We start from the raw sequence: 499,391 nt of genomic DNA, 5'->3' as shown, positions 1-499,391 counted from the left end.
ATGGAACACATATGGTAAGGGCCTTGTTCTTGTTAGTGGTGACTGTACAGTGACGCAAGGTATCACATGGCAGAATGGCTGAGCAACTGGGAGAGAGTTCCTCACATGCTGTCCTTTTAAAACCATCAGAACCATGCCCATTTCTCCATGAGTGGATCAATTTATTCATGAGGGTACTGTCCTTACCTCTTTAAGGCCCCACCTTTCAATTGCCATAGTAGGATTTCTCACCCTCCTAACATTGTCACAGTGGGGATTAAGTTTCTAATTCATGGACCTTTGGAAGACACATTCAACCCATGTCACCGTGATAAACCAGAAATCTGCTCTGACTGAGGTCAGCTGCATTCCTAGTAGCCTTGGATAATGCGGAATGGGGCAACAGCTACATCCACGCATCCTGGAACAGTTAGCACAAAACCATTGTAATCTTACCAGTACCTAGGAATGCTGAAAACTTACCTTGTGACCCTTCCTCATATATCTGTAAGTAAAATGTGACTAAAGACCAGTCACTCGCCTATGGTAATGCTATGCAGCCAATGGAAACACCAATGTGCTGATTAATGGGCTGTGCCCCTCTCTCCTCTTTGTTCCTCACATTTATGTGATTTTAAAAATGCTAAAATTCTGCTCACCCTTTGGAAAGCCTTTCCTAAGGCAACTTGGTGCTTTCCTAGGCTGCAGTCACACATACTCAGCTCAAGTAAATTCTAGTATTTTATCAGTGCCTCAGATTATTTTCACAGATCTGCACTCCCACGAATAAGTGGGTCTACTCTATAGGCTTAAAGTAATGATGACTTCCTAAGGATAGATATATTGGGTTTTTTAATTGTATGAAATTTAATGGCAACATACTGTTCCCAAAATGGAAGGAAAGGCTAGAGAACCAGACTTAGAAAGGTTGAGGAGGCAGGGAAGACGTGAGGGACCTGGAGCAGGAAGAGATGGGTAATGTCCTCAGGGTGAGTCCCCTCCGGCCGTTGTTGGTCTCTAGCTCTGCTCAAGATTTCAGCCCCAGTGCCAGTGGGTATCTGTCCTCCCAGAGCAGCAAATCTCAGCTATGCCTGCACGCTGGAATCACCTGGGGAGTTTAAAAAAAAAACAAGAAAACAAACAAGAAAACCCGTTAATTTCCCAGTCTTACCCCAGAAATTCTGGCGGATAGTAATCGGCCTGGGGTCCCTCCGGGCCTCGGTCTTTTCTGGAGTCTCCTGGTCCTGCCACGTGCAGCAGGGAGAGCGCCCTGCGCGGGGGCTGAGGGTCCCCCACCTGCACGGCCTCTGGAGCAGGCGCTCTGGGGGCTGTTTCTGGCCAGTGCTTGGGAAATAGAATTAAAAGCAAAATCTCCTCCCAACCCAGAAAATCTCTCCACAAAGGCAGAAGAGAGAGAAAGCAGCTTTGTCATTGAACAAGCGTTAAACAGAGCGTGATGTGCAACACAGGCAGTCTGCTAACGGGATTGCAAAGACTGGAAGAAATTTTCCTCTTTTGTACAGCCAGGTGGCTACAACCCACCCCAGTAGGCAGGCTGGCAATCTGGAGTCAGGTGACAAGTTTCAGGCCCTTCTCCTCCCAGGAAATTTGGTGATCGCATTTCAAAGAGAAGTCTCCAGAGTCCTTGAGGAAACATTCCCAGAGTTGTGAGGCCGGCGAGAGGCTCACTCAGCCCTTGCGGACATTTGTCCACCTTGACACTGGCTGCTCTGAACAGCTGAAAAGCCATCTCTGCATTGTTCCCGGGTCGGCTCCGCCGTCGCCGCCGCCGCGCCCCTCCCGCGTCGCCACATTTCCCGGACTCTGGCCGTTTCCTCAGCGCGGTGCGTCGGGTCGCCGGCGTGCCCCACCGTGTCAGCCGCGGCCGCGACACCAGCTCCCAGGTCACCACCAAGGGCTGAGGGAGAAGGAGGAAGATGTGGAGGAGGCGGAGAAGGGAAGAGACGGCCCTGCTGACGAGGACCATGGGGAGCAGGAGGCTGACAGCGAGGGAGACGGGGAAGAGGAGGAAGGGGGCGAGCAAGGCGAGGCCAGGGGGCTGCGGGCACACGGGCAGCTGGAGACCGACGAGGGTGGCTAGTCAAAGCTGAACAGAGGGGGCCGCCGCGACCTGTCCGCCACCCCGCCTGCGGTGGAGCGGCCCGCCCGGCGCCCACCGCGCAGCGCCCACCGCCCGCCGCCCAACGCCCGCCGCCCGGCGCCCACCGCGCAGCGCCCACCGCCCACCGCGCAGCGCCCACCGCCCGCCGCCCACCGCCCGCCGCCCACCGCGCAGCGCCCACCACCGCGCAGCGCCCACCGCCCGCCCCCACCTCCAGGCGCCCACCGCACAGCGCCCACCGCTCGCCGCCCACCACCCGGCGCCCGCCGCCCACCGCCCGCCGCCCACCGCGCAGCGCCCGCCGCCCGCCGCCCGCCGCGCAGCGCCCGCCGCCCGCCGCCCGCCGCGCAGCGCCCGCCGCCCGCCGCCCACCGCGCAGCGCCCACCGCCCGCCGCCCGCCGCCCACCGCCCACCGCGCAGCGCCCACCGCCCGCCGCCCGCCGCCCGCCGCCCGCCGCGCAGCGCCCGCCGCCCGCCGCCCGCCGCGCAGCGCCCGCCGCCCGCCGCCCGCCGCCCACCGCCCGCCGCCCGCCGCCCACCGCGCAGCGCCCACCGCCCGCCGCCCGCCGCCCACCGCCCACCGCGCAGCGCCCACCGCCCACCGCCCGCCGCCCACCGCGCAGCGCCCACCGCCCGCCGCCCACCGCACAGCGCCCACCGCTCGCCGCCCACCACCCGGCGCCCGCCGCCCACCGCCCGCCGCCCACCGCACAGCGCCCACCGCCCGCCGCCCACCATGCAGTGCCCACCGCCCACCTCACGGCGCCCAGCGCCCACCCCCCAGCGCCCACCGCGCAGCGCCCCCCTCCCCGCCGGGGACCAAACCACAGGGAGGAAGACAGAACCCAGACTGCCAAGTCCCTGCTTTTTCTCTTAAAAGTACTTTAAAAAGGAAAATTTGTTTGTACTGTTTATTTACATTTTATGTTTTTGTACCTGCTAGGGGTCAGCCATTTTAATGGCCTCCGATGACCGAACCAGCCTTGGGCGCGTTCTCTGTCCTACTTACGACTTTACTTGTGGTGTGACCATGTTCGTTATAATCTCAAAGGAGAAAAAAAAACTTTGTGAAAAAAGCAAAAACAACAAAAAATCTTATTGCCAGCATTCCAGTAATTTTCTTGTGTGTATGTACTTAGGTGTACTATATGTAGTTGGTTTGTATGAGATGATTAAAAAGACTAAAAATAAAAGGTTTCTTTTTTCCTTTGTCTATGAAGTTGCTGTTTGTTTATTTATTTATTTGTTTTGGCCTGTTTGATGTATGTGCGGAAACAATGTTGTCCAACGATAAAGCCGGAATTTTAATTTGTTGAGTTGTCCTAAAAAAAAAAAAAAAAAAAAAAAAGAATTATACACATTTAAATGGGACAGAGGAAGAAATTCTGAAAGAAAAGGTTGGTGGGGGTCTCTTCCCTTATTTTTCTAAGGGACAATTAAACCTCCTAGTTTTCATTTGCATGTGTTGGAGCCAGAACTCTTCCTGTGCCTGTCACTAGAGCTACTGTGTGGATTTCTGCCCTGTCCTGGACACAGGCCCACTGCCCAGCGTTCACAGAGATATCCTGCACACCAGAGACACCAGCAAAGGGCCACATCTTGAATTCTCCATGCATTCTTGACTGAATCACCTGGTTGATATGCTAGTAGAAAGCAAAGGGCATTCCTGTCCTCAGAGGACAAGCTCAGTCGCTGTCCCAGAGTTCAACACAGCAGCAGCAGGAGCCAAAGCTCTTGCTGTGGTCCAGCATTGGGCTCAAGGCACCAGCATCCTGTTGGTGGCCTTTAGGACTGAGGTGAAGCTTCTGAGTGAAGGATTGTAGAATGCCAGCTGCCTAACCTCAAGCAACAGTTTGTTTTAGGGAGAAAGAGAATTTTTTTAAAAATTTTTTCTCTTTCCAAGTTGAAGTGACTAGGAAGAGTATTTGCAATGGCTTATGGTTGTATTTCATGCTGTTCTTATCTCCCCAGCTGCTTTGAGCACCCTCCTTGCCACGCAAGCCTTGCTAAGTGGCAAAGAAAAGGCACCAGTGAGGGTTTCCACACTAAGCTTTGATAAGGGCTAACATGATTTTCTTTCCTGTAAAAGAAGTTAATTCAAAAGAAACCCTCCAAGAAAACCTCCCCATGAAAGGTCCTGTTACCGACAGGCCAGGCTCGGCTTGCCCTCTGACATTAAACAAATGACCTGAAAGTCCAAAAGTTGATGCAAGGATTGGAAGGTTTATTTGGATTACCGGTGCTCAACTAAATGTCTAACCAAGCAAACAAAGAGAAAAGAGGAGCAGTGGGGTCCAGATTAGCCTAGTCCTAATCGGCGGGGCCAACCTATTCCATTAACAGTAATTGATAAAAGCAGTTCTCCCCAGTGTTTCCAGCATAAAGAAGAAAAGTATCGACTAGATTTAAATCAGAAAAACAAAGCATAGCCAGGAGCCCTCCAGGGTGCACCTATACAAAACAGAAGAGGGCTCAGAAAATCAGAAAAAGGTAAAAATAAATAAATAAATAAAGCATTGCTTTGTCAGAATTTAGGCCAGGGACTCCAGGAGAGATCTACCAGCAGCAGGGACATGGGAGCAAAGTAGTCTCAGTGGCCACTTGCCTCTTGCAGCTAAAGTCCTCTCTGGTGCCCAAAGCTTTCCAATTTTTGCCAGTGATTAAATCAGGCTCTCAGATTCTGAAGTCATAGAAATGAACAATGTACCCAACAGTAAAGCAAGCAACACTTTATTAAAAGTGGAGACAGACTTATGCATAAGGGGGTAACACAGTAAAGCTAGCCCCCTAAGGGGAGCTGTTCAGGGTCTTTTATAGGGAAAGGAGTTAAGGGGTGGCAGGCCAGCGTCACTGGAGATGGTCCGTTCTGTTCTTCCCGGCTGCGTCATGGGCGCATGCTCAGTAGGTCCAAGATGGCAGTAGTGTTCATCACTGTCACTTCAGGAGGGTCATCGTAGCAGGTGGGAATTCCTAAAGGGGTCTTAAGGTTAATCTGTAACTTTTATTAGTATGGAGGAGTTTTGCAACTTAGTAAATATCTGTTTCTTCCCTTATCTCAGTCTGTTTTATCAGAGCAGCCCATGTTGTAATCATTTGCTCTGAGGGGTCTCATGACTGAGGAGTGGAAAAGTAACAAAGTGTCCTCTGCAGGGAAAATGGAGTCAGTTTGGTTCACAGGCCTAGCCTTACTGTTTCAGTCCTCCTATCCTCAAGAAAAATCTCTTCACACAAATGGAGGGCCACCAACTTTCATTTTATAAGCACTTTTTCTTCTCCCACTCACCCATACAGTAAGCACCAGACCTGGTTCTCAGAAGCTCAGAGAAATTTTGAACAACCTACACAGTGGTAAGAGATATAGGGAAAAATAAATTTTTTCTTCCCCATCACTAGGTCTATGTTTCAGGCCCCTGTAACAAAAGACAGATTAACAAGAGAAATTAACAAATTTATTTCATATAAGTTTAATGTCACACAGGAGCCTTCAGAAATGAAGACTCAAAGAAACAGGGAAACGTGTGTATTTTTATGCTAAGTATGATAAAGAAGTGGGTAGTCATGCAGAAGTATGATTAGATAGGTGGGGGGGGGGTATGACCTAATGGTAATAAACTGGATTTATTGTTTAAATTGTTCAGATTCTTCTCTGTGTCCCTGTGTCTTCACAGGTTTGGACATCCCTTCTTCTGGATATAGGGAGGGCACCTCTGGAATGAAGGTTTTATGATAACTTCAGAAGAGAAGGGTACAGGGAAGGTGAGAGAGACCTTTCTGCCTCTGCTGTGTTCTCAAATGCCAAGGTGTCATATTTTAGGGTAGCATGTCCTGAACACCATCAGAGACCTAAAGGAACCTATTCAACCTGTTCCTTTTATAACCTCATCTCTTTGGGTCTGGATAATCAATGACCAGAAAGGTCCTATGTGCTTATGGTGGATTGCAGAGACGGTCACTCTGTCTGCGAGGAGCGGTGTTGACACAGGACTCAGAGTCTTCTCGGTGGGGATGCCTGAGCCAGGTGAGATGACAACGAAACAGAAACTTCTCTGTGAGGTGATGGACACCAAGAGGATGGCTCTGATATACCCCGAGGGGCCACGCAAAAGACAATGCTTCTAAATATGATTTGCAATATTGCTCCCTTTTCTTCTTAAGTTTTTCTCGAAAACACTGATTTCTCCTCTTCTGTTTTATCACGGGAACTGCATGTAGAGGCAGCGCTTCTCGTCAGTGCATGTTTATTTCACCATCCTGTAACTTTCAAATAAATGTAATATTTCTGACACAAATTCATCTTGTCACAATCAGTTCACTAGTTATTTTTATGCTATTTGAATAGTTTATTATAAAGAAGCAATTTCATTAGAACTTTTAGCAGATCAAAGTTATCTTTCTACATCTACAGTGAAATTTTTTTTTAAGGCTTAGAGCAGTTTTAGGTTTACAGCAAAATTGAGCAGAAAGTTTCCTCCATGTTTTTTCTTTGCTTGACAGCTAGTTTCTTTTTGGTGCTGAATAATAGTCCACTTTTTAGAATATCAACTAGTTTTACATCTAAATTTACTACATAAAAGAAAAACAAAACAAAACTGAAAATAAATAAATAAATAAAATTACTATACAAAACATCCCTTTCATTAGACCTTGGGGTAAAATGTGTGAGGAACCAGAGCTGGTAAGCACCACTGGGGAGGAGGACACTGTTTTACTGGGTTTTTTTGTCCTATTTCTTGAGGTGTTCAGAACCCAGGGTAGAGGAGGAATGCAATTTATCATTGCCCTTTAGAGATACATTAAGTGATATTCCTAATATTATTAACCTAATTACAGACTGGCTCACCATCCTTGTAGTTTTTCATTTTTAATAAAATAAATTTCCACTGTGATTTTTTTCAAAGCTCTTTTTTTTTTCTCTCTCTGCACCCTTCCTTGTAGATTATGTTTATGTGATATTTTCTTTTCCCATGGTTTTCTGTCTGGAGCTAAATAAAGCATGTTGCTTCTTTCAGTGAGATTGAAATTTCCCTATCCATATATAATAAATAAAGGAGTATACACACCCAAAAGTTCACGAGGTTTCTTTGAGTACAAATTATTGCTAAATTCTTTTCAGAGCTAAATAATAAGCTGACATTTATAGAGTGCTTACTATGTGCTCGTTAATGTGCTAAGTATTTTACACGTACCAACTCATTTTATTTTTGCAAGTCTTATGAGGTACATATAATTATTATGTCTGTTTTTAATTTTTTTATTTAAAAAAAACCTTTTTTTTTTTTAAGATGACCAGTAAGGGGATCTTAACCCTTGGCTTGGTGTTGTCAGCACCATGCTCACCGAATGAGCTAACCGGCCATCCCTATATGGGATCCGAACCTGTGGCCTTGGTGTTATCAGCACCACACTCTCCCAAATGAGCCACAGGCTGGCCCTATTTTTTAAATTTTAATTAATTAACTTTTATATTAGCATATTCATTATTACAAATTATGATTTTTCTTTATGCCCTTTACCTGACCTGTTATTCTGTCTATTTAATAATGAGTAAACTGAGGCTTAGAGAGATTAAGAAACTTGTCCAAGGCGCAACAGCTGGAAATCATAGAGACGGAACTTTAAACTCTCTCCTATACTTCTGGGATATAAATCCTACAGCATCGTTATTGTCCTTAACCTGGGGCAGTGTATTTGGCCACTGCTGTCAATTGATTGAATTGTTTCCCTCAAAGTTCATATATTAGAAATGTAATTCCCACTGTAACTGTTGAGGGTGAGAAATCCTATTATGGTAAATGAAAGGTGGGGCCTTGAAGAGGTGATTAGATTGTAGGAACATGCTGTAGTGAATGGATTAATAATGGTGGTCAGTGGTGTGGTTCTGAAGGCCTTAAAAGTAGAGCATGTTAGAGTTTCCCTCTATCTGTGCTCTGCCATTTCCTGCCATGTGAGAACTCCAACACAAAAGCCACCACCAAAGAAGACCTTTACCAGATGTATTCCCTGGACTTTGGACTTCCCAGCCTGTGAAACTGTAAGCAATAAATTTAGTTTTCTTACAAATTACCCAGTTCCAAATATTTTGTTATGAGCAACAGAAATGGACTAATACAGCTACCATTCATAATTTGGTATTATTAACAGCTAATAATATTGCTATATTCTGAATGTTTGCATTCTCCCCCAAATTTATACATTGAAATCCTAACCCCCAAGGTAATGGTATCAGGGGGTAGGGCTGTTAGGAGGTGATTATGTCATGATTGCCCTTATAAAAGAGACCCAAGGGACTCATTTTAGTGAGAATCCCTTTACTTTTGATAAGCAAACAAGTTCCTCATCCTTCACCTTTGATGGGGTGATAACTTCTACGTTCTTGACCTGCATTTAGCAAGAATCCTATTAGACCTGTTTAGCAAGAATTCCCCTACTGTTGATATCTCCTCTTAGTAATTTTCCATCCACCACCTCTACCCCCTGCTCCTTGGCTATAAATCCCCACCTGTCTCTGCTATATTTGGTTTTGAGCCTGGTCTCTCTCTCCTATTACAAAAGCTTTGAATAAAGTCTTCCTTATCATTTTAACAAGTGTAAGAATATTTTTTCTTTGATATGGTTGAGAAGGAAATAGAGAAGTAGCCTGGTTGTTGTTTCTTATTCTGGTGGTTGTTTCTTATTCTGTTGGTGGTGGTGGTTGTTGTATTGCAGCTGGCTGGGATAGGGATCCAGACACTTGACCTTGGTTCTTATTCTGTTTTTACAAGTGACTGGATGATGGCCAGTGTGACACTGGGAAGAGAATTGTCAATTTTTTTATTTGGTAAATGACAGAGTAAACAGTGATTTTAAATTCTTGTTGTTTTTTACTCCCTGACCACAGAAGAAGAAAATGCAGGGAAGACTATGCTTAGGAGAACAGATGTGGTCATTTCCAGGGGGATTGGTAAGAAAATACAAAGTCAAGGATGAATGTAAGTGTTTATGAATATACAAGGAACTCAAACAACTCAACAGCAAACAACAATGACAAAACCAAATAATTCGATTTAAAAATAGGCAAATGAGCTGAATAGACATTTCTCAAAAGAAGACATACAAATGGCCAACAGATATATGAAAAAATGCTCAGCATCACTAGTCATCAGGGAAATGCAAATCAAAACCGCAATGAGATATCACTTCACCCCAGCTAGAATGGCTATTATCAAAAAGACAAAAAACAACAAATGCTGGCGAGGGTGCATATAAAAGGGAACTCTTATACACTATTGGTAGGGATGTAAATTAGTAGATCCATTATGGAAAACAGTACAAAGATGCCTCAAAAAACTAAAAATAGAATTACCATATGTTCTAACAACCCCACTACTGGGTATATATCCAAAAGAAAGAAAATCAGTATATCGAAGAGATATTTGTGCTCCCATGTTTACTGCAGCACTAGTCACCTAAAATATAGAATCGACTAAGTGTCCATGAACAAGATATGGAATCAACCTAAGTGTCCATTAACAGATGAATAAATAAAGAAAATGTGGTTTTCTATACACCACGGAATACTATTCAGACATAGAAAAGAATGAAATCCTGTCATTTGAGGCAAACAGGTGTGCTTCAGGGCATTATGTTAAGTGAAATATACCAGGAACAGAAAGAGAAATACCACATGTTCTCACTCATATGTGGAAACTAAGAAAGTTAATGGCACAGCAGTCCAGAGTAGAGTGGTGGTTATCAGAGGCTGGCAAGGGGAGAAGAAAGGGGAGGGTAGTGACAGGTTGGGTAATGGACAAAAATTACAGCTAGATAGCTAGTGTTCTATAGCACTGTAGGGTGACTATAATTAATAATAATTTATCATATACTTTCAATTAGCTGGAAGAGAGGATTTTGTTTTTTTGTTTGTTTGTTTGTTTGTTTGTTAAATTTTATTTTGTCAATATACATTGTGGCTGATTATTGCTCCCCATCACCAAAACCTCCCTCCCTTCTCCCTCCCCCCCTCCCCCCCAACAATGTCCTTTCTGTTTGCTTGTCGTATCGACTTCAAGTTATTGTGGTTGTTATATCTTCTTCCCCCCCCTCCGGTTTTGTGTGTGTGTGTGTGTGTGTGTGTGTGTGTGTGTGTGTGTGTGTGTGTGTGTGTGTGTGTGTGTGAATTTATATATTAATTTTTATCTCCCACCAATAAGTGAGAACATGTGGTATTTCTCTTTCTGTGCCTGACTTGTTTCACTTAATATAATTCTCTCGAGGTGGAAGAGAGGATTTTGAATGTTCCCAACACAAAGAAACAATAAAGTTGTGAGGTGAGGTGATGGAAAAAAAAAGTTTATGGGAAAAATAATCAGAAAAGTAGAGCCTAGTTGGGGGTGTGTGGGTGGGATGGCAGCAGGAAACTGGAAAGGGGTACAAGGAAACTATCTTGGGTGATGGGAATGTTTCACATATTGATAGTGATGTCAGTTACGTGGATGAATGCATTTGTCAGAACTTGAACTAAACTGTTAAGAGCTGAGCATTTTGCTGTGAGTAAATTATATCTCAATACAAAATGTTAGATAATGACATTCTGGAAAGGCAAAACTGTGGAAACAATAAAAAGATCGGTGGTTTCCAGAAGTCAGGGGGGAGGGAGGCATGAATAGGTGGAGCACAGAGGATTCTTATCGAGAAACAGGGCAGTGAACCTGATACTGGAGGAGAGGGTCTGGGGAGGCCCAACAACCAGCCTCAACCCACTGCCATCCTCTTACCAGGTTCTTGACTCCACCACAGGAAAGAAGATAAGAGCAGAGTCACAGTAGAAAGTGAGAACAGGTTTAATGTAACAAATAGGAGATACAGATTTCACAGAGAAAGAGTGACCTAGCTCTGCAGATTGAGCAAGGCCCACACCAAGTTTAAAACAAAAGTAAGAAATACTAACTTAAAGTTTAGTTTGCAGTGCCAGCTGACTCAAGAGAGTGAGCAGTCACCTGCTGAAAGTAAGTTTGATACTAAAAAAAAGAAATATACATTCCATAGACAGAGTGTGGGCTTGCCCCCAGAAAGAGTGAACCACAACCCCACCTCCTACTGGGACTCCACTTTTATAGTTTTGCTATCTAATATATATTCACGCAATTTAATGAATATTCAACTAAGGGGGTGGTTCCCTGTTATGTAACATAGTCTTCCACATGCTCAGTTGGTCTCCTTTTAGGGCATGTTCATTGGTCAAATTCTATCACATGCACTGAACATATTCAAGAATATTCTGTGCTCTTTAGAACTTTTAGTGGAAGTTCATTCAAAGGATAAACTCCCTTCCACTGGGCATGCTCGGTCACTGGGGTCTATAAGCCTGTATAAATTCCTTTTACTGAGCATGCTCGGCTACTGGATTTGCATAAGTCTGCCCCTTGTGGTCTCCCTCTCCCCATGATGGTGCCAAAAATAGCTCCAATAAGCAAAAGTAACTCTCCCTCTAGGGGAGGACCTAGAAGAGGCCCTTGAGATCTTGGGGAGTGGCTTGGAGCCCAGAGGTGTGTTCCGAAACCTGAATCCAGGGAAACTGAGCACCTCCTATCTCAAAACAACTCTGTATGACATATCATTATAAGAGCACATTTTCCAAACCCATAGTGTTGGAGTGAGCAGCACTGAAGCCATGTTGGGACCTAAAACGGCATGGCCCTAAAAAAAAAATTTAATTTTTTAAAAGCTATTTTTCTTGGCATGCGTATCATGCAATCCCTCTTTTCCCATGGTTATTTGATATTCTGAATCTTGGTTATGGGGCAAAATGACATTAATTACATAAACGTAAAGTTTCCTGGCCAGCCTGAAGCTGCAGACTTGCAACAAGACATACCATCCAGCAGGACCCTAGATAAGGATGGGAGCAGAAACCAGATGGAGTCTTGGCAAGACCTTGTACCTGGCTCCTTGCACAGAGCCCCCGTGACTCATGTCACCCTCCCTCCTGCTTTTCATTTCCTACGTTCCATTCTCTTGGCTTCCTCTTTAAAAACCCTTTAGTGAATCTGAGTCTTTGAGGTGGCTTTCATCTGGCCATTCTCCCTCAGGTTTACCAGAGTGATGGGTTAGTCCAACATCTCTCCTCGGGTCATCAGTATTCCTGAATAAAAGCTGACTTCCATTTTCACCAACATTTGACTTTTGAGTAGTTTGTTTTTGAAAAGGAGCAGGCAGCTGGACCTGTGTGCCTGGTAACAATAGAATGTACATCAGCAAGAGTGAACTCTAATGTAAACTATGGATGCTGGATAACGATGTGTCGATGTAGGTTCATCAATTTTAACAAATATACCACTCTGTTGGGGGATGTTGATAGTCGGGGAGGCTGTGTGTGGGGGGGTGGGAGGTGTATGGGAATTCTCTGTACCTTTTGCTCGATTTTGCTGTGAACCTAAAACTGCTCTGAAAAATACGGTCTAATGAAAAAAATCAAATGTTTACTTCCTCATTCTCAGAGTTAAGGGAGAAGTGCCGTGCCTGTCAATCAGTCTCTGGTGTTGGGAAAGAGAGAAGGAAAGCCCCAAAGCAGGGGGAAGGCCTCGGGGTGGGGGCATCTGCACAACATGTCCCTGAGGTTAAGTAGCACACACGTGGATGCTGCAAGATCTTCCCATCTCAGCTAATTTTTACATTTAAAACTGTGTACATTCAGAAGATTTCTCCATCTGCTCACTCTTTAATTATCTTTAAACAACTCTGTGGCAAAGAGAAAGGGAAGGAGGAAATAAGCTAGAATGATTCATGAGCAAACACAAGTCAAGTAAGAACATGTCAATATTACTTCTATAATCCACCATCAAAAATGTCGCTCAGTAATGGAAATAAGTCAATTAAGCAAAGCAAATATGGACACTTAGTTTTCATCCTCCCCAAAGTACAGAGACAAAATGCTTGCCATGAAAGAACATTGATCCTCTGTATAAGCAAATGGAAATGCTACAGGCCCAAGAACATTCTTTTCTAGAAAGTTTCTCAGCACCTGTTTGACTTGCTGTACCTCGTTTACCTGCTATGAATGGTTTAATCATTTTTAAAAAATGAAAGAGCTTTTGATGCACACTGCTGATGTTTTAAAGGGAAGGCACTGACTCAGTTTTTGAGAGTCTATATGGAAACAATATATGATCTCTATAGGTGAAAAAGTTCAGTAGAGTTCAGAGGAAAATATCTTTCTAAATATCAAATACAATCTATAGGGGAAAAATGAATCTAGATGTTCATCTAACATAGTTTGTATTATTGTTTTAAAAAGTTGTATATGAAATCCAGAATAGAAAATGTATAAAATTTGACATTAACATTTTAGTTCATCTTACTTGAATGTGATTTCTTCTTGACCTAGAGGTTGGAGAAAAGGGCCCCACTGTCAAGAAAAAAGGAGAGAAAGGGAGTTTGTGGTAGATGCGGGCGGGGCAGTGGCCTTTAAAACCACAGTCTCTATTAGATAAAGACAGTTAAAACTGTAAATACTAGATCAGCTACAAATAAAACAAAGTAGGCTGTCCAGTTAGCTTGGTTGGTTAGAACATGGTGCCGATAACGCCAAAGTCCAGGGTTTGATCTCTGTACTGGCCAGCTGCTAAAAAAATAAAATAAAATAAACCAAAAAATACAAATAAGACAAATATTCTTGAGCATCGAGATTTTTATTTTTTTTCTGGGTGTTAGTGAAATTGTATAGTTATTTGGGAAAAGTATCAAGGTTGTTCATTTTTCTTCTATATATTAAGAGCTTGCCAGGTATGGGTTTAAATCCCCAAATAGTTGGTAAATTAGTGATATGTATTTAGATTTTTCAGCCCCGTGTTTCTGACCTCAAAAATGAAAGAGGACAGGTAGCTCGAACATTTGTTCTACGCTCTCGTGACCTGTGTAGTTTAACAAGACGAGGATGGCTAAGAATTCTTTTGTCCCCTGTGTCTGTGGAATAGATGATTTTACTGGCTGCCAAGAAGAAAGGGAAACACTTGTCCAGTCTTCATGAAGCGTAGGCTCCATCGCAGGAGGGTACTGTGAGGGGTTAACCCTCTCTCCCCAGAGCTGTAAGGAGCAGGGGGTGATTTGTCACCTGGCCCCTGGCACTGGTGCCCACAGGTCGATTGGCTTCAGGCAGCTTACTTCCCAAGGGGCTGCAACACCTTAGTCGACAGTGGAGGCTTTGTCGTATTGCCTCAAGCGCCGAGCTTCATCCACACAGCGTCCTCCTTAGGCAGGACTGATGCAAGGTCCCTGAGGCTGTTAGTCCTTCGTGCTCCTCCCTGGGGAGGTCTTCTGTTTTCTTTTGTTAGGTCTTCAGAGCAGCAAGGGCTTTCACGGTGCTGTTCTCAGTTTAACATAAGTTATGACAATCCTGAGTCGATTTCAGTCATTCAACACATCTTTTTGAAGAGGCTGCTCTTGCAAGCATTCTGCCGGGTGCCGCAGGGAACACAAAACAGAAAAATGGCACAGCAAGAACGTATCAGTTAGGGGTTGCATTTGGCTGCATATAACAGCAAACCCAGAATAACAGTGGCTCAAACTCTAAAGGGTTCACGAGAAAGCATGCACGGGGATGGTGGATGCTGGTGAGGACGCGCAGCTGGACCACGGGGGAGGCGTCTGTGCCGCCCGGCCACCTTCCCACCGGGCCCACGACAGCTGCTGGGGCTTCAGCTACTGCCTGTTCCACCCCAGACTGGAGGACATGGCAAGCACAGAAGAGACGTCGGAGACACAGGTTCTTGGATTTCCCGAGGGAGGGATCCCGTCGAGAACTCACAGTAATTTCAAGCTCACACGGCAGCGTCACACTCACACACAGTTTACTGCAAAATGAAAGTACGTGCAGGAATGTGTCTGAGCATCCCCACAAGTGAAGGTGCACTGGTTTTTCAGGAAGAAGGCTTATATCTTGATTTCTGTGAGAGGGAGGGTCTCTAACTTAATTAGGGGAGGAATATACAAGTAAAAGGGGGAGAAAAGGGGAGTTGGTGCTTTTTGCAACTGCAAGCTCTTTTTGCTTCCTTGCATGCGTAGTGAGGAGCTCTGTAGGAAAAGCTCATGTGCGGTCAGTTTTCCCCTAAGTTTGCCCTTTTTGGCCAAGCGCCACTTGTGGAAAATCTACTCTTGGTCATTTGCACCTAGGTTCCTTTTTAGTGCGCATATGTTGTGGTCTTTGTGGTTTTGTTTCCTGTGCAGGAAACAGCATGGTTCTGAACAAGGGCAAGCTGATTGGTAGTGTGGTTAAGCTGATGTTAACGGGTGTTAGCTCATTATAGGTTCATTAACTGCAAAATGAGGAGGTGGCTAATGTTTGTTCAGCCTGAATATTCATGGGCAGCCTCCCTGGGCCAGGTCCCTGTTTGTTTGTTTTTTTTTTAGTTTTTGCTTTTTCATTTTTAATGAAAAGAAACAGGTAACTTTGCAAAAGTCATAAAATGCCAATATCCCTTTGATCCAGTATCCCGGATTTTCCTGCTATCAGCTGGACATGCTCTAAACAATAAGGATGCATTTCTGAGCCCTGTTCCAAATATCTGAAAAAGACATGATGGCATATACAATAACAAAAACACAATCTAAAGGGCATTATCACACCACGAACACACAGCTGTTTCCTCCTGACCCAGAACAAATACTGAGAGAAAGTTAGCATATTTACAAACAAGTTTTAATAATGCTCACAGGAACAGCGTTCATCTCCAAGTAGGAAAACCGCACGTTGTTTTGTTTCATAACGTTAGTCTGTTTTTAACTGTCTGCTAGCAAATGAGCAGGCTTCTCTCCAGGAAGCCTTTTCTCATGGGAGGGAGGGAGGGGAAGGTGCTGTTTACATCCCACTGTGCACACCTCAGTGCCGCCGGTTCATCTTCTGGAACTTCTCATAGTGGTAGTCATCAGTGGCCTGCTCGTTAGCAGGACGTTTGCGGTTAGGAGGGGACCGCTCAGGTTCTGGCTTCTCTGTGTCACCCACTCTTAAGGGCCGGGCTTTGGGCTCTTCTTTGTTTCTCCATATGGGGGCATTGAGCTCCTCATGATAAAATCTGTTGTGCTGTACGTAGTTCACAGCCATGTTGGTAGGCACAAATGATGTCTCACTAGCTTTCTTCTTGTTCTGCTGCTCTGCCAGCAGATGGGCCTTGGCATCCTCCGTGGAAATGATATTTTTTATTTTAGCATCAATGCCCAGGTCCACCTCGGGGATGCCGCCCAGCATGTGGTTGGAAAGCATCTCCTCAGTCTTCTTTGCTGAGGAAACACGGATATTTTCTGGAAGGTCATAAAGACAGTCCTCTGCATTCTTCGGCTTGACTTTCTGTTCCTCGTGTCCCACAATCCCTTTTCTCTTCTTTAGCTCTGTCTCAATGTACTTCATCATGTCTGCGTCCTCGTCCCTGCGGTTGGTTTCTGCAGAACCTGATGTCCCCAGGTGGAGGTCTTCTTCTTCGCTGATCTTATCTTTGCCCCTTTCTTTTAGTTTCCTCATGTCCACCATACCGCCTGTCTTCATCTGAAAGGGATCGTCCCCTAGAGTGGTCTCCTCTTGTACCTTCTCTCCCACCAGTAGGGCCACAGCACTGACCCCATTGGGCCTCTTCCTCAGGTTCTGCACCTCTCGGGTTTCTTGCAGTTTTAGTTGAACCTCCTCTGAGTCTGGTTCATCCTCCTCCGACGGAAAGTCTTCCTGGTGACCGCATAGTGGTGCCAGCCCACAGTCCAGCCGTCGTGCCTCAGCCCTGTGGCGGCAGGTCCCTGTTCTATCCCACCTCAGAAGGGTACAGCCCAGTGTGTGCTCCTCTTTTTCTTTTTTAATTGGCAGCTGGCTGGTAAGGTGTTCTGAATCCTTGACTTTGGTGTTGCTCTAACCAACTGAGCTCATATGCTTCCCTTTTAAGAGCTTTCCCAGAAGTAAAACCGAGCACCTGCCCTATGCGTCTCCTTTGTTCTCACCAGTTGCAAAGAGACCAATGCCAAGTTACTAGCCAGAAGTCCTTTCTTTGTTTTTTTATAATATTGTGGGGTTTTTTAAAAAAAAGAATTAAATTGTGGTAAAACAATCATTTCAAACTTACAGTTCAGTGGCATTAAGTACGTTCACATTGTGTGCTACCATCACCACGATCCATCCACACAACTATTTTCATCATGCAAAGCTGTGTAGGGGAGGGAAAGATACTTTTTTCTTTACCCTTCTAGCTTCTCCAGTGGATGCCCTGGAAATTAAACTGACAAAAGACAGATTAACAAGAGAAAAACAGGCAGCAGTTCATTAGCATGTGCATGTGCATTCCCATGGGAGCTCTCAGAGCCCAGTAACTCAAAACGGTGGTGGTTAGAACGTGGGCTTATTTAGCATGTTAACAGAGGACAACAAATTTCTAGAGAAGCCACAAGACAGAAAAACGGATTTGAGCTCTTAGGGGTAGCAAACTGTGGGAAGGTAAACATGTGGGGGGAAACGAATGGAAGATGAGGGTCTTTTAGTAAGCTTCGCTGTGCAGAGCCCTGCAAGGTGCTGTCGCCGGGCTGGCAAGAGTCTCAAGTGATTAAGAGCCTCAGCCTGCGGCTAGGCAAATGACAGGGAGGGCAGAGAGGCTTTTTCAAGGCTGCTGTTTCTCAATTGTCTTCGGTTCAAAATAATAATTATGACAAAGTGGCATATATTGGGGTGGCATATTCTGATCCCCTACAAATGAAATTCTGTACCCGTTAAACACTAATTCCCCGTTTATCCTGGTTTTATTTTATGATGACAAATCTTCTTCCAACTATGTTAGAGATTTTCAGACTTGCCTGTTGCTCCCCAAATCATCACTTTTTCTCTTTTCGTCCCCTCCCCCATATATCTATTTCTCTTTTATGCTGCTGGTTCTTTTGCTGTTGTTCATGGTGATCCTCAGTTGTTTGCACAAGGTGGGCTCAGTAGCCAATGGGATTCTGCACTGTTGTTTTGAATGCAGGTCATGTTCCCCCAGGGATCTTTTCAGAATGGGCCTTGACTAGGATGCCAGGGGGACCACACACTGACCAGCAGACATCACTTTAGCATGTGTCCACAGGGAGCCCCGAAATGAACATGGTATTGCCCTGAGGCAGCAACACCTATGCTTTTAGCCCTGCCTTTGCTTTGCCTTGGACAGCTTACTCAATGTCGTTAGAGAAGTGCTAGTAATCGTCCGTGTATCTATCTGCTGTGGGTCAAATGTCACCCAAAAGTTCATGCATTGGAAACAATCTCTATTGTAACAGTGTTAAGAGAGTGGGAAATGCTATTTAGTATTTGAAAAGTGGGGCCTTTGAAAGGTGATTGAATCTAAGGACCATGCCCTTGTGCATGGATTGATCCACTTGTGAAGTACCTGGTTATCATGGGCTGGTTCTGATGGTTTTAGAAAGAAAGTGAGTGAGAAATCAGTTCTTTCACTCGTGCTCAGGCAGTTCTTGCCATGTGATAACCTGTGCTGCTGTGGAGAGTCACCACCCAGAAGAAGACGCTTTGCAGGTGCTCCCCCTGGTCCGCAGACTTCCCAGCTACCAAAACCATAAGAAACAAATTTCATGTCTTTGTAAGTCATCCAGTTTCAGGGATTCTGTTTTAAGTGATAGAAACAAACTAATATACTATCTATTTCTTGCATTGGGAAAATGCCATTATCTTTTTCTTTGGTCAGGGCAAGTAAGGGACCCAACCTGAGCAGTTAATCCCTCCCCCCACCACATTAGCCCCAATCCTCCTCTTGTGCTCCGTCTTACCAACTCACCTTGAGCTTGTCATGCTTACAATGAATTCATGATGTATTCATGTCTTACGTGAACATGCTCTCCGCTGGTATGTGTGTTCCATAAGTATTCCATAAGCAATTCCCATCTGCTGTCGCCCCCCCTTCCACCCTCCCACCTCAGGCTTGCCTCAATTTTATGCACTTATTCACTCCTGTGATTCTCAATTTTGGGTCATGAGGCTGCAGAGAGGTGGTGGGTATATGTGGTAGGTCTGCAGTCCTGAATGGAATTCCTTATATTCTTTTAAACCACTAAACAGTTTTCCATATTATAAAGGTGCCATAGTTTGTTTAAATTTTCCTCTTAATGGACATTTAGGTTGTTCCAATTTTTTATTGTGATGAACAATACTTCTACAAACACCTGTTTATGTATGTATGTTTCTATAAAATAGCTTTTCAGAAGTGTAATTGCTGTTATAAAGTAAATGCACACTGTGCTTTTTGAGAGATGCTTCCAAATAGTTATTCTAAAGATTCTATCCCAATTTCCTACCAAAATAGTAGTATGAGGGTATGGTTTCCTCTCCCTTCCAGGTATGTACATATGCATTACATGCAAATGCTACACCATTTTATATAAGGGATTTGCGGGATTTTGTATCTGTGGGGGGGGTCCTAGAACCAATTCCAACTGAGGGAGCAGCATATTTAGGCTACTCCCACTTATTTTGCTCCCCCAAACAATGCTGAAAAAACTGGCTATATCTCATGTGTCTCTCTAGACAAGTGCTTTCCAGCTTGTCACATTGTGGCGCGCTCTGGACAGGGCACTGCTTCGTGTGGCACACGGGAATCAGTGCATGGACGTACTGCTCCCAGCAGGAGCTGCCAATCCCTGGCAGTTCTGGCTGCTCCTGACCCTACCCAGACTCCCTGAGGACTGAGATTCCAAACTCAACAAGTCCACGTCCAACTCATGGCACCTGAGGGGCTCCCAGTCTGGAAGCTCTGCACAAGGAAACAGGCCTTAAAGGGAAATTACTGGGCATATGGACAGACAGCTCCTATTGTCAAGGTGTTCTTCAAAGTAGTTGTACCAGTTGATACTCTCAATGCCTCTTTCAATTTGAGGATTGTGTGTTCAGCTCTTTAAAAAAGCTTATTATTTATCTGATAATTTTCTACCCTTCATTTTTTGTTCTAATTCTTTCCTTCTCTGTCTGTTTCCTTCTTTCTGGAATGCTTACTAGGTAGGTATTGTATCTCCTGGATTAATCGTCTCTATCTTTTATTGTTTTTGTCATATTTTCTGTCTCCTCCTTTCCTCTGTGTTCCCTGAGATTTCCTAAACATTATTGTCCATCCATATTTCTTATTTTATATTTTGTGAGACATAACTTTAATTTCCAGAGGCATTTGCTGTGCTTATTCTCACGTGGCTCATTTTTCATTGTGTTGTGTCCTTGTTCCATGAATGCAATATTTTCTAAAATCTCTCTGAGGATACTGATCGAAGAAGTTTTATTCTTTCATGTTCTTTGCTTATGTTCTTATGTTCTCTGAATTCACTCTGTTTTCACTGGGGGTAAATTTCTGGCCTTGTCTTTCTCTTTCTTTTTATTATCCTAGTTGCTTTTTTTCATACCACAAGTTTTCTTTAATCTGTGGTGAGCCTTGGCTGTCCTTTCAAATGAGGGACTGTAAAGGCTAGTTGGAACTCTGGGACATGAACAAGGACTGCTGACTTGAGACTGCCTTTCACAGGAGGGGGCAGAGAAGTGGCTGCTGATATGCTGGGCTCTGCACCCCAACTCCATTCCCACATGAGAAGCCTCTGCTCTGGGCATGCACAGCAGCTGCCTGAGTCCTTCCACACTGTGCACATTATTTCTTGCCTAGGGTCAGTGCCTGGCTGTGTGTCCTTGCCGCTCTGTGTATGGTTGGGGCTGGGGGTAATGACTGTCCTACATACAGATCCGCCACACTTTTCAGCCCTGTTCTTCTCTCCTGCCCCTAACTGTTGAGCCCTGTGCCATTCCAGATTCTGCAGGGCACAGGTGCTTCTTCCATGGCTACACCGCCCATCCCACCCCAACTGCAGCTGGTGTTCTGGCTGTGGTTTCCTTCACTGTTCTCCGTCAGTGCTCCGTCTCCGTATTCAGTGTTCCATACGTGAGCCACCACCTCCCCTCTGTGGATGCTGGCATCAGCGTCATCTCTCAATCTCTCCACATGTTTGTTACACGCATCCTGTCCCTTCATTTCTGCACTCTTGCTGGAACCTATGGGGTACTCCAGCACATAACAAAGCAGACATGAAGATCCAAAGAAGCTATTTAGCTAAGTGTGGTAACAAAGATTCCAGTGCAAGTATTCCAAGGTAAACATTTAACATATTGAATTGTTTTGGGCATGTGATCCTATCTGCAAACAAACCCATGGTTCATTCACTAAGACACAGTCTGATCCCATGCAGGGTCTGTAAGTGCTTTTCCTTCAAGCCTGTGGAATTAAATCTGTGTCTGGTGTTTGACCTCAGGCCTTGGTTTAGTGTGCTGGATCTCTGCTTGTCTTGAAAATCGGTCTTTGTGGCTGAGGTCTTATAATGTGTGCTCCTGTGCCTTTTCTTCCCAGTGCCCTTGGTACTGTCCTGAGGCCCCATGCAGTGTGGGGCTGTGATTACAAGTGATGCACTGTGTGGCATGGGGGTCCAGCCACCCAGGCTTCTGCTTCTACTGCACCCAGGTTACCTGATGCCATCTGTTTCTTGGCTGCTGGGACCCCTGGCTACTTCCAGTCACTTGGTTATTTTGCTGGATGACAAAGCACCCAGAGACTTAGTGGCTTAAGACAACAACCATCATTTTATTTTTGCGAAATCCCATAGGTCAGGAGTTGGGGCAGGGTTTAGCTGGGTAGTTCTGCTCTATGTGATGTCAGCTGGCAGCTGGGTCAGGGGCTGGGACCCCTGAAGCTGGCATGTGCATCAGGGCTCCTCCTGGGATGGCTGAAGAAGCTGAAGGCTAGTGGGCATTTGTTTCTCTCCAGGTGGGTTCTTCACATGGTGCTCAGGGATGTGCGCTACCAGGGAGAGGTCAAGTGAGCCCCAGTGAAGGAAGCAGGGGGTGAAAAAGGAGCTGCAGGCCTCACCAAGTCACCTCTGCCATATGCTCTTGGTTGACACCTGTCTCAGGGCCAGCCCCATGCAAAGGGAGGAATGTCCACTCCACCTCTTGATGGAAGAATGGTGGGGTCACGCTGCAGAGGGAAAGCTGGAGCAGGAGATGCTGCTGCAGCCTTCTTTGGAAACACAATCTACTACTCTGAATCCCACCATTGACTCTTTTCCTGGGGACAGTCCCTACCCTAGTGACCACGCCCAGATGTTGGCCACTAGGGTAACATTTTCAGGCAGTTTAGTCCAGAAGAAGGAATGTGGCTATGTCTCCCTAAGCCCTGAGATGATGGAAAGGCCTTTCAAATCATCAAATAAATGTTTAGACGATGTTGACCTTATCTCACGTTTTTTCCTCATAAAGAGAAATGATTACTGGAAAGGTTTTTTTAAAAAAAAGATGACCGGGAAGGGGATCTTAACCCTTGGCTTGGTGTTGTCAGCACCATGCTCAGCCAGTGAGCACCGGCCGTCCCTGTGTGGGATCCGCACCCGCGGCCTTGGTGCTGCCAGCAGCGCACTCTCCCAAGTGAGCCCTGGGAGTCAGTTACTTTACTGTCACCTTTGCTGTCGCCGCTTTCTTCTCGCTAATAGGAGTATGGCACAATCCCTGTGGAATGTGTGCAAACGTTGTCTGAAGTAAAAATCATGCAATTGGGCATCTATTCTGTCAGACTGGAGGGGGCAGGGGACTTTAAGACACAGAACAGCATACAAGAAATAATGTTGTGTGTTACAACCAGAAATGTGCACCAGGTACCCTCTTCCAAAAATAAAGAAAAAGCTCAGAGAGATGTACAGAAATAAGTCCTTTTGTTTTCTATATAAAATGATGAGAAAGTATGATAGCTTGGTGAACCAGCAGGGTAGTGGGAAGATTACCCGTGGGTGAAGTGGGGGAGGTCCTGGAGGGAGGAACTGTCCCTTTGGATAGAGCGCTAGACAGGAGACACCACGTGCCTACCCCACAGCCTTAGCTATGGGAAGAATTTGGTGTTCTTTCTGTACCAAAGATGTAAAAGATAGCAAAGCCTTCAGTAAATAATTTAGATGGTTTTTCTACAAAGAAAGCAAATCCCTTTGCCATATCAATCTGAGTGAACTATCTAAAAAAATTGTCAGCATCTGGGAACATTTTAGCCCCACAGAAAGGATGTAAAATCTACTGATGACTTATGGCCTGATATATATCTTCTTGTACAAATAAGCTTAAGTGATGACAAACTGAAGATGCTATCAACACCGAATTCTCCATGCAATACCCTGGGACCCCAAGAGGTGTTTCACAGTCTTAGGTCTACACAACACAGCCGGCAGGCTGCGGCCAGAACAGCAGGTCAGTCCAGAGGTCCAGGTACAGACCCAAACCCACCATAATCGGAAGAGTCAGGTGGTAGCCACAGGTGAAGTCTGTTAGATTATTTAGAGTGACGCTAAGGCATGCTGGCTGTTTTTCCTAAGCTGGGAGGGGGTATTGACTGTGTTGTGAGAGATGTCTAAGCCGGGCTTCTGGACTTCAGTGACCTCTCCTCTAGCACACACGTTTTACCCTCCTTAATTCATGTTCCAATGCATTCTTATCAAACAGCAAGCAATCATTAAAAAAAAAAAAATGTGCCACACTGTTGTGTTGAGGGGAAAAGAGAATGGTGAAAGGGGAAACAGTCTTCAGGGTGAATCTTTCTGAGGAAAGCAAATTTGAGGTGAGGCCAAGAGGTTTATGACACTCCCAGAGTCATTCTTCAGAGCCGCCCTCAGCTCCCTCCCATGGGCTGTGCCCAGCGGTGGCAGAAGCAGGCATGGGCCACCCTCCAGGGTGCACAGGTCATGAGGTGACAGGCACACAGACAGACAGAGTCAGTACATGAGGCCACTGTTGTCCATTTTACAGACAGTGTCACCAAGGCCCAGCCTTGTTAACCAGCCTCGCCCAACGTTGCACAGGAAGTGTTGGAGATGGTTTGGGTCCGGGGACCTGGTCTTCTCACCTGGTTCCAGCCATACCCCCTTCTCCACATTTACAGCACATCACTTGCTCATCTCTGAGTAACAGGACTTAGAAAAGTCCCTCTCAGAGACAGCCCGACAGTGTAGGTATTATCCTGCTAGAAGCACTTGGGGAAAAGAAGAATTTTAGATAAAACTCTGAAAAACTTCACTAATACCCCATGCCACCGCCCGCATCCTCCCACTAGGTGATGTCCCTCTGGAGTAGAAGTCCTTCCTCTCCCAGGAAGAAAAAGGCCAGTGGCTTGATTTTCCCTGGCTGGACACAGAACTCAGAGTTAACAATCTTCAATAATAAATAACAGAAGAGGAGGAGGGAGAAGCAAGCAGGAAAAATGAAATGAGAGAAGCAAAGTGATCCCTTACAAGGTGAGGGGTACAATCCTGAGTGAGACTAGCAGAACGCATCAAAACCACAGAACAAACCCCGCAGGAAGTTTAAGGAGAAGGGCACAGAGACCATCCTGGGAGCAGACTTGAACTCCCGGCTGCTCACCCAGATGGCACCAGCCAGACCCAGGCTCTGAAGAGCAGGAGGAGGAAATCTGACCTGACGGTACAGCCCCACCTCTCCGCCCGGAGGAAAAGTCTTCGCCTTCTCTTCAAACGCCCATGGAGGTTTTTAGAAAACTGACTTAGAAAGCAAAAATAAACCCCCAGAGCCATAAAACTTTGTTGCTAACTCTTCCCATCCTTTCCCCAAATTGAATATTTCTATAGGTTCTATTAATTTTCTGTGGCCGCTGTAACAAATTGCTGCAAACTTGGTGGTTTAAATCAACAGAAATGTATTCCCTTACAGTTCTGGAGGCTGGAAGCCAGAAATCAAGGTGCTGGCAGGGCTGAGCTCCCTCTGAAGGCCCCAGGGGAGGATCCTTCCTTGTCTCTTCCAGTTCCTGGTGGCGCAAGGTGCTCTGCCTCCATCTTCACGTGGCCTTCTCCTCTGTGTATGTCTCCCCTCTTCTGTCTCTTATAAGGACGCTCTCCACTGGAGTAGGTCTTACCTGGGTAATCCAGGATGGTCTCAGCTCAAGATCCCTAACTTAATAACATTTGCAAAGACACTTTGGGGTCAGGTTCCTGGGAACAGGACATGGATATATCTTTTTGGTACCACCACTTAGTGTACCACATGGATAAATGAAATATACCCTAAAAATTGGTCAGATTAAATACAATGTGAATGCAGCAAAAATCTTAATATACAGAGAAATATATTTTAAGAGCAATTTCCAAATACTACTAACCTGGTTGAGATTTTCAGCTTAGAATTTTATTTTCTGGTCTGTGTGGTTTAAATAAAGCTTTAAAACTGGAGTCACACCTTTTCTCCACTCAGATCAAGGCACCCCAGGAGCCAGGCTGGTGCTGGTGTCTGAGTCACAAATCACACTTTCCCCTTCCTCTTGTCATGACCTCCCTGTGCAGGGGAGGAGAAAAGCCTTTTTTGCCCTCTATCCATCAGTACGTCCATAGGCAGTCAGATTAGACTGATAAAAGACGGATTAGCAAGAGAAAAAGAAGCAGCAGCTTCTGAACAAGCCTGGAGCTCACACGTGGGAACTCTCAGAGATGACTCAGTCGAAGGGGTGCTTAGAACGTGGGCTTACTTAGCATCTTAACTGAGAACATTGACCTGTAGGAAGTGACAAGACACAGGAGAAAGACTGAGCTTTTAAGGGCAGCAATTGTGGGAAGGCAAATACATGAGGAAGGTAATGGTCGATAATGTCTAGTTAGGAAGGGTAGATATGTAGGTTCCTCTGGTGCCATCTCCAGTTGTGTCCTGTGATTACCTTCTGTCCTCAGGGAAGAGAGAGGAGGGGGTATTCCTCTACAAATTTATGCTCAGCTTTAAGGCAAAGAGAGGGAGGGCAGAGAGCTCTTCCTGTTTCTGCTTCTTCTCAATTGCCTTTGGCTCAAAATAATTCTTATGCCAGAGTGGCATATTTTGGGGTAGCACATTCTGTAACCTTTCACCTGAAAAGTTTGCAAAATCCTGAGGGGCCACCCCTGTCTTGCAAATCAATTCCCTCCTCACCAATTCACCAGATATGCCCAGTCATGAGCGACCTTCTATGGGGGGCCAAATGTTAATCCCTGTTGCATTGTGTATCTCACAAACTTGACCCTCCAGAGGGTCTGACAGTGGCTCAGTGGGGCAGGCTGCTCTCAGGTGCAACGTGACAAGGACGAGCTTTTGGAATATGTTGCCTTCTGCAATTTTAAGAAAATAATCTAAGTGATTCGTTTTTGGAAATAATTCAGGCCCAGCCCAAAAGTTGTCTGACTGGTCCAGCCCATTCCTGGGGGGTCACTGACTAGATAAAGCTGTCCTTGAGATGGTAATGAGTTAATAGCCCTTTATTGTTCTCTTCATTTCCTAACGTTTCTCCTTTCACAGGGTCTTGGGTGGGCCTTTTTCGTGGGCTTGTCCTGAGCCCTCAGACAAAGAAATTTCCTTCAAGGGGGTAGTAAGGTGGGGTACACTTAGATGTCATCTGGGAAGACTGTGCACCCCGTAGTCCTCTCAGCCAGTGTGGAGGCGGGGCAGGGACTTGCGCACTAGGGAGTAAACTGCTGCTCCAGCCCTTTCCCATGTGCCTGCCCATCAGACACCGAACCTTGCAAGGCCGTAATTAAAGTCTCACTTCGCTGCACCTCGTGTCTCCGTGTCCATCCCTTGGCCTTGGATGGGTGAGGGTGTTTCTCACAGCAATCAAGGACAATGTTGCCACAGAGGTGATGCTCCTTTGCTCGAATAACTGTAGCATAAAATGTTGTTTATTGTTTTTCCAGATAATGGTTCTCAGAGCACTTCTTGTCAGTGGCTTGTTAAGGTCATATTTCTTGATTAAGCCAACCCATTAATTCATTTTTCTACTTGTCCTGTGAGCAGTGACCTACATCTCTCTAATCTGCACAGCTCAGGATGTGTAGAGTGCCGAGCAGGAGCAGGAGGCTCTGCACACAGAAATAAACTTCACTGCAATGGATGCCTGGTGTGTTGAGAAGGAAATTTGGTTTAGTTTTGCCTTTTAAAATCTGAGGCTTTCAACAAAAGTAAATGTCACTGGCTCTGAATGCCTGCTGTTTGCAAGAAGGAAAATTTTGGCTTGGCTCTGCCTTTTAAAATAGGATACTGTAAACCACGTCTCTATCCACCACTCTTCACTGAAGACCTGCCTAGTGCTGGTGGTGTGCTAGGTTTATGGCACTTCCTGAGGAATTGTTCCATTTAATTAAGGAGAGGAGACAAAGGACGGAAAATGTGATGACAACATGTGAAAAATAAATGACAGGTCAGTGGAAAAAAGGGCAGTGTAAGGCGAAATCTCCAAATGAGTGGTGAACATCAGCATCGCACTTTCAATTACGTGATATACAGTTGTCATCATGTAAAAGCCAAAGATTTAAGTCTTAGGAGACCTCTGGTGGCAATATTAAAATTGCCTCCATAGCCAGATCAGAGGCCAAGTTCACCACTTCAGTTGGTGATCAAATTAGACTCAGTGCAGCAAAACACTTAGAAACAACTGCAGCAATAAGAGATGATGATTATATAGATGTATTAATCAAGTTTTTCCATTTTTTTCCCTAAGTGCAGAGACCTCAGAAGATCAATCAATTAACTGATGTTTATTGATGATTTGAATGCAGGACAAAGTGATACCTGCCTTAATGTAAGTAAGGGTATTGCTGAGCCAGCAAGTCCAGCTCCCCTGAGAGCTGGAGAATGCCTCTGGAAGTATTTAATCAAGGCTAAATGTATGTCTGAGGCATGCAAGGGGTTGAAAGGGAGAGAGAAAAGTTTGACCTGGGAGAGTTCTGGCAGGTTATAGAGGAACTGACATGCCTGGGATGTCTCCTGGGGCATCGTCATTGTGTGACAGCCACACAATGTCTGTTTCAATGGATGACCAGAGAGACCTAGAACAAAAGGTAGATTATGTTGAATACAAATAATTAGTCCTTGAGTACTCTGTGCCAAACACTGCACAGAGTGTTTTCATTTTTTTATAGTCTCTCTTAGAACATACCAACTTTCAACAAAAGGTTATTAAAATTTCCAAATAAGTATGCTTCATGGATCTGAGTGAAAGAAAGAAAGTGAGCCAAGATGCTGGGTACCGTTCAAGCTTTATTAAAGAAAGAAATCGCCAGGCTGTGCTCAAAATGGAGGACAGCCCGGGGCTGCCCTGAGAATGGGGGATGGCCGCAACAATGGGTTTGCGAGAGTTTATATTAGCTTTTGGGTGCGAAATGTACGGGAGGAGGGACCATTAGGTTGATGTAACTGGGTGGAGAACTGCGCTGATGCAGAAGCTGGAAAGTTGTTTCTAAGTCAGGAGGCTTCTGGTAAAGGGCAGGGGGGAGGGGCTTGGTGCTGGAGGGGAAGACGAGGCTGGCAGCTATTTTGTGCTGGTGCTTATTGTGTGCACAATGGCCCGGCCACATCCAAAATCCATCACTGAGCAATTTAATACTTTTGAGTATCTTTTAATATCCCCCATATTGATGGATATATCAGCTTTATTATAACGTGCCTTAAATGAGATGTCTTATCTCAGTAAATGCCTATCACTGCCTATTAAGTAATCTCTATGAGTCCAATGTAATTAGGCCCCCTCTTGTTTGGAAAAGATTACATACAATAAGAAAAACTGAATTAGACCCTGAATGCTATGAATGTGAATGCGAACATCCTCATTTCTTTGGCTCATCACTATAGTCTTTCAGACTTGATCATGAAATTGGTTCCAAGAGTGGGAAAGTATCGAAACCATGGAAATGAAAGATGCAATGAGAAACACAGGTGTATTGCTTGGAGACTGCCTAACACAGTTTAGTTGCTAACCTAAAGGGCTAAATTTAGGATGCGGGAACAAAGCATAGATGCTAAGGAAAGCTTGTTTCTTCCATTGATCCAAGGGATAAAATAAGCCACCTGGGTATGAAATAACCAGACTCGCAAGTGGAAGTCAGCAGAGACCAGAACAGCCTATTAACGATGTTACCTTGGGCTCGCCCCTAGGTCTGGAAACTCCCCTCACTGGGCCTCAGTTTACTCTTCTATAGATCTGAGAGTGTTCCAAGTTTGTCTAAGTCTAAAAATGCTCATGGGAAAATTTTTCTCCAGAGACAAATAACCAAGACTATGAAAACCACTCCTATTCTTGTTGGTGGGGGTTGGGAGCAGGCATTTTTCCTCCTGTCCTCTGTGTCCTGAGTGCTGGAAGAACTTCTAGCTCCTGAAAAAGCATGATCTGAAAACCCCTGGGTTATATAAGGAGAAATGGCTTTTCTGGATCCTCCAAGCTGCACATTGGTCTGACTTCTATTGCTCTTGGCGGACCACCCCCAACCCAGAGCCTCACTGTGGGCCATTTTCTAATGCCCACAGGTCCTGCAGATCAGGGGTCTGGGAGGGACTAGGCAGGGGGGTTCCTGTGCTTCTCGTGGCCCTCGGTGGTACTTGGTCTGGGGATGCAAAATCTTTTCCCTCATGTGTCTGTGCCTCAGTGGGGATGGCTGGAGGCTGGAATTGGCCAGCACTGTCACCCGCTATGCACATGGCTTCCCAGCATAGCAGTCTCAGGGGTGGAGACTGCCTTCCATGATGGCTGCCTTTCTCAGGGCTAGCATCCCAGGATGTCTCATTTGTACCTGTGGGGTTTTAATTTATGGAGGTACCTGGGTGACAACATGGAAATACCAGTGCCATTGGAAGGAGATTTTTATCGCCTATGGGGAGGGTGCATATCACATGTGGAAGCAGGCAGAAGCAGGCGTGAGGGGAACACCCAGTCCAGAGCCTTTATGGGGACTTCTGTGGGAAAGGCAGGGCAGGAGAGGGAAAACAGCTCAGAACTGGCTCATGTGGGGCCGAGCCGGTGGCGCACTTGGTAGAGTGCTGCGCTGGGAGCGCGGCGACGCTCCCGCCGCGGGTTCGGATCCCATATAGGACTGACCGGTGCACTCACTGGCTGAGTGCCGGTCACGAAAAAACGACAAAAAAAAAAAAAAAAAAAAAGAACTGGCTCATGTGGATAGTGCTGCTGGGCTTTGAGCTTTAGGTGTGGTTTCTAGTTGCCTGGTACCTGGCCCTGGGATGACCTAGGGAAGAGGAAATGTTGGTTAGGTGTGTGAAAGTTAGATAAAGGGGGTAGCTGGGAATTGACATGAGATTTATTGGTTTGCATACAAAAGACAGGCTCCCAACCAGCGCATGGCTCTCTCTAAGAACGAGCTGGCCCCAGGAAGGGCAGTCAGTCTCTCCCAGGCCAGCAAGGTCTTTAAGATGTCAAAATATTATAAGACAGAGAAGATAAAAACCACGACTAATACATAGGAGTACTTGGAGAAAGCCTCAACTTGTTTTATGACCCAGCTTTGGAACTCGCAGCCTCTCTCTCAGCATGCTCTCTTGGTTGAAGTAGCTCTGACCCCACTTAGAGCTGCTGTTGGGTGACAACTCTCCCAGGTTGCCTGAGACTCTGCTGGTTTACAGAACTTTCCTTCCTAAAACTGGGAAAATGGGGACTATTCCAGGGGAGGAGATGTAAACCTTACCTTTCAAGGGGAGAAGTGTCCAGGTCATGTTGTAGGAGGACACGTGGGATGGGAGATATTTCTGAAGCCATCTTTGGAAAATACAGCCTGCCACATAAAGGGACAAGACAACATAGAAGGGACCAGGCCTGGATTCTTGCCCAGTTCTTCCCAGTAAGGGTGCCAGTTAATGAAAGAGACATAAAAAGATGCCAAAGATACATGTAGAAGTGAACGTTTGCCCAGATGAGATCAGACAGCCAGATTAAAAAGTATTCTAAATCAAATTAAAGTTCATACACCCATGAATTTACAAATTTAATTTTTGTAACATATACATTTAGAATTGAAGAGCTTATGACTGTAATACAGGTATTGGGGAGGATTCAAGGATTCCACAACCAAGTTTTACAATTTATTTCAGTGGAGCTGTTAATTACACATCACATCTATCTGTTGTCAAGGGGTGTTTGAGGGGTTATATTTGGAAAAGATTCTCAAGGCAAAAAACATCTGAAGATATACCCCTCAGAAATAGGGACTTTCTTTTTTGGGAGGGGAAATTGCTGGATGGTATGGGGATCTGAACCATTGACCTTGGTGTTATAACACCACGCTCTAACCAACTGTACTAACCAGCCAGCCCAGAATGGGACTTTCTAGCCCCAATTATGGGTTTGCCTTTTAAGCCTGACCCAGTTGGTGAATGCAAAGTAGTTGCTGGAAGGGCTTGTGAGAAGCTGGGCTCAGAACCCATGGCAGCCCCATGTCCTGGAGCATCCAGGAGGGGCCACCCTGATGAATGTGCCAGGGCAGCTGTGTCACCCCCCCCACACACACACACATGGGGATGAGGGTGGCCAGAAGAGGGTCACAGAGGCTGAGCTCGTGGGATTCGAGGGTGAGCAGCAGGCAGACTCTTCACTGGGGGTGGGGGGCCCTCTAGTTGGTTCTTACCAAACTGCTTCACACGTGCATTAAAGCAACACTCCTGGAACATGTGCTGGAGGAGAGGGTCTCATTTATTTACTTTTTTAAATTTTTTATTTTATTTTATTTATTTTATTTTTTCTTAAAAGATGACCGGTAAGCGGATCTTAACCCTTGACCTGGTGTTGTCAGCACCACACTCTCCCAAGTGAGTGAACCGGCCGTCCCTATATAGGGATCTGAACCCGTGGCCCTGGTGTTATCAGCACCACACTCTCCCAAGTGAGCCACGAGCTGGCCCAGAAAGGTCCTCATTTAGCATGGCAACAGAGAGAAGGATGACCTTGGAATACACCTGGAAATGTAAAGAAGTATCCCCTCCCTAGAGGGGGAAATTCCAAAGATTTTAGGAGCTGTTGCCAGGAACTGGGGACAAACACCAAAAAAATTTTTTAAAAATATCCCAGTACCTGTCTGTGCCTTGTTTTCCTTGGCCTGAACTTAAATGCATAGATTGATTTAGAGAGAGGAACATTCTTGTAATACTGAGTCTTACTGTCTCTGGACAGGACAGTAAATGTCTCTCCATCTGCTCAAGGTCCCTGTCTGTCCCTCTGTTTGTTTGAACTTTTTTCAGATACTTCTGTGCCTGGAGAGCACGGGGGAGGTCCACGCTCCTCCCCACACCTGACCTGTGTGTCTCTTCCATCTGGCTGTTTCTGAATTGTATCCTTCATAACAAACCAGAAAATATGCATAATGAATGTTCTGTAAGTCTGGAAAGTTATCAAACTTAAGGGGGGGGTCGTGGGAGCTGACTCCAGGTAGACAGTGTCAGAATTGAATTGAATGCTAGGATACACAGCTGGTGTCAGGGCTGGAGAACTTGTGTGGAAAAGACACCTTGCCTTTAGTGTCAGAAGTATGGTAAAGAAAACCCCTGCTCAGGTCCCCACAGCTTTCTTCAGCCTGTAGGAAGGTGAGTGGACAGGTGGGGCACTCCTAAGAGTACTCTGAGCACAGGTGTGACCTGCACAATTTCCAGATGTTTCTGGGCTGCCAATACTACTGTCACAGCCTCCAGCCTCCCCTTCCTCCTTGGGTCCCGCATTCATTCCATCCTGCCATGTCTGCCATGCAGCCCAGTGCTCATCAAACTAACGTGGACAAATCACCTGGGGATCTTGTTGAAATGAAGGTCTTGATCTGATAGGTTGGGATGGGGATTGAAACTCTGCATTTCTCACAAGTTGCCAGGAGATCCACTTAAGTGATGAGGCCTTGTCCCTTAGTTCCCAATTTATGCAGAGCATTTTTAGCTAATACCCTTCTGTTATCTTCCTGAGGCAAAATTATGCCATGTGTGAAAACCATGCACTAGAACTTTTTATCAGTGAGAACACACAGTACTAGTGCAGGTGAGTGGACTGTGCTGGTGTGCACACACAGTCATGCCGAGCAGCGGACAAGATTTCGGTGGCATTGTTGAGTGGAGATGGAGGCACTGCAAAGGTGGTGGGCTGAGAGCAGGGCCAGGCTGTCTGATGACTTCAGATGTGGCCCCCTAAACTGTGCTAAATCACAGTTGCCCTAGGCTGGGCCAATCATGAGGAGCTCTGCAGGGCCAGGTGCCCATGTGTGGCCTGCACTCTGCCACTCAGGCCTCTGTAGGCCTGGGGTTCTCATTGCTCAAGGGTGGCCACTGATACTGCCCAGCAGGTTCGGGAGGGCACCTGAGTGCAGCCAAGGTTATCATCAAGAACACTGGCAGCATCAATGCCAGGGTGCAAGTCCAGAGGGAGGTGCAAGTCCAGAGGGAGGTGCAAGCCCTGGAGAGGCAGAGAGACCTGGGGAGAAGGTGGTGTCAGCAGTGGCATGAGAACTTCCCAGAGCAGTAAGAGCACTCTGGAGCAGTGGTGACAGAAGACAGAGGGATGGCAAATTGCCTTTGCTGGCCCCCAAATGACTAATGATTGGAGAAGTTTTCCTAGAGATAGTTCCAAGGACTGGGACGTCTTTGAGGAAAACCAAGTTTCAGTCTGGAAGAAGTTGGGAAGAGTTTTTATTCACTAATAAATAAAAGGGGAGAATAAAAATCAAAGGGGAGGAGAGATGGGAGATGAGGGCACTGGGTGGGGCAGGGTAGACCTATTTAGTGGGATTGAGTTGTGTTGGGGGAGATTACTGCTTTGTGCCCATCAAGAATCAAGGAACGTGGAATCCTAAAGGAGGGCCTGAGGGGAAGTGAGCAGTTCACGAGGGAGACTGAGTATGAACGCGTGCACCTGCAGAACCGACGGGCCTTCAGTCCGGCGGGGCATTGGGTCTGGCTGGGGCTGTGGGTCTCAGTTCGGGGCAGAGTGCGGCCTGCACCCCCCTCTGCAGTTCTTACTGCTGTGACCGTAGGATGCAGCATGCATTCCAGGGTTCTACTCGAATGATGAAGAGGAGGTTCCTCCAGAAATAGCGTGGTGAAGACTCCCCGACGGAGGGGAAGAAAGACTGGTCTGTAGAGTGACATGGCGATGGGACGCTCGTGTCTATTCACGCACATTGGAATTCTGGAAACTCACGACAGAATTGAACAGGGCGCTCAGCTTCCAGTATGACAGATGCTGGAGATCCCTCCTCCTTTTATTTTTTACCACTGCTACAAGATTTTGAAAATGGAAGTGTCACATTCTGCCATATTTCAAAGCACGATTCCAAGGAAAATGATGTGTAGCCAACAAAGAAGAACAATGAATCTCCACGTAAGCTTTCTTTGAGAAGCGATTTCACTGGTGGTTGTTGCTGATTTATGTGACATCTGGTATTTAGTGCAGAACAATACGGAAATGCCTTCATGTGGTGGTGCACAGGTGACGCAGCCTGGGTATGAGGTCGTGTTGTACTCGTGCAGGGTGGGGAGGGACAGCGTTCTACCATGACCCCGACAGGGCCATCTGGAGTGTGGGGTGCTGAGTCTCACGCTTGTCTATTGATTCCCTTAATGTCTCCGTGGCAGGGTTTATTTCCTCAGATTGGCCACAACTGCATTTCTGGTCCTACGGGCTCTTCTGGAGCCTTGTCACTCCAACCAAGAAGCTATATCTCTGTTTTCTCCCCTGTGTTGAGCCTTTGTGACTATGGGAGAATGAAGAACCGGTGTGGCTTATGAGGCTGGGTAGAAAAGGGGTGGACTGAAATCAAGGCTTGTTTGAAAGCAGAAATAATTTTATAAAGGTTTATTGAAAGCCAAGCTTGAGGACTGACTCGGGAAACACAGCCAACACAGTTGGAAAGTGCTCCAAAGTCTACTACAAGCAAAGACATTGTATAAGCGAGTTTCAAATTGGAGGGGAAAGTTCCAAGTACGGTTGTCCTTTTCCCGTGAGAATCACAATCATCGGGTGCTGATTACGGCGTGGGAATCAAAGTGTCTATGTGCAACCTGAAGCAGAAGCTCCGTGCTCCAGCTGTCCTCAACAATGTCGAAGTGGCTTAACTCAAAACCAGCAGGTTATACATAAATTAATAGATCAGCAGTTCTAACCACGTGCACTGTTTCATCTTAAGAACAACATGTTAACATCAAGTTCATGAAACTCATCCCAAGGCAGTGAGTTTTGGAAAACCTGCTCCATTTTGATTATTTCCTTCATCAAAGGTGACCCAGCTTCCTCCTGGCTCTGTCTTGGGACCCCTGCTTTGGAACCCTGAGCTGCTTGCTGCCCAAGTGTCTGGCTACTTCGGAACAGCTGTCCCGAGTACCCACATAGAGCCACCACAGAGGAATGTCACACAGAATAGAACTGTGCTGTCCCCACAGAGCCTGGCCCAGTTTGCAGATTTGAGCTAAAGCAATGGTGGTGATTGTTTTAAGCCAGTAAGTTTTGGGGTAGTTTGTATGTAACAACAGATAACTGGAAGCACCTCTGTATTTTCAGACACTATCATTTCAGGATGTCTTAGAGACTGGGCACAAGAGAGCATGGGCAGAAGAGATGGATTCTCACATTGTCACCACCATAGTCCTCTGTGTGTCTGATTTCTGTGACCTTCTAAAATTCACCGGCAAGACCCCAGGCCTTCACGTCAGGTCCTTTTGTTGTTGGATTTTTAAAGCCCTTTATGTGTGTGTATATGTATGTCTGTTTGTTTGTTTGTAATACACGAAAATAAAAATAACATCCAGGAATCCAAGCAGTGGGAGCCAGCAAGTGATATCTGACAGACCGGTCAAGTGACCTCTGTCTGTATCTGTCACAGTCCTGGGAAGACACAATAATTTATCTGAAAACAATTTATCTGAAAATAATTCATCTGAAAAGAGCTGAATGAAGAGATTCCTTATAGAGTCAGGAAAAGAAACCACCGTGGGATGGGGAAGCACCAGGGTCTAGCAAGGGTGGGAGCAATCACCCCCCAGCTCTGAAGGGCACAAAGAACGTGCACTGATTTCAGAAGCTGGCGAGGGCTTGGAGCTGGGGACGAGGGGCCACGTGGAGCACATTCTGTGCCAGACTGCAGCAAGGGAGGAAGGGAGGTGCAGAGCAGGCACCCCAACGTCTCTCTCTTCTCGCCCTCAGTCCCTGCTGCTGCCTCTCCTCGGCTGACCCCTGACAGAAGGTCAAAGGTAGGAGCCCCGGTGATGCTGCACATGGGGGCTCAGCCTCCCTGGCAGCCTGCCCTACCTGCAGCGGTACTGGTCCAGGGCTCAAATCATCAGGAGGTGCCCTCATTTTATCCTTTAGGTTTGTTTAGGCTTTGAAGAAAAGGGAGTTTTTGAGATAAGTACAGCAATGATAGCCATGCAATAACGAAGCTTCTAAATAATTAGTAATGCCTAATTTGAATAAAAAGCTTAACTCAGGTATGTACCAGATAAAGGATTTCTTATAGTCAAATTGTTCAAAGCCCAATTCTCTAGCGAGCTCTATTTTTTACCCATCTGTTCACCCTAAATACCTCAGGGGTAGGAAAGATTCTGAGATGATCTTTGAGATTTCTGGCCTCTAGTGAACATATACCTCCTCTCAGTTTTTCAATCGAACACTTCCCTAAGTCTCGTATAGAGGAATTTTGCAGATGTTATTAGGGTCCCAAATCAGTTGACCTAAATAGGGAGATTATTTGTGGTGGGCCTGACCTAATCAGGCTAGCCCTTAAAAGGGACAGGACTCTTCCTGGAGAATGAGATTCAAAGTGTGAGAGAGATTCAGAGCCAGGGAAGCTCCACTGCTGGTTTTGAAGATGAAGATGTGGCAGGGAACAGCAGGCAGCCCTAGGTGCTGTGCGGAGCCCCCGGCTGACAGCCCATGAGGAAATGGCAACCTCAACTGGACAACCGTAAGATACTGGATTCTACCACAGCCACTGAGAACCCTCCACTCCAGATGAGAGTGCAGCTGGCTGGCACGTGGACATTAGCCTGCTGAGACCCGGAGCAGAGAACCTAGCCCATGCTCTATCCACACTACTGGCCTACAGAACTGAGAGCTAATTCACGGGTTTCATTTTCTAAGCCACTAAATTTGTGGTCATTTATTTCTCAGCAGCACAAATTCCATGAATATGACTCCCTCCATAGGCCTTCTATAGACATTACCCCATTTTCCCAAAGCATTTCCTGTATATCCACCCAAATCTGCCAGATCCACCCATTGGGCATGTTATCCCAGCATCTCATCCAGCTGGGTTCCCAGGCTTGGATGATGGATCACACAGTCACCCAGATAAGAAGTTAACTCCCTCATAGTTTCCAGCTCAGGATTTCCTGGCCACAATTTTGCCCAAGCGAAAAGTGGATTTTAGACATGGAACTGCTGACTACCCTCACACTCTAGTATCTTGGAAGAAATCTGTCAAGAAAAAATATAAAATTATTTGTTGCTTTTATTGACCTCACAACTTTAGCCTCCATGGTCAGGAGCCAGCAGAGGATTAAGCTGCTCGGGCTGAACGGAGACTTTGGGCTGGAATGTCTATGCAAACTCGCATCTGACGCTGTGATGAGTGGCTGGAGGCAGCAGTTGCTATCAGGCACAGAAGGTATGGGCCCCATCAACCCAGCCATGGTTGAATCACCTGCCTTTTTCACTTACCAAGGTATGGTCTGACCTGCCTTTACAGATAGTTTAAACTCACCACGAATTTAATGATTTATATACTTTTGTGTTATTATTATCATGAAGGAGGAATGACTTCAGTTGACACTTAGTTCCATTATTACATGTATCCACTATGAATGGCCAAAGAGGGAAGAGAAATCCGTGACTGTTGTCTTTATAAGAAGAGGGGAAGACAGAGAGGCACACGCAGAGAAGACGGCCACGTGAAGATGGAGGCAGAGACTGGAGCGATGCTTCCATGAATGAGGAGTACGTGGAGCCTCCAGAAGCTGGACAGGCACGAAAGAGACTCCTCTGGAGACTTCCAAGCCGTGCTCTCCTGCTGACACCTTGATACCAGACTTCTAGCTTCCAGAACGGCGACAGAATAAGTTTCTGCTGTTTGAAGCTGTCCAGTTGGTAATCTCTCCCTCTCCGTTTCTCTCTCTCTGTCTCTCTCTTCCTACCTATGTTTATCTCTATCTATATGCAAGGGGTCTTTAAAAAGTTCATGGAAAGGTTTGTATTTTTCCGTGAACTTTTGAAATACCCTTGTATATGAATGCATTTGTGTGTATGTACATACGTATTGATTTTTTTCCAGAATCATTTCAGAGTAAGTTGAAGAAAACATGCTACTTTATTCCTAAATATTTCTATGTTATTAAAGAATGATGGAGACACATCAAAAAGGAACCAAACCAAATCTTTATTGATTGAACCTCAGAGTCATTAAGGACAATAATGAATTATAGCTTATCAATACTGCGGAATGCCTACTAAGAAATATAGAAGGAATGGTGGATTTGGAAATAATCAATAGATGCTGAAACTACTGAGCGAAAGTTTGATGAGTTACTTATAATTAATGAGGGGGAAAAGGTGACTTTACAGAAAAGAAATCTGCCACAAACCAGCTTAATTAAGTAAGTGATCCAAGTTAACACCACCACAATTGGGACGGACTGACATCACATGCACTGAGAAAGACAAAACATCACTTTGATAGTAATCCTTCTAAAATCTAACTATGATAAAACATCAGACAAACCCAAGTTGAGAAACATCCTACGACGTAGTAATAATTAAAAATAATTTTAATTTTAAAATTTCAAGATCATAAAAGTCAAAGGCTGAGGAGCTGTTCCAGATTAATGGAGACTAAAGGGGCATGAAACTAAACTCAGTACTAGATTAGATCAGAGATCAGGAAAAAGCCAAATTATCATAAGGGACATTATGGAGACAACTGACAACTTTTTTTTGAATTAAAAGTTTTAATTCTATAGTTTTGCTAGTTCATTAATTTTGGCTTTTATCTTTATTAGTTTCTTCCTTCTGCTTTTTAAAAATTTATTTTTATTATTTTTTTAATTTTATCATTACACAACGTGCACATTTTTTGTGGCCTTTTACCAATTTCTCCCTAATTCCCCCTTCCCCTCCCCCTTTCCCATCTCTGGTGGCCTCACTTTTATTCTCTTCTTTTGAAAGTTCAAGGAATTATTGTGATTGTTATATTTTTTCTTTCTTTCCTCTTTCTTTCTTTTTCCAGCTCCCATTTATGAGTGAGGAAATGCGGTATTTCTCTTTCTGTACCTGGCTTATTTCACTTACCGTAATATTCTCTAAGTTCATCCATTTTGCTGTGAATGGCAGAATTTCACTCCTTTTTATGGCAGAGTAGTATCCATTGTGTAGATATACCACATTTTCCTTATCAAGTCATCCACTGATGGACATTTAGGTTGGTTCCAACTCCTCGCTATTGTAACTACAGCTGCAATAAGGTGTCCCTTCAACATGATGACTTCCATTTCTTTGGGCATATGCCCAACAGCAGGATTGCTGGATTGTATGGCAGCTCTATCTGTAGTTGTATGAGGAACCTCTGTACTGTTTTCCACAAGGGCTGCACTAATTTACCATCCCACCAACAACGTAAGTGAGTTCCCCTTTCTCCACATCCTCGCGTCAGCATTTGTTATTCTCGATCTTTTTGATACTGGCCAGTCTCATTGGCATGAGATGATATCTCCATGTGGTTTTGATTTGCATTTTTCTGATGCTTAGTGATATTGTGCAGTTTTTCATGTGTCTGTTCGCCTTTTGTACATCTTCCTTTGAGAAATGCCTATTCAGCTCCTTTGCCTATTTTTTAATTGGGTTACTTTTTGTTTTTTACTATTAAGTTGTTTGAGTTCCTTGTATATTCTGGATGTTAATCCCTTGTCAGATGCATGGTTTGGGAATATTTTCTCTCATTCTGCAGTTGACTTTCACTCTGTTAACTGTTTCTTTTGCTGTGCAGAAACTTTCTAATCTGGTATAATCCCATTTGTTTAGTTTTTTCTTTTGTTGCCTGTGCTTTTGGAGTCTTGTTCATAAAGTCTTTGCCCAGTCCTACTTCCTGAAGTGTTTCTCCTATGTTTTCTTTTAGTAGTTTAATAGTTTTGGGTCTTATGTATATGTCTTTAATCCATTTTGAGTTGATTTTGGTACATGGTAAGAGGTAAGGTCTAGTTTCATTCCTCCACATATGGATGTCCAGTTTTCCCAGCACCACATATTAAAGAGGCAGTCTTTTCCCCAATGTAGTCTCCTTTTGCCCTTGTTGAATATCAGTTGGCTATAAGCATGTGGGTTGATTTCTGGGTTCTCTATTCTGTTCCATTGGTCTGAGTGTCTGTTTTATGCCAATGCCATTCTGTTTTGATTACTATGACTTTGTAGTATAATTTGAAGTCAGGTAGTGTAATGCCTCTGATTTTATTTTTTTGCTTAGGACTGCTTTGGCTATTCAGGGTCTTTTGATATTCCATATGAATATTAGGATTGTTTTTTTCTGTTTCTGTGAAGAAGGTCATTGGTATTTTGATGGGGATTGTATTGAATCTGTAGATAGCTTTAGGTAGTATGGATTTTTAAAAAATTTTATTTATTAATATTGTTTTTTTACATTCTAAGATGTTGTGGAGCACTTGGGGGAGGGGGAAATTGGAAGGGGAAGAAAATAGGATGAGAGGAGTAGGAAGGTGGGGGGCTTGGTCAAGGCCAGTGGCACCCGCCTCATTCCAGCAGGGGAGCCTGGGGTGCTTCCTGTGGCAGTTGGGTGGATATCACTGGGCTGGTTGAAGATGTCAGGGGTGTGTGGCTGAGGCCATTGGCCCCCCACCACCCCAGCTCAGGAACCTGGGGTGCTTCTTGCAGCATCTGGGTGGTCATTGCTGGGCTGGTTGTGGATGTTGCAGGAGCATAGCTGAGGCCATCGACCCCACCACCACCCCAGCTCCAGAGCCCAGGGTGCTTTCTGTGGTGGCTTGGTGGTCATTGCTGGGCTGGTTGCAGATGTCTGGGGGGCATGGCTGTGGCCATCATCCCTCCACAGCCCCAGCTCAGAAGCCTGGGGCACTTCCAGTAACAGCCTGGTGGTCATCACTGGGTTAGGTGTGGTTGTTGGTGGGTGTGGCTAAGGCCCACCACCCTACTCCTTCCCTTGCTTGGGAGCCCAGAGAGCTTCCAGTCCTTCTAGATTTTATAGGTGCTCTTTGGTGGTATTAGACCTTTACTAAATAATATCAGACTTTGTCTCTGATCAGTGGGTATTTTGTTTTTACTTTCAGTTCTGTGTTGGAATATTCAGCATTCCCACCACTTAAACTCTGCACTGGAACTAATCTATTGTCCTTTGCTTATTTTTAAAATGGGGGAGCTTCTTGTGGGGACCAGCGTTTGAGCCGTATACTTGAGCTAAATTGCTGCTTTGCTGCTGAATCCCTGGGGAAGTCTTTTTGTGCAGCTCATGTTTTTATTGTTGACCTTGTATGTACTTCCAGGTCTTGTGAGGTCTGGTACACCTGAGTTATGTGGTAACTCTAGTCTGGGCCTGAGTCTTTTCAGCAAACTGCACTCCCTGCAGTTTTATATTCCTGACCAGTCTCCACTGAGTGGTCCTGTACTGTGTCCCAGTGTTCCCATGGTAAGCCCATCTCCCCCACCACCCATACTCCAAACACTTTCCATGGAGAGGGATATGTGCTGATCTCTTGCAATGACTCACTGGCCTCTGAGTGGCTCCTTTTTTCATTGTCTGTGGCCCCTCAGTCCACGTGGGTCCATGGGAACCCTGTTAGTAGTCTTGTTGGCTTGGAGGCCACCAAGGCCCTCTTCTCCCCTGCTGCCTCCAAGCAACTTCATACAAAGGGCACAGCTGTGGCTCTTGCCAGCTCTTCCTCTGTGTGTTCACTAGCTCAAGACTTGAAGTGGCTGGGGCTCAAAATGGTGGGAGTGACCCTTCCTTTCTCTCATCAAGGCTTCTCCTGCCTTCATGAACTCCGTAGTTCTCTCCTCCTCTTCCCCTGAGCTCTAGTGGCTCCAACTTGGCTGTCATTGCTTTTTAATAATTGTAAATTTGTGGGAGAGAGTGATGCTGGGGACCATCTTTTCTGCCATCTTGACCAGAAAGCCAGTATGGACATTTTTGCAATGTTAATTCTTCTAATCCAAGACTATGGAACACCTTTCCATCTTTCCGTGTCCTGTTTAATTTCTTTCAGCAGTGATTTGCAGTTCTCATTGTAGAGATCCTTCACCTCCTTGGTTAAATTGATTCCTAGGTATTTTATTATTTTGTTGACTATTGTAAATGGGCTTGGTTTCTTTATTTCTTTTTCTGCTAGTTTGTTATTGGAGTATAAAAAAGCTACTGATTTTTGCGTGTTGATTTTGTATCCTGCAACTTTACTGCATTTGTCAGCACCAAGAGTTTTTTGGTAGAGTCCTTAGGTTATTCTATATAAAGGATCATGTTATCTGCAAACAGCACATTGTAGTTTAATTCCTGTGTTTCTCTGTTGATTTGTTGCCTTGATGATCTGTCCAGTGCTGAGAAAGAGGTGTTCAGGTCCCCTACTATTATCACATTGGGGTCTATCTCTTTCATTAGGCCTAATAGTGTTTCCTTTACATATCTGGGTGTTCCAGTGTTGGGTGAATATATATTTATGGTTGTTATGTCTTCTTGCTGGATAGATCCCTTTCTCATTACATAGTGGCCCTCTTTGTCTTTTTTTATGGTTTTTGGATTAAAGATTTCTTTATCTGATATACAAATAGTTACTCTTGTTTATTTTTTGTTTCCATATGCAGGGATATCTTTTTGCATCCCTTCACTATTAGTCTGTGTGTGTCTTTACAGGTGAGGTGAGTCTTTTGAAGACAGCACATAGGTGAGTCTATCTTTTTAATCCAGTCAGTCAGTCTGCGCCTTTTAAGTGGCATGTTTAATCCATTTACATTTAGGGTTGTTATTGAAAGTATTGTCCCACTCCTGGCATTTTATCAATATTTGTTTGGATGTTTTGAATATCTCTTGTTCCTTTCTTTCCAGAAATTGAGAGAGATTGAGAGACTACAAAAACAAAGAAACAAACAAACAAAAACCCTAATTATATAAATAAATGAGTAAAAGAAATAAAGAACAAAATTTATGAAAATCATATTTCTTTCTAAATTAAGAAATACTATTCTCTTTCTAATATCTATTTTCCTTCTTTTGTCTATCATCTTGTCTCCAAAATCTGAAAGGCATTTTTCAGATTACCGTTCAGCTTTAGGAAAACCTTTCCTTCTTCCCTGGTGTATTTTGTTTTCTGTATTTATGAGGTTTTGACATCTTCAGCCTTGCTGATGATGAAGGAACTTCCGCTCCCAGGATTAGCCAACTCCTAGAGACAGTAAACAACACACCTGTAAATGAGCTTTTCAGTCACAAAGCCACCAATCCAGATCCCACACCCCATCACCTTCTGTCTGGGGCTCTCACATTCTGGGCCACTATCCCCTGCACTAGTCACCCCAGGGCCAGGTACCAGACACCTAGGGACAGCCCCTGTGCCCAGAATCCATTGAAATTATTCAAACTAGTCAATACTAAGCCTGTGCGCTCTGCCTCACCTGTTCCTTCCTTCAGAAGCCACAATAGAAGCCCTTGCCCACAGTTCTTCCTCTCCCTTTGCCTCCTGACCAACCCTGGTGCTCCCCATGTGTTCCCCCTGGCACGGTGTGCCCCTCCTCTCAGGAACTGTGAGTAACAAACCATCTTTTCAATGGCATTGTCTCCTGATCCATTGGCCTAACTACACCAGAATGATAATAAAGCCTCCAACTTAAAACCGTCTTGGATCGGTTGCACTTACATCATCTCATGGGATAGAAATAAACTTCTATGTTGTTTAAGACCCTGTTATTTTGAGAGTAATTGGTATTTTATTTCTATATACTATTTCTTTTTTTACACCTATGTAGTATTGTTGCTGTTGTATAACTTTTCAGATTTCAAAAATAATGTTTGTTATAAAAATTCAAATGTGCTATATAGCTTTCCATCTTACAATTCTGTGTTCATTTTTTTATTATTCCAATTTTTTCCTAATCCCATCCTCACCTTGAGCAAACAGCTCTTCTGGAACTTGGCTCTGAACTCTGTGCCTTATCCTTGAATGCAGGAAAAAGACCTGATAAAACACACAGTTAACCACAGGTTCCTCCCATCTGGTGCTCTGTAGGAGTTAAATACAGGGAATGTACCATGAGGAAAAATGCAGTCATGTGAGATGGGTAATTTGTCTCACTTGTCACAGGCACCAGGGCTCAGCAAGCCCACACTGATCAGTGGAGTCTAAGATGAACCACTGTCCCATGAGGTGCTCTAATGAGAACAGTGACAAGTCTGCAGAAGGCACAGCCACACTTGGGTCACAAAACTGCTTGCATGTCTGGAAAATGAAACAAATTCTTCATCCCTCCCTGAACATCTCTAACACAAACTGGTCATTAGGCAGTCCCTGGCTGAAAGTTAATCAACTCCTAATATACAATCATTTTAAACCTTTAGCTAGGGTTTTGCATAACCAGCATAGGTGGCCCTTACAAAATAGTAAGAGCTTTACTAAACACACACACACACACACACACGCACACACACATTCTCTCTTTTTAATTATTATTTGTATTTAGCATGTGTGCGGCCATGTGGTTGTGTGAACAGGTGTATGCACTCTGTAGACATGGCCCACTGGACAATCAGATGGGTAAAGTAAGTAAGTTGTAACTGTGGCAAGTCTGGAAATTCTAACAGGCCCATCTCCACCCTAGCTGGCTCTCGGGGTGGAATGCCAAGGACCAGCTCCCATCTTCCCTCCACCTAGCACTGTAGATGGAAAACTTCAGCCTTGGGGGAAGAGGCTGAGTCAGGGGAAGGGGTGGGGTTTTCTGAGAGGTGGCTGGAGAGAAGAAAAAAGTGCTTTTGTGGATGTGACATTGTGAAATACATATTTGGTAATTTGGGTTTTTTTTACAGCTAGCCTGCAAGGGAATCCGAACCCTTGACTTTGGCGTATGGTATTAGCCACCTCACTCTCTGCCCCCACTCATGATTTGGGGTGACTTTAGCTCAACAGTTACCCTGAAGCTGGGAACTAAGGAGCAGCTGTCATGCTGTCCCCTTAGCACCTCAACTTCCATGGGCATTCATGACTGTTGATCTGTGATCACCTCTGTGGGGTGGAGTGCTCTATGGAATAAACTGATATGGACTTTTCCAAGAGTTGTTGGCAGAAATCTAGTCCAGAAGGTTGCTAGGGAATCCTGTGTCCTCATATCAGGGAGACTGAGAAAATGTGAAAGACACATCTTTCCTCCAAGGCTTTCTGCCTAGACCACAGATCTGTGGGCACTGTGCTCTTGGTGAAACACCTTTGACACTTCCCTTACCGGGAACCAAAGCCCAGATTCCTTAACATGCCACCCCTGACACTTAGTGCTGCACCCAGGCAGTCTTTTGGTTGCTTCTTACTGTGATATTCTTGCTTCAGCCTCTCCGGAGCTCCACCAGGCTTAAAACACAAAGTGTTCTCTGTGAACTTGGCTTAGGACATTTTTTTCACTTTACTTGTGAATTTGACAGCCTAACCACAAGGGTTTAGTTGAACAAACAAAAAACAAAACGAAAAAAACACAGTTAATTTTTTCTAAGGGTCTCTTAAATTGATACTCAGGTCATTTTCAATTGTCACACTTATCTTGGCTTATTATCTTCTCTTTCCCTGTCAAATGATCCCTCAGGGTGGAGGTGGGGAGAGGGGGATGGCGGGAATCCTTTCCCAACAGCTTTATCTTAACTTGAGCAGTTTTTCAATGTGATTTTTTACTTCATGGAACTGTGCATCATTTTCAAGATTTCCAGTTTTAACCTAACAATTAATGCCCACATTACAATTACATTGTATCACTGTGGTTTAGTCCATTTGTGTTGCTATAACAGAATTACCTGAGACTGGGTAATTTATAAAGAACAGAGGTTTATTTGGCTTATGATTCTGGGACAGCTGCATCTGGCACGGGCCTCAGGCTGCTTCTACTCATGGCGGAAAGTGGCAGCAGGCAGCCGGCGGGTACAAGCAGATCACATGGTGAGAGGAAGCAAGAGAGAGAGAGGGGAGGTGCCAGGGTCCTTTAAACAACCAGCTCTTGTGGGAATTAATAGAGCAAGAACTCACTCACTACCCCTCCTCCCCCAGGGAGAGAGCATTAATCCACTCATGAGGGATCCGCCCCCATGATTCAATTAGTTTCCAACGCTGCCACACTGGGGATCAGATTTCCACATGAGTTTTGGAGGGGACAACACTCCAAACTCCATCACACTGGATGCCTAAAGCTCTTGAAATCAGTGAGGAACTAAGGTTGAGTGGGTGGGTTAAACAACAGGATTCAGACATGAGGGATATTTGAATGGATTAATTTTGAATGTGATAAATATACAGATGTTTATGATATTAAAATTTACTTTATTTATTACCTGCAGGGTTACCAGGAATTATAAATACTTAGATAAGGCAGACACTCAGTGTTTTTTTCTGGCTGTTTAGATTTTTCTTTTAATTTTAATATATACACCCAGGCATGTATGTATATATTTGTGTGTATAATCTCATATCCTTCCTTTTTTCTTCTAACCCTTACTCTAATAATAACATCTTGTTTCAAAGAAAAATTCTGAAATTGTTTAAGTAGTACAGAGATGAAATTTTGTGCATAAATCTATTTCATCTTTTCTAACTAGTTCTTTAAGGATTGATTCAGAGAAGTAGGATTACTAGGTTAATAGTCATAAAACAATTTTAAGCACCTTTTTACCACAAATTATACCGAATCATTTTTCCATCAGCAGTTTCATTACAGTGCAGCCATTACATGTATATACACATATATACATGACATTTGCTAATTTCATAGGCAGAAAATAGATATTATTGTTTTAATTTGCAATTTTGGTTGCTAGTAAGTTCAAATATACTTTCCCTTTTATTAATCCTCTTATGAATAGTTTGCATATGTTTTCTGTCCTCACTAAACTATGGAGGGGTCATGCTTTTTCTAATCAGTGTGTACAAATCATGAATATTAAGGACACTAACCTCTTATGTTTGCTACACACTCTTTCCCTCTTTGTTGTATTTAATTTTAAGTGCAAAACTTGTTTTTAATTTTACATTTTTACACGTTCAATGCAGTCTATACCACTTTCCATTTTGTAATTTCTTCCATTTATATTAAGCTTAAACATTTCTTCCCATCCAGAAAATGGGTAATTACCTTTATTTTCTTCCACTCTTTGTAAATTTGTATTTAAATATTTTATTTTTAGTTCACATAACCAGACATAATGGTTTACAGAACCCCATTCCAGGACATGTGATTTACTCATTTATTTGGTCATCTGTTATTTCAAAAAATAATCATTGGCTGCATATTGATGTAGGGCTCTGTGCCGGGAACTGGAAAGACAGAGTTTACTCTCCTGGAAGCATGTGGGGCTGACAAGCCAGTGTAGACGACAGCTTCAGGAGGTTCTGTGTGGACAGTTGTCAAGTGACAGGAGATACCTGGGGGAGGACATGAGCCAAGTCAACACTCGGGCAAACAAGATAATTCAGGTTTCCATGCTTGCTTGAAGCTCTCGATGGGATGATCAGGGAGGGCATCTCTGATGAGGGTCATTTAAGCTGAGTTTTAAGCATCTGAGAAGGAGCAGCTAGTGCCACAGCCTCAAGGTAGAATGGGCTAGACATGCTGAGGGGACAGATGGGACCACATACTGGCTGGAGCTTAGACACAGGGAGATAAGGCGGAGGAGGCGGGCAGCCTCCTGAGAGCCAGTCTGGATTCTCTTCCAGCAGCCATGAGCAGTGGTGCAGAGTCCTAAGCAGGAGAGAATGACTAATCTATTTATTTATGTATGATTAGTATTATATCATATAGAGATTATTATATTTTATGTGTAGATTATTATAGTAAATTAGATCTATTATATGACATAGATATAGATGGGATTTATGAGCTATACATCTATTAGATCTATATTATTTAATAGATCTAATCTACATCTTACATACCTTTCCTCTGTCTCCAGGGTTAAACACCACCCAAGGGCAAGACGGAGGCAGGTAAGAGGTGCAGGTGGCCTGGGCCAGGGTGGTGGCTGCTGTATGGAAAAAGGGACAGATTCAAAGCCTACTTGGAAGTATCTCTAAGGTCTTGCTCATGAATTGGATGTGGCACGAGAAGAAGGGAGGAATCAAGGATGGGATGGCTGGATAGCTCATTGGTTAGAGCGTTATGTTATAACACCAAGATCAAGAGTTCAAATCCCCATACTGGCCAGAAGCCAAAAAAAAAAAAAAACCAAAAGAGTGAATTCTCAGGCTTTGCCTTAAACTAGGTAAATGTGCCAGTTTACTGGGATCTGGGAAATGGGCAAATGAAAAATTCTGTTTAAATTTAAACCTTGTGATAACTCAGATATTGAAGTACTAATTGAGTAAAAATTTGGGTCTGGAGTTTAAGGGACAATTATAAACTCCTTGTGAATTTGGGAGCACTGAGGTGTTATTTAAAGCCACAGGACAGGATGAAGTCAGCACAGGAGGGAGTATCACTAGAGATTAGTCAGTGCACTGTTATGGGCTCTGCAAAAGCAGAGGGACCCCCAGCAAGGTTAGGCTTTGATGTCAAGGCTGGTGTGGCCACACGCTCACCAAGAGGACAGGAAACACAATGGTTTATTACTTACACTCGGAGGAGGGCGGGCCTCACAAGCAGCCCCCAAACAGCTTGAGGGAGCCAGGGAAGGAGGCTGGCGGGGCTGTTGTGGTCGGGGGTGGGTTGGGTGATGGGTGATGGTTCTGTGGACGGGCAAGGGCTCGTGTGCTCTGACTCTCGCGCCAGTGCCACAGGAGGGAGCACTGGGACGTTCCATCCGTGCGTGTGGGTGGGAGGGAGACTTTTCCTCTGTCCTCTTAGGTTCAGTAGCTGAGGCCTGCGAGTTAAGCTGATGAAACACAGACTAGCAGGAGAAAAAGGTTTATTTGTGTGCACAAGGGAGCTAACAGAAGACGTAGCTGGCTTGCTGCGTGGTTAAGGTTAGAGGCTTCGATGCCTGACTCAGTAGAGAAGGAGGAGTGGAGAGAAAGGCGTCTATGGGAAGAACTAGTCGGTCTCTTTAGGAAAGATGAGTGGGCTGGTGGGAGGACAGACGGGAGATGAGAAAGCTTTGATGATGTATATGGAGACAGGGGTGAGTGGACTTTCCATCTTCTTCTGGGCCACGAACTCCCGTGAAGAGGGGATTTATGGCAGGTTCACTCTGTCTTTTTCCTGGGAGTAGAAACTGCCCTGAAGGGGATTTATGCAGCCTCATTTCCCAGAACTATCTGCCTTTAGTCAGATCAGGGAAGCTCCAAACAGGCTTCTGTCTGCATCTCCTGAATCTCAAATGTCTTTAGCTTAAAATAATCTTGTTACCAACTCTGGGGTTCCAAGTGGGTCCCCACATTAGCTTGTCCAGCTGTGTGGCAGAGGGGGTCAGATTAAATTTGTAGGCTCACTCCCCAGGAAAACTTGCATACCGTTTTGGGGAATTCACAAAACTGTGGAGGCTCTAGGTCTCCTGATTAAGATCAGGAGATTATGCTGGAGGATGCACGGGTGGGCGGTAGGGTCTTTGCTTGGAACAGCAGCTGGTGCTGTCACATCCATACACAATTCAGCCTGCTCCTGTCCCCCAAGATCAGGTTAACATGGGCAACGTGTTTGTGACTTTGCAACATCCCAGCCTCCCTCCACCCCTTCCCATCCAACAGCAGTGACAACTTTTCATTTTACAGTCTCTTCATACAAACAGTGGCTTCGTTGCCCATGGCTGATTAAACCCATGTTTTCTCTTTGGTGGTTCTTTTTGTGAGCAAGAATTTAATTTCACTTTTCCAAAAGGAGGAAAACTCTTATTCAATTTGCTCAGGGAATATTTTTGGAGAGCTGAGATGCCCAAGGCATGGTCACAGGAGTTGAGGAGACTGAGATAGTCCAGGGAAAAAGGTGCCCGTATTGTGGTGGGGTACAGAAAAGCGACCAGCAAATGCATTTTTAAATGACATTAAATAGATATAACTGTTATAAATAAAATGAACCTAATGAAGGTACGTCCAAAAGATCTCCCTCTCCCCTCAAAAGCAAACCAGGAAAATAGGGCATTTGGGTCTTCCTTTGCTGTGTAGTTTAGGGGAATGCTACGCTCTGGAATCTCATCTTTGGGTTCAATTCCAAGCCCATCTCCTTGACCACATGCTGTTCATTTATAGATGAGAGATTGTTGGGAAGAGCCCTACAGCAGGTGTGAGCTGTGAAATCATCTTTGAGAATGAACTCCAAGGTCACGATGCTGAATTCAGGCTGGCAGAGACCCTGCTGTTTGCAATCATATCAGTGAGACGGGAACATCCCAACCTCCTCTGGAGGACTGAGCCTGGGGGTCCCTTTGGCACAGAGAAGCACCCTGAATGTCCGAGGGTGCAGAGCGTCACATGTGGAGTTTCCAGGTGCAGCACTGCACGTCTTCACTTGGTGGTTTCTGGGAAACACGACCCCGAGTGCTCTCTTCAGCCTAAGCTGCTGACACCATACCCACTCAGCCCTGCGTCTCAGAGCCTGAGACACACCGGCCCGTGGAGATTTTGCACGAATGTCCCCTTCCCCAGTCCCAGACGTCCCTTTGTGGGGCGAGGCACTGGCGCTTCTCTGGAGGGCATGCAGTCTCCTGTGGGGAAATGAGTGAAGAAGCCCAGCCCCCAGTGGGCTTTATCAGTTGGCCTTTTTCACAGGACACTCAAGCAGCAGCGAAGGATTTGTGATGTGCCCAAAAGCCTTTTCTAGCAGTCACAGCAGAAGTGGTCTCCTCTTGCCTTCTCCCGTGGCTGTGTTTTTTGTTGTTATAGGAAAGGAAAGGAGGAAAGTCAACCAAATCCTACACACATATTTGCATGTGTTTATTTATGAAATTAGTTGGCCACCAGTTGGGAAGGTAGAACGTGAGGAATGAGCGTCACTGCTCACCTAAGGAGAGCTTGAAGCTGTGTGTCTGGTAGAGCGCGGGAAGGCGGGCAGGTCTGGTCACTGCCGTCCTTAGCAGATGCGCGCCAGGCGCGGCCTCCGGTCTAAGGTGAAAACCTGAACGATAAGTACAAGTAACGCAGCGGGAAGAGGAGGGAACCTGCACGGAAGAGCGAGGGACAAGGGTCAGGGGAGGAAGCAGGTGTGGCTGAGCCTGAGAGCAAGGAAGAGAGATGCCCAGGAGGGGAGGGGACCGCACCAGGCGAGGCCTGAGGGCTGGGGACAGCTATGCCTGGAGACTCGAGAGAGAAGCACAAGGCAAGGGACGGCGTCCTCCTGCCTCTGGACAAGCAGTGGAAAGAATGTTCTGAAAAACGCTGCAGGACAAAGAGCAAACTGTAACCTCTCACTCCTCAGCTGCACTTTCCTTTTGTAAGGAATTCTCACCTGATTTGTCTCAATTTTCCTCGTGACTCCCTGAGATAGCTACGAAGCAGCCGTTGTACAGATGCTGTGGTGTGAACACAGTTTGTCCCCAACGAAACGCCTGCTGAGGCTTGTCCTCAATGTGGCGGCCTAGGGAGTGGGACCTTTAGGACGTGGGCCTGATGGGAGGCGTGTGTGTCACGACGAGTCTGCCCTTGTGCGAGGCTTGGTCCTGTTCTCGGGAGCGAGTTCTCACTCATGAGTGACCGGGTTGTTTCTCCCCAAAATGCATTCGTCCCTGTGAGAGCAGGTTGTTGTCAAGTGAGGACCCCCTGTCTGTCTGGACCCTTCACACGTGTCCACTTCCCCTCTGACCTTCCAGCATGTTATGATGCAGCATGAAGCCCTCCCCCACCGTGGCTGAGTAGATGTCAGCTCTATGCTTCTTACACTTCCCAGCCTCCGTAAGTGTGGGCCGCATACACCTCTTTTCTTCATAAATTATCTAGTCTCAGGTATTCTGTTGCAGCAACACTAAACAGATGACGACGGTAGGTCAGGCTGTGAGCTGCTGTGACCTATACCGCCCACAGCTGTTAGAGCGCCCTTGCCCAGACCACGGTCATCAGACACCAGGTCCACATCTGCTTAAACACGAGAGGAGAAAATTCGGTCTCACGTACACCAAGAAGTCCAGGTGATTTGTGTGTTCCGCCCCAGCTTGACCCCCACAGCTCTGTGCACCAGGCTCTCTCCAGCCACTTACATCTCTCCCTTCAAAATCATTGAAATAGGGCACAGAGATTTGAAAATTCATTGGTCTTAAGTCTTCAGAATCAAAGTCAAACACATGAACATATTGAAACAGATTTAACATGTAAAAACAAATATGAATTTAAACATTTTAAAGTATATTCCTAGGCTAAGGGAAAAAGTAGAGGCAGGAAACAAATATTAAAAAGAGATAAACTAAATTAAAAATATAATATAATAATATAGAGCAAATGTTCTGGCAAAAGACATATGAAAATTGTGGAGGGAGAGAGAGAAAAAGAGATAGAGAAAGAAGGAAAGAAATTGATTTTCTGATCCAGCCGAGGGCAGGCAGCCTGTGATGGGGACGTCCTCCTAGAGCACAGGCCCTTGCAGCTGCCAGAGACATGAAAGACCCTCTACCCCTCTCCCGACCAGCTAACCTGCGTCCTGTGCCCGTGGATTCCTGCAGCTCCTAGTCTGCTTTTCGTACCTTCCAACAGGGGCCAATTCCATGTTAAGAGAACATCCCTTGCTAGTAAGCATTCCTGCTGCTTTACATCGAATCTCTTTAGTTATGACCAGTTGTTTCTCTTCCTCAGTGGGTATGGAAGCGCCCTGACAATGTGCGGCTGAAGAGTCTCACCAGGAGAACCTCCAAAGACCACCTTTTCATTATTTCCGGGTATTCTGACCATCTCCTCTAGGGGGCGCCACTTCCACAGTGCTGTATTCTCGTGTCATGGGTCTCGGCCCCAGCAGTGCTGTTCCCAAGCCCTAGGCTGCTCGTTGTAACACCGACGGTGGGCTCCGCCTCCAGAGCTCCCACTCCGTGGGTCTGGACTGGGACCAGAGAATTTGCGCGTCTCGCCGACTCCCAGATGTTGCTGGTTGGAGAAGGTTGTTGAGACAACAGTGACAGCACTCGTCCAGTTCCTCAGATAATGTCCCTGCACAGCTGTTTTGAAGATTTAGTCATTCCCATTCTCCTAGGTAAAATGCAAAGCCACATAGTTCAGAAGTACTGTAATCTCTACATAAAAGAAACTAGAAGGTGGAGGAAAGGGACAAGTGATAGAGTAACAACAACAACAACAAAAAGGAAATTCTAGCACGGAATGCTTCTAGAAGCATACAATCCTTGCTGCTTATAAACTGAAGACAACTCAGACAGAAATAGGACAAATCTAGAAACCTTGGTATTTACCAAGGTACTTGATTATTCACTTAAATTTTACTTCATAAATTTTATTTTATTTTTTTACATTTTGACAGATTTATAGAGAATAATCCACATACCAAACAATTCATTCATTTAAAGTGTACATTTCAGTGTTTTTCAGTATATGTAGAGATGTGCAGCCATCATCATAATTTTAGAGTATTCTAATTGCCTGAAAAGGAAAATCTGTACCAATTAGTAGTCACTCCCCATCCCACCCACTCATCAGCTCCTGACACCAATTAATCCACTTTTTGTCTCTATAGATTTGCATGTTCAAGGCATTCTGTATGAATGGAATCGTATAATGTATAATATGTGGTCCTTTTGTTGAAGATTTATGCTCTTCGGTCGCAAAGTCATACAAATGAACAATGCACCCAGCAGTAAAGCAAGCGATGCTTTATTAAAAGAGAAAACAGACTTACGCGTAAGGGAGGTAGCAACAGGGAAACTGGCTTCCCAAGGGGAGCTGTTCAGGGTCCTTTATAGGGCAAGAGGGCCAGGGGGTTCAGGCCAGCATCGTCATTCTGTGCCTCTGGAGAGGTCCACTGTGTTTTTCCTGGTTGCACATGGGTGCACGCTCAGTTGGTCCTCGTGCCTGCTCAGTAGGTTCAAAATGGTGGTGTTGGTCGTTACCGCCACCCCAGGAGCATTGTTGTACTGGTCACCTTGAACCTTTGTGCACGTGTGGGATTTGAGCGAGTTGCCTGGGGAAGTTGGAGACGGGTTATTTTAAAGGTAAGCAGCTCCTCAGTTGGTGTCTGCTTTGATGATTTCTGGTATTTTTAGGGTAGACATGAGGCAGGTCAGTTCAAGGAGCATCTTGCATGTAACTCCTAAAGGGATCTTAAGGTTAATCTGAAACTTAATTTTTACAACTAAGGGACAGGAAAGAATGAGTAGATACAAAATTGAGGTACTAATTTACAGTCCCAGCAACAGTGTAGGAGCATTCCCTCCTCTCCACGTCCTCGCCAGCATGTGATATTCTGTGTTCTTTTTTCTTTTTTTTAGGAGCCAGTCTAACTGGGTGAAGTGATATCTCACTGGGGATTTAATTTGCATTTCTCTGATGAACAGCGATGCTGAGCATTTTTTAAGTGCCTGGTGGCCATTTGCATGTCTTCCTTTGAAAAATGTCTATTCAGCTTCTTTGCCCATTTTAAAAATTGGATTGTTTCTTACTGTATAGTTTCTTGAGTTCCTTGAGTTTCTTGATATTAATCCCTTATTGACTGTATAGTTTGCAAATATTTCCCCCCATTTTGTAGGTTGTTATTTCACTCTGTCGATTTTTTCCTTTGCTGTGCAGAAGGCTTTTAGTTCGATATCATCCCATTTATTTATTCTTTTGTCGTTTGTGCTTTTGGGCTCTTGTTCAAAAAGTCTTTACCCAGTCCTACTTGCTGAAGTGTTTCCCCTATATTTTCCCTTAATAGTTCTACAGTTTCAGATCTTTCTTACACTTAAATCTTTAATCCATTTTGAATTGATTTTGGTATTTGGTGAGAGGTGCAGGTTGAAGGGATACCTGTTCAAAGAAGCTCTGTTTACAATAGCCAAGATATGGAAGCAATCTAAACGTCCATTGATGGATGACTGGATAAGGGAAATGTGGTATATAGACACCATGGAATACTACGCTGCCACAAAAAAAGAAAGAAAGAAATTCTGCCGTTTGCGGCAATGTGGATGGGCTTGGAGAAAATGAAGGGAAATAAGCCAGGCCCAGAGGGAGAAATACCACACGTCCTCACTCATAAGTGGGAGCTAAGAGGGAAAGAAAGAAGGAAAGAAAGACCGCAGTGGGGCGTTGGACTTGCAGAGGGAGAAGGTACCCATAGGGTTCCTGGGCGGGGAGGAGAGGGGGGAGCTTGGGATGAATCAAGTGTGGAGCAGGGGGGATAATCACAATTCGTGGTAATGAACATCCTGAGACTCTTAGGCTGACCGTCACACCCTGGGCACAGGTGGTGAAGTTCAGCTTTGCACCCCATGAATAGGCATGACCAAAAAAAACCCCACCCCACCTGAAGACAAACAAAAAAAAGAGGTGAAATTCACAGAACTTAAAACTAACCAATTTGAAGTGAATAATTTAGTGGAATTCAGTACATTTACAATGTGGGGCAATCACCACCTCTATGTAGTTCCAAAATATATTCATCTTTCCCCCCCAAAACCCTGTCACCATTAGGCAATTTTTTCCCATTGCCTTCTTGCCTCAGGCCCTGGCAACCACTGAGGTGTCTTCTATCTCCATGAATCAGTCTGTTCTAGATATTACATTGAAAAAGAATCATCCACTATGTGACGTTTTGTGTTTCGCTTTTTTCACTTAGCATCATGTTTTTGAGGTTCATCCATGCTGTAGTTTGTACCAGTGTTTTATTCCTTATTAGGTCCAAATAATATTCCAAATATTATTTACATATATTATTGCGTATTGATAGAGTCTGGATGGGTCATCACTGCCAAAACTCATGTGGAAATCTGAACCTCAATGTGGCAGTACTGGAAGCTGTTTGAGTCCTGGGAGCAGATCCTTCTTGAATGGATTAATGCTCTCCCTAGTGGGGGGATTACTGAGTGAGTTCTTGCTCTATTAGTTCCCTTGAGAGCTGGTTGTTTAAAAGACCCTGGCACCTCCTCTCTCTCTCTCTTGCTTCCTCTCACTGTGATCTGCTTCTACCCACCAGTTGCCTGCTGCTTTCTGCCATGAGTAGAAGCAGCCTGAGGCCCATGCCAGACACAGCTGTCCCAGAATCATAAACCAAATAAACCTGTTCTTTATAAATTACCCTGTCCCAGGTGTTTCTGTTATAGCAACACAAAATGAACTAATACAGAAAATTGGTACCGAGGAGTGGGGTGTTGCTATACAGAATTCTGAAAATGTGGATGCAACTTTGGAACGGGGTAATGGGCAAAGGCTGCAGGAGTTTGGAGGATTTAGAAGAAGACAAAAAGATGAGAGAATGTTTGGAATGTTTTAGAGATTGGTTAAATGGTTGTGACCAGATGCTGGTAGAAAAGTGGACAGTAAAGACCATGTAGATGATAAGGTCTCAGATAGAAATGAAGAACTTACTGGGAATTGGACAAAAGATCACCCTTGCTACACCATAGCAAGGAATTTGGCTGCACTGTGTCCATGCCCTTGGACTTTGTGGAAGGCAGGACTTAAGAGTTATGAACCAGAATGTTTGGCAGAAGAAATTTTCAAGCAGCAAAGCATTAAGGAAGCTGCATGGATACTTTTAACAGCCTATGCTGAATTATGGCAGAAAAGGCATGATGTAAAGCCAGAATTTAAAAGGGAAGCAGAGTGTAAAGATTAGGAAAATTTGCAGCCTGGTCATGTGGTAGAGAAGCAGAGAGCAGGAGAAAATCACAAGGTGAAGCAGTTAAACTGGTTGCTAAAGAGATTAGCTTGGTGGTGAGGCAGCCAGATGCTAACAGCCAAGATAATGAGAGAAATCAGAAGTCTGGAAGGGTGCCCCTCCCATCACAAACCCCGAGGCCTAGAAGGTCTGAGTTGTCCCAGAGGACAGACCTGGGGTAGAGCTGCCCTTGGGAACCAGCTCCCAGCATCCCAGCTGCTCTGGCTGGAGCAGCACTGCCTGAAGTAGCCCCAAGTGTGGTTTGTGCAGCAGCTCTGTAGAGCAGAAGCCTGAAACCTTGGTGGCATCCACGTTTGTTTTAAGTCTGCAGGCCGGCAGGACATGAGAGCAGTGGAGATGTGGCAGCCTCCAGCCAGATTCTAGAGGATGTATGGAAAAGTCTGGGGGCCCAGGCAGAGACCTGCCACAGGGGCGGAGCCACCACAGACACCATCTACTAGAGCAATGCTGAGCAGGACAGTGGGATCAGAGCCTCCACCAGGGAAATGTCTAGTACAGCTAAGACAGCAGGGCTGCCAACAGGACCCCAGAACTGCAGGGCCAGTGGTAATGTGCAGTGCAGGCCTGGAAAAGCCGCAGGCACCAGCACAGCCCACTAAACTGTGCCTGGCAGAGCTGTGGGAGCAAGGCTGCCTGATGCTTTGGGGGCGCACATGTCCCATTGTGCCCAGGATGCAGAACTTGGAGTCAAAGAAGATGATTTTGGAGCTTTAAGATTTAATGTCTGCCCTGCTGGGTTTTGGACTTGTCTGGGGCCTGTTTCTCCTTTCTTCTGGTCTATTCCTCCCTTGGCATGGGAATGTGTACCCAATGTCTGTTCCATCATTGTATCTTGGAAGTAGATAATTTGTTTTTTATTTTTACAGGTTCACAGCTAGAAGGACTTTTGCTTTTGGTCTCAGAGGAGACTTTGGACTTTGGACATTTAAGTTGGTGCTGGAACAAGCTAAGACTTTGGGGACTATTGGGATGGAATGATTGTATTTTGTATGTGAGAGTGACATGAGTTTTGGGGGGCCAGAGGTGGAGTGATAGAGTTTGTGTGTGTTGTCCCTTCGAAAACTCATGTGGAAATCTGAACCCTAATGTGACAGTGCTGAAAGCTGTTTGAGTCATGGGGGTGAATCCCTCATGAATGGATTAATGCTCTCCCTGGGGGTAGGGGGATGAATGAGTGAGTTCTTGCTCTATTAGTTTCCATGAGAGCTGGTTGTTTAAAAGACCCTGGTACCTCCTCTCTCTCTTTCTTGCTTTCTCTTGCCATGTGATCTGCTCGTACGTGCTGGCTGCTTGCCACTTTCTGCCATGTGCAGAAGCCAGATGCAGCTGTCCCAGAATCATGTGCCAAAAAAACCTGTTCTTTATAAATTACTCAGTCTTGGGTATTCTGTTATAGCAATACAAAACGGATGAATACACATGTTATTTGAACACAGGTACCACAATTTGTTTATCCATTTATCAGTTGATGAATATTTGGGCTATTTCATTTTTTGTCTATCATGTAGAGTGCTGCTAAGAACATGTGTATACATGTGTTTTTTTGAGTACCTGTTCTCAATTGTTTGGGGAATACACTTATGAGTGGTATTACTATGTTCAATTAATATACCTTTCAACTCCAGAATTTTCATTTGGTTCTTTCTTATCCTTTCTATCTCATTATCAATATTTTTAATTTGATGAGGTGTTGTCATCATACTTACCTCTAATTCTTTAAGCATGGTTTTCTTTAGCTCTCTGAATGTATTTGTATTTGCTGGAGCTGCCACAACAACGTACTACAGTCTAGTGCAACACAAAGTTATTTTGTCAGAGTTCTGGAGTCTAGAAGTTCATCAGGTTGTTAGCAGAGTTGGTGCCTTCTCAGGACTGTGAGGGAAGAATTTGTTCCAACTCTCTCCTTGGCTTGTCAATGGCCATCTTCTCCCCGTGTCTTCCCTGTGTACATGTTTATGTCCAGATTTCTTCTCCTTATAAGGACACCAGTCATATTGGATAAGGGTAAACCAATAACCTCATTTTAACTTAATCATCACTGTAAAGACCCTGTGTTCAAATATAATCACATTCTGAGGTGCTGGGATTAGGACTTTAACATTAATTTCTTTGGTGAAGCGAGATGCAATGTGGCTTACAACAATATTTATGCTAGGTGCGTACAAGTCTGTCTGCTAAGACCAAAATCTGAGCTCTCTCATAGGCAATTACTGTTGCCTGCTTTTTTTGCCTGTGTGTAGGTCACACTTTTCTGTTTCCTTGCGTGTCTCATATTTTATTTGTTTTGAAAGCTGGACATTTTAGATAACATATTCCTGAATACCAAAGCCCAGCCTCAAGCTCGTTGTTTGCTTGTTTGTTTGTTTGGTCACTGGGCTGGACTAGTTCAGTGAAGTCTGTTCCCCTACAGTGAGCATCTCTGATGCTGTGTATAGGAGGGTGCAGCCTTGTGCATGCTCGCAGTTATCCCATCCTCCTTCCTCTCAGGAAAGCAGTGGTTTGGGCTAGGCTCTCTTGGACTATTTCTTTCCCTGATCTCACTTTTAAGCTCTGGTTGGTCTGCCTCTATTAGCATTCACTAATTGCAAGCTGACTGCTCTACTGTTTTCAGCAGTACCCTGAGTTGTAACTTGCTGCACAGTCTGATCCAATTAAAGTTCAGCCTCTTTGCAGGGGTCGTCTTTGAGGCCAGTCTTTGAAGCTTGTTCAGACCCCAGACAGGTTCTTCTTAGCTGTCTATTTCCTTGGTTCTCTTTGTTAAACTTCTAGATGGTGTGTCATTTCCTTGTTATCTTAGAGGAACCAACCTCCTCTTAATTTTTCACCACTACAATCTCCATTTTCTTATAGTGCCTCATGCTTGAACTTCCCCACATGTTTTTTAAGTTAATTTTGTTTTCCCAGGGACAGAGTGCTGCATTCATAGGGCATGCTTCTGCAGGAAGAACTCTGTTCCACTGTCCCAGAACGTGGGGTGGGAGCAGCATCCGGCTTCTCTCAGATTGGTGGCACTGCTCTATGATCAGGTTACTGGGTTTTCTAAGCTCCTGATATCCTTGGCTGGCTCCTCCTGGCATAGAATCTTTGCCCTAGAAGCTTTCTGGGTGAGAGTGATTGGGGCCTGGCAGTCTCATCTTGCCACACCTGGGGCAGAGCATCTACCTTTTGGGGCTGGTGGAGGAAAGGAGCCCCAGACTTCTTGGCTGTGCTTGACTGAAATAAAGTTTGTGCACCACACAGAGCTGAGGTTGGTGGATGCAAATGCTGGTGATCTCCCCCTCCCAGGAAGATACTGTAGCCCTTGATTGGAGCTGGGGAGAGAGGACGTCATAGCATCTTGGCTGTATCCATGAAGAGTAGAGCTTCAGTCACACTGAGCTGAAATGGAAGTGGGGTTGGGAGCATGTCATGGCTCAAAGGTCACAGACCCTTTCTGTTCTTACTAAGACAATGGATTTTATCAAGTCACTATTTCTCCATTTGCTGAATGCCTTTAGAGCAATGTGAAGAGATTTTAAATGGTTGAGTTTTTTTTGATGTAATTGTCACCAGTATGGCTCTTTTGCTGGGGAAGTGGGTTAATGGGATTCCTCACACTCCCGTTTCAGAACTGCTTCTCACTTATTTTCAATTACACCAATGTTGGAACAAAACTTTCTTTTGACCATCACTTTTCTTTGTCAGAAGTAACTCCATTATCTAGTGAGAAAATTTCTAAACCTCTGTTCTGTGCATATGCATAGCTCTATACAGACATGGAAACATGTATGTAGTGTGTTATTATTTATTTTTAAGTGGAGTCACATTGCGTATTGTTCTTCAGATCTAAGCTTGTTAAGGAAGTGCATAGGTTCTAACTCCTTCTTTTCCATCGCTGCATGGTATTCTATTCTGTGTGTTGACACTGCTTCATTGAATTGTTTCTTATTAATGGAGAGTTAAGTTGCCTCTAGTTTTTCAGGAGTCCAAACATGCTGCGGTGGGAATCTCGCCACGTGTTTCCCTGTCCTTCCCAACTGCAAGTGCTCTCTAGTACACTGACCTCTAAGAGGAATTGCTGGGAAAAGGCTCTTGGTGGTGCTCAGTTTTGCTACAGTAGCCGACAAGTCCCAAAAGCCAAGGACGCTCAACATTTTTTTTCATTCACCTTACATGAGGCTGCAAAGCTGCAGTGCGTCTGCTCCAGACTGTGGCCCAGACGTAAGTGCTTCTCATCCCAGACCCCAGACTGTGGGGCACCTCACCCACGATGTGGGCATAGAGAAGAGTGCTGAAAGCCCCTGTGAGGCCCCTTGCTATTGGCTGGGTTGTGCCCTCAATGTTCATATGTTGGAGTCCTAACCCCCAGTTCCTAAGAATGTAACAGCACTTGGAGACAGAGTTTTTACAGAGGTAATTAAATTAAAGTGTGGTCACTATCCAAATTTACTGAAGTCCTTTTAAGAAGAAGAGATTAGGAGACAGACACACACAGAGGAAAGACCCTGTGAAGACAGCCATAAGATGCCCATCTAGAAGCCAAGGAGAAAGGAGAGGCCCCAGAAGAAGCCAAGCCTGCTGACACCTTGACCTTAGACTTCCAGCCTCCAAAACCGTGAGAAATACATGTCAGGTTCAGCCCCCAGGCTGTGGCACTTTGTGATGTCACAGGAAGGGAATGAATTCACCGCTTGGTGCTGCTGCTTAGATGTGATGCTTGTCACATGGCCCAGCCTCATGCTCTGAGCTTGGCTGTGTCCCCACCACTTCTCGGTGACCCTGTTGCTGAAGGAGGGATCCTCCATCCTGAATAGTCTGCGATAGCCAAACGCACCGAGCTGACACTGGGCAGATGAGATCAGCTGCAGTTTACTAGTCACACAGACTTACCATCTCGGGGAGGAGGACACACTACACACCGTGCCATGCAGGGCCACGTGGGGATGTGCCCGGGAGCAGAGTGAACAGGCAGGAGCTGTGGGACAGGCTTTGTAGTAACAAGAGGGTGAGGTGCCCCTGGCTCCAGTAGGAGGATGGGATTGGCTTTTATGAATAACCCCACATGCTGGCAATGAGGTGAAGCCCATTAGGTTGAAGACGAAGGGGAGTGCGGCTGGACTGGCTGGCAAGGGGACTAGCCAGTGGGGGACTTCCCTCCTGGGGGGGAATGTCTGGTGGGAGCAGGGAACTGGCTGTTAGCCCTTTGGGGCTTTCTGAAACTCAAAGATGTCCAGGCAGCCCTTGAAATTTTAGGCCTTACCATACATGATGTACTCTTGGCCTAGGGGGAGGACCCTGAAAGTGTCACAGCCATGCGTATCACAGGAGCCCAAATATGAGAGGGCACTCATGTCGTGTATGCCTATTCCAAACCTCACCTGGTATCACAACAGTTAGAGACATTGGTTTATTAGACGTCTGGGAGTCTCTGATAGATACCAGCCAGCTAGATATCTGCTCCACCATCGAGTACAGACAATGGTTATATAGTGAACAGATCAAAGTAGGGGTGTAAATCATTTTCAGGCTTCCATGCAGACCTTCACCCAGCTCACCCAACAGCACGCAGGAGATCAGGCTGAGTAGATAACTTAATCTCCTCGCTCCTGTCCTGACACCAGAGTGCACTAGCATCAGGGTGCTGATTCATTTACGTACGGTTCCGGCTTCCTCCAGTCTTCTGTTTGTCCAAAGAGGGCATGTGTTTTCTTGGGTAACTACATTGGCCAGGGGTAGTTTCCCAGGGGGAGGGGAACTCTGGTGTGCATGGGGAGGGGGAATAGGGCTATGTCCAGCATTTACCCTACACTCCACCCCTACGTATGACTATTCCACCTTCACAGTCTTTGTGTCACATTCATCTTCCACAGGTCCCCTAGGTGAAATAGTGAATTGCACATTGCATCCAAATACCACAGATGAAGTACAGTCCACAAGTACCAAATAACAGCACTCCCACCACTACCACCACTCCTATTATGACTTTTTTCCAGAATGAATCTAGTGATGAAAACTAGTCTGAGAAAGGGTCACGGGCAATGGCATGAATAGCCTTAGTTTTGGTATGTGCCATTTTCAGAGCAAGGGAGATATTGTAAGAGAAATCGGGAATATACACACGGCCTTCTGCCTTAATAATGGCACAGGTGCTCGTTGGGCAGTGGTAAGCATGTCTACAGCCATCCTGTCTTGCAACACTACTTTTCTAATTTGGGAAACTTCATCATTTAACTAATGGATGGCCTGAGAACTAGCATTCAGGTCATTGGCAGTGTGCTTGGCTAGGGCTTCCTCCACCTTTTCAGTCACAATGTCACCTAGCTGTGAAGACAAAAATTGCAATGGGATAAAACTAACAGGGAGTACATCTAATGCAATGCCTTGCAGAAAAGGCTTTGGGATTGCTAGGAACACAGGAAGGGTTGTGAGCACTCTCTCAGGAATACAGGGCCACCCCCGTGTACATCTTCTAGTCCACTTTTGTGGGACGTATGGCCATCCATTTGTTCCACAAGCCCAGAGGGTACCCCAAGGCGTGGGATGTGCTCCTGCTTGTAAGGAACAATTTTGCCTTCCATATCACTCACTCAGGATTTGTAAGGTGGTAGTATTCACACATAATTCCCTGGGGTCCATCCCACTTCTCACATAGTTTCCTTATCTGTCCCATTCAACCTCTCTATGCAGAACACTGCAGTCAGCCAACCCAACCCATCCCACATTGAATACCCCAGGATAGGACAGGTTTGGTTGAGCTGTTCTTTAACTAACACAAATACTTCCTTCTTAGTATCATGATACCTTATCATGCGCTGGGTGAGATTAGTGGTTTTCTGGTTTTTCCACATTTGCAGCCACATCCATCAGTCTGGTTTGTCAGTTGCACTGTCCATGGCAGACCCAATGTGGCAGACAGTGGGGACTCCAAGCAGACCCAGCAGGCTGATCTATTGTGTACTTGGGCCAGGGTTGCAGCCCGTTGAAGATAAGTGTTCCCCTTGGTCATATTAGGGATGTTAAGAAAGATGTTTAACAGGTACTAAATGCAGTGTCATGTTTATCAGGTAGCACACAGGTGACAGTTTTATCTTGAGACAATAGTTAACACTAAGTGGTCTTCCCCCACCCGGCTTAGCATACCCTATCTGGTCCAGGGGCTATTTTATCTATGACAGGTGGGGGCAGGGGGAATTATTTCCATAGGGAAATAATAATAGTCCCTTTCTGTATAATCTGGTCTGTGGGGTTGTGACATTTCACAGCATTTGCCCATCATCCTATCACGGATGGAAGGATCTCTACCCCCCTTTCTATTCCTTCACCCCAGGGAGACAACAGGAAGCACCAGCACGGTTCAGTTTGAATTTCCCAGGGCCAGTGGAGTGCACTCTCTCCAGGTACTGTGTCTTGAGGCACTAGCAGCAAGTCATTTTTGCTCACCCCCTGAGGTCTTCGTGAAGTCTCTAAAGTCTTAACGTACAGTCTTTTAGCTGCTGTCCAAGGCTGCATCAGTGTGTCCAGATCCGGGCCCCTCATTTGATGTCTGTAAGGCTTCTGCCAACCTCGTTGTCCACCCCTGCAGGGTGTGCTCTTCCACCTTCAAGGCCCCCTTAAGCATTCCTTTGCATCTTTCGATGAAACCTGCTCCAGTTGGATTATGGGGAAGATGAAACTTCTACGTGATGTTATGGGCATCGGCCTGTTGTTGTACCTGTTTTCCGGTGAAATGGGTTCCTTGATCACTTTTAATGACTCCAGGAGTTCCATAGGTGGCCATGAGCTGTGCCAGTCCTCCAATTGTTGTTCTCTTGGTGGCCCATTTGCTGGGGTAAGCTTGCATAATACCTGTGTCTACACAGGTTAATGCATAATGAGACCCTTCTGATAAGGGGAGTGGCTGCATATAGTCTATCTGCCAATGCTTCGGGGGTGCATTTCCCCTACACACCTGTCCCATCTCTTGGGGAAGCTTACATGGATGTCATTCCATGCAGACAGGACAGTTCTGACCGGTGATAAAATGTCAGCTACTGAACCAGTAGCCCCTAAGCTTTGACCACTTCCCACAGTGTCTTTTGTCCAGGGTGTTTCACTTTCTTGTGTAACCAGGCAGCCACATCTTTGGTGAGGGCTTCTTCCAGCCATCTCACACAAGCCAGGGCATCCGCCTCATCATTGCCTGGGCTCCCTGGGTTGTGCCCAGACACATGGTACACAGTCACTGATTTATGTCGGCTGATTGCATGTATATCTTGCCACATGTCCTGGCCCCACAGGGGCTTATTCATGATCAACCACTCCTGTATGTTCCATCGGGGACAGCCACAATGTGAGACCCTTAAGAACTGCTCCACTGTCAGTACAGATGGTTCCCAGACCTTTCTCTTTGACTATCACCACCCATACTGCTAGCAGTTCAGCCCATTGGCTGCTTTGCCTGGTGCTGTCAGCCATCCAGATGGTATCAGTTGATGGTTGGTATGTGAGGGCTTTCCATTGAGGGGGTGCCCTCAGCAGGAGCCATCAGTATATCAAGCCTCTTCTGGCACTAGTGTCACTCCTTCCCTAAGGGGGATGAAGTCAGCACTGTGGGTTCAGTGGGCACATTGGGTCCACAAATGTGACGGGTCCCAATAACTGCTGTAGTTGATGGCTCCAAGGGATTTGTGGATAACGTACTGCATTTTTGTAAGTAGGCACGCCACTTGGTCACTGTAGTTGTCTGGACACTGCGGGGTCACATGGAGATGTCATTAATCCATCCAGCAATTGGCAATGCAGTCCTCATTGTCATAGCTGCCTGTCTGGTGACTGGTTCTGTGGCTAGTAATGCTTGGTAAACAGCATTTACTGGTTCAATGAGGCTATATTGGGCCTCTGCTCCTTTCTGTGTCTAGGACCAAAACCCTATGGGGAGGTGAGCTTTCCCCTGTCATTGCCATAACCCCCAAGCATAGCCCTCCTGGGAAATATTTACATCCAATTCACAGGGTGGCACTGGATTTAGAAAGCCAGTGCTTGCACGCCCCCTACTGCTGCTTTTGCAGAACTGAAAGTGGTTTGGCCCTCAGAAGTCCAACCCCATTGTGCTCCCTTTTTGACTAGCTTGTATAGGGGTCACACTATTTGAGCTAAATGGGGAATAGACGCCCTCCAGTATCCTAACAATTCCAGAAATTCCTGTAGTCGTTTAACAGTAGTTGGCCTAAGGTATGCTGGAATCTTATCTATTACCACAGAGGGCATTACTTTTGTCTTACCTGACCAAGTAACACCCAAGAATTTGATGGATAATCCAGGTCCCTGGATCTTGTTTTGGTTTATAGTCCATCCCCTCCTCCGTAGGGGAGCGATAAGCGATGGTGTAGCCTCCCCCAGATATAAGAGAATCAGAGGTTAACATAATGTCATCAATAGAATGGAATAGTCTCACTGACGGAGACACCTTCCACTTTTCCAAGTCTTCCCTGACCATTCCGTGGCAGATGCAGGCAGCCCACTGACAAAACCATGAATGTCCACTGGTGTCCTTCACATATGAAGGTGAATTGGTCTTGACTATCTGGATGAATATCAATACTAAAGAAAGCATTAGCCAAGTCTGATACAGCATGATATGTTCACAACTGAGTTCCTAATTTATCCATAATATCAGTAACATTAGGTACAGCTGCATGTAAAGGGGGAATTACCTTATTTAGTACCCTATAGTCCACAGTCATTCTGCAGGTGCCATCCAGTTTACAGATGGGTCACACAAGGGAGTTATAAGAGCTACGGGCTGGGTGTATTATTTTCACCTTGGCTAATTCCAGTATAGTTTCCCCAGTTTCCTTGTGACCCCCTAGCAACCAATATTGCTTAGTTGCCACCGTTTGCTGGGGTGGTGGGAGCTGCACTGGAGGGTCCTGGGCTTTTACTTCTCTGTACACCCCTTTCACAACCTACCTCGTCGGCAAAACTCCCCACACTGGTGCAAACACAAAGCTTGCAGTGTATCCATCCTGAGTATGAGATATGCACAGCACGCTCCTTGGTTGGGGGGCACCTAATCCTTAAAGTTAACTTCACCTTTCTCACTTTAATGGATCGCCCGCCATAGCCATCTATATCTCTGTAGCCATAATCAGCCTGTCAAACTTTGATAGATTCCCCGTCTATCATTGAACGTTCAGCTCCTGTATCTACTAAGGCAGTCGCTCTTTGTGTGTTCCACAGAGACCAGTGTACAGCCAGCCCAAAGTGGGGCCTCGTGTCGACAGAGACAACTTGCATTTCGTGCATCCCGTGGCCCCATCCCTAGGCGTGGGATCAAGGGAACATGAAATCTGTCATCTTCCTCTGGAGGAGCACTCGGCTCCACTTGGGGTGAGCTGAAGAGGCCCCGTAGAGGGTGATGTCATGAATTCCTTCAGCGTTGGTTCTGCCCGCACTCCCCCTAAAGGAGTGCACCCCTTATCAGCCGTGCCTCCGGTTGCTTTTCTGGCAGGGGCTGAAACTCTTTCTCTCTGGGCAGTTGCTGCCACAATTTAAGCAGTGCACATTTGGCTGCCTAGCTAGTTTTTTGGAGACCAAACCCTGCCTTAGATGGGTCCCCCCACAGCTGCTTTCTAGTCACTTTCACTGGTGCTTTCTGGTCTCCCTTTCCCCTCTTTTCCTTTTCAGTGTGGCTTCCTTTACCTTGCAAATCCCTTCCTTTTGTCATATAATTTCAGTTTCCCCTAGATCAGCTAATGGCTTCTGCCACTCTTTGAACTGATTGCCCTACTAGGGGTGACAGAACAGACACCAAAGTTCCATAGCAGCTCCTGGGAGCCGACTGTATAATCCCGTCTTTTATCCCTCCAGTAAATCGTGCCACGTCTGGACCACAGAAGGGGTCTCAGTAAATAGCTTGTCTCATGCCCAATTCCCTGAGGAATTACTGCAACTCCTCTGTCGCAGATCACTGAGGGGGCAGCTCCGGGATGCTCCCTTCATCAGGCCACGTGGTGCAGCAGCCTGCCATGATCCAAGTCGATCGGCATTTTCATCATGTAGCCCCGTTCTGTAAATGTACTGCTGGACAAGGGATGACAGGTGACCCACGCCATTTTTGCCAGCTCATCCCCTGACAATATTATGCCATTGGTCCCAGTATCCCACAAACAGAGCTTCCACTGGGCATGCTTGGTACCCAGTTCTACCTGCTCTCCTGAAGAAGGGCAGGCGCATGTATGCTTACATTTCAGCAGAGGAGGTAAATCTTGGGCGTTTTGCCTTTCTGGTTGCTCTTGTCTAGTCTTAAGCTTCTGTTTTATTGCTGGTCTAGCCTGAAGATTTTCTGCTTCATCATCAATTACCTCCACTTGGAAATTCTCAGTTTCCTCATCTGAGGCATCGGTCTCAGAAGTGGGATTCAGTTTTCTAGGATTCCACTCTGGGTTTGAAATTAAAGTGAGGATCTTAGCCCTTGGCATCTGCTTTCCTTTTATTTTCACTGAACAGCATGTGCAATTGTGCACCTGGCCAGTGGCTTGGTCCAGCTGATGTACTGTCATGTCCTTGCTATCGGCTTGAGTTAAACGAGCCTCTGTTTCTAATCTTACTTCTTCCTTTAACTTTTGTCCTTGATTTCACTACTCAATGTCCTTTTCGGTCACTAGCATGAGCCCTCAGAGGAGATGTCACGCTATCCTAGCAGCAGTGGCCTTGTATCCTTTTTCCTTTGAATACCTCCTCTTTCCTCGGCTGCCTGCAACACCTCCAGTAGTCCTGCCTCTGTTTTCGAGGCACCCCCATGCTCACGCAGTGGTCCCCACATATTTACCAAGTTGGTGATATTGGACCACATTGAACCAGTGGCCCATCCAGATATTTCCCACTGCGACATTCCTCCTGTCCCCTTTGTCTCCCCGGTGGCTGCTTCAGTGGGGAGTTTCTCTGGAATAGCTGCCATCTACACCAGTAGTACCATGGGAGCCCCACATCTGAGAGGGCACTCGCAGAGTATTTGTCTATTGCAAAGAGCTCACCCGTATCTCAATAGGTAGAGACATCAGCTTATCAGACTTAGAGGAGTCACTGATGACAGCTGGCCAGCTAGATATCCACACTGCAATGAGGTACATACGACAGTAATATAGTGAACAGATCAAAGTAGGGGTGTAAATAATTTGCAAGCTTACGTGCAGACTCAGCTCAAATACCACAGAGCGTGCAGGGGATCAGACTGAATAGATACGTTAATCTACTTGCTGCTCCCCTGGCATCAGAGTGCTGTAGTACCAGCGCGCTAATGCATGTACTTAAGGTCCCCGCTTCCTCCAGTCTTCTGTTTGTCTTACAGGGGATGTGCCTTTCCTTGGGTAACTACCTTGACCAGGGGTAGTTTCCCAGGGGGGAGGGGGCCTGTGGTATACATGGGGAGGGGAATAGGGCTACGTCCAGCACTTACCCTAAACCATGGATAGGCGTGGGAACCTCTCACGGCAAAGTGGGGTGAGCAGTTGCACACGACACTGCATCCTGCTCCAGGTGTGCGCCTTAAAAAGAGCAGCCGACACTCGCCACAGTGCCCTCCAAACAAATTGTACCTGTTTATTCTCTTTCCTATAGTGTATTGTCATTCAGAAAAGTCCACCTGCAAGAGAGAACATGTTTCATCATAGATGTTTTAACCAATTCCCATGATTATTAGTAAAGGGAAAAACATTTATATACATTTATAGACCTTGTATATGACTGCTCATATCCTTTGTCTAATTTTTATTGTGTTGTTTCTTATTTTAAAAAATGGATTTGCCAGAGTTCAGGTAAATGTAGACTGAATGTAAATCCTTTATAGACATAGCGCATACACTTGTTCTCTCATCTTTTTATTTTGTTTAGAATCTCTTGTCATGTGGAAGTTTTAGATTTTTATGCAGTCAGAAGTACGCAATCATACTGCTCTCATTTCTGTGCTTTGTATCTTGCTTTAAAAGGTCTTTTCTATCACAATTTTATAAAATTTTATTTTCTTGTACCTTTAAAGCATTTTTATGCTGATGCCTTTACTCCATGAGGAATTTATGCTTGCACAATGTGATATAGAGATCTAAGTCTCTGATGTAACCGTTCCCAGAATCTCTACTTCATCCCTTTGTTTTATGTGTCCAACTCTGTGCCAATATTCGAATTCCTAGCATCTATGCAATGTGTCACATGTTGTGTACGGTGATGCATGATTTTATATCTAGCAAGAATATTAACTCTTTCCTTTCTTCCTTTGAAAACACCCTTGGGTACTTCTTTGCATTTTCTTTTCCTAATGAAATTTAGAACTACCTTGTCAAGTTTTATAAAATACTCTTCTGAGATTGTATTAAATTTATAGATGAACTTACAGAAATTTGAAATTGTTCAAGAACAAAATTTTGTATTGTGTTTTTGAAAAATCACCAGGGAGAATTATCTAGACATACTTTTCCTAATTCTTAACATAATTTATAGTCTTTGTGTATTGATAGAGTTATTGTTTGTAAAGTCGAGGAGGTCAGAGTTGGTGGGCAGGTTATGATACCATAGGTGAATGATTGCAATTTTCTATGACAAATACTCTTTCTCTATTTCAGTGAATAAATACAGTTTTCTACAACAAACATTCTAACATTCCAGCATAGGCAGTTTATACATTATCCTTGAGCTTGGAGATTAGCATCCTTTGTAGGTATAAACTTCATATGACAAGGGGCATTCTACCCTTATTAAACATAAACAAGAAATGTAATTATGTATAAGGTTAAAGTTAAGAATATTTTCTCTTTTGGCTAAAATTATTGTTGCTTTTTTGAGGCCACCACATACACACATTCCTTAATCTTCCTGATCTCAGTTACTTGCTACATATTGGCCTGCAGCTTAAAGCACAAGAAAAACAATGATTCTTTCTCTCAAGGTTCCTTAGCAAATACCCCCTTGAACTCATGACTTATGGTCTCAGTTATAATTTTTTTAAAATAAATCAAAATTTGGGGGGTTTATATTTCTCCAAATCTTCATACCTTGAGTCTTACTATGTGGTATCATTTATCCATTTAAATAGGCCTCTGCATTTTCAATAAATTTTGTAATTTTTTACATGGATCTTATACATTTCTTTTAGGTTCCTAGGATTTTATAATTTTGTCGTTATTGTAAATACATCTCTTTTTTATCCACTATATTTTTATATGCATGTAAAATGTACGAGTATTTATACATATCTGACTTCTTTATTTTGATCATCTTGCTGAGTTCTTTTAATACTTCTAACAGTTTTTTCAATGGATTCCCTTGGCTTTTCTGGTTAAATAATCACACATTAGTGAATATGTGTTCCTTTTCTTCTTTATTTCTTTTTTATAAATTTTATTTTATTTTGTCAATATACAATGTGGTTGATTATTGTGGCCCATGACCAAAACCTCCCTCCCTCCTCCCACGCCCCCCTCCCTCCCAACAATGTCCTTTCTGTTCGCTTGTTGTATCAACTTCAAGGAATTGTAATTGTTGTGTCTTCTTCCCCCTCCCACCCAGTTTATTTGTGTATTTATTTATTTACTTTTAGCTCCCACAAATAAGTGAGAACATGTGATATTTCTCTTTCTGTGCCTGACTCATTTCACTTAATATAATTCTCTCTAGGTCCATCCATGTCATTGCAAATGGCAGTACTTCATTCTTTTTTATAGCATAGTAGTATTCCATTGTGTAGATATACCATATTTTCCGTATCTACTCATCCGATGATGGACATTTGGCTGGTTCCAACTCTTGGCTATTGTAAAGAGTGCTGCGATGAACATCGGGGAACAGGTATACCTTCGACTTGATGATTTCCAGTCCTCTGGGTATATTCCCAACAGTGGGATAGCTGGGTCGTATGGTAGATCTATCTTCACTTGTTCGAGGAACCTCCATACCATTTTCCATAGAGGCTGCACCATTTTGCAGTCCCACCAACAATGTATGAGAGTTCCTTTTTTTCCACAACCTCGCCAGCATTTATCATTCACAGTCTTTTGGATTTTAGCCATCCTAACTGGGGTGAGATGGTATCTCAGTGTGGTTTTGATTTGCATTTCCTGAATGCTGAGTGATGTGGAGCATTTTTTCATGTGTCTGTTGGCCATTCGTATGTCTTCCTTTGAGAAATGCCTATTTAGCTCTGTTGCCCATTTTTTAAATTGGGTTACTTGTTTTTTTTGTTGTAAAGTTGTTTCAGTTCCTTGTGTGTTCTGGATATTAATCCTTTGTCAGAGTATATTTTGCAAATATTTTCTCCCACTCTGTTTGGTTGTCTTTTAACTCTGTTAATTGATTCTTTTGCTGTGCAGAAGCTTTTGAGTTTGATATAATCCCATTTATTTATTTTTCCTTTGGCTTCTTGTGCTTTTGGGGTTGTATTAATGAAGCCTGTGCCCCGTCCTACTTCCTGAAGTGTTTCCCCTATGTTTTCTTTAAGAAGCTTTATTGTTTCAGGGTGTATATTTAATTGTTTAATCCATTTTGAGTTGACTTTGGTATATGGTGAGAGGTACAGGTCTAGTTTCATTCTCCTGCATATGCATATCCAGTTTTCCCGGCACCATTTGCTGAAGAGGCAGTCTCTTCCCCAGTGAATAGGCTTGGTGCCTTTGTCAAAGATCAGATGGCTTTAGGTGTGTGGGGTGATTTCTGGATTCTCTATTCTATTCCATTGATCAGTGTGTCTGTTTTGATGCCAGTACCATGCTGTTTTGGTTATTATAGCTTTGTGGTTTAGCTTGAAGTCAGGTAGTGTTATGCTTCCAGCTTTATTTTCTTGCTCAGAATTGCTTTGGCTATGCATGATCTTTTGTTATTACACATAAATGTCTGGATAGTTTTTCTATTTCTGAAAAAAATGTCATTGGAATTTTGATGGGGATTGCACTGAATTTGTATATCACTTTGGGTACTATGGACATTTTCACAACGTTGATTCTTCCAATCCAAGAGCATGGGATATCTTTTCATCTTCTTGTGTCCTCTTTAATTTCTCTCAGCAGTGGCTTGTAGTTCTCATTATAGAGATTTTTCACATCCTTGGTTAACTCAATTCCTAAGTATTTTATTTTTTTGGTGGCAATTGTAAATGGGCAAGCTTTCTTGATTTCTCTTTCTGCATGTTCACTGTTGGAGAATAGAAATGCTAGTGATTTTTGTGTGTCGATTTTGTATACTGCAACTTTGCTGAAATCATTTATCAACTCCAAGAGTTTTTTTGTAGAGGCTTTAGGCTGTTCAATATAGAGGATCATGTCATCTGCAAACAGGGACAGTTTGACTTCATCTTTTCCTATCTGGATGCCATTTATTTCCTTCTCTTCTCTGATTGCTGTGGCTAGTACTTCCAACACTATGTTGAATAGGAGTGGTGAGAGTGGGCATCCTTGTCTAGTTCCTGTTCTTAAAGGAAAAGCTTTCAGCTTTTCCCCATTCAGGATGATATTGGCTCTGGATTTATATCATATGGCTTTAATTATGTTGAAATACCTTCTATCTATACCTAACTTGTAGAGAGTCTTTGTCATGAATGAGTGTTGAATTTTATCAAATGCTTTTTCAGCAACTACAAAGATGATCATATGGTCCTTGTGTTTGATTTTATTGATGTGTGTATGTTTCACATTTATTGATTTGCGTATGTTGAAGAAACCTTGCATCCGTGGGATGATCCCACTTAATCATGATGTATAATTTTGCATATGTGTTGCTGTATTCTGTTAGCTGAGATTATATTGAGGATTTTTGCATCTATATTCATCAAGGATATTAGCCTGTTGTTTTCTTTTTTAGTTGTATCTTTGCCTGGTTTTGGTATCAGGGTGATGTTTGCTTCATAGAATGAGTTTGGGAGAATTGCCTCTGTTTCAATCTTTTGGAATAGTTTGTAGAGAATTGGTATCCTCTTTGAAGGTTTGGTTGAACTCTGCTGTGAATCTATCCGGTCCTGGGCTTTTCTTTGTTGGGAGACTTCTGATAACAGCTTCAATCTCTTTTATTGTTATTGGTCTGTTCAGATTTTCTGTGTCTTCATGGCTCACTTTTGGGAGCTTGTGTGTGTCCAGAAATTTATCCATTTCCTTCAGATTTTCAAATTTGTTGGCATATCCTTGTTCATAGTAGTCTCTAATGATTCCTTGTATTTCAGAGGTATCGGTTGTAATGTGTCCTTTTTCATTTCTAATTTTTGTTATTTAAATCTTCTCTCTTTTTTGTCAGCCATGCTAATGGTTTGTCAATTTTATTTATCTTTTCAAAAAACCACCTTTTTGATTCTTTGATCTTTTGTATCATTTTTGGGGTTTAATTTCATTAAGTTCTGCTCTGATCTTAATGATTTCTTTCCATCTGCTAACTTTGGGATTGGATTGTTCTTGTTTTTCTTGTTCTTTAAGGTGAAGCGTTAGGTTGTTCACTTGCCATCTTTCCATTCTTCTGAAGTAAGCATTTAATGCAATCAATTTCCCCCTTAGTATTGCTTTTGCAGTATCCCACAGGTTTTGGTATAATGTATCATTGTTTTCATTGGTCTCAAGAAATTTTTTGATTCCCTCTTTGATTTCTTGTTGGGCCCATATATCATTAAGTAGAATGCTGTTTAATTTCCATGTGTTTGTATAGTTTCCAGAATTTCATTTGTTATTGATTTCTAATTTTAATCCATTGTGGTCTGAAAAAATACATGGGATAATTCCAATTTTTTTGAACTTGTTGTGACTTGATTTGTGACCTAACATGTGATCTATCCTGGAGAATGGTACATGTGCTGATAAGAAGAATGAATATTCTGAGGTTGTTGGATGGAATGTTCTGTAGATATCAATTGGACCAAGTCCAATTGGTCTAGAGTGTTGTTTAGATCTTGTGTTTCTCTGCTGATTCTTTGTCTAAATGATCTGTCCAATATTGACAGTGGGGTGTTCAGGTCTGGTGCTATTATGGTATTAGGGTCTATTTCCTTCTTTAGGTCTAATAGAGTTTGCTTTATAAATCTGGCTGCTTTGACATTGGGTGCATATATATTTATGATTGTTATGTCTTCTTGATGGATCAATCCTTTTATCATTAAGTAGTGGCCCTCATTATCTCTTTTTATGGTTTTTAGTTTAAAGTTTATTTTATCAGATATAAGAATAGCTACTCCAGCTCATTTTTCATTTCTGTTTGCATGGTAAATCTTTTTCCATCCTTTCACTCTTAGTCTATGTGAGTCTTTATTGGTAAGGTGGGTCTCTTGAAGGCAACATATACTTGGGTCTTCCTTTTTAATCCAGTCAGCCAGTCTGTGTCTTTTGATTGGGGAATTTAATCCTTTTACATTAAGAGCTGTTAATGAAAAGTGTTGATTTACTCCTAGCATTTTATCAATTTTTGTTTGGATGTCTTAAGTGTCTTTTGTTCCTTTCTTTCTGATTTACTGTTTGTCTTCTGTATTTGTTGGTTCCTTGGGTTGTAGATAAACTTTTTTTTTCTCTTCATTGTTGGCATTTTAATTTTACTAGTGTGTTTTGATTTTTCTTGAGTTTTTATGGAAGTGGTAGTTATTTTTCAGGTACCAAACCCAGTACTCCATGAGAATTTCTTGTAAGGGTGGTCGTGTGGTGGTGAACTCCCGCAGTTTTTGTTTGTCTGAGAAATATACTATTTGTCCTTCATTTTGGAAGGATAGCCTTGTAGGGTAGAGTATTCTTGGCTGACAATCTCTGTCTTTTAGTATTTCAAATATATCATCCCATTCCTTTCTGGATTTTAGGGTTTGTGATGAAAAGTCTGATGTTAGTCTGATTGGGGCTCCCTTATAGGTGATTTGATGCTTCTCTCTTGCAGCTTTTAAGATTCTCTCTCTGTCTTTGAGTTTTGCCAATGTGACTATAACATGTCTTGGAGAAGACCTTTTTGGGTTGAATTCAGTTGAATTCAGAAAAGATCTGTGTCTTTTCCTATACCTGGGAAGTTTTCTGCCACTATTTTGTTGAATATGTTTTCAATGCAATCTCCTTTTTCCTTCCCTTCTGAAATACCCATGACTTGGATATTTGAGTGCTTAAGGTTGTCTGATATCCCTCTTAGATTTTCTTCAATGCCTTTAATTCTTTTTTCTTTCTTTCTTTCTTTCTTTTTTTTTTTTTTTTTTTTTTGTCTTCCTGTGTTATTTCAAACAGCCCATTTTCCAGGTCAGAAGTTCTCTCTTCTGCTTGTTCTAGCCTGCTGGTTAAACTCTCTGTTCTGTTTTTTATTTCTTTGAATGAATTCTTCAGCTCAGCAAGCTCTGCTACATTCTTTTTCAGGGCATTGATTTCCTTGTACATTTCTTCTTTCAGGTCCTATATACTTTTCCTCATGTCATCATGTTGTCCAGCTGAGTTTTCTTGTATCTCATTTAGTTTCCTTAGAATTATCACTTGAAATTCCTTGTTAGACATTTCAAGGGGTTCTTGTTCTATAGGATCTAGAGCTTGAGAGTTATTACCCTTTGGTGGAGTATTTTCTTGATTTTTCTTATTTCTGATATCTTTCCTTTGATATTTAGACATTGTGGCAAGGGATTTCATGGTCCACTGGTTCGACACTATTGTCCAGCTAGGACGCTCCTGGGGCTGCCAATTTGGTATGGCTGCCTCAATGTCTGCTTGGTCACCCACTGGTGCCTTGGGACTTGGGTCTCTCTAGGGGGGCGCCTTTCTGGTCGGTGCACACTCGGCAGGGCTGGGAAAGGAGTCTGGTGGCAGTGAGGCCTACCTGCTCAGTCATGTGCTGGCACCACGGGATGCATGGTCTCCATGGATCTTGGGCCTCTCCAGTGGGGCACCTCTTTGTTCCACGCTCACTTGGTCAGGCTGGGGATCTCTTCTTTATTTCTAACTATGATTTTCTGATATGTCTTTCCTCTTCCACTGGCTAGGACCTCAGATACCATGTGGAATGTTGGTAATGACCTTGAGTGTTCCTGTCTTCCAGAACATAACAGGAGTTCTGACATTTCTACTTAAGTTTGAAGTTTGCTGGAGGTTTGTACCAGATACAGTTTTATCAAGATAAGGAAGGTTTTCTCCTATTCAAGTTTATTGTGTCTTTTTTCCCCAAATTTTAGGTATGTGTTGAATTTTATTTTATTATGAATTAATATGGTCATTTCCCCCTCTTTTAATCTGCTTAATACATTAACAGATTTTTAAATATTAAAATATCCTTTCATTCTTGGTCATGAAATGTTATTACTTTAAAACATGTTGAATTTGATTTTTTAATATACAGAGGGCTGCAGAGTTGAGCATTGTCAGTTGAAAGCTTCACAAAAGTCACTTTTTCTCACATTTTACTGGCTAGAAGTAGTCACATAGCCACACATAACTTCAAATGAGCAAGAAGTAGTAGAGGAAAACTGGACATGGTTGAACATTTGAATTTCTATCACTCAGATGACCGTACCATTTATCAACTGAACTGGAACACCTAATAATTATGCTGGAACACGTAATAATAACACTTGGCAGGTGTTTGGGTTTTTTATATGCATCTTTGTTAATTTTATACCGAATGTGTATGTATTGGGTTGGATAGTTTCCCTCAGAGTTCATGTCCACCCTGAACTTGTGAATATGACCTTATTTGGAAATATGGTTTTTGCAGACATAGTCAAGTTCGGAGTGAAGATGAAGTTATACTGGACTAGGTGGGCCCTCACCCAGTGACTGGTATCCTTCTAAGAAGAGGGAAATCTGGACACAGAGGAAGTCTGCCATGTGAAGGAGGAGGCAGAGAATGAAATTCTGCCACTGAAAGCCAAGGGACACCAAGAGCTGCTGGCACCCCCAGAAGCAATAAGAGGCCAGGAGTGTTCTTCCCTAGAGTGCTTTTGGTTCTGGCCCTGCCAGAACCTTGATTTTAGACTTCTGGTCTCCAGAACTTGGAAAGAGTAAATTTCTGTTGTTTTAAGTCATCCAGGTTGTGGTGCCTTGTTACGGCAGCCACAGAGAAATGAGGCAGTGTCAGGAGGTGCTCTGGGTCTGGGACAGAGCTCTTACTGAACCCCTCACAGTAAATCCTAAGTGCACTGGCGCTGCTTGTCCCAGGGCTTCACCCCTGCGGGACGTGATGTCAGCCGATGGGAGGAGGTCGTTTCACAGGTGAGGGATGGAAAAATCACTTTCCTCTGCTCAGGGGTGGAGGCAGCTGTCCCCTCCTCTCCTGTGAAGGTTTCCTTGGAAATATAGTGGGCCCTTTTGTATGTGAATAAAATCTCCTGGAGCCAGCCAGCCCCACCTACTTGCAGTCTGGGCTTCTAAGACAGATGTTTCTCCAAGTTTTGAGGCTTACTTGTCCTTGAAATATAAATGCCCAGAGAGACAGCTGCTCCAGTCTTTGTTATCTTGGGGCTTAGCCTAGAGATCTAGTTTGGGCTGAGCATTTGGTCCTTAGGGAGAGATAAGAGATCTTTCATTATCCTTTTGGATCAAATAAATCAACTACACAAATGTCTATGGACCTGATTCTCATGGCATATGAGGCGTGTCAGGAAGCTGGGACTTTTCCAGGAGCCGTGAGAAACCCAGGGAAGTTTTATGCCTCCACAAAGTGCAACCTAGGAGTGTTCTGAGAATACTGGGACATAGGATCACCCTGTGTGTCACAGTGTACCAGGTAAAAAAGCTGGAGACTAACTGCACACGTGTGCACGTGCGTGCACACAATCTAAAGATCCGGGAATTTACAAAACACTGTCCAGTGGAAGAAACGCATCAAAGAGGAAAGCCGATCAACTTAGAAAACCTTACCAGTGAGAACCCATAAAACAATACTGACTAACAACTTTCAGTTATTTTATTATAAACAATAATAGCAAAAAAGAATGATCTAAGTACATTTTACTTAAACGCTACCACCAAGCAAACCATCCTTAAAAATAAAGGAAATGAAGGGCCGGCCCGTGGCTCACTTGGGAGAGCGTGGTGCTGACAACACCAAGGCCATGGGTCAAGGTCCCCTTACCGGTCATCTTTAAAAAAAGTAAAAAGTAAAAAAAAACAAACAAAAAAAAAAACAAATAGTAATTACGAGAGAAGATATTAGTCCTAAATTGGTAGATAAATTCAAAAGCAGGTCTGGGGATCCTCCTGCTCCCAGACAAACAATAACACCTACAACCTATGACAGATGTCGTGAAGGGGAACCTGAAATAATCAAAACTAGAAATCTAAAGGGGTTTAAAGAACAGATTAAGAAGAGAATACTATATACACTTCCATGTTAATACATTTGAAAAATATTAATAATGAAACATTTCCTGGAAAAAATAAATAAATGACCCAAATTAACTGAAGAAAATAAATATTTAAATACACTAAGAAACATACACTAAGAAAAATGGAAGAAATAAAAATAGTTAATGAAGGCTTCTTTTGAAAACAAAATGTCCCATTCTTAAATGATTTTGCAAGTGTTAATTTGAAAGTTTGAAGTAATTAATAATTTGCATCATGGTAAAAGACTAAAAAATAAATCCCGAATTCATTAATGATCCATAATATATGTACCAAAATTTAAAGACTATAGTTACCCAACTCCAAAAAACCCTAGAGGGATTTTAGTTAAGACTGTCATGTTAGTCATCCGCTGCTGCCTGACAAGTTACCCCGACGCCGAGTGGTTGAAGCACCACGTTTCTTGTGTCCCAGGAGCTGTGGCCACGATCCAACCACGGTGGGGCTGGGTCCCTGCGGGGCTGCAGGACAAGCGCTGGCCGGGCTGCGGCAGTCTCGTGGCTGGACTGGGGAAGGGTCTGCTCTCTCCCATGGCTGTCAGCCTCGGGTCCCAGGTCCTCGCTGGCAGACAGCAGGGACATCTGCTCCTTTCCTCGTGGCCTCCCTGTAGGGCAGCACACAACATGGCACCGCTTTCCGCAGAGCGAGTGAGGGAGAAAGCTGGAGAGAGGGCCCGAGAGGAAGTGAGAGTCCTTTCTGTCACCCAACAGCGGGACTGTCATCCGTCCCTTGTGCCTAGTTGTTCCCTTAGAAGCATTATCCCGGGGTGCAGTCCCCGGTCAAGTGGGGAGAATCACACAGGATGTGAATACCAGGGCTTGGGGATGTCTGGGGACCATCTTGAAGGCTGCCCCCCACAAAGCAGCTCAATCCTGACTACAAGACTAGTAAGTCCAACTTACACTATAGCAAAGGAACAAGCTAACATAGCCAAGCAGGAGTCAGGCCAGGAATGGCAGGAGATTAAAACTCTCACACGGTACATTACTTCATTAGATCCAATCTTATACACGTGATGAGATTCAACATGCGTCATGAAAAGTCTCTCCTGAGAGGATAAGGGGGTCCCTGTAGGACTGACACCTGTCTGACCAGGGGTTGGGGTAAGTCCCACAGTTTCATGGGACTGGGTCCAGGCTCTATGTGAAAAGGAAAATCCAGGAGAGCAATGGCAGGGTCCTGTGTCCCCCATCTCTCAGGGAAGCCTGCAGGGCATCTGCTGGATGTAGAGGCTGTTCCAGAGCTGTGACCTCTTTCTGTGGGCAAATGTGCAACAAGCAAGTCACGAAACACACAGGCTTCAATGCACCAGGGCTCTGGAATTGGGGCAACAGATGTTTGCAGAATTGCTGGGGACATTGGGGTCAATAGAGGCAGAAGAAAAATATAAACTCTGACTCAAGGGGATGTGAAGTGGAGTTCCCTGAAAAAACCTAGAGGCAGTAGATCTTGTGGGACGAGCCTCAGGTTAACTGTCAGAGAAGAACCAACAGACAAGTAGTTTACAGCCCTGAGCAAGAATTCACTAAGACTGTGCATTAGTCCGCTTGGGCTGCCATGACAGAGCACCATAGACTGGGGGCTTAAACAACAGAAATTGACTGTCTCATGGTTCCGGAGGCTGGAAGTCTGACATCAACGTGTCAGTAGGGTTGGTTTCTCCTGAGGCCTCTCTTTGGCTCATAGATGGCTACCTTCTCCCTGTGTCATCACATGGTCTTCTGTGTGTGTATCTGTGTCCTAATCTGCTCTTCTTATAAGGACACCACTCAGATTGGGTTAGGTCCCCCCCATAATTGCCTCATTTTAGCTTAATTACCTCTGTAAAGACACTATCTCCAAATAAGGTCAAATTCTGACTGGGGGTGAGGGCTTTAATATATGAATTGGGGGTGGGGGTGTCACCATTCAGCCTATAACCGTGGGAAGACAGTACCTGGGAAGTCCCTCTCCCAGACCACATGGGATTTAAAGGCAAATGACCAAGTTGCACCAGGAAAAGTGACTGGCCATTAAACAGGTTCTTGACTTGTCAATTTAGGGTAGGTTCGTGTAGTGGGTCATGGAACAGTCTCTGAACCCAAGTCTCTCAAGGTTTTGGGAACTGTGTTGAGTCCAAAGAGTACTGTGGAGTCACAGATTGCAAAGGGCCTCAAGTTCCCGGTCAGGCTGTTTTTCTGCCGTCTCTGGTCAGTTCTCTAAGAAGTGGTTGCTCTGGTTCCCTCTTGCTTTCTTGTTATTGCCCCTGCTTCCTGCTCAAGTCAGGCCCAAGGTCAGGCTCAAGGTTGGGTAGAAGGCAAAGGGAAAGCACATTTCCAGAGCTCAGGAAAACATTCTTTATCAGAGAAGAGAAGCAACCCTTCCTCCTGGGGAACAGACAGGGGTCTCCAGTGTGTGGGAAGCCAAGCCAGGGGAAGAGGGTCCTGCATTGCTAGTGAGCTCCTGGTCCGGGCAGCTTGCTCATCGCAACACACCGTCATCATTCCCAACCACGAAACGTTCAAGGCATGCCTCCCACAATCGAGAACAAAACGGACCTCCAACCACCACCATTTCAATTTAGTATGTTCTGGATGTTCTGGAACAGAAGATGGGAAGATTTATCTAAAACTGAAAAAGGGCCGAGCCCGTGGCGCACTCGGGAGAGTGCAGCGCTGGGAGCACAGCGACGCTCCCGCTGCGGGTTCGGATCCTATATAGGACTGGCCGGTGCACTCACTGGCTGAGTGCCGGTCACGAAAAAGACAACAACAACAACAACAACAACAACAAAAGATTAAAACTGAAAAAAAAAAAAAACCCACCAAAAATCAATGGTGAATTACTTACAATTGAGTAGGGAGTTCAATGGATTATATATATATTTTTAAAATCAATACTTTTCTGATATACTTTCAATAAAGTCAGAAATATGAGCCAAAATAAATGCAATTCATTAAAAAAAGTGTCACATAATACTTAGGTTGAAAGAACAAAAAATTCTCTAAAAATAAACATTAACACTGACCTCCCTCTTTTACCGTTCACCATATTAGCAAGTGAAGGGAAACTTTGTACAGGCACCTTCATAGCTGCTGAAAAACACATGTAGTAAAAGTCATCATTCATATCTGAGTTTTAAAACCAATAAAATCCAAATAGATGATAGATATTTCCTTAACGTGATAAAATGGTTAGTTATAGTGGACGTCAATCAATACCACCTGAATGAGAAAAGGAAAGGCTGCTATTCAGAGGCTGCTACAGCAAGGGAGCTGGCCTCTGTCACTTGCTCTCAGCAGAGCCTCACAGGCAGGCCAAGGAGTGGGAAAGCTTCATTGTGGAAAAAAGAGCAGTCCCAGGTGAGCCCAGGTGGAGGATGTTGGCCTGGGGAAGCTGGAGATGGTGAATTAGAGCAGGTGCTCTTCTTATAAAGCCACCAGAACCATGCTCATGACCACCCACTAAACCATGAAATTATTATTCCATGAATGGATCAATCCATTCATGAGAACACAGTCCTCACAATCCAATCACCTCTTAAAGGCCCCACCTTCCAAATATCAAAATCAGATTTTCACTCTCTTAACACTGTTACAATGAGGGTCAATTTCCACTGTGTTTTGAAGGGACATTCAATCCACAGCAATGGGTTGTCATGGGAGTGGACGGGGGGCTTTATAAGGAGAGGAAGAGGCACATTAGCACACTCTTGCCCCCTTGCCATGTGATACCCAGCACCGTAAAGAAGAAGGCTCTCACCAAATGTGCCACCTTGACCTCGGACTTCCCAGCCTCCAGAACTGTAAGAAATAAATTCTGTTTCTTTATAAATTATTTAATTTCAGGTATTATGTTATAAGCAGCAGAAAACTAAGATGCGTGACTTCTGCAAGTGTGACACAGCAGACTGGCTTCATGGCTGGTTATTGTAGGTACAGCAGTCTCCTCTTATCCGTGGTTTCAGTTACTCATGGTCAACCACTGTCCAATAGTAGGTGAATATAGTACAAGATATTTTGAGTACAGTACAAGCCACATTCACAAAACTTTTATTACAGTATGTTGTTATAATTGTTCTACATTATTATTAGTTACAGTTTTTAATCTCTTACTGTGCCTAATTTATAAATTAAACTGCATCATGGGTTTGCATGTATAGGAAAAAGCACAGTTTATTTAAGGTTCAGGACTACTGGTGGTTCCAGGCATCCCTGGGGGTCTTGGAACATGTGCCTTGTGGATAATAGGGGACTATTGGAATGAGCAGGACTGAAGCCATGTTGAAAACTAAAATCACCTGGGCTGTAGAAGAATTTAAAAGTTTTTTTCTTAGCATGTATTTCTGAGTTTCCTCTTTTCCCATGGTTGTTTGATATTTTGAACCATGGTTACAGGACAAGATGACATTATTTACATAAATGTAAAGCTGTCTTTCAGTCAGCCTGGAGTTGCAAACTTGCTGTGAGGCACGCACTATCCAGACGCTGAGAAACCAAGGAAGACGTCGGTAAAGCTGTGCTCATTCCACCCCACAGCAGGACCCTGAGACAGCACCACGGGTGGGGACAGAAAACACACAGAGCCCTGACGAGCCCTCACACCTGTTCCCTTGCATAGACCCCCCCACAGCTCACCTTCCTCCCTCCACTTGTCATTTCCCACGTTCCATCCCCTCAGCCCCCTCTTAAAAACCCCTCAGTGAATCTGAGTCTCTGAGATGCTTTGGCCTGGCCATTCTTCGGGTTGACCAGAGAGATGGGTCGGCCCAGTCTCTCCTCAGGTCACTGCTGTTCCTGAATAAAAGCTGGATTCTGTTTTCAGCAACACTTGACTTCTGAGTGGTTTCTTTTTGCAAGGGGGCAGGAAGCCAAACAAGTGCCCAGCAACGGGACTGCTGCAGTAGGGTGGCCTCCTGGGCACGTTGTGAAGAGCCCTGTCTCTATGTGTCATCTGGCCGTCCACTGGTATTTTCAGCCTCTCCCTAGTGACACCTCCCGTCAGAAAGCAGCGTCGTGCTTAACACCAAGATCCTGGAAACTAGAAAAGTCAGGAGCAAGACGGCAAACTCCATATGAACTCTTCATTTAATATTGTCCTGGAAGTGGCTCCAGTTCACCAGGGAATGAAGGGGAAGACGTGGCACTTGGTCAGGGAAGGCTCCGTGGCCACGGCTCACAGACGACACATGGCAGCGCTCGTGGAAGGCCAAGGAAAGGAAATGCACACGGAGGCTGTGTGAGAAAGTCAGTAGCCATTCTACAGAAAAATAATGTCTAGGTAGGAAATACACTGGAAGAAAAGGTCTCATTTATAGAAGCCACGCAGACGACATTTAGAAGCAATATTAACAAGAAACGTATAAAAAGAGATACGCGGAAATACACACGAGGAACAAAACGAGATTAGAATCTGAGTAGAGGGGATGATATTTCCTGTTCTGGGTCTGCTAATTCTCCTTAAATTAATCTCAGCTTATAATATAATGCCAATAAAAATGTTGCAATCGAGGGAAAACTCGATTATGAATGTAACCCGCAAACCACTAGGCTTCTCTGGACCTGTGATTCCATCACCAAGAGCAACCACAGAGACGCACACGTCACAGTAGTGGCAGGTCTCAAAGTGTCTCCAAGCGCATCACCACTGGGAAATGGCTGATTAGTGGCACTTAGAGCCACCGCTAGATCCTGCCTTCCTAGTGTGTTAATAAAGAAGCACATACATTGCTATACAACAAATTATGCGTTTGAATTGGATTCAGTATAATAAGTTTCCTTTAAAATTCCGTGTGTTTTAACTGTTCGTTAAACACATTATTCTGAGACTGTGGCAGATAGTATTGTCCAAAGACAGTCATATCTTTTGTCCCCCAGCTCTTCCACGTGTGATCATGTCAAGACCCCGTCAGGCCAGCCTTGGTGACTCTCATATGACCAACAGAATGGGGGCAGTGATGTCACCTGACTCAGAGGCGGGGACAGAAAAGCCCATGCCATTTTCTCCCGGTTCGCTTGGTGCACTCGCTCTTTCTCGGGACCTGGTCACCAGCTGGGAGAAGTCCCAGCCACATGCAGAGTCCACACGTGGGCACCCAAGTCGACAGTCCCACTGAGCTGAGCCTTCCAGCAGCAGGTGTGCAAGTGGAGGAACCTCCAACCCCACCTCTGGCCCTTTGAGTCGTCCCAGCTGAGGGCCCAGATGCCAGGGGCAGGGACGAGCCATCCCCTCTGTGCTCTGTCTGATCTCCTGCCTACGGAGCCTGCGAACATGAGAGAAGTGATGGCTGGTGTGCACCACCGTGTTTGTGGTGCTGGGGCAGGCCCTGGGACGGGAGCGGGGGCGTCACCAGAGCGGGGCGGACCCTGGGACGGGAGCGGGGGCGTCACCAGAGCGGGGCGGACCCTGGGACGGGAGCGGGGGCGTCACCGCAGTGGGGCGGACCCTGGAACGGAGCGGGGGCGTCACCGCAGTGGGGCGGACCCTGGAACGGAGCGGGGGCGTCACCGCAGTGGAGAAAGGCAAAAGCTGTGGGAAACCACGTATTTCGTGGCCGCTGCTGCGCGGTCCTAGCCCTGCCCCAGATGCTGTCGCGAGGCCCGGGTGCAGCTGCAGGTCGGAGCGTTACAGCCTCCTGGGAGTTAGGCTGGAAACAGAGCCTGCGGCCGTGGCAGGAGCCCGAGGGTCGGCGACCTGACGTGCGAGGGCGGCTGCGCTGATGGCGGGGACCGCTGGGAGTCTCACGGTGCTGGGGAGGCGCAGTGTGCTGCGCGGGACACAGACACGCAGAGCCCCTGGGAGGACGAGGACGCCGCCGGAGGCTGGCACCGAAGTCATTGTGGGAGGCCTTGGTGGGGGACCCTTTGGGGACGTGGGCACCCTCGCTGTCCCCACACCGCAGACGAAACATGGGCTTAGAAACCTGCCCGAGCTCACAGGACCCTGTGGTAACGCTCCCTGTGACCCCTAGAATGCTTCGGGAGATGATTTTTTTTAAGAAATGGACAAAGTAATTCCAATTTCATCTGAGAGAGTAAACAAGTGAGTATGCAGCTGAGTCGCACGTTCCAGCGTGTCTAGCGGAGGAAGATGGCCCTGAAGCCCCAGGGCAGCTCCCGCCACCGAGACCAGGCTCCTGCGGCAGCAAAGCCAGAGTAGGGGACGCTCCCCTGCAGCCGTCGTTGCTGTTTTATCCTCGGCCTGTGAGGTCAAGTTTTCATAGAGAGCGCAGAGAGAAAGACCGAGGTCCTCACTCATAAATGGAGCTAAAAGTACAGACACACACAACATCCCAGTAATTCTCTGAACCTTCAAGCGGAGAGAACAGAACTGAGGTCAGCAGAGGCGGGAAAGGGGAGTGGGAGGAGGGGACAGCAAGAAATTGTGCAAGGCTGAACGGCTGACCACCGTGGTTGGAGCAGCACGTGTTGCACACAGGTGTGGGCGCTCAACACTGAACCCCAGACACGTCCAATCGGTCATATTTAGATTAAACAAATTCATAAGTGAAATGTGCACTTGATGCAGTTCCACTGTGGCCAAGACAGTCCGACGAGTTTCAAAAGGTGGCACAGTGACAAGGACCCGACTGTGCAGCCCCGGGGAAGGAGCCCCGGCTTCAGCGGTCTCCCCTAAGAGTGGGGCTTCACCTGTGGGTGGCTCCCCCTCGCCTCCAGCTCGCACCTTCTGTGACTCCGAAAGGCCATTTGCAGGCCTCCCGTGCTTTGTTAAAATTATTGTTTTTAATCGTTTTCACTTGACATGTCATAAATGTACATATTTGTGGGGTACGGCGTGATGTTTTCATACATGAATACATTGTGTCAGACCAAACCATGGCACTCAGCCTGTCCATCACCTCACATATGTAGAACTTCCATGTGGTGAGAACGTCCAGAATCCTGTGCTCTAGTTATTTGGAAACATCCACCATAATACTGTTCACTGTGGTGGCTCTAGGGGGGCAGCTCCAGTTCTCCGTGTACTTTACCATGTAACGGATCTGTCAATCACAGAAGCACTCACGCTAGTTCATGGAAGGATGAACTAAGGGATTTCACATGATTTAAAGAGTGCTTCTGATAGAGACAAAAGGTTTTTAAATATTTCCTTTTGTGGTGAGGAAGAGATAAACAGAGAAAACAAAGAACGGACACAGAACTAGATTAGTCGAATTTCCTCCCAAAATATGGGAAAAATTGCAATTCCTGTTGAAAACAAAGTAGTACAAATTTAAAAATACACAAAGAAAAAAGTACAACTTGACCCGTCTGCACTGTTTCAGTTACTTATTTTCTGTAAAGAATAATATTCTATGTCGATATGTTATAAGGTAAACCTGATACAAGCACGTGTAGCTGTTGTCAGCTTTGCATAACCACTTTGCAAAGCAAGTTGACAATATGTGTCCTTTGTAACACAGCATCTGCATATAACAGTGGCTCATAATAATCGTTAAGCACTTACTCAAAGATAAGCATTTGCATGTATTTTATTTCACTTAATTTTGACAACAATGCTACAGGGTGAGGACCCAAATGTGTTCCATTTTGCAGATGAAGCTCAGAGAGGTTAAGTTATGAGCCTGAGGCCACACAGCTAGGGAAGGTGGAGCTGGGATTTGAACCCACGAAGAATTTGGAGACTCTCGCCCTATAACTCTTCTAACTATATTGATATCTATCTATATTCTGAACCACTAAATAGTAAAAGAAACAAAGAACTGAAGTAGTTTGATCATTCAACTGTGTGAAAGAACCAGCAAATGTTATTGGCGTATGAGAGAAATAAAACAGGAAGTGATGGAAAAGAGAGAGAAGATTTCCTGGGGGTCATTAAAAACAATTTAATCCCACTTGGAACTGTAAATGGGAGGAAGAGAAACAATGGAGAATAAATAAAGGACACATTTCATAAAATGCACTGTTACAAAAATACTGAATGTAGTTGGGAACAGCTCCACATATCCCTGGTCACTGTCACTTTGACTCTCTGGGGAGAATTTAAATCACCACCTGTTATGGGCTGAATTATTTTCCCCCAAATTCCCACGCTGAGCTCCTCATCTTCAGTATTTCAGAACAGGACTGTATTTGGAAAGAGGGTCTCAATAGAGGTGATGAAGTTAAAGTGAGATCATGGAATCTAACTCGGTCTGACTGGTGTCCTTACATAAGGGGAGATTAGGACACAGACACGCTCAGAGGGAAGACCATGTGACAACACAGGGAGACAACAGCCATCTACAAGTCAAGGAGAGGCCTCAGAAGGAACCAGCCCTGCCCACACCTCAGTCTTGAACTTCCAGCCTCCAGAACCGTGAGAAAGCAAATGTCTGTTGCTCAAGGCCCCAGCCTGTGGGACTTTGCTGTGGCAGCTCTGGAGCACGGACACCTTTTGCATCTATGCCCTGCCGAGGCACACTGCCACTGAGGGTGGCTCTTAGTCTCCTCATCCTCTCTGCAGCCCTCTTTGCCCCACCGGTCCTGGCCAACGCTGTGACATGGGACATTCTCCCTCAGTTTCCTGCACTACTGCATGAATTCTAAAGTGCCAGCATTTTGGAGAAAGCAAGGAGAGTGACAGTTATGGCACCAGTGGTTTAGTTACAGCAATAGCACGGGCACCAGACAAATGTGTGCTTCTTGCTGCAGGGACGGCCCAGGTGATGCAAGGGCTCCCACGGCCTGTTGCCTGCAGCCCGCCCGGGAGCTGCTAAACTGCAGCACTTTCTAAACTAACGTCATGCTACCTGGACATGTGCCAGCCTGCCTCATCCTCAATACGACAGTTAAAGACGTTGTCATCAAAAACAGTGGCTGCTTTCTCTTTGCCAGTCAAAATTACTCATTGCCAGTTCACAGGCATCGAGGGGGCTTCGCACTGCAGAGCCCAATGCCTGTGCATGGACTGTGTTTTGATGGAGTTTCAATGAACTTAAGAAAGGAATCAGCAGAGAGCCTGACTTCATCCCTCTTGTGTTTCATCAGGTGTTGTTTGAGAACGCCCTTGAGCATGGAGGTTGTTGGCAACTGTGAAAGCATCATGGAAACAAAAGGTAATACATTCCTTGGTTTTCATGCTCCAGCTTTATGGAATCTGAACAAGACAAGGACCCACTCTTGTGCTGGGCACTTGCCTTAGAAGCTTGTTCGTTAGCAGGGCATTCCTGTGCTGACACCTGCATGGTTCCACAGGGACCGGCCCTTGGAAGGCCCATGCATGGCTTAATACTCTGCAATTAATGTCTCCATCTTTGTAGGTTTGGACAAGGAGCCCCACATTTTTGTTTTCCTCTGGGTCACACAAATCATGTGACTGGTCCTACTGCATAATTTGATAGAACTGTGGTCTCAAAAAAGCAATGCACTTATTCCTAAATAAAAGTGTCCCATCTGAAAAGTCTACACACTGTGTGATTTCAACTACAGGACATTCTGGAAAAGGCAAAACTGTGGAGACAGTGAAAAGACCAGGGGTTGCCAAGGGTTGTGGGAGGGAGGGGTGAATAGGCAGAGCACAGAGGATTTCTAGGGTAGTGAACTTATTCTATGGTCCTGTAAGTGTGGACACATGTCCTAATATGATTGTCCAAACCCATAGAATGTACAACACCAGGAGTGACCCTAATGCAGACTCTGGGCTTTAGGGGCTAATGACGTGTCAGTGCAGTTTCATCAGTTGTAACAAACAGGCCACTCTGGTGGGGATGTTGATAGTTGGGGAAGCTGTGCATGTGGTGGGGGGCTGGAGGGTAAATGGAAATTTCTGTTATTTCTGCTCCATTTTGCTGTGATCCTAAAACTGCTCTAAAAAAGAAAGTCCATTATAAAAAACAATGACAACAATGCACCAACAGGGTCTAGGGATGGCAACATGAGGGTTTTCGAGCCAATGTGTAAATGCTGAAACCAACAGCTGTCAGATGAGAACCGAGGCTTGGAGGGCGGGGGTCACTGTGTGAGAGCACCCTCACCCCAGTTCTTTTTTTCTTTAAATTTATTTATTTATTAATTTTTTTTTTTTACATTCTATGATGTTGTGTGGAGAAGTTGGAGGTGAGGGGGAAAAGGGAAGGAGGAGGAAAATAGGGTGGGGGGAGGAAAATAGGGTGGGGGGAGGAAAATAGGGTGGGGGGAGGAGGAAAGGGGGGCATAGTCGAGGTGCATTCACCTCAGTTCTGTAGGTCATGGGGACCGCAGAGCTGTCATCTGTGACAGGGCCGGACTCTGTAACGCACTGACCGTGCAGATATGGGAAGCGGGTGCCCGCACCTGCCAGCTCTCACGTGCCTTGCTTCCTCTTCCCCGGGAGGTGGACCGGGTCACACCCAGCCAAGACTGTTCTAGGAGCCCAAAGACGAACCTTTGTCATGGAGAAGGCTGAGCAGTGGCAGAGTTTGTGGGGTTGTTTTACTCAATATTGTCAAAGATAAACATGAAGTGTTTTATTTTTAAAATTCTTTTTCCTTTTTGCAAATCCTGTCACTAAGGTTGGGTTCACTTTGTCTTCATGCCGGCATTTTAGGGTGTTCTCATTTAAAAGCAAAAGTTATGCTTTAAGTTTTAGAACAAATGCAGACAAACTGCTCCTGGAGTCTGTAGATGTCAGTGATTTATTTAATGTTGTTGATTAAAACCTGGCTTCCAAAGCGATTTCCTGTGAGACACATGCTAGGTCTTAGTTTCTAGAAGGCTGAGTCTCTGCCCCTCAACCACGTGCAGTGAACTGTCATCTGTGCAGGGAGGGAACCGACTCCACCAACCACAGGGACATGCGGGGGCGTCTGGCTCTCATTTCCTGACTTGCAGGGAATCCGGTCGGCTGATCCTGGGACCGCTCAGAGCCGAGAGCTCAGCTGCAGCAGGAAGAAGCAAAGGTTTCCCGAACCCCAACCAAGGAGCGAATTTCAGGCGCTGGACAGTCATGCTTGGGGACAGCAAGCAGGCCACGCGGCAGCAGGAAAGCTCATTTTCCAATCGGTGTGGTTTGTGTCACCAAAAACAGAGAGAGGACAAGCTGTTCTGGGAACTTAGGAAACATAAGTGACTCAAGACGTGCATTCGCGTGTGCCGAGGGTCTTGGTCTGCATAATCAGCTGCTCCTAGATCATGTTATGCAGACACTCGAGGTAAAAGAATGGAACCTCAACTTCTGAACATCTTGTGTTGTAATCCTATACACACTGAGGGGAGATCACAGGCACACAGAAACTTCTGGAGTTCTAGGGCACCGAAGCTTGGAAAAAAGCCAGCTGTCTTGTCTGATGTTCAGGGAGGTGGGGCCATCACCTCAGACAGCAACAAGGAAGAAAGTGCCACCCTTCTGGGCTCACCTTCCGCACCTGTGCAGTGAGAAGATGGCACCTGACCCTACCTGCCAGCGCCAGCCCTCTAAGACACTAAGGTTAGAGCTGCTCCAGTTCCTGGGGAGCCCCATGACCCCACCATATTGGAGGAGCCCTGGTTGGAAGCGATGCCCCCGGCAGCACCAGAGGCCCCCATGGGCAGCAGAGTTTCCTCTTGTGTTTGTTTTCCCAGCCTTGCAGCCCACGCTGCTCTGAATGAGTGTAAATCTGTCATTTGTCCAGTATTTTAAAGCATAAAGGACATTGCCAGATTGAACGTCATACTCGAGTGGCAATAATTTGAGATTGGCCGAGCTGGCAGCGTCTGACTCAGCAGTGGAGGGGCCGTGGTGCCGTGGAGGGAACTCAGACTTGGGGTCCAGGGAGCTCAGCTCTAATGCACACAGCTGATGGCCTCCCACAGGCATTGTCTCCTGTGTGCCTCATTGTCCTTTCCTGCCTGTAGAAACTCCTTTATAGGGTTGTTGAGAGGCTTGATGGTTGTGGCCTCTGGAGCACCCACAGCAGTGAGTAGGAGCAGTGCCCAGCGATTGTGAGCTCACTGGCAATCACAGCATGGCCAGGGTCAGAAGGGACAGGATAGGAAAAAATGCTCAACGTCACCAGTCATCAGGAAATGCAAACCAAAACCACTTTGAGATGTCATCTCACCCGTTAGATTGGCTACTATCAAAAAGAGAATGACAAATGCTGATGAGAATGCAGAGAAAAGGGGCAAGTTTGCAGCTGCAGGCTGACTGAAAAACAACTTTACATTTATGTAAATGATGTCATCTTGCACCATAACCAAGGTCCAAAATATCAAATAAATATCGGAAAAGAGAGAACTCAGAGACATGTATGTTAAAAAACAACCAACCAAACAAACAAACAAAACCCTGTGTCTTTTAAATTTTCTAACAGCCCAGGTGGTTTTAGGTTCCAACATGGCTTTAGTCCTGCTCCCTCATTTACGATAAAATACATTTACAATGGGGTTACATCATGATGAACCCATCATAAATTGAAAATACTATAAATCAAAAATGCATGTAATACACCTAACCTACAGAACATCATAGCCTAGCTAATTCTACCTTAAACGGGCTGAGAACACTTACGTTAGCCTAGAGCTGGGCAAAATCATCTAACACAAAACCTGTTTTACACTAAGTGTTGAATATCTCATGTAATTTATTGAATACTCTGCTGAAAGTGAAAAACAGAATAGCTTTACAGGTACTGAAAATAAAGTTCATAGTCAATGAGCATCGCTATTGCACCATCATAAAGTTGAAAAATGGTACCTCAACCACTGTGTGTTGGGGACTGTCTGCACATTTCTGTCATTTAAGCCTCCCAGTGAGTGGCACTTTGTTACGGCAGCCGGAGCGACTCAGTCACCTTCCTAGGGTTTTCCAGGCGTTTAGGAATTCTCTGCCCGTCCTCTTTTTGGCTTCTGCCAAGTTCCCACAGTACTTCATTCCTGACTCAATTGTTGAATTTATCAGTTATAGCTTAATTATTCATGTGTGGTTATGACTTCCTCCAGGTCGTATCCATATCTTAGTGTAGAACTGTTTGTGAACAAATGCTTGTTTGGTTGAACCTAAAATATGAAACTAAAGAACAAACATTGTAACCTTCAAGACTGTCTCACAAATTTCTTAAGAACATGTTTCTCTTTCCTGAAGCAGGCTTCCCTTTACATCCAAACTATATTTTATCATGGGTTTTTGCCTCCCATGGCCACTTCATTGGCCAGGTCATTTCCGCAGCAGACCGCCCCCCTCGTGGTAGCTCTCGGGAGAGCACAGACCACCCGTGGCCGCCGAAGGAACCTGCCCCCATTCCCCAATTTACAGTAATGGGAAGAAATGAAGGTTTGTTAAATTCCCATGGGCCAACTGCAGAGAGCAAGAGGCTTCTGGGTCATGTTACTTTTTAGTCATAGCAATAAACGACGGGACCAGTGCCTACCGATGAAGTTGCGAAGTTAACAGGAGCAGCGTGTGTCCTCACACTCGCACCGTCATAATTAATTATTTCAACCCGCTCAGTACAGTGTCTGTGCAAAGCCACCTCCCGCTTTGCTCTCTTCTCTGCAGGTCCCCTCCACTTCTCGCTCCTCTGCAAGCGGCTGTGTCCTCCCTGCCCCCCAGCAGCCCGCATGCAGTCACGGTGCTCTCTGCTCCTCATCGCTGCTTCCAGATCCTTCCCTCTCCCTTCTCTCCAAAGCATCCTGCAGCTGATGCCAACCCTCTCCTTGCACATGTGTCTTCACACCCGGGTGACTCTTTGTCATTCCTGGCACAGGCTCACAGTGTCTGGCACACTCCTCACCTGACTGCAGCGGCCTCCTCTCAGGTGCTGCTATAGGCTAAATGTGTTCCCTAAAAGTTTATGTATGGGAAAGTCGACCCCATTGGAACAGTGTTGAGAGGACATAAAATCCAGTTACGATATCTGAAAGATGGGGACCTTAAGAAGTGGTGAGACTGTGCGGACTGTGCCCTCGTGAATGGATGGACCCATTAAGGGAGTGATGGGTTCATGGTTTAATGGGTGGTCATGGGTGTGGTTCTGATGGCTTTAAAAGGACAGCAAGTGAGAAGATTAGCCTCTTGCTCAGTCTGTTCTCACCATTTGACACCCCGCTTGCCACTGGCTCTGCAGACAGTTCCCATCCAGAAGGCGCCTCACCAGACATGCCCCCTGGACTTTGGGCTTCCCAGCCCCCCAAACTGTAAGAAATAAATTTCAGTCTTTTACAAATTACCCAGTTTCGGGTATTGTGTTCTAAGCAACAAGAACGGACTAACACAGGCCCTGATTTCCCTCCTCCAATGATCTTATCTCCCACACAGACTGGGAACCCAACACAACTCCATGACACCACGTGTCACCCGCCACCCTCACCTCGTGACGCACCAGCCGTCTTCCCACATTCTCATGACCCTTGGCAGCTCATGTCCTCACTTGGGACTTAGCAAGGGCTTCTTACCTGGCTTGGGTCCTTGGGTCACGATTTAGTCACTCCCTGCCTATCTTAGAATGCCACAGACTGGGCGGCTTATAAACAATATAAATGCATTTCTCACAGTTCTGGAGGCTGAGGGTGCAAGACCAAGGCAGACTCGGTGTCTGGGGAGGGCCCCCCTCCTGGTTTACGGTGGTTTTCAGCCGATACCCTCGCTCTCCAATTCACTGAGAACACAGAAGCATCGGAGGAGAGCTCCCTCCCAGCTCTCCATCCCTCCATGTTTTCAGACGCTTAAGTCTGTAATGCAGGATGATGAATAATGTGTATGGCTAAGAATGGTTTTCACAAGGTGAACATTTACAATGGGTTTGATGACAGGACACTAACTGAACCCCAATTAAGGAAAGTGTTATTCTCCCCCAAAATAATTCCATTTTTCTCCTTAGTAAACTTGTATTATGAAAAAAATTTATTCAATTATTATTGTATTTTGAATTTAATCAGTCAATTATTTGTAGAAATTTGTTTTCTCCTTTGTTATATAAGCACCAACATAATATCTTTGATTTTCCTCTTGTCCTGTAAAGCCTAAAATATTTATTATCTGCCCCTTACAGAAAAAGTTTTCCAACCTCTGTTCTAAACCATGGTCTGAAGTCTTTGGTTCCCCCTCCTCGGCCTCTGGCTTCTGAGGTTTGGTGCATTTACTTGTGCACATTTTCTCCATATTCTTGTTTGGAAGTGATGGAGTTTGGCTGTGTTGTCCCCTCCAGAACTCATGTGGAAATCTGATCCCCAACGTGGCAGTGTTGGAAACTGATTGAGTCATGGGGGCGGATTCCTCATGGATGGATTAATGCTCTCCCTGGGGGAGGGGGATTAATGCGTGAGTTCTCACGCTATTAGTTCCCGCGAGAGCTGGTTGTTTAAAGGACCCTGGCACCTCCTCTCTCTCTCTCTCTCTCTCTCTCTCTTGCTTTCTTCTCGCCACGTGATTTTCCTGTACCCACCGGCTGCGTGCCACTTTCTGTCATGAGTAAAAGCTAAAAGCAGCCTGAGGCCCATGCCAGATGCATCTTTCCTAGAATCGTAAGGCAAACCAAACTCTTTTCCTTATAAATTACCCAGTCTCAGGTATTTCTGTTACAGCAACACAAATGGACTAATACAGGAAGTTGCTGGTTTCCTTTTTTTTCCTGGTCAATTTCTCCACCTCTCATTTTGTTACGTGTTGGGGAGGCGAATTCTGTCAAGGGTTTCTATGCACATCTTAACTCACGGCTTCTGTTTTTGGTGGTACGTTTAGTCATCTATTAAATGCACTTGATGAGACCGATTACCTGAAAATGTTTAATAAACTCTAGAATTTTAGATAAATGTTGAACTTTCCATGGTTTCCTCTAAAACATCTTTTTTTTTGTAGAGCAAAGACTCACACTTGCTTTGTAAGTTTTTCCTCCATCCTCACGGTTTGTTTTCACACAACTACTTTCTGCTCCATCCACACTTTCAGATTTAAGAGGACGAACAGGAGCCTTTTAGAGAATTGACTGACTCGTTGAATTTGAGATCGATTGCATGTGAGGAGATCCAAGCTCTCAGAACACTTTAGGATTCCTATCTGTAGCCTATAGTCCTCAGTCCATGTTTTCCAAATTTGAGTAATGTTAGGAGTACTTTAAAGGACTCCATTTATTAACTTAAATTGTGTTTATTATAATATTAAATTTTGTGGCTTTTAAAATATGCTTCTCAAATATATGATATTCGTCTCATCAAGAGGTGGAATCTATGTTTTCTCCCTTGAATCTGTGCAGGCTAGTGACTACTTCAATGGTAGAGCAGAGTGGAAACGGTGCTACCACTTCTGATGCAGGTGTAGCTGCCACTCTAGCCTCCGAGGTGCTTGCTCTGGGGAAGCAGCTGCTGTGGTCCAAGTCTGACCGTCTGAGCCAGCCATGCTGGGAGGAGACCTGTAGGTGCTGCAGTGGTCAGCCCAGTGAGTGAGCTACTGTGCACGTCCTGCTCGGTGGAGTCCTCAGATGGTTCCAGCCCCCAACTGAAAACTGCCCAGCTGAGCCTTTCCTGAACTCCTGACCTGGAGGAAAATAAAGGACAACATCTGTTAAAGATGGAGACACTCTTGTTCTCCTGTATTTTGCCCATCTCAACAGGATGTGAATACACTGTGTCAGCAAGATTTTGCAAGGCTTAACCGCAAACCCCTGACTTCCTATTGAGTTACCTAGGAGATGGAGAGGTGATGGGAGGGGTGAAGCTGGCTGAAACATATATAATACCTGCTTTCTCCCAATAAATTTGCTTAGTGTATGCACTAAGCCCCAGAACTTTGTGTCTGGCCTGTGGCTGACCACCTCCCCAGGAGGCAGCCCCTAGCTCAAGGAGTGCTTTGAGCAACTCACCTTCCTGCACTCTCTTGGCAGGGCTGCATGTGGCCCTGCTCCTTGAGGGACTCCTGGCAGAGGCTACATGTAGTCGTGCCTCCTGAGAACCCCAGGATCAAGAGAACAGTACACTGACCCACAGAATAAAATGGTTGTTCTAAAGCACCAAGTTTTGGGTAATTTGTTATACCACTGTAGTAACTGGGACAAATATAAAACAATTCAGTAGAACACCTTATGGTCCTAGTTCTTATGAAGCCCTACAGAATGTGTAAATTGAGTAAAGACAAAACTAAAAGAGTAAACTTTAAACTACCAATACTAATTTTATTTGCAGGCTGATATGTTTGTTTCCATCCCGTCGTGGCTCCAGAGGTCACTGTGGTCCTTGCGGCTGTGGCTGTGTTCATTTTGAGCCTGTGCACCCGAACTACAATGGGTCATGTGATGACTCCAGTGCTTATTCATTTTTTTCCTACTATAACTTCTCTAATCTTGCTGTGATTTGACTTGTTCTTTTCTGGGCCAGAACGCATCATTTGCACATGAAGTCTGTTCCTGCTCTTGTGATAGTTGAAGGAATGTTGCTTAGTGGCAGATCAATCATAAACACAAATTCAAATGTGGCATTAAATTTCTTGATGGTACCAGGTTACAAGGAGCTGTGTAAATTCTTCCAAACATGTATATGACATCCTTTTTTCAAAGATTATCATTAAAGGGATAACATAAATCTTCAAAGTTCTTATGGAGAACTTGGGAATGACAGAATCTCACCTCTCCAGTTCAAGAAACGCCACGTTGGAGTTTCCTGGAGAAAGGTAAGGTTTTAGGCTAACCAGCACGGAGGGAAGACCTTCAGTTTGGCGTCATTGACCTATTTGGGACCATAAAGTCCTTTGTGGCCTGCTGCAGCCCCCCCACGACATCTGCATTCTCCCAGAAGTGGAACTGGAGATGGAAAATCGAGAACAGGTGGTTTATTCAGGAGGTGCAGGGAGCACCAACTAAGGTGGGAGCGGGACAGGAAGGAAGGCAGCTGGGGCACTGAAGCCTGCTCCCTCGGTGGACAAGGAGTCGGATCCTGGGGAAACGCTGGGAAAGGACTGAAACCCGCCGATGAGGTGCGGGGCTGGTTTACAGCAATCCCCACCAATCCTTGGTCCAGGCTCCTGGGGGTGGGTGCTTTAATTCCCACTCGCTCTGGCCCTCTGTGCTCAGAGGCCGGGTGGCCTTCCAGCTCCACAGGGCGCTCTCCTGCACTCGGGAGGTGACGGGGGATGTGAGGTCCAGGGATGCAGAGGAAACACGGATGGCAGCCTCTGGGGGACCTCTTCTCAGCATGATGCTTAAAACCAAACCTGTACGATCATAAAGAAAATCCATTTTATTGAAAATCATTATTAAAGAATAAAATATACATTTGCAATGTCATAATACGGGTGCTCTTTATTAAAAGTAAATAAGCACTAGCCATGGCTTGGTGACAACTGTAATTCTGAGACAGTCATGAGTATAATCTCTAGTTCAAGGTGAGATTAGAACAACTGAGAGCCCTTCTATTGACAAGGTCACTGCAGAGGCAGTGCTGATACTACTGTGGTTTGTTATCCATGTTCATAGTCAAAGGAAATGCTAAATTATAGTTAGAAGTCAGTGAATATAAAGGTGCAATTTTTTTCCATCTGAGTTCAAAGGGCACAGAATTATGCCCACAGACCTCACGGTAAGAACCTGCTGTGCATGCAGAAGTGACCAGGGCGTACAGATGACACTGTACAAGTGGAAGGCACACAGCACCACTGGTAGCATCCCGCCACCTTCCCTGGCTGGAGGGTCACCCCCGTGCAGGTGCACCCTCTCGGGTTTCCTCCTGGGGTCCTCTTGGCGCTCACACCACCCCCTGGTCCAGACCAGCCATCGCTGCTTTTCTCACATGTCTCCAGCCTTGATTACACAAGCAGACACCAGGGTCTGCATGCATGGGCTGCACGGCCCGTCCAGCAGAGAAGGAACAGCTCACCCAGCTGAAGCCCTGACTGACTGCGAACAGCTGGTCGGGACAGTAGAAAAGTACCGGGCGACTGGCTGGCTTCACACACATGCGTGCGTAATTGAGAATTCCAGACCGGTGGGAAATGTTCCCTCTACACGGAGCAGCAAAGACATGTGACCACTGGGTAAGGGCTGGCCTGCAAAGACAGGCGGGGGAGGTGGCTTCCTCGTCACCAGGGGAACAGTGGTACCAAACCCAAAGGGGTTCATGGCCTGCCGCACGGTCCAGCCAATAGGTCTGCACACCATGACTTGCAGTAAAAAGCCCAGCTTTAATACTGAGGGTGCCTCTCAAGGAGAACAGGGCCACACATGCTCTGATCACACGAACTCCCCAGTGGCTTAAAATCACAGGCATTTGTAGAGCAAAAGGCATGCGTGGGGATCTCAGGAGACTGGCTCACGGTGAGGTCAGCACAATTATTTCCGGCATCCTGAGTAACGTTTTTCTCAGTTCCATCAGATCTGGGGAGTATGTGTGTTTCAGCAGCTCTGTGGTCTCTGGTGGTCTTGTTCCATCTGCAAACAAACTTAGAACTGGCGTCAGAGATGTTATCACAGACTGCTTTCCAAGGAACAAATGTCTTGTGACCCGAAATCATTACTGATTATTTTTATTATTGTTATTTTATGTTTAGCTGGCTACACTTTTCTTTAAGATAAGCAGAACATTCTTTAAGCAACTTTTCATACACTTTTCCCTGTTGTGAGCTCCCACACTTGTTTATTGAGACCTACATGCTTTACTGCCATAGTGGCTCCAGGAAACTAAGCAAAACGCATTTTTCTAATGTTATAATATGAAATGAAGTGAAATCTGTGTCTGTTGGTTTCAGTAACCCCAGCTGTGTACCCGCGGCCTGTTTAGGGACACACTGGTTTCGCACAGACAGCAGCCATGCTTCTGAAGGCCGGCTTTCCTCTGCTCGGGAGGAGGGGCGCCTCATCAGGGCCAGCAGGAGGGGCCTCAGATGCACCCCCCAAACAAGCAGGTTTCCATAGCAACAGGGGATAATTCTGGTAAGTTCAGGAGAAGACATTGCTCATTGGCTGACCTGGACTCACTGTGGTTCTAGCAAACTCTGCACAAGCATGGAAGTGAAATTATAGTACAAAACAGATAAAAGTCCAGCAGAGACAAAGGGGAACACTAGAGGCCAGAGTTCAAGCAGCATTTTTGGAAAGAGAATAAAGAGCTTATTCCTTGGCTCTGGTTTCTACAAGCCTGAGCTATGCAACTGGAGAAATATTTAGGGCTCTCTTCCAGCACCTGCGAGCCGGTCCTGGGAGCCCGGGGGGATGTGGCTGCATATTCAGTTACCCCACCAGGCACCTTAGCTCAGGGAGCGGGAGGGATCTCTGCATTTCCCAAAGGAGTCTGCGGTGGAGCCCAGCCCGGCCACTTCCCTGCATCTGGCCGCTCACATCACACCACCCATCCCACCTCCGTCTCTGTGCCCGGTGACCATGAGGCTCCCCGGTATATGCTCAGAACTGGGGACATCAGGCTCCGGAGAGGAGTCTGGATGCCTGGCGAGGGCCGTGGGATGGGCAGGAGGGTAGAGGGCATGATGGGCTCCCCTTTGCCTATGAGTCTGGAGCCTCAGTCCCAGGCTGCTCACCACCTGAGGGCGTTTTCGTCTCTGGACACTCACCTCCTCCTCTGTGATGTCTGCACCTGTGTAAACCAGGACACATGGGAATTCCACGCCCTGACTCCAGCCAGGTGAGGAGCAGCTCAATGCGACTCATCTAAGACTTTGTTCAAGTAGCTGTGAAATGAGGACCCAAGAAAGCCACCTGCGAGCACTTCCGTCGGCCTGGTCCAGCCACGTTCTTCTGGCTGACCGCTGGGTTGTACAGTATCTTCCTTTCTAAGCACACGATTTCTCACAACCAAACACTTCCGACACCACTCCCTTCCAGGAGATGAATTATGACACTATCCTAGTGCCACACGATAACCTGATTGTTTGTGCTGGTGGTAACAATAGGTAGAGTTTAACTGAAGTTTGGGTGTCTCTAATTTTTCCTGAAAAGTCACATCATGATGCAACATTCAGGGGAAAAATTATTCCAGGCATATAAGTTGCCTTAGGTGTGCCTGGCCCAATAATGAATTAAAGGTAGAGGACACGGCACATGTCTCCTGCCTGACTCTCTGCTGTACTTAGGTGTGGGAATTCCCTCTGTCAGAAACCTCGGATGACCCCCAGCAAGAGGAAATTTAGATAAAGAAATGACAAGACTTTGAACTCAGCTGTATATGAAACATGGATAAAGCCATGGTATTCTTCAAAATTATACTGTCAGTCCTTCTGGTGGCAGGGAGGTCAGGGACTCAAGAAGACTGTGACAAGCATCCCTTACCCCAGGCAGAGCCGCCCATGCCAGAGCAGCCAGGACCTTCGGAGACTGCACTGGAGGAAGCCCTGAGGCAAACTCCCATGGGACGCGCGGCCTGTGAGAGGCAGGGAGTTTTGTCCGTCTTTTCCCCGCTGCTTAATTCCCAGTGCCCGGCACACAGCAGGTACTCACTAAACAGTGCGGTAGGAGCGAAGGTCTGAAGATGAAGAAGAAAATTTACGTGTCTGGAGAAACACATGCTTCTGTCAGTTCAGTGCAAATCTGCGATTTTGGGTTAGTCTCCATCCTTTCCTCCTTTTTCACTTTTTCTGATAACAGCACTTCCCCGTTGCTTCTCGCCCTGCTTTGCCATCCCGCGTAGCTTCGGTGGGGCTGCCCATCGCAGGGGTGGGGACCGGACCACATGTGCCAACCAGACACTGTCTCTGGAGGAAGAGAGGCAGGGGCAGACACACCAGAGGCCATCCTGAGAGCAGCCTCAGTGACACTGCCTGTGCATGGGCCCCAGTGCCAGCAGTGCGGCCTCCTGCCCTGTGACCACCCCCCGTGCTGGGCACTCACGTCTCTCCGCTGTGTCTACGAGATACCCGGTGTGCTTACGACAAGGCCCCATTTTTTGTCATATTTAAGTTAGTCAGAGTTGGTTCCCACTGCCCCAACCAAAAAATCCTAAATGGAAAAGGTTAGATTACAAAAGCGTGCTTGTATTTAATGCAGAGTTCTTCTTTTTCCTAAATAGCTGTTTCTAGTTTGGTGACATGGTCTACATGTTAGAAGCAAGGAAGTGTGTTATTGGTGACACACACGGGGCTCCAGCTCTTCACTGAGTTCTGAGACGTGTTCCACAGCTCCCGCCTCTGCTTTCTGTCCTGTAGACCCGTGCTCCATGCTGCTGCCTGGGCCATGGCCCATTCCAGCTTGAATTCCAGCAGTGGGTCCCTGTGGCCAATTGGGGGGGTCCTTATCCTCATATCCCCCTCACAGTGTCCCTGGAAGGGCTGCAGGTGCTCTGTGGACCCTCTGAACGGTAGACACAATGTATCTGTGTGTGCATCATTGCAAGGGATGTGGCTGCAACTTTGTTCAGATTCTCGGAGAAGCTTGTTACCTGACCCAGTCGAGGCCCACGCCTAGAGGGGAGAGTCCGCGTCCCCTCACATGGATGTAAGCCCAGCCACACTTTTGTATCTTCTGCTGCCTCACTTTCTCCCTTGCATGTGATAAAGAGAGCAATCCAAAGCACTGGTAGTTCTTAGAATACGCTGGGGGATTTTGTGGTTTCATGTGACTGTACACGTTGTACCTTCTGGAATGTGCTCCCCATGGCCAGGTTCTCCCTCGTCTTCCTACACTCTCCCCAGGCATGAGTTCCTTTGCAGAGCTTTGATTTGCCCCCGGGTAGACTTGGCATCTCGTGGGTCTACTGCGCAGATCTGTTCTTGTGCATATCGTGGCACCGAGTGGACAAGTTCATGTGCTCTGGATCCTTCTCCATCTAGATCCTTCCCACGGGGCTGTGTTTTTTCTTTGTGTGCCAGCACAGTGCTGGCCACATAGCAGGTCTAAACAAATGCATGTAAAATAAATAAATCTTCCCAATTAATAATTAATTAAGTAATCAATCATTAATTTTAATAATTTGAAAGGTATTTCTCCCTCTGGAATCCCAAGGTTATTTTATCGTGACTTCCCATCAGGGTTTGCATATTCTGCCTCATGTGACAGCTATTGGTGCCCCATTTCTACCCGTCTCTGCTGGAGGCTGTCTGAGAGAGGCCATAACTATGTCTGCTTTGGCCTCCTACTCCATCAGGACCCAGAGCTGGATCTGGTGCAGCAGGCCTGCTCAGCATGAGGTTTTGGAGTGGTTCCTGGACAGAACACACACCAGAATACATGTTCGGTGTGGTTTTAAAGAGCACAGGCCCCTCTCAAATGCGGCCAGGGACATTTCCTTCCTTTGGTAAGGCCAAATTGCTTTTTTCAGTCTCCTGTGTTATTTGGCCCAAGACATCCCCCTCCACCCCTCCTGGCATGCCTGGCCAGCAAGACAGAAAGCAAAGCTGTGTTTCAGGATACTCGACACAGGCCTTTGCTATGAGCAGTTGCAGCCAAGCAAGTTGAAGTTCTGATCCTGTGGTCAGAATCTTGGTTTTCCAACTCTGCCTGGAATTGTCTAAGAGGCCAGATGTCGTCTCCTAGAGGTGCCCACTCAGAAACAACCACTGGGTGACCAAAGCTACAGGTGGCCTGACTACAGCAGACTCTGGGGAGCCTAAGGAGTTCTTGGGGTGAGGGAATCCAGGTGTATTCTATCATTTCTGTACTGTGGGGGGCATGCTTCTGATAATAGCTGGCAAATTCTCCAGGCTGGGCAGGTAGCAGGCCACCACTGAGAATGTGGGCTGCTGATGAAGGAGTTTCCAGGGTGTATTGTAACTGACATCTGATTTGCAAAAAGGGGGAACTAATTCTGATTTATCTTTTAAAAAAGCTGTTATATACTAGATGTATACTGTACATCTCTCTATTTAGTTTAGCATTTTCATGGTATTTGGGGTAGCCACCTTCTATGATGGCCCCCAATGAACCCCACCTCCTGGCTGTGATACCCTAGTAGAGTCTCCTCCGGCATGGTGCCAGCATGGGTGTAAGTGACCAATAGCATGCAATATAGTTATAGCATGTCACTACGAGATTAGGCAATGAGAGAAACTAGGACTTCTGTCTTGGTGCTGGCTCTCCCTGTCTCTTAAATCACTTGCTTTGGGGGAAGGCAGCTATCATTTTGTGAGCAGCCCACTGGGGAGGCCTTCAAGCAAGAACCGAGGTCTCTTTCCAACAGTCAGTGAGGAGCTGATGCCTGAGGACAACACTTGAGTGAGTTTAGAAGCAGATTCTCCAGTCCCAGTCAAGCCTTCAGATGAGACCACAGCCCCGCTGACTGCCTGACTGCAGCTTCATGAGAGACCTGGAGCCAGAAGACCCAGGTGAGCTGCCCCTGGATTCCTGACCTCAGAGACTAGATGAGTCTTGGGGCAATCTGTTATGCAGCCATATTTAACTAATGCAGTCCTTATAGAAAATTACAGAAGTTTGCATAATTATTTGTACTTATAAAGTATCAAAACTACAGTGATATCATTATCATGCCCCATTTCAGAGAGTGAAATGTAGGTTCTAGGAGACAGACTTAACTAAGTCTGTGATCCATGAGACAGCTGCCGCTAGAAATTGGAGATTCAAAGTTTACGCACCCGAGGAACCTTGTTCATTTTTCTTGAAATGAATGAGAGGAAAAAGTCTTTTAAAGTCTCATGGCAGTCCAGGTGTGTGAGGCTGGCTGCTCCTTCTCATAAAACTATATTCCAGCAAATCCTTAAAAGCCTCGAATGAGGATGAGCAGAAAGCAGATACAGAGCAGGAAACATCTGCTGAAGCCTAGGGAGTGAGACGCCCCTGCGGTGACAGTGGACAGACGGAACGTGTCGCATCAACTCAGGACGCTCCCTCGCCCCGCGCTGTAACGTGCTGGTCTAGACGGACCACAGGGGCTGGGGTTAGTGCTGTCACTTCCCTGCAGTGAAAGGATCTCAGCTAGGACTGCAGGAAGGTCCTGAGCATTTCAGTTACATCCGCTCACACTCACAGACTTACAATGAGATGGGAAAGCCCCATTCCAGCCAAAACCCATAAAAAGCAGTCTTAGCCTGGGAATGGAACTTAAAGCAAAATAAAATAGCTGAAGGCCTTGACCCCTCCCTCACGCAACAGGACTATATATTCTCAGACCGACTTGATCTCTGGCTTGAATTCCGTGAGAGCTCATAATGGGTGATTCGTAGCATACAGAAAATATGGACCATTGTCCACAATGAGTGTGTCTCCTCTACTTTTTATTCAGTATTTCCCACAGTACTGATGTTGGAATGACCCTGGCAGATGACAGGTGGGAGTAGAAAGAGGTGGCTCCGCCATTTGATGTTAAAAAGATGTAATTGAGTGTTTAGCATGGGATATCCACTGTCCTGCATTTTCTGCATGTCAGCTCATGTAATGCTCCCAGCAATCTTGCACGGAACCAACAGGGAGCAGACTCCAAAATACTAGTGAGGAAAGTAAAAAGAGAAAGTATCAAATAAGAAAAGTTAGCATCTATTAAGACTGTGCCAGGCATTATTCTCACCACCCGAGAAACATTCACTGCTTTATGTTTCATAACCATCCTATAGAATGGCTGCTCTTATTATCCATATAAATGTCTATATTTAAGCTGAGGCACAGAGAGGGGTACTGTCTCGTCCAAGGTCATACAGAAAGTTTCTGAGCTGGGATTTGAGCTCAGCCCATCTAGCTCAAAAGTCCATGCTCTTACCTATTATTTGTGTCCACTGAAATGGAAATTAATTTCCTCTTTTTGGATATAGAGCCTATCTATTGTTTTGTAAATTTGAAATTTAATAAAATTCAAATCAAAGGTTTCTTTAAGGATTGCTTGATAAAAAGGTCTAAAGTTTATTCAGAAAAAATAAATATAGACAAATAGTTTGGAAATTCTAAAAAAGAAAAGTAAAAAGGATGACTTTTCCCACCAGGTTTTAATCTCTATATAGTACAATTAAAATTTACAATAATAAAAATAGCATGGTACTTCTCTTTGGCCCAACAAATAATGAAACAATATAAGGAAGTCCAGAAACACATAAGCCTTTAGTAAACAATCATGGAGCATTTCACACCAGTGGGAAGAGACTTGCTCCTCTGTGGTGGTTACAATTAGCCAATTATTGGGGGTCGGGGAAGGTAGATCCCTCTCTCATGTCTTATGTCAAAATAAATTCCAAATGATTTAAATTCTTAAATAGCAACAATAAAACCTTAATATAACGAGAATAGCATATAAGTTAACTTCTACATGATCTTGCAGGACTTCCTGAGCCTGACAGCAAAGGCAAAAGTCATAAACAGAAAGATCACTAATTTGTCCTCATAAGGGCATCTTTTCTGTGGTAAAGTAGTAGAGTTTAAAGACAAAGACACATTTGTAACATATGCAACAGGCAAAGGATTAAAAACACTACTATATGCACAAGTCTTATGCATCAACCAGAAAGAAGGGAAAAAACCAAGGCAGGTGATGGTGTAACCCAGGAATAGCTAAGCCACGAAAGAAAGAAATGCACGGAGCTAATGACCATGTGCAAAAACCGTCAGTCTCACTAGTGCTCAAAGACTTGTGAAACAAAAGGGATTCTCTGTCTCTCTCTGCCTCTTTCTGTCTCTGTCTGAATCTGTCTGTCTCTTTGTCTGGATCACTCTGTCACTCTCTCTGCCTCTGTCTCTCTCTTGACCTATCGGATGAACAAAGCTTAAAAAGAGTAACACTAAGTTTTTGGAGGGCAGGTAAGAAAAGATCGTTCCATGTTTTTGTGTTCATAAATGTGGTATTTGCTCACTATGAAATGCTCAGTAGGAGAAGGAAAGGCTCTCACAACCCCACACCCAGAGCCGGTCTTGTCGCCTGTGCCCACAGTTCTATGCCCTGCTTGGCTCGTCCTATGTGGCATTTTCAGGAAGCCCGGCCTTGTGCACAGTCCTGTGCCTGCTGGTCATCAAGGGTGGGCCTCCCAGGTGGGCATGGCTCCTCAGCAACAGGAGGCCCCCCTCCCTGCCTCGACAGTCCTAGCACCATGCGGTACAACAAGGAGATACCCTGCAAGCGTCTGTTGAGTTAAATCTGCCTTTGAAGCCCCCCGGAAGCCCTGGAGCTCTCTCAGGGCTCAAGTCACGTGCACAGCAGGGCGTGAGGTCTGCCCCAACAGAAGCACCGCCAGCGGTGGCGTGTGGTGACAGCCATCCTCGGGGACCATGGGCCCCTGACCATGATCCTCCCCACCCACTCCCAGCAGCCTGGGCACCCACGGAGAGTGTGATGCACGGAGTGCTCTGCTGAGGTCCTCGGGCGATGGCCTGGTGACCCATAGACGCTGACAGCTGACAGCAGCTTAGGTTCCTGCCTTGCAGGTTTGTCCCCTGTGTTTCAGTGGATGGTGACAAATGTCACCACAGAAAAAGTGAGGATATTACAAGCACTTAATGATAATTTAGAGAACTTGGTCTCTGCATATCAGTTTAACTTTAACCCGGCCAAGTGGTGTGACCTGTACGCATCAGTGTTCCCTTGTTAAAAACAGCGTCTATTCCATGGTGCCGTTGTGGGGAGGACAGGCATTCGTACATGGAAAGTGCCAGAAGGCCACGTGGTTTGTAACAGAGCTGGGGAGGCTGGGGAGGCTGTCGTGGTCTGTCATCATTACGGGGACGGCCTATCCCCTTCTCTGGGTGTTCTGGAGGATGTTGTTGGGAAGGTCACCACGATGGAGTCACACAGGCTCACGCCGTTCCCCAGGGTCACTGGAGGAAGCTGCAGATGTGGGTGGCAGCCACCCAGCCAGAGCAGCCCAAGCTAGAAGACCCGGCCTCACTCTCCTCCTACCCTCTGAGCTCCTGCAAGCTCAGCTCCTGCCTCACTCCATGCAGCTTGGAGCCACGCTGACTGCCAGGTTCTCTGCAGCCCCTAAGCAGCCCTAGGCTCTTACGGTTTGCTCACACTGACTCCAGGTAGGGGCCTGGGATTTGCCTTTTATAATCCAAAAAAGGGCACGATTGCCTGACCTTCATCGGTTTCATTTCCTAACTGCACACAGTGGAAGGGACATGGCTGTAGCAGATCCAGCATCACTTTCTGACTCTGAGATGTGACACTGCAGCATTTCTCTCCAGCACTGGGTTGAAAGTCCCAAAGATGTGAGCCCCAAACTGCTCTGCCTCTGGTCCAGCCACTGTGGCCAGGGCCTCTGTGAATATGGCCTGTGTGACTAAAACAGCAGTGTGGACAGATGTTTAGAACTCATGACTGGCACTTCTCCATAAGCATGCCATCGGCTGGGTGGAGGCAGAGATGTTTCCACTGGGCAGAGAACTGACATGCATTCCTTCAATGTGTTTTCAACCTACAGACCTCAGCTGAAGTCAGCATGTGTTTATCAGCATGTGTTTATCACAGCACCTACAGTCAAGGTGGGGTAGGGGCAGGAGGGGTGCCTCTCACTACCCCCTTGTCCTCTCCACCTCATGCCCTCATTGCCTGAGTCCTTTGACTCATCTGCCTCTAGGTGGCCCTTGCCCTCACTGATGCTAGAGATGCAGGTTCTCAGATTTCCTGGGGGAAGAATCCCATCAGGAACCCACAACATCTCCAGGCTCATGTGGTAGACTCATGCAAACTCAAAGTTTATTGCAAAATGAAAGTACACACAGAAGTGTGCATAGGCATTCTCACACATGAGAGAACCCTGTGAACTCTTAGGGAAGGGTTTATATGTTGTTCTCGGATGGGGGTTTTTCTCTATCTTAAGGAAAGGGAGGAATATTCAAGGAAATGGAAGATAAAAGAGGGTTTTAGGAGTTCTTACAAGTGTAAGCTTTGTTCTAGAAAAAAATGTGAGGGGGTGGGGTCAGTGGTTGGTGGTTGTAGTTTTGTTTCCTGATCACAAAACCGCAGGGCTCTGAAGAAGGGCAAGCTGATTGGTAAGGTGGTTTAGCTGCTGCTAGCAGGTGACAGCTTGAGCAGCCTTCCCAGGGCGAGTCCCTGTCTATCCTGCCTCATCACCAGTGACAGACACTTGCACACTCAGCCCAACAGTCCTCTCTGTGATGCCTCCACTGGGGACTAGTCTCTTCTCTCCTGTCTCTGTCTCTTTGTCCTGCAGCTTCTGTGCAAAGTCTTCTCCCCACCCCCTTTTAAAAAAGATGACCAGTAAGGGGATCTTAACCCTTGACTTGGTGTTGTCAGCACCACACTCTCCCAAGTGAGCCACGGGCCGGCCCTCAATGTCTTCTGATCAGAGCTCCTGTACTTCTTGCTGCTCATTCCACCAGGACCCTGGCACTGTTTTTCTGTCTGATGATTGCGTTCCAACTGGCCAGGAGTAATGTAAACTCATTTAAAACCTTTTAGTACTAAAAAGAGTGATTAAAAAACTGGCAGAATTCAACATTCACTTGTGGAATTGAATTGCTAAGGTGAGTGGGAATCTGCAAAACACTCCCTAAAAAAATCCGCTTTAAAGGTCCAATAAAGCTGCTCATTCAGATATAATCTATTTCAAGGTAGAAATAAATAACCATATTCATCTACAGGCCATCTACTTTGTCTATGAGCAACAAGTATTTTCAGGGAGTTTTTAAGAACTGAAGAAAAGTTTCAATGTAATATAAGGAAAGACAAGCACTGTTAGCTGGGGCTTTGCTAGCTTCATAAATCACTCTCATGAGGAAGGCTGGTCTTCCTATCCAAGGATTACATAGCTCAGGGCCGAGGCCCTAGCCCCACAATCCCAAATGCACTGTCAATAAAGAACGCCTGATCAGAGTGTTGCATTCATTTGCACGGATTGCTGTGCCAAAACCATACACCATATAAACCACCTTTTCCTCTGGGCTGGAAGAAGCCCCCTCTGTGACACACTGATTGCCAAAGAACACCAGGATCCCTTTCTGTCCCATGAGCTGCTCCAATGCTTTCTTTATCCCAGTTTCATTACTATACTGTCCTGTTAAAACTTTTCTTTTTTACCCAAATTCCTCATTTGGCATCAACCTCCAGCTCTTGCCTGAGTTCTGTCTGTGCATTACCTGAGCTGCGTGTGGTTGGTGTGGCTGAGGACAGGCTCTGGCCAAAGGGTGGGGAGTGACGTGGCCCTGCTCTGCCCTTTCCAGTCCCATCCACATGCCTGTCCTCCAGTCTCACCCCTTCCCATGGCTGGGATGAGGTCACTCAGGTCCACTTGTTGGTGGGGGCAGCAGTCCCTTTGCCAACCTGGGCCTCTGACTGCCGCGTTAGAACAGAGGACTGCCACCCCAGTTACACACCTGACTATGTGAGAATGAAACCTCTGAATCTCGGGAGTCTCCTGCTGCTGCAGCCCAGCTTCCCGTAACCACTGCAAGTGCACGCACGTGACCTGGAAAGCCCAGCCAAAGGCAGAGCAGCCACAAGTGAAATGTGACACTTGCCCAGGTCTTGTCACTCTGGGAGCTGCCTGCTCTACAGCTGTACTACTCCGTGGTGACTCCCCAACGGCATGACAGAAGTGCAGACGCTCAGGCCTCACCCCAGATCTCCTGAACCTGCCCACAGGTAACAAGCCCACAGCGCCTGGGAGCCATCACCATGCGGAAAGCACGGGGGGAAAGGGGGCTTCACCTACTGCTTGTCTTGTTGTCCTCATGTTTACTTACCTCCACATCTCAAAATAATGTGCTCATTTCACCCTTTCTTGATTTGTAACACTTACAACATCTAAACGTTGTCCATTGTCTTCAAGCAAGTAAATGTTGGATTCCTTTACAGCCTTTTGGGGCAGCTGCTGCCAATCCTGTAGCAAGTCCTAGAACAGATACTGTAATAGCAGCTTTTGTGTGAGGGACGTGGAGCAGGCCTGCAAGAGTGAGAGGATAATCGCTGGAAGAAAGATCATCCTTCTTCTGGGATTGGGGGAAGAGCAGAGGTCCTGGAGATTTTCAGGTTTGTGGGTCCTAAAGTGGATGAAGTGTGAGGAGATGTTGGGCTGGGGGTTGAGCAGAGGGACCCCTCTGGCTTGGTGTGAACAGATTCTTTAGGTAAAGTCTCAGGTGCTAGTCTTACCAAGGATAAGTGGTACCAAGGGGCCTTTGCTAGTACTTTTACTGCTGTGGGGTGGTGAGAAGTACTGTATAAGGCCCTTCCCAGCATGGTGAGAGGGGCTTTGGAATTCGGGTTTTAATATACACTTGCTGTCCCGGGCTCAGTTTACAGTCTGAGAGGGTGGTGGGCAAAGCATGAGGTAATAGAAGGTTGGCCTGTTCCCTAAGATCCCTAATGAGTGAAAGAGCAGGGAGATACTGGCCTAAAGGCAATGAGCTGGAAGGCAGAGGTGTGAGAGAGAAGGGCCTACCGTACATAAGTTCGAGGGGGCTGAGGCCTGTGGGCTTGCGGGGGGCAGCCTGCAGGTGGGTGAGCGACTGGCAGGGAGGCCAAAATGAGGGATGATTTCTGAGGAGAGAGCATGCATTACTGCTCTAGCATCCTCTGAATTGCAGGGAAAAGCCTCAATCCAACCTGAAAAGGTATCTGCTAATGTTAGAAGACAGCATGTCCTTTTGTGGGGAGAGTAATATAAGGGCTGAGGAAGACATAGTAGGGGTTCATAGCCTATATGAATGGAATTATGGAAATCTAAAAGTACTTGCTCAGCTTGTGCGGTAGGGAGGCCATAGCAACCAGAGAGAGTATACCAGTTGTCCTTTCTCTGTGCCCCCAACTGTTGGAGGTGTTGTATTTCTTGGAGTGTGTATTGGGATAAGGGCGTCGGGGCCATGAGAAGGACCTGAGCAGGAGAGGAAGAGTGGGGGCCTGGTAACTGAGCAGCCTGTTTTGCAGTTAGATCCGCCAGTTTCTTTCCCTGGGCTGTGGGTCATTGGAGGTTTGGTGTCCTCTGCAGTGTGTAACCCCAACCTCCTCTGGGAGTTGTGCAGCCTCAATAGCTTGTGTTAGATTTACTACAGCATAACCCGCACAGGGGGCAGATGTGGAGGTGGCACTCCTGTCTATGAACTGTGCAATGGGATGTGGGGAGATGTGTGGAAAGGGATTGAGAAAGAGGTCTAAAGCCTCCTTGCAATTGTGTTGGGAGGGTCATGAGTGTTTTGGGATGAGAGTGGCTGAATTTAAGGAGAGTGAGGTTTAAAGGAGAACTGAGAGTTTTCAATGAAAGTAACGCGTGAATAAGTTGTAGGCGGGAAAGGGAGAGAATGGACTTGGCCTTATGGCTGAGAAGGTCTTGACTGGTTGTTGTTTAAAGGTTAGTTTTTTTTTTTTTTTTTTGTCGTTTTTTCGTGACCGGCACTCAGCCAGTGAGTGCACCGGTCAGTCCTATATAGGATCCGAACCCGCGGTGGGAGCGTCGCCGCGCTCCCAGCGCAGCACTCTACCAAGTGCGCCACTAAAGGTTAGTTTAGAGCTTTCTTATGTTAAAAGGGCGGCTGCTGCCAAGGACAGTAAACAGGGGCCCATTCTCGAGCTGTGGTGTCTAGTTGTTTAGAGAGGTTTGTAACCGGGGAGAAAATATCTCCTGCCTTTTGTCCCAAAACCCCAACTGCCAATCTTTGGGTTTTGGTGACATATAGGATAAAAGTATGAAATAGATTTGGGAGGGATAGAGCTGGGGCTGCGAGGAGAGCAGCTTTTAATCACTGGAAGGGAGAATGAATGGGCTTTGTGGGATCTAAAGGAATGGCAGGATCCCCTTGGCTACCCCATAAAGTGGTTTCGTGGCATTCCAAAGTTAGGAATCCATAGGTGAAGATGCCCTGCAAGCCCCAAGAAAGAAAGGATTTCACCCTTTGTGGTAGGAGTAGGGAGTTCAGAAATTAGACCCTTGAACTAAAAGAGAAGAAATTTGGGCCATGCTGGGGACACTCGATATCCCCTGGGGGCCAGGAAATTAAGGAGAGCAACCGTGTGGGCCTGTGAATCCCCGTAGGAGGGGCTACAAAGGAGGAGGCCATCCACATACTGTATTAAAGTGCTAGAGGTTGTGGGGGAAGTCCAGATAAGTCTCGAGCTAAGGCCTGGTCGGAAAGTGGGGGCTATCCCAAAACCTCTGAGGTAGTACTGTCCAGGTGAGCTGTTGAGAATGACAGGTGTCAGGATCAGTCCTGTACTAAATGGTATGAGCCATTAGGCTTTATAACCAGAAGGATGGGTGTATTGAAATGCGAGTGGGTAGGCCGTGAGAGATGAAAAGAAAGGAGTTTGTGTATGATGGGTTTTAAGCCTATTAGGTATTTGTTAGCAAGAGGTTACTGTGGGACATTAGGGGACAAAGAGGGGTTCTGCAGTTTAACAAGGATGGGGAATGTTGCATAGCAATGGAGGGAGAAGCGGCATCCCATACAAGGGATTAGCCTTGTCCGAGGGGGAGGGGAAGGTGGAAGCCCCAGGGGCCAGGTCTGGGGAGGCCTGTAACAGGAGTATTGTAGCTGGAGTTAAAGTGTTTAGGGCAAGAGTACCTTTGAATTTGAAAAGAATGTCCCATCCCAGTAAGGGGGTTGGGCATTGAGGCATTATTAAGAATTTGTGTGTGAATGGGGTGTGATGTAGGGTGCAAGAAAGGGCTTGTGTGATCCGTGGGTGTTATTCTGATCCCCTGACCCCTACTCTTGTGATAGAGGATGGGGTTGTTGGTCCTGCATACTCAGGAAGGGTAAAGTAAATGGCCCCTGTATCGATGACAAAAGAGATCAGCTTACCTGCTATGGGGTGAGTTACCCTGGGCTCATTCATGGTGCTCTCTGTGGGGGCCTCAGGCCCTGGGAATCATCAGTCCTCCTCCTGGGTAAAGCTGACAAGCTCCAGTAGGGAAGGCCATAAAGCCAAAGGCTGTAGGTTGGTGACTGGGCCACTCTCTCTCTGGTGAGTGGCACAGTCAATCCCCCAGTGACCTGGTCATTTGCAGTGAGGACAGGTTATGACAGGCCCATGCCAAGTGACCTGGCTGGCTGTACTTGAAGCAGTTCCCGGGTGGCTTGCCCCTTGAGGCAGCCAGCTTTGGAGTATGTGAGCCTTGGATGGCATTAGCCAGGAGCTGGTATTTGGCCTGATCTCTTTTATAGTTTTTTGAATATCAGGGACTGATTGGGTAATGGAATGAGAGTGTAAGAGGGCCATGCCTGCAGGGGAGCTTGGGTCTATACATATGTATTCACGTAAAGCCTCAGAGAGTTGGGTTAGAAACTCACTGGGATTTTCAGTGGATCTCTGTGTGATCTCTCTAAGCATCTCATAATTGACTGACTTGTGAGTAGCCTTTAGGAGGCCGTGAAGTAAGTGTGTGATCAGATTATGCTGGAGATCCCGATCCACATGGCCAGCCTGGTAGTTCTAATTTGGGTTCTGTGCAAGGAACAGCAATGGCTCCCACAGGCCGCCTATTATTGAGCCTACATGAATGTGTACCTGAGCTACCATCCAGACCTGCTCCCTGTACATGGACTCAGACAATTCTTTCCATCCCAGCCACTTCAGAGAAAGGTTATAAAAAGCGGGAGCTGAGGTGGTATTGTTACCTGATGAAGGGGGAGAAGAGGAGGAGTTGGGCTGAGGACGAGCATCTGGAGACCAGGTGTGGGGAAGAAAGAGAAATGTGGAGGGCTGATGGATCAGGAGATTGATCTGAGTCTGGAAGGAGAGATCGAGCACGAGCTAGGAGAATTTGAGCCATAGGACAGTTTTGACAGAGACAAGAACATGTTCAGAGATAGGAAAAGGCTTGAACAAGGAATCTCTACAGCTTTTGACATTTTGGTGAGTGTCTAAATCGAGTGACATCTTGTGGCCACTGGGATCCATTGTAATGAGTCATTTGAGTTTTAATGTCTCCCTGGAGGCTGAGAAATTGGCCAGGAGATGGCCCAGAGGTGTGGAGCGTGTAGTACAGCAGAAAGTGGGATGGGATGGGATGTTTAGATTCACTGTATCCCTGGAGGCCAAGAAATTGGCCAGGAAACAGCCCAAGGGTGTAGAGCATGGAGGTTTGGATCGTGAGGGTCCTGTGTAGAGGGTGAGAAAGGGCAGTCAGTCCTGGTAGAAGAAGCATGCCAGCAATGGGCATCCCCTTTGGTATCCACTGTCTTTTTGAGAGCAAAGCCACTGACCAGCTAAAGGAGTGTCCTCCAATAGCTGAGGGGTACTAGAAGAGCTCCCTCAGCCAGGTGCCTGGGCTTCAAGAACAAGAGAGTGAGAATGAGAGTGAGTCAGGGGAACCTGAGACGAGACAGGACTGATCCACTGACTCACCCTGAATTGAGGCCGGTGTTGGGTGCATTGGTCTGAAGTGGGAAAAAGAGAGAGAGTCCCAAGTTTACCCAGTTTCGGCAGATCCGGGAAAGGTGGCCAAGGGCCAATCACCCCAAGAGAGACGGGATTGTCCACAACGTCAGCCAAAACCCTTCCCGGGTTTTAGCACCATAATGAAAGAAAGTGAGCTGAGATGCCTGGTACTGTTCAAGACTATTAAAGGAAGAAAATCTGCTGGGCTGTGCTCTAAGTATTTCTGGTGTCTTTTTTTTTTTGGTGTTTATTCATTGTGGCCGGGGGTTTCACAGTCCACCGGTTTGAGACTAATGACTAACTAGGATGTTGCTGTGGTTGCCAATTTGGTATGGCTCCCGCCATGACTGCTCAGTTGGCCTCTAGTGTCTTGTGTGTGTGGTTGCCTCGGGTCTTGGGCTTCTCCAGGGATCCACCTTTCTGGTCAGCTTGGACTCTGCTGGGCTGGTGGATCACATACCACAGGGTGTGTGATCTCTGTTGAGCTTTCACTTTCTGTACAGGACTTCTCCCCGTTCCGTGTGCTCTGGCCCAGGCTGTTAGATCGTGCAGTGGCGACCCCACCGGGTGTGTGGTTTCTGTCGAGTCTCCGCCTCCCTGGCTGCACGTCTCCCCCCTCTGTGCACACTGTGCTGGGCTGGGGCGTGTCTTCTGCACCCCTCGTCTATCAGCTGGGCCTTCAAGACCCTGCTCAGCACCGCCTCGCCCAGGAAGTCTACCAGGTTTCTGCTAGGCACAGACGACCGGTCTCTCTGGGTGCCTTTGTAGCACTGTGTAGATCTTTCTCGGGTCTTGTTCACCTTTGTATCCCCCCGGTATAAACCGAGTCTAGTGCCCGCCTGCAGCCTGGTCTCCGGCAGGTTCAAGCGGACCTGGGAACTCTCCTACCACACTATTCCCAACCAGAAATTCGTTAGGCTTTTTTCCAAACTGGTGGTCGCAGAGATGGTATCTGCCTCCCAGTAACAGGAAGTTTACCGGGGCCGGAGTCCAGGGTGTGGTGGAGTGACAGTCAGCCCGCCCGTACTTCCTAGTCTTCCCAACACTGGTCGGGACGCCCCACACCCCCAGTCCCGCCAGAGAACCACGGAGGGAGTGGGAGAGGAGGCCGACCCGCAGGGTCCGGAAAGCCCGGCGCCAGGCCAAGCAAATGGGCTCAGTGATGGCCGAGCAGGGCGGAGCTGCCCGCACCTGGGAAAATGGAGGCAGCACCGGGGCAATGAGTGGCCTGGTGGTGCAGGTGGGAGCCGCGTGGGCATCCACCCCCCGAACAGAGCTGTGCCAGGGATCACTCACAGTGCTGTGCCAGGTCGGGCGCTCGCTCTGTCTCTGGTTTGTTGCCTTCCATGTTCTCCCTGGGCTGTGCTCTAAGTAGCAGGCAGCCCAGGGCTGCCCTGAAAAGGGGACAGCACCAGGTGTGAGGGTGGTAGAGCTTATATAGGTATGTTGGCACTAAGAGCTAGGTGATGTAATTCCAGGGTGGGGATTGAGTTAGGTAATGGGAACAGAGAGTTCTGTGCATGCTGAAACACCGGAAGTTTCATTTTCTCTGAAACCATGAGGCTTCTTGTAAAAGAGAATGGGGGAAGGGAGGGGAGGAGGTGGGAGGGGCCATTTTGTACTTGGGCTTGTCTAAAGTGGTGCTGGTTATGTTGCAGATTTATTAAAGAGAGGTTTATTTGGCTTATGATTCTGGGACAGCTGCATCTGGCACGGGCCTGAGGCTGCTTCTACTCATGGTGGAAAAGTGGCAGGTAGTGGGCAGGTACAAGCAGATCACATGTTGAGAGGAAGCAAGAGAGAGAGAGAAGGTGCCAGGGTATTTTTAAGCAACGAGCTCTCATGGGAACTAATAGAGCGAGAACTCACTCATTAATCCCCCCTCCCCCAGGGAGAGCATTAATCCATTCATGAGGGATCTGCCCCCACGATTCAATCAGTTTCCAAAACTGCCACATTGGAGATCAAACTTCCACGTGAGTTCTGGAGGGGACAACACATCCAAACTCCATCATTCCTCCCCTGGTCCCCAAAACTCATGTCACTCTCACATACAAAATACAATTATTCTATCCCAACAGTCCCCTCTGAGACCAAAAGCAAAAGTCCTTCCAGCTGTGAACCTGTAAAAGTCAAAACCAAATTTATATAATTCCAAGAAACAATGGTGGAACAGACATTGGGTACACATTCCCATTCCAAAAGGGAGGAATAGGCCAGAAGAAAGGAGAAACAGGCCCCAAACAAGTCTGAAACCCAGCAGGATAGACATTAAATCTTAAAGCTCCAAAATAATCTTTGTTGATTCCAAGTCCTGCATCCTGGCCACAATGGGGCATTTGGGCCCCCAAAGCATCAGGTAGCCTTGTTCCCACAGCTCTGCCATGCACAGCCCAGTGGGCCACACTGGTGCCTGTTGCTTTTCCAGGCCTGCGCTGCATGTTACCAGTGGCCTCAAAGTTCTGGGGTCCTGGTAGGAGCCTTGCTGCATTGCCTGTACTAGACATTTCCCCGGTAGCAGCTCTCTGTGGGGGCTCTGACCCCTTTCCTGCTCAGCATTGCTCTAGTAGATGTCCTCTGCAGTGGCTCCGCTCCTGTGGCAGGGCTCTACCTGCCCCCCAGGCTTTTTCATACATCCTGTGGAATCTGGGTGGAGGCTATTACGCCTCTACTGCTCTTGCATCCTGCTGGCCTGCAGACTTAACACAAAGTGGACACCACTGAGGTTTCGGGCCTCTACTCTCCAGGGCCGCTGCATGAACCACACTTGGGGCCACTCCAGCTGGAGCAGCTGGGATGTAGGGAGCAGGATCCTGAGGGCAGCTGTGCCCCAGGTCTCTCCTACAGGATAACTCAGTCCTTCTAGGCCTCATGGTCTGTGATGGGTGGGGTGCCCTTCCAGACTTCTCAAATGCCTTTTGGGCTTTTTTCCCATTGTCTTGGCTATTAGCATCTGGCTGCCTCACCACCAAGATAATGTCTTTAGCAACCAGTTTTTCTGCTTCACCCTTGCATTGTTCGCCTGCTCTCTGCTTCTTTACCACATGACCAGGCTGCAAATTTTCCAAATCTTTACACTCTGATTCCCTTTTAAATTCTGGCTGTATGTCATGATTTTGCCACCATAACTTAGAATAGGCTCTTAAAAGCAACCATGCAGCTTCCTTAATAGTTTGCTGCTTAGAAATTTCTTTGGCCAAATGCTCGGGTTCACAACTTTTAAGTTCCAACTTCCACAAAGTCCAAGGGCATGGACACAATGCAGCTAAGTTCCTTGCTATGGTGCAGCAAGGGTTATCTTTTGTCCAATTCCCAAAAAGTTCCTCATTCCTATCTGAGACCTCATTATGCACATAGCCTTTACTGTCCACATTTCTATCAGCATTCTGCTCACCACCACATAAGTCTCTAAGACATTCCAAACTTTCCCTTGTCTTTTGGTCTTCTTCTAAGTTCTCCAAACTCCTCCAACCTTTGCCCATTACCCAGCTCCAAAGATGCATCCACATTTTCAGGTATCTGTATAGCAACACCCCACTCCTCAGTACCAATTTGCTGTTTTAGTCCATTTTGTGTTGTTATAAGAGAATAACCTGAGACTGGGTAATTTATAAAGAAGAGAGGTTTATTTAGCCTATGACTCTGGGACAGCTGCATCTGGTACAGGCCTCAGGCTGCTTCTACTCATGGCAGAAAAGTGGCAGGTGGCCAGTGTGTACAAGCAGATCACATGGTGAGATGAAGCAAGAGAGAGAGAGAGAGAAGATGCCAGGGTCTTTTTAAGCAACGAGCTCTCACAGGAACTAATCGAGTGAGAACTCACTCATTAATCCCCCCTCCCCGGGGAGAGCATTAATCCATCCATGAGGGATCCGCCCCCATGACTCAATCAGTTTCCAGCACTGCCACATTGGAGATCAAACTTCCACATGAGTTTTGGAGGGCACAACACATCCAGACTCCATCAGCATGGATTGCATATTTGTTTTGCACCAGAATACACTCATACTAACTTGTCATCCCATGTCTGAACAGGATCTAATTTGAGGCACGAAGAAGGGTATGGCATCAAGTTGAACAGATCGCCTATCAGAGCAACATAAATTCTGCTAAAACTGAAGCAAGAACAGACATGAAATTTATGGTGAAGTTTGGGTGGAAGAACAGTGAAATCACTGATGCTTTATGAAAAGTTTATAAGGACAACGCTCCAAGGACATCAGCAGTTTATAAATGGGTAACTCATTTTAAGGAAGGGTAGGAGGATCTTGAAGATGAAACCTCCATCCACATCAATTTGCAAGGAACGAATAATCTTGTTTTTTGCGCTAATTGAAAAGGACCGATGATTAATGGCAGAAACAATAACCAACACCATAGACATCTCAACTGCTTCAGCTCACACAATTTTGACCAAAAAATCACAGTTGAGCAAACTTTCTGCTCAATGGTGCCAAAATTGTTGTGCCCAGATCAGCTGCAGACAAGAGCAGAGCTTTTCATGGAGATTTTAAACAAGTACATTCACGATCCTGAAGGATTTCTTCAAAGAATTATAGCAGGAGGTAAAACGCGGCTTTACCAGTGTGATCCTGAAGACAAAACCAACCAAAGCCGTGGCCACCAGCACGTGGAAGTGGCCCGTGCACAGCGAAAGTGGACCTGTCTAAGCAGAGGTCATAGCCACAGTTTTGGGGGATGCTCAAGACATTCGCATGTTCACTTTCTGGAGGGCCAAAGAACGATGACATATGTTTATTATGAGAGTGTTTTGAGAATTTGGCCAAAGCCTTAGAAGAAAAACGCCCAGCAAAGCTTCACCAGAGAGTCGTTCTCCACCATGACAAAGCTCCTTCTCCTTCCTCTCATCAAACAAGGGCAATTTTGTGAGAGTTTTGATGGAAAATTATCAGGCATTCACCGTACAGTCCTGATTTGGCTCTTTCTGCTTTCTTTTTGTTTTCAAATCTTAAAAAATCTTTAAAGGACACCCATTTTTCTTCAGTTAATAATGTAAAAAAAAGACTACATTGACATGGTTAAATACTCAGGACCCTCCGTTCTTAGGGATGGACTAAATGGCTGGCATTATTGCTGACAAAAGTGTCTTGAACTTGATGGAGCTTATGTTGACAAATATAGTTTATATTTTTATTTTTATCTTTTAATTCCCTTTTTCCACAAACTTTTTGATGTCTTCTTGTACATGCATATATACAAATAATATACACATATAAATAGCAAAAGATACCAAAGAAGTCAAAAGACTAGTGTTAGAGTGGAAAAACATTTGCAATGCGTGTGAAAGATAAACAGTTAATGCTGATGAAGGAAATAATCAAAATGAAGCAGGTTTCCCAAAACTCACCACCTTGGGATAAGTTTCTTGAACTCAGTGTTGACATCTTGTTCTTAAGATAACGATGTATGAGGTTAGAACTGCTCATTTATTAATTAATATATAACCTGCTGGTTTTGAATAAGCCACGTAGATATTGTTAGGAGTAGCAGAAGCATCTAGATGCTATATCAGTAACCAGTGAGAGTGAACCTTGAGTTCCATGAGAAAAGGACAACCGTGTTTGGAACTCTCCCCCTCCCTTTTGAAACCTCTTGTAAAACTCCCTTACAAAATGCCTTTGCTGATAGTAGACTTTGGAGCACTTTCTGTCTGTTGGATTGTGTTTCCTGTGTTGATCCTTAAGCTTGGCTTTCAATAGACCTTTCTAAAAGTATTTCTGCCTCAACAGCGTTGATTTTGGCCCACAATGCAATAATATATAAAAACACTTAAGCAAGAAAAATAAAAATTAAAAGATGGCAAAAGATATGAATAGCTATTAAATCAAAATAAACAATCATCAAGAATATGCAAAAATTAGGATAGGCAAATTTACAAATATCACAAAAAATGGTAATCACTACTGCTGGTAGAAACGTGGAAAGGACGCTCATTCACTGCTGGTGAAATTGAGAATTGCTGTAGCGCTTTGGAAAGTAATCTGGCAATGAGTACTAATATTAAAAACACACGTGCTGTAACACTGCTCGCCACACGTGAGAGTTTAGGCAACGGAAATAGAAACACCAGCATCCACGTGCACACGCAATACTTATTGCAGCATCGTTCTACAAGCACCACATGGGAAATTCCTGAAAACAGAGCAATTGTCCACTGATGGGGTAATGCTTGGGTAATGCTGGGATATACATTCCATGTGATGTTGTGAGCCTTTAGAAGGAATGTGTGAGACCTACACCGTGTGGTGGAGAGAAATTTCCAAACTGTAACTGGGAAAAGCAAGATACAGAAAAATACGTAAAGTATTAATCCTTTTTGGCAAAATATAGGAAACAGAAACTCCTAGAAATCTTTAAATATATCAGCATACCATTACAGGCACATGGAAGAAACATGCTTACTTGTGGGGCGTGGGATTAGACAAGTATAAAGAGGAACCCAGAAAGTGGCCCCCTAAAGAACGGGTTCTGTGATGGGAACAGCGGCTGTGACACGATCCCATTTTTGTAAAATTCAGCGTGTGTGTAAATGCGCACAGATGTACACACAAGGGTGGAAGCCAACACGTTCATGTGCTTATCAGTTTTGTGGATTTCAGGTTTTTTCTTATGCTTTAAAAAATTGTTTGAAATATCTGATGAGTATATATTTGCTATACAGTCAGAAAGATAATTTTTGAATGTAAGGTAAAAATGAGGCGTCTCACTAGTTCCCCAAACCGTGTCTGTGCATGGCCTCCAGGCTCAGGCTGTGCCACACACTTTGAGAAGCTCCTAAGCCCCACACCCGCACCACCGAGGACTCTAAGCAGCTGGCCCCCGACTCCACCCCCACCCCTGTGCACCCCATCCGGTGACATCGCCACCCCGAGGCAGAGCCAGGAAACCACAGGGCAGACTGCGTGGACAGTTCGGCCCTGAGACGTGGAATCCACTCAGTGGCAGGCTATTGAAATATTGCTTTTCCAGTAAAACAAACATCTACACTGTTTCCAAAAATGAATGTCATGAATTGTCAAATGCATTTCTCACTAATGGCTTCTGGTTATGATTCCAGCCTCCTGTCTGCAGGCAGGCTCGCTGTTGGCAGGAGTGTTCTGGCAGAAATGCTGGACAAGTACTGAGCAGATAAACCCGTGTAGTCTTCCCCGTTAGTGCCCTCCCAGCCTTGTGTATTTAAAATACACTCCGTAGGGCTGATCACTGGCAGCTGCAGATGCTTCAGCACTTCTCCCATGGGGACGAATTGTTCCCTGCTCCTTGAATCTGGGCTGGCCTGTGAGTGCTGTGACCAATAAAGTACACGAGAATTAGCACTCTGCCAGTTCATAGGACTGGCACGGCCCACCTTGGGCTCCTGGAGGCCTGAGCTGTCCTGTGAGCGGCCACGGGTGTCTTCCAGGGACACCCGTGCCTGCAGGAGAGGGAGGAAAATGCAGTGAGCCCGGGCGGCCAGCGTGGGCATGATGCAGCAGAGAGCAGGTCACTGGTCACATGTGTCGCTGGGGGGAATAATAGGTGGCGTTAGGTATTAGAGAGAGAGTCCTGTGGTATCTGTCAAAACAGGAGGAGGTGCCCTCTCTGGCTCAGACACCCCAGGTCTTATCTGTCCTGAAGGGAAAACATGGCACATATGAATGTGGAAGGGAACCACGGTGTCCACCATTGAGACTCAGAGCTGAGCTGCATTGGACCGAATCTACCTACCCCCAGTTTTTGGCTCTGCAAGGCAGCAGATTCCCTTCCATACCCAGTGGGCCTTTCTTCCCCACCTTGAGGACAGCCTAGACAGGCTGCAGCCAGCTGAAATGCCACCTCCCATGTGAATCTGGCCTTGCTCCCCCAGCATAATTGGGCAATTCTTTGGTTCTCCTAGAGAAATTCCTTTGCCTCTTCCCAAACTGCCAGTGCACCCCCTGGGAAGGGTTTTCCCCTTTCTCCTTCTGGGTGTGTCCCTGCCACTGGACTGAGCTTGGTTGAAGGGACCTCTTGCTGGTCTTTGCAGCTCTGCTCCAGGCAGTGTAGGTCGCATGGAGTCTCAGGAAATACCTGGTGACCGAATCAAGTCACCAATTCAAAAATGCATTTATAAATACAAAGCATATATTTTCCTCCCCCACCCCCCGCCTGCTCACAGCTTTCCAATGGCAAATCTGGCTTCTCTTCTACCTCAAGGCAAATGCATCCCGACCCCGCAGTTCACCTAAAGGTTGCTGTGACCAATAAAATTCTTTTCTTGGCTTCTAGAAAACACTGAAAAATAAAAAACAAACAGCACCACATCCAAGACGTCATCTCCTCTCGAGTTGCTGCACTTTTAGAGCGGACAAAAGCTGTAAGAGGCAGGGCAGGGTTTGCCTTCTCAAGCTGTGGGACTGTCTGCAGCCTTTGCTAAACACCCTGGATGCATTGTCACCTTTGGAGTTGAGGTTTTGCATTTTTGTGCTTTTTGCTGGTGATGTCACTGTTTCAAATGGCCCCCAGGAATAGTGCTGAAGTGTGTCTGGGGTTCCTAAGCACAAGAAGGCTGTGATGTGCCTTATGGAGAAATTTGTATGTTAGATAAGCTCTGTGCAGGCATGAGTTATATTTAGTGCTGTTGGCAGCAATTTCAATGTTAATGAATCAAAAATATGGTTCATCCAGAAAAAGGAAGAGGAAATTCACCAATGTGCCCAAGAAACTGCTCCAGAAAGTGCTAAAGTAACATCTCTAGTGCATGATGAAACTGTGCAAAGGATGGAAAAGTGGCTGAATTTGTGGATTCATTAGCAGATGACTGAAAAAAAAGAAAAACAAAACAAAAAAACCCCACAAAAAATGTGGTGGACAGCATTGTTGTGAGAATAAAAAACCAAAGAAACTTCCAGTCACATTGCCCAGGGTCACGACGGTGTTAAGCCTTTCTTGGCTGGGACTGGCTGGACTGCATATATGATGTGAAAAATGTTAAACTCTCAAGCAAGGAAGGTTTTGGACACCAGGAGGCTGTGGAAGAATTTTGCAAACACCTGCTAAGTGCTATACAGGAAAAGGGTTATGTGGAAGAGCAGACTTTCAACATTGATGAGGCTAAGTTCTTTTACAAGGATGCTGGCAGACAACCCTATATAATGTAAATGGCATTGTGCCCATGAAAATGTGACCAGAGCCTCGTAGGAACTTAACCCTGTACTTTCCCGAGGGGCAATGGGTCAGCTTTTGCTAATTTGGTGTTTGAAGCAACTTTATAGAACTACCACAAATAATGTGAATAGGCTGTAACTACTCATCTGTTTTCCTTTTCCTGACTTTTGCACTGGTTAGAACTTCCAGCACTAGGCTGAAAGCCTCTGGGACAGTGGGAGTCCTTGCCTTGCTCTTGACCTCAGGGGAAAGCGTTCAGTCTTCCGCCATCATGGAAGAGGTTTGCAGGTGTCTTGATCAAATTGAGGAAGTTCCCCTCTATTCCTGGTTTTCTGAGAATTTTTTTATCATGAATAATTGTTAAATTTTGTCAAATGCTTTATTGCATCGACTGATATGATCTTGTGAAATTTCTTTAACTAATCTGGTGAATTACATTGACTGATATTTTAATATTGAACCAACCTTATATCCTTGGAATAAACCTCATTTAGTCATGCTGTGTGATTATAAATTATAAATTGCTGAATTCTTTGTGCTAATATTTGTTTAAGGATTTTCATGTCTGTGCTCATGAGGGATATTGATCTGTAGTTTCATTTTTTGTACTGTCTTCACCTGGTTTTGCTCGTGGAATAGCAGAATCATAAAATGAGGTGGGGGCTGTTCTCCTCTTGTATTTTCTGGAAGAGACTGTGCATGGTTAGTGCTGATTCTTCCTTAATCGTTTGCTGTTATCCTCCAGTGAAATCATCAGGCCTGCAGCTTTCTCTTTTTTTGGAGAAACACTTAGTTTTAATTTTTGAGATTAAAGTACATATGCAAATACTTTACAAAGACTGTGCAGAATAACTGTTCCCTGCGTCTGCTGCCCCGACTCTCTCAGCTGATCCTCTGATGTCCCCCTGCACATGTCACACAGACAGGTTTATGCTGCTGCTTCCCGATGTTTCAGTTTTAAAAATGTTCTGCGACTTCCCAGTGTGGAAGATGATCTGTCCTTCCCTTCCCTGCCCGTCCAGCAACTTCTGTCTGCCCTTTCTCCCAATTTAGTTAAACAGAACTTTATCTGTTTCTGCTCAGTGGTCCATGTTTCTAGGACAGTTGTGCCTTCGCAGCTCAGCCATGGACTCTGCAGTGATGACGGTGGTGGCAACGGCACCAGCAAGGACCGTGAACACTCACACGGCATTTTCTCTGGGCCTGGAAAATTCCAAGGTCCTTAATTTTCATAACTTCTCATGAGACAATTGTGAAAATTCCGATTTTACACGCGAGGCCCAGGGAAGTGCAGTGACTCGCGCCAGCGATTCAGCCTTTAAGTGGCACGTCAGAGCTGGACCCCAAGGCCTTCTGATCCATCCCGCGTGCTCTTGACCCCACCCTGCACCCCGACAACTGTGTTTTCCCTCGAGTTAATAATAATCTCTTACTGTTTGCTCATTTTTCTGTGTATTTATCTCTGTTTAACTTCAAGTTCTGCGCCAGCTGTGAGAGGCTCCTCCTGCTGAGTCACATGTGACAGCACTGTGTCATCTTCTTGAAGATGTGCTCTAGGGTCCCTGGCTGGCTGCTCTCAGGCCTGCTCCCCGCTGGCACCTGGAGTCTCCCTTCTGTGCCATCCTGGGGACTCCCTTCACCTCTCTTTGGTTTGGAGCCTGCTGCTTCCTAAACGCCCAGTATGGTCTTTCTGGTTTCACTTCCTCATTTTGGTCAACAACGTCCTCTCAGCTTCCTGAGACGACGGGATGAAAAGCCAGTGTCTTGAGCCCTTCCTGCCTAAACACGTCTTCACTGTGTCTTCACACCGAATCCGCGCTCTGGCTGCGTGTAGGAGAGGCAAGCGGCGACCAGCGGGGACACTGCACTGCTGCTGTTGACAGTTCCAGAGCCATTCTGCTTCCTATTCTTTATTTGACCTACTTGTTCTCTAAGGAAACTTATAAAAGCACCTTTCATTTCCCAGGGTGCTGGAATTCAACAACGATGGGTTTCGATGAGGAGCAATTCTGATGTACTGTGCCTCACACTTGGTGTATCTTTTTCTTTGGCAACTCGGATTCTTCTACATCTTATGATATATTTTACTGAATTATTGTTTTGATCCCTCCTGATGCTCGCTTATGTGAAGTTAGTCCTTCTGAAGTTGGTCCCCTAATTTCTGCCTTTTTCCTCCTCTGTCTCTTGTCCGGTCGTGTGCTCTACTTTCTGAGACAGGGCCACATCTTCATCTTCCAGTCTCGCCTGTGTATGAACTAACATTTTATGGAGTATTTTATCCCAACAGAAAGGAGCAGAGACCACAAGTGTACAGCTCTATGGTTTCACAGCAAGAGGACACTCACGTGGCCAGCAGCCAGCTCTGAACAGAGACACAGCAGCCTAGACACCTCCCTTGTCACCGCCCTCCTGAGGGGACAACTGTCCTCATTTTCAACACTATTCATTAGTTGTACCTGGTTTTTTAACTCTACACAGATGGAATGACACGGAATCATACTCTTTTGTATCTGGCTTCTTTCACTCAACATTATGTTTGTAAAATTTATTTATCTTGGGCCGAGCCCGTGGCGCACTTGGTAGAGTGCGGCGCTGGGAGCGCTGCGACGCTCCCGCCGTGGGTTCGGATCCTATATAGGACTGGCCGGTGCACTCACTGGCTGAGTGCCGGTCACGAAAAGGACAAAAAAAAAAAAAAAAAAATTTATTTATCTTATGTTCATTTTCATTTCTTTATTGTGTAGTTTGAATGTGTTGCCCAAAAGTTCATGTGCTGGAAGTTTAGTTACCATTGTGACAGCATTAAGAGGCTGGACCTTTAGGAGGTGACAGGCCATGAGGGGTCCTCCTTCATGAATGGCTAGAGCCTTTATGGGGGAAGTGGGTGAGTTAGCTCAGGAGTGGGCTCCTGACAAAGGACTCAGTCACCCCCTCTTGTCCCTGTGCTGTGCGTTCACTTCCACTTCCTACTTTCCACCATGGGATGACGCCATGAGAAGGCCCCGGCCAGATGGCCAAGCAGATGTCAGCGCTGTGCCAGCCTCAGACTTCCCAGCCTCCAGAACCATGAGCTCAATAATTCTCTTTTCTTTAGAAATTACGCAATCTGTGTGGTATCTGTCGTAGCAGCAGAACACAGACTAAGACACATATGGCGTTTTCTTGGATGAATTATGCCCCAATTTATTGTAGATTAAAATGATTCACTTGTGTTTTATATGCTTATCAAAGGGGAGAATAACCTCTCTCTCAAGAAGAAAACATAATTTTAGTGTAAAACTTTAGTGACCAATGTTTAACATTAAGTTTAAAAAGACACTATAATTGTCAAATTGCAAAAATTTATGATCAAAATAGACATTGGAAACAGAACCACAGATGATCAAAATTTTGGAGTAGGCAAGGCTTTTAAATTTGTTATAATTAATATATTCAACAAAATACAGTATAAGTAAATAGATAAAGATGCAAAATGTTAATGAAAAACTGGAATCTATAAAAAAGATAAAAATAGGACTTTTGATACTGAAAAGCATCAATAACTATGATTAAGAACTTAAGGGATAGGTTATTAAATATCATGAGTTATTAGAAAACTGCAAGATAGATCAATACAAATTTTCATACTGAGTCACTAAGAGGCTAAGATAAAATAATCTAGAACTGAGTGTAACACATACAGGATATAATAAAAAGCTCTCCAAAAAGAGAAGAGAGATTCAATGTGATAGAAGGAATATTTGAAGACTTAATGGCCAAACACTTTCTAAAGTTGATGAAAAACAGATACAAATTCAGGAAGTTCTATGAACTCCAAGCAAGATGACTACAGAAAAAAGTCACACTTAGGTGTATTCATACAAACTATTGAAAACCAAGGAGAAATAGAAAATTGAATAAAATTGATGTTACTCTTTCAACAACAAAAAAAGGAAGCAAAAGACAGTGGAATAACATGTTTAATGTACTAAAAATTTTTAAAAAATCCTCCTGAAAAATATCTTTCCCCCTCCCCCCAAAAATTCAAAAGGAAACACAAAGACCCCCCCAAAAAGATCAAAACATATGGTAAATATAAGATAAACATAATAATTACAGGCAACAATAATAACAATAAAAATTAACAACAGTGTGTGTGTTGTAGGTTGGTAATACGCACAGATGGACAGGACCTGGAGAAACAGGTATTCCCCACTGCAGTGCTCGTGGAAAGTGATTTGATGTCTCTCAAAATTAATATAGCTTACATCCATTCCCCCAGAAATTTCATGGACTCACATATCACACATCTAGTCTAGGACTTGTTAGGACTTTGCCTGAGATTTTATTATATCTATCATATAATTTATGGACAGTTGGCATCTCTATCATATTAGTGACTTCCATACAGAAAGACACATTGTAAAATTTTCCACCAAGTTTTCTTTTGTAATTTTCAGTACAGGCAATGTATGTCATCCACATTTCTTAGGTTTATTTTTAAATATTGCATAATTTCTTGCCATTATAAGTGGGATTATTCTTATACCAAAATTTCTAATTGGTTAATGATGACATTATATGTATTAAATATATTTCTATTCTATCTCTCCTCAACCAGCTGCCATATTGAGATCAAACACGATTTTAGTTCCAGATTATTGTTTGTACATTAATTTAGACAATCAACAATTATTTACCCTTCGACATGTATTTTATTGGTTTTCCTGTTTACTGTTCCTTCTTGTATCGTATCATTTCTTTTGGATTTATTTTTATTTTACTGAAGTACAGCCTCTATTTTTTCTTGGAACTTCATAAGGGTCAAATATTTTGACTCTTTGCAGGTCAGAAAATGTCCCTCACGCTTGAGTGAATGTTGGCCAGGAATAGAAATCTAATATCAACATCCCTTACTTTCCAAACCTCAGAGTTATTGTTCTGTGGGTTTTCTACATAGCTCTTATGTTGTTGTAAGTAATCTGTTATTTTCTCTCAAAGAGCTTGAAGGATGCTTTTCTCTGGAGTCTTGGTATTTTGGGAATCTCACCGCGAAGTAGCCTAGATCTCAATTCTGTTCAGTCTGAAAGCCTGCGTCACTTTTCTTTCTTAATTCATTATTTTGTGCCCAACATTCTCACAATTCTTATAACTTCACCGACACAGATGTGGGAGCTCTGCCACTGTCACCCATCATTTCTGACTGTTACAGTTTCATCTTTTGGTCTTTGGCTGAACATTCGGAGTCCTGCCCTCCGTACTTGATGACAGGTGCAGGAGGTTGGGGTGGGGGTGGATGCAGAAGGAGCCTGGGAAGCCCTTGATGAGGAAGTCTTTAAATCCTGCTCCAACCAGTCTCTCCCAATTTATTATACCATGGGGAAAAATTTAAAATATCTTCTAATATTTTACATATCACTACTGTTGGGCAAAATCATCTAACACAAACCATTTTATAAAACAAAGTGCTGACTAGCTCACACAGTTTATTGAGCTCAGCACTGAAAGTGCCACCAGAGTGGTAGTTCGGGCACTCCGAGGACGGCTTCCGCTCATCTAGTGTTGCTTTCACACTATCAAAGTTGAAAAATGCTAAGTTGAACCATTGTAAGGAGGGGATTGCCTGTGCTGTTTGCCAGATCGTTGACCGTGTCAGATACCCTAATGTCAACATTTTGGTTGGCTTTTCACATTTTCTCACCCTTCTCTGTCATCTGGGGTTTTCTTTCCTGTTCTCCTGTGTTAAAACCCCTGTTTCTGGCCACTTGTCTTTCTCCTAATTCTTAGTTTATTTCTTCATCTTGGTGTAGTATTTCCTTCATTAGCCTCTTTTTTCTTTTGGTTTCATTTACATTTATTTTTATGGGGTACAGCGTGCTGTTTCACACACGCGCATGCTGCACGGTCAGTCACTTAGGCAGAGAGCACGGTTTGTCCCCACTGGTCCATCCCTTCTTTATCAGCCTCTTGAAGAAGGCAGGGGAGAAACTAAACGACCCATATTCCTTCAGAGCTAAAGATGTCTCTGTTCTAGCCTTATGTAAAACTGATGCTTTGGCTAGATACAGAATTCCGAGTTAAGAATTTCCCCTCAGAAATGTGAACTCATTTCTCCCTTTTTTAGCTTTCAATGCTGCTGTGGAGGATGCGATGTCATTCTGATTCTTGGTCTTTCGTATGTGACTCAGAAATGTCACAAAGACACCCATTAGTGTGGATTTGTTTTATTCATTGCGCTACCCTTTCAGTGGGGGTCTTTCAGTCAGTCATATACTCTGACGTTATAGGAGATTTTCTTGAATTTATTTTCTATAATTTCTTCTTGATTTACTCTGTTTTCATTTTCCAAAATTCCTGTGACTTGTATGTTGGACCACCTAGATTGAGCTTTATTTTTTCTTATTTTTCCTGTCCTGTTTCTGGGATATGTCTTGACTTTATTTTCAAATATTTATACAGATTTTAAAATATTTCTTCCACTATATTTTTTTTCTCTGTTGCTTCCTTTAAAAATAGAACATGATCCTTTGTCCAGGGATATAATATTTCCTGTCATGCAAGATGTTTAATCATAGATTTTTCTTCAAAATTTCTTCTGCGTTTGCATTTTCTAATTGCTTCTAATTGTTTGTTTTGGTCTCTGTATTTCTGATGAAAGCTGTTCTCTAGTTTTTCTTGGCTCTGTGCACACAGGTAAGAGTGAGAAACAAAACAAAAAAAGAGTACAGAGGCTTCAGATGAGAGGGGAAGTCAGCATGGAAAGAATGCTCTTAACAAGTTGGAGTTAAAATATCTTTATTTTAGCAAAATTTATAAAAACATATGATCCATTTTGAATTTACAGCTGTAAAATCTTTTATAGTTATTTAGTGAGATCTTGGGTAGCTGAGGGAATAAATATGGTGTTTATTCTGCATGCCACCTCCCGTGCATGATAATTTGGCTGGGTATAGAATTCTTGAGTCAGTTGTTCTATCTCAGCATTACAAACTTCTTACTCCTATATGTTCTAAAATCTATTGTTTCTAGTAAGAAATTTGTTTTCTATTTATTTTTACTTTTTAAAATTTATGTATCACTTTTTTCCCCTCTAGTATCTTTCAAGGTTTTTCTTTATGTTTAAATTCCTGAAATTTTACTGTGATGGTTCTGGTTAAGAGTTTACCATTATTATTATTATTTATTTAACATTAAGTAGAATTTTTCAATGTAAGGACTCATGTCCTTAAATTTTAGAAAATTTCAGCTTTCATCTCTTCAATTACCACCTTTTCAACATTCATTAAGTTTTCTCCCCCTAATTCCCATCTCTTCATCTCTGCTCTGCACTAGGAGATTTCCTGTTTTCTTTTCTAATTATCTAATTCCTTTTCTAGCCAGATATGTCCTCTATTTAGTCCATATTCTGAGATTTTAAACTATCAACATATCTGATTTTTTTCATACTCATCCATTCTTTTGCCATAATGGCATGTTTTTATTTTGAATGGTCTTGTTCTATGTATGCCATTTCCTCCTCTAACAATTTGAGGATTTAATATCTTTATCTGATTGCTCTAGAATTCCTTCCCTAAGGTTTTGCATGAGGTGTGAGTGTGTGTGTAATTGTGATCAGTGTGACTGACGCACCTACAGTTGTGTGGGCTGAATGCAGCAGACCTGGGCTTTCTGTTTTCGTAACACTAGACTTTCTGATATGCTTTTGCAGTTCTTACATATGACTTCATCTTCTGTGAGAATTTTACTCCCTGAGTGCCCTGACTTGTGGTTGTCTCCCTGTGTAAAGTGATTTCACACTGAACCACAACACCTGGCCAGGCCATGAGTCTGTGGCTTGGCTCAGGGCTTCTGTGTGTGAAGTTGATCCAGCCATGCTCCTGTGCATGCTACTTATGTCCAGCTGTGATCCTGTTGCAGAGGCGTTCTAGCTCCTAACAGGCCAGCCTGTGCTCATGTGGGGCCCGAAATACATGGCTCTCCTGGTCTCAACTCCTGTCTCTGTGTGATCTTGGGCCCTACCCCTTCTGCTTGGATCTGCAAAGGAGAAATTTTAAGGTAAAGAAAAAAATGGGGGGGGGGGATGAACCCATAAATGTAAATCTTAGGTTTGCTAAAATATTTTCCTGAAAAAAGTGTATTTAAAAAATATTTATACCTGATTGTATCAAAAAGAAATGTTACTTCTCTAGACATGCTAATTTCCCAGCAAATAAAGCTTTGGCAGATTAGAAAGTTTTGCAAGTGAACAGAAACCTGTCATTATAGAAGATGGCAAGTGCAGGCACTCAGGATATCAGTTTCTTGAAAAAAAGTCTAAATTGAGTAAATTACTAACTTTTTAATATACTTTGTTTAAATTTGCACAATTCACATAAAGACTGCTTCTTCCTATTAAGAAACTTTAAAATCCTTAAAAAGTTTTCTTGTTATAATTTCTGTTTATAAGAGAAAGATAAAACCGAAAAGCCTAGAGCTAAGGGGAGCTGATCAAAGTTGGCAAAGTTTCTGAAATAGAGCTTTTACGACATCCAAATGTGTATTCATAAAATGTGGGGTGTATCAGTTGAGAACAGCAGATTTGTACCGGAAGTCTTGAAAAATCTGGGTTTCGTCAACCGCTTCAATTTAATAAATGTGGACTGAGCCTTACTCTGTGCTTGACGATGGGCCACAGAAATGACCGACACCTCCCTCTGCTTCCACACGTCCGCTCTGTAACTGACCAACCTTGAAAGTACAAAACCTGGGGTCACCAGACATTCTGTGGTGCAGGTGGAGCTGCCAGCAGCACTATGGAATATTCGCGCTAACAAATTCAACCTTGAGTCTAAACAAGCCTCCGAGTCTGTACGTCAGCTGACAGGAAATACAGGGAGTGGAAGATTCGTTCTCACACCAAGAGGATGCAATTCCTCAAGATCCAGACTGTGGAAGCTGAGCAGGCCAAACGTACATGGAGGCCACAAGGAAGGAGGGGAGATACCACAGGTAGAAGGAGCTCAAGAGATTTCTCAGCCAAATGCAGCGTGTAAATTGTGCTTTGAGCCCATTTGAACAAACCAACTGTGTGAAGTTATTTTTGAGAAAATTGGGAAAATTTAAAACAGAATGATATCAAAATGTTATTAATTTGGGGAAGTATGAAAATGTATTATGGTTAGATTTTTTTTAAATGCTCTTTTAGAGAGACAGGTTGAAAGGGACCTTAGCCAGAAAAACAACCATCTTTGGGGTAACTAAGACCAAGCAGAACATTTCAGTCAGCCCTTAACTTGGAAACTGACAATTATCAATTCCTGGAGGTTAGCAGAGGAAGCGAGAGACTGCTGGGAGATGAAACCACCGCCTCTTATGCTGATTTACTTCGGAGGGGGTGCACCGACAATTCAGGACTGAAACTACGTTTCTTGTTTTTCTTACCTCTCTAACTGGCTGCAAACAAGAGGAGAGATAAGAGAGGGGCACGACCACCGAGCTGGCTGTAAGCTCCCCTCTTACTTAGAGGAAAACTGCACCCACGTTAATTAGAAATCCAAGTCAGGTATTTTTATGATGTTTGACCGAGGTCATTATCCTTGAGCTCTCCCTGGAGATAAGGACTCCAAGCTCGAGGTAACATCAAGGACTCGAAGCTGACCACAGACCCTGTGACGCTGAAGTTTCCAGTCCGCCATGGGACCCTGACGCCTGACTCAGACCATCTGCTGCTCCCTGAGCTCCCTCCTCCCTTTTCTCTTTAGAACAAAGCCCCTTACCTCATCTCTCACCTCTTCCTCTTTAAAACGCCAGAAGAGGCATCAGAGGTTGGGATGATTTTAGCCTGGTCATCCCCCAGGTGCCGGTTTTCTGAATAAACCTTCTAATCCTTGCACCAACTTCTGGACTTTCGAGTCATTTGTTTAATGCGAGAGGACAAGCCAAGCCTGGTCTGGTGGTAACAGGGTGACACCTTTAAGAGTGAAATAATGGGATTTCTTTTTAAATGTTCCTGGGAAACATCGGGTGGCAGGAGAGGGAGGGAAGGACAATAGATGTACCAGGATTGGCAAATGCTGATAATGCTCGAAGTAGGTGACAGACACGTGGGGGTTCAGTACGTGCTCCTCTTTACTTTTGTGTATGATTGAAAATCTCCATAACCAAAAGTTTACAGAGATAACACAAAATGGAGTTTGGCTGTCAGCAAATAAGAAAGAGAAAGAGAAAGAAAAGAAAAAGGGGAAAAAATAAAGAAATGAACAAACAAAAAGAAAAATGACAGGAAGAGTGTGGCTGCGTGTGCAGTAGCAGGAATGCTGCGGTGAGCTCGGGAAGGTTCTTGTGAGGCCTGGCTGCCTTGCCCATGTGGGGGCCGTGATGCTGCCGGACGTGAGAGGTGAGCAGGAGGCCAGCAGTCTGTGTGACATGTGACCTTCTTCTCTTCTGCCTCCTTTGTCTGATCTTCTCATCAATAATTTGGAACTGGCTCTCTGCCTTTGGTTGTGTATTGAGGGATGTTTCTCACTGCAGAAATTCAGCCGGATAAACACAATCATTAAATGATTCTTGCCCTTTATTAGTCCCTATTGGTGAGTAACACCCTTTGTGTCATAAGAAACAAAAGCAAGGACTTCTGGTGAGTTCTAGGGCTCTCAGTGGAATTATTAACCTGTTATAAGAAGAAGGAAGCTTCCGAGGAATTGCCTGCTTGTTTGCTGGCTGTCCTTTGGTTTCTTATGTTCATATACATCAGCCACCACCCTAAAACTGCAGGCCAGGAGATGAACTGTAATGGGTTCCAGTGGGCATCATTACCATGAAATCCTTCCTATTCCAGACAGCTTATCCACATAAGGACTGGAAAAAATGACGAAGATGTGAACTTTCCCTTTCCACTCTCTGTTAGGGATGGGGACGCTCTGGCTTCCCACCCCTGGAGATGCAGGATACTTGGGAGAAATGGAAGATGGGGCTGGGAATATACAGATAGGAACACTGGACAGCCTGAGGTGTCTAGAACATTCTTCCTGTAAGATATACTGCGTTTGGCTTCTGTAAACCCTAGAATGTCTGGGGAATCACAGTATTATTTTGAGAAACTTTTATTCCTAGTTGCCCAAATATCACTCTCGCTCTAAATTTTAGTTGAAAAAATATGGTCACTGAAAGCATAGACTAAGCCAAGTAGACTCTCTACTAGTTCGTTTTAACAAACGCTTACTGTATGTCAAGCACTGTTTTGAGGACTTTACCTTTTGAACAGATGTGATGATTTTTAGAGCCATTCTACGGAGGAGAGCACCCCTTCTTTGAGCAATAACAGGAACATTAATCAGACACATTGATACGTTTAATGACACTGGAAATCACCCATCTTTACACTTTCCCCCTTTTCTTTATTTACTGATGAAGCAGGGAGACTTAGAAACAGATCATGTGCTCTTTTCTCACTTCTTTTAAGCTCTTCACGGCACCTGTGATTCTTCTTTAACATATTGATACATCTGACATTTGCTATAATACACCTTTGAAGTGCAGAAATCCAGTACTAATAAAGTTATACTGTCGAACAGCTCTTTGCCAGTCACCGTGTTGGATATTATGTGAAACAGAAGACGCATGAGACATGGACTCTACTTTCAAGGGGTCTAGGCCATGGCTCTAGTCTAGACCTGCAGTTCTAAAAGTGTTCTCCTCGGACCTGTAGCATCAGCATCAAAAGCTCCTGGGGTAGAGCTCAGCGATCTATTTTAACAGGCTCTTTGGGGAATTTTGATGCACACTAAAGTTTAAGAATTGCTGCCTTAGAAGCATAAAAAATGTAAACAAAACACTCTAAACAATATTTAAAACGGGTATAAACAACATACAGTGGAATTTCCAGAAGGAAAGGTTGAGTTGAGGCCTCAGGAAACCTTGGGAAGGCTTCCTGGACTTGAGATTGGGGCTGGCTCTGTAAGGAAGGGCGGGACTGGACCGAGCACATTGGGAGCGGGGAGGGGCTCATCTCAGGAGCACAACAGAAAACAGGGAGGTCGGGGCAGTCAAGTCTGGCCTCCGAGGGGAACTTGGAATCCTCCACTTGCGTGGAGCAGAACGTGTGGCTGGTCAGCGGGAGCCCAGTCAGGGAAATCCTTACATGTTATTACTAGAACTTTAACAATGAAAGAAAAAAGGAACTTAACTAAAAGGAAAAAGTTTATGCCATTTCTACATAGTAGGGAGATAGTGGGAGATAAGTATGCACAGTTCGAATAATGGGAAATATTCCTATATTTGTTAGGTCTTCAAGGAAACCTAGAGAACAAAGATGATACTTTTTTTGGTATGTTCTTGTGCAAATTAAAAAAAATACAAAAGTACTCATTACTTTACTTTCTGAAGACACTAGCATGAAAAATCCAGTCGCTGTATTGATAACCACATTTTGCTTTATAGAGGAGTGTGGTAGTGATACTCTAGTGCTACAGCAAAGCCACAGTCCTCACTCGCGGCCCTCGCTAAACAATTCCCTGATTTAACTTTAAAAATGGCTTCTCTCTGTGTGTCTCTCTCTGTCTCTCTTCCTGTCTCTGTCTCTGTCTCTCTCTGTCTCTCTCTCTCTGTCTCTGTCTCTCTGTCTCTCTGTCTCTGTCTCTCTCTCCCTGTCTCTGTCTCTCTCTCTCTCTCTCTGTGTCTCTCTGTCTCTCTGTCTCTCTCTCTCTGTCTCTCTCTCTGTGTCTCTCTGTCTCTCTCTCTGTCTCTCTGTCTCTGTCTCTCTCTCTCTCTGTCTCTCTCTGTCTCTCTCTCTCTGTCTCCCTCTCTCTGTCTCTGTCTCTCTCTGTGTGTCTCTCTGTCTCTCTCTCTCTGTCTCTCTCTCTCTCTCTGTGTCTCTCTGTCTCTCTGTCTCTGTCTCTGTCTCTGTCTCTCTGTCTCTCTCTCTCTCTCTGTCTCTCACACACACACTATTTTGTCATCACTTTATCTTTATTAAATCTATGTTTTTGGAAGCTCTACAGAGCGAGGCTTTCAGAGAGACAGTGGCGGTGACGATGATGGTGATTTTGCTTCCTCGGGAGAAGCTTTTCCTCCCTACGATTCTCTACCTTCCTCTCTCACGCTACGTTCCTCTTCTTTGCTTTCTCCTCTGTGTAAAGCTGTAGAGCTCGCTGGCTACAGGCCTTGCCGTAGTAACTTCAGTCGTTTGAGTGAGCAACGCCCACCGCAGCGCAACGTTCAGAAAGGGCCCCGTGAAGGCGACGCTGCGTCCCCCGCTGGTCCGCCTCGGTCCCTCGGCAGCGGCGCTGCTGTGACTTTCCGCCGCGTCCTTCCGCACACGGCCAACGCGTGCTCCGCGCTGTGACTGTTTTCTTCACACAAATAGCAGCTTTCCCTAGAAATTCCCTTTCATTTTCTCTTTAAAGTTCTACCACTCAAGGTTAAGTGCAGCGAAGAGAAATGCTGTAGATGTTTTCAACAGGAAGGAAGTTAGAGCAGGAATTTAGATGCTCACAACAGAGGCCTCCAGGAGCAAGTCCCAGAGCGCAGCCTGACTGATTCCTGAGACCACTTCTACCTCCGGCACGACAGGGAGCGCTAGGCAAGTGCCACCTGTCACCACCGTCATTGCTGCTGGATAGACAGACAGATGGTCTCGGGAAAGAATGAAAGAAAAGGAGGAGGGAGGGAGGAGGGGGAAGAAGGAAGGAAAGAGAATAGTGGACGTAACAGGTGATGACTGCAGGGCCAGACAGACAGACAGGGTGTCGCTGCGGGGTCGGCAGCAGGTAACTCCGGCTCCTCTTTCACCGACCACGCGCTGCAGCCTGTTCTGCTCTCGTGAGCACCGCGGTGTCACGTCTTGCGTGTGCGTCTTTGGACCCTGGGAACGGCGCGTCTTGCACAGCTTCTGGGTCTTAGGTCACATCCACGCTAACATTTGGCAGATATTGCCGAGTTGGTCTCCAGAAAAATTGCAGTGACTATTTGAAATTATTTGTTTCTCCACATTTTCTTCAACGGTATGAAACAGTTTCTTAAGCAGTTGGAAGTGAAACAAGTGGGTGAAATGATGGACTCGCTGCGGCGTCCTTCTCGTTTCCCTCGTTAGGACTGAGGCTGATACAGTTCCACGTTGCCATTTCACATCTTTTGACATTTAACTGGGTTTTTGGTCTTTTACATATCGAAATGTGCAGGATATTTACACATTAAGGAAGTAGTCCTTTGTCATATGCATTGAGTACTTTCCCCCATCTTATTTATTTCTTAACATTTATCCGAGCATTTTTTAAATTTTAGGTAAAAAAAAAAAAAAGTCTTATTTTCATGACTTCTGGGTTTTGTATTGTAATCACAAAGTCTTTCTTTCTCTCTGATATTATAAAATCAAAACAAAACCTTTTTTTCTCTAAATTTTAATGTTTCACACCTAGGTGTTTAAGTCATCTGGGGTTTATTTAGATTTTTATAGGAAGACTTTTGATATTGGCATATGAGTTGTACTTCAGACATCTCACTGAACTGTCTTAGTTTCTTTAGGGGTGTTTGGCCAGTTGATTTCGTGCTTCCTTGGCAGGCACCATGTCACTGGAAGAACACTTGCACCATGTTCAATTGACTTCTGAGGAGGTGATGGAGTGTTTTCCCAATTTTATCTATAAATATCAATTTTATTAATAGATTTTCAATATCGAGCCATCCTTTTATGAAAACAATTGATCATGATATACAGTGCTGCTGGATTCTAGTTCCTAATATTTTTACTTTGCATGTCTGCATTGATAATTATACTTCAGATTCCTGGATGTTATTTCTTTGTGCTGTCCACTTCAGATCTTGGTGTTAGCATTATGCTGAGTACATAAAAATTTTACAATGTTTCCCTTTGTGCCCTGTGCTTAGGAAACCATTTAAATTCCTTTGGTTTACCTGTTCCTTTAAGGTCTGTAGACTTCATTTGTGAAACCATCTGTGTCCTTTCTCCCCCTGGGGTAACCCTTTGAAACCGTTTTCTCCTTATTTTTCAGTGCTTGAATTGTTTGTACTTTCTAAATAGTTTCCACTTATATTTTTCCTATGAAATTATTTTATTTACCAGGTATTCAAATATTCTTTTATATATTTTAGCTAATTTTAGATTTATTAGTATTACCATTTTCCTCTTTTCTATATAAAATAGACAAGTAGCAGGATTTTTTTTAAAAACTATTTATTTTTTAATTGACACATATTGATTGTACCTATTTATGGGATATAGAGTTCTATTTCAATACATGGATACAATGTGTGAGGATCAAATCATGGTAATTAGCATCTGTGTCACTGCAAAAATTTATCATTTCTTTGTGATGAGAACATTTGAGCTCCTCTGTTCTAGCTATTTGATAACATGATAAATTTTTGTTGATTATATATGCTCAGCACTGCTGCACAGCACTAGAACTTATTTTTCCTATCTACCTGCAATTTTTCATCCATTAACCAACCTCTCTCTATCTCCTCCCTCCTCCTCCCAACCTCTAGCAACCACAATTTTAATCTCTACTTCCTAAAACGCAGCTTTTTTTTTTTTTTTTTTTTTTTTTTTTTTTTTAGCTCCCACATATGAGTGAGAACACTTGGTATTTCTCTTTCTGGGCCTGACTTATTTCACCTAACATCACTTCTTCTGGGCTCATCCACGTTGCTGCAAATGACAGGATTTCATCCTTTTTCATGGCTGAGTAGTATTCCATTGTACGTATATACCACATGTTCTTTATCCATTTGTCTGTCAGGTTAATTCCATATCTTGATGTAGCAGGATTTTTTCCTAATATTTTTAATTAATTCTAATCTTCTTGGCCTCTGATCAAAGAAAGGCAAGTGCAGCCTTTCTCTTTTACTGAGGTCAACTTTGCAATTCAATGCAAAGAGTGGTGCAAAAGATGAATTCTTGGGAAGTAAAAAGAAAATATTAAAACCTTTTGTATTTACTCTTTAAATTAAAAATTGTCAATAGTGCAATTACTTAACATGAATAGTTACATATCGTGTGTAAAGTTTTTTAAGCTGATGGAGTTCACTACTGAAATTTTTTAACAGTGGACTAGCCAAATACATGGTTGATTTAACTATCTTATGGGAAGAAAAAACATTTATTCTTTGTTATAGTTTATAAATAGGGTTTATAAAATTAAATTGGATCTACCTTATTTTCTATGTCCTTTAGACTTTTCTTAGACTTTATTACTATATTATTATTATTATTTCCTACTTGACTTACCATGAACTAAAAGGAGAACTACAGCCTCCTGATACCAAACTATTTCTGTCAGTATCTCCTTGTATTTCTCGCAGCATCTAGAGACCATTTCCTGACGCTGGGCTATTTGGTACACAGGTTGTAACTTTTGTCATTGCTGGATGGCCGTCCTTCATCACATTTAATGCTCTTTATCCCAAATGCAACCTTCTCTGACACTAACACTGTAAGCCTGCCTCCTCTTCACTTGTGTTTTCCTGCTGGGCCTTTGCCCATCTTTTACTTTCCGTGTTTGGGTTACTTTACTTTAGAACTGTCTCCTACATAACATATACATTAGGTCTTGCTCTGTAATTTCATCTGAGATATTTTTTAAAAATTTGATTGTGGTAAAATACACATAACTTTTACCATCTTAACTATTTGTAAGTGTACAGTTCAGCAGTGTTAGCACATTCACATGGTTGTGGAACCAGCGGCCAGAACTGTTTCCATCCTGCAAACCTGAAACTCTATGTCCGTGAAACACTATCTTTCCCTCCTCCCCCAGCTCCTGCAACCACCCTTCTGCTTTCTCTAAGAATTTGAGTGCTCTAGGCACCTCATAGAAGTGGAATCAGAGAGTATTTATCTTTTTGTGACTGGCTTATTTCACTCAGTCTAAAGTCCTCAGGTTTTATCCACGTTGAAGCACATGTCAGAATTTCCTCCCTTTTCCAGGCTGAATCGTACTCCACTGTATGTGTATAGCTCCTTATGTTTATCCATTCATTCTCTGATGGACACGTATGTGGCTTCCACTTTTGGGCTATTGTGAAAAATGCTGCTTTGAACATGTGTACAATTATTTCTTCAAGACCCTGCTTTTCATGCTTTTGGGTATATATATCCAGAGATGGAATTGCTAGACCAGATGGTAATTCTGTTTAATTTTTGCCTTTTCAACACTTGCTACTTTCTGGTTTTTGGTGTTTTGCTGTCGTTTTATTTGACAGTAGCCATCCTAACGGGTGTGAGGTGGCATCTTACCGTGGTTTTGATCTGTGTTTCCCTGATGACTAGTGACGCTGAGCTCCATTTGCTTGTTGGCCGTTCGAACTGTCTTCTTTAGAGAAATGTCCGTTCAAGTCCTTTGCCCATTTTTTAATCAGTTGTTTATTTTTCTGTTATTGAGGTGTAGGAGTTCTTTTTATATTCTGGATATTAATCCCTTATCAGATATATGATTTACAAATATTTTCCTTCTCCCATTTTGCAGGTCACCTTTGCACTCTGTTGAGTGTCCTTTGATGCACAGAAATTTTCAATTTTGAGGTAATACAATTATCTATTTTCACTTTTGTTGCCTGAGCTTTTAGTGTCATATCTAAGAAATCATTGCCAAATCCAAGGTCATAAAGCTTCTCCCCTTTGTTTTCTTCTAAAAGTTTAGAGTTTTATGTCTTATGTTTAGGTGCTTGATACATTTTAAGTTAATTTTCGTAGATGCTATAAGATAAGGGTCTAACTTCACTCTTTTGCAGTGGATATCCAGTTTTCCTAATACCCATCTGTGATTTTTTTTAATAAGTAAATTTGTTCCATTAGCATTTAATGATATGGCCAATGTCTTAGGTCTTAGCTCTGTCATCTTATTTGATGCTAAGCTCTCTTGTGTGTGGCTTTTTTTTAAAAAGTCTATTCTCCATGGCCTATGTTTTCTTTAGTTTGTCTTGTACCTATTTTATTTTATTTATTATGATTTTGATAACTTTGAAAGTTCCTGGTATCAGCGCTTCCCTCCTGTGAGGCCCGACAGGCCCCAGACTCCGACAGCTGCTCAGACGCTGACTCAGAGGTGGGTCCGGGGATCCCGACTCCGACTGCGGAGAATCTGTTGGCGAAGCTCTGCTCTGCCATTTCACAATGTGATACCAGCTGCCACTGAAGTCACCACCAAGACGCTCACCAGATGTGTTCCCTGCACTTTGGACTTCACAGCCTCAGAAACTGAAGCCACAAAGCAGAGATTAGAATACGCTCCCTTGCGGGGGAGCCAGAAGCTCCACAGAGACCACACCGCTGCTGTGCAATCCAGCAGCCTGGCCCAGTGTATACGGAGCAGAGAGACGTCCAGCAGGGGAGGCAGAAGCTCCGTAGAGACCACACACCCTGTGGGGGGGCCGCCACTGCCACCAAATCCAGCAGCAGGTAGGCTTCACCCTGTCACCCAGCTCGATCCCAAGCCTGGTCCAGCGTGCATGGAGCAGGAAGACATCCAGCAGGGGAAGGGGAAGCTCCGCAGAGACCACACGCTCTGTGGTACTGCCCCGTGACCCAGCAGCCCGGCCGAGTCCAAGCTGACCAGAGAGGAGGCTCCCGGAGAGGCCCAAGACCGGAGGCAACCACACATGCAAGGCACTAGTGGCCATCTGAGCAGTCACTGAGGTAGCCATACCAAATTGGCAACCCCGGCAACATCTTAGTCAGACAATAGTGTCAAACCTGTGGACTGTGAAACCCCCTGCCACAATGAATAAACATCAAAGAAAAGATACCAGAAATATGAAAAATCAAGAAAGTACACCACCGAAGGGTAATAACTCTCAAGCTCTAGGATCTATAGAACAAGAAGCCCTTGAAATGACTGACAAGGAATTTCGAGTGATAATTCTAAGGAAACTGAAGGAGATACAAGAAAACTCAGCTAGACAACATGATGAAGTGAGTAAAAGTATACAGGACCTGAAAGAAGAAATTTATAAAGAAATCAATGCCCCCCCAAAAATGTAGCAGAACTTGCCAAACTGAAGAATTTATTCAGTGAAATAAAAAACACAACGGAGAGTTTAACAAGCAGGCTAGTGGAAGTTGAAGAGAGAACCTCAGAACTTGAAGATGGGCTGTTTGAAATAACACAGGCAGACAAAAAAAAATGAAAGAAAAAAGAATCAAAGGCATTGAAGAAAATCTGAGAGAGATATCAGACAATCTTAACAACTCAACTATCCGCGTCATGGGTTTTCCAGAAGGGGAGGAAAAAGGAGATTGCATTGAAAACATAATCAACAAAATAGTGGCAGAAAACTTTCCAGGTATAGGAAAAATCACAGATCTTCAGATCCAGGAGGCTCAAAGATCTCCAAAGGTATTAAACCCAAAATGGTCTTCTCCAAGACATGTTATAGTCAACTTGGCAAAACTCAGAGACAAAGAGAGACTATTAAAAGCTGCAAGAGAGAAGCATCAAGTCACCTATATGGGAGCCCCAATCAGACTAACATCAGACTTTTCATCACAAACCCTAAAAGCCAGAAAGGAATGGGATGATTTATTCAAAATACTAAAAGACAAAAATTGCCAGCTGAGAATACTTTACCCAGAAAGGCTATCCTTCTGAAATGAAAGGCAAATAGTATATTTCTCAGACAAAAAAAACTGCGGGAGTTCACCAGCACACGACCACCCTTACAAGAAATACTCAAGGGAGTACTGGGTTTGGTTCCTGAAAAATAACTACCACTGCCATAAAAACCCAAGAAAAATCAAAACCCACTAGTATAATAAAAATGGCATTCATGAGAGAAAACAAACAAACAAAAAGGCTGTCTACAACCCAAGGAACCAACAAATAAAGAAAACAAACAGTAAATCAGAAAGCAAGGAACAAAAGACACCTAAGACAACCAAAAATAATCAATAAAAATGCTAAGAATAAATCAACACTTTTCTATAACAACTGTTAATGTAAAAGGCTTAAATTCCCCAATCAAAAGACACAGACTGGCTGACTGGATTAAAAAGGAGGAACCAACTATATGCTGCCTTCAAGAGACCCACCTCACCCATAAAGACTCACATAGACTAAGAGTGCAAGGATGGAAAAAGATTTACCATGCAAACAGAAAAGAAAAATAAGCTGGAGTAGCTATTCTTATATCTGATAAAATAGACTTTAAACTAAAAACCATAAAAAGAGACAATGAGGGACACTACATAATGATAAAAGGATTGATCCATCAAGAAGACATAACTATCATAAATATGTACACACCCAATGTTGGAGCAGCCAGATTTATAAAACAACCTCTATTAGACCTAAAGAAGGAAATAGACACTAATACCGTAATACCAGGGGACACGAACACCCCACAATCAATATTAGACAGATCATCTAGACAAAGAATCAGTAGAGAAACACAAGATCTAAACAAGACTCTAGACCAATCGGACTTGGCAGATATCTACAGAACATTCCATCCAACAACCTCACAATATTCATTCTTCTCATCAGCACATGGATCATTCTCCAGGATAGATCACATATTAGGTCACAAGTCAAGTCTCAACAAATTTTTTAAAAATGGAATTATCTCATGTATTTTCTCAGACCACAATGGATTAAAATTAGAAATCAATAACAAACGAAGTTCTGGAAACTATACAAGCACATGGAAATTAAACAGCATTCTACTTAATGACATATGGGTCCAAGAAGAAATCAGGCAGGAAATCAAAAAATTCTTTGAAACTAATGAAAATACTGATATATCATACCAAAACCTGTGGGATACTGCAAAAGCAGTACTAAGGGGGAAGTTTATTGCATCAAATGCTCACTTCAGAAGAAAGGAAAGATGGCAAGTGAACAACCTAACACTTCACCTTAGAGAACTAGAAAAACAAGAACAATCCAAACCTAAAGTTAGCAGACAGAAAGAAATCATTAAGATCAGAGCAGAACTTAATGAAATTGAAACGCAAAAAATAATACAAAAGATCAATGAATCAAAAAGTTGGTTTTTTGAAAAGATAAATAAAATTGACAAACCATTAGCATGGCTAACAAAAATAGAGGAGAGAAGATTCAAATAACAAAAATTAGAAATGAAAAAGGTGATATTACAAAAGCTTCATCTGAAATACAAAGAATCATTCGAGACTACTATAAACAACTATTACGCCAACAAATTTGAAAATCTGGAGGAAATGGATAAATTTCTGGACACACACAAGCTCCTAAACTGAGCCATGAAGACGTAGAAAATCTGAACAGACCAATGACAATAAAGGAGATTGAAGCTGTTATCAGAAGGCTCCCAACAAAGAAAAGCCCAGGACCAGATGGATTCACAGCAGAATTTAACCAGACATTCAAAGAGGAATTGACACCGATTCTTTACAAACTATTCCAAAAGACTGAAACAGGCGCAAATCTCCCAAACTCATTCTATGAAGCAAACATCATCCTGATACCAAAACCATGTAAAGATATAACCTAAAAAGAAAACTACAGTCCGATATCCTTGATGAATATAGATGCAAAAATCCTCACTAAAATATTAGCAAACAGTATACAGCAACACATACGTGAAATTATTCACCACGATCAAGTGGGATTCATCCCAGGGATGCAAGGTTGGTGCAACATACGCAAATCAATAAATGTGATACACCAAATCAAAAAAATCAAACACAAGGACCGTATGGTCATCTCTATAGATGCTGATGTTGATAAAATTCAACATTCATTCATGACAAAGACCCTCAATAAGTTAGGTATATATGGAAAGTATCTCAACATAATTAAAGCCATATATAATAAACCCACAGCCAATATCATCTTGAATGGGGAAAAGCTGAAAGCTTTTCTTTTTTTTTTTTTTTTTTTTTTGTCATTTTTTCGTGACCGGCACTCAGCCAGTGAGTGCACCAGTCATTCTTATATAGGATCCGAACCCGCGGCGGGAGCGTTGCCGCGCTCCCAGCGCAGCACTCTACCAAGTGCGCCACGGGCTCGGCCCGCTTTTTTTTTTTTTTTTTTTTTGTCGTTTTTGTGACGGGCATGAAAGCTTTTCCTTTAAGAACAGGAACTAGACAAGGAGGCCCACTCTCACCACTCCTATTCAACATAGTGTTGGAAGTACTAGCCAGAGCAATCAGAGAAGAGAAGAAAATAAAGGGCATCCAGATTGGAAGAGATGAAATCAAACTGTCCCTGTTTGCAGATGACATGATCCTATATATTGAACAGCCTAATGTCTCTACAATAAAACTCTTGGAGTTGATAAATGATTTCAGCACAGTAGCAGGATACAAATTCAACACGCAAAAATAAGTAGCAGTTCCATTCTCCAATAGTAAACATGCAAAAAGGAAATCAAGAAAGATTGCCCATTTACAATAGCCACCAAAAAAATAAACTACTTAGGAAAAGAGTTAACCAAGGATGTGAAAAATCTCTATAATGAGAACTACAAACCACTGCTGAGAGAAATTAGAGAGGATACAAGAAGACGGAAAGATATCCCATGCTCTTGGATTGGAAGAATCAATATAGTGAAAATGTCCATAGTACCCAAAGTGATATACAAATTCAATACAATCCTCAACAAAATTCCAATGACATTTTTCTCAGAAATGGAAAGAACTATCCAGACATTTAAATGGAATAACAAAAGACCACGCATAGCCAAAGCAATGCTGAGCAAAAAAAATAAATAAAGCTGGACGTATAACACTCCCTGTCTATAAACTATACTACAAAGCTATAATAACCAAAACAGTATGGTACTGGCATTAAAAACAGACACACTGATCAATGGAATAAAATAGAGAATCCAGACATCAACCCCCACACCTATAGCCATCTGATCTTTGACAAAGGCACCAAGTCTATACACTGGGGAAGAGACTGCCTCTTTAGCAAATGGTGCTGGGAAAACTGGATATCAATATGCAGGAGAATGAAACTAGACCCATACCTTTCACCATACACTAAAGTTAACTCAAAATGGATTAAAGATTTAAATATACACCCTCAAACAATAAAACTTCTTAAAGAAAACATAGGAGAAACACTTTGGGAAGTAGGACTGGACACAGACTTCAGGAATATGACCCCAAAAGCGAGGGCAACCAAAGGAAAAATAAATAAATGGGATTATATCAAACTAAAGAGCTTCTGCACAGCAATGGAAACAATTAACAGAGTCAAAAGACAACCAACAGACTGGGAGAAAATATTTGCAAAATATACATCTGACAAAGGATTAATATCCAGAATATACAAGGAACTCAAACAACTTTACAAGAAAAAAACGAGCAACCCAATTTAGAAAATGGGCAAGAGAGCTAAATAGGCATTTCTCAAAGGAAGATATACAAATGGCCAACAGACATATGAAAAAATGCTCGACATCACTCAGCATTTGGGAAACGCAAATCAAAACCACACTGAGATACCATCTCACCCCAGTTAGGATGGCTAATATCCAAAAGACTGTGAGTGATAAATGCTGGCGAGGTTGCGGAGAAAAAGGAACTCTCATACGTTGTTGGTGGGGCTGCAAAATGGTGCAGCCTCTATGGAAAATGGTATGGAGGTTCCTCAAACAATTGCAGACAGATCTACCATATGACCCAGCTATCCAACTGCTGGGAATATACCCAGAGGAATGGAAATAATCAAGTCGAAGGTATACCTGTTCCCCAATATTCATCGCAGCACTCTTTACAATAGCCAAGAGTTGGAACCAGCCCAAATGTCCATCGGATGAGTGGATATGGAAAATGTGGTATATTGACACAATGGAATACGACTCAGCTATGAAAAAGAATGAAATACTGCCATTTGCAATGACATGGATGGACCTTGAGAGAATTATATTAAGTGAAACAAGTCAGGCACAGAAGAGAAATATCACATGTTCTCACTTATTGGTGGGAGCTAAAAATAAATACATAAATTCATACACACACACACACAAAAAAAAAAACCGGGGTGGGGGAGAAGACACAAAAATTACAATTCCTTGAAGTTGATACGACAAGCGAACAGAAAGGACATTGTTGGGTGGGAGGGGGAGAGGGAGGAGGGAGGGAGGTTTCAGTAATGGGGACAATAATCAACCACATTATATATCGACAAAATTAAATTAAATTAAATTAAATTTTAAAAAAATAAAAAAGAAGGTTCCTGGTATCTTTTTAATTATAGATTTACCTTTATAACAATGACTTTGTATAATAACTTAATTTTTTGCGTAGACAGTGTCTATCAAACATAGACTTTTTTGCATAAGCAATGAGGCAATTAATACGCTCTTTTTGCCTCCCACTTCCTCCTCACGATTCTTCCCCCTTTCCACCACCTATTTTCTTGATTATGTTATGACTCCTCATTTTTCTCTTGTTTATTTTTATCATTTTAGATAAAACTAAACCTCTGTTAGTGCTTGAGTTATCTGTTTGGAAAATCTTTATGCCACTTGCTGTAAAAGATGATGGTATAGCAAATCTAAACAACCTTACACCATCACTATAACTCCACAGCCAAGTTTTTGTTGTTTATGTTGTTATTTCTACATTGTCATTGTTTATAACACTGACATTTGTTGCGAAACTTTTATTTAACATTTAAATAGAATCACAGGTCATGGTCCATGCTTTTGCTACAATTTCTCTGCTAGAGTTTAAATGCTTAAAATTCATCCCCTGGTAGCTTATTTTTAAAAGGCTTGTGGAGCACACATTGCTTCAGTGACTGCGCACTTGAAAACACCTGCTGCCTGTACACTTGGACGGCTCATTGCTGACTATCAGATTCTTGCAACATGCTGTCTTCCCTGGATTCTTCACAAGCACAGCTTCATTCCCTTCTTTTGTTGAGGTAATGCTCACAACAATAAAAATAGACTCCAGAGGATGTTATGGTACAAATATAACAAAAATGCATTTGTTACCACAAAACACTATGAAGGGGATGTTTCTGATTGGCAATAACACACTATTCCATGTCATCATGCAGTAACTTAGGCTGTTTTCAGGAGGTGGACTCACCAGTCCCTAGGGTCTAGTTTTCTCTCTACCAGCTGGCAGAGGGGCAAGAGAGTCTGGGGAAGGCACAGATGCTGCTTTAAGTCCAGTCCCCAAAATGGCACTGATTGCTTCTGCTAAGTCACAAGCAGCCAGATCTAGTCAATGGCCCACTCTCTGCATGGGGGATGGGAAATGTGGAAGAGCCGTGTGCCCAGGAAGAAGAGAAAATGAGGCTCTGTTGACTAGACAGCAGGCTCTGCCACGGTTGGGGAGGAAAAGTCTGAATCAAGTCTTGTTCTATTCCTTTCTCTGAGTTGTTTGATCGTGTTTAGTAGATGCCCAAATTACCCTTCTTTTACTTTTGAAGTCTAATTAGTTTACCAGGGTATGTCTCAGTGATGATTTTTCTATATTATTTCCCCCATAGCATGATGTGCTTTTAATCTGCAGATTTGATTCTTCATTCACTTCAGGAAAAAAACTTGAATCATCATTTTAAATACTTACATGCTATATTGTTTAGTTCTCTTTGTTAAGCACATAAATTCAATCTCCTATAACAAATATACCTGCAAGATTTGTTATGATCACAAGGTCACATTCTTGCAGAATCCAGAAATATGTGTAGCTTTCAGTTGCTAAGTCAGTGCTCAAAGTCATGAATGATCATGAAATCTATTTAGTGGGTTGCAATCTGCTGCATTAGTTTTCCATTGCTGCATAACAAATTACCACAAAAGCAGCACCTTATAACAACACATTTGTTATCTCATGGCCTCTGTGGGGCAGGAGTCTTAGCACAGCTGAGCCTGGTCGTCTGCTCAGGGTCTCCCAGGGCTGCCACCAAGGTGTCAGCTGAGCTGCATTCTCATCTGGAGGCTCAAAAGGGGAAGAATCCACTTCCAAGCTCACCAGGTTGTTAACAGAATTTATTTCCTTGTGGCAGTGTGGAAGAGGCTCCTGCTTTTTGCTGTGTGTGCGTGTGTGTGCGTGTGTGCGTGCGTGTGTGTGTGCGTGTGTGTGCGCATGCGTGTGTGTGCATGTGTGCGTGCGTGTGCGTGTGTGCGTGCGTGTGCACGTGCGTGTGTGCGTGTGTGTGTGCGTGCGTGTGTGTGCGTGTGTGTGTGCGTGTGTGTGTGTGCGTGTGTGTGTGCGTGCGTGTGTGTGTGTGTGCGCGCGTGTGTGTGTGCGTGTGTGTGTGTGCGTGCGTGTGTGCGTGCGTGTGTGTGTGCGTGTGTGTGTGTGCGTGTGTGCGTGTGCGTGTGTGTGCGTGCGTGTGTGTGTGCGTGCGTGTGTGTGCACGTGTGCGTGTGTGCGCACGCGCGCGCGTGTGAGATAAGAAATGTATTTCTTACCGACGGTCTGGAACAAAACAGGCTGAAAGCCGCTGACCTAGGAGATCTTCTCGCAAAGGTGAAGACGAGACGCAGTTTCGCTGTGCTCAAGGCCTGGCCCCACTGCGCTGCTTCTCTCTGGTCCTTGCGCTCCCGTGACAATAAGTTCTCCAACCTGCTCTCCTTCATTTCTGCTGAAAGGTGCAGGAACCATCACCGTTCTTGATCCTCAGAGACTCACATCAGCATCATCATTTCCTCCCGCGTTTTCTCATCAAATATCCTGTGATCGCCAACGAGCTTTGCTGGGTCCACACAGCGCAGGGAGCGCCGGCTCCTGTGAGACGCTTTCCTGCTCCGCAGCTGTGTGCGAGGTGCCGTCCCACGGTTCCTGCATGTCCCCTGCCCCAGCTGCCCTGCCTCAGTACAGGGAGGTTTGGCATTAGAGCTGTTGTCTTATTTTATTAAGTCTGAAATTCCATTTCTATTCTTATTCTGCTTGTCATTTTCTTATGGTCTCCCAGGGAAGAGGGGTCTGAGAAGTTCTTACTCTGTCATCTTAAAATCCTACCCACCCGAGGCAGCTCTGAGCCTTTGAAATGGGCCCTAGAGTCCTGCCGCTGCTTCTGAAGCCCCCTGTGTCCACTCCCTGCGGGCAGGGGCGCTCATGACACGTCCTCTGTGTCCTCCCTGCCCTCCTGGGGCTGTGGCCACTTCAGGACGGGGGAGCTCAGCTGAGGCTGGGCACGACCTGGACTGATCTGCCCAGGCTGCAATTTCTTCTGCACCTTGGCTAAGCCACGTGCCAGAGACACCTCCTGCTGAGGGACTGGCCCTGTGTGTCCTGGACGCGGCCTCCTTTCGCCTGCCCCGGGAGGCTTCGCTGCCATCTGAGGCGGGACCCGTGGCGGCTGTTCATCCCCTTCTGTGTGTCTCCTGCCCCATGTCCCCTTCTTCTGGGGATCGTGGGCTTTTTGTTCTTTTCTCTTCCCTTCTGTTAGCTTTTCAGTTATTCATGAGAATTATTAGGTCTTTCTGATTTTAATAATTTTGCCTTTACTTTCGTCCCAGCTGGAAGGAACAACAGTAGTAAGCTGTGCAGGTCCCCTGCGTGTCCCCAGCCCACCCTGCAGTGCCCCCTCCGGTTTGCTTTCTGGAGAATTCTCGGGATCTTTATCGCCCACTTCCTTTCCCTTATTTGGGGGAGATTTTTTGGTTTGTGGCAGCTGGTTGGTGTGGGGACCCGAACCCTCGACCTTGGTGTTGTCACACTGCGCTCCTACCGACTGAGCTAACTGAGGTTACCAAGTTCCCCAGACCCGTCGGGCTGTGGTTTCTTCCTGTGACGCTGGCCCTTCAGAGACTGTGGGTGGGACCCCCTGTCCTCCTCGCTGGCTCGAACACGACTCCTCGTGCGTGTGTTCTTTGCCCTGCTGTTCATTTTGGCACATGTTGCTCAGAACGCTCCCGCTCGTCTCAGCCACCTTTCCCTGGCAGTTGTAGATACCATTTTCTAGGTGATGTTCTGAGGGGCTGTTCTCTTTCCAGCAGCAGCAGCATGTCCCGCCTTGCCTGGGCAGCATTCCGCGGTGCTGCTCGGTCATGACTCACAGGCCGCCGTGCACCTGGAACATGCTCTTTCCCGCTGACTCAAGAGGTGCCAGCACGTGTGACGTCCTGCTCAGTTCTGCTTCCTCTGTCTCCCCTCATCCTGGCCCAGCTCTCGCCCTTTCCTCACAGGAAAGCTAGAACCCCCATGATGCAAGCAGTGCAGCGGGGACCAGGGCTGTGGCCACACTCAGCCAGCACTGCCTCAGGGAGACAAACCCAGTCCCAGGTAGACACTTCCAGGAAGGGGCCCCTTTACTTAACACACAAGCCAAGAAATCACGGAAGCCACAACAATTCTGTGAGCACTTGTGTCTGCAGCTTGCTGTCCAAATGAGGTCAGATTTTATCTGCTTCTTCAGGTGACCCACATGGTTCACCTTAAACATCCTCCTGTGGTGACCATCAGGGACAGCCACAGCTTCACTGGAGGGACTTCACAAGAAAGGCCCCCAATTCTTACAAACCCCCCACCCCAAGAAAGAAAAAGATAAAACAGACTTAAAATCATGGGTGCAGGAGAGCTACATGTGTGGAGACATGAGGAAGCAGCTTTTCTGGAACTTAGCTACTGCAGTCCTCTGCGGGGTTGGGGAGAGAAAGCCACACAGTGATCAGACGTCTTCCAGTGGCCGCACGTGTGCGGGCTGCAGGTGGGGGATCCGTCAGTTTCACTCACGAGGCTGAGCTTTCATTTCAATTTGTCAAAATTAGTAAGAATTCATAAGCACAGGGTGTCATTCATGAGGCCGGTGTTGAAAGAGGACAGTAAGGTTTGCTCCATGTTCACGCCGTGGCAGACCTTGACTTTGTGAGTTATTAGGTTTCAGGGACAGGAGGTGATATTCTGAGACACTCAGTAATCACTTTCAGAAATGAATGAGTAATTTTACTAGGCCCAGTTCATTATTCACTGCAAATATTTGGGGAGTATAATAAATAAGTCGCTGTTCAAGTGGCAGAAAACTATGCAGATGACAGGGGACCATATGGTGGTGACAAGACAGAACTTAAAATCTTGAAGGACAAAATGCTCATATTCATTTGCAATTAACTAGGGGACCGAGACCATCTGCTGTGAATTGTTAGTCCCTGGTGGACGCTTACACTGTCATAAGTTTCACGTTGGTTTATCCCAGTTCCATATTCCAAGTAGAAAAAATTATATTTCCCAAAGTCTTCTGGTTACTCATTAATGCTGTAGTGATGTTTCTTCCACATTGCTGCTGTATTGTTGTACTTGGCTCAAAGATGGTGTCTTAAGGTTCTTGTGCTTGTTTTCAGGGATTCTTCCTTTCCAGGTTATTTTCTCTGTTCTGGGTCAGAGCCGAGTGTCCTACCCCTTGCATTTTTTAACATGTCTTCGTGTCCCTTGGAGGAGACAGGGCTGGAGGAGGGAGTGCCTTGTTGTGTTAGCACAGCTCTCTCTACAGTATTAGCCACACAAGAGCAGGCATGAGAGATGCTGACATTTGTGTCATTGTGTGACACCTCCTGGGCAATTTGGATTGAGCTAATTTATCTTCTGGGGGCAGGTCTCAAGTCCCTGGGATTTATCACTTCAAGGTTTTAATCTCCCTCACGTCATATTGCTCTTCTCAGAGAGAGACTTTTAACCTAAAAACACGAAGTCAAAGCGTAAAGTGGGTGGGGGATGGGTTAAGCAGTCACCCTAATGCAGCCGGTACCACATAGGAAATTGTCAACATGGATCCTCAGGGAAAGGAAAGTGCTCATTTTAACCAAATAACTATGAATTTCTGCGTCAGTGTAGATACACAGATTAAAAAACAAAGAAACGCACAGGAAAAGCCTCTCTGAAAGACCGCAGTGGTGTGCTGGGCCTGCAGCGGGAGAGAGGGTGGCTGGGGTGCGGGCGGGGAGGGGGCGTGCAGGGAGGTTGGGTGGGGACACGGGGAACAAGTGCGACCTGAGGTGGGGGCATGCTGATGGTGCTGATCTGACCACATCTTGGGCACAGGTGCTGGCGGTCAGCTCTACGCCCCATGAACATGTATAATCAATATAAATAAGTAAATAAAAGAAATGATGAAATGACCCAAAATGAAACACAGAAAGAAAAATTAAAACAGTAAAAAAAGTTCCCAGAAAACCTTTCTTCCTGTTACAGTACAACAAGCTGCAGGGGATAAAACTCCACATCTATCTGAATAAAGAGCCTGTGATCGTGCACACAGCAGCCCAGGGCTCTTGAGAAAGTCTGGGATGTCCCTGGTAAAGGACAATTGCAGAAGTGTGTCCATTTCCCACTGGCCGATGAATGTCAAGCACCGACAGGTGGAGGGTCCAGGACCAGCAGGGACATGGGGACGCCCTGCTGGGATGGCCTCTCGTTGTGCAGGTGCTTGGGAGCGTGGGGTCCCGAGGCAGGGCTTCCTGTAGGAATCAGGGTCTGTCCTTTGCTTGGGTTATAGAATGGGGAAACGATACGACTAGCACACTTCTGGCAGGGCGTGGAAACGTCCTGGAGCTCCAGCGGCGTGTGTCCTGTGAGGGGCATGAGCACTGGGCAAGCCCGAGCAGCGTCTAGTGCTTCTGAGCATTCGTGCCCACCCTCGCGCGTCCGTGAGAGCAGAGTCAGAACTCAGGGATGGGGTCGGCTGCTTAGCTCAGCTGGCGAGAGCACAGGGTCGTAACACCAAGGTCAAGGGTTTGGATCTCCTTCCAGGCCAGCCACCAAAAAAAAAAAAAAACCAATTAAATGATGGAACAGTTTTTATTTTCGAAATGCGTTAAAGAGGAGGTGGGAGAGGGGTCCCGGGTGTGTGATCTGATTCATCGTGTTTCACCTTGTTGCCTACGGCAGAGAAAGAACTGAATTGGGGTAGCTGTGAGCAGCCCAGAGATGTGTCAGGTCTGGAATCTGATTTAGAGAGAGGAAGAGAGAGAGAAATTTTATTTTTTTGAACACATCTGATTTTTTAATTTTCATCTAATAAATTAGCCTGTTACTATTTCATGGATGATGACAAAAGACAGGAGACTCCTGGGTCAGAGACAAAGATCATCATTACTCACAGCACAGCAGCAGCCTGAGCATCAGCTTGTTTGTGTCCCCAAATCCCACAGGGCTGACACGGAGCACCCAGATGACACACGCACTGGACAGGAATGCCAACTTGAGGAATCCATCGCCATAGTGACAAACAGTGAATGAGCCCCCTCTTTGTCCCAGAGGGAGACATTCCACCATCCCTCAAGGTTGGTCGCTGCAAACAGTCCTGAGAAATGGCTCAGGGCAGGCATGGTGAGGGCCTTGTGTGCTTGGCACATGCGCATGGCAGGCAGTCATGTGAGGGACCCGTGAGGACCATCTTTCCTCAGCCGTGATCAAGTGGAGATGGTGGGAAATGCCAATGGAAAAGTGAAAGTGAAGAAGCCTCAGGACAGGGTGGTCGCGCACTGCTGGCGGGACATTGATCATGAGGCGGCATGGCAGTGACCCCACTGGTCCACCAAGCCTTGTCTTTACCAGACAGTGTCTAGTCGCTGAGGGCCCTAGACACAGAAGGGACGAGATACAAGAACAACTGGAAAGAGTAGATAGGAAATAGAGTAAATGTGAGGTGTCTGAGAGGGAGGCAGAATGACGAGGTTATGGGAAGAGGGGCTGGGTCTGCCTCTTGGATGTGAAGCATGAAGTGACAAGTGGCTGCCGGGGCGTGGGAAAGGGTCAGGAGTGAGACACGGGGCTGAGGAGACCAGATGGGGAGTGACGCACCAGGCATGCCCTGTGCTGGGGCAAAGATTTCCATGACACTGTGGACTACAGGACAGAGCACAAGGTGCCTGGGAAGGTGGCCCATGTGCCAGCCCCACAATAGCCACTCAGAGGCAAAGGGGACAGAGGCTGATATGTGGGTCGAGGGCTGGGGCTAGAGCTGGATGCGGGATGGAGCCTGGAGAAGGGAGGAAGCCCCAGAGTCACCAGGAACCTCACAAAAGAGCCAGGGCCGGGGCTGCAAGTCCAGGGGCACAGGCCGAGAGGGGCCACAGCGCGTGCCTCTCACGGGAGCTGCGGGCCTCCCTGCCCGGCCAGGGAGCGATGGGCCCTTTCAAGCCCTGACGGCTGAGAAGTGCAGCCCTGAGAAAGGAAGGGAAGAACTGGAGAGTGGAGGGGGTCCCCGGGGAGACGGTGGGACAGTGACGGCAGAAAGGTTCCGGGAGGGGATGGCATTTTAAAGCTGGAAGTAACTACAGAACCTGAAATGAAGCTGAAGTATAAAACTGATTCCTCTTAGCAGAGAGAGAGACAGAGAGTTTGCTGAACACATCTTGATTTCTTATTTAAAACTTTCCTGGTCATACCTCTTGCACCCAGTGACGAAAGGTGACTCAGGCCACATATCCCAGTCCCCACCCCACAGAGACAGGGGCAGCCCAATGGCAGCTTTCCTCCGGGCAGGACAGGCAGAGGTCTGCCAGGCAGCCTGGAGAGCAAGGGCAAGGAGCGCTCTTCCTGCTGAGCAGGTGTCTCCGACCCCCTCCTCCTGCAAAGGTGGTGACAGCAGCGATCAGATGGAGCCCTGCTGGCAACAGGGGGCCAAGAGCAGGTGACAGAGGTGCTCTCATCCTGTGAGCTGGCATCTCTCCCCACATGTGGCATCCTGGAGAGGTGCATGCCACCTGCTTAGATCAGGAGGAAGCGCCAGTGGCACCAAGTGAAGGGCACAGACAGGAACAGCACTGTAAGGGCTTTGAAGACTCCATCGTCATTGGAACCACAGCCCGTGAAAGCAGGCCAGGACCTGTGCACTAAACTTAAACGGAAGAGAAGATTTAAGTGGGCTCTAGACTCTCCCAACATAACATCCAAATGTCCGTGATACAGTCAAAGCTCACTTGTCATACCAAGAACCAGGGAAATTGACCTTGAACGAGAAAAGGCCATCAACAGGTGCCAAGACCAAGATTACCCAGATGTTGAAATGATCTGACAAAAACTTTAAAGCAGCCATCATAAAAACACTTTAAAAGAACAATTACAAATATACTTTATGGATAAAAAAGTAAAAAGTTTCACCAGAGAAATAGAAGATATAAGAAAAGAACCAAATGAAAGTTATAGTAAAAAGTATGATAACTGGGAAAAAAAATCTACTATATGAGCCCAACAGCAGAATGAATACAACAGAGGGAAAGTTGGTGAACTTGAAGACAAAACATTAAAAATATTCTATTTGAACAACAGAGAGAGAAAAACAAAATAAAACAAAATAAAAATGAGCAGAGCCCCAAGGGCCTGTGGGCCTGTACAGAAGAACCTCACGTTCCCGTCCTTGGAGTAACGCAGCTGGAAAAGCGTGCAAAGAAGTGATGGCTAAAAGCTTTCTCAATTTGGCAAAAGACCTGAGCCCACAGGTTAAGTAAGTTAAGTGAGCCCCAAACAGGATGAGCCCGAGGAAACCTGTGCCCAAATGCATCACGATCAGATGGAAGACAGAGGAAGGAAACTCATCTGGAACCACAGACCCAGAAGGAAGTGGGACGCGCTTCTCACGTGCTGGACAAAGGGAACGGTCATTGTGAGTCTGCGTCTGGGTCTGGCCAAAGTGTCCCTCAGGAATGACGAGGACATACAGACGTGCTCAGATGAGGGTCAGCCAAAAGGGTGTGCTGCTGGCGGACTGACCCTGGCAGAATGGGAAGGGACGTGCTCCAGACAGAAAGGACACGATGACAGGAGCAGACTTGGGAATCCGTAGGGAGAGGAGACAGCAGAATGGGCCAAGCAGCAGTGAACAGACGCTGCTCCTTGGGAGCTCTGAGTCATGTCTGATGGCTGAGCACAAGTGACAGCATCTGATGTGGTGCTTGTCGGATGTAGAGGACGTGCTGAAGACAGGCATGAAAACTGGGGGTGGCGAAAGGAAGTAGGAAGACAGGGGTGCACAGTTCACGTCAAGTGCTGAGACAGTTCCAGCAGACTGTGGTCACTCTATGTTCGCCCAGAGCAGCCAGTGGGTTAGAAAACCGCCCAGAGCAATGTCCCTAAAACAAAACAAAACAAACAACAAGCTATAAACAAATCTCATTAAAATTATTTAAAAAAACCTCCAACAAATCTCCAGCAAGACGAGAAAAGAGAAACAGAAGGACAAGAAGAGGGAAACCGAAAACAAATAATAAAATGGGAGACGTAGGTCCCAACCCTTCAATAGTTACTTGCACCAAGGCTGCCCGGCCTGCGCCCGCTCGCAGCAGACCCGGCCCCGGAGGGCCTCGAGCAGCTGCACCGGCTGCGTTCCTGCCCATGGGGGCGACGGTCCCTGCTGCTCCACGTCCCTACCAGCGTCTTGTATCAGCAGTGCTTGGGGCTTTAGCCACGCTAATGGGTTCAGCGGTGTCTCACTGTGGCTTCAGTTTGCATTTCCTTCACGACATGTCACGTCGAGCATCTTTCCACGTGCTTCTTTTCCCGCTGTAAACCCTCTTTGGTGAGGCGTCTGCTCAGATGATTTCCAGTCTAACTGGGTTGCTTGTTTCCTTGCTGTGGATTTTTAAGAGTTCTTTGCATATTTTGGATACAAATTCTTTATCAGATACTGTTTTGGCAAAGATTTTCTTCAGTCGGTGGCCTGTCTTTTCACTCGATTAACACTATCACAGATAAGATTATTTGAATTTTAATGAAGTCCCACTTACCTTTTTTTCTTTAGTGGGTTACACTTTTGGTGGGATATCTTAAAAATCATCAAATCCAAAGTCACTAGATTTTCTCCTATGTTGTCTTTTATAAGTTTTATCATTTTTGGTTTTATGTTTAGATCTATAATTTATTTTTTGAGTTAAGTTTTGTGAAAAGTGTAATGTTATTGTCTAGATTTTTTTAGATGTTGTCATGGCACCATTTGTTAAAAACACTATCCTTTTTCTTTCTCCATTGAATTGCTTAAGCTCCTTTGTTCAAGATCAGTTGACTGTATTCGTGTGGATCTCTTTGTGGGCTCTCTGTTCTGTTCCTTTGACCTATTTGTCTATTCTTTCTCTAAACCACACTATTTTGATTATTGTAGCTTTATAATAAAACTTGAAGTCAGGTGGAGCCAGTCCTTTGACTTTGTTCAATATTGTTTTGGCTATTCTGGGTCTTTTTGCCTTTCCATATAAACCTCAGAAACAGTTTGTAGATATTTACCAAGTAGCTTGCTGGGATTGCTTTGAATCTGGACATCAGGTTGGGAAGACCTGACATCTTGACAATATTGAGTCTTTTTTTTTTTTTAAAGATGACTGGTAAGGGGATCTTAACCCCTGATTTTGGTGTTGTCAGCACCACGCTCTCACTCAGTGAGTAAACCGGCCATCCTTATATGGGATCCGAACCCATGGCCTTGGTGTTATCAGCACCACACTCTCCCGAGTGAGCCACGGGCCAGCCCCAATATTGAGTCTTCTTATCCATGAACATGGATTATCTTGAATTTATGTAGATCTTCTTTGATTTCTTTCGACAGAGAGTTTTGGTTTTTCTCACATAGATCTGGTACGTATTTTGTTAGATTTATACCTAAGTTTCTCTCTCTCTTTGTCTTTGGTGGTAATGTTAATGATGCTGTGCTTTTAATTTCAAATTCCAATTTTTCATTGTTAATGTGTAGAAAAGCAATAGACTTTTATGTATTAACTGTGGATCCTGCAAGCCTGCTATAATAGCTTACTAGTTCTAGGAAATTTGTTTTGTTTTGTTTTCATCGGTTCTTTGGAATTTTCTACATAGACAAGCATGTCATCTGGGAGCAAAGACAGTTTTATTTCCTACTTCCCAATCTGTGTAACTTTTATTTCCTTTTCTTGTCTTATTGTCTAGAGTGTATTTTCAGAGCAATATTTAACTACAAATATGATTACAGATAACAATGTGCATTCTTTAAAGTCTGCTCTATTTTGAATATATGTTCTAAATTCATTTTCTATACATGGTTAAAATTCCTAAAAATGGGGAATTTCTTTGAATTTATGTATCTCTACAGCCTACTGCAGAGTCTGTATATGGTAGGCACTTGATGAGTATTTAGTGGGAATGAATGCAAGATGTAATTTTAAAAATTAATCTCTATGTCGAGGATCTAAGTGGAAAGCAGAATTCACATCATATGCTTCAAAGGCAGAGACTTTAACATAGTGGCTCCCAGCCATGCTGCCCATGAGAGTCACTTGGGAGCTCTCAAAATTCCTGTGTCTGAGGGTGGAACCTGGGCTTCCCAGGTGATTCTCATGGCCAGCGAGGTGGAAAATCATGAATGAAAGGACAACTTCTAGAAATGTAGGTGAGGCTGAGAAAACCAAGAAGAAATGTTGAGGCACTTATTCTATAAGTGAAGAAACTGAAGCTTAGTGAGGAAAAGCAACCAGCTCAAGGCTATGGAGGCGGCAAGTGGCTGAGATAAGATCCCAGCCCAGGGCAGCCTCATCTCTGCTCCAACCTGCCTCTTAGATGAGTTTTTGTCTGGAACAAAATGTTGCATCTGACCAAGTCTGAGGTTAACAGCACCTTCAAAGTAAGCACAAGGTGCTTCTCTTTTTAAGACCAGACCATGTGGATTAAGGTCAAAGTTCTCTGTGTGTTCTCAAATGAATGGTGGCCTGAAATAAAACCTGTCTAGTGTCTGTGAATAATCTAAGACATATGACGCTTTCGTCTCTCCTCCCCGTTTTGCAGATAAAATCATGTCTGGACTTTTCTGGAAATAAATGGAAGCCAGGATGACAGACAGATATTATATCTGCTAATGTGTGCTATGGGAGAACAGACCCAATGTGGCCGGGGACAGTGGGTTAGGAGGGTAGGAGAAGATATTGACCTTACAGCAGCACCCCAGACCTGGGTTTGAAAAGCTCTGTCCCTTCCAGTGTCACTGGAGATGATCATTACATGCTGGCTTTACCTCTGAGCCAAGAACTCAATGCAGATACATGTTCAATTCATCTGCCACTTATTATCAACTAGGTTATAGAACACTGAAAGTTTCTGGGACTACCAGGAACTTCCTAAGTGAAGTGGTGTTCTGACTTTATGTGATGTAATGGCATTTGTCCTTAAACTGCTTTATAGTTTTTGTACTTCTCTCCCATGTATTACCTAACTCACGAATTCATTCAATTTTATCCATCTTGCACATCCCTCTACAATTCATCCTGAAGCTTCTTCCCACTCCAAAAAGAAACATAAATTAGTAAGACTCAGGTCGTCTGTCTGTCTGGATGCCAAAAGCATTTAGTGGGTAACTCCTGCGGCCTTGGCCAATTCCCGGGTGTAGACAATGAAAGTCAGCAAATGTGTGTGTCTTGTTTGGGGTTTGCTGTTGTTCTTTGGTTTGGTTTTGGCATGCAGAGTATTTTTTATTTTTATTTTTTTGTCTTTTTGTGTGTGTGTGTGTGTGACCGGAAGGGGATCGCAACCCTTGGTCAGCCAGTGAGCGCACCGGCCGTCCCTGTACAGGATCCGAACTCGCGGCGGGGGCACCGCTGCGCTCCCAAGCGCTGCACTCTCCCGAGTGCGCCACGGGGCGGCCCAGAGTATTTTCTAAAGTGAGTTTGAATCTTTGTACTTCTGTGACAATAGGTTCATCTTTGCTTTCTCTTACAGCCCACTCTTTGCCCTCACTTGTTCCTCTAGATTACGATACATGATATCAATATCCATCAATAAAACTCACGTGTGGCATGTGAGCCCTGAAAGAGCCACTCCTGGATCCTCAGTGGCCAACTGGGCCTAAATTCCGATTGAGCCAAGCAGCGCTTGGCTGGTTGAAGGTCACGCACACACCCTGTGTCCTCGGGAAAAGCCCGGGCTGAGCAGTGTCTGAAGTTTGGGGCTTTCCTGGCTGCCCGTTTCTGTTTACATCACGATTAAGCTGCTGCTGAGCAGTCGCCCTGAGCTTAACGAACGGACTGTCGCCTGTCGAGCGCCCAGTGGCCGCCACTCGGCGAGCAGAGTGTCTCCTCCTGACGGGCTGGACCACCAGGACTGAGCGAGCCTGGGTGTTTCATGTGCATAAAGGACCGGGTGGGAACGTGGCTGAGAACTGGCCACACGACCCTGTCGCTCTCTTTGTCCTGGTGGAGAACACGTCCATTTGGTGCCCGGTGGTGTCTCCCGGGTTTCCAAACTGCTTGACACATAAACTGTCCTTGACCTCTGAGTTTCTTCGTCAGCGAATTTGACAGACATTTTACATGGAAAGTTCTAAGCTGTTCCTAAACTGGATGGATTGAGACGACTTAATACGTGGAAAATATCATGAAATTATGTAGGATTAAAAACTACATCAGAGATATCAAAAATGTTTATTTTTGATCGATAAATGAGTCAAAGTCAAATCTTTTGTAATTATTTAGAAAAGTGGATTTCACATTAAAATAGCCTCCGTGCTGAGGAGAAGGAAAACTCGTTCTCCGCCACCTGTTTTCTCAGGGCCACTTACTGGTGAAGGGACCGAGTGAAACGTCTGCCTTTTCTGCCTCGGGTGACTCACGGGGAGCAGCTCTCCAGCTGCTGCTCTGCTTTCTGCTATGATTCGTGTAAACTGGGCAGGATTCAGGGCAACTTAGTAGAGGAAAGACTGTGACACAGAAAGACTAAAGAGATGTGTGGGGACAAAAGGAGACAGAGAAGGCAGGGAGGCAGGGAGGGAGGGAGGGACAGCGGGAGGAGAGGGCACCCGCAGACGACCTGTCCTTGGTTAGGCGCTGGCTGTGCCCTGCCCACCTCGCGTCCTCTCACCCACGTTTTCCTGCAGCAGCGAGCTCCATGCAGCTGGGACTGGCAGCGCCTTCCCGCACTTCAAGGAGCTGCAGCCTTTGGCCCAGGGCTGCCAGGGCCCTGTGGGAACCTCCCTGGAAGCCATGGTGTGAGGGTGTCATCACCTTCCGGGTCACTGATAATCCCTGGTTGTTGGGGAACGGGACACACTTACCAGGGCTATTTCTCATGACTCCACAGAGGGTCCTGGCAGAACCTGGCCCCAGCTGCCTGCGGTGGTGAACGGCTTGAGGACTCACCTCGTGCTGTCTTCCCTTCCTTTCCTGCTGCAGTCTCCCAGTCCTCCGCTTTTCTCTCAAATCATTTCCCAAAGCAGATGACCTGCACACCTTTGGCTCAGGCTTTGCTTTCGGGGGATCGAGCCCAATAGGCTCAGTGCCAGCACGTGTCGTTTTCAGCTCCTGAAGATGAGTTGTTTAATGTTTGCTTTGAGATAAATTAACTCACCTTTCGCTCCAGAGGGAAAGCTTGTTTTAATAAAATGCTTACTAGCTTTATATAGCCTCATCATTTTGAGGGATCTCATGGTATTTTATATTCAATATATATATTTTTTGAGGAATTAAAAATTATAGGGAGATACAGAGAATGTCATAAACGCTTTTGTACTCGTTACACTGAAAAAACACATCTTGACATTTTATTTCAGGTATACGTAAAAGAACATGACAGCATTGGAGATAAAGTTAAAATCTCCAACTTTAGTTTTTGGTGTCCCATTTCCCTATGTAAATCCCCAGAAAGCAGCTGCTATCCTGGATTTGGTATGTTTCTTCTGGCCTTATTTTGTTTGCAAAATATTATTTTGCATGGTTTAACATTTACACAGATTACTTCAGTTAAAAGTTTACTTTAAAATGTATATAAATGGTATCATACCTTATGTTTCATTTTGAAGCTACATTTTTATCCATTTTATTATTGTGAAATGTATGCATGTTATGCATCTGGCTCTAAATCATTTCTCTTATCTGCTGTAATATTCCATTGTATGAATATAATTTATTCGTGTATTTCTCATTCTAAACATTTTTGGATGATCCTAGATTTTTCCCTCTTATGAATAATGCTGCTGCTATGAACTTACTTTCGCACCTGTCTCTTGGTGCCCATGTGCAAAAGGTTTTTTTCAGATATTTTCTTGGTCATAAGGAAATGACATTTCTAACTATTCTATAATTGCCAAACTACTCTTCTGAGTGGCTCTGCCGATTTATTCTTCCACTGGCAAGATAAGAGCTCCTGCTTCTTCAGGTCCTAGTCATCACTGGCATTTTTCATTTCTTTAAAATATTTTGCCAATATTATAGGTTTGAATGAATCTCATTTTGTTTAATTTTTTTTATTTCCCTGATGATTAGTGAGGTTGAGTGTCTATTCAATTATTGAGCCATGAGTTCTCCTCTTTGGAGACCAAGATGTCTATTTCCCTACTGGACTGCCTTTGATTCATGTGCGTGAGAATTTCTCAGATCTTCTGATACTAAGCTCGTGTTTATTGTAGATGTCACATATCTACTTCCCATCCTGTCTCTTATATCAAGTGTGTCGGGCTGGCTGGTGAGCTCGCTTGGGTAGAGCACGGGGCTGATAACACCAAGGTCAAGGGTTTGGATCCTCATACCAGCCAGCTGCCAAAATTTTTTTAAAATACTAATTAATTTTTAAAATTAAGTGTGTATGTCACATCTTCTGTAGTACTGAGTTTTAAAATTCTGATCAAATTTGTCAATTTTGAATTCATGAACTTATTAATTTTCATGTCATCAAACTTCGTTTGCATGAGCTAATCAATTCCTTTAAAGAATCGTCTTAGTCTGGTCTGTCTGCTTGGGGTGTCGTTTTAAGTTTCTCTGATTTCTGTTCTTATCTTTACTAATCTTTCTTCTCCTTATTTCAGCACCCTCTATTTTTATTCCCTAGTTTTGACCACCTCATTGATTTTAGTCTTTGAACAGATGTTTTTTAATTCACTTTATCTGCATCCCCCACACTTTGTACAGCATTTTTAGTGACATTTGGTTCTAGAGATTTTCCTTCTTAAACCATGGTACATTTTGAAACTTTAAGCTTAAACAAAATAATTCACGTACATAATAAAAGAGAGACACAGAGGCTCTCTCCTATCCCCCCGGACCCTCTGTTTTCTCCACAGAGGAGGATGATTAAATTTTTAGAGAACCAACCTGGGTTATTTTAACATAAAATTATTAAAAAATGGTGCTTATTTGCAATTATATATTATTCACTTTTCTGTTATGTAAATGCTATTATTTAAACAAAACAAAAAATGAGAACTTTTATTATTTAAACAAAAAAAATAGGACTAGTTAACAGTGGCAGTTAATAGTAGGACCAATTAAAAAAATCGTGCGTGAGAAAAACGTAGCAATATTTAAGTAGTGTTTTTCCTGTCCTCTGATACAGCAATTTATCTTAACTCTTTAAGTTCTTAATAAATTTAATAAATATTGTACGCCATACATAAAATAAAGTTCTTAAGATACATACATGTAAGTTCTTTAAAAAGGGGAATGTACAATGGAACTAACTAAGTCGATGCTTTCTATGTTTAGTAGAAAACGATGGCATGAGTTTTATGTGGGACGATAATATGGGGCATCTCTACTCTTCTGTTTCCTTTTCCTTAGCACGTCTCTGAACCGCTTGCAGCCGGTCTGAGTCCATTTGTGCTGCTAGGACAGGTCACCTGAGACTGGGTAACTTACCACAAACAGAAATGCGTTGCTCGCAGCTGTGCGGGCTGGGAAGTCTCCTTTCAGGCTCTGCACGTGTCTGTGGAGGCCACAATTTTCTCCCAAGATGGTGCACAGCACGGTGTGTCCTGCAGAGGGGAGGAAGGCTGGATGCTCACATGGCAGAAGGCAGAAGGGCAGAGAGCGGGGAAGGACAGCCAGCTAGAGAGCCCTTTTATTAAGGCACTGATCCCACCCCTGAGGCTGGAGCCCTCTTGGCGTAATCACTTGAAGGCCCCACCTCCCAACACCATTACAGTGGCAGTTAAATGTCAACATGAGTTTTGGAGGGGACAAACATTCAAACCATCCCACAGCCTTTAAGATACTCTTCTTTTCTTTTATGTAGTAGTAAAGCCAAGTCCTGTCCAATGTAAAATCCACTCTGATTTGCAGCTTTGCTCTCATCAGTCCCATTATACACTGATTCCTGCTGTCAGTCTAAATACCCTCTCAACAAAAGCATTTGAGAGTGATTTACTGTTTTACTCGGGTCTTTAGACTTTTAGGAATTAATTTCCAGCTCTTCAAAAACATCCACCCACTTTCTATTTACAGGCTTGTTTTGGTAGATGAGCTGTTTGTCAGTCACGTTGTTTGCATCTAGAAAGTCAGCGTATTGGTTGTACTTGCCTAAAATGTCCATCATTTTTAAACCCTCTAGAGCACAACAGATGTCATCATAAGTTACACGTCTTTTCTTCATGGAAATAGTTTTAAAGCACAGTGGGAACTTGAACTTGTGAAATCAAAGTTGGATTCCCAAATAACTTACAGTTTTAGTAAAGAAATTGAGAAAGTCCTGTTTACCTTGGCATGCCTTTTCTAGTGGCATTTTTTTCTTTTTAAGTTCTAACACAGTCATACTCAAAAAAAAAGGATGTCTTTTCCTGTGTCTGTTTCCCAACCTGCACATAGCACTGACAGCGCAGGGCTAGTTCTTTCCTTCCTTCCTCAGTTTTTTATAGTCACTTCAAGGAAGGGCAAATGGTTTTAGAAAAACAGCACATAAATTTCCAATTTATTGTACTAGTTTTAAATCCTCATCCTCAGTGCACTTCCAGGTTAAAGAAGAGTAGTTTCCTTGTTCTACACTTTGAAAATATGACTTCATGACAGACCAGCTTTTCAACATATTTTCTACAGCCAGCATCGAGAGCCACCTCATTAAAGGAGGCTACCTCCTCCCGTCTCTGTAAGTCAAAAATCTCACTGGGTGCTTCTGCACATTCTGGACACACAAAAAAGGAACTAAAATCTTTTATTATGAAAGATTCAATATGACGGGTAAGCGAATCACGTCTCTTTCAGCAGTGCCGTGTATTGTCAACCCTCATTATCTCCAGGTTCCCTGTCCTCAGATTCAACCAACAGTGGAATGAAAATATTAGGGGGAAAAAGTAAAAAATAACAATATGACAATAAAAATAATACAAAGCATACAAAATCACAACTATTTATGGAGCATTTGCATTGTATTAGGTGTTGTAGGTAAACTAGAGATGATTTGAAGTATACGGGAGGATGTGGGTAGTTAAGCTCACATGCAAATACCACACCATTTGATATAAGGGACTTGAGCACTGGGGGCTTTTGGGTATTCTGGAACCAGTCCCCCATGCAGATACCGAAGGACTGACTGCAGGACATTAAGCAGATAATATCTGTTCATTTCTTTTTGATCAAAATCTTAATAGACTGGATTGAATTTGCAAAAGTTTACATTCGTACTGTCTGCTGTGCGTGCAGACAATTGAGCAAAGCCCAGCTTGTATTCGCACAAGACATTGTCAGTCTTTTGTCTCGTGTTTTCTGAAGTTTTATTAGAATCTTTACAGAAATGAAGACAATATGAAACTCCATTTTTCAAGCTAGCTTAGAATTAAGGGAAACAATTTGTTGTTGCTGTGATTCTCTGCATGATGGTTCTTAGGCTCTACACTATCAGCGGCTGACATATTCCTTAAAATTCTCCATTTTTTCACCACAGGACATTGTAGCTGCAGCCTCCATCAGGAAATGGAACTTTACTCTGATCCGGGGGCAATCCAGAAAATGATGCGATTGTGCATATTCATTTATGTGATATGCCCAAGATGATTCAACAGCCACTATTTTTGACTGAGCATCGGTGTCTTTTGGGGACTTTAAAACTTTACTTTTGTGGAATCCATACTGGGAACTCCCTCATTCACTAAAATTTATTCAAATCCCCAAAACCAATATTGACAGTGCTTTCGTGGCTGTTCACAGACACCCACAGGGCAGCAATGATTTGCGTCACCACGTGTGCACGTTCCCAGCTGAGGCTGAGCAGGACCGTGCTCTGCCTCCTTGTTTCAGCTCATGCTGTGAATGTGTCCTTTTCATGGTCTATTTAGTGCCATGGTTTTTGCACTTTTGTGCTTTTTGTTGGTGCTTTCGCTGCTTACAATGGCCCCCAAGCACAGTGTGGAGTGCTGTCTTGCGTTCCTAAGCCCAGGAAGGCTGTGATGTGCCTTACACACAAATGCATGTGTTACACAAGCTTCCTTCAGGCCTGAGCTACGGTGCTCTTGGCCGTGCATGCAATGTTAATATGTCAACAGTATATATTAAACAAGGTGTCATTAGACAGAAACACATAAAACAAGGCTATGTATTGACAAACATGTCATGACCAGAGGCTCACAGGAACCGAACCCTGAGTCTCGTCTGGGACCGATGGTTCAGTATCCCTACTGCAGTGTTCATGGGGACTGTGGAAAACCAGCTACCGTAGGTCATAAACATTGACTCTACTCACCTGTCTCATCCCAGACGTGTGGGATTCGCTCTGCCGTTGCCCTCACGTCACCTCCCCGCCATGCCCAGCCCCCAGTTACCTTCTGCAGATGGTGCAGTGTGCTCCGTCCTGGTTATTTCTCCCCCAGTTCAGTTCTACGTGTCCTTCCATCTGCCATTAAAATAATCGTTTTCTAGCCTTCTTTTTCAGTGATGTTGGGTCATTCTGGAATAGGTATTATAATCATCCTTATTTTCCTTGTCTGAACTCTTAGAAAGCAGGTCAGGCTAGTCACAGTGTTAACAATTAAGTTAGTGCTATCTCGATACGAAGCAACAGTTAATGCACAGATGAAGTCAAAGTTGCGCACTTGAAGCATGTCACACACCGACTTCTCACTCGGTGACCCGTGACAGTGAACCACAAGCCATGTTGCCAGCATGAGGGGAGAGTCACAGCGGAGGACAGATGATCTATGCTGTATTCACGTGACACTGAAAACACTTTCCTTTCAGCCCCTGTGTCTGGAATGTCACTCGGGCTTTGTGTTTTTCCCTCGACCATCCGCACCCATCAGGACAAACCGAGACCTCGCGTGTCCTAGGACTGAGGAATGTCCCAGGATGTGGGACTCACAGCCCCGGGCAAACTTGGACCCAAGGTCACCGTGGCAGAGGTAGGTGACCTCAGCTCTCTTCGCTGGTGCTTTTGGTATTTGTCTACAAAGGGCGCAGGGTGGAGAGAGAAGGAGCCAGAGGAAAGAGAGAGCAGGTGGCCCCGCTGTGCCGAGGTGAAGAAGGGAGCTGGGGAGGCAGGAGCCGGCAGCAGCAGGTGGCAGGGTCTCCAGCCCTGCGAGGCACAGGCGGCCTCCTAGAAAACGCCCTGACAACGTCAAAGAGAAGCCAAGCTGGAGACTTGTTGAAAGGTGGTTGGACAGATTCCACTCAGGCTACTGCAGTCGGGGACAGAGACTTCAGTGTGAACTGATCTCGACTCTGCAGAAGCAAGAGTGGGAAGCCGTGCACGTGCTGGGCTGTGCAAAGGGAACGCGTGAAGGCTGTCGCGGGGAGGGGGATCCTTGGGCATGGGCCGTCCGTGTCTGCTGAGTGGTGCTCAGTGCAGTCGGGCGCCTACGCTCCCACATGGACTGGGGACAGCCCTGTCCTTTCTGAAGGACATTCCTGGGTGGTAGAAGATTTACATCTTTAGGGAAAAGAAAAGGATTTATTATTGCAAGTTTCATGAGGTAAATGCTCTACGAAAAGGGAGGGTGGGGCCTCTGGTCATGTTTTGGTTGGAACAAACAGTAAATTTTTTGGCAGTGTTAAGCTTTCTCAGGCGGGGTCTTAAGGGGACTGGGGTCATCTTAGGGATGTGGCCCTGAGCTGCTAGAGACTATGCTAGCATTTGCCCAAATCTCATCATGTGGGGGGTGGACAAAATTGTTTGTGCTGAGTCCGCTGTTCTCACAGGCCAAGGTTGAGGCCTGGTTGAGAAAGGGCTCGGAGGAGCCTGGCTACAGCGTGGCCAAGGAGGGGGACTTTACCACCGATGGGTGTCCTGCTGTGTCAGTGAGAGGAGGCGTGGAGCTGATTCCGAAGGAAAATTAGATCCCAGGATGAAGAGTGACCCCTCCCTGCCTCACCCCTTCTCCCTCACTATTGCACCCCTGCCTTGCTCCCCCATGAGGTTCTAGCACACAAGTTGTGACTAGGGCTGAGACATTGGGATCCCTGTCCCTGTCAGAGCTCGGGGTTCCCCAGCAAGGTCAGTTCAGCACCCCGGGTATCAGCCTGGATTGTTCCGCCATCACCTCACTCTTATGCCACCTCTTTTCCTGGATTGGTGGGTGCCCTGAGACATTCAGGAAGGGGGCACCGCGTGGGATGATCAGGTGGAACGGAGGGTCGTGAGGCTCTGGGTCACGTGGTGGGGCCGTCCACGCCTCTCCCCTCCGTGTCCTCTGACCTCTTTCTCAGTTTGGGTGGATGTCTTCATTCCCTCTTGCCATGTCCTTCACAGGGACTTCCTCTGCTCCGCATCCGGAAATTCTCTCTCTCCCTGCTTGGAAAAGAGTTACTTGTGACCTGTGAAATCCAGTTCCTTCTCCCTTGTCAATCATACAGGATTAGTTTTCTTATCCTTCCAGGAGGCAAAAGAAAATATTTGCATGTCATTTTTCTGAGGCAGCAAAATCATCACGTTTCCAAGTTAGGAAAGTCTGAATGTCACATTCAGCCACACACTGGAGACTCAAAACTGGGAGGCAGGGCCAGCATCCTGAGCCAAGCCTCAGGTCAGAGTGCTAAGTCAGGGGATGCACTTTGGGACACGTCTGAGTCCCGCGGCAACAGTTCTGAAAGTCCTGGAAGAATATTCGGGGAGGGGGGATTCAAATGTGCTGAGACCCATGGAGCGTTCACTCACTCATGGACCTGTTGCTACAAGTGACCCGAAGTAACATCCACGTGGGGTGCAGCTCACCTATACGTGAAGAAGAGAGAAAGGAAGGAGCTCAGCCTTGACAGTCACCCCAATGGATGGGAAGCGCTGCTGAAATGATGGCACAGACTGTGGAGGCAGCACCAAGAATGTTTTAGCCTGGGAATGCCTCATAATTTCTGGATAGAGATTTTAGAAGACTCTTTCTTTTGCTTCTGTCTTGATTTGAATATGCTCCCCAAAACTTAGTCCCCACTGTGACCGCCTAAAGAGGGTGGGAAGTCCTATTATGGTCATTGAAAGATGGGGCCTGGAGAAGGTGATTAGATGCTAGGACCACGCCCTAGTTAATGGATTAAAAATGGTGGTCAGGGGCGTGGTTCTGAGGGCTTTAAATGAAGAGTACATGACAGGTTAGTCTCTCTCTGCTCCACCATTTTCTGCCATGTGAGACCCCTGGGTCACTGTCACCCCCACCAGCACCCTCACCAGATGTGTTCCTTGAGCTATGGACTTCCCAGCCTCCAAAACTGTAAGCAATAAATTCCATTTTCCTACAAATTATGCAGTTCCATGTATTTTGTTATAAGCCTCAGAGATGGACGGATATAGCTTCTCTGCGCCCCTTTCTTCTCTTTCCAGGAGGAGGTTACCAAATGACCCATAGGTGATGACTGCTCTCTGCCCTCAGACATGTGACCATGTGATACTGACCCCACTCCCAACCTGAGGACCGGGCCCTGGCTACAGTAAGCCCACCGATGTGTGCTGTACCCCGGCCACAGGGAAAGGTCTAGGAGGGACATGGTAGCCTTGCAGGACAAACAGAGCTCCCTGTCTGTCTCTGGCAGAGCCCTGAGAAGATGGTTTTGTCTTCCTGGAGCTTAAGGGGAATTGCATTCTGACACCAAAAGCAAAGACTAGTTCCCAGGAAGACAGTGCTAGGAGGCAGAGAGACTAGATCTCCGTGGTGTCACCTGGTTGCTGAATCAGTGACTTCTCAGTTGCTTGGGCCAATGCCTTCCCTTTATCTTTCTTTCTTACCAAATGCTTTTTCTGTGTCTATTGAGATGATCATGAAACTTTCTTCTTTGTTCTGTTAATGTAGTGCATTACATTGATTGATTTTTGAATATTGAACCAACGCTGTATTCCAGGAATAAATTCCACTTGTTCATGGTGTGTAATCCTTTAAATGTGCTGTTGAATTCTGTTTGTTAGTATTTTGTTGATGATTTTTGCATCAAAACTCATCATAGATATTGGTCTGTAGTTTTCTCTTCTTGTGTCTTTGTCTGGCTTTGGGATCAGGGTAATGCCAGCCTCCTAAAATGAGTTTGGAAGTGTTGACTCCTCTCCAATATTTTGAAAGTATTTGAGAAGAATTGGTGTTAATTCTTCTTTAAATGTTTGGTAGAATTCTGCAGTAAAGCAATCTAATCCTGGGCTTTACTTTGTTGGGAAGTTTTTGATTATTATTATTTTTTTTTAATCAATATACAATATAAGTGATTTTTGTGTCCCTTTACCGATTCCTCCCACCCCCCATCAACATCATATCTGTTCACTTGTCTTAACAAGATCAAGGAATTCTGATTTTTGTGTCTTCTTCCCCGTCCCCCCATTTGTTTGTGTATTTATATATTTATTTTTTAGCTCCCACAAATAAATGAGAACACATGCTATTTCTCTCTCTGTGCCTGTCTTATTTCACTTAATATGATTGTTTCTAATTCATCCATATTGCTGCAAATGGTAGTATTTCATTCTTTCTTATACCAGAGTAGTATTCCATTGTGTAGATAGACCACATTTTCCGTATCCACTCATCTGATGATGGACACTTGGGCTGGTTCTGACTATTGGCTATTGTAGATAGTGCTGCAATAAACATTGGACATGATGATTTCCATTCCTCTGGGTATATTCCCAGCAGTGGGATAGCTGGGTCATCTGGGAGATCTATCTGTAACTGTTTGAGGAAACTTCATACCATTTTCCATAAAGGCTGCACCATTTTGCAGTCCCACCAACAGTATAGGAGGCTTCCTTTTTCTCTACAACCTCACCAGCATCTATCATTCTCAGTCTTGGATATTAACCATCCTAACTGCAGTGAGATGGTATCTCAGTGTGGTTTTGATTTGCATTTCCCAAATGCTGAGTGATTTTGAGCATTTTTCATGTGTCTGTTGGCCATTTGTATATCTTGCTTTGAGAAATGCCTATTCAGATCCTTTGCCCATTTCTTAATTGGTTTCCTTGTTTTTTTGTGCTAAAGTTGTTTGAGTTCCTTGTATTTTCTGGATATTAATCCTTAATCAGATGGATATTTTGCAAATATTTTCTCCCACTCTGTTGGTAGTCTTTTCACTCAAGTGTTTCTTTTGCTGTGCATAAGCTTTTTAGCTTGATGTAGTCCCATTTGTTTATTTTTCCTTTGGTTGCCTGTGCTTTTGGGGTCATATTCATGAAGTCTGTGCCCAATCCTACTTCCTGAAGTATTTCCCCTATGTTTTCTTTAAGGAGTTTTATTGTTTCAGGGTGTATATTTAATTCTTTAATCTATTTTGAGTGGGTTTTGGCATATGGTGAGAGATATGGGTCTAGTTTCATTCTCCTGCATATGCATATCCAGTTTTCCCAGCACCATTTGCTGAAGAAGCAGTCTCTTCCCCATTGTGTAGACTTGGTGCCTTTGTCAAAGATCAGATGGCTGTAGGTGTGTGGGTTGATCTCAGGATTCTCTATTCTATGCCATTGATCTCTGTGTCTGTTTTTATGCCAGTACCATGCTGTTTTGGTTATTTTAAGTTTGTAGTATAGTTTAAAGTCAGGTAGTATTATGCCTCCAGCTTTATTGTTTGCTCAGAATTGCTTTGGCTATTCATGGTCTTTTGTTATTCCATAAAAATGCCTGGATAGTTTTTTCCATTTCTGAGAAAAATGTCTTTGGAATTTTGATGCGGATTGCATTAAATTTGTAGAGCACATTGGGTAGTATGGACATTTTCACAATGTTGATTCTTCCAATCCAAGAGCATGGGGTATCTTTCCATCTTCTTGTGTCATTTTTAATTTCTCTCAATAGTGTTTTGTAGTTCGCATTGTAGAGATTTTTCACATACTTGGTTAACTTAATGGTTAAGTTTTTTTTTTTTTTTTTTTTGGTGGCTATTGTAAATGGTCAGGCTTTCTTGATTTCATTTTTCTGCATGTTCCCTGTTGGAGAATAGAAATGCTACTGGTTTTTGCGTGTTGATTTTGTATCCTGCTACTGTGCTGAAATCATTTATCACCTCCAAGAGTTTTTTTGTAGAGGCTTTAGGCTGTTCGATATATAGGATCATGTCATCTGCAAACAGGGACAGTTTGACTTCATCTTTTCCCATCTGGATGCCCTTTATTTCTTTCTCTTCTCTGATTGCTCTGGCTAGTACTTCCAACACTATGTTGAATAGGAGTGGTGAAAGTGGGCATCGTTGTCTAGGTCCTGTTCTTAAAGGAAGAGCTTTCAGCTTTTCCCCATTCAGGAAGATATTGGCAGTGGGTTTATCTTATATGGCTTTAATTATGTTGAGATACTTTCTGTCTATACCTAAATTGTAGAGCGTCTTTATCATGAAAGAATGTTGAATTTTGTCAAATGCTTTTTCAGAATCTGTAGAGATGATCATATGGTCTTTGCCTTTGCTTTTATTGATGTGGTGTGTCACATTTATTGATTTGCATATGTTGAACCAACCTTGAATCTCTGGGATGAATCCCACTTGATCATGGTGTATAATTTTGTGTATGTGTTGCTGTAATCAGTTAGCTAGTATTTTGTTGAGGATTTTTGCACCTATATTCATCAAGGATATTGGCCTGTAGTTTTCTTTTTCAGTTGTATCTTTACCTGGTTTTGATATCAGGATGATGTTTACTTCATAGAATGAGTTTGGAAGAGTGACCTCTGTTTCAATCTTTTGGAATAGTTTGTAGAGAATTGGTATCAATTCCTCTTTGAAGGTTTGGTTGAACTCTGTAGTGAAACGGTCTGGTCCTGGGCTTTTCTTTGTTGGGAGCCTTTGATAACAGCTTCAATCTCTTTTATTGTTATTGGTCTGTTTGGTTTTTCTGCATCTTCTTGGCTCAGTTTTGGTAGTTTGTGTGTGTCCATAAATTTATCTATTTCCTTCAGATTTTCAAATTTGTTGGCATATAGTTGTTTACCACAGTCTCTAATGATTTCTTGTATATCTGAGGTATCAGTTGTAATATCACCTTTTTCATTTCTAATTTTTGTTATTTTGGTCTTCTCTTTTTTTCTTTAGTTAGCCTTGCTAATGGTTTGTCAATTTTATTTATCTTTTCAAAAAACCAACTTTTCGATTCATTGATCTCTGTACCATTTTTTGGGTTTCTATTTCATTAAGTTCTGCTCTGATCTTAATTCTTTCTGTCTGATTTGGATTGTTTCTGTTTTTCTAGATCTTTAAGGTGAAGTTTTACATTGGTTACTTGCCATCTTCCCATCCTTCTGAAGTAAGGATTTAATGTGATAAATTTTCCCCTTAGTACTGCTTTTGCAGTATTCCACAGGTTTTGGTATGATGTGTCATTATTTTCATTAATTTCAAGAAATTTTTTGATTTCCTGTTTTATTTCTTCTTGGACCCATATATCATTAAGTAGAATGCTGTTTAAGTTCCATTTGTTTATACGGCTTCCAGAGTTTTGTTTGTTATTGATTTCTAATTTTAATCTATTGTAATCTGAAAGAATACATGGAATAATTCCAATTTTTTTGAATTTGTTGAGACTTGATTTGTGACCTAACATGTGGTCTATCCTGGAGAATGTTCCATGTGCTGATGAGAAGAATGAATATTCTGAGGTTGCTGGATGGAATGTTCTGTAGATGTCTGCCAAGTCCAATTGGTCTAAAGTGCTGTTTAGATCTTGTGTTTCTCTGCTGATTCTTTGTCTAGATGATCTGTCCAATATTGAGAGTGGGGTGTTCAGCTCTCCTACTATTAAGGTATTAGTGTCTATCACATTCTTTAGGTCTAATAGCATTCGCTTTATAAATCTGGCTGCTCTGATGGTGGGTGCATATATATTTATGATTGTTATGTCTTCTTGATGGATAAATCCTTTTATCATTATACAATGGCCTTCTTTATCTCTTTTTATGGTTTTCTGTTTAATGTGTATTTTATCTGATATAAGAATAGCTACCCCTGGGCTGACCCTGTGGCGCACTCAGGAGAGTGCGGCGCTGGGGGTGCAGTGGCACTCCCACCGCGGGTTTGGATCCTATATAGGGATGGCCGGTGCACTCACTGGCTGAGTGCGGTGCGGGTGTCACCAAGGGTTGCAATCCCCTTACCGGTCATGAAAAAAGGCAAAAAAAAAAAAAAAAAAGAATAGCTACTCCTGCTCATTTTTCATTTCTATTTGCATGGTATATCTTTTTCCATCCTTTCATTCTTAGTCTGTGTGTGTCTTTATAGGTGAGGTGGGTCTCTTGAAGGCAGCATATAGTTGGGTCCACCTTTTTAATCCAGTCAGTCAGTCTGTGTCTTTTGAGTGAGGAATTTAATCCTTTTACAGTAAGAGTTGTTATTGAAAGTATTGATTTACTCCTAGTAATTTATTGATTTTTGTTTGGATGTCTTGAGCATCTTTTGTTCCTTTGTTTCTGATTTACTGTTTGTCTTCTGTATTCATTGGTTTCTTAGGGTGGTAGATAAACATTTTTTTCTCTTTAATGTTAGCATTTTTATTTTACTAGTGGGTTTTGTTCTTTCTTGAGCATTTATGGCAGTGGTGGTTGTTTTTCAGATACCAAACCCAGTACTCCCTTGAGAATTTCTTGTAAGCCTGATCGTGTGGTCGTGAACTCCCACAGTTTTTGTTTGTCTGAAAAATACACTATTTGTCCTTCATTTTAGAAGGATAGCCTTGCTTGGTAAAGTATTCTTGGCTGGCAATTTTTGTCTTTTAGTATTTTGAATATATCATCCCATTTTCTTCTGGCTTTTAGCGTTTGTGATGAAAAGTCTGATGTTAGTCTGATTGGGGCTCCCTTACAGGTGACTTGACACTTCTCTCTTGCAGCTTTTAAGAGTCTCTCCTTGTCTTTGAGTTTTGCCAATTTGACTATAACATGTCTTACAGAGGATCTTTTTGGGCTGAATATGTTTGGGGACCTTTAAGCCTCCTGAATCCGAAGATCTGTGTCTTTCCCTATACCTGGGAAGTTTTCTGCCATTATTTCATTGAATATGTTGTCAATGCCATTTCCTTTTTCCTCCCCTTCTGGAATACTCATGATTCAGATATTTGAGTGCTTAAGTTTGTCTGTTATCTCTCTTAGATTTTCTTCAATGTTTTAAATTCTTTTTTCTGTTTTCTGTTTTGTTTTGTTTTTTTGTCCGCCTGTGTTTTTTCAAACAGTCCATCTTCAATGTCAGAAATTCTCTCTTCTGCTTGTTCTAGCCTGCTGGTTAAACTCTCTGTTGTGTTTTTTATTTCATTGAATGAACTCTTCAGCTGCACAAGCTCTGCTGCATTCTTTTTCAGGGCACTGATTTCTTTGTACATTTCTTCTTTCAGGTCCTGTATACTTTTTACCATTTCATTGTGTTGTCTAACTGAGTTTTCTTGTATCTCATTTAGTTTCTTTAGAATTGTTGCTCAAAATTCCTTGTCAGCCATTTCAAGGACTTCCTGTTCTACAGAATCTAGAGCTTGAGAGTTATTATTACCCTTTGGTGGTGTTGTACTTTCTTGATTTTCCATATTTCTCTTATCTTTCCTTTGGTGTTTAATCATTGTGGCAGAGGATTTCATGGTCCACTCATTCAACCCTAGTGTCTGGCTAGGATCTTGCAGGGACTGCCAACTTGGCACAGCTGCCTCAGTGCCTGTGGGAGGAGGCTCAGGCCTCTCTGGGCTGTGGGGACTGGTCTTGACTGGGAGTCCTGCAGTGGTGCCTACCTGCTCCAGCATGGGTGCCTTGGAGCATGCAATCCAAGCAGCTCTTGGGCCACTCTGGGGCCTCTCTGGGTGGCATGCACTGGTCCGGACTTGGAGTCCTGTGGTCGTACCTACCTGCTCTGGCACGGGTGCTTTGGGATGCATGGACCCGGCAGTTCTTGGGCCTCTCTGGGTGGTGTGCACTGGTTTGGGTTGGGAGTCCTGTGGCAGTGCCTACCTGCTCCAGCCAAGTTTTTGAATACTGATTCAATCTCCTTACTAGTTATATTTCTTTCAGATTTTCTATTTCTTCATAATTCAGTCTAGATAGGTTGTATGCTTCTAGGATCTATCTATTTCTTTTAGGTTATCCAATTTTTTAGCTTATAATTATTTATAGAAGTCTCTTATAATCCTTTTTATTTCTGTGTCATTAGTTGTAAGGTATCCTCCTTCATTTCTAATATTAATTATTTGATCCTTCTCTCTTTTTTTTCTTAGTCTAAATAAGGATTGGTCAATTTCATTGATGTCTCTGAAAAAACAACTTTTAGTGTAATCGATTTTTTCTAGTCTCTCTTTCATTTTTTTCAGCTCTAAACTTCATTATTTTCTTCCTTGTGCTAACCTTGAGTCTATTTTGGTCTTCTTCTAGTTCCTTGAGGTATAGTTAGGTTGTTGACTAGAGAGCTGTTTCTTTTTTTAATGCCAATTTTACTGCTATAAACTCCCCTCTTAGTACTGCTTTTGCTGCATCCCATAAGTTTTGGTATGTTGGGTTTTCATTTTTATTTGTCTCAGGTGTATCTTTATTTATTTTTAGATTTCTTCTTTGGCCCATTGGTTATTCAAGAGTGTCTTCTTTAATTTCTACATATTTGTGAATTTTCTGGGTTTTTTTTTACTGCTACTGATTTCTAGTTTTGCCCTTTGTTGTCAGAAAAGATACTTGATATGATTTCAATCTCTTAAATTTGTTAAGACTTGTTTCATGTCTTAACACATGATCTATCCTGAAAAATGTTGTGTGTGTGCTTGAGAAGAATGTGTGTTCTGCTACTGTTGGATGGAATGTTCAAGTCCATTGTTCAAGTCCAATGTTTTCTTATTGATTTTCTGTCTGATTGTCCTGTCCACTTTTGAAAGTGGGGCATGAAATATCCTACTATTATGGTACTACTGTTTGATTCATGTGTTTGGGCACTCCACTGTTAGATGCATATATTTTTATATATTTATGTATGGATGAATGTATTTTGATCTGTTGAAACATAATTGATTGTACATATCCGGAGGGTACAGTGTTGAATGTCAATACCCATGTGCAATATGTGATGCTCAAATCAGGATAATTAGTATATTCAACATTATACAATGTAATCATTATTTGTAGTCCTTTGCCAGTTAGGATAATTAGTATATTCAACATTATACAATGTAATCATTATTTGTAGTCCTTTGCCAGTTAGGTGTATATATATCAATACTTATTATATTTTCTTGGTGAATTGACCCTTTTATCATTATATAACATTCCCCTTTGTTTAGTGTTACAATTTTGACTAAGTCTTTTTTTTTTCTGATATAAGTATGACTCTTTTTTTTTTCTGATATAAGTATGACCACCCCTGCTCTCTTTTGGTTGCCATTTGCATGGAATATTTTTTTCCATCTCTTTGCTTTCAGCCTATGTGTGTCTTGCCATCTAAGGTGAGTCTCTAGTAGACAGCAGGTAGTTAGATCTTATTTTTTATCCATTCAGAAACTCTCTAGCTTTTGATTACAGAGATTAATACATTTATAATTAAATTAATTACTGATAGGAAAGGACTTTTATTTCCATTTTGGTTATTTTTTCTGCCTTGTAGCTATTTTTATCTCTCTTTTTCTTCTTGCTGCTCTTTTTTGTGTTTCATTTATTTATTTATTTTTTAAGCTAGTTGGAGTTGAGGTTTCTGTCACTATGACCAGAAGATTTCTGACTGTTATACAATATATATTTCTTTGTTTTAATAAAAATAGCAGTTTAATTAAGATATAGAACATGAGGGTTAGTTTCATATTTGTTAATAAATTACTAAATATAACTTCTAAAATCAGCAAATTAACACCGTTGATTATATGAGACAAAACTTAATATTAGCCTTATTCCATGAGTATTTTCTCCATCAAGTATCTTATGACAAGATTCTGTCCTGACAAATTAAAATATACTCTGTGGTATGTTCTGGTCACTTAGGGTGAACTTTATATGCTAGTTATAAGTGATATTACTTATGAAGTGTCACAATTTATGTAAAATGGCAGCAGCAGGATCCTGCGGAGAAAAAAAAGAAAAAAAAACCAAATCTTGAGTCTACTGATGGAGAACATTTTCAATGATGTTTTCTACTAGTCAAAAGAGACACATAAATAAATAAAATACAAAGCTAAATTTGCATTTTCCTATATTCTTTCTTTCTGAAATGCTTAAATTTAAACATTTTTTGTTAATTGTGGGAAAAAATAATCAAGTAAACAAATGAATGTCCTCAAGTTCTTGACCTGTTGATCTGTCATTTCGATTTCTGCAGTAAGAAAGTTATCTCTGTGTCTCTCCTAGGACCTCCAAAATTTTGTTGCCCTTACACATGTAAAAACCTTGTGGTCTAGAAAAAAGCAACAGAGTTCTACTTAAAACTCACAAAGAAATATAAGATTTAAAAATCCACACAGTTTTGAAACATTCTTTTTCGTAAGCTTTTTCTACCATCTTAAAATCCAGTTTCTTTCTGGATCATGTAAAAACAGAGTTTTGCTGTGAAAAGTTACACATTTTAGTGCTTCCATATGTGCCCCAGCATACAATGGTCCAAGTCCCCTCTCAGACCTCCTTCCATTAGGTATCTCTAAGCCTGACTTCAGCTGTCCCCATCTGGACACATGGGCACCAAGGTAAGGACAGCAATCCATACTGATTCATAGAATAGTTGGGTTAATTTAGTCATAATAAGACAACCAATGTCTAAGATCACCAGCTGAGTGTTAAAATTTTATTTGCTGAATTGACTGATTCTTTATATAAATTTTAGAATTCTATTTTGGTAACAGCTTCATCTCTTCTGAAGTAAATAATGTGTTTTTGTCATTGGAAAGAGGAATTTTGTGGCTTGTAATGTTTCTGGTTTGAATTTTTATCAGGAGGAGCCAAGTCAAACTTTAAGCTCCCAGCGATTATTTTGCCTTTTACTGTTCACATGTTTGCTTTGCTTTTGATTTGATTTTTTTCAAATTTACTATCCTACACAGCATATGTTTCTTTTTTTTTTTTTTTTTTTTTTTTTTGTCTCTTTTGTGACCGGTACTCAGCCAGTGAGTGCACCGGCCATTCCCATATAGGATCCGAACCCACGGCGGGAGCGTCGCTGTGCTCCCAGCGCCGCACTCTCCCGAGTGCGCCACGGGCTCAGCCCAGCAGATGTTTTAATATAAACCATCTGTATATTTTTAAAAGCCTATGTGGGAAAAGTTTAATATTTCTTGAGAGAAATTAACCAAATAAATTAGATCAATAAACTGTACATCTTGAGATTCTGAAAGAAAAACATCTACTCTTCTGCATAGACTATCCCTCAGGTTACTGATCACTACAAAAGTAACTGCAGATCTCTCTGGCTGTGCATCAGTACAAAGAAACACTGAAAAAGGGCATCTTTCTTGTCAGCTTCCGTTGGGAACCCTGTGGTTTTTGAATGTGTGTGTGTATTTCTACAACGTTCCTTGGCATCAGCATTTTCCACACTGTGTACTAAAAAACACCAATGTCAGGAAACAATTCAAATATCTACCAAGAAGGAGACAGATAAACAAACTGTGGTGTATCTGTGCAACGAAATACCATTCAGTAATAGAAAATGATCAACCACTGATACACACGACAGCACTGATAAATCTCAAAAACATGGTGTAGTACGAAAAAAGCCAGACACAAAAGAACGCATGCTGCTGACTTCATTTCAGATGAGTGGTTTTCCAGGACCAGGGAGGTTTTGTGGAGAGAAACTGCAAGGGGCAAAGGAAAGTTTTGGGGGGACGGCAACGTTATCAAACTTCATAGGGATGGCGGTTTTGCAAATATGTGCATTTTCCAAAACACATCAAATTACCCTTCAAGGGAATATATTTTATTTATGTAAATTCTAACTTATAATGTTTATTAATTTTTTAAATGACTGTCTTATGAGATATTGATATGTGTTTCAAAAAAGGGGGGGTAAGATTGTGAACTAACTGGGAAATAACAGGATGAAAATGGTAAAACTGGTTTATTTATGCAGGACTTCCCAGAACCCATGCTAATGTGAATTAAAGTAAAGATGCTTCCAATGCTCATTAAAAAGAAAAAAGAAAATGCTCCACTAGGTAAACACCTGCTCTGAATAGCTTAATGTACAAATCTGTTTAGGGCTTCTGCACAAGTGGTGTAGATACAGACTATCACAGACCCTGCTCAGAAAAATTCTCTCCTTCTCATGCCATAAAAAAACACAACACACAACAACAATGACCAATTAAAACTAAATTGAAAATTGAAGTCTAAAGCTAAACCTCTGATATTGTTATGTGTTTGGAATGATCTTCATAAAATTTTAGTCTCTTAATGACACTTTAAACTTCAGATCCTTCAGTGCACATTTCTGCATGTGTGGGTTTCTCTACTATCTTATATTTACAATCAGGAAAAACATTCTCGAACTTTCACCACAATATTCCTCAGTCAGAGACAACAGCTTTCCTCTTCATTGTAAAGTGAAGGCTGAGGATGTACCCTTGTTCATAAAAATGGAAGTCTCTCTCTATTTCATTATTTAGTATTATTTTAACATGAACGTTTCCTTTGGGAGAAATCAATTGCATTTTCATGAGGTACCTTCTTGGAATTCCATAAAATAAAATGGGAATGGCCCTTGGGTGATGCTCAGGAGACAGTTTGCAGCCAAGAGTTACTGAAGACGAAGCCGAGGCTGGAGTGTAGCTGAGGCTGCACGTGCACTTGCTCCTCCAGGCAGGATGCGGTGATGGCCAGAGCCCCAGGAGCGCCCACTGTCACATCCCCTCAAAACTGAGACAAACTGGAAACGAAGCTTCTGGAAATCCACACCCCTCCAAATGAATACTGATTTTCATAATGGTTCTGGTTTTGTTTTGTTTTTTAAAAATAAGCAACCACTGTGCTGAATACTGAATTTAAGTTTACGTGTTCTGCAGTTCATAGATAGAAAGTTGATGTAGGCTTTATCCACATGTGCCTTTGGGGAGGTTAAAAGTCAGTTCCAATGATTTTAGTAAGAAAAAACCAATAGATTTAAATGAAAGTCTGCAGAATAAATTGTTTAAGTATTTTTATCAAAAGAAGCCAAATTAAGTAAGAAATTACTGTAATAGGAAATTCCCTTCTAAAGGATGTATTTTGCAAAACCTATGGAACCAGAAGAAAACAGGCTGTCATCTTTTGACTGTTTCTTGAAATTGTCTGCCTTATTACATCTATTGGTTCTTCTTTGATTCTATTAAATGGCATCTGAATATTCAAATAAAAGTGTAAAATTTACAGTTTCCTTTACAGGTGTGTATGAGATAGAAACAAACAGTTTTTTCTAATCTCACACTCAACACAGCACAGAACACTTCTGTGACCAGGTGTGAGGTGGGTTTTCCTCACACACCAAGCAATTTTCTGGTGGACACCAACAGGGTGTTCTGTAATTCAATTCAACTCTGACCCTTTCTACCCGGAATTAGAGCCAGATCCCACAGGTTAAAGTCCCACAAGACCTCCCTCACTTCAGGTGTCCATCACAAGTCACAGATTGTGACCTGTACCACTGACCCACTGACTATAAATTGAGGTTTTCATGATCCATCATTCAAGTTCAATAATTTGCTAGAATGGCTCACAGAACTCAGGTAAATGCTTTACTTATATTTACCATTTATTATAAAAGATATTAGGAAGGATACAAACAGCAGATGGAAGAGGTGCAAAGGGCAAGGCATGTGGGAAGGGGTGCAGCTTCCACGCCCCCTCTGGGGCATCCACCCTCAAGGAAGCTCCACGTGTTCGTCATCCTGGAGGCTCTCCAAACCCTAACCCTGTCCTGAGTTTTTATTGATTAAGTCAGCCACCAGAGGCGATCACTTATTCTTCAGCCTCCCTTCCCTCCCCGAGGTGGGGGCGGGTAGGACTGAAAGTTCAAATCCTCTAATCACAAGGTTGGTTGCCCTGGCAACCAGCCCCACCCTAAGGCTCTCCAGGAGACCCAGCGTCATTCATCTCATTAGCACACAAAAAGATACATCATGTTGGAGATCCCAAGAGATTTAGGATCTATGCGCCAGGAAACAAGAAGACTACATAAACCACAATACCACAAGGAGTATGAGAAACAGAAACTATTGCCCTGTAAGCCTGTCTCTGAGAGTCACCTGGATCATTTATACACGGATTTGTTCTTTGTAACCCCATTAAGAGTATTTATTAAAACACTCCAGTAAAACCCACATGTCTAGTGTGTGGAAATCTCCCAGCATGGGTAACGCCCGTGTCAGTTTACTGTGCACAGCAATGTCCTTGTAAGCCTTAGTGATCTTTAGTAGTAGCACATGCAAGTACCTTAAAGAGATCAGGAAAATAAGTATTATAATTATTCTTAATGTCTCTGCCATTTAAATTTACATGGCCATTAAGATAACTAGGAGATCTCCCTAATGAGACTCAGAATTTCATCTGCTACAAGTTTGCTTGGTGATGTTGTTACAGAACAAAGAGGGGTTCATCTGCCACCCAAATGACTACAAAGTCTCTCACATCAAAGTCTGCAGTGTGAAAGATTAGCAACTATTTGAATTGCCATTCGAAGGAGCACGATGGCAGCCAAAGGGGCTTAAAGACCTCATGTTCCTCAACTGCTTAAAATCACAAGCATTTAGAGTAAAATCACGAGTGGGAGTCCCAGGAGCTGTGTGGGAATCTGACTGGTCAGCGGTGAGGTCAGCATAATTATCTCTGGCATCATGACTGACGTCCTCCTTGGCTCCTTTGAGTCTAAGGTGTACAGACTTCAAAGCAGCGTTGTAGCTGTTTGTCATATGCAACGATAACTTGAGGAGAAATGTTACAGATGTTATCTTAAGCCATAAGCCATTCATTTAAGGAACAACCATTCTGACCTGCAGATCCAGGCTTAGGCTAAGGAAGTATATGTTTAATCGACTCTACTCTTACCTCATTATTAACTGAATTTGTTGCTCTTAGGTCAAGAAGATTTTCTGCCAGGTGTTTAATGCTGGGCCAGTGTGTCTGAAGGTTGGCATCTCACCAGGGGCTTTTTAACCTCTGTTCTTCCACATCTTGACCTGTGGCCATGCTGCACAGCTCTTATGAGGTGGACGGTCTCTTCTCATGAGGACAGAAGTCTCAGCTTACATCTCACAGTGCTGAGTTTCTAGCTGCTGACAGGAAGATGGTGGGCAAACTAGCCTTGACGCAGGTGTGGTGAGAACAGGCTGGACGAGGACTCTATGTCCACAGACCACTAACCGGGGGTGGTCACACATCTGGAGGGAAGGGCCAGGTCCATGAGCCCAGGATGAAAATCTTACAGAGGGAAGACGTAGCCTCGGTGCAGTGCTTGGTGTCTCCAGAGCCGCCACAGCTGACAGCTAACCTTGTGGAGGGGCTTTGGCAGAGGAAGCCAAGGCCACAGACCAGCAGCCAAACCTTTCCTTCTCCCCACGACAACTGTAAGGATGGGAGAGACTGAGTCGCACCTGCAGCCTGTCTTCTGGGTGTCAAATTCTAAAACAAATAAAGATGTCCTTCACAATTGCAAATCGAAAAGAAAACATTTATTATTATGTGAAGACTCCATTCTCTTTGAAGAAAGCTAAGTCACACATTTTATTGAAAATTATAAGTTTTAGTTTAATTCATTTCAAGATGCTACTCGCAACATCAAAAAATATTCTGCATGAATGAATATTCATAATGAATTCAGTCATCTCATAAATCTTTATCAAGATAAGCTGTAGTATCAGGAATAAAGCAGGGAATGAAGAGCTTATTTCGAAGAATAATCATAGCTCCTGGAGGTTTCCCAGCCCTTTATTTGTCTAAAAAGGTTTTTGGTTTTTTTTATTGACTTTCAAAAAATTTATGGAAAAACAGATTTAAAAGATAATACAAATCTTTCCATGGACTTTTGGCCATAACCTTTGTGTATTAGTCCATTTCTGTTCCTTATAACAAAATACCTGGAACAGAGGCTGGGAAGACCAAGGTCCAGGGAACACGTCTGGGGAGGGTCTCCTTCGGCGGGGGCTTTACAGCATGCAGGGGGCTCACGTGGCAGAGATGGTGGAGCAGAGAGAGGACCCCGCCTGCGTTCTCCTTCTAAAGCGCTCTGAGCCACGCCCGTGACCACCACATAACCATCAAAGTTAAATGGTTGCTTGATGGTCCCCTCTTCAAGGCCCCACCTTTCAGTTATCATAATAGGATTTCCCACCCTCTTGACACAGCCATAGTGAGGACCAAGCCTCCAGCACATTCAACTTGGGGGAGCGGGGACGCAATTCAATCCGTAATACTTTGTGTTTCTCATACATCATCAATGTGCCTGGAAATGTCTCAGCTAATCCTTCCAGAACCGTCTCCATTTTACAGATGAAAAAACTGAGGCACAAGAGGATTAAGAACTCACATTCTATTGGGTATAAATTAGTTATGTGGACACATAATGGCAAGGTGTATCCTCAAAGAAGAAGAAATCAGGGAGGGGTTTTAAATCAGGAAGAGTCCTGGTCAGACGTGTCCTTTGGAGCTGAATGAGAGACAGGCAGAGATCACAGAGCACCAGCAGCCAGCACCAGGCCATGGTGCACGTAGGAGTCGAAGAAGGCCTGAGCCCAGCCAGGGGCAATCAGCCTGCTGAGAAACATGGGCTCCAGAGGGGGCTGGGAGAGGGGTCTGTACAGTGGCTGACGTAGTGATCAGAGAGCAAGACAGAGGGACACTCAGCAAGGCAAGGAGCACAGCAGAGAAGGAGGGGTGCTCTGATCCCCAGGGGTGTTCATGCTGAGATGCCCCGGGCTGCTCGTCAAGTGGAGATAAAACAAAGTGAGTCACAGACAGCGTCCCTGGCACAGCAGAGGACAGATTTCCAAATGAATTTCTGTTTCCTTTTGTCTGGCTTTACTGAGAGGAAATTTCCTGAGAGTTGAGGCCCATCCCCTAAGTCATTTAGCCACACGGGCACCCAGTAACTGTTAACAACCACACAGAAACTATTCACAATAATTATTGGTCACAGTCGCTGACCCTTTAGAGCAGGAGGCAGCAAGTTAGAGCCTCTTTCTGCACAGTCTGCGAGCTAAGAATAGTTTTTACTTTTTCAAGTGGGGGAGAGGAAGAATATTTGCCGACGTGAGAATTATACGTCATCCAAACTTCAGTGGTCACAGTAAACGTCCGGGATACAGTCTCACTGGGACACAGCCGTGCTGCTCCATCTAAGTGAGTTGTGGCTGCTGTCATTCTGCATCAAGTGAGCAGAGTAGTCATGAAAGAGGCTTGAAAAGCCCAAAATATTTCCTGTCTTCACAGAAAAAGTTTGCTGACCTGTGATTGAGAGAATAAAGTATGTTTCTTTTTAATTCATCCCTTGCCAATTATGAGAATATTTGATACAGCTGGCTATAAAAATATGCTAACATTTATCAGACACAATTTAAAAGGAGAGAAATCAGAACCAAAAGAAGCGGCTCTTTCCAGAGAAGGTAAGTAAATGACAGCAGGAACAAATTCCCAAAGCTGGTCAGCGCTTCACACCGCACAGGTGCAGAGTGTCAGGTGCGTGCTGAGACCAGAGCACGGGCTCGCGCTCGTCACGTGCTTCAAATAAAAGACTGAACAGCAGAAACAAAGTGGCGATTAACATCGAAAGCTTTCAGTCTATACCATGTTAATGGAGTTGCGGTTGTCCCCCTGGCTGAGAACTAAACAATGTCTACATGGGGGTGGGTGACGTTCAGGTGACAACACTGGTGGCCACTGTGAGAATGGCCGCAGGCATCTCCATAATGTGGAAACCGGATGGTCCTCCCGCTGCCGGCACGTGTCCCCGCAGAACGGTGGCTTCGGATTAGTGACTCATCTTTGTACAAGGGTACTTCAAAAAGGTCATGGAAAAATAGAATTAAAAGATAATACGAATCCTTCTATGAACTTTTTGAAGCGCCTCATTTCACACTGCTCATGTATTTCTTGGGTTTCTTCAAAGGGTTGAGTTTTTGTTTTTTAAAATATTTAACTTCCCTCAACACAGGAATCGACATGGAGAGGCCAAAATGGAAAAACAGAGCCTAAGTCAGTGCTGACTGACGTCTGAGGGTTCCTCCTGGCAGGAGGATGCCCTGAGCACGACTGGGATGGGGCTGATGGTGTTAACCGCAGGCCAGGAGGAAATCAGCGGGTTTTCAGGACAGGATTCTGAAGTCCAGGGGACGCTGCCTGGCCTGTCCCCACCGCAGGGCAGGAGTGCTGGCTGGCCGGAAGCAGAGGCCTCTCAGGATCCCTGCTTTCCATGGACTTAACCTTTTCTACTCACGCAGAAGCCTAATCATTCCCAGGGAGCCCGTCACCCCGGTTCTCTCCCTGCACACTCGCCTTTCCTCACCTGGTTTCAGTCACTTACAGTGTGTCTCCTCCGTGGCGTTGGCTCCTAGAGGGCAGGAGAGAGGTGGCCGCTGCTGGGCGTGGAAGAAGCTTTAAGCTTCTAAATTGGAACTCTGCTATTTTTGTCACAGTCACTTTCAAATCTTGTCCGCAGGAGCATTTTGACCCCAGCGTAGGAGAGTAGAGATGCCAACTTAACCAGGCACAGCCAACCGATAAAGAGTTGAGGGAGCCTCTCCTCTGTCTCTGCTAGTGGGTTCATACCCACGGTGGGAGGTGAGGGCTCGGACCGAGCCCTGCGGGGCTGAAGGAGGCGGGGTGGCCATGAGACCAGCTCGCAGTGCCATCCGGCAGACACAGCGCATGCCGGCTAGATCTTTCTAGCTGCCACATTATAGAATGGAAGAAAGTGAACTTAAGTTTAATACTATATTTTGTTTCACATGATATGTCCAAAATGCTAGTATTTCAACATGTAATTGACAGAAAAAAGTTAATGAGACATTTTACTTTTTTTAATTCAAAACCTTCAAACTTTTTTACACTGACAGCTGACAGCACGTCTCAGAATCAACCGGCCAAAGTGCTGGGGCTCAGAAACCTCACGTGGCCAGCAGCTTCCAGATGGGACAGTGGAGACCAAGGGCTCCCCAGCTGGCCACCCATGGTGGCTGCCACCTCCAGGTTGGGCCAGTTCTACTGGCTATAGCCCAGAAGCTCAGGACAAGGGGCTCTGATGGAGCCCTGGAGTCTGGGTGTGCCTCTGTTGTCAGAGCTGCTGTGACAGTATGCACACTGTGTGTCATTTGAGTGGCGTGGACTACAGAGGGGAAATTCACCGTCCCCTCACCCAGAACCAAGACTGTTCAGGGCTTCATTCCTTCCCCTTGAGCCATGAGGGCAGACACCTGCACAGGAGGACCTTCATTCTCGACGATGGAAGACTTTATGGGCAGGTCGTCCTTTGACACAGGGTCCCTGTCTCAGCCTGGCATACACAGATCTTTGAACAAAGTCCACCCCTGTGGCTTGTTTATGGCAAAAACCAACCACAGCAGAGCACGAATAGGAGTGAAGTGGGTGTCACTGGCGCGTTGGGTGGTTTGGATTTCAAGAGACCATTCACCTTTCTTTTGAGAATCTATTCCTGAGGCACGAGGCAGAAGGACTTTTGATTAGGATATGTGGAAATAGCTCAGACAAATTATCCTAGAAGTGCTTTCTAGAGAGCCTGCAATGTCTAGCATTGACAAACCTGCTATATTCCTGCCCCAAAGAATGCTGTGTTTATAAAATGTGCATAAGCTGGGAAGGAAGAAGGAAGCAGAAAGCTAGACCCTGTGAGATAAATCAGACATGTCCCATTAAAGAGGGCACGCTCATGCCTCCCCTGTGAATGTTCATGAACCTTCTGACACACACACACTTTTAACAGGGAGGCTGCTGGACATGGTGGTGATGGCCATTGACCTCAGGACACACGGGGCCATAGCACGTGTTCTAGGTGGTTCTGAGAGACACCTTCGGGGCCTGGTAGCCCATCTCCTGAAGAACCTACCTTGTGACAGGAGGAGCGTGCACAGAAACCACAGAAGGTGCAGCTTCCCAAATGCAGGAGGTAGGATGGCCCGGGGCGCTTGCTGACAGTACAGATGTGGGGCCCGAACCAGGGAGCTCTCTCCTATGCACCCACCGGGACTGAAGTGAAAGTTCCAGCATGAAGGAGGAAGACAAGGGACTTGGGGTCCTACGTGCCCTGCGGTCTCCCTCTGCCTCATGCGGCTCCCAGGGGTCTCCCTGCCCATTGACAACAAGGACAACATGGTGTTTTCTGTTTCTTTGCTCTGACAGATCGTGACCCTGGATTTCCGAGTCCATCTGCTGATGGCAGACAGGCACATGAAAAGACGCTCAGCACCATTAGCAGTGAAGGAAATGCACAGGTATCTCACAATGAGACGCCACTACACACCTAACGGAAGGACTGACATGAAACGGTGATCACCCAAGTGCTGGGGAAGGTGCAGAGGGACCGGATCTGTCACGCACTGCTGGTGGGAACGTAGAACAGCGCACCACTCTCGAAAGCAGCTTGGCAGATTCTTACAACACTGAGCCTGCCACTAACCTATGACCAGGGAAGTAAACTGCTGGGTATTTAGCCCAGAGACAGGGAGACTTGTGGTGACAAGAAACCTACACGCAAATGTTCAGAGAAGCTTTATTTTTAACAGCCAAAGACTAGAAACACACTGTATGTTCTTCAGCGGGTGAAGGGTTAATACTCTCTGCTGTAGTCACACCATGGAACACGGCTCAGCAAGTGAAGAAACAAACTATTGATGCAACAACACGGCTGAGTTACCAGGGGGCTGCACTGAGTGAAAAAAGTCAGTTCCAGAAGGTGACAGACACACCATGTCACTCCATGTGTACGTCATTCTTGAAGTTTCCACATGACAAGATGGGAACACGCTGGTGAAGATGAGCAATGGCCCAGGGTGATGGATGGGCAGGAGGGGCTCAAAGAGACCAGCAGGAGGGGTGCTCGGGGTGTGGGGATGGTGTCACCAGAGTTTGCTGTTGTCACTGTTTTTATGTTGGCTGTGTCAACATCAATATCCTGACTGGGATTCTGTGCCTACAGTTTTGCAACATGTGACCATGGGGGAAACCATGTGAAAGGTACTCAGGATCTCTCTGCATTATTTCTTACAACCCCATGTAAATGCACAGTTTTTCCCAAATACAAGGTTAATTTTCAAAAGTACAGTGTAACTGTGGGTGTGTCACCCTCATTCCTACTGTTGCACCCGCCCCAGCCCCAAACTCGGTCATGTTATTTGCTTGTCCCATAGACACTGGAATTTCTGAACTCTTCTAAATGACTAAATGCTTAAAAGATGCTAGCTACTTGTAGTTTGTCAAAAAGATTCGTCTTTGGGTTTGGATCCCTGTATACCAGCTGCCAGGAGAAAAAAAGAAAAAAGAAAAGGAAAAAAACAGGTTTGCCTTTTTTCTCTATTCACATGACTGAATCGCTCTGCTGTGTACATATCAGCAAAGACACAGCGAGAAGTACCATAGAACTTTCTTTAAAGTGACGATCCAAACGCTTGACCTTGGTCTTGCAAGGCTGTGCTGCAACCAACTGAGCTAACCCGCCGGCCCCCTCGCCTGTCTCTTAATCTGACGCCCAAACAGCTGTGGGCCCAGCTCTCTCACTCTCCACCCCACCCCGTCCCGAGCTGTCCTCCCCCGCCTGGACCACCCTGACATCCTTCCCACTGTTGTCCCTGCACATGCTCTTACACGCTGCTCAGCCACGCTCTATTCTCTACCCTGCAACCAGGGCAACTGCACAAATCCTGATCTGCTTGTCAGCAGCCTCCAGCCTTCAGAGGTACGATACAGAGTCCTTAGCCTGGCCTAGAAGGGCCTGCGTGGTTTAGCCCCTGCTGACCTACCTTGTTCCCCAGCCCTGGGCTTCACCGTCTTCCTGGATGCAGCCCACTCTCTAGTGCCTCGGGGCCGTTGCATGTTCTGGCCCCTCTGCTGTGGAAGCTCTTTCTTGCAGGCCCATCGCCTTCACCCAGAAACCTCCTCCTCACACCACTTTCACACAGGAGCCTTCTGCATGCCCCAGAGTAAGTAAGAGCTCTCTGTGACATGACCTTGCAGATCACCACGGAGTCTATGCATGACAGGTGGCTGGATGATCTGCTTTGGCCAATGGGTCAATAACAGACATAACACAAGAAGAGGTTTGGACAGTGCTTGTGCATCAGGCCAGCTCTCTTGCTGTGACTGGAAAACCAAGCCCACCAAGTCCAAACCAGCCAGCTGTACACTGGGAGGTCATGTGCAGCAGAGCTGGTCCCCCTGGTGGAAGGCCTGCCAAGCAGCAGCCACGTGCGCCCACCCTCAGCAGGCTTGGAGTGAGAAGGCAGGCGCCCCTGCCCATGCCCTTGACCAGCCAGGGGAGTGGCTCTCAGCACGTGCTTCCCTAAAGTGGCTTCCTCTCCACTCCTCCACCTGCTCCTCCTCCTCTGTCTCACCCTGGCACTGCCATACCTCCATCTTCTGTAACTTCGGTATTTTCGTCTGGCAACTAACTTGGGAAAGCAGATCCTTGGAAACCTGGGGCTGGGTGGACGCATCAATGTCCACATCGTGTTATGAATGGCAACTGTGCTCGTGGCCACCAAGGCTTTTTATTCTGTCATTGTTGCTGGTTTTACTTGTTTTATACCCTCCAGCATCCACTGACTGTTCCTGTGACAACAGCACCCTAATTTTTCTTCAGCGATGGATATTTTCCCAACCCATTCCAAGTGGGTCTAATAAGGATGATCCCACAGAGGAATTCAGAGAGCAACACAGGAGATAGTCCAAGGGGTGAAGAGCTGGCCCTGCAGATATCCACGGGGGCAGAGGGACTGCTATGGACTGAACTGTGTCTCCCAAAATTCATATATTGAAGCTCTAACCCCCAGTGTGACTGTATTTGGAGACAGAATCTATAAGGAGGCATGAAAGGTTAAGTGAGATCACAAGGGTGGGATCCTGATTAGAGAGGACCGTGTCCTTAGAGGAAGACAAAGAGACAACAAAGTTTCTCTCCGTCTCCACCATGTGGGGACACAGCCAGAAGGCAGCCGTCTGCAAGCCAGAGAGAGGCCTCACAAGTCACAGAATCTACCAGCACCTTGATCTTGGACTTGCAGCCTCCAGAACCGTGAGAAATGCATTTCTGTTGTATACTATTAGGGCAGCCCAAGCTGACTAAGACAGGGACCGGCCGATGCAAAGGTCCTGAGGTGGAGCCCCAGCAGGTTTGAGGCTGGGCGGTGAGGGTGGCCAGCCAGCGATGAGCACCAGGTGGAAGGGGACAATAGGGGGAGACAGGTCAGAGGGGTCGGGGCGGTGGGGGCCTTGCAGGGGGTCCCTTATTCCTAGAGGGAAGCCCTGGGCAGGTTTGGAAGACAGCAACTTGCACCCACCCATGTTTACAAGGGTCCCTGGCCCTGCAGAGAAGCAGGAGAGCCACAAGGACGCTGGGACGCACATAGGGATGACAAGGGGTGGGGTCTGGATGTACCTTGAGAAGAGACCCTGCTGGCACATGGGTGTGAGGCCGGGGAAAGAGGTAAGTGCGGGTCTCCTGAGCTGCCGCAGGGATGGGGCGCTGGGAGGGGACCAGGCCCGAGAGTCCAGACAGAGGCGGCGCCGGCGCCGAGCGTACCAAGTACCAAGTGGAGACCTTCGGGGACTTGGCAAGAGCAGGTTCGGCGGCCGGGGGCGCCTGGGCCCTGCCCGCACGGAGGAGAGTCTGCAGGCGACAGTGGCAGATGGGGGAGGGGACAAGGAGGCGGAGCTGGGCCGGGGCGCGGGTCCCGAAGCTCCGGGCCAGGAGCAGCGACGAGGTGGCGGCGGCGGCGGCGGCGGCCGGGGGCGGGCGCGGGGCTCCCTCCACGCAGCCTGCGGGGACCGCGGAAGGGGGCTCGGGCTGAGCACAGGGCCCTGGAAGGGGAGCTCGCTTGTCGGGGGCAATGACGGCAGGACGGTCCGAGAGAGGCTGCAAGGGGCTGGAGGACACCGAGGGGGGACGCCCCGGGCTGGCTGTGACACCCTAAGGCAGCTGAGGGGCTGAGCGGGGGACTGTGACGGGGAAGCCAGGAGGCCCCTCTGGTGGCTCAGGAGCGGAGCGAAGGGCCGAGGGCTTGCAGATGCGCTGCCGCCCGCGGCCGGTCACCGGTTCCTGCGGTGCCCTCCGCTCCGGGGCGCACGGGCTCACCGCAGGGTGGCGGGGCAGGAGCCGGGGCTGCCGCAGAGCTGCTCCCCGGGACGGCTGCACGCTCGGGCTGGAGGCCCGGCCGCTTCTCGGGACCGAGGGCCGAGCACCGAGGTGCCGCCGGGAGGCCGCGTGCTGCTGTCGCCAGCCCGGAGGTGCGGGAGCAGCGCCACTCGCCGGTGCACCCGCGCAGGCGCCGAGCACACGTCCGCTGCGAGGTCACGCGACCCGGGGTTGCAGAGACGCGGGCGGAGTCGGGACGGAGGGACGCAGGGACGGAGGGACGGACGGACGAGCTTCGTTTTCCGTCTCGGACGCGCGTTCTCGCTCCTGCTGCTGCCGCCCCCGCGCGCGTTCTTAGGGGCGTTGAGCCAAACGTTTCTTCGCCGCCCCAGCAACGCGTCCTGGCGGGTGATTATCCGAACCTCCTTCCACTGCCCCCGATGAGGTGTCGTGTCACCGTATTGATCGATACTTAGAGTAGATATCGTCGTTCATTCCAGGACTCTGGTGTTGTGCTGTGTGGAATCAACTTACAGATCAAACCCAGAAAACCCAGACAGGGTCAGAGGACGGGAGTAAACGACACGTACTTTGGCCATGTAGAAGTAAACGCGTGCTGGGCGATGGAAATGTGTCCAAACTGGACGTCAGTCACGGCTACACAGCTCTGCAGATTCACTCAAGTCATCACACTCTGCGCTGCCACTGGGTCCCTTTTTGTCAATGACACGAGCTGTTACCAACGGAAAACGCACACATGCACCCACAGGACCTGTCACTAAAACAGCAAGCACGTGTCTAGGTGGAAGAATATAGGACGAATGTGGGGGAAGACAGAGGGCAGGCAGGGGGACCCAGACCCTCGTCGCCGTCGTGACAAGGCCATGCCCGCAGCCGCAAGTTGGCAAAACAAGAATCACGCTCAGGCTACGGTTCAGCTACAGGAAACTGTCACGATACAGCCAACCAGGAGGGAGAGGACAGCAGCGAGGCAGCTAGACCTTCATCTCTCATAATGGAAAGTCACCGCAAAGAAATCAACGTTGACAAATAAACCCGGTAAGTATATTATTATTTAGAATTTAGAATTTTTGAAGTAACCCCACCCCCAAACTGCAAATAGTAACGGTTAAACTTTTGTCCTTAGGAAATGTCCCATGCGTTCCCAGATGGGCGATTACTATTAAATTGATATTGTCTCGACAGAAGAGACATGGAAGTGGCGTCTCACATCAGCACTGCTCTGCGTGTGCGCACACATGTGCAAGTGTGTGTGCTTGTCTGTGCACGTGTGTCCATGTGCACGTGTGTGTGCTTGTCTGTGCACGTGTGTCCATGTGCACGTGTGTGCTTCTCTGTGCACGTGTGTCCATGTGCACGCGTGTCAGTGTTTGATGTTTTAAGAGACTCCTAGAATGAAAAGGAAAATGGGCCTCGAGGTAAAATTACAAAGAATCCCCACATATATTTATAGTGATCAATGACATATTCCATCTTTCGTTTTAAAAATAAACATTAAAATGTGATCATATAGAACGATCTATATTTATGAAACTAGTTGATCCAGATTATATTACATTTCTATATTTCAATTATCTCTCTATGTCTCTATGACTTTTACTGCTGAATCTGCTGCTAAAGGACTCAATAAATTAAATTCTAAAACTTTTAAATGGGGTTTTAAAAATGGTCACTAGTAAAGTTGCATCCATGTGTATCAAATAAAATTCAAAATGTATAATTGCAGTAATTCTTGCTTTGATGCTGAACTAAGGGACAATCCATTTATATTTCACAGAGCGCACTCGGTCATCGCACTTCTGGTACCTCAAGTCCTTGGCTATTCCTGAAATTGAGACGAGAATCTCATGGAAATTGGAAAAGTCACACCTGACTGGTCAGTGCGTTGCTGCTTCTGGTCTAATTTGACATTGGCCATATGTGTTTTATCGTCATTCATCCCTTTTTTCCTGTTACGTATGGGAGTCCCCATGAGTCCCCATGTAAAAGAAAGCAGTAGTTGCAAGATCTAATAGATGATTTATATTTAGGAAACGTGTGAAAATGTAAATCTTGCCAAAGACAGCCCTCCCCGCCACGAGGGCTATTCCCCACCTGCACTGGAAGATGAGATGCCATTGAGTCCTCTCTTGGAATGAGACAACCCTTCTGTAAGACATTGTCAAAGGATGTATAATTCATTCCTTTCTGGTCACACTTTGATCTCAAACTTGTGAGCCTCCAAGGTCAATTTTGTGTTGAATAGCTGGGGAATTAATATTTCAAGCCTGACCAAGGATAGATAAAATACATTGCAATCTTATACATATGTGTGTTGCAATAAAGATGCCTTGGTTAGAAAGAAAAATTCCACCTGCTCTTGTCCAGCCTCCAAGAGAGGCAAGAAGATGGAGCTTCAGACCCAGAAACCATCCTTTATCTTCCTCTAGGCTGCTGACTCCGACTTCAAATCTCTGTCTATACTTGCTGCGTGGTGTTGGACCTTCCACTTCTCCAGCTGTAGAGAGGAATAAGGTTCCCTCCATGCATCTGGAAAAGCACCTGGTGCCAAAGCAGGCTCACCCTGCACACTCTCTAAACAGAAGCAGTTCCTCGGCTCCCAAAACTGTCTGCCTTATTACCTCAGATGTTAAATACCCTCCACACAACACAAAGATGTGATATTGTCTAGAATATTTACTGATGTCCTGGGAAAAGTTGCAACATGTGCTTCCCTCTCTGACTCTTTGTAGAACTTCTCAAATAAGCAAACGTTCGACTTATTTAAACACTCCTTTTGAGAGATTACCCTGTGCCTTTTTCTTCCATGACTTTTTTATTAAAAAATGTGACATTTAATTTTATTGTAATTTAGTGTGATGGTTAATTTTATTTATCAACTTGACAAGGCCATGGGGTATCCAGATGTGGTTAAACAATATTCCGTGTGTCTCTGAGGGTGTTTCCAGATGAGATAACATTTGGGTTTGTGGAATCAGTAAAGCAGATGGCCCTCCCCAATGTGGGATCACCAATCCCTTGAGGGCCTCCATGAAACAAAATGTGGAGGAAGGGTGAATTTGCTATCCCTGCCAGAATGTCTCAGCTGGGCATATGTCTTCTCCTGCCTTTAGACTCGGACTCAAACTGGAACTTTCATCATCAGATCTCCTGGGTCTCCAGCTTGCCAATGGCAAATCTTGGCACTTCTCAGCCTCCGCAATGGCATGAGCCAGTTCCTTATACCACACGTCTTTCTATACATGCATGCATCCTATTGGTTCTACCTCTCTGGACAACCCTAACACGAAGGACTAGTATATATTAATTTTAAAAACAGAATATAAAAAAATATTTAAAAATCACCTGTAATCTCTATAATTTCTTAGAAATAACTAGAGACATTAAATATATTTATTCCCAATCTTTTTTCTATACATCATTACATAATATCATAATATGCACTTTTGTTATCTACTTTTGCATTTTTTAATTTTTGAGAATATGCTTTTAAAACATTACATTTTTTTCAAAGATAGATGAGATGATTCTTATTTTGTAAAAGTGCAGGTGATACAGAAAAAAAACACAAAGAATGTGAACTACCATTCTGACTCCCATCAGTCAAAAACAGTACTAGGTAGCATGCAGTGGACAATGTTCTGTGCATCCCTAATCCTAGATAGAATAGAAAAAAATTTACAAAAATTGAATTATATTATGCATGCGATCTTTTTTTCTTTTTTTAAGTGTTCTTTTATTTTTTGTGGCTGGCCAGTACGGGGATCAAACACTTGACTTTCATGTTAACACCACACTCTACCGAGTGAGCAACCAGCCACCCCAGCAAATACTTTTCTTTTCTCATTTCATTTTATTTATATATTTACTTATTTTTAACTTCTCAATATACACTGTCTTCAATTACATGACTCTTTACCCATTCCTCTGCCCCCCTCCCTTTCTCCCCTCCCCCCATCATATCTGTTCACTTGTCTTAAAAGGTTCAAGGAATTGTTGTGACAGTTGTGTCTTCTTCCCCCCATGTTTGTTTGTGTGTTTGTTTATATATTTATTTTTAGCTCCCAGAAATAAGTGAGAACATGTAGTATTTCTCTTTCTGTGCCTGACTTGTTTCACTTAAATATAATTTTCTCTAAGGCCATCCATGTTGTTGCAAATGGTAGTATTTCATTCTTCTTTATAGCAGAGTAGAATTCCATTGTGTAGATATACCACAGTTTCCTTATCCACTCATCTGATGATGGACATGTGGGCTGGTTCCAACTCTTGGCTATTGTAAATAGTGCTGCAATAAACATTGGAGTGCAGGTATCCCTTCAGCATGATGATTTCCATTCCTCTGGGTATATTCCCAGCTGTGGAATAGATGGGTCATGTGATAGATCTATCTGTAATTGTTTGAGGAACCTCCATACAATTTTCCATAAAGGCTGCAACATTTTGCAGTCCCACCAACAGTGTATGAGGGTTCCTTTTTCTCTGCAATCTCACCAGCACTTATCATTCTCAGGCTTTTGAATATTAGCCATCCTAACTGGAATGAGATGGTATCTCAGTGTGGTTTTGATTTGCATTTCCTGGATACTGAGTGATGTTGAGCATTTTTTCATTTGTCTGTTGACCATTCATATATCTTTCTTTGAGAAATGCCTATTCAGCTCCTTTGCCCATTTATAACTGGTTTACTTGTTTTTTGCTGTAAAGTTGTTGAGTTCCTTATATATTCTGGGTATTAATCCTTTGCCTGATGTATATTTTGGAAATATTTTCTCCCACTCTGTTGGTTGTCTTTTCACTCTGTTGATTGTTTCTTTTGCTGTACAGAAGCTTTTTAGTTTGATAAAATCCCATTTGTTTATTTTGCATATAGTTGCCTATGCTTTGGGGGTCATATTCATGAAGTCTGTGCCCACTCCTACTTCCTGGAGTTTCCCCTATGTTTCTTTAAGGAGTTTTATTGTTTCAGGATGTATACTTAATCTTTAATCCATTTTGAGTTGATTTTAGCATATGGTGAGAGGTGTGGATCTAGTTTCATTCTCCTGCATATGGATATCCAGTTATCCGAGCACCATTTGTTGAAGAGGCAGTCCCTTTCCCAGTGTGTGGACTTGCTGCCTTTGTCAAAGATCAGATGGTTGTAGGTTGTAGGTGTAGGGTTGATCTCTGGGTTCTCTATTCTATTCCATTGATCTGTGTGTCTGTTTTTATGCCAGTACCATGCTGCTTTGATTATTATAGCTTTGTAATATAGTTTAAAGTCAGGTAGTGTTATGCCTCCAGCTTAATTATTATTATTATTATTATTTTGGCTCAGGATTGCTTTATCTATGTGTGGTCTTTTGTTATTCCATAAAAATGCCTGGATAGTTTTTCCATTTCTGAGAAAAATGTCATTGGAATTTTGATGGGGACTGCATTAAATCTGTAGATCACTTTGGGTAATATGGACAGTTTCACAATGTTGATTCTTCCAATCCAAGAGCATGGGATATCTTTCCATCTTCTTGTGTCCTCTTTAATTTCTCTCAGCAGTGGTTTGTAGTTCTCATTGTAGAGATTTTTCACATCCTTAGTTAACTTTATTCCTAAGCATTTTTTTTTTTTTTTGGTGGCAATTGTAAATAGGCTAGCTTCCTTGATTTCTTTTTCTGCATGTTCACTGTGGGAGTATACTAATGCTACTGATTTTTGTGTCTTGATTTTGTATCCTGCAACTTTGCTGAAATCATTTGTCAACTGTAGGAGTTTTTTTGTAGAGGCTTTAGGCTGTTCAATGTACAGTATCGTATCATCTGAAAACAGGGACAGTTTGACTTCATCTTTCCAATCTGAATGTCCTTTATTTCCTTCGCTTCTCTGAGTGCTCTGGCAAGTACTTCCAACACTATGTTGAATAGGAGTGGTGAGAGTGGGCATCCTTGTCTAGTTCCTGTTCCTCTCCCCATTCAGAATGATATTAGCGGTGGGCTTATCATACATGGCTTTAATTGTGTTGAGATACTTTCCATCTATACTTTCCATCTATGATGTGGTGTATCACATCAGTAAATATTGATTTGTGTATGTTGAACCAACCTTGCATCCCTGGGCTGAATCCCACGTGATCATGGTCTATAATTTTGTGTATGTGTTGCTGTATTCTGTTATCTAGTATTTTGTTTAGGATTTTTACATCTATATTCATCAAGAATATTGGCCTGTAGTTTTCTATTTTTGATGTATCTTTGTCTGTTTTGGGTATCAGGGTGATGTTTGCCTCATAGAATGAGTTTGGGGAAATGACCTCTGTTTCAATCTTTTGGAACAGTTTGTATAGAATTGGTATCATTTCTTCTTTGAAGGTTTGGTTGAACTCTGCAGTGAACCGGTCCGGTCCTGGGCTTTTCTTTCTTGGGAGCCTTTTGATAACAGATTCAATCTCTTTTACTGTTATTGGTCTGTTCAGATTTTCTATATCTTCTTGCCTCAGTTTTGGCAGTTTGTATGTTTCTAGAGATTTATCCATTTCCTCCAGATTTCCAAATTTGTTGGCATATAGTTGTTTATCATAGTCTCTAATGATTTTTTGTATTTCTGAGGTGTCTGCTGTAATATCACCTTTTTCATTTGTAACTTTTGTTATTTGGGTCTTCTCTCTTTTTTTCTTAGTTAGCCTTGCTAAAGGTTTGTTCGTTTTATTTATCTTTTCAAAAACCAACTTTTTGTTTCATTGATCTTTTGTACTGTTTTTCAGGTTTCTATTTCATTTAGTCGTGCTCTGAACTTAATTATTTCTTTCCATCTGCTAACTTTGGATTTCGATTGTTCTTGTTTTTCTAGATCTTTAAGGTGAAGTATTAGATTGTTTATTTGCCATCATTCCATTCTTCTGAAGTAAGCATTTAATGTGATAAATTTCCCCCTTAGTACTGCTTTTGCTGTATCCCACCAGTTTTGGTATGATGTGTCATTATTTTCATTAGTTTCAAGAAATTTTTTGATTTCCTGTTTAATTTCTTCTTGGACCCATATGCCACTAAGTTGAATGTTGTTTAATTTCCATGTGTTAGTATAGTTTCCATAGTTTGGTTTGTTATTGATTTCTAATTTTAATCCATTGTGATCTGAAGAAATACATGGAGTAACTCCAGTTGTCTTGAATTTGTTGAGACTTGATTTGTGACCTAACATGTGGTCTATCCCAGACAATGTTCCATGTGCTGAAGAGAAGAATGAATATTTTAAGGTTGTTGGGTGGAATGTTCTGTAGGTATCTGCCAAGTGCAATTGGTCTAAAGTGTTGTCTACATCTTGTGTTTCTCTATTGATTTTTCACCTAAATGATCTGTCCAATGTTGAGAGTGGGGTGTTCAGGTCCCCTGCTCTTATAGTGTTAGTGTCTATCTCATTCCTTAGATCTAATAGTGTTTGCTTTATAAATTTGGCTGTTCTGACATTGGATACATACATATTTATGATGGTTATGTCTTCTTGAGGGATAGATCCTTTTATCATTATATAGTGGCCTTCTTTATCTCTTTTTATGGTTTTTGCTTTAAAGTCTATTTTATCTGATATATGAATAGCTACTCCAGCTCGTTTTTCATTTCTATTTGCATGATATATCTTTTTCCATCATTTCACTCTTAGTCTATGTGTGTCTTTACAGGTCATGTGAGTCTTGAAGGCAGCATATTGCTGGGTCCATCTTTTTAATACAGTCAGTCTGTGTCTTTTGCGTGGAGAATTTAATCCATTTACATTTAGAGTTATTATTGAAAGGTGTTGATTTACTCCTAGCATTTTATTGATCTTTGTTTAGATGTCTTAAGTACCTTTTGTTCCTTTCTTCCTAATTTTCTGTTTATCTTCTGTATTTGCTGGTTTCCTGGGGTGGTAGATAAACTATATTTTTTCCTTATTGTTAGCATTTTTGTTTTGCTGGTAGGTTTTGTTCTTTCTTGATTATTCATAGCAGTGATGGTTGTTTTTGAGGTATCAAACTCATTACTTCCTTGAGAATTTCTTGTAAGGCTGGTTGTGTGGTAGTGAACTCCTGCAGTTTTTGTTTGTCTGAGAAATATACTATTTGACCTTCATTTCAGAAGGGTAGCCTTGCTGGGTAAAGTATTCTTGGCTGGCAATTTTTGTCCTTTAGTATTTTGAATATATCATCCCATTCTTTTCTGGCTTTTAGGGTTTCTGATGAAAAGTCTGATGTTATTCTGATTGGGGCTCCCTTATAGGTGACTTGCTGTTTCTCTCTTGCAGCTTTTAAGATTCTCTCTTTGTCTCTGAACTTTGCCAGTTTGACTATCATGTGCCTTGGAGAGGACCTTTTTGAGTTGAATATGTTAGGGGATCTTTCGGCCTCCTGAATCTGGAGATCTGTGACTCTCCCTACACCTGGGAAGTTTTCTGCTATTATTTCACTGAATATGCTTTCAATGCCATTTCTTTTTTCCTCCCCTTCTGGAATACTCATGATTCAGATATTTGAGTGCTTATGGTTGTCTGTTATCTCTCTTAGATTTTCTTCAATTTTTAAAATTTTTTTCTTTTTTCTTGTCTGCCTGCATTAATTCAAACAGCCTATCTTCATGGTCTGAAATTCTCTCTTCTTCTTCTTCTAGCCTGCTGATTAGACTCTCTGTCGTGCTTTTTATTTCATTGAATGAATCCTTCAGCTCCACAAGCTCTCCTATACTCTTTTTCAAGGCATTGATTTCTTTGTACATTTCTTCTTTCAGATCCTGTATATTTTTTTCTCCTTTCATTGTGTTGTCTAACTGAGTTTTCTTGTATCTGATTTAGTTTCCTTAGAATTGTTACTCTAAATTCCTTGTCAGTCTTTTCAAAGAGTTCCTGTTCTATAGGATCTAGAGCTTCAGAGTTATTATGTTCCTTTGGTGGTGATGTACTTTCTTGATTTTTCATATTTCTGTTATCTTTCCTTTGGTGTTTTGTCATTGTGGCAGGGGATATCACAGTCCACTCATATCTCCTTGATGTCTGGCTTGGATCCTGAAGGGACTGCCAATTCTGGGCAGCAGGAACTAGCCTGGGTTAGGGGTCCTGCGACACCTGTCTTTTCCAGCATGGCTGTCTCAGGGTGTGTGGACCCAGAGGCTCTTAAGTCTCTCTAAGTGGGGAGGACCAATCTGAGCTGGAGGTCCCACAGTGCCTGCCTTTTCCAGCATGGCTGACTATGGGCGTGTGAGCCCAGAGGCTCTTGAGTCTCTCTAAGTAGCAGGGACTAACCTGGGCTAGAGGTCTCGTGGTGCCTGCCTTTTCTGGATTGGCTGTCTCAGGGTGTGTGGCCCCCATGGCTCTCAGGCCTCTCTGGGTGGCAAACACTGGCCTGGGATGGGGTCCTGTGGCATGCCGCTCCCGCCTATTTTGGCACTGATCTCATGTCTCCTGTTGTTGCTTTTTAATAGTTGCAAGTTGGTCGCTTTGTGGGAGAGAGCAACACTAGGAACTGTCTACTCCACCATCTTGACCGGAACTCTCTATGCATGCAATCTTAAATAGTGTTGTTGAATTCAATTTTTCTGAAATTTAATAGAAGAAAATGAAACATGTCAAACTTAAGGAATTTCTATAAGTCAAATAAATTTTCTTCATAAGAGAAATTCACCTCTAACCAATCACTCTGAAGGTAGAAAAACACATATTATTAGGTTGGAAGATGTGTTAGGCAGGGTTCTTTTCTGCAACCATCAGAAAACAACAGGCTGGCTTGAGCAGAAAGAGATATTTTACAAAGAGACATGGTAGCTCCCAGAATGTGGAGAATATAGACTACCAGGTTTTAAGAGTAGCAGAGAGGGGCTGGGCAGTCCCGGTTACACCACAGGGGTCAGTGGGCTACAACTGGGCACTCAGGCCTTGGAACCTTGGCTGGCTGCAGCCACCACAAATGAACTCCCCATCTTTCCATCACTCCCTCAAGATTCAAGCCCCAGGATGGCATGTCCAAGGCCTAGGTGTGGGGAGGGTGGACAGGAAGCCCTGGCCCATGGGCTGCTATCCTGAAAGGAAGGGGCCAGTTCTCAGAAAACCAGGGCATTGCCCAACACAGAATGGATATTTCTACAAGGTAGCCACCAAAAATGTACCCATGGTAACCACTCCCTGCCCTGCATCCACGTGTGTTATTCTAGTATTATCTTCATGCCTATCCCCCCAAAAGGAAATAACGTAAATAAAACAAAACAGAATCAAATCAACTCTTCTACTTTCAGGTGAAGACCCGCTCCCTCCCTCCCACCAGGATGAGGGGCCAGTGAGTCCACGATTACCGTGCCCACCTCCAGACTGCTGTTTGAAGTCCATCTTTCCCTTTCATTTTGTCATGATGTTTTGTCCACCAGGCTCCTGACAGCTCCATCCACAGCACAAATGTCCCTGCAGGGATGAATGAGAGAGAGGGTGGTAGGACTGGCCCACCCTGGGTGAAGGTGGTAAGAGGGTACATTTCCTGTGGAGAACATTAAAATAATCATAAAGCTAACTAAAAGTCTGATTTTTATTACCACCACAGTGTGGCTGTTCTACGCAATGTCTGTGATCACTCTTCCTCACCCGCCCTGTGGTGTGCTACGTCCCCCTTGACACCATCCTTCCCAGCCCCTGGCATGAGCCACTGCCCCTCAGTCTGCATGGATGTCCACCACAGGCCTCTCTCATTCCAGGCAAAGGGGACCTCGGGCTCTACCACCTCCTCATGCTTTGTGCCCCTACAAACCTGGTGGCCTTTCAGGACACTCAGAGCAGCACACTGGAATCAACTGTAGGTCACCTCCAAACCCACAGGCCCACCACACATCACGTGCCATCCCAGGCAGTAGAAAATGCAGAGCACGGCAGTGCCTCCTTCACATTAGATGCACGTACCCCAATGTCTCAGAGCACTGGGAACCAGAATCCCCGCCAAGGGATAGACCTCAGTATTCTAGGACAGAATGTGTTCACCTCCCATCCTTTCACGTGCATGTGTCCTACCAAAATACACAGGGTGCCACACCATCCACCCAGGTCTTGTCGGTGTGATGTCACCATGTGGTGACTCAGATGGTCCAGTAGCGGGGGAAGATAATCCAAGTGCAGGAAGGAGCCTGAGTACTGAAGACCCTCAAGGCAGGACATGGAAGAGTCACTTCACAGTCAAAGAAAACTCTCAGTTACAGGTGATGTGACTGTTTACATGTAAATCTCAACAGAACAACATGCAAACTTAGAGTTTATAAAGGTTTCCAGAAATAATGTTAACTCACAAAATCACTAGTGTTTCTTCTTCCCAAATATACAGCAGTATAAAATTATAAAGCATGTAGGAATTAACCTGTCCAAAACAGCACGATATTTATGGATTCAATTTTTAGAGTCTAGAAAGGTCATAAAAAGAGTTAGTAAATGGAGAGATAAACCATGTACATGAATGGGACAACTTAACATTGTAAAGATGTCAGTTCACCCCAAAATAATGTAGTAATGTAATAAGTTTTATAGAATATCAATAAAATTATAAGGTATTCTGTTTTTTTTTAATTTTCAATAAACAAGTTCTAAAATGTACATGGTAAAATAATGGTCACATATGGCTAAGAAAAACAAATATCCCACCAGATATTATGCTTGCTACACCATAGTAATAACAACAGCGTAGCAATGGCAGAGGTCACTGGAATAGAATACAGAGCTCAGATCAAGGTGCTGTCACAAAGCATTGGTGAACCGTGTGTGTGCACATGTGCGTGTGCACGTGTGTGCATGTGCATGTGTGCACATGCACATATGTGTGTATCACATTAGAGTGGGTGCCCACCTACTAGGGAGCAGCAATCATGGATGAAGGGAACAGATAAAACGGACAGGGTTTTGGTGGCCCATGGTGGTGTGATCTTTAACTGAGGATTACACTTCATGCTTCTGTCAGATGTAAATAAAACAAAACACACACAGGAACTGTGTGCTGAAAACTATAAAACACTGATGCGAGAAATCAAAGACACCCTAAATATGATACAACCCAGCAATCACAGTTCTGGGCATTTATCCTAGGAAAATAACAAAATTGCATTCACACAGAAACCTGGACAGATTGTTCATAGCAGCTTTGTCTGTAATAGGCCCAAAAAGGAAACAACTGAAATATTCCTCAGTAGGTGATGTCCAAATGAACTGCTACCGGTGACGCACCGCGGAATAAAAAGGAATGAACAGCTGATACATGCAGCGCCTCAGATGCATCTCAAGAGCATTATCACTGAGCAAGAAAAGGCAATCTCAAAAGGTCACATGCCATCTTATTCCATTTATATAATATTCTTGAAATGACAACATCATAAAGATGGAGAAAAAACATAGTTTTCAGGGGTTCAGAATTGGGGGAGGGCGGTGAGAGGCTGGGGGGGACTATGAATGGGCCGCACGAGGAGTCCATGTGTGGAGCAGGGACTTGATTCTGACCGCGTTGGTGGTTACGTGGATCTGCACACACCTTACCAGTGTCATGCTCCTGGTCTGAAGCGGTGCTGTAGTTACATAAGGTATGACCGCTGGGGGAAGCTGGGAGAAGGGTTCACGAGGACTCCATGCACCGTATCTGCAACTCCTGAGAATCTGTAATTATTTTAAAATAAAAAGTAAAAAAAAAAAAGTAAGAAAGAAAAAAGAAAAATCAAAGCTTTAAAAAACAAAAAAAAGCCCTCAACAAGCGAAAAGTTCTTTGAGGACTCTCTGCAGGCCCTTGATATTTGACCTGCCTAGACAAATGCTTCTCTCCTCATAGATCACAAATGTTTTCCTGGATCATACTGTGACTTTTTCCAAATATATTCATCTGTTGCCCTTACAGGTATTTCATAACTGTACGGCCACTGTCCCTGCCCTGTCCTAATTGTCAGTACCTCGGAATGTGACCGTTTGGAGATAGGGTCTGCAAAAAGATAAATATGTAAAATGAGATCATTGGGGGGGCCCTAATCCAATAGGGCTGGCATCCTATAAGAAGAGGAGATCAGGAAGGACACAGATATGCACAGAGGGATGACCATGTGATGACACAGGGAGAAGACGGCCATCTGAAAGCCAAAAAGAGAGGCCTCAGGAGGAACCAACCCTGTCCACACCTTGACCTTCGACTTCTAGCTTCCAGAGCTGTGAAATAAATACCTGCTGCCTAAGCCGCCCAGTCTGCAGCACTTTGCTATGGCAGCCTGAGCTGACTAATACACTGGGCAAACTGGGAGATGAGTGGGGAACCTGGGGAGGTGACACCTAGAGTGCAGAAAGCCAGCCAGGGAACTGCAACTTTGCTCAACAGAAGCCCCAGGACAAGGTCCTCCCTTGGCCAGGAACTTCCCAGCTACGTCCTGCTACATCATGGGGCAGGGGCCCTCCCCGCAGCAGTCACACACCTCCTGGTGTGGCCACACTTTCCTGTCGGATGGAGGAATTCCAGGACCTCATGCCCTCTGCAGCTTCTCTGCACACAGCATTTCCCCACAAACCTCATTTGTTTGCACGTGGCGCTCAGCTCTGGGACATGCTGCCCAGCCCCTGCATGTCCTCCTTCCCACACCTGTCCCTTCCAGCATGCCTGGTGCCAGGATTGTGTGACTTCCTGCCACCACAGAATGCCCCCTCCTGCCCATGATTGTGTACACACAGACAGCCACCATAATGAACAGGACAGATGACCTTTTCTGGGGCTCCCCAAATCACACTATGCCAAGCTCAGCATAAAACCAGAGTGGTGCCACTTCAACTGGGAGGGAACTAAGGCTCCCAGGGACAGGGTGACCTCTCAAAGGCACAGCACTGAGACCCTCCGTGTACACCCTGTGTGTGTAACAGAAGAAGTGTTGAGCTTCACGCATGGGCTTCATCCGTATCACCTGGCACCCAGGACCTGGGATCTGTCATTACAGGGCATCATGGTCACAGCCTTTAACATGCAGTTGTTGAACTCAGTTCAAACCAAAAGAGGACGAGATCTGTCCCAGTGAGGCATCTTCCTCTGCAGGCTGGATGCTCCCGAGTGGCTTTTCATCAGCTTGTCAGCACTTGGCAGTGGCCCAAGTGTAGTGATCCAGCTATACAGGATGTGGCCCTGTCACCTGGGGCACGGGAAGGGCTCAGCCTTGCCAAGTCCAAGTCTGTGTCTGTGTCCAGGACCAGGGAGCACATTCTGGTGATTCTTGACTGGCCAACGCCTTAAGCTCAGCCAGTGCCTGCAAACAAGTGTGGCAATTTGGTCCCTTTCCTGGTTATAGGGAAGCAACAGGTGGGAGAAGGAGTTTGGGTCAGTGGTAACAAGCCCATCAGCCCAAAGCACCCTTCCTTCTGCTCCTCCCAGCACCGGTGCTCTGCCACATGTGGAGTGGAGACTCACCTCAGCCAATGCTTCAAGTCACCCAGCAGAGGGGAAAGAAGGCTGCTGTCCATGGATGTTCACCATGGATCCACCCCTGCCCCTAAAATAGTGTGGAAATAGGTGAAGACCACCCAAATGAGAAAAGCAAAGGCTGCTACTCAGAGCCTGCTACAGCAATGGAGATGGCTGCTGTCACCTGCACTCAGCAGAGCTGGGCAGGCAGGTCAAGGAGCAGGCAAGCTTCATCGCGGAAAAAGAGACGGTCCAGGGGAGCCCCAGTGGAGGCCATGGGCCTGCAGAAGCCGGGGTGCTGACCAGAAGTGAGGCTTCCTGTGTGGTTGGCTAGGGGAGCACGTGGCTGCCCATGGCTGCTCCTGAGTTGGGAGAGGAACAAAGATTAGGGAAGCTTGAGTTACTAATCAAGTCTTGGCTGTTTGGGGCCAATCATTACAGGGACTATTGTTTGGCTTCCTGGACTACTAGAGACAGCAGTCTGACTTCCTGCAGGTCTGACTCAGAGCAGGTGGCCTCTCGGGCTGGTGACTGAGATGGGTTGGCTTCCTGGGTAGGTGGTTGCAGGCTGTGGGTCAGGGCTATTGTCCATGCATGGTCTGGCCACTGTCTGCTTCCACATTCAGTCTCTCAGTAACAAAACCAGAGACACAGGCAAATAGCCAGGCTGCCACTCTCTCCTGTCCCCCAGCTCCTGGTGCTGAAGAGCTGAGCCTGTGTACTCAGAGGACCCATGTGCAGCGGGGAAATGGCACGAGGCACGCAGACCTGTGACATCCCACCTACTCATGGCAGTCATGGCTCGTGGTTACCTATCAGTAAGAGCCGTTTGGTTCAAAGTCAGCCTTCCTTTTATGGCTGGAGCCTAAAATACCTAGTGTGCTCTGCATGCCAGTGGGCCTCTCTGCACTGTGGCCAGTTATCAGCCCCAAAACTGTTTTCTCTCCTGGACAAAATGAGTGGGAGCCTCCCCCACCTCCTGGTGACCGTGCCCCACACTGAGCATTGGGTGTTTTTCCCCATCTCTGGCTCAGGACCTCGAGCTCAGGGACTTCATGGCAGGCCACCCACTGCAGGCACAGTGGTCGGACTGGTTTCCTTCAGAGGACTCTGAGGAGGGAAGAGAGGATGGGAGGGCCCAGTGGGGAGGGACAAAGGTCCTCTGTGCAGCCGAGCTCTAGTCAGCTCCTCAGCCTTCTCCTAGGCCCATCCGTGCGCTTGCTTGCAAGGGCCAGTTTTAGCAAGAACCCTGCTAAGTCAGTGTAGCAAGAGCCTTCCACTCGCCACGTCTGGCCAGGTTCCTCCTCCTCCCCCATCCCCAGGTGATGTCTGGCCACCCTGGCCTGCCTTCAGCAAGAAACCTGTTGGGTCAGTTTAGCCAGAATCCCCCTTACCCCGAATGTCACCTCTAGTCATTCCATCCATTGACCCCATGCCCTGCTCTTTGGCAGTAAAATCCCGCTTATGTGTGCTATGTCTGGAGTTGGGCCCAGTGTCCTACCCCCACTGCAAGACCCCATGGCTGTGGTCCCTACACCTATCCTGGATAAAGTCTGCCTTATCTGCTTTAATAAGCATCATGAGTAACTTTTTCCAGGCAAAGAGTGCTCTGGCGGCCGAGTGCCTTGGTGGGGGACACTGCCACAGCAGCTGGCAGTGGGGCTGGCACCACTGGGCACTGACCAAGCTGGCCTTAATGTGCCCTCGGTTGACAAGCTTTTTCCTGCCTCCAGCCCCTGATCTCCCTTTTCTTAGAGCGTTTTCTTTAGAAAACTTATTGTAAATTCTCTGTCCTTTTGAGATGTATGTAAATCTTTTTTTTTTTTTTTTTTTTTTTAGCAGCTTCTTGCCTGCTTTACAGCCCAGGAATGCCTTTCTCAAGGACCTGGGAACCCTCTCTCTGAAATGCAGTCATCAAAGGAGACAGTGTCATTATCTCTGGCTTCTGGCCTCTCTCTCCCACTGCAATAGCCTGGAATGAAGTCTTCTTGCCTGTTTGATGGGTGCAGTTTTAGCTTTGACAGCTCCATGGCCTTGGCTCCATGTGGGCTATGCAGGCCTCTGACTGGCCTCACCTGCCTTCCAACACTGAGGTCCTGCCTGCAGAGACAGACCAGGACACAGGCAAACCCTGACATCTGGGCACAGCCAGGGTAGCTCAGACAGATGGTGCCCACCCCCCGGCCCCAGGATCTGCCCTTCCCTGCCTCACATCCCTGCCTCGCCTGCTCCACAAAAGCACATTTCTACAGAAAGTACATCTGCAGGACATGACAGCATTTGCTTATTACCATTAGGCCCACAGTAAGATTAGTTTAGGTGAAGATGTAGGCTCATTCCTCTGACTTTTATTTTAGTTCAATTATCTTTTTTTCTTTGCCCTGAAAAAAAGAAAATTCTGACACGTACCTCAATTTTCCACCTACACAGTTAGCTTCTGCTAGACAATGCCTGTTCATGGAGGAAAAACTCCTGAATTTTAAGAAAAGCCCTAAGTACTTGGAGGCCACAGGTGTAAATGGGGCCTGATTCTAGACCCTGCTCTGGGACCGAGTTATCCTTTTCTCAGACATGCCCATTTGGAGGACTCAGAAGACTCGCCACAACCTCCAGGGAAGGCATGACATCCAGGACCCATGGTGGGAGCCGGCTCTGTGGGGGAGCAGAATGGAGGGGCAAAAGGAGGACATGCCATCCAACCGCCTGGCGACAGCAGGCTGGGTCCCTGCTTGGGTTTTGTTTGTTTGAGGTTGGGTGTCGGTGCTGGAGTTGAACAGCAATCTCGTACCCAGAGGAGAAGAGCAGGACAGAGCCAGACATTTCCGAGCAGATGGTTTCAGGCGGTGTCTGGTGCTCTGGGCACAGACCAGCCAGGCCTGCAGCCACCTTGCACTCCCCGCGGGGCGGCCACCCTGCCAGGCCACTTAAGCACCTTTGCAGAGCGTGCAGGGCCTCATCCACTCGCTGAAGTGCTTGCCTTTGTTTTCTCCAGGACTTCCCTGCTCACGGAGCTGGCTGAGGGTGACGCAGGTGGTAACAGGAGCTAGAAGCAGAGATCTCAGAAAACCCACTGGATTCCAGATAAAGAAAAGAGGCTCCGTCTGAAAGCTCCTCCCAGGAAGGGCTGCAGGCCCCGCACCCAGCACAGGTGGCCCCGTTCTCACATTCAGCCCCCTTACATGGTCACTTTACGGTCCTTTAAGGGGACTTCTGCTAAATATTTAAGCTTTGGCCTCCCATTCCTAAGCCATGTGCCTTCTGTGATAGCCAAGAGTCGACGATCCCACACTCTGCCTTGAGGTGCTGCATGGTGGCTGCTTCAAAGTCGGTAGCAGCTGTATGAAGTTTGTGGAGAAAACATGGGAAAAGTTCCTAGAAATTGTTACAGTAATTGTTATTATGAAAGAGAAACTGATTCTTTTTTAAAAGCTTCAGTTGTGATCTAGCTAAAACTTTGTGTTTATTATAGCTTTAGAACTGTTGGGAGGCTGTAATGCAGTACAAAACCATTTAAAATACAATAGAAAAACACGTATAGTATAAAATGTTTAAAAGTGGTAGCTGGGGTATCAGTGATGGTTGTAGCTTCCTTTAGGAGTAAAAGTACAAGGAAAAGGCTACTCTGCGTTTAACATTGTGCTGCCGGCAGAGCTGGAATCCGCACTCGCTCCTCAGTGAGGCAAACAGTCCTCCCCGGCGCACCCATCCCACGCCAGCCACGTGGAACTGGCAGAGCTTTACAGAAGGAGCCCGATGCCCGATATACACATAGTTTCTCTTCCTGCAGCAGTTGTCTTCCTGCTGCTCTTAGGGTAAACTTGAAACTCCCCACCTTGTCCTCAGGCCCTGCAGGGTGTGACTTTCCTGGCTTCCCTGGCCTCTCTCCCCACATCCCTGGGTGAGCACAGCCCCCTGCCCCGGCCTTTTCTCTTCCAGGCCAGGACAGGCGTCCTCCTTCCTGGAATGTTTTTCATTATTTTTACTGGGTCATTGTGATGATTAATTTTATGTGTCAACTTGACTGAGCCACAGTACCCAGGTATTAGGTCAAACATTACTACAGATGTTGCTGTGAAGGTATTTTAAAAATAAGGTTAATGTTTAAATTGGGAGACTTTGGCAAACAGATGACCCTCCACAAGGCAGGTGGGCCTGAAAGGGTCAGAGTGTGCACCCCAGACACACTGTGCTGGCGTGAGGATTATTTGGAACTGCAGGCAACTGAGAAACAGCAGACACAGGACGAGCTCTCTGCCCTCTTCCTTTCTGCCGAAAAACAGAATGTAAACTTCCCCTTGTGAAGGTGTCCCCCACCTCCCTGTATCAGGGAGGCAAGAAGGGAAAACGACTTTGTCACCAGCAATGACATGGCACCAAGAAAGCGTGTCCTCAAACAGACCCTCACCTTACGCTTGTTTCCCCACTGTCACCTCCCCAGTTTGTGCCCCTAAAAGCCTGAGCACTATTTCCTTTGAATTGTCACTTCTCTAAAATGTGCTGTTCTCTGTTGAGATGCTGTGTAAGCCCAAGTCCTCACCACCCATTGAATTACTCATCTCTCAGTGCCGCGTGTAAGCTCAGTGGCGCTCACATTAGTAACTTCTGTTTGTTTTTCTTGTTAGTCTGACTTCTGTCAGCCTAACTTGCAGGGCCCCATCCAATGAGCCTCAGATGTGTACAGGAAAAAGAATGTCTTTTCTTCTCCTGCAGGCCTCATTCAATCAGTCGAAGGATGTGGGAAGAGGACTGACCCCCGAGGAAGAGGGATTCTGCCTCCAGACTGCCTTTGGGTCCAACTGCAGCAGCAGCTCTTCCCGGGTCTCCTGCTGGCCCCTCCTGAGCCCAGACTTGCCAACCCCACATTGCTTGAACCAAGGCCTCCATATAAACCTCTCAATGGATAGACAGACAGATAGGCAGATAGACAGACAGATTGATAGACACACATCTCATTGGTTCTTTTTCTCTGGAGAACCCTGGCCAATGTAGTCAGACAGCTGTCCTCAGCTAGCTCATTTAAAGGTGGTGGCCAAGACGGTGGCCTCTCTCCATGCCCGGGGTGTTTCTGCAACCTGGGGTTGCCCCGTGTATCTGCTCCCTGATTCCCTGATGCCTGAGGGGACTTGGTGGGCTCTCACAGCACAGCCCCCGAGCCACGTGCAGAATATCTGCTGTGTGGACGGGTGGATGGGGCATATCTACTTATTTTAACAACACACCTTCTTTGATGTAACTGTGGGGTTTGACTAATGCAACCTTAAAGCATAATAGTATTTGGAAGCTAATGCCAAGTTTATTTTTAGAAACTTGAACCGGGGCCTACAAGAGCTAGATTTAGACAGCATCTCATTAATAACTTAAAACTCTTCTAATAACTCACTATTCCATTAATATAACATGAAAACCTCATTACTTATTGGTAACACACTTATTAACTCATTAGTCACCTGAAACTCTCTTCAGGGTGTCCCTGGAAGTGAGGAAAGCAGGAGGTGATGCCCCGGCTCCTCCCGCTCTCCCGGAGCTTAGGTCCTCGTCCCACCAGGGCCCGCCCCACGCCCCCCGGCACTGCTCTCCAGCGCAGCTCACCAGATCACACTGGCTAGGGGGTCTTCCCCCTTTTCCTCCTCATTAGCATAATTCACAGGTATGGAAGGAAATCGAGTTGCACAGACAGAAAACTTTACAAGGCAAACCTCTGCCCCACTCAGCCCTCCTGGAAGTCAGCTTCCCAGTGAAAGGACCAGAATGGCATAAAGATCACTTTAGACTAAAGGAAGACATCAGAGATACAGCAGATGCACATAGAAGTCTTCTCGGAGCTCCCCTGATCTGATTAAGGGCTGGGCTCCCTTGTTAAGTCCCTTCTCTGGGGGAGCTTCCGGCCAGGAAGGAGACTTGCCTATTAGCCCCAGGATGAAAAACTGTGTAAACAAGCCCTACGGAAACCTTTAATACTTTCCCACCCAGGTCCAACCCCCACCCCGTTCATTACACTGACATGTCACCCTCACCCCTGGCTGTTTGGGGAACCTCCTCTTTTGGATTGCTCCTGAAGACACTGGAAGTAAACTTCTCCACAGTGAATCTATTGTCAATTAATCTGCAGCCCCCACCGCCACCGCGAGACCTAAGCCGGCAGAGGAAAAGTTTTCCTCCCAACACCAGGGAGCTTCACGTTAATGCTTTCTGGTGGTGAACTCTTCTTTAAAATCTTACAATTGTCTCTTTGTTACTATTCTACAACCTCTCAGTTTATTTTGATTCTTTCACTGCTCATCTTCACACCTTTTAATAATTACCCCAAAACTCCACTCCTTGTTTTGTCAACTTAATTTGCCACCACGTTCTGTGAAAACATTAGTACCTGATGCTCTGGTGCCAGCACAGTGGCCCCTCCTGGCTTTGGCCAGCAGCACTTCGATTTTGATACTGCTGAGGCTGGACACATTCTACCTGTGACCATACTGGGGTGTCAGTGTTTTTGTCTAAGTTCTGCTTCTACAGGATGAAGATCAGTGCACAGCAATGCATACATTGACTACTCTGTGAAATGAGGTCATTATAAACCCAAGTGAAGTAGTTTCCTCATGCAGATTGTTTTGAGTGTTGTTATCACTACAGTGAGTTAGTTTCCCCTATTTTCCCAACTGTGACAAATTCTTGGTTGTCTGGATCTTGGAATGATCTTTTATAAGTACAATCTTGATCAATATTAAGGCTGTCCAGGAAACCATCACCCTGGAGTCAGTCTCCAGACCAAACGTAATATTCTCAACTCCAACCTGCCAAACATAAATGTGTTAAAAACCTGTGTCTTCATGTGCTGCATTTTCTTAAGTGTAAAATGCACTTTTTCCTCTTTATATTGAATCTTTGATCAGATTCTGCCCAAGAAAAATAAAATTTAATTTTAAAAAGCTTTCATCAAACATTAGGGGTTAAGGTTTTCTCTCTGTAACTGGATGTGTCATTAACAAGAATAGAACCGATGGGACAGGTCACTTAGCTCACTTGGGAGAAAATGGTGCTGATAACACCCCGGTCAAGGGTTTGTAACTGCGGTACCATCCCACCCCCCCCAAAAAGAGTAGTGCATACTTGGTCTCCATTTCTTATGTGACACATTGATGAAATATTATATGACCCTTGGGCTGGCCAATTAGCTCAGTTGGTTAGAGCATGGTGTTGTAACACCAAGGTCACTGGTTCAGATCCCTACACAGGCCAGCCACCAGAAAAAAAAAAAAAAAGAAAGAAAGAAATATTATATGAATAGCTTGAATCAATAACTCAACCAGCCTTGTGTGGCTATTACTTGTCATAAACAATACAAGACACCATTTCCTCTGCCCCCCATACTTAAGGTTCTTTAACCATTGACAGTTCCGTAGAGCTCAGTGTCTAACCCAGAATCAGTGCAAGAGCATGTTCTTCAACAATTTTTAAGCATGGAGTTTTCCTTTCCTTTCAATTTAATGGTTCTCGATAACCAGACCTATTTACTATGTGCACATGCAGGCAAAGAACCAGACGCAGAGCCAGGGCTGAGGCACTTCTGAGGTCTTCTGCATGAACGTAGGAGCTGGTGAGCGGGTGTGCTGCTCAGCATGCACAGTCCAACCTTTTTCTGAGTTAGCCACAACTGATAAGCAAATAAATAGTAGACCCATGCAATTTTTATTTGGGGGCATTTTTTAAAAATCACAGACAGAACTAAGAAGCCATGAATGTGAAAAGGCAGAGAAAATGTAAGTGAGGGCTCGGACAGGGAGAATCAGACAAGAAGGGACAAGAAAGACAGTAGCAGGGAAACAAATGTCAGGATCACAGACACTTTCTTCAGCTGCCCCGAACTGTTGCTGACCTTGGAAACAACACTCTCATGGTCAGTAACTGTACTGTTTCTGACTTTCAGAGTGCCACAAACAGGCACTGCAGTCCTCCTTCTCGGACATTCTAAGCCCAGCTTTTATGCAGGGCCCGGTCAGCTCACCCTCTTGCATTCATCTGATGCCCAAGGCTCAGGACAGCACACCACCTTCTGAGACCCTCATGCTTCCAAAATGACAAGTGCCACTTTGAAAGTAAAAGAAATGAGAGTACGTGCTGGGCTGTAATTCTGTCACTGCAGAAATGTGCTCTCATGGATTGTCTAGTGCATTTTGACAACAGTCACACAGGTTGATCTGGGAGATGACTGTCACCAACTTTCCTGTTTTTTGGAGAATACTTGGGGGACAGAGAGTGTGCAGTGATGCCCTCAAGTCTCCCTTGCTGGGAACAAATAGTAACACTTTCAGATACCAGCACAAATATCAGAACAAATCTTAACCCAAAGTGCCTCTGAGGTGTGTGCATAGGGACAGAGATGAAGAGAAAGTGAGAGCAACTCAGCTTGCAAGTGCTGATGGGACAATAGCCCTCACCAGTCATGGCTGTATTCCTGATCCCTTTGGTGTATACAAGATGAAAACACTCACACAGGCACATTGGAAGTGTTTGGCTTGGATAAGCTCGTGCTCAGATTCAGGGAAAGAAGTCTGTAGAGCATAGAGTCACTAGTTAGAAAATGGAAGAGAGAGTCAAAAGGGGGAATCTAAGGAAATAAGACAACTGGAGTTCAACACGGACATGGCTGGAACACGGCATTTAACCTAGGCAAAGCCTCTGTGCCAGTGGTTCCTGCACTTGACATGAATCAGAATCCTCTGCAGGCAGACAAAATGTAGAACCCCCACTACATGTGAATTTCAGTTAAGCAATGAATCATTTGTTAGTGCTAACCATGTCCCATGCAATATTTGGGACATACCTATACTAAAAACGGGTGTGTTGCTTACCTACAATTCGCATTTAACTGTGTCCTGTATTTTTATTTGCTCTACTTGGCAGCCCCCCAGACAGTGCCTGTCCAAACACTGATTATTGGGCCCCACACTCTGAGTTCCTGAGTCAGTGAATATGGGGTTGGGCCTGAGAATCTGCATTTCTGACCAGTTCCTGGATGGTGATGATGCTTCTCATCCAGGGATACACTTTGAGAATTGCTGTGACGAAGTCTTTCCCACTGTAATGACATTGCTGTTACTTGGGTGACCCTGCTCTGGGATCTCCCACCTTAGGGATGCTCTGTGAATGCTGGCTGTGTGCCCTCTGCCACTACATCTCCCAGCTTCCCCGGGAGGCACAGGCCTCTCCATTTTAAGGCAGAAGCACCGAGTGCTCCTGTGAATTAACGTGCTCATTTAGTGCTCATTACATTTAAATGTGCATTTACATTTAATTTAAAGGGCTCATTTTTCCACACTGGACCGTGGCCCCATCCATGCCAGATCTCTTTAGAGTACTCAGTCCAGAAGCACGAGGCAGGTGAAGGGGGTGGCTGGCTGGCTGGTGGTAGTAGCGGCTCTGTCCACGGTGACAGACACACAAGAATAGGTCACCACTGCACTGCTCAACACTTGCTTCAGATGAGCTCTTTCATACTGCAGGAAACACAGCTATCAGTCTTTAATGAAAGACATTAGTGCTGTATCAACATATGCAATTTCACTGCTCACCACTTTACCGTTTATCAACGTCCTGTTCGTTGGAAGCAGAAAACCTGCTCCCGCTACTCTAACCAGCCAAAGGCACTCCATGCAACTGGTTAATAACTGGCTGGACTTTGTCCTCTTCAGAGGGGTTGCACAGGGACAGTTGCCAAGTCATGGACTCACTTTCTGACAAAGCCTTCTCCACGTTACTCCTGGCTGGAAGCCATGTCAGTTAGTTTGCTAGGGCTGCCATAGCACTCCAGCCTCTGAACCCCCAAAATTCATGTGTTGAAGTCCCAACTCCCAGAACCTCAGAATGTGACTATATTTGGAGACACATTCTTTAAAGAAGTAATTAAGGTTAAATGAGGTCGTTAGGGTGGGCCCTAATTTAATCTGACTAGTGTCCTTATAAGAAGAGGAGATAAGGACACAGACACTTACGGAGGGGTGCCCATGTGAGGACACAGGGAGAAGACGGCCACCTACAAGCCAAGGAGAGGCCTCAGTAGAAATCAACCCTGCTGTCACCCTGATCTTGGACTTCCAGCCTCCAGAACTGTGAGAAAACAAGCTTCTGCTGTCTCAGGTGCCCAGTTTGCGGTAGTTTGTTACAGGAGACCAAGCAGACTGAGACATCATGGGAGTGCAGACTTTCCCTTACAACGACGAGGCTAAATAGCACACCCCCTAGATGTGACCACGACAATTTGGATTCCATTTGAAAGAGCAGGAAATCTCCACCTCAAATTCACCTGTCATTGAGGATCTCAGGTTGCCTCTCTCAACAGACTTTACTGTTTCATACTTCAGCTCCTCTCTGAGCCAAACCAGAGACCACAGACAAGCACTGTGAGGGGTGAGCCCTGGCAGTGGACAGGAACTGCCCCCCCAGCTCCTGCCCCCTCCAGAGCTGCCACCTGCTTCTGCCAAGAATCACCCTGCATGCGGCTCCACACTCACTCCTCCCCCTTCCTCTTCCTTGCAACATGCACAACTCATTTCTCCTCATCTTGGCATCGACAAAAGGCAATATTTTTTTGCTAATTTAAAGTGTGATGAAACATAGAGAGAAAAAGATTTCTGATAAGCATTCTTTGCTAATTAAGTGTTTAGAAATCTGCTTGTATCGATATACTTAGACATTTCTCCCTGTGCCTTTTATTTCCTCTAGAATTTTTTTTTTCCTCCACAAAGGTGCACTCTTGATAACTGCTTTCCCCACATCACTTAGAAAACTGCTAGAAATCATAAATAAAATTTATAATGTAATTATATAGCTTGTACTGAACATTTAAGATTCTTGGAAAAAAACTCACAGGGTATACTCGTATCCAAACTTTTGAAAACTTCAATCCTGCGGTCCCCATCCAGTTAATAAACATTGTTTTTATTCATGACTCCTGCTTTTAATCATCATCCTAACCTATACCACTCAAAATCACAATTTATTAGCTTTCTCTTATATAATCAGTGACATATTTAATTAGCTTCCCTCCTTGCAAAATAGCAACCATCTTCTCTGATTGACCTAGCCGAGTCATGCAAAACCTTATGATGACCTCATTGTCAGTTTCAAGCATATTTTAGTTTTACGTAGAAATGGCTCACATTGCATTGTGCAAAAAATGAGGTGGTAGGATGAAGGATGATGGATGATGAGGAAATTAATTTCACAAGCAAATGGATCCTCTGTTGATTTTGACAGACAAAATGTAAGAACAAGAAAGCAAAAGCAAGACCTTTCACATTCCTCAGCTCTATTTTGCATGTGTTGATGGCTTTGGTACCAAAAGGTCCCTTATGAGATAAAGACTTATAGTTCATCACTGCTTTATTCATTACGAGTTTATTTCATTTAATATTTTATTACCTTTGAAGTGTGAATGCCACAGCCGAGGATAGGTCATAACAGTTTAAGGTGAGAGTACTCCTACCTAAACAAGGACGTTAATGGGAGGTGGAAGAGGGTCTCTGGCACAGAGGTGCCCACGTAGGAGAGTGAGCTGCAATTGGACAGCGTGGAACACCCTGTAGGACCTGGTGATAGCTCAGTCCCGGCGCTCCCCCTGTGCCCCTTAGTGGACAGCCTCTGGACCAGCAGCATCCACATCACCTGACACCTTGTCAAAAATGCAAATTCTCAGGCCCAACCTGGGCCTGCAAGGCCAGAAACTGGGGGAGGAGCTCAATGATCTGTGTTTTAATGAGCCCTTGGGGATACACCCATTGCATGTTCAACCACTGTGCTATTCTAAACATGGACCAGGAATTCAGCTCTAAGTGCAGAGTATGGCCACAACCAATATATGAGGATAATTACAAAATTCAAACTATCCATAATAGATTGTACACCAGTCTTTTTAAAGAAAAACATTCTGGATACAAGTTTAAAAGCAATACTCTGGGAGTGTGGGTTCTCACAGAGTGGACACTGAGCAATGTAAAGACTGATACACTGTCATGGGCTGAACTGTGTCCTCCAAATTTCACCTGTGGAGTCCTAACCCCCAGAAGCTCAGAATGTGACTGTGTTTGGAGACAGGGTCTTTAAAGAGATAATCAAGGTAAAATGACATCGCATGGGTGGGCCTTAATCCAGTCTGACTGGTGTCCTTATAAGAAGAAATTAGGACACAGACACACTCAGAGGGCTGAGCATGTGAAGACACAGGTAGAAAATGGCTGTCTACAAGCTAAGGAAAGAGGCTCAGAGGAAGCCAACTATGACACCTTGATCTTGGACTTCCAGCCTCCAGACTGTGAGACAACACACCTCTGCTGTTTCAGCCCCCTAATCCATGGTACTTTGTTTTAGCAGCCCTAGCAAACTCATAACACACTCAACAACATTCTTCAACAAACACAAAAGTGGCTTCAAATGGGACTTCCTTTCCCCACCCTCAAAGCATGAAAAGGTCAAATATCTATGTATCAATGGAGGAACACACTTTTCCCAAGGAGGCATCACTTTCACACAAGTGGAAACTGCAGGTTCCTCTACCCATTCCATGCTTCTCATCCAGAGATGAGTACAGGTGGGATTAGACTTAGGGCAAGAGAAACAGGTCCCCTTCCTCGTGGCACACACCAACAATCCCACGGATGATGACAAGAAAAAAGTACTGGCCACGGGAAGCTCATAATGCAGACTCTGTGTAACGTACTGTGATCCCACAAAACCAGTCTGTTCCTGTTATATCACACCAGTGAATCATCCACTTACCTTGGCACATTCTTCCAGAGCAAAGTAGCTTATGGAGAAACAGTCCTCCCATGAGGTGTTAACTTCTACTGGGCACCTAATTAGTCCTATTGTTGAAGTTTTATGTTTGGAGAGTAAACAGATAAATTAGGAAACTGAGATTGTAAACATGACCATGGAAGATCAAGACTAAACACAACAGCAGCTTTGTGAGAGAGCTGGGGCATTTGTGGGGTGTCAAAAGGGCTGGCCACCCACAAGCACTTGAGCAGCTCCCCTCCAGGACCCAGACTCTGGAGTGCTGCCTGTTGATTCTCAGAGCAGAACTGCCCTCTGCCAAGTGCTGCCCCTTTCCTGGGGGAAGCCTGGAGCCAATGACTGTTGGATGTAGGGTACAAAGTCAGGCAACTCAGAGGAGCCCACCTCCTTCAGAGACTATTTCTTGACAGCAAGCTATGGAGAGGGTGGCACCAGGTTGGGGACACCCAATGTCCTTCAACGGTGCTGCATGAAAAGTGCCAAGGGGTGTGAAACAGGACTTTGGATTTGGGGGCAGTGGGCAGTGCCTCAAGAGAGCCTGTGACATCAGGGCACCTGCTGCTCTGGCTTTCATAGAGACACTTGCATTCTTCTCTGGAAATGGGGCAAGAGACACACACTAACTCTCTAGCTGACAAGTGTGTGTTTCTGCCACGAACTAACAGGCGCTGCTGGACTGAAATGCAGGAGAGCTTGCAGCAGATCTCTGCAGTTCACTTCCTCTTTACAACGTGAATAGACTCAAATTGGACCTTCAAGTGGAAGCCTCTTAATTAGATGATTTCCTCTTTCCCATTGATGTCTTTTTTTCCCGTGCTGGGTATTCAGTCCTGAACGAGTGGCTTTGAGAACAGGCTTCAAAGGGAAGTAAAATATAAGCAAACAAGCAGGCCACAAATTAGCTACTGACTGACTGAGTGCCACAACATTCAACAGATAAAGAGATATTGCCAAAGTATTTCTGCACTTGCAGCCTATCAAGCAGGCAACGTGGGAAAAAGACATAAAATCTGCACCAATTTTCAAGTAGCCTTCAGTGATATCCACAATGTGACATAAGCAGCCCATTTCTTATCCCCAGAACATACCTAATCTCCTCCTCTCCTTTACAGACTTTGCATGAATAAGTCCCTCCCATTACCCCAACCCTAATAAATTTCCTCAGCCCTTTCTCATCACTGCAAGTCAATACAATTTTGACACTGGTGACCTCTGCTATATGGTGCCTGGGCCATCAGTGGAGTTAGAGATTCACCGACTGCCACATACATCCCTACTGAGATTATTTCTGTGGTTCAGGAATATGATATATTTCCTCTTTGGCACTTAGAAAGGTGTATTTCATGGAAGAGCTGTGTACTAAAGGCTGATTGGTGAACTGAAAAGATTTTTTTATCAAACAGTCTGGCTTATTATCTGTGAATGTATTACTTGAGTCTTTCTTCAGACAAAATTCCTACTGGGACACACACACACACACACACACACACACACACACACACACACACCCTCCATCACCACCACCACCAACACCAACAGCTTCTCCCCCTGACAAACACACACACACACACACACACGCACACCCTCCACCACCACCACCAACAACAACACCAACAGCTTCTCCCCCTGACAAACACACACACACACACACACACACACACACACACACACGCACACCCTCCACCACCACCACCAACAACAACACCACCAACAGCTTCTCCCCTTCCCGGCACACACAATGCTCAGCACTATTCTGCTCATATGCTCTTTGGCTTCATTCCCTCATATGCAAATTTAGCTCAGAACCAGCAGCTTATTAAAGGATTTCAAGATGTTTAGCACACGCATGAGGAAGAAACACCAGGGTCTGGAAGCAGATCAGATTCCTGTTTTCTGCTCAGCTGTTTATTGAGTAAGGGTTGTAACTGTCTCTGCCTTCAGGCTGTAAGTAGGAAGGCTACTGACCCTTCTACAAAAATAACCCTTTTTTTTGGCAGCTGGCTGGTTTGGGGATCTGAACCCTTGACCTTGGCATTAGAACACCATGCTCTAACCAACTGAGTACAAAAATGTACGTTTAGGGCTGGCCAGTAAGTTCCGTTGGTTAGAGCAAGGCCTCATAACAACCAGGTCAAGGGTTCAGATCCCCCACCCAGCCAGCTGCCAAAAAAAAAAAAAGATTGAAAGACAAAAATGTATGTTTAAATGTATGTTTATTGCCTCTAGCTCTCTTAAATTAATGTGTCTATAAGTCGAGCTTAGAACCAAATACTTTCCTCTTATGAGTTTGCCACTTCCTCCATATATTATACTCACAAAATGTCATTAAAGAAAGTGAGACTTCTGTACACAAGGTAGAACTTTTTTTTTAAGTGAAATGAAAAAACAATTGGGCTAAGTCCCAACTGTCCAAATACAATATTTATTTTTTTCTCATATCTGTTTTATAATCAAAGATGTGGAAACTCATTCCTCTGGTGAAGGAATAGCATGGCTTTTATTCTGTTCAACCTGTCAGGCGTTTAGCTGAAGTCTGTTGACTGCAACGCTGGTCCCGAAGAAACAAGGGGGCGGTGTATTGTGGAGCAGACAGGAGCAAGCAGTCAGCACAGGTGTCTTCAGGAGCACAGTGACCTGGAGAACGTGAAAAGTCATTGTTCCATAGTTCCCCCAGATGGCCAACTAAAGGAAAATGAGCTGGATTCATAACAAACTAGTTGGTTCAAACATAAGTGCATATTCCTTGCCCAAGGGATTTTCAAAGCAAAAGGAGAGACTTGCTCTTTCCAGAGATCTTTAAAAAGGAGATCCAGGAATATGGCAATGGCAGGGGCAGCCTAATTTGGAGATCTTATGAAATCTCATAAATAGGAGAAGCTAGAAAGCAAAACCCAAAACCCATGAACATCATTTACAACAAAACCAGATGATGAGCTATCTTCACAAACACCGAAATAAAAACCGGGAAGAGCAAACTGCCAACAACCCAAGACCTTCCCAGCACAGGTGAAAGCAGGGTGAAAAACACACACAGGGTGGCGAGGGCCTGACAACAGAGTGGCCCTGGAGAGCAGGCAGGTGTCCTCTGGGCCGCGGCGTCCTGGTCCTGGGGGAGCCGGTGCTGGCCCAGGAGGTGCTGCCCGGCCGCAGTGGGGAGGTGGTGCCCGGTGGGGCTGAAGGGCAGCCGCAGAACTGAAGGGCTGGGGCTTCCTGCCAGGACAGGGTGTGTGCTCTGGGCATAGGGACAGTAGAGATGAAGGACAGAAGGATGCAGAGGAGTCAGGGTGGGGGACCAGAGCCAGGCTGTCTCCAAAGAAAAGCTACCCTGCCCGACAGCACAGGCAGGGGGCTCGGGACACTACTGTCGCCGTCAGAACCAAGACTGCACCTAAAAGCTCAGGAGAAGCCATTTCTCATTATATTACAAAGTACATGTGAAATTTTTGAGGATAATTCTCACACAATACTACTAAAGGGAAAAGAGAACAGAGGCAGCCTTCTGCCTTGCAGAGCCTGTGCTAGGACAGCTTCGTTTGTACTTGAAACATGAACTTCCCTTGATCTTCCCGTGGCTGGCTTCTAATCACCAGACGTCACCTAAATATCAGCTCATCAAAAAGTCCTTCCCACAACTCCCAACCTAAATTACATCTTATCACATCACATTATTCTTTTACTTCTCTGAATACCTTTCATTGGTGTCTATTTTTAAGTAAATGTGTTATTGAAGTGCATGAAACCTAAGTATACATATTGAATTTGGCCACCAATTTCCTTAAAACAACCTACAAAAACCCAAAAACATGAGATCTGGTAAACGAAGGACCAACTTTAGTCACGATATACGAGAACCACCGTGCTTCACCCAATTTTGAGGCATCGAGCTGCTTACAGCCTCACCAAACCTTGAATGCAGAGTTTGCCAGAAAGAAGAGGAACAGACAAAACCCTGCCGGTCGAGCGTGCACCTTCTGGATACTGGGTCAGGAGTCCCTGGAAGCTGCGTCCCTGGAAGCTTCACAGAAGCTGGTCTCACAAACAAGGTCTTGCAACATTTTTAATTGTTGCCATTTCTAATCATTGTCACAGTGTGGCCAATTAAAAACAAAACAAAATTGATGGATCTTGCAAAATTATACTCTATTATTGTAAATCAAACCACACAATAATTCCAAATTTAACTGTTTTTCCCTATTGCAGCAAAGAAATACACTTTCCCTGCTCCTGCCAGCTCCCCGTCTGTAGCTACATCACCAGATTTCCTTCCCACCCCTGACAACTAAGAAACACTGCCTAACCTCCCCTAGAAAGGGCCAAAATTTGATCCAAAAGGCTCTGGTTTCATGGATGTAAGGTAAAGCTAAGGATGGAGATGAAATACAGAAAAAGTAGAATTAGATGAAAATCTACACAACAAATGTGAGATGCCCCCACTCTCTCATCTGTCCCCACCGAGCCCTGGGAGTGGCAGCAGCGAGGATTCCCGCCAGGGACAAAGAGGAGATGCTGTGGATTATTAGAAGCTTAATTCCTACTATAACTGTTGAGGGTGGGAAATCCTATTATGGTAATTGAAAGGAGAGGCCTTGAAGAAGTGATTAGACTGTAGGACCATGCCCATAGTGAATGCATCAATAATGGTGGTCAGAGGTGTGGTTTTCTGGGCTTCAAAATGAGAGTGCACAAGGACCTCTCTCTCTCTGCTCTGCCATTGTCTGCCATGTGAGACTCTTGCATTGTTTTAAAACTACCATCAAAGAAGATCCTCACCAGATGTGTTCCCTGGACTTTGCACTTCCCAGCCTCTGAAACTGTAAGCAATAAATTTCATTTTCTTATAAGTGACCCAGGTTCAGGTATTTTGCTATAAGCACAGAAATGGACTAATACAGGAGATAAGAGGATTCTCTCTAGGAACGTGACCAGCAGAAAAAACAAATACATAGATACTGGCATTGGGGGGACCCCTCCAATGAAATCGTGCACTGGCACCTGAAACAGAGAAGTCCACACACAGTAGTCCCCCACTAAAGTTCCAATCAGATTTGTAGCCCCTGAGATGAACATTTGAGGATCACCAACTGTTTGAGGGAAGGCTCTAACATGAAGGACAGATACCAATACTAATAGGTAAAAAAAAATTAAATGCACAGAGGAAACAACTGGGAACATATAGGAGCAGAAAAAAATGCAAACAAAAAAGAGCACTTTCAAATCTATGAGAAAAAAAATCGATTAAAGGATCAGAATGAAGAGAGAACAAAATTCTAGAAAGTAGAACAAAAAGATGAAAAGCAGAAGAAAACAAAGAAATTAGAAAATTACTATGGGAAGCCAAAAGCAAAATAATAGACTCCTAAAAGAGAGGGCAAAGGAAACAGAAGGAGAATTATCAGCACAGTACAAAAAAAATATCTAGAACTGAAATACATAAACATCCAAATTAAAAACAGCCACTACATGCACAGCAAAATAGATTTAACTTGATGTGCCACAAAGGAACATCAAGGACAAAGACACAACTCTAGCAGACTATTTTTCTTCAGAGAGAAAAATAAATGGTTTACATACAAAGGGTTGGGAATCAAGATGACATTGAGATTCCCAACAGCAAATTGTGAATTAAGTGATTATGAATAAGAACTGCCTTCAAAATTCTGAAGGACTGTGACTGCCAGGACATATCCAGTCAAATGGGATATTTTCAGACATGCAGAGTGTCAGAAAATTAACCCTTCTCTATCTCTTCTCAGGAAGCTACTTGAGGGTGTGCTCCACAAAATGAAAAAGAAAACCAAGAAAAAGAATCATATGGCTTCCAGAAAATGTGAGCTCCATCAGAGGAAAGAGGGGAAAGAAAGTCTCAAGATGGAGGAAAAGGAAAATTCTGCCACTGAGGTAGATCTCAGGGTGTAGACTCCACCTGGCATCTGAGGAGCCAATTAGCAATACATGTGAAGACTTCTACGTGCCACACCTCTATCTACCGCAGAGTAAGGACATTGTGGCAAATCCTTTTTGAAATTCAGTCAAACCCTGTTGTGAAATTGCTCTAGCACCAGCCAATATACAACAGAAAATTCTGTCACTTCTGATGGGCTGCCACAGCAATTTCATTCAGAGCAAGGTGTCAGAAGTGCTGGTGATAAAAAGCAGTTAAAGAATGGTGTTCAGTTCTGCTCTGGTTTTTTTGAAAGTTCAATTATTACTGTGATTCTCTCTCTCTCTCTCTCTCTCTGTCTCTCTCTCAGCTCCCTCTTCTGAGTGAGGACATGTGGTATCTCTGTTTCTGTGCCTGGCTTATTTCATAACAATTTTCTCTAAGTTCACCCATGTTGCTGCAAATGAGGTGGGAAAGGGGCAGGGGTTAGCAAGAAATTAGTGAAAGGTCAAAAAGATTGTTACGTTTTGTGTACATAAGCATACTAATTGTCCTGATTTGACCACCACATGTTACACACATGTACTGATATTCAAATCTGTACCCCACAAATATTTATGTTTCAATAAAAAATATGTCAAAAAATAAAGTTACATGCAAAAATTCAAGAAAACAGAGAATGGTGCTCAGTAATTAATTTTTGAAAGGCAGACGTAGTAATTTAAAATATTCTAGTGCATAAGCACACTGAAATGGAGGTGAGACAGAAAAAAAATCCATTCCTCTAATAATTGAAAACCGACTGAGTCACTTTTCACTCCTTCCCTCGTTTTTGCAAGCACGTGCGGCCTCGTTTCTTCTCGTCCGCTATTCTATGCATCCAGCGCTGCTTGCTCTTTTTCTTTCCCCTTAAGTATTCCTTCATCCTGTTTTCTATTTTTCCTGTGCACTGTCCCTCTTTTCTTCATATATCTTCCTTTCACTTTCACCCTGTGGTTGCCACAGCATTGATATTTGGATTTGAAACATGTATATGTTTGTGGACTGTATCTATGTGAGCATTTAATGTTATACTTGTTTAAAAGAAGGCAATATTATTTCCTAAAATAAAATTTTAAAAACTTTTTCTTCCCTCATCCTTTTAAAAATGAAGCCTTACCTCATTTAATTAACTCAAAACATACACACGATACTTAATTGATTACTTAATATATTCAATGGTTAATACAGAATAACTATTTACCACTCCCGAGGTTGAGTATTTCATAAGACCTTAGAAATAAGACCAGTTCTCTTTGCTACACATATCGTAGAGCATATCGTATTTAACAGATGTAAAAAAATACTTACTGCCCATATTCATCCCAGTCCTACCATTTATAAGATGGGTTGCTATAACTTCATGAAGGGAATTGTTTATGGGCTTTTTTAATAGAAATGAATTTTTTCCCTCTAAATTCTTCATATGAATGCCACAAAAAACCAGAAATGTCACTTCATGAAATAGGACAGGGACTTTGCATTTGCTGTCGCCTCTACTTGGAATGCTGTCTGCACACATGAGTTGCTCTTTAGCATCATTTAGAATTGTCCTCAAATGTCATACCATCAGGGAAGCTTTCCCCATGCACATAAAAGCAGCTGACATCCATTCCCACTTATGGCATTTCATTGGATTGTGCATCCCATCTTCATTACAGGAGACAGTCACTACCTTCTACCACTCTTTACATTTTCCCTCTGGTTTTCTTCCAGCAATTCTTATTGGCTGTTGACCAGTGCTTCTGAAACCTAGAGATTTTGTTACAATACTTATTCTGATTCAATAAGTCTGGAGTGGGACTGAGACATCACATTTTTAATAAGCTCCCAGGTAAAGCCAACACCCCAGTTCATGAGCCACACTTTGAATACAAGTATGTAGAAACTAGAGCAATAGGTATATATGAGCCAGTGTCAGCTTCCTGGGGCTTTAGAGAGTTGTAGTCATGAATTGATTGAAAATGTCTGCAAGTCATCTCAAGGCTTTTCTACAGAGGTCTCGATCTCTAGCTGGAAGATGTAGAGGCCTAGATTCTCTGTCCTGGTGTAAATAAGATGATGCAGAGGAACATGCGCTATAGGGTACAGCCCTGCACCACCGCAAATGCAGCACACTGTGCATATGGTATTGCCCTCTCTGTACCTCCTCTATTTTTAGTACATTTTCTACCTACCCTTTGAATAGCCTCTAATTTTACATTTCAGAAAATTGACACTTAGGAAATTGAAGAGTTGATGTGTAAAGTTAAACAAAAGAATGTGAATACTCAATGACTCTGAAGAACAAAATGATGCCAAATTATTATTTTTGCCTCAGAAATATGGCTATGTCTAAGGTGCGAGTTAAGGACCAGAGACCATTATGAAAGTGTGACGAAATCTGAGAGTAACATGGAACTCTTTATGCAGTTGAGAACTACTATCAAGCACTGTATTTAGTTATTCAAATGTCTAGGATCAAATGAGATTGACGAGGAATCTATCTAAGGGAAACAGAAAAGAACACAACGAGTCAACCATCTCTGCCTTGGGATAAGGACTTATTGCTGTGGCTAGCTCAGCAGTGATGAAAGTTTGGATGTTCTAATTGTCCATTTCCTGAATCACATACTTCCTCTTTGGAGATTTACTCTATATCATCTGCTTTAACAGACTCTCAAGACTCAAATATACCCTTGTGCCTGAACTTTGCCACCCTTTTCGGCATTAAACCACAGATGCTGCCACCTCCTCATTCAGAAAGTCATAACACTACTGCTTATCAAATATAGTCCTAACTCCTCATCCCGAATGCCCCTCAACATCCCTTCTCCAATTCTAGCTGTAACTCACAGCCTTACCATTCAGAACTCCTAGTATGTACTTTACATTTTAACCAACCTAAGATGCTCATGCTTTCCTGACTGTGCTAACGCTTATCTGCTATTTTGTTTTCCCTGATACGGTCTCTGATGCTTCAAATGCTATTCCTCACATCTATTGTCTAAGCTATCCACCATTAAGACTTCCATCCAGACTGTGATGTGCTTTCTCATGTGTCGTGTCAAATTCTGCCATGGGCTTTAATTATTTTTTATGCAGTAAGCTGTGAAGGTTAAAAGAATAGATACTCAGGTAAGACTACCTTGGTTTGAATCCCAGCTTTGCCATTCAAGTGATATGTGACCATAGGCAGTTATCCATGCCTCATTTTCCTCACTTTTAAAATGAAGATAATACTTCTGCCTCCTCCATGAGGTTTTACAAGGATTAGGTAAATTATTGTAAAGCTGGGACGGCCCGTGGCTCACTCGGTAGAGTGCGGTGCTGATAAATTATTGTAAAGCACAGAGAACAATAAATGGCACACAGTAAGTGCTAGATAAAGCTGCTTGCTATCATGATGATAATGATGATGATGAAGTATATAACTTGACTGTAAGGTCAATGAGAGCTGGAGTCATTATCTATGTATCCATAGTCCTTGAAACAAAACCTTACTCTAAGTTAAGAGTTCAAAAAATGTTAGTTGAACCGAATTTAAACAAAATCCTTCTGCTCTTGTATTTCTAGTTTGCACATTAGCTAAATTTTTTAAGAACCCCTGTGACATATGGGCTAATTCTCCCAGAGCAGAACTGCTGGAATCATGCTTTCAGATTCTTGCTGTTCATACAGGAAAGAAATGTCTCAATATTTTTGTCAAAATGAATCCAGCAGCATTTAAAACAAACTTACTTTTCTTACATCAGAAATAACTACTTTTACTACTTCCCTAAATAACACAGGTAAATCAAAAAGATCTTTTTAAAAAAAATCTATTCACAAGAACATTCTTTTTTTCTGAATCACAATAGTTTTTCATCAATTTTTTAATTCTATTTTGTTTTGCTTATTATCACAAATTACTTGTTGGAAAGAACCATAGCATTTATAATACAACAGCAATCTGTAGTTACATTAACCACTTCTCAGTCAAAGGATTCATCACACAGTATCTTAATACTAGTATCTCCTTAGGATTTTTACTTAATGGAAAAGTGCCCTGAGGTTATCATGAAAACCTAGATTAAAAGCCCAGCTCTTCCATACCTTAGCACTATGGACATCAAGTAAAAGTCATCACAACTCATATTTAGGCCCTCTTCAGGTTAAAATAACCACACAAAGTTGTTCCAAGAGTTAATGGATTCATAAGTGTAAAAAGTACCAAGGATAATGGTTGGCACAAATGTCAAGGTTTTTGATTTTTAACTTCCAAAGCACTTTCAAATTCCTTACCCCATTCAAATTTCACTAATAGCTCTTTGTAGTGTCAGTGTAAGGGAAGAGACATGGGCTAGAGAGTGACAAGAGTAAAGCAGTTGTCTCTGGTGTGTATGGGGGATAATGCAAGCTGGCCAGCGACCTCCATGTGGGGGTATCTGGCTTGGTTTACTGAATGATTCACACCTGTGTGTGAATAAAGGGACGCCAAGAAAATTCCAAATGAATTGCTGGAAATTCTCAGCAAAGTGGTTGGAAGTAAAAAGTGGAAAAGAGAAAGTGAACAGGCTATAACCGCAGTGGCTTGGCCCCTTCTCTACAAACCCAGCACGAGCTTGAGAAGGCTGGGGAGGCTTTAGCTTTGCAGTGGGATGTCACAGCTGCCTGCTCCACTAATGCTGACTTACTGTCAAAAAAAAAGACCAACAGCAAGAACACCTTGAGGCAACGGCTTGTAAGGTGGCCAAAATTCAGGACCAAAACCTGCCTCATGCAAAAGTTAGAACAATAATCTCTCAAGAAAATTGGAATCCCAAATGATGAGACCCATGAAACAGTGACTCATTGGACATTATCACTGAGGAAGATGAGTAGTGCCCATTACAGGCATGTCCCCTAATCCAAACAAAGATCCAGGCTACTAGGGAGCCGGGAGACAGTAGAGAAGAAATTTCTGCTAGCCAGAAAAGAGTGTAAGGGAATATGTCTCTGCTGAACTGGTGGAACTTACCAGCAGACGTAAACAGAAGAGTGGTGAGGAGATGGCTGTTTGGGTGCTCCATTTTTGGCACACTGGGGGACATGGTGTTATGCTGAATGGCCAAGAAATGTCTAAGACTGTATTTGTGACTGCTCAGCCTGCACTGTGGCAGAGGCTATACCTTGCCAAGGTGGGGAAAATTGAGCTCAGATAGCCAATCTAATGGAATGCGTAAGGGCTGGCATTCGAATGGCCTGAGCAAATGAGAAGGAAGTGCCGTCTCCACCCCTAGGGTGAATCTCCATGAAGAATTACAAGAAATTATGAGAGAGTAAGGGATAAAACATGTCCAGTATGCCTAAAACCTGAGAGGACCAGATACAGAACTGTTCTCACCTGGAATGAAAGATCACATCCTTCAGTCTGCTCCTGGTGTGTGATATGGGATTTTGCTCTCCATATTAGCACCTATGAGAAATCAACCATACAGACAGTACCACTGGTGGTGGCAGACCAGGGTGAAATGGACAAGTTTATCCATAAAGGGAATAGAAAGGTATACAAAGGAAAAAAGAAGGCCAAAGAAGAATATGTTAAGAAAAAGGAACCAACTAGGGTGTCCTGTAAACAGCTATTTAAAGATAGAGTTTTGGCTGGTACCGCTAAGGACGATAATACTATGAAACCCAATTCTGTTTTGTTGAGTCTGTGGAAGGTCCTTCCCAAAGATTAAAAAAATTCACCCCATTGAAGAACACAGGGAGATATGGAGACAGCACAATGCACGCACACCCCCCGATGATTAACAGGGGTGGATGCACCCGAATTCTGGAAACTAGGGGGTGGACAAGCATTGTCCTCTGTCCAGGAGGAACCGGCTTCCACATCCCCAGATACTAACAAAGAACCATAGCACACAGCTCTAATACAGATAAATACACTTCCCCCACTCCCCTCCATATAAACAGAGAACCCCAACTCTCTAACAGATACACGTACGCTCAACTCCCAGAATATATAGCCATACTGAAACCAGAAACACACACTGCCCAAAAACACTCATCCAAACCACCATGCCCCTTGAATACACACACAAAATCGACACACATGTGGCTCTCCACCCGCCATACCCTCCAGTATACCCACAATTACCTAGCACACAACAAATATGCAAACATGCCACCTTATGCCCTCAAATGCACATACATCCACACACTACCTGCAAATACAAAATCGCGGGTACCAAATACTCACAGTATTTGTAGTATAACTCCTCCATCTTCCGGAATACACAACCAGACAAATCCCACCCTGCACCTGCACATGTTCATCCTACTGTTCCCCACAAATCATTATAGATCTGCCCTCACCCACTGAAATGCTCATACACATTTCCTGAAGATCACAAAAATCAAACACACAGGACCATGCAGCATACCCTGAATACACAAAAATTGAAACACTTAACAAAAACATAATACTCAGACAGTAAATGATGGAATTTCTGGTCTTGGACATGTAGGCGACACAGCTGTCTGTCATGAATTTTCATGGCTTTCCAGCAAAGGGGATCGTACGTACGTAAGGCCAGTCTACGGGAGTCTGCAGAGGTTGCAGCAATGGACAATAGCTGAGCGTACAAGGACTGCTTCCTACAGAATGATGTGCATACAGCAACCCAGCCCGCTGGACGTGCTGAGACAATCCAGACCTATTTCCAGACACTCATTCCCCCTACCTCCCTTACAATCCCTGTATTTATCAGATTCCTTCTTCTGAGCTACCTTCAGAAAGTGCAGCCACTCTACAGCAGGGTTGGCTGAGGGGCACAAAAACTGGTTTGTTGAGAAAGAAATGAAGTGAGTAGAACACCAGGCAGAAGCCTTGTGCTGTGAATCTGAGAAACAACTGGAAACTTGCCTCAGAGGCACACACCCACTGTGCTGCCCCTGTATAATCTGAGGGACCTTCAGAATCCTGCCTACCTGCCAGAACCCTGCACGGTATGTCTCCCCACCCCCACCAGCCCAACTGCACCCACCCCTCCCCCACTGCAGAATTCTGGAGAGCTACATTCTAAGCCTGTTGACATTTAAAATTGGACCCTGAGCATCTGCAGTTGACAGTTTGCTGTCTGGGTCCTGCGCTTGACTTTTCTCACCGTGGAGACTGCCGTGCCACCGTGGTCAGTCCCCAAGCCTACGGGGATGGCTTCAAAGGGAGGTAAGTCTGCAGGGTCTGGGGTGTGTTATCACACCCCTGTCACCCCTCAAATCCATGGGAGTTCAAATGTGACACTTGCCCTGGGACAGCTGGTTGGGTGGAAGTAGAGGAAGAGAGAGCACTGGACTTACCCAAGGACATCTCACCCGGGAGACGGGGGAAGCCACTGGCATCCTGAGGCTGCAGGGGGAAGGGGGCTTCTCACAGGTGGATCCAGATGCCTCCGGAGAAACCTACCGGGTGATGAGAAAGGACACAGCAGTTGTACTGACTCTTTCCAGAAGGGAAACGGGTGACTTATGTTTCTAAGTCAACACAGGTCAACGTGTGTTTGTAGGCAGTGGTGGATTGTGTCGTGCTTGTGCCACCGGGGGGCTCAAGAACAAAGCCTGAGTCCTGCGTCCTTTCTTCAGACACCTGGAGCTTGTGCTATGGTACTGTCCTGAGGGACACCAAGTGGAGTATTCTAGATCTTAGAGGAGTAGCGGGGAGAAACGGTCTCAGCCAGAAAACCGTTCAGTGGAACAGTTCTCTCTGACCAAGATTACCGTGAAATAACCCCTCCGTCAGTGAGGCTGGACGTCGCTCTAACTGCAGCAGTCCAGTCTCGGCTCACTTCTGCCCAGAGATGGCTTCTCATTCGGTCCAGATCGCTGTTGTCTTTCTTCACCAGGGACAGGGCAGCCAGAAACTGCAAACAAGATGGGGCTTGCTCTTCCCTGAGCTGTTCTGAATTGCTGTCCCTTTGGGGGACACTCGGGTCTTCAGACCCATTCATCTTCCACCCTGTCTCATGGCCTGTCCTCTGCCCTACATTTCATGTGGAGATGAAGACTTTGCTCATACTCCATGTCTAGCCCATCGTGAACAGGGGACGGATGAGGCGTGCTGCTGGGTTTACAGTGGAAGGTTCTGAAAGGCTGGTTTCCTTTTCGAGAGAGGAAGCAGAGCAGCACACCATTAGGGAGATCTACTGTTATTATCACTGTTATTATTCAAAGTTAGGACATACGTCCTGGTTAATTAGGACCATGTCCTATGGACCTTGCTCTCCTTGACTAGGGTTGACCTGAAATCCTAGTGAACAGGGATGTATCCAGACAACTTTGTCACACTGGCTCATGCCTGGTTCTTTGTGGGCCATGACTGAGAGCTCAAAGGAGAAGGATCACAGAAGGTCTCCATTACCCACGGCCAACTCTAACCACCAGCAGCTGTTCCAGTCTCTATGAACCTCCACTGGGAGCCACAGGGCTCCGCATTTCCTGGCCTTTCTAGTCCTCTGCAGCCCTCTCTGCCTGTGCAGTGACAGGGTCTCAGGGAATTCATCATCTAACTCACAGACCGCCTCCTGACAACAGAGCTGCCTCAGTGACAGCACGAACCACTGTGCAGGGGGACAAGTGTGCCCCGAACCTGGCCCCTGTTCGATGTTTGCTGTGGGTGGTACCAGGAGAAGCATGTCCTCACTGGGCTACTGCATTTTGGGGTACCATCAGGGCTCCTGGGCGCTCGTTTGGGGACACGTTTTGTTCAAGTTCATTTGTTTGGGTTACGACGGGTTGATGAGGAGCATCAGGGAAAGGAGCACTGAGAAAGAGAAGGGCTCATAACCTTGTGAATCTGCTGGCTTCACATAGGCCATGTGGGCGCCTGCAACTGGCACTGGAGAAGGTGCCCTTCGTGGGGGTGCGCACACTGAGGGGCGTTGTGCCGCCAAGCACAGTCCACCCCAACTCACATCGAGGGGCAACCCCACGAGGCTGGCGGGTCCACGTGCCGGGGACACCCTGGGGAGCTTCTCAGAGGCAGGGGAAGCTTAGGTGTTACTTCTTGACTGACAGGGCTCAGAGGGTCTCAGTGAACGAGAAGCAAGTTCTCTAGTAGAATGATCCTCCACCTGAGGGGGAGCATGAAATTCACTCGGGGACAAACTGCACAATTCCCCGTCCTATGGCCCTCACCTGCTGGGATGCCTCGCTCTGGTTCACGCTGACTCTAAGGGAAGGGAGAGCCTCCGCCCTGGTGGCCGCGTCTCCTGCTCATCCGCCCCTCTCCTCTGTCTCCACAGCATCTGCAGTGCTGGGGCCCAACGTGACCCTGAACCCTCCGTTCACTTCCTTCGGTCCGCTGTTTCCCACGCCTGCTTCCGACCCAGTCCCCGGGCCGCCCTGCGAGCAGCCCCCACCTGCCCTCGTGATGTCAGCGTTCCCTCCTGGTGGCCCCCTGGTGCGGTCTGCTTTCCCCAGGACGCCTCAGGGGGTGGGAGCCGCTGGCCATGGCCCGAGTGGGGCCGGGACTTTCAACATCACTGTCCCAGTCAGGACACAAGGGGCTCCAGCAGAGCCCTCTCACACTCAGACCACTGTCCTGGCTCAGGCCCCCCTCACCTGGAGTGCTCCAGGGGCCCTCTGCGGGGGTGCTCAGTGTCCTGCTCCCCTGCTGTTGGCAGCTCCTGCTGTAGGGACCGTGATGCCTGCTGCATCCATCGGGGGCACACGGGCTGGCGAGGGGTACTGGTTCCCAGGCCACACCCTCCCAGCCCCCATTCCAGCAGCCCAGCCGGCTCAGACCGTGGGCCCAGGGAACGACGGGACACATCCACATGGGGCTGGTGGGGAGGGCGGCAAGGCCCCCTCCCAGGCCAAGGCCGCGCCAGAGGACTCCTGTAACCCCAGGAGTGTTTACGACAACTTCCGACGCTGGCAGCGCTTCAAGTCCCTGGCCCGCGGGCACCTGCCCCAGAGTCCCGATGCTGAAGCTCTGTCCTGCTTCCTCATGTGAGTGCCCTCCTTGGGGGATGGAGCTAATCCCACCGCTCCCACACGAAGGGGAACGAAGGACGGACGAGGAGGGCAGCCTATTTAGGGGAACTTGGATGGAGGTCACGTGGGCGACGGCCCATGCATTCTCAGCAATTTAACTAATGTCCCACTCCGGTTCACGACGTACATTCACGAGCCTTAGGTCAACTGACCCTCAACACCCTGTGAGTCCACCAAACTTGGTTTTTAACAATCACCATCATCTGCACAGAAGACAAAGGCCACAGTGAGTTCCTGGTGTGACATGAGCCACAACTTGGATTTAGGCCTCTGCCTTCACCCGTGATTCCTCCCCGTGTCCTCTCATGCCCAGCACAGGACCTGAGTGCGGATGGCTTCGGGACGTCACATGGAGGGACCCGGGGCAGGGGGGGAGAAGGCACAGGCCACAGGAGGAACCTTACACATGTAGCCCCTCACTCTTCTGGAGAACTCTAGCAAGGAGACTGAGGTAGTCAAGCCACACATTGGGACCTGGCTGGGTCCCCACCACTGGGTTTGGATGCTGCGCAGAGTCGCCTTCTTTATCCCTGAATGCCTCCTAGACAGACAGACAATTCCACTTCATTCGGAGGATGGGAAGATTGTCTGACTCATGTCTGATGCACTCAGCAGAGTCTCTGGCATGTGCTGTCCCTCGTTACTGTTGTTGCCGTTATGATGATGATGATGATTATTAATGTCATCACTAAGAACAGGCAACCTAGAATAGGAAACTGCTCCCAAAGTCACATGTCCCACCACAGGGAGTGAGGGGACTGTGAGCCCAGGAGCCCAGGACCAGGGGCTGAGGTGATGGGAGGCAGCGACGTCCGTAGCCAGGAGCGTTTGTCTTTCCCTCCCCAACACCTGCCTCCTTCCACCTGCAGGCCCTCGTGGTTCTGGGGCCATCACATGGAGCACGTATCCTAGTCCACGGGACACGGGACATGGCTGCATACCTGCCCCGCTCCCACACTGGCTGCCCTCCACGGAAAGCTGCACACAGTGTATAAATTAAAGGGGCCCCCAAATCCTTGTCCCCAATGATTTCAATGTCCCCCACATCCTGAGCAGTCGGAGTTCCCCTTCGACCAAAGTCCCAGGTGCCCTAGGCTGTCCTGAGTCCCTAAATGGAGCCCCCCAGGCCTTGCCCGGTCAGCTCAGGCACCGGTCTCCTTTGGCTCTGGATCCGCGCTCCTGCTCTTCACGCTGAGGGACTCTGAGGCTGTGTCCCCAAGGGCTGCCTCTCTAGAGAGTCACCAGGAGCTGATTAAATGCTCAGTCCTGGGGCCTTGGAACGTGCATTTTAACCTTCCCTTCCCGGTCATTCTAGGCACTTCTCGGTCAGCTCAGGCTGCCATAACAAAACGCCACAGGCCAGGTGCTTTAGACAACAGACTTTCATGTCTCCCAGCTCAGGAAGCGGAAGTCCCAGATGAGGTCCCGGCAGATTCAGTTCCGGGCAAGGACTTTCCGCCTGGCTTTCGATGGCTGTGTCCTCACATCACAGGGAGTTCTGCTGTCTTTTCCTCTTCTCACACTCACAGGGACACAAATCCCATCACGGGGCCTCCTAGTTATCTAATCTAAACCTGATGATCCCCAAAGGCTCCACCTCCAAATACCATCACATTGCAAGTTAGGGCTACAACCTGTGAATTTGGGGGACACACACATTCAGTCCATAACACACAATAATAGTGAGGCCTCAAAGGGAAGTCAGAGAGGCCAAGCAGTCCCTTGGTGCTGAGGTTGACACATGTTGGCTCTCCTGGAGGCTGAAGAGCCCACACTGGGAGGACAGGGACAGGTGACAGGACAGGTGTGATGTGGAGAGACACGGGTGTGGGCCGGTCAGCTGGGATGGAAGGAGGGCACGTGCACTGTGACTGACCCTGAGGACTTACAGCCCAGTGCTTCGGTCCCTGGCCCGGCTGAAGCCCACCATGAGCCTAGAGGACGGAGTGCGGCGGGCCATGCAGGAATGGCAGGGCACGAGCAGTTACGACCGCAGGAACTATTACGACATGGCAGCAAAGTGAGTCAGGGAGGCAGGGCCTGAGGGGCTGTGGGGCGGGCTGAGGGTGGGTGAAAAGGGGGAGGGGGGCTGGTGCGGTGGGCTCATCGGCAGGGATGCCATGAGGAGGGGGATCCGCTAGGTCCGGCCCCTCCCTGGGGACCTGCCTCCCCCGGGGAAGCTCTCCACCCACCTGGGTCCCACCCCGGAATCTCCACCCTCCCCTGGCCTCGGGTCTACCCCTGCCCTGATGCTGAAATGAGGACGGGGAAGAGTAACCAGCACAGCCCAGTAGGGGTCGGCTCCAGCTGTGGGGACCCTGCAGAAGGGAAGCTAGTGACTACTGGCCAAGTTGGGACCACGTCTCCTCACCTCATGAAAAGTGGCCAGAAATGGGTCACCTGCCATCCCAGAATGGGCTGGGGTAGAAGAGCTTGGGCAGGGGAAGCCAGCACCTCACACACCCCCAGACACGTCTCTGGCCTCCCTGCCTTTGCTGCACGGCAATCCACTCCGTGAACACCAATCACCCTCACAGAAAATGCACCCTCTCCTCTCAGCTTAGCTCCCACTTCCTGCAACGTCTCCGGGGCCCTTCTCTCCCAGGCTATTGTCAGGGGCTCACAGTACCAGCCCAGGATTCCTGGATCCGGGCAAGGATTCCTCATGTCATTTGCAGTCAGTCACATCCCTGACCGAGCTTCTGGCTGTCAGCTCTTCTGAGTGGCCCTGGGCAGGGATAGGAGGAGCAGGGTCCCCTGAGGGCCGGGCCTGGGTCACACAGGCCTTGATTCAGGAAGCCCCCCTGGATGTTTTCTGCCCTGCAGGTGTAGGTGAGCCAGCGTACCCCTGCAACTGCTCTGCAGGTGGGGGAGCAGCCCGGCCCACCCAAAGCCCTTCCTCCCCCATCCCTGGCCAGGCCTCCCTCTCAGCATGGCTATGGCTCTCCCCTCTACCCGCCAGGTTCATGGAACTTGAAGCTGAGGAGGAGATGCAGCTCCGGATGCGGCAGTGTGTGAAGGGGCCCCAGGGCCTACCTCCTCCAGCCCCGCCAAAGCTTGCTCCTCCAGGGCCACCAGTCCCCAACGCTGTGCCACGGTCAGGTACGGCAAGCATATTCCCACAGGAGCCAACGCAAAGGCCGAAGGGGGCCTGCGGAGGCCTTGTGCCCTCATCTTGTCCCTTTCCTGCAAGGGGAGGGAGCACCTGCTCTTTCAGTGAGAGCAGCCAGTGAGAACCTGGGGCTCCACTGCCCTGGATCAAGAACTAGGTATTGGCCTGATCCAGTAGTTTCATAGCCGCTATCGGCCTTGGCTGTCCAGGACCCAGTGTACACTCTTCCCGGGAAGCGGTGCTGGGTGCGGAGGAGTCCCAGAATCTTGGTGGCCCCAAAGTCTTTCCAGGTAACTCAGTCTCACATGACCCACCTCGGGTAGTGTATCCTCCCACGGGGCCTGACGTCCAGCCTGGACCCATTTCATGGCCCTCAGTTCCAACCTCCCCCAGTGTGGCTGGAGGTGGCCGCGGCAGCCCAGCCACGCACCTGTCCTCCCTCCTGTCCTAGGGTGCGCTCCCAGGAAGGCTGGCCGCAGGGCACCATCCACTCGCCCGCTGTCACGCAGACCCCAGCAGCTGCCCCAGGCCAAGGCACCCAAGGAGATCCCACCAGAAGCTGTCCAGGAGTATGTGGATATCACGGAGGCACTGCTGGGGCCTCATGCAAATTGGGAGGGTGGAGATATCGAGGAGCAGCAGGAGCAGGACGGGACTGACCCTGACCCAGATCTCCTGAGCTACATTAACAAGCTGTGCTCCCAGGAAGACTTCATCACCAAGGTGGGCTGGCCTGGAGCCCTCGTGTGGGGAGGTTTTCTGGGGAACGGCAGTCCCAGCCCCATGGATTTCAGTTCTACTCATCCCTCAGCTACGGAGCAGTGTGTGTGTGAGGGACAGAGAAAGTCTGTGTATAGCTGCTAGTGGCCATGAGTTAGAACGACCCTGCTGTGTGGACAGGAGAGACAGGCATTACTTTCTGCTTCTCCTCGAGGTCCCCCTGGCTGCAGTTCAATCCCTGCCAAAGACACTCACGCCCCTTTCCCCCTGCTCCAGGTGGAGGCCATCGTCCACCCCCGATTCCTGGCAGCTTTGCTTTCCCCAGACCCAAACTTGGATCCCTTGGCTCTGACTGAGGTGCTGGAGCAGGAAGAAGGACTCACCCTAGCACAGGTAACACAGGGGAGGCAGGGACACCAGGTCACCCAGGCGAGGGAGGGACACCAGGGCACCCAGGGGAGAGAGGGCCACCAGATCACCCAGGGGAGGGAAGGGCACCAGGCAGACCAGGGGGAAGACGTGCCCCTGTGCCCCTGAAGCCCACGTCATTTTGTCTAGTCTTACCCTGCTGGAGGTGCATGGCCTCCTGAGGGGAACTGCCTGGGTCAGAGAGGAGTAGGTGCAAAAGAGCAGGAAGGAGAGGACAGAGCCAGGGAGGGAGGGCAGGGGGCGAAGCTGGAAGGAGGCCCAGCAGGGCACAGCACAGTCACAGTCACAGTCCCTGCCTCTGACACCAAGCCAAGCGTCCTCTCACCTTCGCCACCTCCCGCCCAAATGCAGGGTCTCCACCATCCTGCCAGCCCCTCCCCACACCTGGGGCAGAGCCAGTGAGTGCCACTTTGCTCCCCCCAGCTGGTGGAAAAGCGCCTCGTGGCCCCAAATGAGGCAGAAGGTGTGGGGGCCACCCCAGGTCATGGCACACCCCAGTTGGAGTCACATCCTAAGACTGCAGCTGGCCAAGGAGGAGAGAGAGATGACCACGGCCCCCAAGGAGGGGTCGTCACAGAAACCTGCCCAGCAGAGGCGGCTTCCCATGACCCTCGACAGCGCAGCCGAGACAACACCAACCTGCCCAGGCCCAAGGAGCCTGCCCTCTGGCCAGGTCATCAGGAGTCACGCAAGCTGAGGGCTGCCCATCTCAGCTCCCTTCCCCAGGGCCACAGACCCTCCTCGCCTGGTCTCAGGGGAGCCTGTCCTGTTATGCCTGCGCAGGGCCCGGCAGCCAGGTCCAGTGAGGTCGAGGAGGACCTCCCCAGCCTGGACTTCTTCCTGACCTTGCAGTGCAACCTGCAGCCCTGGGGGCTGTCCCTGAGCCCCGTCCCTGCTCTGCGTCCGGCTCGCCCCTCACGTCCTCAAAAGAGGAGGGGCGACCCACTGGTCTCTGGGAGGAGGAAGCAGCAGCACTGGTGCCAGCCCCTCTGGACTGGATTTGACCCTCACTGCATCCTGCAGCCCGAGGGATCCCAAGCTCCCATCACCCAGTGCTGACCCAGCTGCTCCTCAGCTATGGGCAGGGTCGGGGAGGCAGGACAGGGGAGAGAGGGTGGGGGGGGGTCTGGATGGGGGATCAGGGTGGGGGAGAGGGGAGGCAGCACGTTGGGGGCGTTGTATGTAATAGGGGTTTGTAGATAATTGTGAATAAATGTGGTATTGTTGGGAAATGCCCTGGGACTACTGCCTCTGTTCTCACGTCTGTGCCACTAAGTGGAGACAGGCCTGTGGGCAAGGAAGGATCTGGGAGATGCCAGGCTCCAAGGACCCACCGGTGCCCGACCATCACCTTCTTCTCTAGATTCTGAGACCTGATTCCTCCCCCAGGGCCCATGTGGGATCCTTGACTAAAAGGGTGTCGGCCCCCACATGCAGAGCTGTGGTCATGGGGTGGGGGTGTCCCAGCAACAGTGGCAGGTGGGCAAAGCCGTCCAGCACCACGGTGGCCTGGCTGTCTGCTGGGGGAGAAAGGGGCCATGTCTGGGCGTCTCCCGCCCATCCACCCACGGAGCTCGCTGCTTAGCCCCCAGATGCTCCTCTGCACCTTTCCTCCCCTGTCCCACGTCAGCAGCATCCATGTCCCACCCGCCCCTGTGCCTTTGTGAAGTGGGAAGGAAGTTAACTCTTGGTGGCGGGTCACCTGGCTGCTGCCCCTCCTATTCCCAGGTGGGTCTCCACATTGGAGAAGGCCTCAGAGCTTGGCTAGATTAAGGCGGTGTGGTGTGAAGCTGCACACCACGGCCCTCAAGCCCAGAAACTTCCAGAACATCATGCCATGAAGGTCCTCGTTGGTGGCATCCTCACGGGAAGCCACTATTGTCCCTGCTGTCCAGCTCAGCACGCACATCAGGCGCTGAGGGAAAACGTGGGGATCGAAGGCTGGAGCCCTGGACCCACTCCTCACTAGTTCCCTGACTCTTCCACATTCAGAGCTGTCCTCAGGAGCCCCTCTTAGGTTTCAGGAATGTGGAGCAAGTCATGTTTGGAGGGGACTTGGCCCATGCCCTAGTACGTGAGGGCACTCAGTCGGGCACGGGCATCATCTCGGTCACACCTCGGGGCTTCTGCTGCTACTCCTGTCCTCACCACCTGACCCTTTTGTGGTTGAACAGTTCCCAGGAGGAGGCAGAACCTCTGCTTCCCCAGCACCGTGCCCTGCCTCAACCTTACAATCTGCCCCTGACCCTGCACACTGGGGCCGGCTGGAGGGCTGTTACAGTCTCAATGTTGTGTCCGCCAAATCCGTATGTTGAAGCCCTAAGCCCCATCGTGATGGTATCTGGGGGTGGTGCCTTTGGGAGGTTGTTGGGGTAAGAGGAGATCATAGGGTGGAGCCCTAATGACGGAGATTAGCACCCTTATAAGAAGAGGGGGAGACACCAGAACTCTCTCTTCCCCCTGTGATGACACAGCAGGAAAGGGAAATCAAACCGGAAAACCAACAGTTATAACTCTCACCATGGTCCACAGATTCTCAGTAATGAGTCTCGATATTAATTCCATAGTATCTAACTTTCACCTATACTTTAGAGAAGTGTAAAATTCCCCGAACTTGAGGCCGGCTAGGTGTTGTGAGCGGTCATGTTTTCAAATGCAAGTTCAAGTTCTCCTGACTTTGGATTGGACTGAGGAGGAACATGGACAGACACCAGACAATAGCTAATGCATGCTGCAAGGAGCCAGTTGGCCAAATCTCCATCTCTCTCCAGTAACTGCTTGATAGCCTTTACTTACTATGAAGCCGTCTCGAGTGACTCCGGGGGTTCATAAAGGTAAATGAGAAGTAGTCACCCAACTTGGTGTGAGAATACTGCATGCAAATGACAGTGAGAAATCGAGGCTGTCTGGACCACAGCCCTCTGAAACCTCATTCACTATGGCAACTGCATTATTTTAAATGGAGACAGCAAAGTAACTAGGTCCTACATCCAGAAGCTACAAGACTAGCTCACCAGTGAACTGGCAGTTTGAGAGTGGTGGGAGTTCCAAAGCTCCATAAAGACTTGGTACCTTCCATAGATTTGTAGTATAGTTTGAAGTCAGGTAGTATAATGCCTCTGGTTTTTGTTTTTTTTTTTCATTATTTTATTTTATTTATTTATTTATTTATTTATTCATTCATTTATTTATTTATTTTTCTGCTCAGGACTGCTTTGGCTATTGGGGTCTTTTGCTCTTCCATATGAATTTAGGATTGCTTTTTCTATTTCTGTGACGAATGTCATTGGTATTTTGATGGGGATTGCGCCGAATCTGTAGATCACTTTTGGTATTACGGACATTTTCACAACATTAATTCTTCCAATCCATGAACGAGGAATGTCTTTCCACCTCTTGGTGTCCTCTTTCTTTCGGCAGAGTTTTGTAGTTCTCATTGTAGAGATCTTTCACCTCTTTGGCTAAATTTATTCCTAGGTATTTTATTCTTTTCATAGTTATCGTAAAGGGGCTGGCTTTCTTGATTTTTTTTTTTTTTCCTGCTTATTTGTTGTTGCTGTATGAGAATGTTACCAATTTTGGGGCACTGATTTCGTATCCCGCACGGTACTGAATTTGCTCAGGAGCTCTAGGAGTTTTTTGGTAGAGGTTATGGATTTTTCTATATATAGGATCACGTCCAATCCCGTGACAAGTGACGGTTTGATTTTGTCTTTTCCAATGAGGATGCCCTTTACTTCTTTCTCTTGCCTGATTGCTCTGGCTAGTACTTCCAATACTATGTTAAATGGGAGTGGTGAGAGTGAGCATCCTTCTCTTACTCCTGCTCTTGAAGGAAAAGCTTTCAAACTTTCCCCATTCAGGACGATGTTGGCAGTGTGATCGTCATATATGGCTTTTGTTGGATTGAGATATTTTCCTTCGATAGCTACTTAGTTAAGGGTCTTTATCGAGAAGGGATGATGCTGAATTTTCTCAAATGCTTTTTCTGCATCTCTTGAGATAATCATATAGTTTTTATCCTTGCTTTTGTTGACGTGGTGTATCACATTTATTGATATATGTCTGTTGAACCATCCTTGCATCCCTGGGATGAAACCCACATGATCACAGTGTATAATCTTTGTGATGTGCTGTTGTACTCTGTTTGCTAATATCTTGTTGGAGATTTTTGTGTCTATGTTCATCAAGGTTACTGACGTGTAATTTTTTGTTGTCGTTGTGTCTTTGTCTGATTTGGGGATCAGGATGATGCTGGCTTCATAGAATTAATTTAGGAGAATGGCCTCTGTTTCAATTTCTTGGAATAGTTTGAAAAGGAGTGCTGTTAATTCTTCTTTAAAGCTTTGGTAGAATGCAGCAGTGAAGCCATCTGGTCCTGGGCTTTTCTGTGCTGGGCTACTGTTGATGACTGCCTCAGTCTCATTGCTTCTTATTGGTCTCTCCAGGTTTTGCATTTCTCCTTGGTTCAGTCTCAGTAGTTTGCGTGTGTTCAGAAAGCTATCCATCCCCTCCAGGTTTTCAAATTTGTTGGAGTATAGTTGCTCCTAACAACCTCTAATGATTCTTTGTATTTCTGTGGAATCGGTTGCAATGTCTCCTTTTCCATTTCTGATTTTTGTTATTTGGGCCTTCTCTCTTCTTTTTTAAGTAGGCTGGCCAACAGCTTGTGTAGTTTGTTTTTCCCCTAAAAAGACCAACTTTTTGCTTCATTGATTTTTTGCATCATTCTTTTGGTCTCTACTTCATTTAGTTCGACTCTGATCTTAATTACTGCTTTCCATCTACTAGTTCTGGGATAAGAGTGTTTTTGTTTTTCTACTTATTTGAGATTGAATGTTAGGTTATTTGAAGTGTTTCCATTCTTTTGACGTAAAATAAGCACTTATTACTGGCCACTTATCTTTGACAAAGCCACCGAGAATATACACTGTGGAAAGGACATCTTCAATAAACAGTGCTGGGGAAACTGGATATCCGTGTGTAGAAAAATCAAACTAGGCCCATACCTTTCACCATACACAAAATCAACTCAAAAGGGATTAAAGACTCAACTATAACAACTGAAACTAGAAAACTCCTAGACGAAAACACAGGGGACATACTTCAGGATGTAGGACTGGGCCAAGACTTTATGAATAAAACCCCAAAAGCACAAGCAATAAAAGTAAACAAATTGCATTATATCGAACCATAAAGCCTCTGCACAGCAAAGGAAGCACACAGACAAGGGGCTAATATCCAGAAACATAAGCAACTCAAACAACCCCACAGCACATAAGCAAACCATTCTGTACTAAAATGGGCAGAGACATTTTTCAGAGAAAGACAAACAAATGGCCAACCGGTACACGAAAAATGTTCAATATCACTAATCATTAGGGAAAGGCAAATCAAAACCACCCTGAGACATCCTCGCACCCCGGTTAGACTGGCTATTTTCAAAAGGACAGAGAATAACAAATACCAGGGAGGATGCGGAGAAAGGGGAACCCTTCTACACTGTTGCTGGGACTGTCAATTAATACAACCATTATGGAAAACACTATGGAGGCTTCTCAAACAACACACAGGACTACCACACAATCCAGCAATCCCACTTCTGGGTACATACTCCAAGTGATGGAAATCATCATGTCGAAGGGATGCATGTTTGTTGCAGCTCTGTTTACCATAGCCAGGACATGGAACCAACCGAAATGTCATCTACAGACAACTGGACAAGGAAAATGTGCTATACACACAATGGAATACTACTCAGCCAAACAAAAGAATGAAATTCTTCCATTCGCAGCAACACGGATGAGCTTGGAGAAAATTATGCTAAGCGAAATAAGCCAGGCACAGAAAGAGAAATACTGTATGCCCTCACTTATAAGTGGGAGGGAGGGTGGGAGAGAGGAAGGGAGACCACAGTAAAGTGTTGAAAAGAGAACAGACCTATAGTTACTACAGGTCAGAAAGGAGGAGGGGCAGGGTGCTTAGGGATTGGTTGGGCAAAGGACACAAAGAATAATTACAATTTCTAATGACGAACACACTAATAATATTGATTTCATCGTCACATACTGCACACAAATACCAACAGTCAACTCTGTGCACCATAAATATCTATAATCAAAATTAAAAATTAAACAAACAAACAAACACAAATAAAGAGGAAGACTTGGTACCTTCACACTCAGTTACTGAGAACATCATAAAGGAGCCAGTGGTATCTGAACACAATGTTAGAGTTCCCTGTGAGGCTTGAGAACGCGCTTCATCCCGGTGCCTTCAGGGCACTGGTGGCTTCAGAAAGCTGATTCCTTGCACACCTCCTTTCCCACAAATCCGACACTCTTAAAATTAAAGATATGCTATTTCTACCCACCCCACCACATTCTAAAAGGTCATGAAGTGACTCTAAGGAATGACAAGGGGCATGACACATCCTCTGTAAAAAAAAAAAAAAGAAAGAAAAAAGAAAAAAAAGAAAATTACGTTCATTAGCTTTTAATTTTTTTCTGACTACAAAAGAGAGACCTCATTTGCTTGGTCTTTGGAGACGACGAAGTATGATGTCTAAGAACAAACACTTAGAGAGATTCATCGGATTTGTACATCTCACTACAAAAAAGAACCCATCTCTTACGTTAGACCTACTCAAGATACTGGAGCAGACTTTTTAAATTAAAAAAACAGTAGTCATTTCAAAGGGAGAAATAAGAAAGAAATGGAGAAAAACCCATTCGCAAAGGCCATCATTATGCATCTTCTTAAAGAATATTATGTAATAAAATAGGAAACTAATGATTCGTACAGATGTGCATAAATCCAAAAGAGGAATATGAAAGAGTAACAGCATGATTTTCCCAACTGAAACTTTAAAAAAAGATAAACACTTGAAATCTGTGTTTCACACACCAAAAGTTCAAATGACTCTACTTACCATTAGCTTGCTACTGTCTCAATCTCCACAATGCTGCCAAGATAGCATACAACTTCACCTCTGAATATGCAACTATATTCAGGTTAGAAAGATGAACGATGCTCACTTACGACTGCACACGTTCCATAAAGAAATCAGAAAGAAATTGCAAATGTATCGCCCCATCTGTCCAACAAATGAAATGTTCTGAAACAAATGTAGACAGACATAACAATGGAAAGTGCATCAAAAGGAGGATTATGGAAGTATCGACTGTGAGATCTCGTGAAGACGTAATGTCACTAACTGCCACCACGGGACAAGCATACAAGCCATGCCACTGAGCACAGTGCCTTTCAAATAAATTCACTAGTGGAGCCAACATTGTCTTTGCAGCTGGAGGAGAGCACACATTTCCAAAAAAGGGAAAGAGAGGCCATTCTCCCAAAAATCATCCTATGAGGCCAACATCACCCTGATCCTAAAACCAAAGATGGAACAAAAAAAGAAAACTACAGGCCCCTATCCTTGACAAACACAGATGTACAAATCTTCAATAACATATTAGCAAACAGAATGCAACAACACATCAAAAAGATGACACATCATGATCAAGTGGGTGGGATTCATCCCAGGGATGCAAGGATGGTTCAACATATGCAAATCAGTAAATAAGGGAAAAAAATAAGGTTCAAATAAATAAATTAATTAATTAAATAAATAAATAAATAAATAAGGGAAAGAAATGAGGTTCCAAAAATATAGGGAACTCCTGAAAACAGCAACAAAGAAAAAAAAATTCCAAAATGGACAAAGGACTTGAATAGACATTTCCCCATAGAAGATATACAAATGACCAAAAGACCATGAAAAAATGCTCAGTATCAGTAATCATTAGGGAAATGCAAATCAAAAGCATAATGAGAAACCAACTCATGGTCATTAAAATGGCTACCATTAACAACAACAACAACAAAAAAACTGTTGGTGAACATGTGGAGAAACTGGAAATCCTCTGTACTGTCGGTTTAAATGGAAAATGGCATTGCTGCTGTAGAAAACACTATTACTATCCCTCAAAAATTAAACTCAGAATTACCATATGTTCTGGCAACTCAACCTCTGGGTATATACTCAAAAGAACTGAAAGCAGGGTCTCATGGAGATATTTTCACACCCATGTTCACAGCAGCACATCCACAGTATCCAAGATGAGAGCAGAGAAATGGAGGTTGGCACTCAACTTTCCCACCGGTCTGGGAATCCCCATGGGAAGCCCGTCTCCAGACACTTCCACAGGAACATCTGGAGTGCCCTGAGGGCTGAACATCCAAAGGTGTACTGTTGTGGAACCTCAGCAGGTGTGCTGTGTTCTCATCAGCAGAGCTTCCACACAGTGCTGCGAGGGGCACGATCTGTGGGAAAGACCCAATTCCTCACCAAAGTTCTCACACAGATTATGTGCTCCTGTGGAGTCATTTCTTGACCTAAAAGTGACTAAAAGGTCAGAAATTAATTCCGCTGCTTGCCATAGGTCTTACCCAGACAGGGAAAAACAGCAGAGCAGCAATTTAGTTCCAAAGCAGTGATCGAGTTCCAGAAAACCGGTCATGCCTTTAGTATGAAGACAAAAAGACGAACCTCTTAAAGATAACAACTGCAAAAATGGTATAAAAGCCAGGAAATACAAAAAGATGTAAATACAAACATTAAAAAAGTCAAAATGTGGTGAGAAACGATGTCAACGTGTAGAGTTTGTTTCTCGCTTTTTTAATTCTTTTTCTCTTTGCAATCAAAGTTAAGTTATTATCAGTTTTTAAAGTTTCAAACTACCCGTTATAACCCTAAGACGTTCGTGGTAAGCCTCACGGTAACCATAAAGCAAAAACATGGAATAGATACGCTAAAAATAAATAGCATAACATAAAAATGTACTACTAGACAGAAATCACTTCATCACGAAGACAATAAGATAGGAAAAAGGGATTTGTAAAACAACTAAAAACAAGTACAGGGTTTTTCTGAGCTTTAGCCACCTGTTCTCCATTACTTGGCCTAATAATTAAAACTTCCATTATTTACCCACGGCACATCAGACAAACGGACCTCACTAGGTCTCGATTAAACTCGCAATCCCATGCACATATATATATATATATATATATACATATATATATATAAATGTATATATATACTTTTTTCTTTTTTCTTTTTTTTTTGGCGGCTGACCAGGTACAGGGATCCGAACACTTAACCTTTGCATTACAAGCTGCACTCTAATCAACTGAGATAACTGGCCAGCCATCCCATACACTACGAATAAACATATAATCCATCCACCTGCTCATGGATATACACACAAACCAGCATCCACGCCCAAGACATACAGAGATGGCTACGGCATACCATTTACAAATACACATAAAACCATGCCCAAATCCCAACCTATCTCAGTCCAGTAGGAACCGGCTTCCACATCCCCAGATACTAACAAAGAACCATATCACACAGCTCTAATACAGATAAATACACTTCCCACACTCCCCTCCATATAAACAGAGAACCCCAACTCTCTAACAGATACACGTACGCTCAACTCCCAGAATATATAACCCTACTGAAACCAGAAACACACACTGCCCAAAAACACTCATCCAAACCACAATGCCCCTTGAATACACACACAAAATCGACACACATGTGGCTCTCCACCCGCCATACCCTCCAGTATACCCACAATTACCTAGCACACGACAAATATGCAAACATGCCACCTTATGCCCTCAAATGCACATACATCCACACACTACCTGCAAATACAAAATCGCGGGTACCAAATACTCACAGTATTTGTAGTATAACTCCTCCATCTTCCAGAATACACAACCAGACAAATCCCACCCTGCACCTGCACCTATTCATCCTACTACTCCCCACAAATCATTATAGATCTGCCCTCACCCACTGAAATGCTCATACACATTTCCTGAAGATCACAAAAAACAAACACACAGGACCATGCAGCATACCCTGAATACACAAAAATTAAAACACTTAACAACAACATAATACCCAGACACTAAATGATGGAATTTCTGGTCTTGGACATGTAGGCGACACAGCTGTCTGTCATGAATTTTCATGGCTTTCCAGCAAAGGGGATCGTACGTACGTAAGGCCAGTCCACGGGAGTCTGCAGAGGTCGCAGCAATGGACAGTAGCTGAGCGTACAAGGACTGCTTCCTACGGAATGATGTGCATACAGCAACCCAGCCCGCTGGACGTGCTGAGACAATCCAGACCTATTTCCAGACACTCATTCCCCCTACCTCCCTTACAATCCCTGTATTTATCAGATTCCTTGTTCTGAGCTACCTTCAGAAAGTGCAGCCACTCTACAGCAGGGTTGGCTGAGGGGCACAAAAACTGGTTTGTTGAGAAAGAAATGAAGTGAGTAGAACACCAGGCAGAAGCCTTGTGCTGTGAATCTGAGAAACAACTGGAAACTTGCCTCAGAGGCACACACCCACTGTGCTGCCCCTGTATAATCTGAGGGACCTTCAGAATCCTGCCTACCTGCCAGAACCCTGCACGGTATGTCTCCCCACCCCCACCAGCCCAACTGCCCCCACCCCTCCCCCACTGCAGAATTCTGGAGAGCTACATTCTAAGCCTGTTGACATTTAAAATTGGACCCTGAGCATCTGCAGTTGACAGTTTGCTGTCTGGGTCCTGCGCTTGACTTTTCTCACCGTGGAGACTGCCGTGCCACCGTGGTCAGTCCCCAAGCCTACGGGGATGGCTTCAAAGGGAGGTAAGTCTGCAGGGTCTGGGGTGTGTTATCACACCCCTGTCACCCCTCAAATCCATGGGAGTTCAAATGTGACACTTGCCCTGGGACAGCTGGTTGGGTGGAAGTAGAGGAAGAGAGAGCACTGGACTTACCCAAGGACATCTCACCCGGGAGACGGGGGAAGCCACTGGCATCCTGAGGCTGCAGGGGGAAGGGGGCTTCTCACAGGTGGATCCAGATGCCTCCGGAGAAACCTACCGGGTGATGAGAAAGGACACAGCAGTTGTACTGACTCTTTCCAGAAGGGAAACGGGTGACTTATGTTTCTAAGTCAACACAGGTCAACGTGTGTTTGTAGGCAGTGGTGGATTGTGTCGTGCTTGTGCCACCGGGGGGCTCAAGAACAAAGCCTGAGTCCTGCGTCCTTTCTTCAGACACCTGGAGCTTGTGCTATGGTACTGTCCTGAGGGACACCAAGTGGAGTATTCTAGATCTTACAGGAGTAGCGGGGAGAAACGGTCTCAGCCAGAAAACCGTTCAGTGGAACAGTTCTCTCTGACCAAGATTACCGTGAAATATCCCCTCCGTCAGTGAGGCTGGACGTCGCTCTAAGTGCAGCAGTCCAGTCTCAGCTCACTTCTGCCCAGAGATGGCTTCTCATTCGGTCCAGATCGCTGTTGTCTTTCTTCACCAGGGACAGGGCAGCCAGAAACTGCAAACAAGATGGGGCTTGCTCTTCCCTGAGCTGTTCTGAATTGCTGTCCCTTTGGGGGACACTCGGGTCTTCAGACCCATTCATCTTCCACCCTGTCTCATGGCCTGTCCTCTGCCCTACATTTCATGTGGAGATGAAGACTTTGCTCATACTCCATGTCTAGCCCATCATGAACAGGGGACGGATGAGGCGTGCTGCTGGGTTTACAGTGGAAGGTTCTGAAAGGCTGGTTTCCTTTTCGAGAGAGGAAGCAGAGCAGCACACCATTAGGGAGATCTACTGTTATTATCACTGTTATTATTCAAAGTTAGGACATACGTCCTGGTTAATTAGGACCATGTCCTATGGACCTTGCTCTCCTTGACTAGGGTTGACCTGAAATCCTAGTGAACAGGGATGTATCCAGACAACTTTGTCACACTGGCTCATGCCTGGTTCTTTGTGGGCCATGACTGAGAGCTCAAAGGAGAAGGATCACAGAAGGTCTCCATTACCCACGGCCAACTCTAACCACCAGCAGCTGTTCCAGTCTCTCTGAACCTCCACTGGGAGCCACAGGGCTCCGCATTTCCTGGCCTTTCTAGTCCTCTGCAGCCCTCTCTGGCTGTGCAGTGACAGGGTCTCAGGGAATTCATCATCTAACTCACAGACCGCCTCCTGACAACAGAGCTGCCTCAGTGACAGCACGAACCACTGTGCATGGGGACAAGTGTGCCCCGAACCTGGCCCCTGTTCGATGTTTGCTGTGGGTGGTACCAGGAGAAGCATGTCCTCACTGGGCTACTGCATTTTGGGGTACCATCAGGGCTCCTGGGCGCTCGTTTGGGGACACGTTTTGTTCAAGTTCATTTGTTTGGGTTACGACGGGTTGATGAGGAGCATCAGGGAAAGGAGCACTGAGAAAGAGAAGGGCTCATAACCTTGTGAATCTGCTGGCTTCACATAGGCCATGTGGGCGCCTGCAACTGGCACTGGAGAAGGTGCCCTTCGTGGGGGTGCGCACACTGAGGGGCGTTGTGCCGCCAAGCACAGTCCACCCCAACTCACATCGAGGGGCAACCCCACGAGGCTGGCGGGTCCACGTGCCGGGGACACCCTGGGGAGCTTCTCAGAGGCAGGGGAAGCTTAGGTGTTACTTCTTGACTGACAGGGCTCAGAGGGTCTCAGTGAACGAGAAGCAAGTTCTCTAGTAGAATGATCCTCCACCTGAGGGGGAGCATGAAATTCACTCGGGGACAAACTGCACAATTCCCCGTCCTATGGCCCTCACCTGCTGGGATGCCTCGCTCTGGTTCACGCTGACTCTAAGGGAAGGGAGAGCCTCCGCCCTGGTGGCCGCGTCTCCTGCTCATCCGCCCCTCTCCTCTGTCTCCACAGCATCTGCAGTGCTGGGGCCCAACGTGACCCTGAACCCTCCGTTCACTTCCTTCGGTCCGCTGTTTCCCACGCCTGCTTCCGACCCAGGCCCCGGGCCGCCCTGCGAGCAGCCCCCACCTGCCCTCGTGATGTCAGCGTTCCCTCCTGGTGGCCCCCTGGTGCGGTCTGCTTTCCCCAGGACGCCTCAGGGGGTGGGAGCCGCTGGCCATGGCCCGAGTGGGGCCGGGACTTTCAACATCACTGTCCCAGTCAGGACACAAGGGGCTCCAGCAGAGCCCTCTCACACTCAGACCACTGTCCTGGCTCAGGCCCCCCTCACCTGGAGTGCTCCAGGGGCCCTCTGCGGGGGTGCTCAGTGTCCTGCTCCCCTGCTGTTGGCAGCTCCTGCTGTAGGGACCGTGATGCCTGCTGCATCCATCGGGGGCACGCGGGCTGGCGAGGGGTACTGGTTCCCAGGCCACACCCTCCCAGCCCCCATTCCAGCAGCCCAGCCGGCTCAGACCGTGGGCCCAGGGAACGACGGGACACATCCACATGGGGCTGGTGGGGAGGGCGGCAAGGCCCCCTCCCAGGCCAAGGCCGCGCCAGAGGACTCCTGTAACCCCAGGAGTGTTTACGACAACTTCCGACGCTGGCAGCGCTTCAAGTCCCTGGCCCGCGGGCACCTGCCCCAGAGTCCCGATGCTGAAGCTCTGTCCTGCTTCCTCATGTGAGTGCCCTCCTTGGGGGATGGAGCTAATCCCACCGCTCCCACACGAAGGGGAACGAAGGACGGACGAGGAGGGCAGCCTATTTAGGGGAACTTAGATGGAGGTCACGTGGGCGACGGCCCAGGCATTCTCAGCAATTTAATTAATGTCCCACTCCGGTTCATGACGTACATTCACCAGCCTTAGGTCAACTGACCCTCAACACCCTGTGAGTCCACCAAACTTGGTTTTTAACAATCACCATCATCTGCACAGAAGACAAAGGCCACAGTGAGTTCCTGGTGTGACATGAGCCACAACTTGGATTTAGGCCTCTGCCTTCACCCGTGATTCCCCCCCGTGTCCTCTCATGCCCCGCACAGGACCTGAGTGCGGATGGCTTCGGGACGTCACATGGAGGGACCCGGGGCAGGGGGGGAGAAGGCACAGGCCACAGGAGGAACCTTACACATGTAGCCCCTCACTCTTCTGGAGAACTCTAGCAAGGAGACTGAGGTAGTCAAGCCACACATTGGGACCTGGCTGGGTCCCCACCACTGGGTTTGGATGCTGCGCAGAGTCGCCTTCTTTATCCCTGAATGCCTCCTAGACAGACAGACGATTCCACTTCATTCGGAGGATGGGAAGATTGTCTGACTCATGTCTGATGCACTCAGCAGAGTCTCTGGCATGTGCTGTCCCTCGTTACTGTTGTTGCCGTTATGATGATGATGATGATTATTAATGTCATCACTAAGAACAGGCAACCTAGAATAGGAAACTGCTCCCAAAGTCACATGTCCCACCACAGGGAGTGAGGGGACTGTGAGCCCAGGAGCCCAGGACCAGGGGCTGAGGTGATGGGAGGCAGCGACGTCCGTAGCCAGGAGCGTTTGTCTTTCCCTCCCCAACACCTGCCTCCTTCCACCTGCAGGCCCTCGTGGTTCTGGGGCCATCACATGGAGCACGTATCCTAGTCCACGGGACACGGGACATGGCTGCATACCTGCCCCGCTCCCACACTGGCTGCCCTCCACGGAAAGCTGCACACAGTGTATAAATTAAAGGGGCCCCCAAATCCTTGTCCCCAATGATTTCAATGTCCCCCACATCCTGAGCAGTCGGAGTTCCCCTTCGACCAAAGTCCCAGGTGCCCTAGGCTGTCCTGAGTCCCTAAATGGAGCCCCCCAGGCCTTGCCCGGTCAGCTCAGGCACCGGTCTCCTTTGGCTCTGGATCCGCGCTCCTGCTCTTCACGCTGAGGGACTCTGAGGCTGTGTCCCCAAGGGCTGCCTCTCTAGAGAGTCACCAGGAGCTGATTAAATGCTCAGTCCTGGGGCCTTGGAACGTGCATTTTAACCTTCCCTTCCCGGTCATTCTAGGCACTTCTCGGTCAGCTCAGGCTGCCATAACAAAACGCCACAGGCCAGGTGCTTTAGACAACAGACTTTCATGTCTCCCAGCTCAGGAAGCGGAAGTCCCAGATGAGGTCCCGGCAGATTCAGTTCCGGGCAAGGACTTTCCGCCTGGCTTTCGATGGCTGTGTCCTCACATCACAGGGAGTTCTGCTGTCTTTTCCTCTTCTCACACTCACAGGGACACAAATCCCATCACGGGGCCTCCTAGTTATCTAATCTAAACCTGATGATCCCCAAAGGCTCCACCTCCAAATACCATCACATTGCAAGTTAGGGCTACAACCTGTGAATTTGGGGGACACACACATTCAGTCCATAACACACAATAATAGTGAGGCCTCAAAGGGAAGTCAGAGAGGCCAAGCAGTCCCTTGGTGCTGAGGTTGACACATGTTGGCTCTCCTGGAGGCTGAAGAGCCCACACTGGGAGGACAGGGACAGGTGACAGGACAGGTGTGATGTGGAGAGACACGGGTGTGGGCCGGTCAGCTGGGATGGAAGGAGGGCACGTGCACTGTGACTGACCCTGAGGACTTACAGCCCAGTGCTTCGGTCCCTGGCCCGGCTGAAGCCCACCATGAGCCTAGAGGACGGAGTGCGGCGGGCCATGCAGGAATGGCAGGGCACGAGCAGTTACGACCGCAGGAACTATTACGACATGGCAGCAAAGTGAGTCAGGGAGGCAGGGCCTGAGGGGCTGTGGGGCGGGCTGAGGGTGGGTGAAAAGGGGGAGGGGGGCTGGTGCGGTGGGCTCATCGGCAGGGATGCCATGAGGAGGGGGATCCGCTAGGTCCGGCCCCTCCCTGGGGACCTGCCTCCCCCGGGGAAGCTCTCCACCCACCTGGGTCCCACCCCGGAATCTCCACCCTCCCCTGGCCTCGGGTCTACCCCTGCCCTGATGCTGAAATGAGGACGGGGAAGAGTAACCAGCACAGCCCAGTAGGGGCCGGCTCCAGCTGTGGGGACCCTGCAGAAGGGAAGCTAGTGACTACTGGCCAAGTTGGGACCACGTCTCCTCACCTCATGAAAAGTGGCCAGAAATGGGTCACCTGCCATCCCAGAATGGGCTGGGGTAGAAGAGCTTGGGCAGGGGAAGCCAGCACCTCACACACCCCCAGACACGTCTCTGGCCTCCCTGCCTTTGCTGCACGGCAATCCACTCCGTGAACACCAATCACCCTCACAGAAAATGCACCCTCTCCTCTCAGCTTAGCTCCCACTTCCTGCAACGTCTCCGGGGCCCTTCTCTCCCAGGCTATTGTCAGGGGCTCACAGTACCAGCCCAGGATTCCTGGATCCGGGCAAGGATTCCTCATGTCATTTGCAGTCAGTCACATCCCTGACCGAGCTTCTGGCTGTCAGCTCTTCTGAGTGGCCCTGGGCAGGGATAGGAGGAGCAGGGTCCCCTGAGGGCCGGGCCTGGGTCACACAGGCCTTGATTCAGGAAGCCCCCCTGGATGTTTTCTGCCCTGCAGGTGTAGGTGAGCCAGCGTACCCCTGCAACTGCTCTGCAGGTGGGGGAGCAGCCCGGCCCACCCAAAGCCCTTCCTCCCCCATCCCTGGCCAGGCCTCCCTCTCAGCATGGCTATGGCTCTCCCCTCTACCCGCCAGGTTCATGGAACTTGAAGCTGAGGAGGAGATGCAGCTCCGGATGCGGCAGTGTGTGAAGGGGCCCCAGGGCCTACCTCCTCCAGCCCCGCCAAAGCTTGCTCCTCCAGGGCCACCAGTCCCCAACGCTGTGCCACGGTCAGGTACGGCAAGCATATTCCCACAGGAGCCAACGCAAAGGCCGAAGGGGGCCTGCAGAGGCCTTGTGCCCTCATCTTGTCCCTTTCCTGCAAGGGGAGGGAGCACCTGCTCTTTCAGTGAGAGCAGCCAGTGAGAACCTGGGGCTCCACTGCCCTGGATCAAGAACTAGGTATTGGCCTGATCCAGTAGTTTCATAGCCGCTATCGGCCTTGGCTGTCCAGGACCCAGTGTACACTCTTCCCGGGAAGCGGTGCTGGGTGCGGAGGAGTCCCAGAATCTTGGTGGCCCCAAAGTCTTTCCAGGTAACTCAGTCTCACATGACCCACCTCGGGTAGTGTATCCTCCCACGGGGCCTGACGTCCAGCCTGGACCCATTTCATGGCCCTCAGTTCCAACCTCCCCCAGTGTGGCTGGAGGTGGCCGCGGCAGCCCAGCCACGCACCTGTCCTCCCTCCTGCCCTAGGGTGCGCTCCCAGGAAGGCTGGCCGCAGGGCACCATCCACTCGCCCGCTGTCACGCAGACCCCAGCAGCTGCCCCAGGCCAAGGCACCCAAGGAGATCCCACCAGAAGCTGTCCAGGAGTATGTGGATATCACGGAGGCACTGCTGGGGCCTCATGCAAATTGGGAGGGTGGAGATATCGAGGAGCAGCAGGAGCAGGACGGGACTGACCCTGACCCAGATCTCCTGAGCTACATTAACAAGCTGTGCTCCCAGGAAGACTTCATCACCAAGGTGGGCTGGCCTGGAGCCCTCGTGTGGGGAGGTTTTCTGGGGAACGGCAGTCCCAGCCCCATGGATTTCAGTTCTACTCATCCCTCAGCTACGGAGCAGTGTGTGTGTGAGAGACAGAGAAAGTCTGTGTATAGCTGCTAGTGGCCATGAGTTAGAACGACCCTGCTGTGTGGACAGGAGAGACAGGCATTACTTTCTGCTTCTCCTCGAGGTCCCCCTGGCTGCAGTTCAATCCCTGCCAAAGACACTCACGCCCCTTTCCCCCTGCTCCAGGTGGAGGCCATCGTCCACCCCCGATTCCTGGCAGCTTTGCTTTCCCCAGACCCAAACTTGGATCCCTTGGCTCTGACTGAGGTGCTGGAGCAGGAAGAAGGACTCACCCTAGCACAGGTAACACAGGGGAGGCAGGGACACCAGGTCACCCAGGCGAGGGAGGGACACCAGGGCACCCAGGGGAGAGAGGGCCACCAGATCACCCAGGGGAGGGAAGGGCACCAGGCAGACCAGGGGGAAGACGTGCCCCTGTGCCCCTGAAGCCCACGTCATTTTGTCTAGTCTTACCCTGCTGGAGGTGCATGGCCTCCTGAGGGGAACTGCCTGGGTCAGAGAGGAGTAGGTGCAAAAGAGCAGGAAGGAGAGGACAGAGCCAGGGAGGGAGGGCAGGGGGCGAAGCTGGAAGGAGGCCCAGCAGGGCACAGCACAGTCACAGTCACAGTCCCTGCCTCTGACACCAAGCCAAGCGTCCTCTCACCTTCGCCACCTCCCGCCCAAATGCAGGGTCTCCACCATCCTGCCAGCCCCTCCCCACACCTGGGGCAGAGCCAGTGAGTGCCACTTTGCTCCCCCCAGCTGGTGGAAAAGCGCCTCGTGGCCCCAAATGAGGCAGAAGGTGTGGGGGCCACCCCAGGTCATGGCACACCCCAGTTGGAGTCACATCCTAAGACTGCAGCTGGCCAAGGAGGAGAGAGAGATGACCACGGCCCCCAAGGAGGGGTCGTCACAGAAACCTGCCCAGCAGAGGCGGCTTCCCATGACCCTCGACAGCGCAGCCGAGACAACACCAACCTGCCCAGGCCCAAGGAGCCTGCCCTCTGGCCAGGTCATCAGGAGTCACGCAAGCTGAGGGCTGCCCATCTCAGCTCCCTTCCCCAGGGCCACAGACCCTCCTCGCCTGGTCTCAGGGGAGCCTGTCCTGTTATGCCTGCGCAGGGCCCGGCAGCCAGGTCCAGTGAGGTCGAGGAGGACCTCCCCAGCCTGGACTTCTTCCTGACCTTGCAGTGCAACCTGCAGCCCTGGGGGCTGTCCCTGAGCCCCGTCCCTGCTCTGCGTCCGGCTCGCCCCTCACGTCCTCAAAAGAGGAGGGGCGACCCACTGGTCTCTGGGAGGAGGAAGCAGCAGCACTGGTGCCAGCCCCTCTGGACTGGATTTGACCCTCACTGCATCCTGCAGCCCGAGGGATCCCAAGCTCCCATCACCCAGTGCTGACCCAGCTGCTCCTCAGCTATGGGCAGGGTCGGGGAGGCAGGACAGGGGAGAGAGGGTGGGGGGGGGTCTGGATGGGGGATCAGGGTGGGGGAGAGGGGAGGCAGCACGTTGGGGGCGTTGTATGTAATAGGGGTTTGTAGATAATTGTGAATAAATGTGGTATTGTTGGGAAATGCCCTGGGACTACTGCCTCTGTTCTCACGTCTGTGCCACTAAGTGGAGACAGGCCTGTGGGCAAGGAAGGATCTGGGAGATGCCAGGCTCCAAGGACCCACCGGTGCCCGACCATCACCTTCTTCTCTAGATTCTGAGACCTGATTCCTCCCCCAGGGCCCATGTGGGATCCTTGACTAAAAGGGTGTCGGCCCCCACATGCAGAGCTGTGGTCATGGGGTGGGGGTGTCCCAGCAACAGTGGCAGGTGGGCAAAGCCGTCCAGCACCACGGTGGCCTGGCTGTCTGCTGGGGGAGAAAGGGGCCATGTCTGGGCGTCTCCCGCCCATCCACCCACGGAGCTCGCTGCTTAGCCCCCAGATGCTCCTCTGCACCTTTCCTCCCCTGTCCCACGTCAGCAGCATCCATGTCCCACCCGCCCCTGTGCCTTTGTGAAGTGGGAAGGAAGTTAACTCTTGGTGGCGGGTCACCTGGCTGCTGCCCCTCCTATTCCCAGGTGGGTCTCCACATTGGAGAAGGCCTCAGAGCTTGGCTAGATTAAGGCGGTGTGGTGTGAAGCTGCACACCACGGCCCTCAAGCCCAGAAACTTCCAGAACATCATGCCATGAAGGTCCTCGTTGGTGGCATCCTCACGGGAAGCCACTATTGTCCCTGCTGTCCAGCTCAGCACGCACATCAGGCGCTGAGGGAAAACGTGGGGATCGAAGGCTGGAGCCCTGGACCCACTCCTCACTAGTTCCCTGACTCTTCCACATTCAGAGCTGTCCTCAGGAGCCCCTCTTAGGTTTCAGGAATGTGGAGCAAGTCATGTTTGGAGGGGACTTGGCCCATGCCCTAGTACGTGAGGGCACTCAGTCGGGCACGGGCATCATCTCGGTCACACCTCGGGGCTTCTGCTGCTACTCCTGTCCTCACCACCTGACCCTTTTGTGGTTGAACAGTTCCCAGGAGGAGGCAGAACCTCTGCTTCCCCAGCACCGTGCCCTGCCTCAACCTTACAATCTGCCCCTGACCCTGCACACTGGGGCCGGCTGGAGGGCTGTTACAGTCTCAATGTTGTGTCCGCCAAATCCGTATGTTGAAGCCCTAAGCCCCATCGTGATGGTATCTGGGGGTGGTGCCTTTGGGAGGTTGTTGGGGTAAGAGGAGATCATAGGGTGGAGCCCTAATGACGGAGATTAGCACCCTTATAAGAAGAGGGGGAGACACCAGAACTCTCTCTTCCCCCTGTGATGACACAGCAGGAAAGGGAAATCAAACCGGAAAACCAACAGTTATAACTCTCACCATGGTCCACAGATTCTCAGTAATGAGTCTCGATATTAATTCCATAGTATCTAACTTTCACCTATACTTTAGAGAAGTGTAAAATTCCCCGAACTTGAGGCCGGCTAGGTGTTGTGAGCGGTCATGTTTTCAAATGCAAGTTCAAGTTCTCCTGACTTTGGATTGGACTGAGGAGGAACATGGACAGACACCAGACAATAGCTAATGCATGCTGCAAGGAGCCAGTTGGCCAAATCTCCATCTCTCTCCAGTAACTGCTTGATAGCCTTTACTTACTATGAAGCCGTCTCGAGTGACTCCGGGGGTTCATAAAGGTAAATGAGAAGTAGTCACCCAACTTGGTGTGAGAATACTGCATGCAAATGACAGTGAGAAATCGAGGCTGTCTGGACCACAGCCCTCTGAAACCTCATTCACTATGGCAACTGCATTATTTTAAATGGAGACAGCAAAGTAACTAGGTCCTACATCCAGAAGCTACAAGACTAGCTCACCAGTGAACTGGCAGTTTGAGAGTGGTGGGAGTTCCAAAGCTCCATAAAGACTTGGTACCTTCCATAGATTTGTAGTATAGTTTGAAGTCAGGTAGTATAATGCCTCTGGTTTTTGGTTTTTTTTTCATTATTTTATTTTATTTATTTATTTATTCATTCATTCATTTATTTATTTATTTTTCTGCTCAGGACTGCTTTGGCTATTGGGGTCTTTTGCTCTTCCATATGAATTTAGGATTGCTTTTTCTATTTCTGTGACGAATGTCATTGGTATTTTGATGGGGATTGCGCCGAATCTGTAGATCACTTTTGGTATTACGGACATTTTCACAACATTAATTCTTCCAATCCATGAACGAGGAATGTCTTTCCACCTCTTGGTGTCCTCTTTCTTTCGGCAGAGTTTTGTAGTTCTCATTGTAGAGATCTTTCACCTCTTTGGCTAAATTTATTCCTAGGTATTTTATTCTTTTCATAGTTATCGTAAAGGGGCTGGCTTTCTTGATTTTTTTTTTTTTCCTGCTTATTTGTTGTTGCTGTATGAGAATGTTACCAATTTTGGGGCACTGATTTCGTATCCCGCACGGTACTGAATTTGCTCAGGAGCTCTAGGAGTTTTTTGGTAGAGGTTATGGATTTTTCTATATATAGGATCACGTCCAATCCCGTGACAAGTGACGGTTTGATTTTGTCTTTTCCAATGAGGATGCCCTTTACTTCTTTCTCTTGCCTGATTGCTCTGGCTAGTACTTCCAATACTATGTTAAATGGGAGTGGTGAGAGTGAGCATCCTTCTCTTACTCCTGCTCTTGAAGGAAAAGCTTTCAAACTTTCCCCATTCAGGACGATGTTGGCAGTGTGATCGTCATATATGGCTTTTGTTGGATTGAGATATTTTCCTTCGATAGCTACTTAGTTAAGGGTCTTTATCGAGAAGGGATGATGCTGAATTTTCTCAAATGCTTTTTCTGCATCTCTTGAGATAATCATATAGTTTTTATCCTTGCTTTTGTTGACGTGGTGTATCACATTTATTGATATATGTCTGTTGAACCATCCTTGCATCCCTGGGATGAAACCCACATGATCACAGTGTATAATCTTTGTGATGTGCTGTTGTACTCTGTTTGCTAATATCTTGTTGGAGATTTTTGTGTCTATGTTCATCAAGGTTACTGACGTGTAATTTTTTGTTGTCGTTGTGTCTTTGTCTGATTTGGGGATCAGGATGATGCTGGCTTCATAGAATTAATTTAGGAGAATGGCCTCTGTTTCAATTTCTTGGAATAGTTTGAAAAGGAGTGCTGTTAATTCTTCTTTAAAGCTTTGGTAGAATGCAGCAGTGAAGCCATCTGGTCCTGGGCTTTTCTGTGCTGGGCTACTGTTGATGACTGCCTCAGTCTCATTGCTTCTTATTGGTCTCTCCAGGTTTTGCATTTCTCCTTGGTTCAGTCTCAGTAGTTTGCGTGTGTTCAGAAAGCTATCCATCCCCTCCAGGTTTTCAAATTTGTTGGAGTATAGTTGCTCCTAACAACCTCTAATGATTCTTTGTATTTCTGTGGAATCGGTTGCAATGTCTCCTTTTCCATTTCTGATTTTTGTTATTTGGGCCTTCTCTCTTCTTTTTTAAGTAGGCTGGCCAACAGCTTGTGTAGTTTGTTTTTCCCCTAAAAAGACCAACTTTTTGCTTCATTGATTTTTTGCATCATTCTTTTGGTCTCTACTTCATTTAGTTCGACTCTGATCTTAATTACTGCTTTCCATCTACTAGTTCTGGGATAAGAGTGTTTTTGTTTTTCTACTTATTTGAGATTGAATGTTAGGTTATTTGAAGTGTTTCCATTCTTTTGACGTAAAATAAGCACTTATTACTGGCCACTTATCTTTGACAAAGCCACCGAGAATATACACTGTGGAAAGGACATCTTCAATAAACAGTGCTGGGGAAACTGGATATCCGTGTGTAGAAAAATCAAACTAGGCCCATACCTTTCACCGTACACAAAATCAACTCAAAAGGGATTAAAGACTCAACTATAACAACTGAAACTAGAAAACTCCTAGACAAAAACACAGGGGACATACTTCAGGATGTAGGACTGGGCCAAGACTTTATGAATAAAACCCCAAAAGCACAAGCAATAAAAGTAAACAAATTGCATTATATCGAACCATAAAGCCTCTGCACAGCAAAGGAAGCACACAGACAAGGGGCTAATATCCAGAAACATAAGCAACTCAAACAACCCCACAGCACATAAGCAAACCATTCTGTACTAAAATGGGCAGAGACATTTTTCAGAGAAAGACAAACAAATGGCCAACCGGTACACGAAAAATGTTCAATATCACTAATCATTAGGGAAAGGCAAATCAAAACCACCCTGAGACATCCTCGCACCCCGGTTAGACTGGCTATTTTCAAAAGGACAGAGAATAACAAATACCAGGGAGGATGCGGAGAAAGGGGAACCCTTCTACACTGTTGCTGGGACTGTCAATTAATACAACCATTATGGAAAACACTATGGAGGCTTCTCAAACAACACACAGGACTACCACACAATCCAGCAATCCCACTTCTGGGTACATACTCCAAGTGATGGAAATCATCATGTCGAAGGGATGCATGTTTGTTGCAGCTCTGTTTACCATAGCCAGGACATGGAACCAACCGAAATGTCATCTACAGACAACTGGACAAGGAAAATGTGCTATACACACAATGGAATACTACTCAGCCAAACAAAAGAATGAAATTCTTCCATTCGCAGCAACACGGATGAGCTTGGAGAAAATTATGCTAAGCGAAATAAGCCAGGCACAGAAAGAGAAATACTGTATGCCCTCACTTATAAGTGGGAGGGAGGGTGGGAGAGAGGAAGGGAGACCACAGTAAAGTGTTGAAAAGAGAACAGACCTATAGTTACTACAGGTCAGAAAGGAGGAGGGGCAGGGTGCTTAGGGATTGGTTGGGCAAAGGACACAAAGAATAATTACAATTTCTAATGACGAACACACTAATAATATTGATTTCATCGTCACATACTGCACACAAATACCAACAGTCAACTCTGTGCACCATAAATATCTATAATCAAAATTAAAAATTAAACAAACAAACAAACACAAATAAAGAGGAAGACTTGGTACCTTCACACTCAGTTACTGAGAACATCATAAAGGAGCCAGTGGTATCTGAACACAATGTTAGAGTTCCCTGTGAGGCTTGAGAACGCGCTTCATCCCGGTGCCTTCAGGGCACTGGTGGCTTCAGAAAGCTGATTCCTTGCACACCTCCTTTCCCACAAATCCGACACTCTTAAAATTAAAGATATGCTATTTCTACCCACCCCACCACATTCTAAAAGGTCATGAAGTGACTCTAAGGAATGACAAGGGGCATGACACATCCTCTGTAAAAAAAAAAAAAAGAAAGAAAAAAGAAAAAAAAGAAAATTACGTTCATTAGCTTTTAATTTTTTTCTGACTACAAAAGAGAGACCTCATTTGCTTGGTCTTTGGAGACGACGAAGTATGATGTCTAAGAACAAACACTTAGAGAGATTCATCGGATTTGTACATCTCACTACAAAAAAGAACCCATCTCTTACGTTAGACCTACTCAAGATACTGGAGCAGACTTTTTAAATTAAAAAAACAGTAGTCATTTCAAAGGGAGAAATAAGAAAGAAATGGAGAAAAACCCATTCGCAAAGGCCATCATTATGCATCTTCTTAAAGAATATTATGTAATAAAATAGGAAACTAATGATTCGTACAGATGTGCATAAATCCAAAAGAGGAATATGAAAGAGTAACAGCATGATTTTCCCAACTGAAACTTTAAAAAAAGATAAACACTTGAAATCTGTGTTTCACACACCAAAAGTTCAAATGACTCTACTTACCATTAGCTTGCTACTGTCTCAATCTCCACAATGCTGCCAAGATAGCATACAACTTCACCTCTGAATATGCAACTATATTCAGGTTAGAAAGATGAACGATGCTCACTTACGACTGCACACGTTCCATAAAGAAATCAGAAAGAAATTGCAAATGTATCGCCCCATCTGTCCAACAAATGAAATGTTCTGAAACAAATGTAGACAGACATAACAATGGAAAGTGCATCAAAAGGAGGATTATGGAAGTATCGACTGTGAGATCTCGTGAAGACGTAATGTCACTAACTGCCACCACGGGACAAGCATACAAGCCATGCCACTGAGCACAGTGCCTTTCAAATAAATTCACTAGTGGAGCCAACATTGTCTTTGCAGCTGGAGGAGAGCACACATTTCCAAAAAAGGGAAAGAGAGGCCATTCTCCCAAAAATCATCCTATGAGGCCAACATCACCCTGATCCTAAAACCAAAGATGGAACAAAAAAAGAAAACTACAGGCCCCTATCCTTGACAAACACAGATGTACAAATCTTCAATAACATATTAGCAAACAGAATGCAACAACACATCAAAAAGATGACACATCATGATCAAGTGGGTGGGATTCATCCCAGGGATGCAAGGATGGTTCAACATATGCAAATCAGTAAATAAGGGAAAAAAATAAGGTTCAAATAAATAAATTAATTAATTAAATAAATAAATAAATAAATAAGGGAAAGAAATGAGGTTCCAAAAATATAGGGAACTCCTGAAAACAGCAACAAAGAAAAAAAAATTCCAAAATGGACAAAGGACTTGAATAGACATTTCCCCATAGAAGATATACAAATGACCAAAAGACCATGAAAAAATGCTCAGTATCAGTAATCATTAGGGAAATGCAAATCAAAAGCATAATGAGAAACCAACTCATGGTCATTAAAATGGCTACCATTAACAACAACAACAACAAAAAAACTGTTGGTGAACATGTGGAGAAACTGGAAATCCTCTGTACTGTCGGTTTAAATGGAAAATGGCATTGCTGCTGTAGAAAACACTATTACTATCCCTCAAAAATTAAACTCAGAATTACCATATGTTCTGGCAACTCAACCTCTGGGTATATACTCAAAAGAACTGAAAGCAGGGTCTCATGGAGATATTTTCACACCCATGTTCACAGCAGCACATCCACAGTATCCAAGATGAGAGCAGAGAAATGGAGGTTGGCACTCAACTTTCCCACCGGTCTGGGAATCCCCATGGGAAGCCCGTCTCCAGACACTTCCACAGGAACATCTGGAGTGCCCTGAGGGCTGAACATCCAAAGGTGTACTGTTGTGGAACCTCAGCAGGTGTGCTGTGTTCTCATCAGCAGAGCTTCCACACAGTGCTGCGAGGGGCACGATCTGTGGGAAAGACCCAATTCCTCACCAAAGTTCTCACACAGATTATGTGCTCCTGTGGAGTCATTTCTTGACCTAAAAGTGACTAAAAGGTCAGAAATTAATTCCGCTGCTTGCCATAGGTCTTACCCAGACAGGGAAAAACAGCAGAGCAGCAATTTAGTTCCAAAGCAGTGATCGAGTTCCAGAAAACCGGTCATGCCTTTAGTATGAAGACAAAAAGACGAACCTCTTAAAGATAACAACTGCAAAAATGGTATAAAAGCCAGGAAATACAAAAAGATGTAAATACAAACATTAAAAAAGTCAAAATGTGGTGAGAAACGATGTCAACGTGTAGAGTTTGTTTCTCGCTTTTTTAATTCTTTTTCTCTTTGCAATCAAAGTTAAGTTATTATCAGTTTTTAAAGTTTCAAACTACCCGTTATAACCCTAAGACGTTCGTGGTAAGCCTCACGGTAACCATAAAGCAAAAACATGGAATAGATACGCTAAAAATAAATAGCATAACATAAAAATGTACTACTAGACAGAAATCACTTCATCACGAAGACAATAAGATAGGAAAAAGGGATTTGTAAAACAACTAAAAACAAGTACAGGGTTTTTCTGAGCTTTAGCCACCTGTTCTCCATTACTTGGCCTAATAATTAAAACTTCCATTATTTACCCACGGCACATCAGACAAACGGACCTCACTAGGTCTCGATTAAACTCGCAATCCCATGCACATATATATATATATATATATATACATATATATATATAAATGTATATATATACTTTTTTCTTTTTTCTTTTTTTTTTGGCGGCTGACCAGGTACAGGGATCCGAACACTTAACCTTTGCATTACAAGCTGCACTCTAATCAACTGAGATAACTGGCCAGCCATCCCATACACTACGAATAAACATATAATCCATCCACCTGCTCATGGATATACACACAAACCAGCATCCACGCCCAAGACATACAGAGATGGCTACGGCATACCATTTACAAATACACATAAAACCATGCCCAAATCCCAACCTATCTCAGTCCAGTAGGAACCGGCTTCCACATCCCCAGATACTAACAAAGAACCATATCACACAGCTCTAATACAGATAAATACACTTCCCACACTCCCCTCCATATAAACAGAGAACCCCAACTCTCTAACAGATACACGTACGCTCAACTCCCAGAATATATAACCCTACTGAAACCAGAAACACACACTGCCCAAAAACACTCATCCAAACCACAATGCCCCTTGAATACACACACAAAATCGACACACATGTGGCTCTCCACCCGCCATACCCTCCAGTATACCCACAATTACCTAGCACACGACAAATATGCAAACATGCCACCTTATGCCCTCAAATGCACATACATCCACACACTACCTGCAAATACAAAATCGCGGGTACCAAATACTCACAGTATTTGTAGTATAACTCCTCCATCTTCCAGAATACACAACCAGACAAATCCCACCCTGCACCTGCACCTATTCATCCTACTACTCCCCACAAATCATTATAGATCTGCCCTCACCCACTGAAATGCTCATACACATTTCCTGAAGATCACAAAAAACAAACACACAGGACCATGCAGCATACCCTGAATACACAAAAATTAAAACACTTAACAACAACATAATACCCAGACACTAAATGATGGAATTTCTGGTCTTGGACATGTAGGCGACACAGCTGTCTGTCATGAATTTTCATGGCTTTCCAGCAAAGGGGATCGTACGTACGTAAGGCCAGTCCACGGGAGTCTGCAGAGGTCGCAGCAATGGACAGTAGCTGAGCGTACAAGGACTGCTTCCTACGGAATGATGTGCATACAGCAACCCAGCCCGCTGGACGTGCTGAGACAATCCAGACCTATTTCCAGACACTCATTCCCCCTACCTCCCTTACAATCCCTGTATTTATCAGATTCCTTGTTCTGAGCTACCTTCAGAAAGTGCAGCCACTCTACAGCAGGGTTGGCTGAGGGGCACAAAAACTGGTTTGTTGAGAAAGAAATGAAGTGAGTAGAACACCAGGCAGAAGCCTTGTGCTGTGAATCTGAGAAACAACTGGAAACTTGCCTCAGAGGCACACACCCACTGTGCTGCCCCTGTATAATCTGAGGGACCTTCAGAATCCTGCCTACCTGCCAGAACCCTGCACGGTATGTCTCCCCACCCCCACCAGCCCAACTGCCCCCACCCCTCCCCCACTGCAGAATTCTGGAGAGCTACATTCTAAGCCTGTTGACATTTAAAATTGGACCCTGAGCATCTGCAGTTGACAGTTTGCTGTCTGGGTCCTGCGCTTGACTTTTCTCACCGTGGAGACTGCCGTGCCACCGTGGTCAGTCCCCAAGCCTACGGGGATGGCTTCAAAGGGAGGTAAGTCTGCAGGGTCTGGGGTGTGTTATCACACCCCTGTCACCCCTCAAATCCATGGGAGTTCAAATGTGACACTTGCCCTGGGACAGCTGGTTGGGTGGAAGTAGAGGAAGAGAGAGCACTGGACTTACCCAAGGACATCTCACCCGGGAGACGGGGGAAGCCACTGGCATCCTGAGGCTGCAGGGGGAAGGGGGCTTCTCACAGGTGGATCCAGATGCCTCCGGAGAAACCTACCGGGTGATGAGAAAGGACACAGCAGTTGTACTGACTCTTTCCAGAAGGGAAACGGGTGACTTATGTTTCTAAGTCAACACAGGTCAACGTGTGTTTGTAGGCAGTGGTGGATTGTGTCGTGCTTGTGCCACCGGGGGGCTCAAGAACAAAGCCTGAGTCCTGCGTCCTTTCTTCAGACACCTGGAGCTTGTGCTATGGTACTGTCCTGAGGGACACCAAGTGGAGTATTCTAGATCTTACAGGAGTAGCGGGGAGAAACGGTCTCAGCCAGAAAACCGTTCAGTGGAACAGTTCTCTCTGACCAAGATTACCGTGAAATATCCCCTCCGTCAGTGAGGCTGGACGTCGCTCTAAGTGCAGCAGTCCAGTCTCAGCTCACTTCTGCCCAGAGATGGCTTCTCATTCGGTCCAGATCGCTGTTGTCTTTCTTCACCAGGGACAGGGCAGCCAGAAACTGCAAACAAGATGGGGCTTGCTCTTCCCTGAGCTGTTCTGAATTGCTGTCCCTTTGGGGGACACTCGGGTCTTCAGACCCATTCATCTTCCACCCTGTCTCATGGCCTGTCCTCTGCCCTACATTTCATGTGGAGATGAAGACTTTGCTCATACTCCATGTCTAGCCCATCATGAACAGGGGACGGATGAGGCGTGCTGCTGGGTTTACAGTGGAAGGTTCTGAAAGGCTGGTTTCCTTTTCGAGAGAGGAAGCAGAGCAGCACACCATTAGGGAGATCTACTGTTATTATCACTGTTATTATTCAAAGTTAGGACATACGTCCTGGTTAATTAGGACCATGTCCTATGGACCTTGCTCTCCTTGACTAGGGTTGACCTGAAATCCTAGTGAACAGGGATGTATCCAGACAACTTTGTCACACTGGCTCATGCCTGGTTCTTTGTGGGCCATGACTGAGAGCTCAAAGGAGAAGGATCACAGAAGGTCTCCATTACCCACGGCCAACTCTAACCACCAGCAGCTGTTCCAGTCTCTCTGAACCTCCACTGGGAGCCACAGGGCTCCGCATTTCCTGGCCTTTCTAGTCCTCTGCAGCCCTCTCTGGCTGTGCAGTGACAGGGTCTCAGGGAATTCATCATCTAACTCACAGACCGCCTCCTGACAACAGAGCTGCCTCAGTGACAGCACGAACCACTGTGCATGGGGACAAGTGTGCCCCGAACCTGGCCCCTGTTCGATGTTTGCTGTGGGTGGTACCAGGAGAAGCATGTCCTCACTGGGCTACTGCATTTTGGGGTACCATCAGGGCTCCTGGGCGCTCGTTTGGGGACACGTTTTGTTCAAGTTCATTTGTTTGGGTTACGACGGGTTGATGAGGAGCATCAGGGAAAGGAGCACTGAGAAAGAGAAGGGCTCATAACCTTGTGAATCTGCTGGCTTCACATAGGCCATGTGGGCGCCTGCAACTGGCACTGGAGAAGGTGCCCTTCGTGGGGGTGCGCACACTGAGGGGCGTTGTGCCGCCAAGCACAGTCCACCCCAACTCACATCGAGGGGCAACCCCACGAGGCTGGCGGGTCCACGTGCCGGGGACACCCTGGGGAGCTTCTCAGAGGCAGGGGAAGCTTAGGTGTTACTTCTTGACTGACAGGGCTCAGAGGGTCTCAGTGAACGAGAAGCAAGTTCTCTAGTAGAATGATCCTCCACCTGAGGGGGAGCATGAAATTCACTCGGGGACAAACTGCACAATTCCCCGTCCTATGGCCCTCACCTGCTGGGATGCCTCGCTCTGGTTCACGCTGACTCTAAGGGAAGGGAGAGCCTCCGCCCTGGTGGCCGCGTCTCCTGCTCATCCGCCCCTCTCCTCTGTCTCCACAGCATCTGCAGTGCTGGGGCCCAACGTGACCCTGAACCCTCCGTTCACTTCCTTCGGTCCGCTGTTTCCCACGCCTGCTTCCGACCCAGGCCCCGGGCCGCCCTGCGAGCAGCCCCCACCTGCCCTCGTGATGTCAGCGTTCCCTCCTGGTGGCCCCCTGGTGCGGTCTGCTTTCCCCAGGACGCCTCAGGGGGTGGGAGCCGCTGGCCATGGCCCGAGTGGGGCCGGGACTTTCAACATCACTGTCCCAGTCAGGACACAAGGGGCTCCAGCAGAGCCCTCTCACACTCAGACCACTGTCCTGGCTCAGGCCCCCCTCACCTGGAGTGCTCCAGGGGCCCTCTGCGGGGGTGCTCAGTGTCCTGCTCCCCTGCTGTTGGCAGCTCCTGCTGTAGGGACCGTGATGCCTGCTGCATCCATCGGGGGCACGCGGGCTGGCGAGGGGTACTGGTTCCCAGGCCACACCCTCCCAGCCCCCATTCCAGCAGCCCAGCCGGCTCAGACCGTGGGCCCAGGGAACGACGGGACACATCCACATGGGGCTGGTGGGGAGGGCGGCAAGGCCCCCTCCCAGGCCAAGGCCGCGCCAGAGGACTCCTGTAACCCCAGGAGTGTTTACGACAACTTCCGACGCTGGCAGCGCTTCAAGTCCCTGGCCCGCGGGCACCTGCCCCAGAGTCCCGATGCTGAAGCTCTGTCCTGCTTCCTCATGTGAGTGCCCTCCTTGGGGGATGGAGCTAATCCCACCGCTCCCACACGAAGGGGAACGAAGGACGGACGAGGAGGGCAGCCTATTTAGGGGAACTTAGATGGAGGTCACGTGGGCGACGGCCCAGGCATTCTCAGCAATTTAATTAATGTCCCACTCCGGTTCATGACGTACATTCACCAGCCTTAGGTCAACTGACCCTCAACACCCTGTGAGTCCACCAAACTTGGTTTTTAACAATCACCATCATCTGCACAGAAGACAAAGGCCACAGTGAGTTCCTGGTGTGACATGAGCCACAACTTGGATTTAGGCCTCTGCCTTCACCCGTGATTCCCCCCCGTGTCCTCTCATGCCCCGCACAGGACCTGAGTGCGGATGGCTTCGGGACGTCACATGGAGGGACCCGGGGCAGGGGGGGAGAAGGCACAGGCCACAGGAGGAACCTTACACATGTAGCCCCTCACTCTTCTGGAGAACTCTAGCAAGGAGACTGAGGTAGTCAAGCCACACATTGGGACCTGGCTGGGTCCCCACCACTGGGTTTGGATGCTGCGCAGAGTCGCCTTCTTTATCCCTGAATGCCTCCTAGACAGACAGACGATTCCACTTCATTCGGAGGATGGGAAGATTGTCTGACTCATGTCTGATGCACTCAGCAGAGTCTCTGGCATGTGCTGTCCCTCGTTACTGTTGTTGCCGTTATGATGATGATGATGATTATTAATGTCATCACTAAGAACAGGCAACCTAGAATAGGAAACTGCTCCCAAAGTCACATGTCCCACCACAGGGAGTGAGGGGACTGTGAGCCCAGGAGCCCAGGACCAGGGGCTGAGGTGATGGGAGGCAGCGACGTCCGTAGCCAGGAGCGTTTGTCTTTCCCTCCCCAACACCTGCCTCCTTCCACCTGCAGGCCCTCGTGGTTCTGGGGCCATCACATGGAGCACGTATCCTAGTCCACGGGACACGGGACATGGCTGCATACCTGCCCCGCTCCCACACTGGCTGCCCTCCACGGAAAGCTGCACACAGTGTATAAATTAAAGGGGCCCCCAAATCCTTGTCCCCAATGATTTCAATGTCCCCCACATCCTGAGCAGTCGGAGTTCCCCTTCGACCAAAGTCCCAGGTGCCCTAGGCTGTCCTGAGTCCCTAAATGGAGCCCCCCAGGCCTTGCCCGGTCAGCTCAGGCACCGGTCTCCTTTGGCTCTGGATCCGCGCTCCTGCTCTTCACGCTGAGGGACTCTGAGGCTGTGTCCCCAAGGGCTGCCTCTCTAGAGAGTCACCAGGAGCTGATTAAATGCTCAGTCCTGGGGCCTTGGAACGTGCATTTTAACCTTCCCTTCCCGGTCATTCTAGGCACTTCTCGGTCAGCTCAGGCTGCCATAACAAAACGCCACAGGCCAGGTGCTTTAGACAACAGACTTTCATGTCTCCCAGCTCAGGAAGCGGAAGTCCCAGATGAGGTCCCGGCAGATTCAGTTCCGGGCAAGGACTTTCCGCCTGGCTTTCGATGGCTGTGTCCTCACATCACAGGGAGTTCTGCTGTCTTTTCCTCTTCTCACACTCACAGGGACACAAATCCCATCACGGGGCCTCCTAGTTATCTAATCTAAACCTGATGATCCCCAAAGGCTCCACCTCCAAATACCATCACATTGCAAGTTAGGGCTACAACCTGTGAATTTGGGGGACACACACATTCAGTCCATAACACACAATAATAGTGAGGCCTCAAAGGGAAGTCAGAGAGGCCAAGCAGTCCCTTGGTGCTGAGGTTGACACATGTTGGCTCTCCTGGAGGCTGAAGAGCCCACACTGGGAGGACAGGGACAGGTGACAGGACAGGTGTGATGTGGAGAGACACGGGTGTGGGCCGGTCAGCTGGGATGGAAGGAGGGCACGTGCACTGTGACTGACCCTGAGGACTTACAGCCCAGTGCTTCGGTCCCTGGCCCGGCTGAAGCCCACCATGAGCCTAGAGGACGGAGTGCGGCGGGCCATGCAGGAATGGCAGGGCACGAGCAGTTACGACCGCAGGAACTATTACGACATGGCAGCAAAGTGAGTCAGGGAGGCAGGGCCTGAGGGGCTGTGGGGCGGGCTGAGGGTGGGTGAAAAGGGGGAGGGGGGCTGGTGCGGTGGGCTCATCGGCAGGGATGCCATGAGGAGGGGGATCCGCTAGGTCCGGCCCCTCCCTGGGGACCTGCCTCCCCCGGGGAAGCTCTCCACCCACCTGGGTCCCACCCCGGAATCTCCACCCTCCCCTGGCCTCGGGTCTACCCCTGCCCTGATGCTGAAATGAGGACGGGGAAGAGTAACCAGCACAGCCCAGTAGGGGCCGGCTCCAGCTGTGGGGACCCTGCAGAAGGGAAGCTAGTGACTACTGGCCAAGTTGGGACCACGTCTCCTCACCTCATGAAAAGTGGCCAGAAATGGGTCACCTGCCATCCCAGAATGGGCTGGGGTAGAAGAGCTTGGGCAGGGGAAGCCAGCACCTCACACACCCCCAGACACGTCTCTGGCCTCCCTGCCTTTGCTGCACGGCAATCCACTCCGTGAACACCAATCACCCTCACAGAAAATGCACCCTCTCCTCTCAGCTTAGCTCCCACTTCCTGCAACGTCTCCGGGGCCCTTCTCTCCCAGGCTATTGTCAGGGGCTCACAGTACCAGCCCAGGATTCCTGGATCCGGGCAAGGATTCCTCATGTCATTTGCAGTCAGTCACATCCCTGACCGAGCTTCTGGCTGTCAGCTCTTCTGAGTGGCCCTGGGCAGGGATAGGAGGAGCAGGGTCCCCTGAGGGCCGGGCCTGGGTCACACAGGCCTTGATTCAGGAAGCCCCCCTGGATGTTTTCTGCCCTGCAGGTGTAGGTGAGCCAGCGTACCCCTGCAACTGCTCTGCAGGTGGGGGAGCAGCCCGGCCCACCCAAAGCCCTTCCTCCCCCATCCCTGGCCAGGCCTCCCTCTCAGCATGGCTATGGCTCTCCCCTCTACCCGCCAGGTTCATGGAACTTGAAGCTGAGGAGGAGATGCAGCTCCGGATGCGGCAGTGTGTGAAGGGGCCCCAGGGCCTACCTCCTCCAGCCCCGCCAAAGCTTGCTCCTCCAGGGCCACCAGTCCCCAACGCTGTGCCACGGTCAGGTACGGCAAGCATATTCCCACAGGAGCCAACGCAAAGGCCGAAGGGGGCCTGCAGAGGCCTTGTGCCCTCATCTTGTCCCTTTCCTGCAAGGGGAGGGAGCACCTGCTCTTTCAGTGAGAGCAGCCAGTGAGAACCTGGGGCTCCACTGCCCTGGATCAAGAACTAGGTATTGGCCTGATCCAGTAGTTTCATAGCCGCTATCGGCCTTGGCTGTCCAGGACCCAGTGTACACTCTTCCCGGGAAGCGGTGCTGGGTGCGGAGGAGTCCCAGAATCTTGGTGGCCCCAAAGTCTTTCCAGGTAACTCAGTCTCACATGACCCACCTCGGGTAGTGTATCCTCCCACGGGGCCTGACGTCCAGCCTGGACCCATTTCATGGCCCTCAGTTCCAACCTCCCCCAGTGTGGCTGGAGGTGGCCGCGGCAGCCCAGCCACGCACCTGTCCTCCCTCCTGCCCTAGGGTGCGCTCCCAGGAAGGCTGGCCGCAGGGCACCATCCACTCGCCCGCTGTCACGCAGACCCCAGCAGCTGCCCCAGGCCAAGGCACCCAAGGAGATCCCACCAGAAGCTGTCCAGGAGTATGTGGATATCACGGAGGCACTGCTGGGGCCTCATGCAAATTGGGAGGGTGGAGATATCGAGGAGCAGCAGGAGCAGGACGGGACTGACCCTGACCCAGATCTCCTGAGCTACATTAACAAGCTGTGCTCCCAGGAAGACTTCATCACCAAGGTGGGCTGGCCTGGAGCCCTCGTGTGGGGAGGTTTTCTGGGGAACGGCAGTCCCAGCCCCATGGATTTCAGTTCTACTCATCCCTCAGCTACGGAGCAGTGTGTGTGTGAGAGACAGAGAAAGTCTGTGTATAGCTGCTAGTGGCCATGAGTTAGAACGACCCTGCTGTGTGGACAGGAGAGACAGGCATTACTTTCTGCTTCTCCTCGAGGTCCCCCTGGCTGCAGTTCAATCCCTGCCAAAGACACTCACGCCCCTTTCCCCCTGCTCCAGGTGGAGGCCATCGTCCACCCCCGATTCCTGGCAGCTTTGCTTTCCCCAGACCCAAACTTGGATCCCTTGGCTCTGACTGAGGTGCTGGAGCAGGAAGAAGGACTCACCCTAGCACAGGTAACACAGGGGAGGCAGGGACACCAGGTCACCCAGGCGAGGGAGGGACACCAGGGCACCCAGGGGAGAGAGGGCCACCAGATCACCCAGGGGAGGGAAGGGCACCAGGCAGACCAGGGGGAAGACGTGCCCCTGTGCCCCTGAAGCCCACGTCATTTTGTCTAGTCTTACCCTGCTGGAGGTGCATGGCCTCCTGAGGGGAACTGCCTGGGTCAGAGAGGAGTAGGTGCAAAAGAGCAGGAAGGAGAGGACAGAGCCAGGGAGGGAGGGCAGGGGGCGAAGCTGGAAGGAGGCCCAGCAGGGCACAGCACAGTCACAGTCACAGTCCCTGCCTCTGACACCAAGCCAAGCGTCCTCTCACCTTCGCCACCTCCCGCCCAAATGCAGGGTCTCCACCATCCTGCCAGCCCCTCCCCACACCTGGGGCAGAGCCAGTGAGTGCCACTTTGCTCCCCCCAGCTGGTGGAAAAGCGCCTCGTGGCCCCAAATGAGGCAGAAGGTGTGGGGGCCACCCCAGGTCATGGCACACCCCAGTTGGAGTCACATCCTAAGACTGCAGCTGGCCAAGGAGGAGAGAGAGATGACCACGGCCCCCAAGGAGGGGTCGTCACAGAAACCTGCCCAGCAGAGGCGGCTTCCCATGACCCTCGACAGCGCAGCCGAGACAACACCAACCTGCCCAGGCCCAAGGAGCCTGCCCTCTGGCCAGGTCATCAGGAGTCACGCAAGCTGAGGGCTGCCCATCTCAGCTCCCTTCCCCAGGGCCACAGACCCTCCTCGCCTGGTCTCAGGGGAGCCTGTCCTGTTATGCCTGCGCAGGGCCCGGCAGCCAGGTCCAGTGAGGTCGAGGAGGACCTCCCCAGCCTGGACTTCTTCCTGACCTTGCAGTGCAACCTGCAGCCCTGGGGGCTGTCCCTGAGCCCCGTCCCTGCTCTGCGTCCGGCTCGCCCCTCATGTCCTCAAAAGAGGAGGGGCGACCCACTGGTCTCTGGGAGGAGGAAGCAGCAGCACTGGTGCCAGCCCCTCTGGACTGGATTTGACCCTCACTGCATCCTGCAGCCCGAGGGATCCCAAGCTCCCATCACCCAGTGCTGACCCAGCTGCTCCTCAGCTATGGGCAGGGTCGGGGAGGCAGGACAGGGGAGAGAGGGTGGGGGGGGGTCTGGATGGGGGATCAGGGTGGGGGAGAGGGGAGGCAGCACGTTGGGGGCGTTGTATGTAATAGGGGTTTGTAGATAATTGTGAATAAATGTGGTATTGTTGGGAAATGCCCTGGGACTACTGCCTCTGTTCTCACGTCTGTGCCACTAAGTGGAGACAGGCCTGTGGGCAAGGAAGGATCTGGGAGATGCCAGGCTCCAAGGACCCACCGGTGCCCGACCATCACCTTCTTCTCTAGATTCTGAGACCTGATTCCTCCCCCAGGGCCCATGTGGGATCCTTGACTAAAAGGGTGTCGGCCCCCACATGCAGAGCTGTGGTCATGGGGTGGGGGTGTCCCAGCAACAGTGGCAGGTGGGCAAAGCCGTCCAGCACCACGGTGGCCTGGCTGTCTGCTGGGGGAGAAAGGGGCCATGTCTGGGCGTCTCCCGCCCATCCACCCACGGAGCTCGCTGCTTAGCCCCCAGATGCTCCTCTGCACCTTTCCTCCCCTGTCCCACGTCAGCAGCATCCATGTCCCACCCGCCCCTGTGCCTTTGTGAAGTGGGAAGGAAGTTAACTCTTGGTGGCGGGTCACCTGGCTGCTGCCCCTCCTATTCCCAGGTGGGTCTCCACATTGGAGAAGGCCTCAGAGCTTGGCTAGATTAAGGCGGTGTGGTGTGAAGCTGCACACCACGGCCCTCAAGCCCAGAAACTTCCAGAACATCATGCCATGAAGGTCCTCGTTGGTGGCATCCTCACGGGAAGCCACTATTGTCCCTGCTGTCCAGCTCAGCACGCACATCAGGCGCTGAGGGAAAACGTGGGGATCGAAGGCTGGAGCCCTGGACCCACTCCTCACTAGTTCCCTGACTCTTCCACATTCAGAGCTGTCCTCAGGAGCCCCTCTTAGGTTTCAGGAATGTGGAGCAAGTCATGTTTGGAGGGGACTTGGCCCATGCCCTAGTACGTGAGGGCACTCAGTCGGGCACGGGCATCATCTCGGTCACACCTCGGGGCTTCTGCTGCTACTCCTGTCCTCACCACCTGACCCTTTTGTGGTTGAACAGTTCCCAGGAGGAGGCAGAACCTCTGCTTCCCCAGCACCGTGCCCTGCCTCAACCTTACAATCTGCCCCTGACCCTGCACACTGGGGCCGGCTGGAGGGCTGTTACAGTCTCAATGTTGTGTCCGCCAAATCCGTATGTTGAAGCCCTAAGCCCCATCGTGATGGTATCTGGGGGTGGTGCCTTTGGGAGGTTGTTGGGGTAAGAGGAGATCATAGGGTGGAGCCCTAATGACGGAGATTAGCACCCTTATAAGAAGAGGGGGAGACACCAGAACTCTCTCTTCCCCCTGTGATGACACAGCAGGAAAGGGAAATCAAACCGGAAAACCAACAGTTATAACTCTCACCATGGTCCACAGATTCTCAGTAATGAGTCTCGATATTAATTCCATAGTATCTAACTTTCACCTATACTTTAGAGAAGTGTAAAATTCCCCGAACTTGAGGCCGGCTAGGTGTTGTGAGCGGTCATGTTTTCAAATGCAAGTTCAAGTTCTCCTGACTTTGGATTGGACTGAGGAGGAACATGGACAGACACCAGACAATAGCTAATGCATGCTGCAAGGAGCCAGTTGGCCAAATCTCCATCTCTCTCCAGTAACTGCTTGATAGCCTTTACTTACTATGAAGCCGTCTCGAGTGACTCCGGGGGTTCATAAAGGTAAATGAGAAGTAGTCACCCAACTTGGTGTGAGAATACTGCATGCAAATGACAGTGAGAAATCGAGGCTGTCTGGACCACAGCCCTCTGAAACCTCATTCACTATGGCAACTGCATTATTTTAAATGGAGACAGCAAAGTAACTAGGTCCTACATCCAGAAGCTACAAGACTAGCTCACCAGTGAACTGGCAGTTTGAGAGTGGTGGGAGTTCCAAAGCTCCATAAAGACTTGGTACCTTCCATAGATTTGTAGTATAGTTTGAAGTCAGGTAGTATAATGCCTCTGGTTTTTGGTTTTTTTTTCATTATTTTATTTTATTTATTTATTTATTCATTCATTCATTTATTTATTTATTTTTCTGCTCAGGACTGCTTTGGCTATTGGGGTCTTTTGCTCTTCCATATGAATTTAGGATTGCTTTTTCTATTTCTGTGACGAATGTCATTGGTATTTTGATGGGGATTGCGCCGAATCTGTAGATCACTTTTGGTATTACGGACATTTTCACAACATTAATTCTTCCAATCCATGAACGAGGAATGTCTTTCCACCTCTTGGTGTCCTCTTTCTTTCGGCAGAGTTTTGTAGTTCTCATTGTAGAGATCTTTCACCTCTTTGGCTAAATTTATTCCTAGGTATTTTATTCTTTTCATAGTTATCGTAAAGGGGCTGGCTTTCTTGATTTTTTTTTTTTTCCTGCTTATTTGTTGTTGCTGTATGAGAATGTTACCAATTTTGGGGCACTGATTTCGTATCCCGCACGGTACTGAATTTGCTCAGGAGCTCTAGGAGTTTTTTGGTAGAGGTTATGGATTTTTCTATATATAGGATCACGTCCAATCCCGTGACAAGTGACGGTTTGATTTTGTCTTTTCCAATGAGGATGCCCTTTACTTCTTTCTCTTGCCTGATTGCTCTGGCTAGTACTTCCAATACTATGTTAAATGGGAGTGGTGAGAGTGAGCATCCTTCTCTTACTCCTGCTCTTGAAGGAAAAGCTTTCAAACTTTCCCCATTCAGGACGATGTTGGCAGTGTGATCGTCATATATGGCTTTTGTTGGATTGAGATATTTTCCTTCGATAGCTACTTAGTTAAGGGTCTTTATCGAGAAGGGATGATGCTGAATTTTCTCAAATGCTTTTTCTGCATCTCTTGAGATAATCATATAGTTTTTATCCTTGCTTTTGTTGACGTGGTGTATCACATTTATTGATATATGTCTGTTGAACCATCCTTGCATCCCTGGGATGAAACCCACATGATCACAGTGTATAATCTTTGTGATGTGCTGTTGTACTCTGTTTGCTAATATCTTGTTGGAGATTTTTGTGTCTATGTTCATCAAGGTTACTGACGTGTAATTTTTTGTTGTCGTTGTGTCTTTGTCTGATTTGGGGATCAGGATGATGCTGGCTTCATAGAATTAATTTAGGAGAATGGCCTCTGTTTCAATTTCTTGGAATAGTTTGAAAAGGAGTGCTGTTAATTCTTCTTTAAAGCTTTGGTAGAATGCAGCAGTGAAGCCATCTGGTCCTGGGCTTTTCTGTGCTGGGCTACTGTTGATGACTGCCTCAGTCTCATTGCTTCTTATTGGTCTCTCCAGGTTTTGCATTTCTCCTTGGTTCAGTCTCAGTAGTTTGCGTGTGTTCAGAAAGCTATCCATCCCCTCCAGGTTTTCAAATTTGTTGGAGTATAGTTGCTCCTAACAACCTCTAATGATTCTTTGTATTTCTGTGGAATCGGTTGCAATGTCTCCTTTTCCATTTCTGATTTTTGTTATTTGGGCCTTCTCTCTTCTTTTTTAAGTAGGCTGGCCAACAGCTTGTGTAGTTTGTTTTTCCCCTAAAAAGACCAACTTTTTGCTTCATTGATTTTTTGCATCATTCTTTTGGTCTCTACTTCATTTAGTTCGACTCTGATCTTAATTACTGCTTTCCATCTACTAGTTCTGGGATAAGAGTGTTTTTGTTTTTCTACTTATTTGAGATTGAATGTTAGGTTATTTGAAGTGTTTCCATTCTTTTGACGTAAAATAAGCACTTATTACTGGCCACTTATCTTTGACAAAGCCACCGAGAATATACACTGTGGAAAGGACATCTTCAATAAACAGTGCTGGGGAAACTGGATATCCGTGTGTAGAAAAATCAAACTAGGCCCATACCTTTCACCGTACACAAAATCAACTCAAAAGGGATTAAAGACTCAACTATAACAACTGAAACTAGAAAACTCCTAGACGAAAACACAGGGGACATACTTCAGGATGTAGGACTGGGCCAAGACTTTATGAATAAAACCCCAAAAGCACAAGCAATAAAAGTAAACAAATTGCATTATATCGAACCATAAAGCCTCTGCACAGCAAAGGAAGCACACAGACAAGGGGCTAATATCCAGAAACATAAGCAACTCAAACAACCCCACAGCACATAAGCAAACCATTCTGTACTAAAATGGGCAGAGACATTTTTCAGAGAAAGACAAACAAATGGCCAACCGGTACACGAAAAATGTTCAATATCACTAATCATTAGGGAAAGGCAAATCAAAACCACCCTGAGACATCCTCGCACCCCGGTTAGACTGGCTATTTTCAAAAGGACAGAGAATAACAAATACCAGGGAGGATGCGGAGAAAGGGGAACCCTTCTACACTGTTGCTGGGACTGTCAATTAATACAACCATTATGGAAAACACTATGGAGGCTTCTCAAACAACACACAGGACTACCACACAATCCAGCAATCCCACTTCTGGGTACATACTCCAAGTGATGGAAATCATCATGTCGAAGGGATGCATGTTTGTTGCAGCTCTGTTTACCATAGCCAGGACATGGAACCAACCGAAATGTCATCTACAGACAACTGGACAAGGAAAATGTGCTATACACACAATGGAATACTACTCAGCCAAACAAAAGAATGAAATTCTTCCATTCGCAGCAACACGGATGAGCTTGGAGAAAATTATGCTAAGCGAAATAAGCCAGGCACAGAAAGAGAAATACTGTATGCCCTCACTTATAAGTGGGAGGGAGGGTGGGAGAGAGGAAGGGAGACCACAGTAAAGTGTTGAAAAGAGAACAGACCTATAGTTACTACAGGTCAGAAAGGAGGAGGGGCAGGGTGCTTAGGGATTGGTTGGGCAAAGGACACAAAGAATAATTACAATTTCTAATGACGAACACACTAATAATATTGATTTCATCGTCACATACTGCACACAAATACCAACAGTCAACTCTGTGCACCATAAATATCTATAATCAAAATTAAAAATTAAACAAACAAACAAACACAAATAAAGAGGAAGACTTGGTACCTTCACACTCAGTTACTGAGAACATCATAAAGGAGCCAGTGGTATCTGAACACAATGTTAGAGTTCCCTGTGAGGCTTGAGAACGCGCTTCATCCCGGTGCCTTCAGGGCACTGGTGGCTTCAGAAAGCTGATTCCTTGCACACCTCCTTTCCCACAAACCCGACACTCTTAAAATTAAAGATATGCTATTTCTACCCACCCCACCACATTCTAAAAGGTCATGAAGTGACTCTAAGGAATGACAAGGGGCATGACACATCCTCTGTAAAAAAAAAAAAGAAAGAAAAAAGAAAAAAAAGAAAATTACGTTCATTAGCTTTTAATTTTTTTCTGACTACAAAAGAGAGACCTCATTTGCTTGGTCTTTGGAGACGACGAAGTATGATGTCTAAGAACAAACACTTAGAGAGATTCATCGGATTTGTACATCTCACTACAAAAAAGAACCCATCGCTTACATTAGACCTACTCAAGATACTGGAGCAGACTTTTTAAATTAAAAAAACAGTAGTCATTTCAAAGGGAGAAATAAGAAAGAAATGGAGAAAAACCCATTCGCAAAGGCCATCATTATGCATCTTCTTAAAGAATATTATGTAATAAAATAGGAAACTAATGATTCGTACAGATGTGCATAAATCCAAAAGAGGAATATGAAAGAGTAACAGCATGATTTTCCCAACTGAAACTTTAAAAAAAGATAAACACTTGAAATCTGTGTTTCACACACCAAAAGTTCAAATGACTCTACTTACCATTAGCTTGCTACTGTCTCAATCTCCACAATGCTGCCAAGATAGCATACAACTTCACCTCTGAATATGCAACTATATTCAGGTTAGAAAGATGAACGATGCTCACTTACGACTGCACACGTTCCATAAAGAAATCAGAAAGAAATTGCAAATGTATCGCCCCATCTGTCCAACAAATGAAATGTTCTGAAACAAATGTAGACAGACATAACAATGGAAAGTGCATCAAAAGGAGGATTATGGAAGTATCGACTGTGAGATCTCGTGAAGACGTAATGTCACTAACTGCCACCACGGGACAAGCATACAAGCCATGCCACTGAGCACAGTGCCTTTCAAATAAATTCACTAGTGGAGCCAACATTGTCTTTGCAGCTGGAGGAGAGCACACATTTCCAAAAAAGGGAAAGAGAGGCCATTCTCCCAAAAATCATCCTATGAGGCCAACATCACCCTGATCCTAAAACCAAAGATGGAACAAAAAAAGAAAACTACAGGCCCCTATCCTTGACAAACACAGATGTACAAATCTTCAATAACATATTAGCAAACAGAATGCAACAACACATCAAAAAGATGACACATCATGATCAAGTGGGTGGGATTCATCCCAGGGATGCAAGGATGGTTCAACATATGCAAATCAGTAAATAAGGGAAAAATATAAGGTTCAAATAAATAAATTAATTAATTAATTAATTAATTAAATAAATAAAGGAAAGAAATGAGGTTCCAAAAATATAGGGAACTCCTGAAAACAGCAACAAAGAAAAAAAAATTCCAAAATGGACAAAGGACTTGAATAGACATTTCCCCATAGAAGATATACAAATGACCAAAAGACCATGAAAAAATGCTCAGTATCAGTAATCATTAGGGAAATACAAATCAAAAGCATAATGAGAAACCAACTCATGGTCATTAAAATGGCTACCATTAACAACAACAACAAAAAAAAAACTGTTGGTGAACATGTGGAGAAACTGGAAATCCTCTGTACTGTCGGTTTAAATGGAAAATGGCATTGCTGCTGTAGAAAACACTATTACTATCCCTCAAAAATTAAACTCAGAATTACCATATGTTCTGGCAACTCAACCTCTGGGTATATACTCAAAAGAACTGAAAGCAGGGTCTCATGGAGATATTTTCACACCCATGTTCACAGCAGCACATCCGCAGTATCCAAGATGAGAGCAGAGAAATGGAGGTTGGCACTCAACTTTCCCACCGGTCTGGGAATCCCCATGGGAAGCCCGTCTCCAGACACTTCCACAGGAACATCTGGAGTGCCCTGAGGGCTGAACATCCAAAGGTGTACTGTTGTGGAACCTCAGCAGGTGTGCTGTGTTCTCATCGGCAGAGCTTCCACACAGTGCTGCGAGGGGCACGATCTGTGGGAAAGACTCAATTCCTCACCAAAGTTCTCACACAGATTATGTGCTCCCGTGGAGTCATTTCTTGACCTAAAAGTGACTAAAAGGTCAGAAATTAATTCCGCTGCTTGCCATAGGTCTTACCCAGACAGGGAAAAACAGCAGAGCAGCAATTTAGTTCCAAAGCAGTGATCGAGTTCCAGAAAACCGGTCATGCCTTTAGTATGAAGACAAAAAGACGAACCTCTTAAAGATAACAACTGCAAAAATGGTATAAAAGCCAGGAAATACAAAAAGATGTAAATACAAACATTAAAAAAGTCAAAATGTGGTGAGAAACGATGTCAACGTGTAGAGTTTGTTTCTCGCTTTTTTAATTCTTTTTCTCTTTGCAATCAAAGTTAAGTTATTATCAGTTTTTAAAGTTTCAAACTACCCGTTATAACCCTAAGACGTTCGTGGTAAGCCTCACGGTAACCATAAAGCAAAAACATGGAATAGATACGCTAAAAATAAATAGCATAACATAAAAATGTACTACTAGACAGAAATCGCTTCATCACGAAGACAATAAGAGAGGAAAAAGGGATTTGTAAAACAACTAAAAACACGTACAGGGTTTTTCTGAGCTTTAGCCACCTGTTCTCCATTACTTGGCCTAATAATTAAAACTTCCATTATTTACCCACGGCACATCAGACAAACGGACCTCACTAGGTCTCGATTAAACTCGCAATGCCATGCACATATATATATATATACATATATATATATAAATGTATATATATACTTTTTTCTTTTTTCTTTTTTTTTTTTTTTTTTTTTGGCGGCTGACCAGGTACAGGGATCCGAACACTTAACCTTTGCATTACAAGCTGCACTCTAATCAACTGAGCTAACTGGCCAGCCATCCCATACACTACGAATAAACATATAATCCATCCACCTGCTCATGGATATACACACAAACCAGCATCCACGCCCAAGACATACAGAGATGGCTACGGCATACCATTTACAAATACACATAAAACCATGCCCAAATCCCAACCTATCTCAGTCCAGTAGGAACCGGCTTCCACATCCCCAGATACTAACAAAGAACCATAGCACACAGCTCCAATACAGATAAATACACTTCCCCCACTCCCCTCCATATAAACAGAGAACCCCAACTCTCTAACAGATACACGTACGCTCAACTCCCAGAATATATAACCCTACTGAAACCAGAAACACACACTGCCCAAAAACACTCATCCAAACCACCATGCCCCTTGAATACACACACAAAATCGACACACATGTGGCTCTCCACCCGCCATATCCTCCAGTATACCCACAATTACCTAGCACACGACAAATATGCAAACATGCCACCTTATGCCCTCAAATGCACATACATCCACACACTACCTGCAAATACAAAATCGCGGGTACCAAATACTCACAGTATTTGTAGTATAACTCCTCCATCTTCCGGAATACACAACCAGACAAATCCCACCCTGCACCTGCACCTATTCATCCTACTACTCCCCACAAATCATTATAGATCTGCCCTCACCCACTGAAATGCTCATACACATTTCCTGAAGATCACAAAAAACAAACACACAGGACCATGCAGCATACCCTGAATACACAAAAATTAAAACACTTAACAACAACATAATACCCAGACACTAAATGATGGAATTTCTGGTCTTGGACATGTAGGCGACACAGCTGTCTGTCATGAATTTTCATGGCTTTCCAGCAAAGGGGATCGTACGTACGTAAGGCCAGTCCACGGGAGTCTGCAGAGGTCGCAGCAATGGACAGTAGCTGAGCGTACAAGGACTGCTTCCTACAGAATGATGTGCATACAGCAACCCAGCCCGCTGGACGTGCTGAGACAATCCAGACCTATTTCCAGACACTCATTCCCCCTACCTCCCTTACAATCCCTGTATTTATCAGATTCCTTGTTCTGAGCTACCTTCAGAAAGTGCAGCCACTCTACAGCAGGGTTGGCTGAGGGGCACAAAAACTGGTTTGTTGAGAAAGAAATGAAGTGAGTAGAACACCAGGCAGAAGCCTTGCGCTGTGAATCTGAGAAACAACTGGAAACTTGCCTCAGAGGCACACACCCACTGTGCTGCCCCTGTATAATCTGAGGGACCTTCAGAATCCTGCCTACCTGCCAGAACCCTGCACGGTATGTCTCCCCACCCCCACCAGCCCAACTACCCCCACCCCTCCCCCACTGCAGAATTCTGGAGAGCTACATTCTAAGCCTGTTGACATTTAAAATTGGACCCTGAGCATCTGCAGTTGACAGTTTGCTGTCTGGGTCCTGCACTTGACTTTTCTCACCGTGGAGACTGCCGTGCCACCGTGGTCAGTCCCCAAGCCTACGGGGATGGCTTCAAAGGGAGGTAAGTCTGCAGGGTCTGGGGTGTGTTATCACACCCCTGTCACCCCTCAAATCCATGGGAGTTCAAATGTGACACTTGCCCTGGGACAGCTGGTTGGGTGGAAGTAGAGGAAGATAGAGCACTGGACTTACCCAAGGACATCTCACCCGGGAGACGGGGGAAGCCACTGGCATCCTGAGGCTGCAGGGGGAAGGAGGCTTCTCACAGGTGGATCCAGATGCCTCCGGAGAAACCTACCGGGTGATGAGAAAGGACACAGCAGTTGTACTGACTCTTTCCAGAAGGGAAACGGGTGACTTATGTTTCTAAGTCAACACAGGTCAACGTGTGTTTGTAGGCAGTGGTGGATTGTGTCGTGCTTGTGCCACCGGGGGGCTCAAGAACAAAGCCTGAGTCCTGCGTCCTTTCTTCAGACACCTGGAGCTTGTGCTATGGTACTGTCCTGAGGGACACCAAGTGGAGTATTCTAGATCTTAGAGGAGTAGCGGGGAGAAACGGTCTCAGCCAGAAAACCGTTCAGTGGAACAGTTCTCTCTGACCAAGATTACCGTGAAATAACCCCTCCGTCAGTGAGGCTGGACGTCGCTCTAACTGCAGCAGTCCAGTCTCGGCTCACTTCTGCCCAGAGATGGCTTCTCATTCGGTCCAGATCGCTGTTGTCTTTCTTCACCAGGGACAGGGCAGCCAGAAACTGCAAACAAGATGGGGCTTGCTCTTCCCTGAGCTGTTCTGAATTGCTGTCCCTTTGGGGGACACTCGGGTCTTCAGACCCATTCATCTTCCACCCTGTCTCATGGCCTGTCCTCTGCCCTACATTTCATGTGGAGATGAAGACTTTGCTCATACTCCATGTCTAGCCCATCGTGAACAGGGGACGGATGAGGCGTGCTGCTGGGTTTACAGTGGAAGGTTCTGAAAGGCTGGTTTCCTTTTCGAGAGAGGAAGCAGAGCAGCACACCATTAGGGAGATCTACTGTTATTATCACTGTTATTATTCAAAGTTAGGACATACGTCCTGGTTAATTAGGACCATGTCCTATGGACCTTGCTCTCCTTGACTAGGGTTGACCTGAAATCCTAGTGAACAGGGATGTATCCAGACAACTTTGTCACACTGGCTCATGCCTGGTTCTTTGTGGGCCATGACTGAGAGCTCAAAGGAGAAGGATCACAGAAGGTCTCCATTACCCACGGCCAACTCTAACCACCAGCAGCTGTTCCAGTCTCTATGAACCTCCACTGGGAGCCACAGGGCTCCGCATTTCCTGGCCTTTCTAGTCCTCTGCAGCCCTCTCTGGCTGTGCAGTGACAGGGTCTCAGGGAATTCATCATCTAACTCACAGACCGCCTCCTGACAACAGAGCTGCCTCAGTGACAGCACGAACCACTGTGCAGGGGGACAAGTGTGCCCCGAACCTGGCCCCTGTTCGATGTTTGCTGTGGGTGGTACCAGGAGAAGCATGTCCTCACTGGGCTACTGCATTTTGGGGTACCATCAGGGCTCCTGGGCGCTCGTTTGGGGACACGTTTTGTTCAAGTTCATTTGTTTGGGTTACGACGGGTTGATGAGGAGCATCAGGGAAAGGAGCACTGAGAAAGAGAAGGGCTCATAACCTTGTGAATCTGCTGGCTTCACATAGGCCATGTGGGCGCCTGCAACTGGCACTGGAGAAGGTGCCCTTCGTGGGGGTGCGCACACTGAGGGGCGTTGTGCCGCCAAGCACAGTCCACCCCAACTCACATCGAGGGGCAACCCCACGAGGCTGGCGGGTCCACGTGCCGGGGACACCCTGGGGAGCTTCTCAGAGGCAGGGGAAGCTTAGGTGTTACTTCTTGACTGACAGGGCTCAGAGGGTCTCAGTGAACGAGAAGCAAGTTCTCTAGTAGAATGATCCTCCACCTGAGGGGGAGCATGAAATTCACTCGGGGACAAACTGCACAATTCCCCGTCCTATGGCCCTCACCTGCTGGGATGCCTCGCTCTGGTTCACGCTGACTCTAAGGGAAGGGAGAGCCTCCGCCCTGGTGGCCGCGTCTCCTGCTCATCCGCCCCTCTCCTCTGTCTCCACAGCATCTGCAGTGCTGGGGCCCAACGTGACCCTGAACCCTCCGTTCACTTCCTTCGGTCCGCTGTTTCCCACGCCTGCTTCCGACCCAGTCCCCGGGCCGCCCTGCGAGCAGCCCCCACCTGCCCTCGTGATGTCAGTGTTCCCTCCTGGTGGCCCCCTGGTGCGGTCTGCTTTCCCCAGGACGCCTCAGGGGGTGGGAGCCGCTGGCCATGGCCCGAGTGGGGCCGGGACTTTCAACATCACTGTCCCAGTCAGGACACAAGGGGCTCCAGCAGAGCCCTCTCACACTCAGACCACTGTCCTGGCTCAGGCCCCCCTCACCTGGAGTGCTCCAGGGGCCCTCTGCGGGGGTGCTCAGTGTCCTGCTCCCCTGCTGTTGGCAGCTCCTGCTGTAGGGACCGTGATGCCTGCTGCATCCATCGGGGGCACGCGGGCTGGCGAGGGGTACTGGTTCCCAGGCCACACCCTCCCAGCCCCCATTCCAGCAGCCCAGCCGGCTCAGACCGTGGGCCCAGGGAACGACGGGACACATCCACATGGGGCTGGTGGGGAGGGCGGCAAGGCCCCCTCCCAGGCCAAGGCCGCGCCAGAGGACTCCTGTAACCCCAGGAGTGTTTACGACAACTTCCGACGCTGGCAGCGCTTCAAGTCCCTGGCCCGCGGGCACCTGCCCCAGAGTCCCGATGCTGAAGCTCTGTCCTGCTTCCTCATGTGAGTGCCCTCCTTGGGGGATGGAGCTAATCCCACCGCTCCCACACGAAGGGGAACGAAGGACGGACGAGGAGGGCAGCCTATTTAGGGGAACTTGGATGGAGGTCACGTGGGCGACGGCCCATGCATTCTCAGCAATTTAACTAATGTCCCACTCCGGTTCACGACGTACATTCACGAGCCTTAGGTCAACTGACCCTCAACACCCTGTGAGTCCACCAAACTTGGTTTTTAACAATCACCATCATCTGCACAGAAGACAAAGGCCACAGTGAGTTCCTGGTGTGACATGAGCCACAACTTGGATTTAGGCCTCTGCCTTCACCCGTGATTCCCCCCCGTGTCCTCTCATGCCCAGCACAGGACCTGAGTGCGGATGGCTTCGGGACGTCACATGGAGGGACCCGGGGCAGGGCGGGAGAAGGCACAGGCCACAGGAGGAACCTTACACATGTAGCCCCTCACTCTTCTGGAGAACTCTAGCAAGGAGACTGAGGTAGTCAAGCCACACATTGGGACCTGGCTGGGTCCCCACCACTGGGTTTGGATGCTGCGCAGAGTCGCCTTCTTTATCCCTGAATGCCTCCTAGACAGACAGACAATTCCACTTCATTCGGAGGATGGGAAGATTGTCTGACTCATGTCTGATGCACTCAGCAGAGTCTCTGGCATGTGCTGTCCCTCGTTACTGTTGTTGCCGTTATGATGATGATGATGATGATTAATGTCATCACTAAGAACAGGCAACCTAGAATAGGAAACTGCTCCCAAAGTCACATGTCCCACCACAGGGAGTGAGGGGACTGTGAGCCCAGGAGCCCAGGACCAGGGGCTGAGGTGATGGGAGGCAGCGACGTCCGTAGCCAGGAGCGTTTGTCTTTCCCTCCCCAACACCTGCCTCCTTCCACCTGCAGGCCCTCGTGGTTCTGGGGCCATCACATGGAGCACGTATCCTAGTCCACGGGACACGGGACATGGCTGCATACCTGCCCCGCTCCCACACTGGCTGCCCTCCACGGAAAGCTGCACACAGTGTATAAATTAAAGGGGCCCCCAAATCCTTGTCCCCAATGATTTCAATGTCCCCCACATCCTGAGCAGTCGGAGTTCCCCTTCGACCAAAGTCCCAGGTGCCCTAGGCTGTCCTGAGTCCCTAAATGGAGCCCCCCAGGCCTTCCCCGGTCAGCTCAGGCACCAGTCTCCTTTGGCTCTGGATCCGCGCTCCTGCTCTTCACGCTGAGGGACTCTGAGGCTGTGTCCCCAAGGGCTGCCTCTCTAGAGAGTCACCAGGAGCTGATTAAATGCTCAGTCCTGGGGCCTTGGAACGTGCATTTTAACCTTCCCTTCCCGGTCATTCTAGGCACTTCTCGGTCAGCTCAGGCTGCCATAACAAAACGCCACAGGCCAGGTGCTTTAGACAACAGACTTTCATGTCTCCCAGCTCAGGAAGCGGAAGTCCCAGATGAGGTCCCGGCAGATTCAGTTCCGGGCAAGGACTTTCCGCCTGGCTTTCGATGGCTGTGTCCTCACATCACAGGGAGTTCTGCTGTCTTTTCCTCTTCTCACACTCACAGGGACACAAATCCCATCACGGGGCCTCCTAGTTATCTAATCTAAACCTGATGATCCCCAAAGGCTCCACCTCCAAATACCATCACATTGCAAGTTAGGGCTACAACCTGTGAATTTGGGGGACACACACATTCAGTCCATAACACACAATAATAGTGAGGCCTCAAAGGGAAGTCAGAGAGGCCAAGCAGTCCCTTGGTGCTGAGGTTGACACATGTTGGCTCTCCTGGAGGCTGAAGAGCCCACACTGGGAGGACAGGGACAGGTGACAGGACAGGTGTGATGTGGAGAGACACGGGTGTGGGCCGGTCAGCTGGGATGGAAGGAGGGCACGTGCACTGTGACTGACCCTGAGGACTTACAGCCCAGTGCTTCGGTCCCTGGCCCGGCTGAAGCCCACCATGAGCCTAGAGGACGGAGTGCGGCGGGCCATGCAGGAATGGCAGGGCACGAGCAGTTACGACCGCAGGAACTATTACGACATGGCAGCAAAGTGAGTCAGGGAGGCAGGGCCTGAGGGGCTGTGGGGCGGGCTGAGGGTGGGTGAAAAGGGGGAGGGGGGCTGGTGCGGTGGGCTCATCGGCAGGGATGCCATGAGGAGGGGGATCCGCTAGGTCCGGCCCCTCCCTGGGGACCTGCCTCCCCCGGGGAAGCTCTCCACCCACCTGGGTCCCACCCCGGAATCTCCACCCTCCCCTGGCCTCGGGTCTACCCCTGCCCTGATGCTGAAATGAGGACGGGGAAGAGTAACCAGCACAGCCCAGTAGGGGCCGGCTCCAGCTGTGGGGACCCTGCAGAAGGGAAGCTAGTGACTACTGGCCAAGTTGGGACCACGTCTCCTCACCTCATGAAAAGTGGCCAGAAATGGGTCACCTGCCATCCCAGAATGGGCTGGGGTAGAAGAGCTTGGGCAGGGGAAGCCAGCACCTCACACACCCCCAGACACGTCTCTGGCCTCCCTGCCTTTGCTGCACGGCAATCCACTCCGTGAACACCAATCACCCTCACAGAAAATGCACCCTCTCCTCTCAGCTTAGCTCCCACTTCCTGCAACGTCTCCGGGGCCCTTCTCTCCCAGGCTATTGTCAGGGGCTCACAGTACCAGCCCAGGATTCCTGGATCCGGGCAAGGATTCCTCATGTCATTTGCAGTCAGTCACATCCCTGACCGAGCTTCTGGCTGTCAGCTCTTCTGAGTGGCCCTGGGCAGGGATAGGAGGAGCAGGGTCCCCTGAGGGCCGGGCCTGGGTCACACAGGCCTTGATTCAGGAAGCCCCCCTGGATGTTTTCTGCCCTGCAGGTGTAGGTGAGCCAGCGTACCCCTGCAACTGCTCTGCAGGTGGGGGAGCAGCCCGGCCCACCCAAAGCCCTTCCTCCCCCATCCCTGGCCAGGCCTCCCTCTCAGCATGGCTATGGCTCTCCCCTCTACCCGCCAGGTTCATGGAACTTGAAGCTGAGGAGGAGATGCAGCTCCGGATGCGGCAGTGTGTGAAGGGGCCCCAGGGCCTACCTCCTCCAGCCCCGCCAAAGCTTGCTCCTCCAGGGCCACCAGTCCCCAACGCTGTGCCACGGTCAGGTACGGCAAGCATATTCCCACAGGAGCCAACGCAAAGGCCGAAGGGGGCCTGCGGAGGCCTTGTGCCCTCATCTTGTCCCTTTCCTGCAAGGGGAGGGAGCACCTGCTCTTTCAGTGAGAGCAGCCAGTGAGAACCTGGGGCTCCACTGCCCTGGATCAAGAACTAGGTATTGGCCTGATCCAGTAGTTTCATAGCCGCTATCGGCCTTGGCTGTCCAGGACCCAGTGTACACTCTTCCCGGGAAGCGGTGCTGGGTGCGGAGGAGTCCCAGAATCTTGGTGGCCCCAAAGTCTTTCCAGGTAACTCAGTCTCACATGACCCACCTCGGGTAGTGTATCCTCCCACGGGGCCTGACGTCCAGCCTGGACCCATTTCATGGCCCTCAGTTCCAACCTCCCCCAGTGTGGCTGGAGGTGGCCGCGGCAGCCCAGCCACGCACCTGTCCTCCCTCCTGTCCTAGGGTGCGCTCCCAGGAAGGCTGGCCGCAGGGCACCATCCACTCGCCCGCTGTCACGCAGACCCCAGCAGCTGCCCCAGGCCAAGGCACCCAAGGAGATCCCACCAGAAGCTGTCCAGGAGTATGTGGATATCACGGAGGCACTGCTGGGGCCTCATGCAAATTGGGAGGGTGGAGATATCGAGGAGCAGCAGGAGCAGGACGGGACTGACCCTGACCCAGATCTCCTGAGCTACATTAACAAGCTGTGCTCCCAGGAAGACTTCATCACCAAGGTGGGCTGGCCTGGAGCCCTCGTGTGGGGAGGTTTTCTGGGGAACGGCAGTCCCAGCCCCATGGATTTCAGTTCTACTCATCCCTCAGCTACGGAGCAGTGTGTGTGTGAGGGACAGAGAAAGTCTGTGTATAGCTGCTAGTGGCCATGAGTTAGAACGACCCTGCTGTGTGGACAGGAGAGACAGGCATTACTTTCTGCTTCTCCTCGAGGTCCCCCTGGCTGCAGTTCAATCCCTGCCAAAGACACTCACGCCCCTTTCCCCCTGCTCCAGGTGGAGGCCATCGTCCACCCCCGATTCCTGGCAGCTTTGCTTTCCCCAGACCCAAACTTGGATCCCTTGGCTCTGACTGAGGTGCTGGAGCAGGAAGAAGGACTCACCCTAGCACAGGTAACACAGGGGAGGCAGGGACACCAGGTCACCCAGGCGAGGGAGGGACACCAGGGCACCCAGGGGAGAGAGGGCCACCAGATCACCCAGGGGAGGGAAGGGCACCAGGCAGACCAGGGGGAAGACGTGCCCCTGTGCCCCTGAAGCCCACGTCATTTTGTCTAGTCTTACCCTGCTGGAGGTGCATGGCCTCCTGAGGGGAACTGCCTGGGTCAGAGAGGAGTAGGTGCAAAAGAGCAGGAAGGAGAGGACAGAGCCAGGGAGGGAGGGCAGGGGGCGAAGCTGGAAGGAGGCCCAGCAGGGCACAGCACAGTCACAGTCACAGTCCCTGCCTCTGACACCAAGCCAAGCGTCCTCTCACCTTCGCCACCTCCCGCCCAAATGCAGGGTCTCCACCATCCTGCCAGCCCCTCCCCACACCTGGGGCAGAGCCAGTGAGTGCCACTTTGCTCCCCCCAGCTGGTGGAAAAGCGCCTCGTGGCCCCAAATGAGGCAGAAGGTGTGGGGGCCACCCCAGGTCATGGCACACCCCAGTTGGAGTCACATCCTAAGACTGCAGCTGGCCAAGGAGGAGAGAGAGATGACCACGGCCCCCAAGGAGGGGTCGTCACAGAAACCTGCCCAGCAGAGGCGGCTTCCCATGACCCTCGACAGCGCAGCCGAGACAACACCAACCTGCCCAGGCCCAAGGAGCCTGCCCTCTGGCCAGGTCATCAGGAGTCACGCAAGCTGAGGGCTGCCCATCTCAGCTCCCTTCCCCAGGGCCACAGACCCTCCTCGCCTGGTCTCAGGGGAGCCTGTCCTGTTATGCCTGCGCAGGGCCCGGCAGCCAGGTCCAGTGAGGTCGAGGAGGACCTCCCCAGCCTGGACTTCTTCCTGACCTTGCAGTGCAACCTGCAGCCCTGGGGGCTGTCCCTGAGCCCCGTCCCTGCTCTGCGTCCGGCTCGCCCCTCACGTCCTCAAAAGAGGAGGGGCGACCCACTGGTCTCTGGGAGGAGGAAGCAGCAGCACTGGTGCCAGCCCCTCTGGACTGGATTTGACCCTCACTGCATCCTGCAGCCCGAGGGATCCCAAGCTCCCATCACCCAGTGCTGACCCAGCTGCTCCTCAGCTATGGGCAGGGTCGGGGAGGCAGGACAGGGGAGAGAGGGTGGGGGGGGGTCTGGATGGGGGATCAGGGTGGGGGAGAGGGGAGGCAGCACGTTGGGGGCGTTGTATGTAATAGGGGTTTGTAGATAATTGTGAATAAATGTGGTATTGTTGGGAAATGCCCTGGGACTACTGCCTCTGTTCTCACGTCTGTGCCACTAAGTGGAGACAGGCCTGTGGGCAAGGAAGGATCTGGGAGATGCCAGGCTCCAAGGACCCACCGGTGCCCGACCATCACCTTCTTCTCTAGATTCTGAGACCTGATTCCTCCCCCAGGGCCCATGTGGGATCCTTGACTAAAAGGGTGTCGGCCCCCACATGCAGAGCTGTGGTCATGGGGTGGGGGTGTCCCAGCAACAGTGGCAGGTGGGCAAAGCCGTCCAGCACCACGGTGGCCTGGCTGTCTGCTGGGGGAGAAAGGGGCCATGTCTGGGCGTCTCCCGCCCATCCACCCACGGAGCTCGCTGCTTAGCCCCCAGATGCTCCTCTGCACCTTTCCTCCCCTGTCCCACGTCAGCAGCATCCATGTCCCACCCGCCCCTGTGCCTTTGTGAAGTGGGAAGGAAGTTAACTCTTGGTGGCGGGTCACCTGGCTGCTGCCCCTCCTATTCCCAGGTGGGTCTCCACATTGGAGAAGGCCTCAGAGCTTGGCTAGATTAAGGCGGTGTGGTGTGAAGCTGCACACCACGGCCCTCAAGCCCAGAAACTTCCAGAACATCATGCCATGAAGGTCCTCGTTGGTGGCATCCTCACGGGAAGCCACTATTGTCCCTGCTGTCCAGCTCAGCACGCACATCAGGCGCTGAGGGAAAACGTGGGGATCGAAGGCTGGAGCCCTGGACCCACTCCTCACTAGTTCCCTGACTCTTCCACATTCAGAGCTGTCCTCAGGAGCCCCTCTTAGGTTTCAGGAATGTGGAGCAAGTCATGTTTGGAGGGGACTTGGCCCATGCCCTAGTACGTGAGGGCACTCAGTCGGGCACGGGCATCATCTCGGTCACACCTCGGGGCTTCTGCTGCTACTCCTGTCCTCACCACCTGACCCTTTTGTGGTTGAACAGTTCCCAGGAGGAGGCAGAACCTCTGCTTCCCCAGCACCGTGCCCTGCCTCAACCTTACAATCTGCCCCTGACCCTGCACACTGGGGCCGGCTGGAGGGCTGTTACAGTCTCAATGTTGTGTCCGCCAAATCCGTATGTTGAAGCCCTAAGCCCCATCGTGATGGTATCTGGGGGTGGTGCCTTTGGGAGGTTGTTGGGGTAAGAGGAGATCATAGGGTGGAGCCCTAATGACGGAGATTAGCACCCTTATAAGAAGAGGGGGAGACACCAGAACTCTCTCTTCCCCCTGTGATGACACAGCAGGAAAGGGAAATCAAACCGGAAAACCAACAGTTATAACTCTCACCATGGTCCACAGATTCTCAGTAATGAGTCTCGATATTAATTCCATAGTATCTAACTTTCACCTATACTTTAGAGAAGTGTAAAATTCCCCGAACTTGAGGCCGGCTAGGTGTTGTGAGCGGTCATGTTTTCAAATGCAAGTTCAAGTTCTCCTGACTTTGGATTGGACTGAGGAGGAACATGGACAGACACCAGACAATAGCTAATGCATGCTGCAAGGAGCCAGTTGGCCAAATCTCCATCTCTCTCCAGTAACTGCTTGATAGCCTTTACTTACTATGAAGCCGTCTCGAGTGACTCCGGGGGTTCATAAAGGTAAATGAGAAGTAGTCACCCAACTTGGTGTGAGAATACTGCATGCAAATGACAGTGAGAAATCGAGGCTGTCTGGACCACAGCCCTCTGAAACCTCATTCACTATGGCAACTGCATTATTTTAAATGGAGACAGCAAAGTAACTAGGTCCTACATCCAGAAGCTACAAGATTAGCTCACCAGTGAACTGGCAGTTTGAGAGTGGTGGGAGTTCCAAAGCTCCGTAAAGACTTGGTACCTTCCATAGATTTGTAGTATAGTTTGAAGTCAGGTAGTATAATGCCTCTGGTTTTTGTTTTTTTTTTCATTATTTTATTTTATTTTATTTATTTATTTATTCATTTATTTTTTTATTTATTTTTCTGCTCAGGACTGCTTTGGCTATTGGGGTCTTTTGCTCTTCCATATGAATTTAGGATTGCTTTTTCTATTTCTGTGACGAATGTCATTGGTATTTTGATGGGGATTGCGCCGAATCTGTAGATCACTTTTGGTATTACGGACATTTTCACAACATTAATTCTTCCAATCCATGAACGAGGAATGTCTTTCCACCTCTTGGTGTCCTCTTTCTTTCGGCAGAGTTTTGTAGTTCTCATTGTAGAGATCTTTCACCTCTTTGGCTAAATTTATTCCTAGGTATTTTATTCTTTTCATAGTTATCGTAAAGGGGCTGGCTTTCTTGATTTTTTTTTTTTTCCTGCTTATTTGTTGTTGCTGTATGAGAATGTTACCAATTTTGGGGCACTGATTTCGTATCCCGCACGGTACTGAATTTGCTCAGGAGCTCTAGGAGTTTTTTGGTAGAGGTTATGGATTTTTCTATATATAGGATCACGTCCAATCCCGTGACAAGTGACGGTTTGATTTTGTCTTTTCCAATGAGGATGCCCTTTACTTCTTTCTCTTGCCTGATTGCTCTGGCTAGTACTTCCAATACTATGTTAAATGGGAGTGGTGAGAGTGAGCATCCTTCTCTTACTCCTGCTCTTGAAGGAAAAGCTTTCAAACTTTCCCCATTCAGGACGATGTTGGCAGTGTGATCGTCATATATGGCTTTTGTTGGATTGAGATATTTTCCTTCGATAGCTACTTAGTTAAGGGTCTTTATCGAGAAGGGATGATGCTGAATTTTCTCAAATGCTTTTTCTGCATCTCTTGAGATAATCATATAGTTTTTATCCTTGCTTTTGTTGACGTGGTGTATCACATTTATTGATATATGTCTGTTGAACCATCCTTGCATCCCTGGGATGAAACCCACATGATCACAGTGTATAATCTTTGTGATGTGCTGTTGTACTCTGTTTGCTAATATCTTGTTGGAGATTTTTGTGTCTATGTTCATCAAGGTTACTGACGTGTAATTTTTTGTTGTCGTTGTGTCTTTGTCTGATTTGGGGATCAGGATGATGCTGGCTTCATAGAATTAATTTAGGAGAATGGCCTCTGTTTCAATTTCTTGGAATAGTTTGAAAAGGAGTGCTGTTAATTCTTCTTTAAAGCTTTGGTAGAATGCAGCAGTGAAGCCATCTGGTCCTGGGCTTTTCTGTGCTGGGCTACTGTTGATGACTGCCTCAGTCTCATTGCTTCTTATTGGTCTCTCCAGGTTTTGCATTTCTCCTTGGTTCAGTCTCAGTAGTTTGCGTGTGTTCAGAAAGCTATCCATCCCCTCCAGGTTTTCAAATTTGTTGGAGTATAGTTGCTCCTAACAACCTCTAATGATTCTTTGTATTTCTGTGGAATCGGTTGCAATGTCTCCTTTTCCATTTCTGATTTTTGTTATTTGGGCCTTCTCTCTTCTTTTTTAAGTAGGCTGGCCAACAGCTTGTGTAGTTTGTTTTTCCCCTAAAAAGACCAACTTTTTGCTTCATTGATTTTTTGCATCATTCTTTTGGTCTCTACTTCATTTAGTTCGACTCTGATCTTAATTACTGCTTTCCATCTACTAGTTCTGGGATAAGAGTGTTTTTGTTTTTCTACTTATTTGAGATTGAATGTTAGGTTATTTGAAGTGTTTCCATTCTTTTGACATAAAATAAGCACTTATTACTGGCCACTTATCTTTGACAAAGCCACCGAGAATATACACTGTGGAAAGGACATCTTCAATAAACAGTGCTGGGGAAACTGGATATCCGTGTGTAGAAAAATCAAACTAGGCCCATACCTTTCACCGTACACAAAATCAACTCAAAAGGGATTAAAGACTCAACTATAACAACTGAAACTAGAAAACTCCTAGACGAAAACACAGGGGACATACTTCAGGATGTAGGACTGGGCCAAGACTTTATGAATAAAACCCCAAAAGCACAAGCAATAAAAGTAAACAAATTGCATTATATCGAACCATAAAGCCTCTGCACAGCAAAGGAAGCACACAGACAAGGGGCTAATATCCAGAAACATAAGCAACTCAAACAACCCCACAGCACATAAGCAAACCATTCTGTACTAAAATGGGCAGAGACATTTTTCAGAGAAAGACAAACAAATGGCCAACCGGTACACGAAAAATGTTCAATATCACTAATCATTAGGGAAAGGCAAATCAAAACCACCCTGAGACATCCTCGCACCCCGGTTAGACTGGCTATTTTCAAAAGGACAGAGAATAACAAATACCAGGGAGGATGCGGAGAAAGGGGAACCCTTCTACACTGTTGCTGGGACTGTCAATTAATACAACCATTATGGAAAACACTATGGAGGCTTCTCAAACAACACACAGGACTACCACACAATCCAGCAATCCCACTTCTGGGTACATACTCCAAGTGATGGAAATCATCATGTCGAAGGGATGCATGTTTGTTGCAGCTCTGTTTACCATAGCCAGGACATGGAACCAACCGAAATGTCATCTACAGACAACTGGACAAGGAAAATGTGCTATACACACAATGGAATACTACTCAGCCAAACAAAAGAATGAAATTCTTCCATTCGCAGCAACACGGATGAGCTTGGAGAAAATTATGCTAAGCGAAATAAGCCAGGCACAGAAAGAGAAATACTGTATGCCCTCACTTATAAGTGGGAGGGAGGGTGGGAGAGAGGAAGGGAGACCACAGTAAAGTGCTGAAAAGAGAACAGACCTATAGTTACTACAGGTCAGAAAGGAGGAGGGGCAGGGTGCTTAGGGATTGGTTGGGCAAAGGACACAAAGAATAATTACAATTTCTAATGACGAACACACTAATAATATTGATTTCATCGTCACATACTGCACACAAATACCAACAGTCAACTCTGTGCACCATAAATATCTATAATCAAAATTAAAAATTAAACAAACAAACAAACACAAAAAAAGAGGAAGACTTGGTACCTTCACACTCAGTTACTGAGAACATCATAAAGGAGCCAGTGGTATCTGAACACAATGTTAGATTTCCCTGTGAGGCTTGAGAACGCGCTTCATCCCGGTGCCTTCAGGGCACTGGTGGCTTCAGAAAGCTGATTCCTTGCACACCTCCTTTCCCACAAATCCGACACTCTTAAAATTAAAGATATGCTATTTCTACCCACCCCACCACATTCTAAAAGGTCATGAAGTGACTCTAAGGAATGACAAGGGGCATGACACATCCTCTGTAAAAAAAAAAAAGAAAGAAAAAAGAAAAAAAAGAAAATTACGTTCATTAGCTTTTAATTTTTTTCTGACTACAAAAGAGAGACCTCATTTGCTTGGTCTTTGGAGACGACGAAGTATGATGTCTAAGAACAAACACTTAGAGAGATTCATCGGATTTGTACATCTCACTACAAAAAAGAACCCATCGCTTACGTTAGACCTACTCAAGATACTGGAGCAGACTTTTTAAATTAAAAAAACAGTAGTCATTTCAAAGGGAGAAATAAGAAAGAAATGGAGAAAAACCCATTCGCAAAGGCCATCATTATGCATCTTCTTAAAGAATATTATGTAATAAAATAGGAAACTAATGATTCGTACAGACGTGCATAAATCCAAAAGAGGAATATGAAAGAGTAACAGCATGATTTTCCCAACTGAAACTTTAAAAAAAGATAAACACTTGAAATCTGTGTTTCACACACCAAAAGTTCAAATGACTCTACTTACCATTAGCTTGCTACTGTCTCAATCTCCACAATGCTGCCAAGATAGCATACAACTTCACCTCTGAATATGCAACTATATTCAGGTTAGAAAGATGAACGATGCTCACTTACGACTGCACACGTTCCATAAAGAAATCAGAAAGAAATTGCAAATGTATCGCCCCATCTGTCCAACAAATGAAATGTTCTGAAACAAATGTAGACAGACATAACAATGGAAAGTGCATCAAAAGGAGGATTATGGAAGTATCGACTGTGAGATCTCGTGAAGACGTAATGTCACTAACTGCCACCACGGGACAAGCATACAAGCCATGCCACTGAGCACAGTGCCTTTCAAATAAATTCACTAGTGGAGCCAACATTGTCTTTGCAGCTGGAGGAGAGCACACATTTCCAAAAAAGGGAAAGAGAGGCCATTCTCCCAAAAATCATCCTATGAGGCCAACATCACCCTGATCCTAAAACCAAAGATGGAACAAAAAAAGAAAACTACAGGCCCCTATCCTTGACAAACACAGATGTACAAATCTTCAATAACATATTAGCAAACAGAATGCAACAACACATCAAAAAGATGACACATCATGATCAAGTGGGTGGGATTCATCCCAGGGATGCAAGGATGGTTCAACATATGCAAATCAGTAAATAAGGAAAAAAATAAGGTTCAAATAAATAAATAAATAAATAAATTAATTAATTAAATAAATAAATAAGGGAAAGAAATGAGGTTCCAAAAATATAGGGAACTCCTGAAAACAGCAACAAAGAAAAAAAAATTCCAAAATGGACAAAGGACTTGAATAGACATTTCCCCATAGAAGATATACAAATGACCAAAAGACCATGAAAAAATGCTCAGTATCAGTAATCATTAGGGAAATGCAAATCAAAAGCATAATGAGAAACCAACTCATGGTCATTAAAATGGCTACCATTAACAACAACAACAAAAAAAAAACTGTTGGTGAACATGTGGAGAAACTGGAAATCCTCTGTACTGTCGGTTTAAATGGAAAATGGCATTGCTGCTGTAGAAAACACTATTACTATCCCTCAAAAATTAAACTCAGAATTACCATATGTTCTGGCAACTCAACCTCTGGGTATATACTCAAAAGAACTGAAAGCAGGGTCTCATGGAGATATTTTCACACCCATGTTCACAGCAGCACATCCACAGTATCCAAGATGAGAGCAGAGAAATGGAGGTTGGCACTCAACTTTCCCACCGGTCTGGGAATCCCCATGGGAAGCCCGTCTCCAGACACTTCCACAGGAACATCTGGAGTGCCCTGAGGGCTGAACATCCAAAGGTGTACTGTTGTGGAACCTCAGCAGGTGTGCTGTGTTCTCATCGGCAGAGCTTCCACACAGTGCTGCGAGGGGCACGATCTGTGGGAAAGACCCAATTCCTCACCAAAGTTCTCACACAGATTATGTGCTCCCGTGGAGTCATTTCTTGACCTAAAAGTGACTAAAAGGTCAGAAATTAATTCCGCTGCTTGCCATAGGTCTTACCCAGACAGGGAAAAACAGCAGAGCAGCAATTTAGTTCCAAAGCAGTGATCGAGTTCCAGAAAACCGGTCATGCCTTTAGTATGAAGACGAAAAGACGAACCTCTTAAAGATAACAACTGCAAAAATGGTATAAAAGCCAGGAAATACAAAAAGATGTAAATACAAACATTAAAAAAGTCAAAATGTGGTGAGAAACGATGTCAACGTGTATAGTTTGTTTCTCGCTTTTTTAATTCTTTTTCTCTTTGCAATCAAAGTTAAGTTATTATCAGTTTTTAAAGTTTCAAACTACCCGTTATAACCCTAAGACGTTCGTGGTAAGCCTCACGGTAACCATAAAGCAAAAACATGGAATAGATACGCTAAAAATAAATAGCATAACATAAAAATGTACTACTAGACAGAAATCACTTCATCACGAAGACAATAAGATAGGAAAAAGGGATTTGTAAAACAACTAAAAACAAGTACAGGGTTTTTCTGAGCTTTAGCCACCTGTTCTCCATTACTTGGCCTAATAATTAAAACTTCCATTATTTACTCACGGCACATCGGACAAACGGACCTCACTAGGTCTCGATTAAACTCGCAATCCCATGCACATATATATATATATGTATATGTATACATATATATATATAAATGTATATATATACTTTTTTCTTTTTTCTTTTTTTTTTGGCGGCTGACCAGGTACAGGGATCCGAACACTTAACCTTTGCATTACAAGCTGCACTCTAATCAACTGAGATAACTGGCCAGCCATCCCATACACTACGAATAAACATATAATCCATCCACCTGCTCATGGATATACACACAAACCAGCATCCACGCCCAAGACACACAGAGATGGCTACGGCATACCATTTACAAATACACATAAAACCATGCCCAAATCCCAACCTATCTCAGTCCAGTAGGAACCGGCTTCCACATCCCCAGATACTAACAAAGAACCATATCACACAGCTCTAATACAGATAAATACACTTCCCCCACTCCCCTCCATATAAACAGAGAACCCCAACTCTCTAACAGATACACGTACGCTCAACTCCCAGAATATATAACCCTACTGAAACCAGAAACACACACTGCCCAAAAACACTCATCCAAACCACCATGCCCCTTGAATACACACACAAAATCGACACACATGTGGCTCTCCACCCGCCATACCCTCCAGTATACCCACAATTACCTAGCACACGACAAATATGCAAACATGCCACCTTATGCCCTCAAATGCACATACATCCACACACTACCTGCAAATACAAAATCGCGGGTACCAAATACTCACAGTATTTGTAGTATAACTCCTCCATCTTCCGGAATACACAACCAGACAAATCCCACCCTGCACCTGCACCTATTCATCCTACTACTCCCCACAAATCATTATAGATCTGCCCTCACCCACTGAAATGCTCATACACATTTCCTGAAGATCACAAAAAACAAACACACAGGACCATGCAGCATACCCTGAATACACAAAAATTAAAACACTTAACAACAACATAATACCCAGACACTAAATGATGGAATTTCTGGTCTTGGACATGTAGGCGACACAGCTGTCTGTCATGAATTTTCATGGCTTTCCAGCAAAGGGGATCGTACGTACGTAAGGCCAGTCCACGGGAGTCTGCAGAGGTCGCAGCAATGGACAGTAGCTGAGCGTACAAGGACTGCTTCCTACGGAATGATGTGCATACAGCAACCCAGCCCGCTGGACGTGCTGAGACAATCCAGACCTATTTCCAGACACTCATTCCCCCTACCTCCCTTACAATCCCTGTATTTATCAGATTCCTTGTTCTGAGCTACCTTCAGAAAGTGCAGCCACTCTACAGCAGGGTTGGCTGAGGGGCACAAAAACTGGTTTGTTGAGAAAGAAATGAAGTGAGTAGAACACCAGGCAGAAGCCTTGTGCTGTGAATCTGAGAAACAACTGGAAACTTGCCTCAGAGGCACACACCCACTGTGCTGCCCCTGTATAATCTGAGGGACCTTCAGAATCCTGCCTACCTGCCAGAACCCTGCACGGTATGTCTCCCCACCCCCACCAGCCCAACTGCCCCCACCCCTCCCCCACTGCAGAATTCTGGAGAGCTACATTCTAAGCCTGTTGACATTTAAAATTGGACCCTGAGCATCTGCAGTTGACAGTTTGCTGTCTGGGTCCTGCGCTTGACTTTTCTCACCGTGGAGACTGCCGTGCCACCGTGGTCAGTCCCCAAGCCTACGGGGATGGCTTCAAAGGGAGGTAAGTCTGCAGGGTCTGGGGTGTGTTATCACACCCCTGTCACCCCTCAAATCCATGGGAGTTCAAATGTGACACTTGCCCTGGGACAGCTGGTTGGGTGGAAGTAGAGGAAGAGAGAGCACTGGACTTACCCAAGGACATCTCACCCGGGAGACGGGGGAAGCCACTGGCATCCTGAGGCTGCAGGGGGAAGGGGGCTTCTCACAGGTGGATCCAGATGCCTCCGGAGAAACCTACCGGGTGATGAGAAAGGACACAGCAGTTGTACTGACTCTTTCCAGAAGGGAAACGGGTGACTTATGTTTCTAAGTCAACACAGGTCAACGTGTGTTTGTAGGCAGTGGTGGATTGTGTCGTGCTTGTGCCACCGGGGGGCTCAAGAACAAAGCCTGAGTCCTGCGTCCTTTCTTCAGACACCTGGAGCTTGTGCTATGGTACTGTCCTGAGGGACACCAAGTGGAGTATTCTAGATCTTAGAGGAGTAGCGGGGAGAAACGGTCTCAGCCAGAAAACCGTTCAGTGGAACAGTTCTCTCTGACCAAGATTACCGTGAAATAACCCCTCCGTCAGTGAGGCTGGACGTCGCTCTAACTGCAGCAGTCCAGTCTCGGCTCACTTCTGCCCAGAGATGGCTTCTCATTCGGTCCAGATCGCTGTTGTCTTTCTTCACCAGGGACAGGGCAGCCAGAAACTGCAAACAAGATGGGGCTTGCTCTTCCCTGAGCTGTTCTGAATTGCTGTCCCTTTGGGGGACACTCGGGTCTTCAGACCCATTCATCTTCCACCCTGTCTCATGGCCTGTCCTCTGCCCTACATTTCATGTGGAGATGAAGACTTTGCTCATACTCCATGTCTAGCCCATCGTGAACAGGGGACGGATGAGGCGTGCTGCTGGGTTTACAGTGGAAGGTTCTGAAAGGCTGGTTTCCTTTTCGAGAGAGGAAGCAGAGCAGCACACCATTAGGGAGATCTACTGTTATTATCACTGTTATTATTCAAAGTTAGGACATACGTCCTGGTTAATTAGGACCATGTCCTATGGACCTTGCTCTCCTTGACTAGGGTTGACCTGAAATCCTAGTGAACAGGGATGTATCCAGACAACTTTGTCACACTGGCTCATGCCTGGTTCTTTGTGGGCCATGACTGAGAGCTCAAAGGAGAAGGATCACAGAAGGTCTCCATTACCCACGGCCAACTCTAACCACCAGCAGCTGTTCCAGTCTCTATGAACCTCCACTGGGAGCCACAGGGCTCCGCATTTCCTGGCCTTTCTAGTCCTCTGCAGCCCTCTCTGCCTGTGCAGTGACAGGGTCTCAGGGAATTCATCATCTAACTCACAGACCGCCTCCTGACAACAGAGCTGCCTCAGTGACAGCACGAACCACTGTGCAGGGGGACAAGTGTGCCCCGAACCTGGCCCCTGTTCGATGTTTGCTGTGGGTGGTACCAGGAGAAGCATGTCCTCACTGGGCTACTGCATTTTGGGGTACCATCAGGGCTCCTGGGCGCTCGTTTGGGGACACGTTTTGTTCAAGTTCATTTGTTTGGGTTACGACGGGTTGATGAGGAGCATCAGGGAAAGGAGCACTGAGAAAGAGAAGGGCTCATAACCTTGTGAATCTGCTGGCTTCACATAGGCCATGTGGGCGCCTGCAACTGGCACTGGAGAAGGTGCCCTTCGTGGGGGTGCGCACACTGAGGGGCGTTGTGCCGCCAAGCACAGTCCACCCCAACTCACATCGAGGGGCAACCCCACGAGGCTGGCGGGTCCACGTGCCGGGGACACCCTGGGGAGCTTCTCAGAGGCAGGGGAAGCTTAGGTGTTACTTCTTGACTGACAGGGCTCAGAGGGTCTCAGTGAACGAGAAGCAAGTTCTCTAGTAGAATGATCCTCCACCTGAGGGGGAGCATGAAATTCACTCGGGGACAAACTGCACAATTCCCCGTCCTATGGCCCTCACCTGCTGGGATGCCTCGCTCTGGTTCACGCTGACTCTAAGGGAAGGGAGAGCCTCCGCCCTGGTGGCCGCGTCTCCTGCTCATCCGCCCCTCTCCTCTGTCTCCACAGCATCTGCAGTGCTGGGGCCCAACGTGACCCTGAACCCTCCGTTCACTTCCTTCGGTCCGCTGTTTCCCACGCCTGCTTCCGACCCAGGCCCCGGGCCGCCCTGCGAGCAGCCCCCACCTGCCCTCGTGATGTCAGCGTTCCCTCCTGGTGGCCCCCTGGTGCGGTCTGCTTTCCCCAGGACGCCTCAGGGGGTGGGAGCCGCTGGCCATGGCCCGAGTGGGGCCGGGACTTTCAACATCACTGTCCCAGTCAGGACACAAGGGGCTCCAGCAGAGCCCTCTCACACTCAGACCACTGTCCTGGCTCAGGCCCCCCTCAACTGGAGTGCTCCAGGGGCCCTCTGCGGGGGTGCTCAGTGTCCTGCTCCCCTGCTGTTGGCAGCTCCTGCTGTAGGGACCGTGATGCCTGCTGCATCCATCGGGGGCACGCGGGCTGGCGAGGGGTACTGGTTCCCAGGCCACACCCTCCCAGCCCCCATTCCAGCAGCCCAGCCGGCTCAGACCGTGGGCCCAGGGAACGACGGGACACATCCACATGGGGCTGGTGGGGAGGGCGGCAAGGCCCCCTCCCAGGCCAAGGCCGCGCCAGAGGACTCCTGTAACCCCAGGAGTGTTTACGACAACTTCCGACGCTGGCAGCGCTTCAAGTCCCTGGCCCGCGGGCACCTGCCCCAGAGTCCCGATGCTGAAGCTCTGTCCTGCTTCCTCATGTGAGTGCCCTCCTTGGGGGATGGAGCTAATCCCACCGCTCCCACACGAAGGGGAACGAAGGACGGACGAGGAGGGCAGCCTATTTAGGGGAACTTGGATGGAGGTCACGTGGGCGACGGCCCAGGCATTCTCAGCAATTTAACTAATGTCCCACTCCGGTTCACGACGTACATTCACCAGCCTTAGGTCAACTGACCCTCAACACCCTGTGAGTCCACCAAACTTGGTTTTTAACAATCACCATCATCTGCACAGAAGACAAAGGCCACAGTGAGTTCCTGGTGTGACATGAGCCACAACTTGGATTTAGGCCTCTGCCTTCACCCGTGATTCCTCCCCGTGTCCTCTCATGCCCAGCACAGGACCTGAGTGCGGATGGCTTCGGGACGTCACATGGAGGGACCCGGGGCAGGGGGGGAGAAGGCACAGGCCACAGGAGGAACCTTACACATGTAGCCCCTCACTCTTCTGGAGAACTCTAGCAAGGAGACTGAGGTAGTCAAGCCACACATTGGGACCTGGCTGGGTCCCCACCACTGGGTTTGGATGCTGCGCAGAGTCGCCTTCTTTATCCCTGAATGCCTCCTAGACAGACAGACGATTCCACTTCATTCGGAGGATGGGAAGATTGTCTGACTCATGTCTGATGCACTCAGCAGAGTCTCTGGCATGTGCTGTCCCTCGTTACTGTTGTTGCCGTTATTATGATGATGATGATGATTATTAATGTCATCACTAAGAACAGGCAACCTAGAATAGGAAACTGCTCCCAAAGTCACATGTCCCACCACAGGGAGTGAGGGGACTGTGAGCCCAGGAGCCCAGGACCGGGGGCTGAGGTGATGGGAGGCAGCGACGTCCGTAGCCAGGAGCGTTTGTCTTTCCCTCCCCAACACCTGCCTCCTTCCACCTGCAGGCCCTCGTGGTTCTGGGGCCATCACATGGAGCACGTATCCTAGTCCACGGGACACGGGACATGGCTGCATACCTGCCCCGCTCCCACACTGGCTGCCCTCCACGGAAAGCTGCACACAGTGTATAAATTAAAGGGGCCCCCAAATCCTTGTCCCCAATGATTTCAATGTCCCCCACATCCTGAGCAGTCGGAGTTCCCCTTCGACCAAAGTCCCAGGTGCCCTAGGCTGTCCTGAGTCCCTAAATGGAGCCCCCCAGGCCTTGCCCGGTCAGCTCAGGCACCGGTCTCCTTTGGCTCTGGATCCGCGCTCCTGCTCTTCACGCTGAGGGACTCTGAGGCTGTGTCCCCAAGGGCTGCCTCTCTAGAGAGTCACCAGGAGCTGATTAAATGCTCAGTCCTGGGGCCTTGGAACGTGCATTTTAACCTTCCCTTCCCGGTCATTCTAGGCACTTCTCGGTCAGCTCAGGCTGCCATAACAAAACGCCACAGGCCAGGTGCTTTAGACAACAGACTTTCATGTCTCCCAGCTCAGGAAGCGGAAGTCCCAGATGAGGTCCCGGCAGATTCAGTTCCGGGCAAGGACTTTCCGCCTGGCTTTCGATGGCTGTGTCCTCACATCACAGGGAGTTCTGCTGTCTTTTCCTCTTCTCACACTCACAGGGACACAAATCCCATCACGGGGCCTCCTAGTTATCTAATCTAAACCTGATGATCCCCAAAGGCTCCACCTCCAAATACCATCACATTGCAAGTTAGGGCTACAACCTGTGAATTTGGGGGACACACACATTCAGTCCATAACACACAATAATAGTGAGGCCTCAAAGGGAAGTCAGAGAGGCCAAGCAGTCCCTTGGTGCTGAGGTTGACACATGTTGGCTCTCCTGGAGGCTGAAGAGCCCACACTGGGAGGACAGGGACAGGTGACAGGACAGGTGTGATGTGGAGAGACACGGGTGTGGGCCGGTCAGCTGGGATGGAAGGAGGGCACGTGCACTGTGACTGACCCTGAGGACTTACAGCCCAGTGCTTCGGTCCCTGGCCCGGCTGAAGCCCACCATGAGCCTAGAGGACGGAGTGCGGCGGGCCATGCAGGAATGGCAGGGCACGAGCAGTTACGACCGCAGGAACTATTACGACATGGCAGCAAAGTGAGTCAGGGAGGCAGGGCCTGAGGGGCTGTGGGGCGGGCTGAGGGTGGGTGAAAAGGGGGAGGGGGGCTGGTGCGGTGGGCTCATCGGCAGGGATGCCATGAGGAGGGGGATCCGCTAGGTCCGGCCCCTCCCTGGGGACCTGCCTCCCCCGGGGAAGCTCTCCACCCACCTGGGTCCCACCCCGGAATCTCCACCCTCCCCTGGCCTCGGGTCTACCCCTGCCCTGATGCTGAAATGAGGACGGGGAAGAGTAACCAGCACAGCCCAGTAGGGGTCGGCTCCAGCTGTGGGGACCCTGCAGAAGGGAAGCTAGTGACTACTGGCCAAGTTGGGACCACGTCTCCTCACCTCATGAAAAGTGGCCAGAAATGGGTCACCTGCCATCCCAGAATGGGCTGGGGTAGAAGAGCTTGGGCAGGGGAAGCCAGCACCTCACACACCCCCAGACACGTCTCTGGCCTCCCTGCCTTTGCTGCACGGCAATCCACTCCGTGAACACCAATCACCCTCACAGAAAATGCACCCTCTCCTCTCAGCTTAGCTCCCACTTCCTGCAACGTCTCCGGGGCCCTTCTCTCCCAGGCTATTGTCAGGGGCTCACAGTACCAGCCCAGGATTCCTGGATCCGGGCAAGGATTCCTCATGTCATTTGCAGTCAGTCACATCCCTGACCGAGCTTCTGGCTGTCAGCTCTTCTGAGTGGCCCTGGGCAGGGATAGGAGGAGCAGGGTCCCCTGAGGGCCGGGCCTGGGTCACACAGGCCTTGATTCAGGAAGCCCCCCTGGATGTTTTCTGCCCTGCAGGTGTAGGTGAGCCAGCGTACCCCTGCAACTGCTCTGCAGGTGGGGGAGCAGCCCGGCCCACCCAAAGCCCTTCCTCCCCCATCCCTGGCCAGGCCTCCCTCTCAGCATGGCTATGGCTCTCCCCTCTACCCGCCAGGTTCATGGAACTTGAAGCTGAGGAGGAGATGCAGCTCCGGATGCGGCAGTGTGTGAAGGGGCCCCAGGGCCTACCTCCTCCAGCCCCGCCAAAGCTTGCTCCTCCAGGGCCACCAGTCCCCAACGCTGTGCCACGGTCAGGTACGGCAAGCATATTCCCACAGGAGCCAACGCAAAGGCCGAAGGGGGCCTGCGGAGGCCTTGTGCCCTCATCTTGTCCCTTTCCTGCAAGGGGAGGGAGCACCTGCTCTTTCAGTGAGAGCAGCCAGTGAGAACCTGGGGCTCCACTGCCCTGGATCAAGAACTAGGTATTGGCCTGATCCAGTAGTTTCATAGCCGCTATCGGCCTTGGCTGTCCAGGACCCAGTGTACACTCTTCCCGGGAAGCGGTGCTGGGTGCGGAGGAGTCCCAGAATCTTGGTGGCCCCAAAGTCTTTCCAGGTAACTCAGTCTCACATGACCCACCTCGGGTAGTGTATCCTCCCACGGGGCCTGACGTCCAGCCTGGACCCATTTCATGGCCCTCAGTTCCAACCTCCCCCAGTGTGGCTGGAGGTGGCCGCGGCAGCCCAGCCACGCACCTGTCCTCCCTCCTGTCCTAGGGTGCGCTCCCAGGAAGGCTGGCCGCAGGGCACCATCCACTCGCCCGCTGTCACGCAGACCCCAGCAGCTGCCCCAGGCCAAGGCACCCAAGGAGATCCCACCAGAAGCTGTCCAGGAGTATGTGGATATCACGGAGGCACTGCTGGGGCCTCATGCAAATTGGGAGGGTGGAGATATCGAGGAGCAGCAGGAGCAGGACGGGACTGACCCTGACCCAGATCTCCTGAGCTACATTAACAAGCTGTGCTCCCAGGAAGACTTCATCACCAAGGTGGGCTGGCCTGGAGCCCTCGTGTGGGGAGGTTTTCTGGGGAACGGCAGTCCCAGCCCCATGGATTTCAGTTCTACTCATCCCTCAGCTACGGAGCAGTGTGTGTGTGAGGGACAGAGAAAGTCTGTGTATAGCTGCTAGTGGCCATGAGTTAGAACGACCCTGCTGTGTGGACAGGAGAGACAGGCATTACTTTCTGCTTCTCCTCGAGGTCCCCCTGGCTGCAGTTCAATCCCTGCCAAAGACACTCACGCCCCTTTCCCCCTGCTCCAGGTGGAGGCCATCGTCCACCCCCGATTCCTGGCAGCTTTGCTTTCCCCAGACCCAAACTTGGATCCCTTGGCTCTGACTGAGGTGCTGGAGCAGGAAGAAGGACTCACCCTAGCACAGGTAACACAGGGGAGGCAGGGACACCAGGTCACCCAGGCGAGGGAGGGACACCAGGGCACCCAGGGGAGAGAGGGCCACCAGATCACCCAGGGGAGGGAAGGGCACCAGGCAGACCAGGGGGAAGACGTGCCCCTGTGCCCCTGAAGCCCACGTCATTTTGTCTAGTCTTACCCTGCTGGAGGTGCATGGCCTCCTGAGGGGAACTGCCTGGGTCAGAGAGGAGTAGGTGCAAAAGAGCAGGAAGGAGAGGACAGAGCCAGGGAGGGAGGGCAGGGGGCGAAGCTGGAAGGAGGCCCAGCAGGGCACAGCACAGTCACAGTCACAGTCCCTGCCTCTGACACCAAGCCAAGCGTCCTCTCACCTTCGCCACCTCCCGCCCAAATGCAGGGTCTCCACCATCCTGCCAGCCCCTCCCCACACCTGGGGCAGAGCCAGTGAGTGCCACTTTGCTCCCCCCAGCTGGTGGAAAAGCGCCTCGTGGCCCCAAATGAGGCAGAAGGTGTGGGGGCCACCCCAGGTCATGGCACACCCCAGTTGGAGTCACATCCTAAGACTGCAGCTGGCCAAGGAGGAGAGAGAGATGACCACGGCCCCCAAGGAGGGGTCGTCACAGAAACCTGCCCAGCAGAGGCGGCTTCCCATGACCCTCGACAGCGCAGCCGAGACAACACCAACCTGCCCAGGCCCAAGGAGCCTGCCCTCTGGCCAGGTCATCAGGAGTCACGCAAGCTGAGGGCTGCCCATCTCAGCTCCCTTCCCCAGGGCCACAGACCCTCCTCGCCTGGTCTCAGGGGAGCCTGTCCTGTTATGCCTGCGCAGGGCCCGGCAGCCAGGTCCAGTGAGGTCGAGGAGGACCTCCCCAGCCTGGACTTCTTCCTGACCTTGCAGTGCAACCTGCAGCCCTGGGGGCTGTCCCTGAGCCCCGTCCCTGCTCTGCGTCCGGCTCGCCCCTCACGTCCTCAAAAGAGGAGGGGCGACCCACTGGTCTCTGGGAGGAGGAAGCAGCAGCACTGGTGCCAGCCCCTCTGGACTGGATTTGACCCTCACTGCATCCTGCAGCCCGAGGGATCCCAAGCTCCCATCACCCAGTGCTGACCCAGCTGCTCCTCAGCTATGGGCAGGGTCGGGGAGGCAGGACAGGGGAGAGAGGGTGGGGGGGGGTCTGGATGGGGGATCAGGGTGGGGGAGAGGGGAGGCAGCACGTTGGGGGCGTTGTATGTAATAGGGGTTTGTAGATAATTGTGAATAAATGTGGTATTGTTGGGAAATGCCCTGGGACTACTGCCTCTGTTCTCACGTCTGTGCCACTAAGTGGAGACAGGCCTGTGGGCAAGGAAGGATCTGGGAGATGCCAGGCTCCAAGGACCCACCGGTGCCCGACCATCACCTTCTTCTCTAGATTCTGAGACCTGATTCCTCCCCCAGGGCCCATGTGGGATCCTTGACTAAAAGGGTGTCGGCCCCCACATGCAGAGCTGTGGTCATGGGGTGGGGGTGTCCCAGCAACAGTGGCAGGTGGGCAAAGCCGTCCAGCACCACGGTGGCCTGGCTGTCTGCTGGGGGAGAAAGGGGCCATGTCTGGGCGTCTCCCGCCCATCCACCCACGGAGCTCGCTGCTTAGCCCCCAGATGCTCCTCTGCACCTTTCCTCCCCTGTCCCACGTCAGCAGCATCCATGTCCCACCCGCCCCTGTGCCTTTGTGAAGTGGGAAGGAAGTTAACTCTTGGTGGCGGGTCACCTGGCTGCTGCCCCTCCTATTCCCAGGTGGGTCTCCACATTGGAGAAGGCCTCAGAGCTTGGCTAGATTAAGGCGGTGTGGTGTGAAGCTGCACACCACGGCCCTCAAGCCCAGAAACTTCCAGAACATCATGCCATGAAGGTCCTCGTTGGTGGCATCCTCACGGGAAGCCACTATTGTCCCTGCTGTCCAGCTCAGCACGCACATCAGGCGCTGAGGGAAAACGTGGGGATCGAAGGCTGGAGCCCTGGACCCACTCCTCACTAGTTCCCTGACTCTTCCACATTCAGAGCTGTCCTCAGGAGCCCCTCTTAGGTTTCAGGAATGTGGAGCAAGTCATGTTTGGAGGGGACTTGGCCCATGCCCTAGTACGTGAGGGCACTCAGTCGGGCACGGGCATCATCTCGGTCACACCTCGGGGCTTCTGCTGCTACTCCTGTCCTCACCACCTGACCCTTTTGTGGTTGAACAGTTCCCAGGAGGAGGCAGAACCTCTGCTTCCCCAGCACCGTGCCCTGCCTCAACCTTACAATCTGCCCCTGACCCTGCACACTGGGGCCGGCTGGAGGGCTGTTACAGTCTCAATGTTGTGTCCGCCAAATCCGTATGTTGAAGCCCTAAGCCCCATCGTGATGGTATCTGGGGGTGGTGCCTTTGGGAGGTTGTTGGGGTAAGAGGAGATCATAGGGTGGAGCCCTAATGACGGAGATTAGCACCCTTATAAGAAGAGGGGGAGACACCAGAACTCTCTCTTCCCCCTGTGATGACACAGCAGGAAAGGGAAATCAAACCGGAAAACCAACAGTTATAACTCTCACCATGGTCCACAGATTCTCAGTAATGAGTCTCGATATTAATTCCATAGTATCTAACTTTCACCTATACTTTAGAGAAGTGTAAAATTCCCCGAACTTGAGGCCGGCTAGGTGTTGTGAGCGGTCATGTTTTCAAATGCAAGTTCAAGTTCTCCTGACTTTGGATTGGACTGAGGAGGAACATGGACAGACACCAGACAATAGCTAATGCATGCTGCAAGGAGCCAGTTGGCCAAATCTCCATCTCTCTCCAGTAACTGCTTGATAGCCTTTACTTACTATGAAGCCGTCTCGAGTGACTCCGGGGGTTCATAAAGGTAAATGAGAAGTAGTCACCCAACTTGGTGTGAGAATACTGCATGCAAATGACAGTGAGAAATCGAGGCTGTCTGGACCACAGCCCTCTGAAACCTCATTCACTATGGCAACTGCATTATTTTAAATGGAGACAGCAAAGTAACTAGGTCCTACATCCAGAAGCTACAAGACTAGCTCACCAGTGAACTGGCAGTTTGAGAGTGGTGGGAGTTCCAAAGCTCCATAAAGACTTGGTACCTTCCATAGATTTGTAGTATAGTTTGAAGTCAGGTAGTATAATGCCTCTGGTTTTTGTTTTTTTTTTTCATTATTTTATTTTATTTATTTATTTATTTATTTATTCATTCATTTATTTATTTATTTTTCTGCTCAGGACTGCTTTGGCTATTGGGGTCTTTTGCTCTTCCATATGAATTTAGGATTGCTTTTTCTATTTCTGTGACGAATGTCATTGGTATTTTGATGGGGATTGCGCCGAATCTGTAGATCACTTTTGGTATTACGGACATTTTCACAACATTAATTCTTCCAATCCATGAACGAGGAATGTCTTTCCACCTCTTGGTGTCCTCTTTCTTTCGGCAGAGTTTTGTAGTTCTCATTGTAGAGATCTTTCACCTCTTTGGCTAAATTTATTCCTAGGTATTTTATTCTTTTCATAGTTATCGTAAAGGGGCTGGCTTTCTTGATTTTTTTTTTTTTTCCTGCTTATTTGTTGTTGCTGTATGAGAATGTTACCAATTTTGGGGCACTGATTTCGTATCCCGCACGGTACTGAATTTGCTCAGGAGCTCTAGGAGTTTTTTGGTAGAGGTTATGGATTTTTCTATATATAGGATCACGTCCAATCCCGTGACAAGTGACGGTTTGATTTTGTCTTTTCCAATGAGGATGCCCTTTACTTCTTTCTCTTGCCTGATTGCTCTGGCTAGTACTTCCAATACTATGTTAAATGGGAGTGGTGAGAGTGAGCATCCTTCTCTTACTCCTGCTCTTGAAGGAAAAGCTTTCAAACTTTCCCCATTCAGGACGATGTTGGCAGTGTGATCGTCATATATGGCTTTTGTTGGATTGAGATATTTTCCTTCGATAGCTACTTAGTTAAGGGTCTTTATCGAGAAGGGATGATGCTGAATTTTCTCAAATGCTTTTTCTGCATCTCTTGAGATAATCATATAGTTTTTATCCTTGCTTTTGTTGACGTGGTGTATCACATTTATTGATATATGTCTGTTGAACCATCCTTGCATCCCTGGGATGAAACCCACATGATCACAGTGTATAATCTTTGTGATGTGCTGTTGTACTCTGTTTGCTAATATCTTGTTGGAGATTTTTGTGTCTATGTTCATCAAGGTTACTGACGTGTAATTTTTTGTTGTCGTTGTGTCTTTGTCTGATTTGGGGATCAGGATGATGCTGGCTTCATAGAATTAATTTAGGAGAATGGCCTCTGTTTCAATTTCTTGGAATAGTTTGAAAAGGAGTGCTGTTAATTCTTCTTTAAAGCTTTGGTAGAATGCAGCAGTGAAGCCATCTGGTCCTGGGCTTTTCTGTGCTGGGCTACTGTTGATGACTGCCTCAGTCTCATTGCTTCTTATTGGTCTCTCCAGGTTTTGCATTTCTCCTTGGTTCAGTCTCAGTAGTTTGCGTGTGTTCAGAAAGCTATCCATCCCCTCCAGGTTTTCAAATTTGTTGGAGTATAGTTGCTCCTAACAACCTCTAATGATTCTTTGTATTTCTGTGGAATCGGTTGCAATGTCTCCTTTTCCATTTCTGATTTTTGTTATTTGGGCCTTCTCTCTTCTTTTTTAAGTAGGCTGGCCAACAGCTTGTGTAGTTTGTTTTTCCCCTAAAAAGACCAACTTTTTGCTTCATTGATTTTTTGCATCATTCTTTTGGTCTCTACTTCATTTAGTTCGACTCTGATCTTAATTACTGCTTTCCATCTACTAGTTCTGGGATAAGAGTGTTTTTGTTTTTCTACTTATTTGAGATTGAATGTTAGGTTATTTGAAGTGTTTCCATTCTTTTGACGTAAAATAAGCACTTATTACTGGCCACTTATCTTTGACAAAGCCACCGAGAATATACACTGTGGAAAGGACATCTTCAATAAACAGTGCTGGGGAAACTGGATATCCGTGTGTAGAAAAATCAAACTAGGCCCATACCTTTCACCATACACAAAATCAACTCAAAAGGGATTAAAGACTCAACTATAACAACTGAAACTAGAAAACTCCTAGACGAAAACACAGGGGACATACTTCAGGATGTAGGACTGGGCCAAGACTTTATGAATAAAACCCCAAAAGCACAAGCAATAAAAGTAAACAAATTGCATTATATCGAACCATAAAGCCTCTGCACAGCAAAGGAAGCACACAGACAAGGGGCTAATATCCAGAAACATAAGCAACTCAAACAACCCCACAGCACATAAGCAAACCATTCTGTACTAAAATGGGCAGAGACATTTTTCAGAGAAAGACAAACAAATGGCCAACCGGTACACGAAAAATGTTCAATATCACTAATCATTAGGGAAAGGCAAATCAAAACCACCCTGAGACATCCTCGCACCCCGGTTAGACTGGCTATTTTCAAAAGGACAGAGAATAACAAATACCAGGGAGGATGCGGAGAAAGGGGAACCCTTCTACACTGTTGCTGGGACTGTCAATTAATACAACCATTATGGAAAACACTATGGAGGCTTCTCAAACAACACACAGGACTACCACACAATCCAGCAATCCCACTTCTGGGTACATACTCCAAGTGATGGAAATCATCATGTCGAAGGGATGCATGTTTGTTGCAGCTCTGTTTACCATAGCCAGGACATGGAACCAACCGAAATGTCATCTACAGACAACTGGACAAGGAAAATGTGCTATACACACAATGGAATACTACTCAGCCAAACAAAAGAATGAAATTCTTCCATTCGCAGCAACACGGATGAGCTTGGAGAAAATTATGCTAAGCGAAATAAGCCAGGCACAGAAAGAGAAATACTGTATGCCCTCACTTATAAGTGGGAGGGAGGGTGGGAGAGAGGAAGGGAGACCACAGTAAAGTGTTGAAAAGAGAACAGACCTATAGTTACTACAGGTCAGAAAGGAGGAGGGGCAGGGTGCTTAGGGATTGGTTGGGCAAAGGACACAAAGAATAATTACAATTTCTAATGACGAACACACTAATAATATTGATTTCATCGTCACATACTGCACACAAATACCAACAGTCAACTCTGTGCACCATAAATATCTATAATCAAAATTAAAAATTAAACAAACAAACAAACACAAATAAAGAGGAAGACTTGGTACCTTCACACTCAGTTACTGAGAACATCATAAAGGAGCCAGTGGTATCTGAACACAATGTTAGAGTTCCCTGTGAGGCTTGAGAACGCGCTTCATCCCGGTGCCTTCAGGGCACTGGTGGCTTCAGAAAGCTGATTCCTTGCACACCTCCTTTCCCACAAATCCGACACTCTTAAAATTAAAGATATGCTATTTCTACCCACCCCACCACATTCTAAAAGGTCATGAAGTGACTCTAAGGAATGACAAGGGGCATGACACATCCTCTGTAAAAAAAAAAAAAAGAAAGAAAAAAGAAAAAAAAGAAAATTACGTTCATTAGCTTTTAATTTTTTTCTGACTACAAAAGAGAGACCTCATTTGCTTGGTCTTTGGAGACGACGAAGTATGATGTCTAAGAACAAACACTTAGAGAGATTCATCGGATTTGTACATCTCACTACAAAAAAGAACCCATCTCTTACGTTAGACCTACTCAAGATACTGGAGCAGACTTTTTAAATTAAAAAAACAGTAGTCATTTCAAAGGGAGAAATAAGAAAGAAATGGAGAAAAACCCATTCGCAAAGGCCATCATTATGCATCTTCTTAAAGAATATTATGTAATAAAATAGGAAACTAATGATTCGTACAGATGTGCATAAATCCAAAAGAGGAATATGAAAGAGTAACAGCATGATTTTCCCAACTGAAACTTTAAAAAAAGATAAACACTTGAAATCTGTGTTTCACACACCAAAAGTTCAAATGACTCTACTTACCATTAGCTTGCTACTGTCTCAATCTCCACAATGCTGCCAAGATAGCATACAACTTCACCTCTGAATATGCAACTATATTCAGGTTAGAAAGATGAACGATGCTCACTTACGACTGCACACGTTCCATAAAGAAATCAGAAAGAAATTGCAAATGTATCGCCCCATCTGTCCAACAAATGAAATGTTCTGAAACAAATGTAGACAGACATAACAATGGAAAGTGCATCAAAAGGAGGATTATGGAAGTATCGACTGTGAGATCTCGTGAAGACGTAATGTCACTAACTGCCACCACGGGACAAGCATACAAGCCATGCCACTGAGCACAGTGCCTTTCAAATAAATTCACTAGTGGAGCCAACATTGTCTTTGCAGCTGGAGGAGAGCACACATTTCCAAAAAAGGGAAAGAGAGGCCATTCTCCCAAAAATCATCCTATGAGGCCAACATCACCCTGATCCTAAAACCAAAGATGGAACAAAAAAAGAAAACTACAGGCCCCTATCCTTGACAAACACAGATGTACAAATCTTCAATAACATATTAGCAAACAGAATGCAACAACACATCAAAAAGATGACACATCATGATCAAGTGGGTGGGATTCATCCCAGGGATGCAAGGATGGTTCAACATATGCAAATCAGTAAATAAGGGAAAAAAATAAGGTTCAAATAAATAAATTAATTAATTAAATAAATAAATAAATAAATAAGGGAAAGAAATGAGGTTCCAAAAATATAGGGAACTCCTGAAAACAGCAACAAAGAAAAAAAAATTCCAAAATGGACAAAGGACTTGAATAGACATTTCCCCATAGAAGATATACAAATGACCAAAAGACCATGAAAAAATGCTCAGTATCAGTAATCATTAGGGAAATGCAAATCAAAAGCATAATGAGAAACCAACTCATGGTCATTAAAATGGCTACCATTAACAACAACAACAACAAAAAAACTGTTGGTGAACATGTGGAGAAACTGGAAATCCTCTGTACTGTCGGTTTAAATGGAAAATGGCATTGCTGCTGTAGAAAACACTATTACTATCCCTCAAAAATTAAACTCAGAATTACCATATGTTCTGGCAACTCAACCTCTGGGTATATACTCAAAAGAACTGAAAGCAGGGTCTCATGGAGATATTTTCACACCCATGTTCACAGCAGCACATCCACAGTATCCAAGATGAGAGCAGAGAAATGGAGGTTGGCACTCAACTTTCCCACCGGTCTGGGAATCCCCATGGGAAGCCCGTCTCCAGACACTTCCACAGGAACATCTGGAGTGCCCTGAGGGCTGAACATCCAAAGGTGTACTGTTGTGGAACCTCAGCAGGTGTGCTGTGTTCTCATCAGCAGAGCTTCCACACAGTGCTGCGAGGGGCACGATCTGTGGGAAAGACCCAATTCCTCACCAAAGTTCTCACACAGATTATGTGCTCCTGTGGAGTCATTTCTTGACCTAAAAGTGACTAAAAGGTCAGAAATTAATTCCGCTGCTTGCCATAGGTCTTACCCAGACAGGGAAAAACAGCAGAGCAGCAATTTAGTTCCAAAGCAGTGATCGAGTTCCAGAAAACCGGTCATGCCTTTAGTATGAAGACAAAAAGACGAACCTCTTAAAGATAACAACTGCAAAAATGGTATAAAAGCCAGGAAATACAAAAAGATGTAAATACAAACATTAAAAAAGTCAAAATGTGGTGAGAAACGATGTCAACGTGTAGAGTTTGTTTCTCGCTTTTTTAATTCTTTTTCTCTTTGCAATCAAAGTTAAGTTATTATCAGTTTTTAAAGTTTCAAACTACCCGTTATAACCCTAAGACGTTCGTGGTAAGCCTCACGGTAACCATAAAGCAAAAACATGGAATAGATACGCTAAAAATAAATAGCATAACATAAAAATGTACTACTAGACAGAAATCACTTCATCACGAAGACAATAAGATAGGAAAAAGGGATTTGTAAAACAACTAAAAACAAGTACAGGGTTTTTCTGAGCTTTAGCCACCTGTTCTCCATTACTTGGCCTAATAATTAAAACTTCCATTATTTACCCACGGCACATCAGACAAACGGACCTCACTAGGTCTCGATTAAACTCGCAATCCCATGCACATATATATATATATATATATATACATATATATATATAAATGTATATATATACTTTTTTCTTTTTTCTTTTTTTTTTGGCGGCTGACCAGGTACAGGGATCCGAACACTTAACCTTTGCATTACAAGCTGCACTCTAATCAACTGAGATAACTGGCCAGCCATCCCATACACTACGAATAAACATATAATCCATCCACCTGCTCATGGATATACACACAAACCAGCATCCACGCCCAAGACATACAGAGATGGCTACGGCATACCATTTACAAATACACATAAAACCATGCCCAAATCCCAACCTATCTCAGTCCAGTAGGAACCGGCTTCCACATCCCCAGATACTAACAAAGAACCATATCACACAGCTCTAATACAGATAAATACACTTCCCACACTCCCCTCCATATAAACAGAGAACCCCAACTCTCTAACAGATACACGTACGCTCAACTCCCAGAATATATAACCCTACTGAAACCAGAAACACACACTGCCCAAAAACACTCATCCAAACCACAATGCCCCTTGAATACACACACAAAATCGACACACATGTGGCTCTCCACCCGCCATACCCTCCAGTATACCCACAATTACCTAGCACACGACAAATATGCAAACATGCCACCTTATGCCCTCAAATGCACATACATCCACACACTACCTGCAAATACAAAATCGCGGGTACCAAATACTCACAGTATTTGTAGTATAACTCCTCCATCTTCCAGAATACACAACCAGACAAATCCCACCCTGCACCTGCACCTATTCATCCTACTACTCCCCACAAATCATTATAGATCTGCCCTCACCCACTGAAATGCTCATACACATTTCCTGAAGATCACAAAAAACAAACACACAGGACCATGCAGCATACCCTGAATACACAAAAATTAAAACACTTAACAACAACATAATACCCAGACACTAAATGATGGAATTTCTGGTCTTGGACATGTAGGCGACACAGCTGTCTGTCATGAATTTTCATGGCTTTCCAGCAAAGGGGATCGTACGTACGTAAGGCCAGTCCACGGGAGTCTGCAGAGGTCGCAGCAATGGACAGTAGCTGAGCGTACAAGGACTGCTTCCTACGGAATGATGTGCATACAGCAACCCAGCCCGCTGGACGTGCTGAGACAATCCAGACCTATTTCCAGACACTCATTCCCCCTACCTCCCTTACAATCCCTGTATTTATCAGATTCCTTGTTCTGAGCTACCTTCAGAAAGTGCAGCCACTCTACAGCAGGGTTGGCTGAGGGGCACAAAAACTGGTTTGTTGAGAAAGAAATGAAGTGAGTAGAACACCAGGCAGAAGCCTTGTGCTGTGAATCTGAGAAACAACTGGAAACTTGCCTCAGAGGCACACACCCACTGTGCTGCCCCTGTATAATCTGAGGGACCTTCAGAATCCTGCCTACCTGCCAGAACCCTGCACGGTATGTCTCCCCACCCCCACCAGCCCAACTGCCCCCACCCCTCCCCCACTGCAGAATTCTGGAGAGCTACATTCTAAGCCTGTTGACATTTAAAATTGGACCCTGAGCATCTGCAGTTGACAGTTTGCTGTCTGGGTCCTGCGCTTGACTTTTCTCACCGTGGAGACTGCCGTGCCACCGTGGTCAGTCCCCAAGCCTACGGGGATGGCTTCAAAGGGAGGTAAGTCTGCAGGGTCTGGGGTGTGTTATCACACCCCTGTCACCCCTCAAATCCATGGGAGTTCAAATGTGACACTTGCCCTGGGACAGCTGGTTGGGTGGAAGTAGAGGAAGAGAGAGCACTGGACTTACCCAAGGACATCTCACCCGGGAGACGGGGGAAGCCACTGGCATCCTGAGGCTGCAGGGGGAAGGGGGCTTCTCACAGGTGGATCCAGATGCCTCCGGAGAAACCTACCGGGTGATGAGAAAGGACACAGCAGTTGTACTGACTCTTTCCAGAAGGGAAACGGGTGACTTATGTTTCTAAGTCAACACAGGTCAACGTGTGTTTGTAGGCAGTGGTGGATTGTGTCGTGCTTGTGCCACCGGGGGGCTCAAGAACAAAGCCTGAGTCCTGCGTCCTTTCTTCAGACACCTGGAGCTTGTGCTATGGTACTGTCCTGAGGGACACCAAGTGGAGTATTCTAGATCTTACAGGAGTAGCGGGGAGAAACGGTCTCAGCCAGAAAACCGTTCAGTGGAACAGTTCTCTCTGACCAAGATTACCGTGAAATATCCCCTCCGTCAGTGAGGCTGGACGTCGCTCTAAGTGCAGCAGTCCAGTCTCAGCTCACTTCTGCCCAGAGATGGCTTCTCATTCGGTCCAGATCGCTGTTGTCTTTCTTCACCAGGGACAGGGCAGCCAGAAACTGCAAACAAGATGGGGCTTGCTCTTCCCTGAGCTGTTCTGAATTGCTGTCCCTTTGGGGGACACTCGGGTCTTCAGACCCATTCATCTTCCACCCTGTCTCATGGCCTGTCCTCTGCCCTACATTTCATGTGGAGATGAAGACTTTGCTCATACTCCATGTCTAGCCCATCGTGAACAGGGGACGGATGAGGCGTGCTGCTGGGTTTACAGTGGAAGGTTCTGAAAGGCTGGTTTCCTTTTCGAGAGAGGAAGCAGAGCAGCACACCATTAGGGAGATCTACTGTTATTATCACTGTTATTATTCAAAGTTAGGACATACGTCCTGGTTAATTAGGACCATGTCCTATGGACCTTGCTCTCCTTGACTAGGGTTGACCTGAAATCCTAGTGAACAGGGATGTATCCAGACAACTTTGTCACACTGGCTCATGCCTGGTTCTTTGTGGGCCATGACTGAGAGCTCAAAGGAGAAGGATCACAGAAGGTCTCCATTACCCACGGCCAACTCTAACCACCAGCAGCTGTTCCAGTCTCTCTGAACCTCCACTGGGAGCCACAGGGCTCCGCATTTCCTGGCCTTTCTAGTCCTCTGCAGCCCTCTCTGGCTGTGCAGTGACAGGGTCTCAGGGAATTCATCATCTAACTCACAGACCGCCTCCTGACAACAGAGCTGCCTCAGTGACAGCACGAACCACTGTGCATGGGGACAAGTGTGCCCCGAACCTGGCCCCTGTTCGATGTTTGCTGTGGGTGGTACCAGGAGAAGCATGTCCTCACTGGGCTACTGCATTTTGGGGTACCATCAGGGCTCCTGGGCGCTCGTTTGGGGACACGTTTTGTTCAAGTTCATTTGTTTGGGTTACGACGGGTTGATGAGGAGCATCAGGGAAAGGAGCACTGAGAAAGAGAAGGGCTCATAACCTTGTGAATCTGCTGGCTTCACATAGGCCATGTGGGCGCCTGCAACTGGCACTGGAGAAGGTGCCCTTCGTGGGGGTGCGCACACTGAGGGGCGTTGTGCCGCCAAGCACAGTCCACCCCAACTCACATCGAGGGGCAACCCCACGAGGCTGGCGGGTCCACGTGCCGGGGACACCCTGGGGAGCTTCTCAGAGGCAGGGGAAGCTTAGGTGTTACTTCTTGACTGACAGGGCTCAGAGGGTCTCAGTGAACGAGAAGCAAGTTCTCTAGTAGAATGATCCTCCACCTGAGGGGGAGCATGAAATTCACTCGGGGACAAACTGCACAATTCCCCGTCCTATGGCCCTCACCTGCTGGGATGCCTCGCTCTGGTTCACGCTGACTCTAAGGGAAGGGAGAGCCTCCGCCCTGGTGGCCGCGTCTCCTGCTCATCCGCCCCTCTCCTCTGTCTCCACAGCATCTGCAGTGCTGGGGCCCAACGTGACCCTGAACCCTCCGTTCACTTCCTTCGGTCCGCTGTTTCCCACGCCTGCTTCCGACCCAGGCCCCGGGCCGCCCTGCGAGCAGCCCCCACCTGCCCTCGTGATGTCAGCGTTCCCTCCTGGTGGCCCCCTGGTGCGGTCTGCTTTCCCCAGGACGCCTCAGGGGGTGGGAGCCGCTGGCCATGGCCCGAGTGGGGCCGGGACTTTCAACATCACTGTCCCAGTCAGGACACAAGGGGCTCCAGCAGAGCCCTCTCACACTCAGACCACTGTCCTGGCTCAGGCCCCCCTCACCTGGAGTGCTCCAGGGGCCCTCTGCGGGGGTGCTCAGTGTCCTGCTCCCCTGCTGTTGGCAGCTCCTGCTGTAGGGACCGTGATGCCTGCTGCATCCATCGGGGGCACGCGGGCTGGCGAGGGGTACTGGTTCCCAGGCCACACCCTCCCAGCCCCCATTCCAGCAGCCCAGCCGGCTCAGACCGTGGGCCCAGGGAACGACGGGACACATCCACATGGGGCTGGTGGGGAGGGCGGCAAGGCCCCCTCCCAGGCCAAGGCCGCGCCAGAGGACTCCTGTAACCCCAGGAGTGTTTACGACAACTTCCGACGCTGGCAGCGCTTCAAGTCCCTGGCCCGCGGGCACCTGCCCCAGAGTCCCGATGCTGAAGCTCTGTCCTGCTTCCTCATGTGAGTGCCCTCCTTGGGGGATGGAGCTAATCCCACCGCTCCCACACGAAGGGGAACGAAGGACGGACGAGGAGGGCAGCCTATTTAGGGGAACTTAGATGGAGGTCACGTGGGCGACGGCCCAGGCATTCTCAGCAATTTAATTAATGTCCCACTCCGGTTCATGACGTACATTCACCAGCCTTAGGTCAACTGACCCTCAACACCCTGTGAGTCCACCAAACTTGGTTTTTAACAATCACCATCATCTGCACAGAAGACAAAGGCCACAGTGAGTTCCTGGTGTGACATGAGCCACAACTTGGATTTAGGCCTCTGCCTTCACCCGTGATTCCCCCCCGTGTCCTCTCATGCCCCGCACAGGACCTGAGTGCGGATGGCTTCGGGACGTCACATGGAGGGACCCGGGGCAGGGGGGGAGAAGGCACAGGCCACAGGAGGAACCTTACACATGTAGCCCCTCACTCTTCTGGAGAACTCTAGCAAGGAGACTGAGGTAGTCAAGCCACACATTGGGACCTGGCTGGGTCCCCACCACTGGGTTTGGATGCTGCGCAGAGTCGCCTTCTTTATCCCTGAATGCCTCCTAGACAGACAGACGATTCCACTTCATTCGGAGGATGGGAAGATTGTCTGACTCATGTCTGATGCACTCAGCAGAGTCTCTGGCATGTGCTGTCCCTCGTTACTGTTGTTGCCGTTATGATGATGATGATGATTATTAATGTCATCACTAAGAACAGGCAACCTAGAATAGGAAACTGCTCCCAAAGTCACATGTCCCACCACAGGGAGTGAGGGGACTGTGAGCCCAGGAGCCCAGGACCAGGGGCTGAGGTGATGGGAGGCAGCGACGTCCGTAGCCAGGAGCGTTTGTCTTTCCCTCCCCAACACCTGCCTCCTTCCACCTGCAGGCCCTCGTGGTTCTGGGGCCATCACATGGAGCACGTATCCTAGTCCACGGGACACGGGACATGGCTGCATACCTGCCCCGCTCCCACACTGGCTGCCCTCCACGGAAAGCTGCACACAGTGTATAAATTAAAGGGGCCCCCAAATCCTTGTCCCCAATGATTTCAATGTCCCCCACATCCTGAGCAGTCGGAGTTCCCCTTCGACCAAAGTCCCAGGTGCCCTAGGCTGTCCTGAGTCCCTAAATGGAGCCCCCCAGGCCTTGCCCGGTCAGCTCAGGCACCGGTCTCCTTTGGCTCTGGATCCGCGCTCCTGCTCTTCACGCTGAGGGACTCTGAGGCTGTGTCCCCAAGGGCTGCCTCTCTAGAGAGTCACCAGGAGCTGATTAAATGCTCAGTCCTGGGGCCTTGGAACGTGCATTTTAACCTTCCCTTCCCGGTCATTCTAGGCACTTCTCGGTCAGCTCAGGCTGCCATAACAAAACGCCACAGGCCAGGTGCTTTAGACAACAGACTTTCATGTCTCCCAGCTCAGGAAGCGGAAGTCCCAGATGAGGTCCCGGCAGATTCAGTTCCGGGCAAGGACTTTCCGCCTGGCTTTCGATGGCTGTGTCCTCACATCACAGGGAGTTCTGCTGTCTTTTCCTCTTCTCACACTCACAGGGACACAAATCCCATCACGGGGCCTCCTAGTTATCTAATCTAAACCTGATGATCCCCAAAGGCTCCACCTCCAAATACCATCACATTGCAAGTTAGGGCTACAACCTGTGAATTTGGGGGACACACACATTCAGTCCATAACACACAATAATAGTGAGGCCTCAAAGGGAAGTCAGAGAGGCCAAGCAGTCCCTTGGTGCTGAGGTTGACACATGTTGGCTCTCCTGGAGGCTGAAGAGCCCACACTGGGAGGACAGGGACAGGTGACAGGACAGGTGTGATGTGGAGAGACACGGGTGTGGGCCGGTCAGCTGGGATGGAAGGAGGGCACGTGCACTGTGACTGACCCTGAGGACTTACAGCCCAGTGCTTCGGTCCCTGGCCCGGCTGAAGCCCACCATGAGCCTAGAGGACGGAGTGCGGCGGGCCATGCAGGAATGGCAGGGCACGAGCAGTTACGACCGCAGGAACTATTACGACATGGCAGCAAAGTGAGTCAGGGAGGCAGGGCCTGAGGGGCTGTGGGGCGGGCTGAGGGTGGGTGAAAAGGGGGAGGGGGGCTGGTGCGGTGGGCTCATCGGCAGGGATGCCATGAGGAGGGGGATCCGCTAGGTCCGGCCCCTCCCTGGGGACCTGCCTCCCCCGGGGAAGCTCTCCACCCACCTGGGTCCCACCCCGGAATCTCCACCCTCCCCTGGCCTCGGGTCTACCCCTGCCCTGATGCTGAAATGAGGACGGGGAAGAGTAACCAGCACAGCCCAGTAGGGGCCGGCTCCAGCTGTGGGGACCCTGCAGAAGGGAAGCTAGTGACTACTGGCCAAGTTGGGACCACGTCTCCTCACCTCATGAAAAGTGGCCAGAAATGGGTCACCTGCCATCCCAGAATGGGCTGGGGTAGAAGAGCTTGGGCAGGGGAAGCCAGCACCTCACACACCCCCAGACACGTCTCTGGCCTCCCTGCCTTTGCTGCACGGCAATCCACTCCGTGAACACCAATCACCCTCACAGAAAATGCACCCTCTCCTCTCAGCTTAGCTCCCACTTCCTGCAACGTCTCCGGGGCCCTTCTCTCCCAGGCTATTGTCAGGGGCTCACAGTACCAGCCCAGGATTCCTGGATCCGGGCAAGGATTCCTCATGTCATTTGCAGTCAGTCACATCCCTGACCGAGCTTCTGGCTGTCAGCTCTTCTGAGTGGCCCTGGGCAGGGATAGGAGGAGCAGGGTCCCCTGAGGGCCGGGCCTGGGTCACACAGGCCTTGATTCAGGAAGCCCCCCTGGATGTTTTCTGCCCTGCAGGTGTAGGTGAGCCAGCGTACCCCTGCAACTGCTCTGCAGGTGGGGGAGCAGCCCGGCCCACCCAAAGCCCTTCCTCCCCCATCCCTGGCCAGGCCTCCCTCTCAGCATGGCTATGGCTCTCCCCTCTACCCGCCAGGTTCATGGAACTTGAAGCTGAGGAGGAGATGCAGCTCCGGATGCGGCAGTGTGTGAAGGGGCCCCAGGGCCTACCTCCTCCAGCCCCGCCAAAGCTTGCTCCTCCAGGGCCACCAGTCCCCAACGCTGTGCCACGGTCAGGTACGGCAAGCATATTCCCACAGGAGCCAACGCAAAGGCCGAAGGGGGCCTGCGGAGGCCTTGTGCCCTCATCTTGTCCCTTTCCTGCAAGGGGAGGGAGCACCTGCTCTTTCAGTGAGAGCAGCCAGTGAGAACCTGGGGCTCCACTGCCCTGGATCAAGAACTAGGTATTGGCCTGATCCAGTAGTTTCATAGCCGCTATCGGCCTTGGCTGTCCAGGACCCAGTGTACACTCTTCCCGGGAAGCGGTGCTGGGTGCGGAGGAGTCCCAGAATCTTGGTGGCCCCAAAGTCTTTCCAGGTAACTCAGTCTCACATGACCCACCTCGGGTAGTGTATCCTCCCACGGGGCCTGACGTCCAGCCTGGACCCATTTCATGGCCCTCAGTTCCAACCTCCCCCAGTGTGGCTGGAGGTGGCCGCGGCAGCCCAGCCACGCACCTGTCCTCCCTCCTGCCCTAGGGTGCGCTCCCAGGAAGGCTGGCCGCAGGGCACCATCCACTCGCCCGCTGTCACGCAGACCCCAGCAGCTGCCCCAGGCCAAGGCACCCAAGGAGATCCCACCAGAAGCTGTCCAGGAGTATGTGGATATCACGGAGGCACTGCTGGGGCCTCATGCAAATTGGGAGGGTGGAGATATCGAGGAGCAGCAGGAGCAGGACGGGACTGACCCTGACCCAGATCTCCTGAGCTACATTAACAAGCTGTGCTCCCAGGAAGACTTCATCACCAAGGTGGGCTGGCCTGGAGCCCTCGTGTGGGGAGGTTTTCTGGGGAACGGCAGTCCCAGCCCCATGGATTTCAGTTCTACTCATCCCTCAGCTACGGAGCAGTGTGTGTGTGAGGGACAGAGAAAGTCTGTGTATAGCTGCTAGTGGCCATGAGTTAGAACGACCCTGCTGTGTGGACAGGAGAGACAGGCATTACTTTCTGCTTCTCCTCGAGGTCCCCCTGGCTGCAGTTCAATCCCTGCCAAAGACACTCACGCCCCTTTCCCCCTGCTCCAGGTGGAGGCCATCGTCCACCCCCGATTCCTGGCAGCTTTGCTTTCCCCAGACCCAAACTTGGATCCCTTGGCTCTGACTGAGGTGCTGGAGCAGGAAGAAGGACTCACCCTAGCACAGGTAACACAGGGGAGGCAGGGACACCAGGTCACCCAGGCGAGGGAGGGACACCAGGGCACCCAGGGGAGAGAGGGCCACCAGATCACCCAGGGGAGGGAAGGGCACCAGGCAGACCAGGGGGAAGACGTGCCCCTGTGCCCCTGAAGCCCACGTCATTTTGTCTAGTCTTACCCTGCTGGAGGTGCATGGCCTCCTGAGGGGAACTGCCTGGGTCAGAGAGGAGTAGGTGCAAAAGAGCAGGAAGGAGAGGACAGAGCCAGGGAGGGAGGGCAGGGGGCGAAGCTGGAAGGAGGCCCAGCAGGGCACAGCACAGTCACAGTCACAGTCCCTGCCTCTGACACCAAGCCAAGCGTCCTCTCACCTTCGCCACCTCCCGCCCAAATGCAGGGTCTCCACCATCCTGCCAGCCCCTCCCCACACCTGGGGCAGAGCCAGTGAGTGCCACTTTGCTCCCCCCAGCTGGTGGAAAAGCGCCTCGTGGCCCCAAATGAGGCAGAAGGTGTGGGGGCCACCCCAGGTCATGGCACACCCCAGTTGGAGTCACATCCTAAGACTGCAGCTGGCCAAGGAGGAGAGAGAGATGACCACGGCCCCCAAGGAGGGGTCGTCACAGAAACCTGCCCAGCAGAGGCGGCTTCCCATGACCCTCGACAGCGCAGCCGAGACAACACCAACCTGCCCAGGCCCAAGGAGCCTGCCCTCTGGCCAGGTCATCAGGAGTCACGCAAGCTGAGGGCTGCCCATCTCAGCTCCCTTCCCCAGGGCCACAGACCCTCCTCGCCTGGTCTCAGGGGAGCCTGTCCTGTTATGCCTGCGCAGGGCCCGGCAGCCAGGTCCAGTGAGGTCGAGGAGGACCTCCCCAGCCTGGACTTCTTCCTGACCTTGCAGTGCAACCTGCAGCCCTGGGGGCTGTCCCTGAGCCCCGTCCCTGCTCTGCGTCCGGCTCGCCCCTCACGTCCTCAAAAGAGGAGGGGCGACCCACTGGTCTCTGGGAGGAGGAAGCAGCAGCACTGGTGCCAGCCCCTCTGGACTGGATTTGACCCTCACTGCATCCTGCAGCCCGAGGGATCCCAAGCTCCCATCACCCAGTGCTGACCCAGCTGCTCCTCAGCTATGGGCAGGGTCGGGGAGGCAGGACAGGGGAGAGAGGGTGGGGGGGGGTCTGGATGGGGGATCAGGGTGGGGGAGAGGGGAGGCAGCACGTTGGGGGCGTTGTATGTAATAGGGGTTTGTAGATAATTGTGAATAAATGTGGTATTGTTGGGAAATGCCCTGGGACTACTGCCTCTGTTCTCACGTCTGTGCCACTAAGTGGAGACAGGCCTGTGGGCAAGGAAGGATCTGGGAGATGCCAGGCTCCAAGGACCCACCGGTGCCCGACCATCACCTTCTTCTCTAGATTCTGAGACCTGATTCCTCCCCCAGGGCCCATGTGGGATCCTTGACTAAAAGGGTGTCGGCCCCCACATGCAGAGCTGTGGTCATGGGGTGGGGGTGTCCCAGCAACAGTGGCAGGTGGGCAAAGCCGTCCAGCACCACGGTGGCCTGGCTGTCTGCTGGGGGAGAAAGGGGCCATGTCTGGGCGTCTCCCGCCCATCCACCCACGGAGCTCGCTGCTTAGCCCCCAGATGCTCCTCTGCACCTTTCCTCCCCTGTCCCACGTCAGCAGCATCCATGTCCCACCCGCCCCTGTGCCTTTGTGAAGTGGGAAGGAAGTTAACTCTTGGTGGCGGGTCACCTGGCTGCTGCCCCTCCTATTCCCAGGTGGGTCTCCACATTGGAGAAGGCCTCAGAGCTTGGCTAGATTAAGGCGGTGTGGTGTGAAGCTGCACACCACGGCCCTCAAGCCCAGAAACTTCCAGAACATCATGCCATGAAGGTCCTCGTTGGTGGCATCCTCACGGGAAGCCACTATTGTCCCTGCTGTCCAGCTCAGCACGCACATCAGGCGCTGAGGGAAAACGTGGGGATCGAAGGCTGGAGCCCTGGACCCACTCCTCACTAGTTCCCTGACTCTTCCACATTCAGAGCTGTCCTCAGGAGCCCCTCTTAGGTTTCAGGAATGTGGAGCAAGTCATGTTTGGAGGGGACTTGGCCCATGCCCTAGTACGTGAGGGCACTCAGTCGGGCACGGGCATCATCTCGGTCACACCTCGGGGCTTCTGCTGCTACTCCTGTCCTCACCACCTGACCCTTTTGTGGTTGAACAGTTCCCAGGAGGAGGCAGAACCTCTGCTTCCCCAGCACCGTGCCCTGCCTCAACCTTACAATCTGCCCCTGACCCTGCACACTGGGGCCGGCTGGAGGGCTGTTACAGTCTCAATGTTGTGTCCGCCAAATCCGTATGTTGAAGCCCTAAGCCCCATCGTGATGGTATCTGGGGGTGGTGCCTTTGGGAGGTTGTTGGGGTAAGAGGAGATCATAGGGTGGAGCCCTAATGACGGAGATTAGCACCCTTATAAGAAGAGGGGGAGACACCAGAACTCTCTCTTCCCCCTGTGATGACACAGCAGGAAAGGGAAATCAAACCGGAAAACCAACAGTTATAACTCTCACCATGGTCCACAGATTCTCAGTAATGAGTCTCGATATTAATTCCATAGTATCTAACTTTCACCTATACTTTAGAGAAGTGTAAAATTCCCCGAACTTGAGGCCGGCTAGGTGTTGTGAGCGGTCATGTTTTCAAATGCAAGTTCAAGTTCTCCTGACTTTGGATTGGACTGAGGAGGAACATGGACAGACACCAGACAATAGCTAATGCATGCTGCAAGGAGCCAGTTGGCCAAATCTCCATCTCTCTCCAGTAACTGCTTGATAGCCTTTACTTACTATGAAGCCGTCTCGAGTGACTCCGGGGGTTCATAAAGGTAAATGAGAAGTAGTCACCCAACTTGGTGTGAGAATACTGCATGCAAATGACAGTGAGAAATCGAGGCTGTCTGGACCACAGCCCTCTGAAACCTCATTCACTATGGCAACTGCATTATTTTAAATGGAGACAGCAAAGTAACTAGGTCCTACATCCAGAAGCTACAAGATTAGCTCACCAGTGAACTGGCAGTTTGAGAGTGGTGGGAGTTCCAAAGCTCCGTAAAGACTTGGTACCTTCCATAGATTTGTAGTATAGTTTGAAGTCAGGTAGTATAATGCCTCTGGTTTTTGTTTTTTTTTTCATTATTTTATTTTATTTTATTTATTTATTTATTCATTTATTTTTTTATTTATTTTTCTGCTCAGGACTGCTTTGGCTATTGGGGTCTTTTGCTCTTCCATATGAATTTAGGATTGCTTTTTCTATTTCTGTGACGAATGTCATTGGTATTTTGATGGGGATTGCGCCGAATCTGTAGATCACTTTTGGTATTACGGACATTTTCACAACATTAATTCTTCCAATCCATGAACGAGGAATGTCTTTCCACCTCTTGGTGTCCTCTTTCTTTCGGCAGAGTTTTGTAGTTCTCATTGTAGAGATCTTTCACCTCTTTGGCTAAATTTATTCCTAGGTATTTTATTCTTTTCATAGTTATCGTAAAGGGGCTGGCTTTCTTGATTTTTTTTTTTTTCCTGCTTATTTGTTGTTGCTGTATGAGAATGTTACCAATTTTGGGGCACTGATTTCGTATCCCGCACGGTACTGAATTTGCTCAGGAGCTCTAGGAGTTTTTTGGTAGAGGTTATGGATTTTTCTATATATAGGATCACGTCCAATCCCGTGACAAGTGACGGTTTGATTTTGTCTTTTCCAATGAGGATGCCCTTTACTTCTTTCTCTTGCCTGATTGCTCTGGCTAGTACTTCCAATACTATGTTAAATGGGAGTGGTGAGAGTGAGCATCCTTCTCTTACTCCTGCTCTTGAAGGAAAAGCTTTCAAACTTTCCCCATTCAGGACGATGTTGGCAGTGTGATCGTCATATATGGCTTTTGTTGGATTGAGATATTTTCCTTCGATAGCTACTTAGTTAAGGGTCTTTATCGAGAAGGGATGATGCTGAATTTTCTCAAATGCTTTTTCTGCATCTCTTGAGATAATCATATAGTTTTTATCCTTGCTTTTGTTGACGTGGTGTATCACATTTATTGATATATGTCTGTTGAACCATCCTTGCATCCCTGGGATGAAACCCACATGATCACAGTGTATAATCTTTGTGATGTGCTGTTGTACTCTGTTTGCTAATATCTTGTTGGAGATTTTTGTGTCTATGTTCATCAAGGTTACTGACGTGTAATTTTTTGTTGTCGTTGTGTCTTTGTCTGATTTGGGGATCAGGATGATGCTGGCTTCATAGAATTAATTTAGGAGAATGGCCTCTGTTTCAATTTCTTGGAATAGTTTGAAAAGGAGTGCTGTTAATTCTTCTTTAAAGCTTTGGTAGAATGCAGCAGTGAAGCCATCTGGTCCTGGGCTTTTCTGTGCTGGGCTACTGTTGATGACTGCCTCAGTCTCATTGCTTCTTATTGGTCTCTCCAGGTTTTGCATTTCTCCTTGGTTCAGTCTCAGTAGTTTGCGTGTGTTCAGAAAGCTATCCATCCCCTCCAGGTTTTCAAATTTGTTGGAGTATAGTTGCTCCTAACAACCTCTAATGATTCTTTGTATTTCTGTGGAATCGGTTGCAATGTCTCCTTTTCCATTTCTGATTTTTGTTATTTGGGCCTTCTCTCTTCTTTTTTAAGTAGGCTGGCCAACAGCTTGTGTAGTTTGTTTTTCCCCTAAAAAGACCAACTTTTTGCTTCATTGATTTTTTGCATCATTCTTTTGGTCTCTACTTCATTTAGTTCGACTCTGATCTTAATTACTGCTTTCCATCTACTAGTTCTGGGATAAGAGTGTTTTTGTTTTTCTACTTATTTGAGATTGAATGTTAGGTTATTTGAAGTGTTTCCATTCTTTTGACATAAAATAAGCACTTATTACTGGCCACTTATCTTTGACAAAGCCACCGAGAATATACACTGTGGAAAGGACATCTTCAATAAACAGTGCTGGGGAAACTGGATATCCGTGTGTAGAAAAATCAAACTAGGCCCATACCTTTCACCGTACACAAAATCAACTCAAAAGGGATTAAAGACTCAACTATAACAACTGAAACTAGAAAACTCCTAGACGAAAACACAGGGGACATACTTCAGGATGTAGGACTGGGCCAAGACTTTATGAATAAAACCCCAAAAGCACAAGCAATAAAAGTAAACAAATTGCATTATATCGAACCATAAAGCCTCTGCACAGCAAAGGAAGCACACAGACAAGGGGCTAATATCCAGAAACATAAGCAACTCAAACAACCCCACAGCACATAAGCAAACCATTCTGTACTAAAATGGGCAGAGACATTTTTCAGAGAAAGACAAACAAATGGCCAACCGGTACACGAAAAATGTTCAATATCACTAATCATTAGGGAAAGGCAAATCAAAACCACCCTGAGACATCCTCGCACCCCGGTTAGACTGGCTATTTTCAAAAGGACAGAGAATAACAAATACCAGGGAGGATGCGGAGAAAGGGGAACCCTTCTACACTGTTGCTGGGACTGTCAATTAATACAACCATTATGGAAAACACTATGGAGGCTTCTCAAACAACACACAGGACTACCACACAATCCAGCAATCCCACTTCTGGGTACATACTCCAAGTGATGGAAATCATCATGTCGAAGGGATGCATGTTTGTTGCAGCTCTGTTTACCATAGCCAGGACATGGAACCAACCGAAATGTCATCTACAGACAACTGGACAAGGAAAATGTGCTATACACACAATGGAATACTACTCAGCCAAACAAAAGAATGAAATTCTTCCATTCGCAGCAACACGGATGAGCTTGGAGAAAATTATGCTAAGCGAAATAAGCCAGGCACAGAAAGAGAAATACTGTATGCCCTCACTTATAAGTGGGAGGGAGGGTGGGAGAGAGGAAGGGAGACCACAGTAAAGTGCTGAAAAGAGAACAGACCTATAGTTACTACAGGTCAGAAAGGAGGAGGGGCAGGGTGCTTAGGGATTGGTTGGGCAAAGGACACAAAGAATAATTACAATTTCTAATGACGAACACACTAATAATATTGATTTCATCGTCACATACTGCACACAAATACCAACAGTCAACTCTGTGCACCATAAATATCTATAATCAAAATTAAAAATTAAACAAACAAACAAACACAAAAAAAGAGGAAGACTTGGTACCTTCACACTCAGTTACTGAGAACATCATAAAGGAGCCAGTGGTATCTGAACACAATGTTAGATTTCCCTGTGAGGCTTGAGAACGCGCTTCATCCCGGTGCCTTCAGGGCACTGGTGGCTTCAGAAAGCTGATTCCTTGCACACCTCCTTTCCCACAAATCCGACACTCTTAAAATTAAAGATATGCTATTTCTACCCACCCCACCACATTCTAAAAGGTCATGAAGTGACTCTAAGGAATGACAAGGGGCATGACACATCCTCTGTAAAAAAAAAAAAGAAAGAAAAAAGAAAAAAAAGAAAATTACGTTCATTAGCTTTTAATTTTTTTCTGACTACAAAAGAGAGACCTCATTTGCTTGGTCTTTGGAGACGACGAAGTATGATGTCTAAGAACAAACACTTAGAGAGATTCATCGGATTTGTACATCTCACTACAAAAAAGAACCCATCGCTTACGTTAGACCTACTCAAGATACTGGAGCAGACTTTTTAAATTAAAAAAACAGTAGTCATTTCAAAGGGAGAAATAAGAAAGAAATGGAGAAAAACCCATTCGCAAAGGCCATCATTATGCATCTTCTTAAAGAATATTATGTAATAAAATAGGAAACTAATGATTCGTACAGACGTGCATAAATCCAAAAGAGGAATATGAAAGAGTAACAGCATGATTTTCCCAACTGAAACTTTAAAAAAAGATAAACACTTGAAATCTGTGTTTCACACACCAAAAGTTCAAATGACTCTACTTACCATTAGCTTGCTACTGTCTCAATCTCCACAATGCTGCCAAGATAGCATACAACTTCACCTCTGAATATGCAACTATATTCAGGTTAGAAAGATGAACGATGCTCACTTACGACTGCACACGTTCCATAAAGAAATCAGAAAGAAATTGCAAATGTATCGCCCCATCTGTCCAACAAATGAAATGTTCTGAAACAAATGTAGACAGACATAACAATGGAAAGTGCATCAAAAGGAGGATTATGGAAGTATCGACTGTGAGATCTCGTGAAGACGTAATGTCACTAACTGCCACCACGGGACAAGCATACAAGCCATGCCACTGAGCACAGTGCCTTTCAAATAAATTCACTAGTGGAGCCAACATTGTCTTTGCAGCTGGAGGAGAGCACACATTTCCAAAAAAGGGAAAGAGAGGCCATTCTCCCAAAAATCATCCTATGAGGCCAACATCACCCTGATCCTAAAACCAAAGATGGAACAAAAAAAGAAAACTACAGGCCCCTATCCTTGACAAACACAGATGTACAAATCTTCAATAACATATTAGCAAACAGAATGCAACAACACATCAAAAAGATGACACATCATGATCAAGTGGGTGGGATTCATCCCAGGGATGCAAGGATGGTTCAACATATGCAAATCAGTAAATAAGGAAAAAAATAAGGTTCAAATAAATAAATAAATAAATAAATAAATAAATTAAATAAATAAATAAGGGAAAGAAATGAGGTTCCAAAAATATAGGGAACTCCTGAAAACAGCAACAAAGAAAAAAAAATTCCAAAATGGACAAAGGACTTGAATAGACATTTCCCCATAGAAGATATACAAATGACCAAAAGACCATGAAAAAATGCTCAGTATCAGTAATCATTAGGGAAATGCAAATCAAAAGCATAATGAGAAACCAACTCATGGTCATTAAAATGGCTACCATTAACAACAACAACAACAAAAAAACTGTTGGTGAACATGTGGAGAAACTGGAAATCCTCTGTACTGTCGGTTTAAATGGAAAATGGCATTGCTGCTGTAGAAAACACTATTACTATCCCTCAAAAATTAAACTCAGAATTACCATATGTTCTGGCAACTCAACCTCTGGGTATATACTCAAAAGAACTGAAAGCAGGGTCTCATGGAGATATTTTCACACCCATGTTCACAGCAGCACATCCGCAGTATCCAAGATGAGAGCAGAGAAATGGAGGTTGGCACTCAACTTTCCCACCGGTCTGGGAATCCCCATGGGAAGCCCGTCTCCAGACACTTCCACAGGAACATCTGGAGTGCCCTGAGGGCTGAACATCCAAAGGTGTACTGTTGTGGAACCTCAGCAGGTGTGCTGTGTTCTCATCGGCAGAGCTTCCACACAGTGCTGCGAGGGGCACGATCTGTGGGAAAGACCCAATTCCTCACCAAAGTTCTCACACAGATTATGTGCTCCTGTGGAGTCATTTCTTGACCTAAAAGTGACTAAAAGGTCAGAAATTAATTCCGCTGCTTGCCATAGGTCTTACCCAGACAGGGAAAAACAGCAGAGCAGCAATTTAGTTCCAAAGCAGTGATCGAGTTCCAGAAAACCGGTCATGCCTTTAGTATGAAGACGAAAAGACGAACCTCTTAAAGATAACAACTGCAAAAATGGTATAAAAGCCAGGAAATACAAAAAGATGTAAATACAAACATTAAAAAAGTCAAAATGTGGTGAGAAACGATGTCAACGTGTAGAGTTTGTTTCTCGCTTTTTTAATTCTTTTTCTCTTTGCAATCAAAGTTAAGTTATTATCAGTTTTTAAAGTTTCAAACTACCCGTTATAACCCTAAGACGTTCGTGGTAAGCCTCACGGTAACCATAAAGCAAAAACATGGAATAGATACGCTAAAAATAAATAGCATAACATAAAAATGTACTACTAGACAGAAATCACTTCATCACGAAGACAATAAGATAGGAAAAAGGGATTTGTAAAACAACTAAAAACAAGTACAGGGTTTTTCTGAGCTTTAGCCACCTGTTCTCCATTACTTGGCCTAATAATTAAAACTTCCATTATTTACCCACGGCACATCGGACAAACGGACCTCACTAGGTCTCGATTAAACTCGCAATCCCATGCACATATATATATATATGTATATGTATACATATATATATATAAATGTATATATATACTTTTTTCTTTTTTCTTTTTTTTTTGGCGGCTGACCAGGTACAGGGATCCGAACACTTAACCTTTGCATTACAAGCTGCACTCTAATCAACTGAGATAACTGGCCAGCCATCCCATACACTACGAATAAACATATAATCCATCCACCTGCTCATGGATATACACACAAACCAGCATCCACGCCCAAGACACACAGAGATGGCTACGGCATACCATTTACAAATACACATAAAACCATGCCCAAATCCCAACCTATCTCAGTCCAGTAGGAACCGGCTTCCACATCCCCAGATACTAACAAAGAACCATATCACACAGCTCTAATACAGATAAATACACTTCCCCCACTCCCCTCCATATAAACAGAGAACCCCAACTCTCTAACAGATACACGTACGCTCAACTCCCAGAATATATAACCCTACTGAAACCAGAAACACACACTGCCCAAAAACACTCATCCAAACCACCATGCCCCTTGAATACACACACAAAATCGACACACATGTGGCTCTCCACCCGCCATACCCTCCAGTATACCCACAATTACCTAGCACACGACAAATATGCAAACATGCCACCTTATGCCCTCAAATGCACATACATCCACACACTACCTGCAAATACAAAATCGCGGGTACCAAATACTCACAGTATTTGTAGTATAACTCCTCCATCTTCCGGAATACACAACCAGACAAATCCCACCCTGCACCTGCACCTATTCATCCTACTACTCCCCACAAATCATTATAGATCTGCCCTCACCCACTGAAATGCTCATACACATTTCCTGAAGATCACAAAAAACAAACACACAGGACCATGCAGCATACCCTGAATACACAAAAATTAAAACACTTAACAACAACATAATACCCAGACACTAAATGATGGAATTTCTGGTCTTGGACATGTAGGCGACACAGCTGTCTGTCATGAATTTTCATGGCTTTCCAGCAAAGGGGATCGTACGTACGTAAGGCCAGTCCACGGGAGTCTGCAGAGGTCGCAGCAATGGACAGTAGCTGAGCGTACAAGGACTGCTTCCTACGGAATGATGTGCATACAGCAACCCAGCCCGCTGGACGTGCTGAGACAATCCAGACCTATTTCCAGACACTCATTCCCCCTACCTCCCTTACAATCCCTGTATTTATCAGATTCCTTGTTCTGAGCTACCTTCAGAAAGTGCAGCCACTCTACAGCAGGGTTGGCTGAGGGGCACAAAAACTGGTTTGTTGAGAAAGAAATGAAGTGAGTAGAACACCAGGCAGAAGCCTTGTGCTGTGAATCTGAGAAACAACTGGAAACTTGCCTCAGAGGCACACACCCACTGTGCTGCCCCTGTATAATCTGAGGGACCTTCAGAATCCTGCCTACCTGCCAGAACCCTGCACGGTATGTCTCCCCACCCCCACCAGCCCAACTGCCCCCACCCCTCCCCCACTGCAGAATTCTGGAGAGCTACATTCTAAGCCTGTTGACATTTAAAATTGGACCCTGAGCATCTGCAGTTGACAGTTTGCTGTCTGGGTCCTGCGCTTGACTTTTCTCACCGTGGAGACTGCCGTGCCACCGTGGTCAGTCCCCAAGCCTACGGGGATGGCTTCAAAGGGAGGTAAGTCTGCAGGGTCTGGGGTGTGTTATCACACCCCTGTCACCCCTCAAATCCATGGGAGTTCAAATGTGACACTTGCCCTGGGACAGCTGGTTGGGTGGAAGTAGAGGAAGAGAGAGCACTGGACTTACCCAAGGACATCTCACCCGGGAGACGGGGGAAGCCACTGGCATCCTGAGGCTGCAGGGGGAAGGGGGCTTCTCACAGGTGGATCCAGATGCCTCCGGAGAAACCTACCGGGTGATGAGAAAGGACACAGCAGTTGTACTGACTCTTTCCAGAAGGGAAACGGGTGACTTATGTTTCTAAGTCAACACAGGTCAACGTGTGTTTGTAGGCAGTGGTGGATTGTGTCGTGCTTGTGCCACCGGGGGGCTCAAGAACAAAGCCTGAGTCCTGCGTCCTTTCTTCAGACACCTGGAGCTTGTGCTATGGTACTGTCCTGAGGGACACCAAGTGGAGTATTCTAGATCTTACAGGAGTAGCGGGGAGAAACGGTCTCAGCCAGAAAACCGTTCAGTGGAACAGTTCTCTCTGACCAAGATTACCGTGAAATATCCCCTCCGTCAGTGAGGCTGGACGTCGCTCTAAGTGCAGCAGTCCAGTCTCGGCTCACTTCTGCCCAGAGATGGCTTCTCATTCGGTCCAGATCGCTGTTGTCTTTCTTCACCAGGGACAGGGCAGCCAGAAACTGCAAACAAGATGGGGCTTGCTCTTCCCTGAGCTGTTCTGAATTGCTGTCCCTTTGGGGGACACTCGGGTCTTCAGACCCATTCATCTTCCACCCTGTCTCATGGCCTGTCCTCTGCCCTACATTTCATGTGGAGATGAAGACTTTGCTCATACTCCATGTCTAGCCCATCGTGAACAGGGGACGGATGAGGCGTGCTGCTGGGTTTACAGTGGAAGGTTCTGAAAGGCTGGTTTCCTTTTCGAGAGAGGAAGCAGAGCAGCACACCATTAGGGAGATCTACTGTTATTATCACTGTTATTATTCAAAGTTAGGACATACGTCCTGGTTAATTAGGACCATGTCCTATGGACCTTGCTCTCCTTGACTAGGGTTGACCTGAAATCCTAGTGAACAGGGATGTATCCAGACAACTTTGTCACACTGGCTCATGCCTGGTTCTTTGTGGGCCATGACTGAGAGCTCAAAGGAGAAGGATCACAGAAGGTCTCCATTACCCACGGCCAACTCTAACCACCAGCAGCTGTTCCAGTCTCTCTGAACCTCCACTGGGAGCCACAGGGCTCCGCATTTCCTGGCCTTTCTAGTCCTCTGCAGCCCTCTCTGGCTGTGCAGTGACAGGGTCTCAGGGAATTCATCATCTAACTCACAGACCGCCTCCTGACAACAGAGCTGCCTCAGTGACAGCACGAACCACTGTGCATGGGGACAAGTGTGCCCCGAACCTGGCCCCTGTTCGATGTTTGCTGTGGGTGGTACCAGGAGAAGCATGTCCTCACTGGGCTACTGCATTTTGGGGTACCATCAGGGCTCCTGGGCGCTCGTTTGGGGACACGTTTTGTTCAAGTTCATTTGTTTGGGTTACGACGGGTTGATGAGGAGCATCAGGGAAAGGAGCACTGAGAAAGAGAAGGGCTCATAACCTTGTGAATCTGCTGGCTTCACATAGGCCATGTGGGCGCCTGCAACTGGCACTGGAGAAGGTGCCCTTCGTGGGGGTGCGCACACTGAGGGGCGTTGTGCCGCCAAGCACAGTCCACCCCAACTCACATCGAGGGGCAACCCCACGAGGCTGGCGGGTCCACGTGCCGGGGACACCCTGGGGAGCTTCTCAGAGGCAGGGGAAGCTTAGGTGTTACTTCTTGACTGACAGGGCTCAGAGGGTCTCAGTGAACGAGAAGCAAGTTCTCTAGTAGAATGATCCTCCACCTGAGGGGGAGCATGAAATTCACTCGGGGACAAACTGCACAATTCCCCGTCCTATGGCCCTCACCTGCTGGGATGCCTCGCTCTGGTTCACGCTGACTCTAAGGGAAGGGAGAGCCTCCGCCCTGGTGGCCGCGTCTCCTGCTCATCCGCCCCTCTCCTCTGTCTCCACAGCATCTGCAGTGCTGGGGCCCAACGTGACCCTGAACCCTCCGTTCACTTCCTTCGGTCCGCTGTTTCCCACGCCTGCTTCCGACCCAGGCCCCGGGCCGCCCTGCGAGCAGCCCCCACCTGCCCTCGTGATGTCAGCGTTCCCTCCTGGTGGCCCCCTGGTGCGGTCTGCTTTCCCCAGGACGCCTCAGGGGGTGGGAGCCGCTGGCCATGGCCCGAGTGGGGCCGGGACTTTCAACATCACTGTCCCAGTCAGGACACAAGGGGCTCCAGCAGAGCCCTCTCACACTCAGACCACTGTCCTGGCTCAGGCCCCCCTCACCTGGAGTGCTCCAGGGGCCCTCTGCGGGGGTGCTCAGTGTCCTGCTCCCCTGCTGTTGGCAGCTCCTGCTGTAGGGACCGTGATGCCTGCTGCATCCATCGGGGGCACGCGGGCTGGCGAGGGGTACTGGTTCCCAGGCCACACCCTCCCAGCCCCCATTCCAGCAGCCCAGCCGGCTCAGACCGTGGGCCCAGGGAACGACGGGACACATCCACATGGGGCTGGTGGGGAGGGCGGCAAGGCCCCCTCCCAGGCCAAGGCCGCGCCAGAGGACTCCTGTAACCCCAGGAGTGTTTACGACAACTTCCGACGCTGGCAGCGCTTCAAGTCCCTGGCCCGCGGGCACCTGCCCCAGAGTCCCGATGCTGAAGCTCTGTCCTGCTTCCTCATGTGAGTGCCCTCCTTGGGGGATGGAGCTAATCCCACCGCTCCCACACGAAGGGGAACGAAGGACGGACGAGGAGGGCAGCCTATTTAGGGGAACTTAGATGGAGGTCACGTGGGCGACGGCCCAGGCATTCTCAGCAATTTAATTAATGTCCCACTCCGGTTCATGACGTACATTCACCAGCCTTAGGTCAACTGACCCTCAACACCCTGTGAGTCCACCAAACTTGGTTTTTAACAATCACCATCATCTGCACAGAAGACAAAGGCCACAGTGAGTTCCTGGTGTGACATGAGCCACAACTTGGATTTAGGCCTCTGCCTTCACCCGTGATTCCCCCCCGTGTCCTCTCATGCCCCGCACAGGACCTGAGTGCGGATGGCTTCGGGACGTCACATGGAGGGACCCGGGGCAGGGGGGGAGAAGGCACAGGCCACAGGAGGAACCTTACACATGTAGCCCCTCACTCTTCTGGAGAACTCTAGCAAGGAGACTGAGGTAGTCAAGCCACACATTGGGACCTGGCTGGGTCCCCACCACTGGGTTTGGATGCTGCGCAGAGTCGCCTTCTTTATCCCTGAATGCCTCCTAGACAGACAGACGATTCCACTTCATTCGGAGGATGGGAAGATTGTCTGACTCATGTCTGATGCACTCAGCAGAGTCTCTGGCATGTGCTGTCCCTCGTTACTGTTGTTGCCGTTATGATGATGATGATGATTATTAATGTCATCACTAAGAACAGGCAACCTAGAATAGGAAACTGCTCCCAAAGTCACATGTCCCACCACAGGGAGTGAGGGGACTGTGAGCCCAGGAGCCCAGGACCAGGGGCTGAGGTGATGGGAGGCAGCGACGTCCGTAGCCAGGAGCGTTTGTCTTTCCCTCCCCAACACCTGCCTCCTTCCACCTGCAGGCCCTCGTGGTTCTGGGGCCATCACATGGAGCACGTATCCTAGTCCACGGGACACGGGACATGGCTGCATACCTGCCCCGCTCCCACACTGGCTGCCCTCCACGGAAAGCTGCACACAGTGTATAAATTAAAGGGGCCCCCAAATCCTTGTCCCCAATGATTTCAATGTCCCCCACATCCTGAGCAGTCGGAGTTCCCCTTCGACCAAAGTCCCAGGTGCCCTAGGCTGTCCTGAGTCCCTAAATGGAGCCCCCCAGGCCTTGCCCGGTCAGCTCAGGCACCGGTCTCCTTTGGCTCTGGATCCGCGCTCCTGCTCTTCACGCTGAGGGACTCTGAGGCTGTGTCCCCAAGGGCTGCCTCTCTAGAGAGTCACCAGGAGCTGATTAAATGCTCAGTCCTGGGGCCTTGGAACGTGCATTTTAACCTTCCCTTCCCGGTCATTCTAGGCACTTCTCGGTCAGCTCAGGCTGCCATAACAAAACGCCACAGGCCAGGTGCTTTAGACAACAGACTTTCATGTCTCCCAGCTCAGGAAGCGGAAGTCCCAGATGAGGTCCCGGCAGATTCAGTTCCGGGCAAGGACTTTCCGCCTGGCTTTCGATGGCTGTGTCCTCACATCACAGGGAGTTCTGCTGTCTTTTCCTCTTCTCACACTCACAGGGACACAAATCCCATCACGGGGCCTCCTAGTTATCTAATCTAAACCTGATGATCCCCAAAGGCTCCACCTCCAAATACCATCACATTGCAAGTTAGGGCTACAACCTGTGAATTTGGGGGACACACACATTCAGTCCATAACACACAATAATAGTGAGGCCTCAAAGGGAAGTCAGAGAGGCCAAGCAGTCCCTTGGTGCTGAGGTTGACACATGTTGGCTCTCCTGGAGGCTGAAGAGCCCACACTGGGAGGACAGGGACAGGTGACAGGACAGGTGTGATGTGGAGAGACACGGGTGTGGGCCGGTCAGCTGGGATGGAAGGAGGGCACGTGCACTGTGACTGACCCTGAGGACTTACAGCCCAGTGCTTCGGTCCCTGGCCCGGCTGAAGCCCACCATGAGCCTAGAGGACGGAGTGCGGCGGGCCATGCAGGAATGGCAGGGCACGAGCAGTTACGACCGCAGGAACTATTACGACATGGCAGCAAAGTGAGTCAGGGAGGCAGGGCCTGAGGGGCTGTGGGGCGGGCTGAGGGTGGGTGAAAAGGGGGAGGGGGGCTGGTGCGGTGGGCTCATCGGCAGGGATGCCATGAGGAGGGGGATCCGCTAGGTCCGGCCCCTCCCTGGGGACCTGCCTCCCCCGGGGAAGCTCTCCACCCACCTGGGTCCCACCCCGGAATCTCCACCCTCCCCTGGCCTCGGGTCTACCCCTGCCCTGATGCTGAAATGAGGACGGGGAAGAGTAACCAGCACAGCCCAGTAGGGGCCGGCTCCAGCTGTGGGGACCCTGCAGAAGGGAAGCTAGTGACTACTGGCCAAGTTGGGACCACGTCTCCTCACCTCATGAAAAGTGGCCAGAAATGGGTCACCTGCCATCCCAGAATGGGCTGGGGTAGAAGAGCTTGGGCAGGGGAAGCCAGCACCTCACACACCCCCAGACACGTCTCTGGCCTCCCTGCCTTTGCTGCACGGCAATCCACTCCGTGAACACCAATCACCCTCACAGAAAATGCACCCTCTCCTCTCAGCTTAGCTCCCACTTCCTGCAACGTCTCCGGGGCCCTTCTCTCCCAGGCTATTGTCAGGGGCTCACAGTACCAGCCCAGGATTCCTGGATCCGGGCAAGGATTCCTCATGTCATTTGCAGTCAGTCACATCCCTGACCGAGCTTCTGGCTGTCAGCTCTTCTGAGTGGCCCTGGGCAGGGATAGGAGGAGCAGGGTCCCCTGAGGGCCGGGCCTGGGTCACACAGGCCTTGATTCAGGAAGCCCCCCTGGATGTTTTCTGCCCTGCAGGTGTAGGTGAGCCAGCGTACCCCTGCAACTGCTCTGCAGGTGGGGGAGCAGCCCGGCCCACCCAAAGCCCTTCCTCCCCCATCCCTGGCCAGGCCTCCCTCTCAGCATGGCTATGGCTCTCCCCTCTACCCGCCAGGTTCATGGAACTTGAAGCTGAGGAGGAGATGCAGCTCCGGATGCGGCAGTGTGTGAAGGGGCCCCAGGGCCTACCTCCTCCAGCCCCGCCAAAGCTTGCTCCTCCAGGGCCACCAGTCCCCAACGCTGTGCCACGGTCAGGTACGGCAAGCATATTCCCACAGGAGCCAACGCAAAGGCCGAAGGGGGCCTGCAGAGGCCTTGTGCCCTCATCTTGTCCCTTTCCTGCAAGGGGAGGGAGCACCTGCTCTTTCAGTGAGAGCAGCCAGTGAGAACCTGGGGCTCCACTGCCCTGGATCAAGAACTAGGTATTGGCCTGATCCAGTAGTTTCATAGCCGCTATCGGCCTTGGCTGTCCAGGACCCAGTGTACACTCTTCCCGGGAAGCGGTGCTGGGTGCGGAGGAGTCCCAGAATCTTGGTGGCCCCAAAGTCTTTCCAGGTAACTCAGTCTCACATGACCCACCTCGGGTAGTGTATCCTCCCACGGGGCCTGACGTCCAGCCTGGACCCATTTCATGGCCCTCAGTTCCAACCTCCCCCAGTGTGGCTGGAGGTGGCCGCGGCAGCCCAGCCACGCACCTGTCCTCCCTCCTGCCCTAGGGTGCGCTCCCAGGAAGGCTGGCCGCAGGGCACCATCCACTCGCCCGCTGTCACGCAGACCCCAGCAGCTGCCCCAGGCCAAGGCACCCAAGGAGATCCCACCAGAAGCTGTCCAGGAGTATGTGGATATCACGGAGGCACTGCTGGGGCCTCATGCAAATTGGGAGGGTGGAGATATCGAGGAGCAGCAGGAGCAGGACGGGACTGACCCTGACCCAGATCTCCTGAGCTACATTAACAAGCTGTGCTCCCAGGAAGACTTCATCACCAAGGTGGGCTGGCCTGGAGCCCTCGTGTGGGGAGGTTTTCTGGGGAACGGCAGTCCCAGCCCCATGGATTTCAGTTCTACTCATCCCTCAGCTACGGAGCAGTGTGTGTGTGAGAGACAGAGAAAGTCTGTGTATAGCTGCTAGTGGCCATGAGTTAGAACGACCCTGCTGTGTGGACAGGAGAGACAGGCATTACTTTCTGCTTCTCCTCGAGGTCCCCCTGGCTGCAGTTCAATCCCTGCCAAAGACACTCACGCCCCTTTCCCCCTGCTCCAGGTGGAGGCCATCGTCCACCCCCGATTCCTGGCAGCTTTGCTTTCCCCAGACCCAAACTTGGATCCCTTGGCTCTGACTGAGGTGCTGGAGCAGGAAGAAGGACTCACCCTAGCACAGGTAACACAGGGGAGGCAGGGACACCAGGTCACCCAGGCGAGGGAGGGACACCAGGGCACCCAGGGGAGAGAGGGCCACCAGATCACCCAGGGGAGGGAAGGGCACCAGGCAGACCAGGGGGAAGACGTGCCCCTGTGCCCCTGAAGCCCACGTCATTTTGTCTAGTCTTACCCTGCTGGAGGTGCATGGCCTCCTGAGGGGAACTGCCTGGGTCAGAGAGGAGTAGGTGCAAAAGAGCAGGAAGGAGAGGACAGAGCCAGGGAGGGAGGGCAGGGGGCGAAGCTGGAAGGAGGCCCAGCAGGGCACAGCACAGTCACAGTCACAGTCCCTGCCTCTGACACCAAGCCAAGCGTCCTCTCACCTTCGCCACCTCCCGCCCAAATGCAGGGTCTCCACCATCCTGCCAGCCCCTCCCCACACCTGGGGCAGAGCCAGTGAGTGCCACTTTGCTCCCCCCAGCTGGTGGAAAAGCGCCTCGTGGCCCCAAATGAGGCAGAAGGTGTGGGGGCCACCCCAGGTCATGGCACACCCCAGTTGGAGTCACATCCTAAGACTGCAGCTGGCCAAGGAGGAGAGAGAGATGACCACGGCCCCCAAGGAGGGGTCGTCACAGAAACCTGCCCAGCAGAGGCGGCTTCCCATGACCCTCGACAGCGCAGCCGAGACAACACCAACCTGCCCAGGCCCAAGGAGCCTGCCCTCTGGCCAGGTCATCAGGAGTCACGCAAGCTGAGGGCTGCCCATCTCAGCTCCCTTCCCCAGGGCCACAGACCCTCCTCGCCTGGTCTCAGGGGAGCCTGTCCTGTTATGCCTGCGCAGGGCCCGGCAGCCAGGTCCAGTGAGGTCGAGGAGGACCTCCCCAGCCTGGACTTCTTCCTGACCTTGCAGTGCAACCTGCAGCCCTGGGGGCTGTCCCTGAGCCCCGTCCCTGCTCTGCGTCCGGCTCGCCCCTCATGTCCTCAAAAGAGGAGGGGCGACCCACTGGTCTCTGGGAGGAGGAAGCAGCAGCACTGGTGCCAGCCCCTCTGGACTGGATTTGACCCTCACTGCATCCTGCAGCCCGAGGGATCCCAAGCTCCCATCACCCAGTGCTGACCCAGCTGCTCCTCAGCTATGGGCAGGGTCGGGGAGGCAGGACAGGGGAGAGAGGGTGGGGGGGGGTCTGGATGGGGGATCAGGGTGGGGGAGAGGGGAGGCAGCACGTTGGGGGCGTTGTATGTAATAGGGGTTTGTAGATAATTGTGAATAAATGTGGTATTGTTGGGAAATGCCCTGGGACTACTGCCTCTGTTCTCACGTCTGTGCCACTAAGTGGAGACAGGCCTGTGGGCAAGGAAGGATCTGGGAGATGCCAGGCTCCAAGGACCCACCGGTGCCCGACCATCACCTTCTTCTCTAGATTCTGAGACCTGATTCCTCCCCCAGGGCCCATGTGGGATCCTTGACTAAAAGGGTGTCGGCCCCCACATGCAGAGCTGTGGTCATGGGGTGGGGGTGTCCCAGCAACAGTGGCAGGTGGGCAAAGCCGTCCAGCACCACGGTGGCCTGGCTGTCTGCTGGGGGAGAAAGGGGCCATGTCTGGGCGTCTCCCGCCCATCCACCCACGGAGCTCGCTGCTTAGCCCCCAGATGCTCCTCTGCACCTTTCCTCCCCTGTCCCACGTCAGCAGCATCCATGTCCCACCCGCCCCTGTGCCTTTGTGAAGTGGGAAGGAAGTTAACTCTTGGTGGCGGGTCACCTGGCTGCTGCCCCTCCTATTCCCAGGTGGGTCTCCACATTGGAGAAGGCCTCAGAGCTTGGCTAGATTAAGGCGGTGTGGTGTGAAGCTGCACACCACGGCCCTCAAGCCCAGAAACTTCCAGAACATCATGCCATGAAGGTCCTCGTTGGTGGCATCCTCACGGGAAGCCACTATTGTCCCTGCTGTCCAGCTCAGCACGCACATCAGGCGCTGAGGGAAAACGTGGGGATCGAAGGCTGGAGCCCTGGACCCACTCCTCACTAGTTCCCTGACTCTTCCACATTCAGAGCTGTCCTCAGGAGCCCCTCTTAGGTTTCAGGAATGTGGAGCAAGTCATGTTTGGAGGGGACTTGGCCCATGCCCTAGTACGTGAGGGCACTCAGTCGGGCACGGGCATCATCTCGGTCACACCTCGGGGCTTCTGCTGCTACTCCTGTCCTCACCACCTGACCCTTTTGTGGTTGAACAGTTCCCAGGAGGAGGCAGAACCTCTGCTTCCCCAGCACCGTGCCCTGCCTCAACCTTACAATCTGCCCCTGACCCTGCACACTGGGGCCGGCTGGAGGGCTGTTACAGTCTCAATGTTGTGTCCGCCAAATCCGTATGTTGAAGCCCTAAGCCCCATCGTGATGGTATCTGGGGGTGGTGCCTTTGGGAGGTTGTTGGGGTAAGAGGAGATCATAGGGTGGAGCCCTAATGACGGAGATTAGCACCCTTATAAGAAGAGGGGGAGACACCAGAACTCTCTCTTCCCCCTGTGATGACACAGCAGGAAAGGGAAATCAAACCGGAAAACCAACAGTTATAACTCTCACCATGGTCCACAGATTCTCAGTAATGAGTCTCGATATTAATTCCATAGTATCTAACTTTCACCTATACTTTAGAGAAGTGTAAAATTCCCCGAACTTGAGGCCGGCTAGGTGTTGTGAGCGGTCATGTTTTCAAATGCAAGTTCAAGTTCTCCTGACTTTGGATTGGACTGAGGAGGAACATGGACAGACACCAGACAATAGCTAATGCATGCTGCAAGGAGCCAGTTGGCCAAATCTCCATCTCTCTCCAGTAACTGCTTGATAGCCTTTACTTACTATGAAGCCGTCTCGAGTGACTCCGGGGGTTCATAAAGGTAAATGAGAAGTAGTCACCCAACTTGGTGTGAGAATACTGCATGCAAATGACAGTGAGAAATCGAGGCTGTCTGGACCACAGCCCTCTGAAACCTCATTCACTATGGCAACTGCATTATTTTAAATGGAGACAGCAAAGTAACTAGGTCCTACATCCAGAAGCTACAAGACTAGCTCACCAGTGAACTGGCAGTTTGAGAGTGGTGGGAGTTCCAAAGCTCCATAAAGACTTGGTACCTTCCATAGATTTGTAGTATAGTTTGAAGTCAGGTAGTATAATGCCTCTGGTTTTTGGTTTTTTTTTCATTATTTTATTTTATTTATTTATTTATTCATTCATTCATTTATTTATTTATTTTTCTGCTCAGGACTGCTTTGGCTATTGGGGTCTTTTGCTCTTCCATATGAATTTAGGATTGCTTTTTCTATTTCTGTGACGAATGTCATTGGTATTTTGATGGGGATTGCGCCGAATCTGTAGATCACTTTTGGTATTACGGACATTTTCACAACATTAATTCTTCCAATCCATGAACGAGGAATGTCTTTCCACCTCTTGGTGTCCTCTTTCTTTCGGCAGAGTTTTGTAGTTCTCATTGTAGAGATCTTTCACCTCTTTGGCTAAATTTATTCCTAGGTATTTTATTCTTTTCATAGTTATCGTAAAGGGGCTGGCTTTCTTGATTTTTTTTTTTTTCCTGCTTATTTGTTGTTGCTGTATGAGAATGTTACCAATTTTGGGGCACTGATTTCGTATCCCGCACGGTACTGAATTTGCTCAGGAGCTCTAGGAGTTTTTTGGTAGAGGTTATGGATTTTTCTATATATAGGATCACGTCCAATCCCGTGACAAGTGACGGTTTGATTTTGTCTTTTCCAATGAGGATGCCCTTTACTTCTTTCTCTTGCCTGATTGCTCTGGCTAGTACTTCCAATACTATGTTAAATGGGAGTGGTGAGAGTGAGCATCCTTCTCTTACTCCTGCTCTTGAAGGAAAAGCTTTCAAACTTTCCCCATTCAGGACGATGTTGGCAGTGTGATCGTCATATATGGCTTTTGTTGGATTGAGATATTTTCCTTCGATAGCTACTTAGTTAAGGGTCTTTATCGAGAAGGGATGATGCTGAATTTTCTCAAATGCTTTTTCTGCATCTCTTGAGATAATCATATAGTTTTTATCCTTGCTTTTGTTGACGTGGTGTATCACATTTATTGATATATGTCTGTTGAACCATCCTTGCATCCCTGGGATGAAACCCACATGATCACAGTGTATAATCTTTGTGATGTGCTGTTGTACTCTGTTTGCTAATATCTTGTTGGAGATTTTTGTGTCTATGTTCATCAAGGTTACTGACGTGTAATTTTTTGTTGTCGTTGTGTCTTTGTCTGATTTGGGGATCAGGATGATGCTGGCTTCATAGAATTAATTTAGGAGAATGGCCTCTGTTTCAATTTCTTGGAATAGTTTGAAAAGGAGTGCTGTTAATTCTTCTTTAAAGCTTTGGTAGAATGCAGCAGTGAAGCCATCTGGTCCTGGGCTTTTCTGTGCTGGGCTACTGTTGATGACTGCCTCAGTCTCATTGCTTCTTATTGGTCTCTCCAGGTTTTGCATTTCTCCTTGGTTCAGTCTCAGTAGTTTGCGTGTGTTCAGAAAGCTATCCATCCCCTCCAGGTTTTCAAATTTGTTGGAGTATAGTTGCTCCTAACAACCTCTAATGATTCTTTGTATTTCTGTGGAATCGGTTGCAATGTCTCCTTTTCCATTTCTGATTTTTGTTATTTGGGCCTTCTCTCTTCTTTTTTAAGTAGGCTGGCCAACAGCTTGTGTAGTTTGTTTTTCCCCTAAAAAGACCAACTTTTTGCTTCATTGATTTTTTGCATCATTCTTTTGGTCTCTACTTCATTTAGTTCGACTCTGATCTTAATTACTGCTTTCCATCTACTAGTTCTGGGATAAGAGTGTTTTTGTTTTTCTACTTATTTGAGATTGAATGTTAGGTTATTTGAAGTGTTTCCATTCTTTTGACGTAAAATAAGCACTTATTACTGGCCACTTATCTTTGACAAAGCCACCGAGAATATACACTGTGGAAAGGACATCTTCAATAAACAGTGCTGGGGAAACTGGATATCCGTGTGTAGAAAAATCAAACTAGGCCCATACCTTTCACCGTACACAAAATCAACTCAAAAGGGATTAAAGACTCAACTATAACAACTGAAACTAGAAAACTCCTAGACGAAAACACAGGGGACATACTTCAGGATGTAGGACTGGGCCAAGACTTTATGAATAAAACCCCAAAAGCACAAGCAATAAAAGTAAACAAATTGCATTATATCGAACCATAAAGCCTCTGCACAGCAAAGGAAGCACACAGACAAGGGGCTAATATCCAGAAACATAAGCAACTCAAACAACCCCACAGCACATAAGCAAACCATTCTGTACTAAAATGGGCAGAGACATTTTTCAGAGAAAGACAAACAAATGGCCAACCGGTACACGAAAAATGTTCAATATCACTAATCATTAGGGAAAGGCAAATCAAAACCACCCTGAGACATCCTCGCACCCCGGTTAGACTGGCTATTTTCAAAAGGACAGAGAATAACAAATACCAGGGAGGATGCGGAGAAAGGGGAACCCTTCTACACTGTTGCTGGGACTGTCAATTAATACAACCATTATGGAAAACACTATGGAGGCTTCTCAAACAACACACAGGACTACCACACAATCCAGCAATCCCACTTCTGGGTACATACTCCAAGTGATGGAAATCATCATGTCGAAGGGATGCATGTTTGTTGCAGCTCTGTTTACCATAGCCAGGACATGGAACCAACCGAAATGTCATCTACAGACAACTGGACAAGGAAAATGTGCTATACACACAATGGAATACTACTCAGCCAAACAAAAGAATGAAATTCTTCCATTCGCAGCAACACGGATGAGCTTGGAGAAAATTATGCTAAGCGAAATAAGCCAGGCACAGAAAGAGAAATACTGTATGCCCTCACTTATAAGTGGGAGGGAGGGTGGGAGAGAGGAAGGGAGACCACAGTAAAGTGTTGAAAAGAGAACAGACCTATAGTTACTACAGGTCAGAAAGGAGGAGGGGCAGGGTGCTTAGGGATTGGTTGGGCAAAGGACACAAAGAATAATTACAATTTCTAATGACGAACACACTAATAATATTGATTTCATCGTCACATACTGCACACAAATACCAACAGTCAACTCTGTGCACCATAAATATCTATAATCAAAATTAAAAATTAAACAAACAAACAAACACAAATAAAGAGGAAGACTTGGTACCTTCACACTCAGTTACTGAGAACATCATAAAGGAGCCAGTGGTATCTGAACACAATGTTAGAGTTCCCTGTGAGGCTTGAGAACGCGCTTCATCCCGGTGCCTTCAGGGCACTGGTGGCTTCAGAAAGCTGATTCCTTGCACACCTCCTTTCCCACAAACCCGACACTCTTAAAATTAAAGATATGCTATTTCTACCCACCCCACCACATTCTAAAAGGTCATGAAGTGACTCTAAGGAATGACAAGGGGCATGACACATCCTCTGTAAAAAAAAAAAAGAAAGAAAAAAGAAAAAAAAGAAAATTACGTTCATTAGCTTTTAATTTTTTTCTGACTACAAAAGAGAGACCTCATTTGCTTGGTCTTTGGAGACGACGAAGTATGATGTCTAAGAACAAACACTTAGAGAGATTCATCGGATTTGTACATCTCACTACAAAAAAGAACCCATCGCTTACATTAGACCTACTCAAGATACTGGAGCAGACTTTTTAAATTAAAAAAACAGTAGTCATTTCAAAGGGAGAAATAAGAAAGAAATGGAGAAAAACCCATTCGCAAAGGCCATCATTATGCATCTTCTTAAAGAATATTATGTAATAAAATAGGAAACTAATGATTCGTACAGATGTGCATAAATCCAAAAGAGGAATATGAAAGAGTAACAGCATGATTTTCCCAACTGAAACTTTAAAAAAAGATAAACACTTGAAATCTGTGTTTCACACACCAAAAGTTCAAATGACTCTACTTACCATTAGCTTGCTACTGTCTCAATCTCCACAATGCTGCCAAGATAGCATACAACTTCACCTCTGAATATGCAACTATATTCAGGTTAGAAAGATGAACGATGCTCACTTACGACTGCACACGTTCCATAAAGAAATCAGAAAGAAATTGCAAATGTATCGCCCCATCTGTCCAACAAATGAAATGTTCTGAAACAAATGTAGACAGACATAACAATGGAAAGTGCATCAAAAGGAGGATTATGGAAGTATCGACTGTGAGATCTCGTGAAGACGTAATGTCACTAACTGCCACCACGGGACAAGCATACAAGCCATGCCACTGAGCACAGTGCCTTTCAAATAAATTCACTAGTGGAGCCAACATTGTCTTTGCAGCTGGAGGAGAGCACACATTTCCAAAAAAGGGAAAGAGAGGCCATTCTCCCAAAAATCATCCTATGAGGCCAACATCACCCTGATCCTAAAACCAAAGATGGAACAAAAAAAGAAAACTACAGGCCCCTATCCTTGACAAACACAGATGTACAAATCTTCAATAACATATTAGCAAACAGAATGCAACAACACATCAAAAAGATGACACATCATGATCAAGTGGGTGGGATTCATCCCAGGGATGCAAGGATGGTTCAACATATGCAAATCAGTAAATAAGGGAAAAATATAAGGTTCAAATAAATAAATAAATTAATTAATTAATTAATTAAATAAATAAAGGAAAGAAATGAGGTTCCAAAAATATAGGGAACTCCTGAAAACAGCAACAAAGAAAAAAAAATTCCAAAATGGACAAAGGACTTGAATAGACATTTCCCCATAGAAGATATACAAATGACCAAAAGACCATGAAAAAATGCTCAGTATCAGTAATCATTAGGGAAATACAAATCAAAAGCATAATGAGAAACCAACTCATGGTCATTAAAATGGCTACCATTAACAACAACAACAAAAAAAAAACTGTTGGTGAACATGTGGAGAAACTGGAAATCCTCTGTACTGTCGGTTTAAATGGAAAATGGCATTGCTGCTGTAGAAAACACTATTACTATCCCTCAAAAATTAAACTCAGAATTACCATATGTTCTGGCAACTCAACCTCTGGGTATATACTCAAAAGAACTGAAAGCAGGGTCTCATGGAGATATTTTCACACCCATGTTCACAGCAGCACATCCGCAGTATCCAAGATGAGAGCAGAGAAATGGAGGTTGGCACTCAACTTTCCCACCGGTCTGGGAATCCCCATGGGAAGCCCGTCTCCAGACACTTCCACAGGAACATCTGGAGTGCCCTGAGGGCTGAACATCCAAAGGTGTACTGTTGTGGAACCTCAGCAGGTGTGCTGTGTTCTCATCGGCAGAGCTTCCACACAGTGCTGCGAGGGGCACGATCTGTGGGAAAGACTCAATTCCTCACCAAAGTTCTCACACAGATTATGTGCTCCCGTGGAGTCATTTCTTGACCTAAAAGTGACTAAAAGGTCAGAAATTAATTCCGCTGCTTGCCATAGGTCTTACCCAGACAGGGAAAAACAGCAGAGCAGCAATTTAGTTCCAAAGCAGTGATCGAGTTCCAGAAAACCGGTCATGCCTTTAGTATGAAGACAAAAAGACGAACCTCTTAAAGATAACAACTGCAAAAATGGTATAAAAGCCAGGAAATACAAAAAGATGTAAATACAAACATTAAAAAAGTCAAAATGTGGTGAGAAACGATGTCAACGTGTAGAGTTTGTTTCTCGCTTTTTTAATTCTTTTTCTCTTTGCAATCAAAGTTAAGTTATTATCAGTTTTTAAAGTTTCAAACTACCCGTTATAACCCTAAGACGTTCGTGGTAAGCCTCACGGTAACCATAAAGCAAAAACATGGAATAGATACGCTAAAAATAAATAGCATAACATAAAAATGTACTACTAGACAGAAATCGCTTCATCACGAAGACAATAAGAGAGGAAAAAGGGATTTGTAAAACAACTAAAAACACGTACAGGGTTTTTCTGAGCTTTAGCCACCTGTTCTCCATTACTTGGCCTAATAATTAAAACTTCCATTATTTACCCACGGCACATCAGACAAACGGACCTCACTAGGTCTCGATTAAACTCGCAATGCCATGCACATATATATATATATACATATATATATATAAATGTATATATATACTTTTTTCTTTTTTCTTTTTTTTTTTTTTTTTTTTTGGCGGCTGACCAGGTACAGGGATCCGAACACTTAACCTTTGCATTACAAGCTGCACTCTAATCAACTGAGCTAACTGGCCAGCCATCCCATACACTACGAATAAACATATAATCCATCCACCTGCTCATGGATATACACACAAACCAGCATCCACGCCCAAGACATACAGAGATGGCTACGGCATACCATTTACAAATACACATAAAACCATGCCCAAATCCCAACCTATCTCAGTCCAGTAGGAACCGGCTTCCACATCCCCAGATACTAACAAAGAACCATAGCACACAGCTCCAATACAGATAAATACACTTCCCCCACTCCCCTCCATATAAACAGAGAACCCCAACTCTCTAACAGATACACGTACGCTCAACTCCCAGAATATATAACCCTACTGAAACCAGAAACACACACTGCCCAAAAACACTCATCCAAACCACCATGCCCCTTGAATACACACACAAAATCGACACACATGTGGCTCTCCACCCGCCATATCCTCCAGTATACCCACAATTACCTAGCACACGACAAATATGCAAACATGCCACCTTATGCCCTCAAATGCACATACATCCACACACTACCTGCAAATACAAAATCGCGGGTACCAAATACTCACAGTATTTGTAGTATAACTCCTCCATCTTCCGGAATACACAACCAGACAAATCCCACCCTGCACCTGCACCTATTCATCCTACTACTCCCCACAAATCATTATAGATCTGCCCTCACCCACTGAAATGCTCATACACATTTCCTGAAGATCACAAAAAACAAACACACAGGACCATGCAGCATACCCTGAATACACAAAAATTAAAACACTTAACAACAACATAATACCCAGACACTAAATGATGGAATTTCTGGTCTTGGACATGTAGGCGACACAGCTGTCTGTCATGAATTTTCATGGCTTTCCAGCAAAGGGGATCGTACGTACGTAAGGCCAGTCCACGGGAGTCTGCAGAGGTCGCAGCAATGGACAGTAGCTGAGCGTACAAGGACTGCTTCCTACAGAATGATGTGCATACAGCAACCCAGCCCGCTGGACGTGCTGAGACAATCCAGACCTATTTCCAGACACTCATTCCCCCTACCTCCCTTACAATCCCTGTATTTATCAGATTCCTTGTTCTGAGCTACCTTCAGAAAGTGCAGCCACTCTACAGCAGGGTTGGCTGAGGGGCACAAAAACTGGTTTGTTGAGAAAGAAATGAAGTGAGTAGAACACCAGGCAGAAGCCTTGCGCTGTGAATCTGAGAAACAACTGGAAACTTGCCTCAGAGGCACACACCCACTGTGCTGCCCCTGTATAATCTGAGGGACCTTCAGAATCCTGCCTACCTGCCAGAACCCTGCACGGTATGTCTCCCCACCCCCACCAGCCCAACTACCCCCACCCCTCCCCCACTGCAGAATTCTGGAGAGCTACATTCTAAGCCTGTTGACATTTAAAATTGGACCCTGAGCATCTGCAGTTGACAGTTTGCTGTCTGGGTCCTGCACTTGACTTTTCTCACCGTGGAGACTGCCGTGCCACCGTGGTCAGTCCCCAAGCCTACGGGGATGGCTTCAAAGGGAGGTAAGTCTGCAGGGTCTGGGGTGTGTTATCACACCCCTGTCACCCCTCAAATCCATGGGAGTTCAAATGTGACACTTGCCCTGGGACAGCTGGTTGGGTGGAAGTAGAGGAAGAGAGAGCACTGGACTTACCCAAGGACATCTCACCCGGGAGACGGGGGAAGCCACTGGCATCCTGAGGCTGCAGGGGGAAGGAGGCTTCTCACAGGTGGATCCAGATGCCTCCGGAGAAACCTACCGGGTGATGAGAAAGGACACAGCAGTTGTACTGACTCTTTCCAGAAGGGAAACGGGTGACTTATGTTTCTAAGTCAACACAGGTCAACGTGTGTTTGTAGGCAGTGGTGGATTGTGTCGTGCTTGTGCCACCGGGGGGCTCAAGAACAAAGCCTGAGTCCTGCGTCCTTTCTTCAGACACCTGGAGCTTGTGCTATGGTACTGTCCTGAGGGACACCAAGTGGAGTATTCTAGATCTTAGAGGAGTAGCGGGGAGAAACGGTCTCAGCCAGAAAACCGTTCAGTGGAACAGTTCTCTCTGACCAAGATTACCGTGAAATAACCCCTCCGTCAGTGAGGCTGGACGTCGCTCTAACTGCAGCAGTCCAGTCTCGGCTCACTTCTGCCCAGAGATGGCTTCTCATTCGGTCCAGATCGCTGTTGTCTTTCTTCACCAGGGACAGGGCAGCCAGAAACTGCAAACAAGATGGGGCTTGCTCTTCCCTGAGCTGTTCTGAATTGCTGTCCCTTTGGGGGACACTCGGGTCTTCAGACCCATTCATCTTCCACCCTGTCTCATGGCCTGTCCTCTGCCCTACATTTCATGTGGAGATGAAGACTTTGCTCATACTCCATGTCTAGCCCATCGTGAACAGGGGACGGATGAGGCGTGCTGCTGGGTTTACAGTGGAAGGTTCTGAAAGGCTGGTTTCCTTTTCGAGAGAGGAAGCAGAGCAGCACACCATTAGGGAGATCTACTGTTATTATCACTGTTATTATTCAAAGTTAGGACATACGTCCTGGTTAATTAGGACCATGTCCTATGGACCTTGCTCTCCTTGACTAGGGTTGACCTGAAATCCTAGTGAACAGGGATGTATCCAGACAACTTTGTCACACTGGCTCATGCCTGGTTCTTTGTGGGCCATGACTGAGAGCTCAAAGGAGAAGGATCACAGAAGGTCTCCATTACCCACGGCCAACTCTAACCACCAGCAGCTGTTCCAGTCTCTATGAACCTCCACTGGGAGCCACAGGGCTCCGCATTTCCTGGCCTTTCTAGTCCTCTGCAGCCCTCTCTGGCTGTGCAGTGACAGGGTCTCAGGGAATTCATCATCTAACTCACAGACCGCCTCCTGACAACAGAGCTGCCTCAGTGACAGCACGAACCACTGTGCAGGGGGACAAGTGTGCCCCGAACCTGGCCCCTGTTCGATGTTTGCTGTGGGTGGTACCAGGAGAAGCATGTCCTCACTGGGCTACTGCATTTTGGGGTACCATCAGGGCTCCTGGGCGCTCGTTTGGGGACACGTTTTGTTCAAGTTCATTTGTTTGGGTTACGACGGGTTGATGAGGAGCATCAGGGAAAGGAGCACTGAGAAAGAGAAGGGCTCATAACCTTGTGAATCTGCTGGCTTCACATAGGCCATGTGGGCGCCTGCAACTGGCACTGGAGAAGGTGCCCTTCGTGGGGGTGCGCACACTGAGGGGCGTTGTGCCGCCAAGCACAGTCCACCCCAACTCACATCGAGGGGCAACCCCACGAGGCTGGCGGGTCCACGTGCCGGGGACACCCTGGGGAGCTTCTCAGAGGCAGGGGAAGCTTAGGTGTTACTTCTTGACTGACAGGGCTCAGAGGGTCTCAGTGAACGAGAAGCAAGTTCTCTAGTAGAATGATCCTCCACCTGAGGGGGAGCATGAAATTCACTCGGGGACAAACTGCACAATTCCCCGTCCTATGGCCCTCACCTGCTGGGATGCCTCGCTCTGGTTCACGCTGACTCTAAGGGAAGGGAGAGCCTCCGCCCTGGTGGCCGCGTCTCCTGCTCATCCGCCCCTCTCCTCTGTCTCCACAGCATCTGCAGTGCTGGGGCCCAACGTGACCCTGAACCCTCCGTTCACTTCCTTCGGTCCGCTGTTTCCCACGCCTGCTTCCGACCCAGTCCCCGGGCCGCCCTGCGAGCAGCCCCCACCTGCCCTCGTGATGTCAGTGTTCCCTCCTGGTGGCCCCCTGGTGCGGTCTGCTTTCCCCAGGACGCCTCAGGGGGTGGGAGCCGCTGGCCATGGCCCGAGTGGGGCCGGGACTTTCAACATCACTGTCCCAGTCAGGACACAAGGGGCTCCAGCAGAGCCCTCTCACACTCAGACCACTGTCCTGGCTCAGGCCCCCCTCACCTGGAGTGCTCCAGGGGCCCTCTGCGGGGGTGCTCAGTGTCCTGCTCCCCTGCTGTTGGCAGCTCCTGCTGTAGGGACCGTGATGCCTGCTGCATCCATCGGGGGCACGCGGGCTGGCGAGGGGTACTGGTTCCCAGGCCACACCCTCCCAGCCCCCATTCCAGCAGCCCAGCCGGCTCAGACCGTGGGCCCAGGGAACGACGGGACACATCCACATGGGGCTGGTGGGGAGGGCGGCAAGGCCCCCTCCCAGGCCAAGGCCGCGCCAGAGGACTCCTGTAACCCCAGGAGTGTTTACGACAACTTCCGACGCTGGCAGCGCTTCAAGTCCCTGGCCCGCGGGCACCTGCCCCAGAGTCCCGATGCTGAAGCTCTGTCCTGCTTCCTCATGTGAGTGCCCTCCTTGGGGGATGGAGCTAATCCCACCGCTCCCACACGAAGGGGAACGAAGGACGGACGAGGAGGGCAGCCTATTTAGGGGAACTTGGATGGAGGTCACGTGGGCGACGGCCCATGCATTCTCAGCAATTTAACTAATGTCCCACTCCGGTTCACGACGTACATTCACGAGCCTTAGGTCAACTGACCCTCAACACCCTGTGAGTCCACCAAACTTGGTTTTTAACAATCACCATCATCTGCACAGAAGACAAAGGCCACAGTGAGTTCCTGGTGTGACATGAGCCACAACTTGGATTTAGGCCTCTGCCTTCACCCGTGATTCCCCCCCGTGTCCTCTCATGCCCAGCACAGGACCTGAGTGCGGATGGCTTCGGGACGTCACATGGAGGGACCCGGGGCAGGGCGGGAGAAGGCACAGGCCACAGGAGGAACCTTACACATGTAGCCCCTCACTCTTCTGGAGAACTCTAGCAAGGAGACTGAGGTAGTCAAGCCACACATTGGGACCTGGCTGGGTCCCCACCACTGGGTTTGGATGCTGCGCAGAGTCGCCTTCTTTATCCCTGAATGCCTCCTAGACAGACAGACAATTCCACTTCATTCGGAGGATGGGAAGATTGTCTGACTCATGTCTGATGCACTCAGCAGAGTCTCTGGCATGTGCTGTCCCTCGTTACTGTTGTTGCCGTTATGATGATGATGATGATGATTAATGTCATCACTAAGAACAGGCAACCTAGAATAGGAAACTGCTCCCAAAGTCACATGTCCCACCACAGGGAGTGAGGGGACTGTGAGCCCAGGAGCCCAGGACCAGGGGCTGAGGTGATGGGAGGCAGCGACGTCCGTAGCCAGGAGCGTTTGTCTTTCCCTCCCCAACACCTGCCTCCTTCCACCTGCAGGCCCTCGTGGTTCTGGGGCCATCACATGGAGCACGTATCCTAGTCCACGGGACACGGGACATGGCTGCATACCTGCCCCGCTCCCACACTGGCTGCCCTCCACGGAAAGCTGCACACAGTGTATAAATTAAAGGGGCCCCCAAATCCTTGTCCCCAATGATTTCAATGTCCCCCACATCCTGAGCAGTCGGAGTTCCCCTTCGACCAAAGTCCCAGGTGCCCTAGGCTGTCCTGAGTCCCTAAATGGAGCCCCCCAGGCCTTCCCCGGTCAGCTCAGGCACCAGTCTCCTTTGGCTCTGGATCCGCGCTCCTGCTCTTCACGCTGAGGGACTCTGAGGCTGTGTCCCCAAGGGCTGCCTCTCTAGAGAGTCACCAGGAGCTGATTAAATGCTCAGTCCTGGGGCCTTGGAACGTGCATTTTAACCTTCCCTTCCCGGTCATTCTAGGCACTTCTCGGTCAGCTCAGGCTGCCATAACAAAACGCCACAGGCCAGGTGCTTTAGACAACAGACTTTCATGTCTCCCAGCTCAGGAAGCGGAAGTCCCAGATGAGGTCCCGGCAGATTCAGTTCCGGGCAAGGACTTTCCGCCTGGCTTTCGATGGCTGTGTCCTCACATCACAGGGAGTTCTGCTGTCTTTTCCTCTTCTCACACTCACAGGGACACAAATCCCATCACGGGGCCTCCTAGTTATCTAATCTAAACCTGATGATCCCCAAAGGCTCCACCTCCAAATACCATCACATTGCAAGTTAGGGCTACAACCTGTGAATTTGGGGGACACACACATTCAGTCCATAACACACAATAATAGTGAGGCCTCAAAGGGAAGTCAGAGAGGCCAAGCAGTCCCTTGGTGCTGAGGTTGACACATGTTGGCTCTCCTGGAGGCTGAAGAGCCCACACTGGGAGGACAGGGACAGGTGACAGGACAGGTGTGATGTGGAGAGACACGGGTGTGGGCCGGTCAGCTGGGATGGAAGGAGGGCACGTGCACTGTGACTGACCCTGAGGACTTACAGCCCAGTGCTTCGGTCCCTGGCCCGGCTGAAGCCCACCATGAGCCTAGAGGACGGAGTGCGGCGGGCCATGCAGGAATGGCAGGGCACGAGCAGTTACGACCGCAGGAACTATTACGACATGGCAGCAAAGTGAGTCAGGGAGGCAGGGCCTGAGGGGCTGTGGGGCGGGCTGAGGGTGGGTGAAAAGGGGGAGGGGGGCTGGTGCGGTGGGCTCATCGGCAGGGATGCCATGAGGAGGGGGATCCGCTAGGTCCGGCCCCTCCCTGGGGACCTGCCTCCCCCGGGGAAGCTCTCCACCCACCTGGGTCCCACCCCGGAATCTCCACCCTCCCCTGGCCTCGGGTCTACCCCTGCCCTGATGCTGAAATGAGGACGGGGAAGAGTAACCAGCACAGCCCAGTAGGGGCCGGCTCCAGCTGTGGGGACCCTGCAGAAGGGAAGCTAGTGACTACTGGCCAAGTTGGGACCACGTCTCCTCACCTCATGAAAAGTGGCCAGAAATGGGTCACCTGCCATCCCAGAATGGGCTGGGGTAGAAGAGCTTGGGCAGGGGAAGCCAGCACCTCACACACCCCCAGACACGTCTCTGGCCTCCCTGCCTTTGCTGCACGGCAATCCACTCCGTGAACACCAATCACCCTCACAGAAAATGCACCCTCTCCTCTCAGCTTAGCTCCCACTTCCTGCAACGTCTCCGGGGCCCTTCTCTCCCAGGCTATTGTCAGGGGCTCACAGTACCAGCCCAGGATTCCTGGATCCGGGCAAGGATTCCTCATGTCATTTGCAGTCAGTCACATCCCTGACCGAGCTTCTGGCTGTCAGCTCTTCTGAGTGGCCCTGGGCAGGGATAGGAGGAGCAGGGTCCCCTGAGGGCCGGGCCTGGGTCACACAGGCCTTGATTCAGGAAGCCCCCCTGGATGTTTTCTGCCCTGCAGGTGTAGGTGAGCCAGCGTACCCCTGCAACTGCTCTGCAGGTGGGGGAGCAGCCCGGCCCACCCAAAGCCCTTCCTCCCCCATCCCTGGCCAGGCCTCCCTCTCAGCATGGCTATGGCTCTCCCCTCTACCCGCCAGGTTCATGGAACTTGAAGCTGAGGAGGAGATGCAGCTCCGGATGCGGCAGTGTGTGAAGGGGCCCCAGGGCCTACCTCCTCCAGCCCCGCCAAAGCTTGCTCCTCCAGGGCCACCAGTCCCCAACGCTGTGCCACGGTCAGGTACGGCAAGCATATTCCCACAGGAGCCAACGCAAAGGCCGAAGGGGGCCTGCGGAGGCCTTGTGCCCTCATCTTGTCCCTTTCCTGCAAGGGGAGGGAGCACCTGCTCTTTCAGTGAGAGCAGCCAGTGAGAACCTGGGGCTCCACTGCCCTGGATCAAGAACTAGGTATTGGCCTGATCCAGTAGTTTCATAGCCGCTATCGGCCTTGGCTGTCCAGGACCCAGTGTACACTCTTCCCGGGAAGCGGTGCTGGGTGCGGAGGAGTCCCAGAATCTTGGTGGCCCCAAAGTCTTTCCAGGTAACTCAGTCTCACATGACCCACCTCGGGTAGTGTATCCTCCCACGGGGCCTGACGTCCAGCCTGGACCCATTTCATGGCCCTCAGTTCCAACCTCCCCCAGTGTGGCTGGAGGTGGCCGCGGCAGCCCAGCCACGCACCTGTCCTCCCTCCTGTCCTAGGGTGCGCTCCCAGGAAGGCTGGCCGCAGGGCACCATCCACTCGCCCGCTGTCACGCAGACCCCAGCAGCTGCCCCAGGCCAAGGCACCCAAGGAGATCCCACCAGAAGCTGTCCAGGAGTATGTGGATATCACGGAGGCACTGCTGGGGCCTCATGCAAATTGGGAGGGTGGAGATATCGAGGAGCAGCAGGAGCAGGACGGGACTGACCCTGACCCAGATCTCCTGAGCTACATTAACAAGCTGTGCTCCCAGGAAGACTTCATCACCAAGGTGGGCTGGCCTGGAGCCCTCGTGTGGGGAGGTTTTCTGGGGAACGGCAGTCCCAGCCCCATGGATTTCAGTTCTACTCATCCCTCAGCTACGGAGCAGTGTGTGTGTGAGGGACAGAGAAAGTCTGTGTATAGCTGCTAGTGGCCATGAGTTAGAACGACCCTGCTGTGTGGACAGGAGAGACAGGCATTACTTTCTGCTTCTCCTCGAGGTCCCCCTGGCTGCAGTTCAATCCCTGCCAAAGACACTCACGCCCCTTTCCCCCTGCTCCAGGTGGAGGCCATCGTCCACCCCCGATTCCTGGCAGCTTTGCTTTCCCCAGACCCAAACTTGGATCCCTTGGCTCTGACTGAGGTGCTGGAGCAGGAAGAAGGACTCACCCTAGCACAGGTAACACAGGGGAGGCAGGGACACCAGGTCACCCAGGCGAGGGAGGGACACCAGGGCACCCAGGGGAGAGAGGGCCACCAGATCACCCAGGGGAGGGAAGGGCACCAGGCAGACCAGGGGGAAGACGTGCCCCTGTGCCCCTGAAGCCCACGTCATTTTGTCTAGTCTTACCCTGCTGGAGGTGCATGGCCTCCTGAGGGGAACTGCCTGGGTCAGAGAGGAGTAGGTGCAAAAGAGCAGGAAGGAGAGGACAGAGCCAGGGAGGGAGGGCAGGGGGCGAAGCTGGAAGGAGGCCCAGCAGGGCACAGCACAGTCACAGTCACAGTCCCTGCCTCTGACACCAAGCCAAGCGTCCTCTCACCTTCGCCACCTCCCGCCCAAATGCAGGGTCTCCACCATCCTGCCAGCCCCTCCCCACACCTGGGGCAGAGCCAGTGAGTGCCACTTTGCTCCCCCCAGCTGGTGGAAAAGCGCCTCGTGGCCCCAAATGAGGCAGAAGGTGTGGGGGCCACCCCAGGTCATGGCACACCCCAGTTGGAGTCACATCCTAAGACTGCAGCTGGCCAAGGAGGAGAGAGAGATGACCACGGCCCCCAAGGAGGGGTCGTCACAGAAACCTGCCCAGCAGAGGCGGCTTCCCATGACCCTCGACAGCGCAGCCGAGACAACACCAACCTGCCCAGGCCCAAGGAGCCTGCCCTCTGGCCAGGTCATCAGGAGTCACGCAAGCTGAGGGCTGCCCATCTCAGCTCCCTTCCCCAGGGCCACAGACCCTCCTCGCCTGGTCTCAGGGGAGCCTGTCCTGTTATGCCTGCGCAGGGCCCGGCAGCCAGGTCCAGTGAGGTCGAGGAGGACCTCCCCAGCCTGGACTTCTTCCTGACCTTGCAGTGCAACCTGCAGCCCTGGGGGCTGTCCCTGAGCCCCGTCCCTGCTCTGCGTCCGGCTCGCCCCTCACGTCCTCAAAAGAGGAGGGGCGACCCACTGGTCTCTGGGAGGAGGAAGCAGCAGCACTGGTGCCAGCCCCTCTGGACTGGATTTGACCCTCACTGCATCCTGCAGCCCGAGGGATCCCAAGCTCCCATCACCCAGTGCTGACCCAGCTGCTCCTCAGCTATGGGCAGGGTCGGGGAGGCAGGACAGGGGAGAGAGGGTGGGGGGGGGTCTGGATGGGGGATCAGGGTGGGGGAGAGGGGAGGCAGCACGTTGGGGGCGTTGTATGTAATAGGGGTTTGTAGATAATTGTGAATAAATGTGGTATTGTTGGGAAATGCCCTGGGACTACTGCCTCTGTTCTCACGTCTGTGCCACTAAGTGGAGACAGGCCTGTGGGCAAGGAAGGATCTGGGAGATGCCAGGCTCCAAGGACCCACCGGTGCCCGACCATCACCTTCTTCTCTAGATTCTGAGACCTGATTCCTCCCCCAGGGCCCATGTGGGATCCTTGACTAAAAGGGTGTCGGCCCCCACATGCAGAGCTGTGGTCATGGGGTGGGGGTGTCCCAGCAACAGTGGCAGGTGGGCAAAGCCGTCCAGCACCACGGTGGCCTGGCTGTCTGCTGGGGGAGAAAGGGGCCATGTCTGGGCGTCTCCCGCCCATCCACCCACGGAGCTCGCTGCTTAGCCCCCAGATGCTCCTCTGCACCTTTCCTCCCCTGTCCCACGTCAGCAGCATCCATGTCCCACCCGCCCCTGTGCCTTTGTGAAGTGGGAAGGAAGTTAACTCTTGGTGGCGGGTCACCTGGCTGCTGCCCCTCCTATTCCCAGGTGGGTCTCCACATTGGAGAAGGCCTCAGAGCTTGGCTAGATTAAGGCGGTGTGGTGTGAAGCTGCACACCACGGCCCTCAAGCCCAGAAACTTCCAGAACATCATGCCATGAAGGTCCTCGTTGGTGGCATCCTCACGGGAAGCCACTATTGTCCCTGCTGTCCAGCTCAGCACGCACATCAGGCGCTGAGGGAAAACGTGGGGATCGAAGGCTGGAGCCCTGGACCCACTCCTCACTAGTTCCCTGACTCTTCCACATTCAGAGCTGTCCTCAGGAGCCCCTCTTAGGTTTCAGGAATGTGGAGCAAGTCATGTTTGGAGGGGACTTGGCCCATGCCCTAGTACGTGAGGGCACTCAGTCGGGCACGGGCATCATCTCGGTCACACCTCGGGGCTTCTGCTGCTACTCCTGTCCTCACCACCTGACCCTTTTGTGGTTGAACAGTTCCCAGGAGGAGGCAGAACCTCTGCTTCCCCAGCACCGTGCCCTGCCTCAACCTTACAATCTGCCCCTGACCCTGCACACTGGGGCCGGCTGGAGGGCTGTTACAGTCTCAATGTTGTGTCCGCCAAATCCGTATGTTGAAGCCCTAAGCCCCATCGTGATGGTATCTGGGGGTGGTGCCTTTGGGAGGTTGTTGGGGTAAGAGGAGATCATAGGGTGGAGCCCTAATGACGGAGATTAGCACCCTTATAAGAAGAGGGGGAGACACCAGAACTCTCTCTTCCCCCTGTGATGACACAGCAGGAAAGGGAAATCAAACCGGAAAACCAACAGTTATAACTCTCACCATGGTCCACAGATTCTCAGTAATGAGTCTCGATATTAATTCCATAGTATCTAACTTTCACCTATACTTTAGAGAAGTGTAAAATTCCCCGAACTTGAGGCCGGCTAGGTGTTGTGAGCGGTCATGTTTTCAAATGCAAGTTCAAGTTCTCCTGACTTTGGATTGGACTGAGGAGGAACATGGACAGACACCAGACAATAGCTAATGCATGCTGCAAGGAGCCAGTTGGCCAAATCTCCATCTCTCTCCAGTAACTGCTTGATAGCCTTTACTTACTATGAAGCCGTCTCGAGTGACTCCGGGGGTTCATAAAGGTAAATGAGAAGTAGTCACCCAACTTGGTGTGAGAATACTGCATGCAAATGACAGTGAGAAATCGAGGCTGTCTGGACCACAGCCCTCTGAAACCTCATTCACTATGGCAACTGCATTATTTTAAATGGAGACAGCAAAGTAACTAGGTCCTACATCCAGAAGCTACAAGATTAGCTCACCAGTGAACTGGCAGTTTGAGAGTGGTGGGAGTTCCAAAGCTCCGTAAAGACTTGGTACCTTCCATAGATTTGTAGTATAGTTTGAAGTCAGGTAGTATAATGCCTCTGGTTTTTGTTTTTTTTTTCATTATTTTATTTTATTTTATTTATTTATTTATTCATTTATTTTTTTATTTATTTTTCTGCTCAGGACTGCTTTGGCTATTGGGGTCTTTTGCTCTTCCATATGAATTTAGGATTGCTTTTTCTATTTCTGTGACGAATGTCATTGGTATTTTGATGGGGATTGCGCCGAATCTGTAGATCACTTTTGGTATTACGGACATTTTCACAACATTAATTCTTCCAATCCATGAACGAGGAATGTCTTTCCACCTCTTGGTGTCCTCTTTCTTTCGGCAGAGTTTTGTAGTTCTCATTGTAGAGATCTTTCACCTCTTTGGCTAAATTTATTCCTAGGTATTTTATTCTTTTCATAGTTATCGTAAAGGGGCTGGCTTTCTTGATTTTTTTTTTTTTCCTGCTTATTTGTTGTTGCTGTATGAGAATGTTACCAATTTTGGGGCACTGATTTCGTATCCCGCACGGTACTGAATTTGCTCAGGAGCTCTAGGAGTTTTTTGGTAGAGGTTATGGATTTTTCTATATATAGGATCACGTCCAATCCCGTGACAAGTGACGGTTTGATTTTGTCTTTTCCAATGAGGATGCCCTTTACTTCTTTCTCTTGCCTGATTGCTCTGGCTAGTACTTCCAATACTATGTTAAATGGGAGTGGTGAGAGTGAGCATCCTTCTCTTACTCCTGCTCTTGAAGGAAAAGCTTTCAAACTTTCCCCATTCAGGACGATGTTGGCAGTGTGATCGTCATATATGGCTTTTGTTGGATTGAGATATTTTCCTTCGATAGCTACTTAGTTAAGGGTCTTTATCGAGAAGGGATGATGCTGAATTTTCTCAAATGCTTTTTCTGCATCTCTTGAGATAATCATATAGTTTTTATCCTTGCTTTTGTTGACGTGGTGTATCACATTTATTGATATATGTCTGTTGAACCATCCTTGCATCCCTGGGATGAAACCCACATGATCACAGTGTATAATCTTTGTGATGTGCTGTTGTACTCTGTTTGCTAATATCTTGTTGGAGATTTTTGTGTCTATGTTCATCAAGGTTACTGACGTGTAATTTTTTGTTGTCGTTGTGTCTTTGTCTGATTTGGGGATCAGGATGATGCTGGCTTCATAGAATTAATTTAGGAGAATGGCCTCTGTTTCAATTTCTTGGAATAGTTTGAAAAGGAGTGCTGTTAATTCTTCTTTAAAGCTTTGGTAGAATGCAGCAGTGAAGCCATCTGGTCCTGGGCTTTTCTGTGCTGGGCTACTGTTGATGACTGCCTCAGTCTCATTGCTTCTTATTGGTCTCTCCAGGTTTTGCATTTCTCCTTGGTTCAGTCTCAGTAGTTTGCGTGTGTTCAGAAAGCTATCCATCCCCTCCAGGTTTTCAAATTTGTTGGAGTATAGTTGCTCCTAACAACCTCTAATGATTCTTTGTATTTCTGTGGAATCGGTTGCAATGTCTCCTTTTCCATTTCTGATTTTTGTTATTTGGGCCTTCTCTCTTCTTTTTTAAGTAGGCTGGCCAACAGCTTGTGTAGTTTGTTTTTCCCCTAAAAAGACCAACTTTTTGCTTCATTGATTTTTTGCATCATTCTTTTGGTCTCTACTTCATTTAGTTCGACTCTGATCTTAATTACTGCTTTCCATCTACTAGTTCTGGGATAAGAGTGTTTTTGTTTTTCTACTTATTTGAGATTGAATGTTAGGTTATTTGAAGTGTTTCCATTCTTTTGACATAAAATAAGCACTTATTACTGGCCACTTATCTTTGACAAAGCCACCGAGAATATACACTGTGGAAAGGACATCTTCAATAAACAGTGCTGGGGAAACTGGATATCCGTGTGTAGAAAAATCAAACTAGGCCCATACCTTTCACCGTACACAAAATCAACTCAAAAGGGATTAAAGACTCAACTATAACAACTGAAACTAGAAAACTCCTAGACGAAAACACAGGGGACATACTTCAGGATGTAGGACTGGGCCAAGACTTTATGAATAAAACCCCAAAAGCACAAGCAATAAAAGTAAACAAATTGCATTATATCGAACCATAAAGCCTCTGCACAGCAAAGGAAGCACACAGACAAGGGGCTAATATCCAGAAACATAAGCAACTCAAACAACCCCACAGCACATAAGCAAACCATTCTGTACTAAAATGGGCAGAGACATTTTTCAGAGAAAGACAAACAAATGGCCAACCGGTACACGAAAAATGTTCAATATCACTAATCATTAGGGAAAGGCAAATCAAAACCACCCTGAGACATCCTCGCACCCCGGTTAGACTGGCTATTTTCAAAAGGACAGAGAATAACAAATACCAGGGAGGATGCGGAGAAAGGGGAACCCTTCTACACTGTTGCTGGGACTGTCAATTAATACAACCATTATGGAAAACACTATGGAGGCTTCTCAAACAACACACAGGACTACCACACAATCCAGCAATCCCACTTCTGGGTACATACTCCAAGTGATGGAAATCATCATGTCGAAGGGATGCATGTTTGTTGCAGCTCTGTTTACCATAGCCAGGACATGGAACCAACCGAAATGTCATCTACAGACAACTGGACAAGGAAAATGTGCTATACACACAATGGAATACTACTCAGCCAAACAAAAGAATGAAATTCTTCCATTCGCAGCAACACGGATGAGCTTGGAGAAAATTATGCTAAGCGAAATAAGCCAGGCACAGAAAGAGAAATACTGTATGCCCTCACTTATAAGTGGGAGGGAGGGTGGGAGAGAGGAAGGGAGACCACAGTAAAGTGCTGAAAAGAGAACAGACCTATAGTTACTACAGGTCAGAAAGGAGGAGGGGCAGGGTGCTTAGGGATTGGTTGGGCAAAGGACACAAAGAATAATTACAATTTCTAATGACGAACACACTAATAATATTGATTTCATCGTCACATACTGCACACAAATACCAACAGTCAACTCTGTGCACCATAAATATCTATAATCAAAATTAAAAATTAAACAAACAAACAAACACAAAAAAAGAGGAAGACTTGGTACCTTCACACTCAGTTACTGAGAACATCATAAAGGAGCCAGTGGTATCTGAACACAATGTTAGATTTCCCTGTGAGGCTTGAGAACGCGCTTCATCCCGGTGCCTTCAGGGCACTGGTGGCTTCAGAAAGCTGATTCCTTGCACACCTCCTTTCCCACAAATCCGACACTCTTAAAATTAAAGATATGCTATTTCTACCCACCCCACCACATTCTAAAAGGTCATGAAGTGACTCTAAGGAATGACAAGGGGCATGACACATCCTCTGTAAAAAAAAAAAAGAAAGAAAAAAGAAAAAAAAGAAAATTACGTTCATTAGCTTTTAATTTTTTTCTGACTACAAAAGAGAGACCTCATTTGCTTGGTCTTTGGAGACGACGAAGTATGATGTCTAAGAACAAACACTTAGAGAGATTCATCGGATTTGTACATCTCACTACAAAAAAGAACCCATCGCTTACGTTAGACCTACTCAAGATACTGGAGCAGACTTTTTAAATTAAAAAAACAGTAGTCATTTCAAAGGGAGAAATAAGAAAGAAATGGAGAAAAACCCATTCGCAAAGGCCATCATTATGCATCTTCTTAAAGAATATTATGTAATAAAATAGGAAACTAATGATTCGTACAGACGTGCATAAATCCAAAAGAGGAATATGAAAGAGTAACAGCATGATTTTCCCAACTGAAACTTTAAAAAAAGATAAACACTTGAAATCTGTGTTTCACACACCAAAAGTTCAAATGACTCTACTTACCATTAGCTTGCTACTGTCTCAATCTCCACAATGCTGCCAAGATAGCATACAACTTCACCTCTGAATATGCAACTATATTCAGGTTAGAAAGATGAACGATGCTCACTTACGACTGCACACGTTCCATAAAGAAATCAGAAAGAAATTGCAAATGTATCGCCCCATCTGTCCAACAAATGAAATGTTCTGAAACAAATGTAGACAGACATAACAATGGAAAGTGCATCAAAAGGAGGATTATGGAAGTATCGACTGTGAGATCTCGTGAAGACGTAATGTCACTAACTGCCACCACGGGACAAGCATACAAGCCATGCCACTGAGCACAGTGCCTTTCAAATAAATTCACTAGTGGAGCCAACATTGTCTTTGCAGCTGGAGGAGAGCACACATTTCCAAAAAAGGGAAAGAGAGGCCATTCTCCCAAAAATCATCCTATGAGGCCAACATCACCCTGATCCTAAAACCAAAGATGGAACAAAAAAAGAAAACTACAGGCCCCTATCCTTGACAAACACAGATGTACAAATCTTCAATAACATATTAGCAAACAGAATGCAACAACACATCAAAAAGATGACACATCATGATCAAGTGGGTGGGATTCATCCCAGGGATGCAAGGATGGTTCAACATATGCAAATCAGTAAATAAGGAAAAAAATAAGGTTCAAATAAATAAATAAATAAATAAATAAATAAATTAAATAAATAAATAAGGGAAAGAAATGAGGTTCCAAAAATATAGGGAACTCCTGAAAACAGCAACAAAGAAAAAAAAATTCCAAAATGGACAAAGGACTTGAATAGACATTTCCCCATAGAAGATATACAAATGACCAAAAGACCATGAAAAAATGCTCAGTATCAGTAATCATTAGGGAAATGCAAATCAAAAGCATAATGAGAAACCAACTCATGGTCATTAAAATGGCTACCATTAACAACAACAACAAAAAAAAAACTGTTGGTGAACATGTGGAGAAACTGGAAATCCTCTGTACTGTCGGTTTAAATGGAAAATGGCATTGCTGCTGTAGAAAACACTATTACTATCCCTCAAAAATTAAACTCAGAATTACCATATGTTCTGGCAACTCAACCTCTGGGTATATACTCAAAAGAACTGAAAGCAGGGTCTCATGGAGATATTTTCACACCCATGTTCACAGCAGCACATCCGCAGTATCCAAGATGAGAGCAGAGAAATGGAGGTTGGCACTCAACTTTCCCACCGGTCTGGGAATCCCCATGGGAAGCCCGTCTCCAGACACTTCCACAGGAACATCTGGAGTGCCCTGAGGGCTGAACATCCAAAGGTGTACTGTTGTGGAACCTCAGCAGGTGTGCTGTGTTCTCATCGGCAGAGCTTCCACACAGTGCTGCGAGGGGCACGATCTGTGGGAAAGACCCAATTCCTCACCAAAGTTCTCACACAGATTATGTGCTCCCGTGGAGTCATTTCTTGACCTAAAAGTGACTAAAAGGTCAGAAATTAATTCCGCTGCTTGCCATAGGTCTTACCCAGACAGGGAAAAACAGCAGAGCAGCAATTTAGTTCCAAAGCAGTGATCGAGTTCCAGAAAACCGGTCATGCCTTTAGTATGAAGACGAAAAGACGAACCTCTTAAAGATAACAACTGCAAAAATGGTATAAAAGCCAGGAAATACAAAAAGATGTAAATACAAACATTAAAAAAGTCAAAATGTGGTGAGAAACGATGTCAACGTGTAGAGTTTGTTTCTCGCTTTTTTAATTCTTTTTCTCTTTGCAATCAAAGTTAAGTTATTATCAGTTTTTAAAGTTTCAAACTACCCGTTATAACCCTAAGACGTTCGTGGTAAGCCTCACGGTAACCATAAAGCAAAAACATGGAATAGATACGCTAAAAATAAATAGCATAACATAAAAATGTACTACTAGACAGAAATCACTTCATCACGAAGACAATAAGATAGGAAAAAGGGATTTGTAAAACAACTAAAAACAAGTACAGGGTTTTTCTGAGCTTTAGCCACCTGTTCTCCATTACTTGGCCTAATAATTAAAACTTCCATTATTTACTCACGGCACATCGGACAAACGGACCTCACTAGGTCTCGATTAAACTCGCAATCCCATGCACATATATATATATATGTATATGTATACATATATATATATAAATGTATATATATACTTTTTTCTTTTTTCTTTTTTTTTTGGCGGCTGACCAGGTACAGGGATCCGAACACTTAACCTTTGCATTACAAGCTGCACTCTAATCAACTGAGATAACTGGCCAGCCATCCCATACACTACGAATAAACATATAATCCATCCACCTGCTCATGGATATACACACAAACCAGCATCCACGCCCAAGACACACAGAGATGGCTACGGCATACCATTTACAAATACACATAAAACCATGCCCAAATCCCAACCTATCTCAGTCCAGTAGGAACCGGCTTCCACATCCCCAGATACTAACAAAGAACCATATCACACAGCTCTAATACAGATAAATACACTTCCCCCACTCCCCTCCATATAAACAGAGAACCCCAACTCTCTAACAGATACACGTACGCTCAACTCCCAGAATATATAACCCTACTGAAACCAGAAACACACACTGCCCAAAAACACTCATCCAAACCACCATGCCCCTTGAATACACACACAAAATCGACACACATGTGGCTCTCCACCCGCCATACCCTCCAGTATACCCACAATTACCTAGCACACGACAAATATGCAAACATGCCACCTTATGCCCTCAAATGCACATACATCCACACACTACCTGCAAATACAAAATCGCGGGTACCAAATACTCACAGTATTTGTAGTATAACTCCTCCATCTTCCGGAATACACAACCAGACAAATCCCACCCTGCACCTGCACCTATTCATCCTACTACTCCCCACAAATCATTATAGATCTGCCCTCACCCACTGAAATGCTCATACACATTTCCTGAAGATCACAAAAAACAAACACACAGGACCATGCAGCATACCCTGAATACACAAAAATTAAAACACTTAACAACAACATAATACCCAGACACTAAATGATGGAATTTCTGGTCTTGGACATGTAGGCGACACAGCTGTCTGTCATGAATTTTCATGGCTTTCCAGCAAAGGGGATCGTACGTACGTAAGGCCAGTCCACGGGAGTCTGCAGAGGTCGCAGCAATGGACAGTAGCTGAGCGTACAAGGACTGCTTCCTACGGAATGATGTGCATACAGCAACCCAGCCCGCTGGACGTGCTGAGACAATCCAGACCTATTTCCAGACACTCATTCCCCCTACCTCCCTTACAATCCCTGTATTTATCAGATTCCTTGTTCTGAGCTACCTTCAGAAAGTGCAGCCACTCTACAGCAGGGTTGGCTGAGGGGCACAAAAACTGGTTTGTTGAGAAAGAAATGAAGTGAGTAGAACACCAGGCAGAAGCCTTGTGCTGTGAATCTGAGAAACAACTGGAAACTTGCCTCAGAGGCACACACCCACTGTGCTGCCCCTGTATAATCTGAGGGACCTTCAGAATCCTGCCTACCTGCCAGAACCCTGCACGGTATGTCTCCCCACCCCCACCAGCCCAACTGCCCCCACCCCTCCCCCACTGCAGAATTCTGGAGAGCTACATTCTAAGCCTGTTGACATTTAAAATTGGACCCTGAGCATCTGCAGTTGACAGTTTGCTGTCTGGGTCCTGCGCTTGACTTTTCTCACCGTGGAGACTGCCGTGCCACCGTGGTCAGTCCCCAAGCCTACGGGGATGGCTTCAAAGGGAGGTAAGTCTGCAGGGTCTGGGGTGTGTTATCACACCCCTGTCACCCCTCAAATCCATGGGAGTTCAAATGTGACACTTGCCCTGGGACAGCTGGTTGGGTGGAAGTAGAGGAAGAGAGAGCACTGGACTTACCCAAGGACATCTCACCCGGGAGACGGGGGAAGCCACTGGCATCCTGAGGCTGCAGGGGGAAGGGGGCTTCTCACAGGTGGATCCAGATGCCTCCGGAGAAACCTACCGGGTGATGAGAAAGGACACAGCAGTTGTACTGACTCTTTCCAGAAGGGAAACGGGTGACTTATGTTTCTAAGTCAACACAGGTCAACGTGTGTTTGTAGGCAGTGGTGGATTGTGTCGTGCTTGTGCCACCGGGGGGCTCAAGAACAAAGCCTGAGTCCTGCGTCCTTTCTTCAGACACCTGGAGCTTGTGCTATGGTACTGTCCTGAGGGACACCAAGTGGAGTATTCTAGATCTTACAGGAGTAGCGGGGAGAAACGGTCTCAGCCAGAAAACCGTTCAGTGGAACAGTTCTCTCTGACCAAGATTACCGTGAAATATCCCCTCCGTCAGTGAGGCTGGACGTCGCTCTAAGTGCAGCAGTCCAGTCTCGGCTCACTTCTGCCCAGAGATGGCTTCTCATTCGGTCCAGATCGCTGTTGTCTTTCTTCACCAGGGACAGGGCAGCCAGAAACTGCAAACAAGATGGGGCTTGCTCTTCCCTGAGCTGTTCTGAATTGCTGTCCCTTTGGGGGACACTCGGGTCTTCAGACCCATTCATCTTCCACCCTGTCTCATGGCCTGTCCTCTGCCCTACATTTCATGTGGAGATGAAGACTTTGCTCATACTCCATGTCTAGCCCATCGTGAACAGGGGACGGATGAGGCGTGCTGCTGGGTTTACAGTGGAAGGTTCTGAAAGGCTGGTTTCCTTTTCGAGAGAGGAAGCAGAGCAGCACACCATTAGGGAGATCTACTGTTATTATCACTGTTATTATTCAAAGTTAGGACATACGTCCTGGTTAATTAGGACCATGTCCTATGGACCTTGCTCTCCTTGACTAGGGTTGACCTGAAATCCTAGTGAACAGGGATGTATCCAGACAACTTTGTCACACTGGCTCATGCCTGGTTCTTTGTGGGCCATGACTGAGAGCTCAAAGGAGAAGGATCACAGAAGGTCTCCATTACCCACGGCCAACTCTAACCACCAGCAGCTGTTCCAGTCTCTATGAACCTCCACTGGGAGCCACAGGGCTCCGCATTTCCTGGCCTTTCTAGTCCTCTGCAGCCCTCTCTGGCTGTGCAGTGACAGGGTCTCAGGGAATTCATCATCTAACTCACAGACCGCCTCCTGACAACAGAGCTGCCTCAGTGACAGCACGAACCACTGTGCATGGGGACAAGTGTGCCCCGAACCTGGCCCCTGTTCGATGTTTGCTGTGGGTGGTACCAGGAGAAGCATGTCCTCACTGGGCTACTGCATTTTGGGGTACCATCAGGGCTCCTGGGCGCTCGTTTGGGGACACGTTTTGTTCAAGTTCATTTGTTTGGGTTACGACGGGTTGATGAGGAGCATCAGGGAAAGGAGCACTGAGAAAGAGAAGGGCTCATAACCTTGTGAATCTGCTGGCTTCACATAGGCCATGTGGGCGCCTGCAACTGGCACTGGAGAAGGTGCCCTTCGTGGGGGTGCGCACACTGAGGGGCGTTGTGCCGCCAAGCACAGTCCACCCCAACTCACATCGAGGGGCAACCCCACGAGGCTGGCGGGTCTACGTGCCGGGGACACCCTGGGGAGCTTCTCAGAGGCAGGGGAAGCTTAGGTGTTACTTCTTGACTGACAGGGCTCAGAGGGTCTCAGTGAACGAGAAGCAAGTTCTCTAGTAGAATGATCCTCCACCTGAGGGGGAGCATGAAATTCACTTGGGGACAAACTGCACAATTCCCCGTCCTATGGCCCTCACCTGCTGGGATGCCTCGCTCTGGTTCACGCTGACTCTAAGGGAAGGGAGAGCCTCCGCCCTGGTGGCCGCGTCTCCTGCTCATCCGCCCCTCTCCTCTGTCTCCACAGCATCTGCAGTGCTGGGGCCCAACGTGACCCTGAACCCTCCGTTCACTTCCTTCGGTCCGCTGTTTCCCACGCCTGCTTCCGACCCAGGCCCCGGGCCGCCCTGCGAGCAGCCCCCACCTGCCCTCGTGATGTCAGCGTTCCCTCCTGGTGGCCCCCTGGTGCGGTCTGCTTTCCCCAGGACGCCTCAGGGGGTGGGAGCCGCTGGCCATGGCCCGAGTGGGGCCGGGACTTTCAACATCACTGTCCCAGTCAGGACACAAGGGGCTCCAGCAGAGCCCTCTCACACTCAGACCACTGTCCTGGCTCAGGCCCCCCTCAACTGGAGTGCTCCAGGGGCCCTCTGCGGGGGTGCTCAGTGTCCTGCTCCCCTGCTGTTGGCAGCTCCTGCTGTAGGGACCGTGATGCCTGCTGCATCCATCGGGGGCACGCGGGCTGGCGAGGGGTACTGGTTCCCAGGCCACACCCTCCCAGCCCCCATTCCAGCAGCCCAGCCGGCTCAGACCGTGGGCCCAGGGAACGACGGGACACATCCACATGGGGCTGGTGGGGAGGGCGGCAAGGCCCCCTCCCAGGCCAAGGCCGCGCCAGAGGACTCCTGTAACCCCAGGAGTGTTTACGACAACTTCCGACGCTGGCAGCGCTTCAAGTCCCTGGCCCGCGGGCACCTGCCCCAGAGTCCCGATGCTGAAGCTCTGTCCTGCTTCCTCATGTGAGTGCCCTCCTTGGGGGATGGAGCTAATCCCACCGCTCCCACACGAAGGGGAACGAAGGACGGACGAGGAGGGCAGCCTATTTAGGGGAACTTGGATGGAGGTCACGTGGGCGACGGCCCAGGCATTCTCAGCAATTTAATTAATGTCCCACTCCGGTTCACGACGTACATTCACCAGCCTTAGGTCAACTGACCCTCAACACCCTGTGAGTCCACCAAACTTGGTTTTTAACAATCACCATCATCTGCACAGAAGACAAAGGCCACAGTGAGTTCCTGGTGTGACATGAGCCACAACTTGGATTTAGGCCTCTGCCTTCACCCGTGATTCCTCCCCGTGTCCTCTCATGCCCAGCACAGGACCTGAGTGCGGATGGCTTCGGGACGTCACATGGAGGGACCCGGGGCAGGGGGGGAGAAGGCACAGGCCACAGGAGGAACCTTACACATGTAGCCCCTCACTCTTCTGGAGAACTCTAGCAAGGAGACTGAGGTAGTCAAGCCACACATTGGGACCTGGCTGGGTCCCCACCACTGGGTTTGGATGCTGCGCAGAGTCGCCTTCTTTATCCCTGAATGCCTCCTAGACAGACAGACGATTCCACTTCATTCGGAGGATGGGAAGATTGTCTGACTCATGTCTGATGCACTCAGCAGAGTCTCTGGCATGTGCTGTCCCTCGTTACTGTTGTTGCCGTTATTATGATGATGATGATGATTATTAATGTCATCACTAAGAACAGGCAACCTAGAATAGGAAACTGCTCCCAAAGTCACATGTCCCACCACAGGGAGTGAGGGGACTGTGAGCCCAGGAGCCCAGGACCGGGGGCTGAGGTGATGGGAGGCAGCGACGTCCGTAGCCAGGAGCGTTTGTCTTTCCCTCCCCAACACCTGCCTCCTTCCACCTGCAGGCCCTCGTGGTTCTGGGGCCATCACATGGAGCACGTATCCTAGTCCACGGGACACGGGACATGGCTGCATACCTGCCCCGCTCCCACACTGGCTGCTCTCCACGGAAAGCTGCACACAGTGTATAAATTAAAGGGGCCCCCAAATCCTTGTCCCCAATGATTTCAATGTCCCCCACATCCTGAGCAGTCGGAGTTCCCCTTCGACCAAAGTCCCAGGTGCCCTAGGCTGTCCTGAGTCCCTAAATGGAGCCCCCCAGGCCTTGCCCGGTCAGCTCAGGCACCGGTCTCCTTTGGCTCTGGATCCGCGCTCCTGCTCTTCACGCTGAGGGACTCTGAGGCTGTGTCCCCAAGGGCTGCCTCTCTAGAGAGTCACCAGGAGCTGATTAAATGCTCAGTCCTGGGGCCTTGGAACGTGCATTTTAACCTTCCCTTCCCGGTCATTCTAGGCACTTCTCGGTCAGCTCAGGCTGCCATAACAAAACGCCACAGGCCAGGTGCTTTAGACAACAGACTTTCATGTCTCCCAGCTCAGGAAGCGGAAGTCCCAGATGAGGTCCCGGCAGATTCAGTTCCGGGCAAGGACTTTCCGCCTGGCTTTCGATGGCTGTGTCCTCACATCACAGGGAGTTCTGCTGTCTTTTCCTCTTCTCACACTCACAGGGACACAAATCCCATCACGGGGCCTCCTAGTTATCTAATCTAAACCTGATGATCCCCAAAGGCTCCACCTCCAAATACCATCACATTGCAAGTTAGGGCTACAACCTGTGAATTTGGGGGACACACACATTCAGTCCATAACACACAATAATAGTGAGGCCTCAAAGGGAAGTCAGAGAGGCCAAGCAGTCCCTTGGTGCTGAGGTTGACACATGTTGGCTCTCCTGGAGGCTGAAGAGCCCACACTGGGAGGACAGGGACAGGTGACAGGACAGGTGTGATGTGGAGAGACACGGGTGTGGGCCGGTCAGCTGGGATGGAAGGAGGGCACGTACACTGTGACTGACCCTGAGGACTTACAGCCCAGTGCTTCGGTCCCTGGCCCGGCTGAAGCCCACCATGAGCCTAGAGGACGGAGTGCGGCGGGCCATGCAGGAATGGCAGGGCACGAGCAGTTATGACCGCAGGAACTATTACGACATGGCAGCAAAGTGAGTCAGGGAGGCAGGGCCTGAGGGGCTGTGGGGCGGGCTGAGGGTGGGTGAAAAGGGGGAGGGGGGCTGGTGCGGTGGGCTCATCGGCAGGGATGCCATGAGGAGGGGGATCCGCTAGGTCCGGCCCCTCCCTGGGGACCTGCCTCCCCCGGGGAAGCTCTCCACCCACCTGGGTCCCACCCCGGAATCTCCACCCTCCCCTGGCCTCGGGTCTACCCCTGCCCTGATGCTGAAATGAGGACGGGGAAGAGTAACCAGCACAGCCCAGTAGGGGTCGGCTCCAGCTGTGGGGACCCTGCAGAAGGGAAGCTAGTGACTACTGGCCAAGTTGGGACCACGTCTCCTCATGAAAAGTGGCCAGAAATGGGTCACCTGCCATCCCAGAATGGGCTGGGGTAGAAGAGCTTGGGCAGGGGAAGCCAGCACCTCACACACCCCCAGACACGTCTCTGGCCTCCCTGCCTTTGCTGCACGGCAATCCACTCCGTGAACACCAATCACCCTCACAGAAAATGCACCCTCTCCTCTCAGCTTAGCTCCCACTTCCTGCAACATCTCCGGGGCCCTTGTCTCCCAGGCTATTGTCAGGGGCTCACAGTACCAGCCCAGGATTCCTGGATCCGGGCAAGGATTCCTCATGTCATTTGCAGTCAGTCACATCCCTGACCGAGCTTCTGGCTGTCAGCTCTTCTGAGTGGCCCTGGGCAGGGATAGGAGGAGCAGGGTCCCCTGAGGGCCGGGCCTGGGTCACACAGGCCTTGATTCAGGAAGCCCCCCTGGATGTTTTCTGCCCTGCAGGTGTAGGTGAGCCAGCGTACCCCTGCAACTGCTCTGCAGGTGGGGGAGCAGCCCGGCCCACCCAAAGCCCTTCCTCCCCCATCCCTGGCCAGGCCTCCCTCTCAGCATGGCTATGGCTCTCCCCTCTACCCGCCAGGTTCATGGAACTTGAAGCTGAGGAGGAGATGCAGCTCCGGATGCGGCAGTGTGTGAAGGGGCCCCAGGGCCTACCTCCTCCAGCCCCGCCAAAGCTTGCTCCTCCAGGGCCACCAGTCCCCAACGCTGTGCCACGGTCAGGTACGGCAAGCATATTCCCACAGGAGCCAACGCAAAGGCCGAAGGGGGCCTGCGGAGGCCTTGTGCCCTCATCTTGTCCCTTTCCTGCAAGGGGAGGGAGCACCTGCTCTTTCAGTGAGAGCAGCCAGTGAGAACCTGGGGCTCCACTGCCCTGGATCAAGAACTAGGTATTGGCCTGATCCAGTAGTTTCATAGCCGCTATCGGCCTTGGCTGTCCAGGACCCAGTGTACACTCTTCCCGGGAAGCGGTGCTGGGTGCGGAGGAGTCCCAGAATCTTGGTGGCCCCAAAGTCTTTCCAGGTAACTCAGTCTCACATGACCCACCTCGGGTAGTGTATCCTCCCACGGGGCCTGACGTCCAGCCTGGACCCATTTCATGGCCCTCAGTTCCAACCTCCCCCAGTGTGGCTGGAGGTGGCCGCGGCAGCCCAGCCACGCACCTGTCCTCCCTCCTGTCCTAGGGTGCGCTCCCAGGAAGGCTGGCCGCAGGGCACCATCCACTCGCCCGCTGTCACGCAGACCCCAGCAGCTGCCCCAGGCCAAGGCACCCAAGGAGATCCCACCAGAAGCTGTCCAGGAGTATGTGGATATCACGGAGGCACTGCTGGGGCCTCATGCAAATTGGGAGGGTGGAGATATCGAGGAGCAGCAGGAGCAGGACGGGACTGACCCTGACCCAGATCTCCTGAGCTACATTAACAAGCTGTGCTCCCAGGAAGACTTCATCACCAAGGTGGGCTGGCCTGGAGCCCTCGTGTGGGGAGGTTTTCTGGGGAACGGCAGTCCCAGCCCCATGGATTTCAGTTCTACTCATCCCTCAGCTACGGAGCAGTGTGTGTGTGAGGGACAGAGAAAGTCTGTGTATAGCTGCTAGTGGCCATGAGTTAGAACGACCCTGCTGTGTGGACAGGAGAGACAGGCATTACTTTCTGCTTCTCCTCGAGGTCCCCCTGGCTGCAGTTCAATCCCTGCCAAAGACACTCACGCCCCTTTCCCCCTGCTCCAGGTGGAGGCCATCGTCCACCCCCGATTCCTGGCAGCTTTGCTTTCCCCAGACCCAAACTTGGATCCCTTGGCTCTGACTGAGGTGCTGGAGCAGGAAGAAGGACTCACCCTAGCACAGGTAACACAGGGGAGGCAGGGACACCAGGTCACCCAGGCGAGGGAGGGACACCAGGGCACCCAGGGGAGAGAGGGCCACCAGATCACCCAGGGGAGGGAAGGGCACCAGGCAGACCAGGGGGAAGACGTGCCCCTGTGCCCCTGAAGCCCACGTCATTTTGTCTAGTCTTACCCTGCTGGAGGTGCATGGCCTCCTGAGGGGAACTGCCTGGGTCAGAGAGGAGTAGGTGCAAAAGAGCAGGAAGGAGAGGACAGAGCCAGGGAGGGAGGGCAGGGGGCGAAGCTGGAAGGAGGCCCAGCAGGGCACAGCACAGTCACAGTCCCTGCCTCTGACACCAAGCCAAGCGTCCTCTCACCTTCGCCACCTCCCGCCCAAATGCAGGGTCTCCACCATCCTGCCAGCCCCTCCCCACACCTGGGGCAGAGCCAGTGAGTGCCACTTTGCTCCCCCCAGCTGGTGGAAAAGCGCCTCGTGGCCCCAAATGAGGCAGAAGGTGTGGGGGCCACCCCAGGTCATGGCACACCCCAGTTGGAGTCACATCCTAAGACTGCAGCTGGCCAAGGAGGAGAGAGAGATGACCACGGCCCCCAAGGAGGGGTCGTCACAGAAACCTGCCCAGCAGAGGCGGCTTCCCATGACCCTCGACAGCGCAGCCGAGACAACACCAACCTGCCCAGGCCCAAGGAGCCTGCCCTCTGGCCAGGTCATCAGGAGTCACGCAAGCTGAGGGCTGCCCATCTCAGCTCCCTTCCCCAGGGCCACAGACCCTCCTCGCCTGGTCTCAGGGGAGCCTGTCCTGTTATGCCTGCGCAGGGCCCGGCAGCCAGGTCCAGTGAGGTCGAGGAGGACCTCCCCAGCCTGGACTTCTTCCTGACCTTGCAGTGCAACCTGCAGCCCTGGGGGCTGTCCCTGAGCCCCGTCCCTGCTCTGCGTCCGGCTCGCCCCTCACGTCCTCAAAAGAGGAGGGGCGACCCACTGGTCTCTGGGAGGAGGAAGCAGCAGCACTGGTGCCAGCCCCTCTGGACTGGATTTGACCCTCACTGCATCCTGCAGCCCGAGGGATCCCAAGCTCCCATCACCCAGTGCTGACCCAGCTGCTCCTCAGCTATGGGCAGGGTCGGGGAGGCAGGACAGGGGAGAGAGGGTGGGGGGGGGTCTGGATGGGGGATCAGGGTGGGGGAGAGGGGAGGCAGCACGTTGGGGGCGTTGTATGTAATAGGGGTTTGTAGATAATTGTGAATAAATGTGGTATTGTTGGGAAATGCCCTGGGACTACTGCCTCTGTTCTCACGTCTGTGCCACTAAGTGGAGACAGGCCTGTGGGCAAGGAAGGATCTGGGAGATGCCAGGCTCCAAGGACCCACCGGTGCCCGACCATCACCTTCTTCTCTAGATTCTGAGACCTGATTCCTCCCCCAGGGCCCATGTGGGATCCTTGACTAAAAGGGTGTCGGCCCCCACATGCAGAGCTGTGGTCATGGGGTGGGGGTGTCCCAGCAACAGTGGCAGGTGGGCAAAGCCGTCCAGCACCACGGTGGCCTGGCTGTCTGCTGGGGGAGAAAGGGGCCATGTCTGGGCGTCTCCCGCCCATCCACCCACGGAGCTCGCTGCTTAGCCCCCAGATGCTCCTCTGCACCTTTCCTCCCCTGTCCCACGTCAGCAGCATCCATGTCCCACCCGCCCCTGTGCCTTTGTGAAGTGGGAAGGAAGTTAACTCTTGGTGGCGGGTCACCTGGCTGCTGCCCCTCCTATTCCCAGGTGGGTCTCCACATTGGAGAAGGCCTCAGAGCTTGGCTAGATTAAGGCGGTGTGGTGTGAAGCTGCACACCACGGCCCTCAAGCCCAGAAACTTCCAGAACATCATGCCATGAAGGTCCTCGTTGGTGGCATCCTCACGGGAAGCCACTATTGTCCCTGCTGTCCAGCTCAGCACGCACATCAGGCGCTGAGGGAAAACGTGGGGATCGAAGGCTGGAGCCCTGGACCCACTCCTCACTAGTTCCCTGACTCTTCCACATTCAGAGCTGTCCTCAGGAGCCCCTCTTAGGTTTCAGGAATGTGGAGCAAGTCATGTTTGGAGGGGACTTGGCCCATGCCCTAGTACGTGAGGGCACTCAGTCGGGCACGGGCATCATCTCGGTCACACCTCGGGGCTTCTGCTGCTACTCCTGTCCTCACCACCTGACCCTTTTGTGGTTGAACAGTTCCCAGGAGGAGGCAGAACCTCTGCTTCCCCAGCACCGTGCCCTGCCTCAACCTTACAATCTGCCCCTGACCCTGCACACTGGGGCCGGCTGGAGGGCTGTTACAGTCTCAATGTTGTGTCCGCCAAATCCGTATGTTGAAGCCCTAAGCCCCATCGTGATGGTATCTGGGGGTGGTGCCTTTGGGAGGTTGTTGGGGTAAGAGGAGATCATAGGGTGGAGCCCTAATGACGGAGATTAGCACCCTTATAAGAAGAGGGGGAGACACCAGAACTCTCTCTTCCCCCTGTGATGACACAGCAGGAAAGGGAAATCAAACCGGAAAACCAACAGTTATAACTCTCACCATGGTCCACAGATTCTCAGTAATGAGTCTCGATATTAATTCCATAGTATCTAACTTTCACCTATACTTTAGAGAAGTGTAAAATTCCCCGAACTTGAGGCCGGCTAGGTGTTGTGAGCGGTCATGTTTTCAAATGCAAGTTCAAGTTCTCCTGACTTTGGATTGGACTGAGGAGGAACATGGACAGACACCAGACAATAGCTAATGCATGCTGCAAGGAGCCAGTTGGCCAAATCTCCATCTCTCTCCAGTAACTGCTTGATAGCCTTTACTTACTATGAAGCCGTCTCGAGTGACTCCGGGGGTTCATAAAGGTAAATGAGAAGTAGTCACCCAACTTGGTGTGAGAATACTGCATGCAAATGACAGTGAGAAATCGAGGCTGTCTGGACCACAGCCCTCTGAAACCTCATTCACTATGGCAACTGCATTATTTTAAATGGAGACAGCAAAGTAACTAGGTCCTACATCCAGAAGCTACAAGATTAGCTCACCAGTGAACTGGCAGTTTGAGAGTGGTGGGAGTTCCAAAGCTCCGTAAAGACTTGGTACCTTCCATAGATTTGTAGTATAGTTTGAAGTCAGGTAGTATAATGCCTCTGGTTTTTGTTTTTTTTTTCATTATTTTATTTTATTTTATTTATTTATTTATTCATTTATTTTTTTATTTATTTTTCTGCTCAGGACTGCTTTGGCTATTGGGGTCTTTTGCTCTTCCATATGAATTTAGGATTGCTTTTTCTATTTCTGTGACGAATGTCATTGGTATTTTGATGGGGATTGCGCCGAATCTGTAGATCACTTTTGGTATTACGGACATTTTCACAACATTAATTCTTCCAATCCATGAACGAGGAATGTCTTTCCACCTCTTGGTGTCCTCTTTCTTTCGGCAGAGTTTTGTAGTTCTCATTGTAGAGATCTTTCACCTCTTTGGCTAAATTTATTCCTAGGTATTTTATTCTTTTCATAGTTATCGTAAAGGGGCTGGCTTTCTTGATTTTTTTTTTTTTCCTGCTTATTTGTTGTTGCTGTATGAGAATGTTACCAATTTTGGGGCACTGATTTCGTATCCCGCACGGTACTGAATTTGCTCAGGAGCTCTAGGAGTTTTTTGGTAGAGGTTATGGATTTTTCTATATATAGGATCACGTCCAATCCCGTGACAAGTGACGGTTTGATTTTGTCTTTTCCAATGAGGATGCCCTTTACTTCTTTCTCTTGCCTGATTGCTCTGGCTAGTACTTCCAATACTATGTTAAATGGGAGTGGTGAGAGTGAGCATCCTTCTCTTACTCCTGCTCTTGAAGGAAAAGCTTTCAAACTTTCCCCATTCAGGACGATGTTGGCAGTGTGATCGTCATATATGGCTTTTGTTGGATTGAGATATTTTCCTTCGATAGCTACTTAGTTAAGGGTCTTTATCGAGAAGGGATGATGCTGAATTTTCTCAAATGCTTTTTCTGCATCTCTTGAGATAATCATATAGTTTTTATCCTTGCTTTTGTTGACGTGGTGTATCACATTTATTGATATATGTCTGTTGAACCATCCTTGCATCCCTGGGATGAAACCCACATGATCACAGTGTATAATCTTTGTGATGTGCTGTTGTACTCTGTTTGCTAATATCTTGTTGGAGATTTTTGTGTCTATGTTCATCAAGGTTACTGACGTGTAATTTTTTGTTGTCGTTGTGTCTTTGTCTGATTTGGGGATCAGGATGATGCTGGCTTCATAGAATTAATTTAGGAGAATGGCCTCTGTTTCAATTTCTTGGAATAGTTTGAAAAGGAGTGCTGTTAATTCTTCTTTAAAGCTTTGGTAGAATGCAGCAGTGAAGCCATCTGGTCCTGGGCTTTTCTGTGCTGGGCTACTGTTGATGACTGCCTCAGTCTCATTGCTTCTTATTGGTCTCTCCAGGTTTTGCATTTCTCCTTGGTTCAGTCTCAGTAGTTTGCGTGTGTTCAGAAAGCTATCCATCCCCTCCAGGTTTTCAAATTTGTTGGAGTATAGTTGCTCCTAACAACCTCTAATGATTCTTTGTATTTCTGTGGAATCGGTTGCAATGTCTCCTTTTCCATTTCTGATTTTTGTTATTTGGGCCTTCTCTCTTCTTTTTTAAGTAGGCTGGCCAACAGCTTGTGTAGTTTGTTTTTCCCCTAAAAAGACCAACTTTTTGCTTCATTGATTTTTTGCATCATTCTTTTGGTCTCTACTTCATTTAGTTCGACTCTGATCTTAATTACTGCTTTCCATCTACTAGTTCTGGGATAAGAGTGTTTTTGTTTTTCTACTTATTTGAGATTGAATGTTAGGTTATTTGAAGTGTTTCCATTCTTTTGACATAAAATAAGCACTTATTACTGGCCACTTATCTTTGACAAAGCCACCGAGAATATACACTGTGGAAAGGACATCTTCAATAAACAGTGCTGGGGAAACTGGATATCCGTGTGTAGAAAAATCAAACTAGGCCCATACCTTTCACCGTACACAAAATCAACTCAAAAGGGATTAAAGACTCAACTATAACAACTGAAACTAGAAAACTCCTAGACGAAAACACAGGGGACATACTTCAGGATGTAGGACTGGGCCAAGACTTTATGAATAAAACCCCAAAAGCACAAGCAATAAAAGTAAACAAATTGCATTATATCGAACCATAAAGCCTCTGCACAGCAAAGGAAGCACACAGACAAGGGGCTAATATCCAGAAACATAAGCAACTCAAACAACCCCACAGCACATAAGCAAACCATTCTGTACTAAAATGGGCAGAGACATTTTTCAGAGAAAGACAAACAAATGGCCAACCGGTACACGAAAAATGTTCAATATCACTAATCATTAGGGAAAGGCAAATCAAAACCACCCTGAGACATCCTCGCACCCCGGTTAGACTGGCTATTTTCAAAAGGACAGAGAATAACAAATACCAGGGAGGATGCGGAGAAAGGGGAACCCTTCTACACTGTTGCTGGGACTGTCAATTAATACAACCATTATGGAAAACACTATGGAGGCTTCTCAAACAACACACAGGACTACCACACAATCCAGCAATCCCACTTCTGGGTACATACTCCAAGTGATGGAAATCATCATGTCGAAGGGATGCATGTTTGTTGCAGCTCTGTTTACCATAGCCAGGACATGGAACCAACCGAAATGTCATCTACAGACAACTGGACAAGGAAAATGTGCTATACACACAATGGAATACTACTCAGCCAAACAAAAGAATGAAATTCTTCCATTCGCAGCAACACGGATGAGCTTGGAGAAAATTATGCTAAGCGAAATAAGCCAGGCACAGAAAGAGAAATACTGTATGCCCTCACTTATAAGTGGGAGGGAGGGTGGGAGAGAGGAAGGGAGACCACAGTAAAGTGCTGAAAAGAGAACAGACCTATAGTTACTACAGGTCAGAAAGGAGGAGGGGCAGGGTGCTTAGGGATTGGTTGGGCAAAGGACACAAAGAATAATTACAATTTCTAATGACGAACACACTAATAATATTGATTTCATCGTCACATACTGCACACAAATACCAACAGTCAACTCTGTGCACCATAAATATCTATAATCAAAATTAAAAATTAAACAAACAAACAAACACAAAAAAAGAGGAAGACTTGGTACCTTCACACTCAGTTACTGAGAACATCATAAAGGAGCCAGTGGTATCTGAACACAATGTTAGATTTCCCTGTGAGGCTTGAGAACGCGCTTCATCCCGGTGCCTTCAGGGCACTGGTGGCTTCAGAAAGCTGATTCCTTGCACACCTCCTTTCCCACAAATCCGACACTCTTAAAATTAAAGATATGCTATTTCTACCCACCCCACCACATTCTAAAAGGTCATGAAGTGACTCTAAGGAATGACAAGGGGCATGACACATCCTCTGTAAAAAAAAAAAAGAAAGAAAAAAGAAAAAAAAGAAAATTACGTTCATTAGCTTTTAATTTTTTTCTGACTACAAAAGAGAGACCTCATTTGCTTGGTCTTTGGAGACGACGAAGTATGATGTCTAAGAACAAACACTTAGAGAGATTCATCGGATTTGTACATCTCACTACAAAAAAGAACCCATCGCTTACGTTAGACCTACTCAAGATACTGGAGCAGACTTTTTAAATTAAAAAAACAGTAGTCATTTCAAAGGGAGAAATAAGAAAGAAATGGAGAAAAACCCATTCGCAAAGGCCATCATTATGCATCTTCTTAAAGAATATTATGTAATAAAATAGGAAACTAATGATTCGTACAGACGTGCATAAATCCAAAAGAGGAATATGAAAGAGTAACAGCATGATTTTCCCAACTGAAACTTTAAAAAAAGATAAACACTTGAAATCTGTGTTTCACACACCAAAAGTTCAAATGACTCTACTTACCATTAGCTTGCTACTGTCTCAATCTCCACAATGCTGCCAAGATAGCATACAACTTCACCTCTGAATATGCAACTATATTCAGGTTAGAAAGATGAACGATGCTCACTTACGACTGCACACGTTCCATAAAGAAATCAGAAAGAAATTGCAAATGTATCGCCCCATCTGTCCAACAAATGAAATGTTCTGAAACAAATGTAGACAGACATAACAATGGAAAGTGCATCAAAAGGAGGATTATGGAAGTATCGACTGTGAGATCTCGTGAAGACGTAATGTCACTAACTGCCACCACGGGACAAGCATACAAGCCATGCCACTGAGCACAGTGCCTTTCAAATAAATTCACTAGTGGAGCCAACATTGTCTTTGCAGCTGGAGGAGAGCACACATTTCCAAAAAAGGGAAAGAGAGGCCATTCTCCCAAAAATCATCCTATGAGGCCAACATCACCCTGATCCTAAAACCAAAGATGGAACAAAAAAAGAAAACTACAGGCCCCTATCCTTGACAAACACAGATGTACAAATCTTCAATAACATATTAGCAAACAGAATGCAACAACACATCAAAAAGATGACACATCATGATCAAGTGGGTGGGATTCATCCCAGGGATGCAAGGATGGTTCAACATATGCAAATCAGTAAATAAGGGAAAAAAATAAGGTTCAAATAAATAAATAAATAAATAAATAAATTAAATAAATAAATAAGGGAAAGAAATGAGGTTCCAAAAATATAGGGAACTCCTGAAAACAGCAACAAAGAAAAAAAAATTCCAAAATGGACAAAGGACTTGAATAGACATTTCCCCATAGAAGATATACAAATGACCAAAAGACCATGAAAAAATGCTCAGTATCAGTAATCATTAGGGAAATGCAAATCAAAAGCATAATGAGAAACCAACTCATGGTCATTAAAATGGCTACCATTAACAACAACAACAAAAAAAAAACTGTTGGTGAACATGTGGAGAAACTGGAAATCCTCTGTACTGTCGGTTTAAATGGAAAATGGCATTGCTGCTGTAGAAAACACTATTACTATCCCTCAAAAATTAAACTCAGAATTACCATATGTTCTGGCAACTCAACCTCTGGGTATATACTCAAAAGAACTGAAAGCAGGGTCTCATGGAGATATTTTCACACCCATGTTCACAGCAGCACATCCACAGTATCCAAGATGAGAGCAGAGAAATGGAGGTTGGCACTCAACTTTCCCACCGGTCTGGGAATCCCCATGGGAAGCCCGTCTCCAGACACTTCCACAGGAACATCTGGAGTGCCCTGAGGGCTGAACATCCAAAGGTGTACTGTTGTGGGACCTCAGCAGGTGTGCTGTGTTCTCATCGGCAGAGCTTCCACACAGTGCTGCGAGGGGCACGATCTGTGGGAAAGACCCAATTCCTCACCAAAGTTCTCACACAGATTATGTGCTCCCGTGGAGTCATTTCTTGACCTAAAAGTGACTAAAAGGTCAGAAATTAATTCCGCTGCTTGCCATAGGTCTTACCCAGACAGGGAAAAACAGCAGAGCAGCAATTTAGTTCCAAAGCAGTGATCGAGTTCCAGAAAACCGGTCATGCCTTTAGTATGAAGACGAAAAGACGAACCTCTTAAAGATAACAACTGCAAAAATGGTATAAAAGCCAGGAAATACAAAAAGATGTAAATACAAACATTAAAAAAGTCAAAATGTGGTGAGAAACGATGTCAACGTGTAGAGTTTGTTTCTCGCTTTTTTAATTCTTTTTCTCTTTGCAATCAAAGTTAAGTTATTATCAGTTTTTAAAGTTTCAAACTACCCGTTATAACCCTAAGACGTTCGTGGTAAGCCTCACGGTAACCATAAAGCAAAAACATGGAATAGATACGCTAAAAATAAATAGCATAACATAAAAATGTACTACTAGACAGAAATCACTTCATCACGAAGACAATAAGATAGGAAAAAGGGATTTGTAAAACAACTAAAAACAAGTACAGGGTTTTTCTGAGCTTTAGCCACCTGTTCTCCATTACTTGGCCTAATAATTAAAACTTCCATTATTTACCCACGGCACATCGGACAAACGGACCTCACTAGGTCTCGATTAAACTCGCAATCCCATGCACATATATATATATATGTATATGTATACATATATATATATAAATGTATATATATACTTTTTTCTTTTTTCTTTTTTTTTTGGCGGCTGACCAGGTACAGGGATCCGAACACTTAACCTTTGCATTACAAGCTGCACTCTAATCAACTGAGATAACTGGCCAGCCATCCCATACACTACGAATAAACATATAATCCATCCACCTGCTCATGGATATACACACAAACCAGCATCCACGCCCAAGACACACAGAGATGGCTACGGCATACCATTTACAAATACACATAAAACCATGCCCAAATCCCAACCTATCTCAGTCCAGTAGGAACCGGCTTCCACATCCCCAGATACTAACAAAGAACCATATCACACAGCTCTAATACAGATAAATACACTTCCCCCACTCCCCTCCATATAAACAGAGAACCCCAACTCTCTAACAGATACACGTACGCTCAACTCCCAGAATATATAACCCTACTGAAACCAGAAACACACACTGCCCAAAAACACTCATCCAAACCACCATGCCCCTTGAATACACACACAAAATCGACACACATGTGGCTCTCCACCCGCCATACCCTCCAGTATACCCACAATTACCTAGCACACGACAAATATGCAAACATGCCACCTTATGCCCTCAAATGCACATACATCCACACACTACCTGCAAATACAAAATCGCGGGTACCAAATACTCACAGTATTTGTAGTATAACTCCTCCATCTTCCGGAATACACAACCAGACAAATCCCACCCTGCACCTGCACCTATTCATCCTACTACTCCCCACAAATCATTATAGATCTGCCCTCACCCACTGAAATGCTCATACACATTTCCTGAAGATCACAAAAAACAAACACACAGGACCATGCAGCATACCCTGAATACACAAAAATTAAAACACTTAACAACAACATAATACCCAGACACTAAATGATGGAATTTCTGGTCTTGGACATGTAGGCGACACAGCTGTCTGTCATGAATTTTCATGGCTTTCCAGCAAAGGGGATCGTACGTACGTAAGGCCAGTCCACGGGAGTCTGCAGAGGTCGCAGCAATGGACAGTAGCTGAGCGTACAAGGACTGCTTCCTACGGAATGATGTGCATACAGCAACCCAGCCCGCTGGACGTGCTGAGACAATCCAGACCTATTTCCAGACACTCATTCCCCCTACCTCCCTTACAATCCCTGTATTTATCAGATTCCTTGTTCTGAGCTACCTTCAGAAAGTGCAGCCACTCTACAGCAGGGTTGGCTGAGGGGCACAAAAACTGGTTTGTTGAGAAAGAAATGAAGTGAGTAGAACACCAGGCAGAAGCCTTGTGCTGTGAATCTGAGAAACAACTGGAAACTTGCCTCAGAGGCACACACCCACTGTGCTGCCCCTGTATAATCTGAGGGACCTTCAGAATCCTGCCTACCTGCCAGAACCCTGCACGGTATGTCTCCCCACCCCCACCAGCCCAACTGCCCCCACCCCTCCCCCACTGCAGAATTCTGGAGAGCTACATTCTAAGCCTGTTGACATTTAAAATTGGACCCTGAGCATCTGCAGTTGACAGTTTGCTGTCTGGGTCCTGCGCTTGACTTTTCTCACCGTGGAGACTGCCGTGCCACCGTGGTCAGTCCCCAAGCCTACGGGGATGGCTTCAAAGGGAGGTAAGTCTGCAGGGTCTGGGGTGTGTTATCACACCCCTGTCACCCCTCAAATCCATGGGAGTTCAAATGTGACACTTGCCCTGGGACAGCTGGTTGGGTGGAAGTAGAGGAAGAGAGAGCACTGGACTTACCCAAGGACATCTCACCCGGGAGACGGGGGAAGCCACTGGCATCCTGAGGCTGCAGGGGGAAGGGGGCTTCTCACAGGTGGATCCAGATGCCTCCGGAGAAACCTACCGGGTGATGAGAAAGGACACAGCAGTTGTACTGACTCTTTCCAGAAGGGAAACGGGTGACTTATGTTTCTAAGTCAACACAGGTCAACGTGTGTTTGTAGGCAGTGGTGGATTGTGTCGTGCTTGTGCCACCGGGGGGCTCAAGAACAAAGCCTGAGTCCTGCGTCCTTTCTTCAGACACCTGGAGCTTGTGCTATGGTACTGTCCTGAGGGACACCAAGTGGAGTATTCTAGATCTTACAGGAGTAGCGGGGAGAAACGGTCTCAGCCAGAAAACCGTTCAGTGGAACAGTTCTCTCTGACCAAGATTACCGTGAAATATCCCCTCCGTCAGTGAGGCTGGACGTCGCTCTAAGTGCAGCAGTCCAGTCTCGGCTCACTTCTGCCCAGAGATGGCTTCTCATTCGGTCCAGATCGCTGTTGTCTTTCTTCACCAGGGACAGGGCAGCCAGAAACTGCAAACAAGATGGGGCTTGCTCTTCCCTGAGCTGTTCTGAATTGCTGTCCCTTTGGGGGACACTCGGGTCTTCAGACCCATTCATCTTCCACCCTGTCTCATGGCCTGTCCTCTGCCCTACATTTCATGTGGAGATGAAGACTTTGCTCATACTCCATGTCTAGCCCATCGTGAACAGGGGACGGATGAGGCGTGCTGCTGGGTTTACAGTGGAAGGTTCTGAAAGGCTGGTTTCCTTTTCGAGAGAGGAAGCAGAGCAGCACACCATTAGGGAGATCTACTGTTATTATCACTGTTATTATTCAAAGTTAGGACATACGTCCTGGTTAATTAGGACCATGTCCTATGGACCTTGCTCTCCTTGACTAGGGTTGACCTGAAATCCTAGTGAACAGGGATGTATCCAGACAACTTTGTCACACTGGCTCATGCCTGGTTCTTTGTGGGCCATGACTGAGAGCTCAAAGGAGAAGGATCACAGAAGGTCTCCATTACCCACGGCCAACTCTAACCACCAGCAGCTGTTCCAGTCTCTATGAACCTCCACTGGGAGCCACAGGGCTCCGCATTTCCTGGCCTTTCTAGTCCTCTGCAGCCCTCTCTGCCTGTGCAGTGACAGGGTCTCAGGGAATTCATCATCTAACTCACAGACCGCCTCCTGACAACAGAGCTGCCTCAGTGACAGCACGAACCACTGTGCATGGGGACAAGTGTGCCCCGAACCTGGCCCCTGTTCGATGTTTGCTGTGGGTGGTACCAGGAGAAGCATGTCCTCACTGGGCTACTGCATTCTGGGGTACCATCAGGGCTCCTGGGCGCTCGTTTGGGGACACGTTTTGTTCAAGTTCATTTGTTTGGGTTACGACGGGTTGATGAGGAGCATCAGGGAAAGGAGCACTGAGAAAGAGAAGGGCTCATAACCTTGTGAATCTGCTGGCTTCACATAGGCCATGTGGGCGCCTGCAACTGGCACTGGAGAAGGTGCCCTTCGTGGGGGTGCGCACACTGAGGGGCGTTGTGCCGCCAAGCACAGTCCACCCCAACTCACATCGAGGGGCAACCCCACGAGGCTGGCGGGTCCACGTGCCGGGGACACCCTGGGGAGCTTCTCAGAGGCAGGGGAAGCTTAGGTGTTACTTCTTGACTGACAGGGCTCAGAGGGTCTCAGTGAACGAGAAGCAAGTTCTCTAGTAGAATGATCCTCCACCTGAGGGGGAGCATGAAATTCACTTGGGGACAAACTGCACAATTCCCCGTCCTATGGCCCTCACCTGCTGGGATGCCTCGCTCTGGTTCACGCTGACTCTAAGGGAAGGGAGAGCCTCCGCCCTGGTGGCCGCGTCTCCTGCTCATCCGCCCCTCTCCTCTGTCTCCACAGCATCTGCAGTGCTGGGGCCCAACGTGACCCTGAACCCTCCGTTCACTTCCTTCGGTCCGCTGTTTCCCACGCCTGCTTCCGACCCAGGCCCCGGGCCGCCCTGCGAGCAGCCCCCACCTGCCCTCGTGATGTCAGCGTTCCCTCCTGGTGGCCCCCTGGTGCGGTCTGCTTTCCCCAGGACGCCTCAGGGGGTGGGAGCCGCTGGCCATGGCCCGAGTGGGGCCGGGACTTTCAACATCACTGTCCCAGTCAGGACACAAGGGGCTCCAGCAGAGCCCTCTCACACTCAGACCACTGTCCTGGCTCAGGCCCCCCTCAACTGGAGTGCTCCAGGGGCCCTCTGCGGGGGTGCTCAGTGTCCTGCTCCCCTGCTGTTGGCAGCTCCTGCTGTAGGGACCGTGATGCCTGCTGCATCCATCGGGGGCACGCGGGCTGGCGAGGGGTACTGGTTCCCAGGCCACACCCTCCCAGCCCCCATTCCAGCAGCCCAGCCGGCTCAGACCGTGGGCCCAGGGAACGACGGGACACATCCACATGGGGCTGGTGGGGAGGGCGGCAAGGCCCCCTCCCAGGCCAAGGCCGCGCCAGAGGACTCCTGTAACCCCAGGAGTGTTTACGACAACTTCCGACGCTGGCAGCGCTTCAAGTCCCTGGCCCGCGGGCACCTGCCCCAGAGTCCCGATGCTGAAGCTCTGTCCTGCTTCCTCATGTGAGTGCCCTCCTTGGGGGATGGAGCTAATCCCACCGCTCCCACACGAAGGGGAACGAAGGACGGACGAGGAGGGCAGCCTATTTAGGGGAACTTGGATGGAGGTCACGTGGGCGACGGCCCAGGCATTCTCAGCAATTTAATTAATGTCCCACTCCGGTTCACGACGTACATTCACCAGCCTTAGGTCAACTGACCCTCAACACCCTGTGAGTCCACCAAACTTGGTTTTTAACAATCACCATCATCTGCACAGAAGACAAAGGCCACAGTGAGTTCCTGGTGTGACATGAGCCACAACTTGGATTTAGGCCTCTGCCTTCACCCGTGATTCCTCCCCGTGTCCTCTCATGCCCAGCACAGGACCTGAGTGCGGATGGCTTCGGGACGTCACATGGAGGGACCCGGGGCAGGGGGGGAGAAGGCACAGGCCACAGGAGGAACCTTACACATGTAGCCCCTCACTCTTCTGGAGAACTCTAGCAAGGAGACTGAGGTAGTCAAGCCACACATTGGGACCTGGCTGGGTCCCCACCACTGGGTTTGGATGCTGCGCAGAGTCGCCTTCTTTATCCCTGAATGCCTCCTAGACAGACAGACGATTCCACTTCATTCGGAGGATGGGAAGATTGTCTGACTCATGTCTGATGCACTCAGCAGAGTCTCTGGCATGTGCTGTCCCTCGTTACTGTTGTTGCCGTTATTATGATGATGATGATGATGATTAATGTCATCACTAAGAACAGGCAACCTAGAATAGGAAACTGCTCCCAAAGTCACATGTCCCACCACAGGGAGTGAGGGGACTGTGAGCCCAGGAGCCCAGGACCGGGGGCTGAGGTGATGGGAGGCAGCGACGTCCGTAGCCAGGAGCGTTTGTCTTTCCCTCCCCAACACCTGCCTCCTTCCACCTGCAGGCCCTCGTGGTTCTGGGGCCATCACATGGAGCACGTATCCTAGTCCACAGGACACGGGACATGGCTGCATACCTGCCCCGCTCCCACACTGGCTGCTCTCCACGGAAAGCTGCACACAGTGTATAAATTAAAGGGGCCCCCAAATCCTTGTCCCCAATGATTTCAATGTCCCCCACATCCTGAGCAGTCGGAGTTCCCCTTCGACCAAAGTCCCAGGTGCCCTAGGCTGTCCTGAGTCCCTAAATGGAGCCCCCCAGGCCTTGCCCGGTCAGCTCAGGCACCGGTCTCCTTTGGCTCTGGATCCGCGCTCCTGCTCTTCACGCTGAGGGACTCTGAGGCTGTGTCCCCAAGGGCTGCCTCTCTAGAGAGTCACCAGGAGCTGATTAAATGCTCAGTCCTGGGGCCTTGGAACGTGCATTTTAACCTTCCCTTCCCGGTCATTCTAGGCACTTCTCGGTCAGCTCAGGCTGCCATAACAAAACGCCACAGGCCAGGTGCTTTAGACAACAGACTTTCATGTCTCCCAGCTCAGGAAGCGGAAGTCCCAGATGAGGTCCCGGCAGATTCAGTTCCGGGCAAGGACTTTCCGCCTGGCTTTCGATGGCTGTGTCCTCACATCACAGGGAGTTCTGCTGTCTTTTCCTCTTCTCACACTCACAGGGACACAAATCCCATCACGGGGCCTCCTAGTTATCTAATCTAAACCTGATGATCCCCAAAGGCTCCACCTCCAAATACCATCACATTGCAAGTTAGGGCTACAACCTGTGAATTTGGGGGACACACACATTCAGTCCATAACACACAATAATAGTGAGGCCTCAAAGGGAAGTCAGAGAGGCCAAGCAGTCCCTTGGTGCTGAGGTTGACACATGTTGGCTCTCCTGGAGGCTGAAGAGCCCACACTGGGAGGACAGGGACAGGTGACAGGACAGGTGTGATGTGGAGAGACACGGGTGTGGGCCGGTCAGCTGGGATGGAAGGAGGGCACGTGCACTGTGACTGACCCTGAGGACTTACAGCCCAGTGCTTCGGTCCCTGGCCCGGCTGAAGCCCACCATGAGCCTAGAGGACGGAGTGCGGCGGGCCATGCAGGAATGGCAGGGCACGAGCAGTTACGACCGCAGGAACTATTACGACATGGCAGCAAAGTGAGTCAGGGAGGCAGGGCCTGAGGGGCTGTGGGGCGGGCTGAGGGTGGGTGAAAAGGGGGAGGGGGGCTGGTGCGGTGGGCTCATCGGCAGGGATGCCATGAGGAGGGGGATCCGCTAGGTCCGGCCCCTCCCTGGGGACCTGCCTCCCCCGGGGAAGCTCTCCACCCACCTGGGTCCCACCCCGGAATCTCCACCCTCCCCTGGCCTCGGGTCTACCCCTGCCCTGATGCTGAAATGAGGACGGGGAAGAGTAACCAGCACAGCCCAGTAGGGGCCGGCTCCAGCTGTGGGGACCCTGCAGAAGGGAAGCTAGTGACTACTGGCCAAGTTGGGACCACGTCTCCTCACCTCATGAAAAGTGGCCAGAAATGGGTCACCTGCCATCCCAGAATGGGCTGGGGTAGAAGAGCTTGGGCAGGGGAAGCCAGCACCTCACACACCCCCAGACACGTCTCTGGCCTCCCTGCCTTTGCTGCACGGCAATCCACTCCGTGAACACCAATCACCCTCACAGAAAATGCACCCTCTCCTCTCAGCTTAGCTCCCACTTCCTGCAACGTCTCCGGGGCCCTTCTCTCCCAGGCTATTGTCAGGGGCTCACAGTACCAGCCCAGGATTCCTGGATCCGGGCAAGGATTCCTCATGTCATTTGCAGTCAGTCACATCCCTGACCGAGCTTCTGGCTGTCAGCTCTTCTGAGTGGCCCTGGGCAGGGATAGGAGGAGCAGGGTCCCCTGAGGGCCGGGCCTGGGTCACACAGGCCTTGATTCAGGAAGCCCCCCTGGATGTTTTCTGCCCTGCAGGTGTAGGTGAGCCAGCGTACCCCTGCAACTGCTCTGCAGGTGGGGGAGCAGCCCGGCCCACCCAAAGCCCTTCCTCCCCCATCCCTGGCCAGGCCTCCCTCTCAGCATGGCTATGGCTCTCCCCTCTACCCGCCAGGTTCATGGAACTTGAAGCTGAGGAGGAGATGCAGCTCCGGATGCGGCAGTGTGTGAAGGGGCCCCAGGGCCTACCTCCTCCAGCCCCGCCAAAGCTTGCTCCTCCAGGGCCACCAGTCCCCAACGCTGTGCCACGGTCAGGTACGGCAAGCATATTCCCACAGGAGCCAACGCAAAGGCCGAAGGGGGCCTGCAGAGGCCTTGTGCCCTCATCTTGTCCCTTTCCTGCAAGGGGAGGGAGCACCTGCTCTTTCAGTGAGAGCAGCCAGTGAGAACCTGGGGCTCCACTGCCCTGGATCAAGAACTAGGTATTGGCCTGATCCAGTAGTTTCATAGCCGCTATCGGCCTTGGCTGTCCAGGACCCAGTGTACACTCTTCCCGGGAAGCGGTGCTGGGTGCGGAGGAGTCCCAGAATCTTGGTGGCCCCAAAGTCTTTCCAGGTAACTCAGTCTCACATGACCCACCTCGGGTAGTGTATCCTCCCACGGGGCCTGACGTCCAGCCTGGACCCATTTCATGGCCCTCAGTTCCAACCTCCCCCAGTGTGGCTGGAGGTGGCCGCGGCAGCCCAGCCACGCACCTGTCCTCCCTCCTGCCCTAGGGTGCGCTCCCAGGAAGGCTGGCCGCAGGGCACCATCCACTCGCCCGCTGTCACGCAGACCCCAGCAGCTGCCCCAGGCCAAGGCACCCAAGGAGATCCCACCAGAAGCTGTCCAGGAGTATGTGGATATCACGGAGGCACTGCTGGGGCCTCATGCAAATTGGGAGGGTGGAGATATCGAGGAGCAGCAGGAGCAGGACGGGACTGACCCTGACCCAGATCTCCTGAGCTACATTAACAAGCTGTGCTCCCAGGAAGACTTCATCACCAAGGTGGGCTGGCCTGGAGCCCTCGTGTGGGGAGGTTTTCTGGGGAACGGCAGTCCCAGCCCCATGGATTTCAGTTCTACTCATCCCTCAGCTACGGAGCAGTGTGTGTGTGAGAGACAGAGAAAGTCTGTGTATAGCTGCTAGTGGCCATGAGTTAGAACGACCCTGCTGTGTGGACAGGAGAGACAGGCATTACTTTCTGCTTCTCCTCGAGGTCCCCCTGGCTGCAGTTCAATCCCTGCCAAAGACACTCACGCCCCTTTCCCCCTGCTCCAGGTGGAGGCCATCGTCCACCCCCGATTCCTGGCAGCTTTGCTTTCCCCAGACCCAAACTTGGATCCCTTGGCTCTGACTGAGGTGCTGGAGCAGGAAGAAGGACTCACCCTAGCACAGGTAACACAGGGGAGGCAGGGACACCAGGTCACCCAGGCGAGGGAGGGACACCAGGGCACCCAGGGGAGAGAGGGCCACCAGATCACCCAGGGGAGGGAAGGGCACCAGGCAGACCAGGGGGAAGACGTGCCCCTGTGCCCCTGAAGCCCACGTCATTTTGTCTAGTCTTACCCTGCTGGAGGTGCATGGCCTCCTGAGGGGAACTGCCTGGGTCAGAGAGGAGTAGGTGCAAAAGAGCAGGAAGGAGAGGACAGAGCCAGGGAGGGAGGGCAGGGGGCGAAGCTGGAAGGAGGCCCAGCAGGGCACAGCACAGTCACAGTCACAGTCCCTGCCTCTGACACCAAGCCAAGCGTCCTCTCACCTTCGCCACCTCCCGCCCAAATGCAGGGTCTCCACCATCCTGCCAGCCCCTCCCCACACCTGGGGCAGAGCCAGTGAGTGCCACTTTGCTCCCCCCAGCTGGTGGAAAAGCGCCTCGTGGCCCCAAATGAGGCAGAAGGTGTGGGGGCCACCCCAGGTCATGGCACACCCCAGTTGGAGTCACATCCTAAGACTGCAGCTGGCCAAGGAGGAGAGAGAGATGACCACGGCCCCCAAGGAGGGGTCGTCACAGAAACCTGCCCAGCAGAGGCGGCTTCCCATGACCCTCGACAGCGCAGCCGAGACAACACCAACCTGCCCAGGCCCAAGGAGCCTGCCCTCTGGCCAGGTCATCAGGAGTCACGCAAGCTGAGGGCTGCCCATCTCAGCTCCCTTCCCCAGGGCCACAGACCCTCCTCGCCTGGTCTCAGGGGAGCCTGTCCTGTTATGCCTGCGCAGGGCCCGGCAGCCAGGTCCAGTGAGGTCGAGGAGGACCTCCCCAGCCTGGACTTCTTCCTGACCTTGCAGTGCAACCTGCAGCCCTGGGGGCTGTCCCTGAGCCCCGTCCCTGCTCTGCGTCCGGCTCGCCCCTCACGTCCTCAAAAGAGGAGGGGCGACCCACTGGTCTCTGGGAGGAGGAAGCAGCAGCACTGGTGCCAGCCCCTCTGGACTGGATTTGACCCTCACTGCATCCTGCAGCCCGAGGGATCCCAAGCTCCCATCACCCAGTGCTGACCCAGCTGCTCCTCAGCTATGGGCAGGGTCGGGGAGGCAGGACAGGGGAGAGAGGGTGGGGGGGGTCTGGATGGGGGATCAGGGTGGGGGAGAGGGGAGGCAGCACGTTGGGGGCGTTGTATGTAATAGGGGTTTGTAGATAATTGTGAATAAATGTGGTATTGTTGGGAAATGCCCTGGGACTACTGCCTCTGTTCTCACGTCTGTGCCACTAAGTGGAGACAGGCCTGTGGGCAAGGAAGGATCTGGGAGATGCCAGGCTCCAAGGACCCACCGGTGCCCGACCATCACCTTCTTCTCTAGATTCTGAGACCTGATTCCTCCCCCAGGGCCCATGTGGGATCCTTGACTAAAAGGGTGTCGGCCCCCACATGCAGAGCTGTGGTCATGGGGTGGGGGTGTCCCAGCAACAGTGGCAGGTGGGCAAAGCCGTCCAGCACCACGGTGGCCTGGCTGTCTGCTGGGGGAGAAAGGGGCCATGTCTGGGCGTCTCCCGCCCATCCACCCACGGAGCTCGCTGCTTAGCCCCCAGATGCTCCTCTGCACCTTTCCTCCCCTGTCCCACGTCAGCAGCATCCATGTCCCACCCGCCCCTGTGCCTTTGTGAAGTGGGAAGGAAGTTAACTCTTGGTGGCGGGTCACCTGGCTGCTGCCCCTCCTATTCCCAGGTGGGTCTCCACATTGGAGAAGGCCTCAGAGCTTGGCTAGATTAAGGCGGTGTGGTGTGAAGCTGCACACCACGGCCCTCAAGCCCAGAAACTTCCAGAACATCATGCCATGAAGGTCCTCGTTGGTGGCATCCTCACGGGAAGCCACTATTGTCCCTGCTGTCCAGCTCAGCACGCACATCAGGCGCTGAGGGAAAACGTGGGGATCGAAGGCTGGAGCCCTGGACCCACTCCTCACTAGTTCCCTGACTCTTCCACATTCAGAGCTGTCCTCAGGAGCCCCTCTTAGGTTTCAGGAATGTGGAGCAAGTCATGTTTGGAGGGGACTTGGCCCATGCCCTAGTACGTGAGGGCACTCAGTCGGGCACGGGCATCATCTCGGTCACACCTCGGGGCTTCTGCTGCTACTCCTGTCCTCACCACCTGACCCTTTTGTGGTTGAACAGTTCCCAGGAGGAGGCAGAACCTCTGCTTCCCCAGCACCGTGCCCTGCCTCAACCTTACAATCTGCCCCTGACCCTGCACACTGGGGCCGGCTGGAGGGCTGTTACAGTCTCAATGTTGTGTCCGCCAAATCCGTATGTTGAAGCCCTAAGCCCCATCGTGATGGTATCTGGGGGTGGTGCCTTTGGGAGGTTGTTGGGGTAAGAGGAGATCATAGGGTGGAGCCCTAATGACGGAGATTAGCACCCTTATAAGAAGAGGGGGAGACACCAGAACTCTCTCTTCCCCCTGTGATGACACAGCAGGAAAGGGAAATCAAACCGGAAAACCAACAGTTATAACTCTCACCATGGTCCACAGATTCTCAGTAATGAGTCTCGATATTAATTCCATAGTATCTAACTTTCACCTATACTTTAGAGAAGTGTAAAATTCCCCGAACTTGAGGCCGGCTAGGTGTTGTGAGCGGTCATGTTTTCAAATGCAAGTTCAAGTTCTCCTGACTTTGGATTGGACTGAGGAGGAACATGGACAGACACCAGACAATAGCTAATGCATGCTGCAAGGAGCCAGTTGGCCAAATCTCCATCTCTCTCCAGTAACTGCTTGATAGCCTTTACTTACTATGAAGCCGTCTCGAGTGACTCCGGGGGTTCATAAAGGTAAATGAGAAGTAGTCACCCAACTTGGTGTGAGAATACTGCATGCAAATGACAGTGAGAAATCGAGGCTGTCTGGACCACAGCCCTCTGAAACCTCATTCACTATGGCAACTGCATTATTTTAAATGGAGACAGCAAAGTAACTAGGTCCTACATCCAGAAGCTACAAGACTAGCTCACCAGTGAACTGGCAGTTTGAGAGTGGTGGGAGTTCCAAAGCTCCATAAAGACTTGGTACCTTCCATAGATTTGTAGTATAGTTTGAAGTCAGGTAGTATAATGCCTCTGGTTTTTGGTTTTTTTTTCATTATTTTATTTTATTTATTTATTTATTCATTCATTCATTTATTTATTTATTTTTCTGCTCAGGACTGCTTTGGCTATTGGGGTCTTTTGCTCTTCCATATGAATTTAGGATTGCTTTTTCTATTTCTGTGACGAATGTCATTGGTATTTTGATGGGGATTGCGCCGAATCTGTAGATCACTTTTGGTATTACGGACATTTTCACAACATTAATTCTTCCAATCCATGAACGAGGAATGTCTTTCCACCTCTTGGTGTCCTCTTTCTTTCGGCAGAGTTTTGTAGTTCTCATTGTAGAGATCTTTCACCTCTTTGGCTAAATTTATTCCTAGGTATTTTATTCTTTTCATAGTTATCGTAAAGGGGCTGGCTTTCTTGATTTTTTTTTTTTTCCTGCTTATTTGTTGTTGCTGTATGAGAATGTTACCAATTTTGGGGCACTGATTTCGTATCCCGCACGGTACTGAATTTGCTCAGGAGCTCTAGGAGTTTTTTGGTAGAGGTTATGGATTTTTCTATATATAGGATCACGTCCAATCCCGTGACAAGTGACGGTTTGATTTTGTCTTTTCCAATGAGGATGCCCTTTACTTCTTTCTCTTGCCTGATTGCTCTGGCTAGTACTTCCAATACTATGTTAAATGGGAGTGGTGAGAGTGAGCATCCTTCTCTTACTCCTGCTCTTGAAGGAAAAGCTTTCAAACTTTCCCCATTCAGGACGATGTTGGCAGTGTGATCGTCATATATGGCTTTTGTTGGATTGAGATATTTTCCTTCGATAGCTACTTAGTTAAGGGTCTTTATCGAGAAGGGATGATGCTGAATTTTCTCAAATGCTTTTTCTGCATCTCTTGAGATAATCATATAGTTTTTATCCTTGCTTTTGTTGACGTGGTGTATCACATTTATTGATATATGTCTGTTGAACCATCCTTGCATCCCTGGGATGAAACCCACATGATCACAGTGTATAATCTTTGTGATGTGCTGTTGTACTCTGTTTGCTAATATCTTGTTGGAGATTTTTGTGTCTATGTTCATCAAGGTTACTGACGTGTAATTTTTTGTTGTCGTTGTGTCTTTGTCTGATTTGGGGATCAGGATGATGCTGGCTTCATAGAATTAATTTAGGAGAATGGCCTCTGTTTCAATTTCTTGGAATAGTTTGAAAAGGAGTGCTGTTAATTCTTCTTTAAAGCTTTGGTAGAATGCAGCAGTGAAGCCATCTGGTCCTGGGCTTTTCTGTGCTGGGCTACTGTTGATGACTGCCTCAGTCTCATTGCTTCTTATTGGTCTCTCCAGGTTTTGCATTTCTCCTTGGTTCAGTCTCAGTAGTTTGCGTGTGTTCAGAAAGCTATCCATCCCCTCCAGGTTTTCAAATTTGTTGGAGTATAGTTGCTCCTAACAACCTCTAATGATTCTTTGTATTTCTGTGGAATCGGTTGCAATGTCTCCTTTTCCATTTCTGATTTTTGTTATTTGGGCCTTCTCTCTTCTTTTTTAAGTAGGCTGGCCAACAGCTTGTGTAGTTTGTTTTTCCCCTAAAAAGACCAACTTTTTGCTTCATTGATTTTTTGCATCATTCTTTTGGTCTCTACTTCATTTAGTTCGACTCTGATCTTAATTACTGCTTTCCATCTACTAGTTCTGGGATAAGAGTGTTTTTGTTTTTCTACTTATTTGAGATTGAATGTTAGGTTATTTGAAGTGTTTCCATTCTTTTGACGTAAAATAAGCACTTATTACTGGCCACTTATCTTTGACAAAGCCACCGAGAATATACACTGTGGAAAGGACATCTTCAATAAACAGTGCTGGGGAAACTGGATATCCGTGTGTAGAAAAATCAAACTAGGCCCATACCTTTCACCGTACACAAAATCAACTCAAAAGGGATTAAAGACTCAACTATAACAACTGAAACTAGAAAACTCCTAGACGAAAACACAGGGGACATACTTCAGGATGTAGGACTGGGCCAAGACTTTATGAATAAAACCCCAAAAGCACAAGCAATAAAAGTAAACAAATTGCATTATATCGAACCATAAAGCCTCTGCACAGCAAAGGAAGCACACAGACAAGGGGCTAATATCCAGAAACATAAGCAACTCAAACAACCCCACAGCACATAAGCAAACCATTCTGTACTAAAATGGGCAGAGACATTTTTCAGAGAAAGACAAACAAATGGCCAACCGGTACACGAAAAATGTTCAATATCACTAATCATTAGGGAAAGGCAAATCAAAACCACCCTGAGACATCCTCGCACCCCGGTTAGACTGGCTATTTTCAAAAGGACAGAGAATAACAAATACCAGGGAGGATGCGGAGAAAGGGGAACCCTTCTACACTGTTGCTGGGACTGTCAATTAATACAACCATTATGGAAAACACTATGGAGGCTTCTCAAACAACACACAGGACTACCACACAATCCAGCAATCCCACTTCTGGGTACATACTCCAAGTGATGGAAATCATCATGTCGAAGGGATGCATGTTTGTTGCAGCTCTGTTTACCATAGCCAGGACATGGAACCAACCGAAATGTCATCTACAGACAACTGGACAAGGAAAATGTGCTATACACACAATGGAATACTACTCAGCCAAACAAAAGAATGAAATTCTTCCATTCGCAGCAACACGGATGAGCTTGGAGAAAATTATGCTAAGCGAAATAAGCCAGGCACAGAAAGAGAAATACTGTATGCCCTCACTTATAAGTGGGAGGGAGGGTGGGAGAGAGGAAGGGAGACCACAGTAAAGTGTTGAAAAGAGAACAGACCTATAGTTACTACAGGTCAGAAAGGAGGAGGGGCAGGGTGCTTAGGGATTGGTTGGGCAAAGGACACAAAGAATAATTACAATTTCTAATGACGAACACACTAATAATATTGATTTCATCGTCACATACTGCACACAAATACCAACAGTCAACTCTGTGCACCATAAATATCTATAATCAAAATTAAAAATTAAACAAACAAACAAACACAAATAAAGAGGAAGACTTGGTACCTTCACACTCAGTTACTGAGAACATCATAAAGGAGCCAGTGGTATCTGAACACAATGTTAGAGTTCCCTGTGAGGCTTGAGAACGCGCTTCATCCCGGTGCCTTCAGGGCACTGGTGGCTTCAGAAAGCTGATTCCTTGCACACCTCCTTTCCCACAAACCCGACACTCTTAAAATTAAAGATATGCTATTTCTACCCACCCCACCACATTCTAAAAGGTCATGAAGTGACTCTAAGGAATGACAAGGGGCATGACACATCCTCTGTAAAAAAAAAAAGAAAGAAAAAAGAAAAAAAAGAAAATTACGTTCATTAGCTTTTAATTTTTTTCTGACTACAAAAGAGAGACCTCATTTGCTTGGTCTTTGGAGACGACGAAGTATGATGTCTAAGAACAAACACTTAGAGAGATTCATCGGATTTGTACATCTCACTACAAAAAAGAACCCATCGCTTACATTAGACCTACTCAAGATACTGGAGCAGACTTTTTAAATTAAAAAAACAGTAGTCATTTCAAAGGGAGAAATAAGAAAGAAATGGAGAAAAACCCATTCGCAAAGGCCATCATTATGCATCTTCTTAAAGAATATTATGTAATAAAATAGGAAACTAATGATTCGTACAGATGTGCATAAATCCAAAAGAGGAATATGAAAGAGTAACAGCATGATTTTCCCAACTGAAACTTTAAAAAAAGATAAACACTTGAAATCTGTGTTTCACACACCAAAAGTTCAAATGACTCTACTTACCATTAGCTTGCTACTGTCTCAATCTCCACAATGCTGCCAAGATAGCATACAACTTCACCTCTGAATATGCAACTATATTCAGGTTAGAAAGATGAACGATGCTCACTTACGACTGCACACGTTCCATAAAGAAATCAGAAAGAAATTGCAAATGTATCGCCCCATCTGTCCAACAAATGAAATGTTCTGAAACAAATGTAGACAGACATAACAATGGAAAGTGCATCAAAAGGAGGATTATGGAAGTATCGACTGTGAGATCTCGTGAAGACGTAATGTCACTAACTGCCACCACGGGACAAGCATACAAGCCATGCCACTGAGCACAGTGCCTTTCAAATAAATTCACTAGTGGAGCCAACATTGTCTTTGCAGCTGGAGGAGAGCACACATTTCCAAAAAAGGGAAAGAGAGGCCATTCTCCCAAAAATCATCCTATGAGGCCAACATCACCCTGATCCTAAAACCAAAGATGGAACAAAAAAAGAAAACTACAGGCCCCTATCCTTGACAAACACAGATGTACAAATCTTCAATAACATATTAGCAAACAGAATGCAACAACACATCAAAAAGATGACACATCATGATCAAGTGGGTGGGATTCATCCCAGGGATGCAAGGATGGTTCAACATATGCAAATCAGTAAATAAGGGAAAAAAATAAGGTTCAAATAAATAAATAAATAAATAAATAAATTAATTAAATAAATAAAGGAAAGAAATGAGGTTCCAAAAATATAGGGAACTCCTGAAAACAGCAACAAAGAAAAAAAAATTCCAAAATGGACAAAGGACTTGAATAGACATTTCCCCATAGAAGATATACAAATGACCAAAAGACCATGAAAAAATGCTCAGTATCAGTAATCATTAGGGAAATACAAATCAAAAGCATAATGAGAAACCAACTCATGGTCATTAAAATGGCTACCATTAACAACAACAACAAAAAAAAAACTGTTGGTGAACATGTGGAGAAACTGGAAATCCTCTGTACTGTCGGTTTAAATGGAAAATGGCATTGCTGCTGTAGAAAACACTATTACTATCCCTCAAAAATTAAACTCAGAATTACCATATGTTCTGGCAACTCAACCTCTGGGTATATACTCAAAAGAACTGAAAGCAGGGTCTCATGGAGATATTTTCACACCCATGTTCACAGCAGCACATCCGCAGTATCCAAGATGAGAGCAGAGAAATGGAGGTTGGCACTCAACTTTCCCACCGGTCTGGGAATCCCCATGGGAAGCCCGTCTCCAGACACTTCCACAGGAACATCTGGAGTGCCCTGAGGGCTGAACATCCAAAGGTGTACTGTTGTGGAACCTCAGCAGGTGTGCTGTGTTCTCATCGGCAGAGCTTCCACACAGTGCTGCGAGGGGCACGATCTGTGGGAAAGACTCAATTCCTCACCAAAGTTCTCACACAGATTATGTGCTCCCGTGGAGTCATTTCTTGACCTAAAAGTGACTAAAAGGTCAGAAATTAATTCCGCTGCTTGCCATAGGTCTTACCCAGACAGGGAAAAACAGCAGAGCAGCAATTTAGTTCCAAAGCAGTGATCGAGTTCCAGAAAACCGGTCATGCCTTTAGTATGAAGACAAAAAGACGAACCTCTTAAAGATAACAACTGCAAAAATGGTATAAAAGCCAGGAAATACAAAAAGATGTAAATACAAACATTAAAAAAGTCAAAATGTGGTGAGAAACGATGTCAACGTGTAGAGTTTGTTTCTCGCTTTTTTAATTCTTTTTCTCTTTGCAATCAAAGTTAAGTTATTATCAGTTTTTAAAGTTTCAAACTACCCGTTATAACCCTAAGACGTTCGTGGTAAGCCTCACGGTAACCATAAAGCAAAAACATGGAATAGATACGCTAAAAATAAATAGCATAACATAAAAATGTACTACTAGACAGAAATCGCTTCATCACGAAGACAATAAGAGAGGAAAAAGGGATTTGTAAAACAACTAAAAACAAGTACAGGGTTTTTCTGAGCTTTAGCCACCTGTTCTCCATTACTTGGCCTAATAATTAAAACTTCCATTATTTACCCACGGCACATCAGACAAACGGACCTCACTAGGTCTCGATTAAACTCGCAATGCCATGCACATATATATATATATACATATATATATATAAATGTATATATATACTTTTTTCTTTTTTCTTTTTTTTTTTTTTTTTTTTTGGCGGCTGACCAGGTACAGGGATCCGAACACTTAACCTTTGCATTACAAGCTGCACTCTAATCAACTGAGCTAACTGGCCAGCCATCCCATACACTACGAATAAACATATAATCCATCCACCTGCTCATGGATATACACACAAACCAGCATCCACGCCCAAGACATACAGAGATGGCTACGGCATACCATTTACAAATACACATAAAACCATGCCCAAATCCCAACCTATCTCAGTCCAGTAGGAACCGGCTTCCACATCCCCAGATACTAACAAAGAACCATAGCACACAGCTCCAATACAGATAAATACACTTCCCCCACTCCCCTCCATATAAACAGAGAACCCCAACTCTCTAACAGATACACGTACGCTCAACTCCCAGAATATATAACCCTACTGAAACCAGAAACACACACTGCCCAAAAACACTCATCCAAACCACCATGCCCCTTGAATACACACACAAAATCGACACACATGTGGCTCTCCACCCGCCATATCCTCCAGTATACCCACAATTACCTAGCACACGACAAATATGCAAACATGCCACCTTATGCCCTCAAATGCACATACATCCACACACTACCTGCAAATACAAAATCGCGGGTACCAAATACTCACAGTATTTGTAGTATAACTCCTCCATCTTCCGGAATACACAACCAGACAAATCCCACCCTGCACCTGCACCTATTCATCCTACTACTCCCCACAAATCATTATAGATCTGCCCTCACCCACTGAAATGCTCATACACATTTCCTGAAGATCACAAAAAACAAACACACAGGACCATGCAGCATACCCTGAATACACAAAAATTAAAACACTTAACAACAACATAATACCCAGACACTAAATGATGGAATTTCTGGTCTTGGACATGTAGGCGACACAGCTGTCTGTCATGAATTTTCATGGCTTTCCAGCAAAGGGGATCGTACGTACGTAAGGCCAGTCCACGGGAGTCTGCAGAGGTCGCAGCAATGGACAGTAGCTGAGCGTACAAGGACTGCTTCCTACAGAATGATGTGCATACAGCAACCCAGCCCGCTGGACGTGCTGAGACAATCCAGACCTATTTCCAGACACTCATTCCCCCTACCTCCCTTACAATCCCTGTATTTATCAGATTCCTTGTTCTGAGCTACCTTCAGAAAGTGCAGCCACTCTACAGCAGGGTTGGCTGAGGGGCACAAAAACTGGTTTGTTGAGAAAGAAATGAAGTGAGTAGAACACCAGGCAGAAGCCTTGCGCTGTGAATCTGAGAAACAACTGGAAACTTGCCTCAGAGGCACACACCCACTGTGCTGCCCCTGTATAATCTGAGGGACCTTCAGAATCCTGCCTACCTGCCAGAACCCTGCACGGTATGTCTCCCCACCCCCACCAGCCCAACTACCCCCACCCCTCCCCCACTGCAGAATTCTGGAGAGCTACATTCTAAGCCTGTTGACATTTAAAATTGGACCCTGAGCATCTGCAGTTGACAGTTTGCTGTCTGGGTCCTGCGCTTGACTTTTCTCACCGTGGAGACTGCCGTGCCACCGTGGTCAGTCCCCAAGCCTACGGGGATGGCTTCAAAGGGAGGTAAGTCTGCAGGGTCTGGGGTGTGTTATCACACCCCTGTCACCCCTCAAATCCATGGGAGTTCAAATGTGACACTTGCCCTGGGACAGCTGGTTGGGTGGAAGTAGAGGAAGAGAGAGCACTGGACTTACCCAAGGACATCTCACCCGGGAGACGGGGGAAGCCACTGGCATCCTGAGGCTGCAGGGGGAAGGAGGCTTCTCACAGGTGGATCCAGATGCCTCCGGAGAAACCTACCGGGTGATGAGAAAGGACACAGCAGTTGTACTGACTCTTTCCAGAAGGGAAACGGGTGACTTATGTTTCTAAGTCAACACAGGTCAACGTGTGTTTGTAGGCAGTGGTGGATTGTGTCGTGCTTGTGCCACCGGGGGGCTCAAGAACAAAGCCTGAGTCCTGCGTCCTTTCTTCAGACACCTGGAGCTTGTGCTATGGTACTGTCCTGAGGGACACCAAGTGGAGTATTCTAGATCTTAGAGGAGTAGCGGGGAGAAACGGTCTCAGCCAGAAAACCGTTCAGTGGAACAGTTCTCTCTGACCAAGATTACCGTGAAATAACCCCTCCGTCAGTGAGGCTGGACGTCGCTCTAACTGCAGCAGTCCAGTCTCGGCTCACTTCTGCCCAGAGATGGCTTCTCATTCGGTCCAGATCGCTGTTGTCTTTCTTCACCAGGGACAGGGCAGCCAGAAACTGCAAACAAGATGGGGCTTGCTCTTCCCTGAGCTGTTCTGAATTGCTGTCCCTTTGGGGGACACTCGGGTCTTCAGACCCATTCATCTTCCACCCTGTCTCATGGCCTGTCCTCTGCCCTACATTTCATGTGGAGATGAAGACTTTGCTCATACTCCATGTCTAGCCCATCGTGAACAGGGGACGGATGAGGCGTGCTGCTGGGTTTACAGTGGAAGGTTCTGAAAGGCTGGTTTCCTTTTCGAGAGAGGAAGCAGAGCAGCACACCATTAGGGAGATCTACTGTTATTATCACTGTTATTATTCAAAGTTAGGACATACGTCCTGGTTAATTAGGACCATGTCCTATGGACCTTGCTCTCCTTGACTAGGGTTGACCTGAAATCCTAGTGAACAGGGATGTATCCAGACAACTTTGTCACACTGGCTCATGCCTGGTTCTTTGTGGGCCATGACTGAGAGCTCAAAGGAGAAGGATCACAGAAGGTCTCCATTACCCACGGCCAACTCTAACCACCAGCAGCTGTTCCAGTCTCTATGAACCTCCACTGGGAGCCACAGGGCTCCGCATTTCCTGGCCTTTCTAGTCCTCTGCAGCCCTCTCTGGCTGTGCAGTGACAGGGTCTCAGGGAATTCATCATCTAACTCACAGACCGCCTCCTGACAACAGAGCTGCCTCAGTGACAGCACGAACCACTGTGCAGGGGGACAAGTGTGCCCCGAACCTGGCCCCTGTTCGATGTTTGCTGTGGGTGGTACCAGGAGAAGCATGTCCTCACTGGGCTACTGCATTTTGGGGTACCATCAGGGCTCCTGGGCGCTCGTTTGGGGACACGTTTTGTTCAAGTTCATTTGTTTGGGTTACGACGGGTTGATGAGGAGCATCAGGGAAAGGAGCACTGAGAAAGAGAAGGGCTCATAACCTTGTGAATCTGCTGGCTTCACATAGGCCATGTGGGCGCCTGCAACTGGCACTGGAGAAGGTGCCCTTCGTGGGGGTGCGCACACTGAGGGGCGTTGTGCCGCCAAGCACAGTCCACCCCAACTCACATCGAGGGGCAACCCCACGAGGCTGGCGGGTCCACGTGCCGGGGACACCCTGGGGAGCTTCTCAGAGGCAGGGGAAGCTTAGGTGTTACTTCTTGACTGACAGGGCTCAGAGGGTCTCAGTGAACGAGAAGCAAGTTCTCTAGTAGAATGATCCTCCACCTGAGGGGGAGCATGAAATTCACTCGGGGACAAACTGCACAATTCCCCGTCCTATGGCCCTCACCTGCTGGGATGCCTCGCTCTGGTTCACGCTGACTCTAAGGGAAGGGAGAGCCTCCGCCCTGGTGGCCGCGTCTCCTGCTCATCCGCCCCTCTCCTCTGTCTCTACAGCATCTGCAGTGCTGGGGCCCAACGTGACCCTGAACCCTCCGTTCACTTCCTTCGGTCCGCTGTTTCCCACGCCTGCTTCCGACCCAGTCCCCGGGCCGCCCTGCGAGCAGCCCCCACCTGCCCTCGTGATGTCAGTGTTCCCTCCTGGTGGCCCCCTGGTGCGGTCTGCTTTCCCCAGGACGCCTCAGGGGGTGGGAGCCGCTGGCCATGGCCCGAGTGGGGCCGGGACTTTCAACATCACTGTCCCAGTCAGGACACAAGGGGCTCCAGCAGAGCCCTCTCACACTCAGACCACTGTCCTGGCTCAGGCCCCCCTCACCTGGAGTGCTCCAGGGGCCCTCTGCGGGGGTGCTCAGTGTCCTGCTCCCCTGCTGTTGGCAGCTCCTGCTGTAGGGACCGTGATGCCTGCTGCATCCATCGGGGGCACGCGGGCTGGCGAGGGGTACTGGTTCCCAGGCCACACCCTCCCAGCCCCCATTCCAGCAGCCCAGCCGGCTCAGACCGTGGGCCCAGGGAACGACGGGACACATCCACATGGGGCTGGTGGGGAGGGCGGCAAGGCCCCCTCCCAGGCCAAGGCCGCGCCAGAGGACTCCTGTAACCCCAGGAGTGTTTACGACAACTTCCGACGCTGGCAGCGCTTCAAGTCCCTGGCCCGCGGGCACCTGCCCCAGAGTCCCGATGCTGAAGCTCTGTCCTGCTTCCTCATGTGAGTGCCCTCCTTGGGGGATGGAGCTAATCCCACCGCTCCCACACGAAGGGGAACGAAGGACGGACGAGGAGGGCAGCCTATTTAGGGGAACTTGGATGGAGGTCACGTGGGCGACGGCCCATGCATTCTCAGCAATTTAACTAATGTCCCACTCCGGTTCACGACGTACATTCACGAGCCTTAGGTCAACTGACCCTCAACACCCTGTGAGTCCACCAAACTTGGTTTTTAACAATCACCATCATCTGCACAGAAGACAAAGGCCACAGTGAGTTCCTGGTGTGACATGAGCCACAACTTGGATTTAGGCCTCTGCCTTCACCCGTGATTCCCCCCCGTGTCCTCTCATGCCCAGCACAGGACCTGAGTGCGGATGGCTTCGGGACGTCACATGGAGGGACCCGGGGCAGGGCGGGAGAAGGCACAGGCCACAGGAGGAACCTTACACATGTAGCCCCTCACTCTTCTGGAGAACTCTAGCAAGGAGACTGAGGTAGTCAAGCCACACATTGGGACCTGGCTGGGTCCCCACCACTGGGTTTGGATGCTGCGCAGAGTCGCCTTCTTTATCCCTGAATGCCTCCTAGACAGACAGACAATTCCACTTCATTCGGAGGATGGGAAGATTGTCTGACTCATGTCTGATGCACTCAGCAGAGTCTCTGGCATGTGCTGTCCCTCGTTACTGTTGTTGCCGTTATGATGATGATGATGATGATTAATGTCATCACTAAGAACAGGCAACCTAGAATAGGAAACTGCTCCCAAAGTCACATGTCCCACCACAGGGAGTGAGGGGACTGTGAGCCCAGGAGCCCAGGACCAGGGGCTGAGGTGATGGGAGGCAGCGACGTCCGTAGCCAGGAGCGTTTGTCTTTCCCTCCCCAACACCTGCCTCCTTCCACCTGCAGGCCCTCGTGGTTCTGGGGCCATCACATGGAGCACGTATCCTAGTCCACGGGACACGGGACATGGCTGCATACCTGCCCCGCTCCCACACTGGCTGCCCTCCACGGAAAGCTGCACACAGTGTATAAATTAAAGGGGCCCCCAAATCCTTGTCCCCAATGATTTCAATGTCCCCCACATCCTGAGCAGTCGGAGTTCCCCTTCGACCAAAGTCCCAGGTGCCCTAGGCTGTCCTGAGTCCCTAAATGGAGCCCCCCAGGCCTTCCCCGGTCAGCTCAGGCACCAGTCTCCTTTGGCTCTGGATCCGCGCTCCTGCTCTTCACGCTGAGGGACTCTGAGGCTGTGTCCCCAAGGGCTGCCTCTCTAGAGAGTCACCAGGAGCTGATTAAATGCTCAGTCCTGGGGCCTTGGAACGTGCATTTTAACCTTCCCTTCCCGGTCATTCTAGGCACTTCTCGGTCAGCTCAGGCTGCCATAACAAAACGCCACAGGCCAGGTGCTTTAGACAACAGACTTTCATGTCTCCCAGCTCAGGAAGCGGAAGTCCCAGATGAGGTCCCGGCAGATTCAGTTCCGGGCAAGGACTTTCCGCCTGGCTTTCGATGGCTGTGTCCTCACATCACAGGGAGTTCTGCTGTCTTTTCCTCTTCTCACACTCACAGGGACACAAATCCCATCACGGGGCCTCCTAGTTATCTAATCTAAACCTGATGATCCCCAAAGGCTCCACCTCCAAATACCATCACATTGCAAGTTAGGGCTACAACCTGTGAATTTGGGGGACACACACATTCAGTCCATAACACACAATAATAGTGAGGCCTCAAAGGGAAGTCAGAGAGGCCAAGCAGTCCCTTGGTGCTGAGGTTGACACATGTTGGCTCTCCTGGAGGCTGAAGAGCCCACACTGGGAGGACAGGGACAGGTGACAGGACAGGTGTGATGTGGAGAGACACGGGTGTGGGCCGGTCAGCTGGGATGGAAGGAGGGCACGTGCACTGTGACTGACCCTGAGGACTTACAGCCCAGTGCTTCGGTCCCTGGCCCGGCTGAAGCCCACCATGAGCCTAGAGGACGGAGTGCGGCGGGCCATGCAGGAATGGCAGGGCACGAGCAGTTACGACCGCAGGAACTATTACGACATGGCAGCAAAGTGAGTCAGGGAGGCAGGGCCTGAGGGGCTGTGGGGCGGGCTGAGGGTGGGTGAAAAGGGGGAGGGGGGCTGGTGCGGTGGGCTCATCGGCAGGGATGCCATGAGGAGGGGGATCCGCTAGGTCCGGCCCCTCCCTGGGGACCTGCCTCCCCCGGGGAAGCTCTCCACCCACCTGGGTCCCACCCCGGAATCTCCACCCTCCCCTGGCCTCGGGTCTACCCCTGCCCTGATGCTGAAATGAGGACGGGGAAGAGTAACCAGCACAGCCCAGTAGGGGTCGGCTCCAGCTGTGGGGACCCTGCAGAAGGGAAGCTAGTGACTACTGGCCAAGTTGGGACCACGTCTCCTCACCTCATGAAAAGTGGCCAGAAATGGGTCACCTGCCATCCCAGAATGGGCTGGGGTAGAAGAGCTTGGGCAGGGGAAGCCAGCACCTCACACACCCCCAGACACGTCTCTGGCCTCCCTGCCTTTGCTGCACGGCAATCCACTCCGTGAACACCAATCACCCTCACAGAAAATGCACCCTCTCCTCTCAGCTTAGCTCCCACTTCCTGCAACGTCTCCGGGGCCCTTCTCTCCCAGGCTATTGTCAGGGGCTCACAGTACCAGCCCAGGATTCCTGGATCCGGGCAAGGATTCCTCATGTCATTTGCAGTCAGTCACATCCCTGACCGAGCTTCTGGCTGTCAGCTCTTCTGAGTGGCCCTGGGCAGGGATAGGAGGAGCAGGGTCCCCTGAGGGCCGGGCCTGGGTCACACAGGCCTTGATTCAGGAAGCCCCCCTGGATGTTTTCTGCCCTGCAGGTGTAGGTGAGCCAGCGTACCCCTGCAACTGCTCTGCAGGTGGGGGAGCAGCCCGGCCCACCCAAAGCCCTTCCTCCCCCATCCCTGGCCAGGCCTCCCTCTCAGCATGGCTATGGCTCTCCCCTCTACCCGCCAGGTTCATGGAACTTGAAGCTGAGGAGGAGATGCAGCTCCGGATGCGGCAGTGTGTGAAGGGGCCCCAGGGCCTACCTCCTCCAGCCCCGCCAAAGCTTGCTCCTCCAGGGCCACCAGTCCCCAACGCTGTGCCACGGTCAGGTACGGCAAGCATATTCCCACAGGAGCCAACGCAAAGGCCGAAGGGGGCCTGCGGAGGCCTTGTGCCCTCATCTTGTCCCTTTCCTGCAAGGGGAGGGAGCACCTGCTCTTTCAGTGAGAGCAGCCAGTGAGAACCTGGGGCTCCACTGCCCTGGATCAAGAACTAGGTATTGGCCTGATCCAGTAGTTTCATAGCCGCTATCGGCCTTGGCTGTCCAGGACCCAGTGTACACTCTTCCCGGGAAGCGGTGCTGGGTGCGGAGGAGTCCCAGAATCTTGGTGGCCCCAAAGTCTTTCCAGGTAACTCAGTCTCACATGACCCACCTCGGGTAGTGTATCCTCCCACGGGGCCTGACGTCCAGCCTGGACCCATTTCATGGCCCTCAGTTCCAACCTCCCCCAGTGTGGCTGGAGGTGGCCGCGGCAGCCCAGCCACGCACCTGTCCTCCCTCCTGTCCTAGGGTGCGCTCCCAGGAAGGCTGGCCGCAGGGCACCATCCACTCGCCCGCTGTCACGCAGACCCCAGCAGCTGCCCCAGGCCAAGGCACCCAAGGAGATCCCACCAGAAGCTGTCCAGGAGTATGTGGATATCACGGAGGCACTGCTGGGGCCTCATGCAAATTGGGAGGGTGGAGATATCGAGGAGCAGCAGGAGCAGGACGGGACTGACCCTGACCCAGATCTCCTGAGCTACATTAACAAGCTGTGCTCCCAGGAAGACTTCATCACCAAGGTGGGCTGGCCTGGAGCCCTCGTGTGGGGAGGTTTTCTGGGGAACGGCAGTCCCAGCCCCATGGATTTCAGTTCTACTCATCCCTCAGCTACGGAGCAGTGTGTGTGTGAGGGACAGAGAAAGTCTGTGTATAGCTGCTAGTGGCCATGAGTTAGAACGACCCTGCTGTGTGGACAGGAGAGACAGGCATTACTTTCTGCTTCTCCTCGAGGTCCCCCTGGCTGCAGTTCAATCCCTGCCAAAGACACTCACGCCCCTTTCCCCCTGCTCCAGGTGGAGGCCATCGTCCACCCCCGATTCCTGGCAGCTTTGCTTTCCCCAGACCCAAACTTGGATCCCTTGGCTCTGACTGAGGTGCTGGAGCAGGAAGAAGGACTCACCCTAGCACAGGTAACACAGGGGAGGCAGGGACACCAGGTCACCCAGGCGAGGGAGGGACACCAGGGCACCCAGGGGAGAGAGGGCCACCAGATCACCCAGGGGAGGGAAGGGCACCAGGCAGACCAGGGGGAAGACGTGCCCCTGTGCCCCTGAAGCCCACGTCATTTTGTCTAGTCTTACCCTGCTGGAGGTGCATGGCCTCCTGAGGGGAACTGCCTGGGTCAGAGAGGAGTAGGTGCAAAAGAGCAGGAAGGAGAGGACAGAGCCAGGGAGGGAGGGCAGGGGGCGAAGCTGGAAGGAGGCCCAGCAGGGCACAGCACAGTCACAGTCACAGTCCCTGCCTCTGACACCAAGCCAAGCGTCCTCTCACCTTCGCCACCTCCCGCCCAAATGCAGGGTCTCCACCATCCTGCCAGCCCCTCCCCACACCTGGGGCAGAGCCAGTGAGTGCCACTTTGCTCCCCCCAGCTGGTGGAAAAGCGCCTCGTGGCCCCAAATGAGGCAGAAGGTGTGGGGGCCACCCCAGGTCATGGCACACCCCAGTTGGAGTCACATCCTAAGACTGCAGCTGGCCAAGGAGGAGAGAGAGATGACCACGGCCCCCAAGGAGGGGTCGTCACAGAAACCTGCCCAGCAGAGGCGGCTTCCCATGACCCTCGACAGCGCAGCCGAGACAACACCAACCTGCCCAGGCCCAAGGAGCCTGCCCTCTGGCCAGGTCATCAGGAGTCACGCAAGCTGAGGGCTGCCCATCTCAGCTCCCTTCCCCAGGGCCACAGACCCTCCTCGCCTGGTCTCAGGGGAGCCTGTCCTGTTATGCCTGCGCAGGGCCCGGCAGCCAGGTCCAGTGAGGTCGAGGAGGACCTCCCCAGCCTGGACTTCTTCCTGACCTTGCAGTGCAACCTGCAGCCCTGGGGGCTGTCCCTGAGCCCCGTCCCTGCTCTGCGTCCGGCTCGCCCCTCACGTCCTCAAAAGAGGAGGGGCGACCCACTGGTCTCTGGGAGGAGGAAGCAGCAGCACTGGTGCCAGCCCCTCTGGACTGGATTTGACCCTCACTGCATCCTGCAGCCCGAGGGATCCCAAGCTCCCATCACCCAGTGCTGACCCAGCTGCTCCTCAGCTATGGGCAGGGTCGGGGAGGCAGGACAGGGGAGAGAGGGTGGGGGGGGGTCTGGATGGGGGATCAGGGTGGGGGAGAGGGGAGGCAGCACGTTGGGGGCGTTGTATGTAATAGGGGTTTGTAGATAATTGTGAATAAATGTGGTATTGTTGGGAAATGCCCTGGGACTACTGCCTCTGTTCTCACGTCTGTGCCACTAAGTGGAGACAGGCCTGTGGGCAAGGAAGGATCTGGGAGATGCCAGGCTCCAAGGACCCACCGGTGCCCGACCATCACCTTCTTCTCTAGATTCTGAGACCTGATTCCTCCCCCAGGGCCCATGTGGGATCCTTGACTAAAAGGGTGTCGGCCCCCACATGCAGAGCTGTGGTCATGGGGTGGGGGTGTCCCAGCAACAGTGGCAGGTGGGCAAAGCCGTCCAGCACCACGGTGGCCTGGCTGTCTGCTGGGGGAGAAAGGGGCCATGTCTGGGCGTCTCCCGCCCATCCACCCACGGAGCTCGCTGCTTAGCCCCCAGATGCTCCTCTGCACCTTTCCTCCCCTGTCCCACGTCAGCAGCATCCATGTCCCACCCGCCCCTGTGCCTTTGTGAAGTGGGAAGGAAGTTAACTCTTGGTGGCGGGTCACCTGGCTGCTGCCCCTCCTATTCCCAGGTGGGTCTCCACATTGGAGAAGGCCTCAGAGCTTGGCTAGATTAAGGCGGTGTGGTGTGAAGCTGCACACCACGGCCCTCAAGCCCAGAAACTTCCAGAACATCATGCCATGAAGGTCCTCGTTGGTGGCATCCTCACGGGAAGCCACTATTGTCCCTGCTGTCCAGCTCAGCACGCACATCAGGCGCTGAGGGAAAACGTGGGGATCGAAGGCTGGAGCCCTGGACCCACTCCTCACTAGTTCCCTGACTCTTCCACATTCAGAGCTGTCCTCAGGAGCCCCTCTTAGGTTTCAGGAATGTGGAGCAAGTCATGTTTGGAGGGGACTTGGCCCATGCCCTAGTACGTGAGGGCACTCAGTCGGGCACGGGCATCATCTCGGTCACACCTCGGGGCTTCTGCTGCTACTCCTGTCCTCACCACCTGACCCTTTTGTGGTTGAACAGTTCCCAGGAGGAGGCAGAACCTCTGCTTCCCCAGCACCGTGCCCTGCCTCAACCTTACAATCTGCCCCTGACCCTGCACACTGGGGCCGGCTGGAGGGCTGTTACAGTCTCAATGTTGTGTCCGCCAAATCCGTATGTTGAAGCCCTAAGCCCCATCGTGATGGTATCTGGGGGTGGTGCCTTTGGGAGGTTGTTGGGGTAAGAGGAGATCATAGGGTGGAGCCCTAATGACGGAGATTAGCACCCTTATAAGAAGAGGGGGAGACACCAGAACTCTCTCTTCCCCCTGTGATGACACAGCAGGAAAGGGAAATCAAACCGGAAAACCAACAGTTATAACTCTCACCATGGTCCACAGATTCTCAGTAATGAGTCTCGATATTAATTCCATAGTATCTAACTTTCACCTATACTTTAGAGAAGTGTAAAATTCCCCGAACTTGAGGCCGGCTAGGTGTTGTGAGCGGTCATGTTTTCAAATGCAAGTTCAAGTTCTCCTGACTTTGGATTGGACTGAGGAGGAACATGGACAGACACCAGACAATAGCTAATGCATGCTGCAAGGAGCCAGTTGGCCAAATCTCCATCTCTCTCCAGTAACTGCTTGATAGCCTTTACTTACTATGAAGCCGTCTCGAGTGACTCCGGGGGTTCATAAAGGTAAATGAGAAGTAGTCACCCAACTTGGTGTGAGAATACTGCATGCAAATGACAGTGAGAAATCGAGGCTGTCTGGACCACAGCCCTCTGAAACCTCATTCACTATGGCAACTGCATTATTTTAAATGGAGACAGCAAAGTAACTAGGTCCTACATCCAGAAGCTACAAGATTAGCTCACCAGTGAACTGGCAGTTTGAGAGTGGTGGGAGTTCCAAAGCTCCGTAAAGACTTGGTACCTTCCATAGATTTGTAGTATAGTTTGAAGTCAGGTAGTATAATGCCTCTGGTTTTTGTTTTTTTTTTCATTATTTTATTTTATTTTATTTATTTATTTATTCATTTATTTTTTTATTTATTTTTCTGCTCAGGACTGCTTTGGCTATTGGGGTCTTTTGCTCTTCCATATGAATTTAGGATTGCTTTTTCTATTTCTGTGACGAATGTCATTGGTATTTTGATGGGGATTGCGCCGAATCTGTAGATCACTTTTGGTATTACGGACATTTTCACAACATTAATTCTTCCAATCCATGAACGAGGAATGTCTTTCCACCTCTTGGTGTCCTCTTTCTTTCGGCAGAGTTTTGTAGTTCTCATTGTAGAGATCTTTCACCTCTTTGGCTAAATTTATTCCTAGGTATTTTATTCTTTTCATAGTTATCGTAAAGGGGCTGGCTTTCTTGATTTTTTTTTTTTTCCTGCTTATTTGTTGTTGCTGTATGAGAATGTTACCAATTTTGGGGCACTGATTTCGTATCCCGCACGGTACTGAATTTGCTCAGGAGCTCTAGGAGTTTTTTGGTAGAGGTTATGGATTTTTCTATATATAGGATCACGTCCAATCCCGTGACAAGTGACGGTTTGATTTTGTCTTTTCCAATGAGGATGCCCTTTACTTCTTTCTCTTGCCTGATTGCTCTGGCTAGTACTTCCAATACTATGTTAAATGGGAGTGGTGAGAGTGAGCATCCTTCTCTTACTCCTGCTCTTGAAGGAAAAGCTTTCAAACTTTCCCCATTCAGGACGATGTTGGCAGTGTGATCGTCATATATGGCTTTTGTTGGATTGAGATATTTTCCTTCGATAGCTACTTAGTTAAGGGTCTTTATCGAGAAGGGATGATGCTGAATTTTCTCAAATGCTTTTTCTGCATCTCTTGAGATAATCATATAGTTTTTATCCTTGCTTTTGTTGACGTGGTGTATCACATTTATTGATATATGTCTGTTGAACCATCCTTGCATCCCTGGGATGAAACCCACATGATCACAGTGTATAATCTTTGTGATGTGCTGTTGTACTCTGTTTGCTAATATCTTGTTGGAGATTTTTGTGTCTATGTTCATCAAGGTTACTGACGTGTAATTTTTTGTTGTCGTTGTGTCTTTGTCTGATTTGGGGATCAGGATGATGCTGGCTTCATAGAATTAATTTAGGAGAATGGCCTCTGTTTCAATTTCTTGGAATAGTTTGAAAAGGAGTGCTGTTAATTCTTCTTTAAAGCTTTGGTAGAATGCAGCAGTGAAGCCATCTGGTCCTGGGCTTTTCTGTGCTGGGCTACTGTTGATGACTGCATCAGTCTCATTGCTTCTTATTGGTCTCTCCAGGTTTTGCATTTCTCCTTGGTTCAGTCTCAGTAGTTTGCGTGTGTTCAGAAAGCTATCCATCCCCTCCAGGTTTTCAAATTTGTTGGAGTATAGTTGCTCCTAACAACCTCTAATGATTCTTTGTATTTCTGTGGAATCGGTTGCAATGTCTCCTTTTCCATTTCTGATTTTTGTTATTTGGGCCTTCTCTCTTCTTTTTTAAGTAGGCTGGCCAACAGCTTGTGTAGTTTGTTTTTCCCCTAAAAAGACCAACTTTTTGCTTCATTGATTTTTTGCATCATTCTTTTGGTCTCTACTTCATTTAGTTCGACTCTGATCTTAATTACTGCTTTCCATCTACTAGTTCTGGGATAAGAGTGTTTTTGTTTTTCTACTTATTTGAGATTGAATGTTAGGTTATTTGAAGTGTTTCCATTCTTTTGACATAAAATAAGCACTTATTACTGGCCACTTATCTTTGACAAAGCCACCGAGAATATACACTGTGGAAAGGACATCTTCAATAAACAGTGCTGGGGAAACTGGATATCCGTGTGTAGAAAAATCAAACTAGGCCCATACCTTTCACCGTACACAAAATCAACTCAAAAGGGATTAAAGACTCAACTATAACAACTGAAACTAGAAAACTCCTAGACGAAAACACAGGGGACATACTTCAGGATGTAGGACTGGGCCAAGACTTTATGAATAAAACCCCAAAAGCACAAGCAATAAAAGTAAACAAATTGCATTATATCGAACCATAAAGCCTCTGCACAGCAAAGGAAGCACACAGACAAGGGGCTAATATCCAGAAACATAAGCAACTCAAACAACCCCACAGCACATAAGCAAACCATTCTGTACTAAAATGGGCAGAGACATTTTTCAGAGAAAGACAAACAAATGGCCAACCGGTACACGAAAAATGTTCAATATCACTAATCATTAGGGAAAGGCAAATCAAAACCACCCTGAGACATCCTCGCACCCCGGTTAGACTGGCTATTTTCAAAAGGACAGAGAATAACAAATACCAGGGAGGATGCGGAGAAAGGGGAACCCTTCTACACTGTTGCTGGGACTGTCAATTAATACAACCATTATGGAAAACACTATGGAGGCTTCTCAAACAACACACAGGACTACCACACAATCCAGCAATCCCACTTCTGGGTACATACTCCAAGTGATGGAAATCATCATGTCGAAGGGATGCATGTTTGTTGCAGCTCTGTTTACCATAGCCAGGACATGGAACCAACCGAAATGTCATCTACAGACAACTGGACAAGGAAAATGTGCTATACACACAATGGAATACTACTCAGCCAAACAAAAGAATGAAATTCTTCCATTCGCAGCAACACGGATGAGCTTGGAGAAAATTATGCTAAGCGAAATAAGCCAGGCACAGAAAGAGAAATACTGTATGCCCTCACTTATAAGTGGGAGGGAGGGTGGGAGAGAGGAAGGGAGACCACAGTAAAGTGCTGAAAAGAGAACAGACCTATAGTTACTACAGGTCAGAAAGGAGGAGGGGCAGGGTGCTTAGGGATTGGTTGGGCAAAGGACACAAAGAATAATTACAATTTCTAATGACGAACACACTAATAATATTGATTTCATCGTCACATACTGCACACAAATACCAACAGTCAACTCTGTGCACCATAAATATCTATAATCAAAATTAAAAATTAAACAAACAAACAAACACAAAAAAAGAGGAAGACTTGGTACCTTCACACTCAGTTACTGAGAACATCATAAAGGAGCCAGTGGTATCTGAACACAATGTTAGATTTCCCTGTGAGGCTTGAGAACGCGCTTCATCCCGGTGCCTTCAGGGCACTGGTGGCTTCAGAAAGCTGATTCCTTGCACACCTCCTTTCCCACAAATCCGACACTCTTAAAATTAAAGATATGCTATTTCTACCCACCCCACCACATTCTAAAAGGTCATGAAGTGACTCTAAGGAATGACAAGGGGCATGACACATCCTCTGTAAAAAAAAAAAAGAAAGAAAAAAGAAAAAAAAGAAAATTACGTTCATTAGCTTTTAATTTTTTTCTGACTACAAAAGAGACACCTCATTTGCTTGGTCTTTGGAGACGACGAAGTATGATGTCTAAGAACAAACACTTAGAGAGATTCATCGGATTTGTACATCTCACTACAAAAAAGAACCCATCGCTTACGTTAGACCTACTCAAGATACTGGAGCAGACTTTTTAAATTAAAAAAACAGTAGTCATTTCAAAGGGAGAAATAAGAAAGAAATGGAGAAAAACCCATTCGCAAAGGCCATCATTATGCATCTTCTTAAAGAATATTATGTAATAAAATAGGAAACTAATGATTCGTACAGACGTGCATAAATCCAAAAGAGGAATATGAAAGAGTAACAGCATGATTTTCCCAACTGAAACTTTAAAAAAAGATAAACACTTGAAATCTGTGTTTCACACACCAAAAGTTCAAATGACTCTACTTACCATTAGCTTGCTACTGTCTCAATCTCCACAATGCTGCCAAGATAGCATACAACTTCACCTCTGAATATGCAACTATATTCAGGTTAGAAAGATGAACGATGCTCACTTACGACTGCACACGTTCCATAAAGAAATCAGAAAGAAATTGCAAATGTATCGCCCCATCTGTCCAACAAATGAAATGTTCTGAAACAAATGTAGACAGACATAACAATGGAAAGTGCATCAAAAGGAGGATTATGGAAGTATCGACTGTGAGATCTCGTGAAGACGTAATGTCACTAACTGCCACCACGGGACAAGCATACAAGCCATGCCACTGAGCACAGTGCCTTTCAAATAAATTCACTAGTGGAGCCAACATTGTCTTTGCAGCTGGAGGAGAGCACACATTTCCAAAAAAGGGAAAGAGAGGCCATTCTCCCAAAAATCATCCTATGAGGCCAACATCACCCTGATCCTAAAACCAAAGATGGAACAAAAAAAGAAAACTACAGGCCCCTATCCTTGACAAACACAGATGTACAAATCTTCAATAACATATTAGCAAACAGAATGCAACAACACATCAAAAAGATGACACATCATGATCAAGTGGGTGGGATTCATCCCAGGGATGCAAGGATGGTTCAACATATGCAAATCAGTAAATAAGGAAAAAAATAAGGTTCAAATAAATAAATAAATTAATTAATTAATTAATTAAATAAATAAATAAGGGAAAGAAATGAGGTTCCAAAAATATAGGGAACTCCTGAAAACAGCAACAAAGAAAAAAAAATTCCAAAATGGACAAAGGACTTGAATAGACATTTCCCCATAGAAGATATACAAATGACCAAAAGACCATGAAAAAATGCTCAGTATCAGTAATCATTAGGGAAATGCAAATCAAAAGCATAATGAGAAACCAACTCATGGTCATTAAAATGGCTACCATTAACAACAACAACAAAAAAAAAACTGTTGGTGAACATGTGGAGAAACTGGAAATCCTCTGTACTGTCGGTTTAAATGGAAAATGGCATTGCTGCTGTAGAAAACACTATTACTATCCCTCAAAAATTAAACTCAGAATTACCATATGTTCTGGCAACTCAACCTCTGGGTATATACTCAAAAGAACTGAAAGCAGGGTCTCATGGAGATATTTTCACACCCATGTTCACAGCAGCACATCCACAGTATCCAAGATGAGAGCAGAGAAATGGAGGTTGGCACTCAACTTTCCCACCGGTCTGGGAATCCCCATGGGAAGCCCGTCTCCAGACACTTCCACAGGAACATCTGGAGTGCCCTGAGGGCTGAACATCCAAAGGTGTACTGTTGTGGAACCTCAGCAGGTGTGCTGTGTTCTCATCGGCAGAGCTTCCACACAGTGCTGCGAGGGGCACGATCTGTGGGAAAGACCCAATTCCTCACCAAAGTTCTCACACAGATTATGTGCTCCCGTGGAGTCATTTCTTGACCTAAAAGTGACTAAAAGGTCAGAAATTAATTCCGCTGCTTGCCATAGGTCTTACCCAGACAGGGAAAAACAGCAGAGCAGCAATTTAGTTCCAAAGCAGTGATCGAGTTCCAGAAAACCGGTCATGCCTTTAGTATGAAGACGAAAAGACGAACCTCTTAAAGATAACAACTGCAAAAATGGTATAAAAGCCAGGAAATACAAAAAGATGTAAATACAAACATTAAAAAAGTCAAAATGTGGTGAGAAACGATGTCAACGTGTAGAGTTTGTTTCTCGCTTTTTTAATTCTTTTTCTCTTTGCAATCAAAGTTAAGTTATTATCAGTTTTTAAAGTTTCAAACTACCCGTTATAACCCTAAGACGTTCGTGGTAAGCCTCACGGTAACCATAAAGCAAAAACATGGAATAGATACGCTAAAAATAAATAGCATAACATAAAAATGTACTACTAGACAGAAATCACTTCATCACGAAGACAATAAGATAGGAAAAAGGGATTTGTAAAACAACTAAAAACAAGTACAGGGTTTTTCTGAGCTTTAGCCACCTGTTCTCCATTACTTGGCCTAATAATTAAAACTTCCATTATTTACTCACGGCACATCGGACAAACGGACCTCACTAGGTCTCGATTAAACTCGCAATCCCATGCACATATATATATATATGTATATGTATACATATATATATATAAATGTATATATATACTTTTTTCTTTTTTCTTTTTTTTTTGGCGGCTGACCAGGTACAGGGATCCGAACACTTAACCTTTGCATTACAAGCTGCACTCTAATCAACTGAGATAACTGGCCAGCCATCCCATACACTACGAATAAACATATAATCCATCCACCTGCTCATGGATATACACACAAACCAGCATCCACGCCCAAGACACACAGAGATGGCTACGGCATACCATTTACAAATACACATAAAACCATGCCCAAATCCCAACCTATCTCAGTCCAGTAGGAACCGGCTTCCACATCCCCAGATACTAACAAAGAACCATATCACACAGCTCTAATACAGATAAATACACTTCCCCCACTCCCCTCCATATAAACAGAGAACCCCAACTCTCTAACAGATACACGTACGCTCAACTCCCAGAATATATAACCCTACTGAAACCAGAAACACACACTGCCCAAAAACACTCATCCAAACCACCATGCCCCTTGAATACACACACAAAATCGACACACATGTGGCTCTCCACCCGCCATACCCTCCAGTATACCCACAATTACCTAGCACACGACAAATATGCAAACATGCCACCTTATGCCCTCAAATGCACATACATCCACACACTACCTGCAAATACAAAATCGCGGGTACCAAATACTCACAGTATTTGTAGTATAACTCCTCCATCTTCCGGAATACACAACCAGACAAATCCCACCCTGCACCTGCACCTATTCATCCTACTACTCCCCACAAATCATTATAGATCTGCCCTCACCCACTGAAATGCTCATACACATTTCCTGAAGATCACAAAAAACAAACACACAGGACCATGCAGCATACCCTGAATACACAAAAATTAAAACACTTAACAACAACATAATACCCAGACACTAAATGATGGAATTTCTGGTCTTGGACATGTAGGCGACACAGCTGTCTGTCATGAATTTTCATGGCTTTCCAGCAAAGGGGATCGTACGTACGTAAGGCCAGTCCACGGGAGTCTGCAGAGGTCGCAGCAATGGACAGTAGCTGAGCGTACAAGGACTGCTTCCTACGGAATGATGTGCATACAGCAACCCAGCCCGCTGGACGTGCTGAGACAATCCAGACCTATTTCCAGACACTCATTCCCCCTACCTCCCTTACAATCCCTGTATTTATCAGATTCCTTGTTCTGAGCTACCTTCAGAAAGTGCAGCCACTCTACAGCAGGGTTGGCTGAGGGGCACAAAAACTGGTTTGTTGAGAAAGAAATGAAGTGAGTAGAACACCAGGCAGAAGCCTTGTGCTGTGAATCTGAGAAACAACTGGAAACTTGCCTCAGAGGCACACACCCACTGTGCTGCCCCTGTATAATCTGAGGGACCTTCAGAATCCTGCCTACCTGCCAGAACCCTGCACGGTATGTCTCCCCACCCCCACCAGCCCAACTGCCCCCACCCCTCCCCCACTGCAGAATTCTGGAGAGCTACATTCTAAGCCTGTTGACATTTAAAATTGGACCCTGAGCATCTGCAGTTGACAGTTTGCTGTCTGGGTCCTGCGCTTGACTTTTCTCACCGTGGAGACTGCCGTGCCACCGTGGTCAGTCCCCAAGCCTACGGGGATGGCTTCAAAGGGAGGTAAGTCTGCAGGGTCTGGGGTGTGTTATCACACCCCTGTCACCCCTCAAATCCATGGGAGTTCAAATGTGACACTTGCCCTGGGACAGCTGGTTGGGTGGAAGTAGAGGAAGAGAGAGCACTGGACTTACCCAAGGACATCTCACCCGGGAGACGGGGGAAGCCACTGGCATCCTGAGGCTGCAGGGGGAAGGGGGCTTCTCACAGGTGGATCCAGATGCCTCCGGAGAAACCTACCGGGTGATGAGAAAGGACACAGCAGTTGTACTGACTCTTTCCAGAAGGGAAACGGGTGACTTATGTTTCTAAGTCAACACAGGTCAACGTGTGTTTGTAGGCAGTGGTGGATTGTGTCGTGCTTGTGCCACCGGGGGGCTCAAGAACAAAGCCTGAGTCCTGCGTCCTTTCTTCAGACACCTGGAGCTTGTGCTATGGTACTGTCCTGAGGGACACCAAGTGGAGTATTCTAGATCTTACAGGAGTAGCGGGGAGAAACGGTCTCAGCCAGAAAACCGTTCAGTGGAACAGTTCTCTCTGACCAAGATTACCGTGAAATATCCCCTCCGTCAGTGAGGCTGGACGTCGCTCTAAGTGCAGCAGTCCAGTCTCGGCTCACTTCTGCCCAGAGATGGCTTCTCATTCGGTCCAGATCGCTGTTGTCTTTCTTCACCAGGGACAGGGCAGCCAGAAACTGCAAACAAGATGGGGCTTGCTCTTCCCTGAGCTGTTCTGAATTGCTGTCCCTTTGGGGGACACTCGGGTCTTCAGACCCATTCATCTTCCACCCTGTCTCATGGCCTGTCCTCTGCCCTACATTTCATGTGGAGATGAAGACTTTGCTCATACTCCATGTCTAGCCCATCGTGAACAGGGGACGGATGAGGCGTGCTGCTGGGTTTACAGTGGAAGGTTCTGAAAGGCTGGTTTCCTTTTCGAGAGAGGAAGCAGAGCAGCACACCATTAGGGAGATCTACTGTTATTATCACTGTTATTATTCAAAGTTAGGACATACGTCCTGGTTAATTAGGACCATGTCCTATGGACCTTGCTCTCCTTGACTAGGGTTGACCTGAAATCCTAGTGAACAGGGATGTATCCAGACAACTTTGTCACACTGGCTCATGCCTGGTTCTTTGTGGGCCATGACTGAGAGCTCAAAGGAGAAGGATCACAGAAGGTCTCCATTACCCACGGCCAACTCTAACCACCAGCAGCTGTTCCAGTCTCTATGAACCTCCACTGGGAGCCACAGGGCTCCGCATTTCCTGGCCTTTCTAGTCCTCTGCAGCCCTCTCTGGCTGTGCAGTGACAGGGTCTCAGGGAATTCATCATCTAACTCACAGACCGCCTCCTGACAACAGAGCTGCCTCAGTGACAGCACGAACCACTGTGCATGGGGACAAGTGTGCCCCGAACCTGGCCCCTGTTCGATGTTTGCTGTGGGTGGTACCAGGAGAAGCATGTCCTCACTGGGCTACTGCATTTTGGGGTACCATCAGGGCTCCTGGGCGCTCGTTTGGGGACACGTTTTGTTCAAGTTCATTTGTTTGGGTTACGACGGGTTGATGAGGAGCATCAGGGAAAGGAGCACTGAGAAAGAGAAGGGCTCATAACCTTGTGAATCTGCTGGCTTCACATAGGCCATGTGGGCGCCTGCAACTGGCACTGGAGAAGGTGCCCTTCGTGGGGGTGCGCACACTGAGGGGCGTTGTGCCGCCAAGCACAGTCCACCCCAACTCACATCGAGGGGCAACCCCACGAGGCTGGCGGGTCTACGTGCCGGGGACACCCTGGGGAGCTTCTCAGAGGCAGGGGAAGCTTAGGTGTTACTTCTTGACTGACAGGGCTCAGAGGGTCTCAGTGAACGAGAAGCAAGTTCTCTAGTAGAATGATCCTCCACCTGAGGGGGAGCATGAAATTCACTTGGGGACAAACTGCACAATTCCCCGTCCTATGGCCCTCACCTGCTGGGATGCCTCGCTCTGGTTCACGCTGACTCTAAGGGAAGGGAGAGCCTCCGCCCTGGTGGCCGCGTCTCCTGCTCATCCGCCCCTCTCCTCTGTCTCCACAGCATCTGCAGTGCTGGGGCCCAACGTGACCCTGAACCCTCCGTTCACTTCCTTCGGTCCGCTGTTTCCCACGCCTGCTTCCGACCCAGGCCCCGGGCCGCCCTGCGAGCAGCCCCCACCTGCCCTCGTGATGTCAGCGTTCCCTCCTGGTGGCCCCCTGGTGCGGTCTGCTTTCCCCAGGACGCCTCAGGGGGTGGGAGCCGCTGGCCATGGCCCGAGTGGGGCCGGGACTTTCAACATCACTGTCCCAGTCAGGACACAAGGGGCTCCAGCAGAGCCCTCTCACACTCAGACCACTGTCCTGGCTCAGGCCCCCCTCAACTGGAGTGCTCCAGGGGCCCTCTGCGGGGGTGCTCAGTGTCCTGCTCCCCTGCTGTTGGCAGCTCCTGCTGTAGGGACCGTGATGCCTGCTGCATCCATCGGGGGCACGCGGGCTGGCGAGGGGTACTGGTTCCCAGGCCACACCCTCCCAGCCCCCATTCCAGCAGCCCAGCCGGCTCAGACCGTGGGCCCAGGGAACGACGGGACACATCCACATGGGGCTGGTGGGGAGGGCGGCAAGGCCCCCTCCCAGGCCAAGGCCGCGCCAGAGGACTCCTGTAACCCCAGGAGTGTTTACGACAACTTCCGACGCTGGCAGCGCTTCAAGTCCCTGGCCCGCGGGCACCTGCCCCAGAGTCCCGATGCTGAAGCTCTGTCCTGCTTCCTCATGTGAGTGCCCTCCTTGGGGGATGGAGCTAATCCCACCGCTCCCACACGAAGGGGAACGAAGGACGGACGAGGAGGGCAGCCTATTTAGGGGAACTTGGATGGAGGTCACGTGGGCGACGGCCCAGGCATTCTCAGCAATTTAATTAATGTCCCACTCCGGTTCACGACGTACATTCACCAGCCTTAGGTCAACTGACCCTCAACACCCTGTGAGTCCACCAAACTTGGTTTTTAACAATCACCATCATCTGCACAGAAGACAAAGGCCACAGTGAGTTCCTGGTGTGACATGAGCCACAACTTGGATTTAGGCCTCTGCCTTCACCCGTGATTCCTCCCCGTGTCCTCTCATGCCCAGCACAGGACCTGAGTGCGGATGGCTTCGGGACGTCACATGGAGGGACCCGGGGCAGGGGGGGAGAAGGCACAGGCCACAGGAGGAACCTTACACATGTAGCCCCTCACTCTTCTGGAGAACTCTAGCAAGGAGACTGAGGTAGTCAAGCCACACATTGGGACCTGGCTGGGTCCCCACCACTGGGTTTGGATGCTGCGCAGAGTCGCCTTCTTTATCCCTGAATGCCTCCTAGACAGACAGACGATTCCACTTCATTCGGAGGATGGGAAGATTGTCTGACTCATGTCTGATGCACTCAGCAGAGTCTCTGGCATGTGCTGTCCCTCGTTACTGTTGTTGCCGTTATTATGATGATGATGATGATTATTAATGTCATCACTAAGAACAGGCAACCTAGAATAGGAAACTGCTCCCAAAGTCACATGTCCCACCACAGGGAGTGAGGGGACTGTGAGCCCAGGAGCCCAGGACCGGGGGCTGAGGTGATGGGAGGCAGCGACGTCCGTAGCCAGGAGCGTTTGTCTTTCCCTCCCCAACACCTGCCTCCTTCCACCTGCAGGCCCTCGTGGTTCTGGGGCCATCACATGGAGCACGTATCCTAGTCCACGGGACACGGGACATGGCTGCATACCTGCCCCGCTCCCACACTGGCTGCTCTCCACGGAAAGCTGCACACAGTGTATAAATTAAAGGGGCCCCCAAATCCTTGTCCCCAATGATTTCAATGTCCCCCACATCCTGAGCAGTCGGAGTTCCCCTTCGACCAAAGTCCCAGGTGCCCTAGGCTGTCCTGAGTCCCTAAATGGAGCCCCCCAGGCCTTGCCCGGTCAGCTCAGGCACCGGTCTCCTTTGGCTCTGGATCCGCGCTCCTGCTCTTCACGCTGAGGGACTCTGAGGCTGTGTCCCCAAGGGCTGCCTCTCTAGAGAGTCACCAGGAGCTGATTAAATGCTCAGTCCTGGGGCCTTGGAACGTGCATTTTAACCTTCCCTTCCCGGTCATTCTAGGCACTTCTCGGTCAGCTCAGGCTGCCATAACAAAACGCCACAGGCCAGGTGCTTTAGACAACAGACTTTCATGTCTCCCAGCTCAGGAAGCGGAAGTCCCAGATGAGGTCCCGGCAGATTCAGTTCCGGGCAAGGACTTTCCGCCTGGCTTTCGATGGCTGTGTCCTCACATCACAGGGAGTTCTGCTGTCTTTTCCTCTTCTCACACTCACAGGGACACAAATCCCATCACGGGGCCTCCTAGTTATCTAATCTAAACCTGATGATCCCCAAAGGCTCCACCTCCAAATACCATCACATTGCAAGTTAGGGCTACAACCTGTGAATTTGGGGGACACACACATTCAGTCCATAACACACAATAATAGTGAGGCCTCAAAGGGAAGTCAGAGAGGCCAAGCAGTCCCTTGGTGCTGAGGTTGACACATGTTGGCTCTCCTGGAGGCTGAAGAGCCCACACTGGGAGGACAGGGACAGGTGACAGGACAGGTGTGATGTGGAGAGACACGGGTGTGGGCCGGTCAGCTGGGATGGAAGGAGGGCACGTGCACTGTGACTGACCCTGAGGACTTACAGCCCAGTGCTTCGGTCCCTGGCCCGGCTGAAGCCCACCATGAGCCTAGAGGACGGAGTGCGGCGGGCCATGCAGGAATGGCAGGGCACGAGCAGTTACGACCGCAGGAACTATTACGACATGGCAGCAAAGTGAGTCAGGGAGGCAGGGCCTGAGGGGCTGTGGGGCGGGCTGAGGGTGGGTGAAAAGGGGGAGGGGGGCTGGTGCGGTGGGCTCATCGGCAGGGATGCCATGAGGAGGGGGATCCGCTAGGTCCGGCCCCTCCCTGGGGACCTGCCTCCCCCGGGGAAGCTCTCCACCCACCTGGGTCCCACCCCGGAATCTCCACCCTCCCCTGGCCTCGGGTCTACCCCTGCCCTGATGCTGAAATGAGGACGGGGAAGAGTAACCAGCACAGCCCAGTAGGGGTCGGCTCCAGCTGTGGGGACCCTGCAGAAGGGAAGCTAGTGACTACTGGCCAAGTTGGGACCACGTCTCCTCATGAAAAGTGGCCAGAAATGGGTCACCTGCCATCCCAGAATGGGCTGGGGTAGAAGAGCTTGGGCAGGGGAAGCCAGCACCTCACACACCCCCAGACACGTCTCTGGCCTCCCTGCCTTTGCTGCACGGCAATCCACTCCGTGAACACCAATCACCCTCACAGAAAATGCACCCTCTCCTCTCAGCTTAGCTCCCACTTCCTGCAACATCTCCGGGGCCCTTGTCTCCCAGGCTATTGTCAGGGGCTCACAGTACCAGCCCAGGATTCCTGGATCCGGGCAAGGATTCCTCATGTCATTTGCAGTCAGTCACATCCCTGACCGAGCTTCTGGCTGTCAGCTCTTCTGAGTGGCCCTGGGCAGGGATAGGAGGAGCAGGGTCCCCTGAGGGCCGGGCCTGGGTCACACAGGCCTTGATTCAGGAAGCCCCCCTGGATGTTTTCTGCCCTGCAGGTGTAGGTGAGCCAGCGTACCCCTGCAACTGCTCTGCAGGTGGGGGAGCAGCCCGGCCCACCCAAAGCCCTTCCTCCCCCATCCCTGGCCAGGCCTCCCTCTCAGCATGGCTATGGCTCTCCCCTCTACCCGCCAGGTTCATGGAACTTGAAGCTGAGGAGGAGATGCAGCTCCGGATGCGGCAGTGTGTGAAGGGGCCCCAGGGCCTACCTCCTCCAGCCCCGCCAAAGCTTGCTCCTCCAGGGCCACCAGTCCCCAACGCTGTGCCACGGTCAGGTACGGCAAGCATATTCCCACAGGAGCCAACGCAAAGGCCGAAGGGGGCCTGCGGAGGCCTTGTGCCCTCATCTTGTCCCTTTCCTGCAAGGGGAGGGAGCACCTGCTCTTTCAGTGAGAGCAGCCAGTGAGAACCTGGGGCTCCACTGCCCTGGATCAAGAACTAGGTATTGGCCTGATCCAGTAGTTTCATAGCCGCTATCGGCCTTGGCTGTCCAGGACCCAGTGTACACTCTTCCCGGGAAGCGGTGCTGGGTGCGGAGGAGTCCCAGAATCTTGGTGGCCCCAAAGTCTTTCCAGGTAACTCAGTCTCACATGACCCACCTCGGGTAGTGTATCCTCCCACGGGGCCTGACGTCCAGCCTGGACCCATTTCATGGCCCTCAGTTCCAACCTCCCCCAGTGTGGCTGGAGGTGGCCGCGGCAGCCCAGCCACGCACCTGTCCTCCCTCCTGTCCTAGGGTGCGCTCCCAGGAAGGCTGGCCGCAGGGCACCATCCACTCGCCCGCTGTCACGCAGACCCCAGCAGCTGCCCCAGGCCAAGGCACCCAAGGAGATCCCACCAGAAGCTGTCCAGGAGTATGTGGATATCACGGAGGCACTGCTGGGGCCTCATGCAAATTGGGAGGGTGGAGATATCGAGGAGCAGCAGGAGCAGGACGGGACTGACCCTGACCCAGATCTCCTGAGCTACATTAACAAGCTGTGCTCCCAGGAAGACTTCATCACCAAGGTGGGCTGGCCTGGAGCCCTCGTGTGGGGAGGTTTTCTGGGGAACGGCAGTCCCAGCCCCATGGATTTCAGTTCTACTCATCCCTCAGCTACGGAGCAGTGTGTGTGTGAGGGACAGAGAAAGTCTGTGTATAGCTGCTAGTGGCCATGAGTTAGAACGACCCTGCTGTGTGGACAGGAGAGACAGGCATTACTTTCTGCTTCTCCTCGAGGTCCCCCTGGCTGCAGTTCAATCCCTGCCAAAGACACTCACGCCCCTTTCCCCCTGCTCCAGGTGGAGGCCATCGTCCACCCCCGATTCCTGGCAGCTTTGCTTTCCCCAGACCCAAACTTGGATCCCTTGGCTCTGACTGAGGTGCTGGAGCAGGAAGAAGGACTCACCCTAGCACAGGTAACACAGGGGAGGCAGGGACACCAGGTCACCCAGGCGAGGGAGGGACACCAGGGCACCCAGGGGAGAGAGGGCCACCAGATCACCCAGGGGAGGGAAGGGCACCAGGCAGACCAGGGGGAAGACGTGCCCCTGTGCCCCTGAAGCCCACGTCATTTTGTCTAGTCTTACCCTGCTGGAGGTGCATGGCCTCCTGAGGGGAACTGCCTGGGTCAGAGAGGAGTAGGTGCAAAAGAGCAGGAAGGAGAGGACAGAGCCAGGGAGGGAGGGCAGGGGGCGAAGCTGGAAGGAGGCCCAGCAGGGCACAGCACAGTCACAGTCACAGTCCCTGCCTTTGACACCAAGCCAAGCGTCCTCTCACCTTCGCCACCTCCCGCCCAAATGCAGGGTCTCCACCATCCTGCCAGCCCCTCCCCACACCTGGGGCAGAGCCAGTGAGTGCCACTTTGCTCCCCCCAGCTGGTGGAAAAGCGCCTCGTGGCCCCAAATGAGGCAGAAGGTGTGGGGGCCACCCCAGGTCATGGCACACCCCAGTTGGAGTCACATCCTAAGACTGCAGCTGGCCAAGGAGGAGAGAGAGATGACCACGGCCCCCAAGGAGGGGTCGTCACAGAAACCTGCCCAGCAGAGGCGGCTTCCCATGACCCTCGACAGCGCAGCCGAGACAACACCAACCTGCCCAGGCCCAAGGAGCCTGCCCTCTGGCCAGGTCATCAGGAGTCACGCAAGCTGAGGGCTGCCCATCTCAGCTCCCTTCCCCAGGGCCACAGACCCTCCTCGCCTGGTCTCAGGGGAGCCTGTCCTGTTATGCCTGCGCAGGGCCCGGCAGCCAGGTCCAGTGAGGTCGAGGAGGACCTCCCCAGCCTGGACTTCTTCCTGACCTTGCAGTGCAACCTGCAGCCCTGGGGGCTGTCCCTGAGCCCCGTCCCTGCTCTGCGTCCGGCTCGCCCCTCACGTCCTCAAAAGAGGAGGGGCGACCCACTGGTCTCTGGGAGGAGGAAGCAGCAGCACTGGTGCCAGCCCCTCTGGACTGGATTTGACCCTCACTGCATCCTGCAGCCCGAGGGATCCCAAGCTCCCATCACCCAGTGCTGACCCAGCTGCTCCTCAGCTATGGGCAGGGTCAGGGAGGCAGGACAGGGGAGAGAGGGTGGGGGGGGGTCTGGATGGGGGATCAGGGTGGGGGAGAGGGGAGGCAGCACGTTGGGGGCGTTGTATGTAATAGGGGTTTGTAGATAATTGTGAATAAATGTGGTATTGTTGGGAAATGCCCTGGGACTACTGCCTCTGTTCTCACGTCTGTGCCACTAAGTGGAGACAGGCCTGTGGGCAAGGAAGGATCTGGGAGATGCCAGGCTCCAAGGACCCACCGGTGCCCGACCATCACCTTCTTCTCTAGATTCTGAGACCTGATTCCTCCCCCAGGGCCCATGTGGGATCCTTGACTAAAAGGGTGTCGGCCCCCACATGCAGAGCTGTGGTCATGGGGTGGGGGTGTCCCAGCAACAGTGGCAGGTGGGCAAAGCCGTCCAGCACCACGGTGGCCTGGCTGTCTGCTGGGGGAGAAAGGGGCCATGTCTGGGCGTCTCCCGCCCATCCACCCACGGAGCTCGCTGCTTAGCCCCCAGATGCTCCTCTGCACCTTTCCTCCCCTGTCCCACGTCAGCAGCATCCATGTCCCACCCGCCCCTGTGCCTTTGTGAAGTGGGAAGGAAGTTAACTCTTGGTGGCGGGTCACCTGGCTGCTGCCCCTCCTATTCCCAGGTGGGTCTCCACATTGGAGAAGGCCTCAGAGCTTGGCTAGATTAAGGCGGTGTGGTGTGAAGCTGCACACCACGGCCCTCAAGCCCAGAAACTTCCAGAACATCATGCCATGAAGGTCCTCGTTGGTGGCATCCTCACGGGAAGCCACTATTGTCCCTGCTGTCCAGCTCAGCACGCACATCAGGCGCTGAGGGAAAACGTGGGGATCGAAGGCTGGAGCCCTGGACCCACTCCTCACTAGTTCCCTGACTCTTCCACATTCAGAGCTGTCCTCAGGAGCCCCTCTTAGGTTTCAGGAATGTGGAGCAAGTCATGTTTGGAGGGGACTTGGCCCATGCCCTAGTACGTGAGGGCACTCAGTCGGGCACGGGCATCATCTCGGTCACACCTCGGGGCTTCTGCTGCTACTCCTGTCCTCACCACCTGACCCTTTTGTGGTTGAACAGTTCCCAGGAGGAGGCAGAACCTCTGCTTCCCCAGCACCGTGCCCTGCCTCAACCTTACAATCTGCCCCTGACCCTGCACACTGGGGCCGGCTGGAGGGCTGTTACAGTCTCAATGTTGTGTCCGCCAAATCCGTATGTTGAAGCCCTAAGCCCCATCGTGATGGTATCTGGGGGTGGTGCCTTTGGGAGGTTGTTGGGGTAAGAGGAGATCATAGGGTGGAGCCCTAATGACGGAGATTAGCACCCTTATAAGAAGAGGGGGAGACACCAGAACTCTCTCTTCCCCCTGTGATGACACAGCAGGAAAGGGAAATCAAACCGGAAAACCAACAGTTATAACTCTCACCATGGTCCACAGATTCTCAGTAATGAGTCTCGATATTAATTCCATAGTATCTAACTTTCACCTATACTTTAGAGAAGTGTAAAATTCCCCGAACTTGAGGCCGGCTAGGTGTTGTGAGCGGTCATGTTTTCAAATGCAAGTTCAAGTTCTCCTGACTTTGGATTGGACTGAGGAGGAACATGGACAGACACCAGACAATAGCTAATGCATGCTGCAAGGAGCCAGTTGGCCAAATCTCCATCTCTCTCCAGTAACTGCTTGATAGCCTTTACTTACTATGAAGCCGTCTCGAGTGACTCCGGGGGTTCATAAAGGTAAATGAGAAGTAGTCACCCAACTTGGTGTGAGAATACTGCATGCAAATGACAGTGAGAAATCGAGGCTGTCTGGACCACAGCCCTCTGAAACCTCATTCACTATGGCAACTGCATTATTTTAAATGGAGACAGCAAAGTAACTAGGTCCTACATCCAGAAGCTACAAGATTAGCTCACCAGTGAACTGGCAGTTTGAGAGTGGTGGGAGTTCCAAAGCTCCGTAAAGACTTGGTACCTTCCATAGATTTGTAGTATAGTTTGAAGTCAGGTAGTATAATGCCTCTGGTTTTTGTTTTTTTTTTCATTATTTTATTTTATTTTATTTATTTATTTATTCATTTATTTTTTTATTTATTTTTCTGCTCAGGACTGCTTTGGCTATTGGGGTCTTTTGCTCTTCCATATGAATTTAGGATTGCTTTTTCTATTTCTGTGACGAATGTCATTGGTATTTTGATGGGGATTGCGCCGAATCTGTAGATCACTTTTGGTATTACGGACATTTTCACAACATTAATTCTTCCAATCCATGAACGAGGAATGTCTTTCCACCTCTTGGTGTCCTCTTTCTTTCGGCAGAGTTTTGTAGTTCTCATTGTAGAGATCTTTCACCTCTTTGGCTAAATTTATTCCTAGGTATTTTATTCTTTTCATAGTTATCGTAAAGGGGCTGGCTTTCTTGATTTTTTTTTTTTTCCTGCTTATTTGTTGTTGCTGTATGAGAATGTTACCAATTTTGGGGCACTGATTTCGTATCCCGCACGGTACTGAATTTGCTCAGGAGCTCTAGGAGTTTTTTGGTAGAGGTTATGGATTTTTCTATATATAGGATCACGTCCAATCCCGTGACAAGTGACGGTTTGATTTTGTCTTTTCCAATGAGGATGCCCTTTACTTCTTTCTCTTGCCTGATTGCTCTGGCTAGTACTTCCAATACTATGTTAAATGGGAGTGGTGAGAGTGAGCATCCTTCTCTTACTCCTGCTCTTGAAGGAAAAGCTTTCAAACTTTCCCCATTCAGGACGATGTTGGCAGTGTGATCGTCATATATGGCTTTTGTTGGATTGAGATATTTTCCTTCGATAGCTACTTAGTTAAGGGTCTTTATCGAGAAGGGATGATGCTGAATTTTCTCAAATGCTTTTTCTGCATCTCTTGAGATAATCATATAGTTTTTATCCTTGCTTTTGTTGACGTGGTGTATCACATTTATTGATATATGTCTGTTGAACCATCCTTGCATCCCTGGGATGAAACCCACATGATCACAGTGTATAATCTTTGTGATGTGCTGTTGTACTCTGTTTGCTAATATCTTGTTGGAGATTTTTGTGTCTATGTTCATCAAGGTTACTGACGTGTAATTTTTTGTTGTCGTTGTGTCTTTGTCTGATTTGGGGATCAGGATGATGCTGGCTTCATAGAATTAATTTAGGAGAATGGCCTCTGTTTCAATTTCTTGGAATAGTTTGAAAAGGAGTGCTGTTAATTCTTCTTTAAAGCTTTGGTAGAATGCAGCAGTGAAGCCATCTGGTCCTGGGCTTTTCTGTGCTGGGCTACTGTTGATGACTGCATCAGTCTCATTGCTTCTTATTGGTCTCTCCAGGTTTTGCATTTCTCCTTGGTTCAGTCTCAGTAGTTTGCGTGTGTTCAGAAAGCTATCCATCCCCTCCAGGTTTTCAAATTTGTTGGAGTATAGTTGCTCCTAACAACCTCTAATGATTCTTTGTATTTCTGTGGAATCGGTTGCAATGTCTCCTTTTCCATTTCTGATTTTTGTTATTTGGGCCTTCTCTCTTCTTTTTTAAGTAGGCTGGCCAACAGCTTGTGTAGTTTGTTTTTCCCCTAAAAAGACCAACTTTTTGCTTCATTGATTTTTTGCATCATTCTTTTGGTCTCTACTTCATTTAGTTCGACTCTGATCTTAATTACTGCTTTCCATCTACTAGTTCTGGGATAAGAGTGTTTTTGTTTTTCTACTTATTTGAGATTGAATGTTAGGTTATTTGAAGTGTTTCCATTCTTTTGACATAAAATAAGCACTTATTACTGGCCACTTATCTTTGACAAAGCCACCGAGAATATACACTGTGGAAAGGACATCTTCAATAAACAGTGCTGGGGAAACTGGATATCCGTGTGTAGAAAAATCAAACTAGGCCCATACCTTTCACCGTACACAAAATCAACTCAAAAGGGATTAAAGACTCAACTATAACAACTGAAACTAGAAAACTCCTAGACGAAAACACAGGGGACATACTTCAGGATGTAGGACTGGGCCAAGACTTTATGAATAAAACCCCAAAAGCACAAGCAATAAAAGTAAACAAATTGCATTATATCGAACCATAAAGCCTCTGCACAGCAAAGGAAGCACACAGACAAGGGGCTAATATCCAGAAACATAAGCAACTCAAACAACCCCACAGCACATAAGCAAACCATTCTGTACTAAAATGGGCAGAGACATTTTTCAGAGAAAGACAAACAAATGGCCAACCGGTACACGAAAAATGTTCAATATCACTAATCATTAGGGAAAGGCAAATCAAAACCACCCTGAGACATCCTCGCACCCCGGTTAGACTGGCTATTTTCAAAAGGACAGAGAATAACAAATACCAGGGAGGATGCGGAGAAAGGGGAACCCTTCTACACTGTTGCTGGGACTGTCAATTAATACAACCATTATGGAAAACACTATGGAGGCTTCTCAAACAACACACAGGACTACCACACAATCCAGCAATCCCACTTCTGGGTACATACTCCAAGTGATGGAAATCATCATGTCGAAGGGATGCATGTTTGTTGCAGCTCTGTTTACCATAGCCAGGACATGGAACCAACCGAAATGTCATCTACAGACAACTGGACAAGGAAAATGTGCTATACACACAATGGAATACTACTCAGCCAAACAAAAGAATGAAATTCTTCCATTCGCAGCAACACGGATGAGCTTGGAGAAAATTATGCTAAGCGAAATAAGCCAGGCACAGAAAGAGAAATACTGTATGCCCTCACTTATAAGTGGGAGGGAGGGTGGGAGAGAGGAAGGGAGACCACAGTAAAGTGCTGAAAAGAGAACAGACCTATAGTTACTACAGGTCAGAAAGGAGGAGGGGCAGGGTGCTTAGGGATTGGTTGGGCAAAGGACACAAAGAATAATTACAATTTCTAATGACGAACACACTAATAATATTGATTTCATCGTCACATACTGCACACAAATACCAACAGTCAACTCTGTGCACCATAAATATCTATAATCAAAATTAAAAATTAAACAAACAAACAAACACAAAAAAAGAGGAAGACTTGGTACCTTCACACTCAGTTACTGAGAACATCATAAAGGAGCCAGTGGTATCTGAACACAATGTTAGATTTCCCTGTGAGGCTTGAGAACGCGCTTCATCCCGGTGCCTTCAGGGCACTGGTGGCTTCAGAAAGCTGATTCCTTGCACACCTCCTTTCCCACAAATCCGACACTCTTAAAATTAAAGATATGCTATTTCTACCCACCCCACCACATTCTAAAAGGTCATGAAGTGACTCTAAGGAATGACAAGGGGCATGACACATCCTCTGTAAAAAAAAAAAAGAAAGAAAAAAGAAAAAAAAGAAAATTACGTTCATTAGCTTTTAATTTTTTTCTGACTACAAAAGAGAGACCTCATTTGCTTGGTCTTTGGAGACGACGAAGTATGATGTCTAAGAACAAACACTTAGAGAGATTCATCGGATTTGTACATCTCACTACAAAAAAGAACCCATCGCTTACGTTAGACCTACTCAAGATACTGGAGCAGACTTTTTAAATTAAAAAAACAGTAGTCATTTCAAAGGGAGAAATAAGAAAGAAATGGAGAAAAACCCATTCGCAAAGGCCATCATTATGCATCTTCTTAAAGAATATTATGTAATAAAATAGGAAACTAATGATTCGTACAGACGTGCATAAATCCAAAAGAGGAATATGAAAGAGTAACAGCATGATTTTCCCAACTGAAACTTTAAAAAAAGATAAACACTTGAAATCTGTGTTTCACACACCAAAAGTTCAAATGACTCTACTTACCATTAGCTTGCTACTGTCTCAATCTCCACAATGCTGCCAAGATAGCATACAACTTCACCTCTGAATATGCAACTATATTCAGGTTAGAAAGATGAACGATGCTCACTTACGACTGCACACGTTCCATAAAGAAATCAGAAAGAAATTGCAAATGTATCGCCCCATCTGTCCAACAAATGAAATGTTCTGAAACAAATGTAGACAGACATAACAATGGAAAGTGCATCAAAAGGAGGATTATGGAAGTATCGACTGTGAGATCTCGTGAAGACGTAATGTCACTAACTGCCACCACGGGACAAGCATACAAGCCATGCCACTGAGCACAGTGCCTTTCAAATAAATTCACTAGTGGAGCCAACATTGTCTTTGCAGCTGGAGGAGAGCACACATTTCCAAAAAAGGGAAAGAGAGGCCATTCTCCCAAAAATCATCCTATGAGGCCAACATCACCCTGATCCTAAAACCAAAGATGGAACAAAAAAAGAAAACTACAGGCCCCTATCCTTGACAAACACAGATGTACAAATCTTCAATAACATATTAGCAAACAGAATGCAACAACACATCAAAAAGATGACACATCATGATCAAGTGGGTGGGATTCATCCCAGGGATGCAAGGATGGTTCAACATATGCAAATCAGTAAATAAGGGAAAAAAATAAGGTTCAAATAAATAAATAAATAAATAAATAAATTAAATAAATAAATAAGGGAAAGAAATGAGGTTCCAAAAATATAGGGAACTCCTGAAAACAGCAACAAAGAAAAAAAAATTCCAAAATGGACAAAGGACTTGAATAGACATTTCCCCATAGAAGATATACAAATGACCAAAAGACCATGAAAAAATGCTCAGTATCAGTAATCATTAGGGAAATGCAAATCAAAAGCATAATGAGAAACCAACTCATGGTCATTAAAATGGCTACCATTAACAACAACAACAAAAAAAAAACTGTTGGTGAACATGTGGAGAAACTGGAAATCCTCTGTACTGTCGGTTTAAATGGAAAATGGCATTGCTGCTGTAGAAAACACTATTACTATCCCTCAAAAATTAAACTCAGAATTACCATATGTTCTGGCAACTCAACCTCTGGGTATATACTCAAAAGAACTGAAAGCAGGGTCTCATGGAGATATTTTCACACCCATGTTCACAGCAGCACATCCACAGTATCCAAGATGAGAGCAGAGAAATGGAGGTTGGCACTCAACTTTCCCACCGGTCTGGGAATCCCCATGGGAAGCCCGTCTCCAGACACTTCCACAGGAACATCTGGAGTGCCCTGAGGGCTGAACATCCAAAGGTGTACTGTTGTGGAACCTCAGCAGGTGTGCTGTGTTCTCATCGGCAGAGCTTCCACACAGTGCTGCGAGGGGCACGATCTGTGGGAAAGACCCAATTCCTCACCAAAGTTCTCACACAGATTATGTGCTCCCGTGGAGTCATTTCTTGACCTAAAAGTGACTAAAAGGTCAGAAATTAATTCCGCTGCTTGCCATAGGTCTTACCCAGACAGGGAAAAACAGCAGAGCAGCAATTTAGTTCCAAAGCAGTGATCGAGTTCCAGAAAACCGGTCATGCCTTTAGTATGAAGACGAAAAGACGAACCTCTTAAAGATAACAACTGCAAAAATGGTATAAAAGCCAGGAAATACAAAAAGATGTAAATACAAACATTAAAAAAGTCAAAATGTGGTGAGAAACGATGTCAACGTGTAGAGTTTGTTTCTCGCTTTTTTAATTCTTTTTCTCTTTGCAATCAAAGTTAAGTTATTATCAGTTTTTAAAGTTTCAAACTACCCGTTATAACCCTAAGACGTTCGTGGTAAGCCTCACGGTAACCATAAAGCAAAAACATGGAATAGATACGCTAAAAATAAATAGCATAACATAAAAATGTACTACTAGACAGAAATCACTTCATCACGAAGACAATAAGATAGGAAAAAGGGATTTGTAAAACAACTAAAAACAAGTACAGGGTTTTTCTGAGCTTTAGCCACCTGTTCTCCATTACTTGGCCTAATAATTAAAACTTCCATTATTTACCCACGGCACATCGGACAAACGGACCTCACTAGGTCTCGATTAAACTCGCAATCCCATGCACATATATATATATATGTATATGTATACATATATATATATAAATGTATATATATACTTTTTTCTTTTTTCTTTTTTTTTTGGCGGCTGACCAGGTACAGGGATCCGAACACTTAACCTTTGCATTACAAGCTGCACTCTAATCAACTGAGATAACTGGCCAGCCATCCCATACACTACGAATAAACATATAATCCATCCACCTGCTCATGGATATACACACAAACCAGCATCCACGCCCAAGACACACAGAGATGGCTACGGCATACCATTTACAAATACACATAAAACCATGCCCAAATCCCAACCTATCTCAGTCCAGTAGGAACCGGCTTCCACATCCCCAGATACTAACAAAGAACCATATCACACAGCTCTAATACAGATAAATACACTTCCCCCACTCCCCTCCATATAAACAGAGAACCCCAACTCTCTAACAGATACACGTACGCTCAACTCCCAGAATATATAACCCTACTGAAACCAGAAACACACACTGCCCAAAAACACTCATCCAAACCACCATGCCCCTTGAATACACACACAAAATCGACACACATGTGGCTCTCCACCCGCCATACCCTCCAGTATACCCACAATTACCTAGCACACGACAAATATGCAAACATGCCACCTTATGCCCTCAAATGCACATACATCCACACACTACCTGCAAATACAAAATCGCGGGTACCAAATACTCACAGTATTTGTAGTATAACTCCTCCATCTTCCGGAATACACAACCAGACAAATCCCACCCTGCACCTGCACCTATTCATCCTACTACTCCCCACAAATCATTATAGATCTGCCCTCACCCACTGAAATGCTCATACACATTTCCTGAAGATCACAAAAAACAAACACACAGGACCATGCAGCATACCCTGAATACACAAAAATTAAAACACTTAACAACAACATAATACCCAGACACTAAATGATGGAATTTCTGGTCTTGGACATGTAGGCGACACAGCTGTCTGTCATGAATTTTCATGGCTTTCCAGCAAAGGGGATCGTACGTACGTAAGGCCAGTCCACGGGAGTCTGCAGAGGTCGCAGCAATGGACAGTAGCTGAGCGTACAAGGACTGCTTCCTACGGAATGATGTGCATACAGCAACCCAGCCCGCTGGACGTGCTGAGACAATCCAGACCTATTTCCAGACACTCATTCCCCCTACCTCCCTTACAATCCCTGTATTTATCAGATTCCTTGTTCTGAGCTACCTTCAGAAAGTGCAGCCACTCTACAGCAGGGTTGGCTGAGGGGCACAAAAACTGGTTTGTTGAGAAAGAAATGAAGTGAGTAGAACACCAGGCAGAAGCCTTGTGCTGTGAATCTGAGAAACAACTGGAAACTTGCCTCAGAGGCACACACCCACTGTGCTGCCCCTGTATAATCTGAGGGACCTTCAGAATCCTGCCTACCTGCCAGAACCCTGCACGGTATGTCTCCCCACCCCCACCAGCCCAACTGCCCCCACCCCTCCCCCACTGCAGAATTCTGGAGAGCTACATTCTAAGCCTGTTGACATTTAAAATTGGACCCTGAGCATCTGCAGTTGACAGTTTGCTGTCTGGGTCCTGCGCTTGACTTTTCTCACCGTGGAGACTGCCGTGCCACCGTGGTCAGTCCCCAAGCCTACGGGGATGGCTTCAAAGGGAGGTAAGTCTGCAGGGTCTGGGGTGTGTTATCACACCCCTGTCACCCCTCAAATCCATGGGAGTTCAAATGTGACACTTGCCCTGGGACAGCTGGTTGGGTGGAAGTAGAGGAAGAGAGAGCACTGGACTTACCCAAGGACATCTCACCCGGGAGACGGGGGAAGCCACTGGCATCCTGAGGCTGCAGGGGGAAGGGGGCTTCTCACAGGTGGATCCAGATGCCTCCGGAGAAACCTACCGGGTGATGAGAAAGGACACAGCAGTTGTACTGACTCTTTCCAGAAGGGAAACGGGTGACTTATGTTTCTAAGTCAACACAGGTCAACGTGTGTTTGTAGGCAGTGGTGGATTGTGTCGTGCTTGTGCCACCGGGGGGCTCAAGAACAAAGCCTGAGTCCTGCGTCCTTTCTTCAGACACCTGGAGCTTGTGCTATGGTACTGTCCTGAGGGACACCAAGTGGAGTATTCTAGATCTTACAGGAGTAGCGGGGAGAAACGGTCTCAGCCAGAAAACCGTTCAGTGGAACAGTTCTCTCTGACCAAGATTACCGTGAAATATCCCCTCCGTCAGTGAGGCTGGACGTCGCTCTAAGTGCAGCAGTCCAGTCTCGGCTCACTTCTGCCCAGAGATGGCTTCTCATTCGGTCCAGATCGCTGTTGTCTTTCTTCACCAGGGACAGGGCAGCCAGAAACTGCAAACAAGATGGGGCTTGCTCTTCCCTGAGCTGTTCTGAATTGCTGTCCCTTTGGGGGACACTCGGGTCTTCAGACCCATTCATCTTCCACCCTGTCTCATGGCCTGTCCTCTGCCCTACATTTCATGTGGAGATGAAGACTTTGCTCATACTCCATGTCTAGCCCATCGTGAACAGGGGACGGATGAGGCGTGCTGCTGGGTTTACAGTGGAAGGTTCTGAAAGGCTGGTTTCCTTTTCGAGAGAGGAAGCAGAGCAGCACACCATTAGGGAGATCTACTGTTATTATCACTGTTATTATTCAAAGTTAGGACATACGTCCTGGTTAATTAGGACCATGTCCTATGGACCTTGCTCTCCTTGACTAGGGTTGACCTGAAATCCTAGTGAACAGGGATGTATCCAGACAACTTTGTCACACTGGCTCATGCCTGGTTCTTTGTGGGCCATGACTGAGAGCTCAAAGGAGAAGGATCACAGAAGGTCTCCATTACCCACGGCCAACTCTAACCACCAGCAGCTGTTCCAGTCTCTATGAACCTCCACTGGGAGCCACAGGGCTCCGCATTTCCTGGCCTTTCTAGTCCTCTGCAGCCCTCTCTGCCTGTGCAGTGACAGGGTCTCAGGGAATTCATCATCTAACTCACAGACCGCCTCCTGACAACAGAGCTGCCTCAGTGACAGCACGAACCACTGTGCATGGGGACAAGTGTGCCCCGAACCTGGCCCCTGTTCGATGTTTGCTGTGGGTGGTACCAGGAGAAGCATGTCCTCACTGGGCTACTGCATTCTGGGGTACCATCAGGGCTCCTGGGCGCTCGTTTGGGGACACGTTTTGTTCAAGTTCATTTGTTTGGGTTACGACGGGTTGATGAGGAGCATCAGGGAAAGGAGCACTGAGAAAGAGAAGGGCTCATAACCTTGTGAATCTGCTGGCTTCACATAGGCCATGTGGGCGCCTGCAACTGGCACTGGAGAAGGTGCCCTTCGTGGGGGTGCGCACACTGAGGGGCGTTGTGCCGCCAAGCACAGTCCACCCCAACTCACATCGAGGGGCAACCCCACGAGGCTGGCGGGTCCACGTGCCGGGGACACCCTGGGGAGCTTCTCAGAGGCAGGGGAAGCTTAGGTGTTACTTCTTGACTGACAGGGCTCAGAGGGTCTCAGTGAACGAGAAGCAAGTTCTCTAGTAGAATGATCCTCCACCTGAGGGGGAGCATGAAATTCACTTGGGGACAAACTGCACAATTCCCCGTCCTATGGCCCTCACCTGCTGGGATGCCTCGCTCTGGTTCACGCTGACTCTAAGGGAAGGGAGAGCCTCCGCCCTGGTGGCCGCGTCTCCTGCTCATCCGCCCCTCTCCTCTGTCTCCACAGCATCTGCAGTGCTGGGGCCCAACGTGACCCTGAACCCTCCGTTCACTTCCTTCGGTCCGCTGTTTCCCACGCCTGCTTCCGACCCAGGCCCCGGGCCGCCCTGCGAGCAGCCCCCACCTGCCCTCGTGATGTCAGCGTTCCCTCCTGGTGGCCCCCTGGTGCGGTCTGCTTTCCCCAGGACGCCTCAGGGGGTGGGAGCCGCTGGCCATGGCCCGAGTGGGGCCGGGACTTTCAACATCACTGTCCCAGTCAGGACACAAGGGGCTCCAGCAGAGCCCTCTCACACTCAGACCACTGTCCTGGCTCAGGCCCCCCTCAACTGGAGTGCTCCAGGGGCCCTCTGCGGGGGTGCTCAGTGTCCTGCTCCCCTGCTGTTGGCAGCTCCTGCTGTAGGGACCGTGATGCCTGCTGCATCCATCGGGGGCACGCGGGCTGGCGAGGGGTACTGGTTCCCAGGCCACACCCTCCCAGCCCCCATTCCAGCAGCCCAGCCGGCTCAGACCGTGGGCCCAGGGAACGACGGGACACATCCACATGGGGCTGGTGGGGAGGGCGGCAAGGCCCCCTCCCAGGCCAAGGCCGCGCCAGAGGACTCCTGTAACCCCAGGAGTGTTTACGACAACTTCCGACGCTGGCAGCGCTTCAAGTCCCTGGCCCGCGGGCACCTGCCCCAGAGTCCTGATGCTGAAGCTCTGTCCTGCTTCCTCATGTGAGTGCCCTCCTTGGGGGATGGAGCTAATCCCACCGCTCCCACACGAAGGGGAACGAAGGACGGACGAGGAGGGCAGCCTATTTAGGGGAACTTGGATGGAGGTCACGTGGGCGACGGCCCAGGCATTCTCAGCAATTTAATTAATGTCCCACTCCGGTTCACGACGTACATTCACCAGCCTTAGGTCAACTGACCCTCAACACCCTGTGAGTCCACCAAACTTGGTTTTTAACAATCACCATCATCTGCACAGAAGACAAAGGCCACAGTGAGTTCCTGGTGTGACATGAGCCACAACTTGGATTTAGGCCTCTGCCTTCACCCGTGATTCCTCCCCGTGTCCTCTCATGCCCAGCACAGGACCTGAGTGCGGATGGCTTCGGGACGTCACATGGAGGGACCCGGGGCAGGGGGGGAGAAGGCACAGGCCACAGGAGGAACCTTACACATGTAGCCCCTCACTCTTCTGGAGAACTCTAGCAAGGAGACTGAGGTAGTCAAGCCACACATTGGGACCTGGCTGGGTCCCCACCACTGGGTTTGGATGCTGCGCAGAGTCGCCTTCTTTATCCCTGAATGCCTCCTAGACAGACAGACGATTCCACTTCATTCGGAGGATGGGAAGATTGTCTGACTCATGTCTGATGCACTCAGCAGTCTCTGGCATGTGCTGTCCCTCGTTACTGTTGTTGCCGTTATTATGATGATGATGATGATTATTAATGTCATCACTAAGAACAGGCAACCTAGAATAGGAAACTGCTCCCAAAGTCACATGTCCCACCACAGGGAGTGAGGGGACTGTGAGCCCAGGAGCCCAGGACCGGGGGCTGAGGTGATGGGAGGCAGCGACGTCCGTAGCCAGGAGCGTTTGTCTTTCCCTCCCCAACACCTGCCTCCTTCCACCTGCAGGCCCTCGTGGTTCTGGGGCCATCACATGGAGCACGTATCCTAGTCCACGGGACACGGGACATGGCTGCATACCTGCCCCGCTCCCACACTGGCTGCTCTCCACGGAAAGCTGCACACAGTGTATAAATTAAAGGGGCCCCCAAATCCTTGTCCCCAATGATTTCAATGTCCCCCACATCCTGAGCAGTCGGAGTTCCCCTTCGACCAAAGTCCCAGGTGCCCTAGGCTGTCCTGAGTCCCTAAATGGAGCCCCCCAGGCCTTGCCCGGTCAGCTCAGGCACCGGTCTCCTTTGGCTCTGGATCCGCGCTCCTGCTCTTCACGCTGAGGGACTCTGAGGCTGTGTCCCCAAGGGCTGCCTCTCTAGAGAGTCACCAGGAGCTGATTAAATGCTCAGTCCTGGGGCCTTGGAACGTGCATTTTAACCTTCCCTTCCCGGTCATTCTAGGCACTTCTCGGTCAGCTCAGGCTGCCATAACAAAACGCCACAGGCCAGGTGCTTTAGACAACAGACTTTCATGTCTCCCAGCTCAGGAAGCGGAAGTCCCAGATGAGGTCCCGGCAGATTCAGTTCCGGGCAAGGACTTTCCGCCTGGCTTTCGATGGCTGTGTCCTCACATCACAGGGAGTTCTGCTGTCTTTTCCTCTTCTCCCACTCACAGGGACACAAATCCCATCACGGGGCCTCCTAGTTATCTAATCTAAACCTGATGATCCCCAAAGGCTCCACCTCCAAATACCATCACATTGCAAGTTAGGGCTACAACCTGTGAATTTGGGGGACACACACATTCAGTCCATAACACACAATAATAGTGAGGCCTCAAAGGGAAGTCAGAGAGGCCAAGCAGTCCCTTGGTGCTGAGGTTGACACATGTTGGCTCTCCTGGAGGCTGAAGAGCCCACACTGGGAGGACAGGGACAGGTGACAGGACAGGTGTGATGTGGAGAGACACGGGTGTGGGCCGGTCAGCTGGGATGGAAGGAGGGCACGTGCACTGTGACTGACCCTGAGGACTTACAGCCCAGTGCTTCGATCCCTGGCCCGGCTGAAGCCCACCATGAGCCTAGAGGACGGAGTGCGGCGGGCCATGCAGGAATGGCAGGGCACGAGCAGTTACGACCGCAGGAACTATTACGACATGGCAGCAAAGTGAGTCAGGGAGGCAGGGCCTGAGGGGCTGTGGGGCGGGCTGAGGGTGGGTGAAAAGGGGGAGGGGGGCTGGTGCGGTGGGCTCATCGGCAGGGATGCCATGAGGAGGGGGATCCGCTAGGTCCGGCCCCTCCCTGGGGACCTGCCTCCCCCGGGGAAGCTCTCCACCCACCTGGGTCCCACCCCGGAATCTCCACCCTCCCCTGGCCTCGGGTCTACCCCTGCCCTGATGCTGAAATGAGGACGGGGAAGAGTAACCAGCACAGCCCAGTAGGGGTCGGCTCCAGCTGTGGGGACCCTGCAGAAGGGAAGCTAGTGACTACTGGCCAAGTTGGGACCACGTCTCCTCATGAAAAGTGGCCAGAAATGGGTCACCTGCCATCCCAGAATGGGCTGGGGTAGAAGAGCTTGGGCAGGGGAAGCCAGCACCTCACACACCCCCAGACACGTCTCTGGCCTCCCTGCCTTTGCTGCACGGCAATCCACTCCGTGAACACCAATCACCCTCACAGAAAATGCACCCTCTCCTCTCAGCTTAGCTCCCACTTCCTGCAACATCTCCGGGGCCCTTGTCTCCCAGGCTATTGTCAGGGGCTCACAGTACCAGCCCAGGATTCCTGGATCCGGGCAAGGATTCCTCATGTCATTTGCAGTCAGTCACATCCCTGACCGAGCTTCTGGCTGTCAGCTCTTCTGAGTGGCCCTGGGCAGGGATAGGAGGAGCAGGGTCCCCTGAGGGCCGGGCCTGGGTCACACAGGCCTTGATTCAGGAAGCCCCCCTGGATGTTTTCTGCCCTGCAGGTGTAGGTGAGCCAGCGTACCCCTGCAACTGCTCTGCAGGTGGGGGAGCAGCCCGGCCCACCCAAAGCCCTTCTTCCCCCATCCCTGGCCAGGCCTCCCTCTCAGCATGGCTATGGCTCTCCCCTCTACCCGCCAGGTTCATGGAACTTGAAGCTGAGGAGGAGATGCAGCTCCGGATGCGGCAGTGTGTGAAGGGGCCCCAGGGCCTACCTCCTCCAGCCCCGCCAAAGCTTGCTCCTCCAGGGCCACCAGTCCCCAACGCTGTGCCACGGTCAGGTACGGCAAGCATATTCCCACAGGAGCCAACGCAAAGGCCGAAGGGGGCCTGCGGAGGCCTTGTGCCCTCATCTTGTCCCTTTCCTGCAAGGGGAGGGAGCACCTGCTCTTTCAGTGAGAGCAGCCAGTGAGAACCTGGGGCTCCACTGCCCTGGATCAAGAACTAGGTATTGGCCTGATCCAGTAGTTTCATAGCCGCTATCGGCCTTGGCTGTCCAGGACCCAGTGTACACTCTTCCCGGGAAGCGGTGCTGGGTGCGGAGGAGTCCCAGAATCTTGGTGGCCCCAAAGTCTTTCCAGGTAACTCAGTCTCACATGACCCACCTCGGGTAGTGTATCCTCCCACGGGGCCTGACGTCCAGCCTGGACCCATTTCATGGCCCTCAGTTCCAACCTCCCCCAGTGTGGCTGGAGGTGGCCGCGGCAGCCCAGCCACGCACCTGTCCTCCCTCCTGTCCTAGGGTGCGCTCCCAGGAAGGCTGGCCGCAGGGCACCATCCACTCGCCCGCTGTCACGCAGACCCCAGCAGCTGCCCCAGGCCAAGGCACCCAAGGAGATCCCACCAGAAGCTGTCCAGGAGTATGTGGATATCACGGAGGCACTGCTGGGGCCTCATGCAAATTGGGAGGGTGGAGATATCGAGGAGCAGCAGGAGCAGGACGGGACTGACCCTGACCCAGATCTCCTGAGCTACATTAACAAGCTGTGCTCCCAGGAAGACTTCATCACCAAGGTGGGCTGGCCTGGAGCCCTCGTGTGGGGAGGTTTTCTGGGGAACGGCAGTCCCAGCCCCACGGATTTCAGTTCTACTCATCCCTCAGCTACGGAGCAGTGTGTGTGTGAGAGACAGAGAAAGTCTGTGTATAGCTGCTAGTGGCCATGAGTTAGAACGACCCTGCTGTGTGGACAGGAGAGACAGGCATTACTTTCTGCTTCTCCTCGAGGTCCCCCTGGCTGCAGTTCAATCCCTGCCAAAGACACTCACGCCCCTTTCCCCCTGCTCCAGGTGGAGGCCATCGTCCACCCCCGATTCCTGGCAGCTTTGCTTTCCCCAGACCCAAACTTGGATCCCTTGGCTCTGACTGAGGTGCTGGAGCAGGAAGAAGGACTCACCCTAGCACAGGTAACACAGGGGAGGCAGGGACACCAGGTCACCCAGGCGAGGGAGGGACACCAGGGCACCCAGGGGAGAGAGGGCCACCAGATCACCCAGGGGAGGGAAGGGCACCAGGCAGACCAGGGGGAAGACGTGCCCCTGTGCCCCTGAAGCCCACGTCACTTTGTCTAGTCTTACCCTGCTGGAGGTGCATGGCCTCCTGAGGGGAACTGCCTGGGTCAGAGAGGAGTAGGTGCAAAAGAGCAGGAAGGAGAGGACAGAGCCAGGGAGGGAGGGCAGGGGGCGAAGCTGGAAGGAGGCCCAGCAGGGCACAGCACAGTCACAGTCCCTGCCTCTGACACCAAGCCAAGCGTCCTCTCACCTTCGCCACCTCCCGCCCAAATGCAGGGTCTCCACCATCCTGCCAGCCCCTCCCCACACCTGGGGCAGAGCCAGTGAGTGCCACTTTGCTCCCCCCAGCTGGTGGAAAAGCGCCTCGTGGCCCCAAATGAGGCAGAAGGTGTGGGGGCCACCCCAGGTCATGGCACACCCCAGTTGGAGTCACATCCTAAGACTGCAGCTGGCCAAGGAGGAGAGAGAGATGACCATGGCCCCCAAGGAGGGGTCGTCACAGAAACCTGCCCAGCAGAGGCGGCTTCCCATGACCCTCGACAGCGCAGCCGAGACAACACCGACCTGCCCAGGCCCAAGGAGCCTGCCCTCTGGCCAGGTCATCAGGAGTCACGCAAGCTGAGGGCTGCCCATCTCAGCTCCCCTCCCCAGGGCCACAGACCCTCCTCGCCTGGTCTCAGGGGAGCCTGTCCTGTTATGCCCGCGCAGGGCCCGGCAGCCAGGTCCAGTGAGGTCGAGGAGGACCTCCCCAGCCTGGACTTCTTCCTGACCTTGCAGTGCAACCTGCAGCCCTGGGGGCTGTCCCTGAGCCCCGTCCCTGCTCTGCGTCCGGCTCGGCCCTCACGTCCTCAAAAGAGGAGGGGTGACCCACTGGTCTCTGGGAGGAGGAAGCAGCAGCACTGGTGCCAGCCCCTCTGGACTGGATTTGACCCTCACTGCATCCTGCAGCCCGAGGGATCCCAAGCTCCCATCACCCAGTGCTGACCCAGCTGCTCCTCAGCTATGGGCAGGGTCGGGGAGGCAAGACAGGGGAGAGAGGGTGGGGGGGGGTCTGGATGGGGGATCAGGGTGGGGGAGAGGGGAGGCAGCACGTTGGGGGCGTTGTATGTAATAGGGGTTTGTAGATAATTGTGAATAAATGTGGTATTGTTGGGAAATGCCCTGGGACTACTGCCTCTGTTCTCACGTCTGTGCCACTAAGTGGAGACAGGCCTGTGGGCAAGGAAGGATCTGGGAGATGCCAGGCTCCAAGGACCCACCGGTGCCCGACCATCACCTTCTTCTCTAGATTCTGAGACCTGATTCCTCCCCCAGGGCCCATGTGGGATCCTTGACTAAAAGGGTGTCGGCCCCCACATGCAGAGCTGTGGTCATGGGGTGGGGGTGTCCCAGCAACAGTGGCAGGTGGGCAAAGCCGTCCAGCACCACGGTGGCCTGGCTGTCTGCTGGGGGAGGAAGGGGCCGTGTCTGGGCGTCTCCCGCCCATCCACCCACGGAGCTCGCTGCTTAGCCCCCAGATGCTCCTCTGCACCTTTCCTCCCCTGTCCCACGTCAGCAGCATCCATGTCCCACCCGCCCCTGTGCCTTTGTGAAGTGGGAAGGAAGTTAACTCTTGGTGGCGGGTCACCTGGCTGCTGCCCCTCCTATTCCCAGGTGGGTCTCCACATTGGAGAAGGCCTCAGAGCTTGGCTAGATTAAGGCGGTGTGGTGTGAAGCTGCACACCACGGCCCTCAAGCCCAGAAACTTCCAGAACATCATGCCATGAAGGTCCTCGTTGGTGGCATCCTCACGGGAAGCCACTATTGTCCCTGCTGTCCAGCTCAGCACGCACATCAGGCGCTGAGGGAAAACGTGGGGATCGAAGGCTGGAGCCCTGGACCCACTCCTCACTAGTTCCCTGACTCTTCCACATTCAGAGCTGTCCTCAGGAGCCCCTCTTAGGTTTCAGGAATGTGGAGCAAGTCATGTTTGGAGGGGACTTGGCCCATGCCCTAGTACGTGAGGGCACTCAGTCGGGCACGGGCATCATCTCGGTCACACCTCGGGGCTTCTGCTGCTACTCCTGTCCTCACCACCTGACCCTTTTGTGGTTGAACAGTTCCCAGGAGGAGGCAGAACCTCTGCTTCCCCAGCACCGTGCCCTGCCTCAACCTTACAATCTGCCCCTGACCCTGCACACTGGGGCCGGCTGGAGGGCTGTTACAGTCTCAATGTTGTGTCCGCCAAATCCGTATGTTGAAGCCCTAAGCCCCATCGTGATGGTATCTGGGGGTGGTGCCTTTGGGAGGTTGTTTGGGTAAGAGGAGATCATAGGGTGGAGCCCTAATGATGGAGATTAGCACCCTTATAAGAAGAGGGGGAGACACCAGAACTCTCTCTTCCCCCTGTGATGACACAGCAGGAAAGGGAAATCAAACCGGAAAACCAACAGTTATAACTCTCACCATGGTCCACAGATTCTCAGTAATGAGTCTCGATATTAATTCCATAGTATCTAACTTTCACCTATACTTTAGAGAAGTGTAAAATTCCCCGAACTTGAGGCCGGCTAGGTGTTGTGAGCGGTCATGTTTTCAAATGCAAGTTCAAGTTCTCCTGACTTTGGATTGGACTGAGGAGGAACATGGACAGACACCAGACAATAGCTAATGCATGCTGCAAGGAGCCAGTTGGCCAAATCTCCATCTCTCTCCAGTAACTGCTTGATAGCCTTTACTTACTATGAAGCCGTCTCGAGTGACTCCGGGGGTTCATAAAGGTAAATGAGAAGTAGTCACCCAACTTGGTGTGAGAATACTGCATGCAAATGACAGTGAGAAATCGAGGCTGTCTGGACCACAGCCCTCTGAAACCTCATTCACTATGGCAACTGCATTATTTTAAATGGAGACAGCAAAGTAACTAGGTCCTACATCCAGAAGCTACAAGATTAGCTCACCAGTGAACTGGCAGTTTGAGAGTGGTGGGAGTTCCAAAGCTCCGTAAAGACTTGGTACCTTCTACAGATTTGTAGTATAGTTTGAAGTCAGGTAGTATAATGCCTCTGGTTTTGTTTTGTTTTATTTTATTTTATTTTATTTTATTTTTTTATTTGTTTATTTATTCATTTATTTATTTATTTATTTTTCTGCTCAGGACTGCTTTGGCTATTGGGGTCTTTTGCTCTTCCACATGAATTTAGGATTGCTTTTTCTATTTCTGTGACGAATGTCATTGGTATTTTGATGGGGATTGCGCCGAATCTGTAGATCACTTTTGGTATTACGGACATTTTCACAACATTAATTCTTCCAATCCATGAACGAGGAATGTCTTTCCACCTCTTGGTGTCCTCTTTCTTTCGGCAGAGTTTTGTAGTTCTCATTGTAGAGATCTTTCACCTCTTTGGCTAAATTTATTCCTAGGTATTTTATTCTTTTCATAGTTATCGTAAAGGGGCTGGCTTTCTTGATTTTTTTTTTTTTCCTGCTTATTTGTTGTTGCTGTATGAGAATGTTACCAATTTTGGGGCACTGATTTCGTATCCCGCACGGTACTGAATTTGCTCAGGAGCTCTAGGAGTTTTTTGGTAGAGGTTATGGATTTTTCTATATATAGGATCACGTCCAATCCCGTGACAAGTGACGGTTTGATTTTGTCTTTTCCAATGAGGATGCCCTTTACTTCTTTCTCTTGCCTGATTGCTCTGGCTAGTACTTCCAATACTATGTTAAATGGGAGTGGTGAGAGTGAGCATCCTTCTCTTACTCCTGCTCTTGAAGGAAAAGCTTTCAATCTTTCCCCATTCAGGACGATGTTGGCAGTGTGATCGTCATATATGGCTTTTGTTGGATTGAGATATTTTCCTTCGATAGCTACTTAGTTAAGGGTCTTTATCGAGAAGGGATGATGCTGAATTTTCTCAAATGCTTTTTCTGCATCTCTTGAGATAATCATATAGTTTTTATCCTTTGCTTTTGTTGACGTGGTGTATCACATTTATTGATATATGTCTGTTGAACCATCCTTGCATCCCTGGGATGAAACCCACATGATCACAGTGTATAATCTTTGTGATGTGCTGTTGTACTCTGTTTGCTAATATCTTGTTGGAGATTTTTGTGTCTATGTTCATCAAGGTTACTGACGTGTAATTTTTTGTTGTCGTTGTGTCTTTGTCTGATTTGGGGATCAGGATGATGCTGGCTTCATAGAATTAATTTAGGAGGATGGCCTCTGTTTCAATTTCTTGGAATAGTTTGAAAAGGAGTGCTGTTAATTCTTCTTTAAAGCTTTGGTAGAATGCAGCAGTGAAGCCATCTGGTCCTGGGCTTTTCTGTGTTGGGCTACTGTTGATGACTGCATCAGTCTCATTGCTTCTTATTGGTCTCTCCAGGTTTTGCATTTCTCCTTGGTTCAGTCTCAGTAGTTTGCGTGTGTTCAGAAAGCTATCCATCCCCTCCAGGTTTTCAAATTTGTTGGAGTATAGTTGCTCCTAACAACCTCTAATGATTCTTTGTATTTCTGTGGAATCGGTTGCAATGTCTCCTTTTCCATTTCTGATTTTTGTTATGTGGGCCCTCTCTCTTCTTTTTTAAGTAGGCTGGCCAACAGCTTGTGTAGTTTGTTTTTCCCCTAAAAAGACCAACTTTTTGCTTCATTGATTTTTTGCATCATTCTTTTGGTCTCTACTTCATTTAGTTCGACTCTGACCTTAATTACTGCTTTCCATCTACTAGTTCTGGGATAAGAGTGTTTTTGTTTTTCTACTTATTTGAGATTGAATGTTAGGTTATTTGAAGTGTTTCCATTCTTTTGACATAAAATAAGCACTTATTACTGGCCACTTATCTTTGACAAAGCCACCGAGAATATACACTGTGGAAAGGACATCTTCAATAAACAGTGCTGGGGAAACTGGATATCCGTGTGTAGAAAAATCAAACTAGGCCCATACCTTTCACCGTACACAAAATCAACTCAAAAGGGATTAAAGACTCAACTATAACAACTGAAACTAGAAAACTCCTAGACGAAAACACAGGGGACATACTTCAGGATGTAGGACTGGGCCAAGACTTTATGAATAAAACCCCAAAAGCACAAGCAATAAAAGTAAACAAATTGCATTATATCGAACCATAAAGCCTCTGCACAGCAAAGGAAGCACACAGACAAGGGGCTAATATCCAGAAACATAAGCAACTCAAACAACCCCACAGCACATAAGCAAACCATTCTGTACTAAAATGGGCAGAGACATTTTTCAGAGAAAGACAAACAAATGGCCAACCGGTACACGAAAAATGTTCAATATCACTAATCATTAGGGAAAGGCAAATCAAAACCACCCTGAGACATCCTCGCACCCCGGTTAGACTGGCTATTTTCAAAAGGACAGAGAATAACAAATACCAGGGAGGATGCGGAGAAAGGGGAACCCTTCCACACTGTTGCTGGGACTGTCAATTAATACAACCATTATGGAAAACACTATGGAGGCTTCTCAAACAACACACAGGACTACCACACAATCCAGCAATCCCACTTCTGGGTACATACTCCAAGTGATGGAAATCATCATGTCGAAGGGATGCATGTTTGTTGCAGCTCTGTTTACCATAGCCAGGACATGGAACCAACCGAAATGTCATCTACAGACAACTGGACAAGGAAAATGTGCTATACACACAATGGAATACTACTCAGCCATACAAAAGAATGAAATTCTTCCATTCGCAGCAACACGGATGAGCTTGGAGAAAATTATGCTAAGCGAAATAAGCCAGGCACAGAAAGAGAAATACTGTATGCCCTCACTTATAAGTGGGAGGGAGGGTGGGAGAGAGGAAGGGAGACCACAGTAAAGTGTTGAAAAGAGAACAGACCTATAGTTACTACAGGTCAGAAAGGAGGAGGGGCAGGGTGCTTAGGGATTGGTTGGGCAAAGGACACAAAGAATAATTACAATTTCTAATGACGAACACACTAATAATATTGATTTCATCGTCACATACTGCACACAAATACCAACAGTCAACTCTGTGCACCATAAATATCTATAATCAAAATTAAAAATTAAACAAACAAACAAACACAAATAAAGAGGAAGACTTGGTACCTTCACACTCAGTTACTGAGAACATCATAAAGGAGCCAGTGGTATCTGAACACAATGTTAGATTTCCCTGTGAGGCTTGAGAACGCGCTTCATCCCGGTGCCTTCAGGGCACTGGTGGCTTCAGAAAGCTGATTCCTTGCACACCTCCTTTCCCACAAATCCGACACTCTTAAAATTAAAGATATGCTATTTCTACCCACCCCACCACATTCTAAAAGGTCATGAAGTGACTCTAAGGAATGACAAGGGGCATGACACATCCACTGTAAAAAAAAAAAAAAAAAAGAAAGAAAGAAAGAAAAGAAAATTACGTTCATCAGCTTTTAATTTTTTTCTGACTACAAAAGAGAGACCTCATTTGCTTGGTCTTTGGAGACGACGAAGTATGATGTCTAAGAACAAACACTTAGAGAGATTCATCGGATTTGTACATCTCACTACAAAAAAGAACCCATCACTTACGTTAGACCTACTCAAGATACTGGAGCAGACTTTTTAAATTAAAAAAACAGTAGTCATTTCAAAGGGAGAAATAAGAAAGAAATGGAGAAAAACCCATTCGCAAAGGCCATCATTATGCATCTTCTTAAAGAATATTATGTAATGAAATAGGAAACTAATGATTCGTACAGATGTGCATAAATCCAAAAGAGGAATATGAAAGAGTAACAGCATGATTTTCCCAACTGAAACTTGAAAAAAAGATAAACACTTGAAATCTGTGTTTCACACACCAAAAGTTCAAATGACTCTACTTACCATTAGCTTGTTACTGTCTCAATCTCCACAATGCTGCCAAGATAGCATACAACTTCACCTCTGAATATGCAACTATATTCAGGTTAGAAAGATGAACGATGCTCACTTACGACTGCACACGTTCCATAAAGAAATCAGAAAGAAATTGCAAATGTATCGCCCCATCTGTCCAACAAATGAAATGTTCTGAAACAAATGTAGACAGACATAACAATGGAAAGTGCATCAAAAGGAGGATTATGGAAGTATCGACTGTGAGATCTCGTGAAGACGTAATGTCACTAACTGCCACCACGGGACAAGCATACAAGCCATGCCACTGAGCACAGTGCCTTTCAAATAAATTCACTAGTGGAGCCAACATTGTCATTGCAGCTGGAGGAGAGCACACATTTCCAAAAAAGGGAAAGAGAGGCCATTCTCCCAAAAATCATCCTATGAGGCCAACATCACCCTGATCCTAAAACCAAAGATGGAACAAAAAAAGAAAACTACAGGCCCCTATCCTTGACAAACACAGATGTACAAATCTTCAATAACATATTAGCAAACAGAATGCAACAACACATCAAAAAGATGACACATCATGATCAAGTGGGTGGGATTCATCCCAGGGATGCAAGGATGGTTCAACATATGCAAATCAGTAAATAAGGGAAAAAAATAAGGTTCAAATAAATAAATAAATTAATTAATTAATTAATTAAATAAGGGAAAGAAATGAGGTTCCAAAAATATAGGGAACTCCTGAAAACAGCAACAAAGAAAAAAAAATTCCAAAATGGACAAAGGACTTGAATAGACATTTCCCCACAGAAGATATACAAATGACCAAAAGACCATGAAAAAATGCTCAGTATCAGTAATCATTAGGGAAATGCAAATCAAAAGCATAATGAGAAACCAACTCATGGTCATTAAACTGGCTACCATTAACAACAACAACAAAAAAAAAAAACTGTTGGTGAACATGTGGAGAAACTGGAAATCCTCTGTACTGCTGGTTTAAATGGAAAATGGCATTGCTGCTGTAGAAAACACTATTACTATCCCTCAAAAATTAAACTCAGAATTACCATATGTTCTGGCAACTCAACCTCTGGGTATATACTCAAAAGAACTGAAAGCAGGGTCTCATGGAGATATTTTCACACCCATGTTCACAGCAGCACATCCACAGTATCCAAGATGAGAGCAGAGAAATGGAGGTTGGCACTCAACTTTCCCACCGGTCTGGGAATCCCCATGGGAAGCCCGTCTCCAGACACTTCCACAGGAACATCTGGAGTGCCCTGAGGGCTGAACATCCAAAGGTGTACTGTTGTGGGACCTCAGCAGGTGTGCTGTGTTCTCATCGGCAGAGCTTCCACACAGTGCTGCGAGGGGCACGATCTGTGGGAAAGACTCAATTCCTCACCAAAGTTCTCACACAGATTATGTGCTCCCGTGGAGTCATTTCTTGACCTAAAAGTGACTAAAAGGTCAGAAATTAATTCCGCTGCTTGCCATAGGTCTTACCCAGACAGGGAAAAACAGCAGAGCAGCAATTTAGTTCCAAAGCAGTGATCGAGTTCCAGAAAACCGGTCATGCCTTTAGTATGAAGACGAAAAGACGAACCTCTTAAAGATAACAACTGCAAAAATGGTATAAAAGCCAGGAAATACAAAAAGATGTAAATACAAACATTAAAAAAGTCAAAATGTGGTGAGAAACGATGTCAACGTGTAGAGTTTGTTTCTCGTTTTAATTCTTTTTCTCTTTGCAATCAAAGTTAAGTTATTGTCAGTTTTTAAAGTTTCAAACTACCCGTTATAACCCTAAGACGTTCGTGGTAAGCCTCACGGTAACCATAAAGCAAAAACATGGAATAGATACGCTAAAAATAAATAGCATAACATAAAAATGTACTACTAGACAGAAATCACTTCATCACGAAGACAATAAGATAGGAAAAAGGGATTTGTAAAACAACTAAAAACAAGTACAGGGTTTTTCTGAGCTTTAGCCACCTGTTCTCCATTACTTGGCCTAATAATTAAAACTTCCATTATTTACCCACGGCACATCGGACAAACGGACCTCACTAGGTCTCGATTAAACTCGCAATCCCATGCACATATATATATATATGTATATGTATACATATATATATATATAAATGTATATATATACTTTTTTCTTTTTTCTTTTTTTTTTGGCGGCTGACCAGGTACAGGGATCCGAACACTTAACCTTTGCATTACAAGCTGCACTCTAATCAACTGAGATAACTGGCCAGCCATCCCATACACTACGAATAAACATATAATCCATCCACCTGCTCATGGATATACACACAAACCAGCATCCACGCCCAAGACACACAGAGATGGCTACGGCATACCATTTACAAATACACATAAAACCATGCCCAAATCCCAACCTATCTCAGTCCAGTAGGAACCGGCTTCCACATCCCCAGATACTAACAAAGAACCATATCACACAGCTCTAATACAGATAAATACACTTCCCCCACTCCCCTCCATATAAACAGAGAACCCCAACTCTCTAACAGATACACGTACGCTCAACTCCCAGAATATATAACCCTACTGAAACCAGAAACACACACTGCCCAAAAACACTCATCCAAACCACCATGCCCCTTGAATACACACACAAAATCGACACACATGTGGCTCTCCACCCGCCATACCCTCCAGTATACCCACAATTACCTAGCACACGACAAATATGCAAACATGCCACCTTATGCCCTCAAATGCACATACATCCACACACTACCTGCAAATACAAAATCGCGGGTACCAAATACTCACAGTATTTGTAGTATAACTCCTCCATCTTCCGGAATACACAACCAGACAAATCCCACCCTGCACCTGCACCTATTCATCCTACTACTCCCCACAAATCATTATAGATCTGCCCTCACCCACTGAAATGCTCATACACATTTCCTGAAGATCACAAAAAACAAACACACAGGACCATGCAGCATACCCTGAATACACAAAAATTAAAACACTTAACAACAACATAATACCCAGACACTAAATGATGGAATTTCTGGTCTTGGACATGTAGGCGACACAGCTGTCTGTCATGAATTTTCATGGCTTTCCAGCAAAGGGGATCGTACGTACGTAAGGCCAGTCCACGGGAGTCTGCAGAGGTCGCAGCAATGGACAGTAGCTGAGCGTACAAGGACTGCTTCCTACGGAATGATGTGCATACAGCAACCCAGCCCGCTGGACGTGCTGAGACAATCCAGACCTATTTCCAGACACTCATTCCCCCTACCTCCCTTACAATCCCTGTATTTATCAGATTCCTTGTTCTGAGCTACCTTCAGAAAGTGCAGCCACTCTACAGCAGGGTTGGCTGAGGGGCACAAAAACTGGTTTGTTGAGAAAGAAATGAAGTGAGTAGAACACCAGGCAGAAGCCTTGTGCTGTGAATCTGAGAAACAACTGGAAACTTGCCTCAGAGGCACACACCCACTGTGCTGCCCCTGTATAATCTGAGGGACCTTCAGAATCCTGCCTACCTGCCAGAACCCTGCACGGTATGTCTCCCCACCCCCACCAGCCCAACTGCCCCCACCCCTCCCCCACTGCAGAATTCTGGAGAGCTACATTCTAAGCCTGTTGACATTTAAAATTGGACCCTGAGCATCTGCAGTTGACAGTTTGCTGTCTGGGTCCTGCGCTTGACTTTTCTCACCGTGGAGACTGCCGTGCCACCGTGGTCAGTCCCCAAGCCTACGGGGATGGCTTCAAAGGGAGGTAAGTCTGCAGGGTCTGGGGTGTGTTATCACACCCCTGTCACCCCTCAAATCCATGGGAGTTCAAATGTGACACTTGCCCTGGGACAGCTGGTTGGGTGGAAGTAGAGGAAGAGAGAGCACTGGACTTACCCAAGGACATCTCACCCGGGAGACGGGGGAAGCCACTGGCATCCTGAGGCTGCAGGGGGAAGGGGGCTTCTCACAGGTGGATCCAGATGCCTCCGGAGAAACCTACCGGGTGATGAGAAAGGACACAGCAGTTGTACTGACTCTTTCCAGAAGGGAAACGGGTGACTTATGTTTCTAAGTCAACACAGGTCAACGTGTGTTTGTAGGCAGTGGTGGATTGTGTCGTGCTTGTGCCACCGGGGGGCTCAAGAACAAAGCCTGAGTCCTGCGTCCTTTCTTCAGACACCTGGAGCTTGTGCTATGGTACTGTCCTGAGGGACACCAAGTGGAGTATTCTAGATCTTACAGGAGTAGCGGGGAGAAACGGTCTCAGCCAGAAAACCGTTCAGTGGAACAGTTCTCTCTGACCAAGATTACCGTGAAATATCCCCTCCGTCAGTGAGGCTGGACGTCGCTCTAAGTGCAGCAGTCCAGTCTCGGCTCACTTCTGCCCAGAGATGGCTTCTCATTCGGTCCAGATCGCTGTTGTCTTTCTTCACCAGGGACAGGGCAGCCAGAAACTGCAAACAAGATGGGGCTTGCTCTTCCCTGAGCTGTTCTGAATTGCTGTCCCTTTGGGGGACACTCGGGTCTTCAGACCCATTCATCTTCCACCCTGTCTCATGGCCTGTCCTCTGCCCTACATTTCATGTGGAGATGAAGACTTTGCTCATACTCCATGTCTAGCCCATCATGAACAGGGGACGGATGAGGCGTGCTGCTGGGTTTACAGTGGAAGGTTCTGAAAGGCTGGTTTCCTTTTCGAGAGAGGAAGCAGAGCAGCACACCATTAGGGAGATCTACTGTTATTATCACTGTTATTATTCAAAGTTAGGACATACGTCCTGGTTAATTAGGACCATGTCCTATGGACCTTGCTCTCCTTGACTAGGGTTGACCTGAAATCCTAGTGAACAGGGATGTATCCAGACAACTTTGTCACACTGGCTCATGCCTGGTTCTTTGTGGGCCATGACTGAGAGCTCAAAGGAGAAGGATCACAGAAGGTCTCCATTACCCACGGCCAACTCTAACCACCAGCAGCTGTTCCAGTCTCTATGAACCTCCACTGGGAGCCACAGGGCTCCGCATTTCCTGGCCTTTCTAGTCCTCTGCAGCCCTCTCTGGCTGTGCAGTGACAGGGTCTCAGGGAATTCATCATCTAACTCACAGACCGCCTCCTGACAACAGAGCTGCCTCAGTGACAGCACGAACCACTGTGCATGGGGACAAGTGTGCCCCGAACCTGGCCCCTGTTCGATGTTTGCTGTGGGTGGTACCAGGAGAAGCATGTCCTCACTGGGCTACTGCATTTTGGGGTACCATCAGGGCTCCTGGGCGCTCGTTTGGGGACACGTTTTGTTCAAGTTCATTTGTTTGGGTTACGACGGGTTGATGAGGAGCATCAGGGAAAGGAGCACTGAGAAAGAGAAGGGCTCATAACCTTGTGAATCTGCTGGCTTCACATAGGCCATGTGGGCGCCTGCAACTGGCACTGGAGAAGGTGCCCTTCGTGGGGGTGCGCACACTGAGGGGCGTTGTGCCGCCAAGCACAGTCCACCCCAACTCACATCGAGGGGCAACCCCACGAGGCTGGCGGGTCCACGTGCCGGGGACACCCTGGGGAGCTTCTCAGAGGCAGGGGAAGCTTAGGTGTTACTTCTTGACTGACAGGGCTCAGAGGGTCTCAGTGAACGAGAAGCAAGTTCTCTAGTAGAATGATCCTCCACCTGAGGGGGAGCATGAAATTCACTTGGGGACAAACTGCACAATTCCCCGTCCTATGGCCCTCACCTGCTGGGATGCCTCGCTCTGGTTCATGCTGACTCTAAGGGAAGGGAGAGCCTCCGCCCTGGTGGCCGCGTCTCCTGCTCATCCGCCCCTCTCCTCTGTCTCCACAGCATCTGCAGTGCTGGGGCCCAACGTGACCCTGAACCCTCCGTTCACTTCCTTCGGTCCGCTGTTTCCCACGCCTGCTTCCGACCCAGGCCCCGGGCCGCCCTGCGAGCAGCCCCCACCTGCCCTCGTGATGTCAGCGTTCCCTCCTGGTGGCCCCCTGGTGCGGTCTGCTTTCCCCAGGACGCCTCAGGGGGTGGGAGCCGCTGGCCATGGCCCGAGTGGGGCCGGGACTTTCAACATCACTGTCCCAGTCAGGACACAAGGGGCTCCAGCAGAGCCCTCTCACACTCAGACCACTGTCCTGGCTCAGGCCCCCCTCAACTGGAGTGCTCCAGGGGCCCTCTGCGGGGGTGCTCAGTGTCCTGCTCCCCTGCTGTTGGCAGCTCCTGCTGTAGGGACCGTGATGCCTGCTGCATCCATCGGGGGCACGCGGGCTGGCGAGGGGTACTGGTTCCCAGGCCACACCCTCCCAGCCCCCATTCCAGCAGCCCAGCCGGCTCAGACCGTGGGCCCAGGGAACGACGGGACACATCCACATGGGGCTGGTGGGGAGGGCGGCAAGGCCCCCTCCCAGGCCAAGGCCGCGCCAGAGGACTCCTGTAACCCCAGGAGTGTTTACGACAACTTCCGACGCTGGCAGCGCTTCAAGTCCCTGGCCCGCGGGCACCTGCCCCAGAGTCCTGATGCTGAAGCTCTGTCCTGCTTCCTCATGTGAGTGCCCTCCTTGGGGGATGGAGCTAATCCCACCGCTCCCACACGAAGGGGAACGAAGGACGGACGAGGAGGGCAGCCTATTTAGGGGAACTTGGATGGAGGTCACGTGGGCGACGGCCCAGGCATTCTCAGCAATTTAATTAATGTCCCACTCCGGTTCACGACGTACATTCACCAGCCTTAGGTCAACTGACCCTCAACACCCTGTGAGTCCACCAAACTTGGTTTTTAACAATCACCATCATCTGCACAGAAGACAAAGGCCACAGTGAGTTCCTGGTGTGACATGAGCCACAACTTGGATTTAGGCCTCTGCCTTCACCCGTGATTCCTCCCCGTGTCCTCTCATGCCCAGCACAGGACCTGAGTGCGGATGGCTTCGGGACGTCACATGGAGGGACCCGGGGCAGGGGGGGAGAAGGCACAGGCCACAGGAGGAACCTTACACATGTAGCCCCTCACTCTTCTGGAGAACTCTAGCAAGGAGACTGAGGTAGTCAAGCCACACATTGGGACCTGGCTGGGTCCCCACCACTGGGTTTGGATGCTGCGCAGAGTCGCCTTCTTTATCCCTGAATGCCTCCTAGACAGACAGACGATTCCACTTCATTCGGAGGATGGGAAGATTGTCTGACTCATGTCTGATGCACTCAGCAGAGTCTCTGGCATGTGCTGTCCCTCGTTACTGTTGTTGCCGTTATTATGATGATGATGATGATGATTAATGTCATCACTAAGAACAGGCAACCTAGAATAGGAAACTGCTCCCAAAGTCACATGTCCCACCACAGGGAGTGAGGGGACTGTGAGCCCAGGAGCCCAGGACCGGGGGCTGAGGTGATGGGAGGCAGCGACGTCCGTAGCCAGGAGCGTTTGTCTTTCCCTCCCCAACACCTGCCTCCTTCCACCTGCAGGCCCTCGTGGTTCTGGGGCCATCACATGGAGCACGTATCCTAGTCCACGGGACACGGGACATGGCTGCATACCTGCCCCGCTCCCACACTGGCTGCTCTCCACGGAAAGCTGCACACAGTGTATAAATTAAAGGGGCCCCCAAATCCTTGTCCCCAATGATTTCAATGTCCCCCACATCCTGAGCAGTCGGAGTTCCCCTTCGACCAAAGTCCCAGGTGCCCTAGGCTGTCCTGAGTCCCTAAATGGAGCCCCCCAGGCCTTGCCCGGTCAGCTCAGGCACCGGTCTCCTTTGGCTCTGGATCCGCGCTCCTGCTCTTCACGCTGAGGGACTCTGAGGCTGTGTCCCCAAGGGCTGCCTCTCTAGAGAGTCACCAGGAGCTGATTAAATGCTCAGTCCTGGGGCCTTGGAACGTGCATTTTAACCTTCCCTTCCCGGTCATTCTAGGCACTTCTCGGTCAGCTCAGGCTGCCATAACAAAACGCCACAGGCCAGGTGCTTTAGACAACAGACTTTCATGTCTCCCAGCTCAGGAAGCGGAAGTCCCAGATGAGGTCCCGGCAGATTCAGTTCCGGGCAAGGACTTTCCGCCTGGCTTTCGATGGCTGTGTCCTCACATCACAGGGAGTTCTGCTGTCTTTTCCTCTTCTCACACTCACAGGGACACAAATCCCATCACGGGGCCTCCTAGTTATCTAATCTAAACCTGATGATCCCCAAAGGCTCCACCTCCAAATACCATCACATTGCAAGTTAGGGCTACAACCTGTGAATTTGGGGGACACACACATTCAGTCCATAACACACAATAATAGTGAGGCCTCAAAGGGAAGTCAGAGAGGCCAAGCAGTCCCTTGGTGCTGAGGTTGACACATGTTGGCTCTCCTGGAGGCTGAAGAGCCCACACTGGGAGGACAGGGACAGGTGACAGGACAGGTGTGATGTGGAGAGACACGGGTGTGGGCCGGTCAGCTGGGATGGAAGGAGGGCACGTGCACTGTGACTGACCCTGAGGACTTACAGCCCAGTGCTTCGGTCCCTGGCCCGGCTGAAGCCCACCATGAGCCTAGAGGACGGAGTGCGGCGGGCCATGCAGGAATGGCAGGGCACGAGCAGTTACGACCGCAGGAACTATTACGACATGGCAGCAAAGTGAGTCAGGGAGGCAGGGCCTGAGGGGCTGTGGGGCGGGCTGAGGGTGGGTGAAAAGGGGGAGGGGGGCTGGTGCGGTGGGCTCATCGGCAGGGATGCCATGAGGAGGGGGATCCGCTAGGTCCGGCCCCTCCCTGGGGACCTGCCTCCCCCGGGGAAGCTCTCCACCCACCTGGGTCCCACCCCGGAATCTCCACCCTCCCCTGGCCTCGGGTCTACCCCTGCCCTGATGCTGAAATGAGGACGGGGAAGAGTAACCAGCACAGCCCAGTAGGGGTCGGCTCCAGCTGTGGGGACCCTGCAGAAGGGAAGCTAGTGACTACTGGCCAAGTTGGGACCACGTCTCCTCATGAAAAGTGGCCAGAAATGGGTCACCTGCCATCCCAGAATGGGCTGGGGTAGAAGAGCTTGGGCAGGGGAAGCCAGCACCTCACACACCCCCAGACACGTCTCTGGCCTCCCTGCCTTTGCTGCACGGCAATCCACTCTGTGAACACCAATCACCCTCACAGAAAATGCACCCTCTCCTCTCAGCTTAGCTCCCACTTCCTGCAACATCTCCGGGGCCCTTGTCTCCCAGGCTATTGTCAGGGGCTCACAGTACCAGCCCAGGATTCCTGGATCCGGGCAAGGATTCCTCATGTCATTTGCAGTCAGTCACATCCCTGACCGAGCTTCTGGCTGTCAGCTCTTCTGAGTGGCCCTGGGCAGGGATAGGAGGAGCAGGGTCCCCTGAGGGCCGGGCCTGGGTCACACAGGCCTTGATTCAGGAAGCCCCCCTGGATGTTTTCTGCCCTGCAGGTGTAGGTGAGCCAGCGTACCCCTGCAACTGCTCTGCAGGTGGGGGAGCAGCCCGGCCCACCCAAAGCCCTTCCTCCCCCATCCCTGGCCAGGCCTCCCTCTCAGCATGGCTATGGCTCTCCCCTCTACCCGCCAGGTTCATGGAACTTGAAGCTGAGGAGGAGATGCAGCTCCGGATGCGGCAGTGTGTGAAGGGGCCCCAGGGCCTACCTCCTCCAGCCCCGCCAAAGCTTGCTCCTCCAGGGCCACCAGTCCCCAACGCTGTGCCACGGTCAGGTACGGCAAGCATATTCCCACAGGAGCCAACGCAAAGGCCGAAGGGGGCCTGCGGAGGCCTTGTGCCCTCATCTTGTCCCTTTCCTGCAAGGGGAGGGAGCACCTGCTCTTTCAGTGAGAGCAGCCAGTGAGAACCTGGGGCTCCACTGCCCTGGATCAAGAACTAGGTATTGGCCTGATCCAGTAGTTTCATAGCAGCTATCGGCCTTGGCTGTCCAGGACCCAGTGTACACTCTTCCCGGGAAGCGGTGCTGGGTGCGGAGGAGTCCCAGAATCTTGGTGGCCCCAAAGTCTTTCCAGGTAACTCAGTCTCACATGACCCACCTCGGGTAGTGTATCCTCCCACGGGGCCTGACGTCCAGCCTGGACCCATTTCATGGCCCTCAGTTCCAACCTCCCCCAGTGTGGCTGGAGGTGGCCACGGCAGCCCAGCCACGCACCTGTCCTCCCTCCTGTCCTAGGGTGCGCTCCCAGGAAGGCTGGCCGCAGGGCACCATCCACTCGCCCGCTGTCACGCAGACCCCAGCAGCTGCCCCAGGCCAAGGCACCCAAGGAGATCCCACCAGAAGCTGTCCAGGAGTATGTGGATATCACGGAGGCACTGCTGGGGCCTCATGCAAATTGGGAGGGTGGAGATATCGAGGAGCAGCAGGAGCAGGACGGGACTGACCCTGACCCAGATCTCCTGAGCTACATTAACAAGCTGTGCTCCCAGGAAGACTTCATCACCAAGGTGGGCTGGCCTGGAGCCCTCGTGTGGGGAGGTTTTCTGGGGAACGGCAGTCCCAGCCCCACGGATTTCAGTTCTACTCATCCCTCAGCTACGGAGCAGTGTGTGTGTGAGAGACAGAGAAAGTCTGTGTATAGCTGCTAGTGGCCATGAGTTAGAACGACCCTGCTGTGTGGACAGGAGAGACAGGCATTACTTTCTGCTTCTCCTCGAGGTCCCCCTGGCTGCAGTTCAATCCCTGCCAAAGACACTCACGCCCCTTTCCCCCTGCTCCAGGTGGAGGCCATCGTCCACCCCCGATTCCTGGCAGCTTTGCTTTCCCCAGACCCAAACTTGGATCCCTTGGCTCTGACTGAGGTGCTGGAGCAGGAAGAAGGACTCACCCTAGCACAGGTAACACAGGGGAGGCAGGGACACCAGGTCACCCAGGCGAGGGAGGGACACCAGGGCACCCAGGGGAGAGAGGGCCACCAGATCACCCAGGGGAGGGAAGGGCACCAGGCAGACCAGGGGGAAGACGTGCCCCTGTGCCCCTGAAGCCCACGTCACTTTGTCTAGTCTTACCCTGCTGGAGGTGCATGGCCTCCTGAGGGGAACTGCCTGGGTCAGAGAGGAGTAGGTGCAAAAGAGCAGGAAGGAGAGGACAGAGCCAGGGAGGGAGGGCAGGGGGCGAAGCTGGAAGGAGGCCCAGCAGGGCACAGCACAGTCACAGTCCCTGCCTCTGACACCAAGCCAAGCGTCCTCTCACCTTCGCCACCTCCCGCCCAAATGCAGGGTCTCCACCATCCTGCCAGCCCCTCCCCACACCTGGGGCAGAGCCAGTGAGTGCCACTTTGCTCCCCCCAGCTGGTGGAAAAGCGCCTCGTGGCCCCAAATGAGGCAGAAGGTGTGGGGGCCACCCCAGGTCATGGCACACCCCAGTTGGAGTCACATCCTAAGACTGCAGCTGGCCAAGGAGGAGAGAGAGATGACCATGGCCCCCAAGGAGGGGTCGTCACAGAAACCTGCCCAGCAGAGGCGGCTTCCCATGACCCTCGACAGCGCAGCCGAGACAACACCGACCTGCCCAGGCCCAAGGAGCCTGCCCTCTGGCCAGGTCATCAGGAGTCACGCAAGCTGAGGGCTGCCCATCTCAGCTCCCCTCCCCAGGGCCACAGACCCTCCTCGCCTGGTCTCAGGGGAGCCTGTCCTGTTATGCCTGCGCAGGGCCCGGCAGCCAGGTCCAGTGAGGTCGAGGAGGACCTCCCCAGCCTGGACTTCTTCCTGACCTTGCAGTGCAACCTGCAGCCCTGGGGGCTGTCCCTGAGCCCCGTCCCTGCTCTGCGTCCGGCTCGCCCCTCACGTCCTCAAAAGAGGAGGGGCGACCCACTGGTCTCTGGGAGGAGGAAGCAGCAGCACTGGTGCCAGCCCCTCTGGACTGGATTTGACCCTCACTGCATCCTGCAGCCCGAGGGATCCCAAGCTCCCATCACCCAGTGCTGACCCAGCTGCTCCTCAGCTATGGGCAGGGTCGGGGAGGCAGGACAGGGGAGAGAGGGTGGGGGGGGGTCTGGATGGGGGATCAGGGTGGGGGAGAGGGGAGGCAGCACGTTGGGGGCGTTGTATGTAATAGGGGTTTGTAGATAATTGTGAATAAATGTGGTATTGTTGGGAAATGCCCTGGGACTACTGCCTCTGTTCTCACGTCTGTGCCACTAAGTGGAGACAGGCCTGTGGGCAAGGAAGGATCTGGGAGATGCCAGGCTCCAAGGACCCACCGGTGCCCGACCATCACCTTCTTCTCTAGATTCTGAGACCTGATTCCTCCCCCAGGGCCCATGTGGGATCCTTGACTAAAAGGGTGTCGGCCCCCACATGCAGAGCTGTGGTCATGGGGTGGGGGTGTCCCAGCAACAGTGGCAGGTGGGCAAAGCCGTCCAGCACCACGGTGGCCTGGCTGTCTGCTGGGGGAGAAAGGGGCCATGTCTGGGCGTCTCCCGCCCATCCACCCACGGAGCTCGCTGCTTAGCCCCCAGATGCTCCTCTGCACCTTTCCTCCCCTGTCCCACGTCAGCAGCATCCATGTCCCACCCGCCCCTGTGCCTTTGTGAAGTGGGAAGGAAGTTAACTCTTGGTGGCGGGTCACCTGGCTGCTGCCCCTCCTATTCCCAGGTGGGTCTCCACATTGGAGAAGGCCTCAGAGCTTGGCTAGATTAAGGCGGTGTGGTGTGAAGCTGCACACCACGGCCCTCAAGCCCAGAAACTTCCAGAACATCATGCCATGAAGGTCCTCGTTGGTGGCATCCTCACGGGAAGCCACTATTGTCCCTGCTGTCCAGCTCAGCACGCACATCAGGCGCTGAGGGAAAACGTGGGGATCGAAGGCTGGAGCCCTGGACCCACTCCTCACTAGTTCCCTGACTCTTCCACATTCAGAGCTGTCCTCAGGAGCCCCTCTTAGGTTTCAGGAATGTGGAGCAAGTCATGTTTGGAGGGGACTTGGCCCATGCCCTAGTACGTGAGGGCACTCAGTCGGGCACGGGCATCATCTCGGTCACACCTCGGGGCTTCTGCTGCTACTCCTGTCCTCACCACCTGACCCTTTTGTGGTTGAACAGTTCCCAGGAGGAGGCAGAACCTCTGCTTCCCCAGCACCGTGCCCTGCCTCAACCTTACAATCTGCCCCTGACCCTGCACACTGGGGCCGGCTGGAGGGCTGTTACAGTCTCAATGTTGTGTCCGCCAAATCCGTATGTTGAAGCCCTAAGCCCCATCGTGATGGTATCTGGGGGTGGTGCCTTTGGGAGGTTGTTGGGGTAAGAGGAGATCATAGGGTGGAGCCCTAATGACGGAGATTAGCACCCTTATAAGAAGAGGGGGAGACACCAGAACTCTCTCTTCCCCCTGTGATGACACAGCAGGAAAGGGAAATCAAACCGGAAAACCAACAGTTATAACTCTCACCATGGTCCACAGATTCTCAGTAATGAGTCTCGATATTAATTCCATAGTATCTAACTTTCACCTATACTTTAGAGAAGTGTAAAATTCCCCGAACTTGAGGCCGGCTAGGTGTTGTGAGCGGTCATGTTTTCAAATGCAAGTTCAAGTTCTCCTGACTTTGGATTGGACTGAGGAGGAACATGGACAGACACCAGACAATAGCTAATGCATGCTGCAAGGAGCCAGTTGGCCAAATCTCCATCTCTCTCCAGTAACTGCTTGATAGCCTTTACTTACTATGAAGCCGTCTCGAGTGACTCCGGGGGTTCATAAAGGTAAATGAGAAGTAGTCACCCAACTTGGTGTGAGAATACTGCATGCAAATGACAGTGAGAAATCGAGGCTGTCTGGACCACAGCCCTCTGAAACCTCATTCACTATGGCAACTGCATTATTTTAAATGGAGACAGCAAAGTAACTAGGTCCTACATCCAGAAGCTACAAGATTAGCTCACCAGTGAACTGGCAGTTTGAGAGTGGTGGGAGTTCCAAAGCTCCGTAAAGACTTGGTACCTTCCATAGATTTGTAGTATAGTTTGAAGTCAGGTAGTATAATGCCTCTGGTTTTTGTTTTTTTTTTCATTATTTTATTTTATTTTATTTATTTATTTATTCATTTATTTTTTTATTTATTTTTCTGCTCAGGACTGCTTTGGCTATTGGGGTCTTTTGCTCTTCCATATGAATTTAGGATTGCTTTTTCTATTTCTGTGACGAATGTCATTGGTATTTTGATGGGGATTGCGCCGAATCTGTAGATCACTTTTGGTATTACGGACATTTTCACAACATTAATTCTTCCAATCCATGAACGAGGAATGTCTTTCCACCTCTTGGTGTCCTCTTTCTTTCGGCAGAGTTTTGTAGTTCTCATTGTAGAGATCTTTCACCTCTTTGGCTAAATTTATTCCTAGGTATTTTATTCTTTTCATAGTTATCGTAAAGGGGCTGGCTTTCTTGATTTTTTTTTTTTTCCTGCTTATTTGTTGTTGCTGTATGAGAATGTTACCAATTTTGGGGCACTGATTTCGTATCCCGCACGGTACTGAATTTGCTCAGGAGCTCTAGGAGTTTTTTGGTAGAGGTTATGGATTTTTCTATATATAGGATCACGTCCAATCCCGTGACAAGTGACGGTTTGATTTTGTCTTTTCCAATGAGGATGCCCTTTACTTCTTTCTCTTGCCTGATTGCTCTGGCTAGTACTTCCAATACTATGTTAAATGGGAGTGGTGAGAGTGAGCATCCTTCTCTTACTCCTGCTCTTGAAGGAAAAGCTTTCAATCTTTCCCCATTCAGGACGATGTTGGCAGTGTGATCGTCATATATGGCTTTTGTTGGATTGAGATATTTTCCTTCGATAGCTACTTAGTTAAGGGTCTTTATCGAGAAGGGATGATGCTGAATTTTCTCAAATGCTTTTTCTGCATCTCTTGAGATAATCATATAGTTTTTATCCTTTGCTTTTGTTGACGTGGTGTATCACATTTATTGATATATGTCTGTTGAACCATCCTTGCATCCCTGGGATGAAACCCACATGATCACAGTGTATAATCTTTGTGATGTGCTGTTGTACTCTGTTTGCTAATATCTTGTTGGAGATTTTTGTGTCTATGTTCATCAAGGTTACTGACGTGTAATTTTTTGTTGTCGTTGTGTCTTTGTCTGATTTGGGGATCAGGATGATGCTGGCTTCATAGAATTAATTTAGGAGGATGGCCTCTGTTTCAATTTCTTGGAATAGTTTGAAAAGGAGTGCTGTTAATTCTTCTTTAAAGCTTTGGTAGAATGCAGCAGTGAAGCCATCTGGTCCTGGGCTTTTCTGTGTTGGGCTACTGTTGATGACTGCATCAGTCTCATTGCTTCTTATTGGTCTCTCCAGGTTTTGCATTTCTCCTTGGTTCAGTCTCAGTAGTTTGCGTGTGTTCAGAAAGCTATCCATCCCCTCCAGGTTTTCAAATTTGTTGGAGTATAGTTGCTCCTAACAACCTCTAATGATTCTTTGTATTTCTGTGGAATCGGTTGCAATGTCTCCTTTTCCATTTCTGATTTTTGTTATGTGGGCCCTCTCTCTTCTTTTTTAAGTAGGCTGGCCAACAGCTTGTGTAGTTTGTTTTTCCCCTAAAAAGACCAACTTTTTGCTTCATTGATTTTTTGCATCATTCTTTTGGTCTCTACTTCATTTAGTTCGACTCTGACCTTAATTACTGCTTTCCATCTACTAGTTCTGGGATAAGAGTGTTTTTGTTTTTCTACTTATTTGAGATTGAATGTTAGGTTATTTGAAGTGTTTCCATTCTTTTGACATAAAATAAGCACTTATTACTGGCCACTTATCTTTGACAAAGCCACCGAGAATATACACTGTGGAAAGGACATCTTCAATAAACAGTGCTGGGGAAACTGGATATCCGTGTGTAGAAAAATCAAACTAGGCCCATACCTTTCACCGTACACAAAATCAACTCAAAAGGGATTAAAGACTCAACTATAACAACTGAAACTAGAAAACTCCTAGACGAAAACACAGGGGACATACTTCAGGATGTAGGACTGGGCCAAGACTTTATGAATAAAACCCCAAAAGCACAAGCAATAAAAGTAAACAAATTGCATTATATCGAACCATAAAGCCTCTGCACAGCAAAGGAAGCACACAGACAAGGGGCTAATATCCAGAAACATAAGCAACTCAAACAACCCCACAGCACATAAGCAAACCATTCTGTACTAAAATGGGCAGAGACATTTTTCAGAGAAAGACAAACAAATGGCCAACCGGTACACGAAAAATGTTCAATATCACTAATCATTACGGAAAGGCAAATCAAAACCACCCTGAGATATCCTCGCACCCCGGTTAGACTGGCTATTTTCAAAAGGACAGAGAATAACAAATACCAGGGAGGATGCGGAGAAAGGGGAACCCTTCCACACTGTTGCTGGGACTGTCAATTAATACAACCATTATGGAAAACACTATGGAGGCTTCTCAAACAACACACAGGACTACCACACAATCCAGCAATCCCACTTCTGGGTACATACTCCAAGTGATGGAAATCATCATGTCGAAGGGATGCATGTTTGTTGCAGCTCTGTTTACCATAGCCAGGACATGGAACCAACCGAAATGTCATCTACAGACAACTGGACAAGGAAAATGTGCTATACACACAATGGAATACTACTCAGCCAAACAAAAGAATGAAATTCTTCCATTCGCAGCAACACGGATGAGCTTGGAGAAAATTATGCTAAGCGAAATAAGCCAGGCACAGAAAGAGAAATACTGTATGCCCTCACTTATAAGTGGGAGGGAGGGTGGGAGAGAGGAAGGGAGACCACAGTAAAGTGCTGAAAAGAGAACAGACCTATAGTTACTACAGGTCAGAAAGGAGGAGGGGCAGGGTGCTTAGGGATTGGTTGGGCAAAGGACACAAAGAATAATTACAATTTCTAATGACGAACACACTAATAATATTGATTTCATCGTCACATACTGCACACAAATACCAACAGTCAACTCTGTGCACCATAAATATCTATAATCAAAATTAAAAATTAAACAAACAAACAAACACAAAAAAAGAGGAAGACTTGGTACCTTCACACTCAGTTACTGAGAACATCATAAAGGAGCCAGTGGTATCTGAACACAATGTTAGATTTCCCTGTGAGGCTTGAGAACGCGCTTCATCCCGGTGCCTTCAGGGCACTGGTGGCTTCAGAAAGCTGATTCCTTGCACACCTCCTTTCCCACAAATCCGACACTCTTAAAATTAAAGATATGCTATTTCTACCCACCCCACCACATTCTAAAAGGTCATGAAGTGACTCTAAGGAATGACAAGGGGCATGACACATCCTCTGTAAAAAAAAAAAAGAAAGAAAAAAGAAAAAAAAGAAAATTACGTTCATTAGCTTTTAATTTTTTTCTGACTACAAAAGAGAGACCTCATTTGCTTGGTCTTTGGAGACGACGAAGTATGATGTCTAAGAACAAACACTTAGAGAGATTCATCGGATTTGTACATCTCACTACAAAAAAGAACCCATCGCTTACGTTAGACCTACTCAAGATACTGGAGCAGACTTTTTAAATTAAAAAAACAGTAGTCATTTCAAAGGGAGAAATAAGAAAGAAATGGAGAAAAACCCATTCGCAAAGGCCATCATTATGCATCTTCTTAAAGAATATTATGTAATAAAATAGGAAACTAATGATTCGTACAGACGTGCATAAATCCAAAAGAGGAATATGAAAGAGTAACAGCATGATTTTCCCAACTGAAACTTTAAAAAAAGATAAACACTTGAAATCTGTGTTTCACACACCAAAAGTTCAAATGACTCTACTTACCATTAGCTTGCTACTGTCTCAATCTCCACAATGCTGCCAAGATAGCATACAACTTCACCTCTGAATATGCAACTATATTCAGGTTAGAAAGATGAACGATGCTCACTTACGACTGCACACGTTCCATAAAGAAATCAGAAAGAAATTGCAAATGTATCGCCCCATCTGTCCAACAAATGAAATGTTCTGAAACAAATGTAGACAGACATAACAATGGAAAGTGCATCAAAAGGAGGATTATGGAAGTATCGACTGTGAGATCTCGTGAAGACGTAATGTCACTAACTGCCACCACGGGACAAGCATACAAGCCATGCCACTGAGCACAGTGCCTTTCAAATAAATTCACTAGTGGAGCCAACATTGTCTTTGCAGCTGGAGGAGAGCACACATTTCCAAAAAAGGGAAAGAGAGGCCATTCTCCCAAAAATCATCCTATGAGGCCAACATCACCCTGATCCTAAAACCAAAGATGGAACAAAAAAAGAAAACTACAGGCCCCTATCCTTGACAAACACAGATGTACAAATCTTCAATAACATATTAGCAAACAGAATGCAACAACACATCAAAAAGATGACACATCATGATCAAGTGGGTGGGATTCATCCCAGGGATGCAAGGATGGTTCAACATATGCAAATCAGTAAATAAGGGAAAAAAATAAGGTTCAAATAAATAAATAAATTAATTAATTAAATAAATAAATAAATAAGGGAAAGAAATGAGGTTCCAAAAATATAGGGAACTCCTGAAAACAGCAACAAAGAAAAAAAAATTCCAAAATGGACAAAGGACTTGAATAGACATTTCCCCATAGAAGATATACAAATGACCAAAAGACCATGAAAAAATGCTCAGTATCAGTAATCATTAGGGAAATGCAAATCAAAAGCATAATGAGAAACCAACTCATGGTCATTAAACTGGCTACCATTAACAACAACAACAACAAAAAAAAACTGTTGGTGAACATGTGGAGAAACTGGAAATCCTCTGTACTGCTGGTTTAAATGGAAAATGGCATTGCTGCTGTAGAAAACACTATTACTATCCCTCAAAAATTAAACTCAGAATTACCATATGTTCTGGCAACTCAACCTCTGGGTATATACTCAAAAGAACTGAAAGCAGGGTCTCATGGAGATATTTTCACACCCATGTTCACAGCAGCACATCCACAGTATCCAAGATGAGAGCAGAGAAATGGAGGTTGGCACTCAACTTTCCCACCGGTCTGGGAATCCCCATGGGAAGCCCGTCTCCAGACACTTCCACAGGAACATCTGGAGTGCCCTGAGGGCTGAACATCCAAAGGTGTACTGTTGTGGGACCTCAGCAGGTGTGCTGTGTTCTCATCGGCAGAGCTTCCACACAGTGCTGCGAGGGGCACGATCTGTGGGAAAGACCCAATTCCTCACCAAAGTTCTCACACAGATTATGTGCTCCCGTGGAGTCATTTCTTGACCTAAAAGTGACTAAAAGGTCAGAAATTAATTCCGCTGCTTGCCATAGGTCTTACCCAGACAGGGAAAAACAGCAGAGCAGCAATTTAGTTCCAAAGCAGTGATCGAGTTCCAGAAAACCGGTCATGCCTTTAGTATGAAGACGAAAAGACGAACCTCTTAAAGATAACAACTGCAAAAATGGTATAAAAGCCAGGAAATACAAAAAGATGTAAATACAAACATTAAAAAAGTCAAAATGTGGTGAGAAACGATGTCAACGTGTAGAGTTTGTTTCTCGCTTTTTTAATTCTTTTTCTCTTTGCAATCAAAGTTAAGTTATTATCAGTTTTTAAAGTTTCAAACTACCCGTTATAACCCTAAGACGTTCGTGGTAAGCCTCACGGTAACCATAAAGCAAAAACATGGAATAGATACGCTAAAAATAAATAGCATAACATAAAAATGTACTACTAGACAGAAATCACTTCATCACGAAGACAATAAGATAGGAAAAAGGGATTTGTAAAACAACTAAAAACAAGTACAGGGTTTTTCTGAGCTTTAGCCACCTGTTCTCCATTACTTGGCCTAATAATTAAAACTTCCATTATTTACCCACGGCACATCGGACAAACGGACCTCACTAGGTCTCGATTAAACTCGCAATCCCATGCACATATATATATATATATGTATATGTATACATATATATATATAAATGTATATATATACTTTTTTCTTTTTTCTTTTTTTTTTGGCGGCTGACCAGGTACAGGGATCCGAACACTTAACCTTTGCATTACAAGCTGCACTCTAATCAACTGAGATAACTGGCCAGCCATCCCATACACTACGAATAAACATATAATCCATCCACCTGCTCATGGATATACACACAAACCAGCATCCACGCCCAAGACACACAGAGATGGCTACGGCATACCATTTACAAATACACATAAAACCATGCCCAAATCCCAACCTATCTCAGTCCAGTAGGAACCGGCTTCCACATCCCCAGATACTAACAAAGAACCATATCACACAGCTCTAATACAGATAAATACACTTCCCCCACTCCCCTCCATATAAACAGAGAACCCCAACTCTCTAACAGATACACGTACGCTCAACTCCCAGAATATATAACCCTACTGAAACCAGAAACACACACTGCCCAAAAACACTCATCCAAACCACCATGCCCCTTGAATACACACACAAAATCGACACACATGTGGCTCTCCACCCGCCATACCCTCCAGTATACCCACAATTACCTAGCACACGACAAATATGCAAACATGCCACCTTATGCCCTCAAATGCACATACATCCACACACTACCTGCAAATACAAAATCGCGGGTACCAAATACTCACAGTATTTGTAGTATAACTCCTCCATCTTCCGGAATACACAACCAGACAAATCCCACCCTGCACCTGCACCTATTCATCCTACTACTCCCCACAAATCATTATAGATCTGCCCTCACCCACTGAAATGCTCATACACATTTCCTGAAGATCACAAAAAACAAACACACAGGACCATGCAGCATACCCTGAATACACAAAAATTAAAACACTTAACAACAACATAATACCCAGACACTAAATGATGGAATTTCTGGTCTTGGACATGTAGGCGACACAGCTGTCTGTCATGAATTTTCATGGCTTTCCAGCAAAGGGGATCGTACGTACGTAAGGCCAGTCCACGGGAGTCTGCAGAGGTCGCAGCAATGGACAGTAGCTGAGCGTACAAGGACTGCTTCCTACGGAATGATGTGCATACAGCAACCCAGCCCGCTGGACGTGCTGAGACAATCCAGACCTATTTCCAGACACTCATTCCCCCTACCTCCCTTACAATCCCTGTATTTATCAGATTCCTTGTTCTGAGCTACCTTCAGAAAGTGCAGCCACTCTACAGCAGGGTTGGCTGAGGGGCACAAAAACTGGTTTGTTGAGAAAGAAATGAAGTGAGTAGAACACCAGGCAGAAGCCTTGTGCTGTGAATCTGAGAAACAACTGGAAACTTGCCTCAGAGGCACACACCCACTGTGCTGCCCCTGTATAATCTGAGGGACCTTCAGAATCCTGCCTACCTGCCAGAACCCTGCACGGTATGTCTCCCCACCCCCACCAGCCCAACTGCCCCCACCCCTCCCCCACTGCAGAATTCTGGAGAGCTACATTCTAAGCCTGTTGACATTTAAAATTGGACCCTGAGCATCTGCAGTTGACAGTTTGCTGTCTGGGTCCTGCGCTTACTTTTCTCACCGTGGAGACTGCCGTGCCACCGTGGTCAGTCCCCAAGCCTACGGGGATGGCTTCAAAGGGAGGTAAGTCTGCAGGGTCTGGGGTGTGTTATCACACCCCTGTCACCCCTCAAATCCATGGGAGTTCAAATGTGACACTTGCCCTGGGACAGCTGGTTGGGTGGAAGTAGAGGAAGAGAGAGCACTGGACTTACCCAAGGACATCTCACCCGGGAGACGGGGGAAGCCACTGGCATCCTGAGGCTGCAGGGGGAAGGGGGCTTCTCACAGGTGGATCCAGATGCCTCCGGAGAAACCTACCGGGTGATGAGAAAGGACACAGCAGTTGTACTGACTCTTTCCAGAAGGGAAACGGGTGACTTATGTTTCTAAGTCAACACAGGTCAACGTGTGTTTGTAGGCAGTGGTGGATTGTGTCGTGCTTGTGCCACCGGGGGGCTCAAGAACAAAGCCTGAGTCCTGCGTCCTTTCTTCAGACACCTGGAGCTTGTGCTATGGTACTGTCCTGAGGGACACCAAGTGGAGTATTCTAGATCTTACAGGAGTAGCGGGGAGAAACGGTCTCAGCCAGAAAACCGTTCAGTGGAACAGTTCTCTCTGACCAAGATTACCGTGAAATATCCCCTCCGTCAGTGAGGCTGGACGTCGCTCTAAGTGCAGCAGTCCAGTCTCGGCTCACTTCTGCCCAGAGATGGCTTCTCATTCGGTCCAGATCGCTGTTGTCTTTCTTCACCAGGGACAGGGCAGCCAGAAACTGCAAACAAGATGGGGCTTGCTCTTCCCTGAGCTGTTCTGAATTGCTGTCCCTTTGGGGGACACTCGGGTCTTCAGACCCATTCATCTTCCACCCTGTCTCATGGCCTGTCCTCTGCCCTACATTTCATGTGGAGATGAAGACTTTGCTCATACTCCATGTCTAGCCCATCGTGAACAGGGGACGGATGAGGCGTGCTGCTGGGTTTACAGTGGAAGGTTCTGAAAGGCTGGTTTCCTTTTCGAGAGAGGAAGCAGAGCAGCACACCATTAGGGAGATCTACTGTTATTATCACTGTTATTATTCAAAGTTAGGACATACGTCCTGGTTAATTAGGACCATGTCCTATGGACCTTGCTCTCCTTGACTAGGGTTGACCTGAAATCCTAGTGAACAGGGATGTATCCAGACAACTTTGTCACACTGGCTCATGCCTGGTTCTTTGTGGGCCATGACTGAGAGCTCAAAGGAGAAGGATCACAGAAGGTCTCCATTACCCACGGCCAACTCTAACCACCAGCAGCTGTTCCAGTCTCTATGAACCTCCACTGGGAGCCACAGGGCTCCGCATTTCCTGGCCTTTCTAGTCCTCTGCAGCCCTCTCTGGCTGTGCAGTGACAGGGTCTCAGGGAATTCATCATCTAACTCACAGACCGCCTCCTGACAACAGAGCTGCCTCAGTGACAGCACGAACCACTGTGCATGGGGACAAGTGTGCCCCGAACCTGGCCCCTGTTCGATGTTTGCTGTGGGTGGTACCAGGAGAAGCATGTCCTCACTGGGCTACTGCATTTTGGGGTACCATCAGGGCTCCTGGGCGCTCGTTTGGGGACACGTTTTGTTCAAGTTCATTTGTTTGGGTTACGACGGGTTGATGAGGAGCATCAGGGAAAGGAGCACTGAGAAAGAGAAGGGCTCATAACCTTGTGAATCTGCTGGCTTCACATAGGCCATGTGGGCGCCTGCAACTGGCACTGGAGAAGGTGCCCTTCGTGGGGGTGCGCACACTGAGGGGCGTTGTGCCGCCAAGCACAGTCCACCCCAACTCACATCGAGGGGCAACCCCACGAGGCTGGCGGGTCCACGTGCCGGGGACACCCTGGGGAGCTTCTCAGAGGCAGGGGAAGCTTAGGTGTTACTTCTTGACTGACAGGGCTCAGAGGGTCTCAGTGAACGAGAAGCAAGTTCTCTAGTAGAATGATCCTCCACCTGAGGGGGAGCATGAAATTCACTTGGGGACAAACTGCACAATTCCCCGTCCTATGGCCCTCACCTGCTGGGATGCCTCGCTCTGGTTCATGCTGACTCTAAGGGAAGGGAGAGCCTCCGCCCTGGTGGCCGCGTCTCCTGCTCATCCGCCCCTCTCCTCTGTCTCCACAGCATCTGCAGTGCTGGGGCCCAACGTGACCCTGAACCCTCCGTTCACTTCCTTCGGTCCGCTGTTTCCCACGCCTGCTTCCGACCCAGGCCCCGGGCCGCCCTGCGAGCAGCCCCCACCTGCCCTCGTGATGTCAGCGTTCCCTCCTGGTGGCCCCCTGGTGCGGTCTGCTTTCCCCAGGACGCCTCAGGGGGTGGGAGCCGCTGGCCATGGCCCGAGTGGGGCCGGGACTTTCAACATCACTGTCCCAGTCAGGACACAAGGGGCTCCAGCAGAGCCCTCTCACACTCAGACCACTGTCCTGGCTCAGGCCCCCCTCAACTGGAGTGCTCCAGGGGCCCTCTGCGGGGGTGCTCAGTGTCCTGCTCCCCTGCTGTTGGCAGCTCCTGCTGTAGGGACCGTGATGCCTGCTGCATCCATCGGGGGCACGCGGGCTGGCGAGGGGTACTGGTTCCCAGGCCACACCCTCCCAGCCCCCATTCCAGCAGCCCAGCCGGCTCAGACCGTGGGCCCAGGGAACGACGGGACACATCCACATGGGGCTGGTGGGGAGGGCGGCAAGGCCCCCTCCCAGGCCAAGGCCGCGCCAGAGGACTCCTGTAACCCCAGGAGTGTTTACGACAACTTCCGACGCTGGCAGCGCTTCAAGTCCCTGGCCCGCGGGCACCTGCCCCAGAGTCCTGATGCTGAAGCTCTGTCCTGCTTCCTCATGTGAGTGCCCTCCTTGGGGGATGGAGCTAATCCCACCGCTCCCACACGAAGGGGAACGAAGGACGGACGAGGAGGGCAGCCTATTTAGGGGAACTTGGATGGAGGTCACGTGGGCGACGGCCCAGGCATTCTCAGCAATTTAATTAATGTCCCACTCCGGTTCACGACGTACATTCACCAGCCTTAGGTCAACTGACCCTCAACACCCTGTGAGTCCACCAAACTTGGTTTTTAACAATCACCATCATCTGCACAGAAGACAAAGGCCACAGTGAGTTCCTGGTGTGACATGAGCCACAACTTGGATTTAGGCCTCTGCCTTCACCCGTGATTCCTCCCCGTGTCCTCTCATGCCCAGCACAGGACCTGAGTGCGGATGGCTTCGGGACGTCACATGGAGGGACCCGGGGCAGGGGGGGAGAAGGCACAGGCCACAGGAGGAACCTTACACATGTAGCCCCTCACTCTTCTGGAGAACTCTAGCAAGGAGACTGAGGTAGTCAAGCCACACATTGGGACCTGGCTGGGTCCCCACCACTGGGTTTGGATGCTGCGCAGAGTCGCCTTCTTTATCCCTGAATGCCTCCTAGACAGACAGACGATTCCACTTCATTCGGAGGATGGGAAGATTGTCTGACTCATGTCTGATGCACTCAGCAGAGTCTCTGGCATGTGCTGTCCCTCGTTACTGTTGTTGCCGTTATTATGATGATGATGATGATGATTAATGTCATCACTAAGAACAGGCAACCTAGAATAGGAAACTGCTCCCAAAGTCACATGTCCCACCACAGGGAGTGAGGGGACTGTGAGCCCAGGAGCCCAGGACCGGGGGCTGAGGTGATGGGAGGCAGCGACGTCCGTAGCCAGGAGCGTTTGTCTTTCCCTCCCCAACACCTGCCTCCTTCCACCTGCAGGCCCTCGTGGTTCTGGGGCCATCACATGGAGCACGTATCCTAGTCCACGGGACACGGGACATGGCTGCATACCTGCCCCGCTCCCACACTGGCTGCTCTCCACGGAAAGCTGCACACAGTGTATAAATTAAAGGGGCCCCCAAATCCTTGTCCCCAATGATTTCAATGTCCCCCACATCCTGAGCAGTCGGAGTTCCCCTTCGACCAAAGTCCCAGGTGCCCTAGGCTGTCCTGAGTCCCTAAATGGAGCCCCCCAGGCCTTGCCCGGTCAGCTCAGGCACCGGTCTCCTTTGGCTCTGGATCCGCGCTCCTGCTCTTCACGCTGAGGGACTCTGAGGCTGTGTCCCCAAGGGCTGCCTCTCTAGAGAGTCACCAGGAGCTGATTAAATGCTCAGTCCTGGGGCCTTGGAACGTGCATTTTAACCTTCCCTTCCCGGTCATTCTAGGCACTTCTCGGTCAGCTCAGGCTGCCATAACAAAACGCCACAGGCCAGGTGCTTTAGACAACAGACTTTCATGTCTCCCAGCTCAGGAAGCGGAAGTCCCAGATGAGGTCCCGGCAGATTCACTTCCGGGCAAGGACTTTCCGCCTGGCTTTCGATGGCTGTGTCCTCACATCACAGGGAGTTCTGCTGTCTTTTCCTCTTCTCACACTCACAGGGACACAAATCCCATCACGGGGCCTCCTAGTTATCTAATCTAAACCTGATGATCCCCAAAGGCTCCACCTCCAAATACCATCACATTGCAAGTTAGGGCTACAACCTGTGAATTTGGGGGACACACACATTCAGTCCATAACACACAATAATAGTGAGGCCTCAAAGGGAAGTCAGAGAGGCCAAGCAGTCCCTTGGTGCTGAGGTTGACACATGTTGGCTCTCCTGGAGGCTGAAGAGCCCACACTGGGAGGACAGGGACAGGTGACAGGACAGGTGTGATGTGGAGAGACACGGGTGTGGGCCGGTCAGCTGGGATGGAAGGAGGGCACGTGCACTGTGACTGACCCTGAGGACTTACAGCCCAGTGCTTCGGTCCCTGGCCCGGCTGAAGCCCACCATGAGCCTAGAGGACGGAGTGCGGCGGGCCATGCAGGAATGGCAGGGCACGAGCAGTTACGACCGCAGGAACTATTACGACATGGCAGCAAAGTGAGTCAGGGAGGCAGGGCCTGAGGGGCTGTGGGGCGGGCTGAGGGTGGGTGAAAAGGGGGAGGGGGGCTGGTGCGGTGGGCTCATCGGCAGGGATGCCATGAGGAGGGGGATCCGCTAGGTCCGGCCCCTCCCTGGGGACCTGCCTCCCCCGGGGAAGCTCTCCACCCACCTGGGTCCCACCCCGGAATCTCCACCCTCCCCTGGCCTCGGGTCTACCCCTGCCCTGATGCTGAAATGAGGACGGGGAAGAGTAACCAGCACAGCCCAGTAGGGGTCGGCTCCAGCTGTGGGGACCCTGCAGAAGGGAAGCTAGTGACTACTGGCCAAGTTGGGACCACGTCTCCTCATGAAAAGTGGCCAGAAATGGGTCACCTGCCATCCCAGAATGGGCTGGGGTAGAAGAGCTTGGGCAGGGGAAGCCAGCACCTCACACACCCCCAGACACGTCTCTGGCCTCCCTGCCTTTGCTGCACGGCAATCCACTCTGTGAACACCAATCACCCTCACAGAAAATGCACCCTCTCCTCTCAGCTTAGCTCCCACTTCCTGCAACATCTCCGGGGCCCTTGTCTCCCAGGCTATTGTCAGGGGCTCACAGTACCAGCCCAGGATTCCTGGATCCGGGCAAGGATTCCTCATGTCATTTGCAGTCAGTCACATCCCTGACCGAGCTTCTGGCTGTCAGCTCTTCTGAGTGGCCCTGGGCAGGGATAGGAGGAGCAGGGTCCCCTGAGGGCCGGGCCTGGGTCACACAGGCCTTGATTCAGGAAGCCCCCCTGGATGTTTTCTGCCCTGCAGGTGTAGGTGAGCCAGCGTACCCCTGCAACTGCTCTGCAGGTGGGGGAGCAGCCCGGCCCACCCAAAGCCCTTCCTCCCCCATCCCTGGCCAGGCCTCCCTCTCAGCATGGCTATGGCTCTCCCCTCTACCCGCCAGGTTCATGGAACTTGAAGCTGAGGAGGAGATGCAGCTCCGGATGCGGCAGTGTGTGAAGGGGCCCCAGGGCCTACCTCCTCCAGCCCCGCCAAAGCTTGCTCCTCCAGGGCCACCAGTCCCCAACGCTGTGCCACGGTCAGGTACGGCAAGCATATTCCCACAGGAGCCAACGCAAAGGCCGAAGGGGGCCTGCGGAGGCCTTGTGCCCTCATCTTGTCCCTTTCCTGCAAGGGGAGGGAGCACCTGCTCTTTCAGTGAGAGCAGCCAGTGAGAACCTGGGGCTCCACTGCCCTGGATCAAGAACTAGGTATTGGCCTGATCCAGTAGTTTCATAGCAGCTATCGGCCTTGGCTGTCCAGGACCCAGTGTACACTCTTCCCGGGAAGCGGTGCTGGGTGCGGAGGAGTCCCAGAATCTTGGTGGCCCCAAAGTCTTTCCAGGTAACTCAGTCTCACATGACCCACCTCGGGTAGTGTATCCTCCCACGGGGCCTGACGTCCAGCCTGGACCCATTTCATGGCCCTCAGTTCCAACCTCCCCCAGTGTGGCTGGAGGTGGCCGCGGCAGCCCAGCCACGCACCTGTCCTCCCTCCTGTCCTAGGGTGCGCTCCCAGGAAGGCTGGCCGCAGGGCACCATCCACTCGCCCGCTGTCACGCAGACCCCAGCAGCTGCCCCAGGCCAAGGCACCCAAGGAGATCCCACCAGAAGCTGTCCAGGAGTATGTGGATATCACGGAGGCACTGCTGGGGCCTCATGCAAATTGGGAGGGTGGAGATATCGAGGAGCAGCAGGAGCAGGACGGGACTGACCCTGACCCAGATCTCCTGAGCTACATTAACAAGCTGTGCTCCCAGGAAGACTTCATCACCAAGGTGGGCTGGCCTGGAGCCCTCGTGTGGGGAGGTTTTCTGGGGAACGGCAGTCCCAGCCCCACGGATTTCAGTTCTACTCATCCCTCAGCTACGGAGCAGTGTGTGTGTGAGAGACAGAGAAAGTCTGTGTATAGCTGCTAGTGGCCATGAGTTAGAACGACCCTGCTGTGTGGACAGGAGAGACAGGCATTACTTTCTGCTTCTCCTCGAGGTCCCCCTGGCTGCAGTTCAATCCCTGCCAAAGACACTCACGCCCCTTTCCCCCTGCTCCAGGTGGAGGCCATCGTCCACCCCCGATTCCTGGCAGCTTTGCTTTCCCCAGACCCAAACTTGGATCCCTTGGCTCTGACTGAGGTGCTGGAGCAGGAAGAAGGACTCACCCTAGCACAGGTAACACAGGGGAGGCAGGGACACCAGGTCACCCAGGCGAGGGAGGGACACCAGGGCACCCAGGGGAGAGAGGGCCACCAGATCACCCAGGGGAGGGAAGGGCACCAGGCAGACCAGGGGGAAGACGTGCCCCTGTGCCCCTGAAGCCCACGTCACTTTGTCTAGTCTTACCCTGCTGGAGGTGCATGGCCTCCTGAGGGGAACTGCCTGGGTCAGAGAGGAGTAGGTGCAAAAGAGCAGGAAGGAGAGGACAGAGCCAGGGAGGGAGGGCAGGGGGCGAAGCTGGAAGGAGGCCCAGCAGGGCACAGCACAGTCACAGTCCCTGCCTCTGACACCAAGCCAAGCGTCCTCTCACCTTCGCCACCTCCCGCCCAAATGCAGGGTCTCCACCATCCTGCCAGCCCCTCCCCACACCTGGGGCAGAGCCAGTGAGTGCCACTTTGCTCCCCCCAGCTGGTGGAAAAGCGCCTCGTGGCCCCAAATGAGGCAGAAGGTGTGGGGGCCACCCCAGGTCATGGCACACCCCAGTTGGAGTCACATCCTAAGACTGCAGCTGGCCAAGGAGGAGAGAGAGATGACCATGGCCCCCAAGGAGGGGTCGTCACAGAAACCTGCCCAGCAGAGGCGGCTTCCCATGACCCTCGACAGCGCAGCCGAGACAACACCGACCTGCCCAGGCCCAAGGAGCCTGCCCTCTGGCCAGGTCATCAGGAGTCACGCAAGCTGAGGGCTGCCCATCTCAGCTCCCCTCCCCAGGGCCACAGACCCTCCTCGCCTGGTCTCAGGGGAGCCTGTCCTGTTATGCCTGCGCAGGGCCCGGCAGCCAGGTCCAGTGAGGTCGAGGAGGACCTCCCCAGCCTGGACTTCTTCCTGACCTTGCAGTGCAACCTGCAGCCCTGGGGGCTGTCCCTGAGCCCCGTCCCTGCTCTGCGTCCGGCTCGCCCCTCACGTCCTCAAAAGAGGAGGGGCGACCCACTGGTCTCTGGGAGGAGGAAGCAGCAGCACTGGTGCCAGCCCCTCTGGACTGGATTTGACCCTCACTGCATCCTGCAGCCCGAGGGATCCCAAGCTCCCATCACCCAGTGCTGACCCAGCTGCTCCTCAGCTATGGGCAGGGTCGGGGAGGCAGGACAGGGGAGAGAGGGTGGGGGGGGGTCTGGATGGGGGATCAGGGTGGGGGAGAGGGGAGGCAGCACGTTGGGGGCGTTGTATGTAATAGGGGTTTGTAGATAATTGTGAATAAATGTGGTATTGTTGGGAAATGCCCTGGGACTACTGCCTCTGTTCTCACGTCTGTGCCACTAAGTGGAGACAGGCCTGTGGGCAAGGAAGGATCTGGGAGATGCCAGGCTCCAAGGACCCACCGGTGCCCGACCATCACCTTCTTCTCTAGATTCTGAGACCTGATTCCTCCCCCAGGGCCCATGTGGGATCCTTGACTAAAAGGGTGTCGGCCCCCACATGCAGAGCTGTGGTCATGGGGTGGGGGTGTCCCAGCAACAGTGGCAGGTGGGCAAAGCCGTCCAGCACCACGGTGGCCTGGCTGTCTGCTGGGGGAGAAAGGGGCCATGTCTGGGCGTCTCCCGCCCATCCACCCACGGAGCTCGCTGCTTAGCCCCCAGATGCTCCTCTGCACCTTTCCTCCCCTGTCCCACGTCAGCAGCATCCATGTCCCACCCGCCCCTGTGCCTTTGTGAAGTGGGAAGGAAGTTAACTCTTGGTGGCGGGTCACCTGGCTGCTGCCCCTCCTATTCCCAGGTGGGTCTCCACATTGGAGAAGGCCTCAGAGCTTGGCTAGATTAAGGCGGTGTGGTGTGAAGCTGCACACCACGGCCCTCAAGCCCAGAAACTTCCAGAACATCATGCCATGAAGGTCCTCGTTGGTGGCATCCTCACGGGAAGCCACTATTGTCCCTGCTGTCCAGCTCAGCACGCACATCAGGCGCTGAGGGAAAACGTGGGGATCGAAGGCTGGAGCCCTGGACCCACTCCTCACTAGTTCCCTGACTCTTCCACATTCAGAGCTGTCCTCAGGAGCCCCTCTTAGGTTTCAGGAATGTGGAGCAAGTCATGTTTGGAGGGGACTTGGCCCATGCCCTAGTACGTGAGGGCACTCAGTCGGGCACGGGCATCATCTCGGTCACACCTCGGGGCTTCTGCTGCTACTCCTGTCCTCACCACCTGACCCTTTTGTGGTTGAACAGTTCCCAGGAGGAGGCAGAACCTCTGCTTCCCCAGCACCGTGCCCTGCCTCAACCTTACAATCTGCCCCTGACCCTGCACACTGGGGCCGGCTGGAGGGCTGTTACAGTCTCAATGTTGTGTCCGCCAAATCCGTATGTTGAAGCCCTAAGCCCCATCGTGATGGTATCTGGGGGTGGTGCCTTTGGGAGGTTGTTGGGGTAAGAGGAGATCATAGGGTGGAGCCCTAATGACGGAGATTAGCACCCTTATAAGAAGAGGGGGAGACACCAGAACTCTCTCTTCCCCCTGTGATGACACAGCAGGAAAGGGAAATCAAACCGGAAAACCAACAGTTATAACTCTCACCATGGTCCACAGATTCTCAGTAATGAGTCTCGATATTAATTCCATAGTATCTAACTTTCACCTATACTTTAGAGAAGTGTAAAATTCCCCGAACTTGAGGCCGGCTAGGTGTTGTGAGCGGTCATGTTTTCAAATGCAAGTTCAAGTTCTCCTGACTTTGGATTGGACTGAGGAGGAACATGGACAGACACCAGACAATAGCTAATGCATGCTGCAAGGAGCCAGTTGGCCAAATCTCCATCTCTCTCCAGTAACTGCTTGATAGCCTTTACTTACTATGAAGCCGTCTCGAGTGACTCCGGGGGTTCATAAAGGTAAATGAGAAGTAGTCACCCAACTTGGTGTGAGAATACTGCATGCAAATGACAGTGAGAAATCGAGGCTGTCTGGACCACAGCCCTCTGAAACCTCATTCACTATGGCAACTGCATTATTTTAAATGGAGACAGCAAAGTAACTAGGTCCTACATCCAGAAGCTACAAGATTAGCTCACCAGTGAACTGGCAGTTTGAGAGTGGTGGGAGTTCCAAAGCTCCGTAAAGACTTGGTACCTTCCATAGATTTGTAGTATAGTTTGAAGTCAGGTAGTATAATGCCTCTGGTTTTTGTTTTTTTTTTCATTATTTTATTTTATTTTATTTATTTATTTATTCATTTATTTTTTTATTTATTTTTCTGCTCAGGACTGCTTTGGCTATTGGGGTCTTTTGCTCTTCCATATGAATTTAGGATTGCTTTTTCTATTTCTGTGACGAATGTCATTGGTATTTTGATGGGGATTGCGCCGAATCTGTAGATCACTTTTGGTATTACGGACATTTTCACAACATTAATTCTTCCAATCCATGAACGAGGAATGTCTTTCCACCTCTTGGTGTCCTCTTTCTTTCGGCAGAGTTTTGTAGTTCTCATTGTAGAGATCTTTCACCTCTTTGGCTAAATTTATTCCTAGGTATTTTATTCTTTTCATAGTTATCGTAAAGGGGCTGGCTTTCTTGATTTTTTTTTTTTCCTGCTTATTTGTTGTTGCTGTATGAGAATGTTACCAATTTTGGGGCACTGATTTCGTATCCCGCACGGTACTGAATTTGCTCAGGAGCTCTAGGAGTTTTTTGGTAGAGGTTATGGATTTTTCTATATATAGGATCACGTCCAATCCCGTGACAAGTGACGGTTTGATTTTGTCTTTTCCAATGAGGATGCCCTTTACTTCTTTCTCTTGCCTGATTGCTCTGGCTAGTACTTCCAATACTATGTTAAATGGGAGTGGTGAGAGTGAGCATCCTTCTCTTACTCCTGCTCTTGAAGGAAAAGCTTTCAATCTTTCCCCATTCAGGACGATGTTGGCAGTGTGATCGTCATATATGGCTTTTGTTGGATTGAGATATTTTCCTTCGATAGCTACTTAGTTAAGGGTCTTTATCGAGAAGGGATGATGCTGAATTTTCTCAAATGCTTTTTCTGCATCTCTTGAGATAATCATATAGTTTTTATCCTTTGCTTTTGTTGACGTGGTGTATCACATTTATTGATATATGTCTGTTGAACCATCCTTGCATCCCTGGGATGAAACCCACATGATCACAGTGTATAATCTTTGTGATGTGCTGTTGTACTCTGTTTGCTAATATCTTGTTGGAGATTTTTGTGTCTATGTTCATCAAGGTTACTGACGTGTAATTTTTTGTTGTCGTTGTGTCTTTGTCTGATTTGGGGATCAGGATGATGCTGGCTTCATAGAATTAATTTAGGAGGATGGCCTCTGTTTCAATTTCTTGGAATAGTTTGAAAAGGAGTGCTGTTAATTCTTCTTTAAAGCTTTGGTAGAATGCAGCAGTGAAGCCATCTGGTCCTGGGCTTTTCTGTGTTGGGCTACTGTTGATGACTGCATCAGTCTCATTGCTTCTTATTGGTCTCTCCAGGTTTTGCATTTCTCCTTGGTTCAGTCTCAGTAGTTTGCGTGTGTTCAGAAAGCTATCCATCCCCTCCAGGTTTTCAAATTTGTTGGAGTATAGTTGCTCCTAACAACCTCTAATGATTCTTTGTATTTCTGTGGAATCGGTTGCAATGTCTCCTTTTCCATTTCTGATTTTTGTTATGTGGGCCCTCTCTCTTCTTTTTTAAGTAGGCTGGCCAACAGCTTGTGTAGTTTGTTTTTCCCCTAAAAAGACCAACTTTTTGCTTCATTGATTTTTTGCATCATTCTTTTGGTCTCTACTTCATTTAGTTCGACTCTGACCTTAATTACTGCTTTCCATCTACTAGTTCTGGGATAAGAGTGTTTTTGTTTTTCTACTTATTTGAGATTGAATGTTAGGTTATTTGAAGTGTTTCCATTCTTTTGACATAAAATAAGCACTTATTACTGGCCACTTATCTTTGACAAAGCCACCGAGAATATACACTGTGGAAAGGACATCTTCAATAAACAGTGCTGGGGAAACTGGATATCCGTGTGTAGAAAAATCAAACTAGGCCCATACCTTTCACCGTACACAAAATCAACTCAAAAGGGATTAAAGACTCAACTATAACAACTGAAACTAGAAAACTCCTAGACGAAAACACAGGGGACATACTTCAGGATGTAGGACTGGGCCAAGACTTTATGAATAAAACCCCAAAAGCACAAGCAATAAAAGTAAACAAATTGCATTATATCGAACCATAAAGCCTCTGCACAGCAAAGGAAGCACACAGACAAGGGGCTAATATCCAGAAACATAAGCAACTCAAACAACCCCACAGCACATAAGCAAACCATTCTGTACTAAAATGGGCAGAGACATTTTTCAGAGAAAGACAAACAAATGGCCAACCGGTACACGAAAAATGTTCAATATCACTAATCATTACGGAAAGGCAAATCAAAACCACCCTGAGACATCCTCGCACCCCGGTTAGACTGGCTATTTTCAAAAGGACAGAGAATAACAAATACCAGGGAGGATGCGGAGAAAGGGGAACCCTTCCACACTGTTGCTGGGACTGTCAATTAATACAACCATTATGGAAAACACTATGGAGGCTTCTCAAACAACACACAGGACTACCACACAATCCAGCAATCCCACTTCTGGGTACATACTCCAAGTGATGGAAATCATCATGTCGAAGGGATGCATGTTTGTTGCAGCTCTGTTTACCATAGCCAGGACATGGAACCAACCGAAATGTCATCTACAGACAACTGGACAAGGAAAATGTGCTATACACACAATGGAATACTACTCAGCCAAACAAAAGAATGAAATTCTTCCATTCGCAGCAACACGGATGAGCTTGGAGAAAATTATGCTAAGCGAAATAAGCCAGGCACAGAAAGAGAAATACTGTATGCCCTCACTTATAAGTGGGAGGGAGGGTGGGAGAGAGGAAGGGAGACCACAGTAAAGTGCTGAAAAGAGAACAGACCTATAGTTACTACAGGTCAGAAAGGAGGAGGGGCAGGGTGCTTAGGGATTGGTTGGGCAAAGGACACAAAGAATAATTACAATTTCTAATGACGAACACACTAATAATATTGATTTCATCGTCACATACTGCACACAAATACCAACAGTCAACTCTGTGCACCATAAATATCTATAATCAAAATTAAAAATTAAACAAACAAACAAACACAAAAAAAGAGGAAGACTTGGTACCTTCACACTCAGTTACTGAGAACATCATAAAGGAGCCAGTGGTATCTGAACACAATGTTAGATTTCCCTGTGAGGCTTGAGAACGCGCTTCATCCCGGTGCCTTCAGGGCACTGGTGGCTTCAGAAAGCTGATTCCTTGCACACCTCCTTTCCCACAAATCCGACACTCTTAAAATTAAAGATATGCTATTTCTACCCACCCCACCACATTCTAAAAGGTCATGAAGTGACTCTAAGGAATGACAAGGGGCATGACACATCCTCTGTAAAAAAAAAAAAGAAAGAAAAAAGAAAAAAAAGAAAATTACGTTCATTAGCTTTTAATTTTTTTCTGACTACAAAAGAGAGACCTCATTTGCTTGGTCTTTGGAGACGACGAAGTATGATGTCTAAGAACAAACACTTAGAGAGATTCATCGGATTTGTACATCTCACTACAAAAAAGAACCCATCGCTTACGTTAGACCTACTCAAGATACTGGAGCAGACTTTTTAAATTAAAAAAACAGTAGTCATTTCAAAGGGAGAAATAAGAAAGAAATGGAGAAAAACCCATTCGCAAAGGCCATCATTATGCATCTTCTTAAAGAATATTATGTAATAAAATAGGAAACTAATGATTCGTACAGACGTGCATAAATCCAAAAGAGGAATATGAAAGAGTAACAGCATGATTTTCCCAACTGAAACTTTAAAAAAAGATAAACACTTGAAATCTGTGTTTCACACACCAAAAGTTCAAATGACTCTACTTACCATTAGCTTGCTACTGTCTCAATCTCCACAATGCTGCCAAGATAGCATACAACTTCACCTCTGAATATGCAACTATATTCAGGTTAGAAAGATGAACGATGCTCACTTACGACTGCACACGTTCCATAAAGAAATCAGAAAGAAATTGCAAATGTATCGCCCCATCTGTCCAACAAATGAAATGTTCTGAAACAAATGTAGACAGACATAACAATGGAAAGTGCATCAAAAGGAGGATTATGGAAGTATCGACTGTGAGATCTCGTGAAGACGTAATGTCACTAACTGCCACCACGGGACAAGCATACAAGCCATGCCACTGAGCACAGTGCCTTTCAAATAAATTCACTAGTGGAGCCAACATTGTCTTTGCAGCTGGAGGAGAGCACACATTTCCAAAAAAGGGAAAGAGAGGCCATTCTCCCAAAAATCATCCTATGAGGCCAACATCACCCTGATCCTAAAACCAAAGATGGAACAAAAAAAGAAAACTACAGGCCCCTATCCTTGACAAACACAGATGTACAAATCTTCAATAACATATTAGCAAACAGAATGCAACAACACATCAAAAAGATGACACATCATGATCAAGTGGGTGGGATTCATCCCAGGGATGCAAGGATGGTTCAACATATGCAAATCAGTAAATAAGGGAAAAAAATAAGGTTCAAATAAATAAATTAATTAATTAATTAATTAAATAAATAAATAAGGGAAAGAAATGAGGTTCCAAAAATATAGGGAACTCCTGAAAACAGCAACAAAGAAAAAAAAATTCCAAAATGGACAAAGGACTTGAATAGACATTTCCCCATAGAAGATATACAAATGACCAAAAGACCATGAAAAAATGCTCAGTATCAGTAATCATTAGGGAAATGCAAATCAAAAGCATAATGAGAAACCAACTCATGGTCATTAAACTGGCTACCATTAACAACAACAACAACAAAAAAAAACTGTTGGTGAACATGTGGAGAAACTGGAAATCCTCTGTACTGCTGGTTTAAATGGAAAATGGCATTGCTGCTGTAGAAAACACTATTACTATCCCTCAAAAATTAAACTCAGAATTACCATATGTTCTGGCAACTCAACCTCTGGGTATATACTCAAAAGAACTGAAAGCAGGGTCTCATGGAGATATTTTCACACCCATGTTCACAGCAGCACATCCACAGTATCCAAGATGAGAGCAGAGAAATGGAGGTTGGCACTCAACTTTCCCACCGGTCTGGGAATCCCCATGGGAAGCCCGTCTCCAGACACTTCCACAGGAACATCTGGAGTGCCCTGAGGGCTGAACATCCAAAGGTGTACTGTTGTGGGACCTCAGCAGGTGTGCTGTGTTCTCATCG

At 47.9% G+C, this 499,391-nt stretch overlaps 1 protein-coding gene and 1 long non-coding RNA gene across 3 annotated transcripts; both read right to left on the bottom strand.

The window, feature by feature from the left end:
- Window positions 1-196,813: 196,813 nt before the first annotated feature.
- LOC134380652 (uncharacterized) lies at window positions 196,814-207,041 on the bottom strand. 2 transcript variants are annotated; one of them, XR_010023898.1, is made up of 3 exons: window positions 206,986-207,041; window positions 204,794-204,890; window positions 196,814-197,024 (listed from the first exon to the last, which is right to left on the bottom strand). It is a non-coding gene; the product is annotated as an uncharacterized LOC134380652 (long non-coding RNA). The 2 variants fall into 2 exon arrangements; XR_010023897.1 differs by lacking the exon at window positions 196,814-197,024 and adding an exon at window positions 203,751-204,034.
- A 17,131-nt stretch (window positions 207,042-224,172) lies between these two features.
- LOC134381114 (uncharacterized) lies at window positions 224,173-484,256 on the bottom strand. The gene is made up of 16 exons (XM_063101162.1): window positions 484,160-484,256; window positions 466,359-466,460; window positions 448,556-448,657; window positions 430,753-430,854; window positions 412,945-413,046; window positions 395,139-395,240; window positions 377,342-377,443; window positions 359,534-359,635; window positions 341,729-341,830; window positions 323,921-324,022; window positions 306,108-306,209; window positions 288,300-288,401; window positions 270,495-270,596; window positions 252,691-252,792; window positions 234,881-234,982; window positions 224,173-224,292 (listed from the first exon to the last, which is right to left on the bottom strand). The coding sequence occupies exons 1-16, from the start codon at window positions 484,199-484,201 to the stop codon at window positions 224,173-224,175; spliced, it is 1,590 nt and encodes a 529-aa protein (XP_062957232.1). The 5' UTR covers window positions 484,202-484,256.
- Window positions 484,257-499,391: the final 15,135 nt, after the last annotated feature.

The sequence above is a fragment of the Cynocephalus volans genome, chromosome 6, assembly GCF_027409185.1.
Source record: "Cynocephalus volans isolate mCynVol1 chromosome 6, mCynVol1.pri, whole genome shotgun sequence".
NCBI lineage: Eukaryota > Metazoa > Chordata > Mammalia > Dermoptera > Cynocephalidae > Cynocephalus > Cynocephalus volans.
The sequence above is the reverse complement of the archived record's forward strand: the minus strand, read 5'-3'. Positions and strand labels throughout refer to the sequence as shown.

Coding starts and splice junctions, on each gene's coding strand:
- LOC134381114 (XM_063101162.1), bottom strand. CDS start 484,201: ATGCCAGTGGCTTCCCCCGTCTCCCGGGTGAGATGTCCTTGG. Junction 430,855..448,555: donor CCCGGGTGAGATGTCCTTGG/GTAAGTCCAGTG, acceptor ATCACCCGGTAG/GTTTCTCCGGAGGCATCTGG. Junction 224,293..234,880: donor CCCGGGTGAGATGTCCTTGG/GTAAGTCCAGTG, acceptor CACGTTCTCCAG/GTCACTGTGCTCCTGAAGAC.